Raw genomic sequence first — 565,493 nt, 5'->3', positions numbered from 1 at the left:
AAAAGAGAGAACGGATGAGTAGTAAAATCAGATTTGGATGATTAAAAGTGGTACTTTTTAAAATAAAATGCCATCACTGATCAGTTTATTACAGCAACAAATCAGGCCAAGCTTTGCTGTAAATCTTGGTAAACCAATGTAAAATTAAACTGGTTTATTGGGCAGATAGCTAAAGTGATTGAAATCTGAGTTTTTTCTTCTTTCAAAGATAAAATGTTTGCTGTAAAATGTTTCATTTTCTTGGTACCAAACCTTCTGGAGTTTTGCTTTAATTTCAGGTATTTCAATCAGGTGTGAAGAAAGTTAGGAAAAAATACAATTTTAAAACCTAAGTTTCTTAAACTACGTGACATTGCACAACTTTGATCTTCCTCCATTACTGCCCTATAGCATATAATCGATGAGTCCTGACAGTTCCTCTCTTTTGGGAAACAAAGCCTGTCTCTTCATATGTATTATGGTTTTTCTCGACAAGGACAAAGGATTGAAAGGTGTTTAAAAAGTTAAATATCTAAGATGAAGTTTAAGTTTAAAGGTTAATCTGGAAAAATCTCTAGCACTTCAGGGAAATAAGAACAACAGAGATTAAAAAGGAGAAGATAAATATGTAAGATCTGCCGTTTGGTTCTCCTTCCTCATTTGTATCATTAATGATTGACCGCTGGTGACTACGTAAATATCCTTGTTATATGAGAATCACCACAACTAAAGTTATAAAACCAGTAACAGTAATGAAACCAAACACAAATCAAACATTACAGTTCCAGTAACGACAATATAAATGCTTGCTGGTCATGAAACAGACTGAAATCTTTCCTGATGCCTCTGTGTGCTGCACAAAAGCAAACAAGGGGAGGAAGGTTGCTTCTTACTTTAGATGGACTTCTGTAGCACTGTTGCCTCACAGCAAGAAGGTTCCTGGTTCAAATCCCGGTGAGGGCCTGTCTGTGAGCTTGCATGTTCTCCCAGTGCATGAGGGGGTTCTCTCCGTGTACTCAGACCACAGATATGCTCGTTAGGTTAATTGATGACTCTAAATTGGTGCCAGAAGTTTCAGTTTCAGATGAGACAATCAACAGCACATTGCTGAAACAAATGGGACTTTTTAGCACAGCAAATATTCATCATGAGTGATATGTATGGCTGTTTAAAAGAGGGAGGCTGAGATTTTTTCAGAATAAAATAACACAAGTACAGGACGGATCAGCAAAGAGAGCAGAGAAAGACTTTTGTCCATTAGGGGTTACCACAATCAACAAAATCTGAAAGTTCCTTTAATTAAAAAACAGGGAATTTCTTTCTTTACCAGAATGCAAATCTCATCAGAGTGATGTTTCATTTCACAGAAGCTGAAATTTAAATTTGAAAAACTCTGTCTTTGGCTTAGTTTCCTCCAGAATGTCAGAAACAGTAGATCCTATCACCTCCAAAGAAACACCAAGCCCTCCTGCTAAAGTTCCAGCACAACCACCATCACCTTCTCCATCACCATCACCATCTCCACCTCCATCACCACCATCATCACCATCACCATCTCCATCTCCATCACCACCATCATCACCATCACCATCTCCATCTCCATCACCACCATCATCACCATCACCATCACTGTCACCGTCACCCAGCTACCAAGAGAAGAAGACTCCACCTAACTCTGCTGACCCCGCCACAGACCCTCCACCCAAAGACAAGGCAACTGACACCCAGTCTACTGAGAATGAATCTAGCAGTGACATAAGCCCAGAGGCCACATCAGACAGCACCCAACTTACAGAACCGTCCTCCTTCGAAGACAAGAATGTGAGAAGAGGTTTTGTCCGAAAGGTTGGTACAACTTTGAGTTTAAGCTTTAGGGACTGACCTCAGAAATTTTTTTATTATTGAAAAAAAAAAAATCAAATACAGACTGTGGATGAATAATCTTGAGATATGAGGACAGTGTCTTATCTAGTGGCCCAAAAGGACCAGTTTGATCTCATCAGACCAAAGGACTTTCTTCCACTTGACCATGGAGTCTCCCACATGCCTTGTGGAGAACTTTAGTGGAGATTTAATGAGTTTTCTTTGTGGCTTTCTCTGTGCCTGCGGTTAAGAACCCAGGCAACAGTTGTTGTATGCAGAGTCTCTCCCTTCTCAGCTGCTGAAGCTTGTAACTCCTTCAGAGTAGTCATAAGTGTCTTGGTGGCCTCTCTCACTAGTCTCCTTCTTTCACAGTCTCTCAGTTTGTGAGGACAGACTGATCTAGGTAGAGTTACATATGTGCCACATTCCTTCCATTTTTAATGATGGTTATAAGTGAACTCCAGGGGATGTTCAGTGCCTTGGAGTTTTTTGTATCCATCCTTTGGACCACTGAGCAGGTATGGCATCACTTACCCTAAGACTTCACTATAATATCTTCCCTGTGCAGGTGTTCTGCATCGTGATCCTGATGTTTCTGTTCACCTTTGCCGTGGTGTGTCTGTTCACCTTCTGTAAACGTTTGAAAGATGCGGTGCAGGAAAACCTGTGGGTATATCTGAGCTCCTACATCATCTTCACAACCGTCATCACGAGCTTTGCTGCCTTCAAATCCTTCAGTCGGCGTCACCCGTGGAACATTGTAGGACTGGTGTGTTATGAAAGAACAGGACCAAAACATTCACTAACTTACACTTGAGGATTAAATATAATGAGGGCTTGTAGAAAATAGAGCCTTAAAGCTGGACTTAAATAGTCTGGTTTGCAGCCAGCTTTGGGGATTTCACAGACACTGATGATCTCTTATATGTGGTGCTTTGTGCTTCCAGGTTTTGGTCACTTTGAGCCTGTCCTACATGGCGGGAACCATCGCCTCCTTCCACGATACCACATCTGTCCTCATTGCTATGGGATCAACGATCATCATTTTCGCTGTGATTATCGCCTTTTCTGCTCAGGTTAGAAATCAACAGCTGCATTTCAAAATGTTGTGGACTTCTAAGGGTTAAGGCTGCCAAGATTAGTCACCTGATTAAATAAGTTCCACAATAAGTGCACCAATTTCTTTTTAATCACAGCATGATTTATCGCCCCTTTCAACACACTTTGGCTAAAACACTGCAGTGTCCACCTGCAGCCACAATGATGTCTCATTTCTCTTTAAAAACCCCAGACAGCTCAGTGGACATGCTTAAATTAAGGTAATTTGCACCTTGTGTTATCAAACATGAGATTAATCACATTTAAAATCTTTCGCCAGCTGTAATAAAAATGCTCAATTTTCTATGACATTTGTTTGTCTTTTATTTTGTCTGAGTGTAAAATGGCATTAGAATGGAAAGTGTATCCCACAGCCTCTGTATAATAAACTAAACAGATACAGAACGTATCAATGAAAGGAATTAACACTGATGTTTTTTCTGTTTTATCTGCAGGATCGAGTTAAATTCAACACCTGTTATGTGATTCTGCTGATTATTGCTGTGGATGTCATCATGTTTGGGATAATGTATGGGATCTTCAAAAGTTTCCATCCCTCACACATACCCCACATCCTCCTTGGATCATTCGGGGCCTTTCTGTTATCGATGGTGAGGAAATTTAACCATCAAGATAAAAAAAAAAGAAAATCTTACATCACAAACAGGAAGTCCACCTCTTGCTATGATGTTCAATGGGTACTACTGCAGGCTAAATGGCAGGGAAGAGGACCGACACTTCAGCAGAACTAGAGCTGGGGAATATCAGCTCAAATTAAAATAATCTGGGATTTTTCCACACCAAACATGACTTATGATTTTAGTCATAAAAAAACAGATTCAAAACAAGTTTTGCTATTATTTTATCAGTGACATTTAACAAAAGTAAATCAAATTCAAAATTCCATTTTGGTGTTAAGCTGTAAACTTGTCTTTTAAAGTGCACTTTGTAGTTTCAGGGGAGTACGTAAACACGGGGAAAATTGTGTTTGGTTGATTATTTCTTTGTTGTACAGTGCTTCTTGGCAATAAATCTTGCACAAGTGGAAAGCCTGTTTTCTTCTAGTTTAATTGGTGCCATACTTGTAAGGAACATAACCTGGCATGCTAGATGGCTGTGTGAAACACAGCCATCTGGTAAACCAATCATAGACAGTGTTTGGGAAAGGGCAGCCTTTGAAAAAAAAAACCTCAGAGGTAGATTGGATGAACGTCCTGTCTGTCATATCTTTACGGGCCAATCAGAGCAACAAAACACGTGACGTAGCCACTATTGAGGAGTAAACTCCACAGAGAGCTGCGTTACATGAACCATGTGACTGTCGACATGTCAGTACATGACTTTTGTCGTTTTTGAAAACAACTCACTGCTGTTCTTTGTTCTTATTATAACAAAGAAATGTGGTCAAGTTCTAATAAAAATGGCGCTTTAGCAGCATTCACACTGTCTTCCACCATAACTGCACCGGCCTCTTGTTGCTGTTTGCTTACGTCACGACTCTGCTGCACCTGAAAGTACTCAACGCTGGTCCTGTTACTTTCTAACCTGGCCCAAACAGTTCAGACAGAAGTTTTGCAAGATGAATTTGCTAGTGAGAAACACAGAAACGGGCAAATCCATCTGCTTTTCAAGGTTATAAGGAACATGCATTTGTGGGATGAGCAGCGGAGCTGAGTATGTGGATTTCCCCCATGAAAAATCTGCAATATCTTCTCTGCCAATGCTTATTCTGTTGTTGCTATTTACTCTTGTTTTGAGCTTCTGGTACCCCCGGGTGCTACGTGCACCTGTGAACTTAGGCCTTGCTGCAGTGGTCAGTAGATGTCTGCTTCAAGAAACAGCATGCCATTTGTGATTGATGTGGATAAGGAAACTTCAAGCTGGTGTTTTGCAAAACCAAGTTGTGGCATTATTTGTGAGCCCAGGTACCATCTCCAAACTGGGGGCCAAGTTCCATATAATGGGATGTCAGAGACAGAGACAGTTCACAAAAAAGCAAAAAAAGGAGCACCCTCCAAGCACAAAAACTTTTTAAAGGTGCCAGACAACGCTGAGGAAGACTAAGTCGAAACGCATCCATTGTACTTGCTGCCTTGAATAAAACTACTAAAAAGGACATTTTGAGTGCTGACACTTCTCTAACTCCGGAGACAGAGACAGGCCACAAAGTGGGCGTCACAATAAGACAACACCCAAAGAAGATCGTTTCCTCCCCCTGTCAGCAGGAACTGCAGGGTGTCTTCTACAAATAAGCAGTCAAGGTTTGCACGATGATATGGCCAACAGCTCTGCCCAGACAATCCAGAACAGACTGCATGCAGACAATCTCGTTGATGAGTCCAGGTCCTTCATACAACCGTTGGATCATAGGGTCAAAGTGTGGAGAAGACGAGTAGAATGCTATGCTGATTGCTGCACTGAAGAGTAACATCTTTAGGTGGAGGCAGTGTGATGGTGTGGGGCGGCACCTCCCTCACTGAAAAAACGAGGTTTGTCAGCACTGGAGGCAATCTCAATGTAGAGTGGCTGTGTCTGGTTCTTCCACACCCATTAAATTAGAAATGTGTCTTGTTTCTTCAAACTTCAACCATGCAATCCAGCAAACAGGAGTCAATGGCAGAATAAGCTGTTTGGCACTGGTAGAGAAGATTTAGCAAATCTTTCATTAGCGATACACACATACTCAGCTCTGCTGCTCATCCCACAAATGCATGTTCCTTACAAATGTGGCACCATTTAAAAGGGAGAAAAAACAGACTTTCCACCTGTGTAAGATTTCTTGCCAAGAACCATTGATACAACAAAGATATAATCTACCAAACACAGATTTTCTTACTTTTTGTGCTAAGTTTAGTATTAGGAGTAGCATGAGGAATAATACCGTATTTAACTGTACTATATATCAACATTAAGTACAAAGTTTACCTTTATAGTTTACATAAATCCCTTTCCCCTAAAACAACAAACGCCATTTAACAAATGAGGTAGCATGGGCAAGATTATCTTACAAGCAGGCTACTTGCACATATTTTAGGCATTATGACATCTCTCTGTGAAGTTTCTTGGTAAATCTGCATCATTTCTGTCTAGTAACTGAGCAGTAGTGAACCTGTACCTCTTATTTCTCTCACCCTGTCACTGCCTCGTCTTGTCCGTCTCAGTGTTTGTTGATCGACGTTCAGCTGATGACGGGGAAGATGAAAGACCGTGTGGATCCTGAGGAATATGTCTTTGCTGCCCTCCTGATTTACCTGGACATCGTGATCATCTTCATCTGGTTCCTTCAGATAATGGGACAATACAGCTGAAACCACAGACACACACATGCAGACACTCCAGTCTATAGCTGCTATGGAAATGTTCTTTATTATTCAAATGAGAAATTTATAAATGAATCCTATTCTATGAGGAAATTCATGAATTCATCACCTTTGGTGACAGAGTTTTGTCTTTTTGTCAGTTTTACATCAATAAAAAAAATGAACATAATAAATTGTATCATTTTTGTGGTAGCTGACTACACGTTCAAAGATTTTACAAAAAAAAAAAAAAAAAACAGAGCAAAAGAAGCATTCAGTTTCATTTTAAAGTTTAGTGAGACACATCTAAAGACTTTCAGGTAACTATTTAGTCTAGATGCTCACGTCAAACCCGCATTAAGAACCTCCTAATTAAATCCATGAAATACAAACGCTTTAATCTGTCAAACCCATGATGAAAATAAATCCATAAGGCCATTTATGTTTAATAGAGCACCAAAGCAAAGGCATAGATGCACTGAATAGTATCATTTGTAGCATGCAATACAGTAGAGCTTACACTGATAAGAACAAAGATAAAAAATAGTGCAAAATAATCTGCATATTCATTCTGTATTACAGAAATCCTTCCTTAGATTTTACCCTGACCACAGCTCTATCAGCAGCACAGTGCACCTAAAGTCTCTCTGAGCAGGACCCACATCAGTTTCCGACTCATCAAGAACGAGATTTAATGTGATATAATCATTGAAAACCCCCTGTAAACAAGAAATGAACTAGTTTTGTCGACTTTTTCTTGCTTGGAATTAAAAATGCACATTCCTTTTAACAAGAGTTAGCCAATAAGGAGCAAAAATCATGTTCTGATTCATTTTTCGCTGAAAGGTGATACACAGTATGTAGATATGTATCTCGACTTTTCTGTAACAAATAAAAATGGTTGTCACTATACCGAAAAATATGCTCTTTTGTTTTCAAACTTAAAAATATATCGGGTAGCACTTTATTTTAGTGGGCCATAATTTCCATGTAATTCTATAGTTATAAGTTTAAAAATCAAGTAATTTCTCAAGAATAAGGATGTAAATAATAACTAGAAAAACACTCGGAGAGCGCAGACCTCCGCCATTAGCCCTATCTCCCAATAGTAAGGAATCATTTAAAAATTCTTGGAACCCAGACGGAGTGATCTGGATCACTCCCAAAATCTAATCAGTTCTTCCTTATGCAATTTCTGACATTTCCTGAAAATTTCATCAAAATCTGTCCATAACTTTTTGAGTTATGTTGTTAACAAACTAACAAACAAACTAACAAACCCAAAAGGATTTACCCAGTAATAATTTATCATCAAGTAATATTTTGCATTAGTGTGGCAATTCTCTGGTAATCAGATGGTATTTGACCCTAACCCTAGCCCTTTAACCCTCTAACCTTAACCCTTGTATTATTGCGACAATTACAGTAAGTCCTTCCTGGATTGTTTCTAAGTATTTTTTATGGTTTGGGTAAGGGGCTGGGGTAAAGTTAGGTTTAAGGAGTTAGGATAAAATACCAACTATTTACCAGAGAATAACTCAATATTAAAAGGAATTACTTGACAATCAATACATTATTACAAGGTAAATACTTCCTTAATATTATCATATTTCTGATTTATTACTTGGCTTATTACTGGGTAATAACCACCTTATTCTTGAGAAATTAATAGATAATAACACGTATTACTATCAAAATTACTCGGTATTTAGGGCCCACTGTAATAAAGTCTGGCCAAGAAACCTGTTTGATTACACACAGCAACAAAAATCCTACCACCAAGTAATGTACAATGATCAAAAATTGCAAACTCTTACACTCTGTGTAAATTGAACAGCCATATTGGCAGCCACAACATTTTCGTATGTTGTCAAAATTTTCCCTACACTTCAATACCGTTACGGATTCAGTAACATCAGTTTCATTTCTTTTATTATTCCTCATCAAAAGAGAGAGAGAGAGATTACTGTCTAACTTGCACATATACATTGGTAAAAGTGGCTGAAACTGGCGGGGAGTGAGGGAACCCCCATAAGTACTCGTGAGCAGCACTCGCTTTTCTAAATATTGCTGATGTATTTGAGCAATTTAGACAGTGTGCAGGAGTTTGCCCATTATTTTTTGATCAATAAAAACAAGAATGTACCCAATATTGTCTGTCTATGACTATTGTGTTGTATAGTGGTATCAAACAGGTTGATTTTAACAAGTAATTAGGGGTGTAACAGTTTACAGAGGTCACAGCTCAGTTTGTACCTTGGGGTCATGGTCCGGTTTGCGTTTGATTCAATGGGAAAGTAAAAGCAACCTAAATTTCTGGATTTACAATTCTAGGTTTAGCTCATTTATTCATTCTACGTTGACAGTAGTGTAGTTAACAGTGTCCATCTAGTGTTATGTAGAACAACCTCTGATACTTGGTATGGCCTGTGATTATCTTGATTTATGAAGTGTTTCATGGTGCAGTGGTCACTTGTACAGTATCATGACTTGTGTAAGTTAGTGAAAGGCCCTAGACTAGCTAACAGGGTGGGATATTGTACTGGAGCCTGAGCAGAGCACTTGAATACTCACTTAAAGCAAGTGCACTCTACTGCTGCATATATACATATAGACTTTAAAACATATTCGCACTGGCTGTGTCGTCATCCCTCTCTACTCTCCCATCCAGAGGCTTTTAATAAACAGTGTAGAAAAGTTCAGGAGTGGGATAAAAAAAACTGGCGGGTCTCGGAGCACTGCTGCTCTTTCTACTGAATCTACCTTCTCATCTTCCTGTGTTTAGTTGTGCCTGCTTCTTCCTCTTCTTTGTTCTCTGTTAGCAAACTGTTTCGAGTGTTACTGCCTCCTAAATAGGTATGTAAATTCTGTCATGTGTTTGTCTTTTTTTCTTTCTTTTATTCAGACGTATTTGTCATGCGACTACATGCATCAAACTGCGAACCCTGAACTGTGACTGTTCAGACTGTTACACCGCTACAAAACAAAAGTTTCCCATTCAGCCTAAACAGCTTAAATGGATTATCTTGTGGTCAATAAGCAAATAACTGTAGTGGTTCTTACTGTAAACAATGTTTTTTTTGGCATCTATTTTTTCCCAATCAAAATTAACAAAAACTTTAGTAATGTATACCGTAATGGGTTACCCTAGGTATAACTTGAAAAAATGTTGATATATCCCAAAAATTCAGTACAACGACCAAGCCTACTATTTACAGTTTAGCATTGAATTAGTCAAATCCTGCTGTGGACCTCGATGGAGGCTGCATACAAAAACTATTTAAATTTCCAAATAATCCATGAATCCTTTTGTCCATTAAACACCAGAGAAAAGAGGAAATCTTCAACCAACAGCTTAACTAACATATAACCAAGGTAAAAAGATGTCATTTCATTTTAGAAGCACCCAGAGGAGAATTTATAAATGCATAACCTTGTTTACTCATTTTTCATCAAAAAAGTCGCCAGGTTTTTTTTCTTTTTTCTGTATATTGTCATTTTTTCAAATTATTCTTACGGATCAGTGTCACTGAAAAGTACAGATGTCTTTTATCAAACAGAGCAACAGTTAAAGATGTTATACCAAAAACCAAGAGCTAACCAGCATCTAATTTTATACGAAGAGAGACGGACTGACAGCATAACCTCTGATCCTCCAGACTGGGCCAAGCTCACCACAGAGATGAGTAGTTGAACTTGATTCGCAGCAGGTACCTCATGCGAGTCTGTGCTGGGTTATAAACAATGAACTCGTTGTAGAGGAGGGAGTAAGCGTTTTGTCTCGCCACCTTGGTCTTTACCCCTGGCCCCATCGGAACCGTCACTCCATCCCTGAGAAAGAGAGGGATGGGAAAAAAAGGCAGTTAGCCTTAGCTGAAAGACTGTTTTTCTTGTTGGAACAAAGTGAAAATGATTTGCTAACAGGGAAATTAGCACAGGTTTTTTAAAGATAAAAAGTGCTAAAAGGTCACCTTTATCTCTGTACTGCAATACTGAAAAAAATCCTGATATGTTTATTAAACCCTTCTTAAATGCACTCTTTAGTTGTAGCTTGTGAATTATTAAAGCAACCAAGAGTTTCAGCTCCTCTCTTCCTAAATCACTGGGCTGAACTGGTCTTTAAAGTTAACTCGGAAGAATAACCAGTAAACTCACTGATAATTAACTGGGAGAGGGAGAAAAACACAGTGATGTGTCAGAAGCCTTTGATACTGTTGACTAGGTCATTTTGAAAGACAAGTGACGCTGTATCGGTCAGTCAGAACAATCTGTTTGTTGGTTTGGTTATTTATCAAACAGATCACAGTGTGTGGGGGCTGAAGGCTTCACTTCTAAATGTCTTGAAGTTAAAAATGGAGTGCCTCAGGGCTCATTAGTGGAACCGCTGTTATTTACACTTTCTATCAACAGTATCGGTCAAAATTTACCGAATGCATATCTTCATTTGTATGTGGATGACACGGTCATTTACTGTTCTGCTCCTGCAAACTCATGATGTTTTCAAGCTCAAAGACAAAACCTCTGAACCTGTGTGGTATTACCACATCTCAGAGTGATGTGATTGAGTCTGTGTCTTTTTATAAATACCTTGGGTTCTTGATTGATTATTCTTTAAATTCTATGCTTCTTATTGAGCAACTTGTAAAGAAGTTTAAGTTGTGGCTCGGTTTTTATTTCAGGGATAAGTTCTGTTATTCATTTACTGCTAAAAAAGACTTGTCTCTGTCACTTTTATGCCTCAGATTGATTACAGTGATGTTTTATACATGGATGCATCTACTCAAGGACTTAAATCTTTGGATACTGTATGCCATGGGGTACTGAGGTTTTTAACAAATCTTAACTCATCATTGTACTCTTTATGACCAAGTCAGGTGGTCTTCTTTGACAACCAGTAGGCTAAATCACTGGCATGTCCTAGTTAACAAGGCTATACTAAATCTGCTTCCATCAAACTTGTGTGATTTTAATCACGTGAAAAGTAAAGATGTTCCGATACCATGTTTTACTTCTTGATACCGATTCTGATACCAAGATGTTGGGTATTGGCTGATACCGAGTACCGATCCGATACTAGTGTGAACTTTCTGGACTGACTGTGCAGACTAGCAAATTATTTTAGACCTATTGTATATTTGACTCAGAACATGGCTGAACAAATAGAATTGTTAGTGTACAGCATCACTGTAACCCTGAACTTGTTTTTCTGCTGATTATTGAGTTTTACTGCTAAATATTAAAATAAGAATACAGGGAGCTGCATCACAGGCTCTCTCTATCTCTCTCTCTCCATTATGCTCTATTCCGGCAGCATGATGTGATTACAGAACAGCCTGCTAATGGCTGACAGACCCTAACAAAGAGTAAACAATACGACGGTTAGCAGGCTAGTGGTAATAAATGATTGTACCTGGATTAAAATGGATAAAAAGACGTTCAATATCAGGTTTACTGGTTTGGATTTAATCATTTAAGACCCAAAAAGTCACACGAGTTCCAGCCTCCCTGAAAATGCTGCTGCAAAGGATCCAAAGGCATCAATAGTGTCAGTGGAAAGGCACAACAGCTAGCTGCACTGCTGCTGCAGTGGGTTCTTTGGTTCTTCTTCACTGCTCCAAAAAGGGTAGCTCACGTATGCAGTGTTTCCTGGCAGTGTTTTCCGGTTTATAGCGCTAACATTTAGCATGGCTAAACTGAGTCAAATATAAAGTTAAACCGAACGGTATCGGATCGTTGCATTAACTTGAGTACTCGCTGATACCAATACCTGCATTTTAAGCCGTATCGGACGTATTATTGGACATATACTGGTATCAGAATCGGAACAACTCTATTGAAAAGTGCTGGAAGCTACAGTCTTCACTCTGTGACTAAGTTTGTAGACTCATTTTTGCTCATCTGTTCCCAAAATCCATCATGAAACGGGTAGAAGTTTCAGATACAATCCTGCTGCAGCCTGAAATCTGCAGCAGGAGACTCTGTGTCTGGGGGAGTTGGTCTCTTTAAATCTTTTTAATGCAGCTTAAAGGTGTTGGAGGAAGATGCATCAGGTTAGGACTTTTTGCTCTGTGACTTAGCGTTGGTTGATCTGTATTTGTAATTGCTATGTTTTATGTCTGTAACTCTGTTAGTTGTGCTGCTGCCGATCTTGGCCAGGACTCTCTTGCAAAAGAGATTCTTGATCTCAATGAGGCTTTCCTGGTTACATAGATTTAAATAAAAGATAATATCCCCTATACCCCAAAAGAATGGAAATAAGCCCAAACTAAAAAGCCCCTGTTTCTAATAGCACTGAGAAAAATGATGAGCTAAATCACTGCTGTTAAACCACTAAACATAAAACTCCAGAAAAATATTAGGAAACACAGTGATTGGGGCAGACTAAGGGTTTTTCAGGACGCCAGTGTGAGAAACATGAGGAGTTTTTTGAGCTGTGAACCATGTGAAGCTACTACGTGGGTATCAGAGAGATATGTAAAGCCTTAAAAAAAAGGCATAATACCCCCACTTTAAAGATGAAGATGGACAACAATAGAACCTAAACTGGTGACAGTCTGTTGGTTCTGCTAAAACCTACCCTACATTCTGCTTAAATTCACCGCTAAAATTGTCACTTAAATAACGGCAGAAATTTTACATCTGCCAACAATGATGAACTTAAATCCCTTTAAAACACTCTGTTTAATCCTATACAAGTCTCATAAAATCTGAGAGCCTGGGGCCATGATATGCAAGTCATTTGTCTCTAAACATTGTTTTTTGACCAAATAATGTCTTTGCAGCCAAAAACAGAGCACCCATCAAATATGGTCCATTAGATTGAGATTTGGAGGACATCACTTGTTGAAATTAACGGTGTTTCCCACTCAGATGACTGTTATGTAATAAAACATTATTATTTCAAATTGTGAGATCCACAGAGAAGAGGCAGCAGAGCGGGAGAGAGGGCAGAGAACAAACGAGAGCAAAGGGAGGCCGGTCCATTAATGTATGACTCAGTGAAGAGCAAACAGAGGTCAGCGTTTAGTATTTGGACTTTCGTTTTAGTGCTTTCACTTTGAATCGCCTCTTGGTGTTATTAAACCATCAAACATGCCTATAAAGTGCTTGAAAACAGACCTAAATGAAAAGGTCTGCACAGATTTAATGAATAATTTGAGCAATTTAGCCAAACACTGCAGGGGTACTGGGGTCTCTGAGCTCCATGTAATATTCTAAATCATTTTAACAAACTTTTAGTTTGATGAAATAGAAAAAAACGTCTTTGATTTAACTCACTTTAAATCCTTGACAAACACAAACCTTTAAGACATTTGATATATGGACTGTTAACATGAAAGGAAGGGGTAATATCAAATTATACTTTGATAAAAGCAAACATCTGTAGTATTTCCGTGCTGATGAACATGCATTTTCGTTCCTAATGTAAACCCTCATGCTCAGATAATGTAATGATTTTCATTGTGTAAGCACAGTTAAATCAATGTTCAGCCTGTATGAAATGTGTGAGCGTGATGTGACAGACTCACAGAGTGACTGAGTTTTTGGGGTCAGGTCCGGTCTGTCCGAGACCTTTGGTGCTGTGTTTTCCAGTCGGCAGATTATTGGCCTCGTAGTCGGCGTCCAGCAGCTCATTACAGTCACCCAGAGCGACCTGTGACCACGCAGACACAGAGAGAACGAGGACATTCAACAGCACTGCATCACATCTGGGGCCAGCATGTCGTGTTATACTCAAACCAGGTTGGTTTTAATGTTTATGTGGGCTCTAAGCTTGGCAAGTCTGCAGAAGCTGAGATAAACAAACTCTTAGCACCGACTACTGGCACAAATCATCTTAACAGCAAAAGTCTTCAAGTTTCTCCTGCTAACTTTGTCAGCAACTCAAACAGATACAACCAATATTTAAATAATTACACTGTTTAAATTGGCTAGAAATAAAATCTAATGGTTCAATGTTATAACAGGAAGGTTTGAACCTGCAAAAAGAACATTTTTTTGTTTACCTTATTGTGGAAGTTTTGAGGACAAGCCTCTTTTCGGCTAATATTTCTGTTCACTTCTGCACACAAGTTTCAGCCAAAGCTGGAATATTCTTAATTTTACAACAGTACATGAGATCTAATTTAGCGTTAAAAGTATTGGTCATTTTATATCTTTAAGATCAAAAATGAAAGGGACTGCAAAAATTTAATCTACCAGTTGAACCAACAGGAACAACTTTACCAAACACCCACAGAAATAATCTAAAGACAACTTTTTAACCTGCTAACCATGATTATGTCAGAGAAACCGAAAAATAATAATTACGAGGTATTTCTAGGAAAGCGCTAGCGTTAACTAAACTACATGCATACTTAGAAATATAAAGCCTTAAGAGATCCACATCACACCCAGAAATACAGTAGGACAAGGTTATGCAGCTAACTTTATAAATTTACCTTGTCAGATATTTTACAGGTATGAATAGGTGAAGAAAGAAAAAAGATATGGAAACTTTATAAATCAACTAACCTCACTCAGAAGCAGAAGCCCAACTTGGTTGCTCTGACTGGCAAAGCAGTAGTTGGCACTCTTTGAAGACATGTCAGCAAAATAGATACCTTTCCCAAACTATATGGAAGAGAAACAGGGGCATTTTCAGTGAACAAAATATATTCATATTTGTAATATTTTATCCAAAAGCGCTGCCATCATCCAGTAAAAAACAGAGAAAGAGAGAGAGCATGCAGCAGTGGGTGACAGAAATTGAGGTTCATCAGAGAGAGATGAGAGATTTCTTATTGTTTTACTGCAGTTATGTACTAAAGCAGTGTTTTTCAACCACTGTGCCGTGAGGTTGCCAGGTGTGCTGAGGAAAATTATCTAATTTCACATAGTAGGTTAAAAAAATATAATTTAGTAGCTGCACATTATTGTTCAGCTGGTGCCAGCAATGTAGTGGCTGGTAGAGTAATACTCCTCCATGTCAGTGGGTGGCAGTAGGGAGCACAGTGATTACCTTATTAAGACAACAATAAACTATCACTAATCACTAAGTCTTGCCTCTTAGTGCAACCCACAGCACAACAGGAGAATATATAAATATATCAATAGTTTAATATTACTTCAGGGAATTTGTGGACAAGAGTGTGTATTTAGCACTGACATTAAGAAATATGTTCCTTATGCCACTGAACCCAAGGCAAGACAGATGTTTTGATGTCAGCTGCTAAAAGTCTTGAGTGATTATAGCACTATTATATCATATAGCACTCTCATATTAAATTGTCAGCTTCTTTTTAACCAAAGAAACATGATTCCATAAAATACTGCCAAATTTTAGGAGTAATTCTGAAACAAATAAAAAGTGAAGATAGGACTAGAGTATGTTTTTCTGTCCATCTGTCCTACCATGTAACCAGTGACGGGGGCTTCAGGTGGGGCCACTCGGAGCCCCTTACTGAGGATGCCAACCCAGTTAGACAGGCGGGAGCCGTGCCACAATAGAGTCCTGAAAGACAGACAGACCCAAGCGGTGAATAACAAACAATAAATACCACATCTTATCTAGTTCATTAAACAAATGAAGTTTTGAAGAACTGTATGTGGTATTTGTGATTTACCTGTTGTGCATCTGTGACTGGAAGTTGCTGCTCTCGCTGTCTCTGTCCACTGAGAAGATGTCGAGGATGGTCATGGTGTAGTCAGAGTGGGTGGGTGCATGAGTCGACTGAAGATATTTTTCTATCACCTTTACACAGACAGGACAAAGGTTTGCATAAAAGTAACTTCATATTCACAAACAATCACCAGATTACTGCAACTCTGGCTTCATTCAGCTAACTATTTTGGGTCACTGTAAAACTTCATCTATCAGTACATGATTTTAGTCATGAAATGACCCTGCCTTAATACGGGGCAGGCATCAGAACAAAACGGGTCATGATTTATTTTCAAGAAAACTTGAGCATAACAAGCATGAGAGAGACCATAAAACTGTGAAATTTCACCAGAGAGAATATTTAGCATTGTACAAAATTAGAGTAATGGGGCAGTAGCCTAGTGGTGCATCCCAGGGGTTCAAACCCAGCCTGTGGGACTTTTTTTGGAGCTAAGGTAAACATTTATGATTGATAATTAAAGCAACTGAGGCACACTTGACTAAGCACCAATGGAATTAAATAAATAAAACAGTATTATGCAGGCTACCTCACTGGTGAAGTTCCCTCTATATATTTTGGGGTTAATTTTTCATGTAAAGGTTTTATTTGTTCACATAAAAGTTCAGTAAAATACAAGATTATTGGAGCAATTAACTGAATAAACATGTTTTGGTGTAGTACGATCACTAACAAATGCACTTATGACATTGGTTTAAAATGGCTGTGCTGGCTGGACTACTAGGTACAACACAGCACATATGACAGGTGTTCTTTACTTCCTGGTTTGTTATTTGAGTCTAACAAACACAATTAGCTGCCTGAATTAGCTGCCTATATGAACATGGGTGAGTATTTACTGTTTAAACCAGAAGCAATGTAAAACTTACAGTTATGAATTTGACTTTGGTGACTGTGTATAAAAGAACAACTCAAGAAAAACCCTGTGGTTGAGCAAGAAGACTGTGCACCTCCCTGCTGTGCTCAATTTGATTTGCAAATACCATCAAGCCCATGTAAAGTGGGTCCCCTGAGGCCTGATCTTGTGCTTCTGTTGTTACAGAAATAACCACAACATAAGCCAAGAGCAGGCTGAGTGGTTTTAGAAGTCTTTTCTGACTAAGACAGGCCTTTCAGACTTTGACAACAGGGATAACGTTTCTGCGACGTATGGTCATGAGTGCATCATAGGATTCTTAAAAACAGTGTTGGGGTAACACATTATAAAGTAGTCAGTGAGGGCAGCCTTTCTCAACGGGGCGCCGTGGCACCCTGGGGTGCCTTCAAAATGTTCAATATGTAACCACAAATTATCATGTAGCTATCCCTGCACAAATAACCAAAATTGTCTCATATACACCTGAAATCATAACAATGTTGGGGGCAGACATTCATTCAATGAGAAACCCATTAAAGTGGGTTTTTAAGGTCTACACGACCACAATGCATTTCGTCCAAGGCATCTTAATAATTTCACAAGAGTGCTTTAGAGCCTTGGTTCCCGACCAGGGGGTCCGTCCACTCTGAGGTTGTCAAAATCATCTTAGCACCATGTGAATTAAAGTCAAGATAAAACACGTAATATGTAGTGTGTTCAAAGGTCTCTTGGAAAGAATAACACCCTCTTTTTGGGTTTTGTTCAGGAAAGAGTTCAAATTTGTGCTGTTTTTGACAGCATGGCATCTTTTTTTTGCTTCCATGAGGGTCGTGGGGGCTCAGCACTGACCAGGAACAGAAAGGGGGCTCCATGTATAAAAGGCTGGGAACCACTGCTTTAGAGGTTAATCTTACTGAGTCTGTTACTGCATATATCTCCCAGCAGTCATAGGGATCTAAAATGTACATTTTCTTACATTTTTGATAGGGGTGATCTAAGATTTTTCCAAATTTTTAAGGGTGCCTTGCAGAAAAATGGTGGAGAAAGGTGGTGTTAGGGTACTCATATTACTTTTTTGTCTTGAGCAACTAAAACACACTTTTGCTGTAATTTGAGTAATCTGTTCATTTTTCAATAAAAGTAATCAATTTCTGAAAAAAAATGCATATTTCCCTGTTTCATAAAACTAAGAAAATCCCAAAATTATGTGCACTCTCTGTTTCTATGTAGCTGCGTTCCAGAGGAAGGTGAACGGTGTCAGTGTGCATACAGAAGTAGCCAGGTTAATTAGTAAGATGGCAAAGGAGACAGCATTTACTTCTTGGAGATATTCCCATAGGGTTGAGCAAGATCACAGCTCAAAGTCAGTTCAAGCACCAAGCGCTGTGTCTAACACCATAAACCTCTTTGAATATTGTTATCAGATTTTTGGCATAATAAAGAGCTGTAAAGGTTATGTCATGGCTTCTATAGGCTGCAGAGTTAAGGATAACATGCTATAAACATGGCTGAGCAAAGACGCAGAGTCAATATAGTCAAAGGACAACATCAACATTTTAACTGGACATTGCTGATCTGTCACAAAAGGTTTAGATTTTTGGTAATGTTACATTTCTCAGGATTTCATGCCATAATGTTGTGCTACTTTTAAGAGGGGGGACTTAATGCAATCATTGGAGTCAGAAACAAAAGGCTCATTTGTCCCTGCTGCCATTGGCCTTTGAAATGATCAGCTGTGTGCCAGTGTTATTTCCTACTGTCTATATTTACTGTTGTATTGCCCACTGTGACTATTTTAACAGGATTGCATCTGCCTCTGCCAGACTAGCCTCCACTGACTATAGTAAGGCTGTTTGGCTCTTATTATTTAGGATTGCTCAAGATTGTCAAAAAATTTTGCAAATTTTGTGCCAGTTTTGGCATTTTAGAAAACCATGGAGCAGTTCCATATAGGCCAATCAAAGGTTTCTTTGTGAAATTCATGGTAAGTTTTGTTTTACAGCCATGAATCTCTGCTCCTCAAGAAAGCAGAGGGGAAAGGGTAAGTACAGAACTGCAAAGTCGCAGCAGGCAATAAGGGGATTTCTGTGCTTTGGCGGCTTGCCGAAATATTATTTTTCTTTACAATCTCAGATTGTCCTGTTGTACGCCTGTAGTAGTGATCTTGCAAATTAACACACTATTTTTAAATGTTAAAGATTGTTGGTAGTAAATCAAACCTTGTACTCTTCACAGCCAGAGTCCAGAGGCTGCAGCTGGCATCTGAGGGATTTATACTGTCTGTCCAGAGGATGTTCGTCACTGTCCTCACTGGACTGAACCATTTTCACTGCTATCTGGATATCACTCAGAGCCTGAAAACAGAATCAAAATGGAATAAAAATAAAGATATTAAGGTCTGGACTGAAGACTTGATTGAAACAGAAAAATAGGAACAGTAGACTTCAATTAAAGAAGAATCTTTACCTCTAATAGTGCAATTTTCTCCTTCAGCTCATCTTCTGTGCGAATGATTGGAGGCACTCTCAACCTGGAGAATTCAAGATTTTAGTTTTTAAACTCTTAAGACTCTATAGCCTTTAGTTTTCCAGTTACTTTAGTGCATCTCTTTAGCTGTACAGTCACATTTTCCCTACCCAAAGTCATGGGGGATTCGAGTGTAGAACTGGTTGCAGGCTTCCAGCAGGTCTTTGTTGCTGCCCTTCTTCTTCAAACAGTCCTCGATTTTCTTCAGTGCCGTGTAGCCCGCACGGATCTGCTCTGTGGTCAGCTTTCCTGAAAACATAAAAGAAATTTTGAACTTAAAATATGACGCAAATCAATAAAACCAGCTTGTTTAGAACTGAGATGAGTTGGCTCATGTATTCAGGTGGATATTTTAATTTAAAATAGCAACTTTGAGAGATTGGGGACAACTTTGAATGTTTTTGTTGTATATGAATCTAAAAATATTGTCAATTTTTGAATCTTATGTTGTTGAAACTAAAAGATTTAAAAGGTAGAAGTCCGGGTAAATTCCCGTAGAGGTCTGCTACTATCAGACTAACCAAGAGGAGCTTTTTTAGTGTCAAACTTCATCTCCAACACACACTCCTCCATGGCTTTGAGGTCACAGATCATCTCCAGGAGCGACTGGACCTTCATATCCAGCTTTGAGATTCTCTTTTTGGGTGCTGCATCCACTGTGGTCTGGTTCTCCTCCTGAAACAGTGAAGAACATCTATGTCAGACTTCACTTCAAAATCAATATTTTCATAATAATGATTTTCAGTTATGAAAATGCATGTTATATTATCTACAGGAGATGTTGTTCTTTGCCTTTTGGTCTGTGCTGTAGTCCATGAACACCATGTCATATTTTCCCGCCACTTTCTCAAATAACGCTCGGTTTTCCCACTCATTCTTGGTCTTGTCTAAGAATCTGTAAATAACAACAAATAAGTTGTAAAATGTTGTTAAATCAATGTTTGACATCCACATACACACTTTTTGATTGCACAAACTCACTTCTTCTTGAAGACGTCTTTGGCTTTCATCAAGTCTCCGCCACAGGCTGTCAGACTATTCTGACCCACTTTTCCAACTAAAATCAAAACAAAACCCAGAAAATCCATGACACTATACTTTCAGCAGACTTTTATTAATTTCCTTCTAATTTCAGAAATGTATAAAAAAAAAATAAACATTCCACCATAATAATATATATGGGCACATAAACTCACCTCTGCCCCATCTCATCCACACACTGTAAGCCTTGGCGTTATCGTCCTCCAACAGCTGGATCAGGTAGTATTTGTTGTTGTTAAACTGAAGGTTTGTCTACACAATAGGACAGAGAAAGAAAGAAACAATACATAAACTGCTATGATGAAACATGTCACATATACACTTAGCAAAGTAGGCAAACATTTCTAGGATATATTTGTTACTTTGCAGATCCATGTGATTCAACTTGTAATTAAATGTTACTAGATATTTTACCTGATTGAGCATCACGTCATAAACTTCATTTCCTTCATTGTAAACATGAGCCTAAAAGAGAGTTGGAACAGTTACTAATGTACAGGACATCAAATTAACTATGTATGACTTAGTTAGTTTTAGGTTAGTTTCTCAAGACAAATATGTTTTATGAAAGCATTTCTACAAAACTTAAATGATCTGCACATAACACAGAGTAGAACATCACACAAAGGTGAAAAAAACTAAAAAGCACAAGACCAAATCAGCACAAAAAGTTATTGTACATATAGCTGCCTGCAACTTATAATTTTCATTAAAATGGTAAATGGATTTGAGCTTGAATAGTCATCTGACTACTCGGTGCCTTTTATACCACAAGCCACAGCTACTCATTCACTCCACATTCACACACTGATAGCAGAGGCTGCTATGTAGAGAGTTAGTCAGTCCTATTCATATGCATCCATACACATTCACACACCACTGATGCAGCAGTGGGACCAAATTGGGGTGAAGTGTCTTGACAAAGAGCACATCGACATGTGACTGCAGGAGCTGGAGACTGAACTCATGACCTCCAGGTTGAGAGCTGACTGACTCTACTTATTGAGCCACAGTACCTCCATCAGCCATCTAATCTCTTTTTCCTATTAGATTTGAAACTTGCTGGAGCCACTCTCAAACCTAAGCATTTGACATACTTAATTGTTGCCAAAAGCAGTTATCAGTGTCAGTGTTTATTTCACTAACTTTTGCCTATATTTTGACTTTTTGACTTCTGGAAAAATTAAACTTTAACATTTCCAATTTTAACTAAAATAAGATAACTTTTTGACTGATCTAAGACTGCATTTAACACTCATTTCTGAGTTGCATGTTGGTATATGTCATATGCCTGCCAAATGTGTCCCCTCCAGATCGCGCTGTCACAGCTTTCATACTATAAGAGTGTAGGCTATGTGTAACTTTCTCCCTACTGTTACAACCCTGTCTTTTTCAAAGGTTTCCCCTCTATAAATCTCCCCATAAGTGACTTCATTCATTGTGAAACTGAGGCAGGAAAAATTCTGCATATTAGCGTTCTGCACAAAGGAGGAGAGTTTCTCCACAGAAATGCTAAACCAGGCTTTTACTTTGAAAACTACAATCTGTAAGTGAAATTTTACTTTGTTTTTTGTTTTTCTACTGTGGAAACAACGTGCCTGCAGCAGCTGAAGTTTCAAGAACAACTTTATTAGACTAGTGCATTTTGACTTGTGGTCTTAAGCCTCCTACAATCTTATATGTTTCTGGCATGCTACACTGTGTGCCATGAATCTGACACGACATGTAGTTTGATGTGTGTAGACTGTACAATGAAATTTTCCTCCTAGTTGAAATCCCACCAACTTCTGCATTCTGGCATCGTCTCCATTCTAATGCTAAATGTTTGTTAGTGCCAGTGTTGTGTTTATCATTTTGTCATTTCTTCTTGCATTCCCATTGATTGGTAAGTCAACGTAGATCATAGCATCAATCACATTGTGAGATGGTCATCCTAAATTTCTGATGCTTTCAGAATTTTATCCCAGGCTACCTTTGGTCGTACGAATATGACAACAGCGGTCTGTGAACCTGTCCCACAGCGCAACGAAGGACCACCATTTCAGAGCCACGACCAAAGATATCACTGCAGTTGGTCATCTCTCATCTGGGACAGGCCAAAATCACACATTGTGTACCAGGCTTTAGTCAGGGTCATCAAGAAACACATTGCAAACGTGTTCTACCAATCTGGACATATGGATTACATACATTACGTGTATAAATCAGGCACGCCCTCTATACTCTAGACTCTCTCCGTGTAAGACACTGTACTTACACTTGCAGTCTGAAAGCCCCGACTTGTTAAAATTCAAGCCACATTAAAAATCGAGCAGTGATGCTGCTGATATGCAGCTGCCACACGCCCAGTATGAAACAGACTTGAAGGTTAAGCTAAAAGAGGAACTGTAACTGAATGGGGAGCAAAGATCTTTCAAGAGGTCTCAAACCATATGATTAGTGAGGAAATATTGAAGACAGCGTACCTTTCCGAGTTTGGCTTTACATTCAGAGTCCACTGGAGCTTTTCCTTTCATAACCACCATCTTTACAACCTCTGTTCAATGAATACAGAGACAAGACAGACCTAATGAGTACAACTGACATCCAGTTTATATCGCAGGTGACAACATATCCTTTAATCAGAAAAAAAAGTTTTAAATTAAAGCCAAAGATACTGTGCTTATGAGATTGCCATTACATCACATCTTTAAAATCACATTTCATTTACTTAGGGCATAACCAGACGTTTACGAATGTGAGATTACCTTCACTTTTTATTTCTTCTACTTTCATCTGACTTTCCTGTTTGCTTTGTGCCTTTCTCCTTTTTGCTGCAGGTTGCTCATTCGTGTCCTCCTCTTCCTCTTTTACTTCAACTGTTGTGCCATTAGGAGCTGTTAAGTCCCCAGCGTCATTTGCACTTTCTGAAAAATGAAAAATAAGACTTTTACAGAATAAAGCCATTCTACAATAATTGACACTGAAAGTTAGTTTATTGTCCAGCTCTATCACAGATATATGACTTTTATGTAAAGAATGAATTGTGATCGTAAAAGTTCAAGCAAGGGATTTCTCAAGGAAAAAAGCAGGAAATAAAGAAATCTGACATTAAAAAAACAACAATACCTGTTTTTACTGTCTGAGAGCGAATCTTCCTCTTGAATTTTGTAACTGGATTTATCTGGACCATTTTCTTCAGGTCAACCTCATAGGACTTCCCAGGCCCAAGGGTCAGAGTGACGGAGGTCTGTCCTGAAGAGACCGCAGAGTCCAACAAAGCACAGTCTGAAGGCGAGTATGGTACCCACTGACCTTGATCTCCTTTCCACTGCCACACTAGACACACCACACAAACAGAGAGAGAACAGTTTGTCATGTTTTATTCTCACTGTGCACGGTGATCCAAATACCATTGGTTGGCAGTAGCTCAGGCCTGTTAGCACTTGGGTTGGGAACTGAAGGGTTACTGGTTCCAGTCCCAGTGCTAATCAAAGTATGGAAATAGTTACTGCTCTTGAGCATGGCAACAAAGCCCTGCTTGGGAGCTCTTCTGAGTGCAGCCCCTCACTCTGATATCTCTCCTTTAGTGCATAATCATAGGTTTGTGATTGTGTGTGTATTAATAACAAGAAAAGTATGCAGCATGGCTGATAAAATAAAAACAGAATTTCTCCTTGGGGGTTAATAAAGTTTGTTTTTTTCCCGTCTTATTTATCTAATTTAGAACTTTTAACTTTATTAGTTATTATTTTGAAGGACAAAAAAATGAATAGTTACTGAATAGTTTTTTGTTTTACTTTTACTAGATGTTCCTCATTCTTCCTCTTGACAGCATATCAGTGCATAGTTTTAAGTGGGCTTCACTTCTTTGCACTGCCACCTGTGTTAAAGGTTCCCCTTAAACTGCAGACATGGCTCTAACTTGGCTTAACTACTCAAACAGTGAGAACACAGTGTCTGTAATTTTGGTAAGTACTTCAAATCAATACCAGATACTGGTATCAGAATTGGTGCATCCCTAAAATAAATCCGAGAATAACTACACTAATAAATAATGGTGCAAAGTAGTTCTGTTGAGATGTAATGTAACTACTTATTAGGAAAACCTGTGTTGCCAAACACTGTCGTTAAATGTAAATTCTAATTAGCCCAACATTATTCTAAGTCTTATGATTTATTATTCCAAATAACGATACTGATATTTACAGCTTCCATAATTACAAAACAATCTGGTTTATCACGTCTTACGCAGTGAATAAAAGAAACTATAAGATGTTTTAGGTTACATTACAAGGCTTTTATATTAAACTGCTTTACTTTTTGCTTATACCTTGTGAACTACACATCAATTTTAACAAATATGTTGTCAATATTTCATAACTACGGAAAAGTCGTCTTGAAATAAACAAACATAAACATGCATTGTCCTTCCCTCCTCTGCCCTGACATGTCCACATGTGACGTAATGTTAGCAGCTAACCAGCTACACTGTTAAGTTAACCTTCCAGTGGTAAATAATCAATTCACCAACCTGTTTTAGACTGGTCTCCACCATTTTCTTCTGCACTCTGACTTTTATTTCTGGAAGCTCTCGTTCGTCTCATGTTGGTTTACAGTTACAGCAACCAGGTAGCTGTTGTAAAAGAGGGAGATAGTGACACTACAGAAGGCGGAAAACTTTCACCAGCACTATTTCCTGACTGGCGGTGGCGCTCTGGATCTGGACGCATGCGCACTGTACTCCCAAACCAGGAGGCTTGTGCGGTTACCTTGGCAACGACGTTAGAACGCAGCGAAGATAACTGACAGAGAATCTGAATCTTGTTATTTCAGGTTTCAGCTGCTATTCAAGCGTTAATAATTTTTTTTCCTCGTTTTTTTCAAATCACATTTTTTTCTGAGAAGTAAGCAGTATAGGTTGTACCGGAAACGAGGGCAAATCTGACAAGGAACAGAACATTTGAAAGAAGGGTTCCGCCCTACCAATAAGTCGAGCTTATTTTGGTGGCGGATTGTTGGACATCCAAACGTGCTTCCGCGCTGGTATCACCGTCGCGTGGAAAAAATTCTAATTGTCAGGCATTAAAAAATAGTAAGACACAGTTTAAACTCCGTAGATATGGCAGCCCGTAGTTATGGGGCCTGTTTTCTTTGTCAGAAGGTCTTTGTTGTGAAGAAGATGTTCAGGGTGAGTGAATTTTCTTGGTGTCATTGAGCACATCGTTTTTACTGTGGAGGTCAGACAGATTGGAGAGTTTTTTAAACAAGACCAAGATAACGTTTTGAAAAGGCTTTTAAACAAATTAATTCACTTTTTATATTTCACCCTCAGAGAATGAGCGCAGCTGCACACTTACAGTCTCAGGTGGATTTCCTCAAAGGTGAACTACACAGGAAGCACCCAGGGGTGACCAACCTGAAAACTGTGCACCTTCCTGTGGAGCTGCAGGCAGCTGCACAGTCCATTATTGCTGGTAGGTAAATTAAGAGTCTGTCTATCACTTGATAGCTTTACTGGACCTTGAATGAGTAAAAATGCAAACTTTTAATCTTCACATGTAGGAGCAGAGTTGCCCCGGCTGACTGACCGCGCTCAGAGTCTAACAAACTTCCTGTGGAGCAGAAAACGGGCGGTCGAGGATTCAGCACTCAGGAAGAAAGCTGTGAGCCTGGAGAAAGAGTTTTGGGAGAAGGCCATAGAGAAGAGAGGAGGTGTGTGACATATGAAGGAAAAATGGTTGAATAATAACTGCAAAACAACCTTATACAATGTAGCAGCTTGAGTAAAGATAGTGTGTTTGACATTACAGATTTAGATGAACAAGCAATGGAAGACCGAGTCAGGAGGAAAGTGATTTCAGAGCTCAAGAGGACCACATACCACTGGACTCCAATCAAGTAATACTCGCTTCAATATTTACATTCTGGTGTGTGGGAAAACTTAAGACCCTGAGATGTTTTTAAACCTTCTTGTAAATTGCATTTTTGAGTTTTACTTGAAAGACCCGATTTAAAATTAAGGTCCTTTTTAAGAGAAAGATTTTTTTCTAATGACATTAGAAGTTTATTTATAATGACAGACATTACCTCATTTAATATAGTTAGAAATGCAGAAGCCCAGTTTCTTCTGTGTTAATTCTTAATTGAAGTTGAATCATGTTTACCAGCTGTTCTCTGTGTTTTAGGTTCGATGAAGAGATGGGTGTTGTGTACATGGCAGCCCGACTAGCTGGAGGTTATGCAGCAGTAAAGAGAGCTTTAAATGAGGTATGCATGGACAATAAGTTCACATTTTTCACTTTTTGTCAGAAACCATGGAAAATTCATAAAGAAACAAATGTTATCCTGGCCAATTATGTTTTTTCTTATCTCATCATTTCAGATAAAGAAGAAGGATCCCTCTTTTGCTCCACAGTCTCTGCTCGACTTTGGTTCAGGGCTTGGAACAGTTGTTTGGTAAGTCTAAAAACTGCATCAAAAAGAGAGCCTTTAAATATAAAATAAGACGTGGAAATTAGTCGCTCTCTCTTTCTGTCCTGCAGGGCGTCACATTCATGCTGGGGCGACACATTAAAGGAGATGGTGTGTGTGGACGGCTCTGGACCCATGAACATCCTCGCTGAAAGACTTCTCAAAGGTCTTTCTCTTCTTCCGTTTGTTTTTTATCATCTTTTGGTGTTTTTTAAGTTGTTTTCAGTGCCTATAAAAAGTATTCACCCCTTGGATGTTTTAGGTTTTATTGATTTTATATATTAATTATGGTCAACAGAATTTCACTTTTTTGACAAAAACCTTTTTAACTTTCATGTCAAAGTGAAAACAGATTTCTACACAGTAATGTCAATTTAGTTAAAATATGTAATGTAAAATAAGTGACAGCATAAATATTCTCCTCCTTCAAATTGGTGTTTAGTAGATGTTCCTTTGGCTGCAATCACAGCATTGAGTCTGAGTCTGTGGAAAGGTCCTCCATCCTCTGACTTAAACTTTTCAATAACCTTTTCTCTGAGTTGCTTGGAGTGTTCTTTTGTCCTCATGGTGTAATAGTAGCCAGGAATACTGATTAACTAGTGACTGGACCTCCCAGGCACAGATGTCTTTATACTATAATCACTTACTTTGCATTACGTACTTTTATGTAACTGGCATTACTTTGTAGAAATCTGTTTTCACTTTGACATGAAAGTTACTGTTTTTTGTCCAAAAAGCTGAATTATTTATTCCGTGATTGATTTATAAAATCAATAAAAAGGTAAAACATCCAAGGGGGTGATTACTATTTGTAGGTACTGTGTCAGACAATCTAATCCTCTCCTTCACCAGGTGATAATGAAAACGCTGAACCTCACATCAAACACGTATATTTCAGACAGTTCCTGCCGGTCTCTCCCAAGGTAAAACCTCCCTTTTTTCATCAGCTGCTTTTGTTTCTGTCTGTTTCTGAAAAAGACAGTATCAGACAGAAGCATTTCTGTTTATTAACAGTAGAATGACATATTTGATTGTTTAAGTTTTGGCCTGTGTGGTTAAACAGAGACTGTTGGGGAAACTAATTGCACTAACAAGACTAGACAGGAGTCAAATGAGTTGATTGCAGCCTGGATGATATTTATTTAAAGCACTTTGTTTCATTACATTTTACTGTAGACAATGGTTTTGGCTTTATTTAATTATGGATAACTCTCTAGGTTTCCACTGGGCAAAAATGTTTTGATCTTTTTTAATAATTGACTGAAATGTTTTATTTTACTTTATATGCTCCTTGGCCTCCTAACCTACTTTTAGTATTATGGTTATTTTGTCAAAAGCGCCTTAAAATTCTTTTTCTATACCTTAGCAGCCCTTTAGCTATCACTCTGTTTGCTTATTAATTGTCTTCATGAGTTCTTTTCATTGTATGCCTCAGAACACATGGGCCCCATCAGGCCACCGAATAACTTACAAAAAAGAAAAACCATAAGCTTTAGGCTCACAGTCAATATTTGAAATGGGTGGTGGGTTGGGCGGCTCACTCCACGCGCAAGAGTGAGAAAGTTGAGAGAGAGCCATCCAGGTGAAAGTTTCCTCCTACTATGTAAATTCAGCCCGCTCTCTGTAAGATATTTCCTAGTCTCTTCAGTCTCTCTCAGACTGCCGACAAGAGAAGATCTCCTAAACAGCACAATGCCACACCCTTTCCAAGCTTTATTTTAAACTGTGTCACAGTCTTATCAACTTCACCTCGACTATTTTTTCACTTCTTTAACTCTCTGGCAACGTACCTCAACACAGTCCTATCACAGGTACTACAGCGCTATCACAGTTTCCCAGTCTCTAACCCTTCACAAGCTCATAACGTCAACTCAATCTTATCTAATGTGCTTTAATCTCACTGCTTCATTGAAGCCAGCATTATAATTGAAATATGCTAAACTCTCCAAATGCTGATAATAAGGTAAAATAAGTAATACCGTAAAACAGTTTGGTAAACTCCTCAGCAGAGCTTCGAGCAATAGGGTCCAGTGGCAACTATACAGGCAGAGCAAAGTGTCTTGTTAACTGGAAAGAAGTACGCTTATGAACAAGGCAATGGTGTCATTGAAAGCACAGAAATAACTGTACACATTGTGCAGTATGCTTCATTAAATGATTGACAATAACTTGATAAACGGCTCAAAATCGCACTCAAGTATTTATATAAATATGTATAAAAGCTCAGACAACTGCACTAATAAGACTACATGACTTTCTGAATGGTTCAAAAAAGCTTTTGTAAATAGAGTAGGAGTACTGGGATAGTACATGGGTAGAATAGGACTAAATGTGGACACAGCACAATTTTCCGACATTCAATCCGTATCCTGTTTGTGACGCCGATATGTTTGGGAGAAACTAATTACACTAACAAGATGAGACAGGAATCAAATGAACCAGGGCAACATTTATTGAAAGCACAAACGCCGATCTCCCTGCACAGTCCCCTCTTATACCCTTGAATGATTTCGTGCATATAATATGTGTGGGTGTGTGCATGTGTTACCAAACACATTTTTTGGCTCTCTGCGGATGCTTATTAAAAAAAGACAAAAAAAGAAACAGTGTGCCATTAGGGAGCTTATCAAAGGTCTTCTTATGCCATGTGGTTCTACCACATGGCACTTTAGATGGGGAAAAATCTGTTTCCCATAACCAACAGTCTCCTTGATAAACACAGTCTGTCCCATGACATGAGCTGGTGACTATATAAGGACATTTAAAAAATCATGATAAAGTAATTTATATTTATAATGCAGTGCCTAACAAATTTATTAGACCACCACCCAAAGTAAGGTTTATGCCACAGCTGCCCTAAATTAACAGCATTGGCATAACCAAAATCATTTTTTATGTTTCTGCAATGGTTAATACACCAATATGTTGAAGCTCTTTAACTGAAATGATATTTTTAATGCTAAAATATAATTATTATTGTTATCCATGAATTTTCAAATTTACTGATTCACAAAAAAATGAAAAAATAGTAAAGCACATTATTATTTCTTGATTAATATGTCAAATTATAGTTATTTACTTGCATTCTTGAACAGAAAAAATAGTTTTAGTGGTTGAATGTTATGCTTGATTAATTTCTGACTTCTCCGAGAAGTCCAGTTACCCGGCTCAAATTTGGGTATAAAAAGGTGAATTCAGTTTTTTAAAATTCCTCATTCCTGTTCAAAATGGTAGAATGTGGAGAGCTCACTGAAAATGAAAGAGTCTGCATTAAAGCACTTTATGATGCTGGATGGTCTCCGAGACAAATATGACAGGTGGTCTAATACATTTGTTAAGTGCTGTATATAAAATACACCTACAAGACACAGTAGAAAAAGTGAAACTTAATCTAGAGAAGTTAGGACTCGTGTGTTAGTGATGAAATGGATTCTTGGTATTAAATGAGCAAGTTAGGGTTTCCTTTTTGTATTCTGTGAAGCCATCTTTGTTGTGCCTCTATTTAATGAGAGGTTTCAACCTTATAAAAGATGAAGAAGCTAAATGTTCCCTGTTTCTCTCTCCAGGTGCAGTTCGACCTGGTGACTGCAGCGTTCACTCTGTCAGAGCTGAAGAACAAGACAGACAGAGAAGAGGCCGTCATGACTCTGTGGAGGAAAACAAGCTCGTATCTGGTAACCATAGCGCCAAAGTAGTCCCTAAACTTCACCTATACACTGTGTCCTAAAAGGTCATGCACCCCAATGGGCAACATTTTTGTCTGTCTCCAAAATGGGTTGCACCTGGTCAGCCAGTTGTTGTGAGGCTGTTTAACTAAATTAGTTAATCTGTTTGCAAGACGCCTATAAATTTCTTGTTTGGCCAAGGAGCATGTCACTGACAGAACCTTTTTGGTAGTGCTGCCACGATGGCCAAACAAAAATCTGGAAAGGCTGCTCTCTCAGAGCCTCAGGTCCGTGCTCAAGCCATTGCCTTGCGCAGGGCAGAGAAAACTTGTAAGGAGGTTACTCAGGACCTTGGTAGAAGCACATGATGGGTGAGGAAGTGGTGGCATTGACACCAGAGTTGTAACTCCCTTGAAGACAAGCCCTGTGCAGGTCGCCCCTCAGTCCTGAGTTCGAAGGCCAAGGACCTTATCTAAAAGGCCCAGGGAAAGAGACACCAATCCTGCTGCAGACTAAAGAATCATGGGGAAGCAGTCTCTTAGAGTACTATCCATCATTTTCTGACTAAGAAACTGGGTCTGAGAGCTTACAGAAGACAGTGGATGCCTCACCTTACCAAACTGCAAAAGGAGAAGTGACTGGCTTTTGCAAAATTGTATGCCACGGTGACCCCAAGAGACTGGGAAAACTGGGCTTTCTCAGATGAGTGCCCACTCTACTTATTTCCAACTCCCAAAAGCCAAAACGACCACATCTACAATGATGATGAAAGTGCCACCTTCTGAAGAAGTCAAGTTCAGTGTGCATTGCATTGTCTGGGGGGTCGATGTCGTCTTCGGGGCTGTCTGAATAGCATGTTTTACTCCAGGGCACCACCATCAATGCTTAGTGTTATGTCAAGAGCATTCTCCAGCCAGAGCTACTTCCCATACTCACCAGAAAGAGGAAATAGGGCCCTGTCACTGCTAGGAAGATGTTCAAGAGGCGTGTGGAAATGGTCTTCATGCAAGATGGTGCCCCCACACATACTGCTTGTACAACTCAACAGTGGTGTTCTGAGCAGCTCCCTGGCTTTCTGAGCAAAGAGGAATGACCATCCAACTCCCCGGACCTCGACCTGATTGAGAACTACCTTGGTATCCTGAACAGGTGGGTCTTCCACAGCCCACCCCCTACCACCATGAAGCAGCTCGATTGCGGGGGCTGTGTGGGAGTGGGGCAACATTGAGCCTTCTGTTCTAAAGAATTTAGCTCATTCTGTGCCCGACAGGCTTAGGGCAGTAAGTTTAGATGCAACAGGGACACAATGATTTTTGAATGAATACATTCTGTTGGATGTTCATAGTCTGAGTTGACTTTTTCTGTGGTGCACAAACTTTTGGGACACGGTGTAGTAGATTTATTTGAGGTATTTGTGTTTAAAAGTCTCACTGCTTGTTGATTGTTTACATTTTATATCTGCTGGCGAAGGTGCTTGTGGAAAATGGGACCAAAGAGGGTCATCAGATGCTTATGGAGGCCAGGGACTCTTTATTGAAGGTATTCAAAATACTGTAGACAGATCTATTTATTACTTCTGTTGGTGTTTTTGTGCTAATTACTGGACATATCTGATGACGTTTAGTTCTCTGTTTCCAGAAACAAGACAAGGTCGCCCACGACACCCGACCGGCTTCAGTGTTTGCTCCGGTATGTTTGACTCACATCTGATTTTTAAAAATCCCTGCCAGGCTTTCAGCAGTCTTATACTCTTTAACCTCCCTTTCTTTATTTCAAGTGTCCTCATGAATTGATGTGCCCTAAACTGGCTGGAGAACCCATCACACCCTGCAACTTCCAGCAATTATACCAATCTCTGCCTCTGGCTGGGGTGAGATTCATATCTGGATTACATTTCTAGAGCACAGAGTCAGTTAACAGCCAATTGTGGTCTAAAGTTTACTTTTGACCTCAGAAATAATAATTAGAGATTCACCTATTGTGAAAATAAGGGCTGATACTAATGTTTAGAAGAATAATTCACCCTATGCTGATGTTGATAGCGCTGATGTTGTGTGAAACTCCCACTGTACTGGCATTTTCTCTTGTGTCTAACCATGACTTCTATGTTTTCAATTTCAGCGTACTGACCAGCTGAGGGAGAAGTTCAGCTTCGTGATTTTGTCTCGTACTGAGCCAGTGAGGTCAGAAACTGAAGGTGTAGACTGGGCCAGACTGATCGCACCAGTGCAGCGCAGAACAAGACACGTGCACTGTCGAATGTGCTGCCCTGATGGAAAACTACAACACCTGGTGGTGACGGCACGGAAACACAGCAGGTGGAGAGGATATGTATCATAGTGACGTGATCCTTAACTTGTTTAAAACACTTTCAACTTACTGATTTAAACTAGGCTGGGTTTGATTTATTCAAAACGTGGTTCAGTTGCTCACAGGGAAGTGTTAGGTTTTAGTATATATTATGCTGTTTGTTTTAATTTGACAGAGGTAAGCTCAATGTGGATCCAATTATCATCACTTTTCTGACGGATGTTTTTTTTTCTCTCAGAGACGTGTACCGCTGTGCTCGGATCAGCGACTGGGGAGATCAAGTTCCAATCATTCAGAAATCTGATGAAGACACCCAGACTGATTCAGAATGATGATTCGCCACCAAAGAGGAAATAGACTCGCTCTTTAGACTGTTGACATGATGGGAACATGAAATCAGACTGCTGTTCAAGGACTCATCAATTTTAGTTCAAAAGAACATTCTCCTTTCCTTACTGGACTCCTTTATGAACTGATTACTTCAATAAAAAAACACATCATGCCTTACTGGCAATTCACCCAGCTTTATTGTGCAACATCTGCAATAGCCCATAGTACTTTTTGGCGTAGTACTTATTTTGGCAACGATTTCTGGTGCCTGAAAGAATCTCATTTTTACCTTCCACTAGAACTTTCTTTGTGTTAGTTATTTAAAAAGTGCAAGCAAACTCCTACACACTGTCTAAACATGACAAATTGGTTATATAGCAATTTAATTTGGTATTTCTCCAATTTAGAGTATGTGGGAATTTCCATTAAGTTTAAGTTTTTTTTTTTATAATTAATTCCAGGTAATAGAAGCAACAAATTAAACTTTTTTGAAAGCTCTGTTCTGACCTCTGGACAGAGAGCAAGAAAGGACACAGAAGATTAAAAAGTTCCTGTACTCTTCTGACTGATGTAGGTCAGGAAATATGAAGGAAGTCTGCTGAGAATAGCCTCAAAATTAAGGATCAGCCAGTGTTTTAGTCTACACTTGCAGTCTAAATTATTCAACCTCCATTTCAAATCAGGTTTATTGTGAAAAGTTACAGACTTTCAGCTGTTTGCAATGAACAAAGCAAAGAAAAGGAATGAAAAATGCGTAACACAACAAATGCTTCAAGTGCTTTCCCTAAATCCAACTGAAAATGCCACTATTAATGACTTCTCCAGTCTAAAAGTTATTAAACCCCCAAAAGAAAAAGGAAGCTATCAGTGGCTGCAACCAGATATCTGAGAAGGCAACCTTGCTGCAGCAGGGTGCTCTACTAAGTCCTGAAGATGGCTGCTACTAAGGGGTTTAATAACTCTGAGGCTGGAGAACTCGCTATAAGCTGCATTTTCAGTTAAATTTAGGGAAAACATTTGAAGCATTAGTTTTGTTGAGCTATTTCATTTTCTTTTGTTTAATTTGTTCACTGCAAACAGCAAAAAATCTGTTCATTTTCACAATAAACCTGATTTGCAATGTGGGTTGAATAATTTTGAATGCAACTGAACATGTAGACAGAGAAGACCATCCAACAATGCATGCAATAAACAATGATGAGTGAGGTCTAAAACGTTAGTAATGAACCTCAAAGGTCCACACAACACAGTATCCAGAGCTCTGACAGGAAGCATGCATGCTATTTTAGATAGTGTCAGTCACTAAAACTAGCAGCAAAATGCTCCTCCAGGTGTTTCTCATTAGTACCACTTACTCTTGCAGGCTTTTGTTACCCCATCCCTATTCCTTTGAGATGTTCCTGCCATTAAATTCAAAATGAGCAAAAAATTTTCATGAAAGGGCAAAGGTCTCATCAACGTCTGATATGTTGTTTATGTTCTACTGTGAATAATATATGGGTTTATGAGATTTTACTGTCATTGACCTCTGTTTTTATTTGTTTTACACAGTGCCTCAACTTATTTGGAATTCGGGTTGTAGAAAGAGGACAAAACAAGACTCAACGACAAGACAATTTCATTACAAAATACATGAAATAGAAAATTTCAATGTACTCATTCAATTGCAGCTCACTTATTGATTGAGTTCGAATAAAGAGAGTTATATCCATAGACACACAGGTGTAACTATGGATTTTGGGCCCCCAGAAAGAATATTGCTCAGGGCCCTCCTTAGCCCGCTAGCCAGACAATGAATGTTTATTTTTATTTTTACAAATATCTATGCATTTTAATGTTTTTTTTAAATTAAAATTTATGAGCAATATTTTACTATGGTTAAATTAAGTTTTCTTTTTACTCTATTTGATCTAGTGACCAATTCATTTAGTTGCTTTTGATTCAAAGACAACACATATGTATGACTTTTCATTGCAGGCTTCTTAATGGCCTCTTCCTACTGTGGGCCTGGGTAATCAGTCTCCCCCCCCCCCGTGCTACGCCCATGACATAATATAGGTATATTATGTCAATGGTTATACCATGGTCTTGGTGAAAACTCGATTCTGATTGGCTCTGGAAATTCCATTGTCCTATGGAACTTTAAAAGTAGTTCCGGTCAAAAAATCAAATTAATGTGCAGCAGCTGTTAGTTGATAGGAGTAACCATTGCAACCTGATGCAGTCAAATTTATGAGCAGGGAGAAGCCTACAGCGTCACCTGACCCCACTGTCCCACTGACATAAATACGACAGACTCCAGGTGTAAGAACACCCAAGACGGTCCTATCTCCTATTTTCGACGTAAGACTTGTTCCCACAAGGCTCACCTTAACACTGAGAGGTGAGTGTCACAAAAAAACACCTAATTGCCCTCCTGTTCTATCTTTTGTAAACTATTTTCAGAAGATTTAAATAACATCAAACAAAAGAAAAAAGCCATCGTTTCTTTGTAGAGCCAAAGGAAACTCTTCTGATAATATCTTACAAACTACGGAGAATCAGCCCTGCAGGGAGTAGACAGCTCCGTTTTACCTCAGTGACCTCGTAGTGCAGAAGGGGGTATTATTCTGTTTATTCAAACAGCTGTCCTGTCAAAACTATAATAACTAAAAAAATACATTAACAAAACAAAAAAACTATATTAACCTCTTCCATAGACTGTCCTGATCGTCACAGCGGCCACACGCTGCCTCATTCTGAGGAGGCCTTTATATAAAGCTCATATTTTTGACTGTTTTCATGTTTAATCAGCTGCACTAAACAAGACAGAGAAGGGACTGAGATGCACATTTTATTTTCCATAAATGGTGAATTGTTTTTTAAACACACAGTCACCCTCTGTCATATGTAGAATCTCAAAACATGGACAGGAAATGACTGACGATGGATCCGCCCTCTCTCTTTTCCTGTTTTCCTATTCCTGTTCTGAAGCAAGCGCAGCCCCCTCACCCTGGTTCACTTGCTCAAGAGGCACACGGAGAGACAAGCCTACAGGATCAAACCTGCCTGGCATCTACTGAAAGAGGACAGAAAGACAGAGCCCAGGGATACTGGTTAGACTGGGACACTGGGAACACCACCACTTTAACAAGGTACTGAAGGGGCATTTAAAAGAATCAAAGTGAAAATATCTTTCAGGGATGAGGAGCGACTTTTTGTTTGTCTGTTTAATCTACAGCACCACTCTGAGACAAAATGGCGTCCAAGTTAATGTATAATCTGAGCTGTCCGGTCTGCCACGACATCTTTAATGATCCTGTCATCCTGTCCTGTGGTCACAATGTCTGTAGAGCGTGTGTGAAGAAGAACAAAAAGAATAAGAGGGAGTGTCCTGTTTGTAAGTGCAGACACTGGGGTCCGTTAGATCCTGACTTGCCATTACAGATCCATTGTGAGGAAGAAAAGAGATCTCCAGAGAATCTCTGCAGTCTGCACAATGAGAGACTCAAACTCTTCTGTCTGGACCATCAGGAGCTGGTGTGTCTCATTTGCCGAGATTCAGAAAAGCATGCCAACCACAGATTTAAACCCGTTGATGAAGCTGCTCAACAACACAAGAAGGAACTTCAGGAAACTCTGCAGCCCTTAATAGAGAATTTAAGAGTTAATCAAAGGGCTAACATCGAGTTTGATCAAGCTTTTAATCACATCGAGGTCCAGGCCCGACACACGGAAAAGCAGATTAAGGAGCAGTTTGAGAAGCTTCACCAGTTTCTAGCAGAGGAAGAGGAGGAAAGGCTGCGTGTACTGAGGGAGGAAGAAGAGCAGAAAAGGCAGAGGATGATGGAGCAGATAGCAGAGATAAAAGCTCTTTCACTCACAGTCAGGGCGACAGAGTACGAGCTGATAGCCCAAGACATCCCCTTCCTGAAAAACTACAAGGCTGCAGTGGAAAGAGTCCAGAAGTGCCCCCTGCTAGAGGATCCACAGCTGCCCTCAGGAGCTCTGATAGACCAGGCCAAACACCTGGGCAACCTGGGCTTCAACATCTGGAACAAGATGAAGGACCTGGTTTCCTACAAGCCCATCATTCTAGACCCAAACACTGCTGGACGAAACCTCATCCTGTCTGAGGATTTGACCACTGTGGAAACAGGAGAATGGCAGCGACTTCCTGATAATCCAGAGAGATTTTATAACTGCTCTGTCCTGGGCTCAGAGGGCTTTAACTCAGGGACTCACAGCTGGGACATTGAGGTTAGAAACCATGTAGACTGGGCACTGGGTGTTTCAGCAGAGTCTGCTGAGAGGAAGGGAAAGACATGGTCTGGTTTCTGGGGAATAGGGTTGGCTGATGGATACCAGGCACTCTCACCACCATATGAATTCACTGTTCTCTCGGTGAAGACATATCCAAGAAGGATCAGAGTGAATCTGGACTATGACAGAGGAGAGCTGTCGTTCTCTGATCCTGATGCTAACACACACATCCATACCTTTAAACACACTTTCACAGAGAGGATGTTTCCACTCATTAACAATATGGGTGCAATCTTCCTGAAGATTTTACCAGAGAAGGTCTCTGTGACTGTGGAGCCAAAATAAACCACGATGATGAAGAGCATCACTCTCGTTATTTTCAGATGTTCTCATCTTAATGTCAGCCTGCTGGTTGTCGTTAACACAGAGTTGAGATCAACAGAAGAAAACATCAGATTTGATCTAAAAGAAACTTCCAGTCATTTTTTCTCTCTGTTTTGTTTAAAGTTGCAAAAATGTTTAAATGAAAAATCAAAGATATTCAAAGAGCACTGAGGAAGCTTTGACAATTAAAACAAATCACATTTATTCCTTTTATATCATTTCCTTCTTTTTTTTCATTTGGTGACTTATTATCTGTTTAGCTACAATCTTTAAATATCGATCAGTTTAAATGTACAGGCTTTGATTCACTATCTTTAATGGATTTCAAAAAACAAGAAAATATTTGTTTTTGACAATTCAGTTTATTTTTTGTTTCATTATGTTTAGTTTTACTTAAAAGTGTCCTTAATGTTTCTTTTTCATCTGTTTAAATGAAGGTATTGATTAAAATGCTTCATGCTGAAACTTTGTGCACAGTGCAGAGAGGGAAAGAGGAAGAGTTTCTATGTTCTCAACACATGAGGAGACTTTTTCACAAACCCTTTAGGAAACTCCTTTTTACATATAAATGCACTATAATTATAAGGATTTTTTTAGTCTGTATAAATCCAATACCTACTCAAGTGTCTTGGTTAAAAATGCTGTGTGAAGTTTTATGAATTATCTTGTGTGTGCTTTGTTAAACATGTATAGTTTCAGTATATTTTGACAATAAAATGTTCATGAGGGTTTAGCAGCTTTGTGATCTATAGGAAAATAAAACGTGTAAAAGCATCTGTCCCTGAGTTTCTTTATTTAACTGCTCATCATTAGTCCTTCAGACAAAAACACAACCATTAAAGAAAAACAGTTTGATCTGATCAATGTGATGGCTCAATTTTGGTAACTTTGATTTAGAAGAGTGCTCTATGAATAAAATGTATTGTTTGTAATAGTATTATTATTAAGGTTTTTTTCCTAAAAATTACCATTATTGTGAGCTTCCATTAAATCTTACTCTTTGAATTACACACACATTATATAAAATATACATAATGTTCAAATGTTCAGACTTGTATAACATAATCTTATATAGCCAGACTGTTAGACCATTGGAGAGCACACACCTGCCAACAACCTCACATTGACGATTACCCGCACACACAGGATTTCATATTCTCATGAGATCAAATGTGACCAGAATAAAAATGAACATGGACATCTATCAATATCCTTGGTTGGTTTGCATGCATTACAGTTACAGCAAAAAGTCATAAAACCAGGAAAAAATGTGATACAAAAAAACAAATTTCCCTCTTGTTCTGTAAACTGTTTTCAGAAGAAGAAGCCATTGTTTCTTTGTAGAACCAAAGGAAACTCTTCTGATAATATCTTATAAGCTACGGAGAATCAGCCCTGCAGGGCGTGGACAGCTCCGTTTTACCTCAGTGACCTTGTAGTGCAGAAGGAGGTATTATTCTGTTTATTCAAACAGCTGTTCTGTCAAAACTATAATAACTAAAAAAAATACATTAACAAAACAAAAAAAACTACATTAACTTCTTCCATAGACTGTCCTGATCGTCACAGCGGCCACACGCTGCCTCATTCTGAGGAGGCCTTTATATAAAGCTCATATTTTTGACTGTTTTCATGTTTAATCAGCTGCACTAAACAAGACAGAGAAGGTATTGAGATGCACATTTTGTTTTCCATAAATGGTGAATTGTTTTTTAAACACACAGTCACCCTCTGTCATATGTAAAATCTCAAAACATGGACAGGAAATGACTGACGATGGATCCGCCCTCTCTCTTTTCCTGTTTTCCTATTCCTGTTCTGAAGCAAGCGCAGCCCCCTCACCCTGGTTCACTTGCTCAAGAGGCACACGGAGAGACAAGCCTACAGGATCAAACCTGCTGACATCCACTGAAAGAGGACAGAAAGACAGAGCCCAGGGATACTGGTTAGACTGGGACACTGGGAACACCACCACTTTAACAAGGTACTGAAGGAGCATTTAAAAGAATCTAAGTGAAAATAACTTTCAGTGATGAGAAGCAACTTCCTGTTTGTCTGTTTAATCTACAGCACCACTCTGAGACAAAATGGCATCCAAGGTAATGGAGAAGGAAAAGTTAATGGTTGATCAAAGGGTTAAAATAGAGTTTGATCAAGCTTTAAATCACATCGAGGTCCAGGCCCGACACACGGAAAAGCAGATTAAGGAGCAGTTTGAGAAGCTTCACCAGTTTCTAGCAGAGGAAGAGGAGGAACGGCTGCGTGTACTGAGGGAGGAAGAGGAGCAGAAAAAGCAGAGGATGAAGGAGCAGATAGCAGCTCTTTCACACACAGGCATGGTGACAGAGCACGAGCTGGTAGCCCAAGACGTCCCCTTCCTGAAAAACTACAAGGCTGGAGCTCTGATAGACCAGGCCAAACACCTGGGCAACCTGGGCTTCAACATCTGGAACAAGATGAAGGACCTGGTTTCCTACACGCCCATCATTCTAGACCCAAACACTGCTGGACGAAACCTCATCCTGTCTGAGGATTTGACCACTGTGGAAACAGGAGAATGGCAGCGACTTCCTGATAATCCAGAGAGATTTTATAACTGCTCTGTCCTGGGCTCAGAGGGCTTTAACTCAGGGACTCACAGCTGGGACATTGAGGTTAGAAACCATGTAGACTGGGCACTGGGTGTTTCAGCAGAGTCTGCTGAGAGGAAGGGAAAGACATGGTCTGGTTTCTGGGGAATAGGGTTGGCTGATGGATACCAGGCACTCTCACCACCATATGAATTCACTGTTCTCTCGGTGAAGACATATCCAAGAAGGATCAGAGTGAATCTGGACTATGACAGAGGAGAGCTGTCGTTCTCTGATCCTGATGCTAACACACACATCCATACCTTTAAACACACTTTCACAGAGAGGATGTTTCCACTCATTAACAATATGGGTGCAATCTTCCTGAAGATTTTACCAGAGAAGGTCTCTGTGACTGTGGAGCCAAAATAAACCACGATGATGAAGAGCATCACTCTCGTTATTTTCAGATGTTCTCATCTTAATGTCAGCCTGCTGGTTGTCGTTAACACAGAGTTGAGATCAACAGAAGAAATCATCAGATTTGATCTAAAAGAAACTTCCAGTCATTTTTTCTCTCTGTTTTGTTTAAAGTTGCAAAAATGTTGAAATGAAAAATCAAAGATATTCAAAGAGCACTGAGGAAGCTTTGACAATTAAAACAAATCACATTTATTCCTTTTATATCATTTCCTTCTTTTTTTTCATTTGGTGACTTATTATCTGTTTAGCTACAATCTTTAAATATCGATCAGTTTAAATGTACAGGCTTTGATTCACTATCTTTAATGGATTTCAAGAAACAAGAAATTATTTGTCTTTGACAATTCAGTTAATTTTTTGTTTCAGTATGTTTAGTTTTACTTAAAAGTGTCCTTAATGTTTCTTTTTCATCTGTTTAAATGAAGGTATTGATTAAAATGCTTCATGCTGAAACTTTGTGCACAGTGCAGAGAGGGAAAGAGGAAGAGTTTCTATGTTCTCAACACATGAGGAGACTTTTTCACAAACCCTTTAGGAAACTCCTTTTTACATATAAATGCACTATAATTATAAGGATTTTTTTAGTCTGTATAAATCCAATACCTACTCAAGTGTCTTGGTTAAAAATGCTGTGTGAAGTTTTATGAATTATCTTGTGTGTGCTTTGTTAAACATGTATAGTTTCAGTATATTTTGACAATAAAATGTTCATGAGGGTTTAGCAGCTTTGTGATCTATAGGAAAATAAAACGTGTAAAAGCATCTGTCCCTGAGTTTCTTTATTTAACTGCTCATCATTAGTCCTTCAGACAAAAACACAACCATTAAAGAAAAACAGTTTGATCTGATCAATGTGATGGCTCAATTTTGGTAACTTTGATTTAGAAGAGTGCTCTATGAATAAAATGTATTGTTTGTAATAGTATTATTATTAAGGTTATTTTCCTAAAAATTACCATTATTGTGAGCTTCCATTAAATCTTACTCTTTGAATTACACACACATTATATAAAATATACATAATGTTCAAATGTTCAGTATTAGACTTGTATAACATAATCTATTTTGATATATATATATAGATATATATATATATATATATATATATATATATATGTAGTTATATATAGCCAGACTGTCAGGCCAATGGAGGGCACACACCTGCCAACAACCTCACATTAAAGATTAATGACACACACAGGATTTTATATTCTTATGAGAACAAATGTGACCAGAATAAAAATGAACATGGACATCTATCAATATCCTTGGTTGGTTTGCATGCATTACAGTTACAGCAAAAAATAACAAAACCAGGAAAAAATATTGATGAGTTGTGTTTGAGTGTCCGCTACCAGCTCATATTGGTTGTTGAGGGTTTTCTCTCAAAAGCATTAAGGTCTTGAATTGTAAATATCAAACATGCTTGATATTTATGATTCGAGATCTGGGAGGCTGTGGTGCCTTTTGGAGCATTAAATAATCAATACCAAATGTCATAACTGGGGACCTATGGAGGTTCCAATGTTAGGTTAAGCTGTGATATCAATTTTTTTTTTATCCTGAAAAAAAATAACTGATCTAATGAAAGCAACAGAACATGAATTTTATTTATGTATGCTGTAGAAGAATATTGCCTTTTTTTAAAAAATGTTAATCCTTTTTATTAAAAGAGAATTACTTTTTTATTAGTAATGTTAACAATGTGGATGGACACACTTAACTATTAAGAAAGTGATGTCAGACTTTAAAGCTAGGCCATGATGTGAACAAATGTCAGGATGACAGAAAATAAAGTAGAAAAAACTGAGAAAACTTTTTGGAAACATAGTGAATAATTTAGTAATTTTGAAAGAAATTTAAAAATGGATGAAAATGGAAAGAATGGGTTAAAATAGTAAAAAATAAATGGGCAAAAAGTGGCATAAATTAGCAAAGTAGGCTATAAGTGATGAAATGGATGAAAAGTGGCCAAAAATTGGCCAAAAAAATGCTAGAAATTGGCAGAAGGCAGCAAAAACGGATTAAATGCAGCAAAAACGGGCAAGAACAGACAAAAAGTGGTAAGAAGTGTAAAGTAGGCAAACAGTTGCAAAAAGATGTTGAAAAAAATGGCCAAAAAAGGGCAAAAGTTATTTTTAAATAAAAGGTGGGGGGCAGAAATGGGTGAAAAAAGAGCAAAAACTCGATAAAAGTGGCAAAAACCATGGGTAGAAAGCAACAAAAAATTGCAAAAATAAAAAATGGCATCAGGTGGCTAAAGAAAGAAAAAGGAACAAATAGATGTTGCAGATATGGGAAAAAAAGTGCTTCAGTAGTGGCAGAAATGGGTAAAAAGGGGGAGAAATTGGATAAAAGTGGCAAAAAAATTGGCAAAAACTGGGAAAAAAGATGTGATGTGGATGTGCAAATGTGGTGAAAGTGGTTATGTACCACTAATATATTTTTCCAACATCAGAACCCATTAATAGTTTTTAGCTCCAAAATGAGGTAACTGTTAGCCAGGATTTTAGCACCAATGCTACTGATCCAGCACACATACATTAAAATCACCAATAAATCAAATCTGGGGAAGGCCCATTCTTGGGGTTTTCAGGGGCCCAGCTGATTCTGTGGGCAGACCTGTTGATACCACACACTCAGGGATTATTCAGACAAGCTTCCACTCACTGTACACCTCCCATGATGATTGAGGGAGGCAAATGGTCGAGTGTGTGGCCAACCTTAGAGCTTCTGTACATCATAGACTTTGGCTCTATTTTTTCTAGGCATACAGTTGCAACTCACTTTTGAATCCCGACCCACCAGTTGAGAACCACTGCTCAAGGAAGAACATTGAATGAAAGACTTCGTCCATGGTTCTATTTACTGGGAGAAAAAGTGGACTGCTGTGAAAGGAACTTCAAAGTTTATTCAAGTAATTTGGCACAAGAAGATCTCTATTTTGGAAAGTCTTCTGAAACAACTCTTAACATTAAAAAGCAATCTTGAAAAATTCACCCACAAAATAAAGTCTGATGATAATGTTGATTTTCTGATCTATTTTAAAGCTCCTGTGAGGAACTTCAGGTTTGTGTTCATTCTGGCGCCCCCTGTGGACAAACCTTTGTTAATCTTTCCCTGTGCACGTATAGGTGGTGATTTCTGACAAAAAAGATCTGAACCTCCATTCCTCTAATGGTTAAATATATCACTAATTTTAATTTTCTTAAGAATATAGATTAAAGGCTTTTCTTCAGCATGCTTAAATTTTTCTCATGCAATGCCTACCTTGTTGAAATGGTTACCAACATTACAAATTACTTTAAAGAAAAAGTCAATCTTGGTGATGATACTCATGTCTTCTTTTGTGGGTTATAAAGAGGCATTTCTATTAATTTTATTGATTTTTTTTTATCAGACTTTAAAAGCTCCTCACAGAAGCTTTAGTTCTTAATATAATCAGGCTCTCTGAAGAAAAAAAAGGTCCATAAACTGGTTAAGCATAACAATCATCTATGATCCTGAATCTCTCTCCACCCTTGGATTTAATGCTTTAATTTCCATAAAACAGTAAATATCAGCACAGAACTTCCAAAATCTCAGCTCATTTTCTTCTCTTGTTAACTGCCTACAATCTCTTTCAGTGCTGAGGTCAAGTCCGGGTATTTGTACTGATATCCAGCCTCTTGAGTCCTCTGCGGTATGACTTTCTGACCCTGCGTGAGAACGATCGCCCTCTCAGAGCCCATCAGAGTGTTCATAACAAAACCAGGTACAGGGAAAATGGTGGGCCTCCTCATGACGCGGCCCAGCTCTTTAGTGAACTCGTAGTTGGTGTTCAGAGCAGGTGCGACTCCGTTGAACACCTGTTGTGAAGGTGTTGGCGGCGTGTCGGCAGGGGGCTCCAGGGCGTGAGCGATGATTCCTGCCAGGTCGGCGACGTGGATCCACGGAAATGGCTGTCTTCCTGAACCCAGAGTGCCCCCGAGGCCGAGCCAGAAGGGAAGCCACATCTGCTTCATGGCACCTCCATCACGACCCAGTACTGCCCCTGATGGAGGAAAGGAAGAGTGGATACTCAGCAAACAAAGTTACTGCACAATACTTGTCAAAATAAGGTACATGAAAGTAAAGTTTCTATTTATAGACTCTCATCAGCCATAACACCAGCAATCTAATTCATCCCAATACAACAGTTCTATCATGATGTCCTCTACTATGAAGCCTCTTTTACAAACCAGGTCTGATGACGACTTGTTTGGTGGTTTTTGCCACACTCTCAGGAAGAAGTGCAGAGGCCTCCCACTCTTTCACAAGTCTGGAGAGGAGGTCAAACGGTGTCCATTCACTGTCCTCTGTGTACTCTGCTGTCTGACTGGGCTGATAACAAGCTGTGGGACAAAACAAAAGTAAAACATAGCTTCAATTTTTTATATAATCAATAAGTGTATCCAGTCTGATTTCACAAAAACAGAACAGACATCAGACAGACACTTGCCTACTCCTGATACCAGCACCCAGGAATGAGGAGGAGTGGGGGAAGCAGCGATAGCTTGTGCCAGAGTTTTAGTTGTGTCAATACGACTGGAGAACAGATCCTTTTTATAGCTTTCGTTCCACCTGAAACCACAAACAAACACATATATTTTTTTTTCAAAAATTCTGTTTCCACTTTGTCGCAATGGAGTACTGAGTGTAGGTTAATGAGAATATAAATCTTTTTTTTTTTTCTTTTGACTGTAGCATCAGGCTGCAACATAACATAATAGTAAAAGGTGAAGGTGATCTGAATACTTTCTGAATGCACTGTATCCTCTTCTACACCAATCTCAGAAAAACATTCCTCAAGGGAACCGGCCTTGAAGGGTGTCCACAGACTACTGGCTTTTGATATATAACGTTTGATATTAGTGAAAAGATCTGGTTAATTGTCGTCACTCTCACCATCGTAGCGGGTTCATCAGATTCTCTCCAGCCAAGTTGACAGCGCCCTCACATGGTGGGAGGCCTTTTGACTCCAACTCACCCTGTAGAAGTTTAAAAAGAAAGGTACATGAATGTAGATTGTAGTATTATTTAAAACGTTCAAAAATTAGAGCAACCATTTCAGGATGCTTAGTCCCTGCTCTGTGCGTACAACTTTGAATTAATCTGACATCTTACCCATGTTATTTTTCCTGGACCAGGCTGGCGAGATATAATGGTAACCTCATGACCTTTTGATCTGAGAAGGCGAGTCAGTTCACGACCCACAAAGCCAGACCCACCTCCTACAAGTAAGACAACATAGAGAAATCACCAAAACAGCTAAAAAAAAAAGACCAACATCACTAAACCATCATTTATCAGTCAGAATAAGTATGGAAGAAAGAGCAGATTTATGTGAGAAAGTACAATTAAAACATTTTCCCCTGTTTATTATACAATAGATCATGTGTCTTTTTGATTTCTGTGCAAACAGAATATGTGATGCAATCATCTGCAATGAATGCATTTATGGTTGTCACACTACAGGCACAAGACCTTTAACTATATCATAAAACTGATTTTAGAAGTAAAGGCGGGACAGCCATGGATTGCATCATTTGTAATAAAAATGTGGAAATTATAAGGTCATACAAATACAAACATAAAAAGATGGATATATCAGTGATTAGCACATAGTAAAATATACTATTATTTTCCTTAAAAAAAAAAAAAAAAAAAAAAACATAAAATGCCAAAGTTATGAAAAAATGACCAGTGCCAGTCCTGTACAGTATGGAGCAGTGTACCCCATATGTTAAAGTATTTTTTATTTAAAATGAAAAGGATCATATTTCTTGTTTTACTTGGCCTTTTGACACCAAAAATTAAAAATTGCACTTTTCACACCAAGTGATTGCAGTTCAAAATGTCACTTTGATTGTATGCCATCACATGACAAAAGAACAACATGATGGTATCACGAGGCGGGTTTGTGGACTCTTAGATTTAAAATCTACCTGGACATTTCTATACTAAAAATCTTGCTTGACAGTCATTTTTGGTTGGTATTACATGAAGTTACAGGAAGGACTTTCTTTGATGAATAAACATTTAAAATGGGGAGTAATGGATGCGGAGGCCCCATGCCTGTGTTCGCCTGGGGCCCAAAAATTGCTAAATCCGGCACCGATCTTTATTCACTCTATCCATAAATCAGTCTGATTTTAACCAATACTCAGCTTTGGTCCTGTTTGCTCTTTATCTTACATGAATGTATATCTATTTTTATGTGCTGGATGCGCCAAACCAACTCCCCTGAAAAGGCCTTTATAAGGTTGTGTGAGCTGAATAAAATGAAGCAGACTACTTGAATTTATTTCATTTAAGTCAATAAATAAGACTGCCAGGTCTGTGCGCATGCGCAGTTTACACGCTTACAAAACAAGACTGCATAACTTTAGCAAACTTAGCTTGTGAAAGCAACTTTTAAACTAGAAGACAGTTTAATAGTTTAAACCACACATTGAGACGCTATTTTCCACATGTACTTTCCATTCGCACAAGTCGCATACGCAGTTTAATAGCACAAATATGTACGTCTGCTAACATTAGCTAACAGTTAGCCGGTATCGTTATGTCACATTGACCTTTCCAAGCGATTTATAAAAACAATTTATTTCTTATAAAATGTACATACCTATAAGAACTCTCATGTTGACTCGATAACACTCCTGTGAAGAAGTCAGTCCGTGACTTGGCTGAAGGTAAAAACGTTTCAAGCGTCTGAGGGGATGCCAGTAAGTCGCTCACATCATATTTGGACCAATGGCGCTTCCGTAGGTAGGCAGGCACATGCGTCACTTTGTAGTTTTAAAGAGTGACGACTGCTGGGAAAGTGTTTCAGTAGGAACAGGTGGAATTCAATCACGACTTCTTCAAACACAGTTATCTATTCAGCGTTTGTTTACTGAAACGACGTGAGTGAAAAGACCACAAATCTGAATTTTGATAACTGTATGTTTCGGAAAGGATGTTATTTCAACAACGTCACTTTATTAACAGTTTTTAAGATAAATATGCGTAAATGTTGCGAGTAATTTGGGATTTTCAGTTTCATGTTTGGGTACTTCTGGTTTTATTTAAATATCACTGTTAAACTGTCTTCTATTTGGTTCAAATAAATTCTAATTTGTGATATTTTAACGTGTTAAAATAAAATAAAATGATCCGAAAAGCTTTGATAAATGTTTCGTTTGTTTATTTTCCCGTTTATTTTGACAGTCTCTTTACACTAAAAAGGAAGGGACAGACTAAATTATACAAAAAACACATCTGAAATATTAGATATAACATTAAATTTAAGATTTCAATAATATGGATGATTTAAAAATACAATTTTGTAGCAAATAAATTATTTTGGTCACATTTGTGTGTTTATTTGGAGACTTTTAAATTTATTAAAACTAACAATCAGCTCGAGCTTCATGTTATATTACTTATTTTTGTTTGTTGATAAATCATGGATTTTCTGATTAAAATATATCTTTACAGGACTTGCAAGAGCAGATATTGTTTGTAGCGTCTTCAATTTTTATAAAGAAAATGTTATATTTCATTAGCCAGACCCGGAAGCTGCACGTGAAGTGACGGAGGAGAGCTAACACGTGGTTGTGATAAAGACATAAATAGAGCCGCAGCCTCATTAACGCTCTCTCTCTCCTCCTTGTTGTGGCGATGGTGGTTGAGCATGTTACCAGCACATGTGAAGCTTCATAAAGGGTAAATGTTAATATTTTTATCTGCTTACTCTCTCATTGTCTGAGCTGATGTTTTAATATCTCTGCTCTAGGTCGTTTGTTGTGGTTACTTCCGCACTGATTTATTGTTAGCCCGCTGCTTCAGTAGTTAGCGCCAAAACGACCTCATGGTCTGCTGATGAGGCCTTGCTCAGCAGATTACTCACGTTTAGAGGCTGCAATAGAGTTTAATAAATATTTATGTATAAATCAAAGTGAACTAACAGCATGATGAAATGAGGTCATATTTGTAATTCTTAAAACTTGTGCTATGATTGTGCATTACAGCACGTTGTTGCAAGCATGAATGAATTGTGCTATCAAATATATCAGCTCATCTTTAACTGACTGTGCTCAACGTTAAATAACTTAAATTCCTGTATACTTATTTGGGTTTCCTTTTGTCACACTATAGCAACATTAGTCCTCGGTTATTGGCGTTTGAAATGCCAACTTTCTATAAGCTGTTAATAAGGCTATTAACTGGTCATTTTAAAAGAATAACCTAGTGTCTTTCTGGTAGGGCTGTATTGGTGCACCCAACTCGCGTTCTCAGTCTTCCAATTTTTGTGAAGACTGGAGACTGAAGTCAGTTTGAGGAAATAGGAATTTTCTTACTTCTGTCAAAATCCCCCATTATCTGTATCTGTAATAAACCCACAGAATGCATGAGCTCTGCATCGATGTCAAACCTTAATGATGATTTGCATGTGAGTCCGTGTTTCACCTGAACCTCATGATTACTCTTTCACTGCACTGATGGGTTTGACATGCAGTTGATAGTGATGCTATTTGTTCACTGTATACAAAGGCTAACCCGTCTATGTTTTCTCTTTAGATTTCAGAGCCTGGCATGGACAAATAACCTTAAGGTTTGTAGCAATGTTTTTATTTCTTGGTATTTAAATTCTTTATTATGGTATCTATGTTGAGTGAGTAAATGGCATCATTACAGCACTGTAATAGATTGGAATTATATATATTTTTTTGAGGCTATAGTTAAAATGCTCTCAACTCTGAAATGTGTTTAATATTTAGCTACCCATGTTTACTATCTGCAGCCACCAATTAACAAGTCTAATGTCTGAAATAGGTTGAACAACCAAGATGCTTACTCCTGTTTTTTTTTCCCCCCATGAACAGGTAACTTGTGATCTCGGCACTTACAGTTGGCTGTCTCTGATTTTCAGCATGCATATTTAGAAATGTACTTTAATGAGTGTCATTCATGCAGAGTTAAATTGCATTAAGATTTGAAATTATTTACTGCTCAAACAGAATATGAGCACCTGTACTGGGTAATAATTCATAGATTGAAATTGTCTGAATTGTATATGAACTGTGAATTTCACTAAAGAATAAAGCCAAATGTTGTATTAAGATGTGTACTGTCCCTTTATTTTGCAAACCATAACAGGACTGTTAAGGAATATCTATGAAGCTTGACACTTAAATCTAAGAAACTACATTGAGATGATCAAGAACCATTGATTTCTGGCAAGAATCAAACACTTGAAGCTTGGAAACTCTGGTAAGAAGGTATCATTTAAAAATTTTTATTAAAGCCAGATTTAAGATTAAGTCTCTCACTGTTGGCACCGTTCACATTGGTGCTTTATGGTCAACTTCATATGAACACAACATGTTTATGGGTAATTTTCCTGAAATGTGCACTTTGAGGGTTGCAAAATGCATACACTTTAATGTATCCAGAATGATCATAGCTTATTAGCTTGATGCATGTGCAGAAATGAAGGCTTAATTACTGCCTATTTAGATTTGTGGCATTTATGAAAATGCACCATATTTTTGTCACTACCTTATCCCATCAGCAATAGACTTTTATGAAGACAATCTCCGGCTGTTGAGCGTGTTCAGTCATACAGTGGTGGGACTTTTATTTTTATACATCTTTAGTCTGACTTGATGGAGTTCAGTGGATATGTAACAAGCATGCTGGAATTGAATAACATGAAACAAAGGGGAAAACGCCAGTAGAGCAACACTAGTGGCATAAGTGCAACATTCCCTCTTTCTTCTTAATCTACATCTACATAACTCAAAATTGTACTATTGGTATAAAACTCAGAATTTCCAGTGAGTGAAACCACTCAGTGAAGTTCATTTAAACAGATTAAAAATGCATTTTATCTGCATTACGGACAACGAAATGACCGATTCCTCCATCATCACTGCTCTTTTTCATCTCTGCACTCAATCACTGGTTTTACTGATTTTCACTACACACATATTGGTGTTGCATCTGAGGAAATAAACACCAGTGACATTTCAGGAATAAAACATTTTACAGAAAGGCTCATACAAATCAAACCATTCAGGTGCATCTCAAAAAATTAGAATATCATGAAAAAGTTCAATATTTTTTGTCACTCTTTTCTGAAAGTGAAACCCATATATTATTTAGACTTGTTGCACGTAGAGTGAAATATTTCAAGCCTTTATTTCTTGAAATGTTGATCATTATGGCTTACAGATAAGAAAACTCAAAATTCAGTGTCTCAAAAAATTAGAATACTATATAAGATCAATTAAAAAAAGGATGTTTTAAACAGAAATGTCAGGCTTCTGGAAAATATGTTCATTTCTATGCCTTCAATACTCGGTTGGACCTCCTTTTGCATGAATTACTGCATCAATGCAGTGTAGCACGGAGGCAGTCAGGTGCTCAGGTGTAATGGAAGCCCAGGTTGCTTTGATAGCGGCCTTCAGGTCATCTGCATTGTTGGGTCTGGTGTCTCTCATCTTCCTCTTGACAATACTCCATAGATTCTCTATGGGGTTCAGGTCAGGCCAGTTTGCAGGCCAATCAAACACAGTAACACCATGGTTATTGAACCAGCTTTTGGTACCTTTGGCAATGTGGGCAGGTGCCAAGTCCTGCTGGAAAATGAAATCAGCATCTCCATGAAGCTTGACAGCAGAAGGAAGCATGAAGTGCTCTAAAATGTCCTGGTAGATGACTGCGTTGACTGTGGACTTCAGAAAATACAGTGAACCAACACCAGCAGATGCCAAATCATCACTGACTGTGGAAACTTCACACTGGACTACAAGCAACATGGATTCTGTGCCTCTCCACTCTTCTAGGTCCCAGAGTCTGGAGGAGGAGTGGAGAAGCACAGAATCCATGTTGCTTGAAGTCCAGTGTGAAGTTTCCACAGTCACTGATAATTTAACATAAAAATATGCAATTTAGTCAGTGTTTAATTCATTTTTGTATAATTCCCTGACAAAAATGTGGGTCACTCCAATGATGTTGTTTCAAAGCTTCATGTGAAATGAAGAGATGATTTATGAAAATGTTTTGAAAAAGAAAGGGTCAGTGGATTTAACCTGTTCATTTCGACATAGAACTCAGTATTTCTGAATAAAATTCATGTTAGTTTTTACAGTGGCCTGGATATAAATTACAGTAGGTTTGGGTTTGTATGACAATATTAGAATACAAGGAGGTGAAAAGGAGAAAATATAACCACTGATATTAGACTACTATTTATTTATTACCTATTTCATTAGAAAAATCACATAAATGCTACATAGGACTTTAAGAGAAGTTGTATTAATTACCTAAATGCAACTCTTTATTGGACAAATCAATATTTATTATGTTTTCATTAGGAAAGTGAAATTCTTACAGACATAAAAAGTCACAAAAAAACCCCAGCAAGATCTTTCTTACAGTCCTTATGTATGGAGAAGGTAAAAAGAAAAAAAACAACCAGATTTCCATTACCAGCCCCACAGGTAAGCAGTCAAACTGGCACTTTCAGCATAAATTATTTACAATTAATTTTTATTTTTTATGGCCAGCTTTAAGATGGTGGATCATATCCCTAAGTTCTTCTTAAGAACTTATTTCTAAAGTTTTTCTCAAATCTATACAATCAACATGTAGTTTTATATATTTTCTCTGTCACAGTGCCATTGGTAATGCACAAAGTTCATTTGATGCTCATCTCCCATTTCTCAAAGGAGGCGTCCCCGTGCTGTGTGTTGAATTTAAATTACTGGCTCCAGCAGAGTCTTTACTCTGGTCTCGACTTTTTTTGGTCCCTACTTGATCCATAGACGTTCCCTCAAAGAGCCGGGCCATGAATGCGAGGCCGTTCTTCTTTATGTAGGATTTCCCAGCAAAGGTGTAAAGGACGGGATTCGCACAGCTGCTGATGAAGGCCAGAGCTGACGTCACGGCACGGCTGGATTTAGCAATATCGTCCAGACTGTAGATGTAAAGAATGTTAAAAATACTGTTATATTTGATTGAAGAATCTGGTATTCCAACACAAATAACTGCCACTTAAAGGGGACATATTTCACTTTTTTAAGACAAGTTTATGTTGGTCAGAGGTCTGTTGCTGCAAAAGCACGCCAGTGTTGGATTTTTGTATGTCTGAAAACCTCTCTGTTTCAGCCTTGCTCAGAACGAGCTGTTTCTGTGTCTGTGGCTTTAAAGGTTACTGAGCTGTCTGACATGACAGACATGAACCAACACTGAAGTGCTACATAACTGTAAAAAAATAAAAAAATCCAAATCAACTATAAATACCTAAAAACTTGATAAGAGATAAAAAAAAAAACAACACCAAACTTTTGTATCTTTCAAATACATTTGCCCTATTTATGTTGCAGTTATTTTATGTATTTGCAACTCCAATTAAAGGTCTTATGTCAAAATGAAAAAATGTTGAATTTAGTTTGAGATTGTGGGTGAAAATTAACAAATTTAAATATTTTTTTTACTTACACTTCTCTTGTGGGTGATTTATCGCCGTACCACTCAGTTGCCACCTTAGACAAAATAAAAATAACATCAGTTTCATGTAAGAGATCAGAGCCTTCATCCTTAAACTAAACTGAGCATTAATTTAATAAATAATACCTCCACCATGTTCTCAATCACCTGTATCATGTTGATAACGTGGTACGGCAGCCAGAAGAGGCCAAACATCACCACAATAGCGAGGATCAGTTTTTCACTGCGGACCTTTCTGCGAAACTTTGTCTGTCTGAGGCGTCTCAGGATGAGGACGTAGCACGTTATAATGACCGCGTAAGGAAGAATGAATCCAGCTACAGTCTCGAAGGCGTACTGAAACCTCACCTGCATACAAAGAGCATACAAAGCATACGTTATCACTGGGATAAAAATATGTGTGTCTGAACACACTGATAGAGAATAGTCAAAAAAAAAAACAAGGCAGAGTAAATTATAAGAAGGAAGAATGCACAAAAGTGATCTTTTTTCAAACAAAGATAAAAACCTTAAAGTAGAAAAGAAAATGTTGAAGTAATTTTCTGTTTGTTTTTTACTAAAATTGTTTTTCTTTTGGTCTTTGAATCTTACATCACTTCTGGGAAAAGCCAGTCAGAAATTAAAAACAAGTGTTTTTGGTTCATAAATGTATTTATGTTACACACAACATCCTTCTTATTTTGGTAATTTCTAAATAGATATATTAATGCATACAGCTCATTTTCAAGAGTAGGTCAACTACAGACACCACATGAATTACTAGCTTTAGCACAACTTAACTTGCTAAAAGGCTGCTATTCTAAGTGTTTGTGATGCTGCGACTTTTTTTCTTTATTCATGACAACCATATCTGGAACTTTTTATTCCTATCACTTCCCTTTGTAGTAATTAGATGGACGTAAAATGCATTATTAATGACGTGGTTGCTTTGAGTAAAGGGTTGTTGCTTGCTAGCTGTTAGCTAGTTAGTAGCTCGGCTAACTCAAGTGACAGCTCTGAAGTGCTGGAGTGTTTTTTTTATTTCCACTTTTTACCTAATTTTGTCCGTTTTAAACCCACTTTGCCAATTTTCGCCCATTTTTTGCCACTTCTTTGCCACTTTTTGACCATATTTGCCACTTCTAAATTATCTTTATTGCTACATTAACCCATTTTTGCCACTTTTTACCACTTAGATTGTGGCTCTTGCAAAGGTATTTTTCAACAATGTGGCTCTTTGGTTAAGCAGGGTTGAGTAACACTGGTCTAGAGCTTGTTTATAATGCCCCTAATAACAAAGGTGGCTTTGAGAACATTATATCAGTACAAGTCTGTTTATTAGCCTTAATTCTGTATCTGCTCCTTATTATTGAATATACTAAAGCCTACCTGTTACATTTAACTTTGCGTATGCTTGCACATTACTCAGCAGAAGGGGATCAGTACAGGAATGTACTGTCATCTTCACTCATAATATATTTGTTCAATCACATGTGTCAGATACTGATATTTTAATAATAAAAATGCTCTACATAGGTTTCAATGACCATTTGACTTACAAAATCACTACTGTGAGACTCCACAAGGTGGCACTACTGACATGGTTAAAGGTTACATGAATGGAAGCAAACTGCAGAAACTGAAAAGTGACAGCAGTTTTAGACAGTGGTGATGATAAGTTAAAGGGAGGGTTTTGTATTTTTAAAGTAGGGTTGTATGAGGTAATTGTCAGGAGTATATACACTAACCAAAGGATCTGTCAGTGAGGCTACTGAAAGAAGAGACTAACCAGGATGCCAACACTAAAACCAAGCCAAAAAAACACATTGAGGTCAATACAGCCCTCAAAAAAATTAAGACCACTGCATTTTTTTCTGAGATCAGCATCCCTACATGTATGACAGCCATTCCACTCCAGCGTCTGTTGAATTTCAACACAAGCACACTTCATTCTACTTAATGAGATACTGATGAGAGGATCACCTGAACCAAATATTATTCAACAAGAGGTAAAGTAGAAAAACCACTGCTGTGGTCATCACTATCCTCTTGCAATAGGACCAGCTAGATGGCACAAAACAGTGCTAGTAGTACCTCAAAAGTAACTGGAATTGGAGCAGTTGAAAAGAAGTTTGCGTGAGGGACAGAAAGATTTAATTCTGGCATTACTGGCAGAGGGATACAGTGAGCCTCAGGCTGCTTCCATCTTTAAAATTCTAAGACAGTGGTTCATAAGAACAAGGTCAAGCAGCAGACAATGGGGAAAACAAATCTACAGCCTGGCAGGGGGCGAAAATGACTCTCCAGTGACCAGGATGACCATCAGCTAATTTGAGAGCATGCCACGACGCATGAAAGCTGTGATTAAAAATCAGGGTTATTCCACCAAATACTGATTTATGAAGTCTTCCTAAGGTAAAATATAAGTGTTGTGTTGTTTATAAATGAATATGAACTTGTTTTCTTTGCATTATTTGAGGTCTGAAAAAACTGCATCTTTTTGACATTTTAACCATTTTTCCTTTTTGGCAAATAAATGCTCTGAATGACATTATTTTTATTTGGAATTTGGGGAAAATGTTGTCAGTAGCTGGTAGAATAAAACACAACTGTTCATTTTACTCAAACACATACCCATGAACTTTAAAATCAGAGAAAGTGATCATTTTGCTGTGGTTTCTCAATTTTTTTTTATATGACCTTAAGCTGACTAATACGTCTACTAATGACAAGTACCTCATACAACCCCACTTCTGAAATACATAAGTATCCCTTTAAGAGATGAAGCACAATGGGCCTCATTCACCAACTGTTCTTAAGAGGAAATTTGCTCTTTACCTCCCTTATGCAGTTTTGGAGAAGACTCCGATGCTCTCCAAATTTTTATTATCTCTGATTTGTTCTCAGGTAAGAACAACATCTAAGAACACTCCAGTTGTTTGAGAGCTTATATGATAGGATAAAATGTTTAATTTTATACTCAGCCCTCAAATGGGCTAGATTAAGAATGGCACAATTTGAAAAAAAAAAATTATATATATATATAATTGCTTAAAATTGGATGCTTTTATATCATTTAAAAAGCGTATATGACTTGAATATGGGATTTATGTAAACATGCAGTGTTTGATCTGAGCTTCAAAATGTTAAATTATGGATATAAATTTAGCACATGTAAAGGCTTTTAGACACTTGTTTAAAACAATTAATACCTAACTTCACCAAGAAGTATGTCTGCATCAACATAATAGTATTCTTAATAGTATTTTTAAGCAACAGGTTTTAGAACAAATGTATGTTTTAATCAAAACAAACTTAAAAAAAAGAACCCACACTCTCAATAGGACTATTTCTCTACTCATCTAGGATACATCCTTTTTTGGTACAGTATGATGACTGCCATTTCTGGTAAAAGCACTGATTGAACTAATGATTTCACCCGTTAATGTGTTTGTAGAACATATTTAATACCCACTACTTTTGCTAAAGATACTGTGACCAAATCCTCCCCTTCGGTGTCATTTGGAGAAGGATCTGGCTGTAGACTGTACATTTGTGAAGGCCACTCTCACAGACTGCTCATTTGCTATAGCTCACATTGCTAAAGCTAACTTAACTATAGGTAATAGAGCTACAATTCTAACATAGCTACTTAGCTAACATACCTACATAGCTTACAGGCTGCTTTTTGAGCTTAGCATCAGCTACCTAGCTAAGTTAGCAATGTAGCTAGCTACATTATCTATAGCTAAGTTAGCTTTAGCAATGTGAGCTTTAGCAAATGTAGCTAGATCTAACTTAGATACCTAGATAAGCAGTTTATGTGGCTGCTTTATGGGCCTTGCTTTAGCTCCGTTAGTTATGCAGCTATGTTAGCTACATAGCTAATTTATCTACATAGCTAAGCAGCTACTTTATCTACATAGCTATATAGATAAAGTATGCTAGCTGTGTTATAATGTTTTTCTTGTAAGCAGACTATTTACTCAGCTTTATTAAGTGTTTTGTAATCAGATTTTGCAGGTCATGTTTTGGACTTTTTATTTTTGGTTTCCTAACCATTACCGTAAAGGGATATTTTGGAATTTTTGAAGTTGTGTCATGTGAGTTACTTGGCTATAGTAGTGGCATTAGGCTCCAGTGATTTCTGTTAAAGTTGCTCCAGTGGTTACTGCAAGCTCAGAGAGATCTGCGGCATAATGGCTATACAGCTATACGAAACTGTATATTTTTGACACAGGCGAGCCAACATACTTTCTTAGTCCGTTTTTACATAAAACTGGTTAAACTACGTGGATTATACATTCCCATCTTTAGCCATTATGTCACGAATCTCTGAGCTCGTAATAACAACAGTAGCAACTTTCACGGAAATCACTGGAGGCTAATACCACAACTATAGCCAAGTACCTCATATGACCCAACTTAAAAAATCCTGAAATATCCCTTTAACCCTTACCCAAACCTAAACAGATGTTTAACCTGACTTTATTTTGAAAGTTGCAGAATGTATTTCCATTTTCAAATATACACAACTCGGATAAACGGTCTGGGAGATTGGCAGTCAGAGTTAAATGGTCTCCAGCCAGACTGTCTTGGTCATTTAGACCAGCACTAAATCCACTTCAGAGCTTTTAAAAATATTTCAAAATATTGTTATTGTTTTAACAGTTTATTTCAATTTGGATAATACTGATATCTTACTTCTTTTCTCATTCCTATGTACCTTCTATGTTTGCACTGGTGATTTCTAAGCTAGCTACAGAAAATGTGTGTGTGCTACCACCTTAGGATCATCTGGCATCCATCAATTTAAGAACAATGTAGAAGTTTAAGAACATGTCATAAATCCCATGTAGGTTTCTCTGGGAGACTTTTTTATACAAATATAAGAAAGGTCTTTAGAAGAGATTGGTGGATGAGGCCCTATGAAAGCTGGTACTGACATCAAATTTCAGTGAGTATACAGGCTGCATTAATCCTACACTGGATTGCAAGTATTTGAAATCATTATGTAGTCCTGTATGATTGTCTGGCAATAAATTAGTAATGGAAATAGGCCTGGTACACTGAGATTTTATCATTATTAGCCAAGGATTTCCACCTCTAATCAGCTCTTCAGAGTTCAATTGCACTTCTTTAGATGCTTAAATGAATTTCATTCTTGAGTTGATGGTTTACTTCAGCTATGGGAATCATTTTTAATCTTCTCTTATCTAATTTTGGTCTTTTGAACAAAATAGGCAAATGGACTTGTTAGTAGTTTGAATAATGACCTGACATGGGTTTGATTAAAACTTTTTCCTTTCAAGCAGAGTTACTTCCTGTTTCCTCAGCAGTTCAGATATCTGCTCAGATACCAAGTAATTACTGTCTTCATGTTGGTGCTTTAGTATATTCAGATTAACACCAGATAATGGTTCTTATTCTGAGTTTACTTACGTGTCGAGGCAAGGTGTGATTGGGGGCACACACCAATCTTGTTTTATTCCTCTCATCTTTGTCCTCTCTCACATCTCGAAACACCAGCGATGGGATAGCGATCACCATCACTAGCACCCACATGCCCACCAGCACCCTCCTAATGATCTTCTTGCTGACCAGAGACGGAGCTTTTCTGGGAAACACCACGGCCACAAACCTGTGTACACTCATCAGTGTGATCAGGAAGATGGAGGCATACATGTTGGAGTTGCACAGGTAGAAGAGGCCTTTGCACATGATGTCACCAAACACCCACGTCTGCTTGGCCAGGTAGATGATGAAGAAGATAGTGAGTGCCATAAGGAAGCCGTCTGCACATGCCAGGTTGAGGATGAGGAGGGTGGTGACCGAGCGTTGCCGAGTGCGTGCCAGGATGCTCCAGACGATGAAGAGGTTTCCAGGGACACCCAGTAGGAAGACCAGGCTGAGGATGAGGGCGCCCAGTGCGGTGGAGAAGTCATTGCTCACTACACTCTCACTCTCTGGGTTTGAGTCATTCTGGCCTGTTAGAGCGGTCAAGAGGGAAGGATTCAAGGAGTTGTTCATGCTGGGAGGAGAGATGAACCTGAGGATGAGAGATGAAATAATATAAAGTTAATAAAGTATGTTTGGATCTTCCGTTTCTATTACCTTTACTTGCAAAATAATAAAAAAAACAGACAGTTTTAACCATTTAAACTCAAGTGAAACAACTGACTGATCTAAAACAACACTTTTCCAGAACATCACTCAGTCTCTCACCTTCAAAGATAACAATCCAGGGTGCCTTTTAGTGTCTAGATTGGTAATTGGGTTTGGTATTTTGGCCTAAATTTGTATTAATTTCAGTTGTATCATTGGTGTTTGCACAGTACCTTTAAAAAGTATTCACCTTCTTGGATGTTTTACCTTTTTATTAATATTATAAATCCATTACGGTGAATAAAATTTTTTTTTGTCAAAAAAACACAAAACTATTTAATGTCAAAGTGAAAACAGATTTCTATAAGTGGTGTCAATTGGATAAAAATATGTGATATAAAATAAGTGTCTGCATTAATATTCACCCCCTTCAAGTTAGAATGTTGTAGATACACCTTTGGCTGCAATCACAGCTCTGAGTCTGTGTTGATAGGTCTTAGGCTTACACATCTGTACAGCAATTTTACACCAGTTTTCTTTATGAACTGCTCAAGCTCTGTCAGGTTGCACTGGGATCAAGCATGAACAGTCTTTTTGAAGTTCAGCCACACATTCTCTGTTGGACTGAGGTCTGAGCTTTGGCTCGGCCACTCTGGGACATTCACCATGTTGTCTTAAACCATTTCTGTGTAGCTTTTCATTGTACGCTTCTCCTAAGCCATAGTTCTCATACAGTTAAATAAGAATGCCCTCCAAGATTTTCCTGTATCTTGCTGCATTCATTTTACCTGCTACCTTTGCAACCCTTCGGGGGCCAGCTGCCAAAAAGCATCCCCACAAGATGATGCTGCCACCATGTGCTTCACAGAGGGAATGGTGTGTTTATGGTGATGCTCAGTGTTTGTTGTCCTCCAAACAAAGCATCTTGTCTGATGGCCAAAAAGCACCATTTCGGTCTAATCAGACCAAAGAAGTTTCTTCCACTTAGACCATGGAGTCTCCCACATGCCTTTTGGTGAACTCTTGTTGGGATTTGGCATGAGTTTTTCTTCAATAGTGACTTTATCTTTTCCACTCTCACATAAAGCTTTGACTGGTGAAGAACCCAGACAGCAGTTGTTGTATGCAGAGCCTTTCTCTCATCTCAGCTGCTGAAGCTTGGAACTCCCTCAGAGTAGTCATAGGTGTCTTGGTGGCCTCTCTCACTAGTCTTCTTGCACGGTCGTTCTGTTTGTGAGGACGGTCTGATCAAGGCAGAATTACACATGTGCTAAATTCTTTCTATCTCTTGATGATGGATTTAACTGAGCTCCAGGGGAAGATTGTGCTTTTTAATAACCTTTTACTGAGCTGTTTGGAGTGTTCTTTTGCCTTCATGGTGTAATGGTAGCCAGGAATACTGATTAACCAGTGATTGGACCTTCCAGGCACAGGTGTCTTTATACTACAATCACACTCAGGTGTTCCCCATTTCACAAATTATGAGGCTAAAGCACCAGTTCACTGGACCTCTGTTGAATTAGGTCAGTCACTTTAAAGGAGCTGAATATTTATGCAGTCACTTATTTTACACTACATGTTTTTATTTAATTGACTTTACTTTGTACTAATTTGTTTTCACTTGGACATGAAATCTTTTTTTTTCCTTTGTCAAAAATGGCAAATTATATTGATCATAATTGATCTATAGAATCAAGAGAAGGGTAAAACATCCAGTGGGATGAACATTTTTTGTAGGCACTGCTTTTAACTGCAAAGAAACTGCAGAATTATCTCCTACCAAAATGTAGTGCAATACATTCAGAGCTTGATATACATATTTAGTCTGTTAACCCCTTATTAGCTTCATTTATCTTTTAAATGAGTTTTTAAGAGACTTTCCAAGCTTCAGTTATTTGTAAAATTTCAGGTCACTTTTCTAAGTCACCATGGCTTTTAAGAAGATTTTTTTTTCAAGCATGAAGATGATTTCTTCTGTTTCTTTTTTTAAAATACTGGTTAATATTATGGGCTGTGCAGCAGTGCAGGGGGTAAGCGCTTTTGCCTCACAGCACTCCTCCAGTCCTCGCACTACCAAAAAATATGCTTGTTAGGTTGAATGGTGACTCTAAATCGGCCATAGGTGTGATTGTCTGCCCTGTGATTGGCTGGCGACCAGTCCAGGGTGTACCCTGCCACTTGCCCAATGGCAGCTGGGATAGGCTCCACCTCTCCAAGACCTCAAACTGGATATGCGTGTAGAAGATGGAAGGATGGATGGCAACCATTAAGATCATTTTTGTTTACTTGTTAACAGGACACTCCTGAATACACTCGGGATGATTCATGTATCAGTTAAACACTGGTATCAGCTGCTCTGTCGACAGACATCCACCTATGTACAATGGTGTGGCATGCAGTGATGTCACTTACTGGTTTGTATCTGTTTTTCACATGAATTTAATGTTGGCAAGTTAGTACACATAACTGGTGATTCAGAAAAAAGGTTTGTGTCAGGAAGAAGATGGAATCACAAATATGAAAGAAAATGTTGAGCTCACAGCATTTCTGAGGAAGATCAGCAACAAACAGTCTGTACTGGACATACTCTACTAAAAACAGAATAGAAGAATTACACAGAAATAACTAAAAAGGCATTGGCACTGTGTCGGTATTTAGCTGAAATGTTATTTTAAACATCTGTATCAGTCCTGATTTGTGCAGCTGACACGTCTCTACAATACATCTTAATTTTCTTGTGTTAGTAAGAGTCTTTTGTGCATGACTCCTACAAAATAAAAGTTTGGAATTCTACAAGTTTATACACATAAATTTATTTAACTATTATATCATCATATTTTAGGTTTTATTTGATATATTTATTTCTATTTAATATATTTCTTATGTATATATTATATTCATATTCCCTCAATCTAAAAAATAAAAGAAGCTTTATCCTAATTTATCATTTTTATTCAGTATTTGATTCTTATCCTGGTGAATAATCTTCTTGTATTGTACTGCTTTTGTCAGTATTTTGCATAGAAAGACTGATGTTTTAACTTCCTCCTGCACTCAGTCGCGTTTTCACTGCTGACTGCGTGTTAGTCGGCAGTTATAGAGATAGAAATCTGTTTTTGCAGCCCTTGTTATAGGCACAAATGTGTTTTTCTTGTCTGTGTCAGTACATGATGAACACCTGCTTTTAAAGCTGATCAAATCTCTGCTGCAGCGTGCTCCATCCTACCTTATCATTAAAGTCACTCAGCAGATGTTTGCGTGAATATCTCTCACTTTTTTCAAAAGCATCGACACTGAAACTGAAAAGCGAAGTCAGATGCTTGTGCACTACTTTTACTTCTGAGAAATATCTGTGAAGGATCTTTGCTCTCTCAAAACGTGCTTTAGACATCTTTTTTGATAAAACATCTCCTCGCTGTAAATGTCAGCATGTTTGCGTGTCATGTACTGTCATTGTATTTAAAGCAATAACAGGAACAAGTTGCAAATATGAACTTCCTCTTCAAGGAAATGGTTTATACTGATAGCAATACTATGAGACAGTTAAAAGGTGCTGAAAGAGATGGTCCACCCCCCGTTCCAGGATCATTCTTAATGAGTGCCTTTTAGTGAATCGCTCAGTGTGCATGCATGGCTGTGGAGTGGGTAACAGAGTGCAAACAATAAACGCTCCAACTCTTCAAGACTCCCCATCAGACTCTCTGTGTCTGCTTGTTACTTGCTGCAACTAAATTAAAGTGAAGCTTCAGCCCCAGTCTGGCTTATTTCATAGATAGTGTCATTTGTATACCATAATTTCAAAAGCGTGGACAAGATGTTGCCAAACAACAAGCTCTATTAATGGTAAACTATGACAATGCATGTCTGCCAAGCTCATGCTACTTACCAGAGCTGGGCATGCCGACTACCTCCTTTTGTCTAGTTGATGTGATTGGCCTGTATTAAGGAACGTTCAGAAAGTTTGTCCAGTCAGCTTCCAGGAAGTTTTGTAAAGTACCCCCTTCTCAAACGCTTTTTACTGGAGGTTTTCCAGATGAATGGATATGTGAAACGCTCTATCTGGCATGTTAGGTTATGATAGACCAACAGGAAAACAAAAGTGATGCATTTCTATGAAAAAAGTGTGTCTCCACACAATATTTCTTCCCAAAAGTGCTTAATATAAACTATTATATCAGCTTTTCATCATGATTTTAGTTCAAATGAGTAGCTTTTTTGTGTACTTGTACTTTTTTGAGTAGTTTAAAATCACTACTTTTATTTAAGTATATTTTGAGTGAAGTATTGTGCTTAACATTTTAAAAAGTACTGAGTTCTGAGTAAAAAAATCAACACTAAAAGCCACAACAAGGAGGCTCAAGCTTTCCACCAACAACATGAAAGCGACCAGTCAGTCAGTAGCACATAGCAAGAGATTGATTCCATATTTCTTCCCAAAACAGCTGTTGAGCTTTTCTTTAAGATAAGTCAAACCTTTTAATAAATAATCAATTTTATGATCTTATCATATAACTTATGATGACAGTTGATTACCATATCTTCATTTTTTCTGCACCTTTATTCATATTATGGTAAGTTAATTGTTGTATTTCTCCACTTGATGTCAGTACTGATGGTCTGGCAGAAACAGTCCCCAAGCAACTGAATAAACCTAACAAAATAGTATTCATTAATGGTACACAGACTGTTTCAAGAGGATGTCTGCCGCCCTGACGCAGCCTCTAAAGTATTCACATCAGACCCTGTGGCAAACAGCCACGCTCAAACTCAGAGTCAGCGTGCTAAAACATGCCAAGCACGAGCAGTGCTGTATGAAAAAGAGCATTATTAAGACACAAACTTTGATTCATTTAGAGTCATATTTTCTCATCTTTGGATTCTTTCCCACTGCCCGTTCACATGGAGAAAGGCACCCCACAGGGCAAAGCTCACAGAGGACTGACCTGTAATACTGACCCTGATTTATATATGCTAAATTTAAAAATCAAACACTGATGATGTGGAAAGACAGTAATTGGTTCAGATATTATAAGATCTCTGCAAAGCCACATTCTCGCATGTGAAAAGACGTCCTTACAAGTCCTTATTTCCTGATAAAGTCCTAGTTTCCTTTCTCTGTCCCACTAAAACAAACTGTTTATTTTCCCCTGGTGGCTTTAAATGAGAGTGTACGGGTAAACAATCAAAGCCAGATGTACATCACTGTTAAAATGATGTTGGAAAGAAGAGACTGTACAACTCAGAAAGGATGTCAAGTGGAGTCAATGATTCTGTGAAATGGCAGATTCTTTACAAAAAGTACAACTTTTTTAAACAACAACAGGATCTTGAAGCTGTTACAGCCCTGCTACAGGCAACAATGCTTTATGACAGTTCAGGGCTGTCTTGATAGCAGCTTTTAAACTTTGGTTGATCCCAGTGAAAGTCAAATGATATTGATAGTGGTTGTGTTATCATGGAAGTGATTATAAAAGTCTTGAGAAAGCAATATTGGTTTTTTTTTGCTGTAAAACTTGAATTCATTGTCTGGGATTTTATCTTCTGCAATCTATATTATAATGTCTTTATATAGGACAGGTGGTAATACAAGATGGGCCGTTGAATATTTCTAAACATTAAACTTGAATGGCAAAGATGGAAACTATTTAATTGTAAGCTATAAACATTATTATGAGCAACAAGACAAAATGGATTAGTAGGCATGCACAGCGCTGATAAGAAATGTAAGTTTAGCAGTAAGACACTTACTTAACTTACGTTATTTACCAATAGCTAAATGTTATTGGATAAAACTCATCCTGAGGCTGGTAGTAAGGGTCAGTTCAGCTAAAACTTCTGCTATGGCTACATCTGAGCTAACTGCTCCAACAGCAGCCATTGTACACACAGGCTCATAGTAAAGCTAAACCCTGCCAGTAACTACTGCTAAGGGCAAAAACATGTTCTGCATCATGAAAAGCTTTGAGTGTGGTCCTTTTCTTTGTTTGTGTTTTGTTTAAAGATTTATTTTGATGTTTTTTGTCTTTATTAGAGAGAAATTAACCTAGAAAACCACTCACAGACAGCGTTTGGGAAACGGCAGAGCCTTGAGGGTGATTGGATGAACGTTCTGTCCGTCACATCTTTACGTGTTAAAACAAAACACGTGAAAGAAAGCAACTCACTGTTGTTCTTTGTTCTTCTTTTAACAAAGACATGTCGTCAAGTTCTGATAAAACTGGCACTTTAGCAGCATCCATGCTAACGTCTTCCAGCATAACTGCAACGGCCTCTTGTCGCTGCTTGCTTACGTCACGACTTCGCTGCCCCTTGTCGCTAATTGGTCCTGTCACTTTCTAACCGGGCACAAGTGGTTCAAGGTTAGAGGAGTTTAGGATTTTACCTGCAATTTGGTGTCTGCACTGCGTTGTCCATGATCAATAACACGGTTGTTTTCCATGAGCGGAGGTAATTTCTGCTGTCCACTGTTAAATTATCTCGTGTTATTAGGAATTTCACCTCTCGATGTCAGTGTTGTTATTTTGTATTGGCTCTAGGTTTAGGCTGTAGGCTTCAATACTCACATATGCAAAATGCCTTGTCATGTTTTTCATGCACGCTGAATGCTGTGTGAGGATTAATGACGGTCAGCATAAGTTATTTTTAGCCATTAGCATCTGTAGTAAACACTGGGTTAAAAAATGCTTTTTAGTAATTGGTTAAAGTAAGAGAATGCGTCACATCTGCAACAATATTTTGGTTAGTTTGGACGTAAATCTCTACTAGTTAAGATCAACCTTATATCTGTGGTGCAACAGAACAGTGACACAACTTAAGCTAGAACTTAACCAGTTTCAATGTAGGATTTAGTGTGGACTTAACACCATAACTTAAGGCAGAACTTACGCATAGCTGGTTCAACAGGCTACATGGGTGTAAAATGCCACTGTACTATAGCTACATCCAAGTCAATTGCTACCAGCTTCCAGTACAACTAACCCCATCCATAGCTACCACCTCATTCTGACACTGATTGATCCAATCCATTCTCAGACCTGGCACAAACTTTTTGGATTGGAGATTTGCAAGTCGGATCTGGCTGATGACAGACATGGAATCTGGCCCATCTGCTTTGCAGGTTATGATATTGCAGCCTGTACATCAGGAGTAGTGAGAAAAACTGATATTATCAACTAATCTATGGATCCAGAAGACAATCTTGAGTAGATAAAGAAAATATGATACCTTAATAGCCAGATATGAGGAGTGTTGAAACCACTCCTGGCCAATTAACAACACAGAAATTGATCACAGACTTTTTGGTGATCTGTTAATGCCAATAATGGCACAACAAACTGTATTATTATTTTTTAATTGTATAAATTGTCTCCAAAAGGCAGCCAAGTCCTTAATTTTATACCTCAAGACTCAAATAGGGTGGATGAGGTTTCCAAAAGTTTCTATCTAGACAGTTTTGATGAATATGATTTTTCAGTAGTACAAAATGTCAGGGAAATACTGGTATCAAGGAACTCTCCTACTGGTTTGAATACAAAACTTTTTTTTATTTAATAAGTTAAAGACACAAATATCTTGTATCTGATCTAAAGCCCATAAAGACATGAACTATTATTTTTTGTACCAGGCAGTAAACACGTTTATTTCTGGCTGTAAAAGACTAGATTTTAACATGGGTGTAAATGCGACTTCGGGTACTTCTGAAGCCTGCCTCCAGAGGACACTAGATTTTTGCACTTGCTCATTGACTTCATTTTTCAGCGCCTAAGGCTGTGTTTGGTTAAACCACGAACCAACCCTGTACCAGTGTAATGAACTGAGATTTAAACTGCGATGGGCTTTTTAAACCATATTTTCACTAATTACTTGGAAATTTCAGTGTCTTAATCCCAGAAATAGACTAGATGAAGTGCTGCCAGCATATTTCCGAAAATCAAACAGTGCTCTCTCTTTTGCTTACAGCAGTTTTGGTAAGAATATGAAGATCGTCTGTGTCAATTTAAAGATCTGGTACTTTCCAACACTGTTTCTGATTAAAATAACTGTTTTTGTTCTTCTATAACTTGTGGTATCAAAAAGGATTGGAACATTTCGACAACCTTAGTTTATGAGGTGAAATGGTCTGGTGTTATCTATGTTTAAAATGACGAAGAGAGACAAGTAGTGTATAATCTTCAACAAATCTAAGAAAAGTCTGCTGTTATTAATGCTGAAAACCACAGAGAAAGAGTGAAATAAGAAAAAAGAAAGTAATAATTTGGTTTTGATCATTTCAAGCTGTAATTTGGTTGAAAAACAACAAAAGAAAACCTGAGAAATGTTAAAAAAACAGAAAATCTCCAAAACACTGCAAACCACACAAGACTGCCAGTGTTTCCAGTAAAGTAAGAGCAACGGATTAAGTCGCAGTCCAAAGTTTTGAAATAATGAGTCATAAGTTTGTAATATATCTGCTAAGTGTAAATAATCAAGTCACGAAAAGTAAATTATTGTTTTAAGATGAAGGAAAGATGAGAAAAGAAGCAGATATTTGTAAAAATCTGACAGAGACTTTGAAGGAAAAACTTGTCCAAAAATCAAAGTGATGAGAGTTTTCCAGTAAGAGTGACTGACCTTTCCAGGACTTGATGTTTCTCTGTATTGTCTTTCAGATTTAATCCTCTGCTGCTTGGTCCGGCTCTGATAGTGTTTCTCCTGTGCGACAGAGTCAACTCGCTCAGTCCATAATAAACTGAATCACATCCTGCCCCACAGGCTCCAACATGCTGCAAGAGAGAGGGAGGCAGAGAGGTGTGTCCCTTAATCTCCCTCTTCCTCTTTTTGTCTTATTTGCCTTGCTCTGTATATTTATCTCTATATACAGTCTGTATGGTCCTAATGTGGGAGAAAAGATGTGCTTAAACACTGTAAACAAAAAACTTTTTTTTTTTTTTTTTTTGATAAACAGACATGTATTCTCTCTAGGGAATAAAATCCCAGTGTCACAAATTTAAATGCATATTTTCTGTGTCCGGAGGCACTTTTCCTCTGAGTAAACTGTGTCGTAATCTAAGAAAGAAAGGACTATAGGTGATTCAGATTCTTGAACAATCATCCCATGTCATCAATGCTGAGCACACAAGCGCAAACATGCATGCAGATCACACACACCAAGGAAAAACACACCAGTTCATACAAGTCTCTGACAGGAATGCTTACGAGAAATGGGGAATTGTGGAAAAGCCCAGAGCTGAAGCTCTCAGAGTGAAAAAGATTTCAGTTTATATTTTACTGCTGTGCCTTCAGAGAAACTTTGTTCAGTGCTGTCGTCGCTCACATTCCTGCAGTCTCACACAGACATACCGGAGATGTGACAAATTTCTCTGACAGCTACTGTAGCAGTTATGGGCTCAGAACCTGAAATGAAAAAGCAACAGCCAAAAACCACTCTGAATATTTTAGTCCTTCACTTATAAATGACCTTTAATATTAGCATTAGTAGTTTTACATTACTGATATACAAATTTAAACCTATTTCAGTCACTTATGTTACAATGAGTATAAATGGATGGTATAAAAAAGTTAACCTCAGAGCAACTTTGTCTAACATTGGTAGACAGGGCTGTCACTAGAACTCCAGAATTTGAAACTTTTATTTAATACAAGTAAAAATGAAGAAATATCAAAACCTGTTTTATACCCCTGCCAAGAGACAAACCACAAGTGTTAAATATCTAGGGCTTAGCCCAAACTTTGGAGAGGCCAGGGACATGCTTCCCCAGAAGGCTTTTGTTCATCAGGCAGTTATATGCACTCTCTTCAAGAAATGTAAAATACAGATTTAGATTTGATATACCAACAAATCAGCATTGCATTTTGGCAAAAATGATGCAGTTTCATCTTAAAAGGAAATTTCTGTATTTTTGAAAACTAGTGGGAAAACTAGTTTATACAGCGTAACAGAGGGGTTTGGTTTCTCAGTGTAATTTAGTGGGTTTTAGTTAACAATGGGCCAAAAATCAGTGCTGTCTCATTGTACACCAATTGAGAATCATTTTATTTTTCATCTAGAAAGCCTCTGTTTGGCACTACTTTGCAATGCAAGCTTCGCCTACCAGCTACGTGTTCTTCCACCTCAGCATATTGTCATCTCCTGATCAGCAGTTTCCTCTTTGATTATCTTCAGTCATCTGATCAGGGTCTTCTAACAGTTCCTCATTCAAATTTTAGTTCCAGAGGCGATCGTGCATTTTGCATTTACAGTGGCAGCTCCTAAACTTTGGAACAATCTTCCTGGTAACATCAGGTCTGCCGAATCTGTAGTTTCTTTTAAAAAGCTGCTAAAAACTCATTTTTATAGATAAGCTTTTTTTATAATCTCTACCCACCTCTGTTTTACTTTTGTGTGTATGTACATGTGTTTTAATTGAACATACAGTTGGTTGTGTTATTGATTTGGGGTATGCTTGTTACGTTTGTTTGCTTATCTGTCGACCCCTTTGGGGTTTTGTAAAGCATTTTGTAACTGTGTTTTAAAAAGTGCAGTATAAATAAAGTTATTATTGTTATTATAGTTTTGATCTGCTGCTTTCACAGAGACAACAATTAACAACAAATTTAAAAATGAGCAACTCGAGTGACGGTGACCATTTACTGTGGATACGAGGGGATGCTTATACACCCCGGTGTTCACAGAAGAACTTCAGCAGATGGAGACTCCGCAGGAAGAGGAGAGAACCGTTCGTGTAAACTGCTGAGCAGGAGAGATCCAGAGCTACCTGGTGGTGAAGGTGTGTAAACCATTAGCTCATGTCCATGAGAGCTACTGTTATCATGAGTGGGGCTTTACAACTCTTCTTCAGTACGTTTTTGATTGAGGATAGCAGCTCACAGACTCCTGCAGCCTGCATCACTCCCAATCCAGAGTTCCCTGCATTAAGTTTCTGAAGATAAACAGGAAAATTTGACCACGATCAGAAGAGCTAAATGAAAATTTATTATTCAAGTAAGTTTATGGCTGTTGCCTCATTCTTGTAATGGCTGATAATGAGACAAGCTATAGTCGGCACAATTTTTTTGCCTCATTAAAACACCGTATCAGCTGTTGAAGTGGAAAACTGAGCTTAAATAACTGGTTTCAGTCAAGTTTGTTGTTGTCTCTGTTGAAGCAGCAGACCCAAACAGCTGATCAGATAGCTGGCAGCAGAAGCCCTCATATCAAAATAGTGCCAATCACAGAGGCTTTCAGTGTGAAAAATATAATGCCTCAAAATATTTGATGTAATGTACAATTGAGGCAGCATAGCATTTTGGCCCATTTATACCAAAAACTTGCTGATTACGTAGCACTGCTGTGCCCATCTGTTATGGTGTATACCGTATCTTCTCCAAGCCTGTCCTTTTAAAGAGGTAACGCTCACTGAAATCTCTGAAGGCTAATGCCAGTACTATCACCAATTACCTTATACAACCCAGCTTCATACATACCAAAATACCCCTTTAAAAAAGCATCCAGCATCACGTTTTTAAATTGTATTGTTCTGAAATTGCCCTCACCATTCTAATACAACCACAATACAAAATGTTGAAAATCAATAATTTCACTTCTTCCACTTAAAAAAGGGGGCAAACACTTTATGATATTTCTTTTTTGGAGTTACACGACATGGGTAGGATAATAATTTAGTATAAAAGTTTAAAATTGGAACTATTAATTTAAGAAAAGGGAAGATGACACAAAATGTAGGAAACAGAGAATTTTCCAGTTGTTTGAAGTTGCATTGGGTTTAACTATATCTAGTTTAAATATGCATGCAATATATGGAAAAAAATGTACAAATGCCTGACCAATAAACCAACAGGGACTATAATGACATTGTATTCAAATATATGAACTTTACTATTTTGTTAGCTATAATAACTTTGGATTCTAATTGGAAGGTTCCTGTGGGAATTGTGCTCATTAACGTATTCTGTAGAGTACTGATGAGGTCAGGCACTGATGTTTGATGAGAGGGCCTTGTTCTCAATCTCTGTTCCAGTTCATCCCGGAGGTGCTGTTAACACACAGTTGGAGGCAGAGCATTGTCCAAAACGCCTTGGTATGCAGAAGCATTAAGATTGCCCTTCACTGGAGATAAGGGGCCTAGCACAAACCCTGAAAAACAGCCCTATACTATTATCCCTCCTCCACCAAACATCAAAGTGACACCTGGCATGAAATGCAGTCAAGCAGGCAACGTTCTCCCAACATCCACCAGACTTACTCATCTGGCTCCCAGAAAGCAAATTTCCACTGCTCCACCATCCAGTGTCTGTGTGCTTACACCACTCCATCAGATGCTTGGCATTGCCATAGACTTGGTGATGTGAGGCTTGCATGCAGTTGCTCGGCCATGGAAACCCATTCATGAAGCTCATGCTGGGCAGTTTTTGTGCTTACATAAATGCCAGTGGAAGTGCAGTGTTGTGTGAATGGTGCAGTTGAACCCAGGATGTGGAGGCGGAGAAGCAGTTTGAACAGAATTTATTAACACAGGTAAATAATCAGGGAATGTGAGTCCAAGAGTCCGGGGGGAGAGAGTGCTGGAGCTGGCTGCAGTGAGCGGGGAGTGAGGCACGCGAGGGAAGGTAGTCAAAACTCAGGCGCTGGTGGAGAGCTGCAGCCGATCTTAAGTAGTCCCTCTGATGAGAACTCGCTGCAGGTGTGATCTCTCCACAGCACCCGGGGGGGAGGGGGGATTGCCTCAGGAAACACAAAGGAAAGTTAGCGGCCAGCAGGAGTGACTCCGGAAACCGGAAGTTAACAAAATAAATCACAATGTACAACATGAAACACCACAGTACCCCCCTCTCAATGGACGCCTCCTGGCGTCCTGCTGGGTTTATCCGGATGCTCCCTGTAAAAGTCGTCCAGGAGGCTGTGGTCCAGGATCAGGCTCCTGGAGATCCATGACCTCTCTTCGGGACCGTACCCCTCCCAGTCCACCAGAAACTGGTACCCGCGACCCCGTGGTCGCACGTCCAGAATCTTGGATACGGAGAAAGCCGGATGGTTGTCGATGATCCGGGGGGGTGGAGGGGTGACGGCTGGAGGGCTCAGATCACTGGACGCGACTGGTTTCAGCAGGGACACGTGAAATGTGGGGTGGATCTTCATAGCCTCAGGGAGCTTGAGCTGGACGGCGGAGGGGTTGATGACCTTGGTGATTTCAAAGGGGCCCATGAAGCGAGGAGTCAATTTCCGGGATTCAGTCTCGAGGGGTAAATCCTTGGAGGAGAGCCAGACTTTCTGACCCGGGCGATATTCAGGGGCGGGGTTACGATGAGCGTCAGCCAGTCGTTTGTTGCGCTCAGCCGTGCGTGAGAGCGCTGCTCGTGCCGTCCTCCAGACCTCTCTTACGCGCCTCAGATGCTCTTGTACAGACTGGACGGACACAGAGGCTTCCTGCTCTGGGAACAGGGGGGGCTGGTACCCAAAGCAGCACATGAACGGGGACATACCAGTAGCGGCACAGGTGAGGGAGTTGTGTGCATACTCGACCCAGGGGAGATGTGAGCTCCAGGTGACCGGGTGATGAGTGGCCACGCAGCGCAGGGCCGCCTCCAGGCTCTGATTGGCCCGCTCAGTCTGGCCGTTGCTCTGAGGGTGGTAACCTGAGGACAGACTGACTGTTGCGCCGAGCTCCTTACAAAACTCCCTCCAAACACGTGAGACAAACTGAGGTCCTCGGTCTGAAACGAGGTCACAGGGGATACCATGGAGTCTGACGACGTGAAGAACCAAGAGATGAGCTGTTTCCAGGGCAGTGGGGAGTTTGGGGAGAGGGATATAATGGACGCTCTTGGAGAACCGGTCGATTATGGTGAGGATGACTGTATTTCCATCTGACGGAGGTAAGCCAGTAACAAAGTCTAAGGCGATGTGGGACCAGGGACGACTAGGGGTGGATAGGGGGCGCAACAAGCCAGCTGGAGGTTGATGGGATGATTTCCCCGGGGCACAGACTGAGCAGGCAGCCACAAACTCACGGGTGTCCTTAGTCATGCCAGGCCACCAGAAGCTCTGCTGGAGGAAGCCAAGGGTCCTCTGAAACCCTGGATGGCAGGTGAGTTTGGAGGAGTGGGCCCACTGGAGCACAGGAGAGCGGACCGAGTCCGGGACGAAGAGGCGGTTAGGAGGTCCGGTACCAGGGTCGGGCTGGAGTCTCTGAGCATCCCTGATGGTTTGCTCAATTTCCCAAACAGCTGCTCCGACGATACACGTGGGGGGAAGAATCCGGTCCGGTTCTGGAGCATCACGAGAGGGGGACTCAACACGAGATAGGGCATCAGGCTTAGTGTTCCGGGAACCGGGGCGGTACGAGAGGGTGAAGTGAAACCTGCTGAGGAACAGGGCCCACCGGGCCTGACGAGAGTTGAGGCGTCGTGCAGAGCGCAGATAGGCGAGGTTCTTGTGGTCGGTCCAGATGATAAAGGGATGTTTCGTGCCCTCCAACCAGTGCCTCCACTCCTGTAGAGCCCACACAACAGCCAGCAACTCTCTGTTTCCCACGTCGTAATTCCTTTCAGCAGGGGACAAACGGCGAGAGAAAAAGGCACAGGGATGCAGCTTTTGGGTCTCTGGGTCTCTCTGGGACAACACAGCTCCTGCACCTGTCTCGGATGCGTCCACCTCCACTACAAACTGAAGGGATGAGTCCGGATGTTTGAGGACAGGTGCAGAGGTAAAAAGAGTCTTGAGCCGTGTGAACGCTGCTGCCGCCTCTGGAGACCACCGGTAGGGGGAGTTAGGGGAGGTGAGCCTAGTGAGAGGGGCTGCTACCCTGCTATAGCCACGAATGAACCTCCTGTAGAAGTTGGCAAAGCCCAGAAACCTCTGAAGCTCCTTGCGGTTAGTAGGGATGGGCCAATCTGTCACTGCCTTGATTTTAGCGGGGTCTGGCTGTAACTGGCCCTGAGCGATGATGAACCCTAGGAAGCTGACTGAGTCAGAGTGGAACTCACATTTCTCGGGTTTCACAAACAGTCTGTTTTCTAATAGTCTCTGGAGAACTAGGCGAACGTGTTGCTGGTGCTGTTCAAGGGAGTGGGAGAAGATGAGTATATCATCTAAATATACAAACACAAATCTGTTTAGCATGTCTCTGAGCACGTCGTTAATGAGGGCCTGGAAGACTGCTGGGGCGTTAGTTAAACCAAAAGGCATGACCAAATACTCGAAGTGTCCCATGGGAGTCTTAAAGGCTGTCTTCCACTCGTCCCCCTCTCTGATTCTGATAAGATGGTAAGCGTTCCTGAGATCTAGCTTGGAGAAAACCTTGGCTGAACACAGAGGTTCAAATGAAGGATCAATTAAGGGGAGAGGATACTTGTTCTTTATGGTGATATCATTTAGTCCCCTGAAATCTATGCACGGGCGGAGTGTAGTGTCTTTCTTTTTGACAAAAAAGAATCCTGCCCCTAGTGGAGATGAGGAGGGACGAATGAGACCGGAAGCTAACGAGTCATGAATGTACGCCTCCATGGCCTCCTTCTCAGGGACGGAGAGGTTGTAAAGGCGGCTACTAGGCAGGGAGGCGCCGGGGATTAAATCAATCGCACAGTCGTACGGGCGGTGCGGGGGGAGAGAAACAGCTAGCTCTTTGCTAAAGAGGGGAGCGAGATCGTGGTACTCAGAGGGAACATTGGTTAAATCCGGGGGAGAGGGAGTGACTAAGGGGCGGTGAACCGGAGGATTGGCGGAACGTAAACAGTGGGAGTGACAATGAATGCTCCAGTTAGAGATGGTAGCAGTTTTCCAATTGATTTGGGGGTTATGGAGCTGTAACCAGGGGAGACCTAACACTACCGGTGCGTGAGGGGACGGAATGACAAAAGGCTGGAGGCTTTCGCGATGATTACCGGAGATGATTAATGTGATGGGAACAGTGCGATGAGTAACCTTAGCGATAAGTCTACCGTCAAGGGCCGTGACAGTCTTGGGGGTGGTTAAGGGCTCTAAGGGAAGGTGGAGCTGTTGCGCGAGGCTGTCCTGAATAAAGTTATCGTCGGCCCCTGAATCAATGAGAGCCTGAATGGGCACTGAGTCGTGTTCCCACAATAAGCTAGCTGGAACTGCTAAACGTAGGGGAGGGCCAGTAAGGGAATTGGTCTGGCTCACTCGTGTGCCCTGGTCCACAAGTGAGCCCGGTCCTTTTAACAGTTCCGGACAAGAGACGAGGAAATGACCAGGTTGACCACAATAAATGCAAAGTTTGAGATTAAATCTCCTCTGGCGTTCACTGGGGGTTAAACGGGCTCTACCAAGTTGCATGGGTTCTTCATGGGTGGATGAGGGGGACTCTACGGGAGGTCTAGGTGTGACAGGAGGTTGGAAAGCTGTCTGACCAGAGGGGGGAGCCAAGGTCCGTGATCTAAGGCCTTTAGTCAGGCTCTTCTCCCTGTGTCTCTCCCTCAACCGGTTATCAATGCGTATAGCTAGTGAAATGAGGCCCTCAAGGGAATCAGGTTCGTCTCTGGAGGCTAGTTCGTCTTTTAATTCCTCTGATAGGCTTCTAAGGAAAATCCCCTTGAGTTCGGTTTCCCCCCACCCGCTCTCAGAGGCCGCGATACGAAAATCTATAGAAAACTCTGCCACTGATCTAGAGCCCTGTGAAAGGGAAAATAAATGCTTGGCTGCCTCTTGGCCCTAAAGGGGGTGATCAAATATGCGGCACAATTCACTGGAAAACTCAGAATAGGATGCTAACACAGGGGATTCCCTCTCCCAGATCGCAGTGGCCCAGCGGGAGGCTTGACCACGTAACAAATTAATCACAAATGCGATCTTAGCCCTGTCTGTGGGATAACTAAGGGGCTGCTGATCAAACACCAAAGAGCAACGTAACAAAAATCCTCGAGCTTTTCCTATTTCTCCAGAAAAGACATCTGGGTGGGGGACCTGAGGCTCTCTAAGGAGGTGGTGGGGGGGGGAAGGTGTGGGATCTGCTAAGTGTGGCTGATTGCTAACAGGTGCAGGCTCTGGTGGTGAGGGCTGAGGCTGGTTGGCAGTGAGTAATTGGTCAGAGATACTGGAGACCTGGGTGCTGAGGGATTGTAAGGATTGCAGGATACCTTTTAACATGGTTTCGTGTTGTCCAAGGCGTTGTCCTTGGTGAGAAATTGCAGTCTTGATGGAGTCCGGGTCCGCTGGGTCCATTTCTGGCCTGAGTTTTCTGTTGTGTGAATGGTGCAGTTGAACCCAGGATGCGGAGGCGGAGAAGCAGTTTGAACAGAATTTATTAACACAGGTAAATAATCAGGGAATGTGAGTCCAAGAGTCCGGGGGGAGAGAGTGCTGGAGCTGGCTGCAGTGAGCGGGGAGTGAGGCACGCGAGGGAAGGTAGTCAAAACTCAGGCGCTGGTGGAGAGCTGCAGCCGATCTTAAGTAGTCCCTCTGATGAGAACTCGCTGCAGGTGTGATCTCTCCACAGCACCCGGGGGGGAGGGGGGATTGCCTCAGGAAACACAAAGGAAAGTTAGCGGCCAGCAGGAGTGACTCCGGAAACCGGAAGTTAACAAAATAAATCACAATGTACAACATGAAACACCACATGCAGAACTCTTTAGCTGTGGAATCAGCAGAGCATTGTCGACTTTCATGCACCATGTGCCTTACATGGTCTACCACTTTGTGGCTGAGTTGCTGTTGTTCCTAAACTCTTCTGCTTTCTAATAATATCTCTGACAGTTGACTGTGGAGTATCCAGCAGTGATGAAATTTCTCAACCTTCATATTGCAAAGGTGGCATTCATCACAGTACCATGCTGGAAGTCACTGACCTCTTCAGAACTACTTATTTGTATCACAAATGTTTTCAAATGTTTGCAAATGAAGACTAGGTGGCACCTGTGGCAACAGGTCTTATTGAAACACCTGAATTCAATAATAAACAAGAGTGGCCAAATACTTTTGTCCATATAGTGTAAAGATCAATTAATGTGGTTTTATGGGGAAGAAATGTTATTCCAAGTGCATCAATAATCCATCATGATAACATCACAGGCCTCTGATTCATTAATATTCATTTATCATCTGTTAAAGATGAATCTGATCAATCTCTGACCAGGAATCAATCATGACCTCGGGCTTGGAGAGCTGACTGTAGAAGTTGTTTTCTTTTTTACCACAGGAGGGCGACACCTCCACAGTAATCTATTCTTCAGTTCCTCCTCCTCCTATAAACTTGACACTCAGCAGCTCCTCCTCAGTGTTGCACTCATCCGTCACATTGCAGCCATCCTTTAAACAATTTATTAGCCATACAACTCCACGGTTTAACAAGTGCACAAAACTTTCCATTTTACTAGAAGACACCATGTCTGAACTACTCACAAGGTAAAAAAAAAAAAACAGGAGTGTACAAATCATGGAAGAAGTTTCCTCAAAATGTCCTTTCAGATTGAATAGAGACTTACTTTGTCCTAATATTAAATGGCTGGCTTTATTTTGGGGGTTTTATGCCCTTTTTAAGAGACAGTTAAATGAATGAAAGAAGGAAAGGAGATAATGGTTGGGGACTGCAGAAACTATATAACCACCGTAACAGTTCTAACTTGCAAAACACCTTCATGTATTTTTCTAATCCTGGATTGTATTAAGATAGTAGGCAAAAGATTTAACTTAAACATTCACTTAAAAAATTGTTATCTTACTGGACAAATTGCCATTCAAACACTGACATGCTGAAAGTACAGCATTAATGACTTCAGCAGGTGATGCTTTGAGTAGATACAGAGGACTTCCTTCACTATAACTTCAGTGTAAAACCAATCAAAAGTTTGAGAAGAGTTTAAGAAGGGATTGAAGACCAAACCATTATCTTTTCTTGAAGATAATATTTGATTCACAAAGCTGCTTCCCAAAGCTGCTTTATTGTCTTATTTTACAGTAGTTGGGAGCATTTCTTAAAGACTTGGAAAACATTTGTCAGCTTTATGAAACTAGTGGAGTTGCCCTCTGCTGGCTGTTACGAAGAATGCAGGTTTGTGGTTTACTTTCTTCACTTTTAGAGCAGAAGCCTTCATCAACTCAAGTGTACAGCAGTGAAGATACAGCTTCTTGTTGACATATAGTTGTAGGCTCTGTTACCAACATGGGGTCCAGGACCTCCTAAGGACGCACCAAAGATCTCAGTGTTTACAAAGCTATGTCAAAGCTACATTTGCACATATAAACTAGAATCATGCTAAAAACTTAGTGAACTGTTTATAAAAAGGTTTTCTGGTAAGAACAATATGTGTAGGCCTGTTTTCTTGGGGCTTATCAATAAAAACAGTTAAAAGTAATGTTGATTTTTGGCAGCAAGTGCATCACTTATCTCTGTGTTTTTCTTAGGTGTACGTAGAGGGGCTCGGAGGAAAAAGGTTGGGAGCCACCGCTGAAGACTGGTAGGCTGCCAAGTCAGCTAGCAGCAGGGCCGTACTCAGACTTTTTGCAGGTGTTCCAACTCAGACGCTGATTTATAAAGCAGTGGCATTTTTTTGCACACTCACAAGTAGGTAACTTGCAAAAATAGCTTTACTGGTAAAGTCATGGCACTGAAAATGCTTGTTAGTTTATTGCAAGTAAGACAGTGTGTAGGAGTTTTATTTAATTGTTTTATGGGCTCATGGCTCATGGCTCAGATTTAATCAGAACTCAGAAACTCTGAGATATGTCATCTCAGTGCTAATCTGATATGCCATATAGTCTGTTTCATATATCCATTGTGTGGAATTTATCTACATTGTCTGGGAAACCTCCCATACAAAGCATTTGGGAAGGGTAGAACTTATCAAAAGACTCTCACATGGTGATTGGATGAACGTTCTGTCTGTCACATTCATTAGAGGCCAATCAGAGCAACAAGACAGAATAAGGTAGTAGACATGCACAGCTCTGGTAAGTAACATAAGATCTACAGTAATGGGCTGTCGTATTTTACCAGCAATGAAGCTTGTTGTTGGATAAAACTCATGCTGAGGTCAGTTGGGAGAAGTGCAAAAACATTTATACCAAGTGAAGCTCCTAGTGTGGCTTTTTGCTCTTGTTTTGGTAAAGAAATGTGTCCCAGTTCTATACTACAGCTACATCAGCCATATACCGGCTTCCAGAGCAACTAAACCCTGCCTGTAGCTACCAGCTCATTCTCCTCAAATGATGCTGATCGGTCAGGTCTGTTTTCAGATCTGGCACAATTGTTGCAAACTGGAGCTTTGCAAGATGGATTTGCCTGATGACAGACATGGAATCTGGCCAATCCATCGCTTTGCAAGGTTATCTCAGTTCCCCTCTGAAGTCAGAATTCTGACTTGGAAACTCAGAGGAACTTTGATACCCAAAGTTAATAACTTGTAGTATCAACTTTAGAGTAAACAAGTTAAAGTGGCTAGCTGTTAGCTGCCTGCTAAATCCACTGCAGTAGCAATGTAGACCCAACTCTCTTGTGGAGTGTTTTACAGGTCACATTGCATAAACACTCATATTGTTGCTTGCCCAAAATTTGGTCATCCATCTTTGATGTCCACCTGACTTTGTGCTCCATGTTTTCGACTGTTGCCATGGCTGTGTTTGTTGTGCTTCCTCCTTCTGTCAGATTGCTTCCTGATTGGAAGACATTCTGCTCTGCTTAACAATCCTGCTCATTCCTGCTTGGCTGTCCTTGGTGTCTCCTCCACACAATTGGATTTCTGATCAGATATATTGAACATGTTTAATATTTACGATCATAAGTCACAGCGGCTCAGTTTGAAGAGGGAAAATCAATCTTAAAACTACTTACTACATGAAAATCTGTCAAGACAATCTCTATAATCGTGACTTTGGTCAGAAGGGGGGAAACTGATCTGATTATCTTGTAGTGCTTGCAAAATGCCAAAAGGTCTTTTTCTTGTTGTTTTTGATTTATTTCTGCATCCATACGCCATATAGATAAGCAGCGTTCTTCTATGGTAACAATAATGCAATATAGGGGTTAGTATGGATGTGCGTATAAAAAGTATTCACCCCCCTTGGATGTTTAACCTTTTTATTGATTCTATAAATCAACCATGGTCAACACAATTTGGCTTTTTTTCACAAAGATTGACAAAAAAGTGACTGCATAAATATTCACCTCCTTCAAGTCAGTACTTAGTAGATCCACCTTTGGCTGCACTCACAGCACTGAGTCAAGCTTGATCTCAGTCAAGTTTGCACATCTGGACACTGCAATTTTTACCTCCGCCAAGGAGGTTATGTGATCGGGTGGGTTTGTTCATTGGTTAGTTTGTTAGTTTTATTAGCAACATAACTCAAAAAGTCATGAACGGATTTTGATGAAATTTTCAGGAAATGTCAAAAATGGCATAAGGAAGAACTGACTAGATTTTGGGACTGATCCGGATCACCATCTGGATCCAGGAATTTTTGAAAGGATTCTGTACTATTGGGAGACAGGGCTAATGGCGGAGGTCTGTGCTGTTACCACTTTACACCAGGAGGTGGCGGACATGAGTAACTTCAATCCCAGCAGCACTTTTTGGGTGTGTTTCTATTCGAAGTTTTGGAGTTTATAGAGTTTGAAAGACGCACGCCTGGTCAAGGAAACGAGTCGGAGCATAACAGAGAGAAAGACAGCGAATTGTAATGAGAATACTCACAATGCTGAGAGGAACAGAGGAATATTCACCCTCTGCCATGACTTCCAGTCATCCAGTGGGACCATGGGTGTATCTGTTGGCACCTGTAGTGAAGCCATTGCTTTGCCTCACCATGTTTCCACCCCACCGGGGAGGTAGTAATCGGTGAATGCCATGGTGGGGGGCACATGGAAACGGATCCACAAATTTTTAGAGGATTCTTCACTATTGGGACATAGGGCTAATGGTTGAGATCTGCTTTTCTAGTTCTCCATTCTTCTTTACAAAACTGCTCTACCAGGTCACACAGGAATCGGGCACTAACAGCCCTTTTCAAGTTCAGCCACAATTCTCCATTGGATTGAGGTCTGGGTTTTCACTGTACCACTCCAGAACGTTCACCTTGTTGTATTTAAACCATTTCTGTGAAGCTTTCGTTGTATGTTTTGGGTCATTGCCTTTCTGGAAAATAAATCTTTTCCTGAGCTGTAGTTCTCATGCAGACTGGATAAGATTGTTCTCCGGGATTTTTCCTAAATTTTGGTCACATTCATTTTACCCCTCTACCTGTACAAACCTTTCAGGGCAGACTGTGAGAAGCATCCCCACAGCATGATGCTGCCACCACTGTGCTTCACAGTGAGAATGGTGTTTGTGTTGATGTGCAGTGTTTGGTGTCCTTCTTTGATGGCTGAAAAGCACTATTTTGCTCCCATCAGACCAAAGAACTTTATTCCACATGACCATGGAGTCTCCCTCATGCCTATTGGTGGACTCTATTTGAGATTTAATCTTCCCTCCATTTCTTAATGATGGATTTAATTGAACTCTGGGTGATGTTCAGTGCCTTGGAATTTTTTTGTACCCATCCCCTGAGTTATACTGAGTTATAGTGTTCTTTTGTCTTCATGGTGTAATGGTAGCCAGGAATACTGATTAACCAGTGACTGGACCTTCCTGACACAGGTGTCTTTATACTACAGTCACTTAAGACACATTCACTGCACTCAGATGATCCTGATTTCACTAATTGTGAGACTACTAGCACCAGTTCACTGGACCTCTGTTGAATTAGGTCAGTCTCTTTAAAGGAGGTAAATAATTATGCAGGCACTTATTTTACACTACATATTTGTATTTAACTGACATTACTAATCTGTTTTCACTTTGACATTTGAGAGGCTTTTATGTAATTTCTTTAAAATTATTCAAGGGTAAAACATCCAAGGGGGTGACTACTTATTCTAGCTACTGTATGTTATCAGGTTCTGATAACATACGGTCCCATTGGCCCCTAAATTTCTTGCTGCGGCCCTGCTGGTAGCACATTTTCCCTGCTGGAGCGGACTGCAACATCTTGAGCTCAGTCCAGGATCGGAGGCCTGCCCACAGAACCCCGAGAGGATGACAGGGAGAGTGAAACAAGCTCTCCGTAACACGCCAGTACATCGGCCTAATGATTGTGAGAATCAGAGGACAGTGGGGAGAGACAGAGATGGGGGAGGAGAGGGGGTAAGGACGGAGAGGGGGGAGAAAGAGCCAGAGAGAGAGTGTTTATTTAAGTTTTTCGTCTCCTGACTCAGACAGAGAGCAGACGGCAGAGGATAATGAGAAACAGATCTTTGGTGGAGAGGAAGGGGAGGGAGAGAAGGAGGGACGAGGAGGGAGGAGTGGGGTTAAAGAGAAAAAAGCAGGAGAAAAGGGGAGGAGAGGGACGAGTGACAGCCAAAAAAGGGGGGCAGTGGTGGTTGTCGCCACAGGAAATAGGCCTTCTTATGTTCACTAGCTGACAGTTAACATCACAGCCCTGGTGGCCATGCAGACCCCCTTTAATGGCAGGTTTGAGGACAGTACGCTGCTTGCCATGAGTCCTGGTCCTGATTGGAATAATAATCATGTTGTTTTGGGTTTGAGTGTGCAAAAATGTTCCTGATGCAAAGCATGATATGGGGATAAACTTCCTGTGAAATGACGTGTGGATGATGCGAAATAAGATGTAAAGAAAAGCTATATGTGCAAGGTTTAAGTGCATGTTAGTAAACGTGAAGTGACTTAAAGAGAAACCTCCAGAGTGAGTGAGGAGGAGGGGGAGAGGAGGGAGGCTGGAGGCTGGGCAGAGGGGTTTCATGACTGACAGGAAGGAGGTCCTATGGGGAAAGAGTAACGGACCAACTGGAGCTGGGAAACCCACCCAAAGGCAATTAAGGGTAAAGGACGACAAAAATATTTGATAAACTTTTTTCTCCTCCTTTCTCTGGGTCCTGAACGGGGAGGAAGAAGACGAAGAAGTGGAGGAAGAAACTTCAGGGATGGCGATAGAGTTAGAATGAAAAACTGGACTAAATCTGGAGGAAATGTTTCGGCAAAGTCTTTCGGATGTCTTAGGCGAAGATTTGATTTGAACCGCAAGGCATGAAGGCTGAAAAAGTTGCAAACATCCGAGAAAGAAGCGGTCTTCATCGTTTGGTAAAGTTACTGAAGTTGCATCAAAAACTTCCAAAAGGAGGATTTGCGCAATGACGCGCGTGTAGAGAGAGACAGGAGTTTTGAGAACATCTCCGTCCTTTTTCCAGGCGTTATCAAGGACGTTGAAGCCGCTTGTTGGGATACGATCGTATCACTCCGTCCGTATCCTGTCCTCGTTGCCGGGGGGCGATGGGGGCCGCGCCGGGCTCGGGCTGGGAGGAGGGCGAGTTTGAGTTCAAGTTGGTGTTTGAGGAGGACCCGCCGCTCCGGCAGAGCCAGGGGCCATCCCCGGCGTGCGCAGCCCAGCCGGAGAGCTCCGTTCCCGGGGAGGAGAGTGAGGGAACCCTGCTGCACCTGGAGCCTTCCAACGGCATCAACAGCAGCAGCAGCAGCCTGGGTTAGACTCGTTTATTGGATGGTTTGATGTAGGGCTGGGAAATATGGACCAAAAATAACATCTCTATACTTTATAGTCTACTTAGGATGAATAAGATATTTAAATCAGTATTTTTTCTGTGAAGAAATTAGAAATAGTTGTCCCATTACCAGAATTATGATCTTAGATACGATTAAAGTAAAAACCAAACAATACTGAAACCTATTTAACACCAATTCAATAATCATGGAGTGGCTAGACAGCTAGAATTGTGCTATTTTGTTTGCCTGGCTGTTTTAAGTTATCAAAAGCTGCAAACAAACTCCTGTACACTGTAAAAACTGCACAAAAACACTAGCAATGGTTTTGTATAGAGAGGTCTCCAGCATTCTCCATTCTCATTTCATGTGTTTCAGAGTGATAAAACTGACATTATTTTAGTGGTCAGTGGTATCAAAAACGGTAGAAACTTAATTATGTTTAATCATTATTTATTCATCAAATAAGGAAGAGATTGCTGTCTTAATTGCACAAATATGTTGCCAACATTAGGAAAAGTTGGTGGAACCAGTGAGGAGCCTCACTCCTATCATGTTCCATTCACTTTATCAAACGTTGCGTACATAATTTTGCAACTAAGACAGTTTTTTTATATTTAAACATTACTGTATTAACCACAGGAGGGACGGAAAACTGTCTACATTGCACAAATATGTTGGCGACATTTGGAAAAGTTGGTTAAACCAGTGAGGAGCCTCGCTCTTTGCTAGTTACATCCACATTTTCCATATGTTTTCCAAACATATTTTTCCAATCGACACCATTTATTTCATTAATTTATCACAGTACATTCATAAATTAGCCACAGGAGAAACAGAAACAGTCTAAATTGCACAAATATATTGGCAATGTTTGGTAAATTTGGTGGAACCACTAAGGAGCCAATAATCCAAATGTTGCCAACATATTTTTGCAGTCTTTTATTTGCAATATATCAACTATAAGAGGAAGAGAAAAAGAGAGGACTGTCTAAATTTCAATTTCTAAACCTAGCCTTTTGATTTTCAATTTTGACTGTTTATGGTATCTTTACTATTTAGATTCATTTGTAACTGTAGGCAAGGAAGAGCACTGTCTAAATCAAGAGATCTGTTGGTTATATTTGGAGAAGTTGGTTGAACTGGAGTCAGGAGCCTGTCTCCACCAACTTTTCACAATGTTCCCAACATATTTGTGCAATTTAGACAGCAAACCATTAGTGTATTTATTATCGTCTTTGTTCATCATAGAGAGTGAGAGCGAAAGCACCATCTAAATTTTTCAATCTACTGACAACATTTGGAAAGAGTGCAGAACCAGTGAGGAGACTCACTCATCACTAGACATTATGTTGTACTACTATTTTGCAGTATCCCTATTTTTTATTAAAGGAGAGAGAGAGAGAGAGCATTGTCAAATATGTTGTAAACATTCAGGAAAGTTGTTGTAACTAGAGAGAAGACTCACTCCTTGTTGCTCCACCCACTTTTTTGTTTTTTGCCAACATATTTGTGCAATGTAAACAGCTAATTATATTATTTTACAATCTAGTTAATCATATGAGAGACAGAAAGAGACAGCACTGTTTAAATTGCTCAGATATGTTGGCAACATTTGGAAAGAGTACAGGACTAGAGAGAAAGCTTAATCATCACTAGTTCCACCCACTTTTTTGTGTGTATTATTGCAACTTAGACGACATATTATACTTTGTTTTACAGTATCTCTGCACCACCAAGGGAGAAAGTACTGTCTAAATCGCTCAAATATGTTGGCAACATTTGGAAACATTGGTGGAACAAGTAGAACTCCTTGCTTGTTCCATCCTCTTTCCCAAATTTTGCAAATATGTTTTGCAGTTATATATTTTATAACCGTGTTTTCTTACATTAACCATAAAAGAGAAAGAGAGCACTGTCTGAATTATGCAAAATTTGTTGGCAACATTTGGAAAAGTGGGTGGAACTTGTGAGGAGCCTCAGTCTTTCTGCTCTTTTTTCCAAATGTTGCCAACATATCCTTGCAATTTAGACAGTAAACTATTACAATATATTACAGTATATTAACCATAAATTACACATATACATTGTCAGCTTTTGGAAAACTAAAGTCAGGAGCCTCAGTCTTTGCTTGCTTCACCAACTTTTCCAAATGTTGCCAATGTTTTTGTGCAATTTTCGAGTCTGTGCAAGAGTTTTACTGCAGTTTCTGATCATTGAACTCATTAGATTCCCTGATATTAAGTGTTGGGCGCTTCTATATGGCACTGGTACCTGACACTGATATTGATCACCTCTATAATTTAAAGATATATCATAAAACTCAATATATTGCCCAGCCCTGTTTAATGTGTAATTTCAGGAGTACAGGGTCAAAGAGTTGGTGGCTTCCATGCATGTGAACTTGTTTGTGTGTAGCTGAGTTTGCATTTCTTTGCTCATACTCTAATGAGAGCCTTCATCTGCATGCCTGTGCTCATGTGAAGTGTGTAACTTGCATGTAATGTGCGTGCGTGCCTCCATCTGTAAGCATGTGAGCACATTGTTATTGTGTGTTTGTCTTGTGTACTGATCTGAGCGGAGCCCTGATTGCGTGAGTGCATTTGTGTGTTTGTGCATGTGTGCGTGCAGCCCTCAGACTCAATGTGTTTCTAATCAGCTGTGCGTGTGAGCAGAGTTAACAGCTGCCATCTGGGAAGGAACCTCAACCTCTGTGTAGTGAACACACACCTCCCTCCTCCTTCTCTCAGCCTCCATCTCCCTCTTTTTCACTGCACACACACCTCATATCCTCACATCCACTTCTTCATTTGTTTCCCGCCCACACTGGCATACGGTTGTGTTACCACACCCAGACATGAGGGTAAGCTGCAGAACAGTTCTTCACTTGATGTGAGGCGTTGTCAGAGTGTGTAGGCTGGCCTTTAGAGGAGCATGCAGTTGGCTCTTCTGACAGTCTTGTGTCACTCCTCTTGTTCATATTTGAGCCCTCTGTTCTTCATGCTTATTGATAAAGCATGCAAACCAGCAGGGTCAACACATTGTCTTGCCACCCTCTGATATTAATCAGTATAATCTGAGTTTTGACCATGAATCATGTGAGAGAGATAGATGTAGCTGCCAAGACCTGTTAGTTTCAGCCTTTAGTTGTCGTCATCTTGGTTTTATGTCCACTCAGTTGGATTTCTGAAGCCGTCTTTAGAAGCTTATCCGTTGCCATATTGAAAACTCTGTCTCAAACTGTAGGTCACCCTAGAAAACAACAAAGAGCTGGAGTCAAGGTTGATCTTAAGCCTCCTGACAAACAGCTATAACATGCTGGCCTGCAAATCAGGTAGTGTTTCACAACTAATCACGATTACAATGTTAGGCAATGCCATTGTAAGACTGCAACTAGGTGGACTGATTATCAGCCTGGCTGGTTGTTGAGGTCAGTATTTGGCATTTGCCCAATTATCTGTAGTGGCACTTTTTATTTTATTGATAATTGATAAAATTGATCAATCAAAAAGTTCTACTTTGTTACGCCGATAAAGATACCCCAGCTGTCGTTGGGTGAGAGGCTGAGAACACCCTGGACTGGTCGCCAGTCAATCACAGGGCTGACATATAGAGACAGACAACCAAGCACGCTCACATTCACACCTATGGCTGATTTAGAGTGATCTATAAACCTAATGAGCATGTTTTTGGAGGTGGGAGGAAGCCGGAGTACCTGGAGAGAACCCATGCATGCACGGAGAGAACATGCAAACTCCACACAGCCCCGACTAATGATGCCATTTATTATATCATCATCGCTATTGCAATTTGCTTTATTGTGCAGTATTACTGATGTTCATATGCGTCTTTTCTGAATTTTCCTCCTTAACTGGTCGCTTTTGATTGGACAGTGCTATAAATCTCTCTTAGCTACCCATTATAACATCTCCTAGCTTTATTTCTGCAACCCTTTTTTGTAAATAAGTACTTGCAAATTAGCGTGTAGCTTAAGAAATTGTGGTTGAATTTTCACATACACCTTTCAAAAAGTCTCTAATTGCAGCCTTATATAATTCACCTCTGAAAAAGTGAAGGTGCTCTGGATCCAGACAGTTTAATGACTGAGTAAAAGGCCAAGTGGATAAAAGACGGTTACTTTAAGAGTTTTGAATAACCATAATAGAATAAAAAAGAAAATCTCAGTAATGATTCAAAGGCAGACATAGGTTCTGTTTGCATTTCGCAATAACGATGTGTTCCAGGGATTCAGAAACCAAATGACCGCATTGTAGTCCGTCATACCGTGTATTAACTATATGTCTTCAGTGACGGCCTGATATCAGGACTCACCTTCTTGCCTCTTGCGCAAACAACTGCTGAAACGTAATTACAGTGGCTCTCATCATTGTGTGGTATCCCTCCACGCTCTATGCAGTTAAGCCATTGGCAATAAGAATGAATGATTGCAAATAAGCAACAAGCTAAGAGCCTATTGGTGCCTCTTGGACAGCTTGTTCCCCTTATTTTGACATAAACATTCTTCTACAGGACACTTCTACAAATATATCCAGCGGGGTGCTAGTTTGACTGAAATTAAACCTCAGATTGAGACAAGTTATGAAGGAGTTGTGATGTGTCATTTACAGGTGAACTGGCTCAGAGAGCTGGCTCTTATTGTGAGTGTTGGGTACCAGCTCCCATTTGAGAGATGGTTTCCTTTCTACCCATGTTGCGGTTGTTTTAAAGATATTTAAAAAAAAAACAAAGGTACCAAATCAAGAAACGTTTTGGTGCCAAAAGACTTGCTCAAATTATGGTATTTTCTCTTTTAAGTGACGAATCTCTGAAAAGAGCCATAATTTGCACCACTCTGAGCCAGGCTGGTTAGACTGAAAAACAAGGCAATGTTTTTTGTTTAATATTGGAATACAGCAGATCACATCAGTCGAACTTGACAGGGTATCGGTCTAATTCAGGTTATGTCACTACTTGGTATCCAAATGCCCAAATTGTATATAATTCCTGCTCATACATAGTATAAATGAAGTAACAGACTGTGTTATACTGAGGTCCTACCCAAAGTGTGTCTCTACTGTGCAGCATTGGCTCAATCTGTCTCTACTCTTCAGGTGCATTTCAAAATATATCATGAAAAGGTCATGTTTTTCCTGTGATTTAATTTATGGGGTTCAGGTCAGACCAGTTGACTGACCAGTCAAACACAGTAACACCATGGTCAGCAAACCAATTTTTTGGTGGTTTTGGCTTTACTTTGGGCAGGTGCCAAGTCCTAACCTTGCCAAGCAGATGGATACACCCGTTTATGTGTTTCTCACTGGCGAATCCATCTTGCAAAGCTCTCATCTGAACCGTTTGGGCCCAGTTAGAAAGTGACTGGACCAATCAGTGACGAGGGGCAGTACTTTTGGGCGTGGCAGAGTTGTGACGTAAACAAGCAGCAACAAGAGGCCTGCACAATTATGGCGGAAGACATTATCGTGGATGCTGCTAAAGCGCCAGTTTTATCGGAACTTCACGACATTTCTTCGTTAAAGAAGAACAAAGAACAGCAGTGAGTTTTTTTCTTTTCAAAAACGACAAAAGTCATGTACTGACGTGTCTACAGCCGCCATGGTTCATGTTATTCCTTGGTAGCTTCGCATGCGCACCTCGGTCTCAGTTACGTCACGTGTTTTGTTCCTCTGATTGGCCCGTAAAGATGTGACAGACAGAACATTCATCCAATCCTCTGCCCTTTCCAAATGCTTCGTATTGAAACAAATCCATGGCGTGTCAGGTTAGCAAGTCTTGCTGGAAAAGGAAATCAGAGTCTCCATAAAGCTTCTCAGCAGATGGAAGCCTGTAATGATCTAAAATCTCCTGGTAGATGGCTGACAGCGTTGACTCTGGACTTGATTAAGACCAGTGGACCAACAGCAGCAGCTGACATGGCACCTGAAACCAACACTGACTGTAGAAACTGGAAACACTGGACTTCAAGCACCTTGGATTCTGGGCCTTTCTGATCTTCCTCCATGATCTAGGACCTTGATTTCCAAATGAAATTCAAATTTAGTTTCATCTGAAAACAAGAAGTTAGACCACTGAGCAACGATCCAGTTCTTTTTCTCCTGAGCCCAGGGGACACGCTGATAACGCCTGTATCTTGGCTTGACACTAAGAACACACCCATCTGTGTGTGGTGGCTCCTGATCCACTGACTCCAGCCTCAGTCCGCTCCTTGTGAAGCTCCCCTAAGTTCTTGAATCTGCCTTGTTTGTCAGTCCTCTGAAGGCTGAGCTCATCTCGATTATTTGTGCTAATTTTCATACCAAACTTTACTCTTTTCCTAGTCCATGAGTATGCTTTGATACAGCGCTCTGAGAACATCCTGCTTTTTTAGCAGTGACCTTCTGTGGCTTATCCTGGGTGTCAGTGATTGGCCTCTGGACAGTAGTCCAGTCAGCAGTCTTCCCCATGATTTTGGTTGTGTACTGAACCAAAGTGAGAGAATGAAGGCAAAGGAAACGTTCACAGATTTATCTTTTCTACAATATTCTAATATTTTCAGATTGTGGATTTTTTTTTTATCTTTGAGAGATGTAAGCCATAATCATCAAGATTAAAACAAAAAAACCTTTTTGAAATGTTTCACTTTGCTTGAGATTAATCTAGAATATGGAAATTTAACTCTATGAAGTAAATCTTGGGGAAAAAAGAATGTCACAAGTGGGTTGTTCACGATGGGAATTAGCCTCTCATATTGCTGTTTGACCTCCCCAACTTTCCTGTAGTTTCTAATATTGTGGATCGCTGTTTTTAAAGGGGACGTATTATGCAAAAATCACTTTTTCAGGCTTTTTTTAAACAAAAATATGTGCCCCTGGCCTGTCCACAATCCCCTCAAGTATCAGGAAAATCCATTCCCTCCTCCCTTCTCTTTCTCAGCCTTTCAGAAAATGTGTGCTGAAACATGCAGTGCTCAGATTTTCCCCTCATGATGTCATGTGGGGAGTTAGTCCCACCCCCAGGTTTGATTAGAAGAAACCCACATCCATTTCCTGAGAGGGGCAGAGTCCGACAGCTCAGTAAGATTTAAAGCCACAGGCACAGAAACAGCTTGTTCTGAGCAGGGTTGAAACAGAGGGAGTTTAGACATGCAAAAATCCAACACTGGAGTGTTTTTCAACGACAAGATTCACAGGCATGTTTTAGGAACCTCTAAGACCAATATTAACTTGGCTTTAAAGGGTCAAATATGCCCCCTTTAATTCAGATCATTGTCTCTTTGCTGTGGAAGAAAGCCACAGAGAACCAGGGACACTGTATCCTCCATTGTTGTGTGTGCTGGGTATCACTGTAGTTTTGTACTGCATGATGACCCCAACCTAGGGCTGGAAGGTGGCATCAAAATATCTTCAATAATGGAAAATAAAGTGCATGATACCAAAATTGAGTAGATGAAAGTGCACCATAAGAATGGGTGCAACTTTGATATCATTTGCACAAAATTATCCATTATTTTTGGAATAATGCTGTTCAGTGCAGCAGAATTGTGTTCTTTCCATTTGGGCACCTTGTAAACCATAAGGTGACCCTGTGTGGGTTCCAGAACCACAGGTTGAGCACCTCATCACTTTTAAGCATTAGTTTTTTTGTGAGAGGTTCAGCTCAGGACACAGAACCAAATAATACAGTATATTACATCTTGCTCTCTTGAAATCCCTTTTATAGTGTTCAATAAGTGTTAGGTACGTTATGTGGCTCATAAACTTCTCTGCCGGTCCGCTCACAAACATCTAAATCATTGTTTCATGTGAAAAATCCTCCCGTAGAAGAGTTGCCTCAGCGTTGTAGCTTTAATCACTTGGAAATATTTTTTGTTGCCAGGAAACATTTGAAGAGGTTTTTCACCCCGAGTCTTAATTTGCTGGCAGTTGCTGCTGTGTGTCCGTGTTGCCCAAAAATTGCCTGTATGGCCCGCCGCCATTCAGTGTAACAATGATGAGACGGAGCCTCAGTCATTACAGAGTAACTACTGTTTGGCTCTGTGTGCAGGCAGACCGCTCTGCGTTTGGGAAATGCTGCGGTGACGACTGTGGCGTCGACTGTGGTATCATCGGGATGATTGGTGGGTGATGTCAGAAAAGTTTAGTGGAGAGTATTTCCTAAGATTGAGAATCAAGACCATGTAGAAAAGGACATAAAGAATATTCTTTCTTACAGCAGCAGTAGGGTTAGTTTGGTGATTCTTAGCTTCCTATGATTAAGGTCAGCAGAGATTAAACTTTATGATTGAAACACAACTAGTTATAACTGTGACAAAGGAATCACGTATTTTCATTTGAATAGTGTCTCTAAATTATTGTCTAATGATGGTCAGATTATGTTAAGTTTAGACCCAATCTATGGAAGCTCTAAGGAAAAATAAAGCGCTGATGATCAATAATTTTGAGATTTAAAAAATCAAAATGCTGAGTTTATAAGGCAAAAAAATCTGAGATGAAAAGTCAAACCTGTACTTCAACAGGTCAGAAGACAAAAATAAGAGTCAAAATAATAAATTGAAAAGGTCGAAATGAGATGAAAAAGGAAATCATGAGTAAAGAGGTCAAAACATGTTTAAATTTTGAAATGTGAGTCTAAGAAGTCAAGTTAGGATTTGAAAAGGTCAAAACTTAAGATAAAATTCAAGTTTGAAAGGTAAAAATATACTTCAAATTTAAAATTTAAATACAAAAGGTCAAAATATTAGATAAAAAGTCAAACACATGAATTGAAAACATCAGAATTAAAAAAAAAAATCAAAATCATAAGTTAAATTGTCGTGGTGAGATGCAAAATTGAAAACACATATTTTTGACTTTTTATCTAATTATTTTTACTTTTTCAGATTTTAACGACTTCACAAGGATATTTGAAATCATCAATATGAAGTTTATATTTTTATTTTGGAGGAAATCTTAAGACCTCACACTGGTGGGCCAGTTAGAAATGATCTGGTGGGCTGGCTATAACTGTACCACGGGCCAGCTTAGGCCCCCAAGCCTTGAGTTTGATACCATGGACATGCATTCACACATTTTATTTTACCCTGATTTCCTGTGATAACTGGTAAATTTGGATTGTTTTCTTGAAGTCTAAACCCATTTATCTTGCTATCTTGGGATACAAACCCTGATTTTATTGCTATAATCGATTAATTTTACCAATTAACACACATTTACCACCGTTTTAACCCGGTTTATTATTCTGGATCGAATCAACACCATAGCCATGTCATCATGAGCACATGAGCGCATTGGTATGCCCATGTTGCTCCACAATATCTGCCCAAAAGCTACTCTGCAGTGAGATTTTTATACCAGTTCCTGGTCCTGTTGCCAAATTTCCTGCGTAGAAAATCATGACGAATGAAACTAAGCGAACTATAATGGAGCTGAAGCAGCTAAATATGAAGTAGTAGTTGATTATGCTCAGTTATAGCAAAGAATTAAAATGGGGAGACAATGGAGGAGCTGGAAAGTATGGCTGCTTAATTAGCCCAATAAAAGTATCAAAGTATGGGGGATTTTTTTTGTATTCGTTCAGCCACTGAGAGAGAAATGGGTGAGGGACTGCATGTTTGATATTTTCCAATGCTGGGAAGTGGACTAGTCGTGCCTTTATTGTCATCTGTAGCTGTTTATCTTACTCTGTTGCATCCTTTCTCAGCTGGGATGTCTTCCAGCATTGCCTTCAATCCAACAAAGATTTACCATAAATATTCAGAGCATAGCTGTCCTGGCATTAACTAACTAAATTGTCATTAGTCCTTTTCCAGGAATCAGATCACTTAACTGTACAAAACAGTATCTAACATACTCATATCTGATATCTAGAGACAGACAACCAACCTCCAGCTAGCCTAAAGAGCATGGTTTTGGCCTGTGAGTGGAAACCAGAGAGAATCCCTGCATGCACATGCAAACTCCACACAAGAAGGCCCTTTGTATGACTGGGATTCGAACCAGGAAGCTTTTTACTTTGAGGCAACGGTGCTAACCACTGTCTGCAAAATTATCTAACAAATCACCACAATAACAATCGCTCTAACACATCCTTTAACCACATCTACTCTACAATGTGGGCAAAAAAATCATATGAAACTCTGCAATAGCGTTAATAGCATGAATTTATGTTCTTAGATGACAAAAAAGTCTTTATTTAAAGGGACAAAAACCTTGTGTGAGCTTCAAAGACTTCCTGAGGAAACATTACAGCCGTTTGTATTTCCATATGGTGTCAATTACAGATTAAACTGTTGTGTAGCAGATGATTTATGTGTGTTGATAATGAAAAATGAATCACTTCTAACCACAAACAGTATTTATAGTAAATTGATTGACATCTAATGAGTGTTTGTCATGCCACATGTGAGAGAACAAAGTTTTGAGAGCTCGCAGCCTTCATGCAGTTAAAATAAATCAGTGCCTGTGTGTTGCATGACCCAGAAGAAGCACAGCATGTGATTTCACAGAAAATCTTGTTTGAAAATAGAAAAAAGAGCTTTTTATAGCAGAAAGCAGCCAGAAACAAATAGTTTAAATATTGAAGTTCGTATTAGGAAGATGAACAAACTGTTGATCCTCTTGCCTGCTTTGAATCAAACATAAAACTTCATGTTTTTAGTTACAGATAATCACCTGGCCACCAATCATGCAGGACATTCAATCAGCATCCCCAGCTCGCCTCCACCAGCCAATCAGAGAGCTGGGATGCATTCTCCACCACCACGGAGAGCCCCTGTTAGAGAGTTCAGCGGGACCTATGAGAGCCTGCCGGCACGCTCTGTACAGGTAAGACAACCTGCTTTCAGACAAAATGTCCAGGACATAATCCTTTAAAGATATAATTTTAGCATTTTTTTCATATTTGACTCAAAATTAAGATAAGGCTGTAAATGTTAATAGTCTACATACATCAGCCTTATCATTGTCTCTGATGTTAAATGTCTGTTTTTCTGAGGATTAACAACAGCTTTTGAGAAAGTCACTTCTTCCACAGAATAAACTGTAAACACAGTTTTACTCTATAAACAACGATGCCTTAAACAGTTAAAGCTCTGGTACAAATTAGTACAAAGGCAGGCCTTTGTAAGCCATATCAAAGGGCTTCTGATGAATAATCTCTGAAAAAAAGCCAAACATAGTCTTATTTTAGCTTCTAAAGTCTTGAAACAAGTTACAAGTGTTTCTATTTTAGTCTCGGATTTTCCTTTTAGAACTGTTTTGCATTGTCATTTTGCTCTTTAGATACAAATCCACTGCCCAGTATTCAATAGTGAGGATTTAAAAATGGATAACACTTCATAATAGCTACTCACTTTGACTAGAAAATACTTTCATCTTTTTATAAAACATTATAAATTGATCTATATCCCATTTATAACCTGAGCTATACATGCTTTAGTAGTGCATTAGTTAAGCATTACTAACTCTAACACCAACCCCTATCTGAACTCAAAAGGTCTTTTCACGCTGGATTTGTTTTTTTTAGATTCATTATCCTAAAAACATCACACACTCAAACCTTGCACACTGAGTCTGATGCAGGGTTTTTTTTTTTTGTTTGTTTGTTTGTTTGTTTTTCTTTGCCTTCACTGCAAAAATTTGTAGAATGTAGAAAATTGTTTTGTACTGTGAGCCTGTGGCTCTGTCTTTAATATCCCGCTGGATCCATCCATCCTGCGCCCACTCATGCGTCATAGCGCTGGGCCAAGCTGGAGAGATGGAGAGCGGCTTTTTTATCCAGAATCAGTGATGACCTGTGAGTACAAATGTATGCCCTTATCTGTTATATCCATGGTAGATATCCACATAATACACCGGCAAACAAGGGTGCTGAAAGTGACGTTTCGGTTTGAGAGAGAAAGAGAGGGAAGGGGTCAGGCGGGTGTGAGTGAGAAAGAGATAATGAAGCAGGCGCTGATCTGAATCATCAATTGTCCATTTAAATGACTTTGACTGATGCGAAAAGTCGCATAAAATCAAACCTGAAAATTTTTGCGTCAGTGTGTAAACATGATTAGAACAATATGAGATCAATTTCCTTTTTTAAAGTGCAAAAAATTCTGATGAAAAAACCAGACTCAGTTGCAGAGGTCTTAACTGTACCTCGTTAGTTAAAGCCCTAAGCATAAACTCCTTAGTTTATGCTTAGGAATGGGAATAGAGAACCAGTTCTAGTTGAGAACTGGAGAACAAAATCCAGCGACGTCTTTTACGTTTAATCTTAACAATTCCCTTATCAATGCCGTACTTCCACATGCCCTAAAAAACAAGGTCTCATAAGAGGAAATCAGCATGAACAAGAACAGAGAAGTCAAGGAAATAAAGACAGTGGGAAGTACCAAAAACAGGCTAAAATGCTTGAAAGTTTGGTTTCATTTCTCAAAATATGACGCAAACAGTGCAACGTGCAGTATCTGTTAGTGATGCTATACCAGGCATGCATCTTTTTGCACGAGAATTGTTGATTTAATGCAGGATTTCAATTTATTTTACGCGTCCAGAGATCCAGGATCCAGAGACTATATTCTAATTCAAGTTCAGATATTGAAGATCCAGAGGCATTTTGTTTTATCTGAGACATTCCCAACAAAAAAGATATGTTTTTGTGTATGTTCTCCTCTTAAACTCTTGATGTCTAAAAATTTTTTGTTGTCAGAACTGTTTAATTGAAGTGCGCTTGTCATTGCCTCTCACCGAAGGTGACATTTGTCTTGTTCAGTGTTCAGAGGGAAAGAGACACAATCAAATTTAAGTTAACAGCGAAAACTGATATAGTCTACTTTTTCCAAAAATAGAATTCACAGGAAAGAATTGAGAAAGAATTGATTCAATAATCAGAATCAGTAATGACACTCATATTAATAAAATCTTATCAATTCCCATCCCTACTTATCTTATGTACCAAAAAAGTTGCGCTATACTAAAGCTACATCTGAGCTAAACACGACCCTGGAGGCAGCCATGACAGCGATCAGCACAACTAAACCCCGCCTGTAGCTACAGCCTCTTTCTCCTCAAATGACTCTGATTGGTCAGAATGGAAAACTCATTCAGTGCTGTACTTTCTGCAGAAACAGGATCTTCAGAAAACATGGAGTTGACATTTTGGGGCAAAACTCGTTCCTCTTCAAAGACAAGGCTGGTCTTTTAAACTTACCAGGTCCTACTAATCCCAAATAAGTGGGAGAAACTAAAAATTACATCTACGCAAAATCTCCATTCTCAGGAGGTTATGGTAGAAAGGCAGTACATAGAAGCTGGCCTTTTATCCAGGAAAAGTTTTGAAGTTCAACAACAAAGGGTTAATCAGAGAAAAGTGGAATATTCATCATCTTAGAGGCTGGACAGAGAAGATATTTTTATTTCTGCTTGATGAAAAACAATTGAATGTATTTCTTTAAAGTATTACTGTTTATGTCCTTCCTTAGGTTTCAGAGTCTCGAGTGGTTGAGTGTCCCAGCATCCAGATCACAACTATTTCCCCTGAAGACGACCCACCGCCCTCTATTTCCAGCTATTGGGACATGGGCAGTGGAGGAGGTGGTGGCTGGGACCGCGATCGCCTCTACCTGCCCTTGCTGGACCCCTTCAGTTACCGTGACAGATGTCCCGGCTCCCTCAGCCCCAGTCCCGCCTCCAGTCCCTCATCCCGTGGCTGGCTCAGCCCCGCCTCCAGCTGTGACTCCCTACTGGTGGAGGAGGAGGAGCTGAGCGAGGCCACCGTCAGCTTTGGGCTCTCACCGTCCTCGAGGCCGACTTCTCCTGGAGGTAAAAAGCGTAGGAACTCTCCTCTAGCGTCCCCCTGTACGTCACGGAGGGGGAGTTACTCAGAGGACCTGCCGGGATGCAACCTGGAGGGCGGAGACTCTGTCAATCCGTCACAAGCTCCGCCCAGCAGCTGTGAGCTAAGCATCCCTCAAAAAACCAGGAAGACATCGCTGGAACAGGTAGAGATGCCAGCTGTGGATGAAAGATGATTCAAATGTTAAGAAATCTGAGATGTTGAATCATATTTTTGTTTCAGTTATCTCCCAGGGAGGTGGATCAGGAGCAGGCTCCAGGACACAGCTCCCCCTGCCTGCTGCCAGAGACACAGCAGACCAGGAGAGACCCCCCTTCAGTGGGCATGGACTACCTCTCTGTGCCCCCTGCTTTAGCCTGGGGCAGGAACCGAGCCAGCGCCCACAGCCCTCTGTTCAGGCAAGGATGCACTACAGGAAGAAGAAGACGATTTATTATTCCCAAAGGGGAAATTCAGTTTCTCTCCAAACATGTTACATGAACACAGGCCAGAAATACTCATACATGCACAAACAAGATCCTGTAGACATGCTCTAATGGAGGGATGCTGAGTGAGGGAATGCACACTGAAGAGCAATGAAGCAGCTGGATGTTTGGTGGACGTTTTTAGTTACAGTCGATGAAACTCAATAACATTTATTTCCAAATTCAGCCAATTAAAGTCATAATATTTTAGTTTTACTACCAAATTCCAAAAAAGTTGGGGCACTGTAAAATGTAAACTACTGAAAAATGCAATGGTTTTTAAATCTTATAAACCCATATTTTTTCACAATAGAACATAAACAACATATCAGATGTTGAAACTAAGACATTTTACCATTTCATTAAAAATATTAGCTAATTTTGAATATGATGGCAGCGAGATATCTCAAAAAAGTAAGGACAGGACCATGTTTACCACTGTGTGGCATCCCCTCTTCTTTTAACATCAGCCTTTAAACGCCTGGAAAGTGAGGAGACAGTTGATGAAGTTTTGGGAGAGGAATGTTGTCCCACTCTTGTCTATTGTAGGATTCTAGCTGCTCAACAGTCGTGGGTCTTTCATTGTATGAAATGCAAAGGTCTGGAGTACAAGCAGGCCAGTTCAGCACCTGTACTCTTCCATGTTGTTGTATTGGATGCGGTTTATGGTTTAGCTTTATTGTGCTAAAATATGCAAGGCCTTTCTTGGAAAAGATGTTGTATGTCTTATGTGTTGCTCTAAAACCTCTTTTCATAATTGATGGTGCCTTTCCAGATGTGTAAGCTGCCCACGCCATGGGCACTAATGTTACCCCATACCATCAGAGATGCAGGCTTTTGAACTGTGCGCCAATAACAAGCTGGATGGTCCCGTTCCTCTTTGGTCAGGACATGGCACCTGATTTTGATTCATCTGACCACAGAACAGTTTTCCATTTTACCTCAGTCCATTTAGTCCAGTGAAGATGGAGGTGTCCCTGGATCATGTTTATGTATGGCTTCTTCTTTGCGTGATACAGCTCTAACTGCATTTTTGAATGACAAGGCAAACTGTACTGACTGACAGTGATTTCTGGAAGTGTTCCTGAGCCCATGCAGTAATTTTTAAAGCGCCCAAAGATCATAAGCATCCAATATTGACCTTTGGCCTTGTCCCTTGTACACAGAAAATTTCTCCTGAATCTTTGAATCTCTGGATGATATTTTGATGATAGTGTTGTAGATGGTGGGATATAAAAGTCTTTGCAATGGAACATATTTCTGAAATATGTTCCATTGCAAAGATATTTTTGGGCTTTTCGTGCCTTTATTCGATAGGAGGACATGCTAGTAAAGGGCCAAAGGCTGGATTCGGCCCACTACATGGGTAGCGCTATTGGCCATCTGCGCACCCCCCGTCTTTACTTCTGAGAGACTCTGCATGTCTAAATTGCTCCTTTTATACCCATCCATTTTACTGACCTGTTGCCAATTAACCTAAATACTTGCAAAATGCCCCTCCACTTGTTTGTCATTAGTATCACATACTTTTCCAGCCTTTTGTTGCCCTGTCCCTACTTTCTTGAGATGTGTTGCTGCCATCAAATTTAAAAGAGGGTAATATTTTTCATAAAATGGTAAAATACCTCAGTTTTAACTTCGGATATGTTGTCTATTTAAATAAATGAAATATAGGTTTATGAGATTTGAAATCACTGCATGGGGTTGTCACAATGTAATTTTAAACCAAAGTAACTGCTTTTACTTGAGTATGATAGTTTAGTACTTCTTCCACCTCTGATTTTTAGTCATGCTTTTACAGTAGCTGATGAAATAAACACTGCTTTGGTGCCTTGCTCAAGTTAGCCCTATTGTGGGATGTCATGGCAGCAACTTTTATTTCCTATAAACAGTCTATGATTTAAATGTTGAAGTCTAATGTGTCTAAATGTGAAACTAAAAATGAATCTTTTGCTGATCTTATAGGTCTAGTGCTCTGCCGCCTCTCGACTGGCCGCTGCCGTCCCAGTTTGACCAGTACGAGCTGCGTATCGAGGTGCAGCCCCGTCCACACCACAGAGCTCACTATGAGACGGAGGGGAGCAGAGGAGCCGTCAAGGCTGCACCAACGGGACATCCTATCGTCAAGGTGAAGCACTATCTCTGAATGTCACAGAGACTGTTACTGACCTGATGCTCGAACCTGTGTGTTCGTTATCATTGTACTTTGGTAATGAAATTATCTTACCTATTCTTATATGTTAAATGATTTCCAACAAAGCTGAAGTAGAGCTGTAGTTTGAATGTTGTGTTTTCATGATGCTGGGACAAAGTCTTGGGCTCGTGTTGTGGCCTCATCACAGTTTGATTCCTCCCTCTCACTGTTTGTGTCTGCAGCTGTGTGGATACTCAGAGAGGAAGCCGCTCTCCCTCCAGGTTTTCGTTGGAACAGCTGACGACCGATCGATCAGGCCTCATCCCTTCTATCAGATACACAGGTACTGAACTTTATTTCCATTTTAAAGCTTAGCCCCAATTATCCTTTTTATTTTCATTATGATCAGGGGAACAAAAAACCTCACCACTGAGGCTTTAACTGTTGCGTAACCCACCACCAACTGATTTGAGGGTCGGTCCAGGAAATTTCTTGCACCAGTTATTATCAATGCAGCTTTTTCTGGATGACAACAACTGCTCAGTGTGGGAAATGTAAAATGTTGTGTATTTGTTGTTTAAAGCATGAAAGTTTGTGAAATAAATGCATGAATCTTAAACTAACTAACTAACTAACTAACTTGAATCTTAAACCCTCGTTAAAGAAGATGCACAAAAAGAAGTCACTTTGTACCGCCTTTTTTATTTTGACCTCTTATATATGAAGCAGGTAAGAAAATGACTATTTACAAACCCCAACGCCAAAGAAATTTTTCAACCTATATTTAGTTGAATACAGTCCAATGACAACTTATTTGATGTTCAAACTAATTAACTTCATTTGTTTTTTTAATTGTGGTTTCAATGTTGGCAACATGTTCCAGAAAAATTGGGACAGGAGCATATTTATCACTGTGTTTTATCACTTTTTCTTCTAACACTGTAAGTGTCTGGGGACTGAAGATACCGTTTGCTGAAGAGGAATCATTTTCCACTTTTGCTTCATGTACATCTTAAGTTGCTCACAGTGTGAGGTAATCCAGTTCCTCTCAGTAGTAGCAGCAGACTTCAGCAGACGTGTGCAAGTAACCAATGCCATGGCACTAATACACCCCAAAATTCAGAGACCTGCTTTTGAACTTTGCGTTGATAACAACCTGGCTGGTCCTTTTCCTTTAGCAAAATATGGACTTGTCAGACCACAGCTCATTTTTCTACTTTAGGTCAGTCCAACTCAGATGAGCTCTCAGAAGTCTGAGCACTTCTGGATGTCATTGCTGCATGGCTTTCTCTTTGCATGGTAGAGTCTTAACCTGCTGTTGTTGGTGCGATGTTGTACTGTGTTAAATTTAAAGTTTTTTCAAAATTGGCTTTCTAAGCTTACATTGTAATATCATCACAAAAGGACCCTGGCTGTTGCCCTTTAAAACCAGTGGGAGCACCGGGGCTTCCATTGCATATCTATCTTTAACTGCGGGTAGAATTGCAACCAAATGAGATAGAGCAATAGTTCTTTTTGCATATAAAACCGAAGGAGTAACACTAACATATCACGCATTTAATGTGTCCCAGAGTACTGTTTCCTTACAGAAATATCCTTCCTTCTTTAGCCGAATTGCAGTAAAAAGCACACACATCAAAAACAATATACAATAATAGAATCTGGACCACTTCCTTTCACAACACTTCCTACTTTACATGTACGTGATGACGTACGATGACGTTTGTCTGCACAAGCCTATCACGTTGTTTTCTTGCAGGTCACGAGTCGCACTTTTTAATGTTTCAACATGTCTTCTGCAAACGTGTTTGCTTACTTAGAGATTTGGTTGCACTACTGTAAATTGTTATTTTTATAAACATGCTGTCTTTTTGCAAATTGAGCACAATATCATTTTATTTTCATTTCTGCCTTCTATAGTAGGTCATAAAGGGTTAAACGCAGTGCTGCCTGAGCAATTGAAGGCTATAGGCAATCAGTACCCTCAGATGTCTCCAGATTCTCTTATTCTTTTGTTGATATTATGGACTGTAGAAGGTGAAATCTTTAAATTCCTTGTAACCGCAAATTAGAGAACGTTGTTCATAAACAGTTGGACTATTTTCTAACACAGTCTTTCACATAGTGGAGAACCTTGTGCCACCATTGATTGTGAATCAATGGTGAAACATGGTGAGATAGAGTGGTGGAAAACAGCACTGAGACTTGAATGACCCCCACAACTACTGTAGTGTTCAAGGATTTCAGCCTCTGTCAGTGGGCGGCTACGCTACCAACTGTGCTAAACTAGCATTCCACAAGTTTCCCAGCCTTCATTTGCCCCTGTTCAAACTTTTTTGGATGTGTTGCTGACATAAAATTCAGAATGTGTGTGTATTTACAGAAAAAATAATGTATGTATCACTTTAAACATTTAATATCTTCACTTGTGTGGTGCATTCAATCAAATATAGGTTAAAACCAGTTTGCAAATCGATGTATTTTGTTTTTTGTATCACATATTACAAAACATCCCAACTATTTTGGAACATGTTTTAAAATCAAAATATTTATCTTTTCTTTGTAATGAGTTGTTGTTAACTGGATTGAAACTTGAAGAAAGTGTTTTTTTCTTGCCTGTCCAAACTTTTTCATGCTTACAAGAGTAAAACAAATATCTCACATATTTGCTTGATTAATAACTGACATTATATAAACTTATCAAATTGTTCAGACACATTTCAGGGTGTTTTGTCCACATGCCATTCTTTCACAAAACCCTTTTAAATGTCCAAGCAAAAAAAAAAAAAAAAAGTAAAATTGAGGTGATGCCATATTCATTTTTTTTCTTTCAGAGTGACGGGAAAGATGGTGGGTACTGCCAGTCATGAGAGCGTCCAGGCGGGAACCAAACTACTTGATATCCCGCTCAACCCTGAGAACAACATGACGGCACTGTGAGTAACAGAGAGGCATGAACTGAATCCTGTAGAAACCTAAAAACATTTTGTTTGTGCACGTCAGCCCTGTATTCTAATTTCATCTCTGTGGTGTCTATTTAAGAGCAGGCTAGTCTTTTAGAGTCCTGCTGATGTGATAACGTTGATGAATGTTACAAAAGTCACTGAACAGCAACTGCATAGCACTGTTTAGTGAGGCGCTGAAACCCTATTGATGACTACTGAACTGAGGTGGACTGTTGTGCTCAAATAAAAGTCCAGTTATTCTGGTCAAAATGTACTTTAGTAAAAGCAAAAGTACTGGTCTATAATTAGATCTCCAACCAGGTTGTTCAGGTAAAGTCACAGCGCTATAATAAAGTTAAATACACAGACACTGTTAATTAAATTCATATAGAGTTGAATTTAAAACTTCAAAATCAATCAATCAATCAATCAATCAATCAATCAAACTTTATTTATATAGCACCTTTCAAACAAATTCAATTGAAGTTCAAAGTGCTTTCCAGGGTTGTACAAAAGTGATTGACAAAAAGGTATAATGGTAAAAAGATTTAGAGACTAATGCACACACAAGTAGTTCACTAAAACACTTAAAAAGATGAATGATAAGAAAAGAGACAGTAATAAAAGACAAATCAGGAAAGGGAAGAATTTATGAAATAAGAAACATTAAAATTTGCATAAAAACAGAAAAGGTTCAAATAATACAATGATAAAAGATTTACCATCCCAAATAATTCAAAGCCTATAAAACTGGATGATCATAACTGGAGTTAAATAAAAGCCTAAAAACCCTAAAATTAAGGTTTAAAATTTCTATAAGAAATAGAATAGACTAAAACAGAAACAATGATTGTGATAATCTGTATAGTCACAATGATTATAAAGTACTACATAAAAGCCAGACTGAATAAGTGTGTTTTCAGCTTGTGTTTAAAAATCTCAATATTCTCAGCTCCTCTCAGATCCTCTGGCAGGCTGTTCCACCGTCTTGGAGCATAAAAACTGAAAGAGGAATCACCGTACTTTTTAGTTCTGCTCTGTGGAACAGCCAAGAGAGAAGTGCCAGAGGATCTGAGGGTCCGTCCAGGTTCATAAACTAAAATCATCTCTGATAGGTAGTCTGGGGCGAGGCCATGTAGTGCTTTATAAACTAATAAAAGAATTTTAAAATCAATACGAAAACTAACAGGCAACCAGTGCAAGGACTTTAAAATAAGAGTAATATAAATGGTCTTTTTTTGGTCCATTCATCATTGGTCTTTTATGGAAAGAACAAAGCAGAGAGTCAAACTCATAGCAAGGCAATGCATACTGATGAAGAAGCACTATGTGACCACCTAAAGTTACAGGTGTGAACTCTAACTCGGTGGATAACTTCACTCATGGTGCAAATGTGTTGCACATCAAAAACAACAATAATCCACCAAAAGCATGAGCAAAAGAACCTCAGCAGGGATCACTGTGCGACAGGAAACATCCAAGCACAACTAAATGCATCTAAAACACAAGGGCATGATGGGAAACTTGCCCACAGATCCCCCAGATTTGATGTTGCTTTGCAGATTTGCTGTGCATAGATCTTACATCAGTTGACTCTACAGAGTTGAACAAATAATGGTGTATCAGCTCTGTCAAATAACTCCACCTCTGAAAACTATTTTACTCAGAATGTAGTTAAAATCACACTTTGGGAGTAAAAATCAACTCTGAAATGTTAACACTGAGATACTGTTATGAGTTAAACCCTGGTAAATAAACAATGCCAGAATCTAAAGCCCTTACATCCAGTGTATTACTGAAAATTGTTGAAAGAAAACAGGACTGGTCTTCTCCTCTCAGTGGCAGCGTTCCCCACTACCTGAGTGTTATGACGTCATTTAAAGGTGACACAGTCGCAGCTTCACGCGCACTGCTGTCATGGTGCATTCAAGACTGTCGGACAGTCCAACATAGCTTGATCGTATGTTTATTCCCCACATGAAAACCAGTCCAAAACAATTTATAAAGAAAAGAAAATAAAGGAAGTGGAACTCTATCTATCATGCTTATTCCTAACAATACTAACACTCCAGTTTTTGCTGTGTTTTGGGTTGTATGTGGAATTATTCTCTTGCTGTGTGCTACTTTGTAGTCAGCAGAGGTGGAAAAAGTACATGACTGTTGTACTGAAGTAAAAGTGCAGTTACCCTTGTTAAAACTTACTTAAGTAGAAGTACTGAACTACTACTAGTTATTTTCCACCCCTGCTAGTGGAACATTTCTCTCAACAACGAGGTTGCAGATACATATTTATTAAGAAAACTTTTGTCTTGTAGCATCGATTGTGCTGGGATTCTGAAGCTGAGAAACTCTGACATTGAGCTGAGAAAAGGAGAAACAGATGTTGGACGTAAGAACACACGTGTACGACTGGTATTTCGTACCCATCTCCCTCTAGCGCCCCCTGTGGCCCCACCTGGCCGAGTCTTGGCTCTACAGGTTGCCTCCCTGCCCATTGAATGCTGTGAGTAGCTGGTCTGATGCTGTTTATGAACATTAAACAACTGCTTTCAAACAAGAGAGTTAAAGCAGATTCTTTGAATGAGGGGAATATTTAGTGATATTCAAGGTCTTTCTATTATGCCTGACTGTATTTCAGCCCAGCGTTCAGCCCAGGAGCTTCCCGTCATCGAGTCCGTCAGTCTTACGTCCTGCTCCGTGGAAGGAGGAGAGGAGCTCCTTCTAAGCGGTACCAACTTCCTGCCGATCTCCAGAGTCCTTTTCATGGAGAGAGGGACAGGTACAGGCCAAATAAGAGACTTGAAATATCTCAATCTATGGAAGCCCATTTCCGCCAAAAAAAAAAAAAAAAAAGTAAGGCAATTCTTGACAAAAAAAATCTTAAGTAGTAATGAGATACAAATTATATATAAAAAGTCCTAATTATGACTTTTGATCTCATAATTATGACTTTTTATCTCATTAGTATGACTTGTTATCTCATAATTTCAACTTTTTATCTCATAATTATGACTTTTTATCTCATTATTGCGACTTTTTACCTCATAATTATGACTTTTTATCTCAGAATTTTTTTTCAACTTCAACATTTGTCTTTGTTTTTTAAGTGGTGGAAATGGGCTTCCATACAATCCTGACCTTCATGGGGCCTTGGATAAAATTTAGACAATGAAAAAGATCCAGACAAGTGATGGGGCAAGAACAGGCTCTGTCTATTTTTATCTGCACTTGAATGAACTTTGAATCCCAAACTACTTCAGGCTAATAATAGTGATGTTGTTATTATGTCATAAGGATGGACTACGTGATATCTGTTCAAAACACTGTATTATGAAACCGTCCTAAAATGTCTGAAAGTGGGTTTCATGATTCTCAGTTAGGAACGGTTTTAAATCAAATTAAAGTGGATTTGTTGATATGAAATGGACTAATAAGTGTAGAAAAAGAGTTGGAGATTTTTCATTTACATTCTAGCAGATAGAAATTATGTTTGAGATAAGATCAGCACTGGCAAACTTTTACTGTTCAACACAAAAAGCTTGAAAATCACATCTCCCACTGCGCTTCAACATTTAGTGAGATTTAAATTAAAAGCCGTATTACAACTTTACATAAGAGGAAGCTCTTGACATCCTCCATCACTCATGACCTTTGCTTCAGCAGGATGACCTAATTGGCCAGAATTTTAATGTGACATTTTAACAGTGATGCAGTAAAAACTGAAAAAAGTCTCATTAAACTGACTACGTTTTAATAATATGTCCCAAAAACTTAAATTGATGTTGTGTTTTATCCATTAGATGGTAAACTGCAGTGGGAAGAGGAGGCTCATGTTGACCGAGACAACAGCAATGAGGTAAAAAAACCAACAAAAAAAAAAAAAACATTCTGGAAAGCCTCAGAATTAATATTTCATAACTGTGAAAGCATGTAATGATTCTCTGTTTTTAGTATTCAAAGTCTCTTCTTTCCTTGTAGTGTCTGTTGTGTGTGAGGGTCCCCGCCTACAGCGACCTGTCTGTCAGTCGACCTGTGTCTGTTAGTCTTTACGTCTCCAATGGGAAGAGGAAGAGGAGCAGCACACACTGCTTCAAGTATCTCCCAAGTGAGTGTCAACCTTTCATTTTAGACTTTTGCGGTTTTTGTATAAATAATTGGCTTTTAGTGTTACTGTCTGTCTCATCTCTCACTTTAAGGGTCGTTCCTTAAAACAGAAAATAATAATAAAAAACAGTCTTAAAGCTAATAAAATAGAATGAATGATTTTGTGGTATAAAATCATTAAAAGTGAAAATGTAACTTAATAATTGTTGAACCAGCTAGAAAAATGGACACAAAAATGAAATATATTGAAAACACAGTGTAAGAGCTACAACCTTAAGCCCAAATGTGTTAAGCATTTAAATGTTATTGTTCCCAAGTTTTACAGAGTTGCTCGGGTAAATTCATATGAATGTTGAGAATTGGTAAGTTTCAAGTGGCGTGTTCCCTATAAGACAAGCGGCAGCCTCCGGTGTAGGTACCAGATGTGTCCATGGGCCTGCGCCTTCATCCTGCACTTTCCAATGATGCCACAAGCATTGTTGACTACGGCAACTCCATGTGGACAAGCCACAATGCAGCGTTCATATTTTAATCATTCATTTCAAGGTAGATATTCTTGTTTTCTACTGAAAGTGACCCATTTTTTGTAAAGTTCTTATTACTTTTTACTTTAAATAGGATTTTTTTTCATGAAGATCCTTCTGTTGTAGGTAAAACTAATATTTTAACTATTCAGTAGTACAAAGATATTTGTCAGAAGTAAAGAGAATGTTAAAGAATGACTAACATTACGACACTTAAGTTAGCTTTCAATGTTAGCGTCCTGAAAAATTTAGCCAATGTGGAAGTCCAAAAATTGCAATACCGCGAGTGTTCCCCTTGAGTCTGGCTTTAGGAATACCGGAAGTCCCGTCTGGACACCTGTAAACCAGCCGTTTTTTACACCAGAAATAAACTGGTTTACAGCCTGGTTCGAAAAAAACAAACATGTCTCATTAGCTAATGTCTTCATGTCCTCTCATTGTACAGGGGTGAATTTTTTTTGTACCATGATCGTTTCGATTATACTGAAGATAAACCTCAATTTTTGCTGATATTTACAACCAGTGTATCGGCTGTGTATATTAGCTTATATCAGCAGCATATATCCGCTGTATGTTCAAATAAGTTTGTGGAGTTTTAGGCTAAGCCAGCAGACCTGATCTTAAACTTATGCCAAAGGACTTACGTTTTATACCTGAACTACAATTAAATATCCATATCAATAAGACTAGAATTAATTTGTAAATATTTACACGTCAGATATAAGCAAAATTCCAACATCGAGCATTCGTATTTAATGTTCTAGGCAAGACCACACTACCCCAGACCAAGACATGCCCAAGACCAGAGTGCACCAAGACCAAGACCTTTGGGGGTAGAGAAAGAGTTAACTCAGACAGAGACAAGCCAGGGCCGAGATAAGACCAAGACCATAAAAATCAATTTAAACAACATCATCACAAGATCGGACAATAAAAGAACACTCTCTTTTTAATTTTAGTTTGCTTTTTAGTAAATTTACAGCAAAAACAAGGTTTCTGTAAATCTGTTTTCAAAACACCACAATGCAAAAATCTCAAATCTTTGCATATTTGTTCAGCTAACTTCCTGTCAAAAATAAATCCTTGTATGTATTAAAAAGCCACTGACAAGTCTGGAATTGTTTAAGATATTGGGAAATTAGATGTTTATTCAGATGTGTCAGATAAATGAGGAGTGAAATAAGTGTTAAGAGATATTTATGACTAGAAATAAGATGGATTGGTTTGTTAAGGTTTGAGTTTTTGCAGACGTCTGACACATAAGCACCTTGAATAGATTTCCAAGAGGGCATAACAATCAGTGACCTGACAGCAGCTGTTTTAGTCAAATTACAACATGAATTAGTCAGTAACAGTCTGATTGAAAATGGCATTGTATGCCCAGCCTGAACAAAACTTAGGAACAGAATACTCAAAAACCTGAGCTCAACACCATGATTAAGAAGAAGCTATTTGTGGTTTTGGCACAGACTTCTTATGATCGCGTTAATGATATTAAAGAAAAGCACATCAGTGGTGGTCTTAACCAGTCTTCATGGGAAATCCCGAGTCTGACCAGTCTGACATAGTAAAAATGCTTGAGACAACACCAAGACATTCAAAACATGGACTTGAGACCTGTTTTGTTACCAAGACCGATCGTGAGTACTACAACACTATCCATACTAAAAAACGATAACACATAAGAAGAAGGCTATTTATCATGGATATGAACATGGTGTGCCTTGAGATTTTGGTTTTCTTTGGCGGACCCTGGACGAAGTTGAAAACCACTGGCCTGGTGTAAATCAAATATAAGGTGTAATGCCATCAAGAACTCTTTGTTATGTTACTCCACAGGGCCAAACTGCTTTATTCTTCATCTCATAAATTTAGAAAAAAAATTCAAAATTGGTCATGAAGTGCCCTCATAAAAGAGGGAGTGGATCCTGAGGCTAGACCAGCGCAGATCAGAACAACCGGTCTGTTGTTTTCAAAAACAACATGTTTTCAAAATAAAACATGATTTTTCAGATTAACTGGGGGCCTTTTGCCTTTAGCTGAGAGGACCAAAAAAGAGGGACAAGAAATGTGATTCTGAGACCAGTGCATTGAGGACTATAGCCTCAGTATGTGGGCGCCTGCTCCACTAACTGAGCCAAACCACAGCCCACAAAACATCGTTTTTATTCACTTACATTATGTCAACTACCATCAGATTCAGAAGTACGCTAGTTAACCCTGGGAGGGAAATTTAGGGGGAAAATTACCTTTATTTAATCTAACAGTGTTAAATAAAATAAATCTAATGTCTGAAAGAGTATAAACTACTAAAAATAGGCAGAATCTGATATTTTCAAGCAACTTTGAAGTCTTATTCTGGAGGATATGAAATAAAAATAATATAATAATCATTCTCCCTCGTTCATTGCTTTTTCCCCCTCTTCCTGACAGTTATGTTCAAAGAGGAGGACCCTCTGCTGTCTCGACCCTCTGCTCTCCCTCTGGATGCGGGTTCTGTGTGTCCACTCGGGAGTCAACCCAGGATGGACCGGGGCTTCCACATGAGAGGCGACCCCATAACTGATGATCGAGGCCTGGGCTTCCACCTGCCTCCTTACCCCTCCACCTACTCGCCTCCTTGTCCGTCAATGGGTTACCATGACGACTACTGCTCCAAACCTGACTCTGCTCTGGAGGATCCTGGAGGGTCCAGGGCGCCTCTCTCCGAGCGTCACCCCAGCTTTGAGAACTTGGAGCTTGGCTTCACTGAGCTCCTTCCTCCCCTGTACCCCCGTGGCCCACAGCCACCTTCCCCCTCCCCTTCACCGTGGCTGGACTCACCCTATCTGTCCTCCTCACCCTCTCCCTCCCACTCCTCTTCTCTCAGCCCATTTCCCACCGGCAGTCCCATCTCCACCTCCCCCCTGCCTCCCCTGACGACCTCCCCTTACCCACCGTACTCCTCTTATCCTCAGGAGGTGTGTCCCTCCCCGCCCTCCAACCTCAGTCCTTACCAGGACATCTGCCCGGTGCCCTACTCCCAATACGAAGGCTGGGACCCCCAGGGGAGGGTGCAGGGGACGGGACATGGGGTAGAGAGGGACGCCAAGATCCAGGAGTGTCCCCTGGAGTTCACCAGCTCCACATCTATGCACCACATTACGTTTGAGGAAGGTAAGGATAGATATTTTACATTAATACTGTTCATATCTGCTTATAAATTACTGGTTGTTAATCAACCTGACTAGTCCTGACTCGACCTGGACATGCCTGCTAGGGCTGCACCACTACAGGGAGTAGGGGGTTGGAGTTACACATTATGGGGGTGAGCTTGGGTGATTGAACTCTTCTTAACTGATTTCAGAGAATAATTGTGTTCTATTTTGAGTAAGCAGCACAAAACATGAATAAGATACAGCAACAGAACAGCAGTGTCCAGTAGCAGTTCCCACAACATTCCTTGCCTTTTACCCGCTCTGTTATGGTCAGTGCCATGGCAAGACATATCCTGCTACAGGTTGTTAAAAATATTACAATGAACAATCCTCTGGGTATGTTTGTTTTAATTAGTATAGATATTTCAGTGTAAAAATTCTACATATTGTACGGGCAAGTATTAAAAACATGCATGATGGCCAAAGTTCAGTATTATTACTGCAGTTTTGCCTTGTGGTTTCTCGCTTCAGTGGATGTAGTGTCCAGTTTCTTTGATGTGTTGCTTGAAATGTTGCTTTTTAAGTCTAATCAGCAGCCAGTTTTGCTCAGTTGATAGCGCAGGCATCCACGTTCAGAGGCTAGAGTCCTCTGCGCACTAATTATGGGATCCTGGCACTATTTGGTTTGTGTCTTCCCCCACTCTGCACCATTTTTCCTGTTTCGCTTCAGTTGTCCTGTCAAATTAAAGGGTGAAAAGGACTGTTCATCTTCACTGGTCTAAGGTTGACATGACTCAATTCAATTGTACTGAGTTTGATTTGGGTTTTCATTCCATTTGACTTGATTGGATTTTACTTATTAGATTAGATTAGATTAAAGTTAGATTCGATTTGATTCGATTCAATTCGATTCGATTTGACTTGACTTGATTTGATTCAGTTTAATTGGATTGGATAGGACTGGATTGGGTTGAATTGGATTATTAGTCCTTGATTGGATTGGGTTGGGTTGTACTGGATGGGATTAGATTGGATTGGATTGGTTTGGATTGGATTGGATTGAACTGGACTGGATTTGATTTGATTGGATTGGAATGGATTGGATTGGACTTGACTGGATTGTGTTGGGTTGGATTGAATTGGATTGGACTTGACTGGGCTGGGTTGGATTGGACTGGATTGGATTGGGTTAGGTTGGGTTGGATTGGATTGGATTGGACTGGACTGGCTTGGTTAGGATGGGGTTGGATTGGACTGGATTGGATTGGATTGAAATGGATTAGATTGGACTTGACTGGACTGGCTTGGTTAGGATTGGGTTGGGTTGGGTTGGGTTGGGTTGGATTGGACTGGATTGGATTGGATTGAATTGGATTGGATTGGACTTGACTGGATTGGGTTGGGTTGGATTGGATTGGATTAAATTGGAATGGATTGTAGGTTTCCTGTCAATTTTAATCACCACGAATAACCACCATACAAGTTGGTTCAATCCTCAGTTTTCTATATAACTGTTCATGGCTACTCTTTTATCGATAAAGACAAGCAGACAGAGAATGATAAACTACAAATTGTGAACATAAATGTCTCTGTCTATTGTTAACCATCATAAATATATGATATACCACAACTAGGCCAGGCCACAGCTGGAAAATCTACAAGCAACATTGGTACATGTTAATAGATTGTGTTCTGCCACTTCTGTTCTGTCATGCAGAATCATCCATGTACACGTCACAATGCATTGTAGAAACAATCAGCTCTCCTATTAAATACCTTTTATTCCAGCTGTGTTTATACTCACTGTACCAGTGATGATGAGTATTTGCAGAGGATAATGGATGAAGTGATGACCAGGGCTGTGATTTTCTCTCCTCCCTCCACAGTGTCGGAGTTCATCGGCGAGGACATCCAGTCATACCAGTCAGGCTCACGGATGGACAACCAGCCAAACTGAGCTCTGGGCAGCAACTTTCGAAATCCATCATTCACTTGATATTAAGATGCATTGCTGCATAATTGACAGGGGGATTTGATCACCAGGACACTGTTGTAATTGTGACCACAGGTAACTGTAATGGTTTTATAAAGGGAAACTAATGTTTTGAACTTTTTCCAATATAAATTATACAAGAAAGAGCCTGGGTTTGGTGTGTTTTTTCTTCCAGAACCTAAAATTAAGTCTCATACAAGGGAAATCCAGAATAATAGGACTGGGGGAAAAAGGCTTAAGACTGGAAACTCAATAGTTTAATGTGCCAGATTATGATTGCGCCACAATCTCACTTTAATACATAAATTAGTCTTCTTTGTTTCATGAGATGGAAATGTTTCTTTTTCCTTAATAAGTACTTCAGCAGACATTTTTTTCATCCTGATGGAAGGAAACAATTTTATGCTTAACTCTTAGAAAATTCAGAGTAATAGATCAGGGATAAAGGATCCTGTGTCACCAAGTAATAGCGAATGTTTTTGATTTCATCCTTTTATACCAGAGTTATGCAAAGTACTTCCGTGAAGTGATAAATGAGCATATAAAGTCTAAAAATAATGCTTTCTACAAAGTACAAAGTAATGTCAATATAAAAAAATATGTAATGTAAAATAAGTGACTGCATGAATATACAAGTCAGTATTTAGAAGTCACCTTTGGCTGCAATTATAGCACTGACAGTGTGGATAGGTCTCAGTCAGGCTTGTCACTGCTATTTTAATCCTTTCTTCTTTGAAAACTGCTCAAGCTCTGTCAGGTTACATGGGAATTGGGCGTGAACAGCCATTTTCAAGCCCAGCCACAAAATCGCTATTGGATCGAGGTCTGGGCTTTCACTCCAGTACATTAACCTTGTTGTCTTTAACCATTTCTCTGTAGCTTTCGCTGTATGCTTCGGGTTATTGTCTTTCTGAAAAATAAATCTTCTCCCAAGCTGTAGTTCTCTTGCAGATATTCCTGTATCGTGCCACAGTTATTTTACCCTCTGCCTTTACAAGCCTCCCTGGCTACCAAGAAACATCCCCACAGTATGATGCTGCCACCACTATGCTTCACAGTGGGGGTGATGCGTTTGTGGGGATATGTAGTGTTTGGTGAATCAAACACGGCCTCTTGTCTGATGGCCAAAAAAATCACCATTTTAGTCAGACCAAAGCATTTTTCTTCCACTTGACCACAGTCTCCCACTTGCCTTTTGGCAATCTCTTGTCCAGATTTAATCTGAGTTCTCTTTAACAGTGGCTTTCTCTTGGCCACTCTCCCTTAAAGCTTTGACTGGTGAAAATAAGTTGTTGTATGCAGAATCTCTCCCATCTTAGCTGCTGAAGCTTGTTACTCCTTCAGTGTAGTCATAGGTGGCTTGGTGGTCTCTCTCGCTAGTCTCCTTCTTGCACGCTCACTCAGTTTGTGAGGATGGCCTGATCTAGGCAGGTTTACACATGTGCCATATTCCTTCCATTTCCTAATGATAGATTTAACTGAGCTCCGGAGAATGTTCACTGCCTTAGATTTTTTTTTTGTATCCATCCCCTGACTTACACTTTTCAATAACTTTTTCTCTGAGTTGCTTGGAGTGTTCTTTTGTTTTCATGGTGTAATGGTAGCCAGGTATACTGATTAATCAGTGACTTGACCCTCAGACACAGGCGTCTTAAGATACATTCACAGCACTCAACTGATCCCCATTTCACTAATTGTGAGACTACTAGTGCCAGTTGGCTGGACCTCCGTTGAATTAGGTCTTTCACTTAAAAGGTGGTGAATATCGATGCAGTCACGCATTACATATTTTTATTTAATTGACTTTAGTTTGTAGAAATCTGTTTTCACTTTGACATGAAAGAGATTTTCTGATTTTTTTTTATTTTTTTATTTTTTTATTTTTTTGTCAAAAGTGAAATTATATTGACCGTGATTGATTTCTAAAATCAGCAAAAGGGTAAAACATCCAATGAATACATTTTTTTATTTACAGCAAAAACTGAGTTAAAACCATGTTTCTGATGATCTCTCTGTAGTTGTTGAGTCTGTGGCTGGTGTGAAAGTGAAGTGTTGAGACTTAAGGTAGACTGCCCTCATTTAAAGCTGATATGACTCAGCTGTGTCTGTTGAAGCTGTTTGAAAGGTTCATATGAGAAATAGTTTGTTAGCTTCTCCGTAAACAGAGCGGGTTTTTCTGGAAGAACAGTGCCACCTGGAGGGGGATCCAAGCCGACTCGACACAGCCTTAAATCATCAGTAGCTGTTTAAGATTTCTCTTCTGAAAACTTCACATCTGATTTTCTCTCTTTTCCTTAAAAAAGTCAGTGTAGCTCCAAGATATACAAAAATGTTTGATCATAGCGGAAAAGAGACGCAGTGAAAAAACAGCAAAGTAATAGAAAGACACTAAGGTAACATTATATGTTTTCTTGACAGTTTTATGAGTCTAAAAAGGTTCGGTGCAGCCATACATGGGCACGCTGGGAGCTGGAGAGCAGAAAAGCTGTAATGGTAAGGGATGGATATAGCTGTGTGAGGCTTTTAAAAGAAGAACTTACTGTCTGAATCTGCAGCTATAACTCCTTCATGACGCTGACTGTTCCAGCTCCAGATCCTGCTTCTCTCTCTGGCTGTCGCTCAGGAAAGGTTGTAACACATGGAAAGTTTATGAGGGATGAATGTGGCAAACATCATGGAAGGAAAAACTCCAAGAACAAACCACTGACCAACATTATTAATACATTCAGCATTTTAATTTGATCCCCAGTGGCAGTTTTTTCTCCTCTAAACCAAAGTCATCTATTTGTTCTGGACGTTACAACAAACATGCTATTATTTCAGCTTAGTGGCCCTCATGGATCTTTTCTCCTCTTTTATTATGTTCCTCCTCATCTACTATCCAGGCTTGTGTCCATAAGCGGTGTTATAGCTCCTGTTAAAACCTGGTTAATTAGCTCTGATGCCACCCTAAAATCCTAAACTATGATTGGCTTTTTACTTTAACAGAGGCGGGACCTGAGTTAAAACTAAGCTTTGTTTCAACTGGCTGCCAGTCAATTTCTTTGCATTTTAATTTAGCCTTTTTTTCTCTTTTTAAGTCTTTAAGAATTATGCCATTTAAATGATGCTACCTCTAAAATAAAAGAATATGACCTTTGTGTGATACTTGATAGGATACTATATGGTACAATATGATTGGATATTAAGGATGCATGACATTGGACTTTTGCCAGTATCCAACATGCCAATGCTTCCAAATCCTTCTTTATTGTAAAAAAACACCAAGCCTCTACTGTATTTGAACTGATCTGTTATTTCACAAGCAAAGACGACATCATCAACAGGATGCAGTTTGACAGTCATTTATTTATCACTGATATTGGAACTAATCTTTTGAGTCAGAGATGTTAAACATTTGCTGACATCGGTTTGGGGAAGCTTAAGGGATCTGCCAGAGCTCACAGGAATGATAAAACCTTGACTGGGAAGGAGGAAAGAGAGAAACTGAGAAAAGGGTCCGAGAGGGAGGGGTGTGGAAAGTGAGAAAAAGACAGGAGGAGATGGTCAAGTTTGAATTTATGAAACTGCAATAAGAGGCATGGCTGAGGTGCTTCTGAAACTCTGAGACCATCCTGACATATTGCTTGAAACAGACAAAACACAAATTGTTCTAATGTGAAAACTGAAACCAGTTGGAGTTCAGACCTAAAAGTTCAGTCCTTAGAACAGCTTTAAAGTTGAAGGAATGAGGATAATCAAGAAAAAAGTCTGCTGTAAAACTGCACAAATGTATTCATACATTCTGCTGAAATGTACGGCCACTATATCAGCAGAAATTTTTAGAACTGCCAGTACCAGTATCATGCCAAGGATAATGTACATCCCAATACGAGTTGGTACAATACAATTTAATATGAACAGGATACAACAGTAAGATCATAAGGTACAATACCACATGATATGATAGGACAGGACATGAAACGCTAAGGTATATGCACTGAATCATGCTGTACTGTAGCACACCATATCATATGATACGAAAGGAAGCAATACTGTATAATAGGATTCAGTACAATATCATAGAAAGTAACAATAGGATATGATGTAATACAATACAATATGATATGATAAGGCACGGTATAAGAGGATACAGTAGTATTCAATACAATACAACTCGATACAATACAACACAATCCGGTGCAACATGATTTGACATGACCTGACAATACGACACAATACGATATGCTTCATTGCCCCCTTAGGGCACAGGTGTCAAACTCATGGCCAAATCAGACCCGTGGAACAGTTAAATCTGGCCCGCAAGATGATCTCATATTTCTGTTATATCTGGTCCATCAGTATGAGGTCTGCAGATTTCCTCAAGTTATTCCTTATTTTGACCTTTTAAACTCAGGATTTTGACTTCTTTCTAAAATATTTGCCATTAAAAACCATTATTTTTCAATTTCAATTTCATGTTTCGACCTTTTCGAACTAATAAATTTATTTTTCTCAGATTATGAGCCTTTAAACTTATCTTTTAAACTTGTTAAATGTCAAAATCATTTATCAGGGCTAAGGTTTTTTTCATATTTTATTACCAGTAAAGCAAAGTTGACAATTTCTGGTTAAAAAGGTGACCCTGTAAGGCCCTCAGGTTAGATCTGAATCCAGAATCTGGCCCCTGCTGTAATTGAGTTTGACACCCCTGCCTTAGGGAAATTTGTCTTTAATTTCAGCATTGTACACGTTAACTGCCAGTAATAAGTAAGAGCAACAGAAGCAAACAACAAAACACTTGTCATACACAAACAATAAAAAACAGGCTTTATATTCCACCCATATTATTCAATATCTGCATAAAAATAGCAATAGTAATTGTTTTAAATCACTATTAATCTCAGAATTTCTATAGTTAATTGCAATTACTTCTGTTTTTGCTGCATTTTAGAACGCCACTATTTTGCATTTAAAACTGTTTTTTTTTTTTTCATTATTTTTTTTTTAAGTGTCTTGAACTTGGTGTAACGGACATCCTGTTTAGATACAGAACTGCTTTGATTTTGAAAGAAAATAAGTAACGTATGGTGTAAGATTTTGACCTGAATTTAACCATAGAAAAAAGAATTCATGGATTGTAAAGGAAATAATAGAATGGTGAAAATCATAATGTTTTATAACACAAGGTGCAATTTTTGAAAGTGAAATGTTCCTGCGAGATGTGAGCATTCCCATCATCGTGCATAGAGTCAACTAAGTTAACCTGCTAATGAGAGTCTGCTAATGCTGTCGGTCTTGCGCCAGTTCCTCAGCCTCCTCAATGGCAACTCCAAGCTGCCTGAGGTCTTCCTTAATGACACCAACCAGTTGGTGTGAGGGTTACCCCTTGGTCTTTTCCATCAAGCCCTGAAAGATCAGTGGTGGACTTATTTTCCATCATTGTGGCTGCAGGTAGACACTGCAGTGCCTTAACTGAAGTGTGCTGAAAGGGACAGTAAAGCAAGCAGTAAATGTGATTAAAAAATGCTGTAATTATGGACCTTAACTGCACTAAAATGAATTCACTAATGCTGAGAGTCCTAATAATAAATAATAATGATAATGATACAAAACATAAAGAAAAAGTGCAAAAACAGCCAACAATGAAAAAAAAAAAAAAAATCTTGACACTATTGCACAACTTCAAACAGACCAAACTCATCATTGAATTAAATACAGTTATTTGAGACGGGGTAAATATAAGCTTTTTTTCATATGTACATGTACTTCATGACACCCCTGCCTATGTTGAAGCCTGAGTTGGGCCACTTAAGCCAAAAATGTTGGGACTCTCTCCTGCTTTCTGTGCTCCTTCCTCTTCTTGTGATCCATGTATCAAACTGAGCTTGCCATCTTGAGGCATGTCTCAATTCTTTAAACACGTTTAAATGAGACAGCACAGGAAAAAAAATAAGGGGAAAACCAGGGACGTGGGGGGCAGGGGCTCAAGTGAGAAAAAGGACACTTCTCTTTAGAAAAATGTTCAAACAAAGTGAAATATAATAGCCCACCTCTGACTTAACCAGTTACCAATTTATTTCAATACCCTAACATTAAGTTGATGAATACTCTACAGATTTCTACAAAATAAATCGATCACACAAAGACAGTGTCCTCTTTAGCATTCACTGGGTTTATCACAAGAGGAAGCAAGAACAAAATAAGCTATGACACCATGTACATGTTTTCTATGCTACTAGTCTCCAGGAAATATTTAGGGCAGCAGGGTTCAGAGGGCATCGGAACTTGTCATCTACCGATCTGCTGTTTAGAGTTTTTTTCATTTATGTTTCTTTGACAGGAATATACAGTTTTACAGTATGGAGAGAGAGAGAGAGAGATTCATTTATTTTTAGATGCAGAATTGATACTGGCATTTAATACTTCAATGGCTTTTCTCTTCTGTCAGTTAAGATTTGTGCATCAGTGGACTGCTATCAAAATACAAACTTTCCTGTTATTCAGGCACAGCCCTCTGGTGTTATTACTCAGGTGTTTGGAACGACAAAATGTAAACAAGACATTCAAGAAACCCTGACTTTAAGCTGCTGAATGATCCTGTGAATTTTCTTATTTTGGTATGACATCCAATCCTGAATGGGGAACCTCTGCTTGAGGTTTTTTGTTGTCTAAGAATCACATGCCTAAATTAAAGTTTTAACCTGCAAAAAACAAACAAACAAACAAAAACAAAAAACATGTTGCATAGTAAATTCTTGTTTTGATACCTAGCGGCAGTGTCCTCCTCTTTCAGCTGGCTCTTCTGTCAGCAGAGGGCGGTATAAACCTATGGGACAGCTCTGTGAGTCAGCCTGACTGACACATACAGGTTCATGAACCAGCAGCCACTTAATCCTCAAATGGAAATGCCCAGTTCAGAAAGTGCCTCTCTAGTATGTGATAACAGATGGACTATTATGTCTAAACCTGGCCTCTAAAAGTGGAAAGATGGAGTCCCAAAAGGCAAGCTAACTATACGATGACTGAGGTATGTGGGAGTGATAGAGCTGGGTTTCAGTTGGCTGCTAATGAGACTGTACACTTGTGAAATCCCCAGATCCTTTACTTAAGTTCATCTAAAATACTCCACAATCGCGCAGTTCTTCTTCTTCTTTTTTTTTTACCGTGTCAGACTAAATAAAACTAAACAGAGCGGAGTAACAACCAATAAAGAACTGAAAGGGAACATTTCAATTGTTTGTGCGCCAAAAAAGTCTTAACTACCTGTGATTGTGTCAATAATTAAAACACAATAGTGTTAGGCTAATGTTTGTGTATGCTAGTGTTACGGTTTCAAAAGTGACTCTTTTAACTGGCGCCCTAAAAAGCAACTCGTGCAAAGACAAATGCAAGAAATTTGACTCGGTTAGGGGTTTTCTTACAACTAAGTATATCAAACTTTAATGCTTTTTTTTCTTTGAATCAGGACTTGTTTCTAGCATTAGCATAAACATCTCCAAGGTGTACTGTTTCATGTTGTGACCCTGATAACTGGCGACCTGTAGCCGAATTTGTCTGTGATTGTCGAAGTACCAATACTAGCCTAAAACTAGTTCTTGCGAAATTATTATTTTTAGACGAATTGTCAAAATAAACATATCATTAATGTAGTGAATTGAAAAAGATTGGGCCCTCTTAAGTTTTGTACATCTATTGTAGCTGCAACAACCACATACGCATTTAGCTGAATGTCACCAGTTAACAAGGTCACTCATAAAATCATAACACCGTGCTAACAGCGGTCGCAGTGCTACCGACAAACTCCAAATCAGTTAATGAAAATTGTCAGTATCTACGAGGGGTTGAAAGTAAAAATGATAAACTTGGGTGTGATTCAAACTCATAAGAATTGAATTATTAAGTGGCATAAGTGCATTTGAATAATAAAAATGATAAATTATGAATTGATTTGATTAGTGTGAGGTTGATTGATGACTTCTTTTGCAGTTTTCATTCATCATCAACAGCAAAAACATTTTTATTTGTCATCTAAGGAAAGAGGCCTCTGTGATTAAAATAATAAAAAGGTGAAGAAAATGTATATGATTTTAAGCTTGGTTATTATTTCATTGCTCGGACCTTTGTTGAGTATTTTTGGTAAGAATGAGACGTCTGTGACTGTTAATATTAACAGTTTAACGGTGTGGACATGGGTTGAAGTTATAATACCTACACTTCAAATGAGTTAACTTTAGTAAAATCACATTTATTTTCATCACCTTGATTTTTATCATCCCTTTTGGTTACTGACGCCCTTGAGGCCTCTTTCCTTGCAACAAAAATGACAACAATTTTCATCAAATCAAGCTAAAATTGATCAAATATAAACATCGTGATTTATCACTTTATTTTAAATGCAGATGCATTTATTGTTATCACTTCATACTTTAATTTAAAGAGTTTTTATCACCTCAACTTTAATCATTTATTTCTTTACTTTCACCCTTCATCTTAAGTATTTAACTTTTGTTGTAGCTGCAACAACCACAGAAGTATTTGGTTAAAAATTGTCAGCTAGCATGGTCACTCATGAAACCAAAACACTGTGTTAACAGTGATGATGCCCAAGCTGGCAACAAACTCCAAATCATTTCCTAAGAATAGCCGTTTTCAGTATGATTGTTGGATACTGACAGACTTGTTGAAATAGGTGTCCTCTTACTGAAAATGTGACACTGTAGAACTTGAATGAGGGAGAATATCTGCAGAAATTAAGCATAACTTCTTAATCTTGGTCAGGACATAGTGCTTGTTGTTTTTGTTTTATTGAATGTAGGAGTGGAGATGGGAAGCCCAGTCATTTTAGTATGGTATTTTTAGGACGAAATAAGACAGATTCAAATGCTTAGTAAGCTTTCTTTTCCATGATTCAGCTGGAAGGAATAGTGTCATTCTGAATGTCTGCATTTTGCATTTGAAGCAACTGCCATGTAACTAAGCTTAGTGAACCAAGTCTGAATACTCACCGCCACAGTGATGAGTCATTGGTGGGAGAGTCTGAAAACCACCATCCATAGGCTTTGAAAACTTTTGTCTACCTGATTATCACAAAAATATTATTTTATTGGCTTAGTTTTCTGAATTACTTATAAATGTTTGACAGGTTTTTTACATCGCTGTTGTCAGGCTAATAGTTGGATCTGCCACGTCAAAAGGCCTACTTTCCACTTGTGGCAAGATTTTGTCAGGTCAGTGTGTGTGTAGATTTCAGCTGTAGTTTTTCTCACTGATTTGATTGTGCAATATTTATCTTGTTTCCCTTATATGTTTGGCCATCAAAAAGTTAACATTACACTTTGAGAATTAGCTGGGTCAATGTCTGCTAGTTTGTTTAAGCTGCTGCCCTTTCCACAGACCTAATTATGCCTTTACAGTCATTCATTTTCCTTGGTATGTTTGGCTATTAAAACAAAAAAGATGCAACTGTTTGTTCATTTACAGAGTTGTCTGTCCTTTATGACTTGAGTATGCTGTAATCTTCATGCTATTTCCTTGGAAGGCTATTGAAACGAGAAGAGGCCAACTAAAGGACACCAGTGACCAAATTTACATGCTGCAGCAGGTTTTTACAGGAGTAGCAATAGGTACTCGGTAGGAGCACACACAGTGAGAACTAGCAAGACATCATCAAACAGAAGGCCTATTAAGACTGCCAGTTCAAGGCAGGACATTGACACTCAAATACAGTGCACTTTGAATGTCAGGGAGGTGTAATGGGGGGCTGAAGTGATCCCACCTCCGTCGCCAGAGAAAAGAAACTCCTGCTCTGTGTTTACACGCCACTGCACATGTTTGCCTCTGCACTGCTGTAGTGCATTGTAAAATCTCAAGACTGGGAAAACTAATACTATGCTGTAGTAAGATCAACATGAAAGCACAGAGCTGTGATGATGGCAAAGTTACATTATGGCACTTTTGTGGGATTGCATGCTGCAAAGTGCCGCAATCTACATTTCTCACCCCAATGGTTTAATCCGAGGGGAGGCCATTGCTTATACCTTTTTAGTGTCCCATTTCAGGGGTTGCATTTTTTGCAGGGTGCCTTGATGACTGACGACATCACAATGGTATATCAAAGGCTGTTCCATCTCAAAATATGTCCTTCAAATTTGACTGTCTGATGCATCTCCCTTTCTCTTGCCATTGACGAAACCTTTCAGGGCATTTTTCATGGCCCAAAATATCCCAAAATGCACTGCACCCAAATTGTAATTCTCTCAGTGCTGGGCAAAATCCTTGCACTTACACTGCTGCTCAACAGTTGGCTTTACACCTAAGGAGTCTATTGTAGACCGCATCCTGGCACTTCAGGTCCTCACTGAGCGCTTCAATAGAGGATTGTTTGAAGCCTATGTTGGAGGCATTGGAGGTGACTAGAGACACCCTCTGGAGGAATTTGGAGCACCACAGGATCCAACGTACGCTCATCCAGCTAACATCTGCCCTATATTCTGGTACAGGGTGCTGTGAAGTGTGGTGACTCCACCTCTGACTTCCTCCCAGTTGATTCTGGGGTGAGGCAGGGGTGCATCTTAGCCCCTACGCTCTTCAGTACCTGTATGGACTGGATAACTGGGCGCGTAAGAGGGGCGGCAAATTGTGGAGTGTCATTTGGCGATGTCCAGATCACTGATGTGGACTTTGCTGATTATGCTTTGATCCTTGCAGAGACTATAGATGTCCTAGAAGGAGGCTGTAGCCTTGAGAATGCATGTCTCTTGGGCCAAAACAAAGATCCAGGCATTGTGGGATGCCTTGGATGCTGCCATCACGTCTGTGTCTGTGAATGGTGAGAGCATGGAAGTTGTAGAGGAGTTCGCCTACTTTGTTAGCATAATCCATTGGTCCGCTGACTGTGAGGCTGAGATCAACCACAACTTGGACTTGTGTGTGAGGCGATGGGTTCACTGAGCAAGACAGTGTGGCATTCCTGGTTTCTGTGCATGCAAACAAAAGTCCGAGTCATTTGGTTCTTGGTCCTCCTGGTCTTACTGTACTCTTGTGAGGCCTGGATGTTGACTGATGGCCAGAGGGACTCGCTGTGGCAACTTCTCTTTGGCGCATTTTTGGGTATCATTGGCAAGACGTAGCTAGGTGATCAAGGATTGGAAAGGTCAGCTGCTTGATGCAATAAAGTCGGCTGTGCCTTAATGGGCACCTGGTTGGCTGGTCAGGACGCCGGAGTTGGCCTTGTGTGTTGTGGAAGTGCCGGCTGGCAAGTGCTCCTGTACCTGACCTGACCTTTCAACTCAGTCCAGTAGCTACCAATACTACTGCTATAACAAAAGAGGCCTCAAAACATGTAACGTGGCTCTTGATATTTTATCTAGTGCCTATGAAGTTGTAGAGGCTGCTAGGCAATAGGGACAAGTTTGAAAAGGGTAAGAGAGGGGACAGCTGTTGAGACAAACAGGATATCCTCCATGGACCAGGCCATCTCATTTCTGATCTACCTGATAGGTCTGTGAAGGCAGGGTCTGTCAAAGGATGCCTAGCCTGAATTGAGACACAGCTAAAGTCATGGTCTGGAGCAGTTATTTCCCTTCAATGTCACACTCAGCCATCAGAGAGGAAGTCACTGCACCTGTTCTAGAGATGCACATGGCATCAATTAAACCACAACTTTTAGTTTCACAGAGCAATTCTCTTCCTGAGATATTGACTGACCTTTTAGTATAAACACAAGTGAAGTTCCTCTTTACAACCTGTGGATAGCAGATGCTTTAGTGGGATCATAATCACCAAATTACAACATACTGAAGGGTCATTGTGGAGTCAGAGGACACAAATGTGCTGAAATCACACTAAATGAGCCTTTTAGGGAACAACCCAACAAATTACTTCACTTGTAGCTCACCAAGAGCTTTAACAGCTGTTTGCGTTTGAGACTCACACAGTTTGGAAAGAAGAGAAGCAACAAACTGCTGTGTCTGTGGGAAGATGAGGAAACACTGCCTCAGCACTGAAGGAATGTTGGGCTTTTCCAACCACTCCACATATCTGTGTCGGTTTTAATTAGTGGCATGTTTTCAGATGTGTTTGTGTTGTCATTCAATTAAGCTTTTTGTTTGACACATGAGTCTTGGCAGGATTTGGAAAACAAATCCGCTGCAAGAGTGGAAACAAGATGTTGTGTTTGAGTTTTTTTCTTTGGCCTGCTAATCTGAGCGTGTATGAAGCTATTGTAGTGCCGCTGACTTACGGTCTTTGTTCTTATTATGGGTCAGAGTGGGAGGGCAGAGAATGAATTTAGTTACTGTGTACAAGAGCAGCAAAGAGAGAAACAGATCAAAGAAATGCAGACTAAACTCCTTTCTGCAGAGATTCAATCTTAATCAAATTAGGCCAAGTTGAAAGGACAGTCAACATTTTTACTGAAAGGGATGAGTGAAAACAAGAAAATTGTAAGATACAAGATGAGATTCAGTCTTAAGTCAAGGTCTGAACAACTGTGTTATGTTTTATTTCTGTGATATTTAGTAAGATATGAAATAATACAGAAATGTATTTAAAATAAAGGCTGTGGATTTATGGAGGGTAAAATCTGGGAAATCAACCTTTGAACCATGCAATCAAAATTAGTTATTTTGAGCCAAATACCAAATTTATACATTTCATTAACAGGGACTTGTTTACGTTTTGGGCACTTCAAGGTAAGAGGTCTGGGATCCCTTCATCCAGACTTGGGTGGTTGTGCAGACCTAACAAGTTCTGGCAATCTGGCATCAAGACCCCCGCCAACTGATGTGGTCTTTTGTATTTACTAGTTACAGAAAGAATGGCTTCATATATTTTGCTACTTGGTAACCCCCTTTCTCATTTTTTCTGTCAATTTTTGCTCCATTTTTTTTTACCCTATTTTTTTTTTTTAACCACTTTTTGCCCATTTCTGCCACTTTAACCCATTTTTGTTCCTCTATATCTACTTATCACATTTTTGGAGGTATTTTTGTTCCTTTTTGTCTGTTTTAACCCTATTTTGCCTAGTTTTGACACTTTCCAGTTATTTTTGCTACTTTGTAATAGGGCTGAATGATTTGGGAAAATAATCTTATTGCAATTTTTTTTTACCCAATATTGCAATTGTGATTTGAAATGGGATTATTCTTAAAGTTCCTCATCTTATGTATTTTCCAGCAAACACAAGTAATAAATCATTCTATATTAAAACTAACCCAATATTAGACTTAACAAGGGCAGAACAATTTTGAAAAAATACTTATCTGTGATGATTTTGAGTCGTATTGCAAACTGGATATGAATTGTTGTATTGTCATTCTCATATTTTCTGTGAAAATGTGTAAAAATTAAGAAAGGATTTTAACCCATAATGTCTCTGCAACAAAAAAAAAACATTTTAAACCGGTATTTTGACATAAATTTCAGGTTAAAGACATATTGCGCCTTTTGCAATTTAAAAATTGCAGCAGGCCATATTGCGATTTATTCTAATTTGCGATTAATTGCCCAGCCCTTGGTAACCCCTTTTCACATTTTTTTTCTGTAAATTTTTTTGCTCCTTGTTTCTTTTTTAAACCCATCTTTGCCACTTTTGCCTATTTCTGCCACTTTAACCCATTTTTGTTACTCTGTATCCAATTGTTGGGGGGGGGGGGGGGGGTTTTCCTTTATTGTCTGTTTTAACCCTTTATTGCCTAGTTTTGACACTTTTCCGTTATTTTTGCTACCTGGTAAGGCATTCTCACATATTTGCTGTCAATTTTGCTCCTTTTTTGTCTATTTTAACAATTTTTGCCCCCTCTAACCCATTTTTGCTACTCTTTTTTCCTCATTATTGTTGAATTATTTTTCCCTAAAAGTTGTTTCAGTTTTTTTTCTTCTTTCTTCTCTGGCATCTTGTTGTTTGTGCACATCATGGCTTACTTTAAATCTAACATTGATTTCCAAATGGTTGAGCTCAATGTGCCCATAAATATTGTTAACATTACCAAAAAAGGTCATTCTGTTTTCTGAAAAGGGTTTACATTCTCCTGATACCAAACTTTGTGGTGACGTTAGTCGGTCAACTTTGATGCAGTTCCTTTATAGCCTTCTTTAGCACCAGCTTTTTACTTTGCTGATTGCGTTTACTCTTGAAATTATGAAAGTAACATTCACTTGTGAGCATTCTCTTCATAAACAATCTGTGTGCCGTCAGCTTTTAGCAGCACTCTGTTGCCTTCCTTTTAATACACTGTAAGCTGCAGCTTGGTTGACATATAGCAATGAAAGGGGTCCTTCTACCCTTGTTTACATAAAAAAAGTCATTTGAGATGACAAAACACATCATTTTACACTGATGAAAACCTACACACAGGTATTTATTTCCTACCAATAGCTCTATGAAAGTCTCACACACTAGTTCTTTAATGCTTCTTCTGCTTATGTTGTTTCTAAACTGTTAGGGAGAGATAATTTTAGGATTCAATGTTCATTTTCTTCCACATGGAACCATCAGTCATGGTATTTCTGCCCTGTGATCTATGTATATAAATACTAACATACCAGTGGTTGGGCTTGCTATTGCGGCAGCTGTGTTTCCCCTGCCAGAGGGTGCAGCCCTGTCTTAAACAAAACAATCTACATGACATGTTATTGTGTCAGAACTGGGCGTCATTGTCGCCTCCTTTTCTGGCCACTGATTTATAGGAAACAGAGATGTTTACTGGGTTCTTCTCTGCCTTTCAGAAGTGCTTGTGTCCAGCAGTCAATCCTGAATGTTGAAGCTTTGGGGCCCTGAGTGTCAGAAATGAGCAGGCTGTAGTGGCATCTGCAGAGAACTGGAGGGAATCTTGCTGTCGAGGGAGGAGATGGAGAAGGCTGAAAGATCGTGAGAGATAAAGTAAACAGGGAAGCGTTAAAGAGTCTGCGTTGTAGAGATGACATTGACATAAGCTTGGTTTACTTTCAGTTTAAACAAGCTGCTTTGAATACATTTCTAACACTTCTGAAAGTTTTTAAATGTGTTTTTCCAAGCGGAGGATGGTATTTATACTACTTTATGGCAAATGGATTTGGCTCTTTAGCAGCAGACGTGGAGTTTAAAGCAATCACAAAAGCCGAGCTCAGAGTGTCCACTTGAGGTCGGTTGCAAAAACTCTGGAATTTCCAACAACACCCATGTTAAAAGGCCAATTTTTCAATACATATTTAAGATCTCTTTTAAATTACAGTTTTGGTCTGAATAGCTCATGTCTATCTTGGTGTAAACTCTATGGGGCTTGAACTTTTAGTATTTATAACTGCTCTATTTTGATTTTTTTTAAAGGTCAGAGGTTTTCTCCACCTCTGTGTCTGTAGGCTGACCAAAAGTTAGCAACAGTGCTTTCACAATAGAGACCAATCATCCTTTTTCAGCACTGAGACTATACCTCCATGTTAATCACTGTTTATAGCTCACAGTTAGCTTGTGTTAGTGAGCTAAATGTTGAGGTTTCACTGATGTCTATTAACGCTGTGAAAGTCTGAGAAATGATACGTTTTTGATACCAAATCCTTTAAATATATAACCTTGCAAAGCAGATGAATTTGCCTGTTTCCGTGTTTCTCACTGGTGAATCCATCTTGCAAAGCTCCCATCCGAACAGATGGGCCCTGTAAGAAAGTGACAGGACCAATCAGGAATAAGAGCTGTTTCATAGCAGTTAAGCTCTACAGAAGTTAGAGAGAAACATGCCAAAACCTCTGCAGACACAAGAAGTAAGATTCAGGATTTGGTTTGACTGTTGCTGAAGACGCCTCTCTCTGATGCACCCTCTGTCACAGCCTCTAGCCTTGTAAGCTGTTTAATTCCCTGGTTGGCAAATACATTTCATCAAGCCTTTGAAGCATTTTGTAAACATGCATTTGCTAGCATAAGTTTCTGTTACAGTCATATAGAGAGCAGAGGAGAGAGAAAGTGATGTCTCCTGGTCCCTAGAAGTTTCCTTTGATACCTCGACAGCTTCACAGCTCACACAAACACTGACATGAAGTGACCTAAATAAGATTACAGGCAGAACATAATCACTGCACACACTTCTTCTTGTTTGTTAATGGTACTACAGAGGAAATATTTGATTTTAGGTAGGCCCTAGTTATATATTTTTTAGGAAAATCAGATTTATTTTGCATTTTATGTTTGCTGTTTAGTGAACCTTTCTTATGTGCAGGTTGAAAAAATATAATCAAGCAGTTTTTGGTGTTCAGGAGATAATTTTGTTGATATGGTATTGAAACAAGTACCGATTTAGTTTGATTTAGCTTGTGTCAAATTGAAATTCAAAATTCTGGTATCAAGGCACTCTTAAGGCTGGCAATATTTACTTTAAGGTTCATTATCTGAAATTAGCAAGTTAGCATGTTAATCTTTATGATTGAAACACCAGTATATTTGATCATAAACTTAGCATATGACCACATTTAAAATCCAAACGAGACAGTGGCACCTTAGAACATATAAACATGGACATAGTGTCGGTGATGTCACCAGTTTGCCTTTGAAGCAGACTTTTGAAGCCTTTTAATGTTGGTTTCCATTTTGGAAATGCTGACTTAAGGCCCATAATGCTCTATGTTTGAACCACATACAGTTCAGTACGTACTTCATGGTGATTTCATCTGTTTTTTGTCTGTTCTCTTGAAGCCTCTGGATACTGATCGAACATTGCAATACCGCAGCCAATCCTGGGGCAGTGTTGAGCAACAGTTCAACCCAAAGTAGCAAAACACAATAAAGAAGAAACATTTGAATGAACTTAATCGAGTTTTCGGAGGATATATAAACAAATAATGAGTATGTTACACAAAATACAAACATATCGATGATGTTAGCTCACCTGGGCACAAAGACAGATAACTGCAAGAGGACAGACCGGTAGACCGTCCCATAGAGTGAAGAGGTAACGATCCATCCTCTGTCCTCCACGGAGGATGGCCCGTTCTTTCTTCACACTATGGGACGGAGAGAGCAGCATCAAAGTAATGTGGTGAGAGACAACAACCTCTAGTGGATTATTTTTCAATGCCCACTCCATCGAAACAGACACGTTAGTATGCGGGTATTGGATCTATTTTCACAAGTGCATAAAGGTATAAGGCTTTGCACTATGCTTTGGTTAACCTTATGAACAACAAATAGGTGGGCCTTGAGCCTATCCACATACTGTAAAGCACCTATCAGTCAGATTTGATCATCCTGATTATGAATATACCGTATATGCCTAAATATAATTGAGACTAATGACTTACAAAAAAATCAACTCTTGTACAGTAGGTAATGATAGATATGAATTATTCAGACCAAAATTATTTTTGAGCTAGGCAGCCAACACGTATATTTCCTCTGTGAAATAGGGAATTTTAATATGGATGTTAATGGGACTTCTGGAGCTTTTCAAGGCAGCCTCAAGTGGACACTCAAGGAACTGCAGCTTTTGCAAATGCTTCTTTTTTTCAACTCTGGAAGTTGCCATTCCAGTGGAACTAGACATAAAAAGATATTACTAAAATTCTGGAGCCTAAATTTAGCTGTAGTAATTCAAAATCATGGAGAAGTTTCACTTTGAACCAAAATTTTAATTGAAAAGTTTGAGGGTCACAATCTTCTGTATGATCCACTGTCTTGTCAGTGTTGTTTTGTACAGATTTTATGGCAACTTGTTGGTTTTTCAGTATGGACCAAAATGGTGGAGAAACTAACAAACAGACATTGTCAGATCTGCGTCACTTGTATAAACTTAAACAAAAAAATGAATGTGGGTTTTATGGCACATTGAACTCAAGCAAAATATACAATAACAACCAAACTCACATCTGTTTTACATGTGGTTTTATTTAAACACTGGATTATGTTTTCCTTTAACACTGGTGTGGATTTGCACAAAACACAGAAAGTGAAATATAAAAAATTGAATATAACACAACATCAAGAGCATCCTTATTCCTCTGAGATTACAGCAGTACAACGCCAATAGACCCAATCAGCAATGAATTTAGTGATGTAAGTGTTAACTGACAACATTTGATATTCAGAGACACCAAGAGTTTAAACACCATTACATCATTAATATACTACTATTAAGTGCACCTTATCTATTTTAGAATCCAAATATATATTCTTGCAATTCACTGAAGCTTGCAGTGCAGATACACATATTTTATAGCAGTAGCTAGCCTAGCATTTCTTATTCAGTCTAGCAATGCCATGTGACCTATTGTTTTATAGTTTAAAGTCTCAGGGCTCATTACAATGTGGTCAGTAAATCATATTAAAACAATAAAAAAACAAGTTTGAAACTTGGTCATTGATGCATTTGATAGGTCATTTGAAATCTTCACATAAACGACTGTTATTGGTTCCTTTAACATTCATTTTTTCCTTCTATGTCTTGTTCCTCAGCTGTTAAAAGCAAAAAGAAATACTGTGTGGCAGTCTGTTATGGAGACAAACTTGAGGCAGAGCACTGACATAAAAAAAAAAAAATCAAATCAAACAAAAACACAGTGAGCCGCCATTTTCTTTGGTTGTTCTTACAGACTATGTTTGCATGGGTTTGGGTTTTAGCTTGAGAATCTTTTTATAGCTTACTTACATCCAGATCCATTACACCTCTGATCAAATCTTGTTATTTGTGTATGATAACCAGTAACAAGGTTTACTGGGGAAGGAAAGGTTTTTAGTATCAGCATATTCCAGAAATCACATTCAGGTCTTTCAAGTCAAGGTATGAGTCTATCCAGGCCTCTGAGATTGACATTTACGTGCTCCGACACATGAACAAAAAGCCTCCGTAAATTAAAGGAATATTGTTGTACATGTAAACATAGCCATTAACACCAGCCTCTCCATCTTCTCTCTGTGGTCCTCAGGCTGGCAGTACACTCTGTACAAATCAAATTTGGCAGGTCTGCAAAGGCAAAATATTGAGTTCTGGGTCATCAAAACACAAACACTTTGGCTTTAATTCTCAGAATGGACAGCTGAAGTTGCCACATTCAGTGCTTTCAAAGCATTATCTAGTACATCCTGGGTCAACTGCTACACAAGAACTCTGGGCACCTTTACTCCAGCTTTGTTCTGCTTTGAATCAACAGTTTACTCTCAACTTGCCAGGAAAAATTCAGACAACAAATAGATTTAAAGCAGTTCACAAATTTACTGCAAACTAGCTGCAGTATTGGCTGCAGGGGTTCACACTGCTGCCTCATAGCAAGAATTGTTTCCTGGGCCTTTTTGTCTGGGGTTTGCAGGTTCTCTCAAGGGACTCTGGCTTCCCACCACTAAAGACATACTCGCTAAGTTAATTGGTGACTCTAAATTGCCTGTAGGTGTGAGTGTGATAGTGCCTGATTTTGTGCCTCTGTATGACAGCCCTGTGACTGACTGGTGACCAGTTTAGGGTGTACCCGGGCTCTCGCCCAGTGACAGCCGGAATAGGCTCCAGCCCCAGTGGGCTAAGCAGTGTTGATAATGGATGGATAGCTGCAGTATGACTCAACAGTCTGCTACATGATTGTCACGATACCAGAAATGTTAACATCAATATAACACAAGAAGAAAAGCAGATAATACCGAGTTGTCTAAATTGTACAAATGAGTCAACAGCATTAAGTACCAACATTTTGCCAGCCTGCCTCTCTCTCTTTTCTTATGGTAGCTTTTGATTTAAAATTTAACTGAAGATTTGTTGCTTTGCTGGTGATTCTTAAACTACAGATCAATAGAATAAGTTAACTAACACATTGAACAGAGACACACCAAAGTTTTTAAAATTTTCCCAACTTTAAACCCAGTTCAGACCAAGGATTCGCAATAACACGAGTTAAAATTTGCTACTTTCTTAAAGCCTGGCAGTTTACACCTTTGCAACTGGAAGAGACAATATATCGTTTCCATAGCAACAACTTCTGGTGGTTTAGTTTCATGCCTGTCTTGTAGCTGCAGAGCATCAAAACATATCTCACACTATGTCTGCACAACCCCGGAAAACAAACTACAGAACGTGAACTTGACAGGCAGCCTTTATAGTTGCTAACTGTCACTGGAGCCCGCTGGTGAAGTCATGCCAAAGGTTGTCTGGATGGAAAACAAAACAACCTTTCTGCACAGAAAAGCTTTCAGGTCTCTTCTTTTACTAAAGAAATGTGTCCAGTTCTGATAAAACAGACGTTATAGCTACATCGTAGCTAATCTCTTCACCATTATTTACAGGCTTGCAATGAAACTAAACCAGGCGATATTTGAGCTCAGTTCCCACAGGTGTAACTGTCTCCTCAAATGATGAAAAACGGTTTTGCTATATCAAAAATCTTTGGTTTGAACTAGGCTTTAGTCTGCCTTTATTATGGCCTAAAACTTCTTGTAGCTTTTATTGTTAGCATTGAACTAACAGATGAGATGTATTTGCTTTGCAGCACTGTATTAAACAGTCCTTTTAGAGCCTTTACAAACATGCCAAATTCAATCTTATGTGACGCTAACTGCAGGCCTGACAACTTTTTCCTTCATTCAAGAGCTGACAAACACCAGGCGGGTGGAATAGATAAGATCCACCAGGTAGAGGATAAAGTTCACACCGGTTAGCACGGCCACTGCCATGTACTTATCCCACATGCACAGACCGATCCCAGAGCTGCAGTTGTAGGGCCTGTGTTTCGTTCCGCCATTCTTGGGATCAAAATTGAAGACCGGCCAGATGATGGTTGCTGACAGATAGAGAACAACTGCCAGCAGGGCGTAGCCAGACAGGAAACGAGCAAATGAGAAGGGAAGGCAGCCGGTGCACTCGCCAATGCAGAGCAGGATGATGACCGCCGACAGGATGAAGCAGATGCAGTAGACGGACATGCAGTACTTGAGTGCATCGTGACGTTCATACAGCGGCGGGTCGCTGATGAAGACGAAGATGATGCAGGCTACAAAGGTCTCGCAGACTTTCAACAGGCCGGGGGCTGTGGCCATGTAGCCTGCCACCTCTCCTGGCCGCGCCTTGCTGATGCTAACCTCGGTTATGTAGGCAATGGTAGCCAGGCAGGAGAAGACCGTTGTCACGATGCGGTAGTTGCCGACTTCATCCTGGGTTGAGGCGCCTTTGACGAAGTAGAGGGGGAAGATGATGGAGGCGGACAGACAGAGCAGGGCGGCGTAGCAGGCAAAGGTGATGGGGAAGTTCTTCCAGGAAACAGGGGCTCTGGTCTGAAGGCCAAACAGCTCCACAAGGAGGACGAGAAGAGTACCGGCGAAACTGAAGGCCCAGCAGAAGATGCACCAGTCTCCTGTGCCATGGTGGAGTCTAGCACCGTGGATTGCCAAGGAGAAGGCCACGCAGGAGAAGACCAGGGCTGCCAAGCGTACCCATAGGAGGGGGCTGGATTTGAGGACTACAGCCATGATAGTAGATAGAGTTTGAGAAATGAGTCACTTCTTTTTGGGAGTCACTTCTTCAGATTTTCACCATCAGCTGCTCAGAGAAAACTGTAATGGGAAAAGACAAAGAAGAAAAATAAGCATTGCTCTTTTTTATTAGATTCAACCTCTGGATAAGGCACAGGATAGGACCTCCAACAGCTCTGCTCAAGCAGACTCCTTTCTCCCACTTCTGAAACACACAATGCTCTTATTGTATTTTCACGAGACAACATGAGAAACCATGAAAACACAATTATGACAGAAATAAAGACTGAGCTGTGGGAACAGTCGTTGCAGCACATTTAGATCTAGTTGAATCATCTGGTGAACACTAATCCTCTTTTTGGCATTTTCTTCCTTGTATCAGACTTCTCCAACAGCATTCCTTCCCTGACAGCAGACTGTTTCACTCTCACATTCTCCACTGGTCATGCCTTTAGTGATGGGCGTGGATCCACTGATCCTACAGTGTGTTTGTCGTCGTGATGTAACACGTGACTCTCTTCACATGGTCCACTCCCACTCCCAGAGCACTCAGCAACACTGCAGACTAATGTGAGATTATAACAAGCCTAGTGATACATTCTGTTAGAAAGAAGCAGCATATTAAAGCGCAGAAATCTCATTTTCATTATCAGCTTAGAGGATCACACTCTAGGAATACAGTTTTTCTGCCAAAGTTAAGTCACATTGGGTATTTTCTGAGATTTTGTCCTTTCCTTTATTTGTAGCATGGCTCAGTTGGTAAAAGTTAAAATCACAAATAGGGCTGCAGTAGTAGATTCTTTTTGTGATCAAGAACTCTATCAATTCTTCTGTCGATTAATCAAGTACTCTGATAAGAAATCTTTCATTTTCTTATTTAATCACTTTTGCTTTTTTCAAGAGAAGTAGTACTAGACTAATGAGAAGCGGACCAGGAAAATAGCAAAAACATCTTTTCTGTCATAAAACGCTTTCAGTGTTGCTCTCTGTCCTTGTTTTGATAAAGACATGTTGTCCAGTTCTGATGAGACTGCCGCTGTGGCTACGTCTGAGCTAATCACTCCACTAGCAACCATTGTGTACAACCACTCACACAACTAACGACAAAGCTCCTGCTTTGCAAGACTAATGGCATCTTGTTGCCATTAACCTTGAACATGAAGTTTCATGTTGAGTCATTTTGTCCTAGCCAGCATGTCTACTTGGGCCAGATAAGGGTTGTATGTTTATGGGTCCCATCTGAGATCATCTGTGGGCTCCATGGTGACCCCACCTATAACTGCCCATGTGGACTTCAACCTACAGTATATAAGACCCATACAGGCGCCATCTCAGGTATAGGTCCACATGGGCAATTACATCTGGTGCCACTGTGGACAAGTCAAGAGTCATTTGCACCTTCTGTTGTCAAACATTTTTTTACTGTTTCTTGTTTTACTTTCCAATCCTTTTTAAAGTGGTTAAGTTCACGTCACAATCTTAGATCTGAATTCCTCATTTTCTTTCAAAATAGAAGAAGGTTTGTATCAAAACTGAAAAAGTCAATTACCCTTAGTTCAAGACAGTACAAAACCAAAAATGAAGGAAAAGGAGTTTTAAATGCAAAATAGTGCAGTTTCAAAATGCTTCCTATTCTATCATGTTGTGTTGTGTTGTAACATATCATCTTGAAATGTGTTATGTCATGCAATGTTTATCATATTGTGTCATGTTGTGCTAGATCAGGTGAATAGGGAAAGTGATCAAGCACTCTGATTTGGTTTTGGCCCAAAAACTGCTTTATTGAGAGCAAAGTGTGAGGTGGGATGTTGTCTTGATGGAGAATGACACTGTTTTTCCATAACTGTGGTCTCTTTTTTTTTTTTGACTTTTTCTTACAGTTTTTCTAATACCTATTCATAATAGTGTTGATTCACCGTTGGTCCTTCTGGAATCCTCTCCTCCAAAATTATACCTTTAATGCCAAAGAAAACAATCAACATGGCCTTGAATTTGAACTTGCTTTGTCGTGCTTTCTTCAGTCATGGTGATGATGGTGTTTTCCAAATCCCTTACTGGCAGCTCAAATTCAAGAAGTGGTGGGACTTATGATACCAGCTTTGTCAACCGCAACAGCGAAAGAGAAACTGATTGGATTTGATGTTTCCAAGTCTATACTTACTGCTAATGCCTGGACAGGATTTCTCTATATTGTTTTCCTGTCTTCTTGGTGATATTTCACCTTCAGAAGTCAACTTTCATAATGTTGCGGCAATAAACACTGGTGAAAAGTACTCTGACACTAAGGCTGTAGACACTACTAGTTCAATAAACAGTGGCCAACTTATAGTTGCAAGGCAGGAGCCATAAACTGGGGCTGCAGCGGCTACTAGTGCAAAGTGGCAGCGCTACAGTTCAGATGGAGCATTTCACCAAAACTGGGGCCTGAACTGATGATAAATGTAGCCGTTTTTTTTTTTATCAATTAAAAACCCTTGAAATTATACAGACTACTGTGGCATCCTTTTACAAAGGATCAGAAATGCTAGTGTCCAAGCAAAACATACACTTTCTTTTGTGTTTATTCAAGACACTGTCTTAAAAACAAGACCACGATATCAAGCTTGATCCTGGGTAATCCAGTTTAAGTTTAAAGCCCTTGTAAAGAGATAGAAATAATCTTCAATTTAGGTTTGTTTGATCACAGTCTACTGTGTTATAAACCACCAGGCCAAAGCTCAGTCATGAAAAAAACATCTCTGAGTTTATAAAATTAAGCTTCAAAATTACAAAAATTGAAGAAGTAAAATTTGCTCTAGGATGTTGTGGGCATGTCATTTGAATAAGAGGAAGCTGCGCCTACTCACGAGAAATACGATCCTCTCAAACTAAAAAAATGCTTCTGATCAGAGCGCTGCTCTCTGGTTCTGTGCCAGAGTGGAGAGATAGAAGCTGGGGTTAAGTTTACTGTTTTCTGGCACATATCTCTCAGTTTTGATACTTTTAATTACCAGTAGGCCACCGTGGCAGATTTGGGAAATTTACCTCACAATGACAAAAAAAGCAGCAAGTAGCTGGCTGTTAACTTTCAGTGAAGGTAACGACATCAGCTAAGAACAGACTTTTCTAATGAACTGCTCAGTGACTCTACATCATTGTAGTGTTAAGGGGGCGGAGTAATTCCCCATCAAGACTGGTGATGTCATGGGCTCAGATTTTGGCCCTGCCCAGATTAAACCAAGCCAGGAAAGAGGTCACCAACTTCTAACAGTCTAAATTTTAAAAAATCAGTCACACATAAATCTCAGTGTTTTCACATGTTTACAGTAACCTTATTCCAGCATATCTAGTGTGTTAAAACACAAAGTTTGTATTTCACTTTACAGAGACTTTAACGGGTAATTCTGATGCTGACTGCTGAAAGAGCCAGCTTAAATTACAATAGCTAATCATATGCATCCTTGTTTTTTAAATTCCTATTTCTTTTTATAGTCTTTCAGAATAAAGGAGGTAAATAGGTAAAAAGACACATTTTATGAGATAAGGTGGACATTTTTTACAGTTCATAAACCCGTTGACCACACTGGTTGTCTCCCCCACCCATGTATCCTGACATCCATCACCCACTTGGCTCCTCCAGTGCTGTTCTCCATGTTCCCAGTTTACAGAGAGAGAGAGAGTTATAAACAAAGAGAAATGGCCTGTTTACATTAGTCCCATTAGACACCTATAAAAGCTACAAGGCCGGAGAGGGGAGAAGCAAAACTGGTGGGGAGTTATGAGTGGAAAAGAGAGAGAAAATGGGACAGAAATGGAAAAAGTGAACTCTCAGTCCCCTGCAGGGCGACTCATTCGAGGTCGTGTAGGAGCAGAGGGGAGGAGGTGGAGTGAGAGGAGGGAGGATCACGGGGGAAGCCCTGTGCCTCGGCCACAGAAGGACACAAAGTTTAAACATGGTGATGGAGTGGAATAGCAGGGAAGTGAGTCACCGCCAGGCCCCCTTTCTTTCATCACTCCCCCCTCCTCCCTTATTCTTGTAAGATTTTCCAACTCACTGATGTGTTCCAGATGTGTGGCAGTCTGGCTGCTGCCGAAACAACTGCTAACTTTGTCACATCTGCCAACTTCTCTCCTTCCCTTTTTTCCTTTCCTTAGCTTCCCTTCTCTTACTCTCACTGGGCGGTTGCTCCCTCTCTTTTCCATCAGTCTCCTCTCCTAACTCAATACTCCCACTCCAGCTTTAAAGTCAGGGTACCAATTATGCCTCATGTAAACCACTCAAAATAAACGTATACTTGGGGTCGTAATGGAAAAATCAATCGCCCCACTTCTGCTGCCATTACTTTTTGCTGCTTATGGAATTGAGTCAGGAAAGAAATGGGAGAGGGAAACGGCTGAGTGATGAAGAGAAAAAAAAGACACAGTTTGGAAAATTTGGCCTTTCTTTTCAGCTCAGCATGGAAACACGACAGTCATACAAACGAAAAGAGGTGCCGAAAATAGGTTTAACACTTAAGGACAGCAAACAGGATGTGGCACTGAAATGCTGCTCTGCATGCTTACTTTTCATGCAACAGGCAGGGGAGTGTATCCGCCAAACACTCAGACTAAGACCAACACATAAATTAAGAAACAAGTGTTTGTCTCAGGCGGAGGAGTCATGTGCGCTGCTTGTTTGGTTGTCATGACACAACATCCTTAACTTGATTTGACCCTTAATTCGTTTACAGGGAAGCCACAGGTCGAAGCACAGGAGGAGCTCTGTTATTAAACTATCTCATTATGTCAGGGGAGGGGGCAGAAAATGATTTTTGAAAGGCAAAATATTCCTTCACAATGCTGAAAAAACAGGTAAGCACTTTCCACCAGACTGCCTTTTTATTCAGACTCTGAAACCTAACATCCAGATCCTTAAAAACTACCAAATACCTCCAAAAAATAAAGAACACCTCGCCCTTTTCAAGGTGCCAAACCTCTTCCAACTTCCTGCATGTAAACCAATAACAATAAGGGGCTTGTTTCTGTGAGAACACAACTCTTAAATGGTTACAACATCTACAAAATCTTCAAAAGAGACTGTTAAAGTCTCCTCAAAGACTCTGTGACAGCAGGCCCCCGCCGAAGTTCATTCATTGACAATGTAGGTGGGTGTGCCGCCCGCCGCACCCAGCTCCCACCACACCACACTACAGTGAACACAAACTGATGCAAAACAAAGAAAGCATGCCCCAGAGCAGCATTTTTTCCTTACAGAAACTGCTTTAAAATGAGCTTTTAAAGATACTGAAACAGTTTGATGCCCTGGCAGTAACTCACAACAGAAAAATCTATACAAATGTTGCCTAAAATCTCTCCAAAGTTCATGTTTGTAATTTTATAAGCTAAATAAACCATTCATTGTTTTAGGAATACTCCCCTGTAAGAAGAATAATGTTAAGCTACACAATAAAAGTGTAGCTTAAAATAAAACTTCTTTGAAAATACTTTCTAACATGCCAAAATAACAACAAGACTGCTCACATTCTTCAAATAAAGAATGCAGGAGATGCAACAAGTTGCAGCTTAAGCCTTCATTTTGTACAAGTTCACACTGTCAGCCTTCAAATCATGACATGCAACAAGTGTTTGATTAAAGTTGGTTACCTCTCTGTTGCTTGGTGGCAGACGGTCTCTGTTCTCCAGAAGGACCAGCAGCAGATTGTAACGCCACAGCTCTGTGACTAGCAGCTCAGAAGAGGCAAATCCCCGCCCAGCACACCAAATAAGGCATTAGATGACTGCACCGTTACTCACATCTGTCTGAGTCTCCTCCTTCTCCTCCAGCCTGCTGAACACACCCAGTGTAGTGCAGCTGAGATTCACCCCATCATCAGGCCATCATCGCCTCTTCAGTTTAATTGTTGACAATTTAAGGGAAGTTTTATAACCTCTAGATATTTAAGAGTGTTTGTCATTCTAGTTTGAGGTGATAATATCTCTCCCGTTGTATATTCATTTTGGATACCTTTTGCCTGTTTTGCCACTTCTCACAATTTTTCCACCCATTTTTGCCCTCATTTGCTTTGTAGCAACAGGTTTGTTTCCATCTTTATGCCACTTTTGACCCATTTTTGACAATCTTGAACTTGTTTTTACTTCTTTGTCCATTTTTTTAAAAACATTTTTTTTTGCCACTTTTGACCAATTCTAGATACTTTTTGCCCCTTTCAGCCCATTTTGCCACTCTAGAACTCCTTTCACTGCTGTATTTTTCCAATATTTCATCACTTTGAACCCATATTTGATGCCTTTCTCCTTTTAACCCCTTTTCACATTTTCCCCTTTTTTCAGTGTAGCAAGAAAGTTTTTTCCCATTCTAAATTGCTCCTCTTTCACCCATTTTCACCAGTCTTTAACCTTTTACTATTTTATAGCCTATTTTCCATCTCTAACTCCTTTTAGCCACTGTTTTCCACCCATTTTTGCCCCCTTTACACTGTAGCAACAAATTTTTTCCACCTTTATCTTATTTGTGCCACTTTTTACTCATTTTTGCTACTTTTCACCCATCTCTGAACTCATTTTCACTATTTTGTCCACCTGATTAAAAAAATATATTTGTGCCTCTTTTGACTCATTTTTGATACTTTTTACCCATTGTTGCCTCTTTCAAGACAATTTTTGCCACTCTATAACTTCTTTTGACTAAGTTATCTGGCCATTTTAAAACATGTTGTGACTTTGAACCCAGTTGCGATACCTTTTGCCACTTTTAACCCCTTTGCACAATTTGTTCCAATCATTCTGGCCCCTGTTTGCATTGTTGCTGAGGATTTATTCCAGTTCGATCTAATCTGTGCCTCTTTTAATCCATTTTTGCCTGTCTTTAACCAATGTTTACCATTTTTTCTGTCAATTTTCCATTTCTAACTCATTTTGGGCCACTTTTAACACATTTTTGCCAATTTTGTCCACTCTTTAACTACTTTTCACTACTTTTTCCACTTTTGAACCATTTTTGATCATGTTTGCCCCTGTTGGCCACTCTTAACCCATTTTTGCCACTGTATAACCCCTTTTCACAACTCAATTTGGCCATTTTTCCAACATTTTGACACTTTGGATGCATTTTTAATATCTTTTGCCGATTTTTTTGGTCACTTTTAACCACTTTTTACAATCTTTCTACAACCCATTTTTGCCCTTTTTATGCATTATAGCAACAGATATTTTTCCATGTTTACCAGTTTGTGCCTCTTTAACCCATTATTTCCTGTCTTTAACCCCTGTTTACAATTTTTCCCACATTTTTTTTGCCACTTTCAACCACTTTTTGATACCTTTTGCCCCTTTTAAAAATTTCCCACCCATTTTGTCCTTTTTTCATTGTAGCAATAGCAAGCGTTTCCAACTTTAATCTCATTTTTGCAAATTAGAAGCCATTTTTGCCACTCTTACATCTGTTTTCACTAATGCATCCTCACATTTTTGTCATATTTTTGCTTCTTTTGACACATTTTTGGCACTTTTTGCCACATTCAACACATTTTTGCTGTTCTATAACTCATTTTCACCACGTTCCCAGTCCATTTATGCCTCATCTAGCCCATTTAGACCCCTTCTAACTCATTTTTAGAATTGTTTAATTATTTTTCCCTTAAATTTGTCTCAGTTCCTTCCAATTTATTCTCTGGCATCCTGACGTCTGAGTTCTGAGGTCTGGCATTACATTCTGCGTTTGTCAGTGTGCCCATCCACATTGTAGACAACACCAATAAAAAGGTAATTCTGCTTTATGAAAAGGGCTTTACATGTTGAATAGGGCTATACTGCCCTACAGAACAAAAATACGTGTTTTTTATTTCTGTTGCTTTGAATAGAGTGGTTATTATTAAGGTTAAAAATGAAATATGATTATCACAGCTTAACTTTACTACGGACCTTGATATTTTTGACCTCCTGAAAGCTCTCCCCTTTACACCCTTTTATACCGGCGGCCTTGACCAGATAAATAGGTGCTGAAAATCGTTTTAAACCCAATTTTTAACGATTCTCCCTCCGTGTTTGGAACTACATGAATCTCCTCAATGCTTTTAAGCAGAACAGATTCAGCTAATAAGCTATTAGCTTCAAAGTTTTTGTGATTTTAACCTCCAGAGAAATGACATACTCGTGGAAACCCCCACCAAAAGTTCAGTCTGACTACTTATATCATGTCGTCATGTTTATTTTGAAGCCTCGTCGTCAGCGTTACTATCGACACGGACCGTGATAATAATATTTGTCGCTCTGAAACACCGCGCCATGGCAGTATTTGTACTTGTTCCCTAGCAACTGCTAAACTGTTACCATGACAACCGTTTGTATTCACTGTGCTGTGCTCAGAGATCGACGCGTTTCCTGACCGTAGAAGAAGAAACGGAAGGATGTCTGCTATCACATGCAAATAATAGAGCTACCCAAATAATAGAGCTACCATTCCTGATTTGATTTGTTTAAAGCGCTCAAACCATTCCACAAATTTAGGAGGACTACAATAGCACCATGTTTTTGGGTTTAAATTCGTTCTAATGTGTTGTATTCTGTTATTTTGTTTAGGACAAACTTATTACCTCAATTAAAGCTGTAGAAGGGTCTTCCTCAGTTGAAATAGCTCAAATAAATGTCATTTAGCTTTAAAAACAATACTACATTGAGTGCAACAAAAAAAAAATCCATCCTATAGCTGTGAAAATAGTCTCCATATCTGGAATTTAAAATTTGATTTCAAAAACTCATGTTTGCGATAAAGTTGGTAATAATATTATCTTGTTGGTCATAATGTGAAATACTCTGTTCAGCATCTTCACTGCTCAATACTTCCCGATTCTGCTGTTGTAGATAATATTTTTCCACCAATACTGTTGTTTTAGACATGCTATTAATACTGCTTATATTTCAGATGAGCTTTATTGTATTTTATTTTTTGTTTATATATTTGTTTTGGTATTCAGCATTTCTAACTGCTGTACTGTGCTCAAGAGTCACTGTTACAGTGAAAAATTCCCAGGATTATTCAAGTAGTCCTGGTTCTGAATGATGGAAATAAGAGTTCTTATATACAGTGCATAGCATATCTCACCTCAAAGGTTTTATTGTTCACTTGTTTAAAAACAATAAAATGACAAAATTTTGATATGTATTAATATATTTTAAAATATTTTAAGATATTGAAATAAACCAATTGGAATTTGAACTATAAAATAGCATGAAGTCTGAAGCTTTGAATCTGTACACAAATGCTGAATAATTTCCTGTAGACCTGTTTTTTTTTTTTTGTTTTTTTTTTTCCACTTTTTTTAGAGAACAGTTTTTAACACCAAAATGGGGCAGTTTACTCTAAGTTACCAAGGAACAACATAAACACTTACATAACTATCTAAAAATGGTAGGCCTTTATATATATATATATATATATATATATATAACTAGTACCATTTAAGAAAATGCTGAAGTAGTCATGTAGAAGAATCTATGCTTAAGTGGCACATGTTTATTTGTATTTTCTATTTGTTTGCCATTATATATTTTGTACTATTATCTTGTTTACTCCATCATATTATATTTATTTTGTCTTGTAATAGTAACACCTCTTGTGAACCCAGGATTTATCAGCTCACATCTCAGGGTCAGGATCTCAGGAGAGTGTCTTTATTATTATAGCTGATAAAATATCTGTTTAGAATATGTTTACTTGGCTACTCTATTTGTCTTTAGAGGTTAGTATTTCTCTTAAACCCATAGGAAAAAGATTTTAGTCAAAGTCTGTCTTAAAGTATAAAAATGGCCTTTCATGTACAATATCTGATTTTCATTCTCAAAGTCTATTCTTGAATCATAGTATGTCAAAACAGATTCAAATAAAATTTAATGTGTCAAAGTTATTTTTCAACAAAGTAATAGCACAGATTAACCGATACAGGTATACAAAATTATTATTATTATTATTATTATTATTTTTTTTTTTATTTACTTAGTATTAACAATTGAAATCTACAATCTGTAAGTCAAACATTCACTTGTGGTAGGAATGCAGCTCTTTTTAGTGATCTGGATCATTTGCCTCTCAAGTGCCTCTTTGGTTGAGGAAATAACTTGTTAAAACAGAACCTGTGAATTCATTAAAGCATCGTTTAGCAAGAAAATTAATTCCATTTATCAAAAGTGCGAGTAGATAAGATGGGGATTGCTAGTTCATGAATATATTTTATGACAGCATAATGATTGTATTAAGAATAGTACTGACAAGAGAGTAGAAAGTGCAAAAAGTTATTAATGTTCCCAGTGGTCGTATTTATTTGGTTGTTTTTTTTTTTTTTTACTTCTGCCACCAGGGGTCGCCAAATTTCAGATCAAGTCTGGAGTTGTGACGTAATAGCGTCTGCGACATTTTTACATCCAGAAACGTCAGTTTTCGGGGACTTGATCGTCGGGTGTCTGTAGAAGGTAACATCATGGCGTCAGGAGCAGGAGAGAAGTCCACCGGACACGATGCAGAACTGGACGAATTATTGGACAGTAAGAGATGACAATACGGTTTAAATGTAGTGTCCTATGAAAGGTTTGTTCAGGTGTAAAACGGTGCAGCGGTTTGATACTAGGAGGTTCCGTCTCTCTGTTAGCATGTATGCTTGGTGGGACATGTACCGCTGTAAAGAGTGGCCGTGTTAATTGGCGTCCGGATATCGCTTCCTGTGTCATAACAAACGCCTCTTTCTTACGTTTTTATTGTAGTATTAAATAATACTCTCGAAAATGTATTTAACTAGATATTCGTTAGGACACTTGACGTTTACATCTGGTGCAGCTACGACAACCACAGACGCTTTGGGCAGAAGACACCAGTTAACACGGTCACTCCTTGAACCGATACACCAACGGTTTAAGTCCCGGATATTGACAAGTAGCTAGAAGTCATAGCTGACAGTCTGTCAGGTCAGACACCAACACAAACAAAGTAAGATTCTGAAAGCATGTGGCTGTGTGATACAATGACTCTGTAGTTGCCACTGCTTGCTGGTTTGATCAGCTGTGATCCAGATTGATAAAGCAGTTATAACATATATCATTGATGTATTCTAAATTTTTCCGACTTTGCTTTAGGATGAATGAAATCCTGATAAGTCAATATGATAACTGAGCTGTCAGCCATTAGTTTGCCTGTGAATTCTCTGTTGGGTTCAGTTTTACCTTTATTATTGATGCTGAACTGCTTTGCTGATAGACATACCCTTAAGATGCCAGGTTATAAATACAAAACCCAGAAAAATATGAATTTTATGGAGGTTTATTAAATTTTAATTTGTTGAAGAGATTGTAGTTTGTGTTGCTCTTTTATTGCTTTGGGTTCTAATTGGAAGTCTTATGCTTATAAACCAACTACTACTTTGATTTTATTGTATTCTCAAAGGAAATCAGATCTGCAGAAGTCCTACCTGATTTGGTAATAATGTGCAGTTGTGGTATCATGAGTCTACTAGATGGTTATCAAGGAAAATGCATAGAATAATGATATTTCTGAAGTATATTTCTCAACTCAAAACATACACATTTAATTAGCATTAAAAGAAATACATAACCTCATGTTTTTACAGTAATGCTTTCAAAATAACTTGATATTTATAAAGAATATTAAGTGAGTAGATTAAAGTTTTTCCATAAAAAACAGATATTTCTACAACGTACAATAGTGACACTATTGTAAACGTAAAGGCCTTTTTGCAGGCATTTTTGCAAACCTTTTGAGTACCACTTGATGAGATGATTATGGTACTGCACAGCCTGATTGTGATTGCAATAAGAGTAATTGTGCATGACTAATCTGAAGCACCTGGTGTACGCAGGGTCTTTAAAGGTTTATAAAGTCGATGAATTAATTTAGCAAAAAATTAAGGTATTTAAAATGTATTAAAAAGTCTTGAATGCAACACCACAAGGTCTTCAATTCTCTATATTTTTTAAAACTCATTAAAAGAGGTTGTGGGCTAGGTTTTTCTGCTTTTGTTTTTACATTTAGTTTTAATCACAAGTAAGATTCTGATGGAGCTCCACTAGATGTGATATCAGTCTGCACGCTTGTTTATGTTTTGGCCCACTGAGCTATCAGTGTGCCTTGAAGCTCCACTGTCTCCCTAGCTATCAAATTGACTATTAATGAGTGATGTGGGCATGTTAATGAATGGTATATACATTCAACTGGATTTTTCAATTAAAATCAGCTTTGCAGTAAAGATTTTGTCTAATGTTATACTAGCACAGACTCTGTCAATGTAAGCACTCCTGCTTACATTTAAAAGAAAGCTTTATTTGCATGCCACAATAGCAAATACTATCTGCATTTTCTTGACTATGTCATCACATTTTCATCTGACAATCTGCACAAAAAATGCCCATAACTGTTATAATATAAAGGTAAAATATATAGAGAGAGTCTGGAAAAAGGTCTCAGAGTATAAAATTTATGTAAGATTTTCTGAGCATCCCTGGAAGCAGACTTGTACATACAATACAACACTAGGGATATAAATAGAATCAAAGAATTTTGCAAAGCTCAGATGAAAAGCAAAGATACTCACTCAAAACAGAGCTAGAGGCTAAAAAAAACCCTGAAAACAGCACAGTAAAGAGCATGATTAGCCAACTAGTGAGGATAAACAAAAGTAATTAGATTATAGCACAAACAACCCTTTAAAGGATATGAAAATAAACAAATTTTGTGGCAAGACTGCTTTATTAGAAATCTTGGGTTAAGATTATGCGCACCTAATAATTCCACTGGTATGCTTTATATTTAATTGCATTTGTTTTCATTAAAAGTTCATCAGACTATTATGCATTAAGGTACGGTGTTACACGAGGCTCAGATTTGTCCTTTTAATTCAGAATTTAGAATTTTTAAGTCATGTTTTTGCAGCCTTAAATAGCTTCAAATCTGACTGCATTTCTTTGAAAACAACACATTGCACAACATTACATGTAAGAAAGATACAACATTGAATACCATTGACCTGTTTGACTCTGTGGACTTATTTTGAAATGCTCCACAGGCTGTTAGATCAACTTCATGTTCATTGTTTACCTCAAATGTTTCAGCCTAATATTAGATGTAAATATATGGAGATGGAGGCTGAATTGTAAGACTTCCTTGTCAAAATAACTGTAGAGCTCTGCATGAATTTGTTGTTTTTCCTGTGTTTTAGGTGCCTTGGATGACTTTGACAAGACATCGGCCCCTCCAGCCCCAGAACCTGCAGCTGCTTCCTCCTCAGGCAGCAGTGGGGCAGAAAAGGTCAGTTCCGGTGTTTGTATACTAGAGACAAGGCTCTTTCTGTATTCATATTTTTTTAAAGACTATGTTGAGATTTCCAAACATACAGCCTTAATTTTTAAACTGCAGGGAATGTTTATGGCATGAGAATTAAACCCAGTGGTTCATTCATAATCAGAAAACACATTGTCTAGTAAAGATGTGTAATTACAGTCTGCATTTTAGAGTTGCGTTTGATTCAAAAGTCTATTTTTGCTGGCTTTTTTCCCTGTATTTTCCTCTGTGTAGCCACCCTTGCTTGAAGACTGCAAACTTTTCGAGACTCTCTTTGAGGGGGAGATGGCTGCACAAGCCAAAGAGGAGTGGGAGAAGGCCATGACTGAGCTGGCCCAGGAGGAGCCAGAGTTACTGCAGCACTTCCATAAACTGTCAGAGGCTGCCGGCAAAGTTGGTAAGGCTTAATTGCTTTATTAGTACTTTTCTTATGATGACTGTTTCTTTCTTGTACCCTAAATGTCCTCTGTGTTTTTGTACAGGCACTGATACGGCATCCCAACAAGAATTCACGTCCTGTCTTAAAGAAACCCTCCGTGGTTTGGCCAAAAATGCAGACAACCTGCAGGTGGGTAGAGTCAGGATCTAAAAAATGTACTGAGACAGTCAAAAATGGTAGAAACAGTTCATTAATTGCTTGTATTGTTCATCTTCAGTCATCAGGACTGGCTGGAGAAGACCTTGTCAAGGCTCTTGAAGGCCTGGGATTGGATGAGGGTGGAGAAGGAGGTGGAGATGATGGAAACATCCTGCCCATCATGCAGTCTATCATGCAGAATCTGCTCTCTAAGGAAGTGCTCTATCCATCTCTAAAAGAGATCACTGCCAAGGTTTGTTTAAATTTTACTTCTGCTTACCATGTACTCCAGTTTCACTTCTATGTGTCACTCATAAAAATCCCCTACCTCCATAGTACCCAGAATGGTTGGATGCCAATAAACCAAGCTTGAGCCCAGAGGACTACCAGCGCTACGACCAGCAGTCTAAAATCATGGGAGAGATCTGTAAGCACTTTGAGAAGGAGGAGGAGGGAGTACAGGATAAAGAGAGCTCGTTTGAGCACATCATGGACTTGATGCAGAAGGTAGACACACTCAGCGTTTCATCAATAAATCAATCATTTTTTGCGCTGATAAACTTTCTGAATAATGAAGATGCAACACACAAAATAGCCCCTTAGGCCGATCAGTGGAAATTCACCAACATTTTTGGTTTGTTAGTTTGTTAATGCGCTCTGTGCTATTAAACATGTCACTCTCATAATGATGCTTTTACTTTCAGCTGCAGGACCTGGGCCAACCACCTAAAGAGCTGGCAGGTGATGCGGTGAGTTTTCAACTTCCACTCATAAACAATAGCAATGCATGTGCACTGTGCAGTATACAGCTGAAAGGAAATGGACACAGTTAGGCAGATAATGTAGTTTTTATGAAAATCTGGATTGAGACAGTATAGCCTGATCAGTTCTTTGAGTGAAAGATATAAGAGCTGTGTATTTAGACCACTTTTGGCAAAAAAAAGTTTTGTATTCAAAGCATTACTTGATATATCTGTCACCTTTGACCTATCATAGATTCCAGTGCTTTAATACCTGTTTTATCATTTGAAATATTGGCTGCCAGTATACCAGTATACAGTGTATTGACACCTGCTGTCATGATTGCTAGTACAGCCCTCACCATTGCACACTACACATGGGCTGAAGCTATTAATAGTCACCTTTATTTATTCTGTGTTGCAAGGGGCTGCTTTATGGTTAATTAATGATGCACCAATTTTGAAAATCAAGGCCAATACCAATGTTTTTTATCAACTGTTATAACTTTTTGTCATAATTAACTTTTTCATCTAGGCCAGGAACAAAATAATTTGTCATTGTTACATTATTACAGTATTAAACAACAGTCTAAACGTATTCCTCATTATTTTAGAGGGGACAATTCAACCTCAGAAATCCACAAAACTGGATCTAATAAGGTAGTGATGCAAAAAAGTGGACCACACTCTATTCTGTTGAATATTTTGCAAGCAGCCTCTAATAAAGTTGTCTTTGTTCTTTTAATACCATGATCAGTGGCTGCCGTGATAGGTAAAATTTGTTTCAGGGCTCTAATCGAGGGTCAGCTGCCGATGACACGATGACGCGTTGACTTCTCTTACCAGCTGTTCAAATGGAGAGAGAAGTGTGTTAAAGTTCTCAAACTAACTGCTGTGCGGTTAAAGCTGTGGGGAGATCAAAGTTGGAGGCATCTGTTGCGAGTGTGTGTTTTTGGAGAATGTTGAAAGTCCCCGTGAAGTGATTAAAAAAAAACTTTATTTTAGGTTTGTTGTAGGACAGTCCACTGTGTTATGAACCACTAGGCCAAACTTCAGTCATGAAAAATACCTCTAAGTTGATCAAATTAAGCTTTAAAATCACGAAAAATGAGGCAGTAAAATCTGCTCTAGGATGTGTGGGTGTGTCAGTTGAGTGAGCTGAAGCCACTCATGAGAAATATGATCAGAGTGCAGCTGCCTGGCTCTGTGCCAGAGCAGAGAGACAGAAATTGGGGATTAAATTTACTTTTTTCTGGCACAAATCTCTCTGTTATGGTATTTGAATGACATGTAGGCCACCATGGCTAATACACCATTCCAAATTACTATGCAAATTGGATTTTAACACCATCAAGACTGGTGATTTCATGGGCTCCTATATTTTCCCTGCTCAAATAAAAGTAAGCCAGAAAGAAAGTGAACAACTATCTAATGGTCGAAATAGAAAATTCAGTCACACATACAACCTCAGCGTTTTCACATGTGTACATCAACCTTATTCCAACATTTCTAGTGTGTTAAAACACAAAGTTTGGATTTCACTTTACCGGGACTTCAAAGTGTCCCACTATTTTGGGCCAATTGCAAACACATCCAAGATGCTGCACGCTGCAGATGTGGCTAATGGACAGCCAGCAGTCTGTTAACCTCGCAATTACTGCAGGCGTAGAGCTCAACTACCGTGCTATAGCAAGCAGAGGTGCCAACTTGATGGCAAAATGGATGGTTTGGTAGAGCAACACAACTACACAGAAACTAAATGTTGTGGATTTAAATGAATGTGAAAGAAGTTACTGCCCAGGAAGAAGCAATTTTCCCCTTGGAAGAGACCAAAAGTACCAGACTGCAGCTTATATACCAGTGTAACGGAACATCTTTTATTGATATTTATCATGGATTCTTTGCAGGCATTTAGCAATTTTTAACTCCACTGTACACCTCCACATAGAATTCCACCAAAATAAGTTATCTCCTGGCTTTCACTATCTCAAAATCTAGTGTTTAACAAAACACAGGACAGTTGTGATACTTACACAAAAAAAAAATACAAACAACCAACACTGTTTTATTCCCCAAAGTGCAGTGATGGTTTCAGCAAGACCTTCTCTCTCTGCTGGAAATTCACTTAAATAATGCAGGGGTAGGTCTAAGGGATTGTTTAACTAGGGATGTCCCTAAGTAGATAAGTTCACGGTTGATTAAATGCAAATTTAAATACCAACTAGTTTAAGTTAAAAAAGCAGCCAGGAAACTGCCACAATTAAGGATTTTTCATGTAAGAAGGCTTTTCTGCACTGCCAGCCTTTGGCCCTCGTGGCAGGTGAACATTCACATGCCTGTGCTTGATATGGTTATTGCTCTAGTCTAGTAGTCAAATATATATTGTATCTTTGTATGTGTTGACTTTTTCTGTGCCCCAATTTAATCATGACCACTCTCTGACTTTCTCCAGCCTCCAGGCTTTAACTTCGACATGGAGTCCTTGAATCTCCCAGGGGGCCCTGGGGCGGGGGCAGCAGAGCAGTGCTCCATCATGTGAGGAGTTCTTGGTGCGGTCCATCTGAAGCACTGGAGCCAGAGAGTTACTCTGTGTGGGCGTCAGCGACAGTCAGGCAGCAAAGGAAGGATAGGATGACGGAGAGAGAAGTGAATGTCAGGCAGGGGTAGGAGCAGACCGTCGACACTGTTCTCCTTCAAACAGAAGGTTTGTGTGTGCCGAAACTTCAGGAGGAGGCACGAAAACCACCAAGAACCACACACTATTCTGTCTAAAATCACTGACCTCACAACTGCCAACACTTTACTCATCCCTGCGATAGTTTGTCAGCAGTTATTTAGCTCCTTAACGGATTAATTTTAGCATCATTCCTTCACTAAGAACTTAATGCAGCAGAACTCAGAGTTGTTTGAACTGTTTAGCCTAACGGTAAAATCTGTCACACCAGCTCACAGGTATAAACAGTGCCTTTAATAAATGACTTTTAAGGTGTAATTTTAGGTCTCATTAAACTGTAAAAATTTGCTATCATTCAGCTAAGCACTTATCATGGTAGATTTAACACAAAACTGCAATATCATCCCAGATTTATGCCTGGATAGTGATGATTCTTTGGTACCTCATGAACTAACACCTTCTGTATAGGCTGTATAGGATTTGAATTAAGAGTTAATACTATTAATGTGAAGAAAATGGAAGTAACTGAGTGTACATTTTTTAATTATTTAAAGAAATAAAAGACTAAAGAGGTTTGAACACCTCTGAAAAGGTTCCTCTCACCTGATGTAATCCAGCCAACTAATTTGGCAAGAAAATCCCCATTCCCCTCGTTATTGTCCCCCAGTCCCAGGTGTGGACCTAAAGTGATTGCAATGATGATATCTGAATGCCTTTGCTGTGGTTATAGTGATCATTATGGTGTAGAGTTACTGTGCAAAGTGCTCCCGTTGTGCTTCCCTGTGTTTAATGTGCAGAATGATGTTCCCTGCTAAGAAAGAAAAACACCTCAGAGGTATTCACAAGCTGTTTACCACCTGATTACATGGACATGTATCCTCTTTATTAAAAGAACATTACGTTCTTTCCAGAAAAAAGTGGGTGAAAACAGCCTGATGTTGGCACATTTCGGCTATGGTTTGTTTACCCCACCGTCCTCTTTCCACCAGCTGCTAAACAAGTGGACACTCTCCACCGCTGAGACCATAGAGAGGGGTCTCGAATTCACACGACCATCAGCTCATCTATAACTGTATAATAAAGGGTTACTGTGAAAGGATTCAGTCAGCCATGCACTGAAAAGAGTTCAGATTTACACGATACACAGCTGAGGGGGCGCTGCTGCTGTGGAGGTCTGTACGGGCCTGTGGATGTCGGTGCAGGGGGGGTATCCATGGGGGGCTGCAATCTATTCAACTCTCAGGGCCGATGTATATATGCCCAGAGCACCGTTAATGAAATGCAACCTGATATTTGACACTATTTTGCTTTTGTAAATATCTGAAATAAAACAGAGCGATTCAAATGATTTTGGTGGTGGTGTGGATTTTTAGAAGAAGTGAAGGATGTGAGTGCATTTAGTCCAGTAGACTGCTGTGTGCTTTTTACATGACTGATGCTTGACAAATTCACTGCAGATTTAGTTTCAACCTTCAAAAACCATGAGCAGCCTGATCCAATTATGATGGTCAGTATATAAATTTCAACCACATTGGTAATATTCCTGCAAAAAAATTATCTATCTATGATACAAGGACATAAAAATGGACATTTTTCAAGCTTAATGTTAAAGTACCAAGACAAAAGCATAAAACACATTGGAGTGTTTTAGTGGATACAAACCGAAGTGCAATAAAACAAATTTGCCTTAAGTACTTCAGTAGTATATTTATACCAAAAAGCATAGCAACGATACACAATTGTCCTTTAATGCATAGGGAATAAAACAAGTAGGCTGGGGTCATTTTGGTATAAAACCAGTCATTTTGAAATGAAAAGAGTTTGCTGATTAAACAGCTGTATATCTAGGAAGATTTCCTACACAAGTCTTTATATATGGTACTTTGGTGTGGTGACCCCCGTTTTAGTGAGTGGGCTAGTTGTATAATTAATTGTTTATTGTTAAAATCCTCAACCCAAAGGTTCTCTTACTTGCTTTATAAGACTGTCATCTGAGTTTCCTCAGTTCAATTTTAGTGTACTTTTCACTTTTTATAAACAGATTCAAAGGCAGAAAATACTAATGAATATGTGGAAGAAGATAAAAATCTTTTGATTTTTTTTCCGTCTATTTTTTGTGGACGATAGTCGATTTTGCCGATATCCGATATACCAATATTTCCAAATTAATTCTAGCCGATATTGATACAGATATAGTACAGACTTAAAACTTCAGCCCTTAAAACACACAGTAACAAATTTTAGGATGAACAAATGAAAAAAATCACCGCAAACCTACTGAAGTGTGAGGAATGATTTCAACTAAAGAAAAAGACGTAGATCTGTTGGCCAAGCCTTTAACTCCACTCACATATCTTCCTAAAGACAATATTTACAGCGGATAACTGCATAACTGGGTGCCAGGGACCCAGTGGGCTGGGCCAGAGCGGCGGCCAGGTGCAACATGGAAGGATCAGCTGTAAGATACCTGGAGAGATGTGGCATGATCTAGGGCAGGCCTGGATTATGGCCATCAGGAGGCCAGAGCAGTACAGGTTCAAGGCTGATGCTGCAAAGTGGCAAACTGGCATGCTCCTACACCTGACCTGACCTGATATAGGCCAATATTTGCACAAGTATATCAGCTGTAAAAATCAGCAGAAATGTTCCTATCTGCCAATACTGATTAACCTTTTCAGCTAATATCTGCCAGCACGAAATCAAGAAAGCTGGGTTTTACTCAAGAAAGCTGGGTTCTAAATATATATATATATGTGTTGAAAAATCGAGTGGCCAAAGATATTTTCCAGAGGATTCTCAAAATAAATAAAGGTTAGCTAATATAAATCCATGCACAGTTCACTAGTGATGAGTATGTGCACCTCTACAGATTGGATGAAACAGTTTTAGCATGGGATTCACAGGAAAAAACAAAACAAAAAACATTAGATATATTAATACCACAATATATGTTCTTTTAACAAATAAGGATTTGACTTGAAAACGCTGATTAATCATTTTTAAATAAACCTCTTTCATCTTATTGGCTAAAACAACATTTCTTCCAAGAAGGGACGTGTACACGTTGAAATCATACGAGGCTACATAGAAATACAATGTTCAGATCAGCTGACTTTTTACAGTACCTCGGACTTCCATTTGGGGCTTAACACTCCAGCTCTATGTGTTGTATTTCTATCCGTCGCCGCCGTGGAGCTTTCTGCGTCAACTTTCAATACAAAACTTTATTGTTCAAAACCGGAAGACAAAGCGAGCTACGTGTCAGGAAAAGGAGAATCAGCTAAATGGGCGAAGGCGATCAGGCCGCCGGAGCTCACCTGTTTGGATTATTCTGAATCATTTTAACCGCTCGCCTGGAGTTATTTTTACCATAGCATTAAAATTACGACTTGAGATCTTATCAAGAAACGATGTTAACAAAATTTGAGACGAAGTCAGCCCGTGTCAAAGGTAAGAGTTTCTAACTGCAGTTAGCATATTAGCTAACGTTAGCCCAGTGACGTTAACATGGTCAGTTATCCATCCTTTAAAATATATCTCAACGAATTAATTACCGATTACTTTAATAGAATGATGCAATATGGGTTCATGGCTAATGGTATCTTTCCCGTCTGCCGTTACAATTAAACCACATCGCACAGACACTTCGTGGACATTTCTTTGGCTATCTAGCTAGCGCAACGTATGACTCCATGGTCAAATTTTATTTTCACCTACAGTAAACTAATCTTTACGTCTAATGTCATGTTTTCAGGTGACATATTGAGATAGTAGGTAATCTGTTTTTGTGTTTCAGGCCTGAGTTTCCATCCCAAAAGGCCTTGGGTTCTTGCAAGTTTGCATAATGGGGTGATCCAGCTGTGGGACTATCGGATGTGCACACTGATTGACAAGTTTGATGAGCATGATGGTAAGACAGCAGTGTGCCTGATGTGGTAGTATTACTTTTATAGTTTCATCCCGAACATTATATTCTTGATAGATGTGTGATGATGGCGTATCTCTGCCCACAGGCCCCGTCAGAGGAATTGATTTCCATAAACAGCAGCCGCTGTTTGTGTCTGGAGGAGATGATTACAAAATCAAGGTAAGACTGATTTTTTGTTACTCAATTCCCACAGTTACAATGAATAAAATCAGTGGTCTTTGAAGTTCAAATATTTACACTGAATATCAGTTTTTAATGTTATGGTTTACCACATTCCACCATTAGCTATTTATTTCGTTTTCACACTGTTATTATTGCTATTATTTATTTGTTTACGGTACTTTTGGTAGTTTTTGTAACAATAATGCATTCAGTGCTATTTTGATGAATGATAGTATGGAAAAGAGATTACATCTCCTTCACAAGACAGTTGCAAAGGGGAGGAACGTCATTAAGATGCGAACAAATGGGATGCCAGCCTGCGGCTCCTTTCCCTCTAGCTGTTTCTCATCCTCTTCCCCTCAAAATTCAGACTCAGCTTCACTGGCCAAGTATGCTTACACATCAAAGAATTTGGCTCATGTTAGCTTTGCTGTCAATGTGCGGGAATTAAACATGAAATATAAAATAACGAAAAATATTAAATGTCAAATGGAAATATGCGCAAACTCTTGTTAGATGTTTTAACTAATATAATATGCAAATCTATGCACACTCATATTATGGTTGCATAAAGTGCAAGGATTCTGAATAGACATGACCAAAGAGTATAGCATATGCATTAATGTGGGCGGATTTTCATGATGTAGATAAGATTGTTTGCATTAATCAGTGTAAATGGGCATATGAGTTGAGGCTTTCTACCAGAGTGAGTTTTCTTGCAGTCTTTCAGTGACAGTTAAGTAAATATGAATGAAAGAAAGAAAGAAATATATTTCTGTTCTCTTGCATGATAAAATAAAGACAGTTCAGGATATTTTTACATTATACAGGGCTTAGCTGCTTGTGACATTAAGTCTGAATTTTCTGACTCTCTGTAACTGCATTTAGAGTGAGCCTAGGGGAAGAAACTGTTTGTTTCTTGTTGTCCACTACTCTATCCATTGTCCTCCAAAAAGGCATTGAAAAGGCCCAAAAATGAATCTTGAAATAATTGCCTGCAAAGTCCCACATATCGTCTGTCTTAAACACATACATTCACAGTGCTTCATTTTGGTGCTTGTGCAGTTTAGACACAGTTTGCTTGTATTGTTTGATGACTGAGAACTAGGTGCCTAGGACATCTATTTTTGTTGCTGTGGTATTGAAAAAGGAACAATTATGATGCAGTTTTACCACAGTACTGTTAAGGAGTAAAGTTATGGCATTATGGCAGTTCAAATAGTTTTATATGCTGAGTAAGTTTTCTTTTTCTGATTTCAGGTGTGGAACTACAAGCTGAGACGATGCCTCTTCACCCTTCTTGGACACCTCGACTACATCAGGACCACCTTCTTCCACCATGTAAGTTATTCTGCAACTTTAAATCTCCTTCTTCTCCAACCTTTTTCAGAATCTGTGTCTTGTGCATAAAACCATTTTCATTTTTGTAGGAGTACCCCTGGATTCTGAGTGCCTCAGATGATCAGACCATTCGCATCTGGAACTGGCAGTCTAGGACCTGCGTCTGGTAAGACATGCAGAGATGCATTATGAACAGTTCTTCATTAGTTATAGAAGCATATTGAACATTTTTAATTTACTTTGATTTAAAGAATTGCAGATATCGTGACTTGCAAACAGCTTTCAGTTGCATACGTTTAGTGTAAGCATTTTGATTTTTACCCAAAATAATAAAAGTGTGTTTTAAAATCTGTAAATTTTCGTCCTCTTCCACAGTGTGCTGACCGGCCACAACCACTATGTGATGTGTGCCCAGTTCCACCCATCAGAGGACCTGGTGGTGTCTGCCAGTTTGGATCAAACCGTGCGAGTGTGGGATATTTCTGGTGAGAGCCTGGGCAAGGTGGACCAGAGGACTGTGGGCTGGGTTGAGGAAGGTGGTGGGAGGGAAGAGTGGTATGAGGGATGAGGAAGAAGCAGGAATGGGGCGATTAATATTTAAAGTCCTGAGTTGCCTCTTCTTCCTCTCCTACTTGTATCGGACAGATCTCTGTGGGCTGTTTGCAGAAACACCTCTCTTTAGAAAAGAACAGGGAAATAAATGAACAAATTCACAGTATGGTATTCTACTGATGAAATACCATGCTTGTATTTGTTTTGGATGAAGAACTAGTTTAAATACTGAAAGGTAATAGGATAGGTTGTAGGAAATAGTGACAAAAACTGGAAATTGGAGAGGTTTTTCTGTGCCTTTGCATGCTCTTACTACCTGTTTTTGTTGATGTTGTGTCTTGCTTCTTGGTACCTATCTTCTTTCTACTGACAAACTACAAATTTGCTCACATTTATGATGGCTTTCTTGTATGTCTCTCCTTTCCCTAAAGATTCATGTGCTTTTATATTATCTCTCATCGAGCATGATTGCAGATAACTCCACAGAGCTTTTAGATTGCAAAACACCACTGCATGGCATTGATTCTTACATATTTCACTAAACATACTGCTTGCACCAATGTTTCATAGGAAGGTTACTTTGCACTATTTCTTCTATTATAGGATCTCCATGTTGTAATTTATGCTGTCATGTCACATTTTCTCTTTTTTGGAATTACATCTTAAATATTTCCCGTACTTCTAACTATTTTAACTGTACATTAAAAATTTACACCTCGTTGATACTCTGAAACATCTCCGTACTCCCTCCTGGCATGACACTTGCACATCTGGCTCTACTACCCAAAATATAACCTGAAATATACAACGGTATTGATATTTCTCATTGCTAAGGTCGCCTTACTGTCACACATTTAAGTCTAACCTCCAACTGTTTCATGTCAGACTCTTTTTAACTCTGCATGTGACTCAAACATGTGTGCAAAAATATGCATGAGACTCTAAAGGAAGCTAAAAAGCTCCTAGCCCTATTCCTTTCATCCAACGCCCCATCAGAGCACGTCTTTACAACACCAAACCCCCATCCACCCCCATCTGCCAAGTCCACACGCTCCCTGCGTCCTCCTTATCCCATGCTCTACCCGGAAACATCCACACCTGCACATGGGTTCCTAGTGTCATTTCTTCCCCCTTCATGCTGTTGAACTATCTGTTCACTACATCATTTTAATGGGCAGGAGTCATGAACACAAGCAATCTTTTTTCTCTTTCCTGATCTCAGTTGAGTCTTTGAAATAATCAGTTTCTCTTTGCTTTTCAATCAAGCCACAAGTGATTCTAATTCATCTGATTGCCAGTGATTAATTAACCCAATCAAGAGTATTTTTGTCATCATGATTGTTTCCAGACTCAAGTTGGTGGGGAAATGAGAGAGCAGATGTTGTGTTGGTGTGTTTCCACCCTGTGTGAGTGTTCAGTGGTCCATCAGCTCTCCCCTCTTGTAATTGCTCTCATTTGCCTCTTTTGTCAGCTTCATGTTTGATTATTTCAGTAATTTTTATCTTCATTTCTTCTTCCCCTGTATTGTGGTTGTACCCTGTGTAACATGAATATGGCTCCTTCCTTGCACGCATTGCCTTGAATGTTGGTTCCAGGTCTGAGGAAGAAGAATCTGTCTCCGGGTGCCGTGGAGACAGAGGTGCGAGGCATCACTGGTGTCGACTTGTTTGGTGCATCAGATGCTGTTGTTAAGCATGTCCTTGAGGTGAGCAGTGAGTTTGATTAAGCTGCTATTTAATGTTTTTGCAGATTTTGCTAGTTTAAGAGAATCAACCGTAGCTTGACAGGCAAATGCCAGACATTTTTCTCAATGTTCTAAGGTTTTATCTTCCTTTAAAAGTTAGTCATTCTGTTTCAAGGATTTATGTAATAAATGAGTGTTTGCCATGCTCTTATAAAAAACATTTTTACTGTATTTCTCTAGGGGCTGAAGCTACAGTTTTTCCAAAATGCCTTTAGTGACACTAATAGTGATAAAACTACACCACCCTAGCATGAAAAGAACAGCATGTACCCTTCACCTTAAAAGCCAAAAAGAAACAAGCTCAGCATTGTGCAGACATTTTCCAGAATGTCACTGGCTTCCACATTTCTGTCAATTTCATGGAAAATACCAATGAAATGTTTTTTGGGGTAAAGTATAGCAAACACTGGAAGTTCCATTTGCTTGTAAATCCTAAGACCTTTACTCCTGAGGTTAAAAAGAAAAGGAAATGTGGAAATAAAATTACTCACCTGCCTTGGCCTCACTGAGAGCGGTGTGACGCTCAATGAAAGCAGTGGAAAACTGGGACAATACCAAGCACAGCCCCACAATGTCTGATGAAACTATATCTGAGGATTTATGAATCCTGTAATGAACATTTCTTATTCCATTTTAATGAGGATTATTTTCAGGATTTTGGAAACGTCTCATTAAGAGTAATAAATATATTTTTTAATGTTAATACACATTAGACTTTATTTTCCTGGAGACTATACAACATATTTTATCATTTACAAATCCTGCAGCTGTGGGATTATTTCTTGGATTTGTGTGACTGTGTGTTTCTGTGTCCAGGGTCACGACCGTGGGGTTAACTGGGCGGCTTTCCATCCCAGCATGCCGCTTATTGTGTCGGGAGCCGATGACAGGCAGGTCAAGATCTGGAGAATGAACGGTGAGGGATTCAAGCGTTACTAATAATGTTCATAAGCGGTCTACTGCGCTGTATCCTTTATTACTCAGCTTTTGTCAACATTACTCAGAAGTTGTTTTTTATGAGAAGGAAGGGTCCAAGTAAGGTAGATGCCTGTCACAGCATAATATAGAGATGAATAATATTGAAAAAATATAGCCTTGCATTGTTCTTTTCTGTGACATATATATATTGCAGTTTTATTTAAAATAGTCCCAGATAAATTCAGTGTCCTTAATGTAATGAAATTTTGATCACTCATATTTTTTTTCTTATTTGGATCTTTAAGTCATCCATCCTAAAAAAATAGTATGGAGAGCAGGTAGAGCAACATATTTCTTTGAAACCTTGCAAATAATCTAGTTGCTCATTATTTTGTTATTCACACATTATCATTTGTAATAATGCATATAATCTATATCAGTGGATCTCAACTGGTGGGTCAGGACCCAAAAGTGGGTCGTGGGACAGATTTCAGTGGGTGGCAACTAGGTGTCAGGAAAAAATGGTGGCATAAAGTCCTGAGGTCCTTAGTGGACATGCATTGATACCTTTTATTTTATCCTGTATTACTATGAAATTGGGTAAATGTAAATGTTTGATCAGTATTTCAATTATATTTATTTACTACTACAATATTTATCTCCTTTTGTTACAATGAAAGGCTACTCTTTCCATAATTATGGAGTAATTTCTCAAGATCTCTGGAAAACTGGAAAAATGTACACATATTGATGGGGAAGGGGGTTATATAACTTCTCAGTTTTGTCCCTTTTTTCATAGAATGTATTTTTGTCCAATGATTCTCCAGACAGCTACATATTCAATCAACTAAACATGCGTTGTTGAAAATTTTTTGGAAACTTGGGATGTGATTTGTTGTAAGACAGACTGGTGGGTTCTGAGGCTGGACCAGTTGAGAACCACTGATCTATATGACCAGCCTGTTGAGTTTACCTTAAACAAAAGCTCACCGTGTTGTTGAGCTGCTGTGACTCTTACACACCTCAGTGTTCACCTGCAGCTGTAACGTAAGCTGTAACTTGTCCATGCTGTTGAAGGACTGTGTGTGCAGCCACAGCATTAACAAGCACCAGGACCAGGTGCTATTAGCAGGCATCATACCGGTGCATCTGTGGCAGCAGCAGTGATATTATACTTACTTTTAGAGTTATGCATGCCCACATCACAAACTTGGTACATTGTTGAACCCTAACACAATCTATTAACAAATAGTTTTTGTCATGCTATCGTTCATATGGCCCTTACTATTTTTTACTGCACATTGTGTTTTAAGTCTACTCAGCAGTTTGGTAAACTGAAGCATTTACATGTGCTATGTGATTAAACTTTGACTTGGCATAAAGATGGAGATACTGCCTTCTGTTCATTTGTTGATTTTGCATCAATATTGATGTTGTTCTTCTCCTGTGGTCCAGAATCAAAGGCTTGGGAGCTGGATACATGCCGTGGTCACTACAACAACGTGTCCTGTGCCGTCTTCCACCCCCGCCAGGAGCTCATTCTGTCCAACTCCGAGGACAAGAGCATCCGTGTGTGGGACATGTCTAAGAGGACTGGAGTGCAGACCTTCCGCCGGGACCACGATCGCTTCTGGGTGCTGGGAGCTCACCCAAACCTCAACCTGTTCGCTGCTGGTCTGCGCTCTAATTTTGAACACTGTTGTACAGGATTTGAACATTAAAGAAGTGTATTTAAGTGCATTTTCTGTGCATTTAAACCTTTGCTGTGCAGCCATGTTTACCTGCTATGTGTCTCCTCCAGGTCATGACAGCGGCATGATCGTGTTCAAACTGGAGCGTGAGCGCCCAGCATATGCTGTACATGGCAACATGCTTTACTATGTCAAGGACCGCTTCCTTCGCCAGCTGGACTTCAACAGCAGCAAGGACACTGCTGTCATGCAGCTTCGCAGGTAGGTTACCTCTTAATCTCACTGATTTTAATCATTTTGTTGAAGACTTTTTACTACTGAGAGTAATGTACTGTGTACATGTTTTATCTCGTCCTAGTGGGTCCAAGTTCCCTGTGTTTAGCATGTCATACAACCCTGCTGAGAACGCCGTGCTGCTCTGCACTGTAAGCATCCATAAACTAAAACACTGACATTCATTGAGCCCTCTCTGGTATTTACAGTCAAATAACTGGATTGTTTCCCATGTTTCATGTAATGCTCTTCACCCCCTGCAGAGGGCGACCAACCTGGAGAACAGCACCTATGACCTGTACTCTATTCCCAAAGAGAGCGACTCTCAGAACCCAGATGGTAAACAAACAAAAACCAAACCTTTTTTTCTAATGCTTTGTATTGCAATTTGCATGAAGCACATATTTTCAGTACAGTTATATGCTGTTAAATGTCTTTATTGCTATTTACAGAATTAGTGCTCTTTCTTTTTAGCACTGTAAATTAAAGTTTGAATAGCAAACAGTACAAACATGTTCGGCATACAGTGCACAGTGACCTGAATAACTCAGATTCTGTGTCTTTCAGCACCTGAAGGGAAGAGGTCATCTGGTCTAACTGCTGTCTGGGTGGCCAGGAACAGATTTGCTGTTTTGGATCGTATGCACTCTGTAAGTCATTTTGCAAGTTGAGAAGCTGCAAAAAAATATCACAACGTCTGATGCAAATTTTCTCTATTTTTTTTGTGCATCATTTATTTAATTCAGTCAGTTAATTCCTAATTGGAATTAGCAGTGAGTTGTTTCTTATTTTAAAGAGGGAAAGCATTTTCTTTAAGAAGATATCAAGTTCATTCAATAGGAAAGCCTGTTTCCAGTACCAAAAGGGAAAGTTGTGAAATTACAGAAAGTCATTATCATGAGATTTAATTTATTTAAATGTATTAAACCAGGAAAGCCTCACTGAGATTAAGAATCTCATCTACAAGAATGCCCTGACAATTTTTATTTTTTGGGGGGGCACTTCAATCCCTTTTTGTCAAAAAATTAAAAAAAAATTACAATTTACTCTCACAATTTCCCTTTTATCTCATAGGTTTGATTTCCCCCCCTCATATTATGACTCTTTATCTCGTAATCATATCTTAATATCACACTATGTTGACTTTAATATCATGATAGATGGATATATAGGTACTCTAGTAATCTTGCAGGAAACTCAAGCAAATGTATAGTCTATAAGTTATACATAATAGTCACTGTTTATCTTATATACAATAATCTCGACTGTTATACATTTCTTTTTAGTTGTAGAAACAGGCTTCCTTCATTTTAAGCAATTTTGCTAAGAATCTTTTCTCAACTTTGTTGTTAAGCTATCATTTTAAAGGCAATGATCATTTAATTCTGTTATTTGTTGGACATAATCTTCTGTCATTTTTTAATACATTTTTGAGAACCAGTTGAATGAAAACTTGAGACTTAACTGTCTTTCTGTCTTTATATCAGGGCTCTCTCTATTTTTTTTTTTTGTCTTCGTCCAGGTCACTTGTAATCATCTTAACAACGTTTCCCTCTTCTTTTTGTAGCTGCTGATCAAAAACCTGAAGAATGAAATTGTGAAGAAAGTTCAGGTGCCGAGCTGTGAGGAGATCTTCTACGCCGGTACAGGCTCTCTGCTGCTGCGGGACGCTGACGGCGTTACTCTGTTCGACGTGCAGCAGAAACGCTCTCTGGCCACCGTCAAAATCGCCAAAGTCAAGTACGTGGTGTGGAGCTCTGACACCAGCCACGTGGCCCTGCTGGCTAAACATGGTGAGTAGATAAGATGAATATCTGTATATACAACCACTGCTCACAACTAAGTCACAATACTGTAAATCTCCATGTTTGTGCTGCCTGAGCCGAGGCTGTGAAACACCTCAGACATTAGACGTATTTAGACAGCGGTAAAATTACCAGGAGCAGGCAGTAAATTGATTTAATCTCTGCGTATCATGAGGCTGCCTGGATAAATTGTTGATTCAATTTTCCACTTAACAGCAAAACATATCTTTGTAACTTCTGTTGAAAAACATCCTGCACGTTCTTTGTTTTCCTGCATTAAAATTTTTTCAGTAGCTTAAATTTTCTCTAAAAAGGGATCAGTGTTGTAAGCATGCAGTTTTATAGGAGACTTTCTAGTGAATGTTAATAAAGGCGTGGTCAAAATCAGGTTGATTGCCAAGTACATAAATACATGCAAGGAATATGACAATAAAACAGTGATGCACATAGTAAAATAAAGATTTAAAAGGCTTTTTAACAGCACTACTTCCTCTGTTAAGGAGCTAAATTATCACAGAACAAGAATATAAACGTAAAAGAAAATGACATAATAACAGAAAATTCACAGAAGTTAAGATGTTGAAGCTATACACTTTTGCAGGTATGGACATGATTACGGTTTAGTGTAAATGTATCAAATCTGATCTAATCTTGAATCCAGTGTGCATTAATATAAACCATAAAATTGTGCTATTAATAAAAGGCTTGGAGTCAAATAAGCAGATCTTACTTGTAAATGATACTATGATTGGTTCAAACAAGATAAACTGGTCTGTTTGTGACAGTCTAGAGCCAAACCCTAATATATATTTTTACTGGTACTCTGCTAAATGACAAAAAAACATTATGTTTAAATCTTTTGTGCACATTTTCCACTCCTCAGCCATCATGATCTGCAACCGTAAGCTGGAGAGTCTGTGCAACATTCACGAGAACATCCGAGTGAAGAGTGGAGCCTGGGACGAGAGCGGTGTCTTCATCTACACCACCTCCAACCACATCAAATACGCCCTCACCTCTGGGTAGGTGCCATCTAAAACTGTACAGCACTGAGAAATCGGAGCATACTACTCAGCTGTTTCTTTAACTTTTATCTGCAAATTAGATGTGGAGAAGAGAATTTAATCTTGCTTAGATGGTGCAGGGACATCTGGAAGTGTAGAGAAATTTTCTAGACTGGTGGTTAAACCACTTTGAGGCTGCACTGACCTGATTTCAAAGATGCAAAGCAAACTGCAGCAGAGGATTTACGAGCACAGACAATTTGCATTTTGTATGAGATAAATTTTGGTTTCTTTTACCACAATGACTCAACGTATGTGCCTCATTCATTCACTTCAGCCGCCAGATATGCAGCAAGGGTTGTTGCATTGCTCTTTTAGCCTGAACAACACAGCCACTGCAGAGTCTTAACACATTTAACTGATCAAACATCAGCATATTGAACTATAGAACTGATAAGGCTGAGCTGATCTGTGCTCGGTTAAGCCTTAATATAAGTATGCAAATAAGAGGCAGTTGGCACAGCAGAGCTTGAAATATTTGAATAGAATGGTCAGGAATGATTTAGTGAAAAATCTAACTCATTGCTTTTTTGTCCCTGTAGTGACCACGGCATCATCAGGACCCTGGACCTGCCCATCTATGTGACCCGTGTGAGAGGAAACAGCGTGTACTGCCTGGACAGAGAGTGCAGGCCCCGTGTCCTCACCATTGACCCCACAGAGTACCGCTTCAAACTGGCCCTGGTCAACCGCAAATATGATGAAGTAAGCCCGTAATGATTGATGAGTTTCCTTCAGTAAATTATAGCTTCTTCAGATGGTAGATTTCAAGGGGCTCTTTCCCTCTCATATATCAGTTGCATCTTGATGCATTGATTTAACCTGCGTTTAGTTCTTAAATGTGTTTCTGACACGTTCCCCTCCAGGTGCTCCACATGGTGCGTAATGCTAAGCTGGTTGGCCAGTCCATCATCGCCTACCTGCAGAAGAAGGGCTACCCTGAAGTGGCTCTGCACTTTGTGAAAGATGAGAAGACTCGCTTTAGTCTAGCTCTGGAGTGTGGGAACATCGAGGTGAGCTTCTGCTGGAAAAATTGTTGTATCAGCAGACTTTTAGAATTTCCAACATGCATCTTTTTTAAATGCAGCCATACATGTTAATGCTCCTGCTGCAATCTCAGACAAGCTCTACTCCGGATTCTCCCTTTCCTTACATTTCTCTGTCTCCATCCTTCCAGGTGGCTCTGGAGGCGGCCAAGGCCCTGGATGAGCGCAGCTGCTGGGAGCGTCTGGGTGAAGCAGCACTGCTGCAGGGGCATCACCAGGTAGTGGAAATGTGCTACCAGAGGACCAAGAACTTTGACAAGCTTACATTCCTCTACCTCATCACTGGAAACCTGGCCAAGCTGAGGAAGATGATGAAGATTGGTGAGGGATTGAATCTCACTGGAAGGGTGTTTCTCTTGTATATCAGTGATAGACTTGCACCTAATTTTTGTGTTTTCTTCACCGTAGCTGAGATCAGGAAGGACATGAGTGGTCACTACCAGGCTGCTCTGTACCTGGGAGATGTCAGTGAGAGGGTTCGCATCCTGAAGAACTGTGGACAGAGTGAGTTCATCTAAAATAATGCTTTCAGTGTTATGACCAGTATTTTTCTTGTTCTTTAAACATTAAATTATAAAACAATGTGTGTAACTGTTTATTCTGCTTCCAGAGTCTCTGGCTTACCTGACTGCAGCCACACATGGGCTGGATGAAGAGGCTGAGGCGCTGAAGGAGACCTTCGACCCTGAGAAGGAGACGGTGTGTTGAGAAAATATGCACTCCACTTCAAAATACTGGATAAAAAATGCCTAAAATAAACTACGAATACTTCAAAATAAATGGATAGTAAAATTATTTCAAGAAAATCATTGCTGATCTTGGTATTTTAGGTACCTGAAGTTGATCCCAACGCTCAGTTGCTGCAGCCGCCTCCACCCATCAACCCTCTGGACACCAACTGGCCTCTGCTCACTGTGTCAAAGGGCTTCTTTGAGGGAGCCATTGCAGCAAAGGGTGAGTCACCAGTCTAGACAGATGCAAACAAACATACACATCCATAGGACTTCTGTAATAAGAATACTTAAAATGTCTAGAATGTTCTTTTCCTCTCAGTAAAGTCCAGTAATCAGTTGTGATGTGTTTCAGTGAACAGCCCTGCTATTACGCACCAGTGAGAAATATTTTCCCAGTGATGAAAGTAAAAATAAAGCAATTTTCCCTGTGTAAGCATGTTGTACAAGGCTTTTCCAGACTAAAAGTAGGGTTTTTGTTGTAGGTAAAGCTGGTCAGATGGCTGCAGACTTGGACATGGATGCTACAGGAGCCGAGGGCTGGGGAGACGATGCTGAGCTTCAGCTGGATGAAGGTACAGTCAGCTTCACCATAACTTTGTACATCCTCTATACTTTAGCAATGAATTAATACATCTTTACATTACCTCGTCTTTCTCTGTCTCTCAGATGGCTTCATGGATGCCCAGGAAGGATTAGGGGATGAAGGAGTGGGCAAAGAGGAGGGAGGAGGCTGGGAGGTGGAGGAGGACCTGGACCTTCCTCCAGAGCTGGTAAGAACAGAGGCATAATCACATCTGCCATCACCTGGAAGAATCTGTGCATGGATATAATGATTATACCAGGCTCTGCTGAGGTCATAAGCCTTGGTATCATGTTTACATCCTTCATCCCTCATCCTCAGACGATATCAAACTGACTGCATGAACCTTCATCACTGTACTATAGTTCACTGCCATTCTTTCCAATATGATGCTGCTATAATCATTAATTTGTCTTCTTGTCCCATCAGGACATTCCGGCTGCAGGTGGAGGAGCAGAAGATGGATTCTTCGTTCCACCCACTAAGGGCATGAGTCCTACTCAGATGTGGTGCAACAACTCCCAGCTGCCAGTGGATCACATCCTGGCTGGCTCTTTTGAAACTGCTATGAGAGTATGTTCACAGCAAGATTTGTATTTCTCACTGTTATTTGATTTAATTAACTCTTGATTTCTAGATTTTTTCAAATTGAAAGACAGTTTTGTACTTTATAAGCTTTATACATTATTAAAAAAAAACAAACAACATCTATACAGGTACTATGATGCCAGACCAGCCCCTTTCTGGGTGAAAACATGGAATTAAAATGAATGGTAATAAATGGAAAAGACAGGGTTTTTGGCATTTAAAAGCTTTAAAATTCAATAAAGAAGCACATTAAAGTATAATAAAAAGCCCAATCCAGTGGCTAGGGGAGTCGAAAATAAAATAGGCTTTTCTGAGCATGAACTGACATTGTTACATTGAAAAACAAAGTTACAGGTGTTGAGTGTCTGTTCAGACTCTCTATGTCAAACTGAACAAACAACCTCATCTTGTCTCCAGAGATATCATAATCTGACATTACATACCTTATGTGTGTATTTTAACTATGAAATTAGTTGAATCTTAACTTTTTTAAAATTGTTAACATAAGTGAATGTGTAAAAAATCTGAAATTCCTGCTGTCACAGAGGAATCACTGGCTCAAAGTCAGAAGGAACACCACACCGGTCCCACATCTGACCACTTTACTCCTCTTTAGTTTCAGCCCAAAGCCACAGAACTCTTCTTTACACTCCTTTGTAAGCTAAGGACGGGAACATGCCCAGAAAGTATGGTTTTAACATTGTTTGAAGCACAACACCATAGCGTATAATCACATTGCTGCTGGTGTTTTCTGATCTCAGGGCTTGTTTTCACCCAAATGGGGGCATGCTCACTCTCATTAATTCATCTTCTGTATCACAGCTGCTCCACGACCAGGTGGGAGTCGTGAACTTCGGCCCGTACAAGTCTCTGTTCATGCAGACACTGTCCAGAGGCCGTACCTGTTACCTGGGGCTGCCCTCTCTTCCCTGCCTGCGTGGACATCCCCAGAGAAACTGGAAGGTACAGCTGTTGATGCGTTACTTTGTGGTTTATATGAGACAGTCACCTGCTTTGAGGGATTCTCATCAGTTAGTTTACACTACAAATGACTCTACCTTAAATCTTTTCCAGCCTTTTTTTTATCACAATGTATTTGAATTTGCTATTACTCAAATGATTCTTTAGGACTGTGGAGCGAAACAAGGTCTGCCAGCTGTGGGCCTGCGTCTCTCTGACCTCATTGCCCGCCTGCAGCAGTGCTACCAGTTGACCACATCCGGGCGCTTTGAGGAAGCTGTAGAGCGCTTCAGAGCCATTCTTCTGTCTGTGCCTCTGCTGGTGGTTGATAACAAACAGGAGATTGCAGAGGTGAGCACAAAACCTGCTGTATACTGCTGCCAGTTTTTGCTCCAAAATGCAGCACAAGTAACTGCTATGTGCCCTCCAAAACCTGTGTAAGAATAAAGAAACGAGTAATGCACAAAGATTCCTATCATGTGTAAACATTTCTGTTTTCACAGGCTCAGCAGCTAATCACGATTTGCAGAGAGTACATAGTGGGTCTGACCATGGAGACAGAGAGGAAGAAGTTGCCTAAAGACACTCTGGAACAGCAGAAGAGGCTGTGTGAGGTAAATATCTGAGACTTCTAACTTGGCTGCCCAAATGAATCATTTGTCATATTGGCGTATCATATAAATGCGTAATTTATTCAAATATGTGTTTTCCTTACAGATGGCTGCTTACTTCACCCATTGTAATCTTCAACCGGTCCACATGGTTTTGGTGTTACGCACAGCTCTGAATCTCTTCTTCAAGCTGCGTAACTTCAAAACAGCTGCCAACTTTGCACGACGCCTGCTCGAGCTGGGGCCTAAGCCAGATGTTGCGCAGCAGGTTGGTAGTATAACAAAGCAGTAGCAGGATTATTTACTACATTAAAGCTTTCAGATTTGATTTAGTTTCTCATTTCTTACCACAATGATAAATGTCTCCCCATCTCTCAGACACGCAAGATTCTGGCTGCCTGTGAGAAGACTCTGACAGACGCACACCAGTTGAACTACGATCCCCATAATCCATTTGACCTGTGCGCAGCCTCCTTTGTTCCCCTGTACCGTGGACGTCCTGTTGAGAAGTGCCCTCTCTCTGGAGCCTGCTACTGTCCTACCTACAAAGGCCAGATATGCAGGGTCACACAGGTAGGTCCAGCCCTGGAACAGATATGTACACATGAAGAGGAAAAAAAAACTCTCTGGGACTATAGATTTTAATACATTGCAATCAGAAAGTATTCAGATCCCCTTCACTTCTCTGCAGTTTTCTTATTTCACAGCCTGATGCTACAGTTGAAAAAAAAAAATTCTAAGTGAAAAAAGAATTTGAACAAAGTGAGTAACAACTGAAATATCATACAAGTATTCAGATCCTTTCAACAACACTTGAAATTTAGCTCAGGTTCCCCCTGTTTATCTTGACCGTTGCTGAGATGTTTCTACACCTTGATTGGAGTCCATCTGTGGTAAATTATATTGATCAGACATGCTTTGGGAAAGCACACACCTCTCTATAGAAGGCCACACAGCTGACCATGCATATCGGAGCAAAAACCAAGCCATGAGGTCAGAGCTCAGAGACAGGATTGTTGCAAGGCACAGGTCAGGGGATGGCTAGAAAACATTTCTGCTGCACTGGAGGTTCACAAGAGCACAGGGGCCTTTATATTTCTCAAATGGAAGAAGTGTGCCACATTCAGGACTTTTCCAAGAGCTAGTTGACCCGCCAGAATGAGCAATCGTGGGAGGAAGGCCTCAGTAAGAGAGGTGACCAAGAATGTGTGGCTCTGACAGAGCGCCAGAGATCCTGTGTGGAGATGAGACTAAAATCGAGAATGACAACCATCACTGCAGCCCTCCACTGATCTGGGCTTATGGCAGAGTAGCTAATGGTTCTCCTCAGTACTAAACACCTGAAAGCTGGCTTGGAGTTTGTAAAAGAAAACCTCCAAATGAAAGCCAAAAAAGTGAGGGGTCTGAAACCTTTTGAATTCACTGTACTGTGGATATATAAAGAAAAATATTTTAATATTGTGACATTTATGAAGGTGTTAAGAGAAAGGTAGTAACAAATGCATGATATATAAGCATCTTTTTACATTTTTAGCTATGACTGGACTATTTTCTAAGTAAAGTTAGTAATAAGGTCAAGTGGGACAAAGGCACAGCCAGCAATTAAAAAAAGATCTATAAGGTGTCTATGTCCCTTGTTTTTGTGTCCTGATGTCTGTTTCTCCACCGTCAATCGGCATTAAAAATGCTAAATGCCAAAATTAGAGTATAAGAGAGTATATTGTTTGTCGTTGTAACCTCTATCCTTTAACTTTCATCTTATTTTCAAGGTGACTGAGATCGGTAAGGATGTCATCGGCCTGCGTGTAAGCCCACTGCAGTTCCGCTGAGAGGAAGCAGAGAAGACAAGGAGAAGAGAAACTCTGTTTAAACACTTCCACACCTACTCTATAGAATTAAAACGATAATAGACATGAGAAATAAAAGCAGAGATATATATTTGTGTTCCCACAGTGATGTTAAACCACTTCAATCCTTTAACTGTCTTATTTCATGCATCATCTATCCTGCTAAAAGCTTTTTCTTGTACTGTCATCTCTGTACTGTGGCTTTATTGGAGCTGAAAACCTCACTGATATTTTTCCTGACTTGTATGAGATGAATAATTCAGTGTGAGCAGTACTGCTCAGTGTATCTGGATGATAAAATGACAATGATGACAATAAAACGGCCTGTTTATAAACGGAATCGTGGGTGATATGTGTGATTGTTAAATGTTTTTAATGTGGGCAGACATTTTCGGGCAATGATGAGTAACGATATACGTAGTATTTTTACTCAAGAAAGGGTTAAGAAGTATCAAAACCCAGTTGAGTCATCACGGATTTGAACTTACTCTTTGATTGGCAAGACACGAGTCCTTTTAACGAAGTAGAAAATAAGGTTGATAAACATTACGTATATGTTTATCTCAAAACGCGTGGATATATTGCAATACTAAAAAACTTATATTTCGTCGGCAAATGTCCAGCGCTGCCATTTTGACTGGGTCCGTTTCCTCACAGGGAAGCGGAACCAAAAAATCGGAACCCGGACGTTTTCCATGTCAACACCTACTGTTGTGTTTTCCTGCTTTTCAAACCAGGAAGATGGATCGGCTGTCGAACAAATGGATTGTTAATTTGATAGTTTGTTCCTTTTTCATCGGTAAGTTGTATCAAAACAGCGTTGAACTTTCATGTACACGTATTTGTTCCTCAGTGGGGTGTGTTTCAGTTCAAGGCGGTTAGCTTGATTGGCTTCTTTGTGCTCGGAGCTAGCTGAATGCTAGGCTAATCAGTGCTAGCAAAATCTGCCCTGGTTGGCTTTACTCTAAACTGCCGGTGTTTAGAAACAAGTTTTACAATGGAGCGGGCGTTAAAGCCGTTCTTGACTGATAGCTGTCAACGAGAAGTTCAGAAACAACACTCTACATGACTTATAGATATCTTTTTTATAGACTTTACTGAAGCAAGTCAGAGAAAGTCTACCCTCTTGACTTGTCAGCATCAGCGTGACTGCGCGTGATTCCACTGCCCAGAGCTCGAGGGATTAAAACCCACAGTATCAAGCAAAAGTACATTTCATATTTTATCTACTGTCGTTTTTGTCATTATCACCGTATGTACGAAACATGGAGCACAGCTATTTGGAGTCTCCACAGTTTCCCCCATGTTCTGTATTCGGCATACAGGTGGTCTGTCAAAATAGCGTTTTTACGGTTTTAACGGTTAATTTCACATACCGGTGTAGCGGTTAAAAAGCAGCCGTGTCAACTGGGGACTCTTGACCTACATTGACTGTGTTTTTCGTTTATAACAACTGATGTTGTAAAGTTGGAGTAATCACGGAAGTCTCACTGTTCAGTTGGTCCTCAGACACAATATGTACTCATACTTGTGCCCAATAAAGCAGTCAAAAAGAGGAATCCGCAATGTGTCTTTGGTATCTTTTTGTAACTACTACCACATCCTGAAAGTTACCAGTGAGCGCGGTCGCTCGTAAAACCAAAACACCTGTAAGCTTTAGCCGTTTCACTCGGTGCAAGATGATGGAGGGGCTGTAAAAGGCAAGTGAGACAAAACGAAAGTTCACATCTTATCTAACCATTACAAACCCATAATCACGACAGAGATTGTTTTTTTCTTTCTGTGTTGTGCTGTCTTGGTATAATTTTGCACTCATGCCATGTTGGTCTCAAAGTGTCATTGTTTGATTTGTTTTCTTATTGCAGGTGTCAGCTGTAATTCAGTGGAAAAGAAGATTTATGTGCACCTCAACTACACTGTCCCATGTGTACGACTTCTTAATGCAACACATCAAATAGGATGCCAGTGTAAGTAAAGTAATAAAGTGATGGGTTGTTGTTGTCCCAAGCACAGGTGATTTGAGACCTTTCTGTGGTTGCTGAAGCACATCTGTATTAATGTGGTTGAGCAGAGATATAAAAGCTGGCATAAAACAAAGACTAAAGTAATAAGAGAAATGGCTTATATCTCAGAGTCAGTTGTTTTATTAAGATTTATTTAACCTGTCACAACCCAGCTCAAAGACATGACAAAAACTAGCAGATGTACGATTTTAACTAAGAAAATGAAATGATTTTATTACAAAATACGAATTAAGGGATTAACAACTGAATTAAATATTAACTAAACTAACAAAGGAGATAACTAAACCAAAACATAGTGTGATGAGGAATCGCTACCCTGGGGATCAGAGCAGCAGCACAGGGTAGAGCAGAGAGTGTGAAGCAGAGAGTGTGAAGATTAACTGCCAGCCTTATACACCTTGTGGATTGGCCAGATCCACCCAGGTGTGGCAAACCTCACTTACCAACCTGCAGGGGAAGACAGACAGACACCAGTACAAGGGCAACACACACAAAACACAACAGCAGGCCCTAGAGGCAGGAGGCCGTCACAAACCAAGAAAACCTCATTGAGATTAGAATCCCATACCCTAACATTTATATTTATATTAACATGGAAACAGACATTAAAAAACATAGCAGCGCCATTCGCAGAAAAAAAACATATTCTGTGTGACAGAGCAGAAAGTCATCAGTCACAACATCTACAACCTAATGCATCGTCCTCTAAAGCTTTTAGTCTACCTTTAATTTCTTTTTTTAAGAGGCCATTTCCTCAAGACAGAAGGTCTTCTGTAGCAGATTCCAGGCTGTGGGAGCAGCACACCTGAAACTCTTTTTAAAAAGGAGGGGGGGTAGAAATCTAACTGTATTTTCTGTGTCCTTATGGTCTCCAAGGGTCATGTTCTTTCAATGAATGTTACTTAGACAGCCTTTTAAAAGAATGTGCAGTCCAGGCAGTTTATGCTTTGAAAGTTACAAATATACTTTAACACAGTTAGAAATACTAAAGAACACTCATTTCCAATATCTGATGGATATATGTTCATTTAAACCTATTAGAATGTGGGGAAAACAACAGTCATGCAAAAAATTAACAGACGCTGCGTCATCTAGACCTCTACACCCATCATCAAACCTTTCATTTAGTGGAGGAGAATCCTAGGAGACATTTTTATTTTTGTACCACTGTTAACATTACTCCTCTCACCACCAAAAAACATGCTCACTAGGTTAATTGTGACTCTAAATTGGCCGTAGGTGTGAGCGTGTCTGATGGTCTGTCTCTATATCTCAGCCCTGTGATTGACTGGCAACCAGTCCAGGGTGTACCTCTTCTCTCTCCCAATGACAGCTGGGATAGGCCGCAGCCCCCCCCCCCCCGACCCCTAACGGGATAAGCGGTATAGGAATGGATGGATGGATGGATGTTAACGTCACAAATGCTGATATTGCATTATCTCGTTTGGATTTTAGCCTCTTTATCAGGTAATGTTGGTGTGCTCCATGTGCTCGAGTCAGAGGAAAACCTGGACTGGGTCCTACGCTCTGGTCCCAATCCACCTTATCTGGTTATCCTGGAGTACCCGTTCTTCACCAGGTACAGTTGACATATCTCATGCTGCATTTGGAGTAACTAGAGTGGATTTTAGTGAATAAAGGATTTTGGTTGTCTCCATCATGCAGGTTAATTACAGAAGATTCTTAAATTTAACAACCTTAATGCAAGCCATTCTGAAAATATCTCTGCTTTGATTCTTACTGTCTTGCTATCTTCTGAAATTTGATTTTTTTTAAACTAAAAGATGTATTTCTCACAACTCTAATGTTTAGTCACTTGGGACTAGTTAATTCTTAGCATTTATTCACTTCAAGATAAAAAAATTCTACTAAGCATAGAGAACTTAAGCTATAGAGACATTGCAGTAAAACCCATTCAGTCATAAGCTGCCTGTACTTTTGCAAACCCTGTCTGTTTTTAACCCTGAGGAAAGAAACTCACTCCACATTGTACACCTATCTGACCTGTATTTGTACCCATATCGTTTCCTCTGCCCCGTGCCGACTGTCTGCCCCTCAGGTCCATCATGATGAAGCTGAAGAACGGCTCCAGCAGGGTGGCCGGCGTTGCTGTTGTGGCGCCAAACTCAAACCCGCCTGAGGGCTTTTCACCACACACCTCCTGCCCCAATGAGAACACAGGTGGGTGAAGTTTGCCTGTGAAGACTTGTACCTCAGAGTTATAGCAGTTACAAAAATTAATCACAGGTTAGTGAGCTGCTCTATGTAATTACAGACTGTGGTTGATACAGATTTTATGATCTGTGTTTTTTTTTTTTTTACATTAAAATATCACTAGATTTTCATGTTTGACCTACAGCACAGGTTTCTCTTGTTAAATATTTCCATATGTTTTATCTTATTTTTTCCTTTTTGTGAGATACAGCAAATTCAAAACAAGTTTAATGAGTTCCATTTTATCTGTTAAAATATATTTTACCTTGGTGTAAAAGGTCATAGTGTTAAAATTCTGAACCTCATGGGAAGGTTGTCAGAATGAGGGATGCTTCCACAACTTCAGTATCTTTTAGAACAATACAATACCCGTTAAAAATAAAACATTTATCTTATAAAACAAGTGCAAGAGAGAGGAATGAATCTAGCCAAATTCAGCGTGTCATTTAAAGCAGTGATATAGAGGCCTCTGTGAAGTTTGGCCTTCACAGAGGTAGTAACAGAGGTAGTAACTATGTATTTGCCTTACGTGTGGAGGATCTTGAATATTGAAGTCTTGCTCATTTGTTCTGTACGCAGCATGTAGTAATCAACCAAAATAGAAGGGAAAATGATAAATGGAAAGGCATGTTTACCTTGCTATGCGCATATGTACATCCACATTGGTATTATATGTTTGCACTTTAATTCTTGACAACCCTGATGAAGGCCACAAGCTAAAATTTGCCTGTATGATGAAGTTGTTCTCTAAATTTCTACAATTAGTGAAGCTTTCTGTCTCCACACCATTACACATGTCACAGTAAAGATAAACACAGTATGAGTGCACTTCCGGTTTGTGCTTTACAAGTAAAACCCGGTTTAGCATTTCTTTGGTGAAACATCCTCCGTTTGTAGAGAACACCTTTTTTGGAATTCTTCCTGACACCCACCAGCTACAGAATGAATTTTCTCATTTGTTGGGAGGTTTATTGGAGAATGACAGGGCTGTGACTGCAGGGTGACACGTCCAACACACATGCCTAGTATGAAAGCCATAACAGTGTATGCTGCAGGGGATATGTGCAGCAGCTGCAAGCAGCAAAACATGCTTCCAGTTGTTAGACTTTACGCTGAAGAATTGGGACTCTTATTTTAATGTCATGCTAATGCACCAAGAACATTTAAGTGCCTGTTTTAGCATTACAGGCGGTGTCATATCCTCTATGTTTTGCCCTCAGGTGTGTACACAGAAACCTACGATCCAGCGCTGGCTCACTGTAACGTGACGATGTGGAACCCTCTGGGAAACGGACTGTCCTATGAGGAGTATGACTTCCCCATCTTCTCCCTGAAAGATGACAATGACACTCAGGTCATCCGGCAGGTAATGTGACACCATGAAAAGAGGACATTTAGTCTGTGTAGGTGACACTGTTTGAATTTATGTAGGTTGCCATGACATACAAGAAACTAAAATGCCTACTTTTGCCTTAGGTCATTGCTAAGTTGATTTGCAATCATAAAATGTTAGATTTACTGTTATGTAGGTCATTTGTCAGGTCTAAGTGATGATTATTTTACCTGTCAGATTCATTCTGGATGATAACAGTTTAATTGACTGTTGAATGACCATAGAGCCAGGAAGCTGGGTGTAGTGCAGGCACAGAGCGCAAGAAACCATGGGTGCAGTGGCATACTTTAGGGCCATATGTGTCTTTAGTTTTCTTTCCTGTTAGTTTACCAGACAAACAAAGGAAGTCTCGATTTTTTTGACCACTTCAAACTGTTTTTCAACTTACTTTTTAAAGGCTCTAGAAGCCAATAATTTGTTTTTATTGTTACTGTGGGTTAAAATCATGATAATATCATTTTTACAATCACACTGTTAATCTTCTATGAAGATTAAACCTAATTGCGAACATTATTATGATGCATGGACTCTGTTAATGACCAGCAGTTATAGTAAAGTCTGTTGTCCTATTTCATTGTATGACTATATGGATTCAGAGTTACGTTCTTCAACTTTATGACAGCCATGTTTGAATGCTTCCCAGTCACCTTAGGTGATAAATCTTTACAGTTGCAATAAAATCTGATTTGATCTCATACCAGTGGTGGGTTGAATAAGGAACGATGCCAATGAAGCCGTTTCTGCAGCGTCTCATCTCTAAAGCAGACATGTCAGAGCACATTATGTCGTTTGTCAGAAGAAGCCACAAATCATTAGCTCATCTTCAACTATTTAAGGTGACAAAAACAGACAGATCATATTACAGGTTTGTTATATAAACCTATCCTGATGCAGTAAGGACGTGTTGAGGGTTCTTTCTCTGCAGGATTCATATTGAAACTGAATAGAGCTAACACTACAGAGCCACAGAGGTCAACAGGATCTTCTACTTTTAATTTAGATTGACTCTAAGTTTCAAATCATGAATAATGTTGAATATTTCTGTTTCAACTGTTTATATCACTCTCAGGTGTTTTGTTTTTTGTTTTTTTTTGCAACGGTGGGTGTTGTCTGAAAGATGTTAAAGCATATTTTTATTGTTTGGTGGTGTATCTTTTTTCCTGTCTGGCTTTTATCAGCCTTGTTTTTACTGTTGGCTTATTAATCATATTATACCGAAGGTTTCCTTTTGAGTATTGAGTGCTATTGTCACTTCAGCTGCAATTCCACCAAGTGGTCTGATTTAAGTAGGCTGGGTAGACCAGGGAACATTTATGTAAACTGACAGTTTCAGGTTTGACAGTGTCAGAGCAGCTCCTGTGCCAAATGATAAATGCACTCCTAGACATGATAGTTATGAGTATTTCTGTGCCAAAACCTTCCAGTGTTCCCCTGAGCAGGAGCTACCGACCCATTTTTATGTTCTCACCTGCACTGAGGATTGAAAACTCTTTTGAGAGTCACTAAAAACAGTCATGTTTTTGTGGTTTCTGCCCTTAAAACCACTCAGACACAAAGAGGTTTCATACATGTTTGTCATTATTGCAGTGTTACCAGGATCACAACCGTCTTGTGAATGGCAGCTCTCCTCAGTACCCACTGTGTGCCATGCAGCTCTACTCCCACATGTCTGCAGTCACCGACACGGCCACCTGCATGAGGAGGAACGACATCAACTTTAGCATCAGCCCAGGTATTTACTCAACATGAAAAACAAACACAGAAGTGCTAACTTTAGCTCTTACTTTTCAAGGTGTGTGAGTTGCATTAGGCACATTTTCTAATTCATACAAATCTGACGGGAAGAAAACAAAGTTCCTGTGGGTCTTTGAAACAGATGCTGTACATTTTCTTAATTTTTTCCAGAAAATTTTGCTGTATGTATCTTACAGTAAGTTGTATGACCATTTCTCAGATTATTAGATTATATTTGTTAGTACATAATAGACTTTAAACTTGACTTCCAAAGATACAAGCAGCCTAGAAATCTTTTTATATCTCAGAAAACAGTGGTAATGCAGTTTCTAGCTTATTTCTAATATTCTCATGGCTTTTTTGTTTTGTCTTCTTCCAGAGATGGTTTGTGATCCCCTGGGTGACTATAATGTTTGGGCTTCCACCAAGCCTCTCAACAACTCAGTCAAGGGCCACAAGATGGGGGAGAGTGTGGTCATAGCAGCAGCCAGGGTGAGTAACAGAGAAGAATCCTCTTTGTGCTAAATGTAAGCGTGATTACAAATATGACTGCAATTTAAAAGTTGGCCATGATTTACAGGCACATTTCACATTTCAGCAAAGTCTCTTGTAGTCAGTATCTAAGATGATCTCACTTGAAAAGATTCACAGTATGAAAGATGAGGCCAGACAAAGCACAAGTCACATGTAATGTAATACACTGTGTCATGTAATGCTAAAGTCACAGTTTACAGTCTGTGTTACTGGCACTGTTTACCTGCTTTCCCACTCTTTGTAACTGGATACAAACACTATTATAACACATTATTTATACAGTGCCTTTCATATGAACATGCTGCTCAAAAGGCTTTACAGAGGCAACTATTTTAAAAACAAAAATAATGAGCTATAGTAAAGTTTAAAGCGTTATTAAAATTACACATTTAAAACGACAGCTTCCCAAATGTAATACAACCTTAAACAGCAATTAGATTAAAAGAAATTTAAGCAAAAAGAAACGTTTAAAAGTTCAATAATAACACTATAAACTAGAGTGAAATGATGTCGCAATTTAAAAATGTCTGTGTCGAGCTTAACTTGAAAAATAGCCAAAACCAACAGAAAGCAATGGATGAAGTTTTTAAGAATTGACAAAGACAAGTGTCAAAACATGACAAAATGATTTAAAAAAATGACTAATACATGAGATTCAGCTAATGCAAAAACACCTAAATAGACCTCAACAAAAGCCATAATATGACACCAAATTTAAAGACAAAGCCAAAAGAATATGTGTCTTCTAAAACAGAGGTACTATGAAATCTGGTGTATTAGATGCCCTTTAATACTGAGTTTTTCATCCAAAGTTGGCTTCGACCTACTGTATATAGTGGTGCAATCAATATACCAGGATAAAATGCTTAGACATGCTCTGTCTCAACCCCAGATGCAGCCCATTCTCACAGTTTACATGCCTCCTTATGGAATCTAAAAATTCCCGTCAGGGGTTACCGCAACTTTTAACCTTCTTGTTCCCTTTATAGGGCCATACATGCACATGTAAAGACAAAAAGAGGTATACCAATAAGGATATAGACACGGTGGGCGCTTCGTTGATTAAAAAAGACTCCAGGCAACAAGTGACCAACAGAAGTGACAGAGCAGCTTGCAAACCGTGTTGGACAACTTCACGATGATCATCACAACAGGCTGAGAGCTCAATTACCATGTAACGCTAGCAGAGGTAGACTGAACTTAAAGACCAACACAGCTGCGCAGAAACTGCATGTTGTGGACTTTGCTGAATGCGTCTGAAATCATCACACAAGATGATGGTTTAACTTTTATTCTCCCAGAAGAAGCCCAAAACTGCAAAACGTGTCTATTGATTGTGAAAATATAAAAATGTGTTTTACTGTATGAAAACTAAAGCACAGGACATAATGTCATAATGTCATAATGTGAGGCCATGTTGAGTAGATCTGAACTACTTTTACCAGATGTGATACATCCTTGATGGATCTCATTTCCTTTCCTCTCCTCCCCTCAGTTGGACAGCCGGTCTTTCTTCTTTGACATCGCTCCAGGAGCAGAGAGCGGCGTCTCTGGGTTCGTCACTCTGCTTGCTGCTGCTCATGCCCTGCGAAACGCCATTCAGGAAGCCCAGCCAAACCGCACCATCTTCTACACCTTCTTTCAGGGGGTCAGTGTTCTAAACACTATTGTGTGTGCCATTCTTAGATCATACTGTCATTACTCATCCAGTTTTTGTCCCTTGGCTTCCAGGAAACCTTTGACTACATTGGCAGTTCGAGGATGGTGTATGACATGCAGAACAAGCAGTTCACAGTGGACCTGGACAATGTCCACTCAGTACTGGAGATTGGACAGGTGTGTGAACTATTCAGAAATCCTTTTTTTGCTTTTTATTTATCAACACATACAGAATACATACTTTCAAGGTTGATTAAAGACACTTTTTAAAAAAACAAAACAGTAGAAAAATATCATAAATGCCTCTTCTGATCTGTATGTTCCATCGTTTTGGACAAATGCCAGATGATATAAATGAAAGCACATCTTCACAAAAGTTAAGAGAATGCCTTTGCTTAGGTTTGTTTGATAAAAATACTAAGGTCTGAAACTCACATGTTCCTATAGCGATATGATGTTGTTGATTGTAAAGTTTTCACATGAAACCGATAATTCTGTGTTACTCTTCTAAGCCAAAAAATATTGTACCTTAAACCTTTAACATTGCAATTGTGTGGAAAAGTTGGCCTAGAAAAAGTATTATGTTTATTTATATATTTGTGTTTGATAAATGAGTATGCTGCACATTTTGATCACAGGTTGGACTCCGTGCAGACTCCAGGCTTTGGCTTCACTCTGATCCTGTTTCAAGGAAGAACAGTAGTGTCAATGAAGAGGTTTGTGTTTATGTAAAATTGATAATCACAACATTTTTAATGCTTGATTACCATATATTCTCAGACCATTTTTTAATCATCAAGGCAATTAAAAGTTGCAAAAACTTTGCATAAACTAGAGATCTTCAGTCATGTTTTTAACCAAACACTGTCACAGGAGATACACCACTGTCTAATATGCAAAAACACAGCAGCAACATTTCAGTGCTGGAGCAATGACAAGCTATTTATGCAATTTAGACAGTGCACATAAGTTGTCTTTCATTTTTTGTAATGAAATAAAAGGAATGCTTAGTGTTTGTAGCCTGTGACTGCTGTTTTTGTTGCAAAGGTATTGATGGTATCAACAGCTTTGATTTTTACCTGTATCATATTGAAGTTTGAAATTCAACTATACTGAGAGCCTTGCAAACAATAAAGCACTCCTTCTTTTCTCATACTGGCCACATCACAATCGGAATTAAACACTATAATCATATGGATGAAGTTTTGAAAGGTTTGGTTTTGAATTCATGCATAAAAGACTGATTACTTCACCAAGTTTTTGTTGGACACATTGCCCTCCAATTCACCTGCCTTATGAAATAAATTTGTGATTCATTTTTACCAAATAAATTTAAAAAGAAGAATGTTAGGCCATCCTCTATGATCAGTTTTTAACATAAAGGACAAACTGAACAGAGATGCATATTGAGTTAACAGTCTGTAAAGTTTGGCATTTTCACCTGTATTTCTAATATTTCTAATGTCTCTGATTTTCTCTTCAAGGTGACTAAGCTCATCAATAACTTGAAGTCGGCTGCTGGAGGTGTGGGAATCACAGCAGAAGAACCGGGTTTCTCCCAGCCACTCCCTCCCTCATCCTTCCAGCGTTTCCTGCGAGCACGGCCAATCCCTGGCATTGTCATTGAAGATCACCAGTCTGCCTTCACCAGCAGGTAAGTTTTTCTCTCTGTAAAACACTTTATATCTTTAACGGAGTATAATCTCGGTTGCTCTTTTATTCCTCTTATTTTGTCTGTTTCTCTGTCTGCAGGTTCTATGAGAGTATGTACGATAACGCAGAATACCTGAACATCTCTTACCCTCAAAACCTGACCGCAGAGGAGCAGCTGGAGTTTGTGACTGAGACAGCCAGGGTAAGTCTGTAAATCACAAATATCGATAAATGCAAGTTTTTTCAATTGATTTTGCAACACCAGGCCACTACTACCTCTGCACTCTCTACACTCAGACTGATGAGATTTTTTACATGAGTTCAGCTATGTTAATTTTGACAGATTTTTAAAATTTAGTCTCAGTCTTCAGATGGAAATGACTTTTAGTCACATTTTAATCCTTTTTAGCCTTTCTATTTTAAGCCTAGCTTTAGTTGACGAAATCTCGAAAACATTTGATCTGGTTTTAGTCAATAAAAGTCCTTAAAATTAGTCCTTTATATCTAGTCTCAGCGTTTATTCTTTGAACTACTTTAATCAGCCAAATTGTAAAAAACTCATATTAATGCACTAGCAATACCTTAACTGATTTTAAATGTACTGATAGAAATATGATATACCTCAAATGAGCCATGGAAATCAATAGATTTTTAATGTCCAACTGTCCAGCGCCAACATTTTGGTCTTGTTTTAGTCTCATTAACAAAAACGAAACTCACTTTTCATGAGTTTTAATCTTCAAAAATCTATTTTTATCTGGTCTTAGTCTCATCTTTCTCATGGAAAAAAGGCAGTGAACTAACACTTTAAGTCAAAGTGTTGGTCAGTATATTTGATACTGCATTTCAGATGATTGAAAGTTTTCTTCTTTGCTCTGGTTTGATTGTGAACTCTTCTGCATCTAATCAAATAGTTTCAGGCCTCGTGTTCTTCTATCCTCTACATGTAATTTTCATCCTAAAAACAAATTAATTAACGGCACCGTCATCATAAGCTGATGTTGCTTCAAGTGAGGCTGCAGAAGGAAGGACGTCCCATAAACCGTTAATCAATCAAGAACTTTATTTATCCCCAGTAAGGGCGATTCAGTGTGCAAAAATATGGGGAGTATAAGAAACATACAAGCCACATAAAACAGGTAAGAATACATAAAAACATGTAATAATCATCGGTCTTATGGCTTCAGTCTTCCGCATCGATTCCTCGGTCTCTCCATGAGTCTCTGGTGGGCGGGACTAAGACTCAAGGAACAGACTCACACCAAAGACCCAAGCCATATAACAAGAGGAGTAAGAAGCACCCTGTATAATGGCTGTCAGTGCCACTGATGGGCTTTAAGTTGTCGTTCTTTGTGTGAGGGACATGAGTAGCAGATAGTTTATCTTCTAACTGTTGTCTTCATTCTAATCAGATATTTTCTGCATTAACTTCTTTTTGTTTAAAGAAACTTGTTTTATTTCACCCATCTATATGTTGCTAATATAGTATATACTAATGTGAATTGTTCAAGTGTCCTAATAAGATGTTCTGTGTTTTATCTCTATGTGTCTTTCAGGCTCTGACTGATGTGGCCACCATGGTGGCTCAGGCTCTCTACGTGCAGGCAGGGGGAACGGAATCGCAGCTCAGCAGCATTAAAGCAGACCCTCAAATAGTAAGACCAAAGGATTAAATCTAATATTCCTGATTGTTTCTGACTTTTGACTATTATCAAAAATATATAAGCCCTGCGCCTCCGCCTGAAAAAATGCTTTTTTTTGATTTTCTTCTGTTCACTCTGCACAACTTTGTGACCATGTGACTAGACTACTTGTAGATCTTTGATACCACAAAATTAGCTTTTTTAGAAGTGAATGTTTTTGTTGTTTTTAAACTAATTATTTCATCATGAACTTGCTGCAGTATTACTAGCCAGTTCAAAATCAGAACTACTGTGTCTTTACCTGGAAGTACATCAGGGCTTTACAGTTGCTTGAACAAAGAATATATGCATCAGATATAAGACTTAAGCGTGAAGACAAAGGAAGAAATATGTAGAATTTGTCAGCAGTATGTACTGAAGTAATTTATATCAATAAGAAATAAAGATAAATGAGCAAATAAGAGAAGCAATTAATAGAAAATCTCTCCAGATATTTTAACCAATTAAAAATAAAATTGGGCAGAATGCAGTCTTTTTTGGTTTTTCAAACAGGCTTTTACATTCTTGCAAAGACAGTCTATTATATGTATTGTCCATCGGAATTTACCAAAGAAATATCCTATATTTGTTGTAGAAATTATTAAATTGCAGGTTCTGTAGATGTTAAGCTGTCACTCAAAAAGTTATTTGTGTAAATTCTTAATTCCTTTATTGTCTTTTCAGTGTATTTGACTTTTAGGGAAAAAAAGGTTATCTTCTCTTCATTTAAAGGATTTTTAAAATCATTTGATATATTTTCACACTTCATCTTTTGCTTTAAACTGAAGCAGACGTGACTGTCCCTTTCTGTTTTGTCATCCTCAGGTGACTGGGATGTTGTACGGTTTTCTTGTCCGATCAAATAACTCCTGGTTCCAACAGATTCTCCCTCCTGACCTCATAAGTCATCTTGGTAAGTTAGGACGTAGTGTTCATCCCTTTTATATTAACTGCGCTCATTCTAGTCATAACATTAAGGCTAATGATTGTTATTGAAAGTATTTACATTGATTATGTTTTTCTGTGAAGATGCAGGAGAATGATTAACAGTCCCATCATACTGTGTTTTTCTTTTTTGCTTTGGTTTTAAAGAACAGAAATAAGAACACATTAGAGGAATCAGAAGAGCATAAATATTTCCAGACTTAACAACTGAATCTGTCCCGTCTTCTGTCTAATAGCTGACAGGCCAACAAACTTCTATGTCGGCGTCCACCAGCAGTCCAGTGAGCCGACTCTTCTGGTGCAGTACCTGCTCGCTAATTTAACAGGAAGCACGCCAAACATCACTAAGGAGAACTGTCAGGACCAGAAAGAGGACAAGGACGACACTGAGAGCAGACACGTAAGATCCACTGAAGTCTTATTTTTGTGAATTTACTGAAAATTTGTTTTGGAATTCATGTGAGACAAAAGACAGAAAAAAAGGAGCTGTGTGTTAAAGTTTCAGGCCGTTGGAGCCATGTTAGGGATTGGCATTGCAAATTGGCTCAAGCTGTAAATGTTGTAGTGTATGGCAATGGTTTACTTTCCTTCATTCTTGTCCATTTAAAAATAAACAGAGCCAAAGGAAAGTCCTTGACTACATCTTGAGAATTATTTGATCTATATTTGATTATTTCAACATGTATAATCATTACAATATACTCTATAATGGATAAATATGGAAAAATATACATTTGAATTATACTGAACTGCAACATCGGCATGCCTTTGACACATAACTCGTGCATTTTATTTTCCCCTCCACCCTCAGATGTACACCTACATGTGGGTTCAAGGTTCAGCGCCTCCCAACAGCACAGATAGGGAGGGTTTCTGCATCCGCTCCACGGTCCGTCTCTCCAAAGCGTTGTCTCCAGCCTTCGAGCTAGGAGAGTACACCTCCAAAGATTATTCAACCTGGACAGAGTCCAGGTGGAAGACCATCAAAGGACGCATATTCCTGGTGGCCAGTCATGAACTGGAGGTAAGCTGTGTTTGACATTTAACCAACATTAATGTAAATTTAGTACAGACACTTCCATCTCAACGTTTGCCATCATTTCTAATTTAACAGTGTTTATCACTGGCATACTTGCTTTAAATGGGGGGTTTGTGAGCTTAAACTACTACTTTGGGTTTTGAGGTTGATAGTATTATGTAGAACAGTGATGCTCAAATCGCAGCTCTCAAGCTGCATGCAGCTCTTTTCTAACTAGTTATGGCTCTTTTGGCAAAAACTATCCCTCTGAAAAAAAATAAATAAAAAAGGAAACTGTGTCATCAGAAATCAGTGATTACAACTCATATTAATAAAGTCCTTTCCCACATGTTGACAAAAGGCTTTAATTGCCAAATTTACTTGTCAACCTTCGATTTTATCTGCATATTATTATTTGTCTGTATTCAGTGCCTCTTTTTGTTTTCCGTTTTCTATCCTATTATTCTGTTTTTGTTAAGCACTTTGCTCTTGAAAGGTTCTACATAAATATGATTTACTTACTTAAGGTGATAAAAATTGTACCACAGATTATCACTTTCCAATTAAGAGCTGGAGATGTTTATCTGATTATAAATGATTAATGCAACACCTAAAAGTATGTATGATTATTTTAAAAATTGTTTTGATTTATCTTATCCAGATGTTGACGCTGGGTGTGGGTGTCGGCGTGTTGATATCATCCCTACTCATCACGTACATTGTCAGCTCGAAGGCCGACATGCTCTTCAGCTCGGGGAGGGAACCCACGAACGCCACCTACTGATCCATGCAGAGAGAACACAGGCCTACGACCACTACTACTACTTTTACTACAACTACTACTTCTATCCCAAACAGACATGGACCGGCCCCTTTTCTTTAAAATCACAACACGAGTAGGTACACAGAAAGGTCAGACACAGCATCAGCAGAGAGAGGGGTTTACTTTTTAAAGACCACGACTCCATGTTTGTGGACTCACTCAGGTGAGACGTGACATGAGGACTGGACTGGACCGGACTGGATTGGCCTGAATGGATCTGGACTCATCAGGGTCAGAAAACACTGGTCAGGCACCAGCAGGCCCTGCTAGTGGAAAAGATGTTCATATTTCTTTTATTATTTTTTCCCTTTTATTGTCCAAGAATGTTTTGTTTACTGTGTCATGGGATAGGCACTAAACATGGAGCATTATTTGAGCGTGAGTGATTCTGAATATGTCAATGTGAACGAGTGTGTGAGAAATCGACTGTGTGACATTAAATTTAAGAGTGTGTGTGCGTGAGGATTGCAATGCTATGTGCAATACTGTAGCTGTCTTCTCTGTCAGTGTAGTTAACTTATCAATTGGTTCTAATGATAAGAAACCACTTTTTTGAGTCGGTCAACAAGTCATAACATTTAAATTTTAACTATTTTTCAAACTGTAGGGAGAGGTATTTTGATGAATGGTAGGTCCTGGGAAGATGACAACAGCCTAGATATTTATATCCTTCAGTCCCAGTACACATAAAACTACAGGATGTAGTTGTAGAGCCACCAGAATTTCACATATTGTGATAACTGTATGGAGAAGAAGATGAAGAATCTCCCTGCAGTCTGGCGCAGCTGACAAACACTTCACTGCATATCGATCAGCTGCCAAAAAATCCAGTTGGACAATCTTTTGTTCCGCAATAACTGCGCTGGTACTCAGGCTGTGCACTCCTTTTGGTTCGTACCTTTTTGACAAGGTTTCTTTTAACCATAACTTCTGAAAATTGTGGCAACACAAGAAGATTTTCTCTCTTTTTGTTGATGAGTGTTCATTTAATGGCTGGAATCAATGACCAATTGTGATGCCTTCATGAGGAAATAAACATGGCTTCTTTTCCAGTTTGCCTTGATTTGCTATTGAAATTTCAAAGTCCCTCCACTAACAGCTCACAGGTTTAAAGATTTATTTTTAGCTTTTGTTTTTAAAGATAGCAAAGTAGGAAAGGATATGCAGGAGAGCTATAGGTCAGACCTTTTCACTCAGTGCAGCCCTCAAATATATTCAAAATATCGATCATTTTTAAACCTAAATAAATAAAGGACAAAATCCACCCTTAACACATAAAAAGCAGAACTATTGTTGTTGAAATCTTTGACAATTGTATGTATTTTTAGTGCTTTGTAAGAAATAAGAGCTATTGGCTGTGTTTCTTTCCTAAATCCACATCCATTAGTCTATAGCCATTAAAGATGCATTCAAAAAACAAGGAGAACATTTAACTTAACCAGTAAATATACTATGATCATAGCACCGAAAAGTAGCTCAAATTGATTTCAATCTTGTGTTTAGCACTTGAAGCATCACTATTTGCATTTCAGCACACTCACTGTCATGTTCAAGAAACCAGTTTGAGATGGTTTGAGCTTTGTGACATGGTGCATTATCCTGCTGGAAGTAGTCATCAGAAGGTACACTGAGGTCATAAAGGGATGGAAATGGTTAGCAACAATACTCAGGTAGGCTGTGGCATTTAAACCATACTCAGTACTAAAGTGTGGCAAGAAAATTTCCCACACACCATTACACCACCGCCAGCCTGAACTGTTGATACAAGGCAGGGTGGCCTCATGTTTTCATGTTTACGTCAAATCCTGACCCCACTGTCTGAATGTTGCAGCTGAAACCAAGACTCATCAGACCAGGCAACATTCTTCCAGTCCCAATGTTGGACAATTTTGGTGAGCCCCTTCAAACTGTAGCCTCAGTTTCCTGCTCTTAGCTGACAGGAGTGGTATCCGCTGTGCTCTTCTGCTGTGGCCAATCTGCTTCTGCTTCCACATGTTGTGCATCCAGAGATGATATTCTGCATAGCTCGGTTGTTACTAGTGGTTCTTTGAGTTACTCTTGCCTTTTTATCATCTGGAACCAGTCTGCCCATTCTCCACTGACATCAACAAGGCATTTTCATCCACACAACTGCCGTTCACAGGATTTTCCTTTTTTCTGCAAACCCTAACAGACAGCAGCAGCAGACTAGCTCTCCCATCACAGCCTGCTGCTGTTCCTACTCTTGTTTGGAGGTGAGTGATAAATAACAGAGGACTCGAGTGTACAAAAGACAAGACCAAGTAGCCTGTAGTTAACGTGTATGCTGCTAGAGCACACGTAGGAGTCAGTAGCTGATGCAGCCTAATGAGTTTGCGTTAGCTAAGTCACTTTATCATACAGACTAATGTTCTACTGAAGGGGAAAGACTGCAGTTAGGTGTATGTAAAAATCCGTCAGCAAAATCGTGGTATTGATATCCAAATTGTGCGCTATTTAATTCAATTGCGCTAATTTGCATATATTTGACGAGGCAGTGGAGGTGAATAGGATTAAAAAAATGAACTAAAACAGATCACCATCAAACTTCCCCAGTTAATTACAGACAGTATTTTACCTGAAATGTTTTAATATGTAGAGGAGCTTGTGTGGGGAACTGAGGGTAAATCTACAGATACAAACAGACAGAGGGCAGTCAAAGTAAAACACGACTAAATTTGTATTTTTGGAAGTTTTCTTTCTTTTAGAGTGAAAGAATACATGGATTCAAAATAGAATTAAATCTCTAAATTGACCAGAACATGAAAACACAATGTTTTAACCCATAGAGTCCTGTCTGAAACAGCTACTGGATCAATTCAACTGAAGGCTCCTCATCTAACAACTATTCATTCTACTAGATATTTGATACCAGACATGCAGACCTCCTCCAGATGTGAAAGATGCACTGAAACTACGATCATGTCACCATCAGTTAGTGTGTGCTCGTTTGGAGAGGGCATAATAGAGATAATATTAATAATGATAGTAATAATGATGATAATGATAATAATAATGCATTGTTAGTACAATGAAATTCTGTATTCTGATGCTTGGCTATAGAAACTCAGCTACTTTACATTTTAATTATGTCTGCAGCACAATGCCATTTCCTTTTCGTCAATAATATTTTCAGAGTTTTTTTTCAGTACTTCTTCTGTTTTTTTTCTTGTTAAATACAGTGAGCAGTAGAGGAGTGCAGATGCACTGAGCCCTATTGTTGCAACGAATCATTGCAAGAAAGCAGTCTTTTTTCAGTTCACTGTCAAGATTGTTTATTTTGAAGTACTTTTTTATTTTAATCAAACCAAAATAATTCAAATAATATATTATCTTGTGCAAAAATAAACAAATTATTAGTGCATTTTTTTCTTTTCTTGAAAACTCCTACTTCACCACGTCCCTCTCCCTAGCAGCTACAGCCAGTTATTCTAAATATTTCCTAGAAAAGAGTTGCATAGACAGCATGCACATGGTGTCATAGCTTATTTTGTTCTTGCTTCCTCTTGTGATAAACCCAGTGAATACTAAAGAGGACGTTGTGTGATCGATTTATTTTGTAGAAATCTGTAGAGTATCCATCAACTTAATGTGAAGGTATTGAAATAAACTGGTGATTGGTTAAGTTAGAGGTGGGATAATGTATTTCACTTTGTGTGAACATTTTTATAAAGAGAAATGTCCTTTTTCTCACTTGAGCCCCTGCCCCTCAAAATGTCTGTGCACGTCCCTGCTACTGAGGCTAAATGGGAAACTTTATGTCTGAGTGGATGCAGGACCATTACAAAAGAAGAGTCATTTATCAAAGCAATGATAGAGAAACAGAAGAATACACATTAAATAAATCATGGCAAATAGAAAGAATGGGGAGGACTAAATATGCCAGTATACATTACATTACAAAGCTGAGGCCTTAAACTTGTCTAAAATGAAAAGGTAAGCTATGATATACTTTGTTGACCAGAATCTTTCATTGGTGTGTGGAGAAGTTATGTTTAAATATTTCTGGTCTGACTCATGAACGTTTCTTTATGATCCACAACAAAAAGTGTGTTTAAAGTCTTTTGATGATGGGGTTTTGAAGCTTTTTTTTCTCCATCAACTGACGCTTTAGTTTACGGGAAATGGAACCACTTACTTTGTGACATTATCCTGTCCTGTACACACAGAGAAACATCACAGCAGTGATAAATGATCCGTGGCTGAACCCACAGACAGCATAGGGCTGAACCACAGCGTTTCTCAGGCCCCGTCCCCCCTCTGTGGGGGAGAACCAGAGGAGGGGCCAAAGTGGAGCTGGAGGCGGGGCGCACGGTGCTACGGCTGAGTGGAAAGAAAGTGGAAAGTGAGAAAATACCTGAATGGACTATCTGGAATAAGTAAGTAGTATTTTTGTGTGTAAAATGTGCTGAAATTGTGCTGGCTGTGATGTGTTTGCATGTGCGCTATGGACAGAGGAAAGGGAGGATTTGTGGCGCCGGAGATCTCCGATTTCCACAAACAATAGTCTCCAGGACGCGATGGTCGCCTTTTTCAAAACCGCAGGGAAGTTTAGGACCCTCATCGGCTCTATTGTTGTTCTCACCGAGGCCACGTAGCTCTGTGGGTCGATTTCAAACGTGGGAGGAAGGGAATGGTCTTTAGAAATGTTTATGGAGGGTGGCAATGAGCCGAAGAGAGATGCGCATGGAGGGAATAACGCGTCCAGTTTGAATGTAGGCCGGAGGATTTTTGAATTTTCTCTTTGCTGAAGGACTGCTGGGATTTTGTGCGTCCATTCATTTACTGTGAGGGCGTCCCGTTTGGAAAAGGGAAGGAGGAAGAAAGGGAGAGAACTGTGGGATAATTTGGCATCAGGACGCGAGCGGTGGGGCCTGGGAGTCTCCCATTGTCCTGTTGTACTACAACACCCTCCTTTTTTATTTTGTAGGTCGCACAACTCTTTTATATTCGACCTGAATGCTCACAGTAAGTTAGCCTGTTGGTAGCCCTTTGTGTTTGAGTGTTATATTGTTGAATTATTGATGCAGCTTGACTCCTGATACATGTTACCTCATCCACCAGAGCAACGATAAAATGTGCCTAAATGGCTTTATGCAGTGGCACTGTTTAAATACTAACATTTAGAGTGAAACGGACTGATTTTGCTTCTGAAGCAACAGGCCATGGTTTCCCTAGCTTCAGTCGGTGTTTGAAACCCTCTACTAGGATCGCAAGCTTTAATTTTTCTGTGGAAATGAAAATAGCCATACAAACTACTGTAAATACAACTGTGTATCTTTAAATGGCTTTGATTGGGTTGTTCTGATGATAGCAGGACATGAAGTCAATAAAGATCCAAAGAGTTTGAAGAATTGTAATGTAACACCCTAGAGATAACAATGAAGATAAATCCAGCACCCTGTGAAGACTTTTCTGGCCACACATGTACGTAAACAACCAATGATAGGGTGACTGTGAATGTTGAAGACAAGAAAAAAATGACTTATTTTATCTTGACTTTAACAAAAAGTCAGTAAAATGCCACAGATTATTGACACCTGATACATGTTATCTCTTCCCATGCTAAAATGTGTCTAAATGGCCTTAAACTTAAAGCACTGTTAAATGTGAAGCTGTGAGGTTTTGCAACATACTATGGTTTCCTTATTTATATTAAGCGATGAACCTACTGGGTTTTTTAATTTACAGTCAAGTAATTTATACAGCAGGTCATAGATAAGGCACCAAAATCGCTGGTTTAGACCAGTGGTTTTCAAACTTTTTCTGCCCAAGGCACACCTAAGATTAAGCCAGAATCTCAAGGCACACCACATTTAAATCAGTACAAAATAGGCTTTTTAAATAAGGTTACAGCCAAGGTGGCCTATAAAGGGGAGAGCTTTCTGGGGCCCAGCCAACTTTGGGATCATGGAGATGGCAAAACTGGGTTAAAAGTGATGGATAAACATGGCAAAAATTGGACAAAAAATGGCAAAACAAAGTACGAAATGGACGAATATTGGTAGGGAAAAAAAAGAGGGCCAAACATTGGGTTCAAAATTGGCAAAAACTTGAAAGTGGCGAAATAGTGGCAAAATTAGTTACAAGTGGCCTAAAAAGATTAAATGTTGTAAAAGGTGGTAGAAATGGGTCCACAAGGGCAAAATTGGGCAAAAAAGAGGTCAAACAAAGTCAAAAATGGGCAAAAAGGTGGCATGAATTGGTTGAAAGTGGCCAAAAAGTAGCAAAAATGGGTTACATAAGGCAAAAAGGGCCAAAAATGGCTCAAAAGTAGTTATAATAATTGGCAAAAATGGGTTCGAAAAATGGGTTAACTTGGTTAAAAATAGCATGAATTAATAATTTCAACACCAATTTCAACCCATTGATAGCTTGCCATGCTTTTCAGCTCTTAATGAGATAACTGTTAGCCAGGAGGCTAGCACCAATGCTACTGATCCAACACACACTAATATCATCAATAAATCCTACCTGGGAAGGTCCCATTCTCTGGGGTTTTTCAGGGGTCCAGCAAGATCTGTTGGCAGGCCTGGTTACAGTACTTGCCATAAAATTGTAGTAATGACGTATGGTACAAATTCCCACGGCACACCTAGACTTGCGACAAGGCACGCTAGTGTGTCTTGCCACACCATTTGAGAACCGCTTGTCTTGACTATAATCAGATACATTATTTACAAAGATCCAACAGGCATTAATGAGGGATCCACAGTTTTATGGGCCTCATACTTAATTCCTTGTACAAGTTACTAGTCGCATTCTTTTGTCCAAGATAAATCTCTCTTTGGGCAAAATAACTTAAAAAGTTGAGGATACACAGATGCATCGGTTGAACGTCTGCAACTGCTGAGATCAACCCTGTTGATAACCATTGGTCCTGTGAAAATAAAGTGGCATAAACAGGTATTAGAGGTCTGTGTTCATCTGTTGTGTTGGATCAGTTTAATTCTGGTATCTTATTGACCTTGCACCAGAATCAGTTTCATTTGTTTCACATACTCTGATGTGTTTTCATGGATAAACACAAGAGTTGGCTAGTAGAAGACTTACACCAAAAGAAGGGACAAAAACATTGGCATCAATGTCACCATCAGTGTCGCTAAATTGTCACTTTAAATGAAAATACAGTATCCGCAGATTTACAGTTTCTGCCAATATTTACATTGGATATATAAGCCGCACATATCAGGAGAATGTATGGTTGTAGAATGGTGCTCCACCTAATAAGGCAAAGCATGTTTGTGGAGCAGAGCCATGTTTTATATTATCTGTAAAAATGGGTTTGGACATATCAGAATATCAGATATCAGCAAACATCTAAAATCAAGCATCTCTAACTTTTATCCACTGTTAGCACGGCAGCCTAACTTTATTTTAGTGTGGAAATGAAATTTGGCTGAGGAAAAGAAAACTACACTGCTATAAATTCTTATTAGAGCAATAGAAAGTGTCCCAGTGGAGCTATTAACTGTTTCCAGGTTTATTGTTATAGTGATAACACCACATAAACATAACATAAACTTTTAGAGAGTTAGTGTAAAAGGAAATTTAATGTTACATTGGAAAGATACTAACAAAGAGCAGTTGTAGTAACCTTGTAAAGGATTTTTGGGGACTTGTATTAAAACAGATTAAGAGCACCAGTGTAATAGTTGAATTTGGTACATTATATCACTGTATTTTTGATCCAAAACCAGCCAAGTTGCTGCTCTTTATTTGAAAGTAATTACATGTCAGATAAGAGAGAAAAGTTACTAACTGGAGACCATCTGAACTTAAAGAAACTCAGGCTCAGGTTGTCACATTAGAGAGGCTAGAAACCACTCACATAAGCTTATGTTTTCCTTTAGTTTTAATCAAAACATGATTGATATCTGTACTGTCAGCCTGCCTGACATAATGGTCAGCAAACAGCTCACCAAAAACAGAATATAGCTTCGAAGAGTCCTTTACATTCTCCAGTTTACTGACAGGATAGACAAAATGTTTATTATTTCAGTACTTTTCTAATACTTTCAGTACTGTGTTTTAAACATTTGCAATCCCTTCTATTTTTATGACAGGACCCTGAAGTGACCGTGCATGGGGAAAGAAATCCTAATAGGCAAATAGGTAATATTTTTTTGTCATTTGTTGCCTTTTTTCACAGTTTAAGATTCTTGTATCATGACAGCCCTGCTGACTGTGAAAGAGACAACAACCTTCTGGTCAGTCAAGAGTTTTAAAATGAACGGTTTGTGCAGTTTTTGGCCTGGGGGGTATCTAACAAAAGCTTCAAATTTTATTAGAGACTAAATCCAACCTTCTTATCTGGAATTAGACCAAGTAAAAGACATTCTAGTTGACCTATGCATGTAATTTTGTTTGTTTTGTTGCTTTTTTTCAAAGATATGGTCGTAGGTGAGGTCTTACTTAGTATGTAAATCTTTGTACGATCTTTATTATTCTGAAGATATATAGAAAAGTACTAATATTTTATAAACAAGTACGTGTGTTTTCTAAGGAGGGGTTGTGGGGATTTAATCCATCAAAAAATGCTGGCAAACTTTCGCACACAGCACAAAAATGGCAACTCTTTTGACATTTTGTGCTATTAAGATAGTCTGCAGGACTTTATCTTTAGACTTTGATAAGTTAAGACAAGAAATTACCCAATATGGATTGCCTGGGTCTTGCATTATTTATGCCAAGGTATTGAAACTCATATTAATATAATTTGATTTTTACTAATATCATTTCAAAGATTAAATTCTGCTATATGTGGCATTATAATACCTGCTATTACATGTCTGTAAAAGCTGCCTGATATGTGACAAATCTGTAAAACCAGACATGACATTGTTGAGTGTCTTGGTCTGACTGACTTGGTTTTATTTATAAAATTTTCATAGATATAACAGTGCTAATGCACACCTTATACAATGCAAATCATCATATTTGGGGGTGATGCGAATGTGAAAAGGTTATCAGCTTTTAAAGTTTTTGCAGACTGAACTTGTGTCAGATTCACCCAATAGTTTTTTCTTCATTTGGTGTTTTTTCAGTTGTTTTTTCAACTAGGTTTGCCAGAATTTTAAACTCTGACATGATACTAAAAACAATCAAATGATATTACTATCTGTTTTGATATCAAGGCAACAAAAATGAAAGTCCTACACACCCAATTTTAGATCTTTGTCACTCTCAATTTGCAAAAAAATATGACCCAATTTTTGCATGCTGTCTATATTGCATGAAAATGTTGCCCTTTTTAATGCTGCCAACATATTTATGCAATCTAGACTGTCAATATGATGTTGCATGCAATGTTTTCATGCATTAATTCATCACCATATCACTTTTGAAATAGATTTTTTGGATATGAAAAAGATTATACCCCTTTGAACTCAATAGGTTCGAAGATAAATCATGATTCAAGAGGATGTTTAAATTCTCTGATAGCTGATGCTGGGTGTGTAGACTATTTTAAAGGGTAGAAAGTAAACAGTCTAGTGCAGCCTGGGCACATGTCTTCAAATTTCTTTTCAAACGCTTTGTAAAGCTGCATTTTAAGCTTCATAATGGCAGCAAAATTGTAAAATATCAGCATAAAGATAAGAGTTTCTGCAGTGTTAGACACTTTAAAGGCAGCTGGAAAGTGCTGTTAATGTTTCGAGTGAAACAGCCCTTTAATATGTTTATCTTAGTGCAGTCAAAATAAATGTCTAACTCCCCCACAGCCCCTAATGGAGCCCAGCCCTGATTCTGAAGCACATCTCTCTCCTCTCTGCTCTTCCGCTCTCTTTAATTCTTTGTTTGGTTTTGAAGACAGACTGCATGCAGGGGTCTCTGTGAATCACAGCTCTGAGCAGAGAGCAGAACTGTTGATTCAACCGTATCCTGTTAGATCTGTCCACACACACACCAAAACACACACCTGCTCTGGTTTGCTGGCCATGTGTGTAGAGGGCTGACAGTAGCAGTTGTCTTGTTTTTTCGATGCTTTTTACTGATGTCGTCACAGGCAGCAGTGGGTGGTGGTCCGACCGGTGTGAGTGTGTGTGGCCTTGTTACAGTGATGAGCCTCTTCCCCTGGTCGGACCCTGGTGGGTGTGTTGCACGCTTATTTTCACAGTTGGTATATCAGGCCTCAAATGGCTCCTAGATGGAGCGGGTCATTTCAGAGATGGCCTGGATTGCTTTTCCCCCCTGACAGCTGCCGTCTCAGTGCCAGCAGCTCCAAAAAGTTTGATGACAGCTTGATTTCTTTCTGCCTCTGGGAAAACAGGCTGTAAAATCTTACATCTGCCTGTTTAAACCTCATGTGACTGAAGCTACACTTTAACTGCAAAATTCCTGATTAATTTCTGTGCTTTTAGTCGTTGGCGTTAACGGTTTGATGAGATAATGAAGTGTCCCAAACTCTTGACTTCTTTGGAATAAATACCAACACCTTCCCTTTGGAGGTACATGTTTAGTTTATTCCTGTGGCACATTTATCACACAGAAGCATGTGCTTTAAATAAAGCTGAGGAGGAGGGGTGCCCTGATAAAGCTGTTGTAGCTTACCACCTATGAGTAACTGATGCTGATACCAATCATATTTTGTGTTTTGGTGTATCAGCTGGCTTAGCTTAGCTGGTCCTCCTACAAATGGAAGAGTAACCTGATAAATAGAGCACCAAAGTCATCTTTATTCAATCAACAGCATTGTGTTGATAGAGAGTAACAAAACCTCTCAGGGAGCAATGTAACAAGTATCCTATTTTAAGGATTCAAACTTATTCAGCACCATCAGAAAATTTCTACATACGCCGAGTACAATCCCTTTACAGAAAAGTGATTTTTACCACAGTTTAATAGATTTACCTGGCTTGAAGGCAATCAGTATCACAAATAACTCAATCCCGCAGATCTCCTAATTTCTGGAGTCTTCTTGTCAGATGAAGAGGGACAAGAGTCTAGAGGTGTCCTAAGCTAAGAGGCTAGCCGAACCTCTTTAACAAATAAAAAAACCCGAATTTGCTTTTAATTGAAACGGTAAAGTACTAGCGACCAAATAAATTTTGTAGGCTGAGCGAACGAGTTATGACGAGCAGTTTGTGAAAAGTCTCTGCTCACGTTTGAGTGCCAGTTAAATTTCATCCATCCTATGTCAAAATTTAATTCACATGTGAAAAGCCAAACTTTTAGCAAATGCAGAGCAGTTTGGGATCCAAACATCCAGCTCTACTGAGCTGAGCCAAATTATCTGGATCTCTTAAGAGAGGTGAATTTCCCATTACAATTAGCAAGGCTGGAGGTGGGTGAGACAGATATCAGCCGAGGGTACACGGGTAAGATCAGAGTTTAACTAGATCAAAATCACAATTTCAGCTGAAATTGGGTGGGGATGCTGAGAGCTGAATTGTGGAAGAACTGCTAAAAATAAACAAAAGTACAAAATAGCTAAAAATAGCATAAAATGACATAAAAGTAGCTGAAAATGGAATTCAATAGCTTAAAAAAAGCTAAAAACAGCTGAACGTAGCCTAAAATAGCTGAAAATAGCCCAAAATAGCTGTAAGTAGCCTGAAAACAGCATAAAATGGCATAAAAGTAGCTGAAAATGGCATTCAATAGCTTAAAAAAGGATAAAAAACAGCTGAAAGTAGCCTAAAAAGCTTAAAAAACAGCCCAAAATTGTTGTAAGTAGCCTTAAGATAGCTGAAAATAGTATAAAAATAGCTGATTTTGGCCTAAAAGTAGCTGATATTTGCATTCAATGGCTGAAAAAGCATAGGAATAGCTGAAAATAGCATGAAAATAGCTAGCCTATATTTTAAAAAATATAAAAGTTAGAAATGAGAAATGGCACAGCTGTTGAATGAGGAAGACACTGAATTTTTTTAAAGTTAAAACAGTGTAAATATGACAAAGTATGAAGGAGGAGATAGCTGGCGCAGAAGAAGAATAATAAACGAAATGGCCAACACGAATATCAGTTGTGTTGAGCATCCACAATAATGGTCTTAACTGTAACAAAACTGTACTGAATAAGAACGAGTGTTGTGTAACACCATTTGTCTAGGCATTATACAGAGGTATTTTTAACTCCTACCTGCTGCAGTTTCTCTGCGAGTTCCTCTAAACCTTTTTTGCCTGTATATTTCATTACTTTCAGGACACGAAATAGTTTAATAATTAAGAATGATTATATTTTTTGACTTAAAACACTTGGCATAGTCGTAAACAGCTCAAATCATGGCCTTATTTGTAGTGTGTCTCTATGCAGAAATCACTACTTGACCCCCAAGAGTTCTCTGCTGCTGTGTGGTGCCACCTGCAAAGAACCTAGTTCTAATAAACTGAAAACATTATCAAGCCTCTTCAAAGGGCTAAACAGTAACAATAGGCCAATAAAAAAACATAATTCTCAAAGGATGCATTATGTACTATGCAACCAATTCAAGTTTCTTTCAAGAAAACAAACAAAAACAAACTTTTCTTGAAGTTATATTTGAACACATCATGAAGACTTCTTTACCTAGTAGTCATTTTACCAGCTGGACCTTAAACGCATCATAATTCACATGATGTCTGCAAACCTTGCTAACACCTAATGTAAGTTAGCTTACAGGCAGCAAAGATTTCAACACAGATTTCAATGTTGGGTCAATATTGCCTTACTAAAGGGACTCAAAACAAAGTTAGGAGGATTTTAACACAGCTGCCTCTAGTGGATGGCTGTACAGAAGCTGCAGACACCAGACTATTAACCAGATGATCTGATCGTGACTCTCAGCATTTTACCAATCTACTTTATCAGGTATTTTAATAAATATCAGCTGTTTCAGGTCTGCTGCTGATCATAAACTCAGCAATACAGGCACTGTAACACAACCTGGGTAGTAGTGGATAATAGTGCATGCTTAGGATGCAGTCCTAAGTTTGGAGTGAACAATTACACTCAACTCAATGCAGCAAATTTCTGTTGGTGTTAACAGCTGAAGATATAGAAGTTGTAGATCTCTGCAGAATGTACAAATAAGATCATGATCCAATCAGAAAGAGAACTACCTCAGCTGAAGTTTGTTTCATTTTTTAATGCTCTTTCTTTAAACACTGACCTGTGCGTAAAAGACTGAAGTTTTACATCTGAACTACAGGTTGTTTAATTCTTTTGCACTTTTTCTGTTATTTCAAGCCCTTTGTCAGGATTTTCTTAGGGAATCATCCTGCTTTGAAATCGGTTGTTTAATTAGGAGAATTAACTTTGATTTTTAAACCAAGGGTCACAATTTTATCTAGTGCTGTACAGAGTTTATTATCCATCATCAGGTTGTTATAAAGCTGATTGTAGCTCTCAAAAAGTCAGATGAAGCTTGGTTTGACTCTACTGTTGAAAATACATTGAATATATAATGTTTATCATGTCCAAAAAAAGTTACATTTGGTTTTTCATTACTGATTGTCTGTGTCTGGAAAGAATATACCAACTATTTATTATTAGATAAGATGTTGTTTGTGTTGTTTCACATTTGTAGCAGACTGTCGCAATAAGAGGAACAGATTAATTTTACCACAGGACACACATGATGTTGTTAACAATGAATGGATATGTGCATGTTTATATAAAGGCATGATATTTGTTTGGGCTAAAATGCAAAAAAAAAAAAAAAAAGAAAGAAAAAAAAAAGGCCATATTTGAAGTAGGCAAAAAGCCAAGATTGAGCATACCTAGACAAAACCATAAATAAGCAAATAAAGCAACAGGGATAAAACTTCAAATTTACAGAAAGGCCTTTCGATAAAGAAATGTCCTTGAAAGTTAAAAATTTAAAGTTACACCTGTTTTTAGGTTGATCTGTTTTGCAGACAAAATTGGACTGTTAAACTGACACAAAAGCTATATAATTTTAACCAGAGCAACCACCAGATCAACAACAATCAGTACACGAGCATAGGAGTATTTACTTGTTAGATTTATTTTATTTCTCAAATACCTTTACTGAGGTTTGTTGAAGGTCAACTATTGCCAGTTACTTGCTGGTTATACTGAATCTTATCTGCTTGTAATTATGCAGCATTAGCAGCTTTGCTTGTACAGAAAAACAGTTATATTTGCCTTGAGGTAATGACAGATTTTAGATGGCTTTTCTCTCCCTTTGGCCTAATCCTTAAAACCAGACAACCGTGAAGTTAGCAGGCATGAAGCCTGACATTATGAGTGTTTAATCTCAGACCACACACCTGCACAGATTACTGAGGCGGCCTGTTTCTGGCATTTAAATTCAGTCTGGTGGAGTGAACGAGAATGAATTTCTTTTTTTCAGAATGAGACTTTCACTTTAACGCAGAGCTGTGAAAAAGAAATGAGTTTGAGTAAAAAGGTGTATAAATAAGCTGGAGAATGACACCTCTGGTGAACAATGGCTGTCAAGGAATAGAAACTTGAGAAGAATGGGAGGAAATTAATCTGCATGTTTATGTTGGAAGGTAAAGAGGCATAAACAATGATACTGAGGATGTTTTAGAGTACAGACTGGATCTCTTAGTGTCAGAAAGATCTTTGAATTCTGCGTGTGTTAATTTAACTTTAATGCTGCTGACTGAAGTCAATAAGGAGAGTCTGTTGATGCTCATTAAGTAGGCCAGAGGACACTGCGATGAATAGGAAACCTTATCCATCTTGACACTGGACCACACCTCTATAGATCAAGTGTTTGTCATATCCTCACGAAGAGAGGCGACAGAAAGGCTGGGAGACAGGACTGCCTTGAACTGCGTTTATAGTTTTTAAATTAGGTTCATGTATTGAGGCTTTATCATTTTTTGATACTTAGATGCATTTTCAACAACACTTGATATAAATCGATACAAGCTGATATTTTAATGATGAATAGTACTGAAAAGTACCAAAACTTAAAATAGAGCTTCAAACAGGTGCCACATGTAGAATATTGCATCCATCCAAACTACAAGCAAATCCTCCACACTGTGCCTTTACACAAGGAAATCTGTATCATGCTCCAGCACACTTGACCCCTTGAAATCAAATAATTTAGGTAGTGCAAGTGCTCCATACCACGCTCAAGCACAGTAAACTTTTCAGTCCTGGCATGGATGGAAGAGATGTGCTTTGGTATTATTCAGTTCATGTACGTGCATAAGCATGCATTGAAAATGGACATCTTGTCATTTAATCCATGCGTCGTCTCCTCATGACAGTGATTCTAAATGCCGCTGTGCTGTTGGGGAGCTGTTTGTGATCAAAACAACTCAAAATAAGCCACAAAGTGAGCAACGCATCTGTCTTTGTATGTCTCTAACTACTGACTTTTAGGCCATGCTGCTTTCAAACTTCTTGTGTGATGTTACGAAGTGATGATCCATCTGTGCTCAGACTAGGTCAGGCTTGAAGCTATATGAGTGCAGGTCAGCAGGGGGCAGAAAGGAAGGGACAGTCACATGGTATGGGGTAACTAGCCCTAGTGAGAGTGCATCCTGGATAGTACGCAATGGTGCTCTTCCATACAAAAACATTGCAGATGTTTTGTGAAATTTGGCAGTGTACAGCATTGGATTGTCGTTGGTTTATTAATTATCAAATTTTAAAGACAAAGACATACAAAGGCTGAGGGATATATAGATAATTACCTCTGATTCCTGTCATAGTTTATGTATCTCATTTTCTTAGTGGTCCATAGATTGTTTGTAATACTTAGAGCCCGACCGATTGATCAGTGGGCTGATTAATCAGGCCAATTATAGCGTATCACAGATTAAATAACATCGGCCAATATGTGGCCGATATATTAACCCTTAGAGTTTACGGCTACAGGCACATCCCTTTATAAATCACTTGGTGACATTTGAACCGTAAGTCGTGGGGACTAACGTTTTTTTTTTTTTTCCCCTATGAAAGCTCTCCATTGTGCTTTTCTAATCATGTCTTCCAAGCATTCGTAGCTCTTACAGAACATTTTCTAGTGAGCCCAGAACTTGGCTGGAGTCTCTGAGGACAGTCTTGTCCTATAAAACAATATGTGACGCAGTTTATAAAAACGTTGATACCTTTTGAATCGTATGTCATACAAACTTACTCTTTTTTTCTCTGAAAGCTGACCATTTTGTTGTTCATTTGCTACCATCAATGTCTCCGTAGCTCTAAAGGACGCCGTTGTAGTGAGCCCGGAACCTTGGTGACTTTTCGGGGTCTTTGGAGATCAAATCCACAGCGTTACATCCGATAATAAGCGTCTTTTTATCCATTTTTAATCCATTTTCGATCATGTACTTTGACTTTCTTCAGTGGGCAGCCATATTTGACATGCAAAGCATTGTTGGAGTTGTAGTCGACCAGTTGTGTCTCTACTGCTTAGAGGTGTGGAGATGCAGGAGTAGAGAATAAAAAACACTGTTAATTCACATGTCCACCAATATCTAGTATAAGACTATTATATAGCATTTTAATGTCTAAGTTGCATCTTTGTGAAATAAAGATAATATAAATATAAGAATTTGTGTTCATGTATAGTATATATCCTGTGTATATCAATATTCTTATTTCATATATCGGCCCATATATCGGATATCAGCTTTTTTTTTAGCCCCCAATATTGCTATCGGCATCGGCCCCAAAAGTCCCATATCGGTCGGGCTCTAGTAATACTTACTGCAAGTGTTGCAGCAGGCAGAATGGAGCTTCTTAATAGTTGCTTACACATTTTGGATGTTATGTCAGAGCGAAAACAAGTTGTTTGAAGATGCTGGTTTGAAGTCTGTTGTCCTAGGTATCCGATTCGAGTAGACCCTTGTGACTTCATACAGTTATTTTTTAACACTTAATAAACCTTCCCCAAAGCCACAGCAAGCACTTGCTGGAAAGAATAGTATAAAATGACAACTTTTTTTTTTTTAGATTTATTTTTGGGCCTTTTCTTGCCTTTATTAGATAGAGGAAGGACAGTGGATGGACTCAGAAACGGGGAACAGAAAGGGGAGAGACATGTGGTAAAGGGCCACAGGCCAGATTCGAACTTGGGCCGCCCATGCACATGGGTAGCGCCTTAAACCACTCAACCATCTGCGCGCCCATAACATGACAACATTGTTGATAGATTTTTATTCATATGTGAAATCTGTTGTAGGATTTTATAAACAAAAACACCAAATTTGCCTGAAATTCACTCATGAATCTCCAAATCTTTAACTGGCCATTCACAGATAAATCCAAAAATAAAGAGCCAGTGTAAGAAAGTTGGTTTATTGTTGCTGAGTGTTAGGATACCAACATGGTCATATCATCCTCCTTTATTATGTTCATCTGTGAATGCAAACCAGTTTCTTTGTTTCTTTCATGTTTTTGTTTCTTTAGAATGTGGCCTCTACTTATAAACCCCTGCCTACCCTCATTCAAGTCCTTCAGGGCCAGATGTGTCTCATTAAGTGAATTACAGGTCAAACGCAGGCGCTGTGACATCTTGTTCTTACGGTGTCATTAAAATGTTTTTAAAGTTGAGGTCAGCTGTCAAGAATGAAGACAGAGTTTATAGTGGGGTGGGAAGTGCAGGATACACCACAATGATGCACCGTTCCTCACCCATCATAATAATTACACCTTGATTTAGCAAATCCGTGATGATGAATGTCTCGTAATACAGCCAAGTAATGATACATCACAATGTCTGACGAAGTGATGGATGTGAAATGCCACTGAATGACACAGTGGGGGTACCAGTATAGCTCAGTCATAGAGCACTGGCCCCGTATACAGATGGCATTGGTTTGAAACCAACCGTAGCCCTCTTCTGCATGTCATGTCCTGTCCTGTTCTCTCACTCCTACATTTCCAGCCTTTCTTCTGCTCCTCTATCCAGTAAAGCCATAAATGGCATAGGAATAACTCAGAGGGTAAAGTTCAGGATTAATGAAATTATTCACTGCCCTTGGTGTCAGTTTCACCTTGTAGCACACTTTACCCTGTTACTTCCTCTTTTTACTGCTGTCCCAAGTCCAACATTTTGTCTTCTTCTCCTATCCCTCTGTCAGCTTTTTTTCTTAGATCAGTTAACCTCTGTTCATTTTACCCTCGGTAACGCCACAAAACATTTTTATCAAATAAAATATCAATAATTGCTTCCAGTAGGGGTGCACCGACTGCAATTTTCTGGCCGATCACCAATCTTTAAAAAGTCTGACCTGTCAATTCTGATTTTGGCTGATACCGATATATATATATATTTTTTTGTAACTGACAGCATACACCGTCAATGTTCCAGTCTTATTTTATTGAAAAACACTGAACGATACCCGTGAAACAATAAAAACTTTGTTTTAACTGCACATGTGGTAGTTCTCTCAAATATAAATGAAAAGTTTAGAGCATTGCTGTCCAAACTACTAAATTATATCCGTTCCTTTAGTCTTTCATTACATTTTAGTAGGTAGAGGTAGATAAACCGATCTTATCCACTGATCTTCATATGTAAGTATCGGCCGATCGCTGATCCCCCAAAATGAAGGAGATCGGCACCGATTCCAATTTTGGCCGATCGATCGGTGCACCCCTAGCTTCCAGTGATTTTGTGAACCGTATAACAATAAAAGACCAAATCAATGTTTTGTCTCACCCTTTATTAACACCTCCCTTGTCCTAAAGTCATGTTATTTCTACTCATATGACAATAAAACATTAATAGTTATATTTTTTACATCTAGGTATTACATAAGGTAATAACATCATAAAAAGTGAAAGTGTGTGATTGTTAGGGCAGCAATAAACATTTTTAATGGAACCAAATTAGGGCTGAACGATTTGAAAAAATAATCTAATTGTGATTTTTTTCCCCAATATTGTGATTATATATGCAGTTATTTTTAGTTTCCTCATCTTATGTATTATTCAACAAACATAAACAATACATCATTCTATATTATAAACAATACAATATTAGATAAATTAAACTAGGGATGACAGATTTGGAAAAATATCTAATTGGGAATTTAGCTCATAAAGCCAAAGCTGTGTTTGTATTACATGTTTATTAGTCACTAAAGCATATGTGTATGGCCCTGTAGCACCGCATTATGTAATAACGCCGCATTATGTAATAATGTAATACATTTTCCATCCATCATGTAATAACACCACATTTACTAAGCCACTAAGCGGTTAGTGTTAGGGCAAGGTAGTAGGGTAGGTGTTTAGTCTAGAGCCCTGAAGGGGGGTTGGGTTTAGGCATAAGTTACTAAGCGGTTAGAGTTAGGGCCAGGTAGTTGGGTAGGGCATACCTTGGAGCCCCACACTAAGTCCTATGGTTAGGGTTATTACATAATGTGGCTTTACAGGCCCTTTTAAATGATTTGTTTGAATACATATGGTTCCAACTAGCTTTGGTTATTCTTGCTAAAGCTAAAAAGGTAGTATTTCTTTCCTTTAAACATTACAAAAATCAGAATTTAGAGTTTTTTTTCTTTCTTCTCATTTAAGAAAATCAAGGATGCACATCTGTTCATCAGGAGTTTACATGATCAACAATGGCTGCCTTTCATTTTCTAAATGACTCCTCTTGCAGTGTAATTCCCCTGCAAAATGGACTGTTTGCTGTAATTGTTATTTTCTCGAGATGGTGTGTAAACATGCAGAACAGTGATGAATTCAAATTGTTGCTTTGGTGTGGTGGTTTCTCTGTCTGGAAAGGAAAGTTTCCGCTTAACTTTTACAGTCATTAGATAAAAAAAAACAGTCAGTCACATGTAAAGTAGAGCTATGGTTATGGTCTATATATTTAGTGTATATATAGTCTATAAGCCAGTTTAACTGGCTGTTCAGTTATCCCACTATATACACGGAGAGAGAATTGATTTATTGGCTGGAGCAGATTCATCTCTGCTACAGTTGATGGCGATATGTCCCATTTCCAGAAGTCACTATGGGCCTTCTACCTGCAAACCACTAACCAGCTGTATTTTAAACAGTTATAATCATAAGCAGCTTAATAGCACTGTTTTTTTTTTACATACCTTTTGCTCTATTTTTGGGCTTTACCTTTGGTACAAATGAGTTAAGAGCTCTTCCTCCAGCTTATGATGATGTCCAAAGGCAGATGATGATACAACTGCTGCTATGCTTGGTGTTATGCTTTCAACTTCTTGGTCCAGGTCCAGTACTGAGACTGTAGAGCACGAGCAGAACACCTAGACCAGTCTGATCCAGCTGAAGCATATATATGCAGGACAAAATTTACCACAAATCTAGGGTTTTACTCCAACTTCAAATCTAGAAACACCTCACCCCAGTTTAAAAGCTGTCTGTTTTTCTGAATCTCCTGAGAGTACAAACTTTCCTCCTGCCTCAACAAAGTTAACAACACGCTGTGCGGCCTATACGCTAGATTTTTACATCGGTACAATTTCAGTTGGCGTAGTATGTTTCCATGCATGCAGAAAGTCTGGTTTAAGACTAACACTTTAAAACGACTTTTTCAAACTGCATGTAAATGTACTGATTATTTAGACTCAGTTAATTGCCAGTCTGAAAATATACAGTGTGTTTCTCTGCTTTTATCAACTTCATGTGACTCTATAGCCTCTATCTATTTATCAGATGCTTCAATGTACCAGAGAAAACGGATCTTGGAACGTTCTTTCAAGTTCTTTTCAGTGATAATGTTTTGCGGTGATATCTGAAACATCTGCTTGCTCATGTTGTGTGACATTTAAAGGGCAGATTTCTCTCTGTTTTGGAGATAACATGTGGAAGGCATGAAACATAACTTTCTGCACTTTATATGGCTTAAAAGCACAGCATGTCTCTGTGTTTAAGACGCTGACTCGTCCACCAGTATTGAAGATGAAAGCTTTCAATGATGCACATGGAAGAGGCTGTTAGTTATGTGAGTTTTGTGGCTTGGAACAGGCATGCTGTTGAGGTTTTGCAGATCTCTGCAGGGAACTCAAAGCCTCTGTAGTCTGGTAAAACTTAGTGGTTTTATTGGTTCTTCCTTCTAAAACTAAATGTCAGTGAAAGACAGTAAAACAAAGAAGTGCACAAAGAATCTGACAAGGACAAATTCACAGAAATCCCACAGACGGTTCTGTTGTTGGACAGTGTTTGGCTTGAAGGGAAGTGGATTTTTAAGCACAATGGCGGTGCTGGAGCAGAAAAACCACATTAAGTAAAAGCAGGACCCTGTAAGACAGTGATGGCAGCAAACGTCCCTCTACATTTCCAAAACGGTCCAATCAAAGCCGGCGAGCCTCTCCCACCTTTCATCAATTAACCACCATATGACAGTCCAACATCCGTCATGCCAGCACTTTCATTTTGGTAATTTTTTTCTACACCGGCGTGGAGAACGGAGTGGCAGAGGGCGGCGTAAGGTCAGGTTTCCAAGGCAACTGTCAACCTCCAATCCCCCTCCAGCTGAACACCCTCTTTCATCGCCATGGCAGCGGAGAGGCCCTCGTTTCCCAGGGGACGAGGGCAGTGCGGGAGGGAATGTGAGATGGCGAGAGGGAGGGAGAGGGCAAACAAGTTTTGTGAAAACACAGTAATCCAATATGGCCGCCATTGTGTCGAAGCTAACAGCAGCTAAAGCTGGCTCGTCTGTGAGAGGAGATACAGTCATGTGATGATTAACCTCAGCTCAGACCTGGGAGATGGAGATGACACCAAAGGCTCAGTTTAAGAGGTTAATGATCATTAAAATGGTGGATCACAGAGCTCAGTGTGTCAGGGTGAGAGATTAAACATGGACTCTTATTTTGAAGGGTCATCTCACATCATAAGTACGGTTAAATCAACTGGTGGTCATGTTTGAGTTGATCCACCTAAACCAGATAGTGAGCCAAAGACTGTTCAGTTCTGCTGCAGTCATACCTAAAATTGTCATTTGTCATCACCTGGTACCTTTATTATTTACAAGATGGGACATTTACATCAGCAACATAACATATTACCATAAGCAAAAGAGAAAACAATTGCGTATTGATTTTAGTTTTAAAGACTATACAATAATGGTGTGGTCATGCTCCATTAATGTGAGGGTTCTTTGCTTTTCCTGGCTTATACATCAGTTTAAAGTGAATATATTTGAGTGTCAGATTGTTGGCTGGACCAAATTGGTAAAATTATTGTGAGGATGGGATTTTTTATTCCATGTTTTATTCATTCATTATTTTTTTTCACTATTTAGACTCATTAACTGTGCATTTTTCACCAAGCAGTCTTGTTTTGTTCAGGACTGGTTGCCTTGGTTTGGCACATGAAAACCTGATCTTGCTTTTGACTTCACAGCCAATATCCATCCAGCTTCACTCAGTTCAGTAATAACAGCCAGTCTTTTTGCTCCCAAACATTCTTCATTTGGTATCATCTTAGCTTTTCAGCCCAGAACCAACTAGCTATAATTGATATTCCCCTAACAACTTACAAAGATTGCTGTAAATTTGATAATTGTTCTAACATTAGTAATGATACAGCTTCAGTCGGGTTTAAGATGAATGTAATCATCAGCATCATGAATATATGCACCTTCCTTCCATGCTTTCCATGGTATCATCTTTAGGGTCTTGTGTGTGGATTTGGCATACATTGTTAGGACTGTGACAGCCTTAATATGCCAAAAACCAGGCCCATCAAATAATTTACTGTTGCAGAAAGACTGCATTTATCTACATTTTTAATGTAATGCTTGTTTGGATTTATCCCGTGAGAAAAGTGGTGTATATATATATATATATGTGTGTGTGTGTGTGTGTGTGTGTGTGTGTGTGTGTCAACCCTTAATTTTTTTATAAACTTGAGTGGACCTAGTGAGTGATGATGACCTAATTTGAAACAGTTTTGAATCTATTGCTCATGCATAAAGTCATATCTTTAATCTCTATAGAAAACAAAATTTTGTTAACTGACAAAATAAAGGGTATGTTTGAAGACTTGTCATATCATATACATATCATATATGTACTAAAATTGTCAGTTAAATTCCATTAGCAATTAGGATCATGACATTAAAGGATCATGCCTCAAGTCTGTCTTGCATTCAGGGATAAATTCCCTGAGGTTGGAAGGACCTTGAGGATCATATGATAAGAAGATGCTTTGGTGCTGTTTAGTGTAAAAAAAAAAGTCTGGGAGTGCTCGTGGCCTAGTGTTTACGTCCATGTTCCCCATGCATGGAGGCTGTAATCCTTGAAGTGGGTGGCCTGGGCTTTATATCTTTCCTGTGGCTCGTGTGTCATTCCCCACTCTCTATCCCCTGCCCAAACTCTACAATAAAGACATACAAGCCTATAATGGATCTTAGGAGAAAATTTAAACTTTTGAAATCTTTAAACCATTTCTCTCTCTTTTCCTGTCTCCTTTCAGGTCATAGCCTTCCAGCTCTTCCCTGTGGCGACTCTCCCACCCACCATCCTCTCCCACCCATCCCTCTTCTCCTCCTCTGTGATTGCTCCCCCGCTCTCCCGCCTCCCCTTCTCCTGCTCCCTCCTCATCGGCCTCCAAGATAGATTCCCTCAGGAGTAAGGTTGACCTGCTCAAGCTGCCCCTGGCTCTATCCACCAAGTCCATCTCTGAGCGCAAGAGTCAGCTGGGAGGAGTCGGCGAGCAACGCAGCACGGCGGGAGGAGGAGGAGGCGGGGCTCGTAAAGCCCGCTCACCGCCGACCCGAGACATGGACAACGAGTCGCAGTACTCGGGCTACTCATACAAGTCGTCCCATTCACGAAGCTCCCGCAAACACAGGTAGGGAAAACACGGATCACATAGAACATGCATTTTCAGCAGCTTTCTCTCTCTTAATTTGGCAGCAATGTGCTCTTCTAGTTCTTTCAGCATTTTCCTTTATTTATTTTCATTTTTTTTTAAGACAGTAAATGCTAGTTAATATTTTCAATTTAGCATGTAAAACTCAATCACACTTGTAGAATGACAATTAATAAGCATCACGTTAATGCCATCTTGCCAGGCTTGCTGTGGGTTGGGGAAACTTTTTAACTGCTTTTCCCCCTTGTTGGGTCATATTTAAAGAAAATAGGAAGTATACTGTGAAGTAGGGCAGAAACAATTCATTGAGTAATTCGAGTGACTCTATTAAAAAAAATCCTTGAGGCAAATTATCTGCCTAGAGGTTTCACTTAATTCAGTCATGTATCCATACATGCCTGTGGTGTAAGCCTGGACATGGTGCTGTGTCATGCAGCATGCTGTGTTTTGCACAGACAGTTATTTGTGGGGCATAATGTACTTGTTTTCGCTGTTATTATAATGCAGCATGCAGTAAAGATGATGTGCTGCGCTGTGTGAAAAATCATGAAGGAAGTGAAAAAAGATGATGCAGTCATGTTGGCAGGTACTGGCCCTGTGTTTTTATACATCCACTGGCCGTGGCACAATGGCAAATAAAGCACTGTGCCAATGTTGGAGCAATGCTGTGTTGCAAAGAAAGGCTTAAATAAAGAAAAAACAACATTTTCTACACAGAGTGAAGAGACTTTCATTGGTAAAAGTACGCAGATGTCCAAGTTTACGCTCAGCCTGCGCTACTCGCTCATACAAGACAGCGGCCAGTTTGTGTCTGCAGACTTCAGAGGGTTTCATAAACTTCACTGATTCTTCTGTGTTACAGAAAAGAGACAAGCTTAATGATTCAAGCCCTGTTTTGGTGCTTTCTCTCTTTTTCACTCTCCCTTCCACGTGCACATGTCATATGTTTAATTATGATTGATTTACAATTCAGCATTCTCACATCTTTTTTACAGCGTAACCAAGATACCGAAGCTTTTAATAAGACTACAGCTTGATAAATAGGTATCTGTCAAATAGAAACTTTATTGCCGTGGCTGGTGACTTAAGCAGAGAGAGCAAATAGGTCAGAGTTCATCATCATACAGTCAAGATTCAACAGGAAAAGCAGCTTTATCCCTGAAAATGTGTTCTCCAGGTCCAGATAGGGTGTTAAAAAGTCATCATTTTATGGCGGATGAACTCCCAAATAAAAATGTGTTGAAAAATTAAAAGTGAACACCCTTTGAAAAATAGATCATATTCCTGTAATGTAAGAGTTCAGCTTTCAGACATCATCAGACCATTGTATGAATGATGGAGCCTTATTCTTGCTAGAATGTGAAATATTACACTCATGCATGAAGTAGAGGATGTTAAAATGATTAAGTGCCCCTTTAATGAAGAATTGGAAAATAAAAATAAACTAAAATGTAAGAAATAAAGTTTTAGCACCCAAAGTTTCCTGGGAGAGGATCTCTAAACCCCCAGCATTATTGCACTGAACCTGTTAATACCAAGTTTTAACATACAGGTAGTTATTTTAAGGAAGCCATCTCCCTTTCTTATTTGTCTAGTACTGGTACTAGTAAAGCACGTGATTGATTTAGAAAATTAGATATTTCTTATTAGAGTACTCGATTAATGGACAGAAGACTCAACAGTGTACTCGATTACCAAAAGAATCGATTGCTGCTGCCTTACTGTTAAGCATCACTGGTTTGGCTGAAACACATCTCGGTTAAAGATACAAGCAATAGATGGAGGATGACACTGAGCTGAGTCTGTCTCACAGCAGTCACTGCAGGCCGAGAGTTCTTCTACCGTATTATAGATAATGGATGCACAAACTATAAAAAGTGAAAACAGATGGTACTAAAAGTGAGATCAACCTTGTTATTTGAAAAATGCATTGCTAAGTAGCTGGAACAGGGCTGCTTTCGAGCCCACAGAAAGTTGTCTTTTTATGAAGACTACTTCAGGTTTAAATTGAAGGCCAGATACATGTGTCTTTATGTGTGCATCTTGCAGAGATCGGAGGGATCGTCACCGTTCAAAGAGCCGAGACAGTAGCAGTCGTGGAGACAAATCAGTCACTATCCAGACTCCAGGAGAACCGCTGCTGGATGCAGAGTCTACCCGTGGAGACGACAGGGTCGGTTGAATAATCTGTAAAGACATATCTGCAAGGGCCTGCTCAAGCACATCTTTTTCTATGAACATCACGAGGTTTTTAAGCCATTATATGAAAAATTGTGTAATTTTATCTTTGTGAATACCACATCTTGCTTATCACAGCTTTTTCTTAAATGATAACATTACTAAACATATTGTGCTTCAACCTGCAGAAACTTCAGATTACCTTGTAGACCTTTATTGAAATGTTCCTACTGAATTAAACCTCCTGAATAATTTTTCCATTTTGCACTGTTTTGTTGGAAAATCAATCCTAAATCATCAGGAAATGCATAAATCTTAACATCTTTTTTCTGTTTGGCAGGATGATAACTGGGGCGAGACAACGACGGTCGTCACCGGCACCTCAGAACACAGTATCTCTAATGAGGACCTGACCCGTGTCACCAAAGACTTAGAGGAGTCAACTCCACTTGAGTGTAAACGCTTCGTAGGCCCGGCTCTAGGAGGCTGCCTGAGCTTCTTTGCCCTGATCACCCCGCTGGCCTTTCTCATCCTCCCTCAGGTCCTGTGGCGTGACGGCCTTGAGCCCTGTGGCACGCCCTGTGAAGGCCTTTATGTCTCTCTGGCCTTCAAGCTACTGGTTTTACTCATCTCATCCTGGGCGCTGTTCCTCCGCCCACCTCGGGCTACACTGCCTCGGTTCTTCGTGTTCCGCTGCTTGCTGATGGTGCTGGTGTTCCTGTTCGTGGCATCATATTGGTTGTTCTACGGTGTGCGGGTACTTGAGCCCAGGGAGAGGGACTACAGGGGGATCGTGGAGTACGCTGCCTCTCTGGTGGACGCTCTGCTCTTCATTCAGTATCTGGCTCTGGTGCTGCTGGAGGTTCGACACCTGCAGCCAGCCTTTTGTCTCAAAGTTGTCCGGAGCACGGATGGAGCAAGCCGGTTCTACAACGTTGGACACCTCAGGTTAGTGAGACTGACTGCAAAGATGGCACACATAAGAGGGGTTGAACTCTACTCAAGGGTTGGGAAATATAGTGATATATTATCAAACTAGATCGTAGGGAAGAAAATAGAGATGGATACAAAATAGAAAATGGATAATGGGGAAGAAAATGTTTCTTTTGTATTGCCAAAGTATATTAATGCTCTATTTTGAACTGAGAATTGATAAGAGGGCAGGTTCCCACTTGAACCCTGCTGATGTTCTGGTTCTCTGCTCTTCTGTCTTAATATTCTGGTTGTTGATTTATTAAAGGCCACGTGATCAAATAGATAATATCATCTTTGTCACAACCTGGAGATAGCATAAACACAGCCTTGGTCTGCTGATGAAGGTGGAGATGTTGTGAGGGTTACAGTGGCCGCTAAGGGCCATGTGGTAGGTTATGTAACTTATCTGTGAGGCATAATTGGGATGATGGTTTCCTCAATGGGCACTTATCCCTTTCATTAGGGCATAATTATCTCATGTACTTTCAAATTAAAGATCCAGATTTGCATTTTAAAGCTGCCTGCATCAAATCTAAGACTATAAGAAGGGTTTACAAAACTATTTAAGCATCTGATTTTTGCTACAAGTAAATTTGAACTGAGCAGAGAGAGAGGTTGGAGATCTTGCAGCTCAAGATGACAGCTAAATTGGGTTGGTGGATTTGGTCAATGGTTGCAGAGAATTAGACATGAAAGTTTTATAAAACTGCAGCTCAAGTTAACAGCTGGGGGGACTCCATTTAGATTAGACTGTCACTCCACATCAGAAACTAAAGGTTTGCAACAGCTTTCAATGTGTTTTACAGGACATTTTAGCTGAAAATGAGATGTTGCCATACTTTAATAAACTCTAACCCCTCACAGTCTGCATGAGATGTGAGTTTCAAACAACCCAGATTTACATAAATCTGTCTGCAGCAATAGTGGATGCTTAAGGCATACAGTATGTGCTTATCTGTAAAGAACTCGGGCCGAATTTTCCACGAAATCTCAACGGATGTGACGTCGGGCGCTACATAGTACACTCACCCCCCTGTTCTGTTTATACCTGGCTAAGGTGTGTAGAATTGAAAGAAACTGCGATGGAGAAGGCTGCTTCTGCGAGTAAACAACTGGCTAGCGCAACCCAAACATCCACACGAACTCAGCGAAAATATAAAATACCAAGATAGTTTTATCTGCTGAAGTCCGTCAAGCTAAATGAGAGCTTGACCGACGCAGGGGGAAATCGAGGGGAAATATCGGTGGAGCATTTGAGAAACGGAGGGAGCTTGGCTCTGTGCTTGGGATAAATACCGATCCAGAGATGGCCGTCTTTCTGTAGAAGAGGAGGGGCATGACTGCAGACCAAATACAATGTGTTTTATGTTCTATAGAATGTATGCTAAATTACGTCAGCTTGCTTGCAAAGATGCTATCCAAACCACACTAACGTCATGTTGCTCATTTAGTGTTTTATTTTGTTACTTCACTTACCTCCTCTATATACATGGTGTCAGTAAATCACCTTGGTTTGTGTGTTTATCAGCTGATAAACTGGAGGCTCATTTGTGCATAAGGAGTGCACTGTTGTGGACAAGCAAAACAATGTTGTTGTAGTTTGCCTGATGGCCGGCGGTGTCGCTACACTGATTTTTTTTCTAAAAGTTACATATATAGCCCCTTTAAAGGTGCAGTGTGTAATATTTAGCCTAGTAGCATTTAGCTGAACAAACTTGGTAAAATAAAGCAAAACATTTCTAAGACGGTCTATCTAACTAAGTGTTTAGTCATCTAAATTCAAAAATAGCTATTTTGAAAAAAACAACTCAGAATAAACCTTTAATTCATACAAAGGGGAAGGTCCCCTCCATGGATGCCGCCATCTTGGATTTTTACACGTTTCCATGGTAACATAGAGGAAAAAAGGAAAAATAAAGTTATTGTGTTGTATTGTATTGTATTGTATTCACATTACAGATACACATTAAATTCAACTGGTTGCCACAGTTTCCAGCAGAGAAATGCAATCTAGAACCCACTTCTAGATGTTGATATTCAGTTTTACACACTGCACCTTTAACATAGGTTTTAGTTGATGGACGGCATAGCTACACGTAGCCCTGTGCGTCAATGCGGACCCCTACACCATAGCCTGACGCGCACCTCCAAAAAATCCTAACTACGCATCGCGGCGCGGACCACAAGGGCTGTGATTGGTCTGCTCAAAACGTCATTTCTTCATCCAGGTCCCTCATAGGGCGAACTAGTGTGATAAGTTCACCCGTTCTCAGCCTCGACTCTTTTACTGGTCATACAGACCACCTCCGCAAACATCTTCCCTGTCGCCTGCGCTTCAACATTTGCAACAAAAGAATTTGTTTGTCGTTATCAGTAAGCTCAAACTCCAAACACACCCGCTCCACCTCGGTCGCCATTGTTTACTGTGCCCGGAAGATAAACGGGGATTCGGCTGTGACCCCTCTGAAACCACACACACACACACACACACACACACAGCCACACACCCCTAGCGGCATGGCGGTGAATTGCAGAGTGACGTGTTCCCTTGACACAGAACTTCGAATGGTCAACGATGCAGAAGCATAAATCAGGCTTAAAACTCCACTAATTCATTAGTATGTATGGCCAAATTTTACAGTTGATATATGCTGACTTTCATGGCCAAAATATCACATGTAAATATTGTCCGAAATTTTGATAATGCTAATACCAATAATTAACTTTTTTAGCTAATATCTGCTTGTACCGATATCAGGCCGATTATATCTGGCATCCCTACTAAGCACATAGCTTCTGTGCACTCTTCAAAAAAGTAACCGTTCATCAAAACAACATAAACTGACAGCCCTATGATTAGTTTGGTGCTTCCCACTGTGTGACTGCCAGTCTCTGAGTATAGCTACAGGTGTACTGTATGTACTCTAGAGCAGTGGTGTTTTGAATGAGTTGCAAATGTGTGCATGGTAACAAATGGTGGCACAAAGTTTATGAATTACTTAAGTCCTTGATAGACATGCATTCCTACATTTTATTTGTCTCAGTTTACTGTGATAATGGGTATATTTAAATGTTTCTCAATATTTCAACTCATTCATTCTTTTCTTGCAATAAAAAAGCTGCTTTTCCCATCATAATGAGGTAATTCCTCTGAAAAACGGGCAAAAATTTACTTCTCATGGGGAAATGAGGTGTTAAAACCTGTTAGTTTTGTCGTGCCTTGTCATATATTTTGGTCTGTTCAAAATCCAAACTACACATTTTTTCAAGAGAGCTTGCACACTTTGATACTTTGATATTTAAACTGTTGATCAGTAAATCGAAAAGTCATGCTGGTAAAAGCAGTTGACCTGGGTCATTCTGCTTTGTATCTCTTACTTCCATGTTTATGATTTATTTGGATATTTTAAACTGACAGTATTGTGGTTAGGACAGATGTTGCACACATTTTTGGATGTCTGATGTCTGCAGCCACATTTTTCTTTAAATTAGTATGGGTTGTTGAAAAAAGTTGGTATTTTAGGTCATGATTTGTCATTAAAGAGACTGGTGGGTACTGGGCTCAGACCAGTTAAGATTCACTACTCTAGAGTGAGATAAAAGACTGCAGATGAGAATATAACTAGTCAAATCTACTTGCCAGCATCTGGCGTACTTTATTTCATCTATGTCTCATATTAGCCGAACAAGTGCAGAACTACCCCTCAGCTGATTCAGTGGCCATACTGCCCTTCTACTCCAATGTCTCTCTTCTTTTCTTCTTTGAAATAACTGCCGTATAATTAACTGCTGCTTAATATTTGTCAGCTCCATTATATGCTCCATTTAAGTTGCCTTGGAATTGTGGCAGCAGGACTAAAATTGCACTGCCAAGTAGTAGTAGGGCAGAGTATTGCAAAGGGATGTGGACAGAACAAGGCAGAAGTATTTCAAGCTCACTACAGTGATGGATAAAAAAGTTTCACCTCAGAGGCCGGTGGTCAGTCTCATGAAACCTTAAGTCAGCATTGAGTCATTGCCTACACCCGCCCCACATGGCATGTCTCTTTAACTTTGCCATTGAATTATTGGGTGTAAACCTCACCAAACAAGCTGTAAGACATTATCCATGAGTTAGAAAGGGAAAAAATACAACGCTAATCTCCCTCTCTTTACAAGATTATTAAAGAATTCATTATTATTTGGTCTTGGGATGAAAGGTGTGAGTCACTGCAAACAGCAGACGGGAACATGTCACTTAGCTGAAAATCTGCTGAATAACGAGCAAATACTCATGAGCACTTTTGTGCTTATTTGAGATGCTAAATGTCATAAATAAATTTTCATATGTGCCATCCTGGAATAAAAACACTCAACTTCGATAGAAGAATAACCTGCTGTTTTATTTACTCTCTATGTACTAGTAAGTTTTTAGCTCACCCTCATGCAGTTTCCAGTCAAAGCTACACCTGTACTTACTTGTGGCAGTGATGACTAACGCTCTGTCTGTGTTTCAGTATCCAGCGGGCAGCTGTCTGGGTGTTGGACCGTTATTACAGCGACTTCCCTGTTTACAACCCCGCTCTGCTCAACCTGCCCAAGTCCATCCTGTCCAAGAAGATGACCGGCTTCAAGGTTTACTCTCTGGATGGTAAATACAGACACAGTACATACTCACTTCTCTGACGCAGGTTTTCTAAACCATAACTCGGCAAACTTTACGTATTTTCAACTCTATTTCTTTATAATGTACTGTCTTGAAGTTTTTTTTTCTAAATTAGACTGTAGATTTATTGTCTTATTATGTGTTTTCTTTTAGAAAATACCACCAATAACTCCACTGGACAGTCCCGGGCCATGATAGCAGCAGCTGCCCGGAGGAGAGATAACTCCCACAATGAGTATTACTACGAGGAGGCTGAGATGGACCGGAGGGTCCGCAAACGTAAAGCCAGGTCAGCGAGATAATCATCATCCTCACATACCTGTTATTATCTAACTACAAGAGAGTCATTGTCAGGTGTGATGGTGAAGCAGCAGACAAACATGAGTGCTCACAAGATGTAGACAATGAAAATGCACAGACTGAGAAACTTCCAGACAACAATAAATCTTTCTATATGGACAGAGAGAAGTTTTACCACCGCTTAAGTATAAAGCCGTGCCATAAGTGGTGGTTTTAGGCTGAATGGTCACAATAAGATGTTTTTGTCTGAAGCTAATGCAATCAGTTGGACAGCAGGCACAATTCATACCCTAATGGCTGAACAGCTGTCACATTGGAACAATAAAAATTGCTATTTGTTAAACAGAACACAATAATGTCATGGTGACCTCCCTGACTTTTCGCTGTCCTTAAACATTAATCAAATGGGATTTTTTGTCAGTGAAGGATTTTACTTGGCAGCTTTTCACCTTTCTTGTCAAGGATATGGAAAACTGAATAAACACATTACATAAGAACACATAGCAGTGTTTGTTTACATCGTCAAAACAGGGAATTTGTGTAAATAATAGTGAGAGTGCGAGAGCAAATGGATGTTTTTTATTTATCTGTCTCTAGTCTGCAAAAGAAGTAAACTTATTCATGCTCCTACATGTGTCTGTTAATAGTGCTGTTGTCAAACAAATAATGACACTGCATTAACAGACTTTTAAGTTTCAAGAGGATATTCTTGATCATGTTTGGGGTGCCTGCCATGCAAGCCAATACATTGCCTTAGCTGTTGTACAGTTTCAAACAAAAACTATTGAACCCAAGCTGTCTGAGAGAATTTTCTACTGCTAGAATTAAGTTTATTTCCTTCCAACTCCTGGCTGGGTCTCAGTTAAAGGTACTGGAAAGCAAACACAAATTCCTCTAGGCAAGAAATTAAACTGACTGTATCCTGTTGATCATCCTTGCCTTTGCTTCTAATCCTGATCCAGGAATGAACCTGACTAATGTTTCCTAATAGAAAACTCATTTCCTATTTGATTAGAGTCTCTGCTGATAAATAACCACACAGCTGCTAGCATCTTTTATGATGTTTTTCTTCACTCTTCAGGCTGGTTGTGGCAGTAGAGGAAGCCTTCACACATATAAAACGTCTCCACGAAGAGGAGGCTGCCTCGTCACCCAAACACCCCAGAGAAGTGATGGACCCTCGGGAAGCAGCTCAGGCCATCTTTGCCCCGATGGCGCGCGCCATGCAGAAATACCTGAGGACAACCCGACAGCAGGCCTTCCACAGCATGGAGAGCATCCTCACACACCTGCAGTTCTGCATCACACACAACATGACGCCCAAGGTGAGATCAAGAAAACCGAAAGTTACTGAGCAACTGAGTCACAGTTTCACTCACTAATAGGTCATGATGAACTCTAACAATGTTTTTTTATAAGTGAAAAACAAATCAGTTTAGTAGTCTCACATACATTTCACGTGGCTGATTTTAGAACTCAGTGTTAAAATTATTCGCTTGAATTATTTCAAAATGAGAGCTAAAAGCAGTGTTTGAAATAAAATCTGTTCTTGATCATCTTCTCAGCAGTTTCAAAGATTTTTTCTTTCTGTTACTGAACACACAAAGGCCAGGGATACACACATTTATGAACAGGATCCTGTATACAAATAAAAAGATGTTAGAGGGGGCTGCACATGAAAGACTATCCCAGTTGGGGGTTTCTTACTTGTGGCAGAGCTTGGACAGTGAAGTGGTACTTCTCCTGCTACCAATTTAATTACAATATTTAGGTCTGTACACGGTCTTTAACCCTCAAGTTTCCAATCCAAGTCCTTACAAATTGAACTGCACTAAAAATTGTTTTAAAAAGAAAAAAAATTATCTGCAATTTTGTTCTGATGTTTTCCCAGTATTCATCTACAGTAGGTTGTATAAATTTGCTCAAATAAGATCCCTCACCTGTTGACATGTTTTACTACATATTCCATAATCATATTAGGTGAGCTGCATGTGAAAAGGTTATTGTTGCTGAGGTAGCGTATCGCAGCTATCACCCTAGAGTCCAGGAGAACAGGAGCATATCTGCAACAAGAAGCTACAGAAATATGTTGAAACAACAACATATGAAGCTCTATTTTAAACACAAGACATTGCAGCTAAATTTGTGTTTTTGCAGGAGGGAAGTACTAGTGAATGTCTCTCTCTCATGTGCTAATGGGGACTATATACAATAAAAAAAAATGTTTAAAGCTTAGCAAATATGCTTGGGGGCTTTAAATATAGCTGTGTGGACCCACCCTATTCTCATCAGTGTGTGGGAAACACTGGAAATATGTCTTTCTATTTTTAATAATGTGAAAACCCTTGTCCTTGAAACCCCACTGGTTTGACTAAAATCGTATAAAGGTATGCAAAACCTTAAGAACCCAATCATGCTTTAGATTTCCTCCTGAAAAGAAACAAAATGGCACAATCAGTCTGTTTTTATGATGTCATTACCTGGAAAAAAACTTAAAGATGTTTGGATTCAAAGCCCAATAAAGTACAACAAATATTTAAATCTGTAAAGAAAGACCAAATTTGCTTGTTTAGGATCCAAAAGTGTAAGCTCCAGGCTCTGGATTTGTACTTGGTAACCAAGGGGAGAGTGACTGACACTTATCTTTAACTTAACCAAGCTTCCCTCAGATACTTGGAAGGTTTTAAATTTGATTTAAAAGTGAAAGCTCTTGAAATGTCTTAAAAAGTTTTACTTTTTATTAAAATTTAGATGTCACTTTTAGACATATCTGATACTGTACCAAATCTACCCTGTCTTGCCAGGAGCATTTTATTTAGTTTTTATTTATTTATGGATCATGTAATATTTATGGCATTTAAAACAGTGTGTTGTGTACACATCCCAAAACCATAATTGAAAGAGAGAGATAAAAAAAATGGGAGAGTGCAAGATAAGGGAAATATGACTCCAAGATAAAAAATGATTGTGATTAGTTGGCAGGGAAATCTAGAATGGACCTAATTTTTTTGTTGATTGGGTCATAAAACGGCCTTAAAAAGTCTTATATTTGATTTTAAAACAAAAATTGTTATAGCTTAACACAGCAGCAAAAGCCTTTCTTTTACACCATGTTTTCAGGTATTTCCTCATAATAATCCTCCTCTTTTCTCCCTGTCAGGCGTTCCTGGAGCGTTATCTCACCCCCGGCCCCACCATGCAGTACCAGCAGCAGAACGGCAGGGGCCGCCAATGGACTCTAGTGAGTGAGGAGCCTGTGACCTCGGCCCTGCGCCAGGGTCTGGTGTTCTCCATGCGACGCCTCGATTTCTCCCTGGTTGTCACGGTGACACCGCTCCCCTTCCTGCGGCTCGGGGAGGAGTTCATTGACCCAAAGAGCCACAAATTCGTCATGAGGCTACAGTCAGAGACCTCGGTGTGAAAATGACTTCTCTTTTTTTTTGTTTCCCACGCTGTCCCCTCTTTGGCTGGATCTCACTTGTGTGGCAGGACATGTGGAGGACATATGGTCCTCCTAAATCTGATTTTTTTTTTTTTTTTGTCTGTGACTCAAAAACCTTTAAAGGAGAGGAGAGAGTCCTCCTTCTCAGACGCTCTGATATCAAACTGTGATCAGCTCTAAGATTGTCCAAACCAGGAATCAAACAGATGCCTTGACTTTACTCTTTGTGTTTTTATGTCTTCATGACTAAATGTAAAAAAACATTTTTCTAACGGGGGCTTTTTCTACTTTTTTGGCCTTTCCTTTGCTGTAACCACTGGACTACTTCACTGCGCTGACTCAACACTCAAACCAGAGGAGGGGGATTACGTCACACGTGTCACTTCCTCTTTCTCATGTCTTAAAAACAGATCTGGTCAGACCGATCTACCACTGCTTCTCAGTTCCATGTCAGTGCGATAAGTTTGACGAGGATGAAGACTTTTTCTGTTGAAGGGTGTGACTTTTTGTACTTACAGAATGTAGCATTATGTGCATTTCAATTAACACATGACTTTTGTTTGGCCTGAAAGCCAAACAACCTTTTATCTCACTGTAAAAAACATGGAAGAACATTCCTAGGACTCCACTCTTCATGTGTTCATGATTGTCACAAATATGCAGCTTTTCTTTATTAAACACTGGTGTTTTTATAAATCATTTCACAAGTTTAGCAGGAAGACAAAGCAAAGGCCTCATTTACACCTGGTATTAACAAAACTGCAGAGCTTATCATGAAAAGGATGTCAAAACATTAACCTTATGTCAGAATTAAACATTCTCATAGGGGACATGTCCCATAAAAGTGCAGAAAAAACAACATATTATGAGAGTATCTTGACGTTTTATCCTACTGAGGTTGTGATTTTTATCACATAAACTTCACAAATTTTATTTGTAAAAATGCAAACTTTTTTTTTCAAAATAGCTTAGCATTACAGTTTTAAACCTACAATATTAAATGTGAGTAACGTATCTTCTGAGTACTATCTCAAGATGAAAGAGCTTTTTACAGAGTGTGCAAAAATGGGTGGAAAACGGTGAAAAGCGGTTAAAGTGGCAAAATAGGTATAAATTGGCCAAAAGTTGAAAGTGGCTAAAATAACCTGAAAAAGTAGGATAAAGTATCAAAATGATGCAAAAAATCACTTACAATCATGCAAAAAGGGGCAGAAATGGGTGAAAATGCTTTAACATACAAATATTAAGTAGCATAAGATATGAAAACAACGGTTTTACAGTACAGCTTTTAAAATACTTTCTTAAAAAAAATTTTTTTTTTTTTTTAAATTACTGTGCAATTGTGGCACTATTGTGAACTTAAATCCAATTTAAACAAAAATAATTGCAGCTCTTTATGGAGTTATGTAATTACACAGATTGACCTTGCAACTACAGCTACATTAATGTTGCAGCACTAGTGTACATATGTGTTATCACAGTCAGGAAAATAGAGAAATTCACAGAAAATAATTCTTACCTTACACACTTTGTGGCGTACTTTGAGTCGCTTTGGTCAGATATGGCTCTTTTACACTCCACCATTGTTTGAAGTGTTTTTCTTGAGGAGCAGTTAATCAGTTATACACCACTTCCATGCTGAGTACCTGTGCCTGTGCACATACAAGAGTAATTGTACCACAATAAAGCACAGTACTTTTATCTGTGCCAGGGCCAAGCAAGTGTACAATGCCTGAGCGTGGCACAGAGCACTCACACTGGTCAAACAAACTAGACTTTAGGGGTCAAACATGCTTGAGCTCATTAGAATTGTTCGCCTAGTATGAGTGTGGCCTTAGAGAGTGTGAAGGATTTGCTAATAGTGTTGCAGGAAAATTAGCATATAAAGAAAGCTGATTTCATTTAAAGCTCTAGTGAGGAGCTTTAGTCCACCTGTGGACTAAATGGTACGTCTTATGTCTTGCTCATTATGGTCTGTACAGGTGTAAAATATGTTTTTTAAATAGCACATAATCTCACTTTGTTTTGATAGCTAGACTTATCTCTCACTGTGAATATTTTCTCTGTAAAATATAAACAGACTGTTTACGCAGCCAGCCGTGTGGCAGCAGTGTCAGATGATGGTTGTCATGTTTGTTTTTGAGGCATCAGTACTTTAAAGGGTGATCAGAAGCAGCTTAAAACTCCCCACAGGAGCTTTCAAAGAAGAAAAACCCAGAATGCAAGCATCAGTGAACTATTTTATAACAGCATATCCACAGTCTTAGGAGGAATCCATGAGTATCTAAAGTGTCATTTATATCCAATCATAGAGCAGAACAGAGGTGTAAATGTAAAGGCTAATGGTCAGATATCATTCTCCAGATTCATACTGTATCACATGTTAATACCAGGTGTAAATGGGGTCATTTTCTGTATCACACTTTTACAATGTGCACAAACAATCTTCAGTCCTGAACCGGCAGCTTCAGTCTAACTCAGCTGATTTTTATGTTTCTTTTTCTGCAAAAATCCCAAACCAGACGTGTGATTGTACCTCCTCTCTGCAGCTCCTCTGCAGCAGTAGCGTCTCACCGCCTTGTACCCCAAGCTTGAACAAATACAGTGACCTACCGCGCTGCCTCCATCACACACAGCCTTACTCTTCACACAAGGAAGAGGAACAGCGTCTGTCCTCACGCTGACTCCACCGTTCTCTTCATGGTCCTTGAAACTTACTGCTAACTGATTGAGCCACAACTTGACTCCCTGTCTGATTTCTATGCTAAATACGGATCAAAAATCCCTTTAACATTTCTTTAAATATCCAAATACGAAGCCTGTTGTGTTCATTGGAAAGCAGATGTTTTTTTTAAATGCATGCTAGAGTTATTTCCAGCTCAAATGTTTTTATAATAACTTGTTTTCTATCATTTTGAAGGTGCCTAAGTTATGATGATGCAATTTTTCTGAATGTTTTTACTTTTGAAAACTAAGTGGCTTGTAAAAAAATGTAGATTTGTCATGTATTTTTCTCCTTTTGGTAACTGTAGCTTGTATAGTGTGCTAGGCATTTTTGCATTATTAAACCTTTTATTCCTTATCTGTTTGCTTTTGCTGCTTTTTTGGAGCGTGGGAAGTTAAAGAAGTGTTTCTAAAAAACATGCAATGTATTTTAAGCTGTTGTGACATGCTGCAGATTCTGCTTTTTAGGTTTTAGCTTTCTGTTTCTCATCAGAGTATTTCTTTACTTGATTTCCTCACCACAGTTAAGATGGGTTTATATAGAAGAGATTCAGAGGAACTTCAGTGAGGGGAGGATGGCATTGTGGGTAGGCGTGTGGTTTTACAGCTTCAAAAACGGACAGAGAGCCCCGGACTTCCTGTTTGCAGCTCGATCACAGAGCTAGGCTTTTTTGAAGATCACTCTCTGACAAGAGGAACAACACACAGACTCCTTACCCCCCTTCTCAGCTCTGCAGCCCACTGGGTAAGATGTTGCGGGCACCTCTCATCGCTGCCTTTCTGATGATCAATCCCACCTGTGCCGGTGAGGACCTCCAGACTCTTCTTTGAGCTCTTATTTGAAACTTTTTTTTTGCTTTCTTCGCTCTCTTGTGCGCCTTTTGTTAAGCAATTTTTCTTAAACGCACCAGAACTTCTTAAAATGTTTGTGAACGACGAAAACTAAGATGATGTTTTGTCTGTGTTCAGAGGCCATTGGAGACATGGGTATTTGTTACATCTTGGACGGGATTCTCATCCTTTATGGCATCATTTTAACGGTCTTATACTGCAGGCTGAGGGTAAGAAACAGGAACAACACAAAAGTCATGATGAATGCTTCAAACTTAGACAATAACTATCCTAAAGCTTGTAAGGGTCCTCTGCAGCACTATACAGCTAAAAAGAAGTGAATTATTTTCATTTTTTAAAGATGTTTGTCAAAAACTTTTACAAAGAAATTGAAACTATCCTCCAGCATACAAAACTATTGCTAATTCTGCTATTAGTGAAACAAAACTTCCTCTTTATTTTCCCTGATTCTTTAGTTTTACTTTTATATCCATTTTCGTGACATTTTTAACTCATTTGCCGATTTTATAAGCGATACATTCATACCCTGTCCAACGTTTCCGCACTCTTTTCAGTTAATGATACTAAACCTCCTCTCTTATCTGGGTTTGGGGGATGAAAATGGTTTGAATCCCTCAGTCTCGTAACTTTTCTGGTCTTTTTACAGGTGGCTCCAGCCATAAAAGCGCCTGCCAAAAACTCTCAGGTAAAACAACAGCTGTTTATCTTTGGTATTGTAAAGTCAAACCCGAAAGGGCATATTAAGATTAACTCCAATGTGTTTTTGAGATGTTATATTTTATGTTTTGAGTTCTGTTTTTGTTGAAATGCAGTTAAAAGCAGCTATGTCATTTAAAAGCACCATCTATCATTTCCTGTAAGTGTGAGCTGACCACCAACCTACACTATTTATCTACACTCAGAGTTTCCACCGATGTTTCTTCACACACAATAAATGTGTCAGGACCCACTTCCTGCTTTAAGTTACACGCCTGCAGCATGATATCAAATCAGCATCAAACTTGAAGTAAACATTCAAATTTGATATCTCAAGGTATGGTTTATTGGCAATAATCTGCATGTAGATACAGCTGTTAGCATTAAACCAGCATTAAACCCCTGACCTATTTCTCGAAAAGCTGTCAGCGAGAGGATAAAATAATTAGATGCAACTTGTGAGTTAGTAAGCCACAAAGCTACAGGACTGACCCAGATCAGAAATATAAAAACTACACTGTCCTTCCTCATCCCCTCTTAAAAGATCAAGACTCAAACTCAAGACTCAGATCACACACAGAAAAAAGGGACATATTACTGTCAAAAATTCACATAAATTTGATTTTTTTTTTCATCCTTTAAAACCGAAGACAATAGCCCAAAGCACAAGTGTTATTAGCAAAAAGACCTTGGTATGAACCATTTGTATGGGTTTTATCATGATTTTAGGATGTTTGAGTGAACCTAATTTTAACAACCTCACAGCAGACAGACCATCATGCACCCCCCTGAAAGCTCTGATGCCCCCCCAAGGGGGTCCCAGACCCCAGGTTGGTAACCAAGGGTCTAAAGGGATCTGTCTAACTGTAATTTGCTTGATATGAAGACATTTTAAAGTCATTAATCACACTGTTGGTGCAACTTCCTCTTTTGGATAAACTCTATTTTGATGCTATTTTAGGCACTTTTGGCCCCGTGGTTATATCCAAAATACATGTCCTGATTGAAATTTGTAGTTTAGTTTATTTTAGTTGCTTATCTCATATTTGATGCACAACTATAATGACTTTTCTCGCAGCTCTAGACGTTTGCCAGCTTTTGCCTTGTAGTAAAACCACCTATCTTAATATGCACAGACACTATGCTGTTCTCCCAACCTCTGACAGTGTAACGGGAAAAAAAATATACTACATCTATCAGAGATCCTAAAATAAAAACAGCCTACAGATCAAATAACTAGAATATGAAAAAATCACAAAGAAATAAGCAATCTTGATATTATTTTATCAATCTGGCTTGTAACTGTTTATTCAAATTACATAACGTCAATTATTTACAGATTCATTTATTACCTCCGCCAAGGAGGTTATGTGATCGGGTGGGTTTGTTTGTTTGTTAGTTTGTTAGCAACATAACTCAAAAAGTTGTGGATGGATTTTGGTGAAATTTCAGGAATTTCAAGATTCAGGAAATGTCAGAAATGGCATAAAGAAGAACTGATTTGATTTTGGGAGGGATCCAGATCACCATCTGGATCCAGGAATTTTTTAAAGGATTCTGTACTATTGGGAGATAGGGCGAATGGCGGAGGCCTACGCTCCCCGAGTGCTTTTCTAGTTGATATAGTACCTCAACTCACCTTTATTTATCCAATAGCACCTCTCATACATAAGTCATGTAGCTCAAAGTGCTTTAAAGGGACAGACAGACAGCAAAGATCAATAAAAACAACAACAACAACAAAATCCAGTTAGGAATAGAATAAAAAAATTAAGGGAATAAAATCAATACAGTAAAGAGACTAAAATAATAAAAAGCCAGTAAAATTAAAAAAAAAAACATAGATTAAACAAAGATAATGCTAAGGCAAAAAATTTTAATTCCTAATTTTTTCCAATTCATGCAATGCAATAAAGTGATTTAATGCTTCACAATACATCCTGATAGGATGTGATGTAATAGGATTCCATACTGTACCAAAAAATACAATATGATACACTTTATTTTTCTCCTGGGTGAATTTTGTCTCAGACTCCTGAGACAAACACATATATCCCTCTACAACAGGGGTGTCAAACTCAATCACAGCAGGGGCCGGATTCTGGATTCAGGTCTAATCTGAGGGCCTAACAGGGTCACCTTTTTAACCAGAAACTGTCAACCTTGCTTCACGGGTAATAAAATAATAACGTAGCACTTATGAAAAATGATTTTAATATTCAAAAAGTTAAAGAGATAATCTTAAAGGCTCACAATCTGAGAAAAATAAATTTATTAGTTCAAAAAGGTCAGAACATGAAATTGAAAAATAATGTTTTTTAAAGCCAAATATATTAGAAAGAAAGTCAAAATCATGAATTTAAAAGGTCAAAATATGAAATAAAATTTGTAATCATGAAATTAAAAGTCAAAATATGGGTCAAAATTTTAAATTGTGAGTCTAAAAGGTCAAACTATGGGATTATGTAGTCAGAGTTTGGAGTTGAAAGTATCAGGTAAAATACAAAATAAATGGTTAAAAAGGTCAAAATATCATTTAAAAATTAGAATAATGAATCTTAAAGCTCAAAATATTACATGAGAAGTCAAAATTATGAGTTAAAATGCTCTAAGTATGAAATTAAAAGTCAGAATCCTAAGTTTGAGTCCTAATTGTGAGATGCTAAATGAAAATGGGAAATTAAAACACAAATTAATTTATTTCCCACATTCCTGACTTCTCATCTAAATATTTTTACGCCTTACTTTTTCAGATTTTGTGACTTAACAAGGAAATCATCGAGGTTAAGTTCACATTTTTATACTTTAGGAAATCTGCAGACCTCATAGTGATTGGCCAGTTATAACAGAAATATGAGATCATCTTGCGGGCCAGATTTAACTGTTTCACAGGTCGGATTTGGCCCCCGGGCCTTGAGTTTGACACCTGTGCTCTACAAGGTCACAGTCAACTTTCTTTATAAAGATCTAGTTTGTACCAAAGTGCTTTACAGCTAACATTTCAAGGAGAACATCTCAAAGAGCCAATGAAATTATTGTGACAAGACAAGATTATTTAAGACACGGATCAATGAATAGTGTGCAAGCCCATAAGTATGCATGTGCACTTAACACTTTCACACAGACTAGCACTGCCATAGTTGAAAGTATGGCAGTGCTTCAATAATAAATAAGAAAGACAAGATCTACATAGAAACAATAGTTTTATCTTTGTATGAATTGTAGGTGGTGCCAGATTTTATATGAATTTATTTTTTATCTTTATTTTTTACATAAAGAACTTTGTTCTACATTACTTTTGTTTGTAAGTATCAAAGTCTGATTGAGTTCAGTTACTGTAAGACATTCATGTGTATGGCTTTAGGGACAGAGAAGAAAGAGGAACGCAGCATTTGTTTGTTTATAAAGAAATTATTTTTACTGATCAATCATTTATATTTCTAATGCCTGTATTTTTGTTTTGTTTCCTGCAGAAGAAGCCAGTCGAAGGAGGCATCTACGCAGTAAGACTTCTCTTATAAAGACCTCTAAAAACATGTTGGGAAATTTACAGCTAACCACACAGACAGATGATTATTTTTATTCACCTTCCTGTGGGGACATCACACTGAAGAGTTCAGGAAATGCTCGGTTAGTCATATATAGTATGTGAAAGCATACTCTACAGAGTGTGAGTTTATCTCTTTGTGTCCTGCAGGGTCTGACCTGTAAGAGCAGCGACACCTACGAGACCATCAGGACGGACAAGAAGCCCATCGTGTGATTGGAGATGGCTTGATGCAGAGAAGGTGCTGAGCAGAAAAACTCAGTGTCAAACATTTTTAAGCTTTATATTGTATATGAAGTTGTAACATTCTACATGTTTGCATAGAGTATCTATACATTTCCTTTATTGTCAGTTGTCTTAATTTTGTGGCTTGCATTGTGGTTGATGATTTTATTTAACATGTAACATTTAACAGAAATGCTGTGTCCGTCTGTGTTAGCTTCTCTGTTTCACAACTCGTTTTAAACAACTTTCTCAGAAAACAGAAGTCTAATTTTATCTCTGTGTTCCATCATGTGTTCCCTTTTTCTTCTTGAAGTAACGACGACTAATTTTAAAGTGTTTTTTGTGACATTTTTTTTTCTAAATAAGATATTCTTTTGAAAGAGTGGTTCTTGATTGACACTCAGGACCCAGACAGAAGCAAAATGCATAATTTGAAAGAGTTCCGTGGCCTTATTAGTCCATTTTTGTGCCCAAGTGGGATGTTTGACCCACTATAAGGTCCTGTCCAACTGAAAACCACTGTTGTTAATATCCTAAAATGAGAAACTGATGTTTTATAATCTAAATCAAATCTTTTCATTTGTCTGCTAAATTGAAATGTATTTCCTGAAGGTATTGACCAAATCATTTTATATTTTTAGTTCTAATATGGTGATAACAGCCAGTAAATCAAAACTGGACGTGTCTGGCATACTTTATAAAGATAATCCTGTTTTTTTTTTTTGTATTTAGCTAGAGAATGTGGACACGTTTCACCATTAAAAACATTTGAAACACACTGGTTTTGTTTAATCAAGTTTTACATTGATTACTGCATCTTTCATTGAACAGTCTTTAGGAAGTCGTCATTATAATCACGCTTTATTCTGAAAGGTACGGTGGCCTGGAAGTGCAATACAAGATTAGACACTTTTACAAATTTACAATAACTGAAACGTTTTTACATTTCATAAAACAAACTAACAAGACCAAGAAACACTTTTACAAGTGACAAAGTAAACATTTTACAAAACAAAATAATACAAAAAGTTCAAAAATTAAGAACTCTGAAACACTTAAAAAGCTGGAAATTAATTTACAAAGTCTGATTCAAAATTACTAAATCTGAAGTCTGAAACACTAAAAACTTGAAACAAATGAACAAATTCTGGTACAAAATTACAAATTCTGAAACACTTCAACAAAACTTGAAACCTCGGTCAGTTACGGCTTTTTGTACATTGTCTTTCCATAAGATACCGTCGTTTCTAAATTTGTTCCAGAAGTTGTCATGATTTTGTAAAGGCGTTTCAGACCGTGTTATTTTGTAATGCAGTTTTTTTACATTTGTTTCGTAAAATGACAATTTTTTTATTTGTGAAAATTTTTGCTAATGCAAATTTGTTAAAGAAATGTAAAAATGTTTATGTTTCAAGTTTTGTAAAAGTGTTGTAGATTGAGTGATTTTGTATTGCACTGTATTGTGACGCAATGTTAGTTTAGTTTTCATTCAGGAGACTGAATGAGAAATGTTAATGAAGTGTGAAGTAATGTGACAGAGAGAGCAGGAGCTGTTAGGTAGGTTGAATCGTTTCCTCTTTACTTTATGCAAATAGTGATATTTTACATCAAATTAAACCAAAATCTGCTACCTGGTTGTAAACCCTGAGCTCTACTTGCTGCTGGTAGAAACATTCAGACTCATAATGGCTGCAGCTGCAGGACCGTCCTCTTCATCATCCTCACATAAAGCAGCTTTGGTAGGATCAAAAGTGATGTGGCCCTCGGTGACCAAAGTTGCCCATCCCTGCTCCATATTCTGCTTGTTTGCAGAATATAGAGCATTACTTTGTGTAATGTGTAAATTCTTTCATGACTTAGAAATAAACTTTAAAAAGTTATATGAATCAGTATTTAGAAAAGACACCTCTCAATTTGAAGTAAGATTTATCTGGAATTAAAATTATTAATATAAGCGCTGGTTTTTAGCACCCTGACAGAAAACAAACAATAAAAACAGGGCTAAAATCATTCCTTTATTTCAGATAGGAGCACTAGAGGGCGTCACACTCCCTCTCGTTGAGGTCTTCCTCATTCTATATGTGTGACTGACAGAATCTCTTCTCAGACAGTCAGCCTCTTATATTTACAGACAAACATCACTGCAGATGTATTCAAAACAGATTCATAACGGCAGTGAACTCTGACTCTGGGCTGTTTTCCTCCAGGCTGTTTAACAACGGCACCAAAAAAAAAAAACAACTCTAGACACTCAGCTGTCTGTGTCCACAGAACACCAAAAAGCTTGGAAACAAACTTTAAAGCACTCGTAGGTGCAGAGAAACATCTGTGAAATCAGTCTAGTGAGCAGTGTTTTTAATCTCAGCGCAGTCAACATAATTTCAGTTTTCAGTAATCATGACGTTGGTATAGAAAGGGGCTGGAGCTTATCCCATCTGTCACTGGGCGATAGGCGGGGTACACCCTGGACTGGCTGGTCTGACATACTGTATCAAGGCGAACAACCAGACACGCTCACATTCAGACCTGCGGCCAATTAAGAGTGATCAGTTAACCTCACGAGCATGTCTTTGGTGGTGGGAGGAAGCCGGAGTACCAGGAGAAAACCAGCGCGTGCACGGGAAGAACATGCAAACTCTGTATGTTATGTTCAAGGCCTACTGGGAAATCGGAGCTTTCTCACATGACAATCTTGAGTGACAGCGTACAAACGATGATAAATAAGAAAATTATGCACTTCCTAACTTCTTAAATGTCTCCTGTTGTTGCATGAACCATAACAAAGTTATGCTTTTTTGGTAATGGGCCTTTATGGGGGTTTTTCTGTCAAACGACAGAAATTGTAACAGTAAATGTATTCAGTAAGAATTTTTTCATAAATTTTATTTTTGTTATCATATCCATTGCATCCGTTAGCACCTGCTAAACTATTTTTTTTTTTCCTAAAGCAAAGATTTGCCATACAACTCAAATTCAAAAAAGTTGGGGCGCTGTGTAAAATGTAAATATAAAATGACTGAAATGATTTAAAGTCTCATAAACCCACAATAGAACACAAACAGCATATAACATGTTAAGGCTGAGACACTTTACCAAATTATGAAAAATATTAGCTCATTTTAAATTTCCTGGCAGCAACACAGGTCAAAAAAGCTGGGCTGGGTCAAAAAGAGGCTAGAAACGTAAGTTGTACTAATGAAAAAAAAAAAAAAAAACTATGGAGGAGCATTTTGCAGCAAATTATGTAAATTGACAACAAGTCAGTAACATGACTGGGTATAAAAGGAGCATTTTAGAAATGAAGAGTATTTCAGAATAAAGATTGGCTAAGGCTCACCAATCTCTGATACAACTACATCCTAAAATTGTGAAACAAAAAAATGTTTCTCAACATAAACTAATTGGCATATCCCACTATCTATAGTGCATAATATAATGAAAAGATTCAGATAACCTGGAAAATCTCTGTGAGCAAGGGACAAGGCTGACGGTCAGTACTAAATGCTTGTGATCTTCAGGCCCTCAAGGGCCACTGGATTGAAAACAGGCAGGATTCAGTAGTGGAAACCACTGCATGGGCTCAGGAAGACTTCCAGAAATTATTGTCTGTCATTACAGTTCACTGTGGCATTCACAAATGCAAGTTAAAGCAGGATTATGGAAAGAAGTCATATGTGAACATGACCCAGAACTTCCTATCCATCACCAGCATCTTTACCAACGACCAGAAGAGCAATAAGACCTGTAAGGACGATGTCGGCAGTAAACGAAAGAGATTTCCCCACTGTGAATAAAATACGAGCATATGCGATTTAAAAATCTTTGCATTCTGGTTTACATTTTACACGGCGTCCCAACTTTTTTGGAATTTAGGTTGTAAAAAAAAACGGAAAGACGGTCAACGTGCAGTGATTTGTAACATCCAAAAACGCATATTAAATGCCTTTGTCAGAAATAAGGTTATTTGTTCATTTTTATGAAAACGTGCTGGAGGGAATGGAGAGTTTCCCAGAATCTCTTGAACGCAGCATAAAAAGGAGGCACCCACTTGCCGGAGTGGGCGTGGCTTGTTCAGGACAGGTGTAGCGCTCAAACGTGTGTTTTGGGAGTCCCTACCTGTGCGTGACAACCGGGGCAGGTGTTTGTTTGGTTAATACTCGGTGTATTTTCTCTTTTCACTGCTGGCTTAAACTCACTCTACGTGTTTCCGTTTGTTGACGTCTTCTTCTTCTTCTTCTACTGCTGCTGAGGGTTTCAGTCTAAACTCAGTATGACGTTTAAAGCCTCCACTAAACAGACTCCAACGTGTTCAAGCTGACAGGACAGGAGCATAAATTTATTTTGAAGCTTTTTTTAGAGATTTGAAGAGGAAACACCTGCTGGAACAGCGTTACTATTACTGCTGCTTCTGTCTGAACAGAAATGCAGAAATCCAGAATGAACGCTTAAAAACTACAAATTCAAGAAAAAGAAGAAGAAAGAAGGTTATTCAGATTGCATTTTTTCTTTTTGGACAAAGGATGGAGCTAAAAGGACAAATGGCGGAGTGTCTGTGGCTACTCTTGCTAAATGGTGAGTTTTCTTTTACATTTATGACAATTCACCTTCACTGTGCTGACATTTAAGACCCCTGCTGCCCATTTAGATGATCTTTTTAGGGCTTTGCTCGCCAAAAATGCTATAAATGTGACTTTAAGTAAGATTCAGTACGCTAAAGCAATTATTAACATTGAATTAAATAACTCATTTTAACCCTCATGCTCTTGTTTATGCTAATTATCAAAGAAAAAAGCTACATCCTCTCTTTCAAAATAAAAGTCACGAAAGAAGCCGGAATTAACAATCACCCCAGTTGCTTTATTAACACAATAATATTTAAACATTTAATTGGTTCAGCTCTATTTGTGATCATTTAAAGTATATCTATGTCATTTTTCTGTGACACAACACACAAAACTACACAACATACAAAAAGTGAAATGCCATATGGCTCCAGAGTCTTTTTGAGTTGAGTATTTTAAACTGATTTAAAAATGTTTTTTAACAGAAATTATGAAGGCAAGGCAGGTTTATAGCACACCATTCATAGATAAAGCAGGGTAAAGCACATTGCAGAGATAAAACAGAACATTTCAGCACATTTAAAGACCCCAAAAACACACTTTTATTAAAAAATATGAAAATACACGATAAAGGATGTAAAGAAAACGAAGCTCAGCAAAAATAAACATTTAACAGTTTGCTAAATGTAGTCAATAATACTAACAATAAATCCTTAAAGGCTTTCCAGCTTGATGCTTTTTGACCTTCAACTGTAGATGAAAATTCCTTTAATAAAATTGTTTTTTTGTCTAAAATCTGCAGCACAAATAGGCTGTCTGTGTGCTTGAATGACCTGACTAAATCTGCTGTAAATTATGGTTCCAGTTAAGGATGCACTGGTGCATCGGTTTAACTTAAGTATCAGGGATTTCCACATGTAAACTAGGCAGTATGTTGAAAAAGCGGCCAGTGAGAAGGGTTGGAAGCATGCACCTTGGTTCATTCAACATAGTGAGGCACAAGTAATAAAAGCCAAGACATTTTGAGCATCCAACTCTTAATTCCCTGCAATTTGGTGAATATTCAAGCCACAGTTTTGTGGATGGAATAAAATTCTGTATTGCCTTTATTTAGACAGGATAGCTGAAGTGAGACAGGAAATATGGGGGGTGGGGCAACTGTGGCTCTGCAGGTAGAGTCTGTCGTCCCGCAGTCGGAAGGTTGTGGCTTTGATCCCCACCCCAAGTGGTCACATGACACTTAACCCCAGTTTGCTCCCATTGCTTTGTCTGCAGCATGTATTGTGAATAGGATTAGCTAATACTGATAAACAACTCTCCATAGTTGCCTTTGCCATCAGAGTATAAATGTTTGTGTGAATGAGTAGGTGTGACCCGCATTTGAGTGGTCAGACGACTAGAAAAATGCCATAAAACTCAAGTCCGTTTACCCTGGAGTCTATCCCACGACAAGTAGGCCGAGGATTATACCATCTGTACATGGGTGCCCATTTTTTCAAGATTTGATTGGTAATTTTTTTCACAACCATTAAAAAAATGTGTATTTTAATTGCAATAACCACTACATGATGACTTTAAGAGTTTAGATTAAAAAAACTTTCATATGAGTTAAACATGCCATTAATATGGAGGGATTTCATTGTATTAAGGGTAAAGTTTATGTTATGTGGCAAAGATATATATTTGATCTAAAATTACTTCATTTTAACGGTTGAAATGGATCCATATCTAGAAAATGAGTCATAATGTGTTAACAAAAAGACCTCTGCCATTAGCCCTATCTCCCAATAGTACAGAATCCTTTAAAAAATTCCTGGATCCAGACAGTGATCTGGATCACTCCCAAAATCTAATCAGTTCTTTCTTATGCCATTTTTGACATTTCCTGAAAATTTCATGAAAATCCGCCCATAACTTTTTGAGTTATGTTGCTATCAAACAAACTAAAACTAACAAACCCTGCCGATCACATAACCTCCCTGGCAGAGGTGAAATCATCTGACTGAGTTTCTAGTGATAGTGGCCAATCACAAATGAACTAATGTTACCATTTGCCTCCCTAACCACTGAATCAAAAGAGATTTTTAACTAGCAGAAGTCACCTGTTGGACAAACTCTCATGTATTTTCTTGGCAAACCATGGAGTTCTGTTGAGTTGATTGTTGAGTCTTATACTAAAAGAAATATTGAAAAACCCATCAGTATCAGCGATCAGCTGGATTTTTGCCCTAATTTCCCCTCAGTGAATCTCCGTTTCCTGTTCAAGTATTGTTGTCTGATGTTAATTCCCGCCCACGCCCTGAAATTTGTGCATTTGAGTCTCATTTTTTTTTGTCTTTTTGCATAAATTGTTTTAAACAGTGTAGATAAATAACCCAGACTTCACAGGTTTTCTTCAGTTACACTCTTTGGTCAAAGTTTGACATGTAGGGAGAGATTGTCATTGTCTTAACAAAGCTTTTATTTCTAGTAAAGAGAAAGTAGAGTGCTCAAGTCAATCTCTGTGGTCAAAAGTATGTGGACACACCGGATCCAGTGCGTCTGTCTCATTTTTAAAGCATGCCAGTTTTATCCTTTCAAATCTGCTGATTAACTTTACAGGTACAGGAGAAAGTCTCAGGATCTTTTCTGCCTGTTCCAAAGGTCAGAGTTGAACAGGAGATAAAAAGAGTTTAAATTTATTGCTCCCTTCAATGAGTTACAGAAAGACCTTAAACTGAAAGAGCTGGTCTCGTTGGAGGCTTTAAACAGGAAGTCAAATGACCAGAAGGCAGACACATCAGTCCGTATGTGATCTACCTGATGTAGTTAGGATTTTGATGGCATATGGGCACACCTTTTGTACCTGTCTTATTATTATTATGCAGATATACACATTTTATTTCAGTGTTCCATTACTACAGCATGAACTCTCTGGCTAAAATTGCCAGTAAACTTTCAGGTGTTCTGTTTCACCTTTCTGGGACAGTTTTCCTCAGATTGAATGAAGCCTCTCAGATCCAAGGAATGGAAATGAACACTAGAGCTGCCTGTAATTACACTCTGTGACTAAAAGTTTTAGGGCAAATCGGTGCTCCAGACTTTATTCATTTACAGACATTTTTAAAGAATTGTTTTTTTTTTTAAATACACCAATATTAAAGATTTTTTTTCACCAATACAGTAAGACATGCAAGCCATGGGAGGCTGTTTCCAGCTCTGTCCACTGTCCTATCTCTCTCTGATAAAGGCAATAAAAGCCCCAAAATAAATCTTAAAAAAGACAATAGATTACTCAATACTGAGTGTCTAAGATTTCTGTTTTATGTATTAAAATCATTTCATTTTAAATAATAATAATGTTGTTTTAACACATTTAGGCTGGATGTAAAATTTACATATATTTACCTCTAAGACTGGATGGGTGATTTTGGATCAGTAGGTAGAGATGGTCATCTCCAACTGGAAGGTCAGGGGTTTGATCCCCATCCCTTGCAGGCACATGATGATATTTCCTTGGGCATGACGTTTAACCTTCAATACTCCCACTGCTGCCTGTCTTATATTGGCTGCAGATATAAAACTATATCGGCTGTAATCATCAGCCAATATCAGCCGTAAACACCGTCCTATAGAGGCTGTTTATACATACATACATCGTCTGTAAATGGTCCGTTATCAGCTGTAAATATCAGCCTATATGGGCTGTAACCATTAGCCTGTAGTCGCTGTAGAGATTGGCCTATATTGGCTTTAAACATCAACCTACATCAGCTAGATATGGTGGCATATATTAACCTTTATCAGTAGTAAACATCGGCAAAACTACTCTGAACATTGGCAAATATTGGTTGTAATTATAGGCCTGTATTGGCTGTAAATATTAGCCTATACCAGCTGTAAATACAAGCCTGTGTAGGCTTTAAAGATGAGCCTTTTTTGGCTGTAAACATTGTCTTATATCAGCTTTTAAAAATTGGCCTACATTGGCTGTACATGGCAGCATATATCAGCCTATATCAGATGTAAACATTGGCATGCATTAGCTGTAAAGTTTGGCTTATAGCAGATCTAAATAGTCTATAGAGGCTTTAAAATTTGCCTACATAAGCTGTGTATCGTGGTGTATATCATCCTATATCAGCTGTAAACATCATTGAACGTTAGCTGTAAATATCGGCCCATATCTGTCGTAACTATTGGCCTGTATCTAATGTAAACATTGGCATGTATTCACAGTAAATTTCATCCTATATCAGCTGTAAAAATCAGCCTATATATACCTTAAAAACTGGCCTACATCAGCTGAATATTGTGGAATATCTCTGCCTATTTTGGCTGTAAATGTCAACCTATATCTGTTCTAACTATCTACCTATCTCGGATGTAAAAACACTAGCCTGTATCAGCTGTAAATATTGGCCTAAAATAAGCTAAAATAAGCAAGGGTTTAGGCAGGAATGACAGCCCTATGTTAGCTGATTTTTTTTCTTTTGTTTGTCCCCACACTTATATTTGTGTTTTAAAGACTGAAGTTTTAGGTCTCAACCACATTTATAACTCAGCATGGGCTTGAATGAATTTGCAGATATTAGTATTTCAGATATTGGCAAAAATCCAATGTATCCCTACTTTCAAAGGTTTTTGTTTCTATCTCTATCTGCTACAGGAGCTACAGAATGAAAGATTTTAGTGACCTTTGAATTTCTGTGCAGTTAAAAAAAACGGGTTGTTAGAGGTTGTTTCAAGGAATACTTTGGTTTTAGACAGTGGATTTTCAGGCATCTTTTCTCAGAGTTTGATGACGGGAAACATGGACGACTTGCACCGAGCCCAGACCTTATCTCACTTGAACACCTCTATGTATTGAAAAGGTCGACCAAATGGGACCAAATCCCTGCAGCCATGTTTAAAACTGATGAAAAGGCTTGCTTTTACAGCCTTAGGTAACTCAGCTCCCTCAGGTTTTGGACCATTATTGTATGATAACCATGTATGGCTGTAATGCCATGTTGCCCACATCCTGTTGACCCTGCAGCGTCTGATCTGTGTGTCCCTGCAGGTGTGGAGAAAGAAGCAGCATAACAGAATGTGGCTCCGTCACATTCTTACTATTAGTAAAAACGTGATTCACGACTTCTTGCCCAACCTGTGTCCTTCCTGTTTTTGTGCCCGATTCTGTCGCAGCTTTTGTCTCCTTCCTCTGTGGAGATTAAATTCTGACACATGTGGAACACAGGGATGCTCCAATTAAAACAACCGCATGTATCAGACTGTTATTCTTTCTTCTTGTCCTCCACCTGCAGCCACAAGTGTGATTAAGTTACTGTCATCCTGAGTGAACAGGAAAAGCTTGTAGAGCGGCTCAGTGAACCTCAAATGAGACGGTGTTTATCTAAAGTGTGTGAGAAGTGTTTAACTCTTTCACTCAGTTTGTGTTTGCCTATCTTGACTCTCTGCCTTTTCTTTATTTGTCTTTGTCCTTCTTTAAAGTCTGTCTTACTCTGAGTTTTTTTTTGTTTTTGTTTTTACTTTTTCTCCCCTCTACAGCTTCTTCTGGACATTTAGGTCGCCCACACTGCTGCCCTTGACTTAATTTTAACTTTCTGTTTGAGTAAAGCCATCTTTTTCCTCTCTTTCTCTCTCTGTCTGTGCGTCCTTGCTGTGACTGTGTGGGATTTTTATCAGTGGGAGTCTGTTGTGTCTCATATTAGCTTGCGGTGTAATCATTGATCAGGCTCATGAGTCAGTAAACAAAGAGAATAAAGTGTGTTGACCTCAGATACCAAAGGGCAAATGTTTGGTTTCTCCTCCTAACCTTACTTTTGTGTGTCTGTCCCACGATCAGCTGTAGACTTTTAACCAGGTGGGATAAAGATACAGTCACTCTTAGTCATCATTTTAAAGTCGGCTGTGATCATAGGAAGCTGATTGAAACTGAAACTTGATTAATCACACTGGCATTATAAAGGTGCTAAATAAAAGCAGCCCTTTAACTGGAAGACTCTTAAAGCTGCATTTTTGTCCTCTTCTTAATGATCTGTATTGTATTGATTGTTTTTTACATATGATGTTTTTACCCCAGGAGCTTTAAGGACAACTCCAGCTCACTTAATGCCTGCAGACACAAACAGAAACCGTCCTGCTGCTGGAAAGCTTTAACACAAACTGAACAGGTTTAAACTTGTACTTAGGTCTGTCTTCATCGGCACAGCGACAACAAATCTGGACAATCTTCAGACATTTTGCAGAAAAGCAGACATCAAAATTAAGGTTTATGTCCAGAATAGATTTACTAGTGTCTAAATGCATATTTTAACTTTTAATCAACTGATCGCACCAGTGGTGGACTCAGGATGTTTGAGGAGCAGGGGCGAAAATGATGAAAGCTCCCCTGCTGTATCGCTGGGTACCAGGACACAAAGAGTTGTCATTTATTAATATTGAAATAGTTTGACATTCTGGTTAAGATCAAACTTTTCCTACCAAGATGGAACCTACTAAATCTTTTAAATTAAACAGAGGAGGAATTGTTAACCAATGATTTCACAAAGATACACAGTGGGGACTTTGTGGCATTTAAATGCATTTACTCCACTACTGGACACGTGGCCTTTGTAGAGCTCTTTATCTGGTTCATTCACTGGAAGGTACCTTGTCACATTTTGCCCACTTAAAGAACATCCTATAGGGCATTTTGTTGAATTGAAGTTCACCCTAGAGGGTCTATCTTTGAATGCTGTCCACTAACAGATATCAAGACAGGGAATTGGAAAATGAGGCCAAATTACACAGCACCAAAAAGGTCAAATGTTGCCACCTGAGAGGGCATCCATCCATCCATCCATCCATCCATCCATCCATCCATCCATCTATATACCATCCATCCATCCATCCATCCATCCATCCATCCATCCATCTATATACCATCCATCCATCCATCCATCCATCCATCCATCCATCCATCCATCTATATACCATCCATCCACCCATCCATCCATAAACCATCCATCCATCCATCCATCCATCCATCAGACCATCCATCCATCCATCCAACCGTCCGTCTGTCCATCCATCCATCCATCCATCCATCCACCTATATACCATCCATCCATCTGCCGTCCGTCCGTCTGTCCGTCCATCCATCCATGTACCATCCATCCAACATCCATTAGACCATCCATCCATCCATCCATCCATCCATTTGATTTTTGCCCTCTCTTAGGGCATCCCACAGGGCACTTTAAATTTTCCTGCTAAGAGGGCATTTAGAAGGCACAACTTTGCACTCTCTGAGAGTATCCTAGAGCACAATTTGTCATATTTTGCACTTTCTTTGAGCCCTAGACGGCATGCTGTCTAATTTTGCCCACTTAGACAGCATCCAAAAGAGGAACATGTCAAACTTTACTCACTGAATGATCAGCAAGAGGGTACTTTGTCAAATTTTGTCTGCTTATATAAATAGATTCCTAGAGAACACATCTTTGAATTCTGTCCAAGAAGACCGCATCAAATAAGGGAACAATGTTGTTCATACATGGTTGTCAAATTCCGCCACTCAGAAGTCGCCAAAGAAAGCACTTAGTTACAGGGCACCTTAGAGGGAACTTTATGATGTCTACCTCTCATAGGGACATTCAAGATGGCACTTTTGTGATAACTGATCAAGCATTGGAGTACCTGCCCCCAGAGTCAGAGTCCACCAGTGAATCACACACACACACACATCTAAAACATTAAAAATGAAATTCAACTCCTCCACTTTCCATGACTGTTCAAGTTATTTATCTATTCAACCCAAACTTTCCGTTTAACCTGATAAACCCCTGAAACCTCTTGTTTGACACTTCAACTTTTACAAAACTTCAGACATCTCTTTGTCATGGTAGCTCTCTGAGGCACGTTACTTCATTATAAGAGGAAGATTTCTGCTTTCAAGGAAAGAATTAGAGAGGATAAAAGCTCTTTTGTTAGAGCTGATAGCTCCGCCGCCCTGGAGCATGAAGCTCCTTTGTGGACTTTGCATGATTTTTGTGTCTGAGTGTCAACAGACAAGCACCATAGATAAAGTGTTGACGGCCCGGAGGTCAGAATGTTTTTGTCTGTCTACATAAAAACCTGTCTGGAGTTTACTAAACCTCAGGCCCAATGCATTGTGGGATAGGGTTAAGACCTCTTATGCTCTGAAATAATATGGGTGTAAAGGTGAAAAAGTAGGATAGACTACCTGTTTTAAGGTGTGCATGAAGTGGGCCTACTAACTATCTGATATTGTGGACTTGAGGAAAATATCATGTCATTGGGAAAAATCAATCGGCTTGATCAGAAATCCAAATCACACAATTATCAAATAATCTTGTAGCAGTAGAGTAAATGAAAACATTTAAAAAATGGTTATCTAAAGGCAGGATCAGACCACATAAGCAAACAAATAACATGAAAGCTTCTTGTTCTTTTTGGACTCACAAGATGCAGCGCCAAATTTTACAGTAAAAAGAACCACACAAAGACTCTGTTGTATAAATGATAAAAAGATAAAGCAAAAGCAGTGAACTGATCATTTTCCTCTCTTCAGCTATGTGTCTACAGGCCGCGTTTGTGGAGCCTCCCCAGCCCGTCATCTCCCTGCGCTCCATGGCCGAGAGTCAGACCAGACTGCCCTGTCGATACCAGGTAGAGGCGGGGGAGAAGGTGGTGCAGGTCACCTGGCTGAAAGCGCTCCCAGACGGCAGCAAGGAGCAGATCATCACCGCTCACTTCACAGACGGACATACAGGTGGGCTGCAGTGAGGGATTCAGTCTTTATACATGCATGTTTATGAGCTGTGTTAGATGCGTTATTTTATTATTTAAGAAACTGATCCATAAAAGTGACGGCATCATCATTCATACACAGGAAATGGAAAATAAGTTGCACCAGATTAAGTGAGTCACAATTTCTGAATCTGTAATCCCATATAAAACTGATGCAAGACCAACAATAAAACACCCACACAACAAGGACAGCACATCAACACAAAGTACATAAACTACATTGTTAAGCATTGACAAAAACAATACATTTATCCTACTTTGTATAAGGGGGAAAAGTAATCTTAAATACACAATAAATGCATTTTAAATTGATCAGTTCATGGTGCAGAAGTCTAACACAATACATGACAATACAATAGAACATATGATTTACTAGAGCTTCATCATAATGGTACTAAGATGCAATAGTAGTAGTACTGTGGGTGCCTCCTCTGTCTTCTTTCTAATTTTCTTACGTCTTCTCTCCTTGCTTGCCTTTACCAAATTAGGGCTGGGGGGGGCAGTAATTGGATATTTATCACATGGGGAAATAATTTAGATGATTTAGATCCTTACATCAGGGCATTAGTATCTTGTGTTTAGTTCATATTTAGGCTGTAATTAACCTCAATGCATACAATCTTTAGGTTTCTCTATCCTACAATTATTAATGAAGATTTTCTTAGATGTAAACAAAACAAAATCTTAACTCTCTGGATGGTGACAAATGACTTTGTCTACTTATACCTGCTAAGCTTAAGATAAACCACAGGTTGTTTCATTAATACTTTCCCAGATTTATACTGACAATCCCATGGACCACCTGGTAAATAGATTCACTTTTTATTTGCAACACAACAAAATGATCTGACATTGAATCACAATGTAAGATCTCCATACTAGAATTTTCATTGTTTATCTATTTATACTGGCTTATGATTAAATTTCTGAGGGATAAAGGGAAGGAAGATGAGTCAGAAAGATAGAAAGACAAGATTAGATGCATGGGAATACTCTTTATCTCATTGTAAGTGGATGAACTTTGAGCTGTGTAGTGAAACATAAGCAAAGTTTCCACCCTCTAAAATTAAGACGTCTTTATAGAAAACCATTTCAATGACGGTCCTGATCAAACGTCATGAACTGCATCTTTTATTTTTAGAATTTTATATTGCGTCAAAAATGAAAAACGTAAATATTTAGAAACCTGGCAACTGTAATGACATCATACCTGGAGCCTGTCAGACAACACCTGGATTATTCGCCTGCAGGGTGGAGTGGTGACGTCACTGGATAAATGCTGTTTTATTTTTGTGGTATCTAATAGTATAATTCTTTTTATTAGTGATTATTGTTTTGATCATGCATTTCTCTTGTGTCGTGTTCATAAATAATAATTTATCAGTGCAGCTTTGTTTACAATGATCATTCTCTTTGTTCTGTGTCAGAGTTTGGGCGTTACTCCGGCCGGGTGAGGTTTGAGGGCGGAAGTCCCACGGAGAACTCAGCTCTGCTCATCCCGAGCACAGAGGAGTCGGACGAAGGCAGCTACACCTGCCACATCTCCACCTTCCCCAACGGGAACTTTGAGCGGCACATCAAGCTCACCGTCTGGAGTAAGAGTTATCCTTCTGTCTCTGTTTCCTCTGTCTCGCCCACACCTGTTTAATCCTGTTAGAGCTGCTGAAACTATGTTTAAACCATAATCATCTTCAGAGAGGACACACACAGACAAGCAGGGAAAATACAGCAGGTTTCACCAATGTGGCCTCCGATATGCAACACTAAATCGTTATTAAGAGCAAAAAAGTAGATGCAGAAATGTTTATCTTTGATTTTATTCTCTGTATTCTTAAGTCATTAAAAAACATAAGCAGCTTTCAAAGAGAAAAGGCATGCAGATCACCGCAATATTAAGGACAGAAACCAAGGAAACAAGAAGAAATATGAGAGAAAACCCCCTGTTCAGGATCAAATACCAACAAAAATATGTTTACGGTCAACAGAGAGTCTTGACTGCGAAAGCAAGGTCACCTTTAAGTTTAAGATGAGAGCAAGGGACTGCAAAGGTGAGTGCTAAGGGGTCTAGAGGACTAAAGAATACAACTTTAAAATCCAGCCTGGAGTGTGCAGGGAGCCAGTGAGGATATGCAAGAGCAGGGTTGATTATACATGGAAGGTTAAACCCAAAAAATCAAGTTTGAATTAATAGCAGAAATGAAAGTTATATGCAAAAGGAGATGATTTTCTGTGATGGATTAGGTCTGCAGCAGAAATATGGTCTCAGCTGTCAAAACACTGAGTTGAGTTGTGGCACTGAAAGGTGCAGCTGCTGTTGTAGTACAAAAAACAAACAGACCCAAACCACAGAGTTTGATTGATTTGTGATACTGTAAGTTTCATTCTTGTCAACTCATGCAAATCTCTAGTCATTTCAGGTATGTTACATCTGTGTCATACAAAAATTACAACATTCTATGTACAGCATAATTCAGTCATTTCCCATAAAATAATTTAAAATAGAAGAGATTCAGAAGAAAACAGCAACAGGAGTAGGAATAACTGTGGATCAGTGGGTAGACAGTTGTCCCACAGTCAGAAGGTTGTGGGTTTGATCCCTGCTCCTGCAGTCGCATGTCGATGTGTTTGGGCAAGACACTTAACCCCAGTTTGTTCTCAGTTCAGTTCATTTGAGTTTAGATCAGTTCAGTTCAGAGCTTTATTGTCCCACGGGGGGAAATTTGGTTTGCAGAAAGTGGTACAAGAACAGTTAACACTTAAAAGAAAGAATCCTCCAATTCCCATGAGAAATTTTCATAATAAGTGCATAACAGAGCATTCAAAAGTGAATGTAAAATGTAAAAACTACAATGATCACAGCCTTCCTAAAAGTTAATTCTAAAAATACTCTAAAATCATCATCAGTTCCTCAAGGGAGGTGCATTTAAGCACTGTTTAAGTTCAGTGCATTAATTGCACATGGGACAAAAGAGAATTTGTATCTGTTTTTTCTAGATCCTGGAAGTTGATATCTCCGTCCTGAGAAAAGAGGAGTGAATTCCTCCAAAAGAGGATAGCAGAGCTGGACAAGATTGACCATGCTTTCTGCAAAGTGTCAAAGATTTTTGTAAGAGAGAGCTGCTGAGTGTGCTTTAACAGGATTAGCTAATATTGATGGCAAATTCTCCATAGCAACATTCTCCATCAGTGTGAGTGAATGTGTAGGTGTGACCTGAAGTGTAAAAGAGCTTTGAGTTGTTGGATGACCAGAAAAGCATTGTACAGGCTCCATTTGCCCTTTTGATAGCTATACAAAGCTGATGGGACAGTTGATTGTGAAAAGTTATTTTTGTGGACAGTGACAAACTGGCCATGTTTCATTAGGAAAATTCCAGAAGAGCTGCCAGACTAGGGGGCCGTTTTTGCAACTTTCTTGCACATTTCTGTGGTTTTTGCCATTTTTTGCCACTTTCTACAATATTTTTTCCAGAGTTTTGCCCATTTGTGCCACTTCTTTTTCAAACTTTTCTTGGCCAGTTTTTTCCACTTTTAAACATTTTTTCCAGTTTTTGGCAATCTTTGTAGTGTCATTGCCACTTTTTGCAACTTTTTTTGCCCATATTTGCTGCCTTCCGCTGTTTTTGGCCACTTTTGCCATTTTGTGTTTTACCACTTTCAACCTATTTATGTCTCTTTTCACAAATATTTTGTTCTTTTCCCTAAGAAGAGTTGTCTTGGCTTCTTCTACTAAACTTTCTGGCATCCTGACATTTGTGCATATTATGGTCTTGCTAGGAAGTCTGACATTACTTTCCTAATCATTTAGTTCAGTGTGCCCATGCACATTGTTAATATCACCAATAAAAAGGTAATTCTGTTTAAAGGGAAGGTGTTTACATTTTGAAAAACGCTATACTGTACTGCAACATAAACACATAAGACTTTTTTCTTGCCTTGATAAGTGGTTATGATTTAGGTTCAAAATGAATATCATCAGCAGAGCTTAACTTTGAAATGGACCATGATTTTGCTGACCTCCATGGGCCCCTGTTTGGTTTGGCCCTGTAAAGCTCTCCCCTCTACCCCCCCTTATGGGCGTCCTTGACTGTGGATCACTGCAGATCTATAGAGATGCTCTGTTTGACAAATGTTACAGTCCAGATGTTAGAAAGCTTGTTTTCTTTGAACGGATCCCAACAAATTGTTCAGTATTTCATGTTTCTTTCAGTGAAAAACAATGATTAATACAAAACTGATCATCAAGACTCACAGTTAAGTTCTTATTCCATAAAAACTTAGACAATGACAAAGTTTATACTATTTCGCTTCTGTTTACCATCACCTTTGATCCTAAATAAATCGATAAGATGTGATTGGAGTGTAGACTTCCAACTTTTATGAAGTGGTTTCTCAAAAATATCATCTTTACCATTTAGGAATGACAGCTGTTATTCAGAGTACCTCCATCATCAGGAACTCAAAAGTATTTGACTTATCTTGCAAAAATCCTATCCCTCATAATAATCTTGATTTGCTTTTTGGGGGGTATTTTGCCTTTATCAGTGGGGCAGCTGAGGACAGACAGGACAGACATTTTTGACATTCAGATCATACGTCTGTTTCATTTCCCATGAAGAATATGGGTTTGTTTGATGAGAAGAAGCACACCTGGATTTGTGTTGGGGTTTTCACTTGGCTGAAAAATATCCAAAAACTTTGTCACTCTTGTCTCCAAAACATTAGGAATACATTAGATCTGCATTCTTTGTTCATTAGGTCATGATTTCACTGCAGCCTGACTGTGAGAAAGTCTCTTTAGCTGGTCTCTCCTGCTGTAAACGTGTAATCATGCTCTCTGCTCTTAATCACTTTATCAGTTTGCTGCCTGTCATCAGTCGGTGACAGCTTGGCATGTCCCAACACGCCACGGATCCCAGCAAACCAACGTAAACACACAAACCAGTAACTGACAACCTCCAGCGCTGAATTCTCTCCACTCATGTAACCACAAAAATTCAGCCATAAACTGCTGAATTTGAAAAAAGAATCAATAACATAAACATATAACAGGCTATTTTCCCATGTCAGTTTTGCAACACCAAAAGCAGCTAGATTTCATTATTTACATTTTTGTTGCAGGAATTTGGGTTCATGGAGGTCAGTGTCAACTCGTAATAAAGGCAAAGGTAATCTGATAAAGTACTATAGCGATCAATTGTGACCTAAAAATTCCTGAAACACGGTGCTATCTTCTTTTTCCCTGTGCAAAACAGAAGACGTTCTGTAATAATAAAGTTGAAGACCACCAAAATAATGTTTCAAAGCAGCAGAAAGGAGCTGCGCTTCAGACAAAATACAATTTGATGCTTAAAATTAACAAGGAAGCTTTTTTTTTAGTTTAGATTTTACCAAAGTTAGCGATGCTAGCCAGCTATATGTCAACATTGGTGTCATTCACTTACACTTTTTTTAACCACTGTAGTTTCTATTCAATTCAAAGAAAAGATACACTGCCTATAAAAAGTATTCACCCCTTGGATGTTAAACCCTTTAATTGATTTTATAAATCAGTCATGTTCAATATAATCTGACTTTTTTGACAAAACAGAAGATTAAAAAAAACTCTTAAATGTCAAAGTGAAACAAGTACTAGTAGTCTCACAATTAGTGAAATTGGGATCATCTGAGTGCAGTGAATGTTTCTCAAGTGATTGTAGTATAAAGACACCTTTGTCTGGAAGGTCCAGTCACTAGTTGATCAGTATTCCTGGCTACCATTTCACTATAAAGACAAAGGAACACTCCAAGCAATTCACGGAAAAGGTTATTGAAACATAAAAGTCAGGGGATGGATAAAAAAAAACCCAAGGCACTGAACATCCCCCGGAGTTCAGTTAAATCTGAGTAAGCGTGTAAGAAGGAAACTAGTGAGAAAGGCCACCAAGACACCTGTGACTACTCTGAAGAAGCTTCAAGCTTCAGCAGCTGAGATGGGAGAGACTGCACACATTAACTGTTGTCCGGGTTCTTCACCAGTCAAAGCTTTGTGGGAGAGTGTTAAAGAGAAAGCCACTGTTGAAGAAAACTTATATTTAATGAAGTTTAAAATAGAGTTCACCAAAAAGCATGTGGGAGACTCCATGGTCAAGTGGGGAAAGTTCTTTGGTCTGATGAGACCAAAATGTTGCTTGTTGGCCATCAGAAAAGACGCTATGTTTGTCAGACGCCAAACACTGCACATCACCACAAACACACCATCCCCACTGTGAAGCATGGCAGTTTCAGCATCATGCTGTGGAGATGCTTCTAGGCAGCCAGCCCTGGAAGGTTTGTAAAGGTAGAGGGTAAAATAAATGTGGAAAAATATAGAAAAGTCATGGAAGACAATCTTATTCAGTCTCCAAGAGAACTACGGCTTGGGAGAAGATTTATTTTCCAGAGAGACGATAACTCGAAGCATACAGTGAAAGCTACACAGAAATGGTTTAAAGGCAACAAGGTGAATGTTCTGGAGTGGCCGAGTCAAAGCCCAGACTTTAATCCAATAGAGAATTTGTGGAATCTGTGCAACCTGACAGAGCTTGAGCAGTTTTGTAAAGAAGAACGGAGTAAAATTGCAGTGTACCGATGTGTAAGCTTGATTGAGACCTATCCACACAGACTCAGAGCTGTGATTACAGCCAAAGGTGCATCTACGAAATTACTCACTCTATATTACATATATCTATTTCATTGACATTACTTTGAAGAAATCCGTTTTCACGCTGACAATAATGAGGTTTTTGTAATAACATCCAAGGGAGTGAATACGTACTGTAGGCATTGTATTTATATGTTTCACAAACAAAAATGAAGCATCTTCCTGTTGAAAAGTGTAATTTTATCAGTGCAGGATCTGAGGTGTGGCAGCTGTGAGCCAAAATGTGGCTAACGTTGGTGTAGCTGTCTCAAAGTGAGGCGATTGTTTTTAAGGAGGACTGCTTCAGTACTAAAGCAAGGACAACTAAAAATATTTCCATATGGGGCTAGGAGTAGATAGCCATCTTTTTAATAACCTAAACATGTTTTACAGCACAATTATGAGAAAGCTGCTTGGCACCTTGCTAAAGTCAACTAGTTGGAAAAACTGGTATTTGTTGTCTCTAGTTTAAAGACTTTTTTAAAGTGTAAACTTTGTTATCAGTGTAGGAAATTTCATCCCAGTTCTCACCAGTCAGTCAAACGCTGTGGGCGGTAAAATAATGAGGTCATGTAATGCTATTTGTAGAGTTTCTGTTTATAAAGCTTTAACATGTGTTGCCCTTTTTCTTTGTCTGCTAATCCATAAAGGCTTTCCCCGCTAATGCTAACTACCTGTTTGATTTTCTGGGTTAATAATCTGATCAGCTGTGGAAAGACTTACCAGGCTGTTTACAGCGGTGACAGATGTGGTGACTGAGGTGTGAATCACAATCGTGTTAAACCAGTTAGTGACGGAGAGAGACAAACAGAAATATTTAACATGTTTGACATGATTATAGTTTGACTTGTTGATGTTTTAGTCAGAAATTTGTCCCAAAGATGCCATCGAATCTGAAAAGGAAAGAAGACAGTCTGAGATGTCTGATCCCTTTTTCTTGCCGTATTTCTGTCTGAATGTTATGAATCACTGATTCTTGCTCAAACTTGCCCCTGATGTACAAAGACAATCTCTGTGATTTTACAGAAACAATGACTTTCAAGATAACGTGAGTCATATTAGCTTGAGGCAAGCTTAAAATAGCTTTAAAGTGATAATTACCAGATTTTATTTATACTAAAAAGTATTAATTAAATCCTAAGTACTTAATAACTGGAAAGTTCCATAACAAAAGCATTTTGGATCATCAAACATAAAACTAATTCTGTTTGTTTGGGGTTTAATCAAGTCAAACTCATGAGAAGAAATTAAAAACTAGACAACAGACTTTGAAAACATATATGGTCATGAAAAAGGTTCTACAAAACCGAATCCTCAGTCAGTGTAGGAATTATTTAACAAACTTAAAACTAACGTTTTTTCTGCTGCAACCAGTCAAAATGCAGTTTTCTAATATGTGCTTATTCAACCCTTAGAATTCCAGGTAAAATGAGTCAAAATGCCTATCAGGGAATTCCCAAATTAGATTGAATGCTGTGTTTGAACCAGCAAAAGCACAAACAAGGTGTCTTTATTAAATAACACTCTGATTCCTTCATGAACTGTCAGACTTACTGTAGCTGCCACTGGTATTGAGTAATACAACCAAAAACAACATGTCTTTCCTGTCTGATTCCTGTAGATGACGGTAGCTAGGAGGTGTTGGCTGGAAAACTGAACTGAACTGAAGCATGAGGCCTTAGCTAGTTCAGGTTCAAAGCTGATATCAATAGGACAGAAAATGAGGGTTTATCACTTGCGTTTCTGAGGAAGAATCCAGGTGCTTCAAGCTGGAGACTCTAAAAAAGGATTACATTTTGCAGACATATTTCTATAAAGCATTGCTAATAATTTCCTTGGAAAAAGACATAAAGAATGAAAATACACTGGACTATTGAGAACAACTGCAAATTTGTAAAATTCTACCCATGGATCTTTAAGATGTATTTATTTTTTAGATACATCTGGATTTAGATTGTGAGGACTCTTTCTAAAGCATTAGGACTGTTTTTGATGCAGAATTATAATCAGGAGAGTACAGGAGAGCTTCTAATGGTGAGCAGTGTCCCTTTTATTATGGTTGTTTGTTTGTAGCCTGACAAATGCATTAATTATGGCTGCTGTGGTGGGCCCTCTGACTTTTAAGGGGTTGTTAAGTGGCATGAAGGCACACCATTTATATCGAAGCTTCAGTTTAAAGGGTAAAATGTTTGCTTGATAAGTAATAAATCATTGCCTGTCATTGCCAGTGTTTTTTTTAAATTATTATTATTATTTTAAAATAGATTTGGACTGTTTGATATGCTTGTTGAGAAAGCTTGTTTTACAATAACGATAAACTTGTTGTAAAAGGTGCTCCTCTGTCTATAAAATTCTAATGATTAGAAATATTGAAAAGCACCAAAAGTAAAAAGGAACTCCTCTACTGTATATTTAATTTGTGTTAAGGAGGAATGCAGCTCTCAAATTGTAGGCACACTCCTGGACACTGTCTAAATTGTACAAATGCATTGACTAATTTTGGTATCTCAGAATGGAAATACAAGCTAAGACTTTCTAAATAAATACAGATTAAACTTCAGTTTAGAGCTAGGCTCAGGGTTAAAGTAAGAGTTAGGATACCAACAGTTAAAAGTGAAAAACTTGACCTGCAAAACCTGAATTCAAAATGTTTAATAAAGCAGAGAAAACAGTCTGATTACCGAACAAAAGCTTGTAGCAGTGCAGCAAACATAGCTGACATAGCTGTCATTGCTCCGTTGGCTCTGTAACCTATAGGCTATATAACAGAGCTATTAGGCCAACAGAGCTATGTAGCTCATGCAGCTAAAGCTGAGCTCATAAAGCAGCTACATCAGCTACTTAGCTATGTAAGTATCTAAGTAGCTAAATTAGCTTTAGCTATGTTTGCTAAAGCTCATGTTGCTAAAAATAACTTAGCTACAGATAACATTATTATGTGGCTAAAGCTAATATCACAAAGCAGCTACATAAGCTACTTATCTATGTTGTCTAAATAGGTAAATTAGTTTTAGCTATGTTTGCTAAAGCTAATTTAACTATAGATAATGGAGCCACATACCTAAGGTAGCTAAAGCTAAGCTCACAAAGCAGCTATGTAGGCAACATAGGTACATTATCTATGTAGCTATGTAAGCCATAGAAATTCTTGCTAAAGTTCACGTTGCTCATATAACTCAGCTACATTGACTTATGTAGTAATGTTATTTTTTTAGCTAGTGTAGCTATATTAGCTTTTGCTAAAGCTAATGAGGCTAAAGTGAGCCACCTTTTATGTAACTACTTCTATAATTGGTCTAAACATAACTTAAACCTGATTAGACCTCTGGTCTTTTCTGTTTTATTTATGAAATGTTACTTAGTCTGCAATTTTTGGCAGCAAATAGTGGCATAAATCTCACTTATTTCCTGCTATCTCCTCCATCTCAAGGTTCAATTTACAAAACATTTTGAGCTCATTATCTTCATTACTCCTATAAAGTTTGGCAGCCTTGTGCAGCTCTTGTTTTGTGTCTCATGTGGAGATAACTGTTTGCATCTCCCCCTCTGCTTTGTGGAGCATCATCCTCATCCTGACCAGGAGAGAATGCAGTGGCAGCCAAGGCTGACCAAAAATTTGATTGGCCAACCCAAAAACCTTCACAATGATTGATTTTTTTGCCTTGTCTAATGAAATGTAATGAAGACTCTTTTTAATCTTTATTTAGTAAGCACATTTTAATATACTGTAACTTGGTTTAACAACTTAAAAATGCTAAAGACGGGGGACATCAAAGTGGCCAAAGCATCCTTATAATTTTTGTATATGTGGCTCTCCTTAAAGAAACTGGACCACCCTATATTAGATTAGTTTAGATTGGATTAGATTGTGCAGAACTTTAAGGCATGTTTGGGGCAAAAATTGAAGCTTTACAAGGGCCTGAAATGGCAAGTAATTAGGCAGGAAGGACGTTGACACAACCCCAGAAGAACTCTGGATGTCTTTGCATTAAAGCAAGTCCACACCTTCAGGGCAGAGTAAAGGGTGGATGTGGTGAGTAAGCATGGCCTAGGATACCGTCCAGGCGGGTGGTAGGGTTACCACAAGTCCCTGGTCGTGTTGTGGATGTCCCAAGAGCTGAAAAACAGCTGGCGTTCTCTGGGTCCAGGGCTTGATGATGAATCCTGAGCACCCTACATGCCTAAAACTTATGCACATGACTGTAACTGCTGTATAAATACTTTATGGTCATTGCAAAAATGTGAAACATTATTTTAGTGCATCTCATCTCACTGATTGTAGTTTTCAAAACAAAACACTAGTAAGCTGAAAAAAAAAACCATGTACACACTGCAGCAGGGATAGAAAATAGTATTAAATAGTGAGTAAATTTTACTCTGTCAGTAACTGCTACCTGCCTAATATTGTAACACAGTCCCAGCACTTTAAAATGTTCAGATTCTTGATGGCACAGGTAAAAGCAAAACCAGTTCTGATAACATCTTCTTGACTGATGATCTTAGGCTAAACTCTGATTTAAGCTGACAAACTTTCAACCATCAGCAGAGGAATGGGGAAACAGCCTTGAAATGTCAGACGGCATCATTCTGAACACTTAACTCCAAATATTCAAGTTAACTCACAATAAGTTAAAGACATTTTTGAGTGAAGTGTATGCCTTTTTAATCTCAAACCTGCATGCTCTTCTTCCTCTTCTTCTTTAGTTTTACCCATCTCCTTTCTGGAGCCGGCGCTGCTAGTCGAGGGCCAGTCGTTCCGTGTGGCTGCCTCATGTCGAGCTGTGGGCCGCCCGCTTCCCCGTCTCTCCTGGGACACTGACCTGCCGGGACAGTCCACAAACCGCACCAGTGTGGGGGGGTCAGTGTCCAGCTACTACTCTCTGCACCCTCTGCGCAGCATGAATGGGAAGAAGCTGGACTGTCTGGTGTGGCATCCTGGCCTGGAGCAGCCACGCAGGATCTCAAACCGCCTGGTGGTTCAATGTGAGTAACTGATGATGATGATGAAGCTGTGTATTATTTAAAATAAAGGAGTGGAAGGGAAATAAATTAAATTTGGAAGTATTAATAAGTTTTACAAAAGGCAGCACATCACAAAACACAGTTATGGACGACACAATACATTTTACTAGGTTATTTGGCTGACATCATGAAGGACAACCGCTGATGTGTTAATAATTTACAAGAGGCTGTGCCTATTTAGTCAAGAACCCCTTTATCACAGCTGAACCTGCAGGAACGGATAACAAACAACCAGATTCACTTCACAAGAATGCATATTCAGGTAGTACTAGGATTTCTCACGGGGCACTTAGAGTGAAACATGTATGTTGTGCTACTCCAAGGAACATTTTAGGCTGATCTTATCAAGTCCATTCATCATTGTATTAAGAGTATGAATCCAATACGTTTCTCTCAGGGTAAGTCACCTCAGGATATCACCTCCTCTAATAGGCATTGTGATTTTTTCGATCACATAGAACTTTAATGCGGACATTGAACCATATTTTTCTTTGATAAAATGCTTGGAAATTGCATTGACCTGTAGGGTCACATGGACTATGCAAAAAACTTCTCAGTTCTTAAAGTAAACTTTGTATTAAATGCTTTTTTATTACTACTTGAGTAGATTTGTAGACCAGTACATTTACTTAAGTCGGTTTTAACCAGAGTACTGTACTTTTTCTTGAGTACAATAGTTGTGAACTCTTTTCACGTCTGAATTTTGGCGACAGCTTCTAGTGGACACTCAAGACACTTCAGTTTCTTGCTCTTCTGCTTCATTTTACAACTCCAGAGCAGATGTGCGTGGCTAACTGGTCAAACGGTTAGAATTATTTATCAAATTGTCTGGCGCAAGATTAAACTAATTACCTTTCATTTTATATAAACCTGGGCCTGAAATCCTGGTCTATACTCCTCTTTTAAACTGTAATGAACCTCTTGCCAGTAGAGGCCGCTGTAGCTTCAGTTAATGGTCCCTGCCTTCCTGTCTGAGCTTTCCCACGCACTTCATATGAGAATATGAGAATAGAAGAGAAGCTCAGCGGTGGCTTAGCAGTTAGCTTGTAGTAGGAACAGCGCGTTACGACAGATTTTTATGAAGCAAATGGAAATAAAGTAGTATGTGGGCTGTCGAGGGTTGAACTCACATATAACTACTTGACCAAAGTAAAAGAAACCACACATCAAAGCCCGATAATAATCTGCAAAGAGGAATGAAGGCTGGCGGTGTTAGCTTTTAATGTTAGCCGCGCTGTATCAAGCACACACACCCACTGACACAATGGCCCTGTGAGGAATCTGACTGTTTTGTAGGGATTTTCTCCTCTTTAGATTAGTTGGTTAAACAAATTTTAGGTTAGCGTTTAGCCGAACAGACGCTTAGGAACATCCTTAGTCCAGAGGTCGCCATTCGATGCCAAACTGAAATAAACCAGAAAGTTGTTGAAAAAATGCGTGGTATTAAATATTTTTGTGGCATGGAAAATGTGACAGCTTGTCATTTTTATTGGTGCTCATAAGGATGTACATGTCAATCAGACTGCAAAGCAAAAGTGAAAGGTTTGAAAAAGGTATTTCATACTTCCTTGAGCTGTCTTCCCGTCCACAAACCTTTAATTTAATGGTTTTTTTTTTTAACCTCTGTGATAGTCCTTTCAAGATTTGTTTTATTTGCAGAGGTTCTCTGCGGGGGGGTTGGGACCCAAAAGTGGGTTGGACGGCTGTTTTCTGTGTAGGTCTCTCATGTGTCCCTGGATTGAAAAATGGGTCAAGAAGTCTGTGATGTACAGAAGCCAGCAGTGAACATGCATTCATAATTTTATTTCACTTTATTTTGCCATGAGAATAATTAGATTGTTTTTTTTTAATTTATTTTGTCATCTTCTACAAAAAGCTGCTCTTCTCATGATAACCTGATCGTTTCTTGTAAACTCTAGAAAACAACTAAAATTGACACTTTTTTAAATCAGATTTTGGAAATTTGCATCACCATTTCTCACTACCAAGGTAGTGATGAGTCCTGAGGCCAGACCAGTTGTCCAGAACCTCTTCTTTAAGCAAAGAGCACAAAGAAGCTAAATGCTGCTCTCCCTAAGTCAGGCACCAGTTTCTTACAGTTTCCTGAAATAAAATAAATGATCAATTAGTTTGATTGCACTGTGTCAGGATAAGAGACCTGCAGAGCAGCTTTGACTCTATAATCATGTTATAATCTGCTTAAAGTTTCTCTTTAGTTAGAAATAGCATTCAGTATCCTCAGTTTTCTATTCTCCACTGGGCTTCAGTGGGGTTATTCAAGCCTCTCCCCTTTGTGGTTAATTCAGCTAATGACATTTATTTCTTCTCTTCACATATTTGTTCAGCTTAACCTTCCTTCTGGGAAATAAATGGGTAACAGTCGACTAAACATTAGACAGTATTGACAAGTTTGATCCCTTGCTGGGAAAGTTTACAATCCTCCTCTAACAGCATAGTTAGTGCAGTCAGAGTGCAGGGATCTCAGTGTGAGAAAAAAAGCTTTTTGTTCAGAGTCAGTGACATCTAAGAGTGGATGACTTAGTCTGACTTTAAATTACTAAGATAATGCACAAGAGCAGCCCTATGCAATCTGCCTCATATTTACAGTTTAAAGCAACAGATCATATTAAGAAAAAACAAGGATCACTATTTTACTATCTTGGTTTGGTGTACTTCCTGGTTTGATTTTCTATCCCTTGATTAGTTATTGTTTGCTCTCTGTCACTCATTAGTTATTCTGAATTCACCTGATCAGTGTTTATTTAAAGGCTGCGCTCCCTTGAACTCACTTTGACCTCCATATGGGTGACAGTTTCAACACTGATGAACATCCTACGTGTGTTTTTAACTTCATTGACATGAAATGAAGTAATTAACCTCTGTTAACATTGCTGAAGTTCCTAGCTGGATTCATTCATGCTGACCTGATGCACCAGCGAAGAAATTAACTCCAACATCCTGGAGTTAGAGGTGCAGCATGTCAAACAGAAAGCACATGTTCTGTAACAAAAACACATAGGATGCAGGATTAAAAAGGAAGCCACAGAGACATGACTGTAACAAAATACTCATCCTACCCCTCCTGTACCTGGCAATCAAACTGAAATCCTGACCTAACTACTCATAGCAACAAGGAATATCCTTACCAAAAACATATTCCTTCTTATTCTTGATGCTGAAGACAGTCAGTATGCAGCACTCCAGCAGTTTCTTGTGTGGAGAAGCAAAACACTTTCCTCCCTTGTTCTGCTCCCAAACTGTGTCATTCATTCTCCCATTTATCCTGCTGCTGTCTCTTCTGCCATTTATCCCAAACTTACCAATAGTTAATGCTGCAGTTCCCTTAGCTGGTCTACCTCGGCCAGTCCTCCCTTCACAAGACTGGCTATCAACCTTCAGCTCTCTTGCAAGTTCCTAGTCCTCAGCCTTAGTGCTCTGGAGCTGCAGCTTCCCTGTAGCTGAGTTTTAGGGCTGGCAATTAAAGAATGTGATAGACCCTCAGGCCTCCTTTTTAGACATGTAAAAACAGGGATGTATGAACAGGGATTTGTATCTATTTTGGGAATCTTATAATCCTTCATACTTTGTTTGGATGGACCTCTGTGTGCTCAGGCTGCATATGGAGGTGGTCTGTGATGTCTTCATCCACATAGGTGGAGCCAGGCCTGCCAACAGATTTGGCTGGGCCCCTGACAAACCCAGAGAATAGGCCTACCCTCATTCCCTCATAGTATCAATGTATGTATGTAGCTGTAGCATCTCTGCTACTCTTGGTGCCATTCTTCATCAAGTCTTAACACCTTTGACGCATTTTAACCCCTTTACACTTTTTCACCTGCCCATTTTTGCCTCTTTTTAACCCCTTTTCAAGACTCGTTCTGCACATATGGCATCTATAAACCTACCTTTGCCACTTTTAACTGATTGTGGCACTGTTAACCCATTTTACCTGCTTTTCTTGCCACTTGAAACCCATTTTTGTCACTTTCTGCCCTTTTTTGCTTCTGTTAACCTGTTGTTGCCACTACCAACATCTTAATTTTAGCTAAATTTCACTATTTATTATTTCCATTTTGCCACCTAAAATCCATCTCACCACTTAAAGTCCATTTTTGCCATTAGTATCCCATTTTCAATCATTTTTTCTGCCTGTTTTGTCACTTTCTACCCATTTTTGTTACTTAGAATTTAATTTGGCTGTTTGTTACCCATTTTCACCACTTTTTTTTCTGCCTGTTTTGCCATTTCCTCTCAGTTTTGCCCCTGTTATCCCATTTATGTAACTATTAACCCCTTATGACCACTTTTTATGCCCATTTTAACTGCATTTCATTAATTTTGAAATCAAATTGTCCTTGATAAGTTTGATTATTCAGGTTAAATATAAAATTTGCTTGTCCCCTTACACTTAACCATGATTTTGCTGGCCTCCATGGGCCCCAGTTTGGCTGGGCCCCAGAAAGCTCCTCCCTTTATCCCCACTTAGGGGCGGCCTTGAGTGGAGTAAAGTGGTGGATTATGGGGCATTAAAGCCTAAATCTTTGAGACTGATAAGAAGACTGTTACTGCTGTGAGTTATGGTAGATAAATGACAAAATAAATCAGTCATACTAAACCAACAGATCCTGCTAACCACAACATAAATTTTTAATCTCGTAGCCAGTTGGGCTTTTTATTCACTTATTTTTATTAAACATTGTTTCAAATAATAACATTTTCTGCATTTTTATAAATGAATACATATCTAGAACACCACTTTTCTTTTTATTATTTTACTTTTTATAAAAAGTTTTGATTTAACCTTTTACACTAGATTCCTACCCTTCCAATGTTTTGTAACAAAAAAGAAAACATCAGACAGTTTCTGCCCCTTTTAAGGGGGCAGTTGTGCAAATTATTAAGAATTAGTTCAATTTTTTTATCTTCAGCATGTTGAGTTATGGTTTATCAATATTTATGACACATTCAGAACAATTTAATTTCTGAAAGATGATGTTTTTGCGCCCAAATAATGTAAAGATTTATTGACTTTTTAAATCTGAAGTTGTATTTAAGAATTATTTTTGGGCTTTTATGCCCTTAGTCACAGAGGAGGACAGTGGATGGAGTCAGAAACAGGGACTAGAAAGTCTGGAGGTGACATCTAGGAAAGGAGCCTCAGACTGGACTTGAATCCAGACTGGACTTGAACCCAGGCTGCCCTTGTACATGGGGCCCGCCATAAAACCCCGAGGCCATCTACACCCCATGAAGTTGTATTTAAATAGCTTGAAATGTTGCTTACAACTGCCTGATAAGCCTGTCCTGGGTTCCTCCTAAATTTGGACTAAACCCCAGATATTTAATTCTTCTGGCCCCACCTCTGTAGTCCAGATTTTTGTGGTTGTGCAGACACAACACATACTGGCATCATTTACAGGCCACGCCGTCAGCTGGCATGATCTGTGGTATTCTGCTTGTAAACAAAGCAGAGCTTTATTTACAGTCATTTCAGCCTCTCCAGGTGTGATGGGAATTTCCTCTCAATTTAGACACATCCCAACTCGCTCATAACTTGTCTTGAGTTGAATTAAGTGATCACTTTAATCTAACCAGTACCCCTGCTTACATAAGGGAGAAAAGCTGCTAAAGAGGCACTGCCTGGCCTCTAAGCTAATGGCTAATTTACCTCCGTGCATTGTTATTACCAGCAGTTTCACTGTGCACGGCATGTGGGGATACCAAGCCATGGGAAGAGAGCCATAGATGTATGTTTGTATTTCTGGGCTGTTGTTTGTAAAGGAGGTGGGTAAGTGAGTCCTGATATCAGGCCTTTACTGAAGATGTAATATTAATGTGTTGGGTAAATGCATGTACTTGCTTGGTATTCAAATGCCCAAATTGCATTGTTAATGCAGAATGTAAACAGGGTGCAAAGTTGCAAAAAATGACCATGCCATTTCTGAGAAAAACTTGTCTTTGTGGGAAAAGAGGCAAAAATGTGCCACATCTTGGAACACTCAGATGGCCTAGTGGTTCGGTCGTACCCTATGTACGCTGGGGGTCCTGGTTCAAGTATGGCCTGTGGCATCTTTCCTGCATGTTTCTACCCTGCTCTCTCATCCCTGTTTCTGATTCTACCCACCACCCTCCTCTATTAATAAAGGCATAGATGGCCCAAAAATATCTTTAGAAACAAATTGCCACATCTTATAATCTACTTATGCCTCTGATTTTTCTCCCAGATCCTCCGGATGCCACCATCTCTGCTACGAGGGCTGACTGGTTTGCAGGTTTGGAGAGAGCCGAGCTGGTGTGCAGCAGCGGAGGACACCCCAAACCTGAGAACTTCACCTGGACACGGTACTATCATCAGCCTGTCTGCTGCTCATACATATCTGTGGTTTGAATCTGTCTGCCTGACACAAAGAACCAGACAAATACATATGAATCCAGCCCTCTGTAATGCTACATGTGCTGTTTTAATTTGCTCTTTACATGGCACTGGAATGTGTCATCAAACATAAATAAGCCACGGCTAACACATATGCACACAGACGACACACCTGCGAACAACAAAGAAGTGTGCACTGAATTTAAAGGAGGGCGTTTTTCTCAACGAGCTCAATTCACAGCAGAATAAAAGCTTCTGGTGTCATGTTGCCCAATTTAAATTCAGAAAAGGAGTAAGGGAGATATTTTCACACAAGGGAGAACACAACACGAGGAAGAGCAGGAGACACATGCTAAGCACTTAATCATAGAGCCATGCTTTAAATATCACTGTAATGTCTGCTAAAACACAGGGTCTGGGCTTTAATTAGAGACACGGCTGCAGCCATTACTGCTGCAACTGAACACACCGGTCCAATGCTGCATGCTGAGGGAAAAATAATTCATTCATGGCACAATCTAGAAATATTAAGATGATTTTAGATGAAACTGTTTCAACCCTTCAGACCCTTCTGTGTACACATCAGTACAAACTCATACTGTGTGGACAGGATTGTTCAAGTCCATGAACAAGTCTGTGAAATGTGTCAGTATTTCAGCAAATGTGTAGTAGAAAGAAAGCAACTTTGCAAACACTGGTGTAAAGACTTTCATTTCTTTACACTGGGTGATGTAAAAAGAGTGGAAAATCAAGTTTGGTCAAGTAAAGATACACTTTTAGATACTTTGTCAGAAAAGTCCTTCCATCCATAATCCAAACTGCTTATCCCAATTGGGATTGTGGCTTGAGCCAGTCACTGGGACAGGATATACCCCAGACTGGCAGCTAGTACGATACAATACAATACAAGAACTTTATTCATCCCCGAAGGGAAAGTCACTCGTCTGGGATTCTCATCTGTTTACTGTAGAATTATAAAGTCTGATAGCTGATGGTATGAAAGATTTTCTAAATCTTTCTGTCCTGCAGCGCAGGGATAGGAGCCGTCCACCACCGTTGTTTCTTTGCTCACTGAGGGAGATATGAAGTGGACCTAATGAACATGTTTTTGGCCTATGGGAAGAAACCTGAAGAAAACCAACGCATGCCCTAAGAGGAAGGCAAACTTCCCTGATAGCAAACATCCTTTGAGTGGTTAAGGCACGCACCATGTGCACAGGTGACCAATCCGGCCTGTGGCACAATTTCCTGAATGTCTCTCCACGCTCTCTTCCATGTTTCCGACTCTATCCACTGTCCTATCCAATAAAGGCCAAAAATAAATCTTTAAAAAAAAAAAAGAAAAAAAAAAAGAGCAGTCATAGGTGTCTTGGTGGCCTCTCTCACTAGCACGGTCACACACGGTGTGTTTGTGAGGATGGCCTGATCTAGGCAGAATTACACATGTTCCATATTCCTTCCATTTCTTGGTGATGGATTTAACTGAACTCAGGGGAATGTTCAGATCCTTTATTTTTTTTGTATACATCCCCTGACTTATACTTTTCAATAACCTTTTCTCTTGAGTTGTTTTGAGTGCTCTTTTGTCTTCATGGTGTAATGGTAGCCAGGAATACTGAGTAATCAGTGACTGGGCCTTCCAGACACAAGTGTCTTTACTACAATCACTTGAGACACATTTACAACACTCAGGTGATCCCTGTTTCACTAATTGTGAGACTAATAGCACCAGTTGTCTGGACTTCTGTTGAATTAGGTCAATCACTTTAAAGGGGGTGAATATTTATGCTATCATTTATTTTACTTTACATAGTTTTATTTAACTGTCATCACTCTGTAGAAATCTGTTTTTACTTTAAAATTTAAGAGTTTTTTGTGTTTCGTTCATTCAAAAAGTGAACATATATTGACCATGACTGATTTATGAAATCAGTACAAGGGTCAAACATCTAAAGGGGTGAATATTTTTTGTAAACACTGTATATACACTAAAATACATAAATCTTTTTGTTTTTTTGGAAATTTTCGCTGTTGTTGAACAGCCATCCACTCTTTGTTTTATTATTCATTTATAATTTTTAAGCTCTGAGTACCTGTGTTTACTTTTTGGCCTGTAATCAGGATGATAGCATGTACATTTATTGTAAAATGCATTCTATATAGAGTTTTAACACTCTATTTAGCTGCTTCAAATTTCAGGCTCTGCATTAAGGTAACAATATATGCCGACCTGCGACTCCTTGCATTGACTAGGAACTTTTCTGGCTGCTACAGGTGGATTACACACCTTATCTCTATCATTTTCCTCCATCTTCTCTGTGTCAGATTCAATCTCTGCCTGTGACTGTGAGATAAAAGGCTGGTTAGAGGAGCTAGGTGGGGTTTGGAGAGGAGAAACTTGAGCAGGTTGCAGTTTTCGGGGGGGGGGGCAGCATTTAAAAAGCTGCAGCAGCTCAGTGAAACCAGCAGCAACATGAGTCCTCTCTGTGGACCTGATCAGAAACTGGCTCTCCATTATGCAGCCTGTAATGTCTTCACCTTCTCTGTGTTGGACTCAGTAGATGGACCTCCTTTAAATCCTTCAAACCTGATATTTATTCAGTCTTTTAGATCAATGGGCGCCGGCTGGAAGCTCAGCAGGTTCTTACTTTGGCTGCAGGTGAATTGATGGTTGCACTTTGCACTGAACCTGATCCTGTGTCGTGTTAAATCAACCAAAAAACTTCTGTAATCCAAGCCATTGTTTCATATCAGATGCCATTGCACACTACTGTGTCACCTCTTTCTACATTTCAACAGAAATACTTCAACATTGTTTTGTTTATTTCATTTCCTAATAACTTAAAGTGAGTCACAGCTTTTGTTTCAAGCCCTGACTCATCACTTTTGTATTTCTTACCCTCTGGTAACCTCTGTGACACATTGTTTTAAAATGAATGTTGACATTTACCTCCAATGTCCATAGGAGAGGAGGAGACCTGCCTGATGGGACATCTGTGATTGGAGGGAGGCTTGTGTTTGGGCGGGCTCTTCGTATGAATGACAGCGGGGTCTATGAGTGTGAGGCCAGGAACAACGTGGGAGCAGGAAACACAGAGTACAAGTTGACTGTCACTGGTAAGAGCTGGAAATTTAAGACTTTATAGGTGGTTAAAATCAGATAGGATAAAAATCAGACACTTAACTGATTATCTGTATTTTATAATGAGGATATGAGAGGGTGGAGACTTTAAATCATGAAAGAAATGGAGGTTTAACCACCAAGAACTTTCTCTTTTTGATTTGGACTTTTTAAAGAAATTTGCTGCCCCCTTGTGGTAGGCATAGACATAGAAATGTGCTCCTTTAGGATTCAAACTGGTGCATGCAACTTGTTTGTTTAAGTTGAATTGAGACATTTTTCATCTTTTTTGTTCCAGAAAAATCTCTGCAAACGCAGCCTATTGACAAACAGCTGCTGATCATTATCGGGGCCTCAGCTGGAGCATTGATCATGGTCCTAATCATTGTCGTCCTGCTGGTCAACCGCTACCACCGGCACAGAAACAAGAAGCTGGAGAGGGAGCTCAGCGAAAAAACGTAAGCCCATATTTACACTACATGATGTAGAAACTTAGAAATACTTTGTTTCTTGCTCTGAAAATCTTCTAAATGTATTGTCTTTTCTTCCCAGGGAGGAAATTAACAGTTTCTCCAGACAGGCCTCCTTCAGGAGACTCAACTCTGTAAGCACAGACCCCAGAGTGACGGTACAAACACACACAGAGACTTACACTCTCCTGCTGTGAACAATAACCTGCAGGGTTTACACAAACCACCCTGACACACCCGCCTCCGGGACGGGTGGAGCCGCTGGAAGTCAGCAGTAGTGTCTGCTGCAGAGGCCGATGATTACAGGCTGCTGCAGCTTCAAACAAACAAACATTTACAGTTCATAGACAGCTGTCATTAATATTTTATTGTATTCGATTCTTTTTATTTTTCTTTTGTGTTCATGTTCTGTAACTTTCTCTCTCCGGTCTTTTCAGCCGGAGGATTACGCCATGCTCAGAGTAGACAGCCGAATGAAGAACAGTGAAATGTCTCTGGTGAGTTTCTGACCAGGGGCACGGTCCCCCATAAACCTTTTTTTTTTTTAAACCTAGATAACAATCATGCTTATCAGAGCAATAAAAATTACCTCTATTTATCTATGCTGTGGTGCAATGCAGCCTTTTCAGAATGTATACCCAATTCCTTACGACAGAATGACCTTTTTTAGGTAATGATAACAATGTGGATGGGCACACTGGACTCAACCATTTAGAAAGTAATGTCAGAAGTCTGGATTACAAAAAAAGAAGAAGAAACTCTGACAACTTTGGTGGACAAAGTGGCAATAATGTGTTAAAAGTGGGAAAAAAGAGCAGGTTGGGCTAAAGTGGGGTAAAAGTGGTGAAAAGGGCAAGAAAGTGGTGAAATAATAAAAGGGACAGATCTTGGTCCAAAGTTGCCAAAAGAAAAAAAAATCGCGAAAAGAGATTAAAAGTGTCAATAGGTGGAAGGGGCCTGTTAAAAGTTGCAGGAAAAGTGTTTAAAAAGGCAAAAAATGTCTTAAAAAGTGGCACAAAATGAGCAAAAATGGGTTAAAGGTGTTAAAAAAAAATCTGTGTAGATGGGTAAAAGCTGCATTAAAATTTATGAACATGAGTGCAAAGTGGCACAATTTGGTGAAATGGGTTAAAAGTAACAAAAAGTGGCAAAACATTGCGTAAATGGGGTATCAGTAGGAAAAATTAGTGAAAAAAGAGGGAAACAAAGATGAAAAGTGGCAACAATGGCAAACATGAGATAAAGCGGCAATACGGTGATAAAAGTAGCAAAAAAAGAAAAATAGATTAACAGTACAAAAATGGTGGGTGAAAATGGATTAATAGTAGCAAAAACCTGCTGTAAAGGGTTGTAAGTGGCAAAAAATGGTGGAAATGGTTTAAAAGTAGCAAAAAAAGCTACTACAAGTAAAAAAAAATGTGGTTGGAAAAAGTGATGGCAATTGGGTGGAAAAAGTGGTGAAAAGGGGTTAAAAGGGGCGTGATTGAACAACTTCAAAATCAGACCCAATATTACTTCAACATTTTTCAGCTCCAAAGTGAAGTAACTGTAAGCCATGACGGTACTGGTCCAAAATGCATGCATTGTCATGGTAAATAAATAGCAAGAGGGGAGGGCCCATTCACTGCTTTTTCAGGGTCCCAGGCAATTCTGTGGGCAGGCCTGCCTGGGGCGTTTGCCTTTTGGGGGAAGTGTTGTTATACATGACTAGGGGGGGAATGTAAAGAGGGATTGTTGTCAAAAGAGGGTGATTGATTTCATGTAAATGAAGCAGCATGAGTGCTCTACTGTTATGATTCGCTGTAGCTCTATCAAGACAGAAAAAGACCCTACAGGAAGAAAAGACTTCTGCTAAGGAGGGAAAGAAAAAGTGTGATGCAAGCTGAGCTGGAAAAGATTAAAGATATGAAGCCAAAAACATTATAGAATGAAGAGAAAATTAATGTTGGGCAGAAAAAAGAATAAAATTGACTCAGACGAATATGCATTTGTACAACAGTGACACTTACAGATCATTGTTTCTTAGAGCTTTAGGGCGCACTCACACTAGGCCATCCGTACCGTGCCGTATTCTAACCATGCTGAAGCCCATTTGACCTCCTCCCCTGTCCCCCCTTTGGCCCGCACTCACACTGCTCAACACATCTAGGCCTGGGCACGGGTATGTCACGCTCTGACGTCATCACACGAAGCATCCACCGCTGATGAATTTGTACGTGTTGATGACTCAGTATGCATAAGTGTTGTTTTTTAGGCAGTAAAATAGCAAAGATTTATACGATATCTGATATCTTAAAGGCGCATGCATTCGTAGTTTCAGTACAGGACTTTTGATATGGTGCAGACATGAGCGATCCGAATATGTTCAGAGAAAAGGATGACATAAAACTGAACAAGTATAAACGGCTCATATTGAACCAAACATGAGCTTTTATTTAGAAAATTACAAGCTCCAGGCAAGAGGGTATGGGATGAGAGGTCTCCAGGCCATAAACTCTTATAAACATCCTGTCACTGTAACAACACATCACCTTATCATCTCTGTGGTGCATAAAGGAAAAAAGGTTTATACATGTATTTAATAAGGCAGGTGTGTTTGAAGGAAGTGTGTCTGAGAAAGAACTCCAAGAAAACTTTCTAATTTGCAAAAAAAGTTGTTTATTTGCATTGTTTTGGTACTTGAACTTTTTCATGCGAACAGTGTGTGAAAAAGGAAGGACATCTTGAATAGGAAGTGGTTTCATATCTTCAACTAACCAGTCATTATCATTATTTCAGATCTCTGTCAGCAATTAACAAACCCACAGCAAACATCAGCTTCCTGACTGAGAGAGTAAATGATGAAGGATTACCAAAGGCCTAAAAGGCAATTGTAACAAATCTATAATGTTAAACAAGGGGGCTAAAGGTCCTGAACGAGAGTTACGTTATAATAAAGAGCAGGAAACACTACCATTTAAAAGAAGGGGAATTATAAGCTCCAAGCGCATCAGCTTTATCACTCAAGTGAAATAAAAAAAAAAAATCCATCCTTGTTGTCTGCTGCTGTGAGTAGCATGAAGAGTCTTAACATCGGTCTTAGCTACTGCAGGATAGTTGTCCTCCTGATCTACTCATATTCGCGTTGAAAAGTAATCCAAAACTTTGTAGCAAGTCCCACTGGTCAAAAACAGTAGCACAGTGTTGAAATCCACATTAAAATGGGCAGGATAAATGTTAATAAGCTCTCTTAACTGGCTGACAGATGTTTAGATTATATGTTCATGGCCAGCTCTGTAAAAAGCTTAAAGTTGAGTGTTAATAAAATGTAGTAAAAGAGAAAATTCTTTTTTTGGCATGAAATTTTAATAATACAGATTTTTTCTTTACACTTAACAGAGATTATGATCTGGACAGTCATACACATGCAATAAATGCAATATCCTGTTTTTAGATTAAACAGTAGTCAGCTTCCTCATCGCTGATTTTAAACACAGTCCCTCAGAAGGAGACTAAAGAAAGAACTACTTGCTTCTGCTGCTTTATTATCTTTGAATTGAGTTGTTAGCAGTGTCGTGACTCTGCATTATTCCTCCCCCCCCTGCAGGAGCGTCCCATCTACAAAGGCAGCCAGTCCACTCTGGGGGGGAAGTGGGGGCCTGCAGGAGGGGTTGAGGTGGACGAACTGGGGCGTCCCGTCGTCTGGCACGATGGCAGGGAGAGTCTGAGAGGAGCAGAGATGGACGGAGAGAAGGAGGAGCGCAGGAGGAGGGTGGAGTCATACCTGAAGAACAGCAACATGTCACTGGTATGTGTCAGCATCTCAGAGATCACGGTCAAACACAGAGAGTTTGACTTGCATGTGTCATGTGGTATGTTGTTGTTTTAAGTGATGTTTCGTGAAGGTGTGACATTTGTTACCTATCAGGTAGTTATTTACACTATTTCTAGGCAATTTTAAACACAAATTATATTTCAAAAGCTAAGAAATCTGTAAATCCCATGGGCAAAACCAAACAGTCCATCTTAAAAAATCCTTTAAATCATCACCTTTTTAAATTTAATTATTCTTAGTGTCTTTATTACTCTAACATCATATCACATGTTGAAAATTGTTATTTTCCCTTCTTCTGCCTCATGAGGGTGGAAATTGTCTGATTTTTTTAAAGTTATGTAACATCGGTAGGGTTGGTATTTAATGTGAAAGTTCCAATTTGGATCCACTGATTTAAAAAAGGAAGCTCAATAAGCAAACTGTGTGGTTTTAGATAGATTCATTCATAAAAATACAGAAAATGTCGATAATAAATGTAATGTTGAAAGTAGTTTTACTGAAGGAAAGTTTAATTTTCATTAGATTGTCTACAAGGATGAATTATCCATACAGTAATCAGAAGGATCATTTTGTTTATTATGACCTATATGGTTTATTTTTCGCATTTATCTCCCATAACACTCAGCGGCTACATAATTTAAACCTAACCTGGAACATTCTGGGCTTTGAGAAACTATTCATGACTGAAGCCTTTTAAACCACCCCCCGTCTCTGCCCACACCTAGAACAAAGCAGCCTCTGTTGGTTGTGTTATTTAATAAAAACTGTATCTGAGAAGCTCTCTCTCTCTCAGAAAACATGACATTTTCCCACATTTAAGTAAAAATTAGGGTTGTCAAACTACATTACACTTACATTACATTCCCTGTTGTTCATCGCACATAGTCTCACCTTTTTCACATTTTGGAATTATGCTATTTGCATTTAATGTAGTTTTTGTGTTACTATAATACTAATAATCTTAACTGATTAATCTGTATTAATATTAATGCTGACAGTCCTTGTTAAATGGAATAAAGTATAGAAAGAAGACAGTGAAAATGCTACTTTTCTACTGTAACAATGTTGGCAAATCCTTACTAACACTGTGAGGCTGATGTTATTAGCTTAGCTTGTTAGCACTAAGGAATTGAAATTTTTGCTCTACAGGGCTGCGTTCAAAGTCACGAAACTGTTGAAAAGTTGAGGTTTCTTCTCAGTTTTCTCAGTACAAATAGCTATATTTTATTTGTGCCTTGCCTTTTCAAAGCAAAAACTTGGAATGTTATCAAATGTTTTGTCTAATCTCTAGTAAAAAAAAATCTCATCACACGTAATATAAGCCACAACTACCTGACAAGTTCAAATTGATTGATATAATTCAGATAGATGTAGACTTTACAAGCAAAATAAGGTGTGGATTGCTTTTAATTCATTTAAACATCTGCCAATGCAGCTAGAAAAAAATGGGTATATTGCAATAAGATAAAGATGAAATAAGATGTTTATTTGAACTAGTGAGGTGAATGTGGCTTATAATAAACGGAATGGGATATTGTTGACAAGGCATTCTCTGTGTACACATGCAAAGATTTTAGTTTTTGTGGTGTTTTAAAGGGCCCTATGCTCGGTAACTGTACATTTTTTTATCAGTAAGAATGTGTCTTTACACTTCATCTTTCAATAATGCTGATCAAATGTGTTTTATCCATTAACACTTTCACCAAAAAAGTATGAATCCATTTCTCTCAAATGTTTCTACAAAATGCTGCACAAAGACAGATATTTTTCTAAGTTTGGTTAACCTTGTGTAGATTCATGGCACTTGTTTTGAAGCCGTCTTTATTCCCTCAATTATGCCTTTTTTGATCTCATTCCAGTTAAGATTTAAAAAGATAAAGACGCAACAAATATAGCTATATTTGTCTCTACCAGGACTCAGGTTTGCCCTCTTCACTGGTTCCCCTGAAGGCCCAGCAGGAAGACGGCGTCGGAGCCAGAGACCCGGACCTGACCCATCTCAGGGAGGGAGACTCGCCTCCTGAAGAGGAGTGGGCCCCCAACCAGTCAGCAGAGGAAAACCCAGATGATGGGGTCGACGAAGACAGCAGCTCCTATCAGATCTCTGAGGCTCTGACAAATCACTTTTACTACAGTAACGGGGTCCTGAGGCCCAGACCGCACTCCAACGCCATCCTGCTGCACCCAAAAGGACAGATCATCTAGAGCATGGACTCCAAACAAGGAATCTGCATTAAGAAGACCTCATAGTTATGAGATGTTTGTTTTGAATAGAGACAACCAAGCTTTGATTATTTTTACCTCGGACGTTTGAGCTTTATAAAAGATTATTTTTTGGCTTTTGCCTTTTTTAAACAGCTGAAGATAGACAAGAGATAAGGAAACAAGGATCCTGAATTTTATGTTTTAGGGGGGCTTTTTGCCTTTATTTTTATTACTTACTTTTTATTCTAGAATAGCTGAAGAGAGACAGGAAATATGGGGAGAGAAAGTGGGGGAAGACATGCACAAAACATACACGGACGGGGAATTAATACTATAAGCGGTGCGTTGAGGACTATAGCCTTCCTATATGGACACCTGCTTTACCCACTGAGCCAAAGCAGTGCCCCTGAATTTTTATTTTTCAGTCTGAAGCCTATCATTTAACAATTTGGAAGATTTAGATTTTTTCTAGAAAGAAAAGAGAAGAACAGTGGAAAATAGCTGAGAGCAAAAAAGATTATTTAACTCTCGTAAGATATATAAGACCCAAAAGATGGAAGATGCTCAGAGCCCTTTTCCTTTAAAATGGAAGCATGCAAGAATAACAGGTCTTGTTACACAATGTTTACTGCATATTTTTGTGCAAAATGCTCTGGTTATAACACAAACTGACACGTGTAAATATGCAAACTTCAAAAATCCAGCGAGTTTTTAGTTCCTTGTTTACATCAAAGATAAATATGGTTTAAGATCCCAGGGATCAACCAGTTTGGAGTAAAGTGCACTCAAAACTTCAGCTTGGATGCAGCTGTGGATAAGAAGCTCATGTATATTTTGTTATATATGTAAAAGGAATAAGATAATAGGAGTTACTATGTGTTTATGTTGATGTCTAATAGCTGTGTGTTACTGCAGAAAAGCTGTCAACCTGAGGCACTGACAGCTATCACACTGGTGGGGGGTCTGGCAGCTAATCTGGCTTCCCTGACCAGTTTGTCTACATTACTTTGTCACATTGCACACAGGAGCAGACTCGAAACGTGCCGTTATGTATATGTCAATTGTGTATATGTTATGTTTTATATCCTTTCAGTGTTTGTAATGAAACTGAGACATTTGAGTGTTGAAATGTTTATTCATAAAAGACAGCATAAACAAAGTCATGGTTCTTTATTATAACCTGGGACAGTTAAACTTGTTTCAGCTCAAATGTGAGGTTAAAGGGTTAAAGTTGATCACAGCTGCTGCAATTACATAGCCATTTTTTTAGGCTGAAGTGATTTCCTGGTCCTGTTGCTTCACTGCAAGAGTGAAAAACTAGGGATGCACAGTATTGAATTTTGTCGATAACTGATACGTAGATATTTAGAGGTTAATCTTAGCCAATACAGTAAATATAGTTCAGATGTAAACTTAAGTCCTGACTACACACCTAAAAGTTCAAAGGATGAACTAAGAAAAGAACGTCTGTCCATCCTATCTAAAACTGCAAAAACTTAGTCGTACATACAGCCAATCCATCAGTTGTAAATATCAGAAAAAAATTATATCTCAAGATATTGCTGATTTACTGTCTAACCTAATATCTGCCAATACCGATATCATGCAAATACTGTGCATCCCTACAAGTGTAATGTCAATAAAGTGAAAAAGTGTTTGAAATGACTGCTTTGGGATTTGGTAAAATCAACTTTCAGTGTCGTCCAGAGCAATGGATTACAAAACTGACGCATTTCTCATATGATAAGATCATTGGTTTCCAACCAGGGATCCAGGCCCTCTTAGTGGGATGTCAAAGATTTCAGGGGGTAAAAGATAGTTTCTTCAAAGGTCTGCAGATAAAACTATAAAAATTGATGTCTCTCAGTCAAAACAGTTAACCAGACATCAGACAGGTTTATAACTCATGTGGTCAAACTTTCAGTTAAATTTTTATAACAATATAAAGCCTTTTTCAGATTCAAGGAGAAAGGTTGAAGCCACTGCCTTAAATCACAGCCACTTTAGCTTAGCGTAGCTTATCTTAGTCTAAAGACTGATGATGCTTGTTTGCTTCTTGTACTTTGTGTTTCAGGTGACAGTGGCTGTATTTAAACTATCCCGGACGAGCCCCCAATTTGTCACAGCCAGCTTAAAGCCAATGACAACACAAATCTATTGGATTTGTTTAAAGTAAAATTGAAATAACCTTTCAAACAAGCATGAACTGCATTAGTTCATGAGTTGTGATATAAAACTAAGGAAATGTGGAGAATGGCTTAGAGGAGAGCTGTAGCTGTCCTTCTCTTGTATCCCAACAATGAGCAAGTGGGGCCTGATTTTATGGACTGGGAACACCAGGCCAGCCTACACGGCAGCACAGGGCTTAGCACTGATGCCTCACAGCGGCGGTTCAATTGCCAGTCAAGGCCTTTCTGTGCAGAGTTTGCATGTTCTCCTTGTGCATGCATGGGCTGTCTCCGGGTTTTCCGGCTTTCTCCAACCACAAAAACCATGCTTGCTAGGTTAATTGGTGACTGAATTGGCTGTAGGTGTGATTGTGAGCATGCCTGGTTGTTTGTCTCTATATATAAGACCTGAGATTGACTGGCGACCAGTGACAGCTTGCAACCAAGCAGTCAATGGGCTCTTAATTAGCTGTCACTTTCTACTTTGACCAAAGCTCAGCCAAAATTCTACACCCCTTATCCCTGAATGGGATAAGGGGTGTAGGAAAGGGATGGTTTGAACACTGGGCCCACATGTACTCAATCCATGATGACACAGCCACACCTACTGGCACCTGAATGCACATCAAGCAACCAGCAGGGCATCCCCCTGTCTTTGATTAACAGAGCCTCAGAGCCTGATATGCTCACTAATAAGCTGTTTTAATTGCACACAAACTAACAAGTAAAAAATGCTAACTTGTGTATCTACAGATGCTATGTGATGAGCTCTTTCATATCAATCTAACTAGTGAATATCTAGAACTAGAGCCATGCTTGTTGCTTCCTTGTTCATGGTTATCTAAGCTAAACTGGACTAACTGTGAACTGGTTTTAGTGTTAAATGTGTAACTTAAACAGTGGGGAATAATTAAGAGACTTCTGAAAAAGTTAACTGTTCCTTTCAAATGCAGCTCTTTCATTTAAGAAGGGCAATACTAGATGATAGGAAGAGAACCAACAACAAAAATCAATCTTGCACAATCCACGAAGCACCTGAAGATCCCTTGCTGAAGAAACTGACTTTTGAATGTTGTACTGACAGCTATAAATGATACAGACAAAATTTATGAATTATGAAATGAGAAGTGAGCACTTTATTTTCTTTTCTAAACTATTTTTCACTTCCACTTTCAAAAGGAAGCCTGGCACAAAAAAGTCCAGTTTCAGCAGCATTCTGGAGATAGCAGGAGTTCTTTAATTGCTCCATTCTGTCAAGGGAAATCTGTTGTTGCTTGTTTTGTTGCTTTACTTGCATTAAGTTAATTGAACCCAAAATATGGACACTGCATGATAAAAAGCAATGATTCAGGACACTGGAGCATCTGCAGCCTCAAAAACCATCAAATCCTAAATCACACCAGTCTGAATAACACTAGAGCCTGATTATTGTCATTTTTTATACTACCTGATAAGGTCATTATCAAGCCATATCACCAGGGCTGAATGTACCTAATTCTCCTTCCTCGTTGGATTTACATAAGTACCTAATTTAGTTTCAAAGCAAAGCTTTGTCAAAGTTAAAATTAATCCTAAAATACTGGAGTGCACAGTAAAATCAGTCAGCTACATTACTGTTTTTTAATCTCAGAGTACATGAGAATTAGTTAGTAAACTAAATATGAATGCCACCGAGTGCTGTCATTCTTCAGACTGTTGAGTCAAACAGCGTTTGGGACCGGAGTCTCTTTGTGAGTCCGCTGGTGAGTGCGAAGGTTGCTCCTCTGTGAAAAGCTCTTGCCACATGTGTCACACGTGTATGGTTTCTCTCCCGTGTGAATGCGCTGGTGAATCTGCAGATGGCTAATTCGGTCGAAGCTTTTCCCACAGAACGGGCAGATGAACCATTTCTCCCTGATCGGACGACTTGATATAGTTTTGTGCAGCTCAGGGTCGTTTAAGAGAAAGAATCTGCGGTCAGGGTTAAAGGCTGAGAAGTTTTTAGAGTGTGGTTTGTTGATTCTGATAGACACTCCTCTCTCTGGGTGATTTATTGCTTCTACAGGCTGAACTGATTGAGCTTGGTTAAAAGTCACAGGAGTCCTTGCTTTACTTGATGCACTTTGTCCACAGTCTCTCCCAAACCTGTCTGAGCATGCCGTCTCTCCTGAGTTATCGAAAATGTCCAACGCGTTCTGAATGAGCAGGATTTCAGAGTCCAGGTTTTGTGAAAGCTGCTTTGGTTCTAAAAAGCAGTCTGAGTCATCAGCAGCGTCTCCGTCTCCTACTGCCACCAGCGACCACTGCTGGCTCTCCTGCTCATCCACAACTTCTGCTGGTGGGAGGTTCACATCCATCTCATGGTGACCTGCTCCATCAGTGATACTCTGACCAGAGACCACCACCTGCTCCACAATCTGCACGTCGTCCTCATCTTCAAGCTTGACAATTAAATCCTCATCACTGTCTCGACGGTCGTTCTCACTCTGTTCAGACCTGATTTGCTCGCTCTCTCTCTCCTCTGTCTGTGAAGCTGGTGGTGGTGGGGGTGTACTTTGATTGGTGGAAGTGTCCGTTGTCTCTCTGACACTCTGATCAGAAGACAACGTCTGGACTGAATCTATTACCGGCCCTGAAACAACATAGAAGATGCAGTTTTTAAAACATTTTTATGAAGAGATATGTACCAAATGGTTTTAAATTATGCATGGGAGGAAGGAAGGTATGGCAAATACATTGATTAGTGCAAATATGCATATGAGGTATCTTATAGTATTTGAGATACAGTAAACATTAAGAGACAGGGCAGGATATCTTACATTAGGAAGGGCTATGGTGCTTGATCAATAAAGTTCTATTTTCTGGTACTCTGTGACTGTGGAGTGGTCATCAGAGAAACTCTGACTGTTGAGTTGTCATCAGAGTAACTCTGTGACTGTGGAGTGATCTTCATAGAAACTCTGTGACTGTTAAGTGACCATTAGAGTATATCTGTGACTGCTGAGTGGCCGATAGAGTAACTCTGTGACTGTTGAGTGGCCGATAGAGTAACTCTGTGACTGTTGAGTTGCCGATAGAGTAACTCTGTGACTGTTGTGTGGCCGATAGAGTAACTCTGTGACTGTTGAGTAACTCTGTGACTGTTGTGTGGCCATTAGAGTAACTCTGTGAATGTTGAGTAACTCTGTGACTGTTGTGTGGCCGATAGAGTAACTCTGTGACTGTTGAGTAACTCTGTGACTGTTGTGTGGCCATTAGAGTAACTCTGTGACTGTTGAGTAACTCTGTGACTGTTGTGTGGCCATTAGAGTAACTCTGTGACTGTTGTGTGGCCATTAGAGTAACTCTGTGACTGTTGAGTAATTAGGAATGGGCGATATCCTATCGTTTGCGATATACCGCGAAAAAAACTTTCCACGATGAGAAAACGGCCTTTAACGATAATAACGATAAACTATGGTTGATGACGTATGTGTCTGCGATCGTCGCGCACACATACGTCATCAACTTCGCTGTACTCATAACTCACGTGCAGAAACATAACAAACATGGCCGAAGGCGGAGATGAAACGGTGGATGAGTTTATGAAAGGAGGAGCTACCTCTATTATCTGGTTTGGTTAGAGGTAATCAGACGTGGAGCAGACAACGGTAATTTGCACAGTGTGCTTCATTTTACGATCCCCTATTCCTCCGTTTTACAGCCGCGGAAATTACGCACGGTCCCACAGTTTATACGAGGAAATAACGGAGCGCTTAGTCTAATATTTAGAAAGTTGTGAGTAATAAACTCGCATCTCATGTAGATTTCCTATAAGGTTAGAAATATATAACATTTACAGCAATATAGAATGTACATGATATGATAGATAACATGATGTATGTTTATTTTGTTAGGTGCATAGGTGTCTTTAGTACACACCTCACAGACAGACTGACAGAAGTGTATGATGGAGGGACAGATAAACATTAAAGCACCAAACTGTATTATATCTGAAAATGCGATTATAACTACTACTACCACATTATAAGCTTCCGTGTTGTTATACATCATGGTCTTAATCAAACTTAGTTAAAAATAATTTATCAAATTATTTTCATTTTTATTAATTTAACAATAGAAGTTTTAACTTGGACTTGCATTAAGTGACTTATCTCTGTAAAAGCAAACATGGTGGAGCCTGGCAGCTCTGCTCCACTGAAGGAAACCCCCAGACTTAAAAGAGGATATCAGACTGTATTTTACATTTAAACACTAAAGATAGAGGCAAACTGGACAAAAAAGACCATATCCCGGAATGGCCATATGGAGGTAAAGTAGTGCTGTAAATACTTCTAGTTTAGGGTCAATTTTTAATGCCGACACTTAAATTTTTAATAATCTGCCAAGTTGGAACATTATTTGTACTATCTCCAACTAAATTTCTCTTTGAATCTCTTAAATGTAGAAGCAACATAGTTTTTTTTAACTAAAATATCCTTACATTAATAGATATCTATTTATATAAATATAGATATATTTATATATCTATATTTATATGTAGCTGGTGTAGTTAAGCAGCCAATTTGAATCATTTTTCCTAGTCAGAAAGGTTGTGTTGAATGGTGCTATTTTTTTATCGTGATTTATATCGTTATCGCAATAAATACAGAAAAATATCGTGATAAATTTTTTAGTCCATATCGCCCATCCCTATGAGTAATTCTGTGACTGCTGAGTAACTCTGTGACTGTTGAGTAACTCTGTGACTGCTGAGTAACTCTGTGACTGTTGAGTGGCAATTAGAGTAACTCTGTGAACTGTTGAGTAACTCTGTGACTGTTGAGTAACTCTGTGACTGTTGTGTGGCAATTAGAGTAACTCTGTGACTGTTGTGTGGCAATTAGAGTAACTCTGTGACTGGTGAGTAACTCTGTGACTGTTGTGTGGCCATTAGAGTAACTCTGTGAACTGTTGAGTAACTCTGTGACTGTTGAGTAACTCTGTGACTGTTGTGTGGTCATCAGAGTAACTCTGTGACTGTTGAGTAACTCTGTGACTGTTGTGTGGCCATTAGAGTAACTCTGTGACTGTTGAGTAACTCTGTGACTGTTGTGTGGCCATTAGAGTAACTCTGACTGTTGAGTAACTCTGTGACTGTTGAGTAACTCTGTGACTGTTGTGTGGCCATTAGAGTAACTCTGTGAACTGTTGAGTAACTCTGTGACTATTGTGTGGCCATTAGAGTAACTCTGTGAACTGTTGAGTAACTCTTTGACTGTTGAGTGGTCATCAGAGTAACTCTGTGACTTATAAAACTACATGCACAATAAAAATAGATATAGCAACCGTGTTATTCTATCTAAAATGTTGGTTATGTATTACCTTACATTTTAATCTACCCGTTTGATTACTTTTGTTCACATCTTTAGATTGCTTACAATGTAATTTACCCTGATCTTACGATAAATCTTCACATGAATTGGATTTTTCCCTCTATTGAATTGAACCTTTCACCTATATAGATTATCTGAGTCCCTCTTCCACTGGTTACCCATCTATTTACTTATTCATACTTATTCTAAGACAGTGAAATTGGTTATAATTGGTTGTAATTCTTACCTTCACTTGTAGGAGGCAGCAGCTTGTTCTGCTGCTCTCTTTTGGACGAAGATGAGGACGGATTTGTAGTCTGAACCTGAGACAGAACCGTTAAACGCTCGTTCTCCATCAACTTTAATTTCCTGTTTAGCGCTTCAATTTCGTTCTCTCTCCTTCGAAGCTCGACCTGGACGAGAGTGAAGCCGTCCTCCCACAGTTTGCTAATTTCTAACACGGCAGCTTTAGCTAGCATCTCCATGATCGAGGTTAGCTTGCTCTGGAAAGCCAAACAGTTCGCCATGTCTCCCCCCGGGGTCAGCACCTCCGCTGGCTGCAACCTTTCAGACGTGACGACCGTCAAACCAACTTTCTACACAAGAGGATTCAGCCAGCAGTAACAGTTCTGTCCTTTGTGCTGTGCATTACAGTTACAGTTTGAGGTGAAAAACATGGAAGTGTAACACAATAGGAACCGGAAACTGTTTGTGACGTGCTGTACGGCAGCTGGTAAAGGACAAAATACCTTACAAACATAACAAACCGCCCACATTTCATGTAATAAACTAAATATTATAATACATGTGTTTTCTTTTTCACTAAAGCGCAACACATCAAACTAGACTGAAAAATTGACTAGTATTTTCATGCAACATTTCAGGGTAGTAAGTAGTTTATAAGAAATTAACCAAAATGCAGTATTACCTGGTACAAATATTCAGATTGAATTTATTTTAATCATACCGCCTAGTAATTGTGTAAAGTGGGAAAGGGGACCTATGATATATTACTTTATACTTTTTTGGATGTGAACTTAAAAGGTGCTCAGCCAAAAACAATGTGGCCGGTAAATAAACATTTCTTGAAGGAAATGAAAGACAGACTGTGCTATTTTTGTCCAGACAGACTGTGCTGAATAGTCATAGTCTTGCTGTTATTTTAATTAAATGATCAGCTATATATTATTTTGTAGCAACAAACATCACTGCTGAGCCATATTTTAATGCCATTATGACTAAACTTACTCACTAAGTCAACATCTGTTCAACATTCAGCATGCCTTTTCATGTACCATACAAGCCCCAAAGGCATTCTTCCCCAAAGCTAGTGTGTGCCTGTGGATTTTCAAGCATCAACCAGTTTCTAGAAAGTTTAAACTGAGACTAGTTTAATTTTTAAAAAGTAGTAAGTGAAGGCATTTTACCAAAAGCTGCGAGCCACTATAATTATTTAGTTAACTAAATATGCATTAGATTAAAGAGGAGAGAGAAAAAGGCCACATGAAAACTATTGTGATTTTAATAATGTTCTTTTTTTTTGTCATGCACGTCTAGACAGGAGAGAAGCAGTTAAAGTGCCAAATCATTAACTGATGAAAACTACGTTACCACTCATTTCGGGATACCTGCACTGAAAATTTAAATAACACATTTTCCCAGGTTTAAGTTGAAAAATTAAAAGAAAAAACAAAACAAAACAACGGACACGTGCTTTGGGCAACTGATGAACGGCTGTGAAATGATTTGCAGAAGTATCTAGTCCACTAGATGGCGCTCTACAGCCACAAGAACATTAAGGCTGAGGTCAAAGTCTTTGCCCTTGTGAGTTGTATTTTACACCATTTTGTCTAATTTTAATGATACAACAACCAAAAATCTTCACGTTATTAAGTGACCATCTGTTATTTAATAATTGTCCCTGTTGGAATTTTTTTTTTGGAATTTCCTCTTGAGGGACTAATAAAGGAATATCTTATATTTTCTTATTTTTTTCTTATCTGAATAATAAGTTGTGGATTCGTAAGATTAAAAAAGGAAAACAAGCAGACAATGCATTCAATTTTTCCACATAAAAAAAGTTTGACATAAAAGAAAATGGAACTGTTTGAGGTGACAATCATGACAAAATCTTGTTCCAGTGATTAAATAGTAGGTATTTAACACTGAAATAACTATATTCTTCCTTTTAGACTGGTTGTGCATTTTCATCAAGTTATGACCTGTTGTCATTGTCATTTGAAAGTGGTTTGTCTGTCTTCTTCTTCATTTTCCTTTATTTATTTTGTTTTCTGACTTTCCCCACCAAAGAAAAAGCCTTATTTTTTTTTCTGGGTATGTAATGAAAAAATAACTGATAACGTAGGACTTTGTTTAACTTTGAAATATCTTTTAAAGTCCATAAATGTGATGCTTTTGTCATTTATTTTGTCTGTTAAATTTGTTTATACGTATTTTTTATCGTTAGATACGTTACTCTAAAATGAAATGTTTAAAGCTATTTTTGATTAAAAATGTTCGGGTTTTTTAAAGTCAGGCGTGTATTTTATTTTCTATCTTTCTTGAGCTTTTTACGCCCTGTTTGAGAGTCTTCCCCTAACGGGTGCCTGCCCACTGATGGGTCCATTTGCCTGCCAATCAAAATGGGCGGGACGAATGGGAGTTCCTCGGGTGAGAGCCGAGAGGCGACGGAGCTGTCAAACACCAACAATCGTCTGAAATATTATCCCGGGCAGTACTGAAAACACCGTGCTTTGCTCTTTTTGTAGAAGAGCCACGAAAGACGCAGACTTCGAGGTAACTTTGAGAAACCAGCCGTTGGACTTTTGAATGGTTTGGACGAGAAACTTCCTGTTTTATGTGTTTTGGTGGATCTTGGCTCGAGTTTTGTTGACAAACTAGCCAGTCAGCTAGTCCCTCCGCTAGCTACGTTTCTCCAACTTTGCTGCCTCTGGGGACGTTTGCTATTTCGTTTTTGATAAATGCCAAAGGGAAAAAGCATGGAACCCAGCTTGAAGTGTTGGTCCAAAGGTCTCCTCGAAACAAAAACCGGTAAGTTAGTCAAAGGAGTGCGAGCTAATACTATCTGTCGCTGCATTGGTTTGTTTACATTTTCTGTGAGGCGTTCAAGAACACTTAAGCAACACGTTGAAGCAGCCATTTAGTCTTTTCCCACCCCGTAGCTCTACTTTACATCTCAATAGGAGTTTAATCGTGCTCTTTAGGCTGCACTGACCCATTAGGTGTCCATGCCATCCAGATAATGTGCAGTTTCCCCTTCACTTAGCTTGCCTTAAGTGCTCTTTCATTACTTTAAAACCTTGTAGAATGACAGGTATGCAGCAGCTCACATATCATGGCAGTTTTACACAATAGATTATAGTCAGATAAGAGGCTTCCATTAACTTGTGATGGATGTGACCTTGCTATAATGTTTGACACAGATCCCTCAACCACCCCGTCAGAAAAAAAGGCTGCTGATCATGGAGATACAGATAATTATTGCACAATATGTTATCTGTAGTTTATGAAAAGGATCAGCTGAAGTGCACATGTTTAAATCAGTAGGATTAGATCTTAGTTTTTGACATTTTGTGATGCATTCCTTCTCTGTGAAAGAATAATAGTGTCTCCTAGACATTCACACACACCCATTTAATGCCTCTTATCCTTTAGAGACACCCTAAGCCTTGCTGCAGCCTATCATTGTAACTTCACTTAAGTTTTGATTTATTGTTGACATTTTCTATTAGCCTGTAATCCATCGAGATGCAGCTGGATACTGCTCAGGCCCCAAAACTACTGTTAAAAACATGTGGCCCGAGGCTGCTTTAGAGATGTCCCATCTGTTTTGAAGTAGCAGCAGGCCACATTTTATAGACCCAAAATAAGGCCGTCTTTTAAAATTCCACCCCTTTTCATGCATAAGCTCTTTGCTGTGGTGTTTTAAATGCACGGCCTTCGGTTATGAAGGCAGCAGGGAGTAGTTTGGAAACAAATATAGTAATGAACACTGGCGGCATGCTTACTTTTTTCTAATCACTTGCCTCTTGAAGTAACACAGCAGCATGGGTCATTGAGGGTTACAAAACTGCTGAATATTACAGCACTGAGATTAGAGCATAGTTCTGTGGAACAAAGTAGGGAAGTGTAAAAAAAAAACAGTCACAGCAATAAAAAATGTCTGTCATCACATAGTTGATATTAATACAAACATTTACTGCAGAATAATGTGCATACACACTAAAGCAACAAAATTTAAATTCCTGGGACTTTTTCCTTGGAAAAAATTGCAGTAGTGAATGTCCAATTTCTTTGTTTTCTCCGCCCATTCATTCCTTAAGTGTCTCTTTATCACAACAGTCACATGCATTAATTATCAAGGATCTCTGTGGTGGAAACAGTGGTTTAAATGCTGTATGGAGCATAGTTTTGTGGATTAGGATTAGGGTAGGGAGTTAATCCATATTGGCATTAAGAAACAGAACTATATGACACATTTGGACAACAATAAGACGTTTGCTGTCATCATAAAGACGGCTGTAATGTGATATCAATTCAGGGATCTGTGGAAGAACATTACAGCTACCTTATAAATTAAAAATTAAGAAAGTTAGGCTGTTATTAATAAAGGAAAAAATCTTAAAATGGGGTTATATGGGGTAAAACATCATAACTATGAGATACAGTAAGTCATAATTATGAAACACAAATGTCTAAATTACAAGTTAAAAAGTCCAGGACATCCCATGTTATATATGAGATAAAGTAAGTCATTATTATGTGATAAACTGTTTAAAAACTAGTGATAAAAACTCAATTTTATGAAATAAAAAGTCGTAGTTATTAGGGGTGGGAATCACTCGTGGCCCCACGATTTGATATTATCACGATACTTGGGTCACGATTCGATATTATTGTGATTTTTAACATTTTGCGATACAGTGAGTACTGCGATACCATATATTACAATATATTGCAATTTATATCATTTTTTCCAACTGTTTAGCTGATTTAGCATTGGTCTTGATCTTATTTTTGTCTTATTTCCGCAGTATTTTATTTTCATGTAGCACTTTCTGTAAAGCTAATGTGTCATGTCCATCTCATTCGTGCTTGCTTACGTTCCTAATGTCCTTCCCCTGGTGCTGCCAGGTTTGTTGTACTAACTTTCTCCTGCTCTATGACCGTCACCTCTGTAGACTTCACTGGACAAACAACTGTCCAAACAAGTGATTTTATTTTTACATTATCATAGACTTGAGTTCATATTCGCAGTAAATTGGGAAAAAAATCAATACTTGGTGGACAAGACGATACGATATATCACCAGACAAAATATCACAATACTATGTTTTATCGATTTTTTTCTCCTACCCCTAATAATTAGAAGATATAAAAAAAATCAAAATAACAAGACAGTAAGCCACGGTTATGAGATAACCAGAAATTAGGGAAAAACTGTAATAATGAGATAGAAAGAAGAAACTATTTAGAGAAAATGTCAAAAATAGATACACGTCATAATTCTAAGATAAATGGCAAAATTGTGAATAATGAAGTCAATTATATTATTAAAAAGTCAAAATTATGAGTTTAAATGTCAAAACCATATGATGAAGTCAGCACTATGAGATCGTTAGGTCGTAATTATAAGATAAAAACAAAATTTATGATAAAATGCTAAAATAATGAGATAGTCAAATATGAAATAAAATGTTTAAATTATCCTAAAAAAGTCAAAATCATGCGATAGGAAGTCATAAATTTGATTTCTTATCTGATAGTCATGACTTACTATCTCTTTTTTTTAAGTTTATAGTAATGACTTGCTTTCTCATAATTCTGACTTTAAATTTTATTTTTTTAACTGTTCACCTGACTTTTATTTTCTTTCTTTAAGTGGTGGAAATGTGCTTCCATAGGGATCTGTGATGATATGAGACTTCTTTTACATCCATAAAAGATAAAAGAGACCTTGTGGGGTGGCCCTAGTTCAGTCGGTAAGGACTGGGGTTAGGTTGCCAGTTAAAGTCCTGGTCAGACTGGGTCTGGAAATAAGCCTAGTGACCGGAGAGATGTAAGTTCACTTCCTGAGCACTGCTTAGGTCCCATTATGCAAGACCCCACCTGCTCAGGTGCTCCTTTGTTTGCAGCCCCTTACTGCCACTGTCATCATGTCCATGGGATCATGTTTGTGTGTTTATTTCAGCTTATGTATGTGTGTAGCATGATCAACAACAGACTGTAAAAGTACATTTTATTTCAGGGGATCAATAAAATATATGTTCTTCTAAATATAATTTGAAATTCTTATTAATGGCTTTTTTTCCAGACATTTAAGGGAATAAAAATCACGACTTTAGAATCCATCCATATTAAGGGGTCACATTTGTCATGCCAAAGTGTGAAATGAAGGCTAAAAGCAGAGGCGTTTTATTCTTAGGAGCAAGGTCATGTGGGTTTCCTGGTGTTTTATCTGAGAACAGCATTGTTTACATGTGGCAGGTTCTTCGTCTGTTGATCCACCTTTCTCAGAAATTCAAAATATTTCCACACCGCCAATTTATTCCTAAGTAGAGTTAATTATCAGGTTCATCTTGGCTGCCTGCCTACCTGTTGTCTGATGGACACAATGTAACAGCTGTGTCATGGGAATTTCCACATGAAGGTGAATGATGTCACTTTACAATGATGTGAAATAGCTGATCGTTGACTTGATGCGTCAGTCATTAATGATGGATTATTACACTCATAAAGATTGTAGCATTTGGCTAACCTTTTCTTACCTCTGCTTGGGCGCTTTATTGATTATAGGCCTGTGCAGCACCCACAACCTTTTTTCCCAGCGTTTCTCACCAACATTATGTTGTGAGGTTGTAATAGGAGACTTTTGCTTTCCTTTCTTTCTTATTTAACTGGCTCCATGTTCTTGATATTTTCAACTGAGAGTGTTGTGAGTGAAGCATTAAAAACAGCTGACACCAAGGGAATATTACACTGCAAACATTGAGTAACATTGGTTTTTGAAAATGACTGCTGCCAGCACAAAGCTGTGGACACAGGCCAGATTAATGCTAAAAGATGTCTTTATAAATTTAGAATACAGAAAAACAGGATTTTTAAAAAATTAAGTTTGTCTGGTATTGATTTAGACTGGAAGATCCTGACTGGAAGCTGCTTTTTACCACAGACTGTATTAAACGTGGACGTAGTCTCAGTGTAATCACCCTCTTGTTGCTGAAGCAGAACTGAATGTAAACTAACAAAAAGTAAGGAAATTTGTGTTTGGTACATTATTTCTTTGTTGTAACAATGCTTCTTGGTAACAAATCTTATACCGTTGGAAAGCCTGTTTATCACCCTTTTAAATGATGCCACATTTGTAAGGATCATGCATTTGTGGGATGAGCAGCAGAGCTGAGTATGTGGGCTGTGCCCATGAAAAATGTGCCAAATCGTCTCTGCCAACCTAGGAACAGGTAAAGATACGGAGTTGATGCAGGCCTTCAGTCTCATGGCAAACATGCTCAGCTCGTGCATTTTTAGACCTAATATCATAAGAACAGATGAGTTAGAAAAAACTCACAGTGAGTGTGAATATAAAGAAATGAGCTAATTATACCAAACTGCAGTGGAACCAAAGTAGTTCACTGTTTGATTACTTAACTTTATTGATTGTGGGTGAAATAAAATGCTGATACCTCAATAATCACTCAGGCTGATAATCGGTCAACCCCTAATTTTGAGACTTACTGCATTTTGAGGTTTTTGCACTGCTCTGCTGAACAAAGTCAGTAAAAGGATGTTGTTGACTAAATAAGGATGAATTTTGTTCTCCTTTATCACATCAGTCTTCTATTTTTGGAGGTGTCAGTACACTAAAAAGCTAAGTAGACTGACTAAACCTGCTGATATATTATAACACAAAGCGTGACTGGTATCTTATCTGTAATCGGTTGATCTCATTCACTGGTGATCAGCTGCAGGGATCAGGGCATAGTAAACATGTTTCTGCTGTGAAGTAGGCCTTTTGCATGGCTGTGAATGGGACAGCCAGCATTATGTGGGTGCATTTTTTTGCACTTGGCTTCATTTTTCAATACTGGAGGTTACTGAGCTTACTAATGTTTAGTCAGTAGTGGTTGCTTTGACCAGTGATGTAGGCGTGCAGATACCCTGCTGCTTCAAGCTGTTTTAGAACAAAGAGGGAATTTATATCTGACTTTCAATCCTATTCTAGTCTTTTCCAGTAGAACAACATAGATGAAATATTTGTCTCTGTTCTTGCTCCTGGGCAGGAAATGTACTGAAATAAGAAAACAAAACCTAAGCCTGGCACATGTGGCCTGCATTTTTCTTGGCATGCTTTATTTCTGCTGTACCACTTTTAACCGGGCAGAATATTAAGTGTCATCAGGGAATAAAGGAAAGCAGAGGATAAAAAAGCCTTTTAAGGATGTGGCTGGGACGGAGAATGATGTCAGAAGTCGAGCACAGTAACTCTTCAGGATTCTCATGTCTGTGATGTAATGTTAACGGACTATGGAAGAATCTATCTGTGTCATCTCAGTGCTGTATTTAGGATCTGAGACCCTCTCTGCCTTAGATTGACGCTGGTGATACTCAATAATGTAGGTCAGTTAAGTGGTTTCCTTATAAACTCACATTCCTCTTAATTTTTGCTGCTCTTCTCCCCATATATAGGGATACGTTTCACAGAACTAGGCTTTTTATTGTGTACACACACCATAAACTCTGAATTACATCTGACAAATATGACTGCAGTGTAGTGATGTCAGATGTGGGAAGGAAATCTCAGCTGGGCACACAATGGCAGGCCTTGTGGCAGTAAAAGTGTGAAGGCTGCATGAACTCTGTGACTTTTTATGACATGCATGGAGTCATTTAGGGGCACAAGTTTTCAAAGACATACTTCAACCACAAAAGAGAAGTTAGAGACTGTTTGCCTTGTGCTGATTGATTTTTAAAAGCAGTTTCACACATGTGCAACTCTTTGTCTGCCTCTTTAACGCACTAGGAGGAATAACGTGCTTGAAACCCAAAATAAGAGCTTTGAAGGCTTTGTTTTGCCCAGTTTAAAAATAAAACCCACAAATATTCAGTTAAGACTGATTATTGTAGAAAATCCCCACAATCAAGGAAAACAAAAAATATCTGTTTTGATTTGTTACCAAAATAGAAGCTAATTAAGCTTCAGTTAATCTGGTGATGCTTTGTTGTAGCAGGAGTAATGTTTCTGTAAAGCTTCCAGATCCCAAATTTTGATCCTTTTTCAACACCTCATGTTTTTCCATGATGTAATCTTTATTAGTTTAATGATTGGTTGTAGTAAAATCCATCAAAACTTTTGAAAACTTCATCCATTTCATAGGAGAGGTGTGTAGGAGAAAACTTAATCCATGAAAAGTTGCAGGGAAACTAAGTACTGAAATGTTGCCAATGTTAGTGTGCAGTTTAGCCAGTCTGCAAAGCTGGCTTGCAGTTTTTGTCCTTAAAAAAGGAAATTAAAGTTTTAATATTTCTTGCTGTGGTATCAAAACCTGTATCAAAATTGTCTGAATGTACTTTTATCATATCTAAGTTTAAAATTCAAGTACTGGGACAGCACTGTGGCGTTTACTGCAGTTCCTCTTTTTGTAAAGCAGATTTGGAGTTTTCTTTCACAAGGGTCAACTGGCATTGATTTTTCAGGTCCGATACAGATTCTGGATAGTTCATGACACTGAAAAGCAATATCTGGAACCAATATGCAAAGATTTCAGCTGACTAATCCACTAAAAAGCTGGAGTGCTCAGTGATAACTTGTACATCTGAACCGGTTGAGCCTCAGGAACCACCACCAACTCCTCAATGACAAATTTCCACACAAATTTTTTTATAAATCAGTTTTATCAAATTAAAAATAACACAGTTTAGATGTAGTACAAAACATATAACAAATCAAAGATAAAGGACAAACTAACATGTTTAAGTCTTTCGTGGACTATTTGGCACATTTTTTCTCCCTGCCTGGCCAACTGAAAGGTCTTTGCAGCTCACTTTTGGGTCTCACTAGACAGGTTGAGAATCATGGATGGAGATGTAGAGCAATCAGATGGCATTAAAACATAAAACTGATCAAAAAATCTGTCTAACAATTCAAGCTGTGCTAGCTCTGTCAACACTAAAAATAAGATAGAAAAACAGGAAGTGATGAAGTGGGTCACTATGGTTTTAGTGTTGATTGCTTATTCCTCATGACCAATCATCTAGATCAGGGGTGTCCAAACTATGACCCAGGGGCCAAATGTGGCCCATGGTCCAGTTTCGATTGGCCCGCAGCAAATTATAAAGATTAAATGAAATATGGCCCACATTTGAACATGAAACTTGTTCTTGACTGTTTCACTTGGTTTCAGCATAAGGCGTTGCTTCCATGCTAGTTCTGTAAACAAACATTTTGACTAGAAGAATTCATTGATTTGAATTTTTGTGACTAAATGGAGACAACACTGTAAATGGAAAACATATTGGCAACCAAAATGATAAAAATATTTTGATTTGTAATGACCTGATGGATTAGGAAGGCTAATAGCAGTACCAGTGGTGTTTTAGGGACAGAACCAGTAGTAGCCATGACCCACCAGGGTCCCCGGAAATCTGACTGGCCTAAAATTCTTAAACTGTTTGCCTATTTGCCTTGACAGCCACTAACTCTATCATTAAGCATATCTTAACCATCATAAGATTGGTTTTACTAACTTTACTATCCTCAAGGTGAGGCCTATGAAAGTAGCACACTTTTTGATTGATTCATTTCTAGAGATGTTACTCGTGGAAGATTTCCCATCCAGTTAAACACAAAATTAGATTCCATTTAGCCGACTGGTCTAGAGTCATGTAAATTCATTCTGTATCCCAACCTTATACTGTACCGGTAAAACAACTACACACTGAAACCATGCAGGGTTGGTTTGCTGATGTTAGCAGGTTTCCAGGTTAATGTCCACATTCCTGAGCTGAATATCGTCTCTCAACTTTTTTCCTTAATCAAAATATTGCTTAACTGCGCTGCTCCTGCAAGTTGCTATTGATCCTATGAGTTAGCAGCTTTTTATACTGCATTAAAGAGCAATGTTGCTGTAAAGCAGTTGTCATTAAGAATAGCTACAGGCTCTTAGTGATGGGCCGCTGCATTAACTTAAACTTTAAACTGACTTAAACTTTTTAATCGTCTAATTTTGCACATCCCTATTATTTTCATCAGTGATTTATATAAATTAAGGTGGCAATAAAAATAATTAGCTATATGCAATGTAAAAATCGGTTGACCATTTCATTTCTTTATAATATCAAAGATGATTAAAATTCACTTAAATTCAGCAACTGAAGAACCTTTTCTTTCCTGTCCTGTTCTACATGCTGATGCAAATCGTATCACCTTTACCGCCTTTAAATCAGTCAAACAGCCTCAAAATACATTGAAGAAGCTGTTTATTGAGTGTATTGTGTAATCGACAAACATAACTTGGACCCACTGGTACTCAAAGAATGATTTTTTTGGCTTTTTATGCCTTTACTAGAAAAGATCAGTGGATAGAGCTGGAAACATATGAGAGTGTGGGGAATGACATATAGGAAAAGAACCACAGGTGTACATTAGGTACAACCTTACTGCTTGGCCATTTGCACCACATTGTTAGCCATTAATTACCCAGACTGTGGTGGCCCTCCATAGACCAGTCTGCCCTGTCATAGCCTATTTTGCCCCACTAAGATCACCTTTTAATAGGATGCTGAACCTTTTTTCCACAATATTCATGATGGTAGAGATCTTTTCAAAGTGTTGTCATTGCAAAGTGTCTGTCTGACCCAGTTAGTCACTCAGTTCCCCTGACTCCCCATCTTCTTGTCCTCCTCCTTGACTTGCATGTGCATTAACACACTTAATGCACTCATTTTACTGATCTGCATCCAGGACACCAAGCATGAGCAACAAGTTTGAGTTGAGTGTCCTACAGTAAGTTAACAACTCTGTCATTACTGTTGAAGTAGGAGGGCGGTAACTTCAGCAAATATGGTCACATGAACTAAAATATTCAATACATTTTCACATATTTAGACTGCATTTAACTTTTAAAGGTACACATTTTCTCCCAGGAGGAGCTTGCCCCTCCTCAGACCATGGTAAAATCCTCTGGGAAACACTGTGAAGGTAAATTATCGACCCTGTCTTACTGCAGAGAAGGTGTCAAACTCCACTTTTCTCCTAAAGTATCAGAGAAAAATCATTATGAACAAAGATACTTTATCAAGCAAAGAGGTGTTTCCCTGGACTTAAGTATTCTTAGAGAGTAGATATGAAAGCCACATTGTTTATGAGTGCAAAGAGACCTTTAGTAACAGACCTCCCTTCCTGTTACCCTTTGTAACTTGCTGGTTTTGTTTTGGATGGCAGAAAGGACCAGGACCTGAACTTATTCCTTGGCTAATCTCCCATAATTGGACAATCGGCCCCTATTACAGCCATTACATTTGGGCCTGTTGAGCAATAGTGGCTTGTCTGATTTATCCCAAGGCTAAACACAGACCATAGCTACAGCTGCTATTATTAACCAGCCAAAACTTCCAATAAAGAATAGCATGGCAGCTTTTGTTTCTATTGTGTGGAGGGGAATGTCACAGAGGTGTTATGCTCTGCTTTTTACTTCTACAATAGGATTTACAAAAATAGGCTTGGAAGCTTTGAACAAGAAACTCCAGCGTAAATTTACCTTTCCTGATGGGAAACCGCTGAAATAACCTGACATCTTTTTCTCTCTTTACTCTCCCTAGGACTCCGAGGTGTTCACACACAACGTTCAAAAATGTGAAACCCCCGTATCTTGGCTGACTCTCCCCGTTAGAAGCAGAAAGAACTGGATGAGTTGGAAACACCTTGGATCCGGCCAGGGTGCATCACCTGGGTCATCCTCAGTGCATTTCTAAACCGCAGTATATGTGTGTGACACATTTTCTCCCAGGACACAAACTGAATCAACCCTGTGCTGCCGCGGAGCTCTCGGCATCATTAAAACCATCCAGTCCTCTTGTCATGTGGGTACAGTACAGGAAAAGGCCCATATTACCCTCACTGGTGTCCCGATACTCCACATCACCATGGACCGGAATAAACGCAACTCCATCGCTGGGTTTCCTACACGAACTGAGCGAATCAATGAGGATAGAGATGGTGTCGGAGGGGTAGGGGTCAGTGAGACGGGCATGGGTCCACCTCCACAGGTAAGCTGTTGGCTCTGCTGTTTGCCATAATAGAGATTTAAAGATTCATTAAGACTGTTGTTTCACCAGATGTTTTTTTAAATGTTTACTTTGGATTTTGGCTTTAATTTGATAGACGTTAGAGTTTGAAATCAGGGAGAGAGGTTGGGGAAGGATGTGCTCCAAGGCTTCCGTCCTTGGAGGACTATACCCTCCTAATATGGGACGCCACATAACAATAGGCCATGTGAGCCCCACTATACCGGATTTTTAAACTCAAATTCAATTCTAGTACAAATCAAACAACATCAATACTTGTTTTGATACTAAAGTTACAAAAACTAAAGTTCATGGTTGACTGATGTTGGGTTTATTAGTAGGTTATGAGACCGAAAACCACAATTTGAAACTGTTATGCATTGACAGTTAAAATTAGCCATTTGCAAGTTTCAGTCATTTGAATTTTAGATTTACAACTTGTGACAGGATGTAAACCTGTCATTTGACAATCTAAGCACTTTCATTAACAATGCGATAGATGAATATGTGCAACATCAACACAGGTGACTTTTAACTCTGAAAACAGTATACCTTTTACACAGAGAGTCTTAAAAACTATTGAAAATTTTAAAATCAATTAAGTCAAAATTGAGAGGACAAAGTTGATTAGAATAAGAAAGTCTTAAATGCAAGACCGTAGGTTGTTAAATTTCGTTTTATAGATTTTAGAAATAGGTTGTAGGCTTCGAAATGCTTTGAAATCAGGATTAAAGAGTAAGATAGACATCATTAAATAGGCAGTTATACCTTTTATTTCTTTTTTAAAACCTCAGTGTGTGCTGTTCTACTTTTAGCTTTAACTCTAGTGCAACACTTGTAAATACTGTAGGTACTTCTAGGTTGTTGTGCAACTATTTTTAGGCAGCTTATGTAGAAAAATAGGACCTTCCATTGTCAGCTACCTAATGATGTAAGTTTTTTTTCTGATATTCTAGTCCAAACTTATCCAGAAAAGCCTAATTACATAAGAAATACTGTTGACATTTTCCTTGTCGTCACGTTTTTGTCTTACTATCAGCACAAAACATAAACATAAGTTTGCTGTTAATGTAATGGATTAGAAATTGAAGATGTGATAGAGTCTTAAAATGTTTAAAGAGGGCCTTGAAAAAGGTCTTAAAAAGTACTGAATTTAATGTCAGATTTTCTGTATATACCTGTTACAGTTCATATTAAGCTGCAATTTAAGTGCTCACATTTTTCACTCAAATACACAGTATGTAAACTGTGGTGTCAAGGTGATCTTAATTAAAACAATAACAAGAGATGATGAGTCATCTGTTCAGCAAACACAGAACTCCATCAGATATATTTACTAAACAGTGAAGTGACGTTTTGGGTTCATTGATGAATTTCTCATAAGGGGGAAAAGCTGTTAAAAGTGGCCCTCCTGGTTTATGCTGCAAGCTTCTTGTGAAACATTATGGAATGGCTCGCAGGATTCTTGTGTAAGAATAAAATTACCCTGATGTCTTTTGTCCAGAAAATGAAGCAACATTAAAATGGCATTGGGGCACAGATGGCCGAGTGGTTAGGTTGCACTCTACATATGTAGCTGGTCCAGGTTCAAGTCCAGCCCAAGCTTCCTTTCCCACATGTCTCTCCCTCACTCTCTCATCCCTGGTTCTGACTCTGGCCACTGTCCTTCTCTATTAATAAAAGCACAAAAAGCCCCAAAACTCTATAAAAAAAGGTAAACTTGCATTGAAAAATGACACATTATACTGCTGGATTGTAACACTGATGCATTATTGCGTTCACCACTTACTTGGAAAGGATGGAGCTCATTGAGATTGAGACTATGGAGAGCGAAACAGAGCTAGAGGGGAATGCACACCTGACAGCAGAGCCAGAGTAGCACATTTTATAATTAATGTATTTTGTCTGTAACATAAAATACTGATAGAAATTATCGGCCAAATGCACAATATCAGCCCTGACGCTTGGCCAGGGTAATAATTGGTGGACCCCAAGTCCTGGGCAGCAAATATTTAAAGGTGCAGTGTGTAATATTTAGCCTAGTAGCATTTAGTGGAACAAACTAAAGATTAACTATGATATAAATAAAATTTGCCTATCTAAATTAGTCTTTGATCATCCAAATACCCTTTTTGTAGTAACTTAGAATAAGCCTTTTATTCTTACATAGGGATGATCCCCTCCATGGAGTCTACCATCTTGGATTTTTCTTATCACAGAAGGAGCACATAACAGAAACCCATTTTTTTTTTAAAATTTTGCTGGTACCTTAGATTACCACCAGAAGTGAGCATCAGTCCAAAATCTGATTGTTGGATGCCACTAATATTCCCCAATTTTACGTACTGCACCTTTACCAATTACTTCTTTTTATTCCCAAAAATATAAGAAGACTCTGGGACATTGTCTAAACATTTTTTCACCAGGATGTTGCTGGCGTGTTTGTGCAAACAAGACAGTAATCTCTTTCTTTCTCTTTGGCAGCCTTTGGCTTATATGACTGCTGAACCTAGATTTTTGAAATGCAAAGTGCAGATACTTTTTAAATACTGTAGATTATTAAAATAGCAGAGATTTTATTGTTTTAAAACAGGTGGTTTTGAAAAGTATTTAATAGTTCTCACAATCTTAAATCTCTTCCTAATATTCTTACAGTATTTTTGGATGGAAAAAAACACATTGAGGCAATTTGTTACACAAAAATGATCGTATGTACTGCTCTAATTTTGATCAGACTGAGTCCGTCCCAGTCTGAGCCGCTTGTTTCCTGCAGTCATGAGAAAAAAATTGTCGTTCATTGTGTGAGATTCAAGGCTCTTTGTGAGCTGATAAAATTCTTGTATAATTGATTTTAACAACCGAATATAATGCTGTCAGTGTAATGGGGTAGTGTGCAGTAAAAAAAAGCAACAGCAGCGGGTAACAACTTCACATTTCTTTCCAGAGATTGTCATGACTGTTAGAGCAGCAAAGACCAGCAAAGAGCAGCCCAGGTTACTCTGATATCCTTGCTACATACAGTACTGAAGAGTCATGTTAGAAATATGTTGACTTCTTTGAATGGCTTTCATTCAAACACATCAAATGAGATACTGCCACAGTAATGGCAGCTTTTCATCTTGAGGTGAATTTGCTTGATGCTCAAAAGGGAGTTGAAACATGTCTATGGAATAAGGGATAAAGCTTTTTTTTATCTTTATGTGCTGATTCCAGTCTATTCCTGTCCTTTTCAGGTGGGCAAGGTGTGGCCGTCATCCTACAGAGCCCTTATCAGTGCCTTTTCTTGCCTCACACGCCTTGATGATTTCACCTGCGAGTGGATCGGCTCTGGATTCTTCTCTGATGTCTTCAAGGTGGGTGGAGAAGTTTTTTTTTTCCTGAACATGTTTGATTTTGTTCTTTTTTTCCTTCCATGTCTTTGCTGTTCTTAAGAAAAATCCTCTAAGTGTACTTCACTCTTTCCATCCATGCAGAGTGGTAATAATAGGTCAGAAATCATCCCAGTTCTCAAATGTGTATCAGGAGTGGTTTCTTTTTCCCTGCTACGTGACAGAAACCATGCTGGTGTCTCTTATGCAACAGTCAGGATAATAATATAACATAAAAGGGAACTTGTTGTGCATGGCTCTTACAAGTGATGAAAGTCTAGTTATCCATTTGATCTAAGATGATCTGTTGCTGGGTTAAAGCGTGATCTATCTCTCAAGTCTTCTCTGGACATTTTTAGGTCAAGTTAGATGCAATCAAAATCAGAGACATCTCTTAAATGCCAGATAGTTGACCCTGATGCTTCATTGCCTCCCCCTCTTTCAGGCGTTCACACAAGCACACTCAGCTTTGGACTTTCAGCTGGTACATTTATTTTACCTCATCCTTCCTTGTTGACTGTATTAGTAAGGTCGACCACAGCTATGTGAAATGCTGGCATGGCTCAGCTCAGCTTAGATAAACAGCGTGAGAAACTACACATTGAAGAGAGGAGCTGACTTGCACCGGTGTAAAATAAATAATCATGGCCTTGATAGACAGATAGCAGCGGATTCTATGTCGGTTTGTTGTGACTTGTGAATGGGAAAACACATTTTGTCTTTCTTTCTTGTGGTTTCATCATGGGAGTGATCACAGTGCTATGCACATGTAAGTCTGACCTCTTTATTTGGAAGGGTTAACACACAAAATAAAGTGGGGGAAGGGCTGTGGTGTAGCCACGTGTAGCTCGACATCACATCTACTGTTGGATCATATTGTATTCTTCCTTTCACTCTGTCTGCTTTAGCGTAGCATATTACTGTCAACCCCTCTGCAGCAGATCCATGTAACAGTGGATTTGTATTGGACTGGTTTGATATGCAGTTTCCATTGTGTCCCTCTTTGGCTTTTGCCTTGGTCAGGCTGATTGATTAAACTGCTGATGTTGTCTGTCAGCTGATAATGGACTTTGAGGTTTGTATTTGTGTTAAGGAAAGGCTGATCTGAGAATTAATTAACCTTACATATCAAGGCAATTCATTTTTTTTAACTAGCCATGTAAAAATGAGTCAATATGTTGTTGAAAGACATGATGTGATGTGGGTGTGCAAGCTGTCAAAACCTCCCTGCTCTGGCTGTCATCCAGTAGAAACAAACTGGTAAAAATATTTCACCAGAGTCATGATCAGGTATGTTCACACGCTTGGGGAATTTGCCTAAGTGTTTTGATGCAAAACAATTAACATAAAAGTAGAATATAGAAGTAAATTGTTGATTTTAATAGAATAAAGCAAGGCAGGTTTATTTATAGAGCACCAGTCATTCATTTAGCAAGTAATAGAGCTTTACAGAGTTAAAACCAAAACACTTATAACATCAGGAGCATCAAAAGTTGCACAAGACGTGACACAGAACAAAGCCAAGGCAGAAAATTGAGAAAAATATTAAAATACTGGATGAAAACATCTGTAATTTTTTACAAACTGTTGAAATAATTCATCAAATTCATTAAATTCCTTAAATTCTGCAGCTGTAAATAAAAATGTTTAAGACCTATTTTGAACGAGCCTACAGATGTAGAAACTAAAAGCTGCCTCGTCCTGCTTGGTTCTGTTTCTAAGACTGAGAGTAAACCTGTCCCAGAGGAGAAGATTGGTCAGGTATTTAACACTTAAAGCTCTTCTTGGTGGTAAAGATTTATGGAAGTGTACAGTGCTCAAAATTAAAATGAAAAGTCTCATTTGAAAATTCAAAGGCAATAACAGAAATGCTTTTTATTTTCAAAATATGTGTGCATTTTTTGACTCATAAAAAAATTTAAGTTTTTCAATCGTCATTTTAATTTTCATCTTCAAGCATGCAATTTTCCTAACATAATTCATAGAAGAAGAAAAGAACGTTTTCTTTTTAATTTTCAGAAAAGGATCCACTAAGTAGCTCTCATAACTCAAATAGTAAATCTATTATTAGCAACGCCTTTATGTTTTCACAATGTGTGTACATTTTTTGACTAAAAATGACAAGAATTTTCAATTATCCCATTTGTCAATTAATTTTCATATTCAGTTTGCAAAATGTGTGACATTTTAAAAATGAAATAGAAAAAGACATTAGACATTTGAAATTTCTGGAAATGCTCTGTTATTTAGCTCTCATTATTTAAATGAAAAGTCTAATTTGGAAATTAGTGGGCAGCAGAAATGCTTTTTCATTTTCAAATTGTGTGTGCATTTTTTGGCTCAGAAGTAAAATTAATATTCAATTTTCATTTTAATTTTCATCTTTACTTTGCTCAATGTTTGACATTATTCAAATGAAAAAGAAAAAGATATTTACTTTTCAATTTCCTGAAAATGCGCTGCATAATTGCACACTTCAAGTGGTATTGGCTGTTTATCAAATTAAAAGGCAACATCAGAAATGCTTTTTCATTTTCAAAAAGTGTACGTATTTTGTGACTCAAAAATAAATGATAATGTAATCTCGTCCCTTGTATTTACATTTCACTTGTCATTTCGCACATGCCATATCATCGTCCAAATGAAAAGTCAAAATGATTTTGCTTTCACTTTCCCCACTGAGACTGCTCTGAAGCTCTCATTTGTCTGAACAACTTGAAAAAGAAGGTGCATTAGAGTGACATCACTCACCTCCCTGCCTTGCTCAGTGAATCCATCGCCCCACTAGCGAGGTCATATTTAAAATGAAAAAGCATTTCTGTTATTGCCTTTTAATTTTCATATTAGCCTTTCATTTTAATTTGGAGCACCATACGCTTCCATACAGGTGTGTCCATCTGCTTTGCAAGGGTTAGCATGTTGTGGTGTTATTTATCCCTGTAGAAGCCCGCAGACCCACACAGCTCATCAGAGGATCAGTACATGGCAGGAGACAAAATGGGCAAAGCTGCATCGTAAATCAGTCCCTAACACGGAGGGTTGTTTTGGGAGCAATAGAGTGCTTTGTACGTTTTTGACACAGCGTACAGGCGAACCAACATATTTTGTTGACGCATTTTTAAGTAAAACTTGTCAAACTACACAGATTAAACGTTTCCATCCACAGCCATTATGCCGCTTGTAATAACCCCCGGAGTGACTTTCACAGAAATCACTGGAGGCTAACGCCACTACTATAACCAAATACCTCATACATCCCAACTTCAGAAATCCTGAAATATCCCTTTAACTATTACAATAGTGCCAAAATCTGGGAACATACTCAATAAACAGTCTTTTTAGATGACAATGTTGCCTGATTTAACACATAAAAATCATATTTCTTTTTAGTCAATTCAGGTAACATTTTATAGATTGTTTTCAAATTTACATAAATTGACATTTTTTACCCCTTTGAAAATAATTAAAAATATATAAATATTTTCAAATTTGTTTTCCTTTGAAAAGATTTCACAACTACAGATAACAGACTTTAGCTCACCTTTTTGATATAAAACTGACTTTTTGATATTTGTTGTGTTGTAAAATTGTTTTGTAGTGTGGAAAGCTCTTTTGAAATAATCAATATTCAATTTCATGTTATTTTTTGTACATTTTACCATTATAGTGGTAGAGACGAGGTACAGAGAAAATGTACATATGGGACCCAGTGATTATGATTTAATGCATAAGAATAAAGGAAAAATGTGTCCACAAGTGGGTTAAGTGTACTGTAATACAGAAACAAACGTATGCAATTTGAGACACACTTTATATTGGTTTAATTGTCTCTTAATTAGTTAAATTCATGGTTCATATCTGACATCTCTCCTCCTTGTCTTTTGGTTTGAGAAGGTGTGAAATGTGAGCACAAACAAAGTGTGCTGTAAGCAGACTGCTGTAACATTGTAGCCTCTGCAGAAAGCTAGTCAGGCGCCCTGTGCTTAGTTAAAGTTGGTAACACAGGACTGGACAGTGGCTCTTTTAGGGAGAGGCTAAGTTATTAATCAGTCAATGTTTCCTTAATAAATGTTTATTTAATATTTAATGAATGTTTCCTTGGAAACAGAAATGGAATGGAACGGAACAGAAATGGAATTCTGGAATTCCAGAACTCAGGAACAAAGCCTGCAGTGGACTTCCCCTAAAATAAGCCTATATATAGCTGATCAGACCATCAGTACTTGTCCGACTACTGTTAGTGAGGATACTGGCGAGAGAGTTTCTGGTACAGGCAAACATTTAGAGTTGAACCTGTGCTTCATACAACAAGACTTTCTGAATTTGTGAGTTACGCATTTCCATCAAAATGCCGAACAAGCGTCAGAGGCAGAAAAACAAGAACGTCACTGCTTCGCCGCAGGGAAGCGTGGATCCCTTCAACATGGAGACCATCAGACCTGCTGAAAGCACGAGGACTGAGAGAGAAATGCCTCATTTACACAATGAAGGTGAGGGAAAGAAGAATAAATCCCTCAAAGGTGGTTTCAGAAAGAATGGAAATGGGAAAACAGAGCGTCAGGTGGACAAAGAGCAGCCTGGCGTCTGTATCGCTGACCTGAAGAACAAAGTGCAGTCCTTGGAACAGGATGCGCTGAAAAATGAGCAGTTCATTGCACAGCTGATGGCTGAAAACACGGCCCTTCAGCATAAGCTGGCGGACGTTGAGAACCAGCAGCAAGGTCTGCTAGAAGAGCAGGAGACTTTGAGGCTAGCCTACAGTGATCTCCTTGAAATGAACCAGAATCTCCAGGGAGACCTGATGTGGGCTCACACAGAGCTGGACAAAGAGAAAAAGCTCAAGGTGATGCACCTGGGCCGCTCTAAGGTGCTGAAGAAGGAGCTGGACCAGCTCAAACTCAGCAATGAGGAGATGAAACTCTCAGCCACCCTGAAGACTGAAACAAAGACAGACAGCAAGGAAAGTCTTCAACAGGAGCTGAAGGAGGCTCACAATGAGGAGACACTGACAGAGGAGCCACAACGGGAGAGGGAGAGGAGCATGGAAAAGCCAGGTGACCTGCAGGTGCTCCAGGAAGAAAACCTTGAGCTGAAGGACAAAGAGATGATCAGCGAGAGGAATGCCGTCTTCAACGAACAGGCTGGGGAAATAACGGCTGACTCAAACAAGGTGGACGCCATCCGTCAGCAAATGGCAGAGGAAATCAACGCCTTGAAGAAAGCGGCTATGGAGAAAGAGATGTTTCACACCAGCGAGATGGAACAAGTCAAAGCTCAGCTGGCTTCAGAAATATGTCTCACCCTTCAGCTCACTGCTGAGCTTGAGTGTGAGAGGAAAAAACATCTTCATCCTCAAAATGAAGCCACCAGCAGTGAGGAGACCAGCTCACACCAGCAGCAGCAGCAGGAGGAAGAGGAGGAGTCCCATCCAGAGTCATCGGCCGTCGATCAGAAAGATGGAGTCGCAGAGACAAAAGCGGAGTGGTCAAAGTTCAAGAAGTTCAGACACTGGATCGGGTTGAGAAAACCTGCATGGTTGAAGAGGAGACGGGAGCCAACAACAGCTCCTCCACATCTTCAACCCTCTGACTCCACCGATCGAGTCTGAGCCCTCACTCCTCTTCAGTAACCCCCTTTCCCTGTGGGATTTCTGCGTGTGAATGAAATAAAAAAAATAAAAAATAAAAAATAAAAAAACAAAAAAAAACCTTTGGTTCTTTAGGCTTTCATTCATGTTACAAACAATAAAATGTAAAGAAAACTTTTTTGATGGTCATCTTTGATTTAGACACAGAGGTCTCATTTAAACCTCATTCTCACAGATCAATATGCATTTGGTCCTCTTTGGCTCTGTCTTTGGTTTGGTTTCCTCCATGGGGAGTGATTTATCCTTTAATTGATCCATTTCTGTGATATTAAAGGTGCAGTGTGTAATATTTAGCCTAGTAGCATTCAGTGGAATGAACTTTGTAAAAATGAAACAAAACATTTATTAGTAGGCCTGTCTAAATTACTGTTTTATAACCTGAATATATAAAACTGATAATTGCATCTTGCATGCTTTTACAGTAGCACAGAAAGGACCAGAAAACAGATATGCACTCTTATTCCACTGATAAATGAAGTTTAGCGTTAGTTCATGTAGGACATGGTAGTCATATGCCCAGCACTGATCAGCTGACAGCCAGCTGATCCTAGTAAACAACTCCCACAGTCAATCACAGCTCTTTCCCTCAACCAGCAGTATGTTTAAATATAACACACTTCTCACTAATCCCTTCTTGCATTAATGCTGACACACCACACTGCTGCTGCTGGGAGAGCTTAACCTCCACCCTAGCCTCCTCCTTTACAGCATAAAGCCTGTTGCTACCTCATATTCAGATTCTTGCTACTATGGATGAATTGCTTTTCAACTGATTTTATTGTAGTCAGTGCTCATTGTCATAGAGGTATCTATCCATTAGGGGGTTTCTAGCCATGCACACCCCGGAAAGTCAAAGCATGCAGCTTGACTGACAGGGGGGAACTTTTGAGCAGAACCTTCTTCACCAAGTAAAACTGTACATCTATTCAGGAATAAAATCATTCAAAGTATTGTAACCCACTCCTGGATGATGACACGTCACTCTAGGTTCCAAGGAGCATGTATTGAGAGTATTATAACTGTAACCAGGGCTTGACATTTACACCCACACACTAGCCAAATGCAGGTAGATTTCAGCTGTGGCAGGTAACAGAATGACTCTAACTAGCCACAATGGCGGGTTGAATTTATCACTGTTACAACTTATGCTTTACTCTGTAAGTGCTTGTCCATTAGCCCTTATGATTTAGGCTTGTTGCAGAGAAGCACATAAAGCCTCAAATTTCCTCAAAAATGATTGAAAAGTGACTGGTCTCCTTGTTTGTTCATGTGTTTTTATGCAGCACCAAGGTTCTCTAATCTAATGTCTTTTTCTATTTCATTTTAATAATGTCAAACATTTTGTAAATTGAATCTGAAAATTAATTGACAAATGGGATAATTGAAAATTCTTGTCATTTTGGGTCAAAAAATGCACACACATTGTGAAAGCGTAAATCTAATAATGGATTTACTTTTTGAGTTATGAGAGCTATTTAGCAGATCCTTTTCTGAAAATTAAAAAGAAAAGGTTCTTTTCTTCTTCAATTGAATTATGTTAGGAAAATTGCATGCTTTAAGATGAAAATTACAATGACATTTGAAAAACTTTAATTTTGTTTATGAGTCAAAAAATGCACATGTATTTTTGAAAATGAAGAAGCATTTCTGTTATTGTCTTTGAATTTCCATATTAGACTTTTCATTTTAATTTTGTGAACTATACACTTCCATAAAGATTCTCTGGCAAGAGTTTGATTTACCTACTGGCTCCTCTGATAGTGAGCAATGATTACGGCTTCCTATGGAGCTTTTTTTTTTTACTTAATGTAGTGGATGCCTCCTATGTCACAAGTCCTGCTGTTCCTACACATTGTCTATGGGATGTTACCCAGATGGATGGTAAATATATCCCATTTAATGGACATGTTTGACAGTCTGTCTTGCATGTCGCCACTGTAGTGTTCTCCATAACAGTGGTTCTCAGTTGGTGGATCGGGACCCAAAAGTGGGTTGGAATCTGTTTCCATTTGGTCTTCAGATACGTGACAGGATAAAATAAATATATAGTTAAAAGGTTTATGATGTATGAGAGCCTTAAGTGAATATACAGAATACATTTACCTTTTTTTGGTTTTCTTTTGTTGGTAGTACATTTCAGTCTTTTTCTCAAGATTTCAACTTCTCAGTCTCCTTTTCCTGGATAACAAAGCTGATTATCCCAAGATAATCAGGAAGTTCCTGAGAAATTGCCAAAATTCCATGCTGTCTTTGAAAAAAATGGTTTAAAATAAAGAAATCAAGTGTATGAGCACATGTCTGCCTGTGATGATGTGCTTTTTAAAGCGCATTTCTTTGTCTAGTGTCTTGTGTTCCATTTATAATCCAAACTATAACATTTTTTATTGAATATGTTTAGGTCATTGAACATTTTGAAGATTTTGGGTTATGATTTCTTGTGGAAGTAGAGGTGGGTCCTTGTGCCTGGCCACTTGACAACCTCTGATCTATAAGATTAAATTATATATATTTAACAGAACAACATAAAACATAAAAGCACAGGATGTGCTAAAGGTTCAGTGCAGGAACTGTATAGTTGTGCAGGTGATTGAGCCATAGTATTACATCATACATTCAACACATTGTGTGCTATATAGGGGTAGAGCTATGCAGGTGGCACTTTACAATTATTCTGACTATGCATTTCAGTCTTATTATGGAAAGACTGACAGGATAAGAAAGACACAATGTTATATGCATACAATCTGAGAAAACAAGTGTTAAAAAATCTCCAAGTTGGTATGAAAAACAATAAATTAGTGCTGGTGGTGTAAGAGAATCCACATTGTTCATATGGGTACATAAGTAAAATCTTGACAATAAGATTAAGAATTACAACTAGTGTCACAAGATACAGTGTCACAAGAGCTGCAGTGAATTTATATTTTCTCACAACCTTTGTCATCATTTCTGTAGACCTGAGAGTTTATTTATAAATCATGTAGCTTCATTTGTGAGAGCGAGAGAGGTTTAAAAATAAACAACCACGAGCAGTATCTGTTGAAGATTTTCACATTTATATGAGTTTAACAAGTACATCAACTTCCTCTTTTATACTTGTCTTTCAAAACTGCTGTTCAGCTGAAGTATTTGTTTGGTGCTGGAAGAAGAGCTGACCTCTGCTAATGTGAGGTGTCATGAAGCAGCTACTGGTGAGTCAAATGCACCAGCATGACTGCATCACATGGAGTAGTGAGGATAATATTCTGCCATATCCACATTTTGTCCCACTCAGGTGTCAACAGTTGAACTCACACAGAAGAATGGTAACAAATAGCTGTGTCCTTTATCTAAAATGTTTGGTATTGATTGATTAAAAGCTAAATTTGGTGATGATTTATAACTAAATGCAATAGAAGCAGCTCTGACCAATGCTGCCTCTGTTGTTCAGGGATGGACCTGTTTGGCACTTGTTGTGACTCCTAAGTAAAATTAGGGTGCAAGACTGAAAAGTCCAGACATAGTGAAGATACACAGCACCTTTCAGTGGGCCATGCTTCTGCATGCATGCTGATAGTCACCTCAGCCTCTCTCTGAGTAATGGAAATATGAGTTCATACTTTTTTGCACTATGATAGAGAGGAATTCTTAGGTAAACAGAGAGAGAAGAGGAAATGGAGCAGAATGATGAAACGCCTGAAGGCAAAGAGACTGACAGACAGGGATAAGAACAAAAAGGTGGTGAAATTAATGGCAGTGGAGGTTGAGGCTAAGAGGAGGAGGAACCAGACGGGGGGGGGGAGGCTTTTGATGGTATAGAGCTGGGTTGGCAAGACTTTTGAAGGGGATGAAAAATGGAGGTGAGAGGAGGTTTAGGGGTTTATGGATGAGGAGAGTTTGAGAAGAAGGTGATTTAGAGGCTGTCTGGAGCCAGGGTAAGAGGGTAGAGGAGAAAGAGTTGTAGAAAAACAACGCTGGGGGGTATGATTTCCAGAAACACGCAGCTGTAAAAGAGGGAGTCGTGCAAGATCATAAAGCAGTAAGGCAGCGTGGAAGAAAAAGAGGATCTTGGGGTTGCTCCTGGGGAAGATGAGGATTAGGGATGACGGTTCATTGGAGGCCATAGCTAGGAGGAGAAAGAGGGGGATCGGGACTAAATGCAGATGGGGGGATGTGAAGAGTGAGGAATGGGGGGGGCTAGGAGGAGGATAGACGGATGTGGGGGGAGGAGGAGGCCCTCAGAGGAGTGGCCATCTGTTGTTTCTGCTGTCCTGCGGTGGAGACTGTCGGCTCTTCTAGCCAGGCCCCCTTCCTTTGAACTTGAACAGAGCCATTTTTGTGTCTGTATGAATGAGACGGGGGGGGGGGACTCTGAATGAAGATCATCATCTGTTTATAGTTTCTCTGCTATCATGGTGGTAACTTTGCGCTAAGCCTGCACAATATGACAAAAATATGACGTGATGGATCAGTCTGCGATATAAAGTTTGATAAAACAACATATACAAACTCACAGTCTCCGTGTTTATCTCCTTTTCTGCGTGTTCCACACTACCTGTTGGCAGCATGTCCCTCTTTATTATAGATGAAGTGGCACCAAAAATTCAAGAGTAGCTAAAAATAGCTCAAGTTGCATAGTGTTACAGCATTGCAATGATACGCAGGCACATGCTTAGTCTGAAAGCAGACATAAAATAATGTATGTCTCTTAATCATTGCAATGATTTCAGACTTTTGCAACATTTATTCTGAATGCTCAAGTTTCAATAACAATGAATCTGTGACTTATTCCTCAGTCTTTGTGCTTCATATAGATTTCTGTACTGTACTTGCGGCTTTGTCCGTTTACTCTCCTTGTTAATCCCCCTCCTCCTATATAATCCATATTGACCCCACCCATCTTTAAGTTGATTTTCCTTTCTGTCTGTACACTGTGTCATCACTGCACTCTGGCTCTGTTGATGGATGACTGTAAAGGATTAAGGCTACAACTAATGATTATTTTCATTTAGATTAATCTTAAACAAAAACAATTATTTGGTCTTCAAATGTAATAAAAGAGAAGGTTAGAGAAGGTCATCAATGTTATTGTTAAATCTTTTGTGAAGTCTTCACATCGCTTGCTTTAATAAAGTAAAACAAAGTAGAGAGGCACAGGCTCAAATTTGATTGGCTGGTTCAGATTCTCAGTTTTTTCCCTGTTTGACCACCTTACCGTTCTTGGCCACCAGATTTTCTTTCTTAAAAATATCATTGACAGAATGTTGTTTTCAAGCTATACAATCTGCTTTATTTTGATGATCAATATCACTGAAAAGTACAATTTTTTTTTTTTTTTTACCAAAATTTAAAGTAAATTAGAGAGAGCGCACTGTTTAAATTGCCTTAGTTTGGTTCAGTTAAGAACTTTATCGTCCCACAGGAGGGAAATTTGGTTGGTAGATGGTGATACAAGGACAGTCAAGAACACACAACAAGATACATCACAGTTGCAGCTCATAATTAACATCAATTTTAAAAATAATCCTCTGATTCTCATAAAAAGTATAATAATATGCCATAAGAAGACATACAAGGAGAGTATACTCAAGGCTTGTGCAAGTTAAGTGCATTAATTCCAGACGGGACAAAAGAGAATTTGATCTGTTTGTTCTTGATCTAGGGAGCCTGCATCTCTCTCCAGAGGGAAGAGGAATGAATTCCTCCAGGAGATGGTGGTCAGAGCTGGACAAGCTTGACTGTGCTTTCTGCAAAACTTGTCTGTCAGAGATCTTTGTGAGAGATGGTTGCTGAATGCCAATAATCTTGCTGGCCTCTGAGACAATTATTTTGCACAGTAAGGTTCCCATAAAATGAATTGAACAATAATAAGAAAGATAAAAGGCAGATAAAAGATCAGTATAACACCATCAAGGTCTTGTATACATTAAAAATATTCAATCTGCACAGGAAATACAGTCTCTGCAGGCCTTTTTGCAGATTTTGGATGTGTTTAGGTCATGGGTCAGGTTTATATCAATCACTGTCCCCAAGTGTGCAACTATGTGTACCATGTATTGGTTAAGCATCCATATCGTTGGCATCGTCCCTGTCAGTCATCAGCACATTGGTAAATAACAGTGTCCTACCCACACATGTTGAGTGCAAGTGTCAGCAACACAGTTGGTTTAAAATGATTCCTTTTGCATGCGAGCGATGCAGCATAATGTGGCACATCGTTTTTGTCTGGCCACCCCAAACCTGTTTCCTCTTTGTCACTCCTATAGCAATAGATGAGGAGCAATGAAAGAGGTGGATGACAAGGACCCAGGAGTGTCTAACAGGAATACTCCTTTGATTTCCTTTCATTTTCCATTTGCAACAGAGCTCGTAAGCTTCTTTTACGTGTAAAGACAGTTGTGCATTGATAATATCTGCATCTGTTTTTGAAGTGTCTCTGACTTGTGTCAACACAGAGACAAAACAAATCAGCTCAAAGCTGTCAAAGGTTCACACATATGAAGCGCCTCTCTTCAGTTTGTCCACATTAACTGTGGTATCATGCTGTTATAAGGCAAGCCTAAAATTCAGAGTGGAGAGTAAAATTCTTAACTTACACAGTGTGGACGGCAAGAGAGTGTTGGAAGCTATACGTCTGACAGTTGTATGGGACACAATGTTATGTGCCATGAACAGAGATCAGTAGCAGATTTCTATCTGCTGTGTAGTATCGTCATATTGCAGCCATCTTGTTTACCTAACTGCTAAGAGGTTGTACGCTAGGCCTGCACATTGAAAGAAAAATGTTGTGTTGTTGTGTGTGCAGCTCTAATAAATACTTATGCAATGTTTCGAAGGGTTTGCCTGCAGTTTCGGGAATTGAAACCAAGAAAAACACAATATCAGGCACTTTGCATGATTTTTTTTCTTTGGCCATGATATAAAAGATGATCTCAGTATTGTTTGATTTATACTTGTATCATATCAAAGTTAAGAAGTTGGGTTTTGTGACCACCTAACTGAGTAGGATACAAAGGACTCTGTATTTACCATCAAAATGATAACAAGTGGCTGAGATTCTTTACATTTTGAAAGCTTGATTGATAAATTCCTGACATTTTTAACTGAATACAACAAGGATTAAATAATTAGCATGCTACCAGGATAGTTGTACATAAACTTTTTTTATTCTTGTATGATAGGTAGCACTTCAAAAATTGTTTGCAAATTATCCAAGAAACAGCTGTTCCACAACTTTTGCCAAGTTATCCTTTATGTCCAATCATGCTATCTTTTCATTTTTCACAGCACAGCATATAGCAAGTTCCCACTAGCAGTGTGTAATTCTAACTGTGGTTTGAAATAGTCAAGGTGTTGATTTATGTGAGAAGAGTGTTAGCCAAGCTATGATCATAGCTCTAATTCAACAGTATGCAGCTTGGTTTTGCATGCATGTTTGATAGTCCCTAATGATTTCCTGCTCTTCATTGCATGCCCGTACCTCTTGATAAATTCAAAGTGGCTCTTTATGGCAGAAGACTGTTTCTCTATAAAGCCTGGGGTCAATTTAGCCTACCAGATTAAAACCTGCATCAAGGTTTAATTATATTTTTGCTGTCAGGAAGTGAGAAGTGTTGGTTGGTTGATTTGTCTGCAGGAGCTCAGTCACTTGATGTGCTGTCTCTCTGTGGTTTGCTGGTTGATGTTTCCTATATGCATGCACATGAGTGCAGCCAGAAGAGCTTGTATTCTTGGTAGTAATGTGTTTGGTTGTGGTTTTCTGTGAATACCTTGGGTCACCCTGCATTAAAGGCTGTGCAGGACTAGGCCCAATGAAGAGACATGTAACAAAAGGTTTCATGCTTTTTAAAAGTAACAAACATTTATAGATTAATGCATTTGCTTTTGGTGAGTACTTGAGAGTGCACATGAAGTAAGCTCATGGTTGACACCCTTTTGTTTTAGCCAGTTTTATAAAAGTTTTTTTTTTTGATAAAAAAAGTTTGTTGTTCAATGTAATGTGTATACTGATGAGGAAGGAAGCCTGAGATAAACTTCTACAGAATCCCATCAGAGAAAGAAAACCCAGAGAGGGGCAAAAAGCACATTAATGCTGGTAGATGCTCTGCTGTTCCTTTATGGAACAATACAAACCCACCAGTCAAAGGTGTCCTAATCCTGTCATCAGATATTTTGTTCACCTGAGCAGAATATGACTGCTTTTTGACTAACATTACAGCGCCAGAACACTGACTGACAGCTGACAGTGATCGTCATATCATTAAGTTATGTTAATGTTGGGATATTAGCTCTCAGATATAATTGAATGATACAGAATTTCTTGCCCTTCATTTCCCAAACAGCAGCATTATTGTCCCAAACACGTCGGAAATCCATCAAACTGTCCATACTTTTGTAGACTTTCATCCTGATGGCAATGTAAGAGGAAATATTCTCCAATAGGACAGATAAATCAGCATGTAAACATCACTGAAGATAGGCTCTGGGTAAAACTTTTCTGATTTTAGTACCGAATTGTGCCCCAGGTGTGCTATAAGGGTCATAAAGTGATGAATATGTACAGGTTTTTTTTTGGGGGGGGGGGGCTTTTCGTGCCTTTTTTCATTAGATAGAGGAGGGCAGTGGATAGTCTCGGAAACAGGGACGAGAGTGGGGGAGAGACATGCAGCAAAGGGCCTCAGACGGGTTCGAACCTGGGCTGCCCGCGTACATGGTGAGCATCTTAACCACTCGACTACCGGTGCGCCCCGAACATGTACAGTTTAAATGAAAATGAAAATGCTGGTGCTGCAGCTCCACATAGTGGTCAATGTTAGACTGTTCTAAGCTCTTTTGCCCTCCAGTACTCAGCTCCAGTCATGTTTGTGACAGGCCAATATTCATAAACAATACCAACAGCACTATTTATTGGTCAGTTTCTGGAAACCAGACATTGAGGACGTTGACATGTTCATATTAATCCGATAATCTGGAATAATCAGATAATGGTAGTAATATGATTTTACACTTTTACCTGCAAGCTGAACAGCGGCTCAGGGGTTAGCGCTGTTGCTTCACGGCAAGTTCGCTTCCTGGTCAGGGCCTTTCTGTGTGGAATATGCATGTTTTCCTTATGCATGTGTGGGTTCTGTCTGGGTACTCCAGCGTCAAAAATAATCTAGCAACATGCACATACTTTCCAGGGAGCACAGAGCTAGAAACCCCCATATTGATAGAAGCATTTATGACAATGTGTATTGAAAACAATGAAATGATTTCAGAAGCAATTCATCCATAGTCGCATAAATCTGAATATAAGGGTGTAACTAGTTTTATGCTATAAATGAGGTGGCAGGGGTGGAGGAGGTTAAGCTTTGCCAGCAGCAGGGGGGATGCATCGTAATTTATGCAAGCAGGGATTAGTGAGAAGTTCGTCATATTTAAGGGAAGAGCAGGCTACGGGAGCTGGGAGGCAATAATTGGTATAAGCTGGCTATCAGCTGATCACAGCTGGGCATATGACTTCTGTGAACTAATGCTAAGCTTTATCAATATGAGAATGAACTAGGGCAGAATGATTTAAAAATCTGATAATTATTTTGCTTATATTGCAAATTTCATATCAGTTGTTCTTTTAAAGGAAATCATCATTGTTATGTCACTCATTTTGATTAAGAAAAATATGTAAAAACAGAAATTTATGTAAACCATTCTAATAAAAAAATGACGCTTAAATGTTTTCATAATGTGCATAAAATCTCAGCTGCTGCAAAAAATGAATGTATTAAAGTGATGTTTTGATGCATTCCATGCTAAAGAAATATTGCACCTTCTGAGATTTGTAAATTGCAGCAGGCCATATTTCAATTTAATCTAGTTTGTGATTAATTGCCCAGCCCTATTGGTGGCTCTGAATTGGTGAGTGCCTGCTTTTTTGTCTCTACATGTCAGCCTTACGATTGACTGGCGACCAGTCCAGGGTGTACCCCGCCTCTCGGCCAATGACAGCTGAGATTGGCTCTAGCCCCCCGTGACCCTGAATGGGATAAATGGTATAGAAATTAGGGGTGCACCAATTGCAATTTTCTGGCCGATCCCTGATCACCGATCTTTAAAGAGCCTGACCTGCCGATTCGGATTTTGGCCGATACCGATTTTTTTATAACTGACAGCATACACCAATGTTCAAATCTTATTTTATTGAATAACACTGAACAATACCCGTGAAACAATACAAACTTGTTGTTTTAACTGCACATGAGGTAGTTCTCTCAAATATAAATGAAAAGTTTAGAGCATTGCTGTCCAAACTACTAAATTATATCAGCTCCTTTAGTCTTTCATTTTTCACATTTTAGTAGGTAGAGGCGTATGAAACCGATCTTATGCACCGATCTTATTTACAAGGATCGGCGCCGATCTCCTAAAATTAAGGAAATCGGCGCCGATACCGATTTTGGCCAATCGATCGGTGCACCCCTAATAGAAATGGATGGATGGTTGGATGGTTGGACGGATGGACATTTCTGTGCACTTCAGTAATGTGTTGTCTTTGTTAACATGATTCCATCAATAGTTTGATTTCTTTCTTTCCCTATAAGAACATTTCCACCAGTCTGACCCAGCTCCCTGCTGGATCCTTAGTGTTTTCCCCTCTCCACCTATTCTTTAGATGACAGGGAAAACTTCCTGCTGTGAGGGACAAGTGTGAACAAGTAAATCAGGAAAACTTCTGGGGTGGCTGTCCTAATACTTATCCTTATATTTCCAGGGCCTTGTGTATGAAAAGAGCTGTTCGCAATCCTTCTGTTATTTTACATTTCCTTTATATTATGATACAAACCTAAGGATCTCTGCAAGAAATGAAAGCATCAACACCTTTTTAAAAATGGTAAAATGAAATGTGTAAGCATGTAGCCTCTTGAAAACAAAAGTCACAAAGATTTCAAACTTTTCTTGGTAAATGAAACACCAGTTTCAACAAGTATTTATGTATAAAACCCATCCATAAAACACCATAAAGGTTAAAAGAATATCATTTAATAGAACTAGGGATGCTGACATTTAAAGCTGATATCTTGGCTTTAAATCAGCTGTCAGTATTTGCCATATAAACACCTACATTAGTGGAGTTTTAGGCTGGACCAGTAGACCTGCTTCAGCTGATGTTTTTGTCTTCATTCATCATCGTTCCTTACACTTTAAAGCTATTATTTTGTAAATATCGGCATGTCTGCAAAAGCCAATATCAGGCTTCCCTTGTTAGAACTAATGCTGAATATCTAGTATTAAAGACATGCTGGAAATGTCTCAGATATCTATTTGTAGATACCAAAGTTGATGATTCCTGCTCTAGCCTCTGTATATGGGCGCCTGTTCTACCAGCTGAATGCAACCGGTGCCGATACACGGCATGTTTGAAATGCTATAAACGCTCTAACTAAAACAGATTACTGTATAGAAAGCAAGGTGTGTATATCTGATTTTTCATTTACTGATAGTGGCCTTTATTTGATAAAGCACAGCAGATTTCACTGTTTACATGACTACTTAAGTAATCAGGTGACTCCAGAGGTCAGATAATAATCAATGTATCAGCGTGCATGTAAACATACTCGGTGTTGTGCTGTAATGCTATGATCAAAAGTTAGGGAAATATTGGGTCTCACAGGATTGTAGGATTTTGCAACCACATGTTTGCACAGGCTTAACTTCAGCTAGAGGGATTTCTTTGTTGTCTTCATTCACTGACATGCCTGCCGCCCAAGGCATGCTGGGAAACACTCCAGCTAACCACGGATGGATGGGTGTTATACCACCTTTGTGTAACAACTGGATGGAAACTAAAATCCCAATAATACAAAATTGATTTTGAAGCTCTGCATTGACGAATGTACCGAGTCACGGCTTATCAGTCGTGACTGACCTCATTTCAGTTCTCTTTTCTCTGCTGTCTTCCTTTTCTGTTTCCTTTGTTTTCTTGCTGAATGAGCCAGATTTTTTTAAGTATCTCTTATAGAAGAGCAGTGTTTTTATCAGTTCAAGGTCACTGACCCAGGCTGGAATTGAACTGGCTATTTCTCACATCAGTTGAGGGCATACAGGGAGACTTGTCCTTGTCATATATTATATTAAAATCTGATGTCATTTGACGTTTTTCAGGTTCGTCATCGAGCTTCAGACCAAGTCATGGCTCTGAAGATGAACAAGCTGAGCAGCAACAGAGCCAACATGTTGAGAGAAGTTCAACTAATGAACCGGCTTTGTCATCCAAACATACTCAGGTTGGTAACTAAAACCAATCTTTTTCCTTTCAATAAAAGGGATTAAATATGCCCAGTCTTTATAAAGTCTTACATTACAGCTTATTTTTAATTATTATTACAGCATGAGAATATCCACCTTATTCTTCTGATAGATTATCACAGGATCATATAAAATGAATAACTTGTGCATGAGAAACAGAGTGGTGATTTCCTTTTAGCACTCTCAAAGATTTAATAAAAAGACCTATCAGGTATAAGTGCTTCATAATTCAACAGTAATGCCATAAATCACATGATGGGCTAGCTGTCAAACATTCATACCTTTTTAAGGTGCAGGTTTTCAGGTCGCTGGGTAATTGCTAGTTTTAAATTAAGATCAAAATGTTTCTGCACATATGACGTCAAACATTGTATGAGTCATTTCATCTAACACCTGCCACTTTGAGTTAATGACCACTTCTAATACCTCTATCTGCCTCTTCTTCCAACTCTCTCTTCTTTCTTTTGCCCATGAGTCTGTGGTTGTGACCTGTTTACTTTTGGGGTTAGTTAGAAACTGTGTCAAACACAGCCTATTAACTATACAAAACTGCCAGCTCCTGTTAGAGCAGCTGCAGCTGCCCCGAGGCAAAAAAACACAAAAATTGGCCTGTCTGACACAAGAGAGCAGGAGGAGGCTGTAAACACTCGTGTAAATCTTTAGGAAACTATGGTAAAAGGTTGGTCAGACAAAAAAGAGCAGAATGATACTTTGGAAAGGTTTTGTCCTCAACTTTCAGTCTTAAAGTTAGGCTTTCTATTGGTCTATTTATAACACCACACGTTTGTAATGGAGCTGTACAATGTAAGCTGGTTTTATGAGCTAATACGTCACAATAACATAGAGCTGAGACTTTATACAGTGTAGACAGCTTATTAGCATTTTTCCCTTGATACCCAAAGCACAGGCAGTCTAATCTCCAAACAAAATAACCCCAAACTCAAACAAGTCAGAGATGCTGTAAGGCGTATCTTGTTCATTTGTTGAGCCATGAGCTTTTAATTGTTACATGAGGTAAACAAAACACTGCATGTTGTCATCATCTGCATTAAGTCACTGGGCTTTTGGTGTTGTAAGCTTTTAATGTAACTAAGACAATTGTTACAGTAGTATTTAACAGTACAAACTAGCCTTTTGGCAGAAGTAAGAGGGTTTAAACAAATGGTGTACATTTTCAGTTTTTGTTTTCTTGTTTAGTTTTTCTGTTTGTGTTTTTGGACCAATGATAATTCATTAGACAGCTTTAGCACATTCAGAGAAATGAAAATCTTTTATGTCTTTTGGGAGTGTGAATCTCTCTTTCTCAAAATACTTTGATTATAATCTTGATTTACATGCTGTATTTCAATTCACTGATGATTTATTGAAACACAAAACAGTTTGGTTTGATCCAACCTGATCAGTCTGGTTTGATTTGATCTGATACAAACTGATTGTGGCATTAAAATAACTTTTAGCTTTATAAACTTAAAAAAAGACAACATAATTTCAAAATAGATGTCCTTGAGTTTATCTATGAAAGAGAAATCCAAGACATATTTATGTGTTTATAAATGAAGTCTTTATCACACACCTGCCCAGGTGTCTCAATTTGACTGTTAGTTGGGGGGGGCAAACATTCATATGAGTTTAATATAGTTTACATTAACTTTTACCCTCTGTACTTGTAGGTAGCTACAAGTAGCTAAGCTAATCACTACATTGCCGTTATTATCAGCTTCCAATACAACTTAACCCTGCTCATAGTTACCGCCTCGTTCTCCTTAAATGACGCTGATTGGTTCAGATTGGAGCTTTGCAAGGTGGATTTGCCTGATGAAAGGAATAGAATCTGGCCAATCCGTCTGCTTTTAAGTCAGTGTCCCTCGGCCACCACAGTAAAAAATAAATCTGGACTTTGGCTATTAATGATCATTTCCCTGCTGTAGTACTTTCACATACTGAAGTGGCAGGTCTTTCTTGCAATACACTTTTTCTTGTTTTTTTCTCTGTTTTCTCCATTCTGTTACCTTTATTTTTCTTTTATGGCCTCTATAGTGCGTAAAAGAACACCTTTGCCTCATGTCAAGTACTTTTAACTGCCTCTGTTTTTAAGAGCTGCTGTTCAAATAAACCAGCCTCGTCTCACATTTTACAACAGGAAAAGGAAAAGTCTGTCAACAAAATAAACTTTATGGCAATGACAAGTCTGCTCCACGCAACGCTGTGTGTCCTGGAGTAGTAATGTTCATTATTCTGTTGTGATTCTTTCAGATTAAGTCTGTGCTCTCCCTGGGCTCCAGGGTGGGGGAGTTTATGCTCACAGACATGCACAGACATGCATTCATTTCTCTGCAGTTGTGCATGTCTGCATCTGTGTATTTGTTCACCCACATGTGCATGGCATCTTTTACAATGCCATCTTTGTTGAACACGTCTAGAGGATTGTGCGTGTTAACAAGCACACACTAAAGGGGGTCATTGTTCGCTAAAATCCAACAAGAAACCCACAAAGTTGACCTTTTCATTGCTCTCAGAATTACGAGGCCTTCAACGCTGCTGGTGAACAAAGTTGGTTCATATGTTCCTCTGTTGTTTTGCTGAAGGTGAAGGGGTGCATGGTGTTTCCTGGGTTAAGGGCATTTTCCAACTGCTTAGATTCGGATTCTAGATGCTCAAAAAAGCAATCATCAAGCTAAATCAGTTTCTCTGGATGCATAAGGAAGGCACATGAGTGATTGAGCTTCTTCAAAGTTCATGTTTATGTTATCAAGAATGCAGAAATTGATAGGCCAGGTAGAGGAAGAAATGGGTGGAATGCAGGTGAAGCAACTGAGTGCCTATTATCCTTCCGTTAGCAGACGCTCTCACAGCCATCACTTGTCTGGTCTTGCGTGCTGGAATGTTGACCATTTCTTTACTTTTCTTCCTGCTTTCTCTGTTTACTCACAGCAGAGGAAGGTCACGAAGCGTGTCTTGATATGTATGAACCAGTAGTGCGAATGCTTGACCTAAGAGGAACTGAAGATTTTGTGTACTAGACTTTCTCCTTTTTTTGTTAATGTGTCAGCAAAAAACCTCTGATTTGAGGCATTAAAATCAGCACTGAAGAAAAATTCCCATATTGTCCATCAGGTTAAATAACACTTCATTGGTTTGTCTTTTTTGCAGGTTCAAAGGAGTGTGTGTCCATGAGGGCCAGCTACACGCTCTGACAGAGGTAGGAAAAAGCAAATAAAAACATAAATTCACTTCAAGAACAATGAAAGAAATAATAAAGAATTAAGACCACATTTATACAAAGAGTTAGCAGGGATTTATCTCCATCGAAATACCGAATGGTAATCCTCATGCTTTGTGTGAATACATCTCAACGTGTACTAAAAAAAGTTTCATACCAGATAGCTAAGTCTCTATACAGAGATGGTCTGGGAAGCCTTCTTCCAGATTGTATTGGTTGTGTAGACACAGCAATTACTGGCACACAATAAAGATCATCCCATCAACTGATGTGATCATCTGTATTTCACTAGTAAACTAAAATTATGGCTTTATTCATGTCTGTCCAGCCTTTTTGGGAGGGATGAGAATAGCAGCTCTTTTCAGAGCTCAGCACATCATAAGAGCTCATCTTTCAGTTCTCAGCTGCCTCTCTCTTGATTAGGCACCATATTGCCTTTTTGATATCTAAAGTGTTCATAAAATGGAATAAAGAAACTAAATTTAAACAGGAGCTGGATTCCATCCATGAAAAAAGGATCAAGGTCTGAAAACCGGCTCATCTCTGAATGACACATCACGTCATTTCAATCTCACTAGGATCCCGTGAGATTTGTTTGCTAAACATTTTATCACTATGTCCTTTAAAAGCATGTTTATGACAACACAACACGACAACACTGTGGCTCATTCTCCCCCAGTCGTTTGTATCACCAGCGGCTTCGTTGCACACAGCACACAGGGATACCAAACCACAGAAAGAGAGACATGGAAATCAAGTATGAGCTCTTGTTTGCATCAAAGACCAACAAGTAATGTCTGACATCAGACATAGACATGCTAACCTGCAGTCAGTTGGTATCTAAATACCCAAAGTAGATTGTTATAAACTTTTAGTCAAGCAGATTGCAAACGACTGCTTGAGTGCAATGACCAAGAAAAAAATGAAATATTTTTCTAAAAAATTAAGATGATAAAAGATAAAATTGTATTGTATTGTATCTTTTTGCTTTGCATTGCATTCTATCTTGTTATAATCATGCAACAAATCACATTGTATTTCATGTGCCATCATATACAGCCCATAATCTGTATCTCTGCAGCCTGAGAGTACCACTAACAAACAGGAAAACCTTTACAGCCCTTTAACATGCTCACAATCTGACAACAAGCTTTCATATCACACCATATAATATTGTATTGAATCGTTCATATTGTATTATATCTTAATCATTATCTCATCAAAGTTGCACAGTATTGCACCAGGGTTGGACATTAACTGTTTCACCTACCTTCCACTTTGGCTGGTGGATTCAAAAATTTACCAGCCACTCACATTTTGTTACTCAACACTTTATTTTAACAAGCAGCATAATAAGATGAGGTATAATGTGAAAATAAGGAATAAAAGTATGTAGTATAATTGTTTGATATTATAGTATAGTATTCGAATTTTGCTCTTAGTCCGGATCAGTTAGATTAAGCAGTAGTTGCCACACCAATAATCCAAACTGTTGCTCGTTTTAAACCTTGTTCAGACCGGTTTATCCTTAACTTATCTGTGCAATGGTTTGCTGCTGGACATATGAGGGTACTGTAAGTTCATGTGGCTTTTTACTGCATTATGACGTCAGACTAAAGAAAATTAAATATTTTGCTCATAATTCCTGCAATCTCATATGGGAATTCAGGCCTTATTTAACTATCTTAACTTAAGACAAGTGAAGTGTCAGTTTAAAGACACTTTTAGGAGGTAGACCAGTTGCCGCTTTACTCATATTATACTGAGTCAAACCATTCCAGTTCACAGCCGACTGTAAACATTTGACAGCAGCTCCTGCATGGGGAGGAAGAGTTGAGGCTCTTCTGTCAATTAGTGATGAGGTTTGCTCAGTTCTGAGCATAAAGTTGGTAAAAACAAGCAGAAGGCAGGACTAAATGTATGCTCTTAACTGTGACAAAATCATTCAGTTATGTTGCTTTTATTTACCAGCCCCAGTGACCAGTAGCCTGAGAAAATTCACCAGCCACTGCTCAGAAATACCTGCATCCTATGGAACCACATCGTACTGCTTCATATCTCAGTGCGCTGCATGGCATGGTATTGTTTTGTTTTGTGTTACATCGCATGGCATCAGATTGGAGGCTGAGATGCTGTATAATACTCAGCCCTAAATTATATTATCACCTCTGCTTTCTTGGATTATTATGAATTCATGAGGAAACAGTGCTACACATGTTGTGTAAAACATGGTAGAAAGACAAAGGAACCTTAATGAAAAGGTTAATGTGTTCACCTCAACACTTCCTCGTTGTTAATGCTTGTTAAATCATCAGCCAAAATGAAAAATGTAAGTGCACTCTGCAGATTTTCCACTAACAGCATGCAGATCATATACCTACTACAGATAAAGCAGACTGATACTTCTCAGAGTGGTGTGTCTTGATTCCAGCTCTTCTTGTGTCTACATGTGAAGAGAGGGACTCATGTGTTCTCATGTGTTTGCATACAGCTTGTTCTTACTGTGCCGCTCAGGTGAACATCACGTCACCCCTGAACCCAAAACAGAACCTTCAGTAGTCTCTAATTGTGGACAAACCAAGGGAACTGAATGTCCTAACACTATGACTGTGTGTGTGTGTGTGTGTGTGTGTGTGTGTGTGTATGAGAGAGAGGAGGGAGAATTTGATACAGGCTGCTAATAAAACCCTCCAGAGATGCTTAATGATAGGACACACACCATTAGGGTTGCAGTGAGCCATATTTTCTGGCTGCACAAAGCCTATATTTAACCTGAGTGTGTTCTTCTGCGTGTATGTGTGTGTGCTCTGGAGAGAGGCAGGCAGATAAGATTGCATTAGTGGTAATCATTAATTTGTCATGGAAAACAGTTGATAAGCTGCTGGTGTAATCACCCTCTTAATAAAAAGGCCAGTCATAAAAGAGCAGGCGTGATTCTCTAAAATAGGACTGAATTAACATGAAACCAGAAGAAATGAATCAGTAAGGGAACTCCGAAAGTCAGCCTGCTACTGCACATAGCACATGGCACTTTATGTTATTTAACACCTCTCAGTAATTACTATAAGAGCCTGGTGGTTTGCTTTAATGGAAATCTGTTTTTTTCTGTTATTCTGTTTTCAATTTGTGCATGTTGGATCATGTTTGCACTAGCCCCAAAGATGAATTCCTCTCTTTGTATGCAAAATTTAAGTATTTTCTATTGTTTTAATTTCTAAAACCTACAACTGATGTAGTGTGTATGCCAAAAAGGAATTTAGTCTTTTCTTTGCCTTTTTATGCTGAAAATGAAGCAGAAGCAGATGAAATTTAACAAATAGAAAAGAGGAGAGTCAAGTCTAAGTCTACGCACTAAATATTTTCTTATTAAAACAACTTCTGAAGTCACATTCTGAACTGTCAGACTGTTAATCAGGCAACTTTTAGACAATTTTAGGGCATGTTTAAAAAAATAGTTCCGACTTCCTTGAATATCAAGTCATTTAAATGCAGACAAAATAATGATAAGATAATGGAGACAAACTTTAGCTGCAGATAAGGGTGGTTGATATAGAAAAAATATATCATGATTCTAATAAAGCTGGATCACAGTCTTGATTTTATCCCATTTTTTAATTTTGATTCTAAAGGCTAATTGTAAGAGATGATAAAACTGTTTAACTCAGTGTTGATGCTTGAAGCAGGAGCAGAAAGGGAGGGGAGCAAGAAAATTTGCATTAACGAAACCTTGTGTTTACTAATAACAGAGGGTTGAACTAGATAGAAATAGAGATAGAGATGATAATTTTTTATTTTCTAGATGTATGATATAATTATGGGATCACTGGTGCCAAATATTTGTATTTTATTAAAAAAAAAGCAGACTACTTTAAGTACATTTTCCTGCCAAATTGTCTTACCACATTATTTTGACATATGGCACTTATGACATGCAAGACTGGAAAGTAAATCAAATTGAATACTGTAAGCCCCAAACATGAATTTCCCTGTATCCTGATCTATTTAATGTATTTTCTGCACCACTTTGAAATTATTATTATTTCTGATTATTTCTGTGACGCATGTTAATGCAGAGAAGTAGTGACCTTTTTTATTTTTAATGCAATCTTGATTTTTATTCATAAAGAGGTTGTGAAGTGTTTTATTAACAGACATGGAGCAGTGATGTTCGTGTCGCACTCACACCTGTCTGCCACACGCTGAACCAGGGTGCCAGTGTCCTGTTGCCAAAACAGAGCTGAGGTACAGAGAGAGATGATCTTTTCTGATTGTTTCACAGCTGTAACGTTCTAATGAAGTTAGAAAAACATCATCATCTCTGCACAGACATGAAGGAAGATTCTGGATGTTTTTGTCTGATGCCTCTGTCTGCCCTCTTTCACAGTCTTACTCGTACCAACTGTTTAATTCATATGTTGGTAAATATGTTTTATTAAACCCCTTTTGCATCTCATAAATATGCACGCAGTAACATTAGTTCCTGTTACAGACATATAGATAGAAAGAGAGAGAGACAGCGGTGTCTCCTGGTCCCTATTAGTCTCTCTTTACACCTCAACCTGTGGACTGATGACAGCCTCACAGCTGTGCACAAACACTGACATCCATAAATTAACCTAAAAAAGAAAAAAATAGAAATCACAGACGGAGAGCAGAATCAGGATATAGTTCTTTTGGTTTATTAATGATAATTCAGAGGCAATATTTGATTCTGGATAGGCTCCACACATTTTGTTCTGGGAAACTGTTTTTATTTATTTATATTTCTATAAATAGTATGCCAGAGTTTGTTTACTATTTAATTATTATTTCTTATTTGCAGTTAAAAAATAAATAAATAAATTTGCTAGTTTTGATGACCAAGCTGTCATGACTGTTGCCATGGTGATTAAACAGGTATAGCTATCATCTCTTTTTGACTAGTTTTTCATCAAAATTTAAAGTTCTGGTATGGTGACAACTCTGGTTAAAGCTAAAGCTATCAGCTACACTCAGATTAAGTCGTGCCAATCTAGAGATGGAAATAAAGCTTGTTGGATTGTGAAGATTCAAGGTTCAAGGTTGCCTCTATTATCCCTGTCAAGGACAAATAGTTTAGCTGTCAGTAGTAAAACATCAAACTATCAGGCCAACAATGTAATACATGGAAATACTAGACTATGTGAATCCCCAGTGCTCAACAAAGTGAAATAAAAATGCTCTAAATATTTACTAAGGAGAAACTTGTTAACTGTGTGAAAGATGAATAAATGCAGATAGACACATGCAAGTTAGAGCCTGTAAACAATCGTTGATAATTATTTATCCATGACACTTTATATATGTGTTATTAAACAGGTTTGAACAATGCTACATAGTGGGGATGCAGAATATTATCGGTATGATATTTGTGATGGCTGATGTGAGGTTAAGAATTAAATTATCAGTATTGGCAGAAATAAAATTTCTTCCCAATTGATATTTTGGTCTATAAACATTTGTTCATATCAGCTGTTAATATTATCTGTGTGAACAAATAAGTTTTAGACTGGACCACCAGACCTTTATCCTTAAATTTTATTTTAAGGACTGAAATCTGATGATTTGTTCATCCTCAGACTTTAACCTCCTGAGTCCCTGCAAGCTTGTATGTTTACATTACATTCTAACTTACATTCAATTTTTTTTGTATTTTCATGGAAATTTTTGTATATCTTTGTATATTATCTCATTGGAAATTTTTTGAGTGTTTTCATGGGAATATTGGGATTTTTTTGGATGTTTTGGGGAGTTTGTTTGGGAAATTTTCTTTAATTTCCTGTAAATTTCTTTTTTTTTTATTTTGGAATTTAATTCAATTTTTGGGGGGCAGAATTCGCTTCAAAATTTTGGGAGTGTTCTCACAAAAATTTGGAAAATCATTTTCTTAAATTTTGGGAATAGGAAGGAGGGTTTAATTTGAAATCTGTACAATTTTACAGAATTTTTCAGGGAAAGTCTCATGTAATCTTGGGGAATATATTTTAATGTTTAAGGGAATTTGCTTGGAGATTTTTTTTTTTTTTTTACATGGATTTACATGGAATTTTTGGGAAAAAATTAAAATAAAATTCAGGCTCTGTGACAAAGTTTTAATGAAACATTTGAGGAATATTTGAAGTAATTTTGGGGTATTTTTTTGGGAAACTTAAAAAAAAATGTTAAAAAAATTTTCACAAAAATGTAGGCAGTTTCTTTGAAATTTTAGGTATTTTGTGTTGATATTGGACATAATTTTTGGTCCAAATTAATTTCTGTTCCAAGACAAAGCTGAAGCTTTAAACTTATCAGGCCTTAATTATCCTGAATAATCTGGTAAACTTAAAATACGCTCCATACAAAAGCTCAGGTCTCAGGAGATTAAATTGTGTTTTAAGGACTGAAGTTTTCGGTCTAAACGACATACAAATATTGGTATGGGCTGAAATTATTCTGGCAAAAATCCATTATTGTGCATCCCTACTACATAGCACATTCTTTTAAACAATGCAGCCTTAACATGCACTCATGCACATGCACAAACGCTCATGGTCAACTGACCCTGTAACTTAAGATGCATGCTCATAAACACTCTATTTGAATACACAGTCTGTGGGTAAATTTATGTAAATGTGGGCACAAAGGACAAAACACACGATTCACCCCACTGTGAAGAAAGCATACTCTGTTGGAGATGCTTCCAGGCACACATGTAACTGATTACACTGCTGCAGTCAATGTCCTTATTGTTGCTTTTATAAATACTTCTCTGCCGTGGCTAAAAAGAATCATCTTGATATGTCAAATCTACTTCCTGTGCTGTTTCAAAGTGAGTCCTTGTGCTGTAAGACAAACGTAGCAATAAAGATACACCAACGCTGCGGTGGGTCTTTTTTCCTGCTGTAAGGCAAACAGATCCTGTCGTGTTGTGTCAGGTCCAAGCTGGCTGCTGTGACCCCGGGAGCAGACTCGTGCTGTTTTGTTACCTGACCCCCACTATGAGACCGTGCTCAGAGGAAATGGAGAATTAAGTTACTGCGTGGCCCCAAGCTACCTCCAGAAACACAGTCTGTCCCTTGCATGGACACGTGCAAATCCACAAACAACTGCAAAAAAAAAGAAGACTCTTTAAGCACTATATACACTGTGAACATATCATAGGTGTATATAAACCTGACACTGATGTTAGTGAGATTTCAGGGATGGGATCTGGGAGACTTACTGTTGATAAGGTCGTGTCTAACAAAATCCTTTGTACATTTTTACTGACAACAATTGTGATAAAATGCTGTAGAAAACCTCATGCTACTTGTATGAGCTAGCATATGGAAGAACATGACTTTGCTACAGTTGCTACTGTCTTAGTACATAAGCTGTATTCACACATGTATAAAATGACTGAAAACTTCCAAAACCTCATGGATATAATATATTGAAGGGACTTACTTGTTATTTTACAGCATTATGTTAGCATTTCATCATTCTAGCATGGATGACGTTTGAGCCATGTCTGCAGTTTGATGTTTTGGTAAAAGCAAGGATGGCAAAAGTAAAGCAGACTGCACATGTCAGGAGGAGGGGGTGGGGAATGTCTGGTGAAGAAAAAGATTTTTGAAATGCTGTTGTTGCATCCTGAGAAACGATGTGCAGTTCTCTAACGTGCCTTTAATGTGAGCCACTGTAGCTAGCTCCTGATTGAGTACCAGTTTCTTCTCCTTCATCCTTTGTTGTTATTTAATTCAAATATAAAAAGCCAAACTGTTGCCAAATGAAGAGCTGAACATCCAGCTCCACTGAGCTGAAGCAGATGATCTGGATCTCTTAAAGGAGATGGATTTCCTGTCATAACGAGTGAGACTGGTGTTGAAACATGGGTAAGATCAGAGTTTAATTAACTTAAACATGGCAAAATTGTACTGAACCAAGGCGGACTGATTTGTGGAAACTGACCATACACAAGCAGCTCATCGTTCGGGGCATTTGCCAGTGTTGTCACCTGCTCCCGCTGCAAGAGAGGCAGGGCAGCGCAACCTGCTGCCCTTTTACCTCCCTCTCCTCATATCCCCGTACTGTTTTGAAAAGGCTCCCGGATGCAAAAAGAATAATAAATCTGGGAATTTTTCTGTTTATTGATGAACCGAACCTGTCCTGAACTGTGACCAGAAAACCGAGGTACAAACCGAACCGTGACCTCTGTGAACCCTTTCACCTCTACTCATCAGGCATTAGACAGAGGCTTGTTTTAATTTCTGCCTGCCTTCTCTGTTACTTACTAGAAAAGCAAAAACATCTTTTCCATCATTGGAAACTTTCAGTGTGTCTCTTTGTCTTCGTTTTAATAAAGAAGCAGCCATTGCATATACCAGCCCACTCTACAACGTCTACCCCCCAGTAACCTGGCAAACTCATGCCAAAGCAGGCTGGCAGAAGCGCCGAAACACCTCCGCCAAGATAAGCCTTCAGTGTTGCTCTTTGCTCTTTATTTTATTAAAAAATGTGGTCCATTTCTGGTAAAACTGCCGCAATACTGTGTCCACATACAAGCTATTGCTACACTGGTGGCAGCCATTGCTATCTGCTTCTTCTGCAACTTAACCCGCCCGTAGCTACTGTCTCGTCCTCCTTAAATGACGCTGATTGGTCAGAACCGTTTTCGGACTGGCTTAAACATCGTAGATTTGCTTTGGAGATGGATTGCCTGATGATGGGCATGGAGTTGGGCAAATACGTCTGCTTTGCAAGGTGTTTTCACCCAGACTTTTCCCAGAAATCCCCTTTTTAAATTTCCATGTGAAGTCAGATAATATGTACAATAGACGCACATATGAGAGTCTGTTTAAACAGGAGAAGTGCAGGAAATTAACTTAAAGTCCCCAAAATGATCTGAGCTACATCTTAATTGTCATGCTTTTTCCTTTTGGTTTTGATACAGTCACAAATGATGCACAAACGTGCATATGGGTAATTTCTGGCAACTTTAATGCACTTCACAGGAAGTTCTAATCTGGACTAATAGCGAGCCATGACCCATGCCAGGATTATACCACCGTTTGAAGCCGCTTCCTGCTGCAAACAAGGATTCTTTTGTTTGAATTCTTCCAGGTTTTTTAACCTGAAGCAAAGACAGTGCAGCAGAGTAATTTTCCCACCATATGGTTTTCATTTCCTCAGCACTCCAGGTAATACGTGATCACAGTGAGGCACATACAAGCTCAAACATGCGCTGTGTGGAGTAATTAGTGCAGTATATCAGTAACCCAACAAATAGGATCAAGCAAATTCCAGGGGAAATATCCTGCCTGAGTAAGAGGCTTTTTGTGGAATGCAACTTTACTTTGACTTAGTCTTAGTTGACATGGCAGGTGCACACTTATGCCTAACCATGTGATTTATATTTTTGACCAGACATCCTAAACACTGGCTGCATGTTCAGTCAGTGTGATGGTAGTGAATGGCTGCTGTCTTGATCATAAATTAAATGATGAATAAGGGAAGATAGATTAGTCTGAGTTTTAGTTACCTCCAGGAGAATTTCCCTGTGTTTCCCTCTCCCCTCTCAGCAGACAACAGATGTTGAACTGCGGCTACTGAGGAATTTGTTGTATAAATACTTTAATCCTCTGATGTCTTGAAGTGGGGTATGTGTGTGTGTATGTGAGCATTCGATGAAATAAGAAGCTCAGCCTTTTTTGGGGCCAGTGGGGTGGTTAAGCAAAGCCTTATCTCGTTACTCATGAATCCTGAGGCCTTTTAGGTATTTAAAAATTAGAGCAATAGAGCGATGTAGCAGAAATTCTGTCTTTTAATGAACAGTTGAGCTTAACTACTGTAGGATATTAAATTCAGAATTTTAGATTTGCTGTGTTCACAAAAAATTTCCAGATATTTTTAGAATATTTTAAATAAATGTTATCCTTTATATTTTCAAATGGCATACAGTTTATATGATTAGATATCCATCATGAAGAAATAGTTCAGCAAAACTGCAGAAGACCTTCATGTTGTGTGATAAAGATTTAACATTCTGCCCAACAGCTGATTGCCATAAAATCCACACTTTTTAATTTCATCTAAAATGTTGGCCGTGGTACCGTTAGTATGTCCAGCTGCTCCTTTCACATGCTGCATGAGACCCAACATGATTGAAAACTCCCTCCATTCAATGTTGCAACGAGCCACTTCACTTCTGAGAATGAGCTGTAATAAATAATTACACACAGTACCAGACCGGCAGGATTTTGCAACACTTTTTAACGGCTTTTCTTGCTTGTTAAGCCACAATCATGCATGATAAGCAAGAAGTAGACTGTTATTGTTGACTGGAAACACTCTTTCACTTTTAGCTAAGGATGTTCAGAAGCGTCTATTTCCGTATTTGGCTAAACACATTTAAATTTCATTTAACTGACTAGTCTAAAGAGGAGAAATCCAGGGTCAAATTCCTAACAGGGTCATTGTGTTAGTGGGTGTGTGTGCATGGCTAACGTTAGCAGCTAGCTCCGCCAGCTTTTGTTCCTCTTTGCAGATTAACATCATGCTTTGATACGTGGTCTCTTTTTACATCGGTTGAGTAGTTATACATGAGTTCAACCCTCGACAGCCTACATACCACTTTATTCCCATTTTCTACTTCAAAAACTGTCATACTGTGCTGTTCCTACTAAGCGCTAACCGCTAAGCCAAGGCTTCTCATATTTACGTCCAGTGAAGTGCTTTGGGAAAGCTCATACAGGAAGGCAGCATCCATTAACCGAAGCTACAGCGGCCTCTGGTGGCGGGAGGTTCATTACAGTTTAAAAGGGCATTATAGACCAGGATTTCAAGCCTGTGTTTATAAAAAATGAACGGTAATTATTGCGACCAACTTGTAAATTTCCATCTGCTAATTTAATCAACGTTTATCGGTTTAACCGTGTGGGTCCCTGCTTTTAACAGGCTGTGGTCTATATGCCAGGGCTGCTTGTATTCTTCATTTTCAGTGATGTTTTTCCAAGACTTCACATCCTACATTTATAAATGTCAGCTGGGGAGTGGTTCTGAGCTGAAGGCATTATTATGAGGAATAGGTATTACTGTATACTGATATTGATAATAGGACTGTGCAATTAATCGAAAATTAGATTAAATCACAATACGACCTGCTGCAATTTACAAATTGTAGAAGATGCATTATTTCTCTAACTTACAATGTGTTAAAATACACACACCCCCCCCAGAGTTTTTTTTTTTACTTTAAAAATTGTCAATGTACATAAACTAAAACTTTGAATTATTGAGATTATAAAGCTGAAAATCCAATCACATTGTTGTCAAAATGTAAGACTTTTTAAACTCGGAAATTGCACGTTTGTTTTGTAAATTTCCATCTTTTTAAACTTTAAAATTCTCAGTTTGTTTTTTTGTAAATAAACACATTTATAATTTCAATTTTTTTCCTGAAATTGTCTACTTTTTGCTCAAAAACAAACAGATACTCTTAATTTTTTAATCTTTTAGGTTTGCCCTAACACCTTACGTTTCCAGTCTTATTTTTTAAAAATAAATGTACATCTTATTTTGACAACATCAGAGCAGACAAGGTCCCGCAACCCCACTCAGATCTTTGGTGACCCCTAGGAGGACCTGAACCCCAGGTTGGGATCCAGTGCCCTAGGCTGAACGTCCCTTACTCTGCTGTAAAGGTGATGACTATTATTTTTCCCACAGATTATATTCCCATATCCCTGGTTATATGAAAGGAGATCCAGAGCACAATCGGGTTGTGTCAATCCACCTCCCTACCTGATGGTGCCCTCAGGCAGGCTTAGTCGCCTTTACACGCCTTACTTCAGCCTCAGTTTTTGGCCCAAACATGCCTAAAAGTTCTGCACAGTGCTGTATTTTTTAAAGGAAAGCAGCTTGTCAAGTTAATTAAGCTTTGTCATTAACTTGTCTTACTCAAGTTACATCTATAAAAGACTCATTCATGCAGACCTTCACGTAAGTCATAGAAGTATGTCTAGACTGGCTGAAAAACAACTTTTATTTGTAAAAAGCCAAGTCAAACATTTGGTTGACACCTCCTCCCACTTCATCAGCCCCTCTTTGGCCCACTTCTGCTCCTGTCAGTCACACCACGACTAAACCAGACCATCCATTATCTTATCTCAGGACTATCTAGTTAACCACTTCTGTTCTTATGGTGTGACTTGGGATTAGAGTGTCTGTATGTTTGCATGCAAGCAGCGAGGTCAGACAGGTTCTTCTGGATCACAGCTGAAGATTGAGCGAAAACCCCCCCAGATACTTTTAAACCCTCTGAGCTGATTCGTCCTCTCCGCTGCCCACACGATGGTCAGAGGATTCAGGCACACAGAGAGAACTAGCAGCTCTTTCAGACGGATTTTATTCAGACAGTTGGTCGATACACCAGCCAGCCCCGGGGCCGCCAGGCGGGCCGTCTGTGAGCCAAACAACACAGCAATCGTTCTCACTGTGAGCCAGCTGGATAGGCAGTTGGTTTTTATAATGTAATCTGTACATCTATGTTGTTTAAGCCTGAATATTATACTGGCATAGGGAGGAAGCACACCAGTTAAACAATCAAATTTTAAGTCTGTGGATTTATCACTCATTCACACCCAAACACCTCACATCCAAATCCTGTGAAATATTGTTTTTACACCCTCAGCTTACTTACACAGCAACTGAAATCATGAACATTTGGCTAGCCAGAGCTCAGATTCCTGGATGAGGAATAAGGTATTGTCTCTTTTTGTATCATTTTTATTGACTTACTTTAGGAGACAACATGTAGACCAGACTAAATCCATAATGCAGCCTGAGGATGCTCACATCTAGACTCACAGACACCCACACACATCTACACAGGAGGAGGGGGTTGTTGCAGTGACAGAGTTATAAACCTTATGATTCTAGTAGAGATGTTTTCAACTCTAAATACCATTTTACCAAAAAAATAAAATCTCCACTATTTTAACAATTGGTGGTATCAAAAAGTACAGAAACGTAATGATCTGAAGTCATATTTTTGACCCAAAGAGAGAGAGAGAGAAGGGAAGTGCTGTTAATTTTATCCCTATTTCTGTGCGTTTTCTCAGAGCTCACAGATACAGAACGATGTTGCAATACCACGAGTAACCTTGGGGGTAGTGTTGAGCAGTGTAGCCAACAGCCCAAGCTAGAGCAACAAAACCCGGACGAAAAATAATTGTAAAAAATTATGTACGTTTACCTGAACTTGCTGAGGAAAAATGGCCAAATCTAGAGTGAGTTGTGAGAAACTACAAACATGATGTGATGTTAGCTCACCTAACAGAGACAGACGACTACAGCAGAACTGTTGTGCAGAGAATTGATGGAACAGCAATGAAGGAGTAGAGGTCAGTGCGAGGCAGCAACTGGAGGCCCAGATGCCACATCAGGCCCCCCATGGCTTCCCATCCGGCCCTCGGAGGATAATTATACTCTGAAAATTTGAGTAGGGAAAAATATGGCATAGTGTTGTTTAACTTTTTTTCTCAAAGTTTAGGTAAAACCTTCAGCTTTGTGACTTTTCAAACAAGAAGCAAATTATTAGGTATTGCATTTCTGTAATTTAGCAAATTTAAAAAAATACTTCAAATACTGTATGTGTATTTGACCAATCACGCCACAGCTTATCAGCATCAAACTCAGTGATAGACATCAAGAGGGCTCCAGAAATATGTAGCTAAAACATCTCAATCGCCCCCTTGTGGCTGGTTTCAGTACAGGTGATGAGTATGTAAGAGGTGATTAGTTTATTGCCTCACTGTTAAAAGCTTAAACTTCCATTCATTTTTAAAAGAAATCATATTTTTACAAGAATATGTTAACTTGACCAAAACATTTTTATAGATAGATTTTAGTTTAGGTTATTTTAATGTTCAGCCTGCACAGCGTCTGTCAAGAAAAAGCTGACCCTTGTGTGAATGTAGTTGATGACCCCTCTACAGGATTCATTTTTAATGTCCACCTGAATAAACAGACATGGAGTATGTGTTTATTGATGGTTGTGTCTTTAAAAAATGCACAGGTCTTTTTTTAATAGTTTTTATAGCAAAATGAGCCTTGAATTGCTCAAATTCATTGGCAACATTTTGGAAAAGTTGGAGGAGCTAACAAAGAGCCTCACTCTTCAGAATGTTGCCAATCAGGCTGAGAGATTTTAAAATATAACCTGATTAAGATTTTTTCCCCTCTTGCATATTAAATCGCAATTTAAATTGCAATTATCGTTAAATTATTTTGTAATGTATTTCTCAACAAGTATGCAATAAATCGCTCTATATTATAACAAACTCAATATTTATAAAGATAAAAGTACAGCCAAACAATTCTGAAAAAATATCTAATTGTGGTTATTTTTTGTCATTGTGAATTTGATATGATTTATTGTATTGAAGGTAGTGATGATTTTATGTCTCTAATTTTTGATAGACAAACACAAAATAAGAAAAGGTTTTCCTTTTTTACAAACCATTCTAGAAAAACACGACACTTGAATGTTTGCATGATGTATAAAGCAGAACATCTGTGCCTTCAAAAATGTACTAAACTGATATTTTCAAACAGATTGTAGGTCAAACAAATACTACACCTTCTACAATTTGAGTATTGCAATAGGACATTTTCGATTTAATCTAAATTGGATTAATTGCCCAGCCCTAGTTGCACTTTAGACAGTGTGCAGGACTTTACCTGTAATTTTTGATAATGAAATACAACAAATACCCCGTTAGTGGATGCATACAGACTTTATTTTTGTTGCTGTGGGATTAAACAGGTACCAATATTAATTCTTTTACTAATGATATAAAGCTTCCTTAAGTACATAGACTGAAATAAATTGATTTTTAAAATGATAATTTCCATTTATAGATTTTATATTTTAAATAGATTATTTTGTGGTCAGTAACCTTATTACTGGTAGTGGTTCTTAGAGTAAACATTCTTTTTACTGAGCATTGGTCTGGCATCTATTTTATTTTTCTTTTCAAATCAACAACATTGGTGCTCAACAGTGCTGTCTTACCCTATATCATTTTTTGTAAGTATATCAGAAGATAGAAAACTTGTTATATTGCCCAGACTTAGTCCTACTAGCTTGGCTGCTGTAACGATAGTAAGTAAAGCCAAATCAATAAGAAAGCGAAACATGAAACCAACATATAAATAAAACTATAAAAAAGTCCAGATATTAAACTCTTGTTGTTTTAATTTCTTTGTGAAACCAGTTTGTGCAACCAGTTTGTAGGCTCTTTCCCAGTGTCATTAGAAGGTGTGATATTTGTACCCATGTGCTGTTTCACCTTCACTATAAATGTTGAAGAGGTGTAATGGGGGAAAATGTTCCTCCTCTCTGTTTGATTTCAGAAGTGATTGAATTAACAGGCAGAAACACCGAATATCATGATATTACAGAATCTATGTGATTGTCCTTTATGCTCCGTCATGGACATACACTGTAAAAACACTCTTAAGCATGGTTACGTTTGTGTGTTTCATTTTTTGAGAATTATGTTTTTGTTATACCCCCGTCCATCAAAAGAGCTGTTTCAGTGTTAAGGGAGAGCTAAGCAATCTTCTGAGAGAATCTCACATCCTATTCACACTATTTCCTGATTTTACCTGGATGAGGTGCATGTGCAAATATAAACAGCTGAAGTTTTTTCACTTAGACTTTACCCTGAATTTTCTTTTGTTAGTCTCCTAGTATTTTCCCCACCCCCAACCCTCTGATGCCTCACAGACAAACCGCAAAAACCCCCCTCACTGACCCAAAATTAACAGACAATCCCTAAAGAAATGCAGTGATGTACCATCATTTGATCTAGATTTGTCACATCCCAGACAAATGGGAGGACTGAGTGATTTTAGAGTCGTGACAATGGTCACTTTCAGCTGAAAAGACATTGTCTGCTCTTTATTGAACAAATCTGAAATCTGTAAGGTGCAATCATCCGTAGTATATCAGACAACAACACATTGATTTTCTTTTCCTGGGCTCACTTAATAAAGATCAATATTACAGTATTTTTTTTAAGCCAGTGCTTTCTAGCATGCATTTTTAAGCCCTTATTTGTTGCATAACTTTTTTAAAAGATATAATTTATAAATAAAGCTTCAGTGAATAGGGAGCGTTGTCTCCATGTGCAGCAGAGCAGACTCTCGCTCTGTTGTTTGTAATGCTCTTGGCATTTTTTTGCTGTCTTTTCAGGAGAGCATCATATCAAAGCACAAGTTATCTTTTCCATAGTCATATTAGTGCAAAGTCAAAGCACAACCAAAAAGCAAAGGTTTTTTTTTTTTACAGCAGTAATGACTATTTTACTTTAGCTAATAACTCAAAGATCTCTCATTGGACTGGGGCTAGTTTTTGGAGTTTCCCTTGTCTTTTTACACCTTTCATATTCATCTTCTGTTTTTTCTCTCTGCAGTACATCAATGGCGGAAACCTGGAGCAGCTTCTCGACAGTAACAAACACCTGAGTTGGCCCACGAGGGTGAAGCTGGCTTGTGATATTGCCAGCGGTCTGGCCTACTTGCACTCCAAAGGCATATTCCACCGGGACCTCACCTCCAAGGTTAGCTGGGGGGGGGGGGCTAACTGGTTTCTGAGAGGAGAAACCAAGGCTAAGAATAGAAGAGCAGGCAGAAAAAGGGTGTTTGTTGTAGCTTTAAATCTCCTTTCTGTTGACATTTTGTTTTTTTATTTTAAAAATGTTTACTTTTAAGTGTATCATTTTGGTCTGATAGGTCTGTGTTGCTCACTTTGCATGAAGGGAAATTCATCTTTACACTTAGTATATTCTTTTGGCTTCTCTTTGTCTCATAACAGCAGTACTGTGCACATTTATATTTAGATATCAGTTATTTTGGTCGTTTCTGATGCATTATTGCCAATGATTGGATTGAAATGTTTAAAGATTCCAGAGGCTGAACACGCGCCTGCTCTCTGATGTCTAACCTCTCTGTAAAGAACACAGTGTCACAGTCAGATGTGATAATCGGCACCAGGCAGCTTCTAGTTTTCCAACTTGACTGGGGGCCATGTTGGCACAGATCTGGCAGGGGACAGAGCAGGGAACAGTTTGCACTCTGCTGTAAACTCATTCTCATTACGTGTCTAAGCTTGTCGTTATTCATGTGAGGAAGAATAAAAAGGTCATTTTTGGTTGAACCATCATAGGAGATTAAAAGAGAAATGTCGGGGTTAAATAAGGACAAATGTTTGCAGATAACAGTTCCTCAAATTAGTAAAAAGTCAGTTTCTTCATGTCTCATATCCTGTTTGTGTGTAATTTAGTCATATCACACAGTGGACACGTTCTAACTAATACATCCTACTCTTTCTAGACACATCCTTTTTAACTACATGTCTTTATGCCTCTCCATTGTCACAAGTTTTTTGTCTTTAGACCCATAAAGTAAGAGATATTAGGCAATGACACAGAGGGATATTAACAGCGCTGTGCCACATTTTAGCAGTTAGTGGCAGACAATGAATGCCCTCATAATGAGCTCACTATATCATGTCTTTAGGTACTATTTGTATAAACTAAGTGCGTACTATCATCCATGTATTAGATGCCTTACATGTGGCTATGCTGTTGTATATAGCGACCAGCGCTCAACACTAAGGATGTTCTGTCGTCCTGAAGATGACGTTATTTGTGCTTTGGATGATCAGACCTCTGTCCTCTTGGGACTTCTGTACCCCTGCGTACAAGCTTAGTGTGAACTTGAATGTTAATACTGTTGCTTAGACAATTACAACATGAACCTAGCTGTCTGATATTTGAAAAAAACTTGAATTGGGATGTTTTTTTTCTGTCTTTGTTATATATATAGATATGGGGATTTTTTTGGTTTCTTTACCATGTTGCTTCAGCGAAGTCTGGAAGGGAAAATCCTCCACCTCAAAAGATCGCTCTGAGGCAGCAGTGCTGTGGGACTCTGTTGCTTTCTCACAATGGGACATCACTGTCCCTCCTGCTTCATCTGGACAACCCCGTCCTTTTCCCCTCCCTCCTCTCAGTACCAAGCTGCCCATTTTTTGTGCATTTATAAATTTCTTAAGTGGGTGCAATTAGCTCTGAGCTGGGAGTTTACTTGCCTTTAAATGTCTGCAGCCATTTCTAATGATGATATAAATTATGTTTAGGTGTTATGATCCACCCAAAAAGTCTCTAGATTCAAATGCTTTTAGTTTTAGTCACATTTTAGCCATTTTCACTCCTTGAAGTTTTAGTCCAGTTTTAGGTAATGAAAAGTCCCCACACTATTATTTTATTATTGTTTTATTATTTATTTATTTTCTATAAACTAATTTAATCAGCTACATTATAAAATAATATGGTGTGATATGTCATCTCTAAGAACGCAATGCGAATGCATAGAAAATATCTCAAATATATTAAATGTTGTTGCTGAATTAAAGAAAGAAATGGATACAACGTAGGTCAGCTCACACATAATGGTTGCATGACTAAACATGTCACAATATGGTGAGTGAAATTCAGTCAGCCAGTCATGAGTCATTTTCCACCACAGGATTGTAAGTGGCTATCATACTAATCATCAGGCTATTATGATTACATGGCCCTCACATATTTGATTATGTTTTTAAGGCAGTTTTTTGTTTTACTGTGACACTTTGATTTTCTAAGTGTTTCCATAGCAACAGCGCAATTTGAGTGAACATCGCCGCGACACCACTGAGGAGAAAATAACTCCTGTTGATGGATTTGATTAGTTTTGTGATTATTGAAATTGTCTCTGCCCATGATTCAGGAAAAGTGCCAACAAAGTTTGTTTGGAGCCTTAATGGCACCCTTACATACCTGTGTATGAACCAACATATTTTCTTTGAAAGGAACAATAGAATCGATTTAAAGGTGACAGTGTATACTCATGTTAGTGTGCACTAAATCAGCATGATGCAGGATACCAACCTATGATAAAGGAAGGAAGGTTCTGACAAGTAAAATGACACTGTATGTTAACATTGAGAGTGAATATATAAAAGTTCAGCTGAAGTGTGAAGGAGATGAAACAGTGCAATTTCTTTTTCTGTTTGTTTCTGTCAGTGACCTTTGCAACAAACACTGGCAGCAACATCCTTACAGTTCCCATTATCTGATGTACAGTATGTCAAACGAGAGTGAAATACTGAAGGCAGTAGCTGAATCAGGAAGTAGGGGTTTTGCTGATATTGCTCTGCTGCAACTGTTTTTCAGTATCACAACTTCCTCAACACCATCTAACAATGATGCTAACGTTGTTTCTCTGTTCACAGAACTGTCTGATTAAATGTGACGACAACGGCTACACTGCAGTGGTGGGAGACTTTGGCCTGGCAGAAAAGATACCAACAAATCTGTAAGCAGTCCTCTATAAACACCACTCCATTTAAACGTATCCAAACTTTCATTTTATTGATTTGACTTATTTTCATCCATGTGGCTCACTTTATTAATGCATTGATAGGTACTCTTGATATTAAAACTGCAGTTTTTTAGCTGGTCTCACCTCAGGTCTTTTCACCATCAAACTGATGGAAAATTTTTACCAAGATTTCTAAAAATCTTCAACCTTATATTAATTTGATGATAAACATTGCAGTCTGGGTCTTAGATGAAACAAAATATATAACTGAACAAAAATATAAGACAAAAACATATTAAAGAAGCACTTCACTACAGAATCCCTTGGAAAACATGCATGCATATATTTATTTTATTTTATTTTATTTTATTTTATTTTATTTTATTTTATTTTATCAAGGGGCAGTTTGCAATGACATTGATCATTAATATAAAGTAAATGAAAACATGTTTACACCAGATTCAGCGAGTCGCTAATTTCCATCTGTTGTCACACATAAAATTGACAAAAACACATACATAACTAGAAAAGCACTTGGAGAGCACAGACCTCCGCCATTAGTCCTATCTCCCAATAATAAAAGAATCCTTTACAGGAAGGCAATAGGCACGGCATGACCAAAACACAACAGCAACATTAGGTAATACCTAAAATGCTACATTTTACTCTGTTCCCCATTATAATGTGATTTTTTTTGTTGTTTTCAAGAGATCTCAAGAAAAAACACCTGGTTTTAATCCCAAGAAAACAAGAAAAATAAGTAGAAATTTTGAAAAAACAATCAAAATTTGCTCAATATCATGACAAGTGGAGTTAAATGAAATAAATGGATGTAAGTCTTCCATACATAATACAGTTTTTGCCACTTTTTTTTCCAGGCTGACAATCGTGACCCTTTTTTGGGTCCCGATCCACCAGTTGGGAACCACACATCTAATGAATGTGTGAAGTAAAGAGCCTGTGACTAAACTCTCTCCTGCCAGAGCTTTTCAGACACTTTGAGTTCACTCCTCTGGTTGTTAATGGCTTCATTACTTTGTGGTTGCGTCTCAGCTGTCCTCTTAACCCCTACAGGCTCATGGGTTGTAAACAAACCTACATTATGTGCGCTTTTGGCCAATCACCAACAGTAAACAGACAATTAGTGAGTGGCTGATAATGCCCTAACCACAAGAGGAATGGTTACAGAGCTTTAAAGTGCTTTTAATTGAATGGCAATGATGTCTGCTTAATGTGTAACTAGCCAGCTGTTTGTCTATTAGCAGTAAAATTAAATCATTCATTCACTTTGAGGCAGCTGTGCATCTATCAGCATGTTTTGATGTTTCCTCTGCCCCCCAGTGGTTAAAGATGTAGCTGTGATACTGCGGCTTCAGAGTTTTATGAGACAATCCTTTGTGCAGTTTTTGTAGCCCCAGAGCAGAAATTCTTGCTTTGATAGCAACCTGACAGATACAGTATAATGATATTTGTGACTTTGTGATTGGAGTTGATGCATTTGTTAGAGGCCCAGCTGGTGCTTTTACTGAGAGTGTTTGCTCCTGTCTGTAATTCTCGATGCAGCTGTTTGTTTCTCACTCAAGTTTCGCCTTCTCTGAACCAGCTGCAGTGTTACTGGAGAATAAATTTGTCTAATATGGGCAGACTGTTTAATTAGCATCCTCATCCTCACTGGTTTATGGCAGTGTTGATTTTTTAACTGGTTTCTATTCCTATTTCCAGGGATTGTTTTAAGCTTAACATAACATTAAAGGATACCTGTCAGCAGTGAGACACCATAAAGGCCAGAAAAATACTAACTGTAAAAAAGCATCCTACAATTTAAAAGAAATGTTCAAAGAAAAAGATTAACAACCATCTGTGTAAGGCAATGCCAGTGTCACATGCCATCATGACATATGTATGTCTACAGTCATCTGTTCTTAGATAACTTTTGAGAGCTGGTTTATATGAGGGTACAAGATTATCTCAATAGAGATTTTGTATTGAAAGGAATGATCATTTTTATGTTATACTCATGTGAACATGAAAACATAAAAATGAGGGAGGTAGGATTTTTGTAAGCTGTTCTTAAAGAACACGGTTGAACAATTGCATGATGTGTAGAGCATCACATCTCTGCTGCAGAAATTTGTTTAACTGGTAATGCGCTTTTCACATTAAAGAAATACTGCACCTTTTATGATTGCAGAAAATTGCAGTAGAACATTTTGTGGTTAGGGATGAGTATCGAAATCCAGTACCGACATGGTACTGGTACCAACAAATCCAATACCTAGCAGACCGAATTACAACACAGACATTGATACTTCATTTTGATACCCCGTCACCAAATTAACCTAAGAAAATCATAATGGAAATTTGTGATTTATATTTTAAGTTGCAGTGGTTTCCTTTTCTTATTACATCTTCAATTGGCATCTTGTAAAGATATTTCTATGAATCATTTATGAGACACAGACAGCTTTTAGTCTTCTATGGCTTTCACCACACTTTTTTCTTCTCAAAAGTATCGATTCAAGCGTTTTTAGGCACTGACATTGTATGAAAAGTATCGATTTAGCACAGAAATCAGATAAAAATCCAAACAATACCCATCCCTACTGCGATTTAATCTAAAATTCAATAAATTTCCCAGCTGTAAGCGATGTGTTGACATCTGGGTATTTTTTAATTACTGAAGCCACAGATATACATGGTTACAGAACATACACAAATGTGTGCAAGCAGCACTTAAGGCTGCCTGATTATGACAAATATAGTCACAGTTATTTTGATTGATACTGAGATTCTGGTTTGGGCTGGTAAACTAACTGAATTTTTTAATATATCGCTATATGTCCTACTGCTATTTTCAAATTGCAAAATTAGATTATATATTAGATTATTTTCTTGAACTGTTCAGCCCCTACTCTGGTTATTAAATGTTATTCGTCATCTGAATCTCATACTTTTATCAAAAATTTACCCAGCTTATACCTAAACTTTCTAAATACCCTGAAAAACAAGCAATGCATGAAAATAAAAAAGTGAAAACATGAACAAAGAAGACAATATTGTTAAATAATCAAAATAAATGAATAAAAAAATATGATCTATGTTTATGGGGAAGTGATGATGTAATTATTGGGCTTAAATAACAAGTGCAACACGATAATTGTTTAATATTCATTATTTTTGTTTTTATGATTGGAGGAAGCAAAAATCTAAACTTAAATGAAAGTACTTTCTCATCACTTCTTGTATGAGTTGCAGTTTAACTCCCAATATTTTAACATGAGTCGAGGCGAGGTGTAACGTGTAGAAATAAACAGTATATGTGCACTACATGTGTGATACCATTATTCTGCAACAAATGTGTAATTTGCCTTTTCATTACATAGTAATTCACTATTTTATGGATTAGATTTGTCTGTATTCACCTACATTACTTAAATTGGCTTGGTGTGAAGACACTGAGAGGCATTTTGAAGGGCTTAAACCTCATTAGGGGTTCCTGATGTCCTTCCAGGTAATATTTTAGACTGTCAAACCCAATTTTGATGCAACTTTATGCACTCTGGACACCTTATTTTCATTCTTATCTTAATTACTGAAATAATTTTCTTTATACATCACAGTTGGTTTATGCCTTTGGGTCCCCTGATGCATAAGTTTCTCAGTTGTTGCCACCTTTGCCCAAATTCAAAACTTTCTGTGCTACACGTGGACATTTAATGGCTGCAATACCAAAGAGTTTCTGAACATAAATCAACATTTAAAAATGTAGAGTTTACCAGAAGGTGAGATATCTGCATTGGCAAAGCTGGTCTGATTTCCCCCTGCATCCAAAAAGTCTAAGCAAAAATAACAAACAAACTAGGTTGATTTAAGAACAGATAGTTTATGCAAAAAGAGTACTTACTGATTGAAATGAGCTTAACTCTTAACTATGTGTAAGCTGGAGTATAAATCACAGAACAAAAGAGAAATCTGAATGAAAAATCAGGACGAGTGAGTCCATTTTACACATGTGATTTCAGGTATCTGACCCTAAAATCATGATAGAGGTAAACTGGAGAAAAAATCCCAAGGCTTTGCCACTAAGTTCAAACACTTTCACACAAATATGGCGGCAATAAAAACCCCAGCCTTGTTTTTTATCTCCTACAAGTCTCTGTTTACACTCAACATGACCGGGGTCAGGACAGGATTTTCTCACTGCTGGTTCACTGGGTCAGACCAAGTCTTTACAACCTTCAAATATTGACACAGAATTAAACATTAAGAAGGTTTTTACTCCATTCAAACAAGCTTCAGTTGAAAGTCTGTTAAGTGTCGGGGATGATCTGGCTCAGATGACTTCATTTTGACAGAGCAAATTGATCAAACCTGTTTTACATCGTTCTCATTAAACACCGTCTTTCTGTGTTTGTTTTGTGTAGAGCGGAGCGAGAGAAGCTCTCTGTGGTTGGCTCTCCGTTCTGGATGGCTCCAGAGGTGCTGAGAGACGAATCCTACAACGAGAAGGTAAAGTCACCAGCTTTGACTTCTCACCTCTGTGACTGCAAAAGTTATTAGCAAGTAGGATTAGATATACTATCTTGGACTCTGTCCCACAGTTACAAAAGTAATAAAATACAGTCAAGTACAGGCACCTCTTAAGCAGAGGCTATGGTGCATGTCTCCCCTATTCTCCCCGTCCTGTCTCTCTGCGGCTGTCACATGAAATAAAGGAAAAAGCCCCAAAAATAATCTAAAAAAAAGAATACATAAATAGTTATTGAACAAAAAACATAGTGGGACATCCTGCAAGAGCAGTAATTCCATCTAACAATTTTGTACATGTACATAAACACCTGAAATATTTCACAACCCTTTGTCACATCTTACATAACCAGGACTGAAAACAGCATGGGCTGAAATTAATGTTTGTATCGGCTCAGTCTTACCTGAAGGGACCCAAAATCTTCCCTCTGAGGGTAAATGCTAGAATGTGGGTCAGAGTGGACATAAATTTTCTGTACCTGCCTGACAGCACACTGTTCATTAACACCCATGAGCTACCTATGATTTCAGCTAAATAGATTAGGGACCGTTTCAGTCTGCATTGAAAGCACATCTGCTGTTGTAGTCTCACACATTAACTCTCATCATGAGTCCTCCATGTAGAGGTAGTAATACCTTCTAAATACCTGGGGTGTTGGATCACAATAGTTATAGAAAAAATGTATCAATGTAGAACTTGATAAAAAACAAGTTGGGATGGAGTTTTCCCATATGCACGCGTGGGGGGGTCAGGAGGAGGCAAGACATGACGTCAGAGTCAATGAAGAAGAGTATACTGACAAGCTGGCAGGTGTAAAAGAGGATGAAGCAGCAGTATTACGTGCATAAAGGGCGCACCAAGTGATATAAACCTTAACATCCCCTTTTAATTCTGTTGTTAATTTCCTTAATATTACTGGCAGCATTCACACATTGGGATTGCCCATTGTTACCTGGAAATATTATTAAGAGGCTGCCAGGGGTAAGTAGGTTAAATCAGGGTGAAAATGTGTCCATTTGCCCTCCCAAAATGTTATAATTTTATCAGTATTTAACAAATGAAGTATCTAATCGTGTGTTTACATGTGTTTATGGTTGTCTCTGTGTTTCCAGGCTGATGTGTTCTCCTATGGTATAATCCTGTGTGAGATCATAGCAAGGATTCAGGCTGACCCCGACTTCCTCCCACGCACAGAGGTGACTGCTCATCTACTTCTTATAATCATTCATCTGCCTGTTTGCTTAGCATGCAGGCTAATCTGCTATTGTTGTGTGGATAACAAAACCCTTGAGTAACTAACACAGGACTCAAAGAGAGAGATAAAGTCTGATTTTTACATTCCCAGAGGATTGGATTTTTAAACCTACCTTCTGATAAAGAAGTATTTCATAAATACTCCAACAACTGAGGTGAGAGAAAGACACGAGAGACTTAGGTTGAGCTGTTTACTTAGTCTCGGTTGAGGAGAAACAGTGACACCAACACAGTGAGAGGTTGAAGCCAGATTTCCAACGAAGCCCAAAGTAGTTCACACTCTTATGCCTTTGGTCAACCTTAATCTTAATCATAACTCAAAATATGATCCACAGACTCTGACACACTGGAGCCAGACTGTCTCTGTCTAAGGTTCACAAACACACAAGCTGTGAGAAAATAAACCTTGACTATAGGAACAAACAGCGTTTTATCTAATTCAAGAATGTGAGTTTAGACTATCAACCCAGGAGAAGAGGAGAGACGCCTAGTGTCTCCACTCCTGACCGTACATCCTGACCTGGGCCTTGAATTAGCTTAACAGAACATCTATGAATCATTAGAAATATAAGGAATATTGGGAAATTTCCCTGTCAGATCCCTCCTTTTTGATTGGGAGATCAACACTACCTTATAAACCTAAATCTGAATCTTAGCTTAAATACAGTCAAGTAAAACCATAAAGGCTTCAAAATCTGTAATCAGACCATAAAAGAAATAAAAGAAATACATTGCAAAGAATATCTCCACGACCAAGACATGATGTCAAGCCACTTCATTTCTTTGTTTCTTTCTCTTTCTTGTTTTTAATCAGACAGCCAGCCTCAACTGCTTGTAAAGATGGGAGAAAAAACCACAGGGGCCAAAATTTTCACACTTCCCTCCATAATTGCCACCGATCATAGACCAAAATAGCCAGTTCGGAGCGAAAACCATAGTGGCCTGAATAAGAGCTCAAACTGTCTGCACTATCTTTTCGGTCTGTCAGCCGGGCCTAGCACTGACACTGACAGACTTGTGGCTTTGAACAGCAAACAGTCATCATTCACAATAACAATTCACAAAATCACATCACAAAGATGAGTAGAAATAAAAAAAATCATCAATAAACAAACCCCAAATAATGTTTGAATAATAAATGAAACCCTTATATATGAAATTCAAACTCATATCACTTGAATATGTTTGAAAATACATGAAACACAATTTAAAACAGAACAGAACAGAAATAACCATTGGCTGATATATTTTAGCTATTAGTGGAAATTTTTGTGTTATGGTGGAATTATGCCCCAAACACAATGGGGACTGAGTAAAAGCTACATGCATGAAAGTCAGCACACATATGTATTATTACTAGATGAAAAAAGTCTCTTGGGGCTGTCCTTTTAAATACACAGTAAGTGCACTACAAACCGCTAAAGGTGAGGCCAAATGACTTTAACCTCTCGTAACTTTAGTAAACAATATTCTGTGATCCTCTGTTTTTGCCACCTAGTGCAAGAAAGCTGAAGCATCTCTAACATATAATGTCCTGTATTTTTCTCATTTTACATGATAATTAACAGTCCTAGGAGAATTGACATGCCTTCTGTGCTCTGCTGCAGCACACAGCACAGGTTATTTATACCCAATTATTCCCACACTCCTGCTGTTGTGACTCATCCTGGCATGCGCCAGGTGAGAGGGCCCATCAGTGCTGCTTGTAGCCCTAGTATTATGATTTTTTGCTTTTTGTCTAAATGCCATCACTCAGAGCAGACAGTCTTTCTCGCTAAATTTTAAGCACAATTCTTAAAATCCTGAACATAAGGCAGTGATTCACAAAGTGTGGCTTATGGCCTCTATGCAGGTCTAAAGCTACAACATTGGGGGCTCAGCAAGGCCAGATAAAATTTAGGTGCGCTGTTTTTTTTTTTACAACTAGTAAAGCACGGCAAATTTTGTTAGAGGACATCCAGATAAATATAGGGCCATCAATGAATGGAATAATATAATGAGTCATTTGTGTTGACATGTATGGTGATGGGTGGGGAGACTTGATCATATTTTCATCTGCCAAAAGACCCAGTAGAAGAAGTTTGGGAACCACAGCAACTTAAAGCTACTACATCTTTTTGTTTATAAAATAAACATGATTTAATCTTAAAAAGGGCTCATTTGTGGACTCTTGTTCGGTTTATTTCCATAGTTGGAGATATGAGTTATTGTTTAGTATGCAAATAAGGTACTCAAAAGATTATATACACTGTTTTCCATGAAATAAAGTAAATCCAGATTGTCTCAAACACAGCTATGCAGCTTTTTACCTCCAAACTATAACCATAGTTTGTATATTTTTAACTTTTTTGTACAGAAACTATTTTCCATCACACAGCCTGGATTATGTAAACTTTTCAGTGCCCTAAAGGAGATGAAATACAAACTTTGGTGTCAGTGGGTTCATGTCAGAGGGTTGATCTGTCATGAAGTTTGTTTTGGCAGCTAAATTACAGTATATCCAACGTCTGATGAAGCTCTATCTGTCTCTGTCTTCATCCCACTTGTAGAAGCAAATAGGAATTTCCTGTTTAACTTAAATGCATCAGATCTCTTTATGTCTCTGTGATCTTTTCCTCCCTCCCTGCGGTTCAGAACTTCGGCCTGGACTATCACACGTTCCAGCACATGGTCGGAGACTGCCCACCTGACTTCCTCCAGCTGGCTTTTAACTGCTGCAATGTGAGTCGAACAAAGTCATACATGTCTATGTTAGTCTCTGATGTTTGATAATGAAATTAGAAATGTACTGACTGTGGTAAAATCAGGGCTTTTCAGGGCTGAAGTATAAAATTGCCAGACAGTGAAAGTACAGTGGTGGGGTGGTTCTTGACCATGACCCTGCACCTCCAAAATCCTGAAGTCAGAGTGGAAATTTATAAAAAAAATATGTAGAAAATCCCTCAAAGTATTTGTGAGGTATCGCATTTAAAAGGGTGGACCGACAACCTAAAACTTAACACTTTAGGCCCTGGGTATCACTGACACGGTGGGTAGCATTACAGTCCTACCTGTGAGGTTTAGGTGCCTCTTTAATGGTAAAATTAAATAAAAACAACTTTCTTGTGTGTTATAAAGGGCTTCTCATTGTTATTTTTCAGATTTTCCCTAATTTTTATTTCTAATTTCTTAAGTAATTGTTAATTGCTTGTTCAGAAATAGAGGGGAAATCTGATTATCTGAATAATCTGATTTAGCTCTTTAGGAGGGGGTCTTGTGTTTAATAAAAGCTGGATCAGTTACTTAACCCTTAAAGGTCCACTGGCTGTTTTGCGAATTTGTTGATACTTTTTTTTTTTTTGACAATATAAACCACTCAGAAAATATTTAGCATGCTTATGCTTGATATAACTGTTTTCTGCATTACCTCAACTTTATGAAAAGAAAACTATATTTTTTAAGTTTTATTTACTGTATACGATATAGGACCTCCAAAAAACACAAACCCCTACATTTTTTTTTGGTTATTTAAAACAATATTTTCATATTTTAAAAAGAAATTAAAAATACTAAAACTATGAAAAAAATACCAGTGCCATTCATGTACTGTATTGTCCACTCCCCCTATGTGTAACATTAATTTTTTTATCAAATTGAAATGAGCATATTTTAAAGTTTTATTTGGCCTAATGACATCAAACAAAAACAGAAAGCTTTAAAATCACACTTTCCACACAAAGCGATTGCAATGCAAAATGTGGCTTTGTTTTCATGCTTTCAGGGTACAAAAATAGAGAACGATGAAATCACATCGGCATGATCATGGACCCCTTAGGGTTAATCAACTTTTCAAAATAAAGCATTTCTTTGTTAAATAAGTAAAACAAATCAAACCAAATCAAAGATGCCCTTCTTGAAATTTTGTGCTCTACTTTGCTCACACTTGGTCACAATTTCTGCGTTAAATGAATTGTTTTTTTTTTCTTGAACATACGCTGTTAAAGACTAATGGTATTAAGGATTTCGGAGCACCCTGATGGTTGATCCTATATTGGATCCCTTCATCCCTTCTCATCCTTGTCTGCCGTCTCACTGTGTTAATCCCTTTTTCTTTTATTTCCATCCAGTTTCTAGTGCAAATCAACTCAATACTAAAATTTCTATATAGTCTAGTTTATTTTTTCCTTCCATAAGTAGATTTCTCACCTAGTTTTGCACACATCTACTCAGGGGCTGAATGATACTGACAAATAACTGACATTGCACTATTTTTTCTTTCTGTGTTGTTTAATGAGTTTACTTTTGTATAAAAAGAAAACTACACCCAATAAATGCAATGTCTTTTTATATATTAATTTTTCAATCAAACATATATTTGGTCTTAAGTCTGCTTATCCCGTTTGGGGTCGCAGGGGCTGGAGCCTATGGCAGCTGGTGTACACCCTGGAAGGGTCACTAGTCAATCTCAGACATACAGAGGAAAATAACCAGGCACTCTCACACCTACAGACAATTCAGAGTCACCAGTTAACCTAACGAGCATGTCTTTGGTGGTGGGAAGAAGCCAGAGTACCCAGAGAGAACCCATGAATGCACAGGGAGAACATGCAAACTCTGCACTGAAAGGCCCTGGAGGGGAACCAGGAACATTCTTGCTTTGAGGCAACAGTGCTAACCCCTGCGCCACCATGCAGCCCCAATCTGACCCCCCTCCTACTTCAAATACATGCCGCCCTCTGACACACGGATAAGGAGGAATGTAGAGAGAGAAGAGGTGCACCTTTTCTCTCTCCATGGAGTTGCATGTTTCTTCATAACTTTAAATGAACTTGTTGCTTGTAATCATGTTGCTTAAATGTCATCAACTATTTCTAGCTACAGTCAAAGTTAGGTTTAGTCTACATGATCAGCCCGGTGGGTGTAACTTCTACTTAAATAAAAGTTTAGCTGCTGTGACTCAAACACACTGCAGCCATAATGTAAACAATTGGCAGCACATCTGTGCTATGAACGGACTGTATATATATGGCTACAACATTTAGAAACTCTGGGATGAGGCGCTGCTGATATCAGGAAAACATTCAGCTTGGATTGGCCTCAGATGACTGTCTGCCTTGAGCATCATACCTGTGAATCTGTGATGGCAGCAGCGTACCTGAATGTTTTTACATGCAGAAACAGACAATCTGCATGCTCAGTGCTTGGTTCTCTTACTGCTGATGTAACCTGACATGCCGGATGGATTTGTTTCACACATCCATCTAGAAAACCTTCAATACTAAGCGTTTGAGAAAGGCTTTGAAAAAACTCAGAGTCTGATTGAATGAATATTCTGTCACATCTTTACAGGTCACTCAGAGCAACTAAACATATCTCGGTAGCCGCGACCGAGGTGTGCGTGCGCAGCTACCGAGATAAAAAGGAAAACCTTGCGACTGTAGACATGTCAGTACATGACTTTTGTTGTTTTTTTTTAAAGAAAACAACTCAGTGCTGTTCTTTGTTTTTCTTTTAACAAAGAAATGTCGTCAAGTTCTGATTAAACTGGCGCTTAATCTCTTCCACCATAATTGCACCAGCCTCTTGTTGCTGCTTGCTTACGTCATGACTCCACCATGCCTGAAAGTACTGTCCTTCGTCGCTGATTGGTCCTGTCACTTTCTAAACGGGCCCAAACGGACAGGAGCTTTGCAAGATGGATTCGCCTGTGAGAAACAAGGAAACAGCGTATCCATCTGCTTTGCAAGGTTACTGCTGATCATGATCCAAACAAATACAGACTAAACGTTCACAAAAGGTCCTCAGTGCACCTCAAGGCAATAAAGCAGTAAAATTAGATGTAAATGCCTCTGAGGCATCATCCCTTGTCTTATTTGTTTAAATAAGTGTTTTATGTGTCATAATTTACATGCTAATATTTACTTTTGATTAAATGCAGCAGATTTTAAAGTGAAAGTAATCCTGCTGGTTCATGTTTTAGTTTAGCTGATGATGATTTGATGACAGACACAAATCTAATCGTTTCTTTATGTCTCCATTTTTCTCTTTCAAAGATGGACCCTAAACTCCGTCCATCCTGCGTGGACATCGTCAGGCATCTTGAGGAGATTCTCGCTCGTCTTAAAGTTGAAGAACTGGTGAACGAATGCGTCCCTCTCAGCGTGGACAACGACAAGAAGAGCATAGCTAAAGGTCACGCCAGTGTAATCTCATACTTTAGTTGTACAGACTTGTGATCAGAAGTTTGGGAAATGTTTTATATAAAACGGTATGATAGGAAAATATGTTGAAAGTGAGGCAGAAAGTCCTTTTATATCCACTTTACCACAGCATACAGGCTCTTTATGCTCTTATCTACTTCAATAACACTGCTTTGCTGGAAGCCGGAGCTCTTTATGCCTTTATTTAGATCCTCGTTAGCTTTGTGGAGCTGGTCAGATAGTTCCCTCCTCTCCTGTCACCAGCTCCTCTTAACAAGCACACTGTGGATTCTATGTTTGGCCAGTCGATTATATTTACATCCTCCTCACACAAATACATCCAGGTGTGCTGAGGCCATAGTTTCTGTTCAGTTCCTTTTTTAGTTGATTACTTTGTCAGGAGCATTACATAACTACTTGCATTTTAATATCAGACCTGTAGTTGCTCTTTTTGCACATCTAGAAGCTTAATGATAGGGTATTTTTGGAGAAGTCAAGTTAAATATGACTCAGCAGTTATCTGAGTATCAGTGCCTTACTTCAAAGAATTCTTTGTTGTGCTTCATCATGACTAAAGAGGAAATCTAGAGTCTTGTTTTGAGATACTTGGCACAGGTCTTACTTCTAATTTGGTCGAGCAGCCAGTGGCCTGCTGTGTGACCAGCATGGATTCAGGAGGCGGTAATGTTTTTGTTTAGAGAGGGGAAACAGCTCCTTCCTCTCCATCCATCGTGAATACAAAAGATACAGGAGTGATCTAAAATCATTAAAAGTGAAGTTTCTTATAGCTAAGTGTTCTGATGTCAATCTAAATTAATCTAACAAGAAAGTGTAAAAAACAGCCAGACTTGATGACACTGGATATGTCTCCTTTGTATCTTTTATTGTGTGGAAAACATGGCCATGATGTGACACTTCTTAGTCCTCGTCTGCTGTCAGCCCCCTCAAAACTTCATAAACATAGATACTGCCCCCTCCCTCCCCTTGTCTGTGCCCCCTCTCCTCCAGCTGACTCTCTCTTAACTCGATAGCATCACCATTTCCTGTAAACCAGGATGAACCTCGTTGAAGAAAAATTTCAGTTGCATAACCTCTTTTAATCCACATATTTTAATAGAGTTGCCTTTTTGGTCCCTTTTGAGAATAAAAGCATTTCAGTCAAAGATTTTCTGGCTTACATGAGTTTAATGAGACCTTATGAGTGCAAAAGTAGTTTGAGATTTGAGAGGAAGATATTATAGGACGGTCTATTAGTGAGCTCATTTGTATCATCTTTTACTGCTGGGCTAATTAAAGTCGGCAAGAATATTCATCTACACTCAGGCTGAGTCCAAGTCTGCAGTGTACAACATAAGCACTTGTAAGCACATGTAGCAAACTCTGTAGCATGTGAGTCAGTTATGGCATGAAATAATTTAAAAAGTCAGTCATGGGATACATTATAATGGCAACACAATTTTTCTTAACATTTTTAAGAATGCCTCATATTTCTAAAGAATCCCCTAAAAAATACCTCAAAAATTCTTTAAAATTCTATCGGTAAACCCTCTGATAAAGCCAAAACATTCCAATAAAAATATTTCCAAAAAATTTTCAAGTAAATGCCCCAAAATTTCAACGCAAATTCCCACGAGAATTTTTCATTAAACTCGATAAAAAAGATGGAACATTTCCCTAAATATCCAACCAAATACCCTGAATTTTCCACTAAAAATTCCATGCAGTTACCATTCATGGCAATTCACATACAATTTCTCAAATATAAATGGAAATATTTAAACATTTCGAAGCAAACCCCCCCCCAAAAGTTCCAAATTAAATTCCCAAAAGTTAGGAATAAATTTCCCACAATTCGAACAAAATGCCTGAAATTTTTTTTCATGCAAATACTTCATAGAATCATAGTCATAGAATTTCCCATGAAAATGCCAAAAACATGTCAAAGCTTATTTCCCACAAAATCGCACAAAAAATAATCTCTCAAAAATACGCAAACATCTCCCCAAAAATTCCAAACACATTTCCAACATTTCCATCAAAATTCCAGAAAAAATTTCACGTAAATATTCCAAAACAAATTTTCCAAATTCCCATGAAAATGCCAAAACATTTCCCACAAAATCTCACAAAAATATTCAAACATATCCATAAAAATTACATGAAAATACTTCAAAATTTTAAAAAACATGGAGACAACATGTGTCATGGAATAATTTTTAAAAAAGTCGATGTCCGGTAGGACACAAACACGTTCACACAAGTCACACAATTTCCCCAAAATATCAAAGAAATTGCATAAAATTTCTGAAGTATCCTATAAAAATTACCCCAAAAATTTCCTTGAAAATGCTTCCCAAATGTCTACAAATACTTACCCAAATTTCCATCAAAATAACTACAAATTTCAAAGCACATTCCCCCCTAAGAATTTCAATCAAATTCCCCAAAAACAAATCCCAAAAATTTCCATGAAAATACTTGAAAATATCCAAACAAATCCCCCAAAATGTCAAACCAAAAAGCAGGTAACATACATCAAATATAGCCAAACATTTCAACCAAATTGCTAAAACTTCAGTCGACATTCTGGACAATTAAATTACTAGCAGAAATTATTAATAACTTGTAGAAATGCTCATATGTACATGTAGGGTTTTAGGAGGTTAAAAAAAACTCCTTGAGGGCCATTACATATTTGAGGGACATAAGAATGAGCCTGTGCTGCCCCCTAGTGGGTGTATTAAATAGTCTTTTAGCCACCAGAGTAGTAAAATTAAGGAATGAGGAAATATATAAATGTAGGCTTCCACTTAATTTAGCTGTTATTCTAGAAATTTCATGCAGCTGTTTCACAAAATCCTTGTGTCTCTTTTTAAAGGTGAGAAGATCCAGGGCTTCAAGCGGCTGAACCCTCTCGGTTTCCAGGATGATAAAATCCCCCCAAAATCCCCTCGCCCCAGAAGAAACATCTGGCTCAGCCGCAGCCAATCAGACATCTTCTCCTGCAAACCAGGAAGAAAAGTTAATGTCCAGGACCCTTATTATAACCCTCAACGAGCCTCCAAAGTTCGAAAAATCAACCCGTTCACTGCCAGAGAGGACCTGTGTGGGGGAAAGATCAAGTTCTTCGATGTTCCCAGCAAGTCTGTGTTCTCGTTAGTGTTCGACCTCCACTCTCCTCCGGGGAGCGTGTTCAGTAACCAGCCGTCTTCTCACGGACCAGGCGGACCCCAGCAGGAGGCGTCGTATTACTGGCAGCAGCTGCCAGGGAGACAGTGTCACTCATTACCGGTGTCGCCTCAGCTGCCTCGCTCTGAGGCGTTTAACCTGGCTGCTGCTCTGAGCTCCATTAACAACGGCTCTATTACCTGCAACTCAGGCCAGCTCTCCACCACGCTGCCAGGTGAGCTGCAGAGGAGAAGGCTTCCTGTTGTTATTACCATGGGATGGGTTTATGCATGGAGTGTTTTTAGAATATGCTCTTTAAATTAAACTTCTCAACAGTGGCCTTTTATTTTTTAAAACACTGCAATGACCCTGGTCACCTAAATATTACGTACACATTTCATGGCAATTCACACAAATGGAAAAGCTGTAGCAGGAACTAAGGAAAAGGTTAAGATTTCTTTAGCACTTACAGACACACTTTACGACAGTCTACATGTAGCGTGGCAAAAAAGAGACATTATAAATAAGCCTGTTTATATACAGTAATTCATCCTTTTTTGTCTGTCTTTACCTAAATCCCTGCTTCTTCTCCCTCTGACCATCTTTTGTCCTTTTTTCTCCTCTCAGCAGTGAACTCTCGGTCAGACGCAGGCCAGATGGGAAACGACATCAAAACGAAGGCTCCTCTGAGCGGCTGGGCCAAGAAATACGTCGTGGTAGAGATCCCGCCTTACTGCAGGCAGAGAGGAGGGGAGCAGGACGGGGAAATGGAGGGGAGTAATGAGGGAAACGGGGAAGATGTGTTCGGGGAGAGCTGGTCTCCGATGGTCCCCAGCAGTGAGAGAGACAGTGGTGAGGCGATGGACTGCTCCAGCAGCTTGGAGGAAGAGGAGGAACGAGAGAGAGGGACAGAGACCTGCTCCATGTAAATCCACTCACATGGGGTGGAGGTAGTGGATTTAGACTCACAGGGGGGGTGTTTAACCCTTTAAAAGAGGAAAAAGAGATAGCAGGGACTACTTCAGACTGGACACATTTCAAAGATTTTGGAGAATCAAATGTAAAAAGAGGAAAGAGCACTTGATTTTGACCTTTCAGGTGAATGTATCACGTTAAAATCAAACACACCTGATGTAGAGATGTTATCACACAGGTGTGACGGGACAAGCCCACCCAACAGAGCTTCTATCCACAAGATGGACACTCTGCATAGAGATTATTTTTTTGAAAAGGTTGTTTATATTTAATATTGATGTAGATTATTTTCTTGACAAAGTTTCTTATATTAGACATCTTGTCGGTGTTGAGGGGTGTTGAAGTTCTTTTGTGTCGTGTACGTGGGTGTTTTAAATCAGCCCTTGTGTTTTGATACCTTCTCCTCGTCTTCTTTGTTAGAAAAGTGTTTGTACTAAATCAAAAGCAGCCAATATTTTGTGATTAATGAGACAGTGCCGAGACATCCATGTGAGGAAATTAAACATTGTTGATAATAACTCAGTGCCTCAAAAGCAATTACAAACAGATCCTTACACAAATAGTGCCAGCAGTTCTACATTTCTCCTACAGCTGATTTAAAGGGAACTCTGCCTAGCAACAGCAATAGTGTAGGATTTTTGAAATTCTGTTACATGTAATTGTTAAGTTCTGAAAGCTGTTTTTGATTTGTCTAAAAGGTCAGGGGATTTTTGCATTTTGAAGTTGATTTTCAGAAGTCTAATTTTTGTCTTTTTGGACATTTCATGTTTTCAACGCAATCACAACTCTTTGGACACACATGCTTGTTTCAAATGATTATTTGTCCAAATAATCTTAAAGTGTGTAGTGATAGAACAATTATTTTATGGCTCCCTGACTCGAATCATTAAAAAACAAACAAAAAAAGTGTAAACGCAGCTATACCCTCATCTCGGCCTGGATTTAAACCCATATTCTTTTCCTCACTCTTTGATTTTTGCTGCAACTGTAATGCAGCCAGGCCAGCCAGGTGAGGATTTCAAAGGTCCACCATGTTTGTTTTTCTTCTGAAGTCACATTTGATCACTGTTGAGATTGTTACTGCAGATGGCTGCTGTGTGGTCTCAGTCTGCATAGTTTAGAGAATTATTAACCTTGCAAAGCAGATGGATATGCCCTGTTTCCTTATTTTTCACTGGCGAATCCATCTTGCAAAGCTTGTGTCTGAACCGGTTGGGCCCAGTTAGAAAGTGACAGAAAAATCAGCGACCAGGTACGGTACTTTCAGGCGTGGCAGAGTTGTGATGTATGCAAGCAGCAACAAGAGGCCGATGCAATTATGGCAGAAGAGCTTAGCGTGGATGCTGCTAAAGCGTAAGTTTTATCAGAACTTGACAAAAATTCTGTTAAAAGAAGAACAAAGAACAGCAGTGAGTTGTTTTCTTTTCAAAAACCACTAAAGCCATGTACTGACATGTCTACAGTCGCCATGGTTCGCGTTATTCCTCGGTAGCTGTGCACGCACACCTCGGTCGCGGCTACATCACGGGTTTTTTTTTTCTCTGATTTGCCTGTAAAGATGTGACAGACAGAACATTCATCCAGTCACACTCAGAGTTTCTTTCAAATCCTCTCCCCTTTCCCAAACGCTTAGTATTGAAGGTTTTCCAAGTGGGTGTGTGAAACAAATCCATATGGCGTGTCAGGTTAGAGAATTGTAGGATGAGAACACATTAGAAATTTCCCTTTGCAGTTGTCTCCTACCTTTTTTTAAAACCATTCAAGATTTGAAAATTGTGTTGTGTGTGACTAGCTCAAGGTAAAAATTGAAGGCAATAAACATTTCTTTCTCTATGATAAGTTACCAATTCAAAACAAGTTAAACAATGACTATGGCTCTATTAAATTTAAATGACAGTAGTTCAGCAGTGCAACACTTAAGTTCAAGGCCTCTATTGTTAGTAATCTTAAGATTGAGGATGTGCAGTGGTTTTCAGATAGTTATATAGTCAGTAATGTAAGAAAAGTTAAAGTTTTCATGCAACTTACATCTTACATCATATGTAATAGTATACTACTGCCAGACAGTGGCTGTAGTGCATCAGAAAGTTAGTTGCTAACCTCCATTAGATGACCAAAAAAAGTCAGTTGAGCATTAGCTTGATTCCATTGATCCATTTTAGTGTCCTGACAGCATGTGAGCAGTATAGCTGCAGCAAAGGCAGAACAACACATGACCCCTCGTTGCCTGTCATCCTGCTCTCCTCTCTGCCTCTTACATTGACATGGGCGAAGAGCAAGAAAAGAGGGAGATGAAAAGGAAAATGGAAGATTTTTTAAAAAGTTAATTTCACTTTCCTCAGTCAACCAAACCTTACAACTTGTTTAACAAATTGGAGATAGTTGTGCATTAATGATATCCATTTCTGAGAATGAGATGTTATACTCTGACCTTTGTCAATGCAATGACAAAACTATGCAACTCACAGCTGTTAATGGCTACGGCACGTTACACTTCTTTGCATTCATAGTAAAATTGCTAGATGTTATGATGTTACAAGGGAAAAACTAAAAATTCACAGGACAGAGAATTAAGCAGATGAAGTGTAGCCAGTGAGCCTGCAGGCTGTCAGCTCACAGTATAGGTGTCACTTAGCATCTATTAATGTATGAAATTCAATCTTTTATCAAAGGTTGTCAAACAAGTGACTAATTAAATAATCTGGCTTGCTTAGTTTTGTTAGGTAAAAAGATTATTTCTTTATTCTCAGAAATGCTACATCTGTTAGCATGCTAGCTGCAGCTTCCATTTTGTATTAGCACCAAGCTAATAAACTTAGATGTTAGTCCCAGCCTATTAAGAAGAAACTTTGTTATTTTTTACATATAATTTCACAAGTTTCCAATAGTAATTTCCCTTGTAATGCACATCCCTGTCCAGGTTGTGTGTACATAACTGAGTTTTACTCAATTTACTCAGAATACTAAGGGTAAGGAAGCTGTAACAGTCTACAAAATACCATCATCATAGCATCAATTTCAGTTAGATGTTTCATAAGCCGTTGTCAACACTTTGTGCCACATTAACCACTCTTAAACCTGCATGGCCAAATTTTAAAGCAATAACTTAAATTTACAGTGAATGGGCTAGCTGAGGATGGTAGACATATCCTTAGTGAATTTAATAAGAAAGCCAAGCAGTCTTCCAAAAGTTGCCAAAAGAACGTGGTGCTGAGAGGCCGAGAGTGTTTACAACACTTCATTTGTTCATAAAAGGAAAGCAAGACCGCCATGTTTTATTATTTATTATTTTGAGCAAGGCATATTGAATAAACAGCTGACTGATGTTTGGGTGTAATTAGAAATTCAAGAGATGTTCAATGCGGATTTGAATGAATATTATTTTGAAAAAAGCACAGTATGGTTTTTCAGTTTATCTGTGCCGGATTTTGGGGTTTTGATTCTTTGTTGTGGCAGAAGAATTACAATTATGAAATGAAAAAACCTGTTAAATAATATTTTCTTTATTAAGATTGTTTAAGTGGGGAACTTCCTTCCTGTCTGAAGCTAAAGTTTTCATCACTAAATACTCAGAAACACTCTTTTAAGCCTTGCTTTATGCCTGTATCTGGTTTAAGTCTTATCAAAGTTAAGTATCCCCAGGTTTCATGTTCTAATAAATGCTATATAACGTTTTAGAGCTAAATGAGGAAGAACTATGTTCTTTGAGCCTCTGGCCAACACGTGAAAGTTCCAATGTTTACAGTTTAGTTTCACTTCCAATTTAAAGAAAATCAAAATTTGTCAAAAATACAGACGTGTTTTCCATGAACCAATATGATCTGTGAAGCAGAGTCGGTCTACTTTCTTCTGTGTAAAGTGATGTCCCTTGTTTCCGAGTTAACCGTACCACAGCTCAGATCCAGAAAGAATCGCAGAATTGCAACTAATGGCCACAGGGGTCGCCAAAGACAAAGAAACAAGCATCCTAAAGATTGCTATTTAAATTTGTTGCACTCTTCAGTAAATACACAAATTTGACTTTATGTTCCATCTTTATCTTTTTTTTTTGTTGTCATGCTCTTCATAGATGTGGAAAAATTTGTGAGTCTGTCACAAGTGGTGGTAAAGGGTTGTTTTTCTCTCATCTTTGTGTCAAATCAACAGTGTCAGACTTCATCTAAATCTCCTCAGTGTCAAACTCAGTGACTGTTGTTGAATTAGAGTGATATATTTTTGATAATAAACCATATTTGCCTCTGCTCCAGTATTCCCTGGTGATGCTCGTCACGTTCTACTGATGTCTTCAATTAGAGCTAAAATGCACTTGTTCATGGATCTCCTTTAACTTTGTATCACTACTTCTCTATGCAACCAATGCAACTATAATGACGCTGTTTTACAGTTAAAAGGATCTATGTGGATATTTATGAGAAAACCTTTTTAATGTCTTATGTTTGTATATATATTTGTGTATAATTTTTGTGTTACCTTTCCTGATGAAAACGGGCTAAGATGGGTTTTTTTGTGCTGATTGAATAACAGAACTGTCTTTGTGAGAAACTTTGTCTGTCTCTTTTCTTCTCAGCAGCCGACGGTGAAAGTATTCATTTAGTTAGTTAGACATCAAACAACAAGTTTGATAAAACTAATGAAACTGTCAACCTTATCCACAAATGTTTACTTAATGGGCACATGTTTTTAAAAGTAGCGATGACTCCATCCTAACTCTTTCAAACATGATCTGTTAATGTGTATTATGTATGTCACAGTTTTTTCTAGTGCCATATTACAGCATAATAGTCGCTGTTTGGCCTTTTTCAAAGACCTTTATAAACAGAATAATATTAATGCAAACAAAACTAATCAGCAACAGCATAGATACTAATTTGTATAGGAACACACTTGATGTCCTGCCGGTTTTCACTCATTTTGAGCATAATGCCCGTTTATTGTGTTCATAAATTTTACATTTTCACTTAGATTTACACAGCCATGGGTTTTGAATTAATCCAGTACCTGCACTTTTGTCCCAAGTAAATTAATGTGGTGTTACAGATCACAACCAAAAGTATGTTTCTTATATAATTCAGAAAAGACATGAAGCTTGTGGCCACAAAAAGTGGCTTAAAAAAGGCAAAAATTCAAAGTGTGAGTGAAACTGTATGTCTTTAAACTTGCAACAAATATAGAAAGCACTTCAAAGTTTAACAAAGGTTTTGAAAATTTCATTTTTTAATGTATCAATATAAGTGTCCCACAGTAACGGACACATTTCCTGCTTGTTGGTGTACAAAACATTTTTGGAGACATGGATGGGGAAATGCACTTCAAATGCCAGGAGTTATGACTAGTTATCTCACCGTCTGCAGCAGCATTGATTTTGATTCAGTTTTCATCTTTAAATTAAAGTTACTTTTAGTTTAAGTCATATTTTAGTCTTTTTTAGTCTTTTTTTGAAGAGTTTTAGTCAAGTTTGGTTGAAATAAACTGACATTACTTACACTGGAGAAATATAATGGATTTTGCCCACCAGTCCAGCACTGACATTTTGGTCCCCTTGAAGAAAACTAACTTTATTTTTCATCTGAATTTTTATTGCTAAAGATCTATTTTAGCTAGGCTAATTAGTTATATTTTTCCTCATGGATAAAAGGCAGGCAGTAGGTGTGGTAGTAGGTATAGTTAAGCACTTTGTGCTACATTTTCTTGAATGAAAAGTGCTATATAAATAAAGTTTGAATGATTGTCACCCAAAATTAGCACTGGTCTGCAGCCATTTATCTCACTCTAGAGTACACAAAATAAATTTGTGGACATCACCCAGAGACCAGTAGTCATTAACTGCTACATAGCAGACCTAGCACAGGGCTTCTAGTCTGCATCGTTTCAACATGTAGCTATTTGCTGTGTATGGGCATCTGCATAGAGTTCAGGGCTATATGGACCTTAGATGCATGGCATAAACAGAAAAAACATGCTCAGTCGATAGTCAGACTGGCTGCCCAAATGTATTTGCTGACTACTGTGTTTTTTAAGCTGGTATTAGTCCCCATCCTAAACCAAGAGAGAGGTCAGCTGGTATGTTGTTCACCTCCTGTTAATGCTCAGATTGAGGTAAGATGTCTTATCTTTTAAACATAAGTTTCTTATGACATTGTTTCACTCTTTTTCTGAGGCTGCTTGCTGTTGATGTAAACCAATATTCTTAATTCAGGATGATCATTTCCATATGCTTCACACACAGGCATTCAAATGTTGTGGTTATGGATCAGTGAGAAAAATATCATAGATAGAGATAGCAAGCCATGTTATTTGGGTATTTTCATAAAACATACTGCTGATAAATACCAAAACTCTTGAAAGAAAAAAATATGCCTACAGGGCAGAGTTAATTTCATCGACTAAAACTATGACTAAAATATTCGTTGACAGCCTTTTTTCCATGACAAAAACTAGACTAAGACTTACAAAAACTAAAACTAACAAAAGTAAGTTTATTTTTCGTCAGGATGACTAAAACTGGACTAAAATGTAAAGTAGTTTGGTACCAGATTTAGACAAGCAAATAAATGCTTGGACTAAAAGTAAAGACTAAAACGTGAGGACTTTTTATGGACTAAAACTAGACTAAAATGTTTTTGAGTTTTCATCGACTAAATCTAGACTAAAACTAAAAAGGTTAGAAATGACTTAAATGTGACTAAAACTAAAAGACATTTAATCTAAAGACTAAGACTAAAAATAAAATTAAAAATAGCTGCCAAATCTAACACTGCTACAGAATGAGGCAAGGCAGGAAAAGCTCCTGTTTGAATTAAGAAAGGAGAACTGCAAGTATGTAAAAAAGAGAACAGGGGGGGTAATAAGATTAACAAATTGTCATTTGTTAAAAACTTTAATAAGTTACTGAAGAAAAACAATAAATATATTCACAAACCCATGATTGATACATAATCTAACCTAATAAAAACAGGGTTCGACCACCTCCGCTGCACAGGTACGGTGACATTAAGTTGTTGATATCAAAATAATAATACAATGGAGTATCTCTTGAGAGGACTATATATTGAACATATATATAAATAAAATCCTGTGACCTCAGTGTGCTGTTTTCTGATGGGACTTGAGGCTAGAGCGCTGACTGAAGCACTTCCCACACAGCGAGCACTCATGGGGCCTCTCCCCACTGTGGACCACCGCGTGTCTGATGAGGTTGCACTGTTTGGCAAAGCTCCTGCCACACAGCTTGCAGCTAAACGGTCTCTCACCTGTATGACTCCTCAGGTGCTCTTTAAGCTGACAGCATTTATGAAATGATCTACTGCAGTACGAGCAGCAGAACTTCTTCTCCTTGGTGGAAGACCGCCAGGCCGTCTTTATCCTCCTTGCCAGGACTGAGCTCATACGGCTGTGCCCGTGAAATGTGGTTGATAATGGGATCTGTGATGTCAAAGTCACATCTTGGTGCCTGTACGGATGCTGTGACTGTTGAGAGACTGAGCTTTGACCCATGGTGTTAAACTGGGATGAAGTATTTATTCCGTCGATTTGGATTTGTCTCTTCGATCGAACTGTTCCAAGACGTCTTTTCAACCCTTCTTCACTCACAACAACTGACTGTGATTTCTCTATGGACTGAATTTGGGGCACAAGATCTGCAAAATGTAACCCACCCTGAGATGGGAAAACAGCGGGAAACTGTTGACCAACATAAGAAGAGCTTGGATCAGCAGCTTCTGTCCACTGATCTGATGCCCACAGCTGCCCTTCACCTGATACAAAATTTCCAACTGAATTGAGAGGAGCTGAGCTTTCATGCAGCTCATCTTCTTTCTCGTGCTTTACCAGAAGCTCTGCTTCATTTTGGTCTTGAAAGTCCGTGTAGCCACCTGTAGACATCAGGGAGTCCTCTTCGTTCTCACCAGAGTGGTGAGACTCTGCAAAACCTTCAGTCTGGGGAGGTTGTGAGGCTTCGAAACAAGTTGCTTGATTTTCTTCAGACTCTGAAGCAAGAAGAGGAATATATCATTATGAAGTTGAGGTTTTCAGGCTGCATTTGTAGTAAATCTCTTTTCACATATTTTGATGCTTTTACACGACGGGGAAAGAGTGGGCAAAGCAACAGTGTCTGACACTACAATGATATCTGCCTTTATATCAATGCTTTGTGAAAGTGAACATTTTCACAATTGATCCGTCGCTAATCTTTGCCCTTCAACTACACCGGCCAATCACTTGGACATCCAGCTCGTAGACCATCATAGAAAAGTGTGACATGTGGCCTGGTTTACTGCTTGTCCTCTGCTCTCTAGCCTCCTTCTACCGGCAGACTGCAGCACACCTGAGTCTGATCTGCCCTCCGTTTTAGTTTGTGCTGTAGTTTGCTGGTAGTACTGTTTTCTGGTTGTTTTTCTTTCAAACTCAACTTGGTTATTTTTTGTTAGGTAGCCGTAATGGTTGGTGGCTGGTCCAGTGGCCCACAGCTGGTCAGCACTACCACTGCCCTTCTTCTGTTCCCTTTGGCCGGCGACTACAGCTCTTTTTTGTTTCATTGGTTTGATTTATTAACCGATTGCACCGGTGACCAATAAAGCTTGGACTTGTTTTTTCAAATTTTCAATTTGTTGTTTGTGTCAGTTTTTTATGTTACTGGTTTCTTTGCGTCTGAGCCTTAATTTACTATTGTTTATTTAGAAGGCCGTAAAAATTTATGGGGGTCTGGGATTAGAAATTATGATTTCCCTGCAGTAACCATTACCATAAGTCTGCTAACATTGTGGCCAACTTTTGTAATGCTAGCTCATAATTTAACTTTATTTAACTAATATTTTCATTCCTAATTAGACATCAATGTTAACTTAGCTAGGCAGCATGCTGATTGTTTTTTCTCACTGAGCACAGGAAGATGGGGCTTTGCAGTAGGTCAATGTCAAGCAGTTAGTGGTAAAGAACATGCAAGCTAAACAGAGAATTAAGCTGCTTCCCTGCATGAAGCTGGTTCGCATCAGTTACTCATTGGTTATGTGATGTAAAAGTCATTATGCCTGCTCACACCCAGCAAATCTTTCTCAGTTTTATCTGCTGTGACCCTGTCTTTACTCTGACATTTTACAAGGCAGCTGGCAGGAAAGGTCTGGAAAAAGTCAAGGTGAAAATTGTGCTGTTTGCATTCATACATGCAGCTCACCCCCAAATTTTGTGGAAATTTACAAAAGTTTTTGCATGTGTAAAAACAAAAAGTGTCATGTGATGAGTGCGTTCGTTAATGGACTTACTCATTTTGTCCTCCGAGGGGTTCTTCCACATTTCTTCCTCTGAACACTCCACTTTAATCAGCAGATTTTCAGCTTCATCAGCAGGCTGTGTTTCTGCACACTGGAACATCGAGATCAACATAATCAACACAGTAGGGACAAAAACTCACACCATGAAGTAAAAAAATAATAAATCAATCTTGCAAACACAAATTTTGAGTTTACATCTGAGTAAAGTTGACAAATATCAGGTGTTGATACCATGGGAAGAGAGCAAAAATAACATTTAATTTTAGAACTTGTTCTTTCTGTGTTGTTTCACATTGAACAGAATACATTTGTGTTTTTGGGGCAGGTGAAAGAAAAACAGGTGGCTTAAAGACAAAACCTTTAGTCTAACAGTTATTTTGAGTATCCTATGGACTAAAGAATCAAATTATCTATTAAAAAGGAAATTGTATCAATCCAATGATACAAAATTTAAAAAAAAACAAAGTTCTTCACAATTTGTGAGAAAGCATTTCTTACTTACACTTCTTACTTACAACTTAATAATTCCACTTATATATTATTTTTTTTTTTTTAATTTCTAATTGGCCTCTCAGTTTTTTCTGGCCTTTATGGACAAAATTATCAACTGATCCATGAAAAGCAAGCAATATAAACCACCAGAAGTAATGTTTTTGTGATATTCATACCTGCTCTGGTTGACTTTGAGCCTCAGCCTCTGTTTGTCCATCCCAGTCTGTGGTCTGAATCTCTTTGTTCAGAACTACTTTGACTAAAGATGAGAATCTGTCTGGTGCTGGAGGACAAAACACTGAGAAAGAAGAACAGAAAACCACATGGCACAACATTAAAAAAGTAAACTATAACAGACATCCCCAATCCTACAAATGAAAATCTGCATGCCTACATGTGGGACAAAATATTGATGTATCAATATATTATTGGTCAGACTCATGTGACGTGGTTTTTGACATGCCGTTTCCAGATAATTGTATCTTTACTTTAAAAAATAATTATACAGATGGAGCACAGTCGGTTTAAGGTTAGATCATGCTATTATGTACGGGGACTGCAGTCTTGGATGGCCTTGTTTCAAAGGTTTTCGAATATATTTCAGATACGACCTGTGGATCTTTTCTTGCGTGTCATTCCCCTCTCTCTCTCCCTGATGTCTGTCCAGTCTTTAAACACATTTTCCTCTTAATTTGACTTGTTGTGTCACAAAGTGGTACTGATGAATGAGTGTAAGGGAAAGAAAATCTACAAGAGAATGGAAGATGTGACAGCTCCTACAGTTTTCCATTTGCTAGGAATTTTTATGTTCTCCGGTTAATCAGATGTCATTTACATAACTGTCTTGGACTTAGGGGTGAACAATACTAGCGGCATGATAATGGGAGTGGCAGATAATAACTCAAAAAGTCAATTTTTGGTATAGACGGTAGATATTAACAATTTTTGCTGATATTTACATAGGCCATACGTATAGCATCAAATACAGGTGTTTGCCTAGTGCACCCACATTTAAGAGGTCCCACCACGGTCCCTGAACATTTTTAATGAAGCCCCAAACAAAAACAACGACCAGACTGTCTACTTCCCCTCTCCTCTCTCGGCTCTGCTTGACTCAGCCTCTCTTTGCACTGGAGAAACCTGGCAATTTTTACAATTAAAAAAGGCATCTATATTAAGGTATTGATATCAGCTAAAATAACGTTGGAAATACCATCATAATCAAATATCTGTAAAAATCCAAAAACATCAGTATTGGCTGATTTCAGTCCTGTTGTTAATGAGCTGATGTGAGTGGCCAGTGGACCAACAGAAGTAATGACTATTGGACTTTGGATAAATTTAATTTAAAACATTAGTGTCGACCCAGACTTTTAGGATCAGAGCATATTTCTACTTGCCCTATTTCATAATATAATCACTGCCTCATGATAATTTGGTCATCATGGGCCAGCTACCGCATATATCGTGTATTTATCTACCTGTGATGCCCACCCCTAATCATGCCGCCTCTTCCTCACCTTTCCTCCTGGCTCTTATCCTGGTCCTCCTCAGCTCGGTCTCCATCACCTCACATTTCCTCCTCAGCAGGGCGATGTCCCTTCGACTCTGGCTCACCTCCACCCGGAGCACCGCGCAGCTGTCCTCCACACGCCGGTTTATCTCCGCCACAGCTGCCTTGGCCAGGACGTCCATGACGGACAGGAGCTGGCTGTGGAAGCTGTTGTTTTCCATTTTGCATCGATAATAGTTTATTGTTTGAAATACTAATAAATATATTCGCCTACGTTTGCTTGTTTGTGTTGTTTGACCTACTCAGAGGAGCGCTGTTATCCTTTATGTGGAACTGAGGATTGTTCTTCCGCGAATGGATGGTTAGGTGGCGCTGGATTTTTACACCTCATACTTTGCATGGGCGGTCTCATTCTTTCTTTAGCGTTGTTAACTTCATCTAAAATGACCTTTAATCGATCATTTAATAGATATTTCGCCATATAAAGTGTACACTACTAAAAAAGCCTTACTTTGATCCTATAACATCACTTGATTGTATTTTTTAACCGTTATTTCCACCACAATGGAACGTGCTGGAATAGAAAACGAGGTAACCATAACGGCATCACTCTTAGCTACTTATGACGTTGAATTACCGTAAACATGCTAATACAGCTGTACAGGTTATTATCCCAGCAGAAGAGGCCACGCTGTTGAGATCACGGAGAATTCAGGTTCCTTCTTGAGTACCAAATCTAGCATTTCCCGTTATCGTACCACAACACTAAGATTAATTTTAAGATAAACTTTAAAATATGTTTGATATCATGAAGTTGCACTAGTTAAGAAAATCATTTCACATATATTTAGAAACTACATATTTACTGAGAGTATGTGCCTAGCTAACACTAGCAAGTTATTTTACTTTTTTTATTTTTTGTTTGTTACTATTTTGTAACAACCTGCCATTTATTAGTTTATTATTCCTTCATTTGCAAGAAATAATCGACTAATTTTAAATACTGGAGACAATCAAACAAAAAAAGATACTCTTGACCCCGATTTTTGCAGCCATGGCTTACAGTGTAATTCTAAACCAAAACCATTATGATATTTATGTTTCTTAATTTTGGCCAAAATAGGGATTTTACACACCAACCAAAAATAACTGCAGTAGAGCCAATGATGTATTTACCCTAACTAATATGTACAGATTCCAGTCCATCCTGTTAAAACAGCTTTTGTTCTCCTCCACAACTAACATTTTTCTCTCTTAGATTAAATTTTTCTCTCTCTGATTGAATCTTTTACTTGAAACCACTGCACTTAATATATCAGCAGATTTTTGAAATAGCAACATCACCAAAGAACTTGTGTAGTGCTTTTGTAGTCACCACACCAATCACACCCATTTCCTCCATTCACACACTGACGGCAAAGGCTGCTATGTAGAGTGGGCTTCAGGAATCACTTTTATTTTATTTTACTCTCCAGAGTAACCCACTTCTAGATCCCCTCTGATACATATCATTTTCAGTTATAGTCTGCATTTCTTTTCCCAGGATGGGAGGACTTGCCTTACTCTGCTGGCAGATGTTGGGCCCTTGGGACTTTCACAGCACAATAAGGGACTTGTGGCAACCCTACTTCCTTCCTGGATGGTACCCTAGGCCGATCTGGGGTCCAGGACCCCTTTGGGGGCGCTCCAGAGAGATTTCGGGGGGGGGGGGGGGGGGGCCTTTAGGTTGCCAAATTTAGATTCATTCATACTAACTAAAATCATGATAACACACTTATGGATAGTTCATACAAAGGCCTCGTGATAAGAAAACCTTTGTGTGGGCTATTTTATAAAGATTTAAACAATGAAAACTTTTAATTTGATGCTAATTTTTGACATCCATGTATTACCTTTTGTTTGTATGCGTCCTTTATGATACAAGTAAGGGGGGCTCATAGGAAAAAAGGTCGGGAACCTCTGCCATTGGCTATGACAAATCCACTCCTTACTCCGCCCTAAAAGTGTGGACTGTTATTTTTTCCCAACAGATTATTTTCCCATGCCCCCCGGTAATGTGCAAGGACATCCAGGGTATGACCGGGTTGTGTCAATCCTCCTTCTTGCCCTCAGGCAACTTACTCACCATATCTACGCCTTATTTCAGCATCAATTTTTGGCCCAAACACCCCTACAAGTTCGACATAGAACTGTATATGGCAAGTGATTTCTGTACTTTGTTGTACAATGTTTGGTAACCTGCTCTCATTTGTGGTAGTTTTAGTTTCAGTTGTGGTGCGATTTCTTGCTCTTTGCGAGCCTTAATGTAAATTGATGTTACTTCTCAGTACTTGAACATGATGTTCTGGTTTGTAGTCATTTGCGTAAGTATAAAGCATTGTTATAAAACTGACACAATCAAAGAAAATTGTGCAAATTTGTCCTTAAGCAACACCCACCACCCCTCATTTACCATTTCATGCTTAAAAGCACAGTCTCAGTCTACAGATACAAATACAGCACATAAAGGGAACTAGATGCTGTGCAGATACACTGAACTGATTTCCCTACTCTATCAGCAGAGGCAGAGAAACTACGGGCCACATACACAGAGAAAGCACACGACATGGAGAGACACTCAGGAAGTGAACAGGGGAAGTTTGGTGGTTTCTTGCGTCATCGTTTTATGCTGCGACTTGTGTGCCGATGCCGAGTGAAGGTAGGAACTCTCATATTCTCTTTTAACTTGTTTATTCTAACATCTTCCTGCGCTGAAGATTTTTCTTAAATGTGGACAGATAGTGAGAGATGTTGGGTCAAAGGAGAGCTGTGGCAGGTGTCTGGAGGATGCAGTGAATGTGGAGGGAGTTTGAATGCCTGTAGGAGTTTGTATGTTCAGTCTTGAAGAGTCTACTTCCGCTGCAGTGAAAAAGGGGCCGTAATGGCCTTGACATGCTGGTAGGGAGGACAGACCAGGCCTCACATGATTGTAGTTTTTAGATATTATGGATGTTTTAAGGGGTCTACCAAGTAAGAGAGGTAATGGTGAGATCAGAGTGTAAATATCAGAGGTTTGCTTCACTGAATTGGAGAAGTACACAGGCAAGGGTGTGGCCTTTCATTCGAAAATAAAATGTGAGCATCAGGGGGGAAGTGGAAAGCCACATTAGCACATAGAGGATTCAGTGCATTGTTTGATTTTGAAGGAGGATGTTGTTTGCAATGTGAACTTTCTGTTTGCATGAAAAAACTATTTAAATTTCTGCTTTTTTAAAATGGAACATAAAAGAATGTCCTAACACTTCAGCTTTAACAACCTGCACCCACCATCATGCACTGAAAGGAAGGAAACAGCAGCAGCTAAACTGTCAAATCTGTGAAATGTACGGCAACTCTACAAAGTCAGCGGCACTTTAACCGAGTTGGTCAACACATCCAGGAGTCAGTCGGCCTGATTGTCACGAGCAGCTGGTCGGTCTGAATGTGAGCTGAGGACAGCTCAGAGGACAAGATGAGGAGAAATCGGAGGAAAGGAGGGAACAAAGAGAAGGTGTTTGGATGTGATCTGCTGGATCACCTGAACGCCTCTTCTCAAGAGAGTAAGTAGACAGATTTATTTCTGTAACTTTCTTGAAACACGCACTCCAAACACCAGGATGCTTAGTGAACCTGTTAAGTGAAACTAAAAGCCACTAACTAAGGATGTCTGAATAGCCATGTATATCAATATCAGTGTTCCTTTTGTTGACTAAAGCTGTGACTAAAACTATTCATCAACAGCCTTTTTTCCATGACAAAAACTAGACTAAAACTAACAAAAATAGAACTGTGATGACTAAAATTGACAAAAACTAAGTTTAGTTTTCATCCAGACTAACTGACTAAAACAAGACTAAAATGTAATGTAGTTTTCGTCTGACATTCAAAATCTGTGATATTTCTCCACTGTGGGTAAATCTGTCAAAAAACAATACAGCTGTAGTTATTCTGCCTCTCAGCTGTAGACAGCAGGGACCCCAAGTTTGGCAGGGTGCAGAGAACACACTAACATGACTTGGTACCAGATTTAGACAAGCAAATAAATGCTTGGACTAAAAGTAAAGACTAAAATGTGAGGACTTTTTATGGACTAAAACTAGACTAAAATGTTTTTGAGTTTTCATCGACTAAATCTAGACTAAAACTATAAAGGGTAGAAATGACTAAAATGTGACTAAAACTAAAATGCATTTCATTTAAAGACTGAAACTAAGACTAAAATAAAAAATAGCTGCCAAAATTAATATTGATCAATATGAATATGTCTGAAGATATGGATGGATGTCCTCTTGATTTTGGTAAGTTAAAGCTACAATATGTAGAATATTTTCACTGAAGTTTCTGTATTAGTTAGAAAATGACCACTACAATGTTATGTACATTTTTAAGTGTAGTTCTTACATTAACTCAAATGTTTACAACAGTTTTAAAAACCAGAAAAGTTCTTAAACTTAGTTGTAATTGGTCGTATCTTGTTACGGCAGCTGTAATGACAGTGCCAAGGAGACAGACATGACTTGTTTACTGACGCCGTGGAAAATGCAGGATGTTACATTAAAGACTGCTATATAATGAACTTCTGCTAGAAGCTGATGCTCTGTAGCTGCATCCCATTTCTGTTGTGTGCTGCTTTCTTGTGATGGACTATGTATATTCTCCATAGGTTGTGAGTTCAACTGCCCCATCTCACCCCTGTAGCTCCAAACCCCCCTCCATCCAGTAACTGTGGCCCTACTTAGCATTTCCAGGTTGAGTGGAGCCCGTCCATCTGCTCAGTCTGCTCCGTGACTTGTTTTGAACAGAGGACTTGTGTCATTACAATGGCAGCCCATAAATGTATTTACAAAACTAGCCAGTTGATAGATTAAACCCTTGCTGAACCTGGTTGGGAGAAGTGTAAAAACACATACATTTCCATAAATAAAGGCTTTCAGTAACCTGACATATCAATGGCATGGGATACATTTCAACCCATATGTGTGGGAAGAGCAGAACCTTTATAAAAATTCTTAGAAGGTGATCAGACAGATGTTTTGTTTGTTACATTCAATATGGCCCTATCAGTGTGACGTATAAAGTGATGAGTGGGCACCACTCATTTAAGTAAAATGCATAATGTGAGCTCAACAGGTAGCTGCTATCTCTGTTCACTGTAGGTGGAGCCAGTTGGTGAATCAATCTCATTCTGAAGCTGGTCAGGAACATCTTTTCTGCCCAGAAACATTTTCAGTGTGGTTCTTTTCTCTTCTTTCAATATAGAAATGCTGTAAATGTCCTCTTTTACTACATCTGAAGTAGCTGCTTCAATGGCAGTCATTGTTGACCGGCCGTCGAACACTCTCATCATACATTTACCCATTTCATTGCAAAATGGATATACTGTTTTACTTAGCAGAGAAGACTCTGCACAAAAGATGCTCCCTGGGTTAGTCAAGTATCGTAATTGACTCTCTAGGGAGCGCATGGCTAGAAATCCCCATAAGGATAGATACAACTATGACAATGCATATTCACTGCAATAAAATTAGTTCAAAAGCATTAGCAGGGTTACATGAATCTGAATATGAGAGTCAACAAGCTCTATGCTATAAAGGAGGAGGCTGGGGTGGAGAAGGTTAAGCTTTGCCAGCAGCATCAGCAGCAGTGCATCAGCATTAATGCCAGCAGTGATTAGTGAGAAGTACATAATGTTTAAATACACTGATGGGTTGAGAGAAAGAGCTGTGATTGGCTGTGGGAGCTTGGAGGCGATAATCAAGATCAACTGGCTGTCAGCTGATCATGGCAGGGTGTGTGACTACCATGTCATGCATGATCTAACGCTAGGCTTCATAAAATCAATGCACACTCTTTTGCATTACTAGCCAAGGATGGCAAATTTTGTGAGCGGACATATAGGGGAATGTAGGTCTATCAATGAAACCACACCAGACATCACAAATACTTAATAAAAGACAACATGATATGATGATATGATGAGCTCTATCTCACCAATAGTTTCATCCAACAACCAGTGGATGTAACCTTACAAAACAAATAGATTGGTCATATTCCATGTTTGCTATCAGCTGGATTCATCTTGCAAAGCTCCAAATGATTGGTCCCAGCCTAAGAATTGGTAGACCAATCAACTTCATTTGAGGAAAACAACACAATAGTTACAGGCATGGTTTAAACAGTGGCTTCCAATGAAGTGATTGGCTTGGATGTAGCTGTAGTATGACAGCGGTTTTATTGGGATAAGTCAACATTTCATTATCAACAGAAAGGAAAGGAACCACACTGAAAGCTTTTCTTGGTGGAAATAGATGTTTTAGCTCTTCTTTAAACTGGTTTCGGCAACAGTTTGAGTTACCAGCTGGCTCCACTGACAGTAGACAACTAGAGGAGGTACCTGTCAAGCTTACGTTATGCAGTCTACTTGCAAGATAGATCCACCTGATGGATCTATCCTGATGCATGGATGAAATCCACCCAGTCCACTGGCTCTACAAGGTTATGCTTTATTTACTCACTCTTTTCAAACATCCTACACATAAATAGATGGACATTATTTACACACATGCACATACTGCAAATGAAAATGCAACCAAACAGTTCTGCCATTCTGCTTCTTCCTGAGCTACATCTTGGGAAGTAAGCTGGAACTTCCTTAGGAACCAGACCAAATTCCATGCTTTAGTCCATATGAGGGCTTAAACTGGTGACCTTTCAGCTGCTGACTGAATTGCTGCTGCTCCACTTTAACAACCTGAAACATCTGACCAGCTGAAAGCAAATAGCTTAGGGCTTAAACCCTTAATAAGTCTCTTAACTGTGCCCTATTCTGCTTATATGAGCCAGAGAAGAGACATTGGAAATGTCAGTATTTTCCCTTTAAAGCAATAAAACTGGAATGTAAGGTTGTGATTGTATATAGCAGGGATCGGAGCCTTAATGTGAATAATAAATGTTATTATCTAGACCCAGTTTGTGATTTTTGAGCACTTTAAGTCTTATAGCAGATTTGCATTCTCAAATACAATGTTAATGTCACTGATATTTTTCATTCAGTTGATGAATTTGAGTCTCTCTCCGTTTCTCACAGTCCCGCTGGTGTTGAGATGTTGCAGTGAGTTTGTTGAGAAAAATGGAATAGTGGACGGTATCTACAGGTTGTCTGGCGTGTCATCCAACATACAGAAGCTACGGTAAGCTGTGTACGAGTTCAGTGTTGTCTACAACTCTTACTGGTCTGTGCAGTGTTCTCACCCTAAGATATAATCATGTTTTTGTATGTTGTGTTGATTTAAATCCAGGGGTGAGTTTGAAGGCGATGGGAGTCCAGATCTGAACAAGGATGTGTACCTGCAGGACATCCACTGTGTCAGCTCTCTGTGTAAAGCTTATTTCAGGGAGCTGCCCAACCCTCTGCTCACGTACCAGCTGTATGACAAGTTCGCTGTGAGTGGCTCAATCACACACAACACAGTTTACCCCTCCACTGATTGTTTAAGAGTTTTTACAGAGTCATTACTGAGGAACAAAGAACCTCTGCAGAAAAAAAAGTTCAGACTGCTTTCAGTATGAGCCCAGATCTTTAATTGTACACAGGCAAGCCTCAGACTCATCAAGTCTAAGACCAGTTTACCTTAGTGACAGTTATGTCTTATCGAGTCATAGTGTATCACGTCACAAGGTATTGTACCATATCATTTTGTATGCTATGGTATCATATTGTGTTGTTTTATGGCAAGTTGTGTTGTATCCTATCATACTCTAACATTTCCTAACAAATCATATTGTACCCTAACTTATCATAGCATATTCATTGTATAATATCATATCATATTGTATGAATTATATCATATCATGGCATACCCTAAGGCAGTAGTTCTCAAATAGTGTGGCAAAGTACACTGGTGTGCCTTGAGGCAAAACTAGGAGTACCTTAGGAATTTGTACAGCCTTAAATTAATGCTACAACTATACAGGAATTAAAGATGCTGCAACATGTGTTACAATGGCTACTTTGAATGCATTTATATAGGGTGTGCCCTGAGATTTTGTCATGATACCAGGTTTGCCTTGGGCAAAAAAGTTTGAAAACCACTGCCCTGAGGTATCATGTTGTAATGTATTATATTGGTTCGTATCATAATATATTGTTATGGTATCATATTTTATTGTATCCTATTATCATGTTGTACCCAAAGGTATCGTATTGAATTGATCATGTCATAACTTATCTTTTCACACCATGTTATATTGAATCATATCATATCAAATCGCAGCATATCCTGTCATATTGTGTTGTTTCATATTGGATTGTATTGTATCATAGCGTATTATGCCATACCCTTATGTATCGTATATTTTTATATCGTATATTGTTGTACGTCGCTTATCATATCTTATTGTATATTATTGCCTTGTTTCACATCGTATCATACAGCATTAACCTTGCAAAGCAGATGGATTCCCTGTCCGTGTTTCTCACTGGCGAATCCATCTTGCAAAGCTCCCATCTGAACAGATTGGGCCCCGTAAGAAAGTGACAGGACCAATCAGGAGTAAGAGGCAGTACTTTTGGGCATGTGGAGTTGTGACATTAGCAAGCAGCAACAAGAGGCCGGTGCAATTATTAGTTAGTTAGTTAGTGAAGTTTATTTCGAACATGTAAAAAATTATGGCGAAAGAGATCAGTGTGGATGCTACTATAGCGTCAGTTTTATCAGAACTTGACAACATTTCTTCGTTAAAAGAATAACAAAGAACAGCACTGAGTTCTTTTCTTTAGGGAAACAATGTTTTTGCCCTTCTCCCAACAGGATTCGTCAAGAGTCTAATTGTCACATAATTTGTTGCTCTGATTGGCCTGTAAAGATGTGACAGACAGAACATTCATCCTATCACCCTCCGAGTTTTTTTAAAAAAAGTTCTGCCCTTTCTCAAGCATCGTCTATGGGAAGTTTCCCAGATGGATGTGTGAAACAAATCTATCTAGTTTGTCAGGTTAATACAGCATTGCATCAAACTACATTTAACACAAATACACTATATTGTATCATTTTATGCCATTTTCTGTGTCTTATTGTATTTTTTTCACATCATTTTGTTTTCCATTGTATTGCTTGTGTTGGGTCATTTGGCACTTTAGTGCCTTGGTTCCCAGCCTGGGGTCCAGGACCCCCCAGGGGGGGGCGCCAGAGATCTTAGGGGGGGCGCGAGGCTTTGTCTGCTCTGAGGCTGCCAAAAATAGGTTTGCAAATATTGACTAAAACCATGATAAAGCAGTTATAAAGTAGTTCATACAGAGGTCTTTTGTTAAGAAAAGTATGCGTGGACCTTTTTTAGGGTATTATCAGTGGAACAATTAAAATCTATGTTGATTTTTGGCAGCAATGTGTCACTTTTTCTTCTCTCTTGGGTCCTAGGGGGGCTCCGCTTTTCTGAGGAGCGTGTAGAGGGGGCTCCAAGGAAAAAGGGTTGGGAAACACTGCTTTAGTGCGTAGTATCATAACCGATCAAATATTCAAGTCTTAGCAAGTTCGTTTCTTCATTTACTCGGTCAGAAATCTTACATTTGAAACAAACATTAACCTGACAAGTGCTGATAAAAATCTTCATTCTAAAAGTGTAAAAGTGAAAAGTAAGTCACAGGAGCGCCGTTAGCCCGATGGTTGTATCTGCATGCCCCATGTACCAAGGCTACTGTCCACTGAGTGGGTGGCCTCAGTTTTAAAGTTGCCTGAGGCCATGCCATTCCCAACTCTCTCTCTTTCTCCCCAGTAGAGGGTATAAAAACCCATAACTAACTAAATCAACAAAATATGGCCTGTACTGTTTCTGATGGGTCAAGATAGTTGCCAGTATAGCAAGTTAAATATACTTGTCAAGTTTTATTAAACTGAATCATTGTTTTATCCAAAAAGGGTAATTTGAGGTTTTACAATGCTCATATCATAATTGTATCATATTGTGTGGCATGTATCGGAGTATATCGTATTACATCTTATTGTCTTGTATTGTATTGCATCATGTTGCATTATATAGCATTGTATTGCAGTATCAGAATACCATAAGATTCATGCATTTAGTAACGCTTCAATGTTACATATTTCAAGCATCAAATTCTTTACAGTTGATTTTTAAACCACATATTTGTGTTGCAGGAGGCCGTGGCTATCCAGTTGGAGGAGGAGAGGCTGGTAAAGATTAATGATGTGCTGAAAGAACTACCAACACCACATTATAGGTACAATTTTCTAATGAACTGAGACTAGCATTTACTTTCTCACCTTTACATTACCTGTCCAACCCTTCTTTTGCAAAAAGTAGACAGTGTTGGTTACCGTTATCCTCATCATCACCCAGCAGCAACTCTTACAGCTCTAATAAATTATTTTGACATCATGATTATATTTGATTGCAAATGCAAATTAGCTCCTACTCACCCAGCTCCTCTCTTTTGGAGGATGTGCCAACATGAGTGAAGTGGTGTGTTTCCATGGCTGAGAGTGGAGATGTCAAGTGAAGGGCAGGCATCAATAGAATTACTGAGTCACCATGAGCAAAGATTCAGAACAGATGTCACAATTCACATTTTCAGACATACAGTAGGAGGGGGTCAGCTTATTTCACATGTTGTGGGTCAGTAGATAGTCCCCATACACAAATGTATGTGTAAATTTACTAAAAAGTTGTTTTTCATGATATGTTCCCTTTAAGATAATGCTGGAAACCACATGAAACTGAGAGATCCTTGAATAGTGACGCCTGTTTAGAAGGACTGGGAGTTGGTTGGACATGGTGATAATAATTGCTCTGTAAATGCTGACCTTTACTTGAGTTGAAATCCCTCCATCACTCTTTCTTCAGGACTCTGGAGTTTCTGATGCGTCATCTTGTCAGAATGGCCTCCTATTCATCGGAAACAAACATGCACGCCAGGAACTTAGCCATTGTCTGGGCTCCTAATCTTCTCAGGTTTGCTAATATTAGTCATATCAACATGTGATATCCCTCTCTGGTGAAGGACCTTTGAGTAAGATACTTAACCACATTTGATCCTGACTTAACTGGAGAAATCAACAGGCTTTTTCCTAATGTCAAAGTTAAATAAATAGAGAAATATTGTTTATTATAAATGATTTGGATGTTCTTTCTTTAGCTTCCATTTCTTTAAATCTTGTCTTTCTTCCTCTATTTATTCTTCCCTCTTTACCCCATCATATCATTTTGTCAATTATATCATTTATTTTTGTCTCCTGTGTTCATCAGTGCTTCTATGTAGTCAACCTACAAATAATTGTTTATTTGAGCTTCCATCCTTAATTGAAAAATCCACCAATTAATCAATCACTCATTCACTATGTTTAGGTCAAAGGACATTGAGGTTTCTGGCTTTAACGGTACAGCAGCCTTCATGGAGGTCAGGGTTCAGTCCATCGTGGTGGAGTTCATCCTCACACATGTCGCTCAGCTGTTTCCTGCACAAGGTAACACACATACACTTTCAGGGTTGTTAAGAAGATGTACTATTGCAGACTAAGGATGCATTTTGGGCTTTTAGATACCACGTGACTGTGCTTTATCATGTGCATTCATAACTGGCGTTAACTGTACATTCTCAGTGACAAACTCTTGCCAACCTTTTGCAAACATCAGACTGTCCATAATTTCTGTGGGTCTCTTACAGGGGGTCAACGTGGGGGTCTGGACCCTCTTGGGGGTTGTAAGACACTGAGAGTGGGTCACCAGATGCCTTCCAAAAACAAAAAATATTTTAAAATGATTTCAAAGTGTATATTTTGTCCATTTTTTAAATATATGCAAGAAATTGATTGAATGTAAATATCAAGATGGTCATTTGGTGAGATTTATGCTGAAATCAAGTTATGTTTAAAAAATATCCTCAAAATGTAAGTCTGCACACAACTATTCTTGAACAGCTGTGTTAAACTGTGCTTCAGGCACCTTCAGGTACAGTGGTGGTCCCCGGTCTCTGGCACCTTTATTTTGGTGGTCACAGGCAGAAAGTTTGAAAGCCCCTGCTGTAAACAGTGAAGCCAGTGGGGATAGGAATGAATGGGAGTGAATTAGCCTCAAGCCAAGAGACTAGTGTCGCCTTTTTAACAGCTTTTCTCCCTAGTGTTATCATACACATGCTTTTAAGGATATAATGATAAACTATTTAACAAATAGGTTTTGTGGGATACCGGTTAGATAGAAATGATAACTTAATTAAAGAAGTCAGGTTACAAGGGAGTCGGGTTGTGTCTGTAAATAACACTGCAAACAATAAAAAATATTATATAAACACGGCAAATGGCTAATGGCATGATTTTATGAAATAGTTTTTTTAATTAAAGGGTCAGTTCACTAAAAAATTAGCAAAAAGAGTGTATAACTAAGGGCTGTAAGTGTTAATTTATTAATCGAGATAAAATGAAAGTCTGAAATTAAACTGAAGTAAACATTTAAAATCAGAATAATCACATGCTTTGTTCTTGTTTTACTTTAGCACCATCAATAAGCCATCATAGCACAGTAACAGCTAAATGATGCTCACTGTAGCAACCTCTTGCTCTCATAGTGATGGAAAATAACACTTAACTGCTCTTTTCACATTTGAACTCACAGACACCTCAGTGGGGGAGTGAAACATAGTCTTGACTTTGCCATGTTATACATTTCACATTTTAACATTTCCTTTAAGCTGTTTTCATTTACTTCTCAATCTGCAATCTTGCAAATTATTTTTTCAATGGGTCGGCTAATGTTTTAACTTTCAATCTACCAGATTTTCCTTACTTTCTTTCAAAATCAAAGCAAGTTATTTAGTGAAGAACAAGAAAAGTTGTTTGAGAAAACTGTGTAACCTACAGAGAGAAGGCAAGTAAACAATGGACTTCAATTAGTCATTTTGTACATGCACTCCTACATATTGTATTACAGTTTTTAAAAATGGTCTTTCGCAAAACAAAAACCTTGAAGGTGTCTCCTTCGTCTTCTAGCTCACTTCTAAGAAGTGGCTCTTTTTTGCCAACAATGGGAGCCAGTTTGAGACGGTTTCCCATTTTTCCATTGTTTTTTGTTTGTTGGAGATATAAAAGAAGTCAAAATGCAACCAAATAGAGAGACAAAAAATACAAATGTCTAAAAAGAGCTGAAAACCATTACTTTGAGCGAGGCTGGCCTGACATAATTAAAGCCATGCTTTTGTTTACAAGTGGAGAACCACAAATCCTGTCAGTTGACAACACAGTCTATCCAAACTGGATGAAGGCATCCCAGACCACCTCTGTAAGCAGTCCAAGCTATGGGATATTAAACCATCCTGAACATGCATTGAGATGTGCCCACAAAAAGAATCCAGGATCATCAATTGGTTTCTGAATGCTCAAGACTAATCCCTGATACTGCATTGTATAATCAGGGCCACACATGTAAACAAGCACACACCTCTGACAATGAGACTCTATCAACATTTCGTTTTCATTTTCTGCAAAAACAAAAAAATAATAAAAGGTTTGGGCAGTAGAAAGAAAACTACACATTGATTAGCCTATATCACAATGTAACACTGAGGCACTTCTGCTCTATTCAGGTGTTTCAAGTGAGAGAAGGAACTCGCTCCCTTCGCCGACAGCAGCGTCCTGTCGGGGGGAAGGATTTTTCAAGTCTGCTTCCACTCAGCCTGTCCCAAACTTTGGCAACATCAGTCCAGGAGACGGACCTCTGCCCATCAGACCTTACCACGCTATTATTGAAGGCACAGACAAGTGAGTCATTAATCTTTCTAACTCATCAGATCTGGTAGTTGAGCACTAAGATTTATGTTTGGTGTTGTAAAGAGTGTCAAATATTTTGTCAACCTTACTGTGTCTTGATTAGGAGGAAAGGATCTCTGAAAGGCAGAAAATGGATGTCAATTTTCAACATTGGAGGACGACTCCCTGACCCTCGACGGAGACACAAACACTCAGCCAAAGGTATAAAACCTTATTGTGGCTATTAGTCCTAATATCTGCTCCAATCTTTGATTATTTACTCTACAAATCAAGCATTTTCCAGTTGTTAGAAGTGTGCATTTGAAGATTAGCCACATATCATAGTCTCTGGTGATTTCACAGTTGAACTTAAAAGTTAATTTTTTTTTTATTTATACATCCACAATATGATTAAGGTGAGAGTTTAAACAAGAAATAAATGGATTAGCTTAAAAATAAGTTGTATGAAATGGAGGATTCCACAAACCTCTACTGTATGTTGATTCTTTATCCTGAACTTTCTTCAGCACTTTTCCTCTTTATTTTTTATTCATTTATTTATTTTTTCAGAGAAAGACCGATCATCACTGAGACCTGCCAGAAGCATGGACTCCCTCAGTACATCTCCATATCCCAATGAAGGTGCTGCCAACATTTCTTTGTTTTTAACTGACACTCAGGGAGATAAATAAAAATAGCAAGATAATTATTTTAACAATCAAAGTGACAAACTATGGACATGCTCTAAGGAAAATAATGACCATTGGAGCAAAACCTCTTTCACCTTTATTACAGTTTGATACTTGTAACTGTAGCATCTCTCTGCTTTCACAGTGATGGAAAATAAAACCACCACTGCTCTTTTGCATGTTTCATTTCAGAGTTTTAAAAAAATTGCAGACAGCTGAGTGGACTAATCGTAATATGTAATATGTATACGTAATGTGGAACTCATTTTATTTAAGATTACGCAATTTTGCTGTTTCCTTTAGCTATTGATATTTATTTGTGATCTGTAGCAAGTTCTTTTTTCTAAGGCTAAACTTATGTCATAACTTTAGATCTGCTGGAAGGTCCATTAGTTCTTATTTTAAAATAAAAGCAGGTTTTCAAGTGGGTAAAGCATATTTAGCTAAGCAACTAAACTGGAACTCCTGAAAAATGCAATGATGGGGCAATCGTTGGACTTCAGTGAGTCATTTTGTACATGCACTCCTGCATATTTCTCCATGTGTAACAGTGTCAAACACTGTATTTGAAAGATGAAGCAGTTTGAAGCTGCCTAATATCTCTAAGTCATGGTTTCAGATCACACTGGTGTAGCTGAACAGCACTCATTTAAATAGAAAATATGAAATTCAATGATTATTTGCAATTAAAGAATTAACGACATGACAGCTGTAAGAGATAAATCTAATGAACAAGGGAGTATAATGTATAAATTTACCTGACCATGGCATTTTATCACAAATAATGATATAATAATAATAATAATAACAATAATAATAATTCTATTTTAAATTTTTAAAACAAGGGTTTACAAAGTGCTTTGACATGTGCAGAAGCAAACAGATGAAAAAAGCAACAAAACCAAAACAGAAGACAAAGAAAATAGAAAAAAATGACACCCAGACAAGATCAGCAGAACCCAAACAGCCAAAAGATCTAACAAAAAAACTGATCAAGATAACAATTCAACAACATGGTGAGACATCAAGAACCCAGACATCATGTGTTGCTATGCAGACTAAGACATCATAGGACATCAGTCAGAGTGCAGGCATCATAACCTACGACACAACTTTGACATTATAGATGCCATCAGAATGGAGACATCGCAGTGACATTGTATGACCATAAAAACAATGGGAACCAAGGCAACAGAGCGCAAACTGCCTTCACAGTCATGGTTTTAAAAATTTTGTTTTCAAAATGCATGATGCATCACATACACTGGTCAAAAGTATAGATTTTTGTTGGTGGATAACACCGGGGGGACAAGGGGAAGTACATACTAACAAATGAAAATCTGCTTTTTGTAGCTGTTTTAGATGAGGAGGTTCTCTTCACTCATTCGATACTTCTTCTTAAAGCCTCTTTACGCATGTTCTTATTATGCTTTGATTTTTTTTTTTTTAATTTTCAGGATCTAAACGTCCTTCCCAGCGCCCACCTTCCACCTCATCCCCTCCTGCCACCGCCTCCACCACACCTAGCTCTGATGTCACTGTAACCACCCCAGCGGTAAGCGGCAGTGAATATGCGGTGACGTACCGCAGAGGGACGGGGTTAGTGAGTGGGGGAGCAGGGACTCAGGGGACCTACACCTCCTTAGACCCTGAAGGTTTAGGAGTCATAGGGAGTGAAAATCTGCAATCCAGATCCCCAGGACTCTCCACCAAAGTGGGCCGAAGAGCAGCGATGCACATCACTGGACCCACTTTAGTCACTGTGCCTCTCCACATCACCTCCAACCTGGCGTTAGGGGTGCTACAAAGAGGCGGGGCAGACAGGGTTATACACAGAGGCAGGGAGAAGGATGGGGGAGACAGGGTGGAGGGTAAGGAGGGGGGAGAGAGGAAGGAAAGCGTAGTGATGGAGAGGAAGAAGGGGAAAGACAAGAAGGTAGAGGAGGAGAATAATCACAGTGAAGCTGTGGAAGCAGATGGGAAAACAGAGGAAGGAGGTGGTGATGATGAGGAAGGAGGTGAAGAGAAGAAAGAGGAGAAGGAGGAGGTCAGAGAAAAATATAAACGGGATCCAGAGCTGCTGATGAGGAGCCGAAGTGTGTCCAGAGAAAAACGAACTAAAAGTGTGACGTCCAACAAAGATGAAGGTCATGATGAAGATGCTGCAGGAGAAGAGGATATCGATTACGACGACGAGTACATGGGTAATTTTTTTCCTTTTTCATTAGCAGACCCTCCTTAGTTATAAACAAATGTGCTCTTAGTTACGATTATTATCAGTGTCATAAACATAAATATTATTACTGTCTTATTATTAGATATTATTACTGAGACAAATAATCTGAATCAGTGCATTTGATACTAATATAATTTTAAACATTACCATTTTTTTCCCGTTTTTTAAAAAAATATTGACTTTATGTTCAATCCCAATTCCGTGCTGTATAAAATGCAAATAAAAACAATGTACTGATTTGCAAATCTCAGAAACCCATATCATATTTACTATAGGACATAAATAACATAGATGTTAAAACTGAGACATTTTACCTTTCATGAAAACATTAGCTCATCTTAAATTTGATGGCAGCAACATGTCTCAAAAAAGTAAGGACAGGGCCATGTTTACCATTGTAAAGCATCCCCTCTTCTTTTAAAAACAATCTGTAAACATCTGGGAAGTAAGGAGATCAGCTGCTGGAGTTTATGGAGATGAATGTTGTCCCATTCTTGTCTCATGTAGGATTCTAGCTACTGAAAAGTCCTGGGTCTTTGTTGGATTTTCATTTATGATGCTCTAAGTGATTTCTATTGGTAAAAGATCTGGACTGCTGACAGACCAGTTAAGCACCTGGGCTCTTCTGTCGCAAAGCCATGCTGTAGTGATGGATGCAGTATGTGGTTTAGCATTGTCTCTTTAAAATAGTCAAGGCCTTCCCTGAAAGAGACGTTGTCTGGATGGGAGGATATGTTGTGACCATCGCCACACCCACTAATGCAACCTCATACCATCAGAGATGGAGGTTTTTGAACTAAGCACTAATAACCAGCTGGATGGTTCCTCTCCTCTTTAGTCTGCAGCCATCTGTGGTTTCCATTTTTGATTCATCTGACCACAGAACAGTTTTCCAGTTTGTGTAAGTCCATTTTAAATGAGCTTTAGCCCAGATAAGACGTTGGTTTTGCTGGATTGTGTTCACATATGGCTTCTTCTTTGCATGATACAACCTTAACTTGCATTTGTGGATGCCATGGAAAACTGTGTTACTGGACAAGTATGTCTTGGAGTGTCCTGAGACCATGCAGTGATTTCCAGGACACAATCATGTCTGTTTTTAATGAAGTGCCGCCTGAAGGCCTGAAGATCACAGGCAACCTTCGATCTTGTACCTGTGCACTGAGATTTCTCCAGATTCTCTGAATCTTCTGGTGATATTATGCACTGTAGATGGTGGGATAGTCAAAGTCTTTACAGTTTTATGTTGCAGTGTTAATTTTGTCAACTAAAACTATGACTAAAACTATTCGTCAACAGCCTTTTTTCCATGACAAAAACTAGACTAAGACTAACAAAAATATATCTGTGATGACTAAAACTGACAAAAAACTAAGTTTAGTTTTTATCAAGATGACTATATTTCTCCACTGTGGGTAAATCTATAAATCTGTCAAAAAACAACGCATCTGTAGCTATTCTGCCTCTCAGCTGTAGAAAGCAGGGACCCCGGGTTTGGCAGGGTGCACAGAACACACTACCATGATTTGGCACCAGATTCAGGCAGGAAAATAAATGCTCATAGACTAAAACTAGACTAAAATGTTTTGAGTTTTTGTCGACTAAAACCAGACTAAAACTAAAATGCATTTCATTTAAAGACTAAAACTAAAACTACAATTAAAAATAGCTGCCAAAAATAAAAACTGTTATGTTGGGGGACATTTTTCTGAAATTGATCTTCAATTTTTAGACAGTTTTCCATAGACTGGAAACCTCTGCCCATCTTTACTTCTGAGAGACTCTGCCTTTCTAAATTGTTCATTTTATACCCAACCATGTTTTTGACCCGTCGATGTAATTAGTTTCAAGTTGTCTTTTTGCTGCCATCAAATTCAAAATGAGCTCATATTTTTCATGAAATTATAAAATGTCTCAGTTTTAACATCTGATATATTGTCTGTTCTATTTTGAATAAAATATGGGTTTTTGAGATTTACAAATTGTTTCATTGTTTTTATTTACATTTTACATGAAGTATAATAGTGATACAAATTTTTTACAAAATTTTATTGTCATATCTTATCATAAATCTGGTAATTTACCAAAGAAAAGGTGATGTTTACACACTGGAAAATGACAATTCTAAACGGAGCATTCTTAAAATTTCAGCATGTTTCATCCTATTTATTGTTAATCACGTTCATCAAATTTTCTAAAATCATCTCTAATCTTTGCTGTAGTTGTGTCTAATCCTGTTGGTTTATTTCCAGATATGAAAGATGTGATGGAGGTGACTCACCAAGGGGAAGTTTTTGATACTTCTGACGTTTTGAACTCTACTGAGATGGAAGGAGACGATCTGGGACTGTCAGGATACGTTCAAGACAATTTTGAATTCCTGGACCAAATGGACTGTGGCGTCCTCGACCACATGGACTGTGGCGCCCCCTACCAGGTATGTTTGTGATATAGAAGCCATACAGATAAGGTTGAAAAGTATGTGAGGGCGAAAATATTTACTTTCTGTCTTTACCTGCCAGGTGAATGAGTTCTCTGTGGAACCTCCCGGTCACTCAGATGATGAGTATGAAGTCATGGAGCAATATCACTCCTCGGATTATCTCTCAGAGGAGCAGCATTCAGGCCCTGAAGCACAAACACAGAGTCCCGCAGAGTTAAACAAACACAGACCGCTCAGCATGGACTCTTACAGCAGGCAAGCAAAGTCTTGCAGCTTACCGTACATGACCTCACCTGTGCGCGGAGCCGAGGACTCCAGCTCTGAGGAGGTAGAGGAGGATGACTCTGATGCATACAGCAGTGAGGATGATGAAAACATGTTCACTCAAAGCCTTCCGAGTGATTACTTTTTAGATGGTCTGACCGGGTTTCAACCAGGCGCTGGCAGAACAGACAGAAACAATGATGGGATTACTGAGCATCAAGAGGAAAGAGACAGCCCATCAGCGAACGCTGAGTTTTCAGCACGTAAAGAATCAACAGCAGAAGAGCAGAAGCAGGTAGAAGGGGAAGACGCTGCTCAACTGGAAGAAGAGGATGTAACAGAGGAGGAAGAGGAGGTTCACGGAGGAAAAGACGGACAAGAACACAAAAGACAAAGGTAAAAAGAATTTAATGTGACCTAAATTATGATATAACTTTTTTTCTTTCACTCATAATTTACTTCAACATAATCATAGAACCAAAGCTTTTTTATTAATAACTTTAAATAATGCTCGGTGAGATGAGACAAATTTGCACGCCCACAGAAACTCAGAGGATTTAAGCATGTAGCGATGTAGCAGATCAGCTGTCACTCTCACTGATCTCATTGAACTTTGTTCCAAAAGCAGCTGTTAAAAGAAAAAAGCTATGAAAAACCAAAAATGCATCACCTTCTCCCTGATACACAAGATAAAAATCAAGCCAGTAAGCAATTATTTACTTCAGTTTAAAGAAAAAACTGAATAAGAGTAGATAGCAGTGTTAAGTTTGACAGCTATTTTTAATTTTAGTCTCAGGTTTAGTCCTTTGATTAAAAGTCACATTTTAGTCATTTCTAACCTTTATAGTCGTAGTCTAGTTTAAATGAAAACTTAAAAACATTTAAGTCTAGTTTTAGTACATAAAAGGTCATCACATTTTAGTCTTTGCCTATAGTTCAAACATTTTTTCTCTTGCCTGAATCTGGTAGCAAATCATGATAGTGTCTTCTATGCACCCTGCGAAACCTGGGGTCCCTGCTTTCTACAGCTGAGAGGCAGAAATGATGCAGATGTATCTTGACAGATTTGACAAATTTTGAATGTCTGCCAGAAACTAAATTATATTTTAGTCTTGACCAAACCTTAATTTACTTTTTAGGTAGTCGATGAACAATTGTAGTCAAGAAAGTAACACTGGTAGTCAACCTACATTTATCTAAGACGGGGGTGTCTGTGGGCCAAATGCAGCCTGTGATCTAATTTTAATTGGCTCACACAAATTACAGGAATAAAATGAAATATGGCCCATATTGGAACATGAAACTTGTGCTTGACTATGGTAATTTGTCATTTCAGCTACCTGGCTAATTCTGTAAACAAACATTTTGACAAGAAGAATTTATCTGTTTTTTTCTGACTAAAGTCAGACAACATCACAATAACGGTGTTGCATTGCACTGATGGATTACAGCAGCAGATGACAGTGACAATAGTGTTCAAGGGGTGGAGGCCCACCAGGGCCTCCTGAAATCTGATTGACCTCCCCAAAACCCTTGAAATTATTTGCTATTTACCTTTAACTTTCCATTTAGGTTTACTCAGTCACTAAGCATATTCTAACCTACATTAGATTAGTTTATATTAACTTTAATATGCTCAAGGTGAGGTCTGTGAAAGTGGCCCCACTATCCTTATGCATGTATGCTTGTGGCCCCCAGTGGAAAAAGTTTGGACACTCCTGATCTAAGAGAAGAATCATGACAATCATGCGATCATCATTATCACAGGAATCGGGACACAAAATGATTGCAGTGTTGCTTCCTTTCTGTTGTATGAGTAGTGAAGCAACTTTTGGCTACAGAACTTGACGTTTTGCCACCTTCAGTAACTTGTATCCACAGCAACCTTTAAAGGGCTATTACCCCTTTTTTCTTGTGAACTATTTTTCATGTATAACATGCTTCTTATTTTAGTCTCACTAATAATGTGCTATTTTAACTACTTGACCCTGATTTTATTTATATGCAGGTTTAAAGCCAGACTGAGTCTGTTTAAAAAAACATCTCCCTAACCTTTGTATCAAACGGTGATAACAGTATATTTAAGCTCATTTTAGCAAATGTTTCATGGACATTTCTGCATCATTGACAAGACTAATTCAAAAACCTGTTTTACATTTTAGAAAGATTTTTTATCCCTGTATTGCTGCACAATGTTGGTTGAAGGAATTAAGGAGCGAAGGACTTTTGTTTGAACCAAAAATTACAACAACGTATAAAAAAATAAAACAAACAAAACAAAAGTAAGAGTGTCCGAAAAGGAGTAGGTAGAAGTGAAACATATATAACCTTACCCTTTCAATAATAATGATAATGATAATGATAACAATGATAATAATAATATTGTTATTATTGTTATTATTATTAAAACTGTATATCCATTTCACAATAAAATGGTAAAATGTATGACGAGGATGTTCCTGAAGGAAATGAAAATTCTAAATTTTAGACATCATGTAATCATTGTTGCATACATTTAATATCGACAAGCAAGGAAAATGTAAAAAAGTAATCTATCTGTTTGAATGACGTGTTTATTTTGAAGTAAGTATTTCTGGTTTAACTTCACCAACTTCCCAGGTGCATGGAGGATTAATAAAGCCTTGAAGAAAACAGAGATCTCCAGCATTATTTGTATTTTAGAGAACAACTTTATTTGACTTTATAAAGTTGTTCTCTAAATTGCAAGTGTCGGGGGGAGATTTCTGTTTCCTGTAAAGTGTTTATTTCACATAAATGACTGAAAAAGATGCACAAAATAGACTAAAAACACTGAAACTCCCCACTGATAGCCATCTAAATATCTCTCTCGGTCATTTATTTGCAGAAAAGCATCAGAGAAAGATCACTGTGTCGTTGAAGATACTCAAAGTGAACAACAGCCCCTCAGTTTGGAGGTGTCCACATGTCTCTGCTCTGAGGATCCCGTACAGAGCAGCGAGGAATTAGACAACTTGGATGTTGTCACTGTCAAGGAGAAGGAAACAGTTGATGATCCTCACAGTGATTATCCAGCTTTTACAGATTCTTCTGTGAAAGTAGAAGAAACTAATGCAACCCTTGAAGAGTTTGTTGACTTTTCTGTAAGCACAACAGAGGAGCCAAGAACCCACGATAGAGGAGGCAGTGATGAAGAGGAGGACAGGGAAATGTTTGTAGGAATACTAGAGAGCGATGGTTGCACCAGAGAGGAAACAATCATGCACAATCATGAGGAGATGGATGAGAGAGAACATGAAGGAAAGATGGAGGAGGATGGCGAAGAGAGGGAGACTGAAAGTTGGGATACGCTGGAGGATGTTGTAGATGGAGGAAAGAAAAATGAGACAGAAGTTAGTATAGAGACCGAGACAACTATAGAAAAGCTCCAAGACCTAGAAGAGCAGCAACATAGTGATGATCTAGATAAAGCCATTCAAGAGATGTTTGTCGTTAGCAAAGAAGCACAACAAAGAGGCAGAGAAAATGTCATTTCAGAGCAAAAAGAAGAAGAGAATGAAAGCAACATGAGGGCAGGTGAGCAGCGTATTAGAATACAAAGTTTAGATAAAGATTTTAAAGAGGTCAGGTTGAACACAAAGGCTCTGAGAGAGGCTAAAACACACGAGATGAGTGACAGCAGCAAAGGTGGAGTTGGCAGTAAAGTGGTCGTCTCCAAACAACCAAAGTTTTACCAAGTCAAAGCCGTGCCTGTCGTGCCTCCAAAGCCGCAGCACTGCAAAATCACCGCCATGACCATCAAACACCAACAGCTGCAGAGAGAGAGGAGGGACGCTGAAAGAGGGAGAGAAAACACAGCGAAAGTCTGTGCAGGAGGACCGGAGAAAGAAGAAGACGACGAAGAAAGCGAAGAAGAAGGGAGAAAGGAGAAGCCTGAACTTAGGGGAGGAGAGAGGGAGAGGAGGAGGGATGTGGATGAAGGTTTCCCAAACAGAAACAGTCCCCTCAGCATGAATTTTGAAGAGGCTGTTGCTATAGCGACTATGAGGCGGGGGAAGGAGAAAGAATGCGAGAAGGAGAGGCAGAGAGATTGGGGAAATGAAGTACAGTAAAGATAATTGTTCATTCTCAGCATTGATTTAAACTGATTTATCTTTGCAAACTAGCTTTCTATGTGTAGCATAAAGGGTTAAACATACCCTTTAAAGTTGGTTTATTTTCTTTCATTGTAAATTAAAGAAACAGAACTTTTTATGTAATGCTACTTGATATATTTAGGTTTTTTTATTTCAGGTGTGAAAACTTGGTTCAACTAAAGTAAATTTTCCATTTATACCACAGACAACGGTTAAAGGGATACTTCAACATTTTGGCAAATTCGCCCATTGCCATATTCCCTATAGTCTTAGCATTAGGTTTGTGACCTTAAGTTGTCAGTGCAAGCTATTTTTAGATCGGCGGGGCTAGGCTGGGAGCTGCTCTGCCAACACTATGGAGTCTTATGGTAATTCCAGCTTTCCCTCATCAAACTCATAGAATACACAATCCAACTCCAAAGCGCTCATGTGGACAAGTTGTGACCTGCACATTCACCACACTATGAAATAATAACGTGCAATTATGTAACATTACGACACATGAAGCAAATACTCTGAACTACTTTCTTGAGAAAACCACTTTTACCAGTTTTGAAATCACTCCGCCCAGCAGCTGTGTCTGGAGTGTAGTTCTGGCTTTGCACTTGCCTCTAAAACAACTCTGTCTCATAATTTTCCATGATTATTTTATAGCGTGGTGAATGTGCAGGTCACAACTTGTCCACAAGAGCATTTTGGAGTTGTTGGATTGTGTATTCTATGAGTTTGATGAGGGAAAGCTGGAATTACCATAAGACTCCATAGTGTTGGCAGAGCAGCACCCATCCTAGCCCTGCCAATCTAAAAATAGCTTGCACCGACAACTTAAGGTCACGAACCTATTACTAAGACTATAGGGATTATGGCAATGGGTGAATTTGCCAAAATGTTGAAGTATCCCTTTAAGAGTTGCCATGTGATAAGGATTTATCATTAAGAACAGCTTTTATGAAATGTTGATCTTCATCTTGGGGGGATGATTTAGATTGTCGCTGACCCCCTTGGTCCCTAGGACTCTTAGCTATGAAATATGTACTCCTTTAAAAAAGCTGCCTTATAAAATATATCTTCTGAACATTCAAATAAAACTAAAACTTGAAAAAAGGGATTTAAAGTGAGTGCTGCTGCAACATATTGAGGATGAAGTATTCTATATGTAATTTTTATCCTAATGTACTCTTAACTCAGAACTTTTTACAACTTCCGTACTTCACATCTGTTTTGCAGAGCATCTCAAAATTCATAATGCAGTTTAAGATTGAAAGTTTAGCCTTAGATTTAACCTGCTCTGATTCCACTTGCCTTATCATACAATACTTTTTAAATGTATGAAGTATTTGTATATACACAGTGTGTTTTAAACATATCATTGCCCAGTGAGATAGATGACATATTTTTCAAAAGAATGATGAATGCAATGTAAAATTTTTGATAAATATTTTGTCTGCAAAAACTCATAGTTTTTCTTATGTGAATAAAAAGAGGTTTATATGAATGAGTCTGTCGTTTTTGGTGGCATTGATATGAATAATGTCATTTGGAGGCCAATATAAAGGTAGACGGAAACGCCTAACTCCTCTTCTATTTCTTTATAAGATGAGGGTACAGGGAGAGGTAGAGCTCCAGCCTGGCCCAGAAGGAGTGATTGCTAGCCCAGACCTGGGTGCCTAACCCTGTCTATGCCCATCTTCTTGCTTAGCTCTAACTTTTTCATTTCCTTCAACATCAGCCCTCTGGACGTATTGTGGGATGGACAAAAAAAAAAAAAAAAAAACACTTTCAAATGTAGGCGCCTTTTTAAAAACCCTGGTGAAGTTCTGGCTTTCTGCTCCCCATAGGAGCATACCTTGTGGAGGTCATTCTTAAGAGCCTTACTGGCTTTAGGGATTTCTTCACTGAATGCCCATCCTTTGGTGGTGTAAAAGTGTCTTGTGTTTCTTAAAACATGATCATTATAGTTTAAAATAAGATTGCCGATACGTCTGTTTTATTAGACAGTCAACCATTTAAGTAAATAAATTGTGAACAAAAGGACCAAAAAGCTACAAAAAGTGCTCCTTTGTGAAATTAAACCGTTTTTTTTTCTTCTTGGTTGACTTAAGTAGGTAATTCCACACTTAGGAGCTAAACACATACATTAAGATGGAAATAGTAATGCATTTTTGTTAAACAAATACATTAAAGATTTATATTGGATGCAAAATACTCCCTTTTTCAAACAACTTAAAACGAGTGGATAATAAGATTTTCGTTCACGTCTATTACAGCAGTTACTGTAGCTGTTGTAGCCATGACCTCACTTCCGCCTTCAAAATATCCCGGAAGTAAAACTAAACAAAGCTCTTGAGGAGATGCCTACCTCACTGAAGATGCATTATCTCTGTGGTAGAGATTAAAAATTTCGTTTCTGCTGAGTTTAAATCCCCCAAAGCAGGATGTCTTTCCCGTCCTCTTTCGGTACGCAGGTGGCCGCCATCATGGACGTGTTAGCTAAAGCTGCTGTAGCTGAAATTACGAAGCTGGCGGAGGACGGGGCTGTGGTCCTTCGTCTGGAGATGTGTCGGAGGGACAGTGAGATCCAGGAGCTCAAAAGAAGTTTGAAAGCCATGGAGGTCGAACTCTGCAAAGCTCAGGAAGCAGCTAAGACCCGACCTACTGAGGACAAACAGGCGCAGACTGAGAGTATTGCCCCTGCTAAAGGTAAGAAGTAAGGTTGGTACATCACAGCCTCAAATCAGGTATGTAAGTGGACATGTAAAACCAAACTTATATCCAGAATATCACATGTTTACATATTAGTGTATTATAACCTTAGTCCTTGGTTTAAAAATATGTAATACAAGACGATTTTCATTTTTGCCAGTGTTACGGTGTAAAGAGTGACCGTGTTAACTGGCGACATTCCGTCTACTGAGAGGCTGTCGTAGTCGCAACACTTTTCTATCTTTCCCAAATAAAGACGCACATTACGACCATTTTCACTGTAAGGAAAAATACCATAGTTAAGGGCATCTATGAGGACATACTCCGTTTTAAACATCTGTTGAGGCTACGACAACCAAAGGCACAGTCAGCTGAAATTCATCAGTTAACACGGTCACACTTTACACCTTGACACCGGTTGAAGTCGGTACAATACAATTCACAACATTGCCGAAATACCGTTTAAAAGCAATGAACATGTATTGTGATTTAGATTTTAAAACTATGAAACTTTTATGAAACATAAAATTATCAGTTAAGACTGATGTGAAGGGCCACGTTTGTCTCAACATCTTTGTCTGTGGCCAAAATGAAACCAAACTTAATTTTATTTTTTTTTATATTCAGCCTGTTTTGCTTCGTAAAAAAATCTTAAGAAGGTGTACACATTTGTGCTTTTGTTTTAAATTAGACAGTCAAACAGCGCAAAATATAGTTTACAATATAGGTATACCCTAGGTGATATTACTAGAATACAACATTGGCACCCTAATTTCTTGGATTTAAGTTAAGACATATAGGATAGCCTGAAGTATTTCTTCATGTTTGTCTAAAAAAAATTAGAATATCAAGTAAAAGTTCATTTTTTTCCTGTGATTTACTTTAGAAGATAGAATTTCCATATATTCAAGATTCATGTCATTCAAAGTGAAATATTCAAGACTTTTTTGTTTCAGTGTTGATGATTACGGCCTACAGTTAATAAAAATAAAAGATCCACCAGCTCAAAATATTAGAACATTGTGGAAAAGTTCAATTTGTGAAGGTTTCCTGAGCATTTATTCTCTAACTCTGGTTCAGCACACAACCAAAATCATGGTGTACAAATGTCGTGTTCGTAGTGTCGCTTTATGGGGAGACTGATTTACTTTTCCAGCAGGACCTGCCCACAGTGACACCAAGACTACCAGAGACTGGTTTGCTGACCATGTTGTTGTATTTAATTGGCCAGCCAACTGGTCTGACCTGAACCTCATAGAGGAATCTCTGGGAAAATGTCAAGAGGAAGATGAGAGACACCAGACTCAATGATACAGATGAGCTGAAGGCTGCTATCAGGGCAACTTGGGTGTCATAACACCCCAGCACTGCCAAAGACTGATGGATTGGCTCCATGACACGTCACATAGATGCAGTAATTTGTGTAAAAGGAGCTCAAACCAATTACTGAGTGCATACATGAGCAAAATCTTCCAGCAGGTCGACATTGAATTTCCCTGCGGTGATAAATAAAGTTATTGTATTGTATTTCTGTATATAAATCTTTTTTTTTTTTTGACTGATGTTTTGTGATATTCTAGTATTTTTTGAGATAGTGGATTTTTGTGAGCCATAAGCTTTAACCCTGAAGAGAAAAACCATAAAGGCTTTAAATATTTCACTCTGCAATGATGAATCTAATTTAGAATAAATGGAATTTAACTTTTTGAATTAAATCACAGGAAAAAACGAACTTTTGGTGACTTTAACTTGTGTCTTTGCTGACTTGCTTTAACATCTGTGGTAACGTCTCTTTCTGTCACATGCAGATGAAAAGGAAGGACAGGAAAGGTTTGCATTGTATCAAGAATTAAGCACTACTGAGTCATCATGTGAGCCTCAACGTGGAGCCAAGGAGAGCCGTGAGATGAGGCCAGAAGTAAAACCAGAGCCAGAACCTGCCCCCCAGGAAATAACAGAAAACGCTGCATCAGTTAATATTTGCTTCGAGCGAGAGGAGTTGATCTGGCCTCCTCCTGCTTGCAGCATTTTTGAGAACAACTCTGTGGCAACACAAGAGTTCTCTACACATATTGAGTCATACGCTGCACAAAGAAATACAAGTAATGCAGAAGGAGTCGCAGATAAATCCCTGAGTGTGCATATAAAAGAAGAAATTGAGAATACGACCAATCACAACAATGCAGCAGTAGATATGGGCTTTGAGAGACATGAGCCAATCTGGCCTCCTCCTGCTTGTAGCATGTTTGAGAAAAGCTCTGTTGCAATGCAGGAACAAACGCAGCATTTTTCCTCTCCTCTCTCTGAGCAATATGCTGCTCATAGACGTACAAAAAATGCAGAGGAAATCAGAGATGGTTCCTTAAGCGCACTGATAAAAGAAGAGCTAGAGACTCAACCTATGTGCATAGGAAGGACCACTTCAGAGCTTGAACAGCTCAGACATGCTTTACACCCCTCTGTCAGACAGGAGCAGAACCTGCAGTCTTTTCCACAGCAAGCTGGGCCGTCACTCGCCCCTCCTCATGCACAGAGACTAGCCGCCAGCAGGATAGGACCCAACATAGACGATAACATCCTTGGCAGAAACAGCCCAAGGGCAAAAAGACTCCAAAATGTTTGGAGGGTGAATCAGAAAGTGTACACCTGCCCTGTCTGCAGAAGAACCTTCCCCCGTTTGTCTCAGCTTGAAGAGCACAAGGCCACACACCAACCCTTTAAAGGTTTCAGGTGCCTCGAATGTGGGAAATCGTTCACGCAGAAGAGACGGCTAAGGACGCACCAAAGTGTGCACACGGGAGAGAGGCCTTTCAGTTGTAAAATCTGTGGAAAGAGGTTCTCAAGGCAGGACAACTGCTTAAGACATGAGCGTTTCCACAGCGGGACAAAGCCACACACCTGTGGACAGTGTGGTAAAAGCTTCACTGTGCTGATCAACCTCAAAAAACATCAAGAGCTTCACTTGTTAGGCAGATAGGGCTCTGATAGTGGGGCTTTAGTGACATGTTTTTAGATCATTTGTTCAAGCCTTTATTAAACTTGCAAGTATAGTTTTATACATTTAATACAACCATGAAATTTCTGTGTTTTATTTTAGGACGCAAAGCAGGGTGGTAATGAATTTATTCTGTTTTTACCATGACTCATTGATTATTTTGTGATCATATTGAATACAGTGGTTCCCATCCAGGTGATCATGACTTTAATTGTCTCAATATGATTGTAATGCATCATCAGGTCATAAATACATCTAAATTTTAAAAATTCAAATAAAGAAGTCTTTTTGCTCGGGAGAAGATTTATTTTAAATGACCTGAAGCATTAAGTAAAAGCTACACAGATATGGTTTAAAGACAACAAGGTGAATGTTCTGGAGTGGCCAATCAAAGCCCAGACCTCAATCCAATAGAGAATTTGTGGCTGGACTTGTAAAGGGTGGTTCATGCCTGATCCCCGTGCATTTACTAAATACTAACTTAAAGGGGCTGAATATTCATGCAATAACTTATTTTACCTTACATATTTTTTTTGATTGACATTATTTTGTAGAAATCTGTTTTCACCTTGACATTAAAGAGGGGTTTTGTTTATTTTTGGGTCAAAAAGTAAAATTATATCGACCATGATTGATTCATAAAATCAGTAAAAGGGTAAAATAATAGTCTCTGCTCCGTTTCAGTTTGAAGAAACCATATTTCTCATTGTTTTCACACTCAGAGGCAGCATGTTTACATTTTGCATAAACAATGCAAATTCACTTCCTTCACCTTTCTTCCCTCATTCTGAAGCTTGGTTTGAACTTCAGCATGTCATCTTGACCATGTCTGCATACCTAAATACACTGGTTGCTACCACGTGATTGACTGATTGAATATTTGCATTAATAAACAGTTGAACAGGTATACCTAATTAAGTGATCTGTGGGAGTTCGTTATGTAATGTTTCTTTGTCTTCACCAGTATGTTTTTAGTCACCTTCACACTCAAACATCTAGTCAGAACAGTGATCATTTAAATTTGTCACAGTGAAGAAAATGTGAGTGTATGCATTTATCATGAGTTATGTACCTGCAAATCAGTTTAAATCTGGTTACTTTTATGTTTTTAGTTGATATTAAAGAATATGTGTTTCAAATTTGTCCCTTTCTCTGTGTTATTTTACTTTTAATTTCAGTTGAGAGAGAGAGAGAGCTAGCCGTCTGCATGGTTTGCAGGAGCCTTCGCATATTGTCGGATAGAAGCCGCCCACGGATAAAGCAACTTGATCAATATGAATTAAATTTGTAACAACTTCTTCCAGCCGTTTTGCTAACATTTTTGCAAAAATTTTATAATCATTATAAAGCAAACTTATTGGCCTATAGTTTTTCACATCTAAGTGGTCTTTTCCTGGTTTTGGTAGCAATGATATGATGGCTGTCCGCATTGTTGGTGGCATAATCTGTTCCTCCACAGCATGATTAAACACGCAAAAAAGCATAGGCATGAGCTCTTTTGAAAAACACTTATAAAATTGTGCAGTGTAACCATCATTACCAGGTGCTTTACTGTTTGATCGAGATTTAATTGTGTTGTGAATTTCTTCCTCTGAAATAGGTGCCTCCAGTTTTCCTTTATTTTCTTCCTTCAACTTTGGTAAAATTAATTTATTAAAGAAACTGTTTAAATCTTGTTGTTTGGCCTTATATTCAGATTTATACAAGGATGAAAAATAACTTCTAAAGGTATCATTAATAACTCCCTGATCTCTAATAATCATAGCAGTACTGTCCCTTAAAGAAATAATGGAGTGTTTTTGTTCAAGCATCTTCCCTGCCTTTTCTCCGTCTTCATAATGTGACCTTCTCAATTTATATAAAGAAAAAGCAGACTCCTCATGTAACATTGCTTGTGCCTCAGCCCTTGTCAAAAGTAATTCCTGTTTAAAAGAAGTGTTCAGTGGTTCTCTCATATGTTTCAACTCAAGATCTTTAAGCTCTGAAAACATTTCAGTTTTCCTCCTCATTTTGTCCTTGTTTTTATATGATGCATAACTGATAATCCAGCCCCGACAGGTTGCTTGACATGCCTCCCAGACTGTTGAAATAGGAGTTACTGGGTTCATATTTATTTCAATAAATTCTTTGATATTCTTTGTAATTAATGTGACAAAAGTATCATGTTTTGACAATGAGTTGTTAAAACTCCACTGTTTAGGCTTGGATTTCCTTTCATTGGTGGGACAAAAAGTTATTGAGATTGGGGCATGATCTGAGATGAGGAGACTGTGAATTGTAGAGTCTGAAACATTTGCAATCAAAGAATTTGATAAAAGGAGATAGTCAATTCGAGGATAGGAACTATGAGTCTTTGAATAGAATGTATATTCTCTTGATTTTGTATTAAAAAGGCGCCACACATCAATAACTGACTGTGTCTCTAGTTGCTCTTTAAAGGCTTGAGAGAGAGATTTATCAGCTGGTTGGGGTGGACTTGAGCGGTCCATTGATGCATTGCTTACCAAGTTAAAATCCCCTCCCACTAATAGTGGGATATTTTTAAACTGAGTTAGCAAGATATTTATTGAGGACAAGAAACTGGCCCGTGCCAGATTTGGAGCATATAAATTCATCAAAATAACTTTACTATTCTCCAGTTCTCCTGAGACTGTCACCCATCTTCCTTCTTTATCTGTGATCACGTCCAAGACAGTAAACAATACTTTCTTAGAAATGAGAACGCAAACCCCTTTCGAGGCACTTGTACCTGGAGAGAAGAAAATTTGTCCCGCCCAGCGTTGTTTTAACTTTAAAGACTCTTGTTTGGAAAGATGTGTTTCTTGTAAGAGTGCTATGTCACAATCAAGAGATTTTAAGTGAGATAGAACTTTAAATCTTTTCACTGGATTTTGGATTCCATTTATATTCCAAGAGATTACTTTGATTTTATTCATGGCTCTCTTCAGCATCCAGTGGTAGCAATTTCACTGGATGCTGAGAAAGCTTTTGATCGAATTGAGTGGTCGTACCTGTTAGAGACTCTCTCCAGATATGGTTTCGGTCCAAGGTGCTTACAGTGGATCAGAGCACTATATCAGGAACCTGTCTCAGCAATAAAGAGCAATGGCATGATTTCAGCTCCCTTTCAACTTTGGCGTTCTACTAGGCAAGGTTGTCCCCTATCCCCTTTTCTTTTTATTTTAGCCTTAGAACCGTTGGCATGTGCTATCCGACAAGACAAAGAAATTACAGGCATTTTGATTGGTGGTCATGATTTCAAATTAAATATGTATGCGGAGGAAATTTTGTTGACTTTGTCAAAACCCTCACACCCTGTACCAAGAGTTTTAGAAATTATGAACTCATTTGGCAGCCTTTCAGGTTACAAAATAAATTGGACTAAAAGTGAAGCCAAATCAATGAAATATGGGACTTAAATGCCAAACCTCTACTGATTAACATAAAGGAAGACCTTAAAAGATGGTCTGCTCTGCCTCTGTCCTTATGGGGTAGGGCAGAAGTGTTAAAGATGAATGTACTTCCAAGATTGAATTTTTTAGTGTCCTCTATTCCTATGTTTATTCAGAAATCTTGGTTTGATAATGCCATCAGAATGTTCTCTTCTTTTCTATGGAATAACAAAAAGCCTAGAATTAATCGGAAAAAATTATCCTTACCAAGAGACAAAGGGGGTCTTGGAATCCCTGATGTTTATTTGTGTTATCTTGCATTTAATGCCAGGTATTCACTTACTTGGGGCTATAAAAAGAGTAGAGACAAAGGAAGTTGGGACTGGCTAGAAGAACGTCTTGTAAAGGAGAAGAACAAATTTGTGTCATTATCTTCACTTTGGTACACCCCTGCTCCACCTAAAAACCTGGACAATTGTGTTATTAAGTTCTCATGTGACATAGGCAGAGAAATTCATAATAGAATGAACATTACAAGTTCAGCTCTTCCATCCTCCCTGATATGGTATAACAATGCGTTTAAAGCTGCGGAGGGTCCACCGGTCAATATGGTATGGTGCAATCACAACATCACAGAAATTTATCAAATCGTAGAGAACAGAGGAACTTAGAAGAAGATATAACTTGAATACAAATAGTTTTTTACAGTACTCCCTGTTAAAGTCAATTGTTTCCAAATTTCCCAAAGAGTATTTTGATTACAATTATGACATTGATAAAAAATTCAGATTTTTATCATCAAACAGAGGAGCAGTCTCAGGTTTATATAAGTTGCTGCTTCATTCTTCCCCAAACCCGAACTCAAAGACAGAGTCACAATGGGAACTTGTTTTAGGGGTCAAATTTACTTCTGCAGAGTGGGAAAACATTTGGCGTGACATTAAAACAACCTCAAAGTCAGTCCGAGGTAGAGTAATACAGCTGGAAATTCTTCATAGAGCTTATATTACTCCCTCTAGACTTAAAAGAATAGGCCCAAGTGTTTCAAGTCTTTGTTGGCATAAATGTGGACAAGTGGGAAATTTGATGCATTTGTTATGGCTCTGCTTGCAGTCAAGTTATTTTGGACAGAAGTCTGTAAGTTAATTTCAGTGATCATTAATGTAAATATTGCTCCATGTCCATCTGTGTGTCTGTTGGGTCATAGAGCTGTACAATTAAAAACAAGACAAGAAAGGAAGACAGTTGGTTTAGCCTTCTTGGCTGCAAAAAGAATGATTTTGTCAAACTGGAAAATTCATAAACCAAAATGCTTCTCTATAGAAACATGGATATTTGAGTTTTTTTAATCTTCTAGGCATGGAGCGAATAACAGATACACTAAATGACACTAAGTTTAGCTCTGAAACCGTTTGGAAGCAGGTGTGGGGGCACATATCATCATCACAAATATTGATCTGATTTAATCTGATCTGATTGACTCTCAAATCTGGTTAATATGAGAAATGCTGTGCTTGTATTTGTCTTGTTTTTGAAAACGGATCAACCCCTGTATAGGACAGTTTGAACCTTTTGACGATGAACTGAACATTTATTTAAGTATGAGCATCCATTGATCTCCCTTATATGTTGTGTTGTTGTGAATATGTTTATGTTGTTTGTTTGTATTTGTCAGGGTCTGTACCTGTGTGTATTATTGTTATAAATAAATATTAAAAATATGGAGAAAAAAATCAGTTAAGGTATATGTGTTGAGTTTGCAAATGTGTTTATTGCATCGATTTACATTTTCTTCAGGAGTTACTCTTACAGACTTTATTTTGATTAATATTTGAATTCAGTACATTTTCACTGTGGATAAAATCTCTTAAATGAAACTTAAAGGATGCTGGAACAAATCGTATGTGTTTCAGTGTGATGGTAGTGGTAATTTACACTCCTAAATTACAACTTCAGACATTCTGACCACCAGGCAGTACAGTGGAGGAGTGGTTAACGCTGTTCTCAGAAGGTTGTCTTCAGTGCCTTTTGCACCATTCAAAGCATGAAAATTGTTTTTAAAATTTCTTTAAATTTTAACATTTTATGCTCCGTCATGTATTTAATCAGTTCCCTTTGTTTATCTATTAGAGATTTATCTGACATTATGTCGCACTTAGTGGGTTACTTCACATGTTTAATGCAGTTGTGTTGTGATTATTTTATTTCATTTTGAATTTTTTACCCACAGAACTACTGAAAGCAGTTCAAATGGACACACTGTAAAGCAGACATTCAAAGACTGAATAAGGAGACATAAATAAAGAAGTTATTGCACATCATCATTGGGTTTGGTATCTTAAGTAATCACAGTTTTTGAAGTGGAGTCATAAAAAAAAAGCTACTCACCTGCTACATCAGGGTTTTACGAATCGATAAAGAATTAAGCACCATTGCATAACTTGAAATTTTTTCCTCTGGTTGTAAAATAATTGTACATTAGTATCGGCTGTATCTGACTACATTAACCCTTGATGCAGTCATGCCAAATCATGAGCCATGTTGGCTGTGCAGCATGAGGTCTGTGTGACCTTTGTGAAGCTGAGGTGTGTGCAGCATTAAGTCATGTTGACAGTGAGTGGAAAAGGTCGCATTGACTCGGAGCCTGAAAGAGGTCACATAACCGATACATGCCATGTATGTTGAAACTATATGCCCTATATGCAGGGAGTAGTTTAAGTGAATCCAAGGCCCCAGGCAAAAGCTAATATGAGGCTGTTACCCATTTAGCTGGAAGCCATCAGGCAGTGGACAACATATTCTGAAGCATCTTTTTTTCTAGTTAAAATACCAGAGAACTACAGGACATATCTGACATCAAGATCATGGTTACTCCAGGTTTGACCTGGAAGGTAACCCGACTTGGTTGAAATTACCAAATAAATGACCGACCAATAATTTCAGCCAAGTCCAGATGTCTTTAGGATCAGGTCCATTTCTTGTGTTTTAATAATACACAAAAATCCAGTTTTTACATCTGTAAGGGTTAAATTGCTCTAAAAAGTCAAATCTTAGTCTTACAGGTGCAGTGAGTAAAATTGAGAATATAAACAACGTCTAACAGTCAGCTTCTAGATTAAAATGCTCACTTCTCCTGTGGTAAGAGTGACAGCCAGTGGTACTCAGAGAAATGTGCCTTCTGTGGTGCTGTAGAATCATGTAAGATGCAAAAATCCAGGATGGAGGAGCCCATGGGGGGACCCTCCCTATGTATGAATGAAAGGCTTTTACTAAGTTTCTAAAAAATAAAGTTACTTTATTGGGTCTGTTAAAAGATTACAATTTTGATTGACACCAGAATTTCTGTAGGTAATCATGATAAATTGCACCCCACTTTTTTAAAATTTCATTTCATGATTCAAATATTTTGCTCCCAGAACTACTTTTGTGTCATTCTGGATTTTTTTACTGTCTTACACCAAGGGTAATTGACTTCCTGTTTAGAAACAGCCCTGCTTTATAGGTAGATTAAAGATTATGACATGGAGTTAACCATGGAAAAATTAACCTGTTCTGGATCTCAAAGTAAATAAGGGAACAGTAAATAAAAAGGTCAAATATTTTATAACACATGCAGCAGATGATTTTTGATTTGTCCACAGCTGTCTGAGTTTTTATAGTGAAACGAGATATGAAGGAGCAACGGTGGTCTCAGTTTACATCACTGTGGCTGCAGGGAGAGGCTGATGTGGACCAACTGTGTGTTTAAAGGGACAATGAAAGAATGAGATTAATCACGATTAAAAAATAAAAGTGCACTATTAGTGGATCTTGATTAATCTCAATTAATCTTGACAGCCTTAAATTTCATGTCTTCAGGTAATAAAACAGTCATTTTGATGGGCCTTGCTATAAATGTTAGGTTTATTATTTACCAAGTTTGTTACGCCGAATGTTCAATATTACTCACTGCACCTTCAGAAACGGGTGAGAAATTGTTCATTACTTTGCAAGGATTTTATTCTTGTTTTTATAAAAATTAAGAGAGCTTTGCTGTCAGTTTTAAAGCTGACATTTGGTCAAAATCTTAAAAATATTACTGCACAACAGATTTTTAAACATTACTTCCTCAGGTGTGAGATCAAATGTTATAGAGGCTTATTGCATTCACATGACAAAATATTTTAGTTTTCTGATTACTTTTTACCTGTTTTCCTGATTTTGTGACATAACTCCCTCGCAATTCTGAGATAGCACTTACTCAGTAAAAAATAAGAGAAAAAAAATGATGAAAAATTGTGTTGTTTTCCTAGATTAAAGAGGCAATGTGTTATTTATTCCCGTGTATTGCAATTTCCTTCTGTAATACGCTTCCATGAAATGCTTTTTGACATTTTATCTTCCCTCGGAAGTTTCTCGGCAATTTCAGTTGCGCCTTTCGAGCCATGTTTACGGTATTTATGACATCACTTCCGTTAGATGAGAACCTGTGTTTATGCTTTGTACCAATTAGCCGTTGCTAGCGTAAAGCGGCTCACATTTAACCGACACAAAGCTAGCCAAACAGCCCCAGTTTGTGCTCATTCAACAGCTTCATCATGGCCTGTTTCAGTTAACCAGGGCGGCTTATTCACAGCTTTAGCGCCGGCCGTTTGGGCCACTTTTCTCGGTTGAAAGTTCAAGCTACTCCGGTACTCTGCTCGCCTTCTGGGTAACAATGTTGAACGGGGTTACTCTGCGGGCTCAGATCGCCTCCATAATCGATGTGCTGTCCAAAGCAGCCGTGGCAGAAATCTCCAAAGTTGTTGAAGATGGGATGGTGGTGTTGCGGCTGGAAATGTGTCAGCGAGAAAATGAGATCAATAAGCTGAAGAGCAACATCGAGGTTCTGCACAAGGAGCTGCGAGCAGTCCAGGAGAGAGAGACGAGGGAGACCCTGGGATCTGAGAACCGGGGGAGAGATGGTGAGATGGGTCAAACACAGAGACAAACGGGGCTGGGCGATATGGACCTGAAATCACATATCCATAAGCTAGTGGTGATACACGGTTCATATTTCAATATTTTTCCGTAAAGCAATACCAAATGGTTGTAACAAGACTAGATCTATACGCTTTTATATGATTGTAGTACAAATGAAACAATACTGATTCTCTGGCAACAATAACTGATGTCCTTTTGTCACAATATTGGGCAAGTTTCCATCTTTAGTTGAAAGAAATTGCAGACCTCGGTGCTCAGTTGAAATTGTGTAAAAACATTGGCAACATTCCTGCATATTAAGGTGTTTGTTCTCTTCTTAAACACCATGTGTTCAAAATAATAAGATCTTAATCATATGAATGATTGATATTTAAAAAGTACAGAAATGTGCTTAATCTTCTGTCATATTTTTAAACAAAGGAGAGAGAGAGCACTGTCCAGATTGCACAAATACATTGACAACATTGGTTAAAGTGGGTGGAACTGGAGATGAGTGTGGTCTGTAGTGCCACACTGTTAAATAACCCTAACCATAGGACTTAGTGTGGGCTCCAAGGTATGCCCTACCCAACTACCTTGCCCTAACTCTAACAGCTTAGTGACTTATGCCTAAATATAACCCCCTTCAGGGCCTCAGACTGAACAGCTAGCCTTAACCCTAGGACTTAAGGTGGGCTCCAGGGTATACCCTACTACCTTGCCCTAACCCTAACCGCTTAATGCGGCGTTATTACATAATGGATTAAAAATGTATTACGTTATTCCATAATGCGGCGTTATTACATAATGTGGCGCTACATGGTCTAATGTTGTGATGGCAAGCAAGAGAAGCAAGAATCAGATCGTGCCCTCTGAATGTCAAAAAGAATATTAAAATACATACTAATATTAAATGCAGTGATTCTCAAAGTCTGGCCCAGGACCCTCAAGGGGCCACAAGACACTGAAGGGGGTCACAGGACGCTTTCTGAAAAATAATGAGAAATTTAAAAATGATTTAAAGTGGTAAATTTGATCAGTTATTGTCAAAACTATTCTCAGAGTGAGTTCAGATTAAAATAAGACCAAAGTTATTAAGTGAGAACCTAAAATGTAAATTTGTACAAAAAACTTGAACCACTAGGGAAGTGGGGGTCCCCTGTCTCTGATTCTGTTTTTTGGTGGTCACGGGATGAAAAGTTTGGGGACCCCTAGTCTAATCAGTTTGAATTACCCGTATTTTGATCAATTTTAACTTGTATTGATAGGTATCGTCATTTCCCTGGTAGATTTTCTAAAGTGAATATTTCAGACTATATCAGTATTCTGTTTATTGTGAATCTAAGGGTGCTTTCACATTAGGCCCATTTGTTTCGAACCGCGCTGTGGCACGATTCCTCCCCCTTTAGAGGATTAGAAGATTATTATTGTTTTGACCCGGCAAAAAGTCCATCCTGCAGCCATGGATGATTAAAATTACTTTTAAGATGCCAGCAACTTCGCTCTTCATATCTGCACATCTACTACAACTCAGAGGATTAAATGGGCTCAAGCTGTGCAGATACAGCGGCTTTTAAGGTGACAGGAGACTTTTATTGCCTTTGCACATCCTCTCACTGACTCCAACAGATCGTTTATTGGCTAGATTCAGGCCTGGTGCCTGGGTGCGGTTTGTTTGCATTCACACTACCCAAAAGTACCAGACTTTTGGCTCAGTTGCACTCTGATCCGGGATTGGGCCCCTAGTGTGAAAGCCACCTTAAGCTCAGTTTATACCTTCGCTACAGCCTCTTTATTTCAAGTAACAAATAACAAGATTCCAGCTCCAAATACAAAATGCCAAACCAGGTTGAAGCTGATGAAACAATCCAAGTTTTATTGGCTAAATTTTCAATTTCAGTCAAGCATGCAAACAATAGTTTGTCAGTTTAAAGAAACAAAAGGGGCTGTAGACAGCAGCTAAACAGAACAAAACGAGGAAAGACGAGATGACGGACACAGCGATGATCTGTACTAGGACCCCTATCTTATTATCATTATGTCCTTAGGAAGATGCCCCTACAGCTGCCAACTGGAAAACTACCTAATGAAAAAATACAAACACTGAAAAAGGGACTACCTGGAAACTACAGCCCGAATTAAAACAACACTAAGAAACCCAGAAATGCATGTGGAAAGCATAAAAGGCCTTAAATCTGTTTGGATAAAACAAAAAGGAAAGTAAGGAGAGCCAATCAAGCTGCCTTGGAAAGAGTGTGTGCTCCACCTCATGCTCTCTCTGCTCCTCCGAACACCCCTCCTCCGCTCTCATTGCTGAGTACACTCAGGTCTTCTACAGCCAGAGGGAGACTAGAGATGAGAGAGAACATAGCCGCATGTAATGTTCTGCATGGAATCTATACTTAAGCTTTAGCTGGCCTACGTCACTATAAACTCTTCTAGTGCTGGCTGGAGATTTAAATGCAGTTTCACCTTTCACCACGTCTGGCTGCTTCATGATTGTAAATATACTTTTCTGTGCATGATGTATGTTACTGGAAAACACTGCTAGAGGACATGTGTGAGAGTTGAAGTCATATGCATCTGCCTGATGTGTGAGATGTAAACTATGAACATGGATACAGTGAATATGGTGATTATTATGAGCTGAAAACTAACATAATAAACATCAATTATCAACAGAAACATTAGATCATACCCATGACTGGGATCAGAGTACACCATCTGCACTTTGTTTCCCCAGCAGTTTTCTCTGCATGGACATAATGCTCCCGGTGCATCGGTTTAATTGGTGACCATGTTAACAGGTGACATTTAGCTGACTGCGTTCGTAGATCTCATCATTATTGATGGGAACAGAAAGAGTTGCTGTGGATGTCTCTTTGTTAATTTTTTTGTTATATTGTCAAAATATCATCTTCAGATGTTTTATAAAAAGCTGAAATGAGATAACCAGTCACAGAGGCCCTCCCTGAAAGTCACCAGTTTACACGGTCACTTTTTGAACCGTAACACCTGTCAGATTTTTTTATTTCAAGTTTTAAATGTTAAATTACTGTCTGACAGAGTTTATCTGTTCACAGCATTGTAAAGATGTGGAGAAATGTGGACTTGGTTTATCAGTTTGTCTCGACTGCTGTGTTGACTGTCACACCTCCTCCACTTCCACACTGCCTCTACCACACATGTGTATACTACATCTCATGTCCGTGCTGCATTAATTTTAGAGGACATGCACACTCAGCCGACAAACCAACGATGGTGATGTGCGGCGGCAATAATGTGTCTCCTAGTTAACATCGTGTATATCTCTGTGTAGCTCTGCAATACTGTACTTCAACTAAACTGGAGTTGGCATTGACATTTCTATGCTTACTGTATATTACTATGAATGATATTTTACAACAACAAAGCATTAAATAATAAGGAGAAGGATCCTGGGTATAGTTATGATCCCACAAAGAAGTCCATTGTATTTTAGTGAGCATTTTGCAGAGCTTTCTAGCATGTTCTAGCTCATGTTTATCCATCAATACATTTACTGTGTTTGCTAATACTCTCTGATCTCATAACTTTGCTTTCTGTCAAAGCAGTAAAAAAGCTCTAAAAGCCACTTTACGCTACTGGATTGATGCCAGACAGGAGAGAGACAGAGGCATCTATGTGTATGGGAACATATCAGAGCATTTAGCAACTACTGAATTAGCATTACGCGTAAGGAGCTGGTGGAGACTAAAAACAGAGCAAAAACAGAAGCAGACCAAAATGTTAACAATAAGAGTACAAAATGTATCATCAAAATACATGGTACAGTCTTGCTGTATTCTTAACCTATTCAGAAAAATGAGTTAGCATGAAGTTGTTTATAGTATCATAAATCATGGCTTCAGGCACTGGTGTTCTGCACAGTGTAGCTGTTGTGTTCAAATAGTCATCTTCTGTTTTTGAGCTGCTTTGCTTAAGTCTTAAAATTTTGTGTTTCTTTCACAGCACAAAATTGTGCAATGTTAAAAGGAAATATTTCATTAAAGTTTGTTTGCATCTCAAATAATGACCAGAAGGGTGCGCGATGTGCAGAACTTTTCGGCATATTTGGGCCAAAAATTGAGGCTGAAGTAAGGCGTAGGTGTGGCAAGCAGACTGCCTGAGGGTACCATCTGGCGGGAAGGAGGATTGACACAATCCTCCTGGATGTAGGTTGCCATGAGCCTCTGGCTGTGCTGTGGATGTCCCAAGGGTTAGAAAACCACTGGCGGTCTCTGGGTGTATTACAGGAGTGAAAAGGCCCAGAAAAAAGAGATGCTGTCGAGCTTGACCTTGGCTTCCCAGGCAAACGTGTGTTGATGACGAGCTTAACTCTGGCCGCCCCTCCTGCCCCTCTTCAGTTGTGGGTTGCAGCACATCAGGCCCTGTGACGAATCTTTTGTTCCCTACATGCCTAAAACTTCTGCACATGACTGTATATATTCAAGTATGAGACACAAAAGTCATCACTGTCACTAACCAATAAGAATGAAGTAACTTATCGCTTTAATATGCATATTAACACTGACTGACGTACAGTTATCACTTCTTTTTTTCAGATACTCAGAGAGATGTTGGTGATGAAAGGATCTTGGTGGAAAATGTACTTGGTGAAAAAGCTCAAAGCAGCCTGACCTTACCTGAGGTGAAGGTGAAACAGGAACCTGTTGAAGAAAGAAGTGAAGAGGTCAGAGGTCAGTCTGACCAACCCACCTTGTACGAAGGTGATGGTACGCAGTGGAGACCGGCAACACAAACTCAGTCGGGGCTCAACAACTCAGATTACTTAAATGTGGGACAGACCTCCATGTCATACCTGCCTGAGTCTTCTCTGGACCCTGGTCTGGCTGAGCCCTGCACAAGCACCAGTGGGTTTCAGCCGAGCCAGTTCAGCCGTGGACTGCTCGGCTACAGTCAGTACCGTAACTCATTCAACTCATCGTGGAGGAGGACGAATAAGCGGTTAATGTTCAAGAAAGGCTTCCACTGTCCGTACTGCGGCAAATATTTTGAGCGATCGGGACACCTTGAGAGGCATAAGAGGATTCATACTGGTGAGAAACCGTATCGCTGTGACATCTGTGGGAGACGCTTCAATCAGAAGTGCAGCCTAAAGGAGCACACAAAGATTCACAGAAAATGTAAGTATAAGACTTCTTTGGTTAAGTGTTGCTGCAGTAAAACTTGGAAAAAGATTATAGAGAATATCAAGAAGTATAAATCTTGCTTTAGTCAATAAATCTGCATGTTGACTTTTATAACTTTATGGGGCAAAAGAGGGCAAGTAAGCCCTCTGTGTTAAATTTATCTTTCTTCATTCTCATAACAAATATCTGAAACTGGCTTGTACAGAATGGCTGATTTATGTGTAATTAGGCGGTCCATAATTGTCTCGAAGCTCAAGGTTTAATGAATGCTGTTTAGAATATCTGTGAGTCATTTTGAGGACCAGTATTTTATCACTTTATTAAAAACACACTCCTAAATCTCCCTGACACACCTGTAGCTTTGTTATTTTTGGTTTTCTTTTTGGTTTAATTCAGTCAGAAGTTTCCCCTGCATCAGAGAGGAGAGCTAGCAGAGGAAATCTGTGTGGTTCAGGAAAGAAGACGATTTAAGGGGGTAGTGGTTTACAAGTTGTCGGCTGACAGCTGTCTTCACCTGGCTGGCTATAAGAAGAAACGCTTTTTACATCCTTTATGACAGTTGTCCCCGGTCTCCACTCAGAGCCCCTTCCCATATGTGTCTTAAAAAAGCTGAGCCCCCAAATAACTCACAGTGATACAAAACCGAGCTAACATTTTAATGGCTGTCATTATAAACTGAAAAATATGAATCACTAGCTTTGTTCAGTCAATCAGTCTTTATTTATATAGCTCCAGTTCAAAACTAATGTTATCTCAAGACACTTTACAAAGAGGGCAGGTCTAGACTGTACTCTGTTATATTATTTAAAAGACCCAATATGAATCCACCATGAGTTTTACACTGAGTCTCATGTAGCAAAGTATTAGTGGCAAGGAAGAACTTCCTTTTCCCAGGCAGAAACCATTAGCAGAACCAGACTCAGCCATTAGCTGGAGCTGTGTTTGTAAGTGGATAGAAAGAAACTTGTAAAGAAAAACAAACAGAGCAGAAGCACTAAGATACATTTATAGCTGTCCAGGCTATAAGTGTATCTTAAAGCTATTTTCTTCTATATGGCTACAGTGTTGGTAGGATAGTAACAACATGTGAAGAGTAGAGCAGTAGCCATGTTTGATAAAATACTGAGGTTGTGTCTGAAATCACTCTCTATTCACTATGTAGTGCACTATATAATGAAGTCCTATTTGTTAACGTATCAATCCAGTGTAGAAATCCACAGTGGAATTTGCAAAATTGAAGTTAATTAACGAACTTTACGAGCTGAAGACTATTATCTATCTGTTGGTATTTTTATTTTTTGTGAAAACACGTTGCATTTAATATTAGTTTTCAGTGAAATTCCACAGTTGTTTTCGATCCTCATCCTCAGTTGTCATGGAAATCTACGAGCCGTTGTTGCTAAACCTTTTAATTGTTAGACGGCGATGGAGTAGTGACCGATATAGTGGAAAGGGAGTAGGGAAGGAGTGAGTGGTTTTGGACACAGCCTGAATGTTGGCGTTAGCTGCTAAGATGAATATAAAATGCAGAGGAATCATATTGGTAGTTAAAGCAGTTGAAGCTAATCAGCTCTCAGATTCACTTTAACTCTTAAAATAATAATAATAAATGTAGGGCTGATGTTGGTAGTTAACACAGGTGTAAACAGGTGAGTCCACAGCAGCAGGCTGTTATCAAAGTAACATGACATGCCATGCAGCAGCTGATCCAGCCTTTATGACGGGGATGCCCAGCAAGGGCCCTGACTTAAGCTGGAGTGGCATGACATTTGTGTGCACACCTGGGTGGGAAATTAGCACCTGCCACCAGCCAAATGTGGGAATTGCTGAGCAGTGTCAGGTCAACCTACCAGCCACGGGGGTGAGCAAATAACTGAATGATTTTGTGATGGTAAAAAATTAAGTCCTGCCCTTTTTTTTTTTTAATTGCTTGTTTCACCAAACCTACCCTACCAACTTCAGCCTGTGTCAGAGCTCCTGATAATGTTTACCGTTGGCTGTGTGCTGGAATGGTTTGACTCAGCGTCACGAGTTGTGCTGCACCTAGTCTACCTGTTAAGGTGACTTTTAACTGATGTTTTGCTTGTCTTAATGCCAAAGTAGTAAGTCAAGGCCTGAATTCTGATGTGAGATTTCAGGAATCATGCACAGAATATTGACTTCTCTTGATTCTGACACTTCTAATGCAGAAAAAGGCTGCGTGGTAGATGTGGAAGCAGGAAAAGGGTCGTTGTTGGCATCTTTAAAATAATAAAAACATCCCAACATTTCCTACAGAATGACACTGTACTGGGGTGGTAGGGATGGCCATCCAATCCTGCATTCATCAACAGCACATTGTATAAAAACACCCAATAAGATTGCTTACCTGTTGCAGTGTTTCAGTAGATACTCAAAATCATAGCTGGTGAGCTGCCTGTGAGGAGGCTTGTTGATGAGGTAGCATATCACAATTATCATCCTGGAGTACAGAAGGATATTTGGCATATTCACAAGAGGGATCTGTAACTAATAGTCGCTGTCATGCATGCAAATGTTGATTAAATGCAAAGCAAAAAAAAAGGCTGCACAGATGATTTAGGGACTTGTGTTTAGTTTGTCCATTAAACTTTATATGCTGTTTGTTGTTAAAATGCTAAGAAAAAGATAAAATTTTGAGTTTTTCTTGCTGTTTTTTATTCAAACAGATATGCAGCAACAACCACCTCAGATCCAAGTGAATCAAGAGAAGCAGATCCCTGAGGTGACCCCACATCCTGATACTCATCAACCTGACAAAGAGAGCCAGAAGAAAGCAGAGGAGGTCCTGTCAAAGAAGCAGGATGCTGTCCCACCACCTGTACGAGTGAAATCTGAGCCTACAGAGGAGAAGATAACTCAGCCGGTCTCTGAAGAAGGAAACCAGCAGAAGGAAGGAGGAGACAACCTCAGTGAGAATTTTACATCATTTCAAAGAGACGGCCAGCAGTGGATGTCCACATTACAAGAACAAAACGGCTCAGAGATCAGCAGGACGGAGTATCACAGCAGCTCAGCGCAGAGTATGCCATCCTTCCAGGGAATAAATCAAATTCTCTCTCCACCAGCTGAAGCCTCATGTAGCACATTCTCCTTCCCAGAGAAACCATACGGAGAACAGAAAAACAGCATGATGTCCCAAACCCCTTATGGATCCTCAGATACACTCATGTTATCAGGCGAAGCCGGATTGCACGGTATGGTGGGATCTACGCTGAATCACCACATGCAGACAGGAGATGGGTCGTTTCATATGATCAAACCAAAGAAATGCTTCCTCTGTTCGTACTGCGGTAAGATCTTTGTTCGCGCCGGTCACCTGGAGAGACATTTACGGATTCATACAGGGGAGAAGCCGTATGGCTGTCATATCTGCGGGAGGTGCTTCAACCAGAAGAGCAGCCTGAAAGGACACATGAAGACGCACAGAAATGGTAAGAGGGCCATCACATTACCAGATAAGATACTGACTACAGAAATTGTTTTTAAGTAATGCTTAAAGAGGAAAAAACATGTCCAGACGCTGAAAGATCTGCCTTGTGTCTGCGTACTGTGCTAGCTTAGAAGTATGCTTTATGAGACACAAAAGCTCATTCTGAGTCCACTCATCATCAAATTTCAGTGACACTTAAGAGCAGTCAGATGAGACAAATGTCACCTCTTGGTGTCTGCATGATTAATGTGAAGCACAGTAATGAGGTAAAAGGTGTGCTGTAATAATGCAACATGAAGCAATCATACTCTGACTGCCTGTCTGTGGCTTTAGTGCAAACTGCAATGACTCATATTACTGTAACCTAAACAACTGTGTTTAGGTGTTTTAACCCATGAGTCCTTCGTTTTAAGTCCATGATGATGCAGCGATGCAGCTATAGCAAAGTCAGAGAATAGAGTGACAGCCAGGCTGACTGTTAACACAGTGGCCACTAAAGCGAAGTTAAATCCATGATAAACACCGTACTTCCGATAAACCTTTCAAAATAAGTCTGTAGTTCTTGTTTTTCCCAAATGCTTTTGTTGTGGATGCCCACATCAGGAAATAAAGTTTTTTTCAGTCGCAGCTTGCTTTTTAAAGTAGATTTTAGTTTGAAAACTTGACATCTGTTGCTACCTGCTGCAGTAGTCTCAAGATACATCCTGTTTAGTTTAATCTTCTTTTTAAGTAGTTGAAGAGGTTTTTAATAAATTGCAGATACTTATTTCTTTTAATTTACTTTTAACAAGAATACTCTTTAATTTTATTCAGTTTGTCCTGCAGTATCCCTGTGCTGCTGTTGCTTGCTCTGCAGGTTTAAATATGACGTTTGTTGCTGCTTCCTGTTGCTTTGTGAAGCCAGCATGAAGTTTACCATTGGGAATGACATTGTTCATGCATTTAAATCATTTTTGGTCTTTGAATAAGATGTACAGTTTCAAGTTTACTAGAGCTTTGTGTAATCTTTCATATAATACCAATGACAAGAATATTAATTATGATTTAAAAAATGTTGTATTTCATATTGGATATTGTACTGATTTACTCGAATCAGATCAGGACTGAAAGAAAGTGGATTAGCCCATCTCTAATCTGTACTAGTGCATCTCAAGAAATTACAGCATCATGAAAAAAGTGCATTTATTTCCTGTGAAAAAGCGTAATTTCCATATATCCAAAATTCTTCCTAATATTTCAAACTTATCTTGTTTTAATCTTGCTGATTACAGCTTACTGCTCAAGAAAATGAAAATATCACTCTTTGTCAAAATACTAGGACATAACAAGATACCAATAAAATATGTTTTGTCTGTAGTTCAGGAGTGGCTTGACATTAAGATCACAACACTTGTAGTCCATTTCCTTGACAAGTCTGTGCCCCTGACTTCAGCCTCAGTGGATCAAGACTTCAACCAAGTTTTTGAATCTGTACCTTTGTGCACCTTTTCTTACAACACTTTTCCCTTCCAGTCAACTTGCCATGAATATGTTTTGATACAGCCTCTGAGAACAGCCTGCCCTTTCAGCATGACCTTCTGTGGCTTTCCCTCCTTGTGGAGGGTGTCAGTGAGTGTCTCCTGGACAACTGTCAAGACAGCAGTCCTGCCCAAGATTGTGGTTGTGTACTGACCCAGAGTGAGAGAATAAAGGCTCAGGGCACCTTTGCAGATTGGACTTTTCTACAACATTCTAGTATTTTGAGATAGTGGATTTTTGATTGTCATGAGCTGTAATCATCAAGATTCAAACAAAAAATGTCTTGAAATATTTCACCCTGTGTCTGTGGATCTATAACATATGGAAGTTTCACTTCTTGAATTAAATCACAGCAAAAATGAATTTTGTCATGCTATTCAATTTTTTGAGCTGCACCAGTGTTTTGTACAAGGACACTACTTCAATGTAAGGAGCCAACAAAAAGTGAGTTCATGATTTCTGTTTGTTCATTTAACAGGAGGAAACACAGACATGCTGGAGTCTCATCATGTCATGTTTTCAATGTCTGATAATCTTCTGCCGAAGGACCAGCCAGAATCCAAACACAGGCCAACAGCTGCTGAAGGTCAGGTACCCGGCTCTGCATATACCGATGCCACTGGTGAGCAAGCAGTGATGGTTAAGCTGGAGTCGAGTGGGAAGGGTCTTCAGACTGTAGGTCGACCAGGGAACAATAACGGCATCAGAGCAAACGATCAAAGTCAGCTGTGGTCATCTGGGATGGAAACAAGGAGTGATACCAGTGATCCAGATGCCTGCATACTCTTACCTGATGTCAAGTATCACATCAGTCCTGGAGCAGCCAATGAGCAGGAAGGATACACCTCACCGATTAAAGACCTGCCTTTTATAGACAACAAAGACAAGGATGACATAATGCACAGTGATCCGTATACGATCATGGGAATACAGTCAAGGAATTCAGATTTGACTCTAGCACCTGAGCTGCCAAATCATCACATTATACAGGCTGTGACTATTGACGATTACACCTCATTGGGTGAGGGAAACCCTGAGGGAAGGGTGTTTGAATTTGAAATGATCACCTCGGGCGGCAATGAGGACAGCTGTGGTGGGGATGGAACCAGACAGAACTGCTTTATATGCTCAACTTGTGGGCAAAGCTTTGATAGTTTCGAGTTATACCAGAGGCATCAGTGTCAGACGATCAGTGAGCAGACCTTCAGCTGTCATATATGTGGGAAAAATTTTAATCAAATGAGCATTCTGAAGCTGCACCTCAAGTTGCACGCAGAATAAAAAAAATCATTTGTAACCCACATGTCGAGGAAAAACACTGCAAAATATCCCTCACTTAGCTGCATCTCATCAAGTCTTGGCACTAGTTTATTTTTTCTTCACTGCCAAATCTGACTGAGAGCTACAGCAATACTTGAAATGTCCAAAACTTCCAAAAGCTTCCGTCACATTTCAAGTGATCCTGCCACGTTGACCCACTCCATCCAGTCATGTATTGAGGACTCTTTGAGATGATTGAGCATTGTTAATCATAAACACAGAAGGTTGAAGCTTGTGAAATTTCAGCCTAATATCTTAATTACTGTAAGAAGAAAGCAAACTATGTTAAGTGTCTCATGCAGCGACTGTATAAAGTGTTCAGTTGGACAAAGCTTGGATCATGCCAGCCATTTGGTTAACAAAACCAATCAGCAATACTGTGGTCACAGTATTGAAAACACTGACTGAAATTAACTGCTAGGAACAAAGAGGTGAACCTGAAGTGGGTCCTTAGACTCCTGAAAACCATCTATTACTCACTGGCTTGCAGTCATATCAGCCATGTCCTTCATTATTTCTCATGAGTATCCTTGTTAGAGCCAAAAATATATAAAATTTATAAAAAAGAATCATCCCACACACAGTTTGTGCCTACGAAGTCATGAACTATTCAGACAAAAGGTGCTTTCAACTAAAAGTTATCACAACTTGTCACACCACTGATACAGAAGGAACAGTGTGGATTCTGCCCTGGTTTTGGGACAGTGGACCAGCTCTTTACCCTTGCAGGGCTTCTTGAGGGAGCAAGGGAGTTTACTCATCTAGTTTACATGTGTTTTGTGGACTTGGAGAATGCTTACGATGGTGTCCCACAAGGGGTCATCTGGGGGATACTACGGGAATATGGGGGACAGCAGTGATGAGCCATCAGGTCCCTGTATGACCAAGTAAGAGCTGTGTTTGCATCCTAGGCACAAAGTCGGACATGTTCCTAGTGGCAGTTGGCTTCCACCAGTGCTGCCCCCTTATCTCTGATTCTGTTTGTGGTTTTCATGGACAGAATCTTGAGGCGCAGGTTTGGGTACCTCAGAATATCGTCTCTGCTTTTTTGCAGACGATGTGGTTCTGTTGGCTTCTTCTGCCAGGGACCTCTAGCCGGCACTAGGGTGGTTTAGGGGTGGCCTAGTGCAAAGTGGCTGGGATGAGGGTCAGCACCTCCAAGGCCATGGTACTCTCTTGGAAAACGGTGGATTGCTCCCTTCGGGTGGAGAGTCTTTGCTCCAAGTGAAGGAGTTCAAGTATCTTGGAGTCTTGTTCACGAGTGTGGGTAGAATGGACCATGAGATTGACTGGCTAATTGGTGCAGCATTGGCAGTACCGCAGATGTTGGACCAGACCATTGTGGTGAAGAGGGATCTGAGCTGGAAGACAAAGCTTACAATTTACTAGCCAGTCTTTGTTCCAGCCTTTATCTATGGTCATAAGCTCTAGGTAATGACTGAACGAATGAGATTGCGGGTTCAAGCAGTCTAAATAAGACTCCTTAGGATGGTGGCTGGGCTCAGTCTTAGAGATAGAGTGAGGAGCTCAGACATCCAGAGAGAACTCAAGGAGTCGCTGCTCCTTAAGCTTGTTGAGGTGGTTCAGGCACGGTTGATCAGTATGCTTCCTGAACGTCTCCCTTACCCCAGGGCACCCCCAGGACTCACTGGAGGGATCATATATCTCATCTGGCCAGGAGACACCCCTGAATCCCCCAGGAGGAACTGGAAAATGTTGCTGGGGAGAGGGATGTCTGGACTGACTAGCTTAGCCTGCTGCCACAGTGACCTGGCCCTGGATAAGTGGAAGATTAAATAGTTCCTTTGGCCCTGCAGGAAGAACTTCCTCGAATTTAGGTGTTTTCCTACTGCAGGAACCAGGGTCTAAATTGAGTTCTAGGATGATGAATCTACCACATCAAGAGTTTCTGCTCAGGTGGTAGTACTTTCCTAAGAACTATGGGGGTTAGGGCTGCAGCAGTGAAGGTCTCTGATCAGTAACTAGGTCAAACACTTTGCCAGTGACCCTTACACCCAGATCATTACCATTTTAACGGTTGACAGACATTTGTTGTAGGCTCCTGTCAATTTTAGAGCTCAACTAAAGAGACCAAAACCAAGCCCAGCTGCCCTGTTTGGAATGAGTTTTGGAAAGCCATCACTTTGGTGACCGAGCACCTACACTCGTTTGATAAGAAAATCTAATTTCACATTATTGTATTGATTTACTTTGTCTTCCTAAAACCTGGTTTCATCAGGATGCCAGGACTTCCTGATGGAAACGCAGACAACACTGAGCCTCAGGGACCATCTAGTTCCTTGAGAAGAGTACTGAAACCTAATAGTTCTGGTTGTACTTATGGTAGAAGAGCACCTCATACTACTCATAAATGGCTGTATGACTATTAGCATTACTTCTTAAAGATACCTAGATAGCTGTCATGTAAAAGACATAATTACACTCATCTCGTCATCAAGAAAGTAGCGACATTATTACATTACCTTTTTAGGTGTTAAAAGATACAGAGGGAAATGCATAAGGCGAGGCAGTTTTATAAATCAAACAATTTAAATTAATTTACAGACTTTCAAACAGATCGTTTTTAATAAAAGAACATTAAAAGAGTAAAATGACAATAAAAATGAACTACTCTAACCAAAATGGTTATTTCTACCAGGCTGTATACAGGCTTATTTCTACTGTAAAAATCGGCATTTAAACGTAGGGTGTGTTTGTGAGTTCTGGTGCCTCTGTAGCCAGCTTTGAATAGATACTCGAGGAACTACAGTATTTCGTATTTGCACATTTGCTCATTTTTTTCAGCAACCATGCTTAACGCTTTGCCTTCAGTAGCAAAAGCTATTGCTTTCTGGGTTGCAGAAACATTTGTTGCTCTTAGCAACCGCCCGTGTCACTCACCTGGAGCCAGTGCACCAGCTGGGTCTAGATAAAGTCCGTCTTATCTCCTACGTCCAACTTAGCTGCAACTCACCTTTACACTGAATGTACCAAGTGCAGCATGGGACTGTCAGGGTCGCATTTGGTCTTGTCATGTGTGCTCACATTAACGCTTGCTGAACGGGGAATGTTGCAGAGTAACACACTTCCCTTCCGTCCCAACTTCTAAACAACTATTTACAGAAGATTTTCACAACACAACACAAACCAAAAAGAAAAAAAGAAGTCATAATTTCCTGGTAGAGCCAAGGAAAGGCTTCTTATAGCGTGATCTACCATGACTTGTGATAAACATTAACGTATCTTGCACAGTGTTTAAAATGCCCCTTGCGCCTGCCTTGCTTCTCTGTCTTATATGAGGAGTCTTTTCAGTCAAATTAGCGCCTCACAAGGTCTCTCAAGGTTGTAGCTAAGTCCGGCAACATTTCAGCCAGTCGTACAATCAGCTGGTGCACTCGGCTCCTGATCCCTTATGTATGTCAATAACCATTTAAGGAGTGGTAACTGCCATAAGATGTTTCCACCCTAACTTCAGTTTCTTCCTGCCGGCTCCCTTAGTAATGTTCCTGCAAAAAGTCCAGGTGAGACAATGTTGGAACGCAGCAAAACATATTCCTGATATTTACCGCGAGCAAGGGGGGAACAACAATCTCTAAATCCTGTGAGCAGTGCAACCGATGTGATCACTGTGCACGCAGTAGAAACTGCATAACTATGTTTTTGTGTTTTAATTTGAGGTCAGTATCAAATGTCATGCCACAATAGACTGCTAAGATAACTGGCCTCACAGGTTTGTCTTCCCTTAACTATATAATATCAACATTTGTTATTTAAGTTTCACATTATCAGGTGGAATTTCATTCTGTGGTGTAATGTTGTCATTGAGGAACAGATCAGAGTGGATTTGCTTACATCGTAGATGGACTGTCACTGCATTTAGACTGACATGAAAACAAGGTTTTTTCAAAACACTTTAAAGAGATGGGTTTCTTTTTTCAGACAACACAATATTCAGAACAAGAAAACAAAATGAATTTGCTGGATATTGAAGAGATAGGAATTTGGACAAATCACGGTATGAACAGCTCAAGGGTCTTTATTTAGAATGTAAACAGCTTTGATAAGATATTATTGCTGTTGCCAGAGATATTCTGAAGGATAATTTAGGAGGTGTCACCAAGGGTTAAATATTTATAAGTCATAATGTACAGTCTGTAAAAAAAACAAACAAAAAAGATACTTTGCTAAAACGGGCAGATAAAGGTGTCTATAAGTTAAACTAAAACGGTCCTTGCAGAGCGCTGTACTCCAAAGGTGCTTGTGTTTTGTTGATTGAAAAGTATTCTGCTTTTAATTCTACCGAAAGTGGAGCAAATTCTGTGCCTTTTTTAATTTAGTCCAAGGTTTCACTTGTACAAAATCCAAAATGACAAAAAAATGAATATTATATGGATTCTCAAAACAGGATTATGATTTGTTGGAGAAAATGGAAAGGAAAATTAATTTCAAGGTTTATTTATGTTGGGAAAATAACACCTCAATGCAAAGTTCAAGTGTTTTGAAACTCCACTCTTTGTGGGACCTTTTACTTTGAAGGCTGTTTTTGACCAGCTTTACAAGTAAGTGACGTGATGTATCTCAGAAGACTATTTCTTTCAGGGTGCTCATTTCAACACTCTGATTTGCACTCACACGAAGTGCAAAACTCCTGAAAATATCTTGAGTTTTCCAGTGTGAGCTGTGTGTGGGAATGCAAGCAGAGGTTTTCCCTCTCTACTGTCTCCCAGCCCCCTAGTATTTCCCCTTTCCTTGATACCTCCATTGCCTGACATCCAACCTGCAGGAAAACTTCCTGCTGTAAGGGACAAGTGTGAACTAACAAGTCAGTAAATACTCTTGGTAGGTTACCCTACAATTTCCAGAAATTTTTCAGGTGGCATGGATGGAAATGGGCGGTGTTCTCCATAACTAGCAAATCTCAGTTAACCTGTTGTCGCTGAAGTCTGTATGCTGCTGTAGATGGTGTTTTTGTTTCTCTTGGTAGGTGGTAAAATGAGTTGCCCTTCTCGGAGAAAGGAAGTTGTGTGAATCGAACAATAAACAGCCAGTATTACCACTGAACATGGAATAGTCTGGAATATTTGCTGCTTTGTGCATTTGTTTGAAAAGGGTGGCTAGTCTCAAAGAGGTCATTAAAACAGTTTGACAAAACCAACACTCCAGCTAAGCTCGCAGAAGGAGCGCCTGTTAAACAAAACCCTCTTTGATACAGTACGATAAGTGCCGACATTTTTCAAACTGAATCTTGAATCCTGTAAGTTCAGAGATTCAAAACCTTGTTGCCAACTTAAATGTTCAATATTTTCTCCTGTTTTTATGGTGTTTTCAGTTTTATGTAATTTACTACACAGACTCACTGATCAATAATTGTCCTTTTTATATCCATATGTAGCATGATTCACGGGTAATCAAGTAATACAGTTGATCACATGTTAAATTATGTTTAAAGGATAAGTATAATGAACATATCCAGTTATCTTTGTTTAGCTTTTTGTATTTTTAAATAAAACTGAAAAAATGTCAGCAAAATGTGGAGTCTGGAAACTGTTTTTTTATTTACAAGTGTACCAAAATGATTGTTGTATGTTATTTTAATGGATAAATGATAATGTATTTTTTTCTTTATTTGATATGCCAATTTTTCCTAAGTAATTTGAGGCAATTCTGCTACCAATTTGGATATATAATTTTAGTTAAGACCTAAAATTTAAGTCCTTAAAATACACTTTAAGGTTAAAGGATGAACTAAGAAACAAACTTTAGTCTTTAGAACACAATTTGCAAGGATAAACACTGGAAAATGAAGAATTTGACTCTAAATATTAGCATATGTTTTCCATCTGCACATATGGCACATCCCTAGCTCCTTCAATTTTCTGCTTTTCTCCCTAGGGTTTCCAGATTCAAGATAAGTAAGTAAACTTTGACTTTCACCAAACTGAAGAGGACCCACTGGAGATCCATGAGGAATTCACAATCTGAATCACATCTCTAAGATCTCAAATAACAGTTTTTGTCTTCCAGGGCCAAATTAACTGTAACATAGTTGTCTTAAGAAGACTTTTAAATCCAGTTTCTGTTTAGTATGTCAGTGTAGTTGATGTGTTTTGTAAAAACAGGGGCTGTGGGTTTACAATAATGGACTGACAGTGGTTAACTTTTTAGAATTCACCAATTCAGCCAATACAATTCTGATATTTTGGTTATAGATGTTAAGAAAGTCATATAATGTAAACCTATTTGTAATGTTGAACCCATACTTCTCTTAGCCATGCTTATTTTATGTACAGTAAGCAATCCCTGCACATTTAAGACTGTGCCATTTCATGATTGACTCATATAGACTTGAAAAGCTAAGTAACTTATATATTTTTGGCCCTTTTACCTTTATTGGAGGTACCGGACAGTGAATAGTTGCAAACAGGGATTAGAGAGTGGGGAATGATGTGGTGAAAGAGCCACTAGTTGGGCTTGAACACAGAATGCCTGTGTACATAGAACAAGTCCTGACCACTAGTCTATCTGCGACTCAGTAACCTAGTGTTTTAACAATGAAAAACCTACAAGTGATAGTAAACAAAGAATTCTTAACACAATCAATGCAGAGAGAATGACAGAAGATACGGGGATACATTAATTTATATTAAAGTTTTAATGGAATACTCTACTTTTGGCCAGACTTTAGGAGAAAATAAAATTCACGCCTCACAGGGCCTCACTGTCTCTTCCTCCTTCTCGGTTGTGATTTCACTGCGCCTCTATTACCGTGTTTACGGTATACCCCTCCGCCATACGGAAGAAAAGGTTCCAGCTAGCTAGGGATGTCAAATGCATAGCACGTCGCTCCTTTTTGCAGTTTTTATCATATTTATTCCGCAGGAGGGCCTTTTAAAATAATATTTCTGCCTCACATATTAAACTAAATACAACATGGCGACGTGCATTTCCTTTCAAAGCCAGCTGTCCTCAATAATGGAGGTTTTGGTGAAAGCAGCAGTGTCTGAGATCTCCAAACTAGTCGATGATAAATGTGCGTTTTTGCACCTTGAAATATCCCGAAAACAAAGCGAAAATGAGATGCTGAAGAGGAAATTATCAATGATGGAGAACAAAAATGCTCAGTTGCAGCGAGGGTTTGGTAAGATGTTTATTTTTACTCATTATTAAGACTGATTGTAATTGGTGTTTACATATCGAGGGTCATGCATGTGGTTGCAAATGTAAATACTCTAAGGATGCATGGTGGACATGCTGTTGTTAAGAATTACATACAAGTCTTTGTTATGCATTGGAAACATTTCTTTCTTTTCTTAACCGTATTTGATTTTAATCATTGCATTTTTAAAATGCACTTATTTTCCCTTTATTTACCAGAGAACTACATGGACCGGGGAACTGACGTGGGGGGTAACTGTCCACGTCCCACAGGAGATATGAAGGTCTGATTTATTTTAATTGTTCAAATAAATGATTTATTCAACAATGACTGACCAGATATTAATGATTTAGACGCACTGTTTATTATCTGTTAAAACAGGGCTAATTCAGAAGTTGCCCAGGGTATCTGACCATGGTTGTTATTTTCAATACTGTTTCATTATGGCGTGTTTAAAAACAAAACAATCGCTGTTATGTCAATGATCAGCAGTATGTAGGACTGAACAATTAATCAAAATGTCAATAAAATAAAAACATAGACCACATGTATAAATCAGGGCCGTAGCTAGGGAGTTTGGGTGAATATTACACAGGGCCCCCCGGCTAGCCAAGGAACAACTGTTGCATCATTTTTACAAATATCTGTACATTTTAATGTATATTAATTTCCCCATTTATGAGCAATATTTTTACTACAGTAAATTAATTCGTTTTTCAATCATTATTTTGCAGCACTGGACTACAACGTTTGGACATTATTAAGGGAGGGGCAGGGGCCCTCCAGTATTGTATTTTAATCTGTTTGATACAAACTTCAGTCAGTTGACCGATTTATTTAGTCACTTTTGATTCAATAATGACACTAATCAGTAACAACCCCCCCACCGGAGGTTGCAATGTTTCTTAAAGGTGAAGTGTGCAACAAGAATATCTTTTATTTAATGATTTGCAGTGAAGTTGTCTTACATATCTTACACTGTGCAGATGTAAAATTAAATTAATCAGTTGAACAAGGTAAAAATTATCCCTCCCTTTATTACAACAAATAGTTTTGAAATTGCATTATAAGTAAAAAGAATTGGAATTGAAAAAAAATGTTCAAATTGTAAAAAAAAAATGAAGGAGGTCTGAATACTTTCTGAATGCACTGCACCGTGGAGGGTTAAGCCTCCAATGTTTGCAGCCTTAAAAAACCTGAATAAATCTTCTCATAATGGGTGCCTGTCAGTCCTGCGCTATTGCTCTCAACCCACCTCCACCCCAGAGTATCTCTGATAGGAAATTTAAGATGTTATCTCATCACTTGGAAAATTCTGCATGTAAAAATCTGCACATGGTGATGAGGTTGGGTCCTGATGCCCAAAAAACATGTGAGGCTGTTTTAATAAATAGTTGAACAATTACAAATGTGGGTTGACTAACTGAAATTCTTTAAATCTAAATCTGTTTTAAGTTATGTAAATCATAATTTATCTCAATAATCTCAAATGAAAGTGGAAAATACAAGTCACAAGTTATAAATCAAAGTATTTTATCAGATTAGTAAAATGAAAACAGCTGGCTGTACTTTAGTGAATAGTCTGGTGGTTGTGGAGAGCCCTGTGTAAGCCTTTTTGGCTGGTATACAGTTTTATTGAAGACAAAACAATACAACAAAAAACTTCACACTTCAAACTATTTGCAAATTTGTTCTTTTAATGTCCCTCATAGCTTAAGGCACTGTTCATCAACTGGTGGCCTGAGGGCCATATCAGGCCCCTAAAAGATTCCTGTCTGGCCCCCAGAAGATCATTAAATTCAGAGAGGAGGAAAAGAAGATGTTATGGTTTTAAGAGTATCTTTTGGCTTTAAATGTCTGCAGCTGTTAAATCCACCCCGAAAACAATTTATATTGGTATAGTTTTAGACTTAACATTTGATCTGTTTTTACGGTAATTCACTTGTTAGCCATTTTTTAAAGATGGGTTAAGACTTGCAGAAATGTTGCAAAAATGACCAGAGAAAGTTGTTTAAAAGGGCAAAAATTGTTTAAAGAGGAATAAAGGAGCATAAAGGTTTAAACATTGGTTAAAAGTGGCAAAAGCAGTGCAAAAAAGTAATAAAAAGGGTTAAAAACAGGTAAAACTGGATGAAAGAGTGGCACAAATGGAATGAAACATGCAGGAAAAGTGGTTTAAAAGGGGTTTAAGAATGGCAAAAATTGTGTTAAAGAGTCAAAAAGAGCAAAAAGTATCAAAAAGGGGAAAAAAGTGGCAACTATATAGTAAAAATAGACTGTCAAAGTAGTGAAAATAGGTCAATGAGTGGCACACAGGGGCAATAGTTGGCAGGAAAGTTGCAAAAAAGGGCTAAAGAGTGGCAGAATGGGCGAAAAGTAGCAAAAATGATCAAAAATGGGTTAAGAATAGCAAAAAGTTGTTGCAAAAATGGCCGAATGAAGTGAAAACGGGTAAGAAAGTATTAAAAATGAGTTAATATTGGTGCTAAATCACAATTGGGGAGGGCCATTCTCTGGGATTTTCAGGGGTCCAGCCCAAGCCTGTCTCCTTGTGGCCTGCTAGATTCTAGATAATAGGGATAGATCTCACTGGTGATGTCTAAAAATGTCCTGCATTTTGAAAGACAATAAAAATAATAACACAATAATATGTTAATCAGAAGACAAGTTATTTAATTTTTGTTTACTTAAAAGTCCACCCCCCAGAGTCTCTGTCAAGACTAAATCTGATCCTTGTGCAATTGTTCTTGATGATTCTTGTCTTAAGGCATCCGTTCCCAACCTGGGATCCAGGACATCCTGGTGGGAGGCGCGAGGCTTTGCGTGCTCTGGGGCTACAAAAATGATATGAGCACATGTTGACAAAAACATGATAAATTATTTAAGTAGTTTATACAAAGGTCTTTTGATAAGAAATACATAAATAGGTCTCTTTCAAGGTTTTATCGGTGAAACAATCTTGTTTTTTTTTTTTTTAAAGTAGTGTGTCAGTTTTTTCTTTTTATGTGGGTCTTGGGGGCTCAGCTTTTCTTGGGTACTTGTAAGGTGGGCTCCAAGGAAAATGGTTTGGAAACATGAGCTTAAGGGTATGTCTGTTTTGTTCTGCCTCCGAGTAGCAAAAAAATTTTTGTCGTTCTTTCTGTCTGTAGTTTCCTGAGATTGCAGATGCCTCTGTTTCATTCACAATTAAAGAAGAGAGTCCAGATGAGACGCTGTGGATCACTGACTCTGCTGGATCCATCGGTAAGTCGAAGAATGAAGCAGCTTTGCAACAAATAACTCTAAATATTTCACGCTTTTTGTTTGTGAAAAACCACACGACCCATCTTGTGACTTGCAGGTCCTGCTGTTCAGTTCCCAAACCCGGCTGTTGCTCCAGAGAGCCGGCGGCTTGAAGGTGACCGTCAGATAAACCCTTCAGAGGTTTCCAGGCAGAAAACATCTGAGTTTGGTGAGTTGTACAACTCCAGTCAGCTTTCAGGAGACATCAGTGGCCTTCAGTTCAACATAAAGACGGAGAAGGAGGAGAGCCAGTCCAGATACAGTGGTGATGGGTGTCAGCATGGCGTGGGGAAGCAGACTCAGCTCACTGCTGATTTTTCCTTGGACGAACGGGAGAATCAGCTCTGGTCGTCTATTATGGAAAGTGAGGACATTGATGCAGGCTTTCCTGATTTTTCCAGTGTGGTGGAGGAGTATTCCCAAACATTCCCGGAAAATCCTGACTCTCATGTTGGTTCAAACAAGTTGTCTGGAGTCCAGCAGCTGTCCTCTCAGAGGCCGTGTAACGGGATGTACAACAGTGAGTATCAGAAGGACGTCCCACAGTCGTCCAGTTTCCAGTCCAGACCTCAGGGCGCTCTGTCGCAGCAGGACCGGCAGAAAGAGGACATTTACTCATCACACACTGCACATCTGAGGCCGCCAGATCAGCACACAGAGAGGGACACTTCAGCTGGAGATAGACTCGGCGTAACTCCATCACAGAACACTTTTTCATCAGGCAGCTTCTCCTACCACATCCCCCACCGACCCCCCTCCACCATGGCACGAGGCCACGTCTGCTTACAGTGCGGGAAGGCGTTCAGCCGCCTGCATCAGTTTAAGCTTCACCAGCAGAGCCACAAGAGAAAGCGTGCGTTCTGGTGCGTCGTATGTGGAAAGAATTTCCAGTGCTCCTCCCACCTCAGCATTCATCACCGCACGCACACGGGCGAGAAGCCATTCGGCTGTGGACAGTGCGGGAAGAGATTCACGCAGCAGAGCAGCCTGAGAGTCCACCAGCGCACTCACAGTGGGGAGCGGCCGTATAGCTGCTCGCTGTGTGGCAAAACCTTCATCATGATGCATCATTTGAAGCGACACAGAATCATCCACACGTACAGCCAAGGAGGAGACGTGTAAAGCAAACTGCTCAGGAGAAAAGACACAAGTGACCCGAGGAAACCAAACAGAAGAGGCATGGAGATGAGGCATTTTGTCTTGGATTTATACTCATGGGACATTTTTCACAAACTTTGTAAATTAACGCATATTTGACTATGCAAAGATCCACATGGGCGGATTATAAGATGCTTCGTTTTTTTAAATGCTTGTCTTAATATTATTTAAACTGTCACAAACACCAGTATTTTGAAGACACCTCTGACGCTAGATATCCCAAAAAAAACAAAAACAAATCCAGACTCATTGAAAAACATCCTGCTGATTCCTTCTGTTTACCTGCTTTCTGATCTTCTCTCATAGATACTGTTTTAGCTTCTCATGTATAAATCTGCCTTATTTTTATCCCAGCACTGAGACTTTAGAAGCACAAGATGCTCTTAAGCTCCCATAGAGTCTTTCCCTTTCATTCAGAGCCAGTGAAGAACCTCTCAGGATTCAATTTGGTGTTAAATTGTAAAAAAATCCTGCCTGACTATTGTTTAAAGGTGATTTTTTAATTAAATGTGTCCCCCAGTGTCCTTTTACTCTTTGTTATGATTTATAATAAATTATTGAAATCAGTAGACAAATGTTTACTGTTAGAATCTGCTCTTATTTTGTACATTTTAAGTGAGATTTAGGTGGATTTTTTTTCTGTAAACTGTGCATTTTTGCTTTTTTAATACACGTGAACTTCATTTAAGGCCATAAAAACTCGTTCCAGGTGAGTTTTTGAGAATCTCTGTTTACAGTGTTTATGTGTAGACAGAGAAAACTGAGTTTTACCCCTCGGTTCCACTTTCATGGTCACAAAGGCAAGTCAGCCTGACGTCCATTCATATCGATGGGAATGTTCATGATATCTAACATGCTTTGCAGAACTCTGAGGATGTTTAAAAAGGTTCAACAAGGAGCAGAAACCATTTTCCCTTTGCATGGAAATGCAACTGAAAACTGAAAGAAGTTTGAGATTTTGCATACAGAAAGCAGACACTGCAAAGGCTTAGCTCTAAGCAGGTGAATTTGCGTAGTTTCTATTGAGAAATATCCTTTTATAGACAAAAGTTTAGCTCAGTGGGTAGAGCAGGCATTCACGTACAGAGCCTTTAGTCCTCAATGCACTGATAGGACCAGTTCCCGGTCCTAGCGCTCTTTGGTTCATGCCTTCCCCTTACTTTTTCTCTCCCTACTTTCTGTCTTTCTTCAGCTATCCTATTTAAATAATGGCCAAAAGCCCCCAAAATAATATAAAATACACATTTCATTATACTTAACCCTCAGGAATCACTTTAATTTACTACGCTTTAAAGTCATTAAGGACAAAGATGTCCTTATTTGACTGTTTTTCTCAAAAATGAAACCATCACATTACAGAATTCATGATTATATCATGCAGTGGCTATGAGATCAAAAAATGTGGTTTGAATGGGCGTCAATGGGGCGTTTGTATTCAATATTTGATTGTTTTGATCAGAACTGAAGTTGATCAAAAGATTTGACCAAAAAAAGCAGAAAAAAATGTTAATCTATACTATTTTTTTGCTGTTTTTGGAAGTGAACCTTTTTGTATGGAAGTAAAACAGTGTCATCTGATTTAGAATTTTATTATTTTATTTATTTATTTTTATGCATTGAAATTGTCCATCTGTATTTAACTGTTTAAATTTTCAATATCTAATTTAAACCTCATTTTTCTGTGTTCAAAAGCTATTAAATAAAGCTATTAAATAAAAATTCAATGTTAAAAAATGTAATTGGCAAAATATTTAAGGTGTTGAATTCAAATTAAATATTTTCAGCTTGCTGAAATTCAACTGAAGAAAATTCAACCCCAAAATTCAGTGTCAACGGATTCCGCGTCAACTAAGGACACCCAGGGAAAAGGAATTGATTCTGCATCAAGTCCAGCCAAAATCCAGCCAATCAAGCCACACTTCACTGGTCACATGATGTCGGTTAACAGATTGTGAACAGAAGATGAGTACGTCAAGTCTTTGATTCTGAAGTTTTGACGTTTGTTTTTGTAAGATCCAGAAACAGACTATAACTGACACGTGTACAATAACAGAATCAATAGATAAAATCTGCGCTGCAGAACTTTTGATGAGGCACCTTGAATATTTTGCCAATTACATTTTTTAACATTGAATTTTTGTTTTATAACTTTTGAACACAGAAAAATTAGGTTTAAAATTAGATATTAAAAAATTTAAAGAGTTCAATTCAGAGGCAAAAAATACAGATGGACAATTTCAATGCATACATTTTCAGTGCTACAATTCAATTGTTTAAAATCAGAGGCATTAATTTCAGAAAAATAATTTGAATGTGTAAATTTTCAGTGCTCTAAATTCAATGACTTGTAAAATTCAAAATCAGATGACACTGTTTTACTTCCATATTTTTGTCCTTAAGTGACTCAAAAGGGTAGTCAATTTTAAATTGGATGCTACACAAAAACTAATAATGTACTAAAGTCGATATTTTGGCTAATCATTGATATATCCAAGTTGGTTTAAGGAAGATAACACTTTTTTTTTGCTTTTTTTTCATAAAAAACAACATTGACTTTAAATAATCAAACTGGCATTTAAATGGTTAAAATCCTCAAAATAACTGAATGTTTGGTAGTTTTGAGGATGGTGGAAGTTGTTTAAGAGATTTATGCAAAAAAAGCAGAAATATTTTTTGGAAGTGGACATTTTTGTCCTTAATGACTTTTAAGGGTATTACATTTGTTTCAGTGTTCCCCTGACCTATTAGAGCATTTGAAATTAAAAATTTGTCAAGAAAATAACCTTGTTTAAAAAAAATGGACCATATGCACCAACACAGCCAAAATGGTGAGCAGAGAAAGAGGAAAAATTTGCCCAAAATGGACAAAAATGCCCCTAGTGATGCCTGAAGGTTAAAGGTCACCGTCATCTAACAAATCCAGATAAACATTTTATTCCAGATATAAATCTCTGGAATCAAAGTTTTAAAAAAGAAATATGCCAGAACATTTAACTGAAGTGTCAGTGTTTTTTTTTCTTATTACTTATTAAATCAAGCCTGATTATTTTGTATTCATACCCTGATGTAAGCTGTTTCTGTAGATTTTTCTGTTGAAAGAGGATTCTTAGAAGTGTAACTGACCGAACATTAGCCAAAAAAACTCCTGCACATTGTCCAGCTTGCAAAAGAGAGATTATTAGATGTTCATCAGACAAACCTGGTGGAAATCTAGTACTGAAGCGTTGCATATAAGAAGTCTTTTACAAGCTGGACAGTGTAGGGTTATTTTTTTTTCTTGCTGGATATTTTTTTTTTAATTTTTTATCTCTGACACACCTGTCTGAAGAAAAAGATGTGTGAAGCAGTTTTTCCACTGACTGGAAATGAGAGAAATACACTTCCTCGTTTTGTTCCCAAGTAACTTGTTTGATTTCTTGCTTCTCAGAAGGCCGATTCACGTCGCTGTTTTGATTTGAGATCAGCTGATCAGTAGACTCAGTCTAGTTCAGCCCTGTTTAAGTCTGTTGCTTTGTCTTTTAAGTAAACGTCACCAGAGGGCAGCAGAAGTCTTCCTTTGGTTTCAAAAATATGCCCTCTGTTTTCACTGGACAGAACATTTACAAGGGTTAGGCCAAGCCCCCACACACACACACACACACACACACACATTATGACTTCTCCACTGATGCTGAAACATACAAAGATAAATGTAAATAGAAACATCCCTGCTGGAAAGTAGATAGGGACAGAAAAAGTTCTCTCAAAGGCTCAGATGCCACAGAATATTGTTAACTGTCCAGATAATCTTCAATCATAATATCACCTACAATGCTATGCTGCAGAAAAACTGTACAGTGAGTCATCTTTTAAATGTCACGCCGCAGAGGTTAAACAGAACTGACAGTTCACACCCTGTAGTTCCTCTTTGTTTTAAAAATAAAGCAACACTTGATGTTCAATAGGGATTCCCTTTTTTCAGTAATAGTTCAATGAGAAACGCTCATCTGTCTATTAATGACTTCTGCTTTAATCCACACTATCCCTGATTCTCTCTAATGTTCTACACGGTACCTGCTGCTCAGAATGTTATGTTTCTATCTCAGATTTTTCAGGTTTGTCCAGGTTCATCCACCTTATAACTGAAAACCTTGTATTAGCTGTGATGCTTAGAGCGAGAGGTCATAAAAGATTTAAAGAGAAAAGAGTCAATTTTGCAATTTTACTCTGCTGCTACTTCATAACATGCCTAAGCCTAACCTCAGCAGCTAAAGGGCCATAAGGTTAGGCTTAGGATGTGATTTAAAAAAGAAATCTATAAAGACACTGAACTTTTTAATCGCTAAAGTAGCATAATCAGACAATAACATGCAAATACTCAACCTTTCTCTTCTTCTGATCAAAATCAGTGCATTCCTGCTTGCCAGTCCTCTGATCAGTATGATCACACAAAAGATTTGACCTTAAGTAAATACAAACACCACAAAATATGAACTACTACTCATCTCTAAATTCAAAACCACCGAGAAAATACGCTTTGTCAATTCATTCACAACTTTACCCGGTCAAATCTGACTATTTAGGCCAGTGGTCCCCAAGGAGGCGCAGGACCCTGTCTGCTCTAGTGTTGTCAAAATTAGATAAATATATTTATCATGACTAGAAATAAAATGTATGAGAAGGTATTAAGTCCAACCTAAAGATGGGAAAAAAGATAATCTGTTAATTTATGAGCAAAAAACATCCAAAGAAAAAAATATGAAATGAAAATTTTGAGATTTTTCAGTTGTATAGTTACAAGAAAGCAAACTCAGAATTTCAGAGTTTAAGAATTTGGAAATCGTCAAGAAAACTAGAAATATCCAAGTCTAAACTTTTGAAGTTAGAAACTCAAATGTTCAAGGTTTTAAAATCATACATTTATAACAGTGTTATGTCAAACATTTACAAGAAAGCAAACTGAAAATATTGGTTGCATTTTCAACTTTTCATCTTTTTAATTTAAACAACTCTGAGCTGTGGTGACTGTTGCAATAACAGATAGTTTATAATCAGATCGTTGTCCAGAATAAGTGTTTGTAAGCACTGTGGTTGTCTTAGATATGAGTAGGGGGCCCCTAAGGATTAATGTTGGAAACTACTGATTTAAACACATCATTGATACATTTTCAATCGGAATATGTACCGTAGGTGAATATAAACATATGATCATCATCAATCATCATCATCATCATCATCAAAGGACAACCTTCATTTACAGTGACACTGAGTCATTACAGAGGCAGTTTAGACACGTAGTTAAAAGAGCCTGAAGATGTTTGATCAAAAATCAACAGACTTGGAGATAAAAAAGTTAAGACATTTATAAGAAATAACTCAAGTCTTACACAGGTAAGAAAACAGAGTATAAACAGAGCTCAGGAACAGTCTGTCCTACACTTTATAGATATTGTCTTTCATTTTATAGTTAGAAATAAAGAACAGCTGTCATGCTCACATTAAACCTTTCCTCATTGAAAGGTATCCTGTGCAAACATAGGCACAGCTGTTTAATAATGGAAAGAAATGATATGCTGCAGTTAGGGATGTGATGACTGATATCTCCTGATACAAATTTGGACATTTTTAAATCTGTTAAAAAACATACTATAATTATCTTAATATGACAGAAGGTGCCATCTGCTTTTCCCTTTCTTGTTGGCCATCAGAAGTTAAAGCCTTATCAGACTCACTTTGAATAAAGAAAGAATAAAAATGCTTTTATTTGTATTTATACCAGCTCAAAAATAAAGATGAGATTTTTATTTTGTAAAAATTGTACAATCAAAAGCACGTAATATAATCATATCCTAAACCCAATGTTAGATATGTTTTGCATAGGATAGTGTATTGTATGGTGGCATTTTAGGGTCAACTGCAAAACATTTTTTTAAACGTGTAAACCAGTAAAACTAAAAAAAAAAATTATTTAATGACACATAAATATATATCAGAGGATGCAAAAAATATTGAGCAAAATGCTGGACAAAATGATAAAAAACAATTTAAGCTACGAAACAACCAAATATAAATACAACTCACGTTTTTTTGTGTTAAGATATTTTCATGTTGTGAAAGGGTTTTTAAAAATTTTTTTTGTACTTTTTGCCTTTCTTTAAACATTTTTACCTTTATTTTTTTGGTGAAAATTTTGTTTTGTATTTCATGAATTAGTTTTGATTCACAAACTCTTTTTAAATATAAAAATTTAATTTAAATATTTTTCCTTTTTCATTTTTGTTTTTGCATTTTGCATTCATGATATTTTTTTGGTGAAAACTTTTAGGTTTTATGAAATAATTAGTCTTTCCAAAATATTTTGGTGCTTTATGAAATATGTTTTGTTTTTTAAGTTTTTTTTTTTGTGCTCAGTGAAGCACTCTCAGATGCACATGCAACTGACCTTAAGGGCCTCTGTAGCATAAAAAAATCTTTAGTTGGCGTTTGTTAATTCCCTAAATGAACTCTAATGATACTTTGTAGTTACTACACTCACCCCAAGCATCTTTTTTCACCTTAGAAGAGTTTTTCCATTTTAATATTCTTGCAAAAATGCAGCATAGACAATCAAAAACTTTGCCATTCAAATTTGTATTTACTTTAATAAAAAAAATGTCAGAACCACATTTAATACTTAATGTAGCCGTGTTTGGTAAGTCACCTGTTTATTCATCAGGCTTTGTAAAGCTAAATTGTTGAAACACCCCTAAGGTGTCAAACCGGTCGGCACCTAAACAACCAGGTGTTGTTTCCACCCATGGATTCATGTTAAACATAGCTGGCATACTTTCCAAAAAGCAATTACATGATGACTGTTGAAACATGTCTGTGTTTGCTAAAATACAGTGTGATGTATTCCTCCTCTCCCTGGGGTGAATCAGTACATCTGTGGATACCTGGACCTAGACAGTAAAAAAGACAGCTCAATAAATTCTCATGCCCTTGTACGGCTCTGAAAAGTGGGGCCCAGGCGTCATGGAAAATGTTCTTTTTTAGTTTCCTGTTGAAGGAAGAGGGAGGGGATAAGTGGTAGTGGGTATAATTTAGATGATAACGTGGGGAAATGCAGACTGAAGAATGCATTCAGAGTAAGTGGACAGTGAAGAATAAGGGAGGGAGAGACTGGCCTGATAAGATGAGGGACAAACAAATGGTAAAAATGTCAGCCATGGTGTTCTCTCTCACACTAGACAGATGTTGTTGGCATTTCAGCTCTGGGAAAGTTGTGTTGAAGTTGCTGGAAGGGAAATCTGCCTTTAGACACTCTTAGGAGTCAATTCTGGTTCATGTTCTCCTATTTTCAGCAACTAAATGACCAGACACTGTGTTTAATACATGACTAGGACAGCAAGCATTATGGCTAAAGTATGTGGACATCCATCTCTTTTACCAGTGGCCTGTTTCAATGTTCAGAATTTCATACGGCCTTTTGATTTCATTGTGCTGTGGATTATGGATTAGACAAAAGTATTGATCAGATGCTTTGTTCTAAGTAACACAGGGCTTCAAAAGGTAAGAAGATAAAGTTACATGGGCCTTTTTGAGATCCTTGTGTAAGTTGATTTGATTCCGTATCAACAAACCAGTGAGCAATGAAGGAAAATATCTGACATACTTTATGTGGATGAGGAGCTAAGTGTTGTGGGTTTACAGTTCCAGTAAAATGTGTTTCAGACACACCCTGAACACTAACAATAACCACTGTTCTGTTTAGCACAGTGTACTGTATATACAGACGAGGACAAAATTATTAGCACGTCTGAAATTTTCATTTAAGAAAGTACTTCCAAAATGCTGTCAAACGGAGAAAGGAACTCAAACATGGCTTTTCCAGACATCCTAGTCTTATTATGGATGCTTAAATGATTTCACTTTGTAAACAGAAGCACAATTATTTCACAAAAAACATAAAAGGGTCTAAATTATTAGCCCCCTTCAGAACTGACCTTTTTATTGAGCCATAACACAAACCACTGTTGTGTAATGATGTGCTTCAACTTTGAAATGCTCAGAGCTTGTAAAATCATAAAACTGAGGGCCTTTTTCTAACGTACTCACAGTATAAAAACTTCAGTAAAGAAATCAGCTCAGACTTGAGAAAAAGAACTGATGATGCCTACAAAGCAAGAGAAGGATATACACAGGTACAGAGTTCCCAAAAGTCAAGAACTAGAGTGAGAAGTATCTTCAAGAAATAAAAAGAGAGCAACACAGTACAGATCAAGCCTGTCAGAGGCAGGAAGAGAAAGATTTCAACTTCTACAGAAGAGACACCTTCAAGCCAGACGGAAGTATGCTAAGGACAACCTTGTAACAAGTCAAAATTAGACAAAAATTTAGCTCTCGTGGCCCTGTTTCGCTTTTCGGGCAAAAAATCGACAATTTATGAAACAAGTCAAAATTTGACCAAAAAACCACCACCTGCCCCAGTTTAACTTTTCAGCGGAAAAGATTATGAATACTGGAAGTAAGATGAAACTAAACTAGAGCTCTTGCATCACAGAGCTGTTGGTTATGTTGGAGAAAGAAAGGAGAAGCTTGTCACCCAGAGAACACCGTCCCCACAATGAAACGTGGTGGTGGGAGTTTTATGGTTTGAGTATGCTTCAGTGCGTCAGCTACCAGGAATCTGGTAAAAGTGGAAGAAATCTTGAATAGAAAAGGAGATGGGAAGATATTGAGGGGAAAACCTCAAGCGGTCAAGAACAAAACTGGGTCATTGCTTGGTCTTCAAACATGACAATGACCTAAAACATTGGTCCCTTCTGGTGAGGAACTCCAGAAGACCAAAGTGAACGTTATTGACTGTTCTGCACAAAGCCCTGACTTTAATCACATCTGTGGGCTGAACTGAAGATCAATGTCTGTGCCAGAAGACCAACGAACCTGGGGGAGCTTGAGAGATTTGCCAGAGAAGTAAGGGTTGGGATTCCTCAGGGAACGTGTCTAAGACTTGTTGAGAACCACGACAAACGACTGCAGGCTGTTATCCAGCAAAAAGGAGAAAAAACTGACTATTAGCATCAGGGGCTAATAATTTAGAGGCTAGTAGTTTTTGGTTTGTGTGAAATGAAGCCTAGTGTTAGTTCATGCAGGACACGGTAGTCATAGCTGTGATCAGCCAGCAGCCACCTGACCCTAATTATCACTTCCCAGCTCCCACAGCAAATCACATTTTTCTGTAAACACAGCAGTGTATTTAGATATGATGTACTTCTCACTTATCCCTGTTAGCATTAAGATACACCACACTGCTGTGTGCAAAGTTAAACCTCCTCCACCCCAGCCTCCTCCTTTATAGCACAACGCTTGCTACTATGGATTTATTTTATTTGAACTAATTTTATTGTATTCACTATGCTTTGTCATTAATGTATCCATCTATATGGGGGTCTCCAGCCATGAGCTCCCTGGAAAGTCAAACATGCTGCAAACATGTTTTGAAAAGCTGTGTCAAAATTGGCCCTTGGTCCACCGCTTGATGATCACTGGCTTACTTGGTGAGTTGATGATTAATGGTTCCTTTGAAAAGCATTATGGGAAGTGTAGGAAACCACTCTCTTCACAAGAAGGCTGATTACTTATAACGGAAGTAGATCAGAGGGTTGCTTTTTCCTTTTCATGCTGTGACTAAGACCACACACCTGCAGGGGAAACTTGCCCTCCATCCCCCCAAAGATCAAACAATAAAGACACATAAGTCATCTTCACTTTTTACGGTAACACTTTAAACCAGACGTTTCCTGTTGAGTCATTTTATTGTAAAAGTAGGTCCAAAGTTTGTACAGTTATGAGTAGAGTACCTTTAAAGCAGACAGCCAGTCTGCTCACACAGTGATGGGACAATGAAGGAGATCTGACCTCTGCCTTCATCTCATGCAGGATATATAATCCCTTTCTTCAATTCAGTCCTTTAAACACTTTGAATAATATCAAAGAAAATAAAAACACTACTTAAATACATTTGGTATAAATATAATAGTACATTTCAACATATTTTTGACATGAAGAGTAACTATTTTCACCTAAAGGAATGATCTCACAGGCAGGGTGTGGTGGGTTATGTATATGTTAGTGATAAAGTCAACCTTAAATCAATCTTACTGTGTCTCTATTGGTTGTTAATGGTACTTGGAATGTAAAATAACTGAAACAATAAATATATTTCTTTAAGTTAAAAGCTCTTAAGTTAGAAGTTAAAATATGAAGCTCTTTCAAATACTACTCAGCTGAATCTAGTGCATTTTCTAACAGCAGGGATTTGTCAGAGCTACTTCACTAACATAGCATTTTTTGTAACAGAGAATGTAAACATGCTGAAAGAGGAGTGTAAAAAAATTGATCATTTTTCTTGGTTTTAAGACTTGGAGTAACAGTCAGCTCTAGTAAGCAGGCCGAAGTTTGAGCAGCAGGAAGGACGGCTGGCCTCAGCGTGGGTCAAACGTTCAGTACGAGTTGTTGTTCTGCTCCAGACGAGCCACCATGTTGGACACCAGCTTCTCCAGCTGCTCGGCCCTCACCCTGCCGGTCTCCAGGACTTCCTCGTGGTTGGCCTTCTCCTGACTGTCGTAGTCCATCACTGAGCGGTTGCTGATGAGCGACAGGGCGAAGCAGCGCATCCCGGCGTGCCGGGCGATGATGACCTCGTGGACGGTGCTCATCCCTGCAGCCAGACGACAAAAGACGAGGTAAGAAACTACACAAAGGGATCACTGCATGCTACACTGTATACCTGTGGGAAAAGAGCTGGTAAATAAATACTTAAGTAGTTTTCAATATGATACAATATCTTTTATTTTAAATACAGAGACTTAAAAATACCTCAAGATCTTAAGACTTTGTTTTTGCCCTGCAACCAAAAGGAGGGAGAGTGCAGGAACTTGCCAGCTATTTATGGTAGTAACAAGAACTTACCCAATATTTAGTGCCTGGGCATAACATATTACAACCCCAATTCCAAAAAAGTTGGGAGGCTGTGTAAAACATAAATTAAAACTTAATGCGATGATCTGCATAACTCATAAACCCCAAATGTGTAAGCTGCCCACATCATAGGCGCTAGAGCAGGGGTCATCAACTACATTTGTACAAGGGCAGGCTTATCTAAATGTAGACACTGTGGGGGCTGGCACGTTAAATGAACTAAATAAAAATATTTTTATTTTCTTTGAAATGTAACTTCTTTTTAGCCTTTAGCAGTGACCTCATTCCCTACTCACACAGTTAAATCTCTATCCTGCAGCAGCCACAAGGGGGCAATTGAGGTATTTAAGCCACATATTTCTGGGGCTGCAATGTACTTTGATGTAAATAAGCAGTTTCTTCATTGGTAAAAACACATTTTAGTTCTCAGGCAGTGAAAAAATTAGCTTAAGCCCTCTGAACTGTTAAATTTACACAGAAATCTGCTCCTTCAATCAAGAATGGACTCATGAGTAAGTTTGTAATGCATCTTATTTGCTAATAATGGTTAATAATAGTTGTATTTTTTTTTAATTGATCAAACATTAAACCAATCTTTAAAAAATGTTTCAATCTAACTTATTTTTTGGAGTTACTTAAATATTTATACAGATCAAATGAGGAAAGACAGGATACCCTGAATACAGCAATTCTTTTTCCTAAGCACTTTCTAATCAAGCTTCTGGGGGCTGGATGGGAGACAATGGGGAGCCTAATGTGGGCCCCCAATGTGGGCCCCCCTGGGCCTCCAGTTGATGATCAGTTTACTGAAGGGTGACACGGGAGAGGCGTTTCATTCATGCCCCATCCTACTCCCACAGAAATATCCTGTCATGTCGCAATTCCAAACCACAATCAAATAAATATCATCCCATCCCACAACCAGTTGAATAATTCCCGCTCCCATCCCAATCCCCTTTTTCTTTTTTACTCCTGTCCAATCCTACTAATTTGAATAGTTTAATATATACCCCAACATGGCACCTAATGTTGTATTTAATGTATTTAGTCTTGTAACTTGGGTTACAGTGTTGGCTCACTGACAGAAAACTACAAGCAAAATGGCTACCAAGTGTGGTACACAGTGCCTCTGTCCATTTTCCATTAAAAAAAACTAAAAAAAATGAAGATAAAAACTGCATATAAAATAGTCTACCATTTTGGTGGTTCCTGCTCCCACCAACTCCCGCGTACTTTTTTCCCAGTCCCATCACAATCACGTGATCCAATAGCAGAATGACTCCCATCCCCGGGAACCCCATGATCTGATAGAATCCCTAATAAATGTCAGCCTCTAATAGGCACTAATGCAATGCCATACCATCAGAGATGCAGGCTTTTGAACTGTGTGCTGAGAATAAGCTGGATACTTTCTCCCTCTTTAGTCAGCAGGACACAATGTTCATGGTTTCCAAAAAGAATTTCAAATTTTATTAACATGACCGAAGAAAAGTTTTCCATTTTGTCTCTGTCTATTTTAAATGAGCTTCGATAACAGCCACATTTCTGGGTCATGTTGGCATATGGCTTCATCTTTGCATGACAAAGCTGTAACTTGCATTTGTGGATAGCACCGTGAACTGTTCAGAGAAAAGGTTCTAGAAGTGTTCCTGAACCACTGCAGTGATTTCCAGATCAGAATCAGGCCTGTTTCTAATGCAGTAGTGCCTGAAGATCACAAGCATCCAATGCTAACCTTCAGCCTTGTCCCTTGAATAGAGATTCCTCCAAATTGTCTAAATCTTTAGATTTTTTTTTTTACTATAGATGGTGGGATTGCAGGGCTTTAGCATGAAGCACATTTTTAAGAAGGTTCTCATCTCAGCCTCGATGTAGAAGAATAAATCAGTCTTTTTATGTCAATACACATTTTTTTCTACTACTCTGACTTAAAAATGTAAGGGTTGGATTAATTTTGTAATGCATTACATGTTATTTGTCCCAGGATATGTTAGGGGACACTCATTTATTTCTAAAGCATGCTGCCTGCAGTAAGGCTAAAAACTCTGAAGTTGCTTAAAAGTGATTACATATCCTGTGACTCACCTCTTCCTGTCCAAGTCTGTACAATTGATGCAGACTGATTGCGTACATGCAGGTATTTTTGTGTCAGCGATGACCTGAATTGGCCGTGAGATAAAATCTAGCTTCATGTTGTGGTTGATGTTCAGTGCATAGTTTTTACATCATTATGGAATGTCGATAAAGATCAACACAAGTACAGACGAAAGTGTGTAAGAACAACAGAAAGTGTGTAAGAACAACAGAAAGAGTGTAAGAACAACAGAAAGAGTATAAGAACAACAGAAGAGTTATCACTCACCAACAGCATCAGCTCCCAACATGTGCAGCATGCGACACTCAGCGATGGTTTCAAAGGAAGGCCCTCCCAGGACGACGTACACCCCCTCCCTCAGGAAGTCACTGAAGCCTAGCTCTGCAGCTACATCATGTGCCAGCTGTCTCAGCTCGCGGTCATAGGCGTCAGACATACAGGGGAAACGGACACCAAACCTGGAGGAAAGAAGGCCATGTTTACACAAGCTTCTGCATCTGTTGTAATGTACAAACTGTCTAACACAATAATAAAATCTCCTTAATGACTCAGACACGATTACAGCATCACCAGGTTTCCTGTTTGTCCTCGTGTGAATGCCCATTATAGGTCACTGGCTCCTCTGCCAAAAGCAGCACATTGAAAGCTAACCATCAAGTTTGTGCCAGTAAAGAAGGCTGTTGTGAAACAGGAAGAGATAAAAGTACTGGTGAACTCAGTGTACTGATGATTCATTATGTGACCTCCTGCAGCAGTGATGCTCTGACATTACACAGAGTTTTTCTCAGGAGCTAAAAGTTTCATTTAGAAGTTTTGATGCCTTTGGACTCAGAACAAAGTTTCTTTTGTTCTCACTGACATCTAATCTGACTAAAAGTGGAGCTGAATACATACTGAAATATTACAAAAGACGAAACACGAGAGCAACTTAGTCATTTCAGTAGAGCAGGTAACACTAAAGGGCATGAAGTTACTGCTCACCAAAGGAAACATTTTCACAAACACCACATGCTTTTAGCTTATTATCATTAAAATGTTAAAATCTTTTGGCCATTAAGTTATGTTCAAATGTCATCTGATCTGAGACAATGTATAAATGCTGTATTAATATCCATTTTTGATGACTAGGTCTTTACACACTGGGTTCGTGATTTTTGGATGCTTTTTATTAAAAAGTCACACTCGAAACTTACACACTCAATCCGATGCGTTATTTGCCTTCACTGCAAAAATTCATAGAGTGTGGCAAATTGTTTAGTACCACAAGCCGGGGGCTGTCACCCCTTTAAAATCACTTTGGACCCATCCATCCTGACAGAGAGCTTCACACAGCCCCTGCTCATGCGTCATAGCGCTGAGCCAAGTTGGAGAGCAAATTTTTAATTCAGTCTCTGTTATGACCTGTGAGTAGGCTACAAACTTCTGCCCTTATCTGTTATATTTCTATGATTTACACATAATACACTGACAAACTACGGTGTTTAAAGTGATGTTTCTGTGCAGGAGAGGAAGAGAGAGATGGGAGGGGTTGGGTGGGGGCGAGTGAGCAAGAGAGAATGAAGCAACCCTAACCCAAACCCTCTGAATCATCAATCACCATTTAAATGACTAAGACTGATGCGAAATTTCACATAAAATCAAACCTGTCCCGAAAAAATAATGACAGACGAAAATTTTTGGGTCATTGTGCAAACATGATTAGAACAACACGAGATCGATTTCCTTTCTTTACATGTGAAAAATTCAGATGAAAAAATGGAATCAGTGTGCAAAGGCCTTTCGCAAGTGATCAGAACTCACTTGCCCAGCTCTTATACAAACAACAGCCCGTGCATAATTTCTGTCCAACAGTAGAAGCTGTCTTTTAACATTACTTTTGCAACACCACTGCCTTGGAGTTGCACAAATACCTACGGATGCGCCAACCGAAAAATTCAGGGCTGATTCAAATACTAGTGTTTAGAAGAACAGTTTAGCCAGTGGCCAATCCTGACGCTGGTGTGTACTCCATTTTTTATTTTAATGCAAGACTTGCACATTTCCAACATTTTCTCTCCTGTTTTTCCCTGGGATCACTTCTTCTCCCCAATAATAAATCTTTTCTCTGAATCAGTCATTTGTTGTGCTAAATAGAAGATATGATACAATAGATACACTTCTGCAGCTCACATCGCTTTATACCCACATTATTAGACCATTTTTGTCAAAAGCTGATAGTGGCTGATGCCAGTGTTAAACCAATGCATCTTTGCATCCCTACAAGTATCTGTGGTGGGGGTTTTATTGCCTTGAGCTCATACTCTCAGGCTTACTGTGTTTTATATATGTTTATTTAGCCTTTCTGATAGCTTGTCATCTTGAAATTGGTTGTAATTAAATTATATAAAGTACTCTATAATATTGATTTACTAACCAGTGTATCACTGTCCCTTTAAAGCATGTTTTAGACAAAATGAGGGAGAAAAGTTGTTAACAAGGCACTACTAGCCTCTTAGCTTGTGGCTATGTATCCCTGCTTGCTATATGCAGTGAGGCCATTAGAAATTCAAATGACTGGGGTGAATTAGCTACCAGCTAAGAGGATTGCAGTGCCACATTCACTGTTTTTTCTCTCAAATTCTGTCATACATCAGTTGATAGGGCAGTCTTCAATGCATGTCAGCATGCATACACATCTAAAACCACCTCTGTGTGCAGTCTGAGCTATCAGATATAACCAATATGGACTTTAAGGCAAAGTGAAAACAGAGTCTAATTCTATTGACTTTTTTCAAATTTGAGTAAACAAATATGCACCTGCCACGTACTTTCCAGCTTAAAATATCTACACTTGTCATTTCAAACATTTACTATAAGCAGCAACAAAATTATAACACAATTAACAGTATTTTTCCACACATAAAAAAGGAACATCCATCCACTTTTCATTGTTTTTCTCCACCTACCTCTCATCGTTGGGCCCTTTCAGTGGGTTGACTCCAGCAAACCCAGGCATGTTGATGTGGTCCTTGATGATCATGACGTCTCCCACCTTGTAGTCCTGATTGAGGCCTCCGGCTGCATTGGTCAGGATCATCGTCTCCACACCCATCAGCTTGAAGACACGCATGGGCAGCGTGATCTGAAGGGAACAAGATGTTATAAAACACAAGAGCAAGGATGTTAATATTTATGTACATCTTGGAAAAAGTGACCGTGCAAACCATTTACAAGAAACACACTTAAAAACAGCTCAAATAAGGAGATGCAAGTATGAGATCAACATAATATTTTTTGTGCTTCCTTATTTGTCAGTCAAATCATCCTATTTTTGCAAAGCATTATACAGAGCTACCAATAGCATCACAGCTGAAGCACAAAGATATTTCCATGTTCACTGCATTTGATAACCTGCAAATGCTGAGGCTCTCTCTAGTTAAGCCAGATATGAACATATATATTCAAATCACCAACTGCGACCATGTCTGGACACCTGCTGTATATAAAGGAGATTATAACAGACCTGTAGAATCAAGTTTTACCCTCACTACTTGATTTTTTGTGTGTTTGGATTTTGAGAGATCTCTATCTGATCTGAAAAATCTGCATGATGTTTGAAACATCAAGAAGCTATGCAAAGGCTTCAAACACCTCCTAGTTTACACGAGTTGCCTATATATGCATCAATCTTATATAAGAATGTTTTAGCCTTTAAAAATGAAAAATGCAAATTATGACATACAAATCAATCATTCCTTAACACTAAAACGGTTGCAAAAGTGGCAGATTTTACTGTTCTACCAGCATGGATTTGTAACAGTGAATTCCTGTTTTATAAGAGCGAAGAGGAAGAACATCAGGTTATCGATCATGTGAGGAAAGCAAACAACAACTGTACTTGAAAAGAATGATAGCATTCACAAAATGTCAGCAGTTCAGCAACGTTTTACACCAGATTATTCCGCCAGTTACACAATGATGCACTCAACATTCAAGGCATCAGTTTTCAGGTGCATTATCATTGTTGACACACAGGGCTGGAGGCCTGCGGCTGTAAAACAACTGCTGATAAACAGCTGTTAAATGTATGCTGACACATGATTCAAGCACGTCTATCAGTGTCAGGAATAAAAACAGATATACACTGGATCATTTGTACACATAATATCCCAGTTTCACCGACTCAAACTGATTATAATGTGAACTAACCTTCTGGACTGGGTAGCCCTCATATAGGTGGAACCTGCCCTGCATGCAAACACACGGCTTCCCTTTTAGTGTTCCAAACACCAGCCGGCCTGCATGACCGTGCACTGCAATAAACACACAAAACCATAATTAGTAATCAAGTGCATTCAAGTAGAACTCAAAACTGGCATGCTAACTCAAGAAAACAGCTGTTATTTTCCAAAGAGCTGCTGCCTGTGCATACCTGTGCTTCGTGGGAAATTGGGAATGTCACTGTATTTGATGACTTGAGGGTCCTTGAGCATCTCAGCCAGTCCTCCAAGACCTGAACCGCACACGATTCCCACAGTTGGCCGCACCTGTGTAGTTGACAGCAGCCAATCTGCTGTGGCTCGGCACTCCTCATAGCTGTCACTGAGAGGAAGAGAGCCAGAGGGAATCAAAGATCAGTCAGGGATTCAGACACTGGTCTCAACAAAGTTTGTTTTGTATAAAATAAATTTTGAAGACACGGTGTTTTGCCACAGTCAGAGAAACAACACAAAATCTGTGCTAGTTTATGCCAATAATCCACTCTTTACTAGCTAGAGCCAACATTACACTCTATGCCAGGGCCTTCAGACAAACGTGCAACAAAACTGTGGTAGCTTAAGCTAGTATTACACTCTGTGACGTTTAGCTTAACAAAATACTCTGTTAGTGCTTTAAAATGTCGAATAGAGACACCCCTACACCAAAGCTTTGCTTGCTAAAACTTACACAACACTTTTTGTTAGTTTAATCCAGCATTAAAAAATATGCTTTTGCCTTGTTTTTTCTTTCTAGTTTCTAGCTGATTTATTGAAAGTGTCTTCATCTTTTCTGCTTTAAAGCATCTTTAAGTAGCATCTATATTGTTTCATATTTCTGTGGAGACCACTGTTTGGAAAAGAGGAGATGAGTAGATTAAAGGAGGAGCTAATAAATTCTGGCATTTTTTGGGTGTATTGTCTTCATTGTACCCGATATTGCATTTAAGACTGCTTGTGAAACATTTCTAACCCTAGCTGGGTGTGGGAACATTTCTTGTAACAGTATACTTTCATAATTGCCGAGTATCTCATTTCATAATCATCATGGGGATTAATCTGCTGAAATGTAAGCTTCTTAAGACCATAGATGAGGTCGAGAAGGCGTGGGATAATGTAAAGGTATTATTATGTCCCTTTTGTCTTATTGACTTGCATTTTCTTCATTTTAAAACTCTTCCTTTTTTTTAGGTGGCGTGACTTGCTGCCCTCAGCGATGCCCTCTCTCTGCGTGCACAGTCATGTGGCACTCAGTAACCAGGAAACACGCAGGAATATCAGATTAAACAAGAGGAATTCAGGAAGGAGGGGGACTCTAAACAGTTACTGAGCTGACTGAATAGCTTTCCTGGTTTAAGTACTATTTATACATAAACACAAACATGCATAATAACCTAGAGTTAAAAGGTTAAGGTGGCTTTACTATGCCAACAATGCACCATGATCACGCCAAGAAACAGCAAAGAAACACTAACACAACTGCTTTGACAATGACATCAATGTTTTTCCAACAAAGAAACTCTTATATTCCTGCATGCGACTTGTGTGTAAATGTTTCTATTGACGTTGGCTATTTTTTTTGCTCTTTTACTCTGACTTATAATCCAGCTTTGACCGATTATGCAGACACTCTCTTTACAGCCCTCTTTGTTCTCAGGGACAACACTGCCCCTCATAAAAAATAAGAAAAGAAACAAGCAGACAAAAAACATGAGAGGCTCCCCCCCTTCTGAAATAAATAACATTAATAAATTGTGACTGCCTCTAATTTGGACATTTGCAAACCTGAAAAGTTATAAAATTATGGTATGTGCATTCCCAATGCATAACAAATTTCTATTAATTTTTCCAGCATGAACCCTCTAATGAAATTTCTTTAGGATAGTCAGCTGTCTTAGGCCTAAACTGCAACTTTTACTCTCAAAGACAGAAATACATGCACATTGTATGTGCGTTTGGGTAAACTGATTAAGCATCCTTTGACAGTTTTGTGATGTGTAATTAAAGTCCAAAGTAAGGCTGCCTGAATATTGCAACTGACATCAAGTTTTTGATAAAACACAATAGATAGTTGATTTTATAACATCCTAAATATGAGGATAAATATGAGGGGCGGGATTTCTTGTCTAATTCTAATTCAGATTCAGTCAACTTTACCGGTCCCAAGAGGGTAATACTTTTGAAGTTCACCCTTGTCAGCATCACATAACCAGCAGTCAACAGTTACATGTCAACACCGATGGATTAAAAAGAAGCTTGTCAACATGGGTGAGCTGCTAGAGTCGCTCACTGTGGAGCACCTCTCTGGGACGCTCCACAGCTCCTTGCAGTTTGCACTCTTGTGATCCCAAGATGCTTGAAAGGTGAACCAGAAAGGGCACTTTTAACACATTTTCTCCCTCATGCATAATCCATCATTTGACTGTTCAGGACGTACACCATAGTGCTACTTTTAATGAAAAGTTTCAAATTCAAAACAAGAAGCGAGCCACAAAGGTGGACAAAGTTGAACAGCGCTCCTGGTTTCTATTTGACCTGGAAATGCCTAGAGGGGCTACAGGAGGTGAAGGGGGTCGAGCTTTGTGTTACGAGGGTGAGCTTGGGTGATTGAACCGGTAGCTGAAGGCAGAGAATACTCATGTTCCATCCTAACTGAGCAGCACAAAACATGAATGAGGTACAGCAACAGAACAGCAGTTTCCAGTAGATTTGGTAGCAGTCTTTCATGTAACATCCAGCGTTTCCACAGCAATGATAACCATTGCATGTCTGTAGAGACCGATGGGACCGACTTTCCCCTTTACAACTAGAAAAATGAAGCATTTCTCTGGCTTTGAAAGCTATTAGAGATATTTGAGGTAATTTAGCAATTAAACTAATGTGTTAATTGCATAGAAGTAGTCATTTTTTATTGGTTAGGGCATTTCACTGCAAAAAATCTATGTATTTTGAGTAGCAAGGAAACATTTAAATTTTAAAATTTGATAACTGTTGAAAAAATTCTATTATGTCCAGATAAAGTAGTCACTATGAGTTAACAAAACTGTTTTAAGTAAATAATAAGAGAAAAGTAGCCAGCTGTAATTAAGTGAGCAGTTGGCCATTTGCCTGACAGAAAGCCCCAAGTATTTGGGGCTTTTATACAAGACAAAATAGAACAGCATTAGAATATATTTCTTTTAGTGTTGGGCATTACATTGATTTTCAATTTCATTCACAATTTTTGCCTACAATATTCATGAAAACAAGATAATGGAGATTAAATGATTATCAAGCCACATGCCATGTGCTTTCTTTCTCATGGCTTCTGTTTTTAGTAAACGTTTACATCGCCGATACTTATAACATGGTTAAGTAATTTTTATTTATTCATAATAAGTAAATAAAACAGTAATACAGTTATGTTTGGTAATCAAAATCTCCTAGAATCAGTTAGAATTATCTTGATTGGGATAATTGAGCAGCCCTACTTTCTCATCGCTGTAGTTAAATGCAATGTAGTTTTATCTCGTTTATAAGCTCTTAAGTCATAGAAGTTAAAGAATTTCCCTTATGTTAAATAAAAAATTGTGCACTTATAATTACAATAAATTAATATTAGACAATTAGACAATAAGTTATTTTAATTTTGAGCAAAAGTAGCAAATAAATTGCTGCTTTAAACTATCTGTTTTTAGTTTTAGTGTTAAATGCAGAGCTGATCTTGGGGCAGCTTCTCCTGCTGTGACACTCATTATCAGGTGTTCGGAGGATCATGCGCAGTGAGTCATCATGTGTTGGGTGAATTTGACTCACGGACAGGTCTCTATTACTCGGCATGACTGAATAACTTCACACTAGTATCAGGATAGCCCCCCCCCCCTGCAGTATCCCCACTCTGTGACAGACGCAGCATCAGAGTATGTGTATGGGTGAAAACATTAATCCTCACTATGAGTCAGAGCTCTGACGGTTAGAGCATGTGACGTCACAGCCGAGCGCGTGTGCCAAGTGGGGTTTTTCCTCCAGACAGTGAGTGGGCACACGAGGACAGTTCCGCTCTAAGGTTTAGCCAAGCTACCTTTCTCTCTCTCACGAACAGCACCTGGAGTGAACACTTGTCTCCTCATGTCCATGTGAAATAAACGGAGTTAGGCAGCATCCTCCTCCTGGGACAGTCCCATCCAGACGACGCAGGCGCGCGCTTTTCATGCCGTGTTAATTATCAGTTCAGTTAAACGGCTGTAGAATATGACACTTAGGGAATTTCAAGTTAATGTGGCTACATGTTAGGGTTTTTAATCAAAGTATAACTGCATCCACACGCTCGTTATCTTGTGAAATAATCGATGGGGACACAGTTATTAATTCTACACCAATAATACACTGTATCTCACTAAAACAAGACTAATAAATACAGGATTAAAACATATCAGACGTACTTATGACCACTGTATCATCACGAATATACTTTATAGTATTAATGTATTATAGACTTACCCAGGCGCAGACTCGGACATGGCTAGCATGATGAAACGTGATGTTGCTGGTCGACAGGCTTCCGTGTTGTTCTGAGACCAGGATCAAGGTTATTCTCTGGGTTTCCTGATGGAGAGACCGGTTTTAGGTTTACACCCCCACCCCTTTACAACATGACTGCCACACTACCTTTACGTCACAACCAGACAGAGACTCTGATTGGCTGGACTGCAGGCGTTGAGCTTCTGATGCTCTGGTGTGGTCTCCGGCGATGCGTTCAAGTGTGGCGATACGCAACGGAAGAAACAATTCAAGACGCACAAATTTTCACCGCACACTTAGACTTACACAACAGTGTTCCTTGCTTTAAGTAACTGCTTTAAGTGAACAAAATTTGACAAAGTGCCTTCTTAAGTGACTTCTGAATAGTTACAATTTGACGAAGAGCCCTTATTGGTGTCCTCTCTATACAAACCTAGACTGTAGAAAGAATGAAGAGAAGAAAGAAAAGAAAGAGACAAACATAAACATATTGCCCTCTTAAGGGCCCTCTATGTGGACAAAATTTGTCTCAGTGCCCTCTGAGTGGATATATGACGATGTATCTCTAGACTGCGCTTAAATGGAAAATGCATGAAAACTAGGGCTGTCTTCCCTCTCAGTGGATGAAATGCAAGATTGAAAAGATTGAGATTTTTCAGTAGTTTTCATTTTCATTTAGTTTTTACCTTTTGTTTTAAATTTCTGTTTAGTTTTATTTAGTTTTTATGGCTGGTTTGTTAGTTTAGTTTACTTTTTATTTTGCAAAAATGCTTCATTTTAGTTTAGTCTTTATTAGTTTTAGTGTTAGTTTTAGTTTTTTAATCAATCTGGGATACTCTTCAGGGAACTGACCCAAAAGGGCTCTTCACTTCAATTTATTGATGTAATTTTGATGTTTGTATAACACTTACTGAACTACTGAAAAACCCAAAACTATTATAACCTTGGTGTAGAGGTCAAGAGATCCTCAGTTTAAATCTGGGTGCCCCCCCATCTTGAACTTCCCACACAGTATTAATAAAGCATCCATCCATGCATCCATCCTAATTTAAAAAAAAGTTTCATCTTAACCTGGATTTATTACTATTTCACATTAAATGTTTGACAAAATTTAAATGGTGGTGCCCCTTTTTATCATCTTCACCCATGCCCCTCAAACATCCTGAGCCTGCCACTGCCTCAGGTAAAAAAAAAAAAAAAAAAAAAAAGTGTTTCAAAATCATTAGCTTACTTATTCACTGTCATACTCACAAACCTCTGAGCTCTCTTTATTAGTATGATATAGGGTGCTCATTTAGCGACACAAGTAATGGCATTACTACTGAAATATGCTTGACTTCATTGATTGTTACCACACATTATTAAAATGCTAGTTGAAAAGTAGTTTATCATTTTCTGTGAAATCATTCAAAGAGTGCAGGGGCAAAACTCAGCATTCCTTAAAAGGCCCTAAAACAGTCTGGGTTGATATTTTTAAGTGTAAAAGGATGAAAAAGTATTCTTAAGTTTTGCTGTTGGCTCAGTAAGCATTCATTAAAAAAAAGGCACAGCAGAACTGAACAGAACTGAAAAGTAAAGACGTGTAAAACTTGTAGCCAACACTTAAACCAGACACAATAAAAGCCAACTGTTTCACAGATCTCAGACAAGTCCTACAATAATCCGGTCTAATAAGCCATTATTCATTTTGGAACCTATGTGACCACATGGATGGAACAACTTTGGAATTTCCCACAGTACTTGAATGTAGCAGCATTCATCACAACGTGGTCTTGTTTCTTTTGGTGCTGATGCAATACCTCCATGAGCACATCTGGAGACCCACGCAGTTATATGTTGTATTTTTTTATTAGGAAGTTCAGTGGATTCAAATGTGTATCATCTGTAAGAATTAGCGAAAGTGTAAACAAAGAACAATTAGATAGGAGTACAAGGAACGTGTATTCAAAATGTTTCCTGTATGTGGTAAAATGCTATTTAATTCATGATAGAGAGATGGAAACGGTTCATTTGTGTGGCTGTCTGACAAAAACAAACAAAACAGTGCATTTCAAAATGATGGTGGCCAAAAAGTCAAGCAGGAATCAAACATTTAGAGTTAGTGAGTTAGATAGTCTTCAAGGAATCTCTACCTGAACTTAATAACTCAAAAATTAAAGTTTACTAGAACAGTCTCTAAAGCCTCCTTAGTTCTCCCTTCCACCTCATAATTTCTTTGTGTCTTTTTCCTACCTGTAATAAAACTCTCTCTTCATTGGGATGATTAGTAAACCATGTGAACTCACAACAGGAAAACTTACCGACACATTGAGAGAACTATTCAGCAGTAAAACGCGCCATACAGGAATATGAGAAGCCACAGAACAGGCCTGACTTTACCCACACCTAGACATGCAGTTATTACCCTTCACAACACCACAGTCCCAGAGAGAAAACAAACAAGCTGTATTTCCTCTTAAGAGTATTTATAATAGACTTTTAGATGCAGTTTATCCACAGAAAATTAGGAGTTAAGATTCTTTGTTTGAACTTACAAAGTTCAAGGATAATCTTGTTAGTTCTAACAAAGGGTGACTGAACAAAGTTTGTCCTCAGCTGACGCCGACATACTGGAGTGGAAAATGAAAGAGAGCTGTGGGAAACCGACGCATGTCTGCGCTCACTGGTGGCGTAGTCAGAGATTCTCGACAGGGGTGGTCTAGATGAGGCAGTGACTTATGTAGGAGTGACCTGAAGTGTGTGCACTCACATAAGAATGAATGACATTTATTATTATTTTTAAATTCACTTAGCATTTCTATGACTAACACTAAACTACAGACCAGCCTTTCCCAAACTTCAGAGTGCTGCAGGCCCATTAGAGGCCTGAATATCTTCTGGGGACAACCAAAACCTTCATGCAACCGTAACATGAAACTAAAAGTATTACTCTTTATTTTCATTTCATAAAAAGAAAATTCCAAAGCAAATTTTCAGACATTAACACCCTAAGAAAGTGCTGGCAGCCATTAAATACAACTAATGAGCCACTAAAGTTCATTTTGTCTGGAGAGGCATCTGCAAAGTCATCTAGATTTTTGTTTCTAATATCAATTGCTTAAAATGTGCTCTGTGTTTGGCTGGTGGTTGGCTCCCTTAATATCAGACGTAAGGCTTGTCATTAAGCGCTGTGCCAGATGGATCCATTCATTGAGCTACACACGGTGTTAATTTTGGCAGCTATTTTAAATTTTAGTCTTAGTTTTAGTCTTCAAATGAAATGCATTTTAGTTTTAGTCACATTTTAGTCATTTCTACCCTTTTTACTTTTAGTCTAATTTTAGTTGGCGAAAAGTCAAAACATTTTAGTCTAGTTTTAGTCCATAAAAAGTCCTCACATTTTAGTCTTTGCTTTTAGTCCAAGCATTTTTTTCTTGCCTAAATTTGATACCAAACCATGGTAGTGTGTTCTCTGCACTCTGCCAAACCTGGGGTCCCTGCTTTCTACAGCTGAGAGGCAGAATAGCTACAGATGCGTTGTTTTTTGACAGATTTACCCACAGGGGAGAAATATCACAGATTTTGAATGTCAGATGAAAACTAAATTATATTTTAGTCTAGTTTTAGTGATTCTGACAAAAATGAAACTTAGTTTTTTTCAGTTTTAGTCATCACAGGTCTATTTTTGTTAGTTTTAGTCTAGTTTTTGTCATTGAAAAAAAGGCTGTCGACGAATAGTTTTAGTCATAGTTTTAGTCGTCGAAATTAACACTGGTTCTACACCAGACAACTCCGCGGTATGTGGTCCACAGGAGCAATTCCTTGTTCACTCTCGTTGACTTCGATGCTACCACTGACACTGACAGGGAGGCATATAAGGAATGTGTTGGACCACCTACTCTAGCTCTGGATAGCAAAATAAAAGCTCCTCACTGCTCCTTGATTTTGCCAGCAGTCGGAGCTTGAGGATTACTGGGTCGTGGTTCCAGAGACCCGATTCATGGCGCTGGACTTGGTATTCAGTGATGGTGGCATGAAGAAGGAAATTGACCGTGTACTTGTAAGGGGATGCTGGAGGCTGCAGGGTTTTCAGAAATGCCCATTTCTCTGGTAGTGACCGGCTTCTGGTCGCAACGCTGAAATTGTGGCTAAGGTGCCTGAGGAAGATGATAGAGCAGCGATACTCAACCCGTGGCTCGCGGGCCGCATGTGGCTCTTTAGTGACCAGTTGCGCTCTTTTAAGGTTTACTTGAAAAACAAAAAAAACCTTTAACTAAAAACATTTATGAAGGTACACTCTGTCATCAGTAAAGATTCATGGTAAGTCACATCAATAAATCTGCTTCCCACACAAGAAGACAGGCTTTAACTTCCAAATTTAAATGATTATTATTTTAAATCCATATATTACTGTCGGAGAAGTGTGTGTAAGAGGAGAGCACAGAGGAAGTCCGTGGGTGGTGCGTCTTCAGTAAGCTCATTCATTGAGGCAGCGGTCGCGTTAACCGAATATTCTCCTCACTGATTTTTTTGAAGGATGTCAGAGAATTCTGAAGGCTCTCCGTCATTTTGACGGGCTGGAATGATGAGGATGGGCCTGCATCTCAGCGCACACACACAGACAGATGTACCTTTTCCATCTAGCAAACATGGACTATCAAGGAAGTTATTTAATCTATTAAAAATCTTGTAGCCAGTGGGCTCTCTCCCTGACCTCAACATCGCAGATTAATGAAAGCGCGTCGGCCTCCGTGCTGACAGCACAGAGAGAGGCTGCTGCGGCCTACTGCAGGTGTTTCAGTGCACAGGTCGGCATGCAGAGGTCTTTGCACAGTGAGCCTGTTTCATGTTGTTCTAATCATGTCTGCACACTGATGCTGAAATTGTCATTTTATTTCCCCTTTTTTCTGTAACAGGTTCGATTTTATGTGAAATTTCGTATGTGTCCAAGGTGACTGATGAATCAAAACAGTTCCCGCTGCTTCCACCTCACTTGCTCACCACCAAAACCTCACTTCAAACACCAAAAGTTTGCTCATTTATCATGGATTTCAACCATGGAAATATAACAGAGAGATGGGTGGTTGATGATTCAGATCAGCGCCTGTTGCTTTATTCTCTCTTGCTCGCTCACCCCCACCCTCTCTCTCTCTCTCTCTCTCTCTCTCTGAAACCTCACTTTAACACCATGGTTTCCATGATATCAGTCATGGAAATATAACAGATAAAGGCATACGTTTGTAACCTACTCACAGACAGAATTAAAAAGTTGTTCTCCATCTCTCCAACTTGTCTCAGTGCTGTGACGCATGAGTGTGTGCTGTATGAAGCTCTCTGTCAGGATGGATCCAGCAGGATTTTAAAGAAGTGACAGACAACAAAAAAGTCCAGCGCAACCTCTGCATTGAGGTCTGCTGTCTTACGTTCAAATTGAAGCTTCCCATTTCCTCGTTTTAAACTTTTTCTCCAGCAACGCCTGCCGATGCTCTCTCACACCCAGATCTTATGACAATTACGCCGATGCGCGTCATCAATGAGCATAACACACAGGGATTACACGTGGAGATAACGTCATATCTAGTGAAAGTTGTCCAAACAGTGTTTTATTTGATCTTTAATGCACTAATTTTCATAAATACTGTCAAAAGAGCAGAAATATAAAACCACAGCTCCAAAATGAGGCAGGGTGTCTGGAGAGCTGCAGGTGTGAGGCAGGGCTGGTTTTAGTCATTTGGAGGCCAAGGGCAAAGACCAATATTAGGCCCCTCTCCCTTTTACTAAAGGATTAATAATGAGTGGAAAAAAATAGAAAGGATCTCTGTTATGTTAATAAAGCCACAGAACTCCAGTAAATGCCCCAATGTGAGATATAAATACTCAAATAGCCAACCATCATTCATCATTTTCTTTGAAAAGCATCTCAGAGCTCAAACTCAGCACATTCTAATATCTTAAAAAATCTTTAGGCCAGGTGGAGCTTTCATAACATGGTGTTGGGCTAAAGACTGTGATCTCCAAAATGACCACTTTTCAGGGAATGAAAAGTTTGTAATTTATAAAAATGATATAAATATTATTTATAAAAAAAAATTAAAATCTTGAAAAATTGAGATACAAGGTTTTAGCCTGGTGTCAGTGATAAATAAAATATATATGCTTATTATCAGTGACAGATTGGTTCTTCTGACTCTACACAGACATTTGTATCTCATTAACCTCATAATTATCCACGAATCCACAGTTTTATTTCATTTCAACTACAGATTAACTGATCTATTATCTACCTTACATTCCCGATTTGTATTGTGGCTCTCACTAAATTTTTTTCTTGACGATGTGGCTCTTTGGTAGAAAAAGGTTGAGTACCACTGTGATAGAGGGTCACCTGGGCACATGTAATGCCTGCCCAGCTTAATGGGCCATACAGAGCCTCAAGGCAGCTGCATCCTCTCCACAGCAAAGGCGCCTGAAGGCACGATTCTCAAAGAGGAGCTTAGCTTGATTTTTGATGACTTAAAAAGTTGTCAGAAATCCTAATATTCAGTTTGAATGAAAGCAAATGTACAATGCAAAGTTAGCTACAAGCAGCCTGCAACAAGCCTGAAAAACTTATTAAAGTAGAAGTTGTTTCTAGCTGGCCTGATCTGTAGACATCCTCTGGACACACTCTTGGCTTATTAGAATAACGTTTTAGCTTGACAAAGGTGATAGAATATTAGTCACTGAAGATCAGATCACAGATCCACAATAAGAAGTACCTTTGTAATCCACAGTGGGAAATTCAGGCATTACAGTTGCTTTTAAACACAATATACTGTAGCTGAAGGAAATGGGATATGAATAAAATATCAACTAACATAAAAAGGGAGAAAAAGCTGAAAGTGTAACTAGCAGAGGGTACAAAAGAAATAAGCCATGTACAAAAGTGCAAAGTTTAAAAAATACAACAATAAATGTAAATGCAAAAGCACAGTATTAGACGTTAGAGATATTTTACTGTGGTCAAAGTACTGCACAGTAGTGTTGTTGGACAAACTATTGTTCAAGTTAGATTCAGTTTGCCTGGTTTTAAATTAATGACAAATAATGGAGGACTTTACAGTTGTCAAGTGTAAAATACGACAGGACTGGTACGGTCTGATGGTCACAGACAGGAATGACCTCCAGTGTCATTCTGTGGTGCATCGTAGTGGAATCAGTCTAGCATTAAATGTACTCCTGGTTTACCAGTGTACCATGGAGTGAGGGGGAGACGTTGATGGAAATTAGCTCTGACACCACCCCCACATCATCATCCACCAGCTTTGCTGATCAGCTTGTTTAGTCTGCTGGTGTCCATTACTCTCACTGGGAGATTTGATTTAACATAATCAAATGTCTGCTCATCATGCACCATGGAGATGTGGGAGTAGAAAGGAGCTTTCCACCTTCCATTAAATAAGTCTGTGTTTCTGATGTATGGGTTAAACTGGCTTCCTGTTTGCCTTCGAGTCAAAGGTAATGAGATGAACTCAACCACTGAAAAAGGAACTTGGTATGGATTAAAAAGAAAGTAAGAGAACAATAAAAAGGTAAATATTTGATAACACAAGGTCAAGAGGACTTAAGACTTGTCCACTGAGCTGTCTGTGAGGTTTTACAGTGGAATGAGACATTAAGGAACAGTGGCAAACCTATTTTACATCACTGTGGCTGCAGGGAGACGCTGCAGTGGCTTAACCAAAGTGAGCTAAAAAGGACAATAAAACATGTAGTCGGTGCAATAAAAAGAAATTAGTCACAAATTATGGACCTTCATTAATTGCAGTTAATGCATTAATGCATGCAGCCATATAAATTCTTCACTCAACTCTTTTGCTGTCTATCAATCTTGTGTCATGGAGGCATGTAACCACCAGGTGACAATTTTAGTTCTTAATTTATGGTGCAGTGTGTAATATTTAGCCTTATGGTATTTAGCAAAACAAGCCTGGTAAAGCTGGAACATAATATTTACAGCCTCTCTAAATTAGTGTTTCATTATCTAGACATATAAAGTAGTTTTATTTTTTTTAATGATATTGAGTTTGTGGTTGAAAAATGAAGCCAAAGCTTAAATTGAAAAAAAAAAAAAAAAACTGCAGTTCCATGAAGGTCCACTAGAGGCTGTCTGCAGAAGCAGTGAAATTCACTCACACATCCTTCATTAAAATGCTGATTTTACAGCAGAAATAAACATGTTAACAGTCTGATTTAAAAAAAGGATTTTGTTTGGAATACCTAATGCCTTCATTAGCGCTCTCTATATAAGGGTCATTTTTTCACAGGTAAAGTATTTTGGTCTTTAAATGGGTATTGATTCAAGCTTTATCAAAGACATGGCTGATAGATCTGCAAGCCAGTGTGATGCAGCTGTTAGTCTGAAGGCTGAAGACCTGACTCTGTCTGTTTCTAAGCTGATCTAAAGTTAGTTTTAGACAGTGTTTTAATACAGCAGCCACTGTGGAAAGGACTCAGAAATAATATCAAGTTTGTTGATTAAATCTATGAGTCGGCTTCCTTCTATCCATAATGAAGACTAAGGGTCAATCCCATTTTTGGCCCTTGTCTTAGCCCTACCCCTTGGTATTGGCGTTCACGTCAGGTGAAGGGGTGTCCCAACTCTCTTTTGAATCTAGGGCTAGGGCTAAGGGCCCTTGAAATGAAGATTTTTCAGGACCACACTTGAAACCAAGGAATATGATGAGTTTCCCACCATGCACTGCACTTGCGAAATGGCACAACAGACAACTTAGGAGGCCTGTAAATGTAAATATTTTCTGCCTTTTTAGCATCTCATTTCACTTTAACAAAATCACAGAGCTCAATGGACAAGTCAAAATTCATCTGACCCTTGTGTTATCAAACATTTGACTTTTTAGTGCTCTCTTGTTTCTTATTTCTTATGTTTCACATGTAATATAAATTTTACAATATGGCTAATCAAACTAGTTTAAAAAAGATCTTGTTTTAAGCAAAAGTGAAGACTAAATTGTGATCACTCTTATTGACTAAAACCAAATTAAAACTTTCAAGAGTGAAAATGCCTACTATGAGACTCAAACTAAACAGCACTTTAATATAGACTCAATTCAAACAGCTGCCATTAACACTGCTCAGAAGCCACCTTTAGTATGGCTGCCATCACTGAGGCTTGGTCATGTATTTTCTACAGTTTATGAGTTAACTAGTTAATGTGTGTATAATTTACTATATTTCTGAGTGCATACATGAACATGGATGCTGTTTATGTGTGCATTAATAATTCAGTGATTGATAAAATTCAGAATATCTCTTTTAGTATGAGTAGCAATGCTGTATAATACAATGCATGTTTTACTAACAATGGCACTATTTAACAGGCATTAACCATGTAACACTTAAATAAACATGATGTTTAGAGCACTTGGTTGAAGTATAGCTAACATATCTACCATATTTCTCATGAACTACCACAGAAAAGAACTGTCCCAGGATGGCAAACTCAAGTGAATTAAAAGTATCATAACGTCTTATTAGAGCGTAGCGTTTGAGTAAACGTATGCTGCTGCTTTCCACAGATGCACGTACACGTGCACACACTGAGTCTGTGTCTGCTTACTCTGTGTCCCATACCTGCAGTGAAAGCAGCACAGAGCCGCCAGTGTTACCCACTGTTATGCAACAGCTGATTTGTATTCATACACTTTGATTTGGCCTTTTAACCAGAGCTCCAGCTAAAGGCTGCACTCTCACTCTGCACACATTTCAGCAGAGTCACCAGTGGAGAGTCTCTGCATGGAGGAGGGAAAGCAGATAATACCAGCTTTTGTTTCTTTGGACATCACTGCGTGGTGCAAAACAAGTTTTTCCCACAGGAAAGATACTGTGTTAGTCTAAACTGTACTGCTAAAACAGAATTCACTTATTTTTTTAACCATTACCTTTTTGTTTGAGTGCAGGATTTAGTTCATAGATAGTTTAAAACCACTCCAACATTTTTATGGCTTCAAAACTCCTCAAACTCTTTAATTTTGTCACCTTTTGTTGCTTTTTTGTCTCTTTTATGCACACTGATGAAGGATGCATTGGAGGTTTTGTTTAAAATATTTTGCTGCTCTTTCAGAGATTAGATTTTCATTTGACATTGTACAAAGGCATCAGTCAGCTCTTTTACATCCTTCCTGAAGTTACAAGGCTTCAGATTTCTTTATGCCTTAACAGTAAGTTTGTTGTTCAGACAGAGATTAAAATTTAAAGATGAAATCAACAAACTGAAGTCCAGGGAAGGGATGTTCAGACAAAATACATTCAAACAAATATTACTGAAGAAAAAAAGTACAATTAAAGACAACCACCTATGACTAAAACTGTCCTGTAACAGTTTAAATGCACAATCCTGTTCTAGCTTTGTAATTGCTTTAGGTAGAGAAGTGATTCTGTAGTGTTGTGTAGAGCAACAAATCCAGGACTGAAGAAGCTGAAACTTCAAATTTAAAAGACAAGAAGCAGTCATGCACTGATATGTTAACTTTTTATATGACAACAGATTCAACAAAAGCTCAGTAATATACAATCATCACGGTTTTATCGATGTAAAATGAGACAGTGTAGATGTTCATGTGTTTTCTTACCATGTGCCTCACATTTTTTTTCCCTAAAGGTCGGTTTGGAGTGTGTAGTTGTCCCAGGGTACATGTAGCTACAGATTTTATTGATCATGGGCTCATAGACTGAAGCATGGCTTCTAAAATCTAAAACTAATCAGACATTCTTTAGACAATTGTCTTTGTATACATATGTCCATATCAGCACATTCATACCAACAAATCCACTGGTAACAGCAACTCCCTCAGGACTGATAAATAAACAAAAAAAAAAGTTTATTACCACAAGAACATCAGTCTTAATCTGTAAACAGCAAGTGCTAAAAAGAATCTTAGTGTTACGCAACATCATCTGTATCGGTCTATCGAAACAGTCAGTTGGTTTGATCATTATTTATCTAACAGAACCCAGTCTGTGCAGGCTGAAGGAATCACTTCTAAATATCTTGATGTTAAAAATGGAATGCCTCAGGGCTCAGTCTTGGGACTGCTGTTATTTACACTGAATATCAACAGTATCAGGCATAATGTTCTCAATGCAAATGTTAATTTATATGCCGATGACACTGTCATTTCTTGTTCTGCTCCTAAACAGCATCAGCCTCTCTGTCGTTTACAGGAAGCTTTTGATATTGTACAGGAAACTGTGGAAATTAAAACTGGTTCTGAATCTGGACAAAACCAAACTCATGATGTTTTCAAACTCAAAGAAAAAGGAGCCAAACCTTCCTTCTGTCACTACGTCTCAGGGTGATGTGATTGAGTCTGTATCTTCTTAGAAATATCTTTGATCCTTGATTGATGATTCTTTGACTTTTAAGCTTCATATTGATCATCTTATAAAGAAGTTAAAGCTGAGACTGTTTTTTTTATTTTAGGAATAAGTCTTGTTTTTTGTTTGAAGCAAATAAAATACATGTTTCTGCCACTTTTCTGTCTCTGATTGATTACAGTGAAGTAATGGCGACATACCACAAACACAATCTCTGCATTAATTAAATCTTTAGATATTGTGTACCATTGGGCACTGAGGTTTATAACAAACCTTAAGTCCCTAACTCAAGATTGTACTCTGTATGATTGAGTTGGTTGGCCTTCTTTGGCCACAGGTAGGCTAAATCATTGGCACATCCTTATTTATAAGGCTTTACTAAATCTGCTTCCATCATACTTGTGTGATTTCATTCATGTCAAAAGTTCTGGAAGCTACAGCCTTCGCTCTGTGACTCAGTCACCGGATTTACTGTTGCTCTCTGTACCCAAAGTTCGTCTTGAAATGGGTAAAAAGAGTTTCAGGTATGCTTCTCCTGCAGCCTGGAATCTTCTTCAGGAGACCTTTTTTCTTGAGGAGCTGTCTCTTTAAATCTTTATAAAGGTAGATTGAAGGAACTGGAGGATGATATCAGGCTGTAGATATTTTGACTGATGACATTCTGATCTATGACTCAGATTTGGTATCTCTGTGATTTAAATTGCTTTGTTTTTTTGTGTCTGTGCCTTTGTTAAATGTGCTGCTGCCTGTCTTGGCCAGGGTACTCTTGTAAATTAGATTTTTAATCTCAATTACATTTTCCTGGTTAAATAAATAAATAAGTTATCTGATATTATTAATGTTGAAAGTATTGTTTTTGACTTTATGCTCCATATTCTTTTCTCTCTCTGCCTCTCCATCTTCTCTTTCACTGTAATTCCCTCTTCTTCCTATCTGCATCTACCTTTAATCTCTTTCAGTGTCTTCCTCTTCTCTCTTTCTGCATCCCTCTCTTCTTTTTTCTGCATCTCCCTCTGCTCTCATTCTGCATCTCTTTTCTCTTTTTTGCATGTCCCTTTTCTTTTTTCTGCATCTTCCTCTCCTATCTTCTGCATTTACCTTCTTTCTCTTTCAGCATTTACATCCTTCCTCTTTCTGCATCTCCCTCTTAATTCTCTCATCATTTTCCTATTCCTTACCCTTTCTGCTTCTTTCTCTCATTCAGCCTGTCCCCCTTCTCACCTATCTTTGTCACCCTCTTTTCTTTTTTGGCATGTGCCTTGTCTCTCTTTTGCATCTCCCCCTTCCCTCTTTCTTTATCACCACGTTCTCAGTCTCTGCAGCTCTCCCCTCCCTTTCTGCATCACCCTCTTCTCCATGCCTGCATTTCCCTTAAGCTCTGTCATCATCTCTCTCTCTTTCTGCTTCTCCCTTTTCTCCCTATCTTCATCTTCCTCTTTCCTTTGTTGACATCTCTCTTTATCTTTTTCTGCATCTCCCTCTTCACTTTATCTGTCTCTAAATCTCCCCTTTCTCTCTTTCTGCATCTCCCTTTTCTATCTTTCAACCCCAACACAGCTTTGCCGGATGGCTTCTCAACATGGATCCACTCCTTCTCAATGTTTCTGCCTGTTATAGGGAAATTTTTCTTTGCCACTGTAGCTTTGCTAAATGTTGCTCATTGCTGAGCTTGTGATGGATAAAAAATGAAATTCTAAAATATAACAAATTGTGTAATGAATACACAACAGAAATGTGTGAAAACACATATTGTACTGAAATGATCTCTGTAAGAACCTGAGAGGAATTCATTCATTGTTTGGAGAGTTTCCTCTTCACTTGCCTCATGTGTCTCTTATGTAACTCAAACACTAATGGATGTTCCTGTAGTCTTTCTGAGGTTAATCTGAAGTGAACACAGAGGGATGTAACATCTGCTGGAGGTCTGCTGAGCTCCTCTGCAGCACCGGAGCTCACGCCATCACATGCAGCATCCTCAGCAGTATCTCCCTGAGCCTCGCTGTCCCTGAATGCACCCTGACAGTGACCCGGCCTCTAAACATGCAAAACAACACCCAAATGTGATTTTGATTGATCAGTTTAACCTTGAAGAAATCTTCAAAATATATGATGTTTTAGCAGTGAAGAGAAATAGTGTGGTTATTTTTGAGTCTGACTCTATAGAGTAGCTGTTTAGTTAAGCTTTGCTAATTAAAAAAGCTGTGAGCTGAACTTTGAACTGTTTTTCCATTTCAGTTTAAAACTGCATAAACCCTTTCAGTTGTCCCCTGTGCTACTGAACTGATTCTTCTGCTGACTTTTACAATCCATCAGTGAAATTATTATAAGGACTTGATCTGCTGATCTGACAGTGATGCTCTCTCTCACCAGCAGGGGGAGCTACAGTATAAACAGCTGAGCTGCCTTAGTTGTAGCATCAGCCAATCATATTTCCTCTTACATACTGCATAAGTATGTTGACCAAGAAGGGAAAATAAAATGACTTACACTAAAAGCATAGTACAGCACATTAAAAAATGCTGCAAATTAAAAAGCACGTGCAAAAGTCAAAAATGAATGCAATGAGTGAGATAAATTGCAAATCGTACAAACATGCTGCAGATTTAACAAATGCACTGCTAAAAGCTGAAATATGTGCAGTATAAATATCAGACACACTGCTACCACAGTAGCTTAAAAAAGCATGCACACTCAAAAACAACTGCACAGGACAAATGTTTCAGACTAAAAAAGATAAAAGATCATTCAAGACCAGCCACAGCCAAAAGGACATAAATGTGGACAGACATTCTGCAAACTCAACAACACTTCAAATTAAAAAGCCCCTGCAAACATCCAAAACGCATCTAATGACTGAACCACAGCTGATGCAGCGTGCTGTTAAATTTGCAGTAGGTTTCAGTTGTTACATTTGAATTAATGTTTGCAGATGCTCTTTTATTTGCAGTGTTCATGAATATACTGTGTGTTTGTCTCAGTGTATTTTTTTGCAGTTTTTTGCCCTTCTTGGCCACCATAGCTTTGCACTGAAGGCCTATTATTAGTCATACTGATGGATGCATATCTGTGTGATGGCAACAACCCACAGGTAAACAGTGTAATAACTAGCTGATCATGGGTCCTGTAAGCTTTTATCCCAGATGTGTAACTAAGAGAAAGAGAATTATTTAACAGAAAGAGAGATACAGATGTAAACGGGGAGAAAGAGGGAGGCCTTGACGATGGAAATATGAGATTTATTCAGTAATGATAACATAAGTTGATTAATAACCTGAACAAAAGCCAGGGAAAACACACACATTAGAATAACAGGCAAACTAAAAGATAATCTAAAAAAATGACTTAAAAAAAACAATTTTAGAGTCAGAATTAGAGTCAGCTTCATGGGCAAGTACAGTATTCTTATGCAACAAGGAATCTAACGCTGGTTAGCTTTGCTTTCAATGCACAGAAAAAAAATTAAATATGAAGTTAAATAAAAACTAAACAAACTTAAGTATAAAATCTAAATATACAGGCTCTTATTAGGTGTTTTAACTAGTATATAAAAGTTCATGTCCATTAAAGATCTGTTATAACTACTTTTTTTTTTTTACGCATCTTAATTGATCACAAATGTTACAGTCCATAATTTTAACCTCTAAAAATCTATAAACGAGTGATACTCTTTTCCGTCTTTTGTGACCTCTTTCATGTCTAAATTTGAAATATTATTCTCCTGGAAAACCATAAAAAAAAGAGAAACTTTGACCTCAGAATAATCCATTGCAATTTGTTTCCCACACTTACACAGTAGGCCTTAATTGTCAAACTTAATTGTCAACATTTATTTTTTGTCTGTACATTTCCATTGCCCTAATTAGCAATTTTTTGCCCCCTTTTTTATACACTTTTTGCCTTTTATCCTGCTAAAATAAATTGCATTCTTTCTCTTTTTTTTGCCACTTTTTGCCCATTGAAAGTGCATCCTGCCATTGCATGTCACCATTTTCCCTCACCTTTTTGCTGCTTTTTGCCAATTTTTTTGTCACTTTTCGCTCATTGTTTTCCCATGTTTTTGTCGCTTTTTTATCATTATTGCCACCTGTAGGTAATTTTTTGTCAAGTCCCACCCATTTCTGCCCCTTTTTTTTCCCACATTTTTGTCACTTGCCACCCAGTTTTTGCCATTTTCTGCCTATTTTTGCCCCTGTTTACCTATATCTCACCACTTTTTTGCAGCTTTTTCACCTATTTTGCCAGGTTTAACTTATTTTTATTGCCACCTTCACCAACTTTTCACCACTTAGGTTGTGGCTTTTGCAAAGGTATTTTTCAACAATTTGGCTCTTTGGGTGTGCAGGGTTGAGTAAAATTGCTATAAACTCTTAAAACATATGAAAACAAAGCGCTTTTACTGGTGAGTCCGCTCAATTTACAGACCGCTGCTTAGACCTAAATGCTCACGCACTATAGACAAGGGACAGTTCATCCTCATCTTAGTTTACATTCACTCAGTTACCGTGTGACTATATGTGCTCCTTTCTATGTACCTTATTGTAAAGTGGGGGTTTACCAAACTTTGAAGAATATAACCATTATTCTGACATCAAGTACACAAACAACAGTCTAAAACAGAAATGTCGTACAGGCTAAGTTATACACTCCTTACAAAAACTGATCCAAACAGGGGGAATTGCACATACCAGAGCTGTTACAAACCCATGTAAGATCTTAATTATCTCACATCCCCTTGAACGTTTGTAAAGAGAACAGTATATTTAGTGTTGTTTTCAAGCTCAAATCTGACCCCATGATTGTTTGTCCCAAGGTGAACAGACTGCAGCCTCGCTCCCACGAGAAAGAAGCAAAGCTGCCCTGAGAATTTCATGGAAGTGTTGCCGTGCACACAAACACACGTGAGAGACACTGTAGACCTCCTGTGAATGCAGAGAGGATGTTGGGTATTTGTCGCCATCTGCTGGCTGCAAAAGCTGCAAAAAAACAGGAGAAATGGAGGTTCTTTTTTTTTATCATTTCCATATCGAATTAATAAGACTGGCTACTGCCTAATTGCACTCATGCTGCCATATTTGCACTGCTTTAGCTTGGCTATGCTTTGCTGCTCCCTCTGCAAGCTGCTTTTGCAAATCTGCAAATAAAGGGAAATTTATTACCACAACTCATGTGTACTTTTCATAATGAAGTGGTTCTGACTGAACTAATTCCTATTCAGGACCAGGCTAATTTTTTAAACAAATTAAGTCTTACTGATCTCAAATAAGTGTGAGAAACTAAAAAAGCATTCCAAACTAAAGTTCAGGTCTCAGGATATACCAGATATCAGTTCAAATGTACCCTTTGATTATGCTAATCTCCTTCATTTGGTTAATTCATGTCTAATGTTCTAATTACATATGCATGGGTGAAGGTAAAAGTGACTGAATGGTGCTGAACAAATCTCAACAGCCTGAGTCTGTGATTGTTAGAAAGCAGCAGGTCTTTAAACTCTCTCTGAACCCGTGCCGGTGTTTTTTACCCAGACTGGGACAGCGAGAGCGACGGCGGAAGGAAGTGAAAAACTGAGCAAAACAGCAAATAAATATTCAACAGACAGGATAAAGAGCTAAAGGCTGCAGGGATGGAGAAAAGGAGTTTCTAAGGATGAATAAAACGGAGGTAAGCCTGCTAACACCAACGCCAACAGGATCCAAAAAACACTCACACATACAAACCCTGAACGCACCATTCTTGAAACCAACATTTTAAGAAAAACAGAGGAAGTTGATCACGTGACTCTCTAGTGTTGAGAAATACTTGCACACAGGCAACAAAATGTCAGCCACACAGACACATGTGGTAGTTGAACTGTAAACAAGCTTTACTTCTTCATTTTTTTAACCAGGGAAAGCTACATTTGCTGCATTCATTTGGCCCTTTACTCTATCCTTACAAGCCTTCCAGGGCCGACTGCTGAGAAGCATCCCCACAGCATGATGCTGCCACCACTGTGCTTCACAGTGGGGATGGTGTGTTTGTGGTGATGTTCAGCTCACAAGACTTAGGATCACCTGAGTGCAATAAATGTGTCTCAAGTGATTGTAGTATAAAGACACATATGTCTGGAAGGTCCAGTCACTGGTTAATCAGTATTCCTGGCTACCATTACACCATGAAGACAAAAGAACACTCCAAGCAGCTCAGAGAAACAATTATTAAAAAGTATCAGTCAGGGGATTGATACAAAAAGATTTCTAAGTGACTGAACATCCCCTGAATCTCAGGTAAAATCCATTATCAAATCTGCCTAGATCAGGCTGTCCTCTCAAACTGATCGCGCAAGAAATGAGAAAGGCCTCCAGGACATCTTTGACTACTCTGAAGGAGTTACAAGCTTCAGCAGCTGAGATGGGAGAGACTCTGGGTACAGGTAATATTGTGCTTTTTGGCCATCAGACAAAACGCTATGTTTGCCTGGCACCAAACACTGCACATCAACACAAACACACCATCCCCACTGTGAAGCACGGTGGTGGCAACATCATGTTCTGGGGATGCTTCTCAGCAGTTGGCCCTGGAAGGCCTGTAAAGGCAGAGGGTAAAATGAATGCTGCAAATGATAGGAAAATCCAGGGGGACAATATTCTTCAGGCTGCAAGAGAACTATGGTTTGGGAGAAGATTTATTTTCCAGCAAGACAATGACCTGAAGCATACAGTGAAAGCTACACAGCTTAAAGACAACGAGGTGAATGCTCTGGATTGGGCCAGTTAAAGCCCAGACCTCGATCCAATAGAGAATTTGTAGCTGGAATTGAAAATAGCTGTTTACGCCTGATCCCTGTGGAACCTGACAGAGCTTGAGTAGTTTTGTAAAGAAGAAAGGAGTAAAATTACAGTGTCCAGATGTGAAGTCCTATCATAGATTGAGGCCTATACACACAGACTCAGTGCTGTGATTGCAGCCAAAGGTGTCTCTACTAAATACTGACTTGAAGGGGTGAATATTTCTGCAGTCACCTATTTTACCTTACATATTTTTATTCACTTGGCATTACTTTGTAGAAATCTGCTTTCACTTTGATATTAAAGATTTTTTGCAAAATAGTTTGTCAAAAAAATCCAAATCATTTTGATCATGATTGATTACAAAACCAGTAAAAGGGTAAAGCAAGGGGGAAGATAATTTTTATAGGCACTATTTTTCAAATATAACATTTGACTTACTCTGTGGTTTCTGTCAGGATTGTTTCATTTTCAGTGAGAAAATGTGATTACCTTATGACACAACCAGCCACCACTGGGCTGAATACCCCAAACTTTTTGTTACTGTTGTCATAGGGAATTACAGGCAGTGAATGATCCACAACAAAGGACACATGACTGACTGTTCCCTGTTTGATTTCCCCACTAAGTACCTGTGATTTACTGAAAAGGTGTCAAACATTTGACTCTTCTGTGCCAGAATGTGTTGAATGACACTGGTATGGAGGAAGCAAAGTAACGGTGTGTTCAGTCTCCCTAAAATAGAAACACATACAAAGTCAGTTTCACTTCATGATCAGTGCAAAACATCTTAAAACACAAAATTTACATTCAGATATTTTTGTATTTGTACAGTAGACAGAACTTTGGTTGTTGGGAACTTCTTGTTTTAACCGCAAAGGTCCTAATATTATATAATAAACTTTATTTTCACGCCAGTATTTTACATCTGTGGGTAATTTCCCTTATCATAAACACCATAGTTGGAGATTTTGGTGAGAAGTTGAGAGACTCAGTGAGTGAAAAAGTTGAGCTGGGTTTTTTTTAATTTTATTCTTGGTTTTTGAACAATTACACAACCTTGTGGAAAACACCAAGAGTAGACGGATGGTGTGCTAGTTTATTGATGATTTACTACACTGAAATGACTAGGGCTCATGATGATGATTGAAGCCTACATGCTATTTTTATTTTCAGGTTGTGTACTTTTCATAAAATATTGGTGAGGGAAGTGCAGGCAAACGCAACAAGGGGGAACTTCTCAGACCTATTTTCACGCTACATTAAATTATCTATAATAGGTTCCAGTAGAAAAGGATAGGATAAAATGAGAAACAACACAACAGGTTTATCATGCTGCAGTGAAAAACTCAAGACAGAGGGCAATAAGTGATTTCTGCATAGGATGATACTATTTAAATGCCCAAGTTCTAAGCTGTTCATGACTTTTTCAACCATTCAAAGTGCCAAAAACATCCTTCAGCTGCTTTTGTGTCCTGATCATAATGAAACTTTTAGGCAAAAAACCCAAAGTTTAAAAATCTCAAGGGAAACTGGCAGCAAGCCCAGTTTAAAAGCCTCAGTTTAAAGCAGTTAAAGTGGGAAATCAGTCTCTTTTAAGAGATCTGAATTGGAAAATAATTACTTTTATAAAGTGTAGGGATCATAGTCACTAGTCATAGTGTAGATACTTTCTGAAGATAACTGCAGCGTACAGACCCATTTAGAGCTTTAATGTACTAACTTTCCTCTCTCACCAGTCACTCCTGATGGCTGCATTTGCGCGTCACATGATCGCACAAACCTGCAGTAATTTTTTTTAATTTAACCTTTATTTAAACATAAACCATAACCATAATAATGTCATAACCATAAAACCTCATTGAGATTAAAAATCTCTTTTGCAAGAGTGTCCTGGCTAAGACAGCTGCAGTGTAAAAAAACCCTGTATGATATATGATAAGATATGACATATGATATAACATGATAGGAAATGAAATTACATGGTTTAATACAACGTTTAATTACTCAGTACCATAAAATATGGCATGTCTTGACATGATATCCATTCATTCATTTTTTATACTGCTTATCCCGTTGGGGATCTCTGGGGCCAGCTGGCATTGGGTTAGAGGACTGGACTGGTCGCCAGTCAATCATAGGGCTGACATATAGAGACGATTGATCAGGCACACTCACACTCACAGCCAATTTAGAGTCATTACTTTACCTAACGAGCATGTTTTTAGGAGGTGGGAGGTAGCCGGAGTACCCAGAGAAAACCCACACATGCAGGGGAAGAACACGCAAACTCCACACAGACAGGGCCCGACCAGGAAGAGAAACCCAGGACCTTCTTGCTACGGGGCAACAGCACTAACCCCTGTGTTGCCGTGCAGCCCCTTGATAATAACCTAAAATTACATGACATGATATTGCATGGCATGACATTTTATAACGTGGAATACTATGGTATGAGATGACATGACAGGAACCTTACGGTATGACATGAAATAATATGATATGACATAAATCATAATATGATACTGTATGTCTTGATATGGCCTGACATTAGGTGAAAACATTGAAATACAATTAGACATGATATGGCACCACCCAGTACAATACTACACAGCAGTTTTTTTAATATATTTTTTACAATACAATGATACTAACAATACAAATAAGTGTCAAGTTTGCCACAAAATTATAAATAACACAATACATCATAAAATCAGTTCATTACAAAAAGTACAATACAGAAAAGTATGGAATAATACGTATGATATGAAACACTATGACCTGACAACTTGATATGATGTGTTTCGTTATAAAAGGACAGCATGTGATAGGATACTATGTGGCATTCTGTGATAGATGTTGTGATCAGGTACGACGTGATTCAGTTTTTTTTACCTTGTATGGAAATTTTCCCTCCACAGTAGTATTTGAAGACAAATCAATCAATAAAACACATCAGTAAACTTCTTTAAAGAGAAGCACACACTAATAACAACTAACACCACATTTGCTCCTTTATATTGCACATGTTCATAAAACAGCTGTGACAAGTAAGACTTCAGAAAACCCCAAAGCTACATGACACTCTTTGATTTTGACTGGGCTGGGCCATGAAAAGTTCAATATGTTCAATACCTTATGCTGACTCCTCTCTTTCTCCTCTTCTGTCTTCGCTGGTGTAAACAGATGAGTGAACTCTCTTTCATAGTGAGATGTCCTTGCGTATACAGTTTCAAAATGCAGCACAATCAGCAACACTCTCTGCACCTGACACTGAACAGGAAGTGGAACAACTCATAGCCACATTTGGCTCAGACGCAGCACTAATTCAGGGTCAGAGATCTTAAGTCAAGTTCATGTTGACATTAGGTTACTCAGAGACTTTTTTTTTTGCAGTGATCAGAACCCTGTACACCTTTTAGTTTCAGTTTCAGTCTAGTTTTAGTCGATGAAAACAAAAAAATTATTTAGTCACATTTTCGTCCATAAAAAGTCCATACATTTTAGTACAACATTTTACTTAAAATATCAATTCTCTGCCTGAATCTGATGCCAATCACACTAGTGTGTTTTATACACTCTGCAAAACCTGGTATCCCCCTTTCTGCAGTAGAAAGAGAGAAAAGTTGATTCATCCTACCTAAAACACACCTGTGCCGCAGTATCACTTCTTGTCTTATGACACATCATAATTGCTGCCCCTGGCACAGACTGGCAACTGCTAGGCCAGGTGCTTGTTACCGGATGTGGATGCTCTCTTAGGGATCACGTTGCTTGCTTATAGTGCAGCCCCACTGAGTACATCAAAGCTCAAAGTACCTCCACTGTTTACTTGCTTCTTTTGAACTGTGGTGTCTTTTTATTAATTAATTTCATTAATTTCAATAATTAATTTTAGCAGCTTTTATTATTGGTGGATGCATTGCACATATTGTGAGAAAAACTGGGCAGTTTTGCAGTGCCAAGGCCTTCCTTCCAGGGTTAGGGTTTATCAGCTATGAAGCAACAAAGATACTTTATCTACGTAGCTCAGTAGCTAATGTAGTCAATGTAGCCTAAGCTAAGACCATAAAAGCTGCTATTTAAACTACATAGGTACCTCATCTATGTAGCTCAATTAGGTCTGTAAGCTATAACGGTAATGCAGCTACATAGCAAACATGGTAAATGTAGCTAAAGCTAAGCTCAGAAAGCCGCTATGTAAGCTACATAGATAATGCAGCTATGTAGCTAACATAGTAAGTGTAGCTAAAGCTTAGCTCACAAAGCAGCTATGTAAGCTACATAGGTACTTTATCTACATATCTATTTATCAGTGTTAGCTATTTAGCAGTGTTAGCTATGTAGATAACATAGCTACATAGCTAACATAGCCAATGTAGCTAAAGCTCAGTTAAAATAGCTGCCATTTAAGCTACATAGGTACTTTATCTATGTAGCTACATTAGGTCTGTAAGCTATGTAGATAACATAGCTATGTAGCTAACATAGTCAACGTAGCTAAAGCTAAGCTCACAAAGCCGCTATGTAAGCTACATAGACACTTTATCTACGTAACCCCATTAGCTGCTTAGGCTATGTAGATACTGCAGCTATGTAGCTAACATATAGCAGATGTAGCTAAAGCTTAGCTCACAAAGCTGCTATGTAAGCTACATATATACTTTATCTACATATCTCTTTAGCAGTGTAAGCTGCCGATAACATAGCTACATGGCTAACATAGCCAATGTGGCTAAAACTCAGCTCACAAAGCAGCTAGGTAAGCTTTAGCTACTTTGCTTAAGCAAATAGAAATGTAAATAGAAATGCTGCTACAATAGGGAAGCACATCAGCATAGAAACAACAGGATGTTCACAATCCAGAGTTATAATGCTATAATGCAAATTTGTATTTGAAGTTCCTTGATTCAACTCCATTATTTTAGAAAAATCACTGTTTTTATCCAGCTAACTTCTATTGAAAAATTACCACCTAATTTGTGAAAATAAAGGCATTTGCTGCACTTTTTTAAATCTCAGATACTCTGGAACTCTTAACCAGTGGTCCTCTTCAACTCCATCCACCTCCCCCTCTTTGAATTAAATAATGCTTGGTCACCCTCTCCTGAGGCAGAATAAGGGCCCGTATTCACCTCACGAACGGCCCTCTTTATGTGTTAGAGCTCGACAGGACGCTCTGTACGGACGCTCTTGGACACAGCAAACGCGGGGCTCAGAAGTTATGAATAGGGGGCTCTGTGGTGCCCCCGAAAAGACTGTTTGTGCATGTGTTTTTCTCCATGTGTGCTGGTGTGTGAGTGTGCTGCAGGGGGTGGTCTGTTGGGGCCGCTTGTTGGCGTGTGCTGTGTGCATTTCTGAAAAAAGTGCATGTGAGGCCCCAAACATGTGCATGTATTTGTGTTTCTGTGCACGTTTTTGCATTTATCTTGAAGGCGATGCAACAACAAATGCATGAAATGATTCAGGACAGTTTAAAAGCCTTCATTAGAGGTATTTGTGGTCGTAAGTGTTAATCTGAGGCTGAATTGAGATTTGGGGGGAGTGGCGATCAATTATTACAGCAATTACACAGGCAATTGCAGGACACAGCAGGAATTCAGGAGCGAGGGAGACACGGATGGAGGGAAAGTGAAAGAGAGAGAGGGATGCCTTTTATAAAGCCAACTCCTGTGTCTTTGGGAAGAATTTGTGAGCAGTGAGACCGGGTCAGAAACAAGAGCCTGATAAGCTAATGACTGTCTCCGTAACTCTCCTGGATGGTGCACCGGTGTCGCTGCTGAAGTTTTACAGTCCCAGAAGTGTCGTGTGAGCATGCGTACGACAACAAAGCAGACATGTGGACGACAAACTGAGGCTTCAGGCTCCTGCCTCTCTGCACGGGTCAATTAGACTTCAATCCCAGCAGAAAAGGTAAGCAAATTAACTTCTCAGCAGAGTGCAATGTAAATATTCAAAACAGAAAAAAAATGCTTTTTTGAATTTCTACATAATTAATTCCTTTATTTAAAGAAATAATTATATTTCTTTGCTCATATTGGGTTATTTGTTCCAACCTGGAAATGCTGAAAGAAAATCTGCTCATTCCAGACCAGATTTACATCACTCAGGTGTAATTTATTCTTGTTCTATTTTTTTGCTTGTTATCTATTTTCTTCACAGCCAAATGCAAAGCTAATGCAAAATTATTAAAAACTTTTTATCAAAAAAATCTCACATTTTACAAGTAAAGATGTAGTGAACAATATAAAGACATTTTAAAGGTTATACAACATTAAAGATAAATCTAAATGTACCCTTTTTTATATTTCAAAGCTATGAATGAATGTAAAATCAACTGTATGAACTTGCAAAACCTGCAATTTACATGCCAGAATGTGGACTCATAATAATGCAATTTACATGAAACGTGCACAGGCTATCTCTTCCTAGATGCAGTCTGCTGTGCTGATTTTAGATTTAAAGATCCGCAGGATGGACTTCTAAGTGAGATAACGTCAACATATGTAGATGTGAACGATGTTCATGGACAAGCCTAAGAAAAGGAAGTAACCTCTGATATTTTGTTAGATGTTTAGTGTTGGGTAATGCTGCTTTAAGAAGAAAATTATCACAACATGACTCCCATTGAAAGTGAGCTGTTGCACTGCTGCTTTACAGAAAAGTAATGTGTGATCCCAAATTTTGTTGGTGCTACGATCCACACGTGAAGTAAACTGTAGAACAAATTGCTGCTTTTCTGATCAACATCATCATTTCCACTGCACACGCTCCAATCCGTCTCTGACTTGTGCCTAAAGCACCACTCTGCTCCGCTGAGACACGCCAGAATTTTTTTTCCGATGCAGAAACTACGAAGAAGAAGCTGTGAAAACATGTCAAATCAGGAGAGAGAACATGCAAACCATCCTGTCAGTTTCAAAATTAAAATCAACTCACAGACTGATGATTGTAAATCACCACTGTATCAATATTACACCCCAGCCTGTGGCCCCATTCCCAGGTCATCATTCGGTCAGAGGGTCATGACAGTTTTGAGGTGGAAAACGACACATTTTCATGTGAAACCACACAATCCTTCTGAAACACATGCATTTCTTAATTTACTCATCCGTGGTAAAAAAAAAAAAAAATATAACCTAGTGTAGAGTAAATTAAAGTACTAAATTTATGACGTTTTTCAGATTTTCTGTCATGGCCTGTATGCTGCATTTGCTCAAAAATGAAATCCACGGCTCATTTCCAAGTTCTGTTTGTGATGCTCATCCTCGGTTGTCATTTTTATGAAATTCACTCACTTTCTGGTTTAAACAGACTGAATTGAAAAGTTGCTCTCTTTCTCTCTGACTTGGTACCATGCTATGACACATAAGAGGGCTCTGTATGAAGCTTTAGATCAGGATAGATGGATGAAGTGTAATTTTAAAGGAGCAACACAGCCACAGGCTCGCAGTGCAAATCAATTTGCCAAATTCTACGAATTGAATACAAATAGCCGTGCAAAGCAGATTGTTTGGCCCGTTTCTATGTTTCTCACTGGCAAATTGGTCTTGCAAAGCTCCCATCTGGACTGTATGGGCCCGGTTAAAAAGTGACAGGCCAATCAGTGACGAGGGGTGGTACTTTCAGGCGTGGCAGAGTCATGATGTATGCAAGCAGCAACAAGAGGCTGGTGCAGTTATGGTGGAAGACATTAGCGTGGATACTGCGAAAGCGCAACTTTTTATCAGAACTTGACGACATTTCTTTGTTAAAAGATAAACAAAGAACAGCATTAAGTTGTTTTCTTTTCAAAAACGACAAAAGTCGTGTACTGACATGTCTACAGTCGCCATGTTTCGTGTTACGCAGTTCTGGATGGAGTTTACCCACGGTAACAGCGCACCTCAGGGACTATGACATCATGTGGTTTGTTGCTTTGATTGGCCTGTAAAGATGTGACAAACAGAATGTTCATCCAATCACCCTCCGAGTTTTTCTCAAAGGCTCTGTCCTTTCCCAAACACTGTATATCTAAAGTTTGTAACCTAGCATGCCAGGTTACAAATAAAACGCAACCGACTCAGTGTGCAAGGTTCAACATTTTCTTAGATTATGGATTTAAAAAAAAAGGCACCCAAAAATAACAGACTGTGTATACCACGAGTGTCCACTTGAGGCTGCCTGCAGGAACACCGGAAGTCCCGTCTGCACACATGTTAAACAGCAGGTTTTTACACTACAAATAAACTGGTTTACAGCCTGGTTCAAAACACCAAACGTGTCTCATTAGCTAGTGTCTTATTGTGCTCCCACTGCACAGGGGTGAATTTTTTTGTACCATGATCGTTTGGATTATATTTAGGGCGAAAGCTGATGGGTGCGTCTCATATGATTGACAGATAGCTCGGCAGGCAGAGGCTCCGTTTCTGTCAACCAGAATGCTAGCTAGCAGGCTGACAGGAAGTCGCGCTTAGTGGGCGGGCCATTAGGTTGATCCAAAGTTTGGTTGAGACCACGATTTCAATATGGCAGCCTCCACGGATTGGCTTCAAGAGCCGTTTGAGGCCGCCTATTGTAAGCAGACGACTGACGTCACATGGGGTTTGTCCAATTCTTTCTACAGTCTATGGGTGCACCACATGGGAAAATATAGTGAACTAGGTTAAACGCACAGTATGTAAAGTTCTGCTGGCAGGGTTGTCTCAACAAAATATCAGCACAATACGACAAATAGAGACCAGCACTGCACAGCTTCGCCCATCTCCACTGTTTACTTATTGTTTAGAATTGTGGACGATTCAGTTAACACCTCGTAAGCATTAACACTGGATAGCAGATAGATTTGCCAGCTTCCATCTCTGTCAGCAGGAAAATCCGCCTTGAACAGCTCCAGTCCACACCATTTGTACCAAACCAAACACTCTGGCCCAATCGGCGTTATCTGAGGATGAGGTAAAAGCTATGGGCTGGGTTTAGGGGTGCTGAGAGCTGTTTGCAATGGCTTCCTCCAGTGTGGTGATTAGCTGGGATGTAGCTCTGGTATAGCATCAGTTTTACCAGAACTGGACCACATTTCTGTGTGAAAATAAAGACTGTAAAAGTTTGTCATGATGGACAAGATGTTTTCTCTCTTCTGCTGATCTGCTTCAGCATGAGTTTGTAAGAGTTATGTGGGTGAGAGGATTATTTGTTGTGCGAGTGGTTGTTTACAGTGGAGTGATTGGCTCAGACGTAGCCACAGCAGCAGTTTTGTCAGAACTGGACAACATTTCCTTAATAAAACAAGGTCAGAGAGTAACACTGAAAGCTTTCATTATGTAAATGATGTTTCCACTCTACTCCTGGTCCAGCAGGGGTTTACAGTCGTTACAGGTGGTGTTTGCTAGTGTATCCAATGGCTGCTGGTGCATTAGCTGTTACCTTTAGTGTCGCTGCAGGAAAGTGGCAGTTTGATCGTAATTGGATCACATTTTCTTTTTAAAACAAGAGCTAAGTGCTACACTGAAAGCTGGTCTTGGCAGAGGAGACATTTTTGCATCATTTTAATGCATTGAGAAGCTCCGCCATTCACAGTAAGCAGTGGCGGTAACCTGTCAACTCATGATAAGCACATGCGTACGTCATTGTGTGTTGTTGCTCCGATTGTCCCTCTATGAATGTAACAGACAGAACGTTCCTCCAATTACTTTTCGAGAATTTTTTGAAAAGCCCTGCCTCTCCCAAACACTTTCTATAGGAGCTTTCCCAGATTGATGTGAAACATATCCATGCAGTGAATATGAAACAGTAGACGTCTCAGATTATTAAGGCGTATTTAATAAATTCATAATGCACAAGAAAACCTCTAATGGCATTCTGGGCTCTTCCAGGTTCGCTTTGAAAATTGTCCCAGAATGCACTGAAAGCGGCACTCGAGTGCACGTGCTCTGGCATTACTAAAAGTGAACCTTGAAGTGCCTTTTTCAGTGCATTTCTCCCTCAATATGAAACTTGATGAGTTAAATAAATGCAAGTTTTCTTTTAAGTAATTATGCCTTATAAGGTGCCATTATTGAAAACAGTCCTCAATTCAAAACAAGAAGTAGTATGGAGAAGGAGGCCTTGGAGGTTGGTGCTGATCAGTGCTGGTCTTAACTTGCTTGAAATACCAAGTATGGGGATCCATGATACAGAGGTAAATTTTGCAATTTTTTTCCCTCCCTTTTTCTAGCAAATCCAATTTATTTCCATGCATGCAGCTCTGTTAATCCTGAATAAAATGTTTTATTTGAACCTCTTGGACAGAAAGAAAAGAAAGAATGGTAAACTGATGGAGGGAAGAAAGAAAAAGTGTGAGGGGGGAGGTTAGGGGGAGATGGAGGGGGATTACTCGTCACTCCAGAATACTAACGAGGGCCTTTTGTCACAGATCTCTTTCTCTCTCTCTCCCTCTCTTCCGCTCCCTCGTTTTTTTCTTTCACTTAGCAAACACACATGCTCACACACGTGCACATGCACACAGTAATAATCTTTGAAATGACTGTAAACCAGCACACATACATGCATAGAAAATCACACTTTTACACCAGTGCTTCACCACACAAACAGAGAGAAACACATGTAATTACAATCCCACTCTCCCATAATCAGGCAGTCAGTGCGGATGGACACAGAGTCGTTTTTGTCAATGGTGTCTTTTGTTTCTTTTATCTCAGCTGCTAACAAAGCATTCCTGTGTACACAGAGGAGATAGAGGAGGAAGAGGAAAGCAGAGAAAGAGAGAGGGAGAGAAAGGAAACAATCCACTGCTGCTTTTGTTTGGCTAAAAGTTTGAATTCAGTTTTTGGATGCAGTTCGCTGTGGCAGGGCGGTACGGTAAAGTTGCAGCGTTGCCATGGAGATGGAATACATCCGACTGGAGAGGTTGGTCCCAAATATTTCAGTCTCATTTACTCCCAATTGCTCTATTAGTTATCTGATATCCGCCTGTGCTGGAATTTGGATTTGAGAGTGAGCAGAAAATTGGGCGAGAGGGCGATGCAGAGTTGAAAGAGTGAAGTTTTCAATGGTGTCATTGTAATTATGGGTCTTTGGAGGGGCTCACCCTTGCATAATCACCAAAGTGAGATGTAATTAAAGCTGATTGGTTATGTAATTCAGAGAGGCTCCGCAAAGAAACTATTTTGATTTACAGGAAAAGGACAAAAGTATATGGACAACCAGCTGGGTACACAGCAAATTTTGCAGTGTTAAATCAACACTTAAAGAGTTAAATTTAACACTGTGTCCGAGTGTATTTGGTCCTAACCAGAATTGGTGTTAAATTAACTCTTTCCACAGTGTTAAAATTTCAGAGTAAAATTAACTCAAAATTGAGTAAAAAATGAACACTGGCCAACACTGTACAGTGTTAATAGAACTTAACACTACATGTTAATCAGTTCTGAAGAGTGTAAAAATTACTCCCAGTTGTGTTGGTTAACTATTCTTCTGTAATAACAGATCAACTCTATGTCAATGTTAATTCAACTCCCATAGTGTTAAATTTAACACCTATGCTGAGTTTATATAGTTCTCCAATAGTGACACATCGTAGCATTTAAGTATTACTTTTCAACACATGAAGGTGTTTTTAACACCTTAGTAAGATCATTCTTTTCTGTTGTGTTTTAGCAGATTGATTAATAACATCATCAATAATTATTACTCAGGCAATTTAACAAGGCTGTACATAATTGTGACCTACAGTTAGCAATGAATACTTACACTTTACTCACTTATGCAGCCTCTGTTGCTTTACACATACACTTCACTTTGCAGCCACAGGCAAGAAGTCACTTACTCAGTAAACAATTTCACTCATGGTGGAAAGTTTAAAAACTTAAAAATCTTCAACAATCCACCAGAAACATGAACAAAGGACTTCAAGCAATGATTACTGCACAATAGACATCATCTAAACATATCCAAACACAATTTAAAACATCTAAAACACATATAAACATTCTGCATGAGGGCATCATGGGAAAATTATTCAAATTTTGAGATGGAAGTAGGCAGAGCTTATATCAACTGACTCTCTGCAGTGCTGATGGGATCAACACCATCAAACAATCCAACACTGAAGACCACTTAACTCAGAGTGGAGTTAAAATTACACTTAGGGAGTTAAATCAACCTAACTCTGAGAAATTAACACTCCAGTTTTTACTGTGTATATTCGGTTCAGGCTCTATTCAAGATTAAGCATCAGTTTGTTCATATTTTTTTTTTCTAAAAGTAGAGCTATATCCAACCTTTTATGTTCTCCACACTTGTGTGGAGGTATCGTCATCAATCAGAGCCCTGGCATCTACAACATCACACCTTACAGGTGAACTTAAATGCAGACTGCAAGCCAGGATTAATTGGTAAAACTTAATAAATCCAGTCAAACTATACCAGTGACTGCATAACTTGAGTATTTATTCTGGCTTACTTTATAATTACTATATATTATATTACCCTCTAAAAATTGAATACTCAGTTGAGTAAACAAACTAGGTCTGTCAGAATTAATGCATTACTATTGATGAGATAAAGGTCCATAAATAGTGCATCATATTTATCAGTTGCATATATCACACACTTTGTCTTCCCTATATACAAAGTGTATTCACCCCTTTGGATGTTTTACCCTTTTATTGATTTTAGAAATCAATCATGGTCAATAAAATTTGGCTTTTTTGACAACAACAAAAAACATACAAAAACACCCTCATTAATGTCAAAGTGGAAATAGACTTCTATAAGGTAATGTCAAACCAAAATATGTAAAATATGTGATTGAAATGTGTCTTAAGTGATTGTAATATAAAGACAAATGTGTCTTGAAGGTCCAGTCACTGGTTAATCAGTATTCCTGGCTACCATTACACCAAGAAGACAAGAGAACACTATACAAAAACTCTTGCCTGGGTTCTTCACCAGTCGAATCTTTATGGGGGAGTGGCAAAGAAAAAGCCACTGGTGAAGAAAAGTCAGATTTAATCTGGACCAGAGTTTTCCAAAAAGCATGCGGGAGACTCCATTGTCAAGTGGAAGAATGTTCTTTGGCCATCAGACAGGACATCACCACAAACACACCATCCTCTCTGTGAAGCATGCTGGTGGCAGCATCATGCTGTGGGGATGCTTCTCAGCAGCCGGCTCTGGAAGGCTTGTAAAGGCAGAGGGTAAAATGAATGTGGTAAAGTATAGGAAAATCCTGGAGGGTAATTTTATCCATTCTGCAAGAGAACTATGGCTTGGAGAGATTTCTTTTTGAGCAAGACAATGACCCGAATCATACAGAGTAAACTGCACAGAAATTGGTGAATGTTCTGGAGTGGCTCAAAGCCCAGACCTCAGTCCAATAGCGCATTTGCTGCTGGACTTGAAAAGGGCTGTTTGCGCCCCATCCATGTGCAACCTGACAGCGATTTTGCAAAGAAGAATGGAGAAATTTAATGTTACAGGTACCGCTTTTGTGTTACTAACCTCATTTCTGATTAACTCAATGAGAGCAAATCTATGCAGTCAAGAAGGAGAGATAATCATCAAAAATAACATACGTTCCTACAGTTAGGGTGTCCACATACTTTTGGCTACATGATAAAGTTAATCCAGTGTGATCTGATAAAGAATTGGAAACAAAGAAACTTTGTAAAAGGTAATAAGGGAGCCTTGAGTCTGTCTTTCAAAGAAGTCCTGATCAGAGCTCTGAATGATTCAAACTTTGGTCTTTTTCCTACCAAACTCTTAGGACCGTCTCCTGTTACCCGTTAAAAGTTCACCCTTTGTCCACTAAAGGCCTCTCTAGTTAGAATCAACTGTAAAGCCCCAAAAGACTTTAACTTTATCTTGATTAACGTCTGAGTTTGGGACAAAGATTTTTCTAACCCTCATTGATTCATTCAGGTATCTGCTCTCTCTCCTGCTGCTGACAAATGAGACTCTGTGTGGAGCTTGTTGTTTCTATTCTAATTCTTCCTTCTTCTCTCTTTTATCCTCCTTATCCTCCTCTTTTGTGGGTAATCTGCCTTCTACTGGCCTTCGTGATTTGTTGGACGTAAGTGAGCATGCTGAATGTGTGGAGATACTGTAACTGTCTTTCTGAAACAAGGCTTTGAATGCATTTAAATGTCTGGGTAAAGGGAGACATTCATGCATCCATGCATTACTGTTAAATATTAAAGTACAGAAATGACTGTTGTGCTTTTAATATGTATTTTCTCTCATAAGGTTTCCTAGTTATGTTACTGTGCATTAAAATGGATGAAGCAACAGCTGTCAGAGAGTAAAGTCAAAATATTAAGAACCCCCCTGGTGATTAGTTGCAGTAGGTCATGAACCCCGCCTCCTCTATGTTAACAGATGGGATATGGGTCAAACTATGATGTGAAAATACACATCAATAAAGTCTTGTCAGATTCAGACTGCCATGATTATTAATATTCCGATTCACAGTTAACCATGTGATTCCATGTCTGTCATCAGACAAATCAATCATGCAAAGCTCCAATCTGAGACGACTGTGCCAGGTCTAAGGAAAGATCCAACCAATCAGCATCTTTTCAGGAGAATGCAGCAGTAGCTATGGGTGAAATTTAGATTTACTTGAAGCAGGCAGCAATGACTGCCACCGGTATAACGTTTAGCGCAGATGTAGCTATAGTGGCAATTTTATTACAACTTGACCTCATTGATTTACTAAAACAAGAGCAAAGAACTGCACTTAAAGCTTTTCTTGGTGAAGAATACGTTTTCGCACTTCTCCCAAATCCTGATCGGACTGGCATGGGTTTTACCCACCAACATGCTCCACCTTTGTCTTTCCCCTCTGATTGGCCCGTATTGAACAGACAGAATGTTCATCTGATTAATTGTTGAGACTTTTCTGAAAAGCGTTACTTTTAGCGTTGCTTGAAGCCCATGTTGACTTACAGAAGGATTAAATCGTAGGGTATTAGATTAGATAACAGTTTATCTGGCATGCCAGGTTAGTGGTCGGCCATTGCTCGCTCTGCATCTTTCTCTGCACGGAGACTCTTTCATCAGGTCTCTCCTATAAATGCATCCTCTCCTGTTAAATGTCAACTTCTGCCATTGTTTAGTTTGTGGATGTATGAAGAAACTCTGTCAAGTTCCCGCACTGGTTCTGAATGTGAATTAATAAACATCAAACTTCCTCACGTTGATCAGCTGTTTTAAATCAACTCCTGGCTAAAAACAAATGATGAAGACGTACGTTTTAAGGCGATTTAATATAAAAAGGCTAATGATGATAACAATAGATAGTCGATAGATAGTCGTTTATTGTCATTGCATTGTAAAAATGCAACAAAATTACATTTGGCAGTCTCCTCTGTAGCAGCAAACACAGTGGTCCAAGCGGTGGTTTGAAATCTGCAGCCTCACGTTGTCCATCCTGCTGACGAGGGTGTGGGCATCCGGGAGAAAGATGCTCAGTACGACAGATTTGTGTGGGGCCGCTCTTAGCCTAGCCTGCTGCACGGCTTGATGCCCCACTTCTGCCTTCTCGCACAGAAGGTGCCTCCTCCCCACCATCTGTAGGTGTTGTGAAAAATTCCATGTCCTCCTCCTCCTGTCAGTCTCCGAGTGCCCCGCTCTCCGCATAATCTTCATCAGGAAAGATGTAAACTCTGTGGGCACGCTGTCAGTTCTGGTGTAAGTGTAGGGCTTTATTTTGCTGCTAACCCTGGATTAGCGCCTGCATGCAGAAGGCCAAGGTTCAAAACCATGCAGCCAAAAAGGGAGCCAAACAGAGCCACAACTGAGTTAAGCAGAACCAGAACAAAATGTGGAAGAAACGTAGGAGGACCAAAACAGCAGTGGTCGTTGCAGGCAAGATGAGTTTATGTTAGTTTAATTTTGTGGAAAACACCACAAAACAGACAGCATTAATTAAGCTATGTTTAAAATAATCAACCTCAGTAATAAAGTTTTTTTTTTTTTTAAATAATGGACACAGATAAAAACTTTGTTTTTGCAACAAGGAATATGATCATTAACAGGAATGATCATTTTATGACTTTTTCAGATAAAGGTTATTTTTTCTAAGAAACAACAGTCTGTGGTAGTTTTTGCTATTATCCTTGTTGATGCTTAATTGTAACTCATGTCAATTTCAGTAACTGATGTCAATGACAGTTTCTAGGGAAAGAAAATCTGTTTCATCTTAAATCTTTATTAGGAGGTCAGAACAGGAAGATTCATTTGAAATTGGCCAGTCAAACTGGAATCAGCACCACTCTGGTTTAATTACTACAAGGGCACAAAACTGTTTAAAGAGAGCGGAATATTATAGATTAAGCCAAATAATTTTGTTGTGGAATTACACAAGATTGATGCATTAAACTTTAAAATATACATAATTTCATTCATTTGTTTTAAAATTATACAAATATTTACAGCACAAACCGAGTTGGAGGTGGAATAATGTCTCATTAACTGTAATCAAGAAAAAGAGTTCAATTAATCGTGATTATGATTTTTGCCATAATCGTACTTCCAAGTGAGTCGGGACTGAAAACTTGTGTCTGAACTGGCTGAGAACCACACACAAACTTCCATCAGGCATGCTGAAATAAAGCAGTCAGAAGAGCAGAGAGAGAGGTCTCATGTTGCTGAATGCTTCCTGTTATGTTTTCCCCTTGGAGGAGCTGCTTTTGCTAGCTTGCAGATTTGTGCTGAATTAGCTGTATTTTCTCGCTACATCATGCTTGTTTGTGACAAAATGTATGCATGTTTGAGCTTTGTACAGATTCATTTTCTTTGTGATCTTGCAGTTTTACAAATAGTATAAGGAAAGTAGGCTGAACCAGCAGACAAGTTGAGGTCTTTTTCTTTATTTTTCCTCATTCTTTAAACTTTAAAGTTTTATAAGGACTAAAGTTTGTTTGATTTGTCATCCTCAAACCTTGAAGTGTGTTCAAAAGGACTGAAATTTCTTGTACAGAAAGCATATTTGAATATTGGGATTGATATCAGTATCGGCTAAAATGAATCTGTAAATATCACCATATTGGATATCAGCAAAAATCCAATATTGTGCATCCCTAAAGGAAATACTTCAGTAAAGCCAAGAAAAGTCAAGTCTTTCATTTTACTGGAGAGCTTTGAAATGTTATCTGACTGTCAAATTCTGTACACAAATATGTGCAGACACTAATGTCAATGAAATCTCACAGATAATTTATCTGAAACATAGTAAAAAGATTTCTATACATAGAGGAATTAAAGTTCAAAAATACATAAAAATGCATAGATATTAGTAAAACTGAGCAGCATTTTTTGCTTGGCTGGCTGGCTAAGTGGGGTCTTGTGTAAATTTCTTACTGGGGGCCAAAATTACTACCTACGCCTCTGCTGCCACCTCTCAGACACTATCATCCTCCATCAATGCTCAGATTGTCTCTGTCCATTTTCAATATCAACTTTAACTCACTTTTGCTGACTAAATTGGTCCCACATCATTAGACTCAAGTGTTTTTAGTTCTTGTCTGTTTAAACTGATGACTGAGCTTGAATTCACTTCCAGTAGTTGCCATTATGCATCGCAAGTGCATCACAGTGAAACATGTGCTTTGAGAACTGAGATTATCTATTTCTAGGAGAACCGTTTAAAGTTTTGCCAACAGGAGGGCTGAGACCATGAATGACTTCAGACAACTGTACGTTTGTTTTAGAGAAAGTTGTGTTTTAGCAAATGTGTTGGGTTTGGTTTTATTTTCAGGCCATGTTGCCCAGCCCTAGCAACACCCAAAAGCACATCCAACTGAAGTGCCAACTGCCTCTGACTGTGATTTACAAGTTTAGCAGAATGTTGTACTGAAGAAGACTTGACAACTGTAAGTAAAACCAAAAAAAAAGAAGAGGGCTTGCAAGTATTGCGACTGTTTCAGTCTTTCAAGAGGCGCCCTGTGAAAGCCGTTACTAAGAATTCACTTTGCTGCTTTCACTTCAACCTAAGAGGCTGTAACCATGTCTGTGTTTTTTTTCCTCTGAAAATGTCACCACAGATAAGCAAGTTAACTTCAGAACAGGAAATTCACTATCAAGTTCCTTAATCGAGACTTCACAAGAATCAGTGCCTACATCTGAGGAGTGAGGCTGTTCTTCTTGTAAACACTGAAAGACCAGTAAAAGTATAACACGCTGAATCAGAAAACTCTCACCTAAGTCAACAATTTAATGATCAGTTTGTTCAAAATGTTTTGGTGACAGTCCTGTATGGACAGATCACAGTCGTTATGGTGGACCACTTTTTTTTTTTAACAACCTTGTTTTGTTAGTGCTGTCTGGTGGTTTAGTCTTGCACTCTGTGGTTCTCAGTTTGCTGGTTCATGAGCTTGAACAGGAAACAGACACTGAGAAAATGTGTCCTAGTGTGCAGCAGTTAAGCCTTGTTATAACCCAACAGTCATGCTCATAATTATTTTATGAATCTGTTTTTAATTAAGCTTTTAATTGCCTAAAATGCAAGTCTTAAGTTTGACTTATTGAAGCAGCTGTTGCTTCATAATCTTAGAGGAAACACTTTAAGATGGAAAGAAGTGTGCTTCCTGTTGTAGCTGTTCTCTATACTTAGAATCATGTTGAAACCTCTTTCCACATCTCAAGGTTGCAGCTTCTAAAGAAGAGATGACTGCTGTGTTTCTCATGGTGTAACAGTGAGACATTCTTTATTAAATTTCTTAAGAGAACACTTTTTTCAGTAGCAGTAAACCAGACGTAAGGAAGGTACTGGACTTTGGACTTCAAAGGAACTTGTTTTGTCACTCATTGTGCAGCAAAGTGCAGCACCATGAAATCTTCTGCGGAAATATTGCTTAAAATGAAATTGCATTACTGCTCATGTTCATGCATGTCTTCCCACTCTGCATAAGCCCTTGTTCACAACCTCCAGACAGTTTTGGATTTTGAGGCTCTGACATTAAACAGGAGATGGTATATTTTCTTACTTTTTTTTTACAATTCTAAAGGCTCTATCTAGTTTGGGTAGAGAAATGGTGAAGAGTTGTTAACATATTCTCCTGGTCCCAGCACCAGAAGAAAATAGCTGGGTGGAAATTAGATTTTTATGTGTGTGCAAAGACGACCAAAGCCATTGTCTTTGACTGTTTTAAAACAGATTCACACTGCAAGAATTTCAGTTTTTACAATTATTTACGCAAGTTAAGAAAGTGCAGCAAACATTGCAAAACCCCTGTTGGACTGCAAGAGATTCATATTATTTTGACTGATATTAATTGTCATTGAAACTGCCAAGTAGCTAGTACTAGTAGTAGCCTAGTAGTACTACTTTCTGCTTACTTGTACTGCTGCTGATTATACTTCTATATACTAAAGTGGGATTTTGGTCACTGGTTCTATTACATTCTACCTCAAACAAACTGCTCCACGGCTCGATTGAAAGGGAGCTTAGACCACCTCTGGCAAGTGATTTTGGCTCACTTTTGTCCTGAAACAGAGTTAGACTGTCATGCTCACACATATCCAGACAATTTCAGCCAAAGAGGAAACGCCTACTTGTTTTTGAACAACCTCTCAAATTGGTCCAGGTTTGAAAACACCTCATCTTTCCCCCTGCCCTTTTGATTCTCTCTTAAAAACACCTCAATCAGGTGTGTGTTAACCACAGGAGGCTCCAGTAAAAGTACCTTTTAATGTCAATGAGTGACGAAGTGAAAGGGGAAAAACAAAAAAACGTGTAGGTGTGCTAAACTTTTACTTCTTTCTGACTTGTTTTACTTATTTAAATTACATTTTTATTCAGAGTGGCAATTTAGTTCTACCTTTCCTCCTTTCTACTTTCTTTTGTTGCTCAGTCCTTTGAGTGAAATGCATGCCTGGTGTGGTTTCAGGTATATATCACAAGGCTTACTGACTGTCAGTTTCCCTCTCAGGTTAAAGCAGGTGGCTGAAAGTTCTTAAATACTAGTCATTATTCAGAGTGTGTGTCTTTCCCCTCAATACATCAGGACATCCCCATAGTTTCAACTATTGTGAGATAGTGCTGAGGGTGTGGGAGACATAGCCTCTTTGTTCGGAAAGGCAACATACCTAAACCTCCTCCTGTTGGAAAAGATGAAGCACAAATACTGTAAGAGGTACCACAATATGTTGTTCACAAGACCGTCCATGAGGGGGGAGAAGGGGAATGGCTTTCTGGGGCTCATGAAGCTTGGTAAAATCATGGTCCATTGTAAAATAAAGCAAAAAAATTGTACTTTAATTTTTACATATACAATGACCACTTTAATCAAAGCAATATATATATGTGTATAAAAGTTAAAAGTGATTAAAATGGCTTTAAAGTGGCAAAAACAGACAGAAAACATGGTGAAAAGGGGTTAAAAGTGACAAAAATTGGTCTAAATGGACACAAAAGGGGGGAATAAGTGATCAAAAGGGGTTAGTATTGGCAAAAATGGATAGAAAGTGGCAAAATGGGTAAAGACTAAGAATAAGAAAGGGGGAAGAAAAGAAAAGAAGGGTGTTGATGTTTAAAAGGGGCTATAAGTGGGTACAATTGATTTAAAAACATGAATCGGCAGAAAAGCTGGTGAAATAGGATTATAAAGTGGTAAAAATGGGTTAAAATAGGTTAACAAAGGCAGAAATAGTGGTGAAAGTGGTCTTTCAAAGAGACAAAAGTGAACTTTAAGTGGCTAAATGGGCAGAAAATATAGTAAAATAGGAATGAAAAGTCACAAAAATTGGTTGAAATGAGCAGAAATCTGTCTTGAGGGGCAAAATGGGTTTAAAAAGACAAAAATGGACAGAGAGCTGATGAAATAAGACTAAAAAATGGCAAAAATTGGTTAAAAGTGTCAAAAACTGAGAACTGGCAAAACAACAGAACTGGCAAAAACAGGAAGAAACTAGAAAATCACTTGGAGAGCGCAGACCTCCACCATTAGCCCTATCTCCCAATAGTACAGAATCCTTAAAAAATTCCTATATCCAGATGGTGATCTGGATCAGTCCCAAAATCTAATTAGTTCATCCTTATGCCATTTCTGCCATTTCCTGAAAATTTCATCTAAATCCGTCAACAACTTTTTGAGTTATGTTGCTAACAAACAACTAAGTACCAAACTAACTTAGAAACAAACCCTGTCGATCACAGAACCTCCTCGGCGGAGGTAAAAACGGTGAAATGGGGTTACATTAGACAAAGGTTAATTTAAAGTGGCAAAATGTGCTGAAAGGTGGTGAAATGGGATTAAAACTTGGGTAAATAGCCAAAATATATTTAAAGTAGAAAAATGGGTTAACAGAGGCAAAAATATAGGCGGAAAGAGGCAAAACATGACAAAAAGTGAAAAAGTGAGCCAAATAGATAAAAAGTGGCACCAAGACTAGCACCAATGCTACCAAATAAACACACATTGATACCAATCAGTTTATCACAACTAAGGGCCCATCCTCTGGGTTTTTCAAGGGCCAAATCTGTGGGCAGGCCTGATGGCATTCAGAGTCTTCAAGGCTGGGATCAGCTGGTAGAGCTGGTGTACTGACCTCACATGGCTCCTGCAAAATATAAAAAATTTATTTAACTTAAAAATCAAAGATCCTTAGGTTGGTTCAGACCACTGCAGACCAGGTTCCTGTGTTAGTTTGGAGCAGAATAACTCAGTCGCTGAAGGTTGAATGATACTTGTGTTAGTGTTCATCACATTTTCACTCCTGTGTTATGCTAGCTGATTACACTCAGCACTAGAAAAACTGCAACTGACTTTATGCTTTTATGTGTGTTTTTGACAACTATCCCATCTGTTAACATAGAAGAGACAGGATTTATGATTTAAATGGCCAGTCAGAAAGAAGTCTGCATAGAGATCTAAATCTTTGGGCTTCACTCGAGGCAGTTTGTAGTGTTGTCCATTAATTATAAAAGCCACAGTGAGAAGTAACAGATACTTATTTACTTATATATTATTTCTTCCTGTTATCAGCAGTGGCCAGTCTTCAAGCTAACCAGAGACAGTTTTTTAACCCCTCTTTCTGTCCTATCCCACAGATGACATCTGCCACACCTCCCTCCTCCCGTAGCTCCACCCCTCAGAAGGTCTGCCACTCCCAGACACAGACTGACGTTTTGAAACCCTTACTAGGAGGAGGGATATCTGGTGGTGGTGCGGCTTTGAGGAAGAGGAGGCGTGTCCTGTCCAAAGATGGGCGTAGCAACATTCGAATTGAGCACGTCAGTGGACGGAGCGCTCTGTACATGCGGGACCTCTGGACGACGTTTCTGGACATGCAGTGGCGCTGGAAATTCTTTCTGTTCACGGCCACGTTCGCAGGGACCTGGTTCCTCTTTGGCGTGCTGTGGTATTTGGTGGCCCTCGTTCATGGAGACCTGCTCGGTGAGAAAAGAAGACAGTTGAGGAGTTGCATGCTGTGTCTCAATTCAAGGGTAGCATCCTTTGTAGAACCTAACCGATGAAGGACACAGCCTTCGTAGTCTGCGTAGAGGTCAATCTGAAATAAGACAGTCTGGTCTGTGGAGTATTTCCTGTTTGCATCACCAGCTGTCCACACCCTTTTATTTTTAAGTGAAAGGGTGTGGACTTAAATCTGGAGAAGACAGCCTACTGTCCCTAGGTACTGACAGGGTATGGAAACTGTCCTCTTTGGGTGTCAATCATGTGCTAATCAGGCACCTGATAGCACCTTGGAGTACCAGCAGCTCAAAACAGGAGTCAGTAACAACAGCAGAATAACCTGTTTGGCATTGGCAGAGAAGATTTGACAATTTTTTCATGGCCGCAGCTCACATACTCAGCTCTGCTGCTCATCCTACAAATGCATGATCCGAACAAAGGTGGCACCATTTAAAAGGAAAATAAAAGACTTTCCAACTGTATAAGATTTATTGCAAAGAAGCATTGTTACAACAAAGAAATAAGAGGCAATGTGTTAAACTTTGTCCACTTAGAGGTCACCAAATCAGGCACTTTGACAAATTTTGACCACTGTGAGGACACTAAAGGAGGCACTCTATTGTTTTTGTCTACCATAGTGGCATACAAGAGAGCACTTTTGTGGTGAACAAAAGAATGAACACTGTCAGGAGAAAGAAACCTAAGTGAGAATTTGGGTCAAAGACACTTAATTTAAACACGAGGCCCTGGACTGTGACACCTAAAGTGTGGTACAGAATGAGTAATGTACAGCAGGAGCACAAGGCCAATGTTTTTGGACTAGCTTGTTAGCTTTAGCCAGTTGAAGCCTCTGTTTATGCATGTGTGATGACCCCTCCCATTCAGTTTCAATTTATGAGTGCACAAGCTTTGAGGTAGATTAACAAGCAGGCTGACCAATTAATTTATTTTGTCAAGATGAATTTAGACATTCTTTGCAGCACTTGTTTGTTAAGGTTGATCAAAGAATTTATCAGCAAAAGCCAAAAAAGGCCTATCCTTTCAGAAATATGCTTCTGCAAACAAGGAATTTGACTCTGGTTAGCTCTGGTATCTAAATATACAGGAATGACCATTAAGTAAAGAAAACATATAAGGAGATCTTACTCATACAGCCTACAAATTAACATCAGATCATTGATTTTTATTCATTTATAATGGTAACTAATAACAGGATCACATGATCCAGTCCGCACCGCGTCATTTATGAGCATAAAGCAGACAGCATGCAGCGTTTATTTACGGAGGTGAGCAGAAAAAAGTTAGCTTGTCGGGACACCAGCAGACACTCACTTTATCACCTCTGCTGTCTGTAAGTGAAGCCAACGCTAACGTGAACACTTTAAAGAGATTATAAAAGGTGATGATACTATGCAGCCTATTTACCGACCGCGGGAGACGAGAGTTGATGCAGTGAGGGAGGGCGGAGCAGAGACTCCTGTACCCATCATGCATAATGCCTTCCATCAACTGTTTTTTTCCTGATGTCACGGGCATATTCCAAGATGACAATGTTGGGATTTATTGGGCTCAAATTGTGAAAGACTGGTTCAGGAAGCTCAAGACATCATTTTCACACATGGAGGCCACCACAGAGTCCAGACCTTAACCCCACTGAGAATCTTTGAAATTTGCAGGAGAAGATTTTGTGCAGCGATCCAACTCTCCCATCATCAATACCAGATCTTGGCAAAAAATTAATGCATCTGGATGGAAAGAAATGTTGTGACATTGCAGAAGCTTATTGAAAGGATGCCACAGCAAATGTCTGCTGTTATCAAAGCAAAAGGCGGTCCGATGAAATATTTGAGTGTGTGACATTTTTCTTGGACAGGTTATGTATCTTTACGTATAAAAAGGGTTCAAATAGCTACCAAAACATTCTGAATCAACATCCATCAAAACAGGAGAAAACAAAGAGAAACAGAAGAGGTCCTTTGGATGCTAGGATGCTACCCCTGATTTGAGACCCAGGTGCAGAGGCAAAATATACACCAGGTACTTGGTCAGGGGTGAAAACAATAAGCTACATATAAGGGTTTATATTGACAAAAGAGTGCAACACTGGAAGGTACAAGTAGATTTGAAACACATGGAACAAGATCCTACAAAATAAACAAATAAAACCTAACTAATACAGAAAATTATATCTAAATGTTCGATGAAATAAAGTTCAGAACTAACCAGCTGTATCTTTAACAGTTTTAAAGATGTTTGTGTCAGAAATAGTTCCTGAAAGGAATCTTGAGCTGAAAATAACCCTGTTCAAATTTAACTTTAGTGATGTATGGAACAAATGTCTTATCATGAACACACACTCTCCCCCAACTTCCTGTAAATGCCACTTAGTTTTCTGATGTTTGCCTCGCCTTTTCTGACATTTACACTCCTCTGAAATGTATCAGAGTTCGCTTTCAAGGTTCAAGGTTTCTTTATAATTTTCTAAAAAGATGAGTTTATTGAACATAAAGGACATTTTTCATTGCAAAGATGTAGAACAAATTGCAGCAACACAAATTCAAAGTCTGGAGAATATCTGGACAGAATACATTGAAATAAAGATCATTGATTACTGTAAATCCAGAAAAGACAAAGTGCTTACAAAGACAAAGAATAAGAAAAACATTGTTTTGTTAATAAAAGCGTATTATGAGAATAATATGCCCCTTAATCTCCATTCTTCCAGAGTTTGACCCTCCATCAAACCACACGCCCTGTGTGATGCAGATGCAGTCCCTGACGGGGGCGTTCCTCTTCTCTCTGGAGTCTCAGACAACCATTGGCTACGGTTTCCGCTGCATCACTGAGGAGTGTCCTGTCGCCATCATCCTCCTGATCGTGCAGCTCGTCATCACCATGCTGATGGAAATTTTCATCACTGGTACCTTCTTGGCCAAGGTAGACGACACATAAACCTACACCAAAACCAAGGGTTTCTCTAGATCCATGCAAACAGCTGCTACACTACTATTCTACTGAATAATTTTCAATTTAGAACTACTCAGTTTATGACAAAGATCTGATGATTGCAGTGAGACTGAAAGACTGAACCTTCTCTGCTCAGGTTGCCAGGCCGAAGAAACGAGGGGAAACAGTGAAGTTCAGCCAGCATGCTGTCGTGTCGACCCATGAAGGGCGGCCCTGCCTGATGATCAGGGTGGCTAACATGCGCAAGAGTCTCCTGATTGGATGTCAGGTAAGGTCAGAAGGTCACACAGAGGGTTAACCTCCAGAACAGAAATAATAATAATCAAACAACTTTATGTGTATAGTACTTTTTGAAACAAGGGTCAATAAAGCACTGTGACATGTGCAAAAGCAAACAGAAGAACAATGCAATAAAACATAGACAACAAAACAAGGAAAGCAGAGCTAATGACACTCAATAACATCAGCTGAACCCTAAACAGGACCCTGAGATAATAAACCCAACAGCATCATAAGACAATGAAAACCCAGACATCACAAGATACCATGCAAACATCATCAACATCATTATTGCACAGACACCACACTACATGAAAGGTACCATAGTTTTTAGTTTTTATCTTTTTATGAAAAAAAAAACACCCAGACTGATATAATGTTGATGCCTCTATCTGACCTTTAAAAGCAAATAAAGCCGTCAAAAGATTATTGATAACTTCAGTATCTGTATTTAAATTCTTGTCTTCTCTGCTTCTGGGTCAGTGTCAATGGCAATTTACCGCACTAGACCAAAAGTTCCTTAAATATCAATTTCCAGAGATAGGATTCAGGCTGAGTTTTATGAATGATTATAAAAAGTCATGAGGTGTTTGGGATGCTTTTGACTCAGTTTGGCATCACTTCTTCTCCACAAACAGTGTAAATACTGGACAAGATGCACCATTTTGTTTGCAGGGCTCACTGGAACTTACACAAAACTGAGATTTTTGACTGGAGCTTAAAGTTGTGGTATAATTTCTCAGTTTGAGTTTGAGTGTGCAGTTGTGCAGAAAATAACTTTAGAGGGAACAGTGCCCTTAAGTCAGGGGTGTCCAAACTATGGTCTGGGGAACAAATGTGGCCTGTGGCCCTTTTTTAATGGCCCACATGAGAACATGAAGCTTGTGCTTAACTGTATGTACATCTTATTTTCAGTACAAGGCAGGGATATCATGTTAATTTTTTAAGCAAACATTTTCACAAGAACATATCTTGACTAATAATGCCCTTGTGGATTGTTGCAGCAAATAGCAGTGCCAATAAAATTTCAGGGGCTCAGCCAGTGGTAGCCAGGGCAAAAGAAAGCCCCCTGGAATGTGATTGGCTCCCCAAAATCTTCAAAATGACTATTTGCATTGTCAGCCATTAACTAGCCAATTAGGTGCACTCAATTACTAAGCATGTATTAACTTGCATTGGATTAGTCTTATCCAGTGCTTATGTGCAGTGCTTAACAAATTTTTTAGACCACCTGTCATATTTGTCTCAGAGACCATACAGCATCATGAAGTGTTTTAATGCGGACTCTTTCATTTTTGGTCAGCTCTCCATGTTTTACCATTTTGAACAGGAATGAGGAATTTCAAACTGAATTCACCCAAATTTGAGCCAGCTCACTGGGCTTCTCTGAGAAGTCAGAAATGAATCAAGCATAATATTCAACCACAAAAACTCATTTTTCTGTTCAGGAATTCAAGTAAATAACCATAATTTGATATATTAATCAAGAAATAATAATGTGCTTTACTATTTTTTCAGTTTTCTTGTAAATCAGTAAATTTGAAAATTCATGGATAACAATACTAATTGTATTTTAGCATTAAAAATATCATTTGGTTTAAGAGCTTTTACATATTGGTGTATTAACCATTGCAGAAACATAAAAAATGATTTTGGTAATTACCAGTGCTGTTAATTTAGGGCAGCTGTGGCATAAACCTTACTTTGGGTGGTGGTCTAATAAATTTGTTAAGCACTGTATTTCTGTATGTGGCCCTCTAAGTAAAAGAATTTGGACACCCCTGCCTTAAGTGCTTTAAAATCAATTAGTACAATCCTTAGATCAATTATAAAACTATCAGGAAGTTGATGTAGAGATGCTAAAACTTGGGTGGAGTTGTCAGTAGATTTCATATGAATAAGCGTCATCAAACTTTAAACCAATTCAGCCATTTTTCCCGACCAGGTGACAGGAAAACTGCTCCAGACGTCTCTGACCAAGGAAGGCGAGACGGTTCGTCTGGACCAGAGGAATGTCCCCTTCCAAGTGGACATGTCCAGCGACAGCCCCTTCCTCATCCTGCCACTCACTTTTTACCATCTCATCGATGACACAAGCCCCCTAAGAGCCTGGGCAGCCAAGGGTAAGTTCAGCTAACAGGAAATTTAGTGAGTTGTTGGGCTTTAGCTCTGCAATCTGTTGATGCGCAGGTTCTCTGAAATATCATAGGTGAGAATAAACAGGAAACAGAGAAGTGTTAGTGTGCAGTAATCTATTGTTGCAGATGTGCTGTATGACAAATAAATATTCTTCCTGGTAGCTGCAGTGACACTTCAGCATAGAATATACAGATTCCCATTGATAGACATAAGGTAGAAGAAGTTCATAACTGTAAAAGCCTTGCTAAAGCTCCTGGAAAAACCAGTGACAACTTATGACTTGGCATGAAAAACACAGCGTCTATGACAAATTTCAGTCTGGTTTCCAAAAAGGAACTCTACAGAGACTGCTCTTTTGAGGATCTCTAATGACATCTTAATGTCATATGATGCAAGGGACTGTTCAGTGTTGGTCCTCCTTGACATTAGTTCTGCCTTTGACACTATTGACCACTGTATCCTGTTAAAAAAGGCTCAATGATTGGATAGGCATCACAGGTACAGCAGAACCTGACCATTTTTTTTTGCATGAAATAAAGAATGAAAGCAACACTAAAAGGTTTTTTTTAAAATAAATATTAATTTTTGAGCCTTTATTAGATAGAGGACAGAGATTTCAAGGATGTCAGATATTTTAGACTGTATAAATGCTATTAAACACTGGATGGCTGACATTTACTGACAGCTCACTGCTGATAAAACAGAGACCTTAGTCATTGCCAAAGACAAGTCTATTCCGTTAATCACAGAATATGGAACCTCTATCCCACGCTGTCCGCCCAAGCCTGCATAACCTTAGAGTTATTTTGATGCATCAATGTCACATGACAGCCACATTTAACAAATCACCAAATCATGCTTCTTCCAGCTATGAAATACAAATAAACTGAGACTTCTACTCTCTGCTGCTGATCTTGAAATGCTTATCCATCCCCTGGTATCATTACTTATAGATTACTGTCATTTACTCATCAGCACCCTCGGTATGCGTTCCCTAACTCATCTCCAGTCAGAGTTCTAACAAGGTCAAACCAGTACCTCCAGTGCTTATATCCCTTCATTGGCTCCCAGTTTCATTCAAAATCCAGTACAAAATCCTCACACTCACCTACTGATCCCTGCATGATCAAGCTCCATTTAACCTTCTGTAATCATTTACCCTCATCAGACATCCTGCCCCCTTAGGTCAAACACTCATCACTGTCAGTTCTCTGTACCCACCTAAAGACTCAAGGTGATAGAGCCTTCCAAGCCATAGCTCCAAAACTTAGGAATGAAAGCCTGTGTCTGTGAAGAGTTCTATATAAATAAACTTTATTGTATCTTTTTACACCAGGTGGGGGCTGGACAGACCCAGAGCTGGCAGACTTTGAGCTCTTGGTAATAATGAGTGCCACAGTTGAGCCGACCTCTGCCACCTGCCAGGTTCGCACCTCCTACCTGCCTGATGAGATTCTCTGGGGTTACGAGTTTCCCCCTGTAGTCTCCCTTTCTCCATCTGGGAAATACGTGGCGGACTTCGCCTTCTTCGACAAAGTGGCCAAGACTAAGACAACGCCAATTTTCAAGACACCCAGCCCTCAACACGTGTACCAGAGTAACGGAGGAGGGCTGGTGTCTGAGGTGTCCGATCCAGAGAAGATCCGTCTGGAGCAGAGCTACAGAGAGAGAGGGGAGGACCGGAGCAGAGCTAGTGTTCGTATCAGCAACGTGTAAATAGATGGACTGGTCAAGAGTTTTATTTAGAGCAACAGGAAAGACAACCAAGTCTGAGGTCAACAGCACAGCAGTGGAAGACTGTTTGTAGACTGTTTGAACTTCACATATCTAGGATCCAAACATGTTTGGAAAACTGGACAACTTTAAGTTTGCCATAGTTGGATGATTTCTGGGAAATGTAGGTTTACATGTAATCATATTACAGCATAACACTCTTCCTAACTACAACTACTAGAAGTTCTGGATCATTTATGATGGACACTTTTTAAACAACAGTAAAATCCAGAACACAAGTCACAACACTGTAGAGGACACAGTCAGTTTTTGTGGCCTCTAAGAAGGAAACAATGATTTTAAGGGATATTTCAGTATTTTTGAAGTTGGGCCTGTATGAGGTAACTAGCAGGGTATGGTTCCTCTGTGGGCGTACATTTGAGCCAACATTGTTTTGTGGCCCATTTTTACCAATAATTCACCATATCCCACAGAGCAACCATACCCATCTGTTATCCTGTATAGCCTAGCTTGCCGGCCGGTACAAACAGCAGGTCCTTCTTAAAGGGGCCATGCTTACTGAAATTCCTGGCGGCTAATGCCACTACTGTTGCTAGTTACCTCAAATAACTCAACATAAAAAAACTGAAATATCCCTTTAACTTGGGCTACAATTTCAACTTTATTCACTGACATCAAAAACATGCTGTTTCCAAATTTGTAATCCCACTTGCAACCAGTAGTGGTCCTTTAATTGACTAGTCTCTGAAAGCAAGCTAGCAAAGATTTACTGACTTAAATGCAGAGTATGTCAATTTCTGCCACCAAGGGGCTCTCAATCAAAACAATAACAAAAAGATGATGAGTGAGAGCAGCACAGTTCTGCCCACCTTCACTGCTTACTTCTTGTCTTGAATTTCAAACACTGTTCAACAAATACTTAACTCTATATTGCATATTTACCAAACAGAGTACAACACTGGTTTTACTGATGAATTCCTCATACAGATGGAGAAAAACTGTTAAAAGTGCCCTACCAGGGGCGCACAGATGGCCTATTGATGTGCGCAGGCAGTTCGGGTTTGAGTCCTATCTGTGGCCCTTTTCCGCATGTTTCTTCCCACTCTCTCTCCCATTTCTGACACTGTCCACTGTCCTCCTCTGTGAAACAAAGGCATGAAAAGCCCAAAAATAAATCTTAAAAAAAGTGCCCTACCAGGTCAATGATGCAAGCTTCTCACAAAGCATTCTGGGACTTCTTGCAGCATCAATCAGGAAGGGTCTACTGGGACCACAACATTACGGTACGGGTAAGGGTTTAGTTTTGTGAGTGAGCCTGGACTACTGTGTAACAGATGGCAGAGAATAACTGTGGCCCATCACAAGTAATACTGCATGCGATGTGAGAAACATTTTTCACTCCATTCCCATTAATCTCTCTGTCACTTGTTAAGATGGGTGCAGAACAGGAAAAAGGGTAGATGACAAGGCATTAGAAATGATGTACAGGAACATTTTCTTGATCTTTTTTACTTTCTTCACTCAGAAGAGCTTGTTAGCTTGTTTTATAGTGAAGATAGTTGTGCATTAATAATATCAGTGTACAGGGAGGTAAAACAATCCACAAGTAGGGGCTGCATTTAGCGCTGTCAGTTCACAGGAAGAATGTTCCTGGGAGAAGGGGAAGGTTTTTGGTTTGAATCCCTGTTGGAGAGTGCCTTTTAGTATGGAGTTTGTACGTTCTCTCTGGGTACTTTGGTTTCCTCTCACAGCTCAAAAATATGCTTGTAGGTTAATTGGAGACTCTAAATTGCCCATAGATGTGAGTGTGACCATGAATACCCATTGACAGCCTCTAGTATCCCCTACAAACCTGAATGAGATCAGTGGTATAGATAACAGAAGGGTGAAAGAATCACTCACCGAAAGGTCTCACAGTGGAAACAATAGCTAATAAGTCTGACACCTTCCTGCAACAGTGGTTTCATGCATTAAAAATAACTACAAAGAAACAGTCAGCCTTACTGCTTGTGGTTCTAATGTTCTTATAGAAGTTTCAACTCTAATTTCAGTTTTTTTCTACCAGCAAAAAAAAAAAAAAAAAAAAAAAAAAACTCACAGGAGCTATAAAAAAAGATTGATATATTGAAAACAAAAGGCAAATGAAACTACAAAATTAAATGACAAACAAAACCAAGAGTGGAAAGCACAGAAAATTCAGTAAGTTTCCCCGGGAAAAAAAGGAAGGTTCATAAGAATCTATCAAGAGTGTGTAGGGTCTGTACCATTATAGTGGGGGAAAATTCACTTTCTGTTTGTCATCCTAAAACATTGATGACTCAAAAAAAAAAAAAAAAAACCCTAAAAAACTTAAAGTTAGTACCTGTTAGTAAGTCTTAGCTTTGTTTCCCTCTATGATCTGATGTAAAACTACACAGAACACTCACCGTTATCTATGCTTCATCTCATAAAGGAAGCTGTGGTTTTGACAGTTTGTACGTTTCATATGAAAAGGCACTGTTGTACACTGATGTAGTTAAACAACTGAAATGTAGCCAAACTCAGTTTGAATGTGCACTGATACTGTATAAGAAGGTGATGGCCTTTTTGTTTCTGTTGTGACTGTTACTGCTGTTTAAAACTGAAATTAGCACTTTATGTACATTTTGCTACTTTAGCTACATTTGCACCTTAGGAGGCACAGTAAGAAAATCTTAATCAAGATGAGTTTAATAAACTACTAAAAGCACTTAAACACTGATTGTAATCAAGTATGCACATGTTTTTACTCCAGAGCTTTTTTTTTAAATGGTTTGATGTCTTTGAAACCAGCTTCTGTAAATGACATGGATGTAAATGCCTACCTGGGCCATACAGCCTGTAAATACTACAGCATACATTCTCTCTATACTAGGAGCCTTAATGTTTGAGTTACTAATGATGTCAGATTTTTATCAAAGCTTCTTTTATTCTTTAGATCAGTGGTTCCCAACCTGGGGCACCTCTAGACCAGGCACCCCTTGTCCGGGGGGCGCCTTAGGTCTTAGGGGGATGCAGGACCATGTCTGCTCTGGTGTTGTCAAAATTGGATGTCCATATAGTTTTTAATTATATTAAATACTTTTTGAGGAACTCCAGAGGAAAACAAACAAACTCAGAATTTAGTTTAAAGAAGTTGGAAAATTACTAGATATCTCAAAATTACTAATTTAAAAGAAACTATTGAATTTTGGCATCAGAAACTTAAATTCTCAACAGTGGAAAGTCAAAAATTTACAAGAAACAAAAATGAAAACTACAGAAGAGGATTAGGGCTACTGAAAATACATTTTTTGAGATGGGTTTTTAATTCTGAGATTAAAGTCAGCATTCTGAGAAAAAAAGACAGAATTCTGGTATTAAAGTCAAAATTCTCAACCTTGCAAAACAGATGGATACGCCTGTTTCCTTGTCTTTTACTGGCGAATCCATCTTGCAAAGCTCCCATCTGAACAGTCTGGGCCCGGTTAGAAAGTGACAGGACCAATCAGCAACGAGGGGCAGTACTTTCAGGCGTGGCAGAGTCGTGATGTAAACAAGCAGCAACAAGAGACCGGTGCAATTAAATTCAAAATTCTGAGATGAAAGACAAAGTTTTGAGAAAAAAGTAGAAGTCTAAGATGAAAGTAAAGTTCCTAAAGGAATGTCAGAATTTTAAATTAAAGTCAGAATTCTGATTTTTTTTTAATCCTGACTTTTTTTAAAAAAATGTTCTGAGTTTTGCTTCATGAACATTCACAACTTTTAGTTTTTTTCCTCTTAAATTAATGACTTCAAATTTAGGAATTTCAAGGTTTTTTTTTCTTGAAAATGATCAGATTACATTTCGTTTCTTCTTGATGTTGAGTGATGTTAATTTTCCCTGGTGGGTACTGTGTGTGTGTGTGTATGTGTGTGTGTGGTGGAGGTGGTGGTGGGGGGGGGGTCTTAGCTTTCCTCAGATATGAGTTGGCCTGAGGAAAAAAAGGTTGGGAACCACTGCTTTAGATGACAGAAACACAGGAGGAACTGTCAGATTGCTGCACCACTCGATGGTTAGAGATGATGTGAGAGATTTTGTAAGTTACTGATGATGGTTCTGTTTGAAATGAATAATGATGGTTTGGACACAATGGGTGAAGCAAAGATGAGACTGATTTGGGAAATTGTGATTTTTTTTTAACCTTCCCCTTTTTAACATCAAGAGAGAGCTGTAAAGAGAGTTTGAATGAAGATGAACTGAGACTATAATCGCTTAAATGAACGATTAAATAAACTTGATTCCAGTTATTTAAGGGTTTTTTCTGTTTGGCGTCTCTCATTAGAAGTTTTAATCAGGATTAACAAGATAATTGTGTTAACATTGAGCCAGATTCTCTGTTTCTGACTAAAGCAGCAATCGCCTGATTGGTTCTAGATTCTGAAAAAACACAAGATACCAGTGCCCTACAAAGAGGATCAGCACTCAGTAAAAAAAACCCTTTTTTACTCCAATACTTTGTCTCCACCAGTCAGCCGTGCAGACTGAAGGGTAGAAAGAAACCAACCCTTCACCTGGGTCGTCAGGTGGGAACCCTTCTTCATCAGTGTTTCCTCCAGAGAGCTGAACAGTGATCTCCAACGTTCTAGAGCCATCCTCTCCATGCCAGCTCTCACCCTGTCAACACAGAGACATCATCATCTTACCTGCTGTGGGCACACACCCCTCCTGGCATGGCTCTCCCTCCCCCCTACTCCCTCATTTTCATAAGGGAAGAGAGAAAAGAGCAGATTATTACAAACTAGAGGAGTTAAGGGGTTTCCTCAACCTTCATTTTAACCCACAGCTGACATCATTCCTCCTCATCCAAATCCACTGACTGGCCTGAACTGTCATCTGACCTCTCTTTAACTGTCCCTGCACTCCCAGCTCGAAACTGCTGACCTACAAACCCTCTACATCCCACTTCTACAGGGCGAGTCCTAAATTTTCATCCTTTCTGTTCAGTTTCTACTCCTAAATCTGCACCTCTAAGCTTTTTCCTTAAATAAGTTTCCTTCACAGAATCCTCCCGTGGAACCATCAGCTCTTTAAAATAAACTAAAGATTATCTAGGCAGCAGTCCTCACTCTGACATCTCTCATTAGTAAAGGTCCACAGGATGCTTTTTCTGTATGTCAGCATTTCAGCCTCTGTGGGAAGCACATTTCACAACTTAATGCAAGGATTAACGATGTGTGTCTTCCTTTTTTTCAAGATATATTTACTGTTTAAAGCTACACTGTAAAAAAAATTCCGTTAAATTTACGGTAAAACGCTGGCAGCTGTGGTTACCAGAGATTTACTGTAAAAATTACGGTGAGAATGTATGAGAAAAAACTGTGTTTTCATTCTACAACTGTAAATATTACAGTTCAGACCTGTTTTTTTTTAACTGTAAATTTCTGTTAAAAAAAATACAATATTGTAACCATTTATACAAGGATTTGCTGTAAAAATAACAGTTATACTGTAACCATATTTACAGTAATTTGCTGTACAACTTACTGTAATTTGATGTAGAAGTTACAGCTCTATTACAACATTTTCTACAGGGATTGGCTGTAAAAATAACGATAATGAAACAAACCTGTTTACGGTAAATTACTGTAAAAACACCAGAAATCCTGTAAACCTAAATACAATCTATCTCAGTAATAAAAACAGTAGACCCGTATAATGTTAAACGGTATTTTATTATAACTACTTAAATTTTACAGTAAATTACTGGCAGCTGTGGTTACCAGAAATTTACCGTAAAAATACAGGACAAAACATGAGAAATTACAGATGATATTTGCAGATTTTACGTTAGTAGCAAAATACTGCACAACTTTAAATTTTACAGTAAATTACTGGCAGCTGTGGTTACCAGAAATTTACTGTAAAAAATACAGGACAAAACATGAGAAATTACAGCTGATGTTTGCAGATTTTACAGTAGTAGCTTAATACTGCCTTACTTTAAATTTTACGGTAAATTACCAGCAGCTTTTGTTGCCAGAAATTTACTGTAAAAATACAGTACAAAACATGTGAAATTTCAGTTAATTTGCTAGATTTTTGCAGTAGTGCCCTAATACTCCTACTTTTAACAAAAGATTCAAGCTCTCTGATAAACAATAAGAAACTCTGCAGTTATATGTTTGCAATAAAAACCTTTCAACACATCTGATAACTTGTCTGTATACTCACAAAGCAGTTTAGATCTTGGACAAAAAGCTTGTGTCCATATGTATGACAGGTAGTCCTTGGTGTAATGCATGAAGATGAAACAAAGTCACTTGCCCCTAAATGATTCAAGAGTAATGAGTCCAGTCTTGACTGAAGAAGGCCTTCCACTTGGGAAGCTTCACATGGCCAAGAAACTTCATCTTCTTGAAGACTCGAGCACAGTTCATCAGGTGTTCTACTTTGGACTGGCTCCATCCTCTCTGCAGGAAGTACATATACAAAACAAAGTTAGAGTGATTCAGTGCTTCAGTTTAATGCCTACACAGATGTAAATTTGAGAAAACTAGGCTCTAATAAGCCATGCTTACAATCAGCACAACAGAATAAAATAAACAGTGTGTACAGTACATACAGATCGCTTCTATAATAGAATATGGTGAAGAAACGCAAATGTACCCACAAGTGCCAGCTATTAAGTCAGCAATCACCTAACAACAGCCAATTACTTTTTCCGTTATTGATTATAATGAGACAGTTATGACATATTAATTGCAATTTGCTTTTCCTTTATAGTTTAGAGCTGTGGTGCCCAGGCTTGTATCCACTGAGCTCCTCCTTCACATATCCAAGAAGATATGGACCCACACAAAAAGTGACATAGCGATTGCTGTAAAAACTAAACATAAATTTGAATTGATGTCATTATTTAAAGCAGTTTTAATTTTGGCAGATATTTTTAATTTTAGTCTTAGTTTTAGTCTTTAAGTGAAATGAATTTTAGTTTCAGTCACATTTTAGTCATTTCTGTCCATTTAGTTTTAGTCCATAAAAAGTCCTCACATTTTAGGTTTTACTTTTAGTCCAAGCATTTATTGTCTTGCTTAAATCTGGTACCAAGTCATAGTGGGATGTTCTCTGCACCCTGCCAAACCTGGGGTCCCTGCTTTCTACAGCTGAGAGACAGAAGAGCTACAGCTGCATTGTTTTTGACAGAATTACCCACAGTGGAGAGATATCATGGATTTTGAATGTCTGACGAAAACTACATTACATTCTAGTCAAAAACTAAACTTAGTTTTTGTCAGTTTTAGTCATCACAGATCTATTTTTGTTAGTCTTAGTCTAGTTTTTGTCATGGAAAACAAAGCTGTCGATGAACATTTTTAGTCATAGTTTTAGTCGATTAAATTAACACTGATTTAAAGCTACACACAATAGCCCAAACCACAAGTGTTAGCAAAAGACCTTGGTATGAACCATTCATAAGGGTTATATTGTGATTTTAGGTAGTTGAACCACAAGATAAATATTTGCAAACTATGCTCTTTATTTATATATTTACTTGTAAGACCACCCAAATAAATATAGAATTTGCTTTTACATGTAAATATAATATATAATTTTATATATAATTTCTATATAATTTCCCTTCGGGGATGAATAAAGTTATTATTGTATTGTATGAGGGTGAGGCTATCCATTAAGCCCAGGCACCATTTAAGCCCACTTGACTTTGAAGTCAATTAAAAAAAAAAAAAAAGAGGGGCCTGTCTTATGCTATACATTATTTTGTCCAATCACACAATTTCTTAGTTATATGTCAGTTTTTGTTTGACACAATCACATTTGTAGATATTGAAAAGGCCCGCCTACATTTGTGCAGTCTCAAGGAGGCTCAGATAAAGTCGCCTCTAAACTTTGGTGTTTTGGGACCCTCAGAAAGAACCTCTTTTCAACCATTTTCAGCCACTGACTTGTTAAGTACATTCATATTATGTAATTTGAGAGATTATTGATTTGTTTTTTTGTGTATAAACAGGTAGTTTTTTGTAATTTCTTACTATTTAGTTTTATGTGAAAAGATGAGTCATGCTAGCTAGCGTAGCAAGCTAATCACTAGTCAATACATGTAGCCCTACTGATAGATACACTGCTTAATGATTAAAAATGATAAGTACACAAACTAAGTGTTTTCTGATTCATTTTACATAAATCTTACATAAAACTTTGAACAAGAATTCCTTGATAATTCAGAAAGTTTGGCAGAAGAGGAATAACTGTGATGGCAAGTTTTACAGCATATTTAGGCTACAGGCATTTCTTTAAACATTTGTTTAATTTTGGTGAGAACATGTTATCTTCATTTCCCTGGTGGTCACTGTAGAACCATTTAAGCCCAGTGTGTTCCATTTAAGCCCATCTGATGTGTTTCAATAGAAAAAATGAAATTTTGAGGTTTGATAGCTTTTCTGTAATCTTGTGTTGGATGTTGTTATACTAACTTCATTAACACGAGTACATCACAGATCACACACTGCCCAGAAGAATTGTTATGTCAGTTAATTTTGCATAATCATTTGTTTATAGTGAGAAAAATGCCAACAAAAAAGAGGAATTACAGCAACTGTCCTAAAATCATCATTGTTACAGCCAAACATTAAATCCAAGTTCAGTAAGATATTGTTGATTCACTGTAATGTCATTTAATACTTTTAAAAACAAACACATTTTTTTATTTTGTCAATATTGAATCAAATTTTGTCAATATTAAATAAAATGTTCAATGAAATGTTAAATACTGAAGCCAATGAAAATTAGGTTTAGGCCTACTTAGTCATGTTTGTGGTGGTCCATTGTTACAAGCCAAACATTAAAGCCAAGTTCAAAAATAAATTGTGTTTAACATGTATAACATGTTACTGAATTAATATATGTTTACTACTTGAAAAATGTAATAATTTTTTAAATTTCTGTCAATAAACGTGGTTGTGGGCTTATTTGGAACACACGTGGGCTTAAATGGTACTTAGGTACCAATTAAGGCCATGCCAGACTTTTGACTTTATTCATAACATTTCTTTAATTTGTTCTCTAAAATATGCATAAGTAAATAAATATACCTTCAAATGAGGGATTAATCCTTCATTCTAACAAATGATCATGTTTATAAACCATCTTAGTATCTATGAAAAATACGTGAACTTAGATTTTGGTGGGCCTAATGGGTACACTTACCCTAAATGCTTTGGGGTACAAAAGGATTTTGCTGTAACAATGATGATGGGCGCTGAATTTTAAATTAATCATAATGAAAACATATGACTCATACAGAAAACTGTATTGGCCCCCATATGGTGTGATCATCAGAACACTGAGAACAAGCTGGACAAAGCAGTGGCATGGCAGTATTCTGGGTATTTCTACATGACCAGATTAATGCAGTGCTTGGTGTAAACTACATAAAATAAACATAAAATGGCTTCATGTTGCTTAAAGAAAGATTAATCTAAAGAATTTATTGAGGTATGTACAAATGCTGTGCAAGGCTTACCATTATTTTTCCTTGATAACTGGCGTCTTTTTCGAAGAGTGGAATACCGGAGACAGTATAAAGTAATGGAGTCCTAGTCACTACTAGCAGAAGAAACAGGACCTTAAAAAAGAGTAAGGAAAAATAGAAAGACAAGGTAAAGCACCAAATCATGTCAACTTAGAAGTTTTGAACACTTATGTATGCACTGATTGCAAAGTACTATCCAATTTTTGAATTCACTCAAAAAAGGAGGGGACCCAATCTCTTCTTGTCCCGTGAGCTGAATGTCTTGTCACATCCCTTGTGTTTTGTGGCAGAAGCTACAGCAGACACAAAATGCAGACATACATGTAGAGTGATCCAGCTGTTAAGCAGTTATCAGACGGGTGTTGCTGTGTTTATATGTTCTTCTAAAATCAACACTAAGCTGTGACTGGTGCTACCCTCTCCACTTAGAGTGTGTGTTGATCCCACAGCTCTGTAAGTCATCTTGCTTGCCCTTGCGCTTTTTCTGCTCACAACAGTTTTGGTTTAGAAAAAAATGCTGCACATCTATTTCTTTTTTGATTTTTAAATTTGAAAATTTGGATACTATCAAACCTAAAAATCTGAACCAGAATCTTTATTGTCATTGTACACAAGTACAACGAAATTTTGCACAGTTCCATTCAGTGCAATTATTATTACCTCTGCCAAGGAGGTTATGTGATCGGCAGGGTTTGTTAGTTTGTTTGTTGGCAACATAACCCAAAAAGTTATGGATAGATTCTGATGAAATTTCCAGGGAATGTCAGAAATGGCAAAAGGAAGAACTGATTTGATTTTGGGACTGATCCAGATCATCGTCTGGATCTAGGCATTTTAAAGGACTCTTCACTATTGGGAGATAGGGCTAATGGCGGAGGTCTGCGCTCTCTGAGTGCTTTTCTAGTTTATTATTGCAACTGCTCTGGGATATGTGCTGTTTTTCAGTCTGTTAGTTTTGGCTCTTATTGTCCTGAACCGTCTTCCTCAGGATAGCAGTTGTTACAGGTGACAATAACACAGTTATAAAAATAACTGATATTGTATCATATGATGCACACGGCTGGAAGGAAATAAAACATTTTGCCAGCATTACACTATACCATATAACTACCTCTAAAGAGGAAAAATTATTACCTCTGTAGGAACTCCTGAGTGGATCCCAATGCTGGTCAATGCATAGCATGAGCTGCCTTGAAGCCTAGCAAGAGGCTCCTGGGAGGATGATAAAAGTAGAAAAGAATTACAAGCAAATCATCCATTACCATCCAAATGAGTCTTTAAAGTGTTTCTGAGATCCACTTACTACAAAAACAATACATGGGGCAGGCTTTCCACTGGTACCCCATCTGGCAAGAATGTTTCAACAAGGCAAAAGAGGTTGTCTTCTTTTTGTCGAAACAGGAGAGAAGCCCTTTATGTCCTCTGAGCAGCCCTCCAACTGTCCTCTCTGAATCTTGAGCTTTGTGGCATCCTGCAAAAATCAAGTGAGCTATTAAATCTTTAGTGCCATGACACTGACACATATCCCCATTGTGCATTTAGGAGGTGCTGGAGCCAACAGGTAGTGCCCAGGACCACCACAGTCCACCACCACACTATCCCCTTATTCCTGGGGCCGCTACTGCAAATGTGAATATGGGCGAAACTTCCGGTGCCAAACGGAAGTAGGCTACATTAAATACATGTATTCTAGTACAGCCGCTCACTATAGACGCTAACAAAGAACGACAGTTGTTTCATTAGGAATCTTTCTGGAATTTGTAAATATTTATAGTTTTGTTCTCCCATGTTCACAGTGTTTGTCTTATAAGCTGTAGATAAGTAAATAAGGTGGATACCACATTATTACTGGGGTCTACTGTAGCTATGAATGGAAGTGGAACTTCCAGTACAGTAACAATAATAGCAAAAACATGATTTTTCCAAAGGCTTACTAAAGTGATTTAGTGTCAACAGTGGTTGTTCTGAAATAAATAAATATTTGCTGTAATAAACACTGCTTCATTTTTGTTAAATCAATGAGCTGAATTTTTTAAATCATATTTTCTGTAATGCTCAGTACCTGTTGCTATGTTCATGGTACTAATATTATGACAAAGTTAAATATGTCTCTCACAACATGCTGTCCACTGTCTAAGTGCATCGGGGATGTGATTCTTTTAGTATTAATTTATCATTAATTCTTAATACAAAACTTGACATTTACCAAACTGAAGAGCTGGCAACTTGAGTCGTGGATAATTTTATAAATATAATTCCCATATTTAAGAGGGATTAGTTTGTAAAATGAGAATTTCAGCAACTCCACAAACTAGAAATGTATCTTTTTATACTGATATAAAGCTACTAAAGTTAGCTAAATATGCCCTTGTAGGTTATCTAAAGTAATGTCATCAATTTGAACTCTCCAGTAGAGGCTAGAGAAATAATAATAATATTATCCCGTCTGAGGTGAAGCAGTCTAACTTTATGTAGTTTGGTATTAAAATTGCTTTAATAGTCACGTTTAGCATCTCGTTTCTATGCAAAGTCCCATTTAGATAGAACGGAGCGGAAGTTGCGCCCATATTCATGGAGGGGTAGGAATAAGCTGGAAAGCCTGCCTCAGGGGACTCTGAACACAGATATGAATGTGACTCTGAACACAGATATGAATATGACTCTGAACACAGATATGAATGTGACTCTGAACACAGATATGAATGTGACTCTGAACACAGATATGAATGTGACTCTGAAGGGGAAAAATCCTTCACCTTAGGTCGCTCTGAAGCATCAGTGCTGCGCGGACTCTCACTTTTGGCGAGGGGACATCACGGTCCTCACGGTCACTCCCACCTCATCTGGAAAACTCCGTCCTTTTTCTTTCCCTCTTCCCAGTGTTCCCAGTATCCAACCGCCCATTTTTTGTGCATTTTTCAAAAGTCTGAAGTGGGCGGAGTTAGCTCTGAGCTTGGGGTTCACTTATGGTCCCCAACACAGCAAGTGTTAAACGTTCTCCACGCTAAAATGACAGCAAAAAATACAAATCAAACAGCAATGTTGGCTGGTCTAGAATTGAAACAAAATGCCTCCTGACCCATTTAACTTCTACCTATAAACACGTGGTGTTACTGAATGAAAAGAACTCAAGAAATATTTGACACTACGACAAAAGAAGCTCTACATACCTTACCAATAGCTCGTAGGCTGATGCTCCGGGTGACGTCGAATTAATACACGCCAATGTCCTGCTTTGTATTCCATCTTCGTTTGCAGCTCGTTCTACGAGCAGACAGCAACTTTATGAAATATTTCCGCACACGAGACCACAGAAGACACGAAAACGCTGTAGTTTACCGGCAGCCGTGTTTGATTTTCCAACGAACCACACACGCATGCGTATAAGGTCCTTCTTTCCCCGCGCCTGCGCGAAACCGTATTCGCGCATGGCAATTGACTGCAACCACAGTGCGCAAACGCATTTCGAGAAAGCAGCACTGTTTGTGTACATGGAGGGAGGTGACTGAAAACTGTTCACTCTGGAGCTCGTTTCCAAATTGTTCCATTTTTAAACACCCAAATCGCTGTTCTAGTACAGACAGAATAGAAAACGTTCCTGTGTAGACAGGGTTGAATGGCGACGGGAAACAGTTTTTCAAAATTATTTTTATATATTTATTTTTTATATTGATACAACTTTATTGAACAGATTCCAATAGTTAATACAGCATTGGCACATGAAACAAAACGTATTTACTAGACATAAATAACCCCACATACAGGTAAAGAGAAGTTTAGATTAAATTACATAAGGTATGAGAAGTAAATTAAAATTTCAGAAACTAAACCATGGTTTCATATTGTTTTTTTTTTAAGAATTTTTTTTCCCTTAGAAATCAATTTGATAGACTATATGTACAGTTCCCATTCATTTTTAAAACTGATTATGGAGGGTTTCTTGTCATTCTATTTGCATTCATGTTTAAGTTATTTAACCAGTAAAAATAACTATTGTATTTATATAATGTATATACTATATATTCAACTGTATTATATATTTATTATATATACAGTATGTATCTCTCTCTCTCTCTCTCTCTCTTTATGTATATATAAAATAGTTCTTTCCAATTACCTTGTTATATTTCCTATCGGTAATATGTGTCATCCAATTTCAGTTCTGAAAGATTGACTGAAATGTTAAAGTACATCAATGTATTTTGTGTTAGATGCATTAAAGGAAGTGGAATGGCTTTACAAATGCAATGGCATTCTTTGTGAGAGCAATTAACATCATTCTTTTCCAATAAATCAGTTAAACTAAAATAATTGACCACTTTCATCCATCAAATTAAGAACAAACAAAATGATTTTTGGTACCATTCTTGGTTTCAATAAGGTTTTCATATTAACTGTAACTGTCCGTTTATTTCACAAGGCAGCATCATGTGGTGTAGCACTGAGAAACAAATGTGGACATAACAACAAATTGGTGCTTGTTCACAGGTTTTGCAGGTTGACAGGTTTTTACTGTATTTTCTACAGAACTTTCCTGATCATGCAGTATTTTTAACCTCTTGTCCCTGCTAAAATTACGGTATGTGATTGCAATTTTTTTCACAGATTTTTACTGTGAATTTAAATGTACATGAGAGAAAAGTCTGTAATTTTAACAAAATACTACTGTAATTTTTAGAGTAATTGCCCGTCTTGAAGATTACAGTATTTTTCCTTTATTTTCACAATCTTCTTTCGTTTAAACGGTACAATTTTGTAATTATTACGTACTTTAATTGTAAAAATTTATGTTTCATACCGTTGCTTGATTTACAGCAATTCTGTGTATTTTATACAGTAATATATGTTTATTTGTTTTACGGTCTTTTACTGTTGCTATTTGACAGTCTTTTGCCGTATTTTCTACGGACATTTTTTACAGTGTACATGGAGGAGTTGTTGATCGACACTGTCTGTAATAAAGGAACTGTGTTCAACTCTCAAAAGCAGTTTATCAGATAAAATGTAAATGTATGATAAAGTCATAAAGTTTGAATGTTTTTAACTGTTGAACAGTTTCTGACTGTAGCAGACAGAAGGAGTCTGTTTAAGAGAATTAAGGTAGCTAGTTGACGTCTAAAATAGGTTTTTTTGAAAGAAAATAATGCATGAAAAAAAGGAAGTTGTGACACTCCCTCTAAAGCAGCATAAAGTCAGGTCCTTCCCGTTTCTCTCATTCTGAGAAATGGACTCCTTCGTGGTTGTTGCTCTGTTTCTACTCTCATCATGTGAAGCCCAAGGTAAGAACTTCATCACATTTATAGTTTGTGTCCATTGTTTAGGGGTTGTCTTTATGGCAAGGTCTTAAAACTTAATCTACACATACATTCTATGTATTTATTTCTAATATGAAAGTATTTACTGTACTTTAGACTAAGTTATTTTATAACAGTATAAATCTGGATTTAATCAACAAATGAAAATATTTAAACAGTAAGTGTGAACAGCATCTAAGTCTGTAATTAAATGAGGGTCTACTTATTGAAAATATTATTGTTTTTGCCTCTTGAGTCACTTCCTGGTTGCTGCATTAAACCACCAGTTAATCTAAAAGTCCATCTTCATATCTTTTAAATCAACTTCATTTCATCTGGATGATTCCCTTTATAAGGGGGAATTGTAAAAATTCCACCAAGAAAAAGGTTCATGGTGAGGAACTTTGTGACTCTGAGAGGAAATTACAGTTAAATTAGGGAATAACAGTCATTAAAAAGACTGACGTATGCTGCTGTAAATGAAGCCAAGGCCCAAAGAGAACTTAAAATGATCTTCCTCAAAGCCTGTGCCTGTTTATGATAGTGTACTGTCTGTTTGGAGCCCAGTAACACTGGAGTCTACTTTGAGTTCTTGTTGTGCATGTCCAATAATATTATTCTTTTTCACTATAATATGATTGGTTGGGATGGTGTCAGGGCTGTCCTGAGGCCTCGAATTGTAAGGTGTTCTGAGGCCTGGTACGGTAAAGTGAGCTGAGCCTCAGGATCAGTAGGCTGAGGGGGCTCTTCTCCAGGGTCTCCTCTTGGTAAAGCAGAGCTTTGTGGTGGAAGGAGCTGTGCTCCCTGGTTTTTAGTAGGGGTGCAACAATACATGTATCTGTCTTGAACCATTCAATACAGTGGTGGATCGAACCGAGACCACTGAATCGAACAATACTCCATTTTATATTTATTTTATCAACTTCTGATGAGGCGCTCTGTGCTGAAAGCTCAGTGGATCTGTTCTGCACAGCAGAACATGTGTCAGGTATACCTGCACCAGATACATTTAATTTTTCATTTGATGTCTTTTTAAATATTCTTCTTGTAAACCACAGAACAGTGGTTCTAAAATTGTTTTCATGTCAGGGATTGGGTGTGTTTGTTTTATACTCTGCCAAAAATAGAAAATACACCATCAGGGACCCCCAAATGATACAGTACTGTATTTGGTTGATACTGTGTTGTTAGAATGTTTCAAAAAATATTTAGGGAGCAATTCATTTGTAATATACACTCTGCTGCTAAGAATGCACCACATAAGATGGGTGAGTTCTCCATCAGATAAATGTATTTTTTTTAAATATTATTCTTATCTTTACATGGGGCTGTTTTTGTTTTATATGGTGCTAAGTATGCACAGCAGAACATGTGTCAGGTACAGCTGCAATAGATACATTTAATTTTCAATAAACAAGTAAAAAAAGGCATGGAAATTTCTCTATTTTTGTATCGACAAAGTATTGAACCGTGACAAAAATGTATCGAATGATCCAAACCATGAATTTTGTGTATCGTTGCACCCGTAGTTTTTAGGTGTTTGTGAAATTTGATGGCTCTTTTTTGGATGGGGATTAAAAAGCCGAAATTGGCCTAATTCTGCTGTGCACTCATTGTTGGTGGTGTTTCTGTGGACCCTCACAGATCTTTGTAGGCAGGGTCTCTATGGGGTCCCATATGGGACAGAACACTTCACTGCCATATAGTAATATTGGTTCAATTACTGATTTAAAGATTTGGAGCCAGATTCTGACTGGTAAATGAAAATTTGAAGATTTCTTAATGAAATGAAAACCTTTCCTCACTTCTCTCTGAGCTCATTCACAGCCAGATTAAAATTTCCTGTGTGAGTGATTTTTAATCCCAAACATGTGTATACATGTGTGTATTCTATGTACGTGGATCCCAAAGTAAATCTCTGAAATCTTTGAAATGTAGCTCTTACTAAAGTATTTTAAGATAATATTTCTCTTGGGCAGAATAAGGGGAGTACCACTGCTATAGACTTTCTTCAGACACTCAGAGAAATATCAGTGCAGGCATAAATAAACTAGTTTTATTTTAAAAGCATGAACAGCCTGAAAGAAAAAGGGGTGAGTTATAAACTATATATTTTTAGATATTATATACCACATTTATATTTACAAAATGCATTAATGGATAGGTTTTCCAACATCTTTTCCATGAACTCACCCCAGCATATTTCAGATGCCAACTAATAAACTCACTCAGACTGTTATTAGAAAAATGACCTCCTGAAGGCTCAGGAAAGGACAGTCTTCTAAGGAAAAGAGAATGAGCCAGATTATAGTTCCTGATAAATGCTCTACAACTAACAATAAATAAATTAATAAACTAATGGATAAAAAAATTTGGTGGAAACTACATGTCAAGCATCACCTGCAACCCTAGGGGCCAAACAAGATAACAAGCTCAGTCTTGGACAGGTTGAGTTTAACATCCCTTCATCCATTTAGAAAGATCAGCGAGGCATTATGAGATCTGAGCTGAGAAAACTGTGTCATCTGGTGGAAGGAAGAAGAATAGCTGTACATCATCTGCATAACAGTGATAAGGAAAGCCACGTGAGAGGATGATTTTACCAAAGAAGGTGCTGTAAATATCTGGTGCTTAGACAAAACTAAGGAGGGTCTGAGGAAATGCTCTCTTTGATTTGCTTATCAGGTATTTATGAGCATTCAAGACACCTATTTAGATTTGAATGCTATCAAACCTTTTAATTATTTAGAAAATGATAAAGTTCCACTAAACAAAAAGTTTGTATCCTTCTGCCTCCTAAGAAAGATAGAAAAAGACATAACATCAACATTACTTAGGTAGGATAGGAATTTAGTGTTATAAATAAACATCTGGCAATATAAATTGAAAACAAAACATGACAAAAAATAAAAATTCAAGGTGTGGTTTTTAAGGTAATGCAGACATTTAATGATGATTAATGTTCACCGGCCCTTTCTATGCTGCAGCAGGTGTTTAAGTTTAACAATAAAATAATTTTCTCAGTTTGGCATCAAGAATAAAATTCCTACTGAACAGAATAAAGTAGAATAGAATAATGTCTTTTGTCAGTGTAAGCTCAGCATTTACAACATAAAAAGAGGACAATTATCATTAAGAACATAATAAAAAGGTAATAAAAGCATACAAGAACCTAGGGCTAAAATCAGGATAAAAACTAAATATTAGACACTTGTTGAGTAAAGTGCAGCCTTCTTCTAGTCAGGGTAACAATAATCTTTTCAGCTGTTTTAACTAGTCCATGCAGAGCTTTCTTGTCTGCAGCAGAGCAGTGAGCCCAGCCACACAGAGATCCAGTAAAGTCTGATGTTCACTGTGCAATTTTAAGATGACTGTGACAGTTGTGGTCAGATGTCAGCTCATCCTGTGTGACTGAACCACTTATAACACACGACCATTGTGCATGATTTATGTGCTTACACTTCATGGTCTGCATGCTCACACTGTAGGAGTGAAGTCAGGACGGACTGTGACAAAAATACCAATGATAAAGTAACGCCCTCTCTCTCTCACTCACATAAAGCATCACCATCCGTGTCAGCAGCAGGTTTGTAGGCGAGCATGTTTCCTTTTCGTTTGCTTCCTTTTTCATGGGTGGAGGTGGGGAGGGCGATAAAAGTAATTTCTGCTCAAATGACTGTAATTCAGAAATTTTTTTGGGGTACTTGTACTCTTTTGAACACATTTTGAAATCAATAATTTTACTCAGAGGAGACCCGTCTTGCCACAGATTTTCAAGAGTCACTGCAGCTCTGTCATATTGTAAAATATTTAACACTTTCATGTGCAGTTCAACTTTATATAGTGTTTGCCAATACTGACAATTTAAAAGTGTTAATTTAACTCCATTAAGACATTAATTAACCCTGTAAATTTTGCTGTGTATTTGACTTAATTATGACTTCACCTGAACAACCTGGTTGGAGATCTGTTCTCTTGTTGTTCTTGAAAATAAAAAAGATCACAAGCAGGGTTGTCACTAGGATTGAAAGACGAGGGGGCTTAGCCCCTAGGGTTTTAGGTAATGCTTGGCATATGGCGTGCACCAATTTTTTTTCTCCACACCTTAAAATGCTTAATTAATTCATTTATTATTAGTTGTAGAGCCTTTATCAGGACCTATAATTGGGCTCACTCTCTTTTCCTAGGAAGCCTGTCTTTTCCTGAACCTTGAGGAGGTCTTCCTGTTTTCTAATAACAGCCTGAGTGAGTTTATGAGTTGGTATTTAAAGGTTTATATGCTGGAGTGAGTTCATGGAAAGATGTTGGAAAACATATCCATGAATGCATTTAGTAAAATAGAATTGTGGTGTATAATATTTATAAATGTTTGGTTTCATAACTCCTCTCTTTTTTCTTTCAGGCTGTTCATGCTTTCCAGATAAAACTAGCTTATTTCTGCCTGCCACTGATATTTCTCTGTGTCTGAAGACAGTCTATACCAGGGGAACTCAACCTTATTCTGACCAAGAGCCATAGGGCTCTATTTTCGTGGCGCAGCGCAAGGTGGCGCAGGGTGGTGCACCCCGCGCAGTGGTAATTTCGTCCGGCACACCACCGTGCGCAGCTAATTTGGCAATTTGGTGCGCCGAGATGGGTGTGGTGGCGCACCAGGGGGAGGTGTCGACAGATTCAGCTTGGCGCAGTGACAATTTCGTGCCAAAACACTGCGCGGAAGGTGTGCTGAAAGCCTGCCAGCTCCAACCTGGTCTATTCTCGGCGCAGGCGAAGCACGCCCGGTGTAGTGGTAATTTGGCTGACAGGCGTGCAGTGCGCACATGTCACCAAAACCTCACAGGCAGGTTTCCAGAGTGTCAGGCACATTTCAATGCAATAAACAATCACAGCAACCACTATTTAATATAACCATCTGAACCAGCATATACATTTGTATCTATATAAATTGTCCTGTCACATCTGATGTCAGATCAAAGATGTTTGTCACACTTAACTGAAACTCAACCTGATGGCAGCTGGGAGTGATAAAAACTAGCGAGTTCACATCTCTCAGCCAACCACAAACAGCCACGGCATCCGATACGGAGTATATATTCAGCTTCTCTCATCTCATGAAATTCAAAAGAAAAGAAAAAAGAGAGAGACGCTCGCTGAATAAATGTAAGTCAGTCAGTGTCTTAAGGATTTACCTGTGATTGCCCATATTTCTCTGTTTTAATCTTTATTCTTAACGTGATCTAAAAAGATGGAGTACATTGTTGCAAGGAGGATGAGGAGGAGATACCGGGAGAGAATATATCACCAAAGGTTCTCCTATTTGGCGATGACAGAGCAGGAATGCAGGTGGATCACAAGCATGATGCCTGAATTAGCCTGCTGCTGTGTTTAATGTAATTGTCACTTAATTTTGTACTCCTATTCATGACACAGGAACAGATTACATCTGTCTCGCGAGGTGGTCCACACGGTAACGCGCATCGTGGCCTCTGATGCACAGCCTGGTGGCCACTGTGTGCCTTCTTTGCTCTGATAGCTTTTTTTTGGCCCTTCTCCTTACATCATTGAACCGTTTTTTTACATTGGGCAGTGGTTCTCAGAATATCTGGGCAAACTTGATTGACAATATTAGTAACTCCCTCCCAGGCAGTTTTTGTATCATCAGCCCGTGGAGGTCTGTTAGCATTACCATATATTCTGGTACTGCGAGCTTGGACCTCCCGGACCAGCACATCAGTTTCCTCCTGGGAGAAGTTTGGCCGCCTGGAGCTGCTGCTGCTGTCTTCATCCACGGTGGTGGCGAGGTGAAATTGGCACTGCGCCTTGCTCGCAGCGCATTTAAAGGCGAGGAGAGGCGTTCATTTGATTGATGAAGATTACACTCGGCTGTGTTAAACCCACTCACGCCTTCTCTCCTCCCTCTTTACCACTTGTGCCGGTGGAAGGGACGGAGGCATGGGTGCACCGCGCCGCGCCGGACTGCGCCGTGCATGAAAATTGCAAAATGCCCTGGACACACCCCGTTGGTGCGGCGTAGGCACGGCGCAGGGCAGGTGCGCCGCGCCTGCGCCTTGTCTACGAAAATAGAGCCCATAATGTCTTAAAATCCTTTAGCCAGAGCCACATTTCAAAACAGGGGATGCAAGAAGATCCACAGATCAGCTGATCCATAGATGAAATAAAATGAAACTGTGAATTTTTGGATTATTCTGTAATTAAATGGGATGCAATAGGCCGCATAAAAATCTTAACAGTTTTAGAGTAAAAGATATGTTACTGATATATGATATTTTTTATTCATGCAAGTTCCACCTGGGGTAAGGACTTGATCAAATTTTAGTTTTAGCTTTGAGATGTTTTCTCAAAGAGCTGATGAATTATGGTTGGCCATTTGGGAACATTTGGGACATTAACTGTAGTTTTGTGGCTCTGGTTAACTTAAAAGACATGTTTTCTGTTTTTTTCCACTCATTTTTTAAGCTTTTACCTAATGGAGGAGGGGCCTCATAGTAGTCTTTGCCCTGGGCCTCAAAATGAGTAAAACTGGCCCTGCCTCAAACCTGCAGCTCTTCTAGACACATTGTTGCACCTCGCCTCATTCTGTAGCTTTGGTTTCCTGTTTCTGCTCTTTTGACAGTTTTTATTATCAGCAATACATCAAAGATCAAGTCAAACAGCCACGTTTGGACAAGTTTCACGTGATATTACGTTATGTCAACATGTGATCCGTGTTTGTGTGTGGGTCACTGATGACGCATATCACAATGATCATCATAAAATACCAGTGTGGTATCAAGTGACTAAAGAAACCTGTTAAAACGAGGGCAGACGAAGCTACAGTCTGAACACAGTACAGCACACCTGAATGAGTGATCTTACAGAGAGACCTGCTGACTTCCTCTGCTCTCTCTTAAGCGCGATCCTCCATCGCACACACCCAACGATAATAATACAGGATTAAAAGAAAATGAAAGTTTGCACTTAGATTTGGTACTAAAGAGCAACTGGCGACTAAGGAGCCATGGGCTGAGTATCTCTCCTCTTTACATTAAGCAGTGAGTAACGTAACGCTGTGGTGCTTTCCTAAATTAATTTTGTCTGTTTTTACTGTGATTATTGTTAGGGGGGCTGAGGAACATTTTGGGGTGGCTTCAGCCCCCCAAAAACGACCTAATGATGTCCCTGAATCACAAGTAGCCTAAAAGCTCATCAGTCGCTTCTCAGTACTTGAAGTAAAATTTAAATAATTTTTACCTCTACTAGATTTGTAGACCAGTACCTTTACTTTGACGTAAGTAGATTTTAACCAGAGTAACTGTATTTTACTTGAGTACAGTAATCACATACTTTTTCCAACTTTCCAATTTTTTCAACTAGCGCCGACTCATCCTCTCCTGACATGACTGAAGTAGCATCAACAAATCCATGTTACTGTTATTGATCTATTTCTTCCTTTATGATAGAACAGTGGTTCTCAGCTGATGGGTTGGGACCCACTTTGGGTCACATAGCTCTTTTCAGTGGGTTGCAAATGTTTGATGTTTCAAAAAGGTGGCAAAAAGTCAATCTACAGAAGCCCTTAGGGGACATACAGTATACTCATACATGTGTTTTCTAAGGTTTCCTTTGGTTATAAGTACATATCATTATTTGTCCCAAATTTCTGCCTATTTATCTCCTTTTTGTTGGATAACAGAGCTGGTTTACATGGAAATTCCAAGAGAAATGACAGAAATCACAGGAAAATTGTAAGATAAGATGTATACATGCAAAGTCCTCTTTAATGATGTGCTTTTTTAATGTTTTGGTTTTGTCCTTTCTCTTTGATCACCATTTTCTTTTACTATTTGGGGTCCAAACTGCAACATTTTTTACTAAATAAATTATTAGTCAATTTTGAGTTTTTTTTATTTTTAATTTGGGTCATAATTTCTTTTAAGGAGGTATTAAAACACTCAGCAGAACCACACATTATTCAGATTCAGGACTCTTAAAAACATTCAGGGTTTAAAACTTTGATCCAAAAGCTAGTTATCTAACTAAACCAGGACCAGGTCACATACAGAAATGTTGTGATGTGTTCAAGGACGGCTCAGTAAAGTGACTACTATGTTAATCATGACATATTCAAATGCCACATGAAGAATTTGAAAATTATTGATTTTAGTATTGATAAATAAAAATCAATGACACCCCTCTTTTCTTTGAAAATACTCTGAAATAAGTCAAAGTCCTTCATTCAAAGTTTGTAGGTGTTTTTATCTGTACCTAAATCAAAGTACTGAATAGCATTAATATGAGTTTATTTTTTGTATTGGAGTTTACATACTGTTTAAATTTGGCTCAGAAATCAGATTAAAAGACAGAAAACATTTTAAGTTAAGTAGAATACGTTTTTTGAGTTTTTATAGAGTCAAACCAGACTAAAACAGAAAAGGTTAAAAATAGCAAAAATTGGACTAAAACTAAAATGCAATTTTTAATTGAAGCCCAAGACTAACTCCAAAAATCTTAGCTACAAAAAATATTTAAAAATCTGATATTCACAGTTAGAGTAGAAAAGGCTTGTATAAATAACAAACTACTTTAAATATTTCAAGTATTTGATTAACGTGACTATATTTATAGAGCACCTGTAAAACAGATCATTTAAAAGTGCTTTACAGAATTAAAAAGAGAAAAAGTATAACACTGAAAGACAGCATAGGAAGATCAGACTAATAACCATACAACTAAATACTGAATGAATCACAGAGTTGTTTAAGTCTGAGGTAAAACACTTTACCATTGATCATGCATCTCTTTTCAAGCTCTAGTGTTATTCTCATGTGACTTTATCAATGATGCAGTTAAGGGCTCAATTTCCTCATCCACAGGTGGTCTGATAGATTTACAGATATCCCTAAAGGATTAAAAAATAAAACAGCCGCTGTACGAAGGCTAATATCCATGATTTCAGCATTGATACTGCTGTCCTGTATCCCACAAAGTTTACTTTGCATTTTATATTGTATTTTAAAATAATTTTAGAATAAAGTTGCATTAATAAACACTTATCAAATGGCCAGCTAATAAAATAATGCCAACTCATTGCCTTTATCCAATATCAACAAAAAATCACAGCAGAGATTGGACTCCCTCCGGATGCTCAACCGGTCTGGTGTGCAGCAAACTAATGAGAATGTTCTACCACTCCATGGTTGAAGCTGGCCTGACCTTTGCCATCATCTCCAACTTTTCGCAGGAGGGTAAACTCTAAGGCTCAGGACATCATACAGCGTCCTGATCATCCTCTCCATGCCGAGTTTGAGCTCCTACCCTCTGGCAAGAGATTTCGATTGCCTAAGGCTAAATCCAACAGGATAAAAAATTCATTTATTACTTAAGCCATTACACAACTAAATTTAGATTTGAAAAGTTAAGTTACGATGAATTTTATTCTCACTTCAATGTAATGATGGTTCTGCCTTCAGTTGTCCTTCAAGGTATTTGTGTACTCGTCCACTTCAGTGTTGTATCTAAACTTGTGTGATTGTGTTCCCTATGTTTTATGTTTTAACCTGCCTGCAAAGCAAATGTCCCTCAGGAGACAATAAAGTTGAAGTTGAAGGTGAACACAAGACAATACTGAATTTCTTATTCTCGAATGTAAATATGAACCATGCAAATGGTTGAATGTCAATATTAGTTGAGATCTGATGTTCTCAAATTTAGGTGATTGTGTGGTAAACAACCTGAAATATTAAAGTAAACTGTGTGAACATTATTTGAGCTCTCATGCTGGGTGTATTGTTACACCCAGACTTTATTACAATGGGGAAATTATCACTCATGGCTGTTATACTGTTTTTCCATTACTGTGGTGTGTGGCATTGATTTATTTGGTACATTTCTCAAAAATTAAAGTACAGTAAAATTAAAGTTCTACAGCAGAGCATCAAAGAAGCAAATAAAGTATTAAGTGTTGGGTTAAATATAAATGAAGAAACATAAGAGGAAGTTTAAGTTGAAAACATGAATAAACTGATACACATATTCTAGACATTCAACATCATCATTAATGTCCAATATTTAATCCTATCTGGGTTTGTGTATATGTAATAATATCTATAACACAGGTATTTTGATTTCTGTTCTTTTTGCAGAGACTCCTGTGTTTAAGCGAACAGGAATGGATTTACTCCTGGATGTAAAGGAAGTTACCCTAGAAGAAGGACACGATTTAACATGGCTTTTTAATGGCAGAACTACTATTGGAAGACTATTTCATGGTGGTAAACCAATAATTTTGGGGAGTTATAAATCAAGAGCTGAATTTTTTGAACAAAATCACTCTCTGCTGTTGAAGAATGTTCAGCTGAGTGACAGTGGAGTTTACACAGCACGTGTTAACGGTGACAATGTCACTGATGTAGCCAAATACAAACTCACAGTTCAGGGTAAGTTTCCTCACATTATAAATGTAGTTTAAGTAGTTCTCTGTCTATAAACTCCTCACATTTACTCTGATTCTCACAGATCCAGTGTCTAGAGTAGAACTGATGGTGAAATCCTGCAGCTCAGACTGGTCTAACCTCACAGTGATCTGCAGAACTCTGGACTCTCTCATCAGCAGCACGTTCACATGTAAAAACCAAACCTGCTCTCACGACAGAGGAGAGGGAACCACACCTGGTGCTTCTCTGGATGTCTACCTGGAGAATGGCTCAGTCATCTGTAACCATAGCAACCAGGTCAGCTCAGAAGAGGATGCCAGAAAGATTGAAGATCTTTGTAGAAGGACTTCTGGTAAGACCAACAACTTTCTGATAGAACAGTCGGATGTGAAGATATTGAAGTTTACATTCTCTACAAAAAAACTACCTTGGCTACAGAAACACTGCCATGATTTAAGACAAATAAATGTTAGTGTGTGTTTAACCAAACTTTCTCACTGTAAACTGTTGTAATAAAGTCGTTTTAACAAAACTATAGACACTAAGCAGTGATTTAAGGCAGACATGATTTGTCCTTGCTGAGATTATTTGTTTAAAGCTAAACTGATCAGTGACATTCATTTTTCATTATTACTCCTAACTGCAGAGCAGACTTGTTGACTGATTTATTGTACTTTATTTACGTGTCATGCACAAAAACTACCCAACCCACATGGGTTTATAAGACACCAGAAATACAATAGCAACATTTTATAAAAAGATAAATTCATAACAATTACAAAGTTGTGTGATCTTGGCCCAGTTTAGTAGTAAACAATAAACTCTGCCTTTTCTCTCAGGTTTTGCAGATAAATTCTGCTATAGCAAAGGTTCCTTCTCTGAAACAGAACTCAAGTTTTTCAGTCATCAAACCAGAAAAAGTCAGCATTAATCAAGGACATTTTCCTAAAAAGAAAATCTCTTAAGTCATCATGAATTGGACAGTAAAACAGAAAATCAATCTCATTCTCAGTTTCCCCAAAGTTACACAACAAACACTCTGTCCTCCTCTGGAATAGCATTAAACCTGCCAGTCTCTATGAATAAAAGAAAAGTTCCTGAGGACATTTGTGCACATAATGATCCCTGTTTTCTAGTGAGATTATACTTCACATAAGGCTCTACATCATAACTATTCTTCACAAGACAATATGTTCGTAGTTTTGGTTTACACCATATATTGATGTAATAAATAAGTTAAATATGGTACATTGAACCCTCTTTAGAGCGGGGAGGAACATTGTAAAAAGATGCAGGGCAGAGCGCACACCAGCGCAACTGCAGCATCACCTCAGCTCTGCAAACATGCTGTCCAATAAGAGAGGCTGATATAGACTGCAGGATTTTAAAGACTGAATGAGATGAATTTATTTTGTCTACTTTGATGCTTTTTTAAGATGGAGAATTTAACCACCGTGCACAGCTGCACTTTGCTCTCTCATAGAGTCCAATCCTGTCTGCACCTCTGACTAGTCTTCTACATCTCAGGCCTTAAATATCAGAGCCAGAGGTTTTTGCCTTGTAAAACCAAACTTCTATCCCCATGGGGTTTAAAACAGCTGCTCTCATGATAGCAAATACTTTCCCTTTGTGAGTCCGTCAGCCACAAACGCAGACATCATATCTCGCTTTGGTGAGTGACTCAGTTCAATGTCAGCCTGATTTAACCCCTAATTATAAAAATATATAATGCCAAACTAATACTGACTAAATTTATTTACATACAATTCAATTTTATGTCAGCAAGAAGTACAATTATGGGAATATTGTTCATCAATCCTTTGGTGTATTTAACTCCAGGTCTTGCCAAATGGTAAAAATTCTTCTCATAACTATAAAAACAAATTCTGTATATCTAAAAATTTAATCCTAATCTGTACACAGGCTGCCCTATGATGTGGAGCAGCACTAAAAGGCATCCAAAATTATGAACAGAGATGGGTCAGTTCATGACGCATGCAGGGGTGTACGGGGGATTCTGATAGAACAGATATACAGAAGAACGACTGTAGGGCTCACATAGCATATTTATGCCTGCCCTGTTTAGACTACTTGCAAGTAAATCCTCCGACTAACAAAGCTAATTAAGGTATATATATATATATATATATATATATATATATATATATATATATATACATACATAAATTAGAATATCATGAAAAAGTTTAATATTTTTTGTCACTCATTTCAGAAAGTGAAACCCATATATTATATAGACTCATTAGACATAGGGTGAAATATTTCAAGCCTTTATTTCTTGTAATGTTGATGATTATGGCTTACAGATAATCAAAACCCAAAATACAGTGTCTCAGAAAATTAGAATATTACATAAGATCAATTAGAAGGATATTTTAAACAGAAATGTCAGGCTTCTGAAAAGTATGTTCATTTCTGTTCACTCAATACTTGGTTGGGCCTACTTTTGCATGAATTACTGCATCAATTCGGCGTGGCATGGAGGCGATCAGCCTGTGGAACTGCTCAGGTGTAATGGAAGACCAGGTTGCTTTGATAGTGGCCTTCAGGTCACCTGCATTGTTGGGTCTGGTGTCTCTCATCTTCCTCTTGATAATACTCCATAGATTCTCTATGGGGTTCAGGTCAGGCCAGTTTGCTGGCCAGTCAAGCACAGTAAACCATGGTCATTGAACCAGCTTTTGGTACCTTTGGCAGTGTGGGCAGGTGCCAAGTCCTGCTGGAAAATGAAATCAGCATCTCCATAAAGCTTGTCAGCAGAAGGAAGCATGAAGTGCTCTAAAATGTCCTGGTAGATGGCTGCGTTGACTGTGGACTTCAGAAAACACAGTCAGATGCCATGGCAGCCCAAATCATCACTGACTGTGAAAACATGGATTCTGTGCCTCTCCATATTATCTTTCTGGATTATTTCAAATGAAACTGAAGTTTTGAAGAATACAATTGGAGGATGTCAAGCTTTAGCACACTCTCAGTTATGCACCAAGATTAAGATCTAAGTCCTAAGTTATGAATTTCTAATACAGCTGCCCTCTCTTTTTAAATCCAGAACATCACAACCAGATCCATGAAGCAACTCTCACTCCCATCCTTCTTGCCATTGTCCTCGTCCCTCTGGCTGGAGTAATTGTTGGAGCATTACTTTATCAACAGTGGAAAAGAAAACGTAAGTCAAATTCAAGAGGAGTTGCTCTAAAAGCTTTCTGCTCAAGAAACTGATTTTAACTGGCAAAGCATAACATTGATAACCTAAATTACTGAATGATAGATCAAAATTGTTGTAATTTGTTTGATATTAATTTCTAAGATTTCAACAGATTTGTAACACGGACAGTATAACATGTTAGAAGAACAAATGAACCCTTTAAGACAGTTTTAGCAGAGCTTATTAAAAATCAACTCACCACAGGGACGGCACAGGAGTCTCATTCAAAAACATTTAGAAAAGTTGCGTACACACGAAACAGGCCTAAGTTGGCATGCAGCTCTTTCAAAATTTGTGATCTATACGAACACAGACCTGATGGTAAAATGTGTGCACCGTATGAAAGTTTTGAAGGCAGGGGTAATATAAAAACACACACATGGTGGGGTAGTAAATAAAAGCCAGGAGCAAGGCCAAGAATGTAAATCACAATCATTGTAAGTAGACCATTTCATTTTAAGTGAGCCCCATTTCCATTTCTAACATCAAAATGTTTTATTCTACTTTAAAAACTTGCCGTACATTTCATTTTTCAAGTCTCACCTTCATTCTGAGTGTTGGAGGTCAAACCGTAACGTCAGCTGTGATGTAGAAATCCAAAAACCAAGAGCATTCTGTTTGACTCTTGCTGTCATTTAAGGGACATTTTGAGCTTCAAATCTCTGGCTTATTTTATGTGTTGCATTATGTTGGTGTGCTTTTGTGTTTTGCAGTATTTTTGTACTCTTTTTGTCTTCTATACCCATCCTGTCTCCACTCTACTGCTTTAAAACAGACGCTTTACCAGCCTTGATCTCCACTTGTTCTGCAATCTCTGTGTGCATAGAGCTCATAATTTTCATTATTCATTACCTATTGTTAATTATTAAATAGAAACTAAACCCTAGAATTTCAGCTGAGGTTCACCTGCTCAGGAATAAAAAAAATCCTTTAGAACATCATGGAAAACAGCCAAGTGTCCCTAATCAGCCACCTATCAATCAGTCCATGCTGCTTCTTAGATGAGATCATCAGCCACAATGTTGAAACCATTTAGGTAGACTCACAACCAGCAACCTGACTGTGAAAGAAGATATATGGTCATGTAGATGACACCAGCTTGTATATTACTGAAGCTGTACATTTTGACTGACGGCTGCTATTGATGAAGCTAACGAAAAAGCCAGTGGTAATTGTTGAGCTCTGTGGTTGTGAAAGTTGGCACCACATAAAAAACCTGTCAGTAGATCAGCAAGTAGATCTTTAAGTTATTCTAGTTGCAGCAGACGGTTCAAAGCTGTAGAGCAAAGTATACTTTAAATGCTTTGTTCTAAAATGTCAATAGACTCTAACTTATAAGTAGTACTGTTAAATACCCATGGCTAGGGTTTCATCTGAAAAAGTGGTCTAAGGTTTTACTTACTCTATCAATAATTTAGTTGCTAAACTGCTTCTACCATTGTAGACAATCTTTAAATTGCTCTTAAAAAGCAGCTCCAGTATTGTCATTTTTAACATTGTTTTTTATAACTGATCTGCAGAGCATCCAGAAGAAATGGAAAATACGGTTTATGCAGATCCTGAGGTAAGGAGAAGATTTTTTAAAAACATCTCTCCTCAGAATTCACCAGATCAATCAAAGTTCAGAATTTCTGGAGCAAATCTGAAATAGATCAGTGATATAAAAGCTCACTATCATATTACTGCTGCCTATCCCTGTGCACACTTCTGAATTATGATGTAAGATGCTAACAGTTAGCTTGTATTATGCTAACCTTTGCACTTATCCACTGTTTCAGGATCTGCTGCTTACTCCTACCTGCCTGCAGCTCATGTCTCTGGTTGATTTGCTTTCTTTGTGCTTCACTGTTTTGTGTTGGACCTGATGAACCTGATTAAATCCCAAGATGAACATCAGTCCATCTCTTCCAATGTGCTGCAGCAGCGTTGTCCTGCAGTTTGTCCTCTGTGTTTAGGGCTGCCAACTTTTTCAGTGCCAAATCAGGGACAAGATATGTAGTTTGGAGTGCCACAGCAGTGTAGGTACAATTTATAATATAGTTATGAGCAAAGAAATGTGTGATGTGTCATTTTACTCAGTTATTATGTCATTTCATAACCCTGCAGCACTCTTTCATCTGAGAGGACCCCCACACTGAAAAAGCAGACCACATACCTCCATCTGAGAGTCAATTTAGATGTACGCTATATATACAAAAGTATTTGGCCACCTGACCATTCCACCTACAGGGACTGTAGGAAGGCTTTCCACAAGATTTTTGAGTGTTTCTGTGGAAATTTGTGCCCATTCATCTTGTAGAACATAGAGTCAGGCTCTGATGTTGGACTCGCAATCGCCATTCCAGTTCATCCCACAGGTGCTCGATGTGGTTGAGGTCAGGACTCTGTGAGGGCCAGTCAAGTTCTTCCACATTCTGCTCACTGAACCAAGGCCCTGTCCACTCAAAGATGTTTATTCAGGAGGACACACATAATTTTTTTGTCATATCGACATTTCATGCACACAGAAACAGCGTTTTGGGAGGCCGTAAATGCTACTTGAAACCGGGTCCCAGAGTGAACAAATATGTAAACGCCTACTGTTTCATCTCTGTGTGGACAGTCAGCTGCATCTTTCTTGAAACTCTTACGTCATATGTAGCATAGCTCACTTAAAGGTAGAATATCCGACATTTTACACTTAAATTAAAAAAAAAATCAAACATATGCTATGTAAATGTTTTTCTGAGTACAGTATCAACACACTGAATTAAAACTGAATTAAAACTTCAGTACCCTGTAGTTTTGTTTATATGGGATGTTTATAACTCTGTCCGGACCGGACCAGATTGGGGCAGTAACCTTCTCCTCTGGCACACACCCCTCTCCTCCTAGATGCGCCCCCAGGGGCAGCAGTGCTGCTGCAGGTAAATGTTTCACCCAAACAGCCGAGAGGAGGGTAAATGGCAGATTCCAGTCCGAAGCGGCCGACCGAAGGCCTGCTACCGGCTTTCCCGCCACCTAAAAAGCCTCGACATTTGTCTTGGAAATCCTCTGACAAAGCGAAAGGAAAAACTAGAGTTAATAACGGACTTGCTTTTCCTCGGTGGCGAGCCCTACGCAACGCTAAAAAGCTCTCGCATGACTCAGAACTGGCTTTGCTTCTCACGGATGCATAAGTAGGCTACATCTTTTCATTCATTGTGCGTATTGTCTCAACGCTTGTCCAGTGTTGATTTATTGACACAGCACTATTCTTATGGTTGGACATTTAAGCTGAGTGTGATAGCACGGCTGAAATAAATGTGGGGTAAAAATGAGTGGAAGCTAGGTGTGCTAATGTTAGCCTGCTGCTAATATATGGAGGCTGCAGACGGAGGTAGCTCTACTCAAATCAGGTAGTGTCTCAAAATATGTTTATCTCAAATCACCCAAGTCTTGTTTGAAGCTGATGTTTTCATGTTTAATTGATGCTATAACATAACCGGCCAGGATAAGAAGAGCTCGTGAAATGGTTTACTGCAGCTGAGAAAAGATATTAGTAAAGGTTGCCTTGAATGTTACATATAAACTTGTGTATGATCAGTGTGTAGGATCAACAGAAGCTAAAGTGGCTAAAAGGGGAAGGCTTCAAAGTGGTGGAGGTGTGTCAAAAACTCCTCTTTGTTTACATTTTCGAGGCTTTGCTCTCCTACGACACCTAGAGGAAAAAAAATCGCATAGTCTACCTTTAAGCTGCATGCGTGGGTGCAGGCAAAACAACAATTCCGGATTAGAGGGTTGTGTTCGTGCTGCAGAAGCTATTGAGCATATTGTGGCTTTTACAGCAAAATCTGATGCTCCCTTACCACTACCGCAAACATGACACATTGGAAACAAACATTGGAACATGTTTTTGTGTCTGTGTACGACGCAAAAGCTTTATTTGTATGCTCTGTAATCTTCTCTCTTTTTGGTGCATGTCCATGGCAGTGTTACAGAGCTACTTACAGGCTTCAGTGGTACTGTGCTTACGCAGACATTTCCTCAAATGATCCCATGTTTACAGAAAATGGTTTCAAAACAAACGAAAATATTTCATTTTCGTCTTTGAGTGGACAAAGCCTATGTCTTTATAGTCCTTGCTTTGTGCACAGGATAACAGTCATGTTGGAATAGAAAAGGGCCTTCCTCAAACTGTTGCCACACAGTTCGAAGCATAGCATTGTCCTAAATGTTTTGGTATGCTGAAGCATTAAGATTGTCCTTCACTAGAGAGAAAAGGGGCCTAGCCAAAACCCTAAAAAACAGCCCCATACATTATCCCCCCTCCACCAAACTTCACAGTTGGCACAATGCAGTCAGGCAGGTAACATTCTCCCAGCATCCACCAAACCAGTAATGATGTGCTTTAAACAACTCCATTTGACGCTTGGCATTTTAGGTTCAGAACTTTTGAGCTATGGAATCAGCAGAGTGTTGGGGAGACGTACTCACCATGCACCTTGGCAGTCGTTAAACCCTGCTCTGTGATTTTATGTGGTTTTTCTACTTTGTGGCTGAGTTGTTGTTGTTCCTAAACACTTCATCTTTGTAATATCACTTAGAGTTGACTGTGAAAATATCCAGCAGAGTTGAAATTCACAAACGACCTTATTGCAAAGGTGGAATCCATCACAGTACCACACTTAAAGTCATTGAGCTCTTCAGAACGACTCATTTTACATCACACACAACAGGTCTGATTGAAATACCTGGATTCAATGGTAAACTGGTCTAGCCAAATACTTTTGTCCGTATGGTGTATTTTTTCAATAAAAGAAAAAAAGAAAAATCATGACTAAAGGTTCAACTTGTCATTGTTTTAGTCCACTTTTCCAGAATACTTACACATGTTGTCTTCATTTGCTGCAGTTTAGTCATCTACTGGTGTCATCAATGTCACAAAAACAGAGTGACAGTGCTTGCATCTTTTGCTAGTGTGAACTTCTTGGTCTTCTCTGAAGTAACATGCTGTGTTAGATCCAGATCACCTCTGTGGCCTTTTGATAACTCACATTGGCAAGAAGTGCAGAAAACTTAACTTTAGTTGCCACTTTTGCAGGTTCATCCCTTTTTTATCTGCATTTGCAAGCCAAATGAAGAAACTATCCCCACATTACTGATTTGGTGCTTCTGATGCAGGAGCTTTATCTGATACATGCTCTATCCACTGAGAAAAGTGAAGAAAGTCAAGCTAATTTTGTCCAGTATGGAACTCCCAGCAGACTGTGGATCTTATTATTACCTATTTGATGTTTGCGGTGAAAAATGAAGGCATTGGAAAAGTGAAACAAACATAGAGTCTCCAAAAATACCCATCTGGTTCCCTGAAATTACTCATGTATAGAATACACATATACACTGCCTGGCCAAAAAAAAGTCGCCACCAAAAAAAGGTCACACACTCTAATATTTCATTGGACTGCCTTTAGCTTTGATTACAGCACACATTCGCTGTGGCATTGTTTTGATAAGCTTCTGCAATGTCACAAGATTTATTTCCATCCAGTGTTGCATTAATTTTAATATTGATGATGGGAGAGTCTGACCAGTGTGCAAAACCTTCTCCAGCACATCCCAAAGATTCTCAACGGGGTTAAGGTCTGGACTCTGTGGTGGCCAATCCATGTGTGAAAATGATGTCTCATGCTCCCTGAACCACTCTTTCACTATTTAAGCCCAATGCATCCTGGCATTGTCATCTTGGAATATGCCTGTGCCATTAGGGTAGAAAAAATCCATTGTTTAAGAAATAAGAAGTTACTCATTGCATCAGCTGGGGTTAAATAACTTGTTGCCAGCTGAAAGATAATCGCCCATGCAGTAATTATCCAATAAGAGGCTCGTACCTATTTGCTTAGTTAAATCCAGATGGCGACTTTTTTGTTGGCCAGGCAGTGTATGAAATTCAGCAAAGAATCTGAAGTTTTAATCATAAAGTTTGTTAGTATATTATGGGGTGTAGTTGAACCTGCTTGCTTACTGTTAAACATGAAACCAGCAAAGTCAGCATCATGACAGCACAATTTAAATTAAGAAAGTAATTGAAACAGCAAAATAACCATTCTTCTGATGTGTCTTTAAGGCTCTGAATACAGGCCTGCCCATGGAGAAGAGACCAACAAATGATGCCTCAGCTGATCCTCCACCCACCATCTACTCCCTTTTAGGGCCTGTCACAGGACCCACAGAGCCCACAGGCCCCACGAGCCAAGAAGCACCCACTCAGATCAGAGTCAACACTCAGCCAGAAAGCCTGTACGCTACAGTTGAAAAACCTGCAAAGTCTTGAACCAATTCTGCACAAATTCTGTTCCACACACTGCAGTTTCAGAAAACGAAGACGTCTGGCTGCAATTTCCTTTGCCGTCCGCTGATCATTGTTGACTCTGATGAGTCTCTTGAGTCCTGTCAGTGATGCTGTAAGCAAATTCATGCAAGCCAACCTGTGCCCAAGCATGCTTGAACACCAAAATCCAGCTTGTTTGACCAGTTTGAATGCAACATACCATGCTGAAGCATGGATGACCTCCTTGGCTGTGGCTCAGATGGAAAAGGTGGACTTTGCTATCATGTTGTCTGATTCAGTCAATCTTTATTTGTGTAGCACCAATTCATAACCAAAGCTATCTCAAGACTCTTTACAACGAGAGCAGGTTTAGACTTGACTCTCAGCTTTATTGTAACGACTGAACGTTAATTACCATGAGCTCAGCGCTAAACATTTAACAAAGTTACACTGGAAAAGAAGAACTTCAAGCAGATCCAGACTGATTTTGAAAAGCTGAAACCATGAGGGGTTGAAAGGGTTAAAGGGGGAAACAGAAAGAGGAGGGAGGTGGAGAAAAGAGAGAGAGAGAGGTGAAGGAAAACAGAAAATATGCAGAGCAACAACAAAGAATATGATATGTTAAAGTATAAATAAACCCCCAGCTCAGAGCTAACTCCGCCCACTTCACTTTTGAAAAATGACCAGAAAATGGGCAGTTTGGTACTGAGAGGAGGGAGGGGAAAAAGACGGGGTTTTCTAGATGAGGCAGGAGTGACAGTGAAGTTCCCTTGCCAGAAAGTGACACAGAGTCCTGCAGCACTGCTGCCTCAGAGTGATCTTTTGAGGTGGAGGATTTTTCCCCTCCAGAGTCCCTGAAGCAGGCTGTAGCGTGGTGGTGGACCATGGTGGTCCTGAGCACTACCTGTTTGGGCCAGCTTTGCCTCCAGCACCAGGGTAACTAAAGCTGGAGCCGAGGCAGTGCAGGTGCAGGAGAGGATTGGAGCGGTCATTAAAGGGTAAAGTTGGTTAGAGGTGGTAATGTTCTACCTTTTATGTAAAGTTAGGTTTCTTCGTCACATAAGCCACAACTTTTCAGAAAAGATATTTCAAAGCAGATGTCAGTTTGAGCTAATTAAAAACCATGAAATGCAGATTTTTGTTATCAGTTTGTTGTAAATGTCAGAAATAACACCAGCATTGATGTGTTTTATCATAGTTCAGTCAGATTCTTCAGTGTACAGCTGAAAAAAATGTTAAAGTGTTCACTACCTCTTTAATGGCTGCCCTGGCCAGCTTCCATTTTTAAGGTTATAGCCATAAGGGCAGTAAGGATAGTACTAATAAGTGAAAAAATTGCAGTAATAATTACGATAGAAGACTAAATACTTTGATATTAGCATTGGCAGCTAAGTTCCACATTATAATAAAATGTTGAAGACTGATATTGGTAGTTGTAGCAGTTAAAGTAGAGCTAATCTCAGAGCCAATGTAGCTCTCTATTATAAAAGATGTTGATGCTGGTAGATGAAGCAGTCGTAGACGGGCTGGTCCACAGCAGTAGACTGTTGATGTCCAGTCTATTAACTGGTTGTGCTACCCTTGGTGGAAACACCTGCAAGCAGGTGTTTGTGATAACTAGAAGTGGGTGTTTCTGTGGAGGAATTTTTGCCCACTCTTCTTGCAGAATTGATTTGATTAATCCACATTTGAGGGTTTCCAGTTTGAGTGGTCTGTTAAAGCTCCCGCCACAGCATTTCAAATAGATTTAAGTTGTCTCGGCCAGTGGTTCTCAACTAGTTGGGTCACTGGACCCACCATCAACTCCTCGAAGAGAAATGCGTCACATATTTAGGAGATTTTTTTGGTCAGTCAGATGTATTATATAAATGATAATAAAGAAAATAATAGAGCTTGGGCCTAAGACGGTACAAAAGTATAACAAAACAATAAAACAGGACAAAACATGCATGATTCATAGCATCTCATAGACAATATGATGCAATGTTTTTCCCAGGCACACATCCATGACCCACTGAAAAGGGCTTCTTGACCCACTTTAGGGCCCATCAGTTGAGAACCACTGGTCTAGGCCACACCAAAACCTTATTTTGTTTTTTTTTTAAACCATTCAGAGGTGGACTAGCAGGTGTGTTTCAGCCATTGTCCTGCTGCATAACCCACATACACTTTAACCTGAGGTCACTAACCGATGGATATCCTTCTTCAGGATTTTCTGGTAGCGAGCAGAATTCATGGTTCCATCAGTGACAGTAGGTAGTCCTGATTCTGGAGCAGCAAAGCAGCCCCAGACCATCACTCTAGCACCACCATGTTTGACTGTTGAGATGTAAAATCTCAACTTTTGGTCCACAACATTTTTTCCCAAAGGTCTTGGGGATCATCAAGATGTTTTTTAGTCAGATGTGAGATGAGTCTTTGTATCCCTCTTTGTCAGCTGGTTTACACATTGGAACACTACCATGGATACTATTTTTCAAAGTTTTCCAGTATTCTTCTTAGTCAAGAGTGAAGTAAGGGACACAAAATCTGTCACAAACATTTTAAAACAATTATTCTGTTAGTTATTTGATTTAGAAAAGTGGGTTTTTATATAGTTCTACAAATATTTTTTGTTTTTTTATTTTTGTTTATTAAAAATGGAAAGGAAAAAAAACAACAAAATTATTTATCAGAACTCAGGAAAGTGTTTGTCTGATTAACTGATTATTAGATTAGTATTAGTATTAATGGTTAGTTGCAGCCCCACTCTTCTTCAGGATACCGTCTGTTTTCACCTGGTGGAGTTTATGACCTCCGCGATCTCTTAGCACATTGGGATAGTTGTGACTTACGCACCTCTGCTGGTCACTTGTCTTTATCTGATGAGTCTTCTTAATCGAAGCTCTCCATGAGGTTTATTCCTGTAACAGTTTACCTCTACTTCATTTAAATGCCATCATTTAAGTAGCTAAACAGTCATTGGCAGTATTATTATTATTATTATTATTATTATTATTATTATTATTATTATTATTACTTTTATTTGTCAGGGACCATGTACAGAAAAAACAAACTCATCAGAGTAGAGATGCTCTGCACCAGATTATAGCTGTCTAGCTAATTTCCATCTGTAGTCCCTGTGGCAGGCAAAAGAGAAAATAAGGTATAGATATGAAGTCCATTTACAGTACAGAAAGTGTATAAAAGCATAGAAAAATACATTTTTTTCATAGAAAGTGCATATATTCAATTTTAGTGCAAAGACAAAGATTTAAAACAAAGGCATACACTCACTCACACTCAAAGGCATAGAAATATAATTATTAAAAGAATTTATGTTAAAAGACTGGTCAATGCTGACAGGCTTGATTTCTAATATGAGGTATGAGGAGACCTTTCCATAGTGTCAGGTCATGGTGCAATAAACAAAAATAGCAGCTGCATTGTGGTGATCATAATAAATATTTCTGTTTTTATAACGGTAGATTGGTAAAACTGGTACATACAATACAAACAGCTTTTTACACAAATATGGTGTCTTAACTCTGAATCTAGGTCTGTATAATGTCATATACACTGGAGATCAAAATTAGAGAACAATCCACAATTTCCTACATTTCAAGTTCTCTGAATTGCCCTGTTTTAAAATGATCCAGACACAAGAAAAAGAGCAGAATTTTAAGCATATTGCATGTGTTACATATAATGTGAAGCACAGTATAAAAAACTTAAATGAAATATTTAAAAAGAACACTGATCAAAATTAGAGAACACTTTCAGATACCTCCCAGTAATCGGTGATAGCCTGGCACCTGGTGCTAATTTCCTTACTTATCTGACAAACCCTATTTAACTTGCAGTCTAACTTCCAGTTTTCACTGACTTCACAAGACAGTGAGCCATTCTAAAGTGACCGAAACCCTCCGGCAGCAGGTTGTCCAGATGAAGGCCAAAGGGATGACCCTGTCAACCATAGCAAGAGAAGTTGGCTGTTCTAAATCTGTGATTTCAAGAATATTACATCTGTAGAAAGTCACAAACTCATTCAAGTCCACCAAGAAGGCCGGTCGTCCACAAAAGACAACTAAAAGAGAGGACAATTAATATGGAGAACCTCAATGGACAATTGGTTTAACACTGCGGCTGGAATTGCTCACCAGTTCATCACTGAACAGGGACTCTGTCTCATCATACAGTGTCTTGACGTTTAAGAACATTTGGACTGAAAGCCCACTCAGCAGTGACCAAACCTCTCATTAGCAGAAAGTATCAAACAGCTAGACTAACCATTGCTGAGGGACATGTTGTGTGGACAGAAGAAAACTGGTCCAAAGTTTACTTCAGTGATGAAAGCAAGTTTCATTTATTTGGATCCAATGGAAAACATTCTGTAAATCATCAAACTGGGGAAAGACTGAACCCAAAGTGAATAAAGAAGTCAATGAAAAGTTGAGGAGGAAGTGTCATGGTTTGGGGATGTTTTCTGCAGCGGGAGTTGGGCCTCTTGTACAGCTACATGGCTGAGTGAATGCAAATGAAAACACTGAAATATTGAAATAGCCAGCCCAGAGTCCTAATCTAAACGGAAGAGAAAACCTCTGAAAAATCCTTGGCGACAAAGTTATGGCCAATAAACCCACTACAGTCACTGAACTGTGGAAGAGACTGGAAGAAGAGTGGACCAAAATCACACCAAAAAAGTATGAGAGACTGGTGACGTCCTGTGGCTGTAGATGTGCTCAAGTCATTCAAAGCAAAGGCCTGTACACTTCCTACTAATTTTTGACTGCCATAACCTTCAGAAAATTTTGCTATAATCTTTCTTTGAGCTACAGGCATTGCTGTTCTTTAATTTTGATCACTGTGTTTTCCACAAAATAATTATTGTTTGTTGAAGTTCCTTTCTCTGTTTTAAAATACTGTTCCAGTAGCATGGTATTGCTACAACAAAAAATCCTTCAAATGTTGAGCAATGAATATTACATTATTTTGGAATAAATCAAGTGTTCATAAATTGTTCTCTAATTTTGATCTCCAGTGTATAGAGGTCTGAACTATGCATGGATATTTCAGTCACATAAAATAGGGTTCACATATTTTTTACATTTTCTTTATGTAAAGATATGTGCTGTAAATGTAATATTATACCTTATTTTAAATCAGTGATGTTCCACAGCTATTATGTGTTTTTGCTATTTGATGATCTTGAACATTGATGCTTCTGTTCTTAAACTTCCATGTAGATAAATCTTCTGAAATGTTTGTGAATAATCTTGAAATAAAGAAGAACTTCATGTCAGCAGAAAGAGTCATCTGAAAAGTCTCTCAACATCAGACACATCACATTTAGCTAGATATCAAGCTCTAGTAGAAGTTTATTTTATTTATCAGGCTCTATAGATGTAGAGAATCACAGCTGCTGCTGTCTTGGAGCGGCCACCATAACAGTGTTGGAAACGACTGTGTATTGCTGTATACAGCTGAAATAGGTTGTACATAATATCTGATCTGACCCTGGGTTATTTCATTTGACCTGGGATCTGTGCATTAATAATACATAGACCAGTGAGGAGAGAGAAAGAGAGATTTATCTCTAAACAAACAGCACACTACCATACAGCCTGATTAGCTCACAAATTTCCAGCCCTTCTTCTTCTAAGTGAAAGCTCTTCTGCATATCTGTTAGAATCCCACTGATATCCCTGGATGAACCATGAAGGATGCCATCTCTCTGTGGAATTTTGTGTGCCTTTTAGCCCTGCTTCTCACCCAAACAAGCAGACCACTCATTCAATTCAATTCAACTTTATTTGTATAGCACATTTCATACAAATGTAAACTCAAAATACACATATAAAACAGCTTATGTTGTCATTTCTTTTGGGACAACATAATACGTTGTCCCGAAAGAAATGACTTGGATATTATCCAAAATGCAAAAATACTGTATTCCTAACAGTTAAAGGAATGAGAAAAAAGCTGTGTTTTCAGACCACGCTTTAAAGAGTCTGGACAGCTTGGATCTGGATTTTTACCTTGACAAGAGCAATTTTAACCATTTGATCAAAGCCAGAGGTGAGTATGCCAATGTACATAAGTGATCAAGACCACAATTTCATCTCTGGATCAGACTCAGCCAAGATTCAGATGGATCTGAATGATTTAAAGCCATTCAAAAATCCAAAAAGCATGACACTATAGCCATTTCTGTTTTTAAATATGTTTTAAAAGGCCTTTTAGTTTAACTCAATGTGGTAATGCCTGTTGATGTATATTGCAAAAATATATGATAGAACATACAGTGCTAAACAAATGTAATAGACCACCTGTCATATTTGTCTCAAAGACCATCCAGCATCATGAAGTGCTTTAATGTGGACTCTTTCATTTTCAGTGAGCTCTCCATGTTTTACCATTTTGAACAGGAATGAGGAATTTCAAACTGAATTCACCCAAATATGAGCCGGCTCACTGGGCTTCTCTGAGAAGTCAGAAATGAATCAAACACAACATTCAACCACTAAAACTAATTTTTCTGTTCAGGAATGCAAGTAAATAACTATCATTTGACATAATAATCAAGAAATATTAATGTGCTTTACTATTTTTTTGTAAATCAGTACATTTGGAAATTCATGGATAACAATAATAATTATATTTTAGCATTAAAAATATCATTTGGGTTAAAGAGCTTCTACATATTGGTGTATTAACCATTGCAGAAAGATAAAAAATGATTTTGGTAATTACTTATGCAGTTAATTTAGGGCAGCTGTGGCATAAACCTTACTTTGGTTAGAGTGGTCTAATAAATTTGTTAAGCACTGTATATATAATGCTTTCCAGTAGCATTAATGTGACCTTTTTAAAACTCATTAATAAATAAACATTAATACAATGAATATATGAATAAACTTACAAATCTCCAGTAAAAGGTTGTGAACTAAAGTGGGCTGGTCTGAGTCATCAAACTCCAGTGCTGAAAATAAGTCCAAATCTGGCCCTGGATTTTGTCATAGACCCCCAAAATAAAAATGTACCAGCCACTTCTGAATCTAAGAAAGATTTCTCCGCAAACAAAGATAAGACAGATTTTAAGCTATTGGTGAATATGGCTCAACCTTCCTCCTGCAGAATTGCACATAAAAAGCTCAAGAACACAAAGTCATTCATTTTAAATCCTGGGAAAATCAGCTCTATTCAACTACCTGTGGTCAACACCTCTAGAGGAGACCTTTACAATAAACACTGTGAGAACTACAGTATAAAACAGCTATGTTGTGGTGAATCAGTGGTTCATTCTTTCTTCTTGAGCCTCTCAAAGACGTGAACACTGATGATGGCACACACCATGATGAAGAGACCGACTGAGACCACGATGATCCTCAGCATGCAGAGAGAGAGACCAGAACCACTGTGTGAGTCTGAAAAGCAACAAAACAGGGAGTTTGGTTACAGACTGTGTCCATCCATCCATCCATCTTCTTCCACTTATCTGAGATCGGGTCGCGGGGACAGCAGACTAAACAGGGAAGCCCAGACTTGCCTCTCTCCGGCCACTTCGTCCAGCTGTTCCCAGGGGATCCCGAGGCGTTCCCAGGCCAGCCGAGTGACATAGTCTCTCAAGTGTGTCCTGGGTCTTCCCCGGGGCCTCCTCCCAGTGGGACTTGCCCAGAACACCTCACCAGGGAGGCGTCCAGGGGGCATCCGGACCAGATGCCCGAGATGTGAACTCGTGAACAAGACCCTGAGATACTTGAACTCCTCCACTTGGGGCAGGATCTCATTCCCAACTTGGAGAGGGCATTCCACCCTTTTCTGACTGAGGACCATGGTCTCAGATTTGGAGGTGCTGATTCTCATCCCAGCCGCTTCACACTCGGTTGCAAACTGTTCCAGAGAGAGCTGGAGGTCCTGGTCTGATGAAGCCATCAGGACCACATCATCTGCGAAAAGCAGAGACCTAATCCCAAGGCCACCAAACTGGACGCCCTCAATGCCCTGGCTGCGCCTAGAAATTCTGTCCATGAAAGTTATAAACAGAACCGGTGACAAAGGGCAGCCCTGGCGGAGTCCAACACGCACCGGGAACGAGTCCGACTTACTTCCGGCAATGCGGACCAAGCTCTGGCACCGGCTGTACAGGGACCAAACTGCCCTTATCAGGGGGTCCGGCACCCCATACTCCCAGAGCACCCTCCACAGGATTCCTCGTGGGACACGGCCGAATGCCAGATCCACAAAACACATGCAGACTGGTTGGGCAAACTCCCATGGACCCTCTAGGACCCTACTGAGAGTGTAGAGTTGGTCCACTGTTCCACGGCCAGGACGAAAACCACATTGCTCCTCCTGAATCTGAGGATTGACTATCCGATGGACCCTCCTCTCCAGGACCCCCGAATAGACCTTACCGGGGTGGCTGAGGAGTGTGATCCCTCTATAATTGGACCACACCCTCCGGTCCCCCTTCTTAAAGAGGGGAACCACCACCCCAGTCTGCCAGTCCAGGGGCACTGTCCCTGATGTCCACGCGATGTTGCAAAGGCATGTCAGCCAAGACAGCCCTACAACATCCAGAGTCTTGAGGAACTCAGGGCAGATCTCATCCATCCCCGGGGCCCTGCAACCGCGGAGCTTTTTGACCACCTCGGCGACCTCAGCCCCAGAGATAGAAGAGCCCACATCTGCGTCCCCAGACTCTGCTTCCTCATTGGAAGACATGTCGATGGGATTGAGGAGGTCTTCGAAGTATTCCTTCCACCGACCCACAACGTCCCGACGTCCCGCCACAACAGGCACTGACCACCTTGCAGCTGCAGCTCCTATCAGCCACCTTGACAATGGAACACGGCCCACTCGAACTCAATGTACAGACTGTGTGTCATTTGGTAATAGAGACTAAGGTGAGGGAACAGATGTTATAAACTAAGAGACTAGCAGTGTTAATTTTGACAGCTGTTTTTAATTTTAGTCTCAGTCTTAGTCTTTGGATTAAATACCTTTTAGTTTTTGTCACACTTTAGTTTCTACCCTTTACAGTTCTAGTCTAGTTTTGGTTGACAAAAAAAAAAAAAAAAAAAAAAAACTTGGTCTAGTTTTAGTCCCTAAAAAGTCTTGACTTTTAGCCCAAGAATTTATACTCTTGCCTGAATCTGTGTCGATCATCACGTCTTGGTTTTATTTTGGTGACTTCCTGTTCCGGTCTGTTGGTTTGAGGGGCAACTTTACTCGTGGCTGTGAGGCGCTCTCCTTTCCCCCCTTGGCGTGGAGACTGGGCTGCACACCTGAGATGCATCTCTAATCAAGCTCTCCCCTGAAGAAGGCCGCAGACGCTCTCCTCCATGTCAGTGTATTATTGTCCTCCCACAGTGGTACATCGGCTCTCTCTAAGTTTAAACTCTTGTGATTCTTGTGTAACTTTTTGTGCAATCGTTTGATGATTTTGACTAACTGTGCCTCTCCTTCCTTTTTCCAGTGCCTCACTCCTGCCTCTCGTCAGTCCCAAACCCAGCACGCTCTCACTGGGATTTAATTCACTCTCTGGACTCATGGGTTCCCCCCTCCCTTTCCCAGCACAATCACCAACACTAAAATTGTTAAAACTTCTTCCTCAACTGCTTTTGGGTTCCAACCACACTCCACACGTCACAGAATCTGGTACTAAACTGTGGTAGTGTGTTCTCTGCACCCTGCCAGACCTGCTTTCTACAGCTGAGAAGCAAAATAGCTATAGATGCATTGTATTTTAACAGATATACTCACAGTGGAGAAATATCATGGATATTGACTGTCTGTCAAAAACTAATCTTACTGTTAATCGGTTTTAGTCATCACAGATCTATTTTTCTATTTTTGTTCAATCTTATCTCTTTACTAAGTGACTTGTAGAAAGATGTCTGTGAATGGCATGTTGGGCCACTTAAGTTGATCTTTCATGCAGTCTTCTATTAAACACATCAAGGAGAGTGATCTTGCAAAGTTTCAAGCTGATGCACTTGCCTTCATTAAGAGGATGATCAGACCAATCAGGATCATTTCAAGAGAAAGAAGCAGTAGCTTTGTGGTTCAGTTTTACTGCGAGCCTGTCACTATGACATGGATGCAGCTAGGGTGCTGATATTCACTCCTTGGATGTTTCACCATTTTTTGATTTTATATGTCAATCGTGGTCAAAATAATTTGGCTTTTTTGACAAAAAAGGAAAAAAGTTGATGTCAAAGTGTAAACAGCTTTCTACAAGTAATGTCATTTAAATAAGAATATATAATGGTAAGTGACTGCATCAAAATTCAGCCCCTTCAAGTCAGGCTTGCACATCTGGATGCTGCAGTTTTACTCCATTCTTCTTTTCCAAACTGCTCAAGCTCTGTCAGGTTACACAAGGATCGGGCATGAACAGCCTTTTTTGTGTCTAACCACAAATTTTCTGTTGGATTGAGTTCTGGGCTTTTGGGCTTTCTGTGTAGCAAAAGACAAAAGACAAACACTAAGTTGAGTGTGCAGGGGGGCAGGTTTAGGAGAGACTGTAGGCTGTGGTGATCAGGTAGTGCTTGAGAGGTTTTTTTTAAACTTATCTAAGGATGAAGCATTGCGTATGTTTATGGGGAGGGTGTTCCAGAGGAGGGGGCTGTAGTCCTGAACACTCTGTCTTCGTAGGTACGAAATTTGGTGGTGGGAACTGTAAGAAGGCCAGTGTCTGAGGACCAGAGGCTCTGGGTCGGGGTATATAGATGAAGGAGGTCAGAGAGGTACTGAGGGGCATGAAGGGATTTGTAAGTGAGGAGGAGGATTTTGTATTTGATTTGGAATCTAACTGGGAGCCAGTGGAGGTGGATGAGGGTAGTGGTGATGTGCTGCCAGAGCCTAGAGTGGGTGAGAACCCTGGCACCAGAGTTTTGGATGTATTGGAGCCTGTCCAGGACTTTGTTAAGGTACCCCAGACAGGACTCCATTACAGTAATCCAGACATAGCTGATGAATGAGTGTATGAGTGTCTCTGCAACTGAGTCTGTGAGTGATGATCTGAGTCTGGAGATGTTCTTTAGGTGAGAAAAAGCAGTTTTAGTCACAGATTTGATATGGGACTGGAAGGAAAGGGTGGAGTCCAGGAATGATGCCCAGAATCGGACCTCAGAGAATGGGCGACTGGGATTGCCGTCCACATTAAGTACAAGATCTCCAGCCTTCCTGAGCAGTGCTTTTTGGGCCACAACCATTAACTCTGTTTTATTGCTGTTCAGGCGTAGGGATGAAAGCTGAGACCATGTTTGCAGATGATGTGACCAAGAGGGAGCATGTAAAAGATGAAAAGAAGAGGACCAAGGACAGAGCCTTGGGGCACGCCTTGGTCTACAGGGGTTAGGGGAGAGAGGGACTTGCAGATGTTGACAAACTGCTTCCTGTCTGAGAGGTAGGACAGAAACCAGGAGAGAGCTGTTCTGGTAATGCCTAGGTGGTTGGATAAACAGTTTAGGAGGATGGTGTTGGAGATTGTGTCAAAGGCTGCAGAGAGGTTGAGGAGAATGGGTAGGCAGATTTTTCCAGAATCTGCTGCTATGAGGAGGTCATTAGTGGTTTTGATGAGGGTGGTCTTAGTGCTGTGGTCTGAATCCTGATTCGACTTGAGGGGGGTGAATATTTATGCAGTCACTTATTTAACATTACATATTTTAATTGACATTGTAGAAATCTGTTCTTACTTTGTCACTAAAGAGCTTTTTTTAATCTAAATTTTTGTCAGAAAAGCCAAATTATTTTGACCATGATTGATTTATAAAATCAATAAAAGGATAAAAAAAATCCAAGGGAGAAATACTTTGGTATTGTAATGTATTTACTTTGAACCACGTTACACCAAACACTAATTGTTGCTCTGGTATTTATGAATTACATCCCATTCTGTGGTTATTTTTCTATCTAGCATATTAATCCACAGTACACATTAGTGTTAAATGTTTCTTTGGTCTTTAGTCTTAACAGGAGTCCTTACATAAAGATCTTCAATCTTTCTACTGTCACTCAGCTGAACATTCTCCAACAGCAGAGAGTGATTTTGTGGAAAAATTTCAGCTCTTGATTCATAACCATTAAAAAATCTTGACTTTTTACTAGGGAACAGTTTTACAACAATAGTTGTGTCATTGACAGTCCATGTTAAATCGTCGCCTTCTTCCAGTGTAAATACTTTCTTTACATCCAGGAGTAAATCTGTTCCTGTTCGCTTAAACGCAGGAGTCTCTGCAAAAAGAAAAGAAATCAAAATCGTTTATATGATCAGAGTAACTATAATCAGTGTTTCCTTGATAACAATTTAATAATTCAATACCTGTGTGATAATTATTATTACTGGTACATGAACCCAAAATAAATAGGAGTAAATGTTTGACGTCAGTTTACTCATGTTTTTAGCTCAAACTCCCTCTTATGTTTCTTCATTTATATTTAACCCAGCATTTAATACTTTTTTACTTCTTTGATGCTCTGCTGCAGAACTTTGATTTTACTGTACTTAAATTTTTGAGAAATGTACTAAATAAATCAACGCCACACACCATCCCCAAATGCCTGGATCTAGTTTAGTGGTGAAAGTATGTATGATCTGTCTGCTCGCTCTCTTGGTTGTTGTGTGTTCTCTGTCAGAGGCACTACGACCTAGAATCACAAATATCAAACTTGCTTGATAATTTAAAAATCTCCTGGGAAGTCAAATGACATTCAAACATAAATCTAAGAATTCTTTTGTAGAATTTTGTAAATAAAACACACTGAACTTAGACATCTTTATTAAAGGTTAATGCCACAGATTGACCTGAATCTTGCAAAATGCACATCTTTTGTTTTCCTGAAGACGTCATCTGACACTTTTTCACATTTTCAAATCGTACAAGTAATTTATTCCCAAAGTTCAGAGATTATTGAGAACAGTTATTGGCAATAAAGAAAAAGAAACTCAGTGTATATGTAACCAATGAGGAGAATGTATTCAGGGTTTGATATCAGTTTACTACAGATCCAGAGTACATAGATCTCTGGACAGAAGAACATCCAACCTCATAAAACCTCATAAGATCAAGCACAACACCATTCTCAGCACAACAGGAAATTATACCTCATCAAACTAAAAAAAACATCAGCACCACTTCCAAAGTGACCTTATAAAACAGTTGTTAATAATATGAAATGGAAGGAAATAAAACTATTATTTTCCTTTAATAGTTTCAAAGTGGTTGTTACTGTAAACTTAAAGTTCTGTCTTCCTTATGAATGTTTTAACAGGGAATTATATTTTAACCTCTACATTCTCCCAGTCCATTAAACAAAAGGTAGCAAACCATCCTTGATTCACAACCGCAAATGTCCTTTAGGGGAAAAGAAAAAAATGCTGGCCAGCGAAATAAAAGTTTATAGAGCTCTATATGTGTGTATGTGAAAAGGGAGTATTAAGAGTCCATACACTATAGTCCATGAGCCAGACCCCAAAATTTCAGATGTCGGTACCACTCAAGGTGACAAAGGTTTGTAATCATTTTTTAAAAGGTCCATGTCTCTAGTTTATATTTTGGTATGATAGCCTTTCCTGAGTGGCAGCTGAGTCATAGTTATCAGCTGATGAAGTTATCAATCAACTGAAAATTGCCATTTTGATGCTGGTGCATATTCTGCTTTAGGCTCATGTTTAAGGACATTTGTCAGTGTTTTGTGATATTGTGTCTGGTATCATTTTAAAGGGGACACTCTAAGCTTTCATTTAAGCCCAATTCTAATTCTTTCTGACAAATAATGAGGTAACAGCAGCTTTTCAAACAGTCATTGATACACATTTTTTCACAATTTTTGCCTAAATTGTTTTCTATCCTTTAGGTCTGTGACAACTAGGAACATCATGGACACAAAACTCAGACATTGGAATATTCACATGGATGTAAGGATTCAGGAAATGCATCATACACCCATATTATTTCATTGTGAGCTGTTATTGTGAGCCATAAATTAGACCAATACCAGGTGGAATTCTCTCAAATATGCTCTGAGTCCAGGTAGATGGTGATTAGTATGTGAGACAGCTGAGAGAAATCAGTGTCATTTGTACCAATATACTTTGGTTTGGGTAATTTTGTATTTCAAAAACAAAATTTATTTTCCTTCTTTCATAAAAAAACTGAAAATAACAAAAAAATATATTAATAAACAGAGTGTTATTGTAATTAAACATAAAGAATAATTCACTAAGTCCCACAGTGATTCTGTAAGTAAAGTAAAGTTGTACTTTATTGATCCCTGGAGGGAAATTCACCATGCACCAGCATCAAAATGGCAATTTTCAGTTGATTGATAACTTCATCAGCTGATAACTATGACTCAGCTGCCACTCAGGAAAGGCTATCATACCAAAATATAAACTAGAGACATGGACCTTTTAAAAAATGATTACAAACCTTTGTCACCTTGAGTGGTGCCGACATCTGAAATTTTGGGGTCTGGCCCATGGACTATAGTGTAGGGTCTCTACCATTATGGTGGGGGAAAATTCACTTTCTGTTTGTCATCCTAAAACATTTATGACTCAAAAAAAAAAACAAAAAAAACTTCAAGGTGGTACCTGTCAGTCTTTGTTTCCCAGTTTGACCTGATGTAAAACTACACAGAGCACTCACCGTTATCTATGCTTCATCTCATAAAGGAAGCTGTGGTTTTGACAGTTTGTACGTTTCATATGAAAAGGCACTGTTGTACACTGATGTAGTTAAACAACTGAAATGTAGTCAAACTCAGTTTGAATGTGCACTGATACTGTATAAGAAGGTGATGGCCTTTTTGTTTCTGTTGTGACTGTTACTGCTGTTTAAAACAGAAATTAGCACTTTATGTACATTTTGCTACTTTAGCTACATTTGCACCTTAGGAGGCACAGTAAGAAAATCTTAATCAAGATGAGTTTAATAAACTACTAAAAGCACTTAAACACTGATTGTAATCAAGTATGCACATGTTTTTACTCCAGACCTTTTTTTTTAAATGGTTTGATGTCTTTGAAACCAGCTTCTGTAAATGACATGGATGTAAATGCCTACCTGGGCCATACAGCCTGTAAATACTACAGCATACATTCTCTCTATACTAGGAGCCTTAATGTTTGAGTTACTAATGATGTCAGATTTTTATCAAAGCTTCTTTTATTCTTTAGATCAGTGGTTCCCAACCTGGGGCACCTCTAGACCAGGCACCCCTTGTCCGGGGGGCGCCTTAGGTCTTAGGGGGATGCAGGACCATGTCTGCTCTGGTGTTGTCAAAATTGGATGTCCATATAGTTTTTAATTATATTAAATACTTTTTGAGGAACTCCAGAGGAAAACAAACAAACTCAGAATTTAGTTTAAAGAAGTTGGAAAATTACTAGATATCTCACAATTACTGATTTAAAAGAAACTATTGAATTTTGGCATCAGAAACTTAAATTCTCAACAGTGGAAAGTCAAAAATTTACAAGAAACAAAAATGAAAACTACAGAAGAGGATTAGGGCTACTGAAAATACATTTTTTGAGATGGGTTTTTAATTCTGAGATTAAAGTCAGCATTCTGAGAAAAAGAGACAGAATTCTGGTATTAAAGTCAAAATTCTCAACCTTGCAAAACAGATGGATACGCCTGTTTCCTTGTCTTTTACTGGCGAATCCATCTTGCAAAGCTCCCATCTGAACAGTCTGGGCCCGGTTAGAAAGTGACAGGACCAATCAGCAACGAGGGGCAGTACTTTCAGGCGTGGCAGAGTCGTGATGTAAACAAGCAGCAACAAGAGACCGGTGCAATTAAATTCAAAATTCTGAGATGAAAGACAAAGTTTTGAGAAAAAAGTAGAAGTCTAAGATGAAAGTAAAGTTCCTAAAGGAATGTCAGAATTTTAAATTAAAGTCAGAATTCTGATTTTTTTTTAATCCTGACTTTTTTTAAAAAAATGTTCTGAGTTTTGCTTCATGAACATTCACAACTTTTAGTTTTTTTCCTCTTAAATTAATGACTTCAAATTTAGGAATTTCAAGGTTTTTTTTTCTTGAAAATGATCAGATTACATTTCGTTTCTTCTTGATGTTGAGTGATGTTAATTTTCCCTGGTGGGTACTGTGTGTGTGTGTGTATGTGTGTGTGTGGTGGAGGTGGTGGTGGGGGGGGGGTCTTAGCTTTCCTCAGATATGAGTTGGCCTGAGGAAAAAAAGGTTGGGAACCACTGCTTTAGATGACAGAAACACAGGAGGAACTGTCAGATTGCTGCACCACTCGATGGTTAGAGATGATGTGAGAGATTTTGTAAGTTACTGATGATGGTTCTGTTTGAAATGAATAATGATGGTTTGGACACAATGGGTGAAGCAAAGATGAGACTGATTTGGGAAATTGTGATTTTTTTTTAACCTTCCCCTTTTTAACATCAAGAGAGAGCTGTAAAGAGAGTTTGAATGAAGATGAACTGAGACTATAATCGCTTAAATGAACGATTAAATAAACTTGATTCCAGTTATTTAAGGGTTTTTTCTGTTTGGCGTCTCTCATTAGAAGTTTTAATCAGGATTAACAAGATAATTGTGTTAACATTGAGCCAGATTCTCTGTTTCTGACTAAAGCAGCAATCGCCTGATTGGTTCTAGATTCTGAAAAAACACAAGATACCAGTGCCCTACAAAGAGGATCAGCACTCAGTAAAAAAAACCCTTTTTTACTCCAATACTTTGTCTCCACCAGTCAGCCGTGCAGACTGAAGGGTAGAAAGAAACCAACCCTTCACCTGGGTCGTCAGGTGGGAACCCTTCTTCATCAGTGTTTCCTCCAGAGAGCTGAACAGTGATCTCCAACGTTCTAGAGCCATCCTCTCCATGCCAGCTCTCACCCTGTCAACACAGAGACATCATCATCTTACCTGCTGTGGGCACACACCCCTCCTGGCATGGCTCTCCCTCCCCCCTACTCCCTCATTTTCATAAGGGAAGAGAGAAAAGAGCAGATTATTACAAACTAGAGGAGTTAAGGGGTTTCCTCAGCCTTCATTTTAGCCCACAGCTGACATCATTCCTCCTCATCCAAATCCACTGACTGGCCTGAACTGTCATCTGACCTCTCTTTAACTGTCCCTGCACTCCCAGCTCGAAACTGCTGACCTACAAACCCTCTACATCCCACTTCTACAGGGCGAGTCCTAAATTTTCATCCTTTCTGTTCAGTTTCTACTCCTAAATCTGCACCTCTAAGCTTTTTCCTTAAATAAGTTTCCTTCACAGAATCCTCCCGTGGAACCATCAGCTCTTTAAAATAAACTAAAGATTATCTAGGCAGCAGTCCTCACTCTGACATCTCTCATTAGTAAAGGTCCACAGGATGCTTTTTCTGTATGTCAGCATTTCAGCCTCTGTGGGAAGCACATTTCACAACTTAATGCAAGGATTAACGATGTGTGTCTTCTTTTTTTTCAAGATATATTTACTGTTTAAAGCTACATGGAGGAGTTGTTGATCGACACTGTCTGTAATAAAGGAACTGTGTTCAACTCTCAAAAGCAGTTTATCAGATAAAATGTAAATGTATGATAAAGTCATAAAGTTTGAATGTTTTTAACTGTTGAACAGTTTCTGACTGTAGCAGACAGAAGGAGTCTGTTTAAGAGAATTAAGGTAGCTAGTTGACGTCTAAAATAGGTTTTTTTGGAAGAAAATAATGCATGAAAAAAAGGAAGTTGTGACACTCCCTCTAAAGCAGCATAAAGTCAGGTCCTTCCCGTTTCTCTCATTCTGAGAAATGGACTCCTTCGTGGTTGTTGCTCTGTTTCTACTCTCATCATGTGAAGCCCAAGGTAAGAACTTCATCACATTTATAGTTTGTGTCCATTGTTTAGGGGTTGTCTTTATGGCAAGGTCTTAAAACTTAATCTACACATACATTCTATGTATTTATTTCTAATATGAAAGTATTTACTGTACTTTAGACTAAGTTATTTTATAACAGTATAAATCTGGATTTAATCAACAAATGAAAATATTTAAACAGTAAGTTTGAACAGCATCTAAGTCTGTAATTAAATGAGGGTCTACTTATTGAAAATATTATTGTTTTTGCCTCTTGAGTCACTTCCTGGTTGCTGCATTAAACCACCAGTTAATCTAAAAGTCCATCTTCATATCTTTTAAATCAACTTCATTTCATCTGGATGATTCCCTTTATAAGGGGGAATTGTAAAAATTCCACTAAGAAAAAGGTTCATGGTGAGGAACTTTGTGACTCTGAGAGGAAATTACAGTTAAATTAGGGAATAACAGTCATTAAAAAGACTGACGTATGCTGCTGTAAATGAAGCCAAGGCCCAAAGAGAACTTAAAATGATCTTCCTCAAAGCCTGTGCCTGTTTATGATAGTGTACTGTCTGTTTGGAGCCCAGTAACACTGGAGTCTACTTTGAGTTCTTGTTGTGCATGTCCAATAATATTATTCTTTTTCACTATAATATGATTGGTTGGGATGGTGTCAGGGCTGTCCTGAGGCCTCGAATTGTAAGGTGTTCTGAGGCCTGGTACGGTAAAGTGAGCTGAGCCTCAGGATCAGTAGGCTGAGGGGGCTCTTCTCCAGGGTCTCCTCTTGGTAAAGCAGAGCTTTGTGGTGGAAGGAGCTGTGCTCCCTGGTTTTTAGTAGGGGTGCAACAATACATGTATCTGTCTTGAACCATTCAATACAGTGGTGGATCGAACCGAGACCACTGAATCGAACAATACTCCATTTTATATTTATTTTATCAACTTCTGATGAGGCGCTCTGTGCTGAAAGCTCAGTGGATCTGTTCTGCACAGCAGAACATGTGTCAGGTATACCTGCACCAGATACATTTAATTTTTCATTTGATGTCTTTTTAAATATTCTTCTTGTAAACCACAGAACAGTGGTTCTAAAATTGTTTTCATGTCAGGGATTGGGTGTGTTTGTTTTATACTCTGCCAAAAATAGAAAATACACCATCAGGGACCCCCAAATGATACAGTACTGTATTTGGTTGATACTGTGTTGTTAGAATGTTTCAAAAAATATTTAGGGAGCAATTCATTTGTAATATACACTCTGCTGCTAAGAATGCACCACATAAGATGGGTGAGTTCTCCATCAGATAAATGTATTTTTTTTAAATATTATTCTTATCTTTACATGGGGCTGTTTTTGTTTTATATGGTGCTAAGTATGCACAGCAGAACATGTGTCAGGTACAGCTGCAATAGATACATTTAATTTTCAATAAACAAGTAAAAAAAGGCATGGAAATTTCTCTATTTTTGTATCGACAAAGTATTGAACCGTGACAAAAATGTATCGAATGATCCAAACCATGAATTTTGTGTATCGTTGCACCCGTAGTTTTTAGGTGTTTGTGAAATTTGATGGCTCTTTTTTGGATGGGGATTAAAAAGCCGAAATTGGCCTAATTCTGCTGTGCACTCATTGTTGGTGGTGTTTCTGTGGACCCTCACAGATCTTTGTAGGCAGGGTCTCTATGGGGTCCCATATGGGACAGAACACTTCACTGCCATATAGTAATATTGGTTCAATTACTGATTTAAAGATTTGGAGCCAGATTCTGACTGGTAAATGAAAATTTGAAGATTTCTTAATGAAATGAAAACCTTTCTTCACTTCTCTCTGAGCTCATTCACAGCCAGATTAAAATTTCCTGTGTGAGTGATTTTTAATCCCAAATATGTGTATACATGTGTGTATTCTATGTACGTGGATCCCAAAGTAAATCTCTGAAATCTTTGAAATGTAGCTCTTACTAAAGTATTTTAAGATAATATTTCTCTTGGGCAGAATAAGGGGAGTACCACTGCTATAGACTTTCTTCAGACACTCAGAGAAATATCAGTGCAGGCATAAATAAACTAGTTTTATTTTAAAAGCATGAACAGCCTGAAAGAAAAAGGGGTGAGTTATAAACTATATATTTTTAGATATTATATACCACATTTATATTTACAAAATGCATTAATGGATAGGTTTTCCAACATCTTTTCCATGAACTCACCCCAGCATATTTCAGATGCCAACTAATAAACTCACTCAGACTGTTATTAGAAAAATGACCTCCTGAAGGCTCAGGAAAGGACAGTCTTCTAAGGAAAAGAGAATGAGCCAGATTATAGTTCCTGATAAATGCTCTACAACTAACAATAAATAAATTAATGGATAAATTAATGGATAAAAAAATTTGGTGGAAACTACATGCCAAGCATCACCTGCAACCCTAGGGGCCAAACAAGATAACAAGCTCAGTCTTGGACAGGTTGAGTTTAACATCCCTTCATCCATTTAGAAAGATCAGCGAGGCATTATGAGATCTGAGCTGAGAAAACTGTGTCATCTGGTGGAAGGAAGAAGAATAGCTGTACATCATCTGCATAACAGTGATAAGGAAAGCCACGTGAGAGGATGATTTTACCAAAGAAGGTGCTTTAAATATCTGGTGCTTAGACAAAACTAAGGAGGGTCTGAGGAAATGCTCTCTTTGATTTGCTTATCAGGTATTTATGAGCATTCAAGACACCTATTTAGATTTGAATGCTATCAAACCTTTTAATCATTTAGAAAATGATAAAGTTCCACTAAACAAAAAGTTTGTATCATTCTGCCTCCTAAGAAAGATAGAAAAGGACATAACATCAACATTACTTAAGTAGGATAGGAATTTAGTGTTAAAAATAAACATCTGGCAATATAAATTGAAAACAAAACATGACAGAAAAAGTAAAAATTCAAGGTGTGATTTTTAAGTTAATGCAGACATTTAATGATGATTAATGTTCACCGGCCCTTTCTATGCTGCAGCAGGTGTTTAAGTTTAAGAATGAATAGTTTTGTCAGTTTGGCTACAATAATAAAATTCCTACTGAACAGAATAAAGTAGAATAGAATAATGACTTTTGTCAGTGTAAGCTCAGCATTTACAACATTAAAAGAGGACAATTATCATTAAGAATATAATAAAAAGATAAAAGCATACAAGAACCTAGGGCTAAAATCAGGATAAAAACTAAATATTAGACACTTGTTGAATAAAGTGCAGCCTTCTTCAAGTCAGAGTAACAATAATCTTTTCAGCTGTTTTAACTACTCTATGCAGAGCTTTCTTGTCTGCAGCAGAGCAGTGAGCCCAGCCACACAGAGATCCAGTAAAGTCTGATGTTCACTGTGCAATTTTAAGCTGACCCTGTGACGGATGTGGTCAGATGTCAGCCCATACTGTTTAACTGAACCACTTTTAATGCACAACCATTGTGCATGATTTATCTGCTCACACTTCATTGTTTCAATGCTCACACTGTAGGAGTGAAGTCGGGGCGAGCTGTGACAAAAAAACCTACGTAAAGTCACGTCTTCTCTCTCTCACTGACAAAAAGTCTCACCATCCGTGTCAGCAGCAGGTTTGTAGGCGAGCATGTTTCCTTTTTGTTTGCTTCCTTTTTCATGGGTGGAGGTGGGGAGGATGATAGAAAGTTTCTGCTCAAATTATTGTAATTGAGGAGTTTTTTGGGGGTACTAGTACTCTTCTGAACACATTTTGAAATCAGTATTTTCACTCCTATTTAAGTAAATTTCAACCAGAGTAACTGTACTGTAACTTGAATACTATACTCCTGTACTTTTTCCACCTCTGTAGACTAACACAGTAGCTCAGAGAAAGAATGAGTCTACATCACATCCATTGACAGCAAAAACTGGAGTGTTGATATCTAAGGGTTAAATATTTCTGAGTTATTTTAACTCCATTCTGAGTGAAATAATCTTCAGTGTTGGAGTTACTTAACAGTGTTGATCCATCAGTGTTAGTCACACTCTGTAAGAGGTCAATTGATCTAAGCTCAGCTCAGTAGCATTTCAAATCTGGGGGATGTGTGGATGGTGTTTCCCATCATGCCCTTGAGCAGAGCATTTAGATGTGTTTTTATGTGTTTAGTTGTGTTTAGATGTTTCCTGTTGTTTGGTGATCCCTGCTGGAGTTCTTTTGCTTATGGTTGATTGTTGTTGACTTTGATGTGAGACACATTTGTACCATGAGTGAAGTTACAGTGCTCTGACAAAGTATTTGCCCCCTTTCTGATTCCTGATTTTTTTTTGCATATTTATCACACTTAAATGTTTTGGATCATCAAACCAATTTTGATATCTCACAAAGACACCCCAAATAAATACAAAATGCAGTTACAAAAATGATGATTTACTTATTAAGGGTAAAAAAATCCAAACCTATCAGGTCCTGTGTGAAAAAGTATTTGCCCCCCTTGTGAAATCATGATTTGTCTGTGGTTAACCATGGTTCTCGGAAAGCTGAGTTCATTTTCACTGGCCACACCCAGGTCTGGTTCCCGCTAGATTTGTTTAATGAAGAAATCACTTAAATAGAAGCTGTCAGACAAAGTGAAGTAGGCTACAAGACCTCTAAAAGACACGATCCATGATCCAAAGAAATTCAAGAACAAAGTGGTTGAAATCTATCAGTCTAGAAAAAGGTTACAAAGCCATTTCCAAGGCCTTGGGACTCCAGTGAACCACAGTCAGAGCCATTATCCACAAATGGAGAAAACTGGGAACAGAGGTGAACCTTCCCAGGAGTGGTCGGCCAACCATAATTACTTCAAGAGTGCAACGACAACTCATCCAGGAGGTCACAAAAGAACCCAAAACCCCATCCAAGAACTGCAGGTCTCACTGGCCTCAGTTAAGGTCAGTGTTCATGACTCAACCATTAGAAAGACACTGGGAAAAAATGGCATCATGGGAGAGTTCCAAGGCCAAAACTACTGCTGACCAAAAAGAACACAAAAGCTCGTCTCACATTTGCCAAGAAACATCTTGATGATCCCCAAGACTTTTTGAGAAATATTCTGTGGACTGACGAGACAAAAGTTGAACTTTTTGGAAGGTGTGTGTCCTGTTACATCTGGAGTAAAAATAACACAGCAATTGATAAAAAGAACATCAGACCAACAGTCAAACATGGTGGTGTCAGTGTGATGGTCTGAGGCTGCTTTGCTGCTTCAGGACCTGGACCACTTGCTGTGATTGATGGAACAATGAATTCTGCAGTCTACCAGAAAATCCTGAATGCAAACATCCGGCCATCAGTTCATGACCTCAAGGCTTAAGTGTTCTTTGGTTATGCAGCAGGACAACAACCTGAAACATACCAGCAAGTCCACCATTGAATGGCTCAAAATAAACAAAATTAAGGTTTTGGAATGGCCCAGTCAGGGTTTGGGCTTAAATCCAATTGAAATGCTGTGGTGTGACCTTAAATGGGCAGTCTATGCTTGAAAATCCTCCAATGAGTGAAAGCTGAGTTAAAAAAAAATGCTGCGAAGAAGAGTGGACCAAAATTCCTCCACAGCAATGCAAAAGACTCATCACCAGTTATCACAAACGCTTGATTTCAGTTATTGCTGCTAAGGGTGGCACAACCAGTTATTAGGTTCAGGGAGCAATTACTTTTTCATATAGGGCCAGATAGGTTTGGATTTATTTACCCTTAATAAATAAAATCATCATTTAAAAACTGCATTTTGTACTCACTTGGGTTGTCTTTGTGAAATCTAAAAACTGGTTTGATGATCTGAAACATTTAAGTGTGATAAACATGCGAAAACATCAGGAATCAGAAAGGGGGCAAATACTTTTTCACAGCACTGTATCCTCTGAGTTAGACTTTCTGCCTGTGCCCATTGTTAATGTTCTTCATCAGAATGCATTGTCTTGCTATGAGGATGACTCTGCTTGTTTTGTTCAGAGGAGATCCAGCGTACCACAGATATTCAAGTGTTACTGCAGCTCTGTCATACTGTAAAATATTTAACACTTTCATGTGCAGTTCTACTTTATGGAAATGGAAATTTGTATTTAACTTTATTATGGAGATCTGTTCTCTTGTTGTTCTTGAAAATAAAAAAAGTACAACTCCCCGGTTGCTACTCAGTACTTAAAGTAAACTTGAAATCATTTTGACCTTTACTTGAGTAGATTTGTGGATGAGTATCTTTACTTTTACTTAAACAGATTTTAACCAGAGTAACTGTATTTTATTTCAGTGCAGTATTCACATACTTTTTCCACCTCAGCTGTCCTCTCCCAACATGACTGAAATCCATGTTGCTGTTATTGATCTACTTCTTCCTCTATATATATATATATATATAAAAAAACTGGTTCTCAGCTGATGGGTTGGGACCCAATGTGGGTCGCATAGCTTTTTTCAGTGGGTCACAAATGTTTGATGTTTCAAAAAGGTGGCAAAAAGTCAATCTATGGAAGCCTAGGGGGAAATACAGGATACTCATACATATGTTTTCAAGGGTTTCCTTTGGTTGTAAGTACATATCATTATTTGTCCCAAGTTTCTACCTGTTTGTCTCCTTTCTGTTTGAAAATAAAGCTGTTTTTCCAGAGATTAAATCAGTTAAAAGAGAGAAAACATTTTATGTTAAGTAGAATATGTTTTTTTTTTTTAGTTTTTATTGACACAAACCAGACTAAAACATAAAAGGTTAAAAATGCCAAAAATGGGACTAAAACCAAAAGGCATTTTTAGTTCAAGCCCAAGACCAAATCCTTAAATCTTAGCTACAAAAAACTACTAAACTACTAAAAACACTACTTTAAATATTTCAAGTAATTATTGAAGGTGACTTTATTTATAGAGCACCTGTAAAACAGACGATTTCAAAGTGCTTTATAGAGTTAACAAGAGAAGGAGTATAACATTGAAAAACAGCATAAGAAGGTCAGACTTATTAACCATACAACTAAACACTGAATAAATCACAGAGTTGTTTAAGCCTGAGGTAAAATTTTCTTATATATTCATGCTTACACTGTACCATTAATGATGTGCCTCTCTTTTCAAGCACTACTGTTATTCTCATGTTACTTTATCACTAATGCAGTCAAGGGCTCATTTTCCACATCCACATGTGGTCTGATAGATTTGCACATATCCCTAAAGGGATAAAAAAAAAAAAAAAAAAAAATGACAGCAGCTGTATGAAGGCTAATATCCATGATTTCAGCATTAGTACTGCTGTCCTGTATCCTACAATGTTTACTCTGTATTTTGAATTGTATTTCTTGATGATAAAATAAACAGTTGCATTAATAAACACTTCGCAAATAGTCAGCTAATAAATTAATAAATCTATGATTTGTTTAACTAAGATTGCAATGAGTGTTTACCTTTATCTTACATTAACTTAAAACACTGCTGTAATCCTTATTCTCAAGTGTAAATATGAACCATGAAGTGGCTGACTGTCAATATTAGTTGAGAGCTGATGGTTCTCAAATTTAGATGATTATGTGGTAAACAACCTGAAGTGTAAAAGTCAGATGTGTGAACATATTTGAGCTTTGCATGATGGGTTTTATTGCAATGGGAGAATTATCACTAATGGATTTTTTTCAATGCTGTGGTGTGTGGTGTTAATTTATTTAGTACATGCCTCAAAAATATAAGGACAGTAAAATCAAAGTTATACAGCTGAGCATCAAAAATTAAAGAAGAACTCAGAGTTGAAAACATGAGTAAACTGACACATATACTCTAAACATTCATCATCATTTAAGTTCAACAATTACTCCTATTTATTTTGGGTCTGTATACCAGTAATAATACTTTTCACACAGGTATTCAAGTGATATATTGTTAACATGGAAACACTGATTATAGTTACTCTGATCACATAAATGATTTTGATTTCTCCTCTTTTTACAGAGACTCCTGTGTTTAAGCGAACAGGAACGGATTTACTCCTGGATGTAAAGGAAGTGGTTACCCTAGAAGAAGGACACGATTTAACATGGCTTTTTAATGGCAGAACTACTATTGGAAGAATATTTCATGGTGGTAAACCAATAATTTTGGGGAGTTATAAATCAAGAGCTGAATTTTTTGAACAAAATCACTCTCTGCTGTTGAAGAATGTTCAGCTGAATGACAGTGGAGTTTACACAGCACGTGTTACCAGTGCCAGTTTCACTGTTGTAGCCAAATACAAGCTCACAGTTCAGGGTAAGTTTCCTCACATTATAAATGTGGATGAAGTTGTTCTCTGTCTATAAACTCCTCACATTTACTCTGATTCTCACAGATCCAGTGTCTAGAGTAGAACTGATGGTGAAATCCTGCAGCTCAGACTCGTCTAACCTCACAGTGATCTGCAGAACTCTGGACATCAACAACACATTCACATGTGGACGACAAACCTGCTCTCATGAGGGAGGAGAGGGAAGCACACCTGGTGCTTCTCTGGACGTCTACCTGAAGGATGGCTCAGTCATCTGTAACCATAGCAACCAGGCCAGCTCGGAAAAGGACACCAGAAAGATTGAAGATCTTTGTGGAAGGACCCTTGGTAAGACTAAAAACTTTCTGATGGAATAGTCAGATAGATGTTGAGATATTGGAGTTTACATTTCTCAAAAAGAACTGCCTTGTCTACAGAAGAAAACATTATAATCTAAGACTAATAAATGATAGTGTGTATTTTAACAAACTTTGTCACTTTAAACTGCTGTAATAAAGTCATCTTAACAACACTATAAATACAAAGTGTTGATTTAAGGCAAAAATGATTTGTCCTTGCTAAGATTATTTGTTTCAAAGTTAAAATGATCAGTGACATTCATTTTTCATTTTTACCCTTAACTGTAGAGCAGACTAGTAATGTTAACCTCTACCAGGATAATTTGTATAACCAGGTGATCGTTGCTGTTTAATGTGTGACCTTTATTTTTTCTAGTTTGACTCTTTTAAAATGCATCTTAATAAAACCAATATTGAATATTATCTTTTTTTGATTCTTTTAAATGAAACTGCAGTTTTGAAAAACACACGTGTAAAATGTTAAGCTTCAGCACACTCTCAAGACTAAAATCAAGTTCTGAATTTCTAATACAGCTTTCCCTGTGTTTTAGATCCACAACAAGACAAGATCAGTACAGCAGCAACTGTCCCTACCGTTGTTTCTGTCCTTGTCCTTTTGGTTGTAGTAATTGCTGGAGTATTACTTTATCGTTGGTATAAAAGTAAAGGTAAGTCAAAAATTGCATTTACTTTTCCAACAATGTCTTAACTCTTTTCCTAACACTGTCACAGTGACTAATGAATTAAAGAAGGTTTTAGGATTGACAGGCTCACATAAAACTACACGCTCAGCATCCACCATCTTCTGTGTCCTATTTGTTAAAAAGTTTTAAATCCAGAAATCAAGAAACTGTGACTTTAACAGGCAGAGCAGAACAACATGATAACCTAAACTACTGAATGATAAATCAACGTAATTAGTTTGATTTTTATTTCTAAGATTTCAACAGATTTGTAACATGGACAATACAACATGTTAGAAGAACAAATGAACCTTTTAAGACAATTTTAGCAGAGCTTATTAATAATTAATTCACCACAGGGACAGCACATGCAGGGTTGCCAGGTTCACGGTTTTCCTGTGGAATTGGGCTACTTTTACCAGACTGTTGCTGGTAGATTTTTTTGTCCGTGGGCTGAGCAGACCCATTTTTTTATGTCTTGTGTATGACTATTTAATTTCTGTAGCAGAACAAACTACTCTATTTACACTCAAGTACAACTGCAACAACCAGCAGAGAGGCAGGAAAATATGGAACATGGCACACAGACATACACGCCACCCTCAGAGAAGCAGAATGTCTGCAGTTAATCAGGCAAAATATGCAGTGTGGCAGAGGTTTTACTGTATTATTTTGAACTCTAGCATTGGGCTTGGTTTTGGGCTACTTTTGGGCTAGTTTTTATCATCCATTGGGCTGGTTTTGTTACACAGACTTGGCAACCCTGAGCACGAGTCTCATACAAAAACATTTAGAAAAGTTGCGTACACACCAAACAGGCCTAATTTGGCATGCAGCACTTTCAAAGTATGTGATCTATATCAACACTGACCTGATGGTAAAATGTGTGCACCAGAGAGCAAACTCTGACCCTTTCATGTGAAAGTTTTGAAGGCAGGGGTAAAACAGCAACACATACATGGTGGGGTAGTAAATAAAAGCCTGCTTGTTAATTTAGAGCAGCAAGCCTAAGAATGTAAATCACAATCATCGTAAACAGACTGTTTCATTTTAAGTAAACCTCATTTCCTTTTCTAACATCAAAATGTTTTATTCCACTTTAAAATCCTGCTGTATGTTTCATTATTAAAGTCTCACCTTCATTCTTTGAGTGTTGGAGGTCAAACAGTAATGTCAGCTGTGACACAGAAATCTGAACACCAAGAGCAATCTGTTTGACTCTTGCTGTCATTTGAGGGACATTTTGAGCTTCATAGCACTGCCCTATTTTATGTGTTGCATTACGTTGGTGTGCTTTTGTGTTCTGCAGTATTTGTGCACTCTTTTGGTCCTCTGTACCCATCCTGTCTCCACTCTACTGCTTTAAAACTGATGCTTTATTGGACTTGATCTCCACTTGTTCTGCAATCTCTGTGTGCATAGAGATCATAATTTTTTCATTATTTATTAACTATTGTTAATTATTAAATAGAAACTGAACCCTAGAATTTCAGTTGAGGTTCACCTGCTCTGGAATAAAAACATCCTTTAAAACATCATGGAAAACAGCCAAGTGTCCCTAATCAGCCACATATCAATCAGTCCATGCTGCTTCTTAGATGAGATCATCAGCCATAATGTTGAAACCATTTAGGTAGACTCACAACCAGCAACCTGAGTCTGAAATGAAGATATATGGTCACGTAGACGACACCAGTTTGTATATAACTGAAGCTGTAGATTTTGGCTGATGGCTACTATTGATGAAGCTAACAAAAAAGCTGGTGGTAATTGTTGAGCTCTGGTGGTGAAAATTGGCACCACATAAAATCCTGCTACCACATCAGCAAGTAGATCTTTATTATTATTATTATTCTAGTTGAAGCAGACAGTTTAAAGCTGTAAAGGGAAGTATGTATAATTTAAATGCTTTGTTCTAAAATGTCAATATTTAGACCCTAACTCATAAGTAGTACTATTAAATCCCCATGGCTAGGGTTTCATCTGAAAAAGTGGTCTAAGGTTTTACTTACTCTATCAATGATTTATTTGCTAAACTGCTTCTATCTTTGTAGAGGATCTTTAAATTGCTCTTAAAAAGCAGCTCCAGTATTGTCATTTTTAACGTTGTTTTTTATAACTGATCTGCAGAGCAACCAGAAGAAATGGAAAATACGGTTTATGCAGATCCTGAGGTAAGGAGAAGATTTTTTGAAACATCTCTCCTCAGAATTCACCAGATACATCAAAGTTCAGAATTTCTGGAGCAAATCTGAAATAGATCAGTGATATAAAAGCTCGCTAACATATGGCTATCCCTGTGCACACTTCTGAGTTATGTTGTAAGATGCTAACAGTTAGCTGTTATTATGCTAACCTTTACACTAATCTGCTGTTCCAGGATCTGCTGCTTACTCCTACCTGCCTGCAGCTCATGTCTCTGGTTGATTTGCTTTCTTTGTGCTTCACTGCTCTGTGTTGGACCAGATGAATCTGATTAAATCTCAAGATGAACAACAGTCCATCTCTTCCAATGTGCTGCAACAGCGTTGTCCTGCAGTTTGTCCTCTGTGTCTAAAGCTGCCAACTTTTTCAGTGTCAAATGAGGGACAAGATATGTAGATTGGAGTGCCACAGCAGTGTAGGTATGATTTATTACATAGTTTTAAGCAAGGAAATGTGTATGTGATTTGTTATTATGTAATTTCATAACAAAACACCACTCTTTAACCCAAAAAGATCCCGCACTGAAAAAGCATACCACATACCTCCATCTGAGAGTCATTTTTGAGGCGCACTCACACTAGGCCATCCGTACCATGCTTTATTCATATTGTGCTAAAGCCCATTTGACCCCCTTCCCTGTCCACCCTTTGGCCCACACTCACACTGCTCAATGCGTCCAGGCCTGAGCACGGATACAGATTTATACAATATCTGATCCGACTCCAGAGTTATTTCAGCTGACCTGGGATCAGTAGGCTACGTTAACTACACAGAGCCCAGTGAGGAGGGAGAGAGAGGTTTACAGCAAAGAGTTATTCCTCATAGCATACTATCATGAGCCTGATCAGAGTCCCAAGCACTTCTCCTGCTGAAAGAAACCCTAACTTTTTAACTCGTATGAGCCCCTACAGTCATTCCTCTGTGTGTCCGTGTACTATCTAAATCCCCCTGGCATTCCTTTCTGCGCCATAACCTGTGCCATTTGTCTGCGTAATTCTGGATGCCTTTCAGTGCTGCACCAAAAAAGCTCTCATGTCATAGGACAGCTTGTGTCCAGAGCAGGATGAAATGTTCAGTAGGGAGATTTTTCCTCTGCCACAACAAAATCAATTTTAACCATCTGATGAGAGCTGGAAGTGAATACACCACAGATAAACGATGTTCTGTTCAAACATCAGCAATTAAGACCACAATTTTAATTCTTGTTGACATGAAATAGAATCATAGGTAAATTAATTCAGTGCATAATAGTTTGGCATTATAATTTTATAATAAGAGAGGTTAATCAGTCGTCAGACTAACCTCAGCACACACTTGTCTGCGCATTTGGCACTCTATACACGGAGGATGAAAGGTGTGAGCTGGAATCTGCTATTCGAGCTGATGTAAGCTGTGAGCTGCTGTTTGTGGCCCAATCAAGGGAAGAAGCTTTATTTCACAAACCAAAAAGACCTCACAGTCGTTAAAACCTGACAGGAAAGTGGTCAGAAATATGGACTGGACTGGGATTTATTAAAACAAGGTTGAAGTTAAATTCTTCAGCTTTGATAAAATCTTTGTAACTTGTTGAAATACAATGAGACAAAATATATAGTTTGCTCTCAATCTCTTTCAAAAATTCTGCTGTCTCTAGCATGCAACTGTTGCCTAGTGTGCTGTCTGCACTCTGAAGCGAGTCCTTTTATTGTTACTTCACATTACATCACATTCCCACATTTGTGCTCCTTCATTTGCATCTGTGCCATGCCCTACCTCGTCCTTCCGTGCCGGGGCCGTGAAGCGTGCCGTCCCGAAGCACGAAACAAATGCACTCACTCTGGTCAAAGGTACTGAACTTTAGGCTCAAACGGGCTCAGGCATGGTACGGATGGCCTAGTGTGAGTGCACTCTTAGATGTATGCTATATGGATAAAAGTATTTGGCCGCCTGATCATTTCAGCCACAGGGACTGTAATTACATGTTTTCAGATACATGTGTTTTTATATGGAGTCAGTCCCCCTTTGCAGCTATGACAGCCTCCACTCTTCTTGGAAGGATTTCCACAAAATTTTGGAGTGTTTCTGTGGGGATTTGTGCCCATTCATCTTGTAGAGCATTCATGAGGTTGGGCACTGATGTTGGACATGAAGGCCTGGCTCAAAATCTCCATTCCAGTTCATCTCAGATGTGCTTGACGTGGTCGAGGTCAGGGCTCTTTGAGGGCCAGTCAAGTTCTTCCACACTGAACTCATCAAACCATGTCTTTATTGTCTTTTCTTTGTGCACTGGGTCACAGTCATTTCAGAATGAAAAAGAGCCTTCTCCAAATTGTTGCCACAAAGTCAGAAGCATAACATTGTCCAAAATGTCTCGATACGCTGAAGCATTAAGATTGACCTTCACTGGAGATAAGGGGTCTAGCAAAAACCCTGAAAAACAGCCCCATAGCATTATCCCTCCACCAGTCTTCACAGTTGGCACAGTACAGCCAGGCAGGTAACGTTCTCCCAGCATCCACCAAACCAGTGATGATGTGCTTTACAGCGCACCGTCCGACACTTGGCATCGGAAGTTCAGAACTTTTCAGCTATGGACTCAGCAGAGTGTTGTAGACTCACCATGCTCCTCAGCAGTCATTAAACCCCGCCCTGTGATTTTGTGTGATTTTTCTACTTTGTGGCTGAGTTGCTGTTGTTCCTACATGCTTCAACTTTGTAATATCACTTAGCGTTGACTGTGAAAATATCCAGCAGAGTTGAAATTCACAAACGACCGTATTGCAAAGGTGGCATCCATCACAGTACCACACTTAAAGTCACTGAGCTCTTCAGAATGACTCATTTTATATCACAAATGTTTGTAAATGGAGACCTCATGGCTAGATGTTTGATTTTCTTCACCTGTGGCAACAGGTCTGATTGAAATACCTGGATTCAATGGTAAACTGGTCTAGCCAAATACTTTTGTCCGTATGGTGTATTTTTACAATTAAAAAAAAGAAAAATCATGACTAAAATGTTCAACTTGTCATTGTTTTAGTCCACTTTTCCAGCATACCTACACATGATGGCTTCATTTGCTGCAGTTTTGTCATCTACTGGTGTCATCAATGTCACAAAAACAGACTGATAGTGCTCGCATCTTTTGCTAGCGTGAGCTTCTTGGTCTTCTCTGAATTAACATGCTGTGTTAGATCCAGATCACCCCCGTGGCCTTTTGATAACTCACATTGGCAAGAAGTGCAGAAAACTTAACTTTAGTTGCCACTTCTGCAGGTTCATCCCTTTTTTATCTGCATTTGTGAGCCAAATGAAGAAACTATCTCCACATTACTGATTTGGTGCTTCTGATGCAGGAGCTCTATCTGATGCATGCTCTATCCAGTGAGAAAAGTGAAGAAAATCAAGATAATTTTGTCCAGTATGACAATCCCAGCAGTCTGTGGATCTCATTATTTCCCATTTGATGTTGGTGGTGAAAAATGAAGGCATTGGAAAAGTGAAACAAACATAGAGTCTCCAACAATACCCATTTGGTACCCTGAAATTACTCATGTATAGAATACACATATATGAAATTCAGCAAAGAATCTGAAGTTTTAATCATAAAGTTTGTTAGTATATTATGGGGTGTAGTTGAACCTGCTTGCTTACTGTTAAACATGAAATCAGCAAAGTCAGCATCATGACAGCACAATTTAAATTAAGAAAGCAATAGAAACAGCAAAATAACCATTCTTCTGATGTGTCTTTAAGGCTCTGAATACAGGCCTGCCCATGGAGAAGAGACCAACAAATGATGCCTCTGCTGATCCTCCACCCACCATCTACTCCCTTTTAGGGCCTGTCACGGGGCCCACAGAGCCCACAGGCCCCACGAGCCAAGAAGCACCCACTCAGATCAGAGTCAACACTCAGCCAGAAAGCCTGTACGCTACAGTTGAAAAACCTGCAAAGTCTTGAAACAATTCTGTACAAATTCTGTTCCACACACTGCGCTTCGGAGAGCGAAGACGTTTGGCTGCAATTTTCTTTGCCGTCCGCTGATCATTGTTGATTCTGATGAGTCTCTTGAGCCCTGTGACTGATGCTGAAAGCAAATTCATGCAAGCCAGCCTGTGCCTGAGCATGCTTGAACACCAAAATCCAGCTTGTTTGACCAGTTTGAATGCAACATACCATGCTGAAGCATGGATGACCTCCTTGGCTGTGGCTCGGATGGAAAAGGTGGATTTTGCTATCATGTTGTCTGATTCAGTCAGTCTTTATTTGTGTAGCACCAATTCATAACCAAAGCTATCTCAAGACTCTTTACAACGAGAGCAGGTTTAGACTTGACTCTCAGCTTTATTATAACGACCGAACATTGATCACCATGAGCTCAGCGCTAAACATTTAACAAAGTTACACTTGAAAAGAAGAACTTCAAGCAGATCCAGACTGATTTTGAACAGCTGAAACTGTGGGGTTGAAAGGGTTAAAGGGGTAAACAGAAGGAGGAGGGAAATGGAGAAAAAGAGAGAGAGAGAGGTGAAGGAAAACAGAAAATATGCAGAGCAACAACAAAGAATATGATATGTTAAAGTGTAAGTAAACCCCCAGCTCAGAGCTAACTCAGCCCACTTCACTTTTGAAAAATGACCAGAAAATGGGCAGTTTAGTACTGAGAAGAGGGAGGGGAAAACACAGGGTTTTCTAGATCAGGCGGGAGTGACAGAGGTTCCCTTGCCAGAAAGTGACACAGAGTCCTGCAGCACTGCTGCCTCAGAGTGATCTTTGGAGGTGGAGGATTTATCCCCTCCAGAGTCCCTGAAGCAGGCTGTAGTGTGGTGGTGGACCATGGTGGTCCTGAGCACTACCTGTTTGGGCCGGTGTTACCTCCAGCACTGGTGTTACTAAAGCTGGAGCCGAGGCAGTGCAGGTGCAGGAGAGGATGGGAGCAGTCTCTAAATGGTAAAGTTGGTTAGAGGTGGTAACAGTCTACCTTTTATATAAAGTTAGGTTTCTACATCACATAAACCACAACTTTTCAGAAAAGATATTTCAAAGCAGATGTCTGTTTTGTTATCAGTTTGTTGTAAATGTCAGAAATAACACCAGCCTTGATGTGTTTTTTCATAGTTCAGTCAGATTCTTCAGTGTACAGCTGAAAAAAATGTTAAAAGTGTTCACTACCTCTTTAATGGCTGCCCTGGCCAGCTTCCACTTTTAAGGTTTTATCCATAAGGGCAGTAAGGATAGTACTAATATGTGAAAAAATTGCAGTACTTATTATGATAGAAGACTGAAAACTTTGATATTAACATTGGCAGCTAAGTTCCACATTATAATGAAATGTTGGACTGATATTGGTAGTTGTAGCAGTTAAAGTAGAGCTAATCTCAGAGCCAATGTAGCTCTCTATTATAATAGATGTTGATGCTGGTAGATGAAGCAGTCGTACATGGGCTGGTCCACAGCAGCAGACTGTTGATGTCCAGTCTATTAACTGGTTGTGCGACTGTCGGTGGCAACACCTGCAAGCAGGTGTTTTTGATAAGTGGCATGGGTGTTTCTGTGGAGGAATTTTTGCCCACTCTTCTTGCAGAACTGATTTGATTAATCCACATTTGAGGGTTTCCAGTTTGAGTGGTCTGTTAAAGCTCCGGCCACAGCATTTCAAATAGATTTAAGTTGTCTCGACCAGTGGTTCTCAACTAGTTGGGTCACCGCACCCACCATCAACTCCTCAAGGAGAAATGCGACACAAATTTTGGAGAATTATTTTGGTCAATCAGATGTAAATAATAGAGCTTGGGCCTAAGACAGTACAAAATGAAGAACAAAACAATGAAACAGGACAAAACATGCATGTTTCATAGCATCTCAAACAATTTGGTGCAATGTTTCTCCCAGGCACACATCCACGACCCACTGAAAAAGGCTTCGTGACCCACTTTTGGGTCCCGACCCATCAGTTGAAAACCACTGGTCTAGGCCACACCAAAACCTTATTTTGTTTTTTTTAAACCATTCAGAGGTGGACTTGCAGGTGTGTTTCGGATCATGTCCTGCTGCATAACCCACATACACTTTAACCTGAGGTCTCTAACCGATGGATATCCTCCTTCAGGATTTTCTGGTAGAGAGCAGAATTCATGGTTTCATCAAGGACAATAGGTAGTCCTGATTCTGGAGCAGCAAAGCAGCCCCAGACCATCACTCTAGCACCACCATGTTTGACTGTTGAGATGTAAAAGCTCAACTTTTGGTCCACAACATTTTTTCCCAAATGTCTTGTATCAACAAAATGTTTTTTAGTCAAATGTGAGGTGAGTCTTTTTATCTGTCTTGGTCAGTTGGTTTACACATTGGAAGTTTTACAGTATTATTTTAGTCAAGAGTGAAGTAAGGGACACAAAATCTGTCACAAACATTTTTAAACATTTTTTCTGTTAGTTATTTGATTTAGAAAAGTGTTTTGTCATATAGTTCTTCAATTGTTTTTTATGTTTTTGATTGTTTTTGTTTATTAAAAATGGAAAGGAAAAAAAAATCATCAGTACTCAGGAAAGTGTTTGGCTGATCAACTAATTAACTTAAATTAGTATTAATATTAATGGTTAGTTGCAGCCCCACTCTTCTTCAGGATACCGTCTGTTTTCACCTGGTGGAGTTTATGACCTCCGCGATCTCTTAGCACACTGTGATAGTTGTGACTTTCGGACAAACAGCAAACGAGTCGTGCTGCACCTCTGCTGGTCACTTGTCTTTATCTGATGAGTCTTCTTAATCGAAGCTCTCCATGAGGTTTATTCCTGTAACAGTTTACCTCTACTTCATTTAAATGCCTTTATTTAAGTAGCTCAGCAGTCATTGGCAGTATGAGGAGACCTTTCCATAGTGTCAGGTCATGGTGCAATAAACAAAGATGGCAGCTGCATTTGTGGTGATCATGATAAATGTCTCAGTTTATAATGGTAGATTGGTAAAACTGGTACATAAAATACAAACAGCTTTTTACATAGATATGGTGTCTCAACTCTGAATCTAGTGGTCTGTATAATGTCATATAGAGAGGTCTGAACTATGCATGGATATTTCAGTCACATAAAATAGGGCTTACATATTTTTTTACATTTTCTTTATGTAAATATATGCACTGTAAATATGATATTATACCTTATTTTATATCAATGATGTGCTACAGCTATAATGTGTTTTTGCTATTTGATGATCTTGAACATTGATGCTTCTGTTCTTAAACTTCCATGTAGATAAATCTTCTGAAATGTTTGTGAATAATCTTGAAATAAAGAAGAACTTCATGTCAGCAGAAAGAGTCATCTGAAAAAGTCTCTCAGTGTCAGACACATCACATTTAGCTAGATATCAAGCTGTAGCAGAAGTTTATTTTATTTATCAGGCTCTACAGAGGTAGAGAATCACAGCTGCTGCCGCCTTGGACCGGACACCATAACTGTGTTTGAAACGACTGTGGCTGCTGCCATCCTCTGATTTTAATGTTTTTAGCATCCACTAATGGTGAATTTATGAGAACTGATTATTCTTTCTAAGGAAACATTAAGTATTGCTGTATACGGCTGAAATAGGTTGTACATAATATCTGATCTGACACTGGGTTATTTCATTTGACCTGGGATCTGTGCATTAATAATACATAGACCATTGAGGACTTATCTCTAAACAAACAGCACACTACCATACAGCCTGATTAGCTCACAAATTTCCAGCCCTTCTTCTTCTAAGTGAAAGCTCAACTTT

At 38.7% G+C, this 565,493-nt stretch overlaps 25 protein-coding genes and 1 long non-coding RNA gene across 33 annotated transcripts; 19 read left to right on the top strand and 7 right to left on the bottom strand.

The window, feature by feature from the left end:
- The first annotated feature begins 877 nt into the window (after positions 1-877).
- Positions 878-6,248, top strand: LOC121519891 (protein lifeguard 1-like). The gene is made up of 6 exons (XM_041802990.1): positions 878-933; positions 1,626-1,824; positions 2,411-2,611; positions 2,790-2,918; positions 3,396-3,551; positions 6,102-6,248. The coding sequence occupies exons 1-6, from the start codon at positions 878-880 to the stop codon at positions 6,246-6,248; spliced, it is 888 nt and encodes a 295-aa protein (XP_041658924.1).
- A 1,159-nt stretch (positions 6,249-7,407) lies between these two features.
- parp2 (poly (ADP-ribose) polymerase 2) lies at positions 7,408-24,997 on the bottom strand. Its single transcript, XM_041803401.1, has 17 exons — positions 24,838-24,997; positions 23,433-23,642; positions 23,072-23,230; positions 22,790-22,860; positions 20,739-20,789; positions 20,480-20,576; positions 20,265-20,340; positions 20,076-20,178; positions 19,805-19,958; positions 19,394-19,532; positions 19,224-19,287; positions 18,977-19,111; positions 15,845-15,972; positions 15,633-15,732; positions 14,754-14,852; positions 13,769-13,893; positions 7,408-10,070 (listed from the first exon to the last, which is right to left on the bottom strand). Exons 1-17 carry the CDS (start codon positions 24,908-24,910, stop codon positions 9,911-9,913), a joined length of 1,944 nt encoding a protein of 647 aa, XP_041659335.1. The 5' UTR covers positions 24,911-24,997; the 3' UTR covers positions 7,408-9,910.
- Positions 24,998-25,307: 310 nt separating this feature from the next.
- Positions 25,308-33,259, top strand: mettl17 (methyltransferase like 17). Its single transcript, XM_041802424.1, has 14 exons — positions 25,308-25,494; positions 25,639-25,780; positions 25,869-26,018; positions 26,117-26,204; positions 26,492-26,573; positions 26,689-26,762; positions 26,849-26,943; positions 27,630-27,700; positions 30,344-30,451; positions 31,913-31,981; positions 32,081-32,131; positions 32,220-32,312; positions 32,564-32,760; positions 32,991-33,259. Exons 1-14 carry the CDS (start codon positions 25,426-25,428, stop codon positions 33,082-33,084), a joined length of 1,383 nt encoding a protein of 460 aa, XP_041658358.1. The 5' UTR covers positions 25,308-25,425; the 3' UTR covers positions 33,085-33,259.
- Positions 33,260-36,067: 2,808 nt separating this feature from the next.
- Positions 36,068-41,523, top strand: LOC121520539 (nuclear factor 7, brain-like). Of its 3 annotated transcripts, XM_041804038.1 has the most exons (3): positions 36,068-36,216; positions 39,533-39,692; positions 39,779-41,523. In XM_041804038.1, the coding sequence occupies exon 3, from the start codon at positions 39,796-39,798 to the stop codon at positions 40,708-40,710; it is 915 nt and encodes a 304-aa protein (XP_041659972.1). In that variant the 5' UTR covers positions 36,068-36,216; positions 39,533-39,692; positions 39,779-39,795; the 3' UTR covers positions 40,711-41,523. The 3 variants fall into 3 exon arrangements, with proteins under 3 accessions (XP_041659972.1, XP_041659973.1, XP_041659971.1); XM_041804039.1 differs by having other exon boundaries at positions 39,533-41,523; XM_041804037.1 differs by lacking the exons at positions 39,533-39,692; positions 39,779-41,523 and adding an exon at positions 36,303-38,482.
- A 2,129-nt stretch (positions 41,524-43,652) lies between these two features.
- sdr39u1 (short chain dehydrogenase/reductase family 39U, member 1) lies at positions 43,653-47,542 on the bottom strand. Its single transcript, XM_041802425.1, has 6 exons — positions 47,408-47,542; positions 45,907-46,013; positions 45,688-45,770; positions 45,242-45,363; positions 44,982-45,134; positions 43,653-44,794 (listed from the first exon to the last, which is right to left on the bottom strand). The coding sequence occupies exons 1-6, from the start codon at positions 47,421-47,423 to the stop codon at positions 44,364-44,366; spliced, it is 912 nt and encodes a 303-aa protein (XP_041658359.1). The 5' UTR covers positions 47,424-47,542; the 3' UTR covers positions 43,653-44,363.
- An 880-nt stretch (positions 47,543-48,422) lies between these two features.
- Positions 48,423-49,864, top strand: LOC121520572. Its single transcript, XR_005992784.1, has 3 exons — positions 48,423-48,489; positions 49,345-49,378; positions 49,650-49,864. It is a non-coding gene; the product is annotated as an uncharacterized LOC121520572 (long non-coding RNA).
- Positions 49,865-52,194: 2,330 nt separating this feature from the next.
- Positions 52,195-68,065, bottom strand: ltb4r2b (leukotriene B4 receptor 2b). Its single transcript, XM_041804206.1, has 5 exons — positions 67,975-68,065; positions 58,702-59,308; positions 53,428-53,628; positions 53,272-53,315; positions 52,195-52,747 (listed from the first exon to the last, which is right to left on the bottom strand). Exons 2-5 carry the CDS (start codon positions 59,287-59,289, stop codon positions 52,480-52,482), a joined length of 1,101 nt encoding a protein of 366 aa, XP_041660140.1. The 5' UTR covers positions 59,290-59,308; positions 67,975-68,065; the 3' UTR covers positions 52,195-52,479.
- A 15,185-nt stretch (positions 68,066-83,250) lies between these two features.
- nfatc4 (nuclear factor of activated T cells 4) lies at positions 83,251-113,489 on the top strand. Its single transcript, XM_041802309.1, has 14 exons — positions 83,251-83,448; positions 83,556-83,845; positions 94,516-94,682; positions 97,325-97,843; positions 97,921-98,096; positions 100,128-100,290; positions 100,539-100,639; positions 103,131-103,232; positions 105,557-105,744; positions 105,880-106,020; positions 107,042-107,097; positions 107,220-107,346; positions 110,303-111,025; positions 112,893-113,489. Exons 2-14 carry the CDS (start codon positions 83,638-83,640, stop codon positions 112,961-112,963), a joined length of 2,742 nt encoding a protein of 913 aa, XP_041658243.1. The 5' UTR covers positions 83,251-83,448; positions 83,556-83,637; the 3' UTR covers positions 112,964-113,489.
- A 6,405-nt stretch (positions 113,490-119,894) lies between these two features.
- pex19 (peroxisomal biogenesis factor 19) lies at positions 119,895-153,016 on the top strand. Its single transcript, XM_041803089.1, has 9 exons — positions 119,895-120,008; positions 144,725-144,908; positions 147,590-147,678; positions 147,946-148,108; positions 148,194-148,279; positions 148,368-148,541; positions 148,625-148,795; positions 148,993-149,037; positions 151,481-153,016. The coding sequence occupies exons 2-9, from the start codon at positions 144,845-144,847 to the stop codon at positions 151,565-151,567; spliced, it is 879 nt and encodes a 292-aa protein (XP_041659023.1). The 5' UTR covers positions 119,895-120,008; positions 144,725-144,844; the 3' UTR covers positions 151,568-153,016.
- Positions 130,813-140,120, bottom strand: myadmb (myeloid associated differentiation marker b). The gene is made up of 2 exons (XM_041803088.1): positions 140,016-140,120; positions 130,813-134,474 (listed from the first exon to the last, which is right to left on the bottom strand). The coding sequence occupies exon 2, from the start codon at positions 134,388-134,390 to the stop codon at positions 133,509-133,511; it is 882 nt and encodes a 293-aa protein (XP_041659022.1). The 5' UTR covers positions 134,391-134,474; positions 140,016-140,120; the 3' UTR covers positions 130,813-133,508.
- Positions 153,017-154,944: 1,928 nt separating the features above from the next.
- Positions 154,945-171,886, top strand: copa (COPI coat complex subunit alpha). Its single transcript, XM_041803243.1, has 30 exons — positions 154,945-155,152; positions 155,499-155,612; positions 155,716-155,789; positions 157,053-157,133; positions 157,223-157,299; positions 157,509-157,618; positions 159,281-159,390; positions 160,246-160,345; positions 161,803-162,021; positions 162,149-162,299; positions 162,397-162,463; positions 162,575-162,650; positions 162,879-162,961; positions 163,879-164,104; positions 165,000-165,138; positions 165,723-165,885; positions 166,047-166,193; positions 166,358-166,547; positions 166,635-166,730; positions 166,837-166,925; positions 167,057-167,180; positions 167,443-167,532; positions 167,627-167,730; positions 167,970-168,113; positions 168,951-169,091; positions 169,257-169,439; positions 169,592-169,702; positions 169,806-169,967; positions 170,078-170,272; positions 171,469-171,886. Exons 1-30 carry the CDS (start codon positions 155,113-155,115, stop codon positions 171,526-171,528), a joined length of 3,666 nt encoding a protein of 1,221 aa, XP_041659177.1. The 5' UTR covers positions 154,945-155,112; the 3' UTR covers positions 171,529-171,886.
- A 350-nt stretch (positions 171,887-172,236) lies between these two features.
- Positions 172,237-188,277, top strand: ncstn (nicastrin). The gene is made up of 17 exons (XM_041804217.1): positions 172,237-172,345; positions 173,412-173,513; positions 175,026-175,149; positions 175,630-175,751; positions 177,005-177,150; positions 178,765-178,909; positions 179,291-179,403; positions 180,941-181,093; positions 181,177-181,281; positions 181,743-181,820; positions 182,589-182,758; positions 182,857-182,959; positions 184,314-184,412; positions 185,265-185,352; positions 185,621-185,784; positions 186,196-186,408; positions 187,064-188,277. Exons 1-17 carry the CDS (start codon positions 172,288-172,290, stop codon positions 187,184-187,186), a joined length of 2,106 nt encoding a protein of 701 aa, XP_041660151.1. The 5' UTR covers positions 172,237-172,287; the 3' UTR covers positions 187,187-188,277.
- Positions 188,278-191,528: 3,251 nt separating this feature from the next.
- On the top strand, positions 191,529-225,560 carry LOC121520786 (vang-like protein 2). Of its 2 annotated transcripts, XM_041804404.1 has the most exons (9): positions 191,583-191,622; positions 195,310-195,358; positions 210,582-210,959; positions 213,030-213,153; positions 213,499-214,106; positions 218,630-218,763; positions 218,932-219,067; positions 220,160-220,403; positions 222,239-225,560. In XM_041804404.1, the coding sequence occupies exons 3-9, from the start codon at positions 210,889-210,891 to the stop codon at positions 222,497-222,499; spliced, it is 1,578 nt and encodes a 525-aa protein (XP_041660338.1). In that variant the 5' UTR covers positions 191,583-191,622; positions 195,310-195,358; positions 210,582-210,888; the 3' UTR covers positions 222,500-225,560. The 2 variants fall into 2 exon arrangements, with proteins under 2 accessions (XP_041660337.1, XP_041660338.1); XM_041804403.1 differs by lacking the exon at positions 195,310-195,358 and having other exon boundaries at positions 191,529-191,622.
- A 270-nt stretch (positions 225,561-225,830) lies between these two features.
- Positions 225,831-231,342, top strand: fcer1gl (Fc receptor, IgE, high affinity I, gamma polypeptide like). Its single transcript, XM_041802542.1, has 5 exons — positions 225,831-226,049; positions 226,214-226,305; positions 226,743-226,781; positions 230,266-230,295; positions 230,490-231,342. Exons 1-5 carry the CDS (start codon positions 225,995-225,997, stop codon positions 230,553-230,555), a joined length of 282 nt encoding a protein of 93 aa, XP_041658476.1. The 5' UTR covers positions 225,831-225,994; the 3' UTR covers positions 230,556-231,342.
- A 3,339-nt stretch (positions 231,343-234,681) lies between these two features.
- Positions 234,682-272,514, top strand: nectin4b (nectin cell adhesion molecule 4b). 2 transcript variants are annotated; one of them, XM_041803928.1, is made up of 11 exons: positions 234,682-235,136; positions 243,684-243,884; positions 245,350-245,517; positions 255,285-255,563; positions 261,827-261,944; positions 264,941-265,092; positions 265,395-265,554; positions 265,649-265,700; positions 266,004-266,063; positions 269,153-269,353; positions 271,295-272,514. In XM_041803928.1, the coding sequence occupies exons 1-11, from the start codon at positions 235,085-235,087 to the stop codon at positions 271,583-271,585; spliced, it is 1,734 nt and encodes a 577-aa protein (XP_041659862.1). In that variant the 5' UTR covers positions 234,682-235,084; the 3' UTR covers positions 271,586-272,514. The 2 variants fall into 2 exon arrangements, with proteins under 2 accessions (XP_041659862.1, XP_041659861.1); XM_041803927.1 differs by having other exon boundaries at positions 265,649-265,724.
- Positions 272,515-272,692: 178 nt separating this feature from the next.
- Positions 272,693-279,786, bottom strand: LOC121520465 (zinc finger protein 569). The gene is made up of 2 exons (XM_041803929.1): positions 279,334-279,786; positions 272,693-276,364 (listed from the first exon to the last, which is right to left on the bottom strand). Exons 1-2 carry the CDS (start codon positions 279,611-279,613, stop codon positions 275,454-275,456), a joined length of 1,191 nt encoding a protein of 396 aa, XP_041659863.1. The 5' UTR covers positions 279,614-279,786; the 3' UTR covers positions 272,693-275,453.
- A 1,980-nt stretch (positions 279,787-281,766) lies between these two features.
- On the top strand, positions 281,767-353,643 carry tesk2 (testis associated actin remodelling kinase 2). 2 transcript variants are annotated; one of them, XM_041803861.1, is made up of 13 exons: positions 281,767-282,137; positions 291,924-292,370; positions 295,622-295,741; positions 313,524-313,645; positions 316,818-316,866; positions 333,345-333,491; positions 336,206-336,288; positions 340,719-340,803; positions 341,935-342,018; positions 344,711-344,797; positions 348,109-348,247; positions 351,134-351,658; positions 352,054-353,643. In XM_041803861.1, exons 2-13 carry the CDS (start codon positions 292,248-292,250, stop codon positions 352,350-352,352), a joined length of 1,863 nt encoding a protein of 620 aa, XP_041659795.1. In that variant the 5' UTR covers positions 281,767-282,137; positions 291,924-292,247; the 3' UTR covers positions 352,353-353,643. The 2 variants fall into 2 exon arrangements, with proteins under 2 accessions (XP_041659795.1, XP_041659794.1); XM_041803860.1 differs by having other exon boundaries at positions 352,051-353,643.
- Positions 353,644-359,156: 5,513 nt separating this feature from the next.
- Positions 359,157-364,009, bottom strand: si:ch211-155e24.3 (uncharacterized protein LOC100150696 homolog). Its single transcript, XM_041804049.1, has 4 exons — positions 363,677-364,009; positions 362,333-362,454; positions 361,656-361,755; positions 359,157-360,383 (listed from the first exon to the last, which is right to left on the bottom strand). Exons 1-4 carry the CDS (start codon positions 363,888-363,890, stop codon positions 359,479-359,481), a joined length of 1,341 nt encoding a protein of 446 aa, XP_041659983.1. The 5' UTR covers positions 363,891-364,009; the 3' UTR covers positions 359,157-359,478.
- Positions 364,010-366,259: 2,250 nt separating this feature from the next.
- si:dkeyp-68b7.12 (rho GTPase-activating protein 30) lies at positions 366,260-387,432 on the top strand. Of its 3 annotated transcripts, none has more exons than XM_041802302.1 (14): positions 366,260-366,367; positions 366,938-367,247; positions 370,775-370,877; positions 370,986-371,130; positions 373,842-373,924; positions 374,548-374,655; positions 375,049-375,167; positions 377,279-377,453; positions 377,566-377,663; positions 378,012-378,083; positions 379,588-380,334; positions 382,619-382,803; positions 382,889-383,469; positions 385,940-387,432. In XM_041802302.1, the coding sequence occupies exons 2-14, from the start codon at positions 367,160-367,162 to the stop codon at positions 387,162-387,164; spliced, it is 3,729 nt and encodes a 1,242-aa protein (XP_041658236.1). In that variant the 5' UTR covers positions 366,260-366,367; positions 366,938-367,159; the 3' UTR covers positions 387,165-387,432. The 3 variants fall into 3 exon arrangements, with proteins under 3 accessions (XP_041658236.1, XP_041658237.1, XP_041658235.1); XM_041802303.1 differs by having other exon boundaries at positions 366,284-366,367; positions 366,956-367,247; XM_041802301.1 differs by lacking the exon at positions 366,260-366,367 and having other exon boundaries at positions 366,375-367,247.
- Positions 387,433-389,512: 2,080 nt separating this feature from the next.
- LOC121519599 (zinc finger protein 473 homolog) lies at positions 389,513-393,974 on the top strand. The gene is made up of 2 exons (XM_041802364.1): positions 389,513-389,888; positions 391,700-393,974. Exons 1-2 carry the CDS (start codon positions 389,624-389,626, stop codon positions 392,866-392,868), a joined length of 1,434 nt encoding a protein of 477 aa, XP_041658298.1. The 5' UTR covers positions 389,513-389,623; the 3' UTR covers positions 392,869-393,974.
- Positions 393,975-400,761: 6,787 nt separating this feature from the next.
- On the top strand, positions 400,762-418,195 carry LOC121520171 (sal-like protein 3). Its single transcript, XM_041803520.1, has 4 exons — positions 400,762-401,221; positions 405,803-406,384; positions 409,078-409,842; positions 411,838-418,195. Exons 1-4 carry the CDS (start codon positions 400,975-400,977, stop codon positions 412,638-412,640), a joined length of 2,397 nt encoding a protein of 798 aa, XP_041659454.1. The 5' UTR covers positions 400,762-400,974; the 3' UTR covers positions 412,641-418,195.
- A 1,287-nt stretch (positions 418,196-419,482) lies between these two features.
- LOC121520172 (zinc finger protein 27-like) lies at positions 419,483-424,789 on the top strand. The gene is made up of 4 exons (XM_041803521.1): positions 419,483-419,817; positions 420,054-420,118; positions 422,985-423,078; positions 423,176-424,789. Exons 1-4 carry the CDS (start codon positions 419,610-419,612, stop codon positions 424,237-424,239), a joined length of 1,431 nt encoding a protein of 476 aa, XP_041659455.1. The 5' UTR covers positions 419,483-419,609; the 3' UTR covers positions 424,240-424,789.
- Positions 424,790-433,999: 9,210 nt separating this feature from the next.
- On the bottom strand, positions 434,000-446,178 carry pnp5b (purine nucleoside phosphorylase 5b). The gene is made up of 6 exons (XM_041802291.1): positions 446,026-446,178; positions 441,723-441,892; positions 441,500-441,603; positions 440,257-440,432; positions 437,579-437,769; positions 434,000-434,956 (listed from the first exon to the last, which is right to left on the bottom strand). The coding sequence occupies exons 1-6, from the start codon at positions 446,052-446,054 to the stop codon at positions 434,739-434,741; spliced, it is 888 nt and encodes a 295-aa protein (XP_041658225.1). The 5' UTR covers positions 446,055-446,178; the 3' UTR covers positions 434,000-434,738.
- Positions 446,179-469,731: 23,553 nt separating this feature from the next.
- LOC121519612 (ATP-sensitive inward rectifier potassium channel 10-like) lies at positions 469,732-497,037 on the top strand. Its single transcript, XM_041802389.1, has 6 exons — positions 469,732-470,078; positions 486,196-486,541; positions 489,285-489,496; positions 489,663-489,794; positions 491,751-491,928; positions 493,281-497,037. Exons 2-6 carry the CDS (start codon positions 486,196-486,198, stop codon positions 493,658-493,660), a joined length of 1,248 nt encoding a protein of 415 aa, XP_041658323.1. The 5' UTR covers positions 469,732-470,078; the 3' UTR covers positions 493,661-497,037.
- Positions 497,038-508,432: 11,395 nt separating this feature from the next.
- Positions 508,433-533,724, top strand: LOC121519890. The gene is made up of 6 exons (XM_041802989.1): positions 508,433-508,487; positions 518,642-518,935; positions 519,015-519,284; positions 522,003-522,119; positions 523,679-523,722; positions 528,244-533,724. Exons 1-6 carry the CDS (start codon positions 508,433-508,435, stop codon positions 528,448-528,450), a joined length of 987 nt encoding a protein of 328 aa, XP_041658923.1. The 3' UTR covers positions 528,451-533,724.
- A 12,499-nt stretch (positions 533,725-546,223) lies between these two features.
- LOC121519714 lies at positions 546,224-565,038 on the top strand. Its single transcript, XM_041802538.1, has 6 exons — positions 546,224-546,270; positions 554,212-554,508; positions 554,588-554,851; positions 555,414-555,530; positions 557,676-557,719; positions 561,486-565,038. Exons 3-6 carry the CDS (start codon positions 554,611-554,613, stop codon positions 561,690-561,692), a joined length of 609 nt encoding a protein of 202 aa, XP_041658472.1. The 5' UTR covers positions 546,224-546,270; positions 554,212-554,508; positions 554,588-554,610; the 3' UTR covers positions 561,693-565,038.
- Positions 565,039-565,493: the final 455 nt, after the last annotated feature.

Source organism: Cheilinus undulatus, linkage group 13 (genome assembly GCF_018320785.1).
Source record: "Cheilinus undulatus linkage group 13, ASM1832078v1, whole genome shotgun sequence".
In the NCBI taxonomy this organism is placed as follows: Eukaryota; Metazoa; Chordata; class Actinopteri; order Labriformes; family Labridae; genus Cheilinus; species Cheilinus undulatus.
Note: the sequence above shows the minus strand (reverse complement) of the source record. Positions and strands in the feature narration are given on the sequence as shown.

What these genes read in the sequence shown, in the direction of transcription:
- LOC121519891 (XM_041802990.1), top strand. Translation starts at nt 878, where the DNA reads ATGGACTTCTGTAGCACTGTTGCCTCACAGCAAGAAGGTTCCTGGTTC. An exon ending in GAAGAGGTTTTGTCCGAAAG is followed by an intron (nt 1,825 to 2,410) that starts GTTGGTACAACT and finishes TTCCCTGTGCAG; the next exon opens with GTGTTCTGCATCGTGATCCT. An exon ending in GGGCCTTTCTGTTATCGATG is followed by an intron (nt 3,552 to 6,101) that starts GTGAGGAAATTT and finishes TGTCCGTCTCAG; the next exon opens with TGTTTGTTGATCGACGTTCA.
- parp2 (XM_041803401.1), bottom strand. Translation starts at nt 24,910, where the DNA reads ATGAGACGAACGAGAGCTTCCAGAAATAAAAGTCAGAGTGCAGAAGAA. An exon ending in GTAAAGCCAAACTCGGAAAG is followed by an intron (nt 20,790 to 22,789) that starts GTACGCTGTCTT and finishes ACTCTCTTTTAG; the next exon opens with GCTCATGTTTACAATGAAGG. An exon ending in CCCAAAAACTCAGTCACTCT is followed by an intron (nt 10,071 to 13,768) that starts GTGAGTCTGTCA and finishes TCTCTTTCTCAG; the next exon opens with GGATGGAGTGACGGTTCCGA.
- mettl17 (XM_041802424.1), top strand. Translation starts at nt 25,426, where the DNA reads ATGGCAGCCCGTAGTTATGGGGCCTGTTTTCTTTGTCAGAAGGTCTTT. An exon ending in GGCCATAGAGAAGAGAGGAG is followed by an intron (nt 26,019 to 26,116) that starts GTGTGTGACATA and finishes TTGACATTACAG; the next exon opens with ATTTAGATGAACAAGCAATG. An exon ending in GGGCTTGGAACAGTTGTTTG is followed by an intron (nt 26,763 to 26,848) that starts GTAAGTCTAAAA and finishes TCTGTCCTGCAG; the next exon opens with GGCGTCACATTCATGCTGGG.
- LOC121520539 (XM_041804037.1), top strand. Translation starts at nt 36,320, where the DNA reads ATGGCGTCCAAGTTAATGTATAATCTGAGCTGTCCGGTCTGCCACGAC.
- sdr39u1 (XM_041802425.1), bottom strand. An exon ending in CTGATGAACCCGCTACGATG is followed by an intron (nt 45,364 to 45,687) that starts GTGAGAGTGACG and finishes TTGTGGTTTCAG; the next exon opens with GTGGAACGAAAGCTATAAAA. An exon ending in ACAAGTCGTCATCAGACCTG is followed by an intron (nt 44,795 to 44,981) that starts GTTTGTAAAAGA and finishes TTCCTCCATCAG; the next exon opens with GGGCAGTACTGGGTCGTGAT.
- ltb4r2b (XM_041804206.1), bottom strand. Translation starts at nt 59,289, where the DNA reads ATGAACAACTCCTTGAATCCTTCCCTCTTGACCGCTCTAACAGGCCAG. An exon ending in ATCACACCTTGCCTCGACAC is followed by an intron (nt 53,629 to 58,701) that starts GTAAGTAAACTC and finishes CTTTGTATGCAG; the next exon opens with GTGAGGTTTCAGTACGCCTT. An exon ending in ACGTTATCAACATGATACAG is followed by an intron (nt 53,316 to 53,427) that starts GTGATTGAGAAC and finishes ATTTTGTCTAAG; the next exon opens with GTGGCAACTGAGTGGTACGG.
- nfatc4 (XM_041802309.1), top strand. Translation starts at nt 83,638, where the DNA reads ATGGGGGCCGCGCCGGGCTCGGGCTGGGAGGAGGGCGAGTTTGAGTTC. An exon ending in CCCTTCTATCAGATACACAG is followed by an intron (nt 100,640 to 103,130) that starts GTACTGAACTTT and finishes TTTTTCTTTCAG; the next exon opens with AGTGACGGGAAAGATGGTGG. An exon ending in CTCCCTGCCCATTGAATGCT is followed by an intron (nt 105,745 to 105,879) that starts GTGAGTAGCTGG and finishes ACTGTATTTCAG; the next exon opens with CCCAGCGTTCAGCCCAGGAG.
- myadmb (XM_041803088.1), bottom strand. Translation starts at nt 134,390, where the DNA reads ATGGCTGTAGTCCTCAAATCCAGCCCCCTCCTATGGGTACGCTTGGCA.
- pex19 (XM_041803089.1), top strand. Translation starts at nt 144,845, where the DNA reads ATGGCGTCAGGAGCAGGAGAGAAGTCCACCGGACACGATGCAGAACTG. An exon ending in GCAGCAGTGGGGCAGAAAAG is followed by an intron (nt 147,679 to 147,945) that starts GTCAGTTCCGGT and finishes TCCTCTGTGTAG; the next exon opens with CCACCCTTGCTTGAAGACTG. An exon ending in AAGAGCTGGCAGGTGATGCG is followed by an intron (nt 149,038 to 151,480) that starts GTGAGTTTTCAA and finishes GACTTTCTCCAG; the next exon opens with CCTCCAGGCTTTAACTTCGA.
- copa (XM_041803243.1), top strand. Translation starts at nt 155,113, where the DNA reads ATGTTAACAAAATTTGAGACGAAGTCAGCCCGTGTCAAAG. An exon ending in GAAGTCAGCCCGTGTCAAAG is followed by an intron (nt 155,153 to 155,498) that starts GTAAGAGTTTCT and finishes TTTGTGTTTCAG; the next exon opens with GCCTGAGTTTCCATCCCAAA. An exon ending in ACGCCGTGCTGCTCTGCACT is followed by an intron (nt 162,464 to 162,574) that starts GTAAGCATCCAT and finishes CACCCCCTGCAG; the next exon opens with AGGGCGACCAACCTGGAGAA.
- ncstn (XM_041804217.1), top strand. Translation starts at nt 172,288, where the DNA reads ATGGATCGGCTGTCGAACAAATGGATTGTTAATTTGATAGTTTGTTCC. An exon ending in AGTTTGTTCCTTTTTCATCG is followed by an intron (nt 172,346 to 173,411) that starts GTAAGTTGTATC and finishes TTCTTATTGCAG; the next exon opens with GTGTCAGCTGTAATTCAGTG. An exon ending in TTAAAGCAGACCCTCAAATA is followed by an intron (nt 184,413 to 185,264) that starts GTAAGACCAAAG and finishes TGTCATCCTCAG; the next exon opens with GTGACTGGGATGTTGTACGG.
- LOC121520786 (XM_041804403.1), top strand. Translation starts at nt 210,889, where the DNA reads ATGGACAACGAGTCGCAGTACTCGGGCTACTCATACAAGTCGTCCCAT. An exon ending in CGAAGCTCCCGCAAACACAG is followed by an intron (nt 210,960 to 213,029) that starts GTAGGGAAAACA and finishes TGCATCTTGCAG; the next exon opens with AGATCGGAGGGATCGTCACC. An exon ending in GTCCGCAAACGTAAAGCCAG is followed by an intron (nt 219,068 to 220,159) that starts GTCAGCGAGATA and finishes TTCACTCTTCAG; the next exon opens with GCTGGTTGTGGCAGTAGAGG.
- fcer1gl (XM_041802542.1), top strand. Translation starts at nt 225,995, where the DNA reads ATGTTGCGGGCACCTCTCATCGCTGCCTTTCTGATGATCAATCCCACC. An exon ending in GATCAATCCCACCTGTGCCG is followed by an intron (nt 226,050 to 226,213) that starts GTGAGGACCTCC and finishes GTCTGTGTTCAG; the next exon opens with AGGCCATTGGAGACATGGGT. An exon ending in CGCCTGCCAAAAACTCTCAG is followed by an intron (nt 226,782 to 230,265) that starts GTAAAACAACAG and finishes TGTTTCCTGCAG; the next exon opens with AAGAAGCCAGTCGAAGGAGG.
- nectin4b (XM_041803927.1), top strand. Translation starts at nt 235,085, where the DNA reads ATGGAGCTAAAAGGACAAATGGCGGAGTGTCTGTGGCTACTCTTGCTA. An exon ending in AAACCGCCTGGTGGTTCAAT is followed by an intron (nt 255,564 to 261,826) that starts GTGAGTAACTGA and finishes TTTTTCTCCCAG; the next exon opens with ATCCTCCGGATGCCACCATC. An exon ending in GCACAGACCCCAGAGTGACG is followed by an intron (nt 265,725 to 266,003) that starts GTACAAACACAC and finishes CGGTCTTTTCAG; the next exon opens with CCGGAGGATTACGCCATGCT.
- LOC121520465 (XM_041803929.1), bottom strand. Translation starts at nt 279,613, where the DNA reads ATGGCGAACTGTTTGGCTTTCCAGAGCAAGCTAACCTCGATCATGGAG. An exon ending in GCTGCCTCCTACAAGTGAAG is followed by an intron (nt 276,365 to 279,333) that starts GTAAGAATTACA and finishes ATGTTGTTTCAG; the next exon opens with GGCCGGTAATAGATTCAGTC.
- tesk2 (XM_041803860.1), top strand. Translation starts at nt 292,248, where the DNA reads ATGGACCGGAATAAACGCAACTCCATCGCTGGGTTTCCTACACGAACT. An exon ending in GCATGGGTCCACCTCCACAG is followed by an intron (nt 292,371 to 295,621) that starts GTAAGCTGTTGG and finishes TGTCCTTTTCAG; the next exon opens with GTGGGCAAGGTGTGGCCGTC. An exon ending in ACTTCCTCCCACGCACAGAG is followed by an intron (nt 342,019 to 344,710) that starts GTGACTGCTCAT and finishes CCTGCGGTTCAG; the next exon opens with AACTTCGGCCTGGACTATCA.
- si:ch211-155e24.3 (XM_041804049.1), bottom strand. Translation starts at nt 363,890, where the DNA reads ATGGAAAACAACAGCTTCCACAGCCAGCTCCTGTCCGTCATGGACGTC. An exon ending in GATAAGAGCCAGGAGGAAAG is followed by an intron (nt 362,455 to 363,676) that starts GTGAGGAAGAGG and finishes CTTCTTTCTCAG; the next exon opens with TGTTTTGTCCTCCAGCACCA. An exon ending in CCCCTCGGAGGACAAAATGA is followed by an intron (nt 360,384 to 361,655) that starts GTAAGTCCATTA and finishes TTCTTGCTTCAG; the next exon opens with AGTCTGAAGAAAATCAAGCA.
- si:dkeyp-68b7.12 (XM_041802302.1), top strand. Translation starts at nt 367,160, where the DNA reads ATGAGGAGAAATCGGAGGAAAGGAGGGAACAAAGAGAAGGTGTTTGGA. An exon ending in ATTATTGAAGGCACAGACAA is followed by an intron (nt 377,454 to 377,565) that starts GTGAGTCATTAA and finishes TGTCTTGATTAG; the next exon opens with GAGGAAAGGATCTCTGAAAG. An exon ending in ATCTCCATATCCCAATGAAG is followed by an intron (nt 378,084 to 379,587) that starts GTGCTGCCAACA and finishes TTTAATTTTCAG; the next exon opens with GATCTAAACGTCCTTCCCAG.
- LOC121519599 (XM_041802364.1), top strand. Translation starts at nt 389,624, where the DNA reads ATGTCTTTCCCGTCCTCTTTCGGTACGCAGGTGGCCGCCATCATGGAC. An exon ending in GAGTATTGCCCCTGCTAAAG is followed by an intron (nt 389,889 to 391,699) that starts GTAAGAAGTAAG and finishes TGTCACATGCAG; the next exon opens with ATGAAAAGGAAGGACAGGAA.
- LOC121520171 (XM_041803520.1), top strand. Translation starts at nt 400,975, where the DNA reads ATGTTGAACGGGGTTACTCTGCGGGCTCAGATCGCCTCCATAATCGAT. An exon ending in TGAGAACCGGGGGAGAGATG is followed by an intron (nt 401,222 to 405,802) that starts GTGAGATGGGTC and finishes TCTTTTTTTCAG; the next exon opens with ATACTCAGAGAGATGTTGGT. An exon ending in CATGAAGACGCACAGAAATG is followed by an intron (nt 409,843 to 411,837) that starts GTAAGAGGGCCA and finishes TTCATTTAACAG; the next exon opens with GAGGAAACACAGACATGCTG.
- LOC121520172 (XM_041803521.1), top strand. Translation starts at nt 419,610, where the DNA reads ATGGCGACGTGCATTTCCTTTCAAAGCCAGCTGTCCTCAATAATGGAG. An exon ending in TCAGTTGCAGCGAGGGTTTG is followed by an intron (nt 419,818 to 420,053) that starts GTAAGATGTTTA and finishes TTTATTTACCAG; the next exon opens with AGAACTACATGGACCGGGGA. An exon ending in GTCCCACAGGAGATATGAAG is followed by an intron (nt 420,119 to 422,984) that starts GTCTGATTTATT and finishes TTCTGTCTGTAG; the next exon opens with TTTCCTGAGATTGCAGATGC.
- pnp5b (XM_041802291.1), bottom strand. Translation starts at nt 446,054, where the DNA reads ATGCTAGCCATGTCCGAGTCTGCGCCTGG. An exon ending in CAATTTCCCACGAAGCACAG is followed by an intron (nt 441,604 to 441,722) that starts GTATGCACAGGC and finishes TGTTTATTGCAG; the next exon opens with TGCACGGTCATGCAGGCCGG. An exon ending in AAAGGGCCCAACGATGAGAG is followed by an intron (nt 437,770 to 440,256) that starts GTAGGTGGAGAA and finishes TCTTTCCTCCAG; the next exon opens with GTTTGGTGTCCGTTTCCCCT.
- LOC121519612 (XM_041802389.1), top strand. Translation starts at nt 486,196, where the DNA reads ATGACATCTGCCACACCTCCCTCCTCCCGTAGCTCCACCCCTCAGAAG. An exon ending in CTGGTACCTTCTTGGCCAAG is followed by an intron (nt 489,497 to 489,662) that starts GTAGACGACACA and finishes TTCTCTGCTCAG; the next exon opens with GTTGCCAGGCCGAAGAAACG. An exon ending in AAGAGCCTGGGCAGCCAAGG is followed by an intron (nt 491,929 to 493,280) that starts GTAAGTTCAGCT and finishes TTTTTACACCAG; the next exon opens with GTGGGGGCTGGACAGACCCA.
- LOC121519890 (XM_041802989.1), top strand. Translation starts at nt 508,433, where the DNA reads ATGGACTCCTTCGTGGTTGTTGCTCTGTTTCTACTCTCATCATGTGAA. An exon ending in TCTTTGTAGAAGGACTTCTG is followed by an intron (nt 519,285 to 522,002) that starts GTAAGACCAACA and finishes TTTTAAATCCAG; the next exon opens with AACATCACAACCAGATCCAT. An exon ending in CGGTTTATGCAGATCCTGAG is followed by an intron (nt 523,723 to 528,243) that starts GTAAGGAGAAGA and finishes TGTGTCTTTAAG; the next exon opens with GCTCTGAATACAGGCCTGCC.
- LOC121519714 (XM_041802538.1), top strand. Translation starts at nt 554,611, where the DNA reads ATGGTGAAATCCTGCAGCTCAGACTCGTCTAACCTCACAGTGATCTGC. An exon ending in TCTTTGTGGAAGGACCCTTG is followed by an intron (nt 554,852 to 555,413) that starts GTAAGACTAAAA and finishes CCTGTGTTTTAG; the next exon opens with ATCCACAACAAGACAAGATC. An exon ending in TCGTTGGTATAAAAGTAAAG is followed by an intron (nt 555,531 to 557,675) that starts GTAAGTCAAAAA and finishes ACTGATCTGCAG; the next exon opens with AGCAACCAGAAGAAATGGAA.